Source organism: Geotrypetes seraphini, chromosome 14, assembly GCF_902459505.1.
Source record: "Geotrypetes seraphini chromosome 14, aGeoSer1.1, whole genome shotgun sequence".
Taxonomy (NCBI): domain Eukaryota; kingdom Metazoa; phylum Chordata; class Amphibia; order Gymnophiona; family Dermophiidae; genus Geotrypetes; species Geotrypetes seraphini.
In genome coordinates this window covers 23915813-24492528 of record NC_047097.1, presented here as the reverse complement: position 1 = coordinate 24492528, position 576716 = coordinate 23915813, and the positions used below count along the sequence as shown (strand labels likewise).

At 42.2% G+C, this 576716-nt stretch overlaps 4 protein-coding genes and 6 long non-coding RNA genes across 15 annotated transcripts; 5 read left to right on the top strand and 5 right to left on the bottom strand.

Annotated features, from left to right (window-relative positions):
• Nucleotides 1–1750: 1750 nt before the first annotated feature.
• On the top strand, nucleotides 1751–5926 carry LOC117348485. Its single transcript, XR_004536999.1, has 3 exons — nucleotides 1751–1810; nucleotides 4037–4149; nucleotides 5208–5926. It is a non-coding gene; the product is annotated as an uncharacterized LOC117348485 (long non-coding RNA).
• Nucleotides 5927–16022: 10096 nt separating this feature from the next.
• LOC117347981 lies at nucleotides 16023–27498 on the top strand. The gene is made up of 4 exons (XR_004536879.1): nucleotides 16023–16122; nucleotides 17849–17966; nucleotides 21692–21809; nucleotides 27260–27498. It is a non-coding gene; the product is annotated as an uncharacterized LOC117347981 (long non-coding RNA).
• Nucleotides 27499–67162: 39664 nt separating this feature from the next.
• Nucleotides 67163–74970, top strand: LOC117347980. Its single transcript, XR_004536878.1, has 5 exons — nucleotides 67163–69171; nucleotides 69965–70060; nucleotides 70620–70692; nucleotides 71781–71926; nucleotides 73067–74970. It is a non-coding gene; the product is annotated as an uncharacterized LOC117347980 (long non-coding RNA).
• A 25323-nt stretch (nucleotides 74971–100293) lies between these two features.
• Nucleotides 100294–102552, bottom strand: LOC117348103. The gene is made up of 3 exons (XR_004536916.1): nucleotides 101938–102552; nucleotides 100868–100949; nucleotides 100294–100554 (listed from the first exon to the last, which is right to left on the bottom strand). It is a non-coding gene; the product is annotated as an uncharacterized LOC117348103 (long non-coding RNA).
• A 13105-nt stretch (nucleotides 102553–115657) lies between these two features.
• On the bottom strand, nucleotides 115658–119602 carry LOC117348192. The gene is made up of 3 exons (XR_004536926.1): nucleotides 119375–119602; nucleotides 117353–117408; nucleotides 115658–115747 (listed from the first exon to the last, which is right to left on the bottom strand). It is a non-coding gene; the product is annotated as an uncharacterized LOC117348192 (long non-coding RNA).
• A 28097-nt stretch (nucleotides 119603–147699) lies between these two features.
• Nucleotides 147700–190112, bottom strand: WHAMM (WASP homolog associated with actin, golgi membranes and microtubules). Its single transcript, XM_033920544.1, has 10 exons — nucleotides 189352–190112; nucleotides 181360–181533; nucleotides 179143–179293; nucleotides 164986–165155; nucleotides 160388–160553; nucleotides 159596–159783; nucleotides 156620–156706; nucleotides 156436–156531; nucleotides 154387–154813; nucleotides 147700–151271 (listed from the first exon to the last, which is right to left on the bottom strand). Exons 1-10 carry the CDS (start codon nucleotides 189901–189903, stop codon nucleotides 150979–150981), a joined length of 2304 nt encoding a protein of 767 aa, XP_033776435.1. The 5' UTR covers nucleotides 189904–190112; the 3' UTR covers nucleotides 147700–150978.
• A 1184-nt stretch (nucleotides 190113–191296) lies between these two features.
• Nucleotides 191297–251725, top strand: FSD2 (fibronectin type III and SPRY domain containing 2). 3 transcript variants are annotated; one of them, XM_033920338.1, is made up of 15 exons: nucleotides 191316–191375; nucleotides 193197–193235; nucleotides 193378–194203; nucleotides 194295–194390; nucleotides 194684–194917; nucleotides 199679–199701; nucleotides 201541–201662; nucleotides 205766–205921; nucleotides 209985–210119; nucleotides 211553–211706; nucleotides 212785–212918; nucleotides 215449–215578; nucleotides 217842–218018; nucleotides 222072–222324; nucleotides 251668–251725. In XM_033920338.1, exons 3-14 carry the CDS (start codon nucleotides 193433–193435, stop codon nucleotides 222322–222324), a joined length of 2385 nt encoding a protein of 794 aa, XP_033776229.1. In that variant the 5' UTR covers nucleotides 191316–191375; nucleotides 193197–193235; nucleotides 193378–193432; the 3' UTR covers nucleotides 251668–251725. The 3 variants fall into 3 exon arrangements, with proteins under 3 accessions (XP_033776230.1, XP_033776229.1, XP_033776231.1); XM_033920339.1 differs by lacking the exons at nucleotides 193197–193235; nucleotides 251668–251725 and having other exon boundaries at nucleotides 191297–191375; nucleotides 222072–224243; XM_033920340.1 differs by lacking the exons at nucleotides 205766–205921; nucleotides 251668–251725 and having other exon boundaries at nucleotides 222072–224243.
• Nucleotides 233961–471436, bottom strand: PDE8A (phosphodiesterase 8A). 4 transcript variants are annotated; one of them, XM_033920337.1, is made up of 23 exons: nucleotides 471401–471436; nucleotides 471218–471301; nucleotides 350524–350580; nucleotides 347258–347448; nucleotides 340649–340705; nucleotides 331363–331420; nucleotides 300033–300121; nucleotides 298987–299065; nucleotides 289644–289781; nucleotides 286227–286315; nucleotides 285073–285124; nucleotides 284928–284970; nucleotides 279689–279766; nucleotides 276290–276360; nucleotides 274953–275117; nucleotides 272096–272144; nucleotides 271847–271982; nucleotides 257691–257889; nucleotides 253605–253822; nucleotides 252771–252903; nucleotides 249502–249669; nucleotides 244767–244896; nucleotides 233961–235327 (listed from the first exon to the last, which is right to left on the bottom strand). In XM_033920337.1, exons 3-23 carry the CDS (start codon nucleotides 350548–350550, stop codon nucleotides 235221–235223), a joined length of 2277 nt encoding a protein of 758 aa, XP_033776228.1. In that variant the 5' UTR covers nucleotides 350551–350580; nucleotides 471218–471301; nucleotides 471401–471436; the 3' UTR covers nucleotides 233961–235220. The 4 variants fall into 4 exon arrangements, with proteins under 4 accessions (XP_033776228.1, XP_033776227.1, XP_033776224.1 ...); XM_033920336.1 differs by lacking the exons at nucleotides 471218–471301; nucleotides 471401–471436 and adding an exon at nucleotides 470121–471180; XM_033920333.1 differs by lacking the exons at nucleotides 471218–471301; nucleotides 471401–471436 and adding an exon at nucleotides 414371–415571.
• Nucleotides 471437–471737: 301 nt separating this feature from the next.
• On the top strand, nucleotides 471738–518192 carry LOC117348339. The gene is made up of 3 exons (XR_004536970.1): nucleotides 471738–471774; nucleotides 486026–486149; nucleotides 517732–518192. It is a non-coding gene; the product is annotated as an uncharacterized LOC117348339 (long non-coding RNA).
• Nucleotides 500786–552143, bottom strand: GATM (glycine amidinotransferase). The gene is made up of 9 exons (XM_033920341.1): nucleotides 551999–552143; nucleotides 543639–543854; nucleotides 534584–534779; nucleotides 529182–529372; nucleotides 520640–520777; nucleotides 518796–518960; nucleotides 505725–505788; nucleotides 505007–505123; nucleotides 500786–502127 (listed from the first exon to the last, which is right to left on the bottom strand). Exons 1-9 carry the CDS (start codon nucleotides 552065–552067, stop codon nucleotides 502015–502017), a joined length of 1269 nt encoding a protein of 422 aa, XP_033776232.1. The 5' UTR covers nucleotides 552068–552143; the 3' UTR covers nucleotides 500786–502014.
• Between the last annotated feature and the right edge of the window lie 24573 nt (nucleotides 552144–576716).

Sequence of the window (576716 nt, the reverse complement as noted above, 5' to 3'; positions counted from 1 at the left end):
AACCGCTTTTGCGATTTGGTAAAAGGGTGTGTGGGGGGGTAAATCTGCTGCATTAAATCTTGGTTTGTGAAGCAGAAAAATCCCATGCAAAGATGCTCTAAGCCCAGATTTTAATGTTGTTTAGTACTTAGTCATGGGTACTTTGTACTAGAGAATGACACGGGAACAAATTTTTCCCCATCCTCTGCGGGAACTCTATTTCCCATCCCTGCAAGCTCTGTCTTCATCTGCACAACCCTCAAAACTTTAAAATCATAGGTGTTTGAGGCTTGTGCGGTTAAGGTAGAGCTTACAGGGATGGGGCAGGAACAGCGACAAAACTCACAGGGACAGGATAGGGAAATTGAGTTCCTGCAAGCTAATCTTCAAAGGGAAACTCGCCTTGGTAGGGGTGATAGGTCAATATGTTCCCACAAAGTTTGCAGATGTATGCATGCTCATTGCTCCCCTCAGACATATACACATATCTTGCAAAGCAAGCCCCCAGTCGCTCCTTTTCCCAGTAGGGAAGATTCAAATGATGGCAACAGCATGCATACTTTTCTCTGTGGTTTGGGTGGGGGAGGAGGGCAATATTCATGAGTGAACACCAATTTACCAGTGGAAAATCTGTTTGCAAATTTCTATCATCAAAGTCTGTAAAGCAAAGAATTCAGGCAGGTAACTAAGGCAGCCGAGTGGTTAAAGAGGGCCCTTTCTACTGCTGTGACCAATGACTGCAGCTACTAAACTGACAGAGGCAATGTGGTATTCTGGTACTCCAGGGGGCTAGCCCATCCCTTTCAAATGCCTTCACCTCGTCCCACTCCTTCCCCAGCCACATGTACGCCCCCTTCCCTTCCCCGCCATGAGTAACAACTTCAGCACGCTCCTCGTGACCGTGTCAGCTCCTGCTGATGTCACTTCCAGGTGTCACACATAGGAAGTGATGTCAGAGAGAGAGGACGTGGTCATGAGGAGCATGTTGAAGTTGTTGGTTGCGGTAGTGAACAACTAGAGGTACAGGGGAAGGGAAGAGAGGAGCATGTGCGGGAGGGGTGCCTCTCACCCTTGCCACTGCTTCCAAAGGTCCTGATCCCATCCTAATACCATGCTGCACATTTAAGCCACATGTATCTCCTTGGAGGCAGACTGAATTCATTTGGCCAGTAGTGATGACAGAAATTGGCTTCATCCCCACCATCCCTACAAGAATGTTTAATTATGAAAAAGTGTGGTTTGGAAACTGACAGATGTTTTGTAGGTGTTAAACTAACTGTCCATCCCACTAGTGGGACAGCCATGCAGTGAAGAAACGGCAGGATTTTTTTCTCCCCGCTCTACATGGCTTAGATTCTCCGTGCATATTGTGTTATCCTGGAAAAGCTCCTTGAAAATGAAGAAACGCAGATCAATGGTGGAGAACTTCAAAGGTTTCACGCTGCACAAGCGTCAGGTATCAAACCTCATGAGCTAAAGAAGATGGTGGACATGTTGCAGGTGAGGACATCAGTGCCTTCAGCTTGCTTTTCCTTCTTCCCTTTCTCATGGTTTCATTTCATGCCTGTCTCACTTCATGCATGTTCTTCCTTAGGTCGCTTTTTATCTTCATACCCTTATTATAACTGACCTTTTCTCTTTCTCAACCAACAGACATAAGAGAAGCTCACACTTGAATTTTGTTTCTCCACCGGTTAGAGGATGTAAATTTAAAAGACATCATCAACATCTTTTCTCACATCAGGCAGCATTATGGGGTAAAGACCTGGAACAACTGCTTATGGGGAATTTAGGAAACAGCTAAAAACATATCTGTTCCTGAAGTATTTAGGTAATTGACCTGTACAATCTTAGTGCACAATAACTGATCTCTAGAGCTATTAATCACTAACCTTTAACTTTGTTAATTCTACTCAATTTGTAGCATCTTTTCATTGTAAACCACATAGAACTTCACAGTCCTGCGGTATATGAACTGTTATTATTATTATTTGCACAGGATTTGATTTTACTTTTATTTATTTTAGTATTTATACACTGCTTATAGCCTAAGGGGTTCACATTCATATTTCTGACTAATGTACCTGGGGTAATGGAGTATTAACTGACTTAGAGCTGCAACCTCAGGGTGCTGAACCTGCATCTCTAACCATTAGGTCACTTCTGTACTCCGTTATCACTATTTTGAATAAATTAGAATGATGTGTCAGGTTGGCCTTTGAGCTCAGAAATATGATAGTATGCAGAATCATGCCTTGGTCACTCTCCCTTTCTTTGACCTTGAAGAGAGCTTACAAAAAGCTCCAGTTTTGTAAGGGAGCCAAACCCGGTCCTGATCTTACTTCCATTGAATTCATTGAAGAGGACAGTAATTAAGAACATAAGCAGTGCCTCTGCTGGGTCAGACCAGAGGTCCATCATGCCCAGCAGTCTGCTCACGTGGCGGCCCATCAGGTCCAGGACCTGTATAGTAATCCTCTATCTATATCCTTCTATCCCCTTTTCCTTCAGGGAGTTATCTAATCCCTTCTTGAACCCCAATACCGTACTCTGTCCTATCACACCTTCTGGAAGCGCATTCTAGGTGTCCACCACCCTTTGGGTGAAGAAGAACTTCCTAGCATTGGTTCTGAATTCCTCCCCTCTTAATTTTCTCGTTCTTGTAGTTTTTGAAAGTTTGAAGAATCTGTCCCTCTCCACTTTCTCTATGCTCTTCATGATCTTGTAAGTCTCCACTTTTCCAGGGAAAAGAGCCCCAGTTTCTCCAATCTTTCAGCATATGATAGGTTTTCCATACCTTTTATCAATCGTGTCGCTCTTTTGTGAACCCTCTCAAGTATCGCCATATCCTTCTTAAGGTACGGCGACCAATACTGGACGCAGTACTCCAGATGCGGGCGCACCATCGCCTGATACAACGGCAGGATAACTTCCTGCGTTCTGGTTGTAATACCTTTCTTGATAATACCTAGCATTCTATTCGCCTTCTTAGAGGCCGCTGCGCACTGTGCCCACGGCTTCATTGTCTTGTCCACTATTACCCCTAAGTCTTTTTCTAGGCTACTTTCACCCATTACCAGCCCTCCCATCGTATAGCTGTACTTCGGGTTTCTGTTTCCTACATGCAAGACTTTACATTTCTCTACATTATACATCTATAATGTTAAACAGAACTGCTTTCAAATCTGAAATGTATAACATTATATTCTGCTGCCTTTATAAGATTCTGTTTGCTGTATTTTCACTGCCTGTTGTAAGACTCCATATGCTCTTTGTAAGATCCTACACGTTGTATCCTGGACCTTTTGTAAGATTCTGTATGCTTTTGTAAGTTTCTGTATACTGTATCCCGGACTTCAACACAAGTAACTCGCTGATTGTCCAGCTCTCTTCGGTGTGAACCGCCTAGAAGTCTCACGACTATGGCGGTATAGAAGAATAAAGTTATTATTATTATATGCAAATAGTTAACCTAATTAGATAACACAGGTAGATTTTAAGATTTGTTTCAGCATCGTAGGTTTTTAGAAAAGGAGTTGCCATGACTAATTTTAAATTTGTTTCTGATTTTTGCATTTATTTAATGAGCAGTGTCTTTATCTTGCTTTCAGTGAGAAGGAAAAAACAAACCCCTAACAGAGAAAAAAATTGATATATTGATAAATAATAGAGTTCATTAGGAAAAAGAATTAAATAAAAGTGTTATATGTTTTACTTCTGTGGATTAGCAGAGGTGGAAGAGGGGAACAGAATGGAGAATTATACAAAAAATTGCACAGAAAGGGAAGTTGATTTGTGCAAGATGTGAATTTTTTAATGAGAGAATGCAAGCAAGTTGTAGAAAAGAATAGACCATGTAGTTTAAGGAGAGAGAGAGAGGCAATAGATTGAATACTGGGAAATTAAGGTCCTAATATGATAAGAACAAAATTTGTATGACTTTATAGGAAACAGAGTTTAATGTTAAGTGAGGTTGATTTTTTACAGTAAGAGAATGAGGAATTAGACCTGTAAAGTTAAAGAAAGATTTGAACAGTTAGATGTGTTCACCCTACAGGAGTTAGAAATTGTTCGATTGTGATTGTTCAGAAGCATAAGAAGAAGGAAAGATATGAGAAGATGTTCTTCTGGCCGTTCAGAGCAGGACGTGGGAAAATGCCTGCTATTCAGGTAAGGATACTTATAAAGAATGCACACGTATGTGAAAGCAGGAGTCATTTAAAAAAACAGAAAGTTTTGTGAGATATATGTCACGAAGGTATGTGCGTATGAATTATGACCTGATTGTAAGGGATATTTTAGTGGGAATCGGGCAGAAGATGAGGAGAAGGTTCATAGGAAAGATTTGTTGAAGGTACTTGGTGTGTCTTTGTTCAGAAGTGAAAACAGTGTCAATGATAGCTAACAGTGAAAGAATATTTTGTGCAGAAAAAGATTTATTCCAACAGAGATACCATGCTTACAAGAAAAATACATTAGAAATATGAATACAGAGTGGATTTAGAGACTTCTGTGTGTGAGAGAGAAAGGACTGTCTACCTGCATGAATGTGTGTTTTTCTTGGGTGTGACCGATGGATGGGTCTGAAGAGAATTTAGCGAAGGAGGAGATGGTCAAAAGCTCTAGAGAGAGACTAAGGATTTTAACCTCTTATCTTTATAATCTCTTATATTTATAAATTTGAGACTTGGTTTAGAAAATAACAACAATAGAAGTTATGTACCCATATCTTTCTGTAAATTGGTTGAAATACTGGTAAATACCATGTGGGGTGTGAATTGTCTGCATAAATTGGAGTTACTGTTAAATTTCTAGATTCACTCTTGACACTGTAGCTGGGGTCTTTTTCTTCCCTAACTACCTGACCTTAGCACATCTTAGGTCCTTTGTTTGTTACTCTTAAATACTGATAATTTGGATGTAATCTAGGTATGTCCAAGATTAGATATGATGGATGTAATCTTCCATAGGCTTTTGCCGACGCTGGTTAAGCTAACAGAACATGCTGACAATTATCAACTGTACGGCAGGGCTGACACTGAGCAGAGTGTTAGGTTAAACTTATCTTTTGACAGGTAAGCTCTTAGGGATAGGAACCTTCTACAGTGACAGTAGTTCATTCAAATGGAAAGTTTAATTTTCTCCTTTAAATATTAATGAATTTGCACTTTAAGAGTGGGTCATTTGGAAATTGTATTAATGTGGTTTTGCCTCTGTTTATGTTATAGATGGTAGAAGCTGAGGAATGCAGATTGCATCAGGCAGACAAGGGACCTATCCAGACCACATACACGAAATCTATGGACAGTCATATTTCACTGACCTTTTATGACTCCAATCAAAAGGACCTTTAAAGCTTCACAAGACGTCAAGATAATAACTTTTGTTTACTCCTGATTTTGATCATGCTCACTCCTACGGTTGAGAATTTGAGAAGCAGAGACTGTTGTGAATCTACCGTCAGAAGAGTTTGCACAAGTTACCAGCCAGTCCACACCTTCCTTTACATTTTCATTGGTTGTCATATGTTTTATTATGCATTATTGTTAAGAGATTTTACTTTGTTTAGCTGTTAACATTAGTTATGTAATTTATCTGGATTTTCACATTTTTCTCTTAATTGCGCAACTGTTGTGCTTTTCCTTTTTTTATAATTTAACAAACCTGTATTATGGTTTAGAAACACTTGATTTATGATTTCTTTTCTCCGCAAAAACTACACCTACACCATGCAAGCTATTTATAGTAGCACTGCAGATCTTCAAAGGATCCTCTACGTTTATTGCCATTATACCTTAATTTACCCTCTTTGAATTATACTTCTGAACTTTAATTATGCTTTCTTGTGTAATCCAATAGGCCCATTATGATATCTTGTTAGCTGTTGATTTCTTTATCATTGTCTCATGCATTGTTCTCTGACAATAACTATTTGTTTATTACATTACATTAGTGATTTCTATTCCACCATTACCTTGCGGTTCAAGGCGGATTACATCCAAACTAAAACAAGAATTACATTCAAAATTTGAAGGAATAGAATAAGCGATGACATAAAATTTTTAAGGTAATAAAACATTGGGTAAAGAGTTACCTACGGGAAGTGGAGGTCTTTAGGAGATAAGAATAGGGTGAATTATGGGGTTTATCCTGAATTTTTATGGACTGTGACACCTGTAGTAGGTTATAGGCCTGTCACTCATGTGGCAGTGTTTTACATTTTTATTATTTGGTGACACATCATGAGTTCTTTTAACGATTTAATTTTATTTTGAAAACTTGGTTCTTGTACCGTACCCAGAGAAGAAAAAAATATGTCTTGCGTGCATTCATTGCTGTCATCACCTTCACATGGGTCATCTTTACCTATTATACGTATATTTGGGTTTCTTAGGGTTTACATTTTGCATTTATTCTATAATCTTAGTGCATTCAATTCTAGGTGTTTTTTAAAATTATTATTCATTGAGTTTAAACATTATTATTACATATAATAACAAGGAAGGGATATTACATGGAAATTAAAAAAATAAATAAATAAAGTTCCTTATTACAAATCCTCTAGTTCACATCATGGGAAAGTAACCTGATCAGCAAGAAAATTTAAAACATAATCATGATTAAACAAATCAACTATCAATGGTGCTTTCCTATTGAAGTCCGATGGATATTACTTTTTAGTTTCATGCAATTGCAAAAATTGTTCAAGCTGTATTTAATCCCAAAATGTATATTTACAATCTTTACATTTCAAGATCCATTTACATGGAAACTTAAGCTAGAATGTAGCTTACAAGGCTAATACTCTAGGTTTCAGATCCAAAAAAGCCTTCCTTTCCGACTGAGTTGCCGTGGTGCCATCTGGAAAAATTAAAAATTATCTCCACAGAACTTTAAATGTTTGTTCTGAAAATAAGCTTTCATTATTAAAAATTTATCTATTTCCCTTGCACATGTCACCAATAGGGTTGATCTAGTCTGTATTGTATCCTTTGAATCTTCAAGGAAACCCGCCAGATCAAACTCTTGGTTCCAATTGATCTGTTCTGTATCAGCAGAAACCTTTCTCTACTATGGGATATAGTAAGAATTTGTTTGGAGCAAAGTTTCTGCGTCAGTCAGTTTCAAAACTTCTTTAAAATAGTTACCTAACAAAATATCTGATGTTAACAAATGAGTTTTGAGAAAATTGACTAGGTGTAGATTCTTTGCCCTCAACATGTTTTCCATGAGTTCAAATTGAGTATGAATAAGATGTAAATCCGTAACAGATGAAGAAGAAACTGCTTGCAAAGTTGTAATTTGGGATGCAGTTGTTACACTACGTTTCTCCAGAACTTTCAAATTATCATCCACATTTTCTAATTTCTGCACCACTACTTCTGAAAATGTAATATTTCAATTTACCACTGACTGCAATAGCCCTTCCACGCTAGTATTAATCACCCACAAATCTTATAAGGAAGCATCCTGAGGCTCTTCCCGGGACTTCTGTGCTAGTAAGGCCTTATTGTGAAGGGATAGAGCCTTAGGCATCTCCCCAAAGGTCCATAGGGAGGATGCTAATTGCGCAGGTGAACCTGTCAGAAGAGAAGTAAACCCAGTCATTGGGTCACTGTTACCTCGAGCTGTATTTGGAGAAGGAGGTGGAGCATGCTCTAAAGGGCTGAATGATGCCCCTGAAAAAGAATCAGTGTTCACATTTTGACCAGTCACACTAGTTGCTACAAGGTGTCTAGCCATGGGGCCAGGTAAAATAGATGTCGAAACTTTAGCCCTCATTCTATTCTAGGTTACTATGCCAGATACTTCTGGGGGTACAGGGAAATATTCTAAGTTTAGTAATATTGAGGATCTCTTACTTTAGGGACATCTATACATATCTAAGTTTAATCTTTTCTATTAGCTATAATGTCTTTCTTTGCATTTTCCTGACTGTTATACCTCATGAGTGCCAGTGTTTCCCAATACCTCTCTAGATTAAAAAAAGTACCACAAGTGTAGTCTCTGTCCGGCTCATCTGGTACTTGACCTTTGGCTTTTGTGCCTTGAAGGTAGAACAGACACTGTTTGGGCACCTGCCATCATTAGGCAAGAGTCTGGTAAGTTTCCTGTATGGTTTTACTTGGCCAGAAAATTCACATAAATTACTTGGAGAAGGGTTTTATCTAGGACAGTGGATGGGAGTTGCTTGCTTGCTTTCTCACCTGGCGGCTGGGGTTGGGTCTAGGAAAGCAGGATTAGGGGCGGGCCTAGGGGGGGGTCCAGATTTTCCAAAAAGAAAATCTGGTAACCCTACCTACTCATACATATTCATTGTGGATGTGTGGGAGTCACTGGTGTAAATTTTAGCACCTAAAGTTAGATACCCTAATCTCAATTTAGGCTCTGTTCAGTTACAGAATCTGAGTGTCTCAATGCCATTATAGAATACTATTTTAGTGCATAGATTTTGGGCACCTAAGTTTTACCGCTCTTTATAGAATTGCCCCTTTACTGCTTCCTGCAGTTTAGTAAACAGGCCTAAAGACTTCCCTCAGTTCAGCCACTACCAATAGGGCTGGCCCGTGAGTTGTTCAGCTGACATAGTCACTGTGAGAAACTGGAAGATTAAGATTTATTAAAGGCATGAATAAACATGATTTATTTTGTAGCATTGTGGAAAGATTGTCAAACTTTAGCAGAAACTCACAAGTTTTCAGAAAGTTAGTTCAATGTTTCCTTGGTGTTTGGAGATATGAATATATATAATATCTCAAGATAGGTTGACCTACAGTAAGTTAGCACTCAAGGTCAAAGTGGGTAAGTGGTAGTTGGGTTTGGGAGCGTAAAAAAGGAAAGCTCTTTCAAGCAGGGACCGTCTTCTTTGTGACTCTGGACAGCGCTATAGAAATAATTAATAATAGTAGTAGAGCTCTTCATTTTAATCCCCAATGACCATTTCGTACTGGTCAGCTCTAGTACATCAGAGAGCCTGTGTAGCTGAATAGGAGTCAAAGAAAATCCCATTGCTTTAGACATGCAATAAGATCCAAATTGGGAGTGGGAGGTGGCTGAGGAATCAAATAAATATACAAAAAAAAGGTCAGATCATGTTAAAGGTCAAAGTTCACATTAGATGACACAGGGGCAGGCTAACGCTCTGTTCTCTACACCGGTTGTGGCGGTAACTGCGCCGGTGCTCATAGGAATTCTATGAGCGTCAGAGGTGTCACTGCCGCAGCTGGCGCTAAAAACTGCACTAGAGCTTTGTAAAAGGGGGGGGGGGGGGAGAGGGTGGATATTGATCCATAGGTATGATGAAGAGTCACTGTGAATTGCAAACAAAATGAAAATGCAAAAAAAAAAAAAAAAAAAAGGTTGTTTCTGCAGCAGATTGATTTTCCGACTCATTTTTCCCCTACATTCGGTCTCTAAAAATATCGAGCCCGATATTCAGCTGACGGCAATCAACATTTTGCCGATTATCATCATCTTATTCCTGGAAGTTCAATGCTGATCCATGTCCAGGCTCTTGCATTGAATTTCTGGGTCTACAGAGCTGGAAAAATATGGCCATATTCAGCATTTAACCAGTTACGGTGAGCCACCTAAAGATGGCCTAGGTTTATGTGGTCCTGTTTACAGTATGTGGTTAACTTGGCCAGTTAGGTGCTGAATAACTGGCCAAGTGTTCCATAATGTGCCTTTGTTTGTAGAAGAATGGAAACCAGAAAGCATAATACCATGTTCAGGGGGGCCTGTGTGCACTTTTTGCTTTCTGTGTCTTTAATCACGACAGTGTTCGTCCCATTTTGCTCTAAAGCATATACCTTCCTAACACAAGCCGGCTAAATGTCCAGAATCCACATCTGAAGTTTGATTTGAAATATCATACTATGTCTATTGAATTTCTGGACTTATGGATAGATAAATCTGATAATAAGCTGTACACCACACTTTACAAAAAAACAGTTGAACATAATACATTGTTGTGGTTTGAGAGTTTCCATCCGTACCATTTAAAATACAACCTTCCTGTTATCCAGTTCCTACGCCTCCGGAGTTAATGGAATTTAAGAGACAGTCTAAATCAGGGATCTCAAAGTCCCTTCTCGAGGGCCGCAATCCAGTTGGGTTTTCAGGATTTCCCTAATGAATATGCATGAGATATATTTGCATGCACTGCTTTCTTTGTATGCTTATAGATCTCATGCATATTCATTGGGGAAATCCTAAAAACCCAACTGGATTGTGGCCCTCAAGGAGGGACTTTGACACCCCTGCTCTATAGAGATGTTTGTATATATCTCCAATAGCACACAAACTAATTTACACCTGTCTCTGCATCATGTTTGTGAATAAAGAAGGTTCACCTGGAAGGTCTCATCCTAACACCGTCTCTGTTTCCTCAATCTTCTCTCCTGTGAATCACAGGAAGGAGAGATAAAATCCATCTCCAGCACCTGAAATCTCCTATCTGCTCAGGATTGTATCTGAAGCCTCAGGACCGTCAGTGCCGCAGCGATCTCTTTGATGGATCAGACCTGGAGGATTCCTTTCCCTGTCCCTTGAAAATCAGGCACCGTACAGAGCCTTTCCACTGAATGCATTCAACAGCAATCAGACATGAGACACTGGCTGTGTATTGGGGGGAAAGATGAGATATGTCACCTGACAGAATTAAACTAGAGTTATAGTCTACTCAAACTCTAAGTCCATTAAACTTTTTATTATATGTTAGAAAATGTCATTCATTATAAGAGAGCAACTTAAGGGCTCTTGTATTTTAATATAGTCTTTAAATTAAAGTAATAAGTAGGATTTAAACCCCTGATTACTTGCACGTTAAGCGGGGACATTTATTCTCTGAGCCACCAGCAGCTCTTGAGAACTGGTCTTTCTCTACCTATTCTTCTCTATTCTGCAGCGCTCTTAAGCCCAGAAGAGGACATGGAGAAGTTCCGAAAAGGTCCTAGTGAGAAAGCATCGCTGGCCCAGAGGTTGGGAAAACATAGCATCGGCCCATCTGCAGTTATTGAGTTTTTACAATATATACTCAGTATGCAGTAGTGCTACCTGATTCATGATTCAAATCAGTTCACCAATTCACTTCGTGTGAATCGATTCAAAACAAAAAAAAAACGGCTTCCCGATTCGCCTGACCCTCCCCCTCGCCCCCCCCCCCTAAAGCAGGAGTGAGGGTGGTCCCACCCCTTCTCTGATGTCAGAGAAGAGGCAGGACCGCGACGGAGGAACCAGCTCTGAAGCGGTACTAAGATCGCTAACATTGCGATCTTGCTTGCAGGCTCTTCTGGCTGGAAGGTAAACTTGGGGGGGGGGGGGGGAAAGGCAGGCCTTCAAAGGGGTGGGATAGGCTTTCAAGGTGGGGACAAGCCCACCAGAAGAGGTGCGATGGAGCCGGATGAGGAGGAGTGGTGGTGGTGAGGAGGAAAAAAGGAGGGGGGGGGGGGGTTATGCTGCTTTTAATAATATATATGTACCTGTGAGACAGCTCTCCTCAGCTGAATATTCTCTAAGAGCTGTCTCTAACAGGTACATATATATTATTAAAAGCAGCATAACCCCCCCCTCCTTTTTTCCTCCTCACCACCACCACTCCTCCTCTCCACTCCACTCCTCTTCTGGTGGGCCCACCTCTCCGCCTCTTCATCCGGCTCCATCGCTCCTCTTCTGGTGGGCCCACATCTCTGCCTCTTCATCCTTCGCTCCTCTTCTGGTGGGCCCACCTCTCCGCCTCTTCATCTGGCTCCGTCGCTCCTCTTCTGGTGGGCCCACCTCTCCGCCTCTTCATCTGGCTCCGTCGCTCCTCCCCCTCCCCCTGAGGCTTGAACCCTTAGGGGGTCTTCTTAAGCCTCCTATGGCCTCTCCCTACACTGCTCTCCACTCTGGCCCCTAGCTGAAGCTCAGACCCTTATGGGGTCTTTTCATTCCTCCTCCTGCTGCTCTGGCCACCTCCCCTGGCCCCACCCAGTCCTCCTTACCTGGGAGCAGTAACTACCCTTAGGGGGTCTTGTTACTCCTCCTCCTGCTCTGGCCACTTCCTCAGCTCTCTCCTCTCCTGGCCCCACCCAGTATACACCCCCCCTTCTTATTTATTTGGGATCAGTAACCACCCATAGTAGGTCTTGTTACTAACCCAGTACTTGCCCCGAGCTGAGGCTTGAACCCTTAGAGGGCCTTGCTACTAACCCAGCACTCTACCGTTGAGCCAGCTGAGCTTTCACATTGAGAGCTTTTCGGAACTTCTATTTATCCATATAAGCTCAAAACCTAGTCGACGAAAAATTCATCATTTAGATCCTACTCCTTAGATGAGACTCGAACCCTCAGCCTCCAGTTACTAACCCGGCACTCAGCCCTCGAGCCATGCGAGCTTTTACATTGAGAGCTTTTCAGAACTTCTATTTATCCATATAAGCTCAAAACCTAGTCGACGAAAAATTCATCATTTAGATCCTACTCCTTAGATGAGACTCGAACCCTCAGCCTCCAGTTACTAACCCAGCACTCAACCCTCGAGCCATCCGAGCTTTCACATTGAGAGCTTTTCGGAACTTCTATTTATCCATATAAGCTCAAAACCTAGTCGATGAAAAATTCATCATTTAGATGCTACTGCTTAGATGAGACTCGAACCCTCAGCCTCCAGTTACTAACCCAGCACTAAACCCTCGAGCCAGGCGAGCTTTCACATTGAAAGCTTTTCGGAACTTCTATTTATCCATATCAGCTCAAAACCTAGTCGACGAAAAATTCATCATTTAGATCCTACTCCTTAGCTGAGACTCAAACCCTCAGCCTACAGTTACTAACCCCTCAAGCCATTCAAGCTTTCACATCTAGAAGTTTTCGGAACTTCTATTTCTCCATATTTGCTCAAATCCTAGTCGTTGACAAAAAATGCATCACTTAAATCCTACTCCTTAGCTGAGGCTCAAACCCTCAACCCCCAGTTACTAACCCAGCACTCATCCCTCAAGGTAGCCAGGCTTTCACATCAAGAAGTTTTTGGAACTTCTATTTCACTGTGTCTAGGTGCAAATTCCTGGCGAAAGAAGAAACTATCACCTTCGATGGATGCGAGTGGTGTGAGACTGATGCCGGAAAGGTGGTTGAGAAACTATCATCCTCGAGTGATACGAGGTTACCGGCGACCCAACCGTCGTGCGTTCGGTGCTCGGTTGTAAACTTTTACTCTGAGTGTGTTGTAGAACAGATTTGTTTTGTGTAATTATGCTTTTGATTACGTTTATGATTATTTTTAGTTTGCAGAGTTGCGGGTTATGGCACGGTTTAGGTATTTAGGTTCGATTGTAGTATTGTTTAATATAAGAACGTAAGAGCTGCCTTAGTGGGACAGACTCCTGTTTCCGCCGCCGGTCATCCCGGGTCCCGAGTACCTAGGTAGATCCCGAGGAGTGACATGGATTTTAGGCTGCTTTTCCTAGGATTTCCCCGAGCCGTCTCAGTAATTACCTACGATTGACACAGAGACACAAGGCACAAATAAATCGAATCAGATAAGAGAAGATGAAATCAGTGCGCTTAGCAGAGTTTTAAAAAATATCCACTTTGGTGGCAGTCAGTGCTTTTACACCATTGACGTGAAATGCTAATCTCTAAGTCCTTGCCTCTGCATACTAAAGTCGCTAGGAAATGGGCCATTATTGAGACTTACTTAAATTCTGTGTAGGGAAGTTCACAGGTTGCTGTGAAAACTATCTTTAATGCAGATCCTCTACAACAGTGGTCTCGAACTCAAACCTTTTGCAGGGCTGTATTTTAGATTTGTAGGTACTTAGAGGGCTGCAGAAAATTTTTTAGCCCCTTACATTAACGGGTGCTAGATTTGTAGACGTTTAGTACAATGGGGGGGCTGAGGTGTTTCTTTCATTCTTTTTTTATGTCTGTCTTTCTTTCTCTCTGATTCTGTCTTTCTGTTTGTCTCTTCCTATAGCCTATCTCCCTTCCTTTTACCTCCCCACTATGCAACAGCAGCATTTCTCTTCCCCCCCCCCCCTTCCCTGGTCTTCCTTCTCCCTCATTCCCTCTGTCTCCCCAAAAGGGTGCTGCTACAGCATTCCTTCCCCCTCCCCCCCCCCCCCCCCCAGTCTTACACAGCCATCAGCAGCATTTCTTCCCACCCCCACGGTCTCACACAGCCTTCGGCAGCGCAGCATTCACAACTCAGTGCTCCTGCTTGCTTCGGGCTTTTGTCGCTGCTGGGTAACACCTACTTTCTGTTTCTGCCAATGCATCTCATTCCTTCCCTGGTACGGAGACCCTCATACACAGACCTCTGCCAATGCACCTCATTCCTGCCCTGCTGCACCCTCTCTACTGCCTTCAGCTACCTATTCCATTCATTCTCTACATGTATCATTTCATTTGTCATACTTGTGTATCACATTCTTACAACTTCTAGATGTGTGATGGTTGCATGAGACTCTGCTGAAAATCTGCTTTCCAGCTATCTGTATTGTGTCATGCTGATATGACTATCAGGGGGACACTTGCATAGGGCTCTGAAGATCTACTCTTCAGCTGTCTGTGCTGTATACAAACTGTGTGCATCGTATTAGAAAATTCTCAGAAGGAAATCGAATACAAAGGAACATTGGTTATTTCACTGGTTTTTGAGCTGGACCTGAATTTAATTATGAAGGCCTTTTTTCGATTTTCCCATAGTCATTTTATGGGTCAAAAAATTAGAATTTTCCCAGATATTACTAAAATAACACAGGACCACAGAAAGTTGCTTCTAGTTATGAGGGAAGAAGCTGTAAAAATGGGAGCAAATTTCTTGTTATCCTATCCATGTAAATGTCAGATAAAACATGTATTTGTTGAGCCAGAGTAGCTTCGAACCTTTTTGGATGCAAAAAAATTAATGCAATAGTATTAGAGCTGCAAAGAAAAGAAGGCTGGTTTATACCACGTTAAGATTTATTTGTGTGATGTCTTCTACTGCGAGCCCTGCCACCTGTCTCGCAGGCCACTGTCTAAGCACCATCTGGTGACCCCCGCTCATGGCCGGGTGAGCCACAGGCTGAGCCCCCGCAAGATCGCCACCTGCACGGACCATGAGCTGGAGAACCACAGCATGTACTGCGTGCAGTGCAAGATGCCCGTCTGCTACCAGTGCCTGGAGTTGGGCAAACATTCCAGGGGCCATGTGGAAGCTGCACAAGGTGAGTGCACGTAATTAGTGCCGGAGAGGTGCCGCAGCAACCAACACAATCTGTAGATAAACCTGAAATTCCTGCTAAGATACTGTTAAGAAAAAAAATGCCTTTTCATAGCAGTGCACAGAAGCAGGTAGAGATTCCTCATGCCTGTTCACCTTTTTCTAAGTAGCAAGTGAAAAGCAAGGTAACAGGACTACAAATCCCATCAGGCCGAGGGCAGAGAATTCCTAAAGCCAGGACTGGCATAGTTCCAGTGGGGCCGAATCCAGTCTGGTCTTCAGGATTTCCCCAATGAATATGCATGAGATCTATGTGCATGCACTGCTTTCAATGCATATTCATTGGGGGAAATCCTGAAAACCTGACTGGATTTGGCCAAGGAGGGACTTTGGGGACCCCTGGCCTAGCAAATCCAGAACTGGTTTTGAGCCAGCTCAACAAGCACCTGAGCTCAGAATTAGCCAGAACTAAGAGCACACCTATACTCCAGCACAGGCAGGTAGCCACTGTGAGAGAAATGGGTGGGGTTCCTAGTTGCAGGCAGCCACACAGGAGGAACCCAGCAGGGAGAGAGAAAGAGCCAGACCTTCTCTGCCAGGAAACAGAAGTGCACCAGAGCCTTATACACAAAAGGAGGTAGAGACTCCTCCTGCCTGTTTACCTTTTTCTAAGCAGCAAGTGAAAAGCAAGGTAACAGGACTACAAATCCCATCAGGCCGAGGGCAGAGAATTCCTAAAGCCAGGACTGGAATTGTTCCATTGCCTAGCAAATCCAGAACTGGTTTTGAGCCAGCTCAACAAACACCTGAGCTCAGAATTAGCCAGAACTAAGAGCACACCTGTACTCCAGCACAGGTAGTTAGCCACTGAGAGAGAAACAGTGGGGTTTCTAGTTGTAGGCAGCCACACAGGAAGAACTCAGCAGGGAGAGAGAAGGGAACCAGAAATGCAGGTAGGACCTCAGGATTGGGAAAGTTTTGTGGAGGACTCCTACACAAATGAAAATTATATAGAAATGAATGAACTCACAGTATGGCAGAAATTAGTAAGGATTTTTTGTACGCTGCTGACCCTGATTTAATGGAGTGGGGCTGAGGAACAGTAGAAAAAGTTTGGAGTTTATCAAGAGAAAATTGTTGGTGAATGATTCCAGACTAGACGGGCAGTATTATTTAAAGCCTCTTGCTGAAAGAAGGTGTTTTTTTTTTGCCCCTTTGTTGCATGGCACTTGCACAGCCTAAATTCAAGCAGGACTGAGTTTGTTTTTCTGTGATACTGTTTGGGGCAATGCATGAAATTTGGTTACCTAAGGCACTGCTGGCCAAACGACACTGGGGAACTCTTTATTCAAAATCTAGTGGGATTTTTGTTGGGGTTTTTTTATACCAAAATCTACAGGGCCAGTACAGATCCCAACACCTCTGAGGGTATTTTGGTTAATAAAACCCCAAGGTGGATTTTCCCCAGCGAAAGGACTGACAAGAAGTCATAGCAGAATCTGGTCGAAAACAGTGGGTGGGCCGGGAAGGGCCTAGCCCCATTTTGCAGGAGAGCCTCAGAGAAGACCATTAAAAAGGCTGACATAGAAGCCAGTGGATGGCAACAAGCCAAATAAAGGAAACAAATAGATTGGTTTTGTTTGTATTTTGTGCAAGGACTATTGTTTGCTTGTATTTTTGGAACTTACTTTTGAATTGCTACTAACTTGAGTTAAATGCACCAAGTCTGGGGTGAAATAAAGATTTGTGGCAAGTGTTTTGCACTATTTTTAGAACTTTATTGCAGTCCTTCCCATCCGTGGTCTGTGTGAATTAGGGTATTGGCCCCTGGACAAGTCCAATCGGCCACGCCCGGTCACAATATGAACATGCTATGCCCAGATTTCACCACATCTTATTAAAAGGACTCCTTTATGTCCAATAAGTTGTTCTCTCCTGAATGCTTTTAACAATGTGGGAATAAGTTAGCGTTTCCACCTGGCTCGCTGCTAAATTGTCTCATATCTGCATACTGCTGTCAATCATATGCTCTCCCCACAATCCGTCAGCCAGACATTATTCCAACAGTATACTCAAGTTCAGGGGTGGGCAACTCCAGTTCTCGAGGGCTGGAATCCAGTTGGGTTTTCAGGATTTCCCCAATGAATATGCAAGAGATTTATTTGCATGCACCGCTTTCAATGCATTTTCATTGGGGAAATCCTGAAAACCCAACTGGATTCCAGCCCTCAAGGACCAGAGGTGCTCATCCCTGCTCTAGTTGCTGATCCCTAATTATCCCAGTACCTGACATTTTTTTACTGTCTGTGCACATAAGCATACTGATGATAGGACTATTTAATGCAGGGGTATCAAAGTCCCTCCTCGAGAGCTGCAGTCGGGTTTTCAGGATTTCCTCAGTGAATATGCATACGGTCTATTAGCATACAATGAAAGCAATGCATGCAGATAGATCTCATGCATATTCATTGGGGAAATCCTGAAAACCCGATTGGATTGCGGCCCTCGAGGAGGGACTTTAACACCCCTGATTTAAGGGATCTCAAAATAGTAGCTTCTTTCTCTGTCGTTATGCCCCGCCCCTGTGAGATCCTATAAATGTGAGTGATGCATTATTCAACCTTAAAGTGTAGAATGTGCCAATCTCTTCTCTCTTAACTGTTTCTTTTTTTTTTTCAGCTGTGATTACCTTTCTCTGTCAGACGCAGACTTTTGGAATTCACTTCTGATTATGTAAATATAAAAATAAAGAGCAACCGGGAAGAATGCCTTCTTTAGGGACTTCATAGAGATTGAGGTAATTCTACAAACTTGTGCCTTGAGCTTTGCACCACTTTTGTGCATCGAAAGTGGCTTTAATTGGCGTTTTCATGCATAAGTGCATCAGGTGCTATTCTATAAATTAGCACCAAGTCCTAAAGCAGGGGTGCCCACACTTTTTGGGCTTGCGAGCTTCTTTTGACCAAGTCAAAATGATCTACCAACAATAAAATTTTAAAAAGCACACTGTACACAGAGAAAATGTTACTTATAATTTATATTCGGGGGGGGGGGGGGGTTTCAAAGGGGTCAAGGCAGATGACTTTAAAATATGCAATGTCACCTCAGTAACAATTATACAAAAAAAGACAAATATACCCCCTCCCTTTTTACTAAACCATAATAGCGGTTTTTAGCGCAGGGAGCTGTGCTGAATGGCCCGTGCTGCTCTCGACGCTCATAGGTTCCCTGCGCTAAAACCCACTATTGCAATTTAGTAAAAGGGAGCCATAGTGCAAAAGATAGACATCAGATATAAATTGTCATAACGGACACATTTTGATCACTAAATTTAAAATAAAATCATTTTTCCTACCTTTGTTGTCTGATGATTTCACGAGTCTCTGGTTGCACTTTCTTCTTCTGATTGTGCATCCAATCTTTCTTCCTCCTGCATGCTTCCTCTCCTACAGACCTCATTCCAACCAACATCTCTTTCTGTCCCTCCATGAGTCCAACTTTTTCTTCCTCTCTTCCTGCCTGCCCCCTGCCACCCGACACACTCCATTCCCTCCCCTGACTTTTTCTTCCTCTCTCTCTCTGCCCCCTTCCCTTTCTTTCTCTCTCCCTGCCCCTCCTTTCTTTCTGTTTGCCTTTCTTTCTCTCTTGTCTCTCTACAGCACTGTTAGTTGGCCAATGCAGGAACAGCAGCTTGTTTAATTCCAGGAAGCATGAAGCTCCATGTCTTTCTCTCTCCCTGCCCCCTCCCAAACTGCCACCGCCACCAAATTCTCCCTGCTTCCCTGACGCGTAAAAGCCAGGCCCGTGCATCCATTGCACAAGCGTTCCCTTCCCCACCCCCCAACGCCAATTCTGGCATCAGAGAGGAAGTTCCGGGCCAGCAAGGCACCAATTGGCTGGCCCCGAACTTCCTCTCCGATGTCAGAATTGAAGTCGTGGGGGGGGGGGGGGGGCAGGCCTGGCTTTTGCACGTCGGGGAAGCAGGGAGAACGCAAAGGCAACGCGAGTTGATTGTGTAGATCGCATTGCCCTTGCGATCTACTGGTCGATTGCAATTGACCTTTTGGGCACCCCTGTCCTAAAGCATATAATTCCAAAGTAGACATAAACATGGGAGGTGCATGGGCAGACTTCTACTGTATGCCTCATATTACGTCAGTCACTAAGCCCATATTACCCCTCTCCTCAAGTCACTTCATTGACTCCCTATCCATTTCCACATACAGTTCAAACTCCTCTTACTGCCCAGGCACTCTGCTCGTTGGGTAAGTCTCTCTTATCTGTACCCTTCTCCTCTACAGCCATCTCCAGACTCCATCCCTTCTCTGCTGCACTGTATGCGTGGAACAATCTGCCTGACTCAGAATGTCAGGCTCAGTCTCGGGCAGTTTTCAAATCCAGACTCAAAGCCCACTTCTTTGAAGATACTTTAAATTCCAAACTCCAAGCCGCCTTCTAAGCACCAATATCTGTCATATTATTCCTTCTGTAATTCCCCCACCTGAGCACTGTGTATTGAAGCACCTTCTTGTCCAGTTTGTTTGTCTTGACTAGATCATAAGCTCTTTTGAGCAGGGACTGTTTCTTCTGTGTTTTGATGTCCAGTGCTGTGTATGTCTACTAGTGCTCTAAAATGATTATTATTAGTAGTACGATGCCAACGAACAAGGGGGAATTCTTTAAATGGTGCTCCAAATGGACACACAAATATTCAGTGCTGTCATTCTATAAAGGGCACTCACCTTTTATAGTATAGACCATGGTACTGATTCCCACACCTAACTTTAGGCATCAGACTTTCATCTGCTGAAAAATGGTATAAATGCTGGCATCGTCTTCAAAAATAGGAGCAAAATACACCGTATAGTTCCAGTCTAATTTACTCTCAATACTTCAATCCCAGAACACTATTCATTTTTCAACAGAAACTTTTTTTCCAATTTACTTAATCATAAACAATGTTCTTAAAAATATATTAAATCATGCAATATATTATTGTATAGTGCTCAGAAAGTGCCAAAATGGTCACCAAACTGACCAGATGACCACTGTATGTATGAAGATATGATCCTCCCATCCTCCCCCTCCCCCCTCAGCAAAAAAAATATCTGAATGAAACAGTCCATACCCGTGTCTAGAACAGCAGCACCTGGAATGGGAAAGCCTAGTAGAACTCCACACAGGTGTCTTACGTGGCCAGGTGCGTAGACTGGTGAACCATAGAGAGGAGAAATCAGACCCATAAGCCACTCTAACCACAACATTAATGGTGGAAAGTGTGAGCCCACCAAAACCCTACTGTACTACTATATAGGTGCTACCTGCAGCCATAAGGGTTATTGTGGTAGTAAACAGGTGGGTATAGTAGGTTTGGGGGTAGTTTTGGTGGGCTCAGCATAAATTATAAGGGGTATATGGTGAGATATATATCTGGCACCCTTTATGTGAAGTTCGCAGTAGTGCCCTATAAGGTGCCCCACCACTTTATTTGCATGTTTATGTGGCCAGTCCATTAAAGTGCTTGCCCTTCCCACAACTAAATGGTGCTGATTTGGATGTTTCTAACTTGGACATTTTTGTGGTCAAAAATAGTGAATAAAGTTAGATGTCCTGGTGGTCTAGATACTCTGACAGCCAAGACATCCAAGTAGGCAATTAAGAGCATAAGAACCATAAGAACAGCCTTACTGAGTCAGACCAATGGTCCATTCTCATGGTGGCCAATCCAGGTCCCTAGTACCTGACCAAAACCCAAGGAGTAGCAACATTCCAGAATCCCAAAGAGTAACAAAAGATTCTGGAACCCCAAAGAATAGCAACATTCCATGCTTCTGATCAAGGGCAAGCAGTGGCTTCCATGTCTTTCTCAATAACAAAGACATGGGGACATCTTGTTTCAAAATGGATGTTTCTTCACCTCCGACTTTGGATGTCATGCGGGAAATGTCCAAAGTCGGACTTAGACGCCCCATCAAAAATGGCCCTCTACGTCATCCAATCTGCCCAACCTGATTCAATTTAATTTTTTTTTTTCTTCTTAGCTATTTCTGGGCAAGAATCCAAAGCTCTACCTGGTACTGTTCTTAGGTTCCAACTAATGAAGTCTCCATCAAAGCTCATTCCAGCCCATCTACACCTCCCCAGCCATTGAAGCCCTCCCCAGCCCATCCTCAACCAAAGGTCATATTCAGACACAGACCATGCAAGTCTGCCCAGTACTGGCCTTAGTTCTTCAATATTTACTATTATTTTCTGATTCTAGATCCTCTGTGTTTATCCCACGCTTTTTTGAACTCTGTCACCGTTTTCCTCTCCACCACCTCTCTCGGGAGCGCATTCCACCACCCTCTCCATAAAGTAGAATTTCCTAACATTGCTCTTGAATCTACCACCCCTCAACCTCAAATTATGTCCTCTGGTTTTACCATTTTCCTTTCTCTGGAAAAGATTTTGTTCTACGTTAATACCTTTCAAGTATTTGAACGTCTGAATCATATCTCCCCTGTCCCTCCTTTCTTCTAGGGTATACATATTCAGGGCTTCCAGTCTTTCCTCATATGTCTTCTGGTGCAAACCTCGTATAATTTTTGTCGCCCTTCTCTGGACCACTTCAAGTCTTCTTGCGTCCTTCGCCAGTGAGGTAAGACTTCTTTTGGCTGAAACCATGGTGGTGGTAAAGGCCATTAATAATAAAAACTGTTGTTTGAATTGTTTTTATATGTTTTTATATGCTTGATTTATATACAGTATGTTTGATATGACTAACAATTTTTATATTACTGTTTCTATTACAGTTATTTCAGGTTTACCCAGCCCAATCCCTGTTAGATGGGAATAGATGTCAAATCATCTATATGAAAAAAAAAAAAAATGTTTGGACACACTAACACTAATTCAGCTCTTGTTTGAAATATCCTATACCAGTCTTGAGTAACCCCGGAATAAATAGATAGAATAAAGCCATGCACATCGTAGGCATTCCCTCCCACTTCATTAGGAACAATCCCTTATATGGGAACTTAGATGTTGTACATTGAATCGTCGGCCACTTACTTATAATTGCAGTCCCTCTCCCTTTTCTTCCTATCCTAGGGGAAGTATAGATGGAATACGTCTTAGATAAACCCCGAGTCATATAACTATTTTCCTCTTCTTTCTTTTTTTTTTTTTTTTTTTTAATATCTTTATTCATTTTGAAGCCATAAGTAAGTGCAACATATAATACAATCATATTACACTATAAAAGCACTTAACTACAATTAAAATTGTAATCTATGACAAATAGATAAATCACCTGCCCCCCAATTATATACAAAAAGTACACTCAAATTAAGAAATTAAAAACATATTCAAACCCACCTTAGACCGCCTTCCTCTTGTTTCAACCATGTTTCCATTAAGAAAATCAAATCTCTCAGACTTTGTATAAGGTCCATGCCCATATATAAGGTCGGTAGTCTGTCTATGAGTGGAAGGAGGGAGAGGATGCACAATGAAAGGAACAGGGAAGCTCATTATTTTAGTACTACTCAAGGACTATTCTATTGTCTTCTAGGGCAGGGGATAGATAACATACAGTAGACTTCACTGGCATTTTATTCCATCGCCACTATCAAAAGTTGATATAATGAATTCACTCTTGCTTGAAATGAAATAATGCGTTCAATAGCTCCCTGGCTCTGCGATAGGTTTTTCTTTGTCTGCTTCATAACAGATTTTTTTCAGGAGAAGATATGTCTATTGACTGAGTTACCAGAGCACAGTGAGGTGTCTGCACTGAGGCGTATCTTATTATTCAAAAAGACTTCCGGAATAAAAGGAGAGAAGAGAAGAAAATCAGCCTCAGCGTGGGTAACATGCTACACAAACTCTGTCTGTTTAGCTTTGTGGTAAACAGAACATTTTTCTCCTAATTCCCGCTATTTGACTCCATCTGCCCTCTGCTGAATGATAACACATAGTTTAACTTAGTGGCCTCAAACTCAAACCCTATGCAGGGCCACATTGTGGATTTGTAGGTACTTAGAGGGCCTCAGAAAAAATAGTTAATGTCTTTTTACAGAAATGGGAAAGAAGGTACCAGGCCTCGAGGCAAAGCAAAATCAACAAAGAGAGGTTCTGGAGATGTCACATCCAACCTGTGGTCATTGAGCCTTTATTTGCAGTTTGTATCAAAGTTTATAACAAGTCTTAAAACAAAGTTCCAAAACAACGAAGTCCCGAGTAGGATCCGAGTTTCGGCGATACCATCGCCTTCCTCAGGGGCCAAATTTGAACTTGTAAAGCTCTGTAAACTGTGTGTGTGAATGCGTCGGTGTCTCTCCATCCAAAAGGAAGCACTTATCTTCCCCAAGCCATTCAGTATCTCTAACATACTTCCCTCCTCCCCCACCCCCGGTTTGACATCTGTCATTCGTTTCCATCCCCCCCCACCTCCTTGGTCCTTTAAATTTGCCCTCAATTCTCAACATCACCAACAGCAGCAGCAGCTGTGGGCAGTCCATGAGGGATTTCCTTCTTTTGTCCCTCTAGAAATAGAAAGTAGAATCAGAGGAGGTGGAATCGGTAAAAGGAAGGCTTGTGGACCACCCAGAAGTCATCTGCTTTTAGTCTTGTGGCTGCTGCTGCTGTTGACAGTTCCATTGAGAATTGAGAGGAAGTTTAAAGAACTTTGGGGTTGGGAGCATATGACAGATGTTGAATAGGGGAGGGGAGAGCAAGAATGGCAGCGAGTTAGAGATGCCAACTGGGAGGAGAGATAGAAGGAAAGTGAATGAGATGCCATACCATAAGTGGGGGGAGGGTAGAGGGCTAAATGATGGAGAGATAGTGGAACCTAGGGGCAGGGAAGAAAATGTTGATACCTGTGGGAGAAGAAGGAAGAGGGAGAAATACTGGACCCCCACGGGATATTTGCAGAATTCCTAGGGAGAAGGGCAGGAGCAAAGGAAGCCAAAGGGAGAGATGATGGAGATGGGGAAGGATACAGAGGATGATAGGCATGTGAGGAGGACTGGGGACACAGAAGGGTGATATTGGACAGGGCAAGAATACAGACACACAAGGGAGATGCTCAGCAAAGATACAAGATGGCAAATAGAAAAAGAGACCCTGGCAAGAGAGTTAAGAGAAAACCAAGGAAACCAGAGACTGATCAAGACAATTAGAAAAACAAAATAACCACATGATAACGGTAGAAAAAATAATTTTATTTTCTATTTATTGATTAGAATAAGTCATGTTTTAGAATGTACATCTGCAAGAACTGGTTTTGGTCATGACTGGAGGTAAATGTCCAGCTGAGCGGTGGTAAATCTCCAGCTCTGGTTTACGTTAGTGAATTGACATTCTCCTTGTTAAGATCATGCAAGTTTAAAGACTTTTTGTCTCTAGTAATGAATGGAACAAAATCATTTTCTTTTGTGATAATCTATATATGTAAAATCGGATGTATGTATGTTTCAGCATAACTCTAAACCGCATGGAGAGATTTCAACCAAACTTGGTATACAGGACATATTACTTACTATCTGGAGAGAAAACTTCTGTGGGGTAGGGAAGGATGACGTGTAAAAATGATCATAAACGACAAATATTGCTATCTAATGCATAATTCTTGCAGCATAACTCTGAAACGCATGGAGAGATTGCAACCAAACTTGGTATACAGGACATATTACCTACTATCTGGGGGAAAAATACTGTGGGGGTGGGATGGGGTGACGTGTAAAAATGATCATAAACGACAGATATTGCTGTCTAATGCATAGTTTTGGCAGCGTAACTCTGAAACGCATGGAGAGATTGCAACCAAACTTGGTATACAGGACATATTACCTACTATCTGGGGGAAAAATACTGTGGGTTGGGAAGGGGTGATGTGTAAATATGATAATAAATGACAAGATATTGCTGTCTAATGCATAGTTTTGGCAGTGTAACTCTGAAACGCATGGAGAGATTGCAACCAAACTTGGTATACAGGACATATTACCTACTATCTGGGGGAAAAATACTGTGGGTTGGGAAGGGGTGACGTGTAAAAATGATCATAAATGACAAGATATTGCTGTCTAATGCATAGTTTTGGCAGAGTAACTCTGAAACGCATGGCGAGATTGCAACCAAACTTGGTATACAGGACATATTACCTACTATCTGGGGGAAAAATACTGTGGGGGTGGGATGGGGTGACGTGTAAAAATGATCATAAACGACAAGATATTACTGTCTAATGCATAGTTCTGGCAGCATAACTCTGAAAAGCATGGAGAGATTGCAACCAAACTTGGTATACAGGACATATTGCCTACTATCTGGGGGGAAAATACTGTGGGGGTGGGATGGGGTGACATGTAAAAATGATCATAAATGACAAGATATTGCTGTCTAATGCATAGTTTTGGCAGCGTAACTCTGAAACGCATGGAGAGATTGCAACCAAACTTGGTATACAGGACATATTACCTACTATCTGGGGGAATAATACTGTGGGGGTGGGATGGGGTGACGTGTAAAAATGATCATAAACGACAGATATTACTGTCTAATGCATAGTTTTGGCAGTGTAACTCTGAAACGCATGGAGAGATTGCAACCAAACTTGGTATACAGGACATATTACCTACTATCTGGGGGGAAAATACTGTGGGGGTGGGATGGGGTGACATGTAAAAATAATCATAAACGACAGATATTACTGTCTAATGCATAGTTTTGGCAGCGTAACTCTGAAACGCATGGAGAGATTGCAACCAAACTTGGTATACAGGACATATTGCCTACTATCTGGGGGGAAAATACTGTGGGGGTGGGAAGAGGTGACGTGTAAAAATGATCATAAATGACAAGATATTGCTGTCTAATGCATAGTTTTGGCAGCGTAACTCTGAAACGCATGGAGAGATTGCAACCAAACTTGGTATACAGGACATATTACCTACTATCTGGGGGGAAAATACTGTGGGGGTGGGATGGGGTGACATGTAAAAATAATCATAAACGACAGATATTACTGTCTAATGCATAGTTTTGGCAGCGTAACTCTGAAAAGCATGGAGAGATTGCAACCAAACTTGGTATACAGGACATATTACCTACTATCTGGGGGGAAAATACTGTGGGGGTGGGATGGGGTGACATGTAAAAATAATCATAAACGACAGATATTACTGTCTAATGCATAGTTTTGGCAGCGTAACTCTGAAAAGCATGGAGAGATTGCAACCAAACTTGGTATACAGGACATATTGCCTACTATCTGGGGGGAAAATACTGTGGGGGTGGGATGGGGTGACATGTAAAAATAATCATAAACGACAGATATTACTGTCTAATGCATAGTTTTGGCAGCGTAACTCTGAAAAGCATGGAGAGATTGCAACCAAACTTGGTATACAGGACATATTGCCTACTATCTGGGGGGAAAATACTGTGGGGGTGGGATGGGGTGACAGGGTGACGTTTAGAAATGATCATAAATGACAAGATATTGCTGTTTAATGCATAGTTTTGGCAGCGTAACTCTGAAACGCATGGAGAAATTGCAACCAAACTTGGTATACAGGACATATTACCTACTATCTGGGGGGAAAATACTGTGGGGGTGGGATAGGGTGACGTGTAAAAATAATCATAAACGACAGATATTACTGTCTAATGCATAGTTTTGGCAGCGTAACTCTGAAATGCATGGAGAGATTGCAACCAAACTTGGTATACAGGACATATTACCTACTATCTGGGGGGAAAATACAGTGGGGATGGGACGGGGTGAAGTGTAAAAATGATCATAAATGACAAGATATTGCTGTCTAATGCATAGTTTTAAATGAGTGAAACTGGCTTCAATTGATAGACTGTCTACAGAGAGAAATCAAAAAATATTTTGTATTACGCTCAGAGATATGAAACTCCTGCAAGGGGTGACTTCCCCTCACAATGAGAGTTTACCTTCCAGTCATTGCGAACTTCATATAAATGATCACTCTCTGAGACCAAAGTAAATTGAATGTATATTCGTTATAGCTTTGTAAACCTGTTTCAATAAATATTTCTTCTTCTCTTAATTATAATTTTCTTAACTTGCAGGTAGACAGAGCACTTCACTTATTTATGAATGATTCAGGGGTCCCATTGCATTTTGTTTCATCAGCATTTCCACATTGAATTTCTGTTTTGGAAGTCTCAACTTTATTGTATCTTCCGGAATGTGAATGCAACAGAGTGACGTCAACACGGAAAAGCACGATTATAACCTCCCCTTTCTTTTTAAAAGCAGGATCGGATGGCAGCGTTTGTTTCGGTTGAAAATTTTTTTACATTCTAAAACGGTATGCAATTGATATGTGCTTTTTATCTTCATGTGTTGCCAACGACTTTGTTCAATTTGCACTGCTATGTGGACATGAACATCTGTCTACTTAGCATATGCTGTTTTCTAATGATTTTTTTTATTTTTGCATTGCAGATATGACCACAATATCACGGAGATTGATGACACTGATTCTCCACAGAGAATTTTGTAAGCGTTTAATCGGGTCTCCTGAAGCCGATTCCAAAACGGGGCCACGTTGGGACCTCTGAACCATTCATAAAGATAAGTGAAGTGCTTATTTAATTAATCGGTGATATCTCTGTCTACTTGCAAGTTAAGAACATTAATTCTTGTCATTTTCTCTGTTCATTTTTTCAGTGCTTCCAGAAACCGCGTCGAGCTCTACGAACGTGGAGATGATGCGGTATACAAGCCTAAGGATTAGATTAGATTAGTAATCCTCACTGTGGGGACCTTTTAAATGGTGCAGACTTTACTGTGTGAAAGCTATTAGTGCAGAACTGGGGTATTTGGATCTGGGGGTTTGCTCAGAGAGAATCGGATAAGGAGAATCATATTGGGGCGGATTCTGCTCTGGGAAGGGGAATTGAATGGGGGGTGGGACTGGATCTTGGAGGGATCAGGAGTCTGCTCTGGGGGGAGGATCAAATCATGAAGGAATTGGAAGTCTGCTCTTGGGGGAGTGGATCATGGAGAGTTCAGGAGTGTGTGCTGGGGAGATTGGATCATGGAGGGATCAGGGGATCTGCTTTGGGGCATAGGGATCGAATCATGAAGGTATCAAATTTAACCGCTGTAGAAGACCTGTACTGGGCTGTCACCGTGTTGCACGTTTGGGCTCCCGCACTCTCTGCCAATGCATATAACATGGGAAGCATCTGTCTGTCCTGTATGCTAGGAATGCCCCCTGCATTTATTGTATAGGCGATGCCCTTAGTGCATCCTAACTTTTGCAATTAAGATGAAGCAAGTGCAAAAACTTATTATATTTTAGTCATTGGACAGCAATTGGAAAAGAAAGAAAACACATTTTGAAGCCTGTTATTGAGAAAGGCATGGGGGAAGCTACTGCTAGCCCTGGATCAGTAGCATGGAATGTTGCTATTCTTTGGGTTTTGGCCAGGTACTAGGGACCTGGATTGGCCACCGTGAGAACGGACTACTGTGCTTGATGGCCCATTGGTCTGACCCAGTAAGGCGATTCTTATGTTCTTTTGTTCTAAGGCCGCAATTATAAGTGTTCTAGAACTCAAAAGTAATATAGCAGCACAAGGAAGCTTATTTAACAATCAAGATTTTCTTTATTACCTTGGTCTACATTCCTTCATACATAGAAAAAGCCACTGATGAACAGATGTGTCATCAAAGACACTATTACTGTATGTCTCATTCAGTATAAACAGCATTTTGCTTTCACTGCTTTCATTAAAATAGCATTAAACTGCTCTCTATAACAGTTCTGCGTAGAAACATGTGTCAATATAACACTAACTTTTCCATAGATTGAATGGGAAATAGATATTAGGCCTCTCATTTTTTATTTTTGGCTGGCAAGAGCTTTCAGATGAGACCTCCCAAAGGATCCCAGAACGGGTTACAAAGGTACATTCACAGTATAGAAGGACAAAATTATTGAAAGACATTTTTGGCAGACATAGCTTAGAAGAATTTGCGGCATTCGTAGAAGATATTACATGGCATAGCATAGATTTAGGACAGCATTCACTGTACTAACAGAACAGAACATAATTGTAGTAAGGTTTTAGTGTTGTAAGCGAGTACATGATTGATGGTCGGCAGTTTAGGTCCCATTAGTAGCGTCGGTCATTATGGAGCTCGTGAGTAGCGTTGGACATTAAGGAGCTGGATTTGTGAAGAGGAAGGTTTTCACGGCCTTCCTGAAGTTCCATAGATTGGGGATGATGTGCCAAAATCTGGGTATAGACTGTGAATAAGAGCGTTTGCGGGCTGTTAAAGTTTGAGTGAACAACCACATAACCTCTTGGGTTGATGCGATTCACAAAAAGTAAAAATACTGGACAATCCCAGCAATCTACAGATTAGACATTAACCTTTTTTTAATTCTCTAGAAATCTTGTGAATAGTATCGATTTTAATAATTTTCTGAAATGAATGTAAGAACAAGACCTTAGGAATAAAGAACATAGTTCCCTGTCCCAGCTTGCCGCCTGGTAAGCAAGTAGGCGCTGTTGGAACGTTTTTGGAGTACAGCTTCGAACCGGAGGAAAAATCAAAGAGGCAGAATACTCGTAACTCAGCAAATTGCCAAGGCAAGAAAGATTGGGGGAGAAGAATAGGTTGTCTGGGACCCATATAAACCACACAGATTTATCAGGAGGTGGGTGGGAGAATAACAGTCTCCTTTAAACCCTCTATCTGAATCCTACAAACCCAGGAAAAACTGAGGGAAACATAGAATTGGAGCCTGAATAGGATGCCCTGCTTCTACTGGCTCAGAACAGATGGAATATATAGAACAAGGTATTGAACTGAGCTAATAGGTCAATAATCCTTTCATATATGGATTGATTGAATGATTTCTTTTTTTATTTGGAATTTGTTAGACCACTACATCAAGACGATGTACAACCCAAGTACTAAATATGGTAATAAGCATGTAACGCCCCCCTTCAGGTTGGCTCTGGGTCCAAGGCCCGATCTGGCTGGAGTCCGCCAAAAGCAGTTTCTGTTGGTCCCTCACTTGGTTAGCGCTCGGGGCCTCCACCTGGGAAAAAGAAGTGTTAGAGAGTGGGTTTGCCCCCTTCTCGCCCCCCCCCTCCCTGGAAAAATCCAAAACAGCTTCTGTGAACAAGGTTGGCGAATAAATTAAACTTATTTATTTGAACTATGTACATAGACCTAATCACAAAACAAACTTGTCAGGAATAGCTTTCAACAATTCCAATACTTCTATACTTAAAACAATATTTGTGCAGTTAATTCAAAGGCGTTTATATACTATTCAGGTATTCATATCCTTGGTTTATAGTCTCTTGAACCTTTAATTCTCAGTTCAAATTCAGCATTTCCAAAACCCTTTGTGCCTTTCTGTTCTAACTGCCAATACTGTAGTTGTAGGCTCCTCTCAAGTTTCTTGACTTAGTCACTAGTTGGGCATGGCTGTGTACCTAGATCCCTCTTTCTAATGCTCTCATCCAATCCTTCCTGGCCAGTAGGCCTGCCCCTGTGGAAGCCTCTTGGTGGTTATCCCTCAGCTTTAAGGGCCCCAGCCCTTCAAAGAGTGCTCCACTTCTGCCTCTCGTCTCAAGGAAGCTTTTTCTCTTGTTGAGCCACTGGTGCCAATTGCACCCCAGTGGCTTGGCACTTCCATTGGGCTACTAGTACCAATCTGCACTCCATTAGCCTTCCCCTCTTTGAAAGGAGCTTCTGGGGTAGCTCCTTGCTGGAGTCCTGGTTACCAGCCCTCCTAGTGGCACACAATATCCTAGCTCAAAAAACAAAAGCTCTGTATTAGCCAGCGACAAAGCTTCCCAACTTGAGAGCTACCTCCCAAATGAGTATAATGCGCAGATATCACTCTATGTAGCATAAACTTCCTGGGCTTGCTTCCCCCCAATTTTCTCCCTCCTTTGAATTCATGGGGAGTGGATTTCCAATTCCCCCTATTCTGACTCAGCTCTGCTCAGTTCATGTCCCCATATTCCTTTGCACCCACAAACTTTATTCCCACTCATGAAAAATCTCTTAAAATGCATAACATGTCACCCAAGTATCTGAATGTTCATCCCTCAGTGCATAATTTGCAGCTCAGCCATGTGAGTTTCATAAATTAGATACAATTCTCCTGCAGTCAGATAAATGTTAGACAGAAACCCTTTTTTAGTTTTTAACACAGACACATAACTGGTTTTAAATCCACTGTTCTCAAACACCCCTTTCTAAGCTCTGTCAGAAACCTACTCCCAAGGAGGGTTTCAAGCATATACAGAAACAGTTCTAAGTCTAATCCCAGACAACAGAAACGGGAGAAATGGGTACATAGTATAAAAAATACCTTGAAAACAAATGGAATAGAGATATTAAACAACAAAAGGTAGGGGGAGATTTTGTTTTCTCTCTCTTTCTGCTTGGTGGAAGGTGGTAGCATTTTACTCTGCTGTTCTGCTGGAGAAGAGAAGTAGTTTAATGATCAGCACAGTGGATTGAGAACTAGCATAACTGGGTTCAATTCCCATGATAGCTCCTTCTGGCTCTGAGCAAGTCACTTAACCCTTTAGGCTGGGCGTGATGGACCACTAGTCTGACCCAGCAGCGGCAATTCGTATGTTGCCCCATGCACAAAATATCGTATTTTTTTTACTCCATTTGACACACATTTTCCTCCCCAAAAGTGGGTGGAAATAAGGGTGCATCTAATGGAGTGAATACCCAAATTGCCCACCCCTTGTTAACTTATTTTAATGCTGCCACCCTCCCTTTCTTGCCGTCCCTCTCCCCCTCGGGCGTGGGACCAGACAGGCAACCTGGTGTGCCGCTATGCAGTGAGAAAACAGAAGAGGCGGCAGCCGCGTCTGCCATTCACGGCGGGGACCAGGCAGCCAGAAATCTTTGTGTGCCACTTTAAGCGAGTGAGGCGCCAGAAGGTCAAAAAAGGTACACGCGCGGGGGATGGGGCCCAGGGCTTTCCTGCTGCCTGCCCACCTACCCGCTCTGTCCCTACCTACCACTAGACTACCAGAGGTGGGACAGGGTGCAGAGCTTGGCAAGGAGTAGGGTTGGGTGCAGAGCCTGGCAGGGAGGATTTGGTTCAGAATGGGTTTTTTTCCTTGTTTTCCTCCTCTAAATTATGATCAGGTGCGTTAATGGAGTGAAAAATACAGTAAGTACCTGTAGGTAAACTGCTTTGAATGTAACCACAGAAAGTGTAGTACATCAAATCTCATTCCCTTTCCTAGAGGGAGTTATGCGTATACTTCAAAAAAACCTTTTCTCATGTTATAAGACTTGATTACCAAAAGACTCTGTGGTATTTCAAATATAAAACTGTAATATCGGTGATGTGTCAAAACCGCGCGCAGACAGAGCCGGGCCGACAATCGCGCGCAGGACATCAATTTGAAAGTGCTCTGAGCGGGGTGGGGTGAGGGGGGTAACACCCCCCCCAACAACTTAGTAGTGTTGTTGTTGTTGGGGGGTGTAGGGGGGGAACTCCCCCCCCATTATAGAGGAAACTCCACCCCCAAACACCCTCCCCCCAACAGCAACGCCAACACTACTAACCCTGTAACAGAACGACTGCCATTGCACTGAACTTCCAAAAAGGGAACAACGACGGGATGAGAGTCATGGTGAGGAAGATTAGGAAGAGAATAAGCATTGTAAATATCCTAGAGCAAGCATGGTCCCTTTATAAGGACACAGTCACCGAGGCGCAAAATCTGTCTACCTCGTGTCAACAAGGAACTGGCTTGGCTCACTGTAGCAGTGAAGGAAGCGATCTGAGATAAGAAGACTTCGTTTATGGAAAAGGACAAAAATGGATGAAAACTGGAAAAAGCACAAACATCAAAACAAGTGCCATAAGGCGGTAAGAGGGGCCAAAAGAGACTATGAGGAAAAAATAGCCAAGGAGGAAAAAAAATTTAAGCCGTTCTTTTGATATATTAAGGGGAAACAACCCGCGAAGGAAGCAGTGGGGCCATTAGATGACCATGGAATAAAGGGAGTACTAAAGGAGAACAAATCCATCACCATCAAACTAAACGCATCTTTTATATCTGTATTTACCAAAGAGGATACATACAATATATCAGAAGCTGACAGGCTATACATAGGAACTGAAGACGGGAAACTGACAGGGTCGACGGTCAGCCTAGAAGAGGTACGCAGGCAGATTGATAGGCTTAAAAATGATAAATCCCCGGGCTCGGATGGCATCCACCCGAGGGTAATCAAGGAACTGAAAAGGGTTATAGCTGAACCGCTTCAACTAATAGCCAATCTGTCGATCAAATCAGGAAAGATTCTGGAGGACTGGAAAGTGGTGAATGTTACGCCGATCTTCAAGAAAGGTTCGAGGGGAGATCGGGAAACTACAGACCAGTGAGTCTGACTTCGGTACCGGGAAAGATGGTAGAGGCGCTGATAAAGGACCGCATCATTGATCACCATGACAGACATAATCTGATGAGGACCAGCCAGCACGTCTTCAGCAAAGGAAGATCTTGCTTGACAAACTTGCTGCACTTCATCGAGGGAGTAAATAGGCAATAGACAAGGGTGACCCTGTCGACATTGTATATCTAGATTTTCAGAAGGTGTTCAACAAGGTCCCGCATGAACATCTACTTTGAAAAACTGCGATCCATGGAATTGAGGGTGATATCTGCCATCATCTATTATGTTACTATATACTCACATGGATTAAAAACTGGTTGGCGGATAGGAAAGAGAAAGTGGGGGTAAATGGACAATACTCGGACTGGAAAAGCATCACGAGTGGAGTGCCACAGCGTTCAGTGCTCGGGTCCGTGCTCTTCAACATATTTATAAATGACCTGGAAATTTGTATGACAAGTGAAGTGATTAAATTTGCGGATGATACAAAGTTATTCAGTGTAGTGAGGACACAGAAAGATGTGTCGTTGTAGGTCTTCGCAATAAACACACTCGAGGAATGGGCCGCGAAATGGCAAATGAGGTTCAAAGTGGAGAAGTGCAAGGTGATGCATGTTGGTAACAAAAATCATATGCACAAATACAGGATGTCTGGTGCTGTACTTGGAGAGAGCCCAAGGAAAGAAACTTGGGAGTACCTGTAGACATAGTAACATAGTAACATAGTAGATGACGGCAGATAAAGACCCGAATGGTCCATCCAGTCTGCCCAACCTGATTCAATTTAAAATTTTTTTTTTTTTTTTCTTCTTAGCTATTTCTGGGTGAGAATCCAAAGCTTTACCCGGTACTGTGCTTGGGTTCCAACTGCCGAAATCTCTGTTAAGACTTACTCCAGCCCATCTACACCCTCCCAGCCATTGAAGCCCTCCCCTGCCCATCCTCCTCCAAACGGCCATACACAGACACAGACCGTACAAGTCTGCCCAGTAACTGGCCTAGTTCAATCTTTAATATTATTTTCTGATTCTAAATCTTCTGTGTTCATCCCACGCTTCTTTGAACTCAGTCACAGTTTTACTCTCCACCGAAAAGGACGAATAGAATGCTAGGAATGATTAAGAAGGGGATCACAAACAGATCTGAGAAGGTTATCATGCCGCTGTACCGGGCCATGGTGTGCCCCCACCTGGAATACTGCATCCAACACTGGTCGCCGTACATGAAAAAGGAGATATTACTACTCGAAAGGGTTCAGAGAAGAGCAACAAAAATGGTTAAGGGACTGGAGGAGTTGCCATACAATGAAAGGCTAGAGAAACTGTGCCTCTTCTCCTTTGAAAAGAGGAGACTGAGAGGGACATTTCTAAGATATTGAAGCGAATTGACTTAGTAGAGAAAGAGAGATTGTTCACCCTCTCCAAGGTGAAGAGAATGAGAGGGCACTCTCTAAAGTTAAAAGGGGATAGATTCTGTACAAACGTAAGGAAGAAGTTCTTCACCCAGAGAGTGGTAGAAATCTGGAACGCTCTTCCAGAGGCTGTTATAGGGGAAAGCACCCTGCATGGATTCAAGAAAGGGTTAGATAAGTTCCTGCTGAACCAGAACGTACGCTGGTAAGGCTATACTCAAGGGACTGGTCTTTGATCTAAGGGCCGCCGTGTGAGCGGATTGCTGGCCATGATGGACCACTGGTCTGACCCAGCAGCGGCAAATCTTATGTTCTTATGTTCTACTAAGCCATGGTAGAGAGCTCTACCACAGCCCAGAATGCTATATGCTCCATCGCTCATAGGAATTCAATGAGCATTGGAGCATTTAGCACTCTGGGCAGTGTTAAGATATCTCTAGCACAGCTTAGTAAAAAAAAAATGGGGGGGGAGGGGGTTTAATGAGAATCTTATCCATTATTGCTTAATTTTGAGGAAATTATCAATGCTGTATTTTATCACTTGGAAAAATAACTAAGAAGGAAATTGTCATTTATTCTTCAAGGTTATACCTTTAGATATTTATAACTAGACTTATATGCTTGTTAATGACTCACTAGCTATGGAAAATGTAATTCTGCTCTCAGCCTAACAGAGGCTTATGAATGGTTTTCATTATATTATAGTAATATAGGAGGAGATTGAAATGCAATGATATTGTTAAAGTGAAAGCAACGTTTACTTGGGATACACAGGTCATATACTGGATCCTCATATGTTTGCATCAGGTGAATTCTGTACCTTCGTTTTTCCTTCAGGTCATTTTTACTGTGTAAAGCAGTTGGGATGAAAATATAGACTCATCTGTATTATCTGCATCTTTTTCTCTTCAGCTATGCCGTCTGGAGTGACTCTGAGTCTAACAAGCAATTAATGGCTTTAAAACCAATAAGGTTCCTGCAAGGCACAGTATCCTAAAATTAATTATTTAGAGAGACTTTCTGTCTTCTATCTTCTCTGCATATGAAAGACTCTTCCCAGCTCAGCAGGTTCCCAGTTCATTTAGAGCACAGGAATAGGAGATGGAAATGTATACTAGAGCAGGGGTGGGCAAACTTTTTGACTCATGGGCCACAATGGGTTCTTAAATTTGACAGAGGGGCCGGAGTAAGAGCGTCTTTCTATCCCCTCATCCCTCTGTGCAGCAGAACCCTTGCCCAGCTTCCATCTTTCCCTCTCTCCCTCCCATTCTTTGTGCAGCAGAACCCTTGAGCACCTGCCCCCACTGCCCAGCCAAACCCCCGCTGCCCCTCCATTCTTCCATCCCATCCGAACTTCGCTGACTGCAAGCCCTACATACCTTCCTCCAGAGCAGCGTCAGGCCAACAGCACTCTAAACAGGCTGCTTCATGGCCTTCTCTCATCATGGCCTTTCATGTGCCATGTTACTGATGACATCAGTGATGCGGCAGAGGGAATTCCCCAGCGAGAAAAGGCCACGAAGCAGTCTGTTTAAAGTGCTGACGGCCCAAGGCTGCTCTTCACTACTCTGAATAACTTTGTATCGTCTGTAAATCACCTCACTCGTCGTACCAATTTACAGGTTGTATATAAATAGGGGAGGGTCATTAGGGTGGGCAGACTAGATGGGCCGTGGCCCTTATCTGCCGTCTATTTCTATGTTTCTATCCGCTTCAATAGCTCCTTTCTACCTGGGATAGATGAGCCAAGTTTTACTCGGTGGGAAATGAAGAGTATTTATTATGTACTTCATTTGGTAGATGATGATGGGAACTCTAAATCCTTCGCTCAGTTGCTAGAGGAATTTGATCTTCCCCAACCAGATTATTTTGCTTATATGCAAGTACACCATTACATTTCTTCCTTGCCCTCTAGTTCTTTACAAGCCTCCTGCCAAGAGACATTGTCTACAGCCTTTACCATTGGCTCCCAGCTTCCTGTCCCCCTCAAGTTCCATCATCACCACTTAAAGGATGAGTCCCCTTTGTTTGACCACTCTAAATTGCGAGAGGCTTGGTCTCGTGATCTTGCTGCTGAGCTGCCCACTGATGTTCTTTTGCAGGCTGTCCGTCGACTTCCTGCCTTTTGTAAATACACCACCTTTTGGGAACAACATTTTAAGTTGATCTTTCGTTTGTATATTTCTCCTAAGAGGGCTTATCTGTCACACTTCCGTGAGACTGCTACCTGTCCTCGCTGCCAGGCTCCGGAAGCGGGTTTGGGACACAGGTTCTGGTCTTGCCCCTCTGTTCAAGCCTTTTGGACTGTAATTTTTGTTTTTGTGGAGAGCATTTGGAATATTACTATTTGATGTTCCCCCTTGCTCTTATTTGGAACTGTTCCTCACTACTTCCCTCGGACCAATGGTGCTGCAGCTTTCCTCAAGTGGACTATCCTGATTGCCCTGAAATGTATTTTGCTGAAATGGCTTGAGGCTGATGCTCCGGACTATTCCCTGTGGCGTTGCCGTATGATTACTCTCCTGATGTGGGAAAGGAGGGATGTGAAGGATCTCTCTTCTCTCCCAGGCCGCATCTTTCAGCATACTTGGGAACCTTTTTGGACTACCTTGATTCCCTTGGCTCGTAGCCGGGTGCTTAATTGTTGATTTTGTTTTGTGATTTATTTTGTATAGAATGGCATACCTATTTCTTTGCTATATTTTTGGTACTGTGTATTTGGATGGAGGACCTGGGGGGGGGGGGTTGGTTGGGATTGTTTGGGGCGGGAGCTGATTTGTATTTGTTACCTCTGTTTTGTTGCAGTTCTATTTGCTCAATAAGATATATTTGACTATAAAATTATGAAACCTGAAATTGTGGCACCGCTTACTGCTATGTTTAATGTGATGATCAATGCTGAAGTAATGTCCAAACATCTTAATGTGGCTCAGAGCATTGTCCTTCTAAAGCCAGGGAAAGATCCTGCCCTCCCAGAATCATATAGTCCTGGCTCGCTCCTCAATTTTGATGTTAAACTTCTGGCGAAGATTCTGGCCAATCGTTTGGCTCGGCTGTTGCCACTCTTTCATGAGTCCCAGGTTGGTTTTGTGAAGGGTCGATCAGTGACCAAAAATTTGCGCAAAATCTTGCTCTCTTTAGAATATATCTCTAGAATTGCATTGCCTTCTTTGCTTACGCAGGTAGGACTAGTCTCAGAGGGCCACCACGTGAGCGGACTGCTGGGCACAATGGACCACTGGTCTGACCCAGCAGCGGAAATTCTTATGTTCTTAAGGCATTCGACCGCATTCGTTGGGATTATCTATATGCTACTTTGACTAAATATGGCTTTCAGGGTCGCTTTGTTTTGGCGATACGCCCCAGGCTACTCTATGGGTTAATGGTTGTAATCATCTTTATTTGAGATTCATAGAGGAACCCGTCAGAGCTGTCCTATCTTCTTTATTATTCGTATTGGCCCTTGACCCGCTTCTTTGTGATATTTACTTGAACTTGGACATTAAGGGAGTTCTCCTGGGAAATCAAAGTTTTAAAGTCACTGCCTTTGAGGACGATCTTTTGGCTCTTAACAGATCCGTTTTCTTCTTTGCAGGCCCTTTTGGAGACTATTAGGGAATATGGTGACATAAGAACATAAGAACATAAGAACTGCCATCTCCGGATCAGACCTTCGGTCCATCAAGTCCGGCGATCCGCACACGCGGAGGCCCCGCCAGGTGTACACCTGGCGTAATTTATAGTCCACCATATCTTTATATGCCTCTCTTAAGGAGATATGCATCTAGTTTGCTCTTGAAGCCTAGGACGGTCGATTCCGCAATAATCTCCTCTGGGAGGGCATTCCAGGTGTCAACCACTCTCTGAGTGAAGCAGAACTTCCTGACATTAGTCCTGAACCTGTCCCCCCTTAGCTTCATTCCATGTCCTCTAGTCCGTGTCAAATTGGACAGTGTAAATAATCTTCTCTGCTCTATTTTGTCGATTCCTTTCAGTATTTTGAAGGTCTCGATCATATCCCCACGCATTCTCCTTTTCTCAAGGGAGAACAATCCTAGTGTTATAAGTCTATCCTCATATTCCAGTCTCTCCATACCCTTCACCAGTTTTGTTGCTCGTCTCTGCACCCTCTCCAGCAGTTTTATATCCTTCTTTAGGTAGGGAGACCAATGTTGGACGCAGTATTCCAAGTGTGGTCTGACCATTGCCCTATAAAGCGGCATTATAACTTTCTCCGATCTACTCGAGATTCCTTTCTTTATCATGCCCAACATTCTATTTGCCTTCTTTGCCGCTGCCGCGCATTGTGCCGACGGCTTCAGGGTCCTATCTATCAGTACACCCAGGTCCCTTTCTTGTTCACTCTTCCCCAGAGTTGCACCTGACATTGTATACTCGTATTCCTTATTTTTATTGCCTAAATGCATTACCTTGCATTTCTCCACATTGAACTTCATCTGCCATTTCTCCGCCCATGTTTCTAACCGACACAAGTCACTCTGGAGTTTCTCTCTATCCTCCTGCGATCTGATTGCCCGGCATAGTTTTGTATCGTCTGCAAACTTGATGATCTCACTGGATGTTCCTTCCTCCAGGTCATTGATATAAATATTAAAAAGGATCGGCCCAAGTACCGAGCCCTGGGGTACACCACTAGTCACTTTCTCCCAGTCGGAGAACTTCCCATTTATGCCCACTCTCTGCTTTCGGTTTTCCAGCCATTTGCCTATCCATCTTTGTATATCTCCCTCTATGCCATGGCTTTGTAGTTTCCTGAGAAGTCTTTCGTGTGGAACTTTGTCGAACGCTTTCTGGAAGTCCAAGTATATTATGTCCACAGGCTTCCCACTATCAATTTGCTCGTTTACGGTCTCAAAAAATTGGAGTAAATTCGTCAAACATGATTTCCCTTTCCTGAATCCATGTTGACTGGGTTTCATCAAGTCGTGTGCGTCCAAGTGCCGGACTATGCTATCCTTGATCAATGCTTCAACCATCTTGCCGGGGACCGACGTAAGACTCACAAGCCTATAGTTGCCCGGTTCCCCTCTCGATCCTTTTTTGAAAATTGGCGTGACGTTCGCTATCCTCCAGTCGTCCGGTATCTGTCCAGTTCTGATTGTCAGGTTTGCAAGTTTGTGCAATAACTCGCCGATTTCAACCTTCAATTCCTTTAAGACTCACGGGTGAATTCCATCCGGTCCAGGGGATTTGTCACTTTTAAGTTTGTCGATCTGATAGTATATCTGGTCTAAGTCCACTTCAACTGTGGTGAGGCTGTCCTCTATTTCTCCTGGAAACACTTTCTCTGCTTCAGGTATTGTTGAGGTGTCTTCCTTCGTAAAGACAGACGCAAAGAAGGAATTTAGTTTGTCTGCGATTTGTTTATCTTCCTTGATGTACCCTTTTCTTCCCTGGTCGTCCAGGGGTCCCACTGCCTCTTTTGCAGGTTTTTTCCCTTTCACGTGACTATGCAGGCTTCCGTCTAAATCTAGTCAAATCCGAGGCTTTTCCATCCTCCTTGGTCTTGCAGGCTCAATGGGGTGACTCCTTCCCTTTACGGTAGGCTCCGGTCTCCTTTTGGTATTTGAGGGTGTATCTTTCGACCTCTATGGCATAACTTTATTCACTTAATATTACTTAGCTTTTGGCGGATACCAGGCTCCAACTTGAGGCCTGGGGTGACCTCCCTTTGACACTGATGGGCCGTATAGCTTTGATGCGCATGGTGATTTTCCCTCGTTAGCTCTGTGTTGCAAACTTTGCCACTTCGGTTGTTAAAGAAGGATTTTGCTCGGTTAAACAGTTTACTATCGCGTTTCAGCTGGAATTCTTGTAACCTGCGAGTTCGCTTTCATTATTTGGTGGGTGGCTGGACTCAGGGGGGCCTCGGTCTCCCCAATTTAGGCCTTTACAATGAAGCCTGTTTACTCTAGCATCTGAAAGATTGGTTGCAAGATGAACACCATTATACTCCTTTGGATTTTGAACGGGCTTTTTACGCACCTCATTCTTTGTCTAGTCTCTTACATTTGCCTGCTAAGGAAATTCTAGCTGTGTTTTGTGCCTGTATTCTTTTGAAATCAATGCGTGTTGTGTGGGGGAGCTTGATAAGTAGATTGGGAGGGGACCCCCGAGTGACAAATCAGTTACCTCTTCATGGGAACTTAGCATTTCAGCCGGGCCGGGATAACCCTGCTTTTCTTAACTGGGCTGCTCACGGAATTTGTCTCGTGGAACACCTGTTGACTGCGGAGGGAGGTTTGAAACCCCTAAATGCTTTTGGGGATCGATTGGGCGGGTGCTGGGGTGATACTTTCGCCTATTGTCAAGTTAAACACTATTTTCTTTCTCTTCCTCAGGAACGGATCGCACAGTCGATGGGAGAGCGCCTTCGGGTTTTCTTTGAAGGAGTGGTGATCCGCTCGACTTCGGTGTCGGAGTTTACTGGCCCCAAAGATGTGTCATGGATACAAGGGAGCTGGGGTCAGGACCTTCATATGGATCTTAGCCAGTGAAATATTCTGTGTGCTCTGTGGGGAGTTCCTAGCTTGATCATGGGAACGCTGTTTCGAGAGTGTTATGTTAGAGTGGTATTTAGGGCCTATTATACTCGAGTGCAATTGCATAAAATTGGGGGTATCGACTCGCCTCTCTATCTGAAATGTGGCTGGGATCCCAATACCTTTGTTCATTCCTTTTGGGATTGTTGGACAGTCCAAGTCTTTTGGCAGTCTATAGTCCATTACTTCAGGAGCTTATTTCTGAGTCCAATTGCGGGTATTGTAGAGCAATTGGTTCTGGACTTGCCCGGGGTCTTCCGTGGTCTTCCTAAGGGGGGTCCCCTATGGTGTCATAATGTGTGTCTTCATGCTCGCAAATGCATTTTGCAATCCTGGACTGCTTCTGAGCCTTCCTCTTTTTGGAACTGGAGATCTTTGGTGCATAATTTGGCCACATGGGAGGCACGAGAGGCAGTTGGTTGCCCTCATTGCAGGCGTAGTTATCTGCTGGTTTGGGGAGTCTATTTGGCTTCCTTATCTCCTAGAGGACGTAGTCTCCTTTTGAATCCTCTTGCTTAGCTTTGTTGCTGTGCAATGCGCCCGCTTCCGGGATCGGTCACTGCAGACACCCTTTTTTTTCTCTTTCTTCCTATTGGGGAATCATTACTGAGGCTACCAAGGCCTTTGGGATGTTAGAGACCTGTTGGTCCTCTTCTGTATGTTTATTTGGGGTGTGGGGGGGGGGGAGATTGTGTTAGGGGATTTTGCTGGCTGGGTAGGGTTGGGGAGGCGGGGGGGAGGTGGGGTTTTCTACTTTTGTTTTACTAACCACAAACCCAAAAATGTTGTATTGTTGGATTTGTTTTTTTTTTATTTTGCTCTGTTCTTTGTTGTCTGTTGTTTTGCATTCACAATAAAAAAGATTTGAACATAAAAACTTCTCAATTTCTCTCTTGATATTGCTTGCAAGTAGCCTTGTTCCGTCTCCGCAGAGGTGGAGTCCATCCTTCCTGAATAGCTTGATCTTCCCCCAGAATGTCATCCAGTTGCGCGTGAAGTGGAATCCTTCTTTATCACACCAGCACCTCATCCATGCGTTGACTGCTTGTAGCTCCGTCTGCCTATTCTCATCGGCCCTGGGTACCGGCAGGATTTTTAGAATGCTACCCTCGGCGTTCTTGTCTTCAGCTTCCTTCCTAGCATCCAGAACTGATCTTTCAGTCCTTCGCTGCTTTAGTTCCTGTTACTCACGTTGTTTGTCCCCCCCGTGGATCACCACTGCCGTAATTTCCTCTTCCATGCTGTCGAGCATCCTGTCGATGCGGCTCACTATATCTTCTATCTTGGCTCCCGGTAGGCAGGTCACCAGCCGATCCTGTTTTCCTCCCGCTATGTGGCTGCCGACTTCTCTGATGATGGAGTCCCCCCACGACGATTTCTGTCCTATCTATCTTCTCTTGTCTCTCTAGCTGCAGGTCCGTATCCTCTGTGCACTTCCATCTTCCCTCATTCTGGTGTTGGGCTTGCGCCGGACTTGTCTTCCTTGTGGTTGTCCTCCAGGTGGTCCTCACTCACTGTAGGTGTATCTTGGACCTCGCTCGCTCTTCAATCATGCTTGGCTTCACTTTGGGTAGGCTTCCTGTTGCTCCACAAGACCTTTATGGCAATTGGCGGTTGCCTTTGAACATATTGCTGTGTACACATGGAATATTATTAGGCTTGGATTTCAAATGCAGTTATTAATGGATTCACTAGAGGGTAAGTCTTGTCAGACAAATCTGATCAATTTCTTTGATTGGGTGACCAGAGAATTGCATAGAGGGAATGTGGTGTATTTAGATTTTACTGGATGTGGTGTATTTAGATTTTAGCAAAGCTTTTGACAGTGTTCCATATAGACATCTAATAAATAAACTGAGTGCCCTCGGGATGGGCCCCAAAAGGGACGGGACGGGTCAAGAACTGGCTGAGTGGAAGATGACAAGAGAGTAGTGGTCAATGGAAATCGCTCTGAGGAAAGGGATGTTACCAGTGGTGTGTCTCAAGGTTCTGTTCTTGGGCCTGTTCTTTTTAACATTTTTATAAGCGATATTGCTGAAGGACTGTTATGTAAGATTTGCCTCTTTGCGAATGATACCAAATGACATTATGGTTTCCTATGTCATACCGGAAGTCTTCCATTTTGGTTCTGTTTAAAATCAGTGTGGTTGGGAAATAGGGAGGCTGAAATTTTTATTTGGTTTTCCTTCTATTAAATCTGTAAACTCGTATAAATTTCTTAATAAGTTTGTCGTATCAGGCAGTGTCTATATGGAATTCTCTTCCACTTTCTCTAAGACAAGAATCTAATTTTTCTATGTTCCGAAAATGGTTAAAAATTTTTCTGTTCAGGAAAATAGTACTGTGAGCAATTTTAGGTATAGATTTTTTTTTTTTGTATTTCCAGAAGGTTGTTAAGCTTTCTTTTTTGTTGAACTCTAGATGGTAAAATGTGGTTTATAAAATTTCTTTTAATGTATCGTATCTTAGCCAGTTAAGTACCAACTCTGTCGTCGGATTACATTACATTACATTAGTGATTTCTATTCCGCTTGTACCTTGCGGTTCTAAGCGGATTACATTAGAAGATGGCTGGTCATTTCCAGGCGATGACAATACAATACTTTACATGACTTTACAAACTTTGCATACCTTACTTTACATGACTTTTCGTACATAACTTTACGTAGTTTTACATTCCATGACTTTACATTACGTTATTTTACATAGCATAACTTTACATTACAGAGAGCTAGATTCTGTTTATAGGTAGAGGTATCGGCCATTTTGAGATATTTGGTGGTTTCAATATTTCCGGGTATGTATTGACGTATCGTCATAGCGACTTTATAAGATGTTGCCTGAGGGGAGGAATTGCAGGGAAGGTGCGGAGGGGATAGGAAATGAGGGGAGATTATGTTGTTGGTATGTGTTTTTTGAATAGTATGGTTTTGATATCTTTTCAAAATGCTTTATAGTCAGTAGTTGTGATCATCAGTTTGGAGATGGTGGGGTCAATTTTCGCCGCCTGTGTAGCAAGTAGGTTGTCGTATAGTTTTTTGCGTCTGGTGCCTTTGAGTGGAGGGTAGGTGAACGGGGTCTGGGTTCTCCTTATTCTGGGTGAAAGGTTTCGGTGTAGGCGGCTGTTTAGGTAGATAGGTGCAGTTCCGTTTAGTACTTTGAATAGTAGACAGTATAGTTTGAATTGGGTTCTTGCTCGTATCGGTAGCCAGTGAGAGTCTAGATAGGCATTGGTGATGTGATCATGTTTTCCTAGCGAATAGATGAGTCTTAGAGCTGTGTTCTGTACTGTCTGTAGTTGTTTAATCATGTAAGTGGGACATGGTAGATAAAGGATGTTGCAGTAGTCTACAAGTCCTAGCACAAGTGATTGGACTATGATCCTGTATTGTACTTTGTCAAAGAATTTTCTTATTTTCCGCAGGTTGCACATGGTGAAGAAAGCTTTTTGGATAGTTTTGTTGGTGTGTATCTGCATTGTGCAGCACCTGTCTATCGATACTCCCAGAATTTTGAGCGCGGGCTGTATTGGGTATTTGATTGCATTTGCCACCAATTCAGTTAAGGTTGGTTCTTTGTCTTTTTCTAGCAGAAGGAATTTGGTTTTATCCATGTTCAACTTCAGTTTGTGGTTTGTCATCCATGTTTCTACGGTTTCCAATGTTGTTTTCAGGCGTCCTGATGAGTTGGGGTCTTGAATGTTGAAGGGGAGAAGGATTGTTATGTCGTCTGCATAGCTGAATGATACTATATTTAGGGTGTCTAGGATTGTGCCTAGGGAGGATACGAAGAGGTTGAAAAGTATGGGCGATAATGGAGATCCTTGCGGTACTCCGCAGGGGTTTGACCAAGGGTCCGATATTAGCTCTTTTGACTTTACTTTATAAGTTCTAGTTTTAAGGAATCCTTGGAACCAGTTGCGCACCCTACCTGAGGTCCCTATGGCGTCTAGTATCTGGAGTAATATAGAGTGGTCTACTAGGTCGAAAGCTGCTGAAAGATCTAGTTGGATGATTAGTATCCTGTTTCCTTTACTGAGGTGCTGTCGGACTATATCCATTAGAGATACAAGCAGTGTCTCTGTGCTGTGGTTTTTTCTGAATCCTGATTGTGATGGATGAAGTATGTTGTGGTCTTCTAGGTAGTTGGAGAGATAATGAGCTACGAGACCTTCTATTAGTTTGACATATAATGGGATTGAGGCGATGGATCTGTAGTTGGCTGGGTTATTGGTTGGGGCTTTGAGGTCTTTCGGTATTGGGGTGATAATTATCTCGCCTAGTTCTGATGGGAACTGGCCATCAGTGAGGGTGGATTGTATCCAGTTCATGAGGCTGGCTTTGAACTTGATGGATGGGGTTGTTAGCAGGTACGATGGGCAGTTATTCAGATCACATGATGTTTGACTGTATTTGTTGTATAGTCGGTTCATGTCGGTCCAAGTTCTGTCTGCTACTAAGGTTTCATCCATTGTTGGGTTTATTAAAATCTCATCGAGGATGGTTAATGAGTTGTTGAAGGTGGTTCTGATAGTGGTGATTTTGTGCTTGAAATAGTCTGCTAATTGGTGGGCTGTAGGAAAATGGGTTCCTTGGGTGGCTAGGAAAGGTTTAGTGTCAGTGAGTTTTCTTACAAGATTGAAGAGTACTTTTGAATCTGGAGTTTCAGTACCAATTAGTTTGGAGTAGTAGGCTTTTCGTTTTTCCTTTAGTTTGATTTTATACTGTTTGATTTGGTTTCTCCATGCTGCTTTAGTTTGGTCTTGTTTCTGTTTTTTCCATATTCTTTCGAGGTGTCTACAGTGCCTTTTTAGATGGAGTAGTTCGGAGTCGAACCATTTTGTTTTTAGTTTTTATTGGGGCTAGCTCGTTCATTGTAGATTCACTTAGTGTACGCCAATGAGTCACAAATTCTTTGGGGTTGATGTGGTCGATTGCGGGGTCTACCGTGTCCCAAAAGGTAGTGGGATTGATTTTCTGTCGTGTGTTGATGAGTGTTTTTTGAGGTGCAGGTTTGTGGTGGTTGTTTTGAGTCCAGTTTAAAGTGAAAGTGTATTTGTAGTGGTCTGACCAGAGAGAGGCGTGCCAGGCACCGTTAGATATGTGGATGTTTTGAGTATCGAGGTTAGGGGACGCGAATGCTGCAATGTCCAGTTGGTGGCCTTTTTCGTGTGTGGGTTCGGGGTTAAGGATCTGATAAGATAGTGTATTGAGATATGAGAGTATTCCCTCTATTTGGTTGGAGGAGTGGTCTTCTAGATGGAGATTTATGTCTCCGAGGAGTAAGTTATGTGTGGAAGTTAATGAGTTCTGGAAAATGAATTCTTCGAGTTCTTGTTTTGAGGAGGTCCATTTTCCTGGTGTGACATAGCAGAGAAGGCAAGTCACGTTTCCTGTGAGTGTGTTATCGGAGAGTTGACAGGCTAGAAGATCCAAATGAGGGGATGAGTGCTTGGTTAGGACTTTTAGGTTGAGGTTGTTTTTTACTATGACGGCTAGTCCTCCCCCTCGTTAGTTTTCTCTACAAACAAGCTCTAGTTTATATCCTTTTGGGCAGAATTCTATTATGCTTGGGTCAGAGTCCGATGTGAGCCAAGTTTCCGCTAAGAATAGGCAGCCTAGTTGTTCTTTAGTTAGCCAATCTTTGATTAGTTCCACCTTCGGACTGATTGATCTTATGTTCATGTATGCACATTTTATTACCCATAAAATAGCTGGTTTTGGATTAGGCCCTAACCTAGGGTTATCAGATTTCCTCTTTAAAAAAAGAGGACATCTGGTTCACCTCTTCCCGCCCCAGCCCTGCCCCCACATGAACCTCATGTCTCCTTCCCCCGAGCTCAGCCCTCCAGACATAGTCCCAAATTCAGGGCCTTCCAAAACCTGGACAAACTGCCGGATTTTGGAAATCCCTCAGGGCACCTGAACAGTCCTCTAAAGAGAGGACATGTCTGGGTTTTCTTGGACGTCTAGGCATATTCTGTGGTACTAACCAGTTAGGTGCTGCTGAATACACATGTAATACAAATGTAAAGCTCAAATGACAACATCGCTTTTTGTTCGGTTATATTACATAATTATGTGCAAAAAATTTAGATAAGCATGGTTTCCTTAGGCTATGCAAATTTGTATTTTGAAGGTTTCTTAACCTGATCTGTTTAAAACAGTTGCACTTAGATTTAAATTCTAACAAGTTTCTCAGCTTTGTCTTGTTAGCTGGTTTGTGTTTTTGCGTACAAGTTAGCAGATATACACGTATCCCTCCGTACTCGCGGTTTCGCTTATTCGCAATTTTTCGCATGCTGACTCCTCCCCCCAAAATTACATCATGAGTAAAGTACCTGTACTGTACCGATAAAGTTTGGCGCTTACCAGCATTCACTCAGAAAACCGCTGTTTCCAAGTTTTCAACCTCAAAATTGCTGCTTCCCAGCGTTCACAGAGAAACGCTGCTTCCCAACATGCATGAAGAAAATTGCAAAGTTATTTGCGGTTTCAATAGTAAAAACGGTGGCTGTTAAACCCCTGCGAATAATATATTAAAAGTTATTCGCGGTTTTTCCGTATTTGTGGCTATGTTCCGCCCGCAACCACCGCGAATACATTGGGAGAAGTTCAGTTTGTGTGTTTACATATTTCCAAATGCAGTTGCAAAAGGTAAGTAATGGTTATGATCGTAGAGGAGCTTCTTGTGCATCGAATGACTGGAAAGTTTGTATCAAACTTGTGCTTTTGGTATGAAATAAGTAGATTTTCATGTTGTACACTTTCTTTTAGGGGTTCTTTTATTAAGGTGTGCTAACCAATTTAGCGTACACCAAATGCTAAGGCACCTATAGAATATAATGGATGCCTTAGTATTTAGCACGTGCTAAATTGGTTAGTGTGCCTTAACAAAAAGACTCCTTAATTTTTAATATGTTTCCTTCAGGCCTTTATCTGCCGTCATGTTTCTATGCTTAAAAGAGGACACTTGCTGAAGTTAGAAGGGAAAAGATTCCATACAAACGTAAGGAAGTTTTTCTTCACCCAGAGAGTGGTAGAAATAGGTTACAGTAGACAATAACAGAGCTTATTCTAGAGACCAGACTGGTCATAGCGAAGTATGAGAAGTATATTGAGGAGGTAGTTTTTAATGGCCCGATTGGCGGAAGAGGAAGGTCTTTACTGCTCTGCGGAAGGTCATTAGTGAGTCTAGCGACCTGATCTGTGTGGGTAGTCGGCTCCATAGCTGAGGTAGGAAATGGCTGTGGGATCGATTGTGGTCCCTATTCATAAAAGTGGTCACAGGGATGAAGCAGGAAACTATAGGCCAGTGAGCCTCACTTCAATTGTTGGAAAAATAATGGAAGTGTTGCTGAAAGAAAGGATAGTGTACTCGGGGCCGCCATCAGGGCAGTACTACCAGTCCTGCATTCAGGGGCCCAGAGCTGACAGGGTGCCCGGGCTCCCCCAGGGTCCTAGGCAGTGTTCTAAGGCAGGGGCGCCAGTAGCTCGCCAAGGCAAAGTGAGTCGATCACCCAGGACTCACTTTGTCTTGGCGATCTAATCTATCAGGCCGATCAGTCTTCCTCTCCCCGACGTCAATTCTGCCGTCAGAGAGGAAGTTCGGGCCAGCCAATCGCTGCCTGGCTGGGCGGAACTTCCTCTCCGACGGCAGAATTGACGTCGGGGAGAGGAAGACTGATCGGCCCGAAGCAGGGAGAGCATGCGTCGGCTTTGGGGCCTGTTATCCATTGGTGGGTCCTGTTCCCCGATGGCAGCGGCACTGGCAGTGGCTTGGGGAACGGCAGGGAGAAAGAAAGAAAGGGGGCAGGCAGGGAGACAGAAGGAAAGAAGAGAAACAGAAAAAAAGAAAGGGGGCATGAAGAGAGGAAGAAAAAGTTGGGGGAGGGAATGAGGTGTGGAGGAGAGGAAGCATACAGGCTGAAAGAAGGGAAGAAAGATTGGATGCACAGTCAGAAGAAGAAAGTGCAACCAGAAATCACCAGACAAGGTAGGAAAAATGATTTTATTTTAAATTTAGCAAAGTGGAGGCAGTATTACCACAGTTTTCAAAGGAATTTGCCCAAATAACTTAATAGTTAACTGGGTAAATTCCCAGAGATGAAAACTTCCCTTCACTTACTATGCACAGTTCTGAATTTATATCTGCTGTCTATATTTTACAATATGGTCCCCTTTTACTAAACCGCAATAGTGGTTTTTAGCGCAGGGAGCCTATGAGCGTCAAGAGCAGCGCTGGGCATTCAGCGCAGCTCCCTGCGCTAAAAACTGCTATTGTGGTTTAATAAAAAGGATGGAGGGTATATTTGTCTATTTTTGTATGGTTGTTACTGAGGTGACAATGCATAGAGTCATCTGCCTTGACCTCCTTGAAAAAAACCCAGAATAGGAATGATAATTAACATTTTCTCAGCGTATAGTGTGCTTTGTGTTTTTTAATTTTATTGTTGGTAGATCATTTTGATTTGGCCATTTTAAAGTAGCTCACAAGCTCAAAAAGTTTGGGCACCTCTGAGCTAGAACGTTGAAACTGTGTATTTCTATTTTATTCCCCCTTTTATAAAACTGTGGAGCATTTTTTAGCGTCAGCCGTGGTGGTAGCAGCTCTGATGCTCAGAATTCTATGAGCATCAGGGCTGTTACCACCGTGGCTAAAATCCACACTACAGTTTTGTAAAAGAGTGAGGGGTTAGTTTGTGATGACATATTCCATATTAGGCGAAGGTGCTTTCTGTGTTGTGTGTTCGGCCCTGAGTGTACTTCCATGAATCTAATGGGTTACAGGATCCGAGGCAACATGGCTTTACAAAAGGTAAATCGTGCCAAATGAACCTGATTGAATTTTTTGATTGGGTGACCAGAGAGCTGGATCGAGGACATATGCTAGATGTAATTTACTTAAATTTCAGCAAAGCCTTTGATACAGTTCCTCATAGGAGGCTGTTGAACAAACTTGAAGGGCTGAAGTTAGGATCCAAAGTGGTGAACCGGGTCAGAAACTGGCTGTCGGACAGATGCCAGAGGGTGGTGGTTAATGGAAGTCACTCGAAGGAAGGAAAGGTGAGTAGTGGAGTCCCTCAGGGTTCAGTGCTGGGGCCGATCCTGTTCATTGTGTTTGTGAGTGACATTGCTGAAGGGTTAGAAGGAAAAGTGTGTCTTATTGCAGATGATACCAAGATTTGTAACAGAGGGAGCGGAAAATATGAAAAAGTATCTGCAAAAGTTAGAGGGATGGTCTAATGCCTGGCAACTAAAATTCAATGCAAAGAAATGCAGAGTAATGCATTTGGGGATTAATAATCAGAAGGAACTGTTTATGCTGGGAGGAGAGAAGCTGATATGCACGGGCGGGGAGAGGGACCTTGTGGTGATAGTGTCTGAAGATCTAAAGGCGAAAAAACAGTGTGACAAGGCCGTGGCTGCTGCCAGAAGGATGCTGGGCTATATAAAGAGAAGCATAGTCAGTAGAAGGAAGAAGGTGTTGATGCCCCTGTACAGGTCATTGGTAAGGCCCCACTTGGAGTATTGTGTTCAGTTTTGGAGACCGTATCTGGCGAAGGACATAAGAAGATTTGAGGCGGTCCAGAGGAGGGCGATGAAAATGATAGGAGGCTTGCGCCAGAAGACGTATGAGGAGAGACTAGAAGCCCTGAATATGTATACCCTACAGGAAAGGAGGAACAGGGGAGATATGATTCAGACGTTCAAATAGTTGAAGGGTATTAACGTAGAACAAAATCTTTTCCAGAGAAAGGAAAATGGTAAAACCAGAGGACATAATTTGAGGTTGAGGGATGGTAGATTCAAAGGCAATGTTAGGAAATTCTACTTTACGGAGAGGGTGGTGGATGCCTAGAATGCGCTCCCGAGAGAGGTGGTGGAGAGTAAAACTGTGATTGAGTTCAAAGAAACGTGGGATGAGCACAGAGGATTTAGAATCAGAAAATAATATTAAAGATTGAACTAGGCCAGTTACTGGGCAGACTTGCACGGTCTGTGTCTGTATATGGCCGTTTGGAGGAGGATGGGCAGGGGAGGGCTTCAATGGCTGGGAGGGTGTAGATGGGCTGGAGTAAGTCTTAACAGAGATTTCGGCAGTTGGAACCCAAGCACAGTACCAGGTAAAGCTTTGGATTCTTGCCCAGAAATAACTAAGAAGAAAATTTAAAAATTTAAATTGAATCAGGTTGGGCAGACTGGATGGACCATTTGGGTCTTTATCTGCCGTCATCTACTATGTTACGCCGTACTCATTTGGAGGGATCTCTCTGCGGGAATGCTGAGTCTTTGTTCTGCTTTGGAGCGGAGGGGGCGGTTAGGGGTGTATAGGTGTAGCTTGGATGCTATGATGGCTGGAGTTATTTGATAGAATCTCTTGTGGATTTGAAGATGCATCGCTTTTTGACTGGTAACCAGTGAGCTGCATAGAGCGCTGGAGTAATGGGTTATAGGGGAAAGCACCCATCAGGGATTCAAGACAAGGTTGGATAAGTTCCTACTGGAACAGAACCATACGCAAGTAAGGCTACACTCAAATAGGGCACTGGTCTTTGACCTAAGGGCTGCCGCGTGAGCGGACTACTGGGCACGATGGACCACTGGTCTGACCCAGCAGTAGCAATTCTGATGCTCTTAAACACTACATTAAAATATCCAGGTTTTTTAATGGGCGAACAGAGTGAAGAGAGGCAAATGGCACATGTTCTGTATCTCAAAACCTAGAGCTGGAAGGAGAAAACTGGTGTCATTTAGAAGTTCTGGATGAAATACGCTAAAACAGTGTGGCTTTGCTGTGCGTATAGCTCCATGCTCTAAGCCCCCCCCCCCTTCCCCCCGGAGTTATAAGAAATACTGTGTTGAGTGACTAACCAACTGAGGGATCCTTCAATGATTGTGAATGGGATTCCATTTTGCTTGTATTTTGCCATTTTTGGAATCGAGGGTCAAATATACTTAGAAACAGGTCTAGCGTTGGAGGCACCAAAATGAGTGTTGGCCAGTAAATCACTTTCCTCCCCCCCCTTTTTTTTTTACAACATTATAGCGTGGTTTTTAGCGCCGGCTGTGATGGTTACAGCTTCAGTGCTCATAGAATTCCAATGAGCATCGGAGCTGTTACTGCCACAGCCAGCGCTAAACACCGTGCTAAGGTTCTGTAAAAGGGGGAAGGGTGGGGGGTTGATTGTTCCACAGAAAAGTAGTTTGTATCTATATATCTATATCTATAGAGAGAGAATGAATATGAGAATGACAGACAGACTTTACCTCGTATTTCTAAGGCTTATTTGGCGTCAACTAGAAATTTTGCATTTCTTTACCTTGTCCCAGGTTTATAAAACAGTCTATCATTGAGGTTGAGAGAGGAGAAATCTTTAAAAAAATATATAAAAGAGATTTTAAGGCTCATTATTTTCAGTTCGCTTTTTTAAGTTCAGCTGACTGAATTCCTTTCTTACAACCTGCATTGCATAGTATATATGTGCTAGAAAGTATGTATGGTCTGTGTTATTATTTTAAATTTGTCTGTCTGACTTTTTTTTTTCTCTTAATGGAGTTTTTATCAATGGAGTCATTTATCAATGACCTGGAAAAGGAGGCAAAGTGCGAGGTTATAAAATTTGCAGACGATACCAAACTGTGCGGTAGAGTTAGGTCCAGGGAGGAGTGTGAGGACCTGCAAAGGGACCTGGACAAGCTGGAAGACTGGGCAAACAAATGGCAAATGCGCTTTAACGTGGAAAAATGCAAGGTCATGCATATAGGGAAAAAGAACCCGTTGTTCAACTACAAATTGGGGGGGGGGGGGCATTGTTGGGAGACAGCAGACTTGAGAGAGACTTGGGTGTGCTGGTGGATGCATCACTGAAGCCATCTGCACAGTGCGCAGCAGCCTCGAAAAAAGCCAACAGGATGCTGGGCATCATAAAGAGGGGCATAACAACCAGGACGCGGGAAGTCATCTTGCCATTGTATTGAGCGATGGTGCGTCCACATCTGGAATACTGCGTTCAGTATTGGTCGCCACACCTCAAGAAGGACATGGCGGTACTTGAGAGAGTCCAAAGGAGAGCAACGAAACTGGTAAAAGGGCTGGAACACTGCCCATATGCCGAGAGGTTGGATAGGCTGGGGCTCTTCTCTCTGGAAAAAAAAGGAGGCTCAGGGGAGATATGATAGAGACCTTCAAGATCATGAGGGGCATAGAGAGGGTGGATAGGGACAGATTCTTCAGACTGAAGGGGACAACAAGTACGAGGGGGCATTTGGAGAACCTGAAGGGAGATAGGTTCAAAACAAATGTAAGGAAGTTTTTTTTCACCCAAAGGGTCGTGGACACTTGGAATACGCTACCGGAGGAAGTGATCAGGCAGAGTACGGTACAGGGATTCAAACAGGGATTGGACGGATTCCTGAGGGATAAAGGGATCGTGGGATACTGAGGGAGGAGCTGGGATGTAACACAAGTATAGAAAGCTAACCAGGTAATAAGTATAGAAACCCAAAAGGTCGTTCATGTGCAAGACCGGAGGGTTAGGACTACGATGGGAAGATAGGACTTCAATGAGAAACCAAGGTGGCAAGGGAGCCCCTTCTGGTGATTCAGACAGGTCGTGACCTGTTTGGGCCGCCGCGGGAGCGGACTGCCGGGCAGGATGGACCTATGGTCTGACCCGGCGGAGGCACTGCTTATGTTCTTATGAGTTCCTTTCATTGGATTATTTTGTAGACCGCTTTGATCTTATTTGTAGTGTAGATGGTATAGCAAGAGGTTTAATAACAAACATATCAAATCCCATTATTCTTACTGAGCTCCACTCAAACTCCCCCCCCAAAAAACAAAACATACCTACAGATGTAACTCTTGCAGCAATTTATAACGGCTCCTTTATGTGCATAAAAAGGGATTTTACACAGGAACAAACGTTTATGAAATGAGCCTGAAAGCTATATTGTGCTGTCCAGTGTATTTCGGAGCTCCTGAAGTTGAAATCGTGTTTGTATGAACTCTTCTACTGAAGTGGCTGGCTTTAGAGGGAAACAGCTGGCAAGGATTACCTTCCTCCAGGCTGTCTTGCAGGCTTTTCCAGCACATTTCTGGCACCAGCAGGGGCAAAGCTAACTGCTCCAGCCAAGCGAGATGCTGACATAGGTAATTCTCTTCCCTTTGCAGCCTCGCTCGCTCACTGACAAATGGCTGGAATCCCAAAGTGCTGCGTAAGGCAGATACGATTCCATTTACATCTGCCATTCACTTCTTATTTCAAGGAAGTTTTCTAGATGCAATAAACAATACTCTAATTGTGCAGAAAGACACGGACTGGGGAATGGAGGAGCAGTAAGCTGAGACCCTGGGGAACTGGATTTGATTCCCCCTGCAAGCTCCCTGTGACTCTGGGCAAGTCACTTAACCCTCTGCTGCCTCAGGTACATAACATATCATATTTTTTGCTCCATTAGACACACCTGACTATAAGACGCACCCTAAATTTAGAGGAGGAAAACAAGAAAAAAACCCTTCTGAACCAAATTCTCCCTGTTAGGCTCTGCACCCAACCCCGCACTCCTTGCCAAGCTCTGCACCCTATCCCCACTCTGGCGGTCTAGTGGTAGGCTGGGACAGGGCAGGCAGGCCTAGTGGCTGGCAGGCAAGTAGGGTCAGGGACAGGGCCTTTGCTTCCAGACAGATTTGTTAGGCCATCAGGCAGCCAAGTGGTATAAATTAATATCTGAATATTTGGCTCAGCCCTAAGGAAGTCCCTGATTGGCTCAGGCCCCTCTCAAGGGGGGGAAGAGCCCGAGGCGCCTGAGCCAATCAGGGCTTTAGGCTCCTCTCTGTGCATCACATGATGCACCGGGGCAGGGCCTAAGGCAGAGGCAGACACATTGCTGGAGTTAAAGGAGCAGGAGGGACTGAGCACCCCTTCTGCTCCCAGCATGGAGGTACTGGGAGGCCAGGCTGGGGAGGCCTATGGAGCAGGAGGGACTGAACACCCCTCCTGCTCCCAACTTTTTGGTGCCGTACAGCGAAAGATTAGAGAAACTGGGCCTCTTCTCCCTCGAACAGAGGAGATTGAGAGGAGACATGATTGAAACATTCAAGGTACTGAAGGGAATAGACTTGATAGATAAGGACAGGTTGTTCACCCTCTCCAAGGTAGAGAGAACGAGAGGACACTCTCTAAAGTTGAATGGGGATAGATTCCGTACAAACGTAAGGAAGTTATTCACCCAGAGAGTGGTAGAAAACTGGAACAATCTTCCAGAGTCTGTCATAGGGGAAAACACCCTCCAGGGATTCAAGACAAAGTTAGACAAGTTCCTGCTGAACAAGGACATACGCTGATAGGGCTAGTCTCAGCTATGGCACTGGTCTTAGACCAGAGGGCCGCCGCATGAGCGGACTTCTGGGCATGATGGACCACTGGTCTGACCTACCAGCAGTAATTCTTATGTTCTTATGTGCCAAGGGTGAGTGCCGTGCTGGTCGGGTGGGGGATCAGTTGGTGGCAGGAGGGAGAGTTGGCATCCTTCCTGCTATATTCACGTGGATGGGGGTAGGGCAGGCAGCGTCGGGTGGTGGCAGGAGGGAGTGGGCATCTCTCCTGCTATTTGTGGGTTGCCGGAGAGGGATCGTGTTTGTTGGTGGGGGATTGTGCTTGTTGGGGGGCCACCCCAGCCGTTTTTGACAGGTCTGCCTGTCTCCATTTTTTTTTTTTAATGGGACAGATATTTTGCATGTGTAACACATGCAAAATATCTGTGCCATGGAAAAAAAAAAAGAATAAAAAAGACAGGCAGGCCTGTCAAAAAACCTGCAGACCTGTCGGTAACTTAGATACCCTATAATAGTATAGATATTTAACCATTTAATTCTATTGGCTGCCACTATGTTACCCACTTTCCATATAAAGCAGCTTATAAGTTTTTAACCCATTCACTATTGATAACTTAAATGTGAATTTTTTGTGTTAAACCTTCAGAATGTGCTAACCACCAGCCAATTTCATAAAGTGCTTTTCTTTGTGCAATAAATAAGCTTCTACAATTTTTCTTATTCAAAAGTTCAGGTTTTCAAATATTTTTATTTTTTTTTTAACTTTTTACTTTCATGCTTGTTGATTGCATGAGTTGCTACTAGTTGATCTTAAACCATCGCATAGGGACTTTTCAATCTTTCCCTAAACAAGGGAAAAGTTCCCTTGGACTGGAAAACTGCTAACGTCAATCCGCTCCACAAAAAGGGATGCAGGTCAGAAGCTGAAAATTACAGACCGGTGAGTCTCACATCAATAGTGTGTAAACTTATGGAGACGTTGATTAAAAACAGATTGGATATGATTCTGGATGACGAAAGGCTGAGGGATCCCCACCAGCATGGTTTTACGAAGGGAAGGTCTTGTCAATCCATTCTGATAAGCTTCTTCGACTAGGTAACGAAACAACTGGATAGGTGAAAGTCCCTGGATATAGTGTATTTGGACTTCAGTAAAGCCTTTGATAGTGTCCCACACCGTAGGTTATTGAACAAAATGAATACAATGGGACTAGGAGAAACATTGACTGCATGGGTTAAAGACTGGCTCAGTGGTAGACTTCAGAGGGTGGTAGTAAATGGTACTCCCTCAGAAACGTCGGAAGTGACCAGTGGAGTGCAGCAGGGCTCGGTCTTGGGTCCGATACTATTTAATATCTTTATATGAGACCTGCCCCAGGGACTTTGAAGTAAAATTACATTATATGCCGATGACGCTAAGCTATCTAACGTAGTGGACATCACAACCGTGCCCGACAATATGAGGCAGGACCTACTTTTACTGGAAAAATGGTCTAATACTTTGCAACTGAGTTTTAATGCCAAAAAGTGTAAGGTTATGCACCTTGGTAGCAGTAACCCCTGCAGAACATGCACCCTGAATGATGAAACCTTAACAAGAACTGTCGCAGAATGGGACCTGGGTGTAATCATTAGTGAAGATATGAAGACTACCAATCAAGTGGAGAAAGCTTCAACCAAAGCTAGACAAATGCTGGGTTGCATCCGAAGAAGTTTCGTCAGCCGAAAGCCTGAAGTTATAATGCCATTGTACAGGTCCATGGTGAGACCTCATCTGGAGTACTGTGTTCAGTTTTGGAGGCCCGTATTATCAGAAGGATGTGAAGAGGATGGAGTCAGTTCAGCGAATGGCACTAAGATGGTCTCAGGACTCAAGGATCTCCCATATGAAGAACGTCTAAGCAGGCTGCAGTTATATTCTCTCGAAGAACGCAGAGAGAGGGGAGACATGATAGTTCAAATATCTTACAGGCCATATTGAGGTGGAGGAAGATATCTTTTTCCTTACATGTCCCATGGCAACAAGAGGGCATCCGCTCAAACTCAAGGGTGGGAGACTTCATGGTAACATCAGGAAATACTTCTTCACCAAAAAGGTGGTTGATCGTTGGAATAGTCTTCCATGTCAGGTTGTCAAGGCCAGCAATGTGCTCGACTTCAAGAGACGATGGGATAAACATGTAAGTACACTCCGGGAAAATGCTTAGGGGGAGGGTTCTTTTATGGGGAAGGTTCTTTGAGTGGGCAGACTTGTTGGGCCGACAGCCCTTTTCTGCCGTCATACTCTGTTTCTATGTTATCTGCTCCAACATGTTTCGCCAAAGGCTTTATCAAGACGAAGTCCCCCTTCAGTGTTGCTTATTTGAATACCTGAACTTTTGAAAACGAAAAATTTTAGAAGCTTATTTATTGTAACTGTATTGAAGAAACTTTATAAATAGGACATGGAAATAAGGCATTTTTGGGAGGATTAAACCCCTTTCCTCAGGTCAGGACAGGATACCATAACAACAATATACCTGTTCTGAAGAAAGATTTGGCCTCTGAAAGCTAATTGAAAAATGGATTAGTCCAATAAAATGGTATTTTCTTATTTCTCATTATTTGTTTTGTTTTATTTCTGTTTGTTAATTTGTAAAGTGGTGATTGTTATGTATCAGTTTTTTCAAATTTACATCTACTGTCTTTATATTTTGCACAATATTAGGGGACATGTGTCACTGTTTCTGTGGTGGTGTAGTGTTGCATTGTATGCAGAGTCTGGTTTCTTGGCGGTTCGGTTTTTTTGTCTACATATTTCTATTTTTAGTTTGTGTTTATCCCATATTGGGCAAGGGTGTATTTCTATTCTGTGTGTATGAAAAGGACATAGTTTTCAGTTGGCATTGACTACAGGATTAATTGACTGTGCGGGATCTGGCTTGTTTAGTTTTACAATGTATGTGTTTGTGTTCTAGTGCTCACTGCAGTGTTTAAGATGCTGCCTTTTCCTCGGTACACTCTTGTTGCACGATATGTGGATTGTTACTAAAAATCATATTTTTCATATAGATGGGGGGGGGGGGGTCAAAGAATGATGGGCCCTGGGTGTCACACATGCTAGGTACACCACTGGTCCAGAGTCAAGGTCTTAAAATTACCTGAAAACTTCAGAATTCATAAGACATTTTTGCACTAGACTGCATTTTACATCATTTATGTAAATCTCTGACATAAATCTGAAGAAAGACATTCTTTCTTGCATTAAGTGGATTTTGAAAGTCAAATATTCCTTCTTTGTAGGTCAAATAGAACATTCTAAACACTTACTTTTTGATCAGCAACTTTTTGTTCAGCTTGAGAGAAGCTTCACATTTTCACATTCAGCCCAATTCTTCAACTTTTTGTGCACTTTATAATGAGGGACTCGTGGAAGTGAAAACCAACAAGCTGGCACCATCTCAATAGACTAACCTAACACTTTATGATTAGCTTTTGAAGTTGAATTCTCCTCAAGTAAGTGCAAAAAAACCCCCAAAAAACAAAATGAAGAAAACTGAGAAGCATGATACCGGAGATGGTTATTGGGGCATCTGACTGAAAGAGAAAGGCTAGGAAGGGAATATATAGCCATGTGCTCAGCAGGAGGCCAGATAGATGTCACCCACTTATCTTCCCTGTTTAAAGAAAAGACTTGGGGCTAGATTCACTAAGGACACCGATAATGTCCCGACCACTTTGCGATCCGATTGTTCCCTGACCCGATTCACTAACCTTGGAGCTCAGCAATCTCCGATCCGATCCACGCATGCAAATGAGGGGCAACGTCATGCAAATGTAGGCAGGCAGCAATTCACCAAACAAATCTGCAACACCGACTAGGCTGGCCAATCAACAAAAGAAGCGACTGCTGGGGACCAGTCGCTCACGTGCTTTCCGACTGCATCTCCTGCTCTCCTGCCCCGACTCTTCTCTCTGCCCTGAATCTCTCTTGAGCCCCGACTCGCCACCCTGCTTTTGCCCCAAATCTCTTAAATGTCTTCACACAGTGGCAATCTGCTTCTCCCCAGTTTCTCCTTTCTGTTCCATTGCCTTTAAGTTCTAGCTTCACTATTGCCTCCTCGACCAGCCGCCCTGATCGCGAGCCGACTCTGCTATCGCCGCCCCGACTCTCCTGCCCTTCCCCGCAGGTTTAAAGCGGGTTAAAACCACAGGCTCGTGAAAAAGTAAAAAACAAAAAAACAGAGGGCCAGCGCATTTGCAGACCATCTAGAGATGGTCTGTGCATGTGTCGGGACCGCTGGAGAGCGATCCGTGCGGTTGGTTGGGGGTGTGAGTCTTATTGTTCTCATTTGCATGTGGACGATTCATGAATCAGCCACCCGGTCACAGATTGGATCCGATCCATGGCCTCAGTTAATCTAGCCCTTGGTTCTAATGGAGGGAGTGACAAGGATAAGGATGATCTAATACTCCAATATCAGAGGAAAAAAGCTTTTTTTATTGTTAAGAAAAGGTGATTTCAGAATGCCTGTGTTAACCAAGAGAAAAATTAAGATTCTTCCTGTAATTTAGGGGGCAGTGTTTACCATTTTTCTATCTTACACCACATTTTCAATTAACACCATCCCAGATGTTCCATATTTCCCTTTCTTGTGGACATTTCCTTTCATGTGGATCAAGGATTAACTGTAATTTACATTACATTAGTGATTTCTATTTCACCATTACCTTGCGGTTCAAGGCGGATTATAAAAGGAGTTATCTAGCCATTTCCAGAGGAATTGAAGAGTAAAGCCGGTTGCTTCAGAGAATTGGGACGAGTCTTGAGGTGTTAGTTTGTCTTCAAGGATTTCTTGAATAGCATGGATTTTATTTCTTTTCTGGACGATTTGTAGTCTGGGGTCGTTATCTATAAATTGGAGAGTTGGTAGTCTAGTTTTGCTGCTTGTGTGGCTGGAAGGCCATTGTACAGTTTTTTTCATTTGACGTCTCTGATTGGGGGATGCGTGAATGGTTTGTGGGTTTTCCTATGTCTGGTAGAGATAGTTTGGATTAGGCCGTTGTTTAGGTAGGCTGGGCTGTCTCTGTTTATGGTTTTAAATAGTAGGCAGTAGAAATTGAATAGTATTCTTGCTTGTATTGGGAGCCAGTGTGAGTTGAGGTATGCCACTGTGATGTAGTTGTTTCTCCTCAGTGAACAGATAAGTCTTAGTGCTGTGTTTTGAACTGTTTGAAGTTGTTTTATCATGGTTGTAGGGCAGGGGAGATAGAGGATGTTGCAGTAGTCTAGAGAAGACCTAAGACTAGAGACTGGACCAAGAGCTGGAATTGTGTTCTGTGGAATTTTTGAACTTCCCTCAAGTTTCTCACGATCGTGAATGATTTTTGTATTGTTTTGTTGATTTGTGGTTGCATGGTACAGCATCTGTCTTATCGTCATTCCTAGAAGTTTTAGAGTGGATTGTATTGGGTATGTGATTGAGTTTATTACTAGATTTGTTATGGCTGGGGTTTTATTATTTTCAAGAAGAATGAATTTTGTCTTGTCTGGGTTCAGTTTCAGTTTGTGATTTTTCATCCATGTTGTTACTGTTTCAAGTATCCTGTGTAGTGAGCCTGTCATGGAGGACATTGGTTGATCAAAAGGAAGGAGCATGGTGATGTCATCTGTATAGCTATAGGAGGTCAAGCCTAATTTGTCCAGGCAGGTGCCGGGGGATGCAGTGTAGAGATTGAAGAGAGTTGGGGATAGTGGAGATCCTTGGGGTACACTGCAGGGGTTGGACCATGGTCAGGGCAGGATTAACCAATAGGCCAAGTAGGCATGTGCCTAGGGCCTGAAATTGTCAGGGGGGCCTGATGAAGGAGGGCATCAACATTGTTTTTTTCCCTCCAGCATCGACCGGCAACACAGGCTCCACACCAATCGGCAATGCAGCCCCCCATTGACGGAAAGTAAGACAAGCAAGCAATGTGGGTAAGAAAGGCAACGGGAACTGTAATTGTGCAAGCGGTGCTGCTTGCCCAAAGCTTCCCTCTGATGCAGCTTCCTGTTTCCACCTGGGCGCATGGTGGGTTGGGGCAGGGCAGGGGGCCCAGTGTACTCATGTGCCTAGGGGCCCTTGATGAATTAATCCTGCCCCGACCATGGTTCTGATTTTTCTTTGTTCAAATTTACTCTGTAAGTTCTGGATTGTAGGGATCCTTGTAACCATGTATGTACCTTATCTGTGATTCCTATTGTATCTAGTATTTGTAGTAGGATGTTATGGTCTACCAAGTCGAATGCTGCGGTGAGATCCAGTTGTATAATCAGCATTTTTCTACCTGTGCTGAGGTGTTGTCTAGCTGTGTCCAGGAGGAAACCTAGTAGTGTCTCTGTGCTGTAATTGGTTCAGAAACCAGACTGTAGGGTGGAGTATGTTGTGGTCTTCTAGGTAGTTGGTGAGGAGTTTGGCTACTAGGCCTTCCATTAGTTTGACATAAAGTGGTACTGAGGCTATGGGTCTATAGTTGGATGGTTGATCTGTTGCTCCTTTAGGGTCTTTTAGGATTGGGGTGATGACGATTTCGCTGAGGTCTTGCGGGAAAAGGCCATCTGCAAGCATGGTTTGTATCCATTGTAAGAGGAAAGCGCGGAATTTGATACTGGAGGATATTAATAGGTATGGAGGGCAGTGGTTGAGATCGCAGGCTGCGTTGCTATAATTTTTGTAGAATTTGTTAAGGTCGGACCATTGTATAGTGGGGAAGTGGGACCAAGTTCTGTTTGCTGCAGCTGATTCTTTTTCTGTGGGGGGCATTGTGATCTCTTATAGGTGGGTTGGGGTTCCGGTGAGGGTAGTCCTGGCAGTTGTAATTTTGTTTTTAAAGTATTAAGCTAAAAGGGGGCTGAGGAGGGAGGGATGTCATTGGCCAGATAGGATTTGGTGTCTGTGAGTTCTTTTAGTATTTGGAATAGTTTTTTTGTGTCTTGGGTTTCTTTTAGGTTGGTGTAGTGTGCCTTTCTTTTTTTCTTTTAGTTTTAGCTTGTATTGTTGGTTTAGTTTTCTCCATGCTGTTTTCGTGGGTTCTTGGTTGTTCTTTCTCCATTTTCTTTCTAGTCGTCTGCATTGTCTTTTGAGTAGGAGTAGTTCGTTATTGAACCATTTTTCTGATCGTCTGCTAATTCTTGTTTTTGTTTGTATTGGAGCTAGCTCGTCTAGGGTAGCTGTCCTTATCCTGCACCATTGTGAGATGAAGTCCATGGGGTTGCATTCTTAGATTTTTGCGTCTGTTTTAGTCCAGAATTTGGAGGGGTCGATGTATTTACGTGAGTTGTAGGTTGATATTTTGGGTTTTGGTTTGGTTTTGTCTTTGGTCCAGTTGATGTTGAAGGACTATGTGTAGTGGTCTGACCAGAGGGATCGAGACCACTTTCCATTTGATGTTTGAATCACTGGCAGTAAGGGCTGTTGGGTCATGAAGACTGCGATGTCTAGTTGGTGACCTTTCTCTTTTTTTTTTTTTTTTTAATATTTATTTATCTTTTTTAAATGAAATCACAAGTATCTACTTGTTACAGTAATTCAGAGTATACCATAAAAGAAAAGTTCCCAAGGTTATAAAGAACTCAAAGCTAATGCTAAGGTAAAGCTAATCACAATTTAGGAATCCTTGAGAATTATATATAAAAATTAATCATAACCTTAAACACTTAATTAGCCCTCAAGAAGATATGGAGAAGCAATTTATAAAAGACAAGGAGATCTTAAGAAAAATCACAATTGTCAAAAGAAATGGCTTAACGTGCTTTCACGGGCCTAATTTTCTTAGTGTCCAAAAAGGTTCGAAGGTGCTCAGGAAGGAAAAAGACATATTTAATTCCAGTGTATCTTACTAAGCATTTACAGGGGTAACTTAATACAAAAGTAGCTCCCAGGGCTTTAATTTCTTCTCTCATTAGTAAGAACAGTTTCCTCCGATCTTGAGTAGATTTTGTAACGTCGGGGAATATCCAAATTCTCTGACCCAGGAATAAACTCTGAACATGTCGGAAGAATATTTTCAGTATAGCATTAAGGTCTTGTTAAACAAACAAAAGATATTATCAAAGTACCCTGATATTCTATTTCTTCCTGGGAGTTTTCTAAGATATCAGTTAAGTTATTTAAATCCAAAGGTTGTGATCCGGCAGCCTTTGCGTCTTCACGACATCCTTATCTTCCAACTCTCCGAAATAGGCATAAGCTCCACAGTCCTTGATTGGTTCTCGAAATTCCTACGCTTCCGCTCCTACACCGTAAGCACAAACGGTTCCTCATCCCCCGCCTGGAAGCCGAAATGTGGAGTCCCGCAAGGCTCACCCCTCTCTCCTATTCTTTTCAACATCTACATGTCCTCTCTGAAACTCCTTCATCTATCCCCCCTAGAAACTCTCTACTCCTATGCTGACGACATCCTCATCCTCCTCGAAACCGACGCGAACCTCTCGAACCTCACTGAGAACATCTCCACATGTATTACGAACCTCCAATCCTGGGCCCAATCTGTACAAATGAAACTGAATGAGTCCAAAACCAAACTCCTTTGGCTCGGCCCAATCTCAGATCATTTACCCACCTCCATCCCTCTACCTTCCGGCCCCACTCTTCATCTTGAATTTTCAAGCAAAGTCCTAGGCATCATCTTAGACTCCTCTCTCTCCTTCAACGATCACCTCAACTCCCTGGTAAAAAAATGCTTCTTTAGCCTCCATATGTTAAGAACAGTAAGATCTTGCTTTCATCACTCTCATTTCGCCATCCTCGTCCAATCCACCATCCTCTCTAGACTAGACTACTGCAACTCCATCTATATAAGCCTAACCAAGAAAAACCTCCATAGACTTCAGCTAATTCAGAACGCCGCTGCCAAGCTTATTTTCGCAAAAGGCAAGTTTGATCACGTTTCCCCACTCCTCTCCAAGCTTCACTGGCTCCCAGTATACTCCAGAGTCCTCTATAAATGTGCCTGCTTAGCCTTCAAGATTCTACATGGCATCCTTCCTCCCGTTATCCCACTCTTCTGGAACTCATCAAACCCGCTCTCTTCTAGACCCTCCCAAAAACTGAAACTATCTTTCCCATCTATAAAAGGTATATCCCGCGCAGGAAAACTTGGAACATCCCTCCCCTTTAGAACCACTGAACTCTGGAACAACCTCTCATCCCCGCTCAGAAATTCTAGCTCCTTCCAATCCTTCCGTAAACGCTTGAAAACTTGGCTCTTCTCAAAAATCTAATTCTACTCCCGTTCTCTAGTACCCTCCCCTCTCTATCCTCTCAGTCCCTCTCCTATATCCCTTCTTTGTAATTTCCTCTCCTCTTAACCTCTGTAAACCGTACCGAGCTCTGCGCATGCGGAGATGGTGCGGTATACAAACCTAATAGTTTACTTTAGTTTAGTTTAGTGGTGAAGAACCAACTTTCTTAGGAAGATAGTATATCCTATTTATAGGTGGAATTGAGTCCTGAGGAAATTTTTAATTTTCAATAAGGTATTTTTTAAACATGTCCAATGGAGAGGTAACTGAAGATTTTGGAAAATTCAAAATTCTAAGATTAAGTCTTTGGTTATGGTTTTCAAGTTGTTCAATTTCCTTTGAAAGAAAAGTATTTCTTTAGTAAATGTTGCAGTAAGATTTTGAAGTGAAGCAATTTCTTTATTGACTTGGTCAAACTTTGGTATCAGATTGAATATTACGCACAGAGACTGTAAGATCATCCAATTTACTCACTATCGTTGAGATCTCACTGGCAGTTTTAGTGGAAGCAGCTTCTAACTTCTGGAGCACTCGCCAAATGCCGTCTAAAGTCACCTTTGAGGAGTGGATATCATCCGCTCCTACCGCTGTTGATTCTCTGGCGCTCAAACCAGCGTGAGGCCCTCCTCTGTGTGAAGCTGTCGGACTCGTCAGGTCCTCAGAGCTCACGCTCTCAACGTCTGCTGACACCGGAATAGGTGGCAGTTGGGTTGCCGGAGGGGAGAGCGAGATCTCAAGTCCCACTGCTCCGGTGGCTCCTTCCATCGGAGTCATCGCTGGGTTCCTGCTCCCTTCAATATTGGCCAGAGAACTTGTAAAGAAGTGCTCCATCGACTTTTTTCCTGGTGTGGGAGGGTCCATCCGGACAAAACCCTAACGTTTGGTGTGAGGCATGTTTGGCAGACTAAAAGTCTGGGATAGTAAGGTAATAATTGTAAGAACTGACGGAGCTCAACTAAAAAGCTGTTATCACGCCGCCGCCATCTTGCTTCCTGCCCCTGGTGACCTTTCTCATGTGTGGTTTGTGGGTCTAAAATCTTGTATGTTAGGGCTTTGAGGAATGACAGTAGGTTTTCTATTTGTTTGGAGGATTGGTCTTTGAGATGGAGGGTTAGGTCTCCTAGGATTAGGTTGTAAGTTGCAGCTTAACATTTTATTATTATTGATAGTATTATTACAGCATTGCAAAACAGGATGTGCACAGATAGGGGTAAAAGGGAAACCATGCGAAGGGAAGGCCCTAGAACTCAACAAATGCTGCTACTTTTAATTTGCATCTTTTTATTAGAAAATCACCAATTAATATGAGCAAGCAAAATAAAAGTCTGCATGATATTCATCACTATTTAGCTGGTCAGGAATGGCCCCTGGCTGGCTAAATAGAACTAGGGCCCATGTGCTCAAAACTCACCGTGCCTTTAACGATCAACACTAAACTAGTTTTAAACAATTTAGCATTATAAGAACATAAAGATTGCCTTACTGGGTCAGACCGAAGGTCCATCAAGCACAGTATCCTGTTTCCAACAGTGGCCAACCCAGGTCCCAAGTAACTAATTAGATCCCAAGTAGCAAAACATATTCTATGCTGGTTATTGATTTTCCCCAAGTCCATCTCAATAATGGCCTACGGACTTCTCTGTTAGGAAATAATCCAAACCTTTTTTAAACCCTGCTCAGCTAACTGATTTCACCACATTCTCTGGCAGTTAATTCCAGAGTTTAATTACACGTTGTGTGAAGGAATGTTTTCTCCAATTTTTTTTAAATCTACTACTTAGTAGCTTCTTCACATTTCCCCTAATCCTAGTATTTTTGGAAAACATGAACAAGTACTCCACTCGGTATTTTATAGACCTCTATCATATCACCCCTGAGTCATTTCTTCTCCAAGCTGAAGAGCCCTAGCCACTGTAGCCTTTTCTCATAGGGATTCATCCCATCCCTTTAATCATTTTTATATCCCTTTTCTAAATGCACTATATCTTTTTTTGAGGTACGGAGACCAGAGCTGCACACAGTATTCGAGGTGCGGCCATACCATAGAGCGATATAAGAGCATTATAACATTTTCATCTTTGTTTTCCATTCCGTTCTTGATAACTCCTAACATTTGATGCCCAAAATGGCTAACTGTGATCTTCTCTGTGTTTGTAAATGGACTACAGAGAGCTCATCAGTATTAAAATGGGCACTCTGACGATTGCCCAGATGATGCACAACATGAAGAGCCAGCCTTTAAGGATCCAAAATTTGTGACAGGTCAGGAAATGATGGTAGCGTTGAAACATGTTTGTTAGAAGCTTATACAGGCAGGTCTGAGCTGCTGATTGCATGTGGAAGTTCATAAAAATGCTTTTATGGGATTGGGGTCCACATAATGTACGCATGTGTAATGAGCGTGTCTCGTGCATGCATATTAAAGAAAAAGCATATATATCTTGCGTTTTCACATTTGCATGCTTTGTTGTTAGCTCTTCGTCCCTTGCCTCTTAGGATGTGCGCAAAAGATGCACTACCAAAAGGCACGCCTATGGTTGACGCTCATTCATCGCTGCAATGTAGCTATTCTACATATGTGTAATTCACTTTCTCCTACAACTGATTGGATGGGGGGGAGGACCTCTGTTTAACTCATTTGCATGCAAAGTTGTTTGAACATCGATCACTGTATTAAGATCTGATGAGATACCAGCACCACAGCGACCCACGGGATTTTAATGGGCGATTTTAGAGCATCTGGCTCTAAGCTGGCTAACCACCAATATTCAATGGGCAATAGGGCTATCTCCAGCTGAATGTCCCAGTCACCGGCTATGTTGCGCAACACAGCTGTCTAATGCCAATATTCATTGGCTGATGGCTAAGTCTAGCAGCCAGATATACCCACATAAATAGCTGATCTATCTTTGACCACTATGCTTTAGCTAGTCAGCAGATGAATATTGGCTTGGCCGGCTATGTCAACTGTGGCTGAACTTAGAAGACCACAAATTCAATGCCAGGTTTGCCGCTAACCATGGCAAGTAGCCAAGCTGCCTCCCAAGGTCTGAATATTGGCCCTTGGGGAGACCTGTACGAGCTATCCGGTCTACCCAACAAAGTGGCCAGAGTTGAATCTCAAGCTTTGCATAATTTCATTATGAAATTAACATTCAGTGATTCTCCCTAAGACAAAAGAAGGCCAAGCATGCCTCTAATTTTAGCAGCTTTGTGAGACACATATTGTCTTCTAGATGGGTCAGTATCCTCTAATGACTGGGTTTCATCCCAATGGCAATCGAAATTCATCTGAACAAAGATTTCCAGTTTCAGCTTACCATGACATCTGAAAACTTGTTAATCAACAAAAACGCAGTCTTGCTCTCTGAGTTCTCTACTAGACAGAATTTGCAAAACTGACCCTAGAAGTTATAAAATCAGAAGGGAACTCTTCAATGTATTTATTCTATTGTGAACTGACTGAAGGTTTTACTCAGTATGAAAATATAAGTTTAGAGTTACCATATAGCTCCAGATAAAGGACGACAGATCGAGACATCGGGTTTTACTTGCATTGCTTTCATTGGAAGTAAAACCCAGAATTATAAAAGGGCAGTACTACTCTCCAGGATAGACCAATGCATGTGATCCTTCCATCGTAACCGTCGGAGATCATACAGATGTAATCCAGCCTCCTGAAATCCTTCACCTTGTTTGTATTTCTTTAGACAAACTTTGAATTATTCCTCTTGTTTTCCTAGCATTCTGAAATGTTGTTTGTCTTACTTGCTGTTTTCTAACCCTTTGCCTCTAATTGACCCTTAAGGTTATGTCCACTTCCGCCAACAGTATCCAGAGCTCTTTGAGAACATTCACACAGAGGCTGTGCGTAGCACGATTGAAGCTGGATACCCCGGCATTGAATCCAATCGAGACGAGTATGGCCGGGTGATCCTCCTCTTCGACATTGAGAACTGGGACTATGAAGAGATCACGTTTGATGAGGTGGGTCACTTGTTTGTTCTCGCCACTTCGTATGTCATTAAGGTGTCAATGTAAATAGCTTCGTTTCAGCTTCACCAGTCCCCTCCATTTATGTCCTTTCTGAGTTAATGTATAGATGTGATCAGGTAAATGGCAATGTGGTGTCACAACAGAAAAATATGGTTTAATGTGCCTAATATAATTCCGTATGCATCCTGTAGGACTCTTCGATCTAGTAATCAAAATCTCCTCATCATCCCCTCAATAAGAGAACTCTTCTACGACACTACTCGCACATCTATTTTCTCTGTTACAGCTCCCACTTTGTGGAATGCCCTTGCTGCCGATCTTCGTTTAGAAAACTCATTAGATACATTTAAAATCAAACTCAAAACTTTCCTATTTAAAGACGCCTATACCTTGTAAACCCTGATTTTAACAACCATTGTTCCTCTTTTGTAAAACCTCAATGACAATCAATATGCTTCTTTTGATGCAAACCCCCCCCCCCGTATCCAATTGTACTTCCTTTCCCATTTTGCCTCTCTTTATTTTTATTTTCCATCTCAATGTATTTATAAACTCTCCTCTCTCCTTGTTTCCCTTTCGTATCATGTACGTAAATGCGTAAGTGCTTCCCTCCTTTTAGCTTAGCCATGTTTTTATTTTAAGTTTATAATTTTTATATTTTATTTTATTGTTAACCATTTAGATACTTGTATGATAAACGGTATATCAAAAATAAAGAAACTTGAAGAAACTTGAATGTTACACTCACATCTCTGAGACGCATGCTTATTTTATGTTACCACAGGTTTTTGTCCACGGAGAAGACTTGGAAGCCTTTTTTAGGAGATTGATCCTGATATCATGCCAGCAGATTTTGGAGGCAACATGCTAAAATATGATGGTAAAATCATTGCTGACAAGCTCAGCTACCATCTTTTAATAGCCAAAATGTTTCCTATACCAATTTAGTGGCTTCACGTGCACTTCCAAAAAAATGTACATTTCATTCGCCACTCAAGAGTGAACCATATAGGCAGGAGGAAAAGCACTTGGTGTGATCATGTTGTGTCCTTACAGTTGGCTCTGGTGATGCAATAAAAACAAAAATAAAACTGGTAGTGCAGAGGTATCCCATGGAAGGCTGCACTGCTGAATTTGTCAAACTAGGCGACGAGTATCCCATGAAGGCTGAATTGTTGAATTTGTATGTATGAAAAGCTATTGTAAATATCCCAGGGACACAGAGGCTAAAATTGTATCTTGACCTGTCACATCTTCCCTACTGTTCCTCCCTTTTATGTGCTTTTTCTTAATAAATTGTAGTTCCTCCGTTTTTTTTCTATTGTTCTCATGTCTTAACCCCAACCAAGTATGTCATTCTTGGAAGTTCCATGTTTATTATTCATTGTTTGTTTCCTACTCATATTTACATTTTTAATGTACAACACTTTGTATTCCAGGAGACACGTTTTATCAAATTTTAATAAAGTATGAACTATGAAAGCATGTTATGGAAGGCATGGCCAGCCAACTGTAAGTATAAATTCTTTAAACAAGCATGCTTTATTTTATTAAATAATATTCATTTACTATCTGTAAAATTATACACAGAATAATATTATCTAATGATAGAATAATATGTTTTTGTATGAGGCCTGTATATACGAGTTATAAAGTTACAGCATTAGTGCATGTTAATATAAAAGAAAAAATAGATTAGGGCAAAGGGACAGATTACTTTTTTCTGGGTATAGATCTTAGAATTAAAGCAAGGACACTGCAGGAGGTTCATTCCCAGTTGTGGTGAACAGGGAGGGGCTGATGTGAGATTTTTCTAACTACATTAGCCAGTTGAGGAATTTTAAAGTATAATCTATAAAGGCAGATAGAGAAATTACAATTAAATTAAAGTACTGAAGAGTACAGGGAATTAATTTACAGATCATTATAGGCTCTAGAGGGATGTGGAGTACACAGCATAGCCCCTAATTATTAAACCATAAGGGCTGGCATTCTTTGAACATTCCAGCAGATCTGGGAGAGAGTGTAGGTTTTTGCCCTAAGTGACCATATAGTGTGCTAATTTAGCTGGATAGAAATATTGTTGTAGTAGATACGGGACTGGCTCTCCAGAATTAGGATAATACAATAGTTGAATAAATAATTTAGGATATCTTTTCCATGACCAGACAAATAGGCTTCCTGTACTAAAACGTTAAAGTAGTTTGTACACTTTTGGAAAAAAAAAAAAAGTGTGGAGAGCAAGAGGAGCGAGGAATAAAAATTGTTTTATTTCAGGTATATTTTTCAGGTATGTTAAAGGGATGTACTAATAGATTTACCCCATCCTTTCAAGCATTCAACGCATTTCAAGGTTCTGAGAGTTTGCACGAGTCAAATTCTAGATGTGTTACCTTAGAAATAGCCTGTTTAAACTAAAGGTGTAGAGATCTTTGCAATTCAATGCTTTAATGAGTGAAACAGAGCTCAAAGTAATCAGAAACAAGATTTAAATGGGTTTTTTTTGTGTGTATGTGTGTGATTGTATGTGCAAGTTCTAGTTACTTGTCTATGTCATAAATCCTTAGGAGTCTTATCTTGCTTCTCACTTAAACATACAGAATGATCAAGAAGGAGATTACGGACAGAACGGAGAAGGTTATCATGCTGCTGTACCGGGCTATGGTACGCCCTCACCTGGAATACTGCATCTAGCACTGGTCGCCATACATGAAGAAGGACATGGTACTACTCGAAAAGGCCAAAGGTAAGAAGAGTGGAATTATCCAAAAAGACAGATGTGCACTAAAAAAGTGTCCACAAACTTATCTGTAGATGTACAAATCTTGAATTCTTCCAATGTCATGATGGTACAATCAATGATTCAATGACTCGACATGTACATGTTTCGGCCAACGGGCCTGCCTCAGGAGTCTTAAGAATCATAAAACAAATGAGTAGCTGCTTGAAACGTGGACGCAACTCGTTTTGAAATAAGAAAGTCACGTGTCAAACCGTCTCAAAAAAAGTGTGGCGTCTCACGTGAATGATTGGAAGTGAAAACAGTGTCAATGATAGCTAACAGTGAAAGAATATTTTGTGCAGAAAAAGATTTATTCCAATAGAGATACCATGCTTATAAGAAAAAATACATCAGAAATATGCTGAGTTTTATGAATACAGAGTGGATTTAGAGACTGCTTCTGTGTGTGAGAGAAAAAGGACTGACTGTCTGCCTGCATGAATGCGTGTTTTTCTTGGGTGTGACCGATGGATGGGTCTGAAGAGAATTTAGCGAAGAGGAGATGGTCAAAAGCTCTAGAGAAGAGGATAAGGATTTTAACCTCTTATTTTTATAATATTTAGAAAATAACAATAATAGATGTTATGTAACCATGTCTTTCTGTAAATTGGTTGAAATACTGGTAAATAAGATGTGAAATGTCCCTCATAAATTGGAGTTACTGTAAAATATCTAGATTCTGTAGCTGGGGTCTTTTTCTTCCCTAACTACCTTAGTACATCTTATCATGTCTGTTGACCCTTAGGCTTCTGCCGAGGTCTTTTGTTTGTTACTCTTAAATACTGATAACCTAGATGTAATCTAGGTATGCCCAAGATTAGATATGATGGATGTAATCTTCCATAGGCTTTTGCTGACGCTGGTTAAGCCAACAGAACATGCTGACAATTATCAACTGTATGGCAGGGTTGACACTGAGCATAGTGTTAGATTAAACTTATCTTTTGACAGGTAAGCTCTTTGGAACAGGAACCTTCTACAGTGACAGTAGTTCATTCAAATAGAAAGTTTAATTTTCTCCTTTAGATATTAATGAATTTGCAATTTAATAGTTGGTCATTTGGAAATTGTATTAATGTGGTTTTGCCTCTGATTATGTTGTAGATGGTAGAAGATGAGGTCTGCAGATTGCATCAGGCAGACAGGGGACCTTTCCAGACTGCATACGTGAAATCTATGGACAGTCATATTTCTCTGACCTGTTATGACTCCAATCAAAAGGATTGTACAACTAAATATATTAAGGAATACAATCGCATATAATCAGTAAATATGTATCAAAAATGTATTGTAGGTGATATTTAATAGCAGGGAGTCATTCATGCCACATATACACGAACTGTTGACAAAACACCAACTGTATGAAAAATCATAATACAACGGAGAAAAATAAACCTCAGTTGTGAAAGACCGGGACTACACCTTCAGATGAGTGCATTTTTTTTCTCTTCTACTGTGATTCTATGCCCTACGCCTCCACAACCGTTTATACAAGTGAAGTTGAGCTGTAGCCCTCGCTAATATTTTAGTTAGTTTGGGATTCTGGTCACTTTTTTGACACGATCTAATGCATTGAACTTTGCTTACACTACTTATATTGAAGAAACTTTTGAAAAATATTTGATTCTGTATGAATGGAAATTATTTATTTATTGATATGTATACGAAGTTTTTTTTATAAACCAGTGATGATGTGAACAGGTTTAACTTCCAATCAAAAGGAAACATACATACCTTTAAAGCTTCACAAGACATCAAGCTAATGACTGTGGCTAACTCCTGATTTTGAGAGACTGTTGCGAATCTACTGTCAGAAGAGTTTGCTCAAGTTACCAGCCAATCCACACTTTCCTTTACATTTTCCTTGGTTTTATATTGTCAATTGTTGTCATATGTTTTATGATGCATTCTTGTTAAGAAATTTTGCTTTGTTTAGGTGTTAACGTTAGTTATGTAATTTATCTGGATTTTCACATTTTTCTCTTAATTGTGCAACTGTTGTATATATAATTTAACAAGCCTGTATTATGATAAACACTTGATTTATGATTACTTTAATCCCAAAAAATACACCTACACCAGGGGTCTCAAAGTCCCTCCTTGAGGGCCGCAATCCAGTCAGGTTTTCAGGATTTCCCCAATGAATATGCATGAGATCTATGTGCATGCATTGCTTTCAATGCATATTCATTGGGTCATGTTTATCTATTACACATATATTTGGGTTTCTTAGGAGTATCACTTTGCATTTATTTTACAATCTTAGTGCATTCAATTCTAGGTTGTTGTTGTTTTTTATTCATTGAGTTTTTAAACATTATTATTACTACATATAATAACAAGGAAAGGATATTACATGGAAATAAAAAAAAAATTAAAATAAAATAAAGTTCCTTATTACAAATCCTCTAGTCCACATAATGGGAAAGTAACCTGATCAGCAAGAAAATTAAAACATAATCATGATTGAACAAATCAACTATCAATGGTGCTTTCCTATTGAAGTCCGATGGATATTACTTTTTAGTTTCATGCAATTGCAAAAATTGTTCAAGCTGTATTGAATCCCAAAATGTATGTTTACAATCTTTACATTTCAAGATCCATTTACATGGAAACTTAAGCTAGAATGTAGCTTCCAAGGCTAATACTGTAGGTTTCAGATCCAAAAAAGCCTTCCTTTTCAACTGAGTTGTCCTGGTGCCATCTGGAAAAATGGAAACTCTATCTCCACAGCCTTTTACATGTTAGTTTTGATAATATGCTTTCATTATTAAAGATTTATCTCTTTCCCTTACACATGTCACCAGTAGGGTTGATCTTGTATGTATTGTATCCTGTGAATCTTCCAGGAAACCCATCAGATCAAATTCTATTGGTTCTAATTGATCTGTTCCCAGATCAGCAGAAATCTTTTTCTGCTGTGGGATATAGTAAGAATTTGTTATGGACAAAGTTTCTTGTGTCAGTCAATTTCAAAACTTCTTTAAAATAGTTATGTAACAAATATCTGATGTTAACAAATTAAGTTTTTGGAAAATTGAGTAGGTGTAGTTTCTTTGCCCTCAACATGTTTTCCATGAGTTCAAATTGAGTATGAATAAAATGTAAATCTGTAACAGATGAAGATGAAACTGTTTGCAAAGTTGTAATTTGGGATTCAGTTATTACAATATATTTCTCCAGACCTTTCAAATTATCATCCACATTTTCTAATTTATGCACTACTTCTTCTGAAAATGTAATATTTCAATTTACCACTGACTGCAATAACCCTTCCACGGTAGTATTAATCGCCCACAAATCTTATAAGGAAGCATCCTGAGGCTCTTCCCGGGACTTCTGTGCTAGTAAGGCCTTATTGTGAAGGGATAGAGCCTTAAGCATCTCCCCAAAGGTCCATAGGGAGGATGCTAATTGCGCAGGTGAACCTGTCAGAAGAGAAGTAGACCCAGTCATTGAGTCACTGTTACCTCGAGCTGTATTTGGAGAAGGAGGTGGAGCATGCTCTAAAGGGCTGAATGATGCCCCTGAAAAAGAGTCAGTGTTCACATTTTGACCAGTCACACCAGTTGCTACAAGGTGTCTATCCAGGGGGCCAGGTAAAATAGATGTCAAAACTTTAGCCCTCATTCTATTCTAGGTTACTATGCCAGATACTTCTGGATACAGGGAAATAGTCTAAGTTTAGTAATATTGAGGATCTCTTATTTTAGGGACATCTAGGGATTTTGATATGCCTTACATATCTAAGTTTAATCTTTTCTATTAGCTATAGTGTCTTTCTTTGCATTTTCCTGACCATTATACTTCATGAGTGCCAGTGTTCCCAATACCTCTCTAGATTAAAAAAAAAAAAAAAAAAAGTACCGCAAGTTTAGTCTCTGTTCGGCTCATCTGGTACTTGACCTTTGGTTATTGTGCCTTGAAGGTAGAACAGACACTGTTTGGGCACCTGCCATCATTAGGCAAGCATCTGATAAGTTTCCTGTATGGTTTTACTTGGCCAGCAAAATTCACATAAATTACTTGGAGAAGGGTTTTATCTAGGACAGTGGATGGGATTTGCTTGCTTGCTTTCTCACCTGGCGGCTGGGGTTGGGTGTAGGAAAGCAGGATTGGGGGCGGAACTGGAGCATGATGGGGCGAGCCTAGGGGGGGGGGGGGGGTCCACCCTACCTACTCATACATATTCATTGTGGATATGCGAGAGTCACTGGTGTAAATTTTAGCACCTAAAGTTAGGTACCCTAATCTCAATTTAGGCTCTGTTCAGGTACAGAATCTGAGTGTCTCAATGCCATTATAAAATACTATTTTAGTGCATAGATTTTGGGCACCTAAGTTTTACCGCTCTTTATAGAATTGCCCCTTTACTGCTTCCTGCAGTTTAGTAAACAGGCCTAAAGATTTCCCTCGGTTCAGCCACTACCAATAGGGCTGGCCCGTGAGTTGTTCAGCTGACATAGTCACTGTGAGAAACCGGAAGATTAAGATTTATTAAAGGCATGAATAAACATGATTTATTTTGTAGCATTGTGGAAATATTGTCAAACTTTAGAAGAAATTCACATGTTTTCAGAAAGTGGAGGGCACATTAGTTCAATGTTTCCTTTGTGTTTGGAGATATGAATATATATAATATCTCAAGATAGGCTGATAGCACTCAAGGTCAAACCTGTTCAAACTGGGTAAGTGGTAGTTGGGTTTGGGAGCGTAAAAAAAGGAGAGGGAAAGAAAGATGGTGTACACGGGGAATGGAAGAAAGTGGAGAACTTTTGGTCAGAGGGAGGGAGGTACAGATAGGGAAGTGAAAGATGAGAGGGAGAAATGTGGTGGAAAGGGAACAGTGGGACAGATTGAAAGGGATGCAAGAGGGAGGAATTTTGGACATAGTGGTGAAGGGAATGGAGGGATAAATGTTGGGCATGGGGCTGGTGGGTAGGGGCGAAAAATGCTGCACATGGTCTGGGCAATGAGAGAGGGATAAATGCAGGACCATGCTAGGAGGAACCAATGGACAGCAACTGAAGAATTTGCAGAGGATGGGAAAGCGGAAAAAAGAAACTGGGACCAACTTGCTGGAAAAATAATTCTCCAGTCAAACAAAAATAAAAATGTTAGCTTTGGGAAATGTATATAGTGTCTTTGTATTGTGTTCAAAAGAAAAGGAAATGCTTTTCTGGTTTTATTTCTACAGTGTAGTTGAAGTACTTGCTGACCCCTGGCTGTGGCTGGTGGTGATCCCCAAGCACCGTGAGCAGAGGACCTCTTCTAGAGATAGCCAGAACTCCCCTCCACTAAGTGCAGCAGCAGCCACTGGCAGCATCCATGAGCCACTGAGGTGCCAGCATCTGTGACTCAGGGACGCTACTGCTGCCTGCCAAGCTTGGCTAAAGGGAGCCCCGGCCACCTTCAGAGGAAGTCCTCAGCTGACATAGCTTGGAGGTCCTCATCAGCTGAGTATTTATATTTTATATTTACATTAGAGGCTCTGGTAGAAACCCATTTACAAAGTATGTATTCTTCCCAATTAATAAAGTGTCTTTGCTTATTTGAAAATGGGTCTCTACCAGAGCCTTTAATTCAATACCATAATTAAAAGAAATAACTATTTCTGAAATTTATAGGGACGGGTGGGGACGGAGGAATTCCTCCCGGGGATGGGTGGGGACGGGTGGGATTTCTGTCCCCGCACAACTCTCTATGTCTCATGTCTGGTTTCTGTCGAATGCATTCAGTGGAAAGGATTGGTGGGATCTCAGTACAATACCAGCTTTTCATAGGGCAGTAAATCCTTCAGGTCTGATCCATTCAGAGACAGCCCTGAGCAGATAGATTTCAGGTGCTGGAGAAACGGAGAGGAAACAGAGGCAGTGTAAAAGGATGAGACCTTTATTCATAAATCTGATATAGCTTTCAGACACTTTTGGCTCTTTATAGCAGCATTTTCTCTCCTAACCAGTAACCCCGTTCCATTCCCTTTCCCCCTTCCTCTCTCCATAGCTTCACTCACCCTTCTCTCACTTACAGTTACTACCACTATTTGTTATTTCTATAGCACTAGCGCTGTACATTAAACACAAAAGAGATTGTAAGCTCTTTCAAGCAGGGACCATCTAATTCTTTCTGTTTCTTCTTACATTCTCACTCCCAGCCAGTAAGTAACTCCTTCCTATTCCTCTTCCTACAGCTCCACTCTCAGCCTGTCTCCATCAGCCAGCCTCTCTTCCCCTTACATCTCTTTTCTCCCTCTTCCTGCTCTTCACAGCACAATTCTCCCACAATCCTTTTCAATACCCTTCACCCCTTCCTAGCCCAACTGCAGTCCTGGAAGGCCACAAACTAGCCAGGTTTTCAGGATATCCCTAATGATTATGCAGGTGATCTGTTTGTAGGCAAATATATTCATGCATATTCACTAAAGATATCATGAAAACCGGACTGTTTTGCAGCCCTCCATTATTGCAATTTGACACCCCAGAACCAAGCTCCTCATAACAGTTTCCAAACTGCTCAGTTCCAAGAAGGAAACTTGGGGCCGGTCCTGGATTTCTAACCCTATCCTGGTGCATTATGGGACCCGCAACGCTGATTTCAATGGGTAGGAAACAGGGACTACAAATCCCACTCTGTCTTGGGACATAAGTTCAAAACCAGGACTTGCCAACAAGACTTCCTTGAACTGGTTAAGTTGACAGCTGTTTTGTAAAGGCAGGAAGTGCATTTCTTCTCCTTTAATTCCAACTCCTCTGCTGACTCCAGCTAATGAGTTTGACTGGACAATGCAGCCCTGGAAACTTGAAGTGAGTTTGGGAATGGAGTAAAGATCAGGATACTGGGGAGGTTTTCTTGCAAGGTGGGGGGGGGAGGGGGGGATAATAAAGAGACTTTTCCATTAAACCATCCTCTTCCTGGGGGTGGGGCTGGGGCTGGGGTGGAATATAAGCTCAGGGGTCAGGACACTATCTTGTTAGAAATGTGAAGGAGATTGTCTTGCTGGAGGATAAAGGGAAAATCTTTTCTTGGATATTCAGACATGAGCAAATGATTTGTGTCATTATATATTTGAAACACAAATGTGCGCTAGTGACAGGTGCCCTTCTATCCCCCCTCCTATTCAACCTCTACATCAGACCTGTCATTGATATAGCGCAAAAGTACAACATTAAAATCCACTCCTATGCCGATAACATCCAGCTGCTCCTCCCACTAGGCGAAAACCGATCATCCCAAATTGCTAACCTCCAACACTGCCTCTCTGACATGAAAACCTGGATGACAAACAACAAACTACAACTGAACGCCTCTAAAACCGAACTCTTATGGATCAGGAACAAAAACACCAAATACACACGCCCAACACTAACGGCAACAGATCAAGTACGCAGCCTAGGAGTAACCTTAGACTGACACCTATCCCTATCCCTCCACATATCCCAAGTAGTCTCTACCTCCTTCTACTACCTCCGCCAACTGAGAAGGATCAAACCCTACATCTCCACACCTGACCTAGCCCAACTCCTCAATGCATATGTCCTCTCCAGAATGGATTACTGCAACTCCCTGTTTAATGGAATAACCAAAAAAGATCTCAATCGCCTCCAACGGGTCCAAAATGCAGCTATCCGCCTCCTACACAGCCTCAACTACCATGATCCCATCTCCCCAGCACTCCGCACTGAACACTGGCTCCCAATTAACCAACGCTGTGCATTCAAGGCCCTGGCAATAGCACACAAAATAATTTATGCCACCACCCCCTCCTACATAAAATCCAAGCTACCCATCTACATCCCCACCAGCACCCTCCGCTCAGAAACGGAGATACGCCTATGCATCCCCCCCGGAAGGTCCCTCCTCTCAGAAACCGCCCGCAAACGCTCCTACAGCCACTTCATTCCCCAACTCTGGAACCAACTTCCCCCTCAACTCAGACTACAGAACTCACTAATGACATTCTGGAAAATGGTAAAGACCCTCCTCTTCAACTAAAGGTCACCCTCAGTCTACACCCAACCCCTTAAACCCCACCTCTACACTTCTTTCTCCATTCTAATCTTCTGCCAAAAATTTCTGTATAGTCCACTCTCAGCCTATACTCAAATAACTTGTATCTAAACTAAACTACTTATATTTAAACTACTGTTCTTAATTTGTTGTATAGTCCCTATATTTACACTGCTGCACAGTCTTGTATGTCCAAGTATTTAAATCTACTGTATAATCTTGTATGTCCAATTCACTCCATTGTGAATGTTTACTTGTAAACCGTTCTGAGCTACTGGGAGGACGGGATAAAAATCTAAATAAATAAATAAATAAATAAAATAAATAAAGGGGAAAGTCAGGAGTGAATTGGGGGGTGGGGGGTGGTGGGGGGAAAGACATGAAAGGACAATCCGTGGAGGTGTGGGGGGGGGGGTGACAACAGTATAATTTTATGATTTATGATGTTATAGGGAACCCAGATCCTGTCTGGTTTTTGCCACATTTAGTCTCAGCATAGGGAGGAAGAAGCATTAGGGTCCGTCAGACTGTCGCCACAGATCCGTGGGGCGAGAAACGGCGACAGATACAGTGGTGGAATGAAGGGCTAAAACGCAGACCTGCACACACGAAATATGAAACCTCATCGGTCAATAAATGAAGATTTTTAAGGACGTGCGGATGAGATCCACGTTTTACCCCTTCCCGGTGCAGAAGAATGACACTGATATGTGCTTCACTTCCAGGTTTGTCTGGCCATATCTTCCCTCCACCTCCCTCCCCCCCTGTACTTTTAGTTCACAGTGCACATATAATTTGCATGCTATTAGTATTCAGTTTTGAGGAGCTATTTTACTTTATGGAGCATGTACGGTTGGGCAGGCTGGATGGACCATTTGGGTCTTTATCTGCTTTCATTTACTATGTTACTATATTATGGATCCAGCGCTATTTGCTAAAGCACCGAGTGAGAATCGGCCCCTCGGTCATTCATCCTCCTGGAGTAGCGGCTTGAGATCTTTTCTGATTCTTCTCAGTCTTTCCAGCTCTGGATTGTATGTCACTGTAAGGGACGCTCCCTCTATGGGTTGTTTCGTTTGAAGGATTAAGTCAGGATTTTGAGGTGTTTGTCTCTTGGGTCAGAGTAGATGCAGCGGTCTTGTGGGGCTTGGCTGTGTATCATAGTTTTTTTTGTATGTGAAGGGTGGAAGTAGAAGTAAGAAAAGCAAAATATTTTATTAAATTTTAACTTGATAAACAAACAATGTCTTGCAATACAAGTACATATAGTATGCACACATCACATCCTCACAACTGAGCCGATGGTTCTTCTCTCTCCGACATTGCGGGAGTGTAGCGACTGTTCTAAACGAGCGAGGTCTTGCAATACGAGTACATATGGTATTTTGTATTAAAGTTTTCAGGTTGTGGAATGAATCGTCTTGAGTTTCCATTATTTCTTATGGGGAAATCCGCTTCGATATACAAGTGTTTTGGATTACAAGCATGGTTTCGGAACGAATTATGCTCGCAAACCGAGGTTTTACTGTTTTTGCATTTGTGGGTTAGTTTCCTCTATAGCACAGGTGTCAAAGTCCCTCCTCGAGGCCCACAATCCAGTCAGGTTTTCAGGATTTCCCCAATGAATATGCATGAGATATATTTGCATGCAATTCTTTCTTTGTATGCATATTCATGCATATTCATTGGGGAAATCCTAAAAACCCGACTGGATTGCGGCCCTCAAAGAGGGACTTTGATACACCTGCTCTATAGAGATGTTTGTATATATCTCCAATAGCACACAAACTAATTTACACCTGTCTCTGCATCATGTTTGTGAATAAAGAAGGTTCTCATCCTAACACCGTCTCTGTTTCCTCAATCTTCTCTCCTGTGAATCACAGGAAGGAGAGATAAAATCCATCTCCAGCACCTGAAATCTCCTATCTGCTCAGGATTGTATCTGAAGCCTCAGGACCGTCAGTGCCGCAGCGATCTCTTTGACGGATCAGACCTGGAGGATTCCTTTCCCTGTCCCATGAAAATCAGGCACCGTACAGAGCCTTTCCACTGAATGCATTCAACAGCAATCAGACATGAGACACTGGCTGTGTATTGGGGGGAAAGATGAGATATGTCACCTGACAGGATTAAACTAGAGTCTACTCAAACTTCTAAATCCATTAAACTTTTTATTATATGTTAGAAAATGTCATTCATTATAAGAGAGCAACTTACGGGCTCTTGTATTTTAATATAGTCTTTAAATTAAAGTAATAAGTAGGATATAAACCCCTGCTTACTTGCACGTTAAGCGGGGACATTTATTCTCTGAGCCACCAGCAGCTCTTGAGAACTGGTCTTTCTCTACATATTCTTCTCTATTCTGCAGCGCTCTTAAGCCCAGAAGAGGACATGGAGAAGTTCCGAAAAGGTCCTAGTGAGAAAGCCTCGCTGGCCCAGAGGTTGGGAAAACATAGCATCGGCCCATCCGCAGTTATTGAGTTTTTACAATATATACTCAGTATGCAGTAGTGCTACCCGATTCACGATTCGAATCGGTTCACCAATTCACTTCGGGTGAATCGATTCGAATCGGTTCAAAACAACAAAAAAAAAACGGCTTCCCGATTCATCTGACCCTCCCCCTTCGCCCCCTAAAGCAGGAGCGAGGAATGTCCCACCCCTTTCTCTGACGTCAGAGAAGAGGCAGGACCGCGACGGAGGAACCAGCTCCGAAGCGGTACTAAGATCGCTAACACTGCAATCTTGCTTGCAGGCTCTTCTGGCTGGAAGGTAAACAGTGCGGGGAGGCCAGGGGGGTGGAAGCCGGACACCGGGGAAGGGGGGGGGGGACAGGCAGGCAGGCCTTCAAAAGGGTGGGATAGACTTTAGAGGGGGGACAAGCCTTCAAGGGGGGGAGGCAGGCCTTCAAAGGGGGGGGGACAGGTATACAAGGGGGGGGGGACAGGCCTTTACGAGGGACAGGCAGGCCTTCAGGGGTAGGATAGGCTTTCAAGGGGGGATAGGCCTTCAAGGGGGGGGACAAGCCTTCAAGGGGGGAGGCAGGCCTTCAAAGGGGAACAGGTCTTCAAGGGGGGGGGACAAGCAGGCCTTCAGGGGGGGAGCAGGCCTTCAAAGGGGGACAGACCTTCAATGGGGGACAGACCTTCATGGGAGGGGGGCCCTGGTATAGAAGTACACAGAGGGAGGGAAGGGGGGGTTCAAAGAGATGTGCATATGCTGGACTTTGGGGAGGAAGAAATGGATCTGAAAATAGAAGAGAGGGAGCGAGGGAGAGAGATGATGGACAATGGGATTTAGGGAGGGAAGGAACAGAAAGGGAGAGATGGTGGACCCTGGGGTGGTGGGGAAGGAAGGAGAGATGCTGGATGAAAGGGTAGTTAAGAAAAGGTGGATCTGTGGAGGCAGATGAAAAAAGGAAAGATGCCAGATCTCCTGGGAAGGGAAGAGAAACGGAAGGGGAGGACAGAGATGGAAGATGGATGGTTAGCAGGGAGAAAGAAGAAAGAAGGAGACCCTGGCAAGCAAGTCATCAGAAGACAACCAGAGCCTGAGACCAACAAATTCTCTCATAGCTCAGGGCTTTCCAGTTATTTTAAAGCCAAATCAAAAGGGGCGGGGCTACATCGGAGTTAAGAACTTGCCACTTCCTGTGGCTGTTGGAGAGTGAGGAGGCACTTCTGCCTGGGAGAGAGGAGAGACCCGGTGGCTTTGCAGCTTTTCTCATCCTGTCAGCTGTTCCTGACTTCCCCGTGCTGATTTAAAGGGGCGGGGCTACATCAGAGTTAAGAACTTGCCACTTCCTGTGGCTGTTGGAGAGTGAGGAGGCACTTCTGCCTGGGAGAGAGGAGAGACCCGGTGGCTTTGCAGCTTTTTTCATCCTGTCAGCTGTTCCTGACTTCCCCGTGCTGATTTCAAGGGGCGGGGCTACATCAGAGTTAAGAACTTGCCACTTCCTGTGGCTGTTGGAGAGTGAGGAGGCACTTCTGCCTGGGAGAGAGGAGAGACCCGGTGGCTTTGCAGCTTTTTTCATCCTGTCAGCTGTTCCTGACTTCCCCGTGCTGATTTCAAGGGGCAGGGCTACATCGGAGTTAAGAACTTGCCACTTCCTGTGGCGTGGCCGCAGGGCATGGACAAAGGGGCATGCCTTATGGCACACGCCCCTTTGGAGTCCTGATGGAGTTCCGTTGCAGTAGAGAAAACGGTTTGAGAAATTTGCCTATTTTTTTGTTCATGTTGTGAGTATGGGGAAACGTAAGGTAAATCCTAAATTATTACCAACTAATACAACAACTCTCCCAGGCCCTATTGAGAGACATTTAGTTTTGGCATCTAAGCCTACTCCTTCATCTCCTATCACTGGAAATGTATCGGGTGCTTCATTAAGTTTTGGGGACTAGGTTTTGAGCTGATATGGCTAAATAGAAGTTCCGAAAAACTTTCACTGTAAAAGCTTGCATGGCTCTAGGGTTGAGTGCCGGGTTAGTAACTGGAGAATGAGGGTTCGAGTCTCATCTAAGGAGTAAGATCTAAATGATGAATTTTTCGTCGACTAGGTTTTGAGCTGATATGGATAAATAGAAGTTCCGAAAAACTCTCAATGTGAAAGCTCGGATGGCTCGAGGGTTGAGTACTGGGTTAGTAACTGGAGGCTGAGGGTTCGAGTCTCATCTAAGGAGTAGGATCTAAATGATGAATTTTTCGTCGACTAGGTTTTGAGCTGATATGGATAAATAGAAGTTCCAAAAAGCTCTCAATGTGAAAGCTCGCATGGCTCTAGGGTTGAGTGCCGGGTTAGTAACTGGAGGCTGAGGGTTTGAGTCTCATCTAAGGAGTAGGATCTAAATGATGAATTTTTCGTCGACTAGGTTTTGAGCTTATATGGATAAATAGAAGTTCCGAAAAGCTCTCAATGTGAAAGCTCGGATGGCTCCAGGGTTGAGTACTGGGTTAGTAACTGGAGGCTAAGGGTTCGAGTCTCATCTAAGGATTAGAATCTAAATGATGAATTTTTCGTCGACTAGGTTTTGAGCTGATATGGATAAATAGAAGTTCCGAAAAGCTCTCAATGTGAAAGCTCGGATGGCTCTAGGGTTGAGTGCCGGGTTAGTAACTGGAGGCTGAGGGTTCGAGTCTCATCTAAGGAGTAGGATCTAAATGATGAATTTTTCGTCGACTAGGTTTTGAGCTTATATGGATAAATAGAAGTTCCGAAAAGTTCTCAATGTGAAAGCTCGCATGGCTCGAGGGTTGAGTGCCGGGTTAGTAACTGGAGGCTGAGGGTTCAAGTCTCATCTAAGAATTAGGATCTAAATGATGAATTTTTCGTCGACTAGGTTTTGAGCTGATATGGATAAATAGAAGTTCCGAAAAGCTCTCAATGTGAAAGCTCGCATGGCTCTAGGGTTGAGTGCCGGGTTAGTAACTGGAGGCTGAGGGTTCAAGTCTCATCTAAGGAGTAGGATCTAAATGATGAATTTTTCGTCGACTAGGTTTTGAGCTTATATGGATAAATAGAAGTTCCGAAAAGTTCTCAATGTGAAAGCTCGCATGGCTCGAGGGTTGAGTGCCGGGTTAGTAACTGGAGGCTGAGGGTTCGAGTCTCATCTAAGGAGTAGAATCTAAATGATGAATTTTTCGTCGACTAGGTTTTGAGCTTATATGGATAAATAGAAGTTCCGAAAAGCTCTCAATGTGAAAGCTCGGATGGCTCGAGGGTTGAGTGCCGGGTTAGTAACTGGAGGCTAAGGGTTCGAACCTCAGCTAAGGAGTAGGAACTAAATGATGAATTTTTCGTCGACTAGGTTTTGAGCTGATATGGATAAATAGAAGTTCCGAAAAGCTCTCAATGTGAAAGCTCGGATGGCTCGAGGGTTGAGTGCCGGGTTAGTAACTGGAGGCTAAGGGTTCGAACCTCAGCTAAGGAGTAGGAACTAAATGATGAATTTTTCGTCGACTAGGTTTTGAGCTGATATGGATAAATAGAAGTTCCGAAAAACTCTCAATGTGAAAGCTCGGATGGCTCGAGGGTTGAGTGCCGGGTTAGTAACTGGAGGCTGAGGGTTCGAGTCTCATCTAAGGAGTAGGATCTAAATGATGAATTTTTCATCGACTATGTTTTGAGCTTATAAGGATAAATAGAAGTTCCGAAAAGCTCTAGATGTGAAACCTCAGCTGGCTCAACGGTAGAGTGCTGGGTTAGTAGCAAGGCCCCATAAGGGTTCAAGCCTCAGCTCGGGGCAAGTACTGGGTTAGTAACAAGACCCCCTAAGGGTGGTTACTGATCCCAAGTAAATAAGGAGAGGGGGGGTGTATATTGGGTGGGGCCAGGGGAGGAGGCCAGAGCAGGAGGAGGAGGAGTAACAAGACCCCCTAAGGGTAGTTACTGCTCCCAAGTAAGGAGGACTGGGTGGGGCCAGGGGAGGTAGCCAGAGCAGGAGGAGGAGTAAGTAGGAGGAGGGGGTGTATACTGGGTGGGGCCAGGAGAGGAGGCCGGAGGAGGAGTAACAAGACCCCCTAAGGGTAGTTACTGCTCCCAAGTAAGGAGGACTGGGTGGGGCCAGGGGAGGAGGCCAGAGCAGCAGGAGGAGGAGGAGGAGTAACAAGACCCCCTAAGGGTAGTTACTGCTCCCAAGTAAGGAGGACTGGGTGGGGCCAGGGGAGGAGGCCAGAGCAGGAGGAGGAGTAACAAGACCCCCTAAGGGTAGTTACTGCTCCCAAGTAAGGAGGACTGGGTGGGGCCAGGGGAGGTAGCCAGAGCAGGAGGAGGAGTAAGTAGGAGGGGGGGTGTATACTGGGTGGGGCCAGGGGAGGAGGCCAGAGCAGGAGGAGGAGTAACAAGACCCCCTAGGGGCCAGAGTGGAGAGCAGTGTAGGGAGAGGGTAAAGGAGGCTTAACAAGACCCCCTAAGGGTTCAAGCCTCAGGGGGAAGGGGAGGAGTAGCAGCAGAGTAGAGGCCAAGGGAGGAGCCACCAGAAGAGGAGCCAGAGAGGTGGGCCCACCAGAAGAGGAGTGACGGAGCCAGACAAAGAGGCGGAGAGGTGGGCCCACCAGAAGAGGAGCGACGGAGCTGGACGAAGAGGCGGAGAGGTGGGCCCACCAGAAGAGGAGCGACGGAGCCAGACGGAGAGGTGGGCCCACCCAGAAGAGGAGCGACGGAGCTGGACGAAGAGACGGAGAGGTGGGCCCACCCAGAAGAGGAGCGACGGAGCCGGACGAAGAGACGGAGAGGTGGGCCCACCCAGAAGAGGGAGCGACGGAGCCGGACGAAGAGACGGAGAGGTGGGCCCACCAGAAGAGGAGCGACGGAGCCGGATGAAGAGACGGAGAGGTGGGCCCACCCAGAAGAGGAGCGACGGAGCTGGACGAAGAGACGGAGAGGTGGGCCCACCAGAAGAGGGAGGTGTGGTGGTGGCAGCGAGAGGAGGAGGAGGAGTGGTGGTGGTGGTGAGGAAAAAAGGAGGAGGGGTTATGCTGCTTTTAATAATATTATTGCTGCCTCTCCCCCCTCTGGTACCTGTTAGAGACAGCTCTCCTCTATTACAGCTGAATCTAACAGGTACCAGAGGGGGGGGGAGAGAGGCAGCAATAATATTATTAAAAGCAGCATAACTCCTCCTCCTTTTTTCCTCACCACCACCACCACTCCTCCTCCTTCTCTCTCTCACCACCACCACTCCTCCTCCTCTCGCCTCCACCACCTCTCCTCCTCTCTCTGCCACCGCCACACCTCCTCCTCTTCTGGTGGGCCCACCTCTCCGTCTCTTCGTCCGGCTCCGTCGCTCCTCTTCTGGGTGGGCCCACCTCTCCGTCTCTTCATCCGGCTCCGTCGCTCCTCTTCTGGTGGGCCCACCTCTCCGTCTCTTCGTCCAGCTCCGTCGCTCCTCTTCTGGGTGGGCCCACCTCTCCGTCTGGCTCCGTCGCTCCTCTTCTGGGTGGGCCCACCTCTCCGTCTCTTCGTCCGGCTCCGTCGCTCCTCTTCTGGGTGGGCCCACCTCTCCGTCTCTTCGTCCGGCTCCGTCGCTCCTCTTCTGGTGGGCCCACCTCTCTGGCTCCTCTTCTGGTGGCTCCTCCCTTGGCCTCTACTCTGCTGCTACTCCTCCCCCTCCCCCTGAGGCTTGAACCCTTAGGGGGTCTTGTTAAGCCTCCTTTACCCTCTCCCTACACTGCTCTCCACTCTGGCCCCTAGGGGGTCTTGTTACTCCTCCTCCTGCTCTGGCCTCCTCCCCTGGCCCCACCCAGTATACACCCCCCCCTCCTACTTACTCCTCCTCCTCCCTCCACTGGCCCCACCCAGTCCTCCTTACTTGGGAGCAGTAACTACCCTTAGGGGGTCTTGTTACTCCTCCTCCTCCTCCTCTGGCCTCCTCTCCTGGCCCCACCCAGTCCTCCTTACTTGGGAGCAGTAACTACCCTTAGGGGGTCTTGTTACTCCTCCTCCTCCTCCGGCCTCCTCCCCTGGCCCCACCCAGTATACACCCCCCCCTCCTACTTACTCCTCCTCCTGCTCTGGCCTCCTCTCCTGGCCCCACCCAGTCCTCCTTACTTGGGAGCAGTAACTACCCTTAGGGGGTCTTGTTACTCCTCCTCCTCCCCTGGCCCCACCCAGTCCTCCTTACTTGGGAGCAGTAACTACCCTTAGGGGGTCTTGTTACTCCTCCTCCTCCTGCTCTGGCCTCCTCCCCTGGCCCCACCCAGTATACACCCCCCCCTCCTTATTTACTTGGGATCAGTAACCACCCTTAGGGGGTCTTGTTATTAACCCAGTACTTGCCCCGAGCTGAGGCTTGAACCCTTATGGGGCCTTGCTACTAACCCAGCACTCTACCGTTGAGCCAGCTGAGGTTTCACATCTAGACCTTTTCGGAACTTCTATTTATCCTTATAAGCTCAAAACATAGTCGATGAAAAATTCATCATTTAGATCCTACTCCTTAGATGAGACTCGAACCCTCAGCCTCCAGTTACTAACCCGGCACTCAACCCTCGCGCCATCCGAGCTTTCACATTGAGAGTTTTTCGGAACTTCTATTTATCCATATCAGCTCAAAACCTAGTCGACGAAAAATTCATCATTTAGTTCCTACTCCTTAGATGAGACTCGAACCCTCAGCCTCCAGTTACTAACCCGGCACTCAACCCTCGAGCCATCCGAGCTTTCACATTGAGAGCTTTTCGGAACTTCTATTTATCCATATCAGCTCAAAACCTAGTCGACGAAAAATTCATCATTTAGTTCCTACTCCTTAGCTGAGGTTCAAACCCTTAGCCTCCAGTTACTAACCCGGCACTCAACCCTCGAGCCATCCGAGCTTTCACATTGAGAGCTTTTCGGAACTTCTATTTATCCATATCAGCTCAAAACCTAGTCGACGAAAAATTCATCATTTAGTTCCTACTCCTTAGCTGAGGTTCAAACCCTTAGCCTCCAGTTACTAACCCGGCATTCAACCCTCGAGCCATCCGAGCTTTCACATTGAGAGCTTTTCGGAACTTCTATTTATCCATATCAGCTCAAAACCTAGTCGACGAAAAATTCATCATTTAGATCCTACTCCTTAGATGAGACTCGAACCCTCAGCCTCCAGTTACTAACCCGGTACTCAACCCTCGAGCCATCCGAGCTTTCACATCGAGAGCTTTTCGGAACTTCTATTTATCCATATAAGCTCAAAACCTAGTCGATGAAAAATTCATCATTTAGATCCTACTCCTTAGATGAGACTCGAACCCTCAGCCTCCAGTTACTAACCCAGCACTCAACCCTAGAGCCATGCGAGCTTTCACAGTGAGAGCTTTTCGGAACTTCTATTTATCCATATCAGCTCAAAACCTAGTCGACGAAAAATTCATCATTTAGATCCTTATCCGAGACTCGAACCCTCAGCCTCCAGTTACTAACCCAGCACTCAACCCTCGAGCCATCCGAGCTTTCACATCGAGAGCTTTTCGGAACTTCTATTTATCCATATCAGCTCAAAACCTAGTCGACGAAAAATTCATCATTTAGTTCCTACTCCTTAGCTGAGGTTCGAACCCTTAGCCTCCAGTTACTAACCCGGCACTCAACCCTCGAGCCATCCGAGCTTTCACATTGAGAGCTTTTCGGAACTTCTATTTATCCATATCAGCTCAAAACCTAGTCGACGAAAAATTCATCATTTAGATCCTACTCCTTAGATGAGACTCGAACCCTTAATCTCCAGTTACTAACCCGGCACTCAACCCTAGAGCCATGCGAGCTTTTACAGTTAGAGCTTTTCGGAACTTCTATTTAGCCATATTTGCTCAAATCCTAGTCGTTGAAAAAAACGCACAACTTAGATCCTACTCCTTAGCTGAGGCTCAGACCCTCGACCCCCAGTTACTAACCCAGCACTCATCCCTCAAGCCAGCCAGGCTTTCACATCAGGAAGTTTTTGGAACTTCTATTTCATTGTGTCTAGGTGCAAATTCCTGGCGAAGGAAGAAACTATCACCTTCGATGTAATGGGAGTGGTGTGAGACTGATGCCGGAAAGGTGGTTGAGGGATACGAGGATACCGGCGACCCAACCTTCGTGTGCTCGGTTGTAAACTTTTACTCCGAGTGTGTTGTAGAACAGATTTGTTTTGTGTAATTATGCTTTTGATTACGTTTATGATTATTTTTAGTTTGCAGAGTTGCGGGTTATGGCACGGTTTAGGTATTTAGGTTCGATTGTAGTGTTGTTTAATATAGGAACGTAAGAGCTGCCTTAGTGGGACAGACTCCTGTTTCCGCCGCCGGCCATCCCGGGTCCCGAGTACCTAGGTAGATCCCGAGGAGTGACATGGATTTTAGGCTGCTTTTCCTAGGATTTCCCCGAGCCGTCTCAGTAATTACCTATAGACTTCTCTTTGTCAATCGTATCGCTAAACTAATTTTTTCTTTCTTTTCGTCGGTTTAATTATCTCTGGAATATAGGAGTGGACTTTCTCGTATCTATATTCTTACCGTATATACTAGTCGCTTGTTATCACGCTCTCTGCGTCGATCTGTTTTTCCCTGTCCTCTTTTAGACAATCTCTGGACTTGCTGATGTGATCTCCTTTTACTGTGCTCCTAGAGCACTGTTCTTCAACCTTTTGACACCTATGGACCGGCGCAAATAAAAGAATTATTTTGTGGGCTAGTTTCCCGTAAACTATGATTTTCTTCTGTTGTATACTATCAATACCTAACTGTCTGTTTTTAAGATTGTTTTTTTGATGGACATTTGGTCTATTTCCTTCTTCTTGGCTATGCAGATGTCCTTAAGCTCTCAGAGTATATTTATTTAGGGTTTCCCTTTCTGGAGTTCTATGTTAGCTTACAACTTACTTTGGTCTTCCCACATAAGATATCTCGGCTACAATGAAATATAATAGGGATGATCTTATATCTACTGCAAAATCATTATTGCGGTCTTGGCGTTCCCTTCGTCTCTCTCGGTGGGATCCCCGATTTATTCCCATATTCTGCCTTTATTTGCACAAATAAACCCCCACAACTTGCACTTAAGAAACTTACTTCCTGCCTGATTTCTTTACTTATCGTAAAGCTTTTATTATACAACAGGCTGGCCGACGGTTCTCTTCTTACTCAAACTACTGTCCGCTGTGGTTGCAATTAGAATTGTCTTTACTTGATACTTCCGCATCGCTCGTGCCTCTACTAACCTCAGAAGCACCTCTTAGGAAAAATAATCCCGTTATTTCCAACTCTGTTTATTGGATCTAGTTAAACTTCTAGAATTTCTCTTTGGCATAATCCCCATTTTCAGATTGATAACTCTCCCATCTATTGGGCTAAATGGGCCCCGATTAGAATTTGGTTTCTGGGTGATATCTTCAATTTAGCCCTAAAGCTCCTTTCCTTTGCCGAACTTCAAACTACGTTTGCCCTACCGGATTCGGCTCTCTAGAGTGATTTTTTAAAAAATGAAATATCCTCCTTACTCTCACTGCAGATGCTCCTTCCCCGATCTCCTTGTTTTCATCGTTGTCGACAAGGGGACATGTAGCATCGAACATCTACAAATTGTTCGCTAATTCCCTCTTTAATACAGATTATCTGCTGCTGGCTCAGAGAATAAATGCCCCTACTTACTATGCAAGTAATCAGGTTCGAATCCTACCTAGGGAGAAGCCGCTGCTTGCCCTGTATCGGTAGCGTGGAATATTGCTACGCCTTGGGTTTTGGCCAGGTACTAGTGACCTGGATTGGCCACCGTGAGAACGGGTTACTGGACTCGATGGACCGTTGGTCTGACCCGGTAAGGCTGTTCTTAATTGTCTTCCTTCTGAGACGGCTTGGTCCAAAACTCTTAGAACGATTCCTTCTGCCGACTCGTTACGATCCGTGTTTCTTCTGCATCGTAAAACGAACTGGACGCCTCAAAGACTACATAAATGTTATTTGATTGTCCGTGCTTACAATCTTATCGGAATGACATTTGGTCTGCTGTATGTTCTATTTCTGATATACAATCAAATCTATCCGTTACTATAGTCATCCTTATATCGGAGGCTCCTTCTCTTAAGATTTCTGATACACATCATGCTCTATTTAATACACTCTTAGTTATTGCACTGCGACTAATCTTCTCTCATTGGAAATCATTTGACTCACTAAATATCCACTTTGGTGGCAGTCAGTGCTTTTACAACATTGACGTGAAATGCTAATCTCTAAGTCCTTGCCTCTGCATACTAAAGTCGCTAGGAAATGGGCCATTATTGAGACTTACTTAAATTCTGTGTAGGGAAGTTCACAGGTTGCTGTGAAAACTATCTTTAATGCAGATCCTCTACAACAGTGGTCTCGAACTCAAACCTTTTGCAGGGCCGTATTTTAGATTTGTAGGTATTTGGAGGCCCAAAGCAAGCAGGAGCAGCGAGTTGAAGCCTCCCTCCTTGCCCTATGTTCCTTCAATGCCTGGAAGCGACTACGGCCATGCTCCGGGGGCTCTAGCGCTGTGCTTCTTCTCCCTCCCCCTGTCTCCGGTTTCGGAGGAACAGAGTCAGAAAGCCGGCAAGCACGGCGTAGTCAGAAGTCAGCCGATGTCAGAGATCAGGAAATCAACTGAAGCAGGCACTTGTTTGTTGTTTTTCAGGCCGCTATACGTTAGCAGCGCGGGACGGAGCCTGGAAACTGTTGAAGTAGGGCGATGGGGAAACCGGCGCAAAGTTCTACTCTACTGTGCATGCGGGGACACGGCACCACGGACCCACCAACTTTGAAGTACTCATGCGCGCTAAGGGAATTATTATAGCGGATGACAATTTTGCATGAGGTAAATCTTCCCCCACCCCCCTCGAAGGCCTGCATGTTCCCCAACTAAGACTGGAAGGCCAGAGGGGAAGCTGGAGGAGGATGCAAATGAACACAGCCTACAGAGAGGATTGTTCCTGTAGTGTTCCTTGCAGGCTGCCATTGGACTCTGCAGGACGTTCCCTCTGCCACAGTCCCGCCCCTCTGGATCGTTACAGCATCGGCAATCCTCTCTGCAGGCTGCGGTAATTAGCTGAAACTAAGACCGGGAGGCCAGGGGGGAAGCTGGAGGATGCTGCAAAAAGTGGGCAGCACTAGTACAGACCACAGGCCGCAAAATAGTAAGTATGTGTATATAAATGTAAATCACTTTGATTGTAACCACAGCAAGGTGGTGTATCAAATCACTCCCTTTGGCTTTTTTTTCTTTTCTGTTTTTAGAAAGGGAAAACTGATATGTTTAGGCCTTTCAGTCCAAGGATGCTAAATGCTGGGCCACTGTTTGGAGGTACCAGAGAGGCTGGGGGTCTCAGCTCGGTAGCAATAACGGTCTCTTGGTTTATTTTTTTTACAGAAGCTGTACTGCTTCTTTTTCCTAATATTGCACAGTGTCTGTAATGGACCACCATAAGCCTTGCTTGATGGCAAACCCATAGGCAGGCTATGAAAATCATGAAACCTACCTGCTTCTGCTAAGGTCCAACTGACTGCCATGATAGTCCTCAGTGTGGAACGCTCTTCCGGAGTCTGTTATATGGGAAAACACTCTCCAGGGATTTAAAACAAAGTTGGACAAGTTCCTGCTCAACTGGAACGTACGCAGGTGAGGCTGGACTCATTTAGAGCACTGGTCTGACCCAGCAGCGGCAGTTGTTGAAATGTAATCTGCCCGCTAGCAGAGTTAGGCCAACTCCCTGCTTCTTCTTGAGCTTCTCGCCGCTGCCTTTTTACTAAACAAACTGTTCAGGATATCTGCCTTATTTCTGGATCAAGTTGCATAATTGGTCAAAAAGAAATGGCTATGTGATGTGACTTTTAGACCAATGCTGACTTTCTTGCACACTCATCTCTCCCCTACCCGTTCCCTCTCTTGCCTCTGAATTTGTGTGTATTTGTTTGAAATTTGCCTAGGACAGAGGCTCTCTATTCAGTCCTCGGGACGCACCCAACCAGGATATCCATATGCATGTGACCCAAGGACTGGGTCGAGAACCTCTATATACACAACAAATGAAATGAAACGTTCCTTTCAGGGTAATTCTATACTTTGGCCCCAACACTTATCTGTATCGGAGGCACAAAATTAGCAGGTACTAGCCCGGTACTATTTTGAGGCCCTCGGTATATTACCATTGTTCTGGAACGTTGTCCGCCTCACTGCTGTAACCTCACGCAAGCTCTTTCTTGCATCTGTACGTGATTGTGAGGTGGAGTGGAGACGACAATCGCGTAGACGTAGGAAAGCGCTTGCGTGGTTACAGCAGTGAGGTGGGCAACATTCTAGAACATGCAGAAAGTGAAAAACGATCAAACTTCACTTTCTGCACATTGCACTGCTTTTACCTCATGGCAAAGTTGTCATTTCTTTAATAAGACATTAACTATTTTTTTCTGCGGCCCTTCAAGTACCTACAAATCCAAAATGTGGCCCTGAAAGGGTTTGAGTTTGAGACCGCTGTACTAAGGCCAGTACTGAGCAGACTTGGTGTAGATTGCAATTCAGTTTAGAATGGGCTTGGGGAAGGGGGTCCTAGATCAATGCAGCACAACAGTGTCAGTGCGATGAATCTGATTCAGCATTTCTGGGGAGTGATGCCTCTCCTACCCTCCCTTGTGTTGCCCCCTGGAGCAGCAGGGTGAGTCTGGGAAGCAGGTGGTGGTTGGCAGGGAGCTCAGGCCTGGGGGGAGGGAGGAGCTGCCACCAGAGCTTTTAGCTGCTAATCGAATATATGCATAAAGGTGATGCGAGCAATGAATTGCTGCCTGAAGCCCAGCCTCCCTGCAATAAAACAGCCATGATGAATCGTCCCAATCCAGTGCTTGGGACGGCTTCAGGAGCCCTAGCAATTTAGAACATGAGGTCGGTGCTGGGCACACTTTCACAGTCTGAATCCCACAAAAGTTTCAGATGGTTTGGATAAGTGAAGTGAGTTTATTTATCTAAAATATTTATTATCTGTCTAAATCCTAGGCGGCTTACTTCAGAAACTTTTCAAATTCAACCTTACCCTCCTTACTGGGGTGCATAACCAGCCACACGTTATTTGCAAACTTCTGACGTTTCTTGTATCTAAATGTCATCCTACAACCTTCACTGCCATACTCAAGATGTACCACATATTCAATCCATACCAATAGAAAATGATTTCTAGGACCAAAAAGACAGACTGAATTCTTGCATGTGATTTATTTCTCTTTCCTCTTGTCACTTTCATGTGAGAACAGAGAGTCATCCTATGAGCTGGGAGGGAATTCTACAAATTACAACGGCCAAAAAAGGACTCAACAGAAGAGGACAACAGTGCCCGGTACAAACAGGGGATGGGTGGATTAGGTGCCACTCCCCCCTCACCCATTGTACAAGACAGAAACCAGTTCATTCTACTGGTTTTTCAAAAAGGAAAAAAAAAATACCTGACAGATATGTGGAAGTACTCTCAAATTGAAATGTATTACCACCCCATCTGTATAGCACATTCCTTGGTTCCTCCTCTGTGGTCCACTTACGCATCCTATGATGTATATTAGAAAACGCAATTGTCATTTATTCACTACATTCAAGTCTCTGTAAGAGGTGTATTTTAGAAGGATTTGGCAACAGAAACGCAGCATAGATAAATATACAGTATATATATTAAAATATACAATTATAAATACCAACACGTCTCTTAATATAGGTTCACAGTAACATTGGAATTCAAGAAAAATAAGGTAACATTAGAATCCTTGCCCTGGGACTGAGATAGGAGCGAGGTGGAGTGCCCTTGAACATTAGAGATACTGTTGTGTATAACCACCTTTCTCTCTGCAACCCCTGTGGGGGTGGGGGTGGGGAGGGAATAGTAAACAAAGCGGAAGAAAAAGGAACAGAGAATAGTCAGGAGCTCAGTCTGTATGCCTCATGCGTGTGCTTCCGTTGCCTCCCTTAAGTTTCTTTTGATGCGTCTACCATGCGGCCTGCAAAGAATCAGGTGACTAGTCCTCCAAGAATTTGGTCATCAGTACTGGCGCAACTGGAAGCCAGTTGTCATCTGCAGCAGTCATGGAAGTTTGTCACTAGTGGATGGCGCTCGGCTAGCGGCTAAACTGTTGAAAAGCCCAAAGGCGTCTAAATTTCTCACTTGGTTGATGTGTTAATTGCTCAAAAAAAGTGTTTCTCAACTTAGTCCCGCTGGACTCCTAAAACACTAAGTACATATTTTTCCTGTATCAACCCCACCCAAAGTACACAAACATATTTTGAGCACATTGATCATAGATACAGGACCCCCCAAGACCAGACTTGGCCCACATTGGAACAATGGAACTTCATAAAGCTAAACTACAGCCCCTGGTTTATCTTCTCTGGCTTTCAACAGAGCTTATCAATTAATTCTCATGCCCTGAGAGAATGCCTGCTCTTCTCCTGTGTCTAGTGACCATTAGCACAAAGCACATATTTTTTCAGATCAAAATGTTATCCTGGATTTGTGTACCTGGTTTGTCCAATTGTGATTTTATATAGCCACTCATAAACCTTCTCCTCTGCCCTTGGATTAAGTCCTTATCTTATCAATAAATCCCTAACTAGTAAAATCCTGAGCCATGGTAAGAAAGTGGAGTAGCTAGTTTTTTTGTTGTTGCTAAAATTTCATGCTTGCCCATTCCACCACATACCTGTCCATTTTTAATAGACTGCCCCTCCCCCCCACATCAATCCCCCCTTTGGATCCTGGTTTGACTACTCAAAACAGGGTTCACACCTAGGCCTTCAGTGATCTTACCTTGCTTCACGCTGGGGTTGTGTTGGGTATGACCTATCCTATGGATCAGCGTAAGGTTGGGAGTCACTTTCTGCAAACATATCCTTCCAATGCCAATTAGACAGGACAAACTACAACACACAACCAGAAAGACAAATGCCAGACCTAGTAAAATACCCACTAGGCCTTTTACCTATGATAGATTAGGCAGCCATGCAGTTAGCCAATTAAACCAGCCTTTATCCTCTACCTTAAATTGTTCCCAGTTCTGCAATGCTTTGGCCAAAGATGTTATATGTGCTTGTTGGTCAGAGAAGGCATTAGGAATATAAGTACAACACTCCTGACCAATGATGGCAAGGAGATAGTCAAGTGCCATCCGATGTTGGATGGCTACAATAGGTGTTGCTCAATCTCTAGTGAATGAGATTGAGTAACTGCCGTTGTTTCATTACCCATAGTTTCAATAAGGGTGGATAACTGTCTTGTAATTTGGATTAACCTACCTACTCCATAAGCAAGTATAAGGATCATACCGGAGCATTTCTCTTTGATCGAGTAGAAGGTAATTCAGAAAGGATTCCCATAGGGGGTAATAGAAACACAATGTAACTAGTCCCTGACTTTAACTTAACCATTTCAAGATGTTGCCTCCAGAATTTCTAAAGCTAAAGTTTTTATAATAATTTTATATGCACATTTCATATGTAAAGACACACCCAAAATTCACACACATAATCAAACACACAGTCTGGGGCCCCAAACACACCACACTTATATCTATCACATATTCAATAAGTACTATTAAGGTACATATATTCAAAAATGTGAAACCCTATATCTCCCCAAGCCAAACTGCGAGGTCTAGCATGAATTAGCTTGCTAGGGCAACGCAGCAAACAGCTCGGGAAAACCGCACTGTGTTTTAAACAAAGAAGAATGGAAAATGTATACATAAGGTAAATATATGATCTATTTAGTTTCCCTAAGTCCAGTTTAACCAACAAATTGCTTAAAGAGTACCCATGGTATGCTTGATTTCGCAGCTGAGAAATCCTATCCACTGTCCTAGATAAAGCCTTCTCCAAGTAATTTATGTGAATTTGCTGGCCAAGTAAACCCATACAGGAAATTTCCCCAACTCCTGCCTAAAGGTGCCAGGTGTACCAACAGTGTCTGTTCTCACAATAGCCAAAGATCAAGTACCAGAAGAGCAGAACAGAGACTAAATTTGCAGTTTGGGTTTTATTTTGTTTGTTTTTTTAAATCTATAGACATACTCTGGACACACTGGCACTCTTGGGGTATAAAGGTCAGGAAAATGCAAAGAAAGACAGTATCAGTAATAGAAAAGATTAAAACTCATATGTAAGGCACATGAAAATCCCTAGATATCCTCAATATTACTAAACTTAGAATAGTTCCCTATAACCAGAAGTATCGGGCATAGTAACCTAGAATTGAATGTATTAAGGCAGGGGTGTCCAATGTCGGTCCTCGAGGGCCGCAATCCAGTCGGGTTTTCAGGATTTCCCCAATGAATATGCATGAGATCTATAAGCATATAATGAAAGCAGTGCATGCAAATAGACCTCATGTATATTCATTGGGGAAATCCTGAAAATCCGACTGGACTGCGGCCCTCGATGACCGACATTGGACACCCCTGTATTAAGGTGTAGAATAAATGCAAAGTGTAAACCCTAAGAAACCCAAATATATGCATAAAGGTGATGCGAGCAATGAACGCACGCAGGACAAGAACCAAAGTTCTCAAAATAAAATAAAATTATTAAAAGAACTCATGATAATAATAAAAATAATAAAAATGTAAAGCACTACCAGATATGTCAAACAAGGGTGTCAAAGTCACTCCTCAAGGGCCACAATCCAGTCAGATTTTCAGGATTTCCCCACTGACTATGCATGAGATCTATTAGCATACAATGAAAACAGTGCATGCAAATAGATCTCATGCATATTCATTGGGGAAATCCTGAAAACATGACTGGATTGCGGTCCTCCAGGAGGGACTTTGACACCCCTGTTCTACAACATAATCATGGACAAAACAACATTAATACAATTTCCAAATGACCAAAAGGCAAGGGGCATCCATCTTCCAGGGGTAATTTAAAATGTAGTCATAGTAATTCATAGCTTTGGTTTCAAACAGCGTTCTTACGACTTTCCACATATCAGTTTTTCCACATATCTACCACCGTAGAACCTTCAGGGACCCCCTGAAGAAGACTAACTTGTCGAAACACGGACCGTGTTGGGTCCTACGCTTTCAGCATACTAGGTCGTTTAGGTTCATGTGTGGATCATTTTATTTACATGTGGATTGCTTTACTGTATTTCTGAAACTTTTATTCATTTTTAATAAAGTCCATTTCAGGAACATCATCACTCCACAGTGTTTTTTTGGTTTCCCTTAGCTTCTTTTCTCTGTGGATTCCTTGGGGTCAATTGCTTTTGGTTTTGCCTAAAATAAGAGAACCTCAATATTACTAAACTTAGAATATTTTCATGTACCCAGAAGTATCAGGCACAGTAACTTAGACTTGAATGCACAAAGATGTAGAATAAATGCAAAGTGTAAACCCTATGAAACCCAAATATATGCGTAAAGGTGATGCGAGCAATGAATGTACGCAGGACATATTTCTTCTTCTCTGAGTGCAAATAATAAAAATGTAAAGCACTGCCACATGTGCGACAGGCCTATAACCTACTATAGGTGACACAGTACATAAAAATACAGGATAAACAAATAGTTCTTGGCAACAAATGTAGAGGATCATTTGAAGATCTGCAATGCTACAATAAATAGCTCGCATGATGTAGGTGTATTTTTTGGGAGAAAAGCAATCATAAATCAAGTGTTTCTAAACCATAATACAGATTTGTTAAATTATAAAAAAGAAAAATGTGAAAATCCAGATAAATTACCTAACCAACATTAACACCTAAACAAAGTAAAATCTCTTAACAATAATGTATCATAAAACATATGAAAACAATTGACAATATAAAAACAATAAAAATCTAAGGGAAGGTGTGGACTGGCTGGTAACTTGTGCAAACTCTTCCGACGGTAGATTCACAACAGTCTCTCTGCTTCTCAAATTCTCAACCGTAGGAGTGAGCATGATCAAAATTAGGAGTAAACCAAAGTTATCATCTTGACGTCTTGTGAAGCTTTAAAGGTATGTATGTGTCCTTTTGATTGGAGTCATAAAAGGTCAGAGAAATATGACTGTCCATAGATTTCGTGTATGCAGTCTGGATAGGTCCCTTGTCTGCCTGATGCAATCTGCAGTCCTCAGCTTCTACCATCTACAACATAATCAGAAGCAAAACCACATTAATACAATTTCCAAGTGACCAAAAGGCAAGGGCTTTCATCTTCCAGGGGTAATTTAAAATGGAGTCATAGTAATTCTAGGTAATACAGCTGGCACATATTGGTGTCTGATGTTCAGACTCCAATGGCATAAGGTTTATACTAAGCCAGCATTTTTTTTTATTAATTAGTAGTTCGCTCTTCCATCAAATTACCAAAATAAAATTAATATACGGGTTTTAATTTGTGCCCAATCAATGAGGAATCTATTAATTCCTGTAGTAACATAATTCAGAAATAGCTTACCTTATCTGTAGTTATCTCTGAAGGCATTCCATATCTGGAGACAGTTCATTCAGTGGCATTGTAATCACTTACCCACGTGTTTCTGTAATAAATGTAAATTCACAAATAAAAGATGTGAAATACCACAACTATTAAATTGCAAATTCATTAATATCTAAATGAGAAAATTAAACTTTCCATTTGAATGAACTACTGTCGCTGTAGAAGGTCCCTATCCTAAAGAGCTTATCTGTCAAAAGATAAGTTTAACCTAACACTCTGCTCAGTGTCAGCTCTGCTGTACAGTTGATAATTGTCAGCACGTTCTGTTGGCTTAACCAGCGTCGGCAAAAGCCTATGGAAGATTACATCCATCATATCTAATCTTGGACATACCTAGATTACATCCAAATTATCAGTATTTAAGAGTAACAAACAAAGGACCTCGGCAGAAGCCTAAGCGTCAACCGACATGATAAGATGTGCTAAGGTCAGGTAGTTAGGGAAGAAAAAGACCCTAGCTACATTGTCAAAGTGAATCTAGAAATTTAATAGTAACTCCATTTTATGAAGACAATTCACACCCCATATAGTATTCACCAGTATTTCAACCAATTTACAGAAAGATATGGGTACATAACTTCTATTGTTGTTATTTTCTAAACCAAGTCTCAAATTTATAAATATAAGAGATTATAAAGATAAGAGGTTAAAATCCTTATCCCCTCTATTTTGACCATCTCCTCCTTCGCTAAATTCTCTTCAGATCCATCCATTAGTCACACCCAAGAAAAACACACATTCATGCAGGTAGACAGTCCTTTCTCTCTCACACACAGAAGTCTCTAAATCCACTCTGTATTCATATTTCTAATGTATTTTTCTTGTAAGCATGGTATCTCTGTTGGAATAAATCTTTTTCTGCACAAAATATTCTTTCACTGTTAGCTATCATTGACACTGTTTTCACTTCCAAACAAAGACACACCAAGTACCTTCAACAAATCTTTCCTATGAACCTTCTCCTCATCTTCTGCCCGATTCCCACTAAAATATCCCTTATAATCAGGTCATAATTCATACGCACATACCTTCATGACACATCTCGCAAAACTTTCTGTTTTTTAAACGACTTCTGCTTTCACGACTTCTGCTTTCACATATGTGTACATTCTTCATAAGTGTCTTTACCCGAATAGCAGGCATTTTCCCACGTCCTGCTCTGAACGGCCAGAAGAACATCTTCTCATATCTTTCCTTCATCTTATGCTTCTGCACAATCACAATCGAACAATTTATAACTCCTGTAGGGTGAACACATCTAGCTGTTCATATCTTTCTTTAACTTTACAGGGTCTAATCCCTCATTCTCTTACTGTACAAATCAACCTCACTTAACATTAAACTCTGTTTCCTATAAAGTCATACAAATTTTGTTCTTATCATATTAGGACCTTAATTTCCCAGTATTCAATCTATTGCCTCTTTCTCTCTCCTTAAACTACATGGTCTATTCTTTTCTACAACTTGCCTGCATTCTCCCATTAAAAAATTCACATCATGCACAAATCAACTTCCCTTTCCTTTCTGTGCTATTTTTTGTATTATTCTCCATTCTGTTCCCCTCTTCCACCTCTGCTAATCCACAGAAGTAAAATAAAACTAAATCATATAACGCTTATTTAATTCTTTTTCCAAATGCCCTCCACACGAAAGACTTCTCAGGAAACTACAAAGCCATGGCATAGAGGGAGATATACAAAGATGGATAGGCAAATGGCTGGAAAACCGAAAGCAGAGAGTGGGCATAAATGGGAAGTTCTCCGACTGGGAGAAAGTGACTAGTGGTGTACCCCAGGGCTCGGTACTTGGGCCGATCCTTTTTAATATTTATATCAATGACCTGGAGGAAGGAATATCCAGTGAGATCATCAAGTTTGCAGACGATACAAAACTATGCCGGGCAATCAGATCGCAGGAGGATAGAGAGAAACTCCAGAGCGACTTGTGTCGGTTAGAAACATGGGCGGAGAAATGGCAGATGAAGTTCAATGTGGAGAAATGCAAGGTAATGCATTTAGGCAATAAAAATAAGGAATACGAGTATACAATGTCAGGTGCAACTCTGGGGAAGAGTGAACAAGAAAGGGACCTGGGTGTACTGATAGATAGGACCCTGAAGCCGTCGGCACAATGCGCGGCAGCGGCAAAGAAGGCAAATAGAATGTTGGGCATGATAAAGAAAGGAATCTCGAGTAGATCGGAGGAAAGTTATAATGCCGCTTTATAGGGCAATGGTCAGACCACACTTGGAATACTGCGTCCAACATTGGTCTCCCTACCTAAAGAAGGATATAAAACTACTGGAGAGGGTGCAGAGACGAGCAACAAAACTGGTGAAGGGTATGGAGAGACTGGAATATGAGGATAGACTTATAACACTAGGATTGTTCTCCCTTGAGAAAAGGAGAATGCGTGGGGATATGATCGAGACCTTCAAAATACTGAAAGGAATCGACAAAATAGAGCAGAGAAGATTATTTACACTGTCCAATTTGACACGGACTAGAGGACATGGAATGAAGCTAAGGGGGGACAGGTTCAGGACTAATGTCAGGAAGTTCTGCTTCACTCAGAGAGTGGTTGACACCTGGAATGCCCTCCCAGAGGAGATTATTGCGGAATCGACCGTCCTAGGCTTCAAGAGCAAACTAGATGCATATCTCCTTAAGAGAGGCATATAAAGATATGGTGGACTATAAATTACGCCAGGTGTACACCTGGCGGGGCCTCCGCGTGTGCGGATCGCCGGACTTGATGGACCGAAGGTCTGATCCGGAGATGGCAGTTCTTATGTTCTTATGTTCTTATTATTTATCAATATATCAATTTTTTTTCTCTATTAGGGGTTTGTATTTTCCTTCTCACTGAAAGCAAGATAAAGGCACTGCTCATTAAATAAATGCAAAAATCAGAAACAAATTTAAAATTAGTAATGGCAACTCCTTTTCTAAAAACCTACGATGCTGAATCAATCTTAAAATCTACCTGTGTTATCTAATTAGGGTAACTATTTGCATATAACAAACAAAAGTTCTGTTTAACATTACATAGTAACTATGACATTTATCCATCTGGGAGGGAGGGGAGGGACATTTCAAAACAGAAAATCCTTATGTACAGTGGTGGATTGGAAAAGTTTGCTAAGGGGAAAGAAAGAAACAGATCTACTAGTGCCCTGCCCAGCTGGTCCGTGTCATTAAGGAAACCAAAGCAGCCAGTCAACATTGCAAAACCTTCCAGAGGCGATACAGCAATGGTAAAATTAAAAATCATCGGTTACCGGTAGCTACTGTTGGCTTTTGTTCTTTGCTCTGTATTGCACTTCTCACATCCCTCTTCCTCACAAGCCAGTAGACATCGTCTCCATAATCTTCTGAAAGGAGTGGGAGAAGTCCTCCTTCCCCTATTTCTCTGCTCATCATTCTGTAACAGGTTATCCAAGGGGTTCACCCATGCCAGTCTTCGAATTAAGGTGTAATTCCGAGGGTTGGCCACAAGGCTTGTTGCCTCTTGCACAGGCCTTGGACAAGTCAATACTCAAGTTTTTACAGCAAATAGTAGTAGCGGGGGATCAGTCCAGTCAGACTGTCCTACATCTAAATGTAGGTTAATCACTTCCACAGAGCTATTGCTCCCAGTGGGAGGAGTCAGGCTTCCTCCAGGAACCAGGTTCAGAGGGTACACTCCGAGTTGTTATTTTCACCAATGAAGTGAACAAACTTTCATTAAAGTGCAGTGTAAGGCCTAGCTTTTAACACCCAAGGGGGAAGGGGAACTTCAGATCCCTTTGCCTCCGCATGTCTCTGGCTCCCGCCTGCTGGATTGATGTGCTGCAGTCCCAAAGCTGTGCGTTTCAAATCATCATGCAAGAAATGACAGCACAGCTCTCGTCAATTTGATACACACAAAATTTGGCAGGAAGTGTGTGTGTGTATAAAAAACCCAAACCCATACGATTCAGAGAATGCAGGTTGAGGGGAAGGTATTGCCTAGTCTTTGGTCAATAGATAGGATCTCTTAAAAGGACTTCCCTCCATGTTGTACGTTGGCACTTTTAAAAGAGAAAAGGAGCTAAGTTATAAACACCCTGGTGCCGCTTCCATCCAAGCAGTACTACTAAATCTACATGCTGTTCTCGAGAAGTTAAAACTTGATTTAAAAAAAGTGACATTAAAGAAAATTATAATCCAAAATGTGTGTTCTAAACAGAACACAATAAAGAGGTATTCCACTGAGTAGGAGGTTTAAATATGAATGGTCAGAACCGTAGCTAGCAGGCTTTGGCCTGGATGTTCTTAAGTGGACAGACACATTTTTCTTCTCACTGTTGATCTTCAGAAAGCATCCACTCCATCTTAGCCTTCCACGCCACGTTTCCTGCAGAGCTCCGAACATCCCACACTGGGGGGAGTCTATTTCCTCACACGTGAAAAAAAGAACGCAGCTCAGTCTTCCTTAGCTAGGTTGACCCTGCAATATCTGAAAATGTGACCAGTGCAAATTTAGATAGAACAGAAGAAATGGGTTTTTCCACTGGGGAGGGAGGGGGGCCGAGAGAAGCGCTCACTTTTCCAGTAATGTCCTGGTTGGGCGGATTTGGGTTAGGGGGAATAAGGGAAGCAGGAGCCTGGCCAGGAATCCACAGAAGCAGTTTTTCTTAGCCCATTCTGGATTCGGTTCTCCAGTCTCCTAATTATCAGGTCTGCTTCAAAGCTTGTGTGCCAAAATAAAAAAAACAGTAGCGATAAACAACATTTGAAATAAAACACAACATGAAAAAACAAATTTCCATTTGGATTTCTAATGATGGCACAGGATGGGGTTTTGGGGTAACGAGGGCAGGAAGTAACTGACAGACTTGGAGACTAAGGCCAGGATTCACTAAGCAAACCGATCGTGTACCGATCGGTTTGCGAGCCCTTAGCGAGCAGATTTCCTTCCGGCCCGATTGACTAAAGTGTTTAGTGATCCCCTCCCGATCCATGCATGCAAATTTGGGAGGGCAGCGAATCACTAAACACTTTAGCTAACACCGATTGGGCTTGCCCATCAGGAAAGAAGCGACTGCTGAAGTCAAGTCGCTTCTAACCTGGCCGACTCTCCTGCCCTTTAAAACCATGGGCTCGCAATGCTTTTTAGCAGAGCAAGCCCATGGTTTTAAGTCCAACGCTGCCCACCCGGTCCTTGCATATAGGGCCGGCCGGGTCCACGCCTCCCTGTACTCTTTAAAATTATGGCAGGAGGATTCCCGCATATCTACAACTACTAACCCCCCTCCCAACAAATACCCCTACCCCTCCTCCCTCCCCAACCCCCAAAAAAATTTGCCCCGCAGCCGCGTCGAAAATAATTATGGCAGGAGGGTTCCCACTCCCTCCTGCCATCGGTCCCACCCAAAAACTACGGTAACGGCAGGAGGGATGCCAATTCCCTGATGCCATCCCCCTCGGATGCCCCCTCCCCATCCCCGGTCCCTTCCCCACCCCTCCCCATACCTTTAACGGAGCAGGAGGGGTGCTCAATCCCTCCTACTCCAATGCTTCCCGCGATGAGTCTGAGGCCTTAGGCCACACCCCGGTGCATTATGTGATGCATGGGGTGGAGCCTAAGGCCCTGATTGGCTGAGGCGCCTCGGGCAGGAGAGCAACTCATCATCCGAAGAGTGTAGGGAGTCCTCGTCCTCCTCCCCCGTCATGTGGTTCACAATGTGAATGTTGACAAATACCCTAGGACCTTCGTATGGATTCTGCCCTTTCAGGAACCTGATCTAAGGGAAGAAAAGACAGGGAGACATGAGTTAATGTGAATCAATGTTGTATGTAAACCGTGTGAAATGCATGCACTAAGTGAAAAGGCTTCCGAGCTTGTTTAAAGATGAAAAGTGATGGAAACTTAGAACCAAAAAGCACAGTTACTTACCATCGACAGGTGTTATCCAGGGACAGCAGGCAGATATTCTCACGTATGGGTGACTTCACCGATGGAGCCCCAGTATGGACCACTTTAAAAGTGCATCGCCACTTTAAGTCTTTAGAAAGTTCACGATAGCCCAAACTGCGCATGCGCGAGTGCCTTCCCGCCCGAAGTAGGGCGCGCGGTCCCTCAGTTTCTTAGTTTCCGCGGAGCTAAGATGCGTTTTTTGAACGGCCGTTGAAATCTTTTTTCCACTGTCTTCCCGCTCACGCGGATCTCTGACTTTTTAGTCAGTTTTTGTTTCATTTCGTTTGTTTATTCTTTTTTCTAAAAAAGAATAGTAGTAAAAAATTTTAATTTTTTCTCTTTCGTGGGTTCGGCCCAGCGGGGCCTGTTCCATCTCCACAGCCTCGGATTTTGATTTCGCCAAGGCCATGTTCCCTTCAATGTCCCATCCGCAAACAAGTTTTAAAAAGTGCGGACGCTGTGGTCGCCCCATTTCTATCACTGATCCGCACCGCTGGAGTCTCCAGTGCTTGGGGCCTGAGCACCGCTCAGAGACTTGTTCCCGCTGTGCGTCGCTTCAGAAGAGGACACTTAAGTATCGCCTCATCCAGCAGCGACTCCTTTTCGGCGCCGGCATGGAAGAAGAATTGACATTAGTCTCAGTGCCAACGGCGCAGTCTAAGTCGACACCGCAACTATCGACTTCGGGAGAGCCATCATTGGTGTTGCATGCAATGGGTAAGCAGCGAAGAAGTCTCAGATTCTAGATTGTAGCACAAACAAAAATGTTTTTGATACAAATTCCACACTTCAAAATAGCAAATTATGTCCAAAGTGGAATGCAAAGTTAAGACTATATATTCAGTTCTTGAAGAAAGATAATTTCTTCTAAATTGGTTGCCTTATACTTTAAGTCACCACTTCTTTTCAAAGAGGAAGGAGAAAAGACCTGACAGGTTTTTTATTCCATACAAATCAGCTGAATAAAACCATATTATAATCATTGGTCTTCCTCCTCCTCCTATACTTTTCTAATGTGCAAAATACAGCAATCCCTAAAATTACTTTATTAAATATATTTGATATATGTGATCCTTGAAAGATGTGGTGACTTAATATTAAAAGTATAAGGCAACCAATTTAGAAGCAATTATCTTTCTTCAACAACTGAATATATAGTCTTAATTTTACATTCCACTTTGAACATAATTTACTCAGATTATGAGATTTGGAGGTGAAGCTGGGAGAAGTATGTTTGGCTGCAGTCTGGACGCCAAGTAACCACCTTCTAGCTCGAAACAAACCAAATAGCTGTTGGGCCCAAATGAATCAAAAAGCCATTTATTTGTTTGGAAACTCTTTACGGTCTACTTTTTTCCCTTTGTTGGAAGACACAGCAACTTCAAATCATGACAGCTAGGAAATATTTCACCATATTAATAAACATTGATCTGATGTCATCCTATTGAGAAATAGATTGTATTCCCCAGGCAGAACAAATAGAGTTTATTAGTTTTAGTAAATAATTATCAGGACTCTTAAGTACAATATAGAATACAGTATAGTTGACTGATGACCAAATATAAGAACATACTGTTCTTTACAACCTCTTTTAATTATAAACCCATAGAACCCCAATCAACATGTAAGTACTAAAGTATTCAAGTACTCACTAACCATAGAACTCCAATTAATACGTAAGTTTCCCTCTTAGATTATTGTTTGTATTTAGACCCATTGTATGGTATTGTACTTAGACTCATTGTATTGTATTGTATTTAGACTCATTGTATTGTATTGTATTTAGACTCATGGTACGGTATTGTAAGTTGATTTATTGTACTGTATTAAGACCTTTTGTTATTCGCTGAATGTCCAGCCTTCTTACAATGTAAACCGCCTAGAAGTCGCCTGACTATGGCGGTATAGAAAAATAAAGTTATTATTATTATTATTATTATAAACTATAAACAGAAACAGCCCAACCTACCTGAACAACCGCCTCATCTAATCTACCTCAACCAGACATAGAAAAACACACACCCCATTCACTCACCCTCCAATCAAAGAAATTAAACGGAAATAACTATACGATGGCCTCCTGACCAGTCAAGCAGCAAAACTAGATACCCAAATCTCCAATCTACTGATAACAATCACAGACTACAAGATGTTCAGAAAAGAAATAAAGACTATACTCTTCAAAGAAATCTCTGAAAAAGTCTTAACACCACAAATACCTTCCTCTTCCGAACTCACCGATACAACCTGATCTACTCTTTACCTTCACTAGAAACGACCAATTATCTTCTTTTTTAACCCACCTTTATAACTCTTTTGTAATCTGCCTTGAACCGCAAGGTAATGGCGGAATAGAAATCTCTAATGTAATGTAATATTGATTTATAATTTGCTTTAAAATCTTGTCATGAACCCCTGACAAAATCAAGATTGAAATGTTTCTAGCTTGCTGAAAACAAATATTGTCAACTCTCAGTAACTTTGACAATGGTTCACCATTGACTCGTTATAGAAATCTGAATTTTATTGCCCAACTGTTTTTGAAATGGGATGTTTCAGCATGGCTGAGATGAAACGGCTGTGATGAATTGTCCCATTGAAGGGAGGCTGGGCATCAGTCAGTACAGACAGAGATGCCCCAGCCCCTTCCCTGGCACCTGCCACGAGCAGCTGAAAGCTCCGGCCAGGCCTCCCTGCCAGCCACCGCCACCCAGTTGTATATGTGATACGTAGCTGAAGGACACAATGCAGCAGCTCTGGTGGCAGCTTTTACCCCCAGAGTCCGGGCTTCCCACCAGCCACCACCGCCCGCTTCTTGGCTTTGACCTGCAACCTGCTGCTCTGGGGCCGACTCTCACGCAGGTCACTGGAGGACTTGCTTGGAAGTCTAATTCTTGGGGAGTTGTGGGAAGCATTGGAGTATAATTTGGGGGGGTATCATCACAGCCAGTTTATTGCACTAAAATGGCCACAATGAATTGGCCGCAAAGAATCGACCTAGACCCAATGTTTTAACTTGATCATGTTAATTTCTATTTATCTTAATGGGTGTTTCTTATTCTGCATTCCTCACAGGCCACCCCAGAAAGAAGCCACAGTCAAGAATACAATTTCAGATGCCTGGAACTGATGCTGGGCTTTCATCAAGAAATCTACCCGTCTTCTCATTTCTCAAGATCGATATTGTCCTCTCTTTTAAGAACGAGTTAATGACCCAAATGTCCAACTTGACCCAGTTTCAATGTAGCTTCTATGTTTGTGATTCAAGTCCTAAGTACCTTCCAGGGTTTTCTAGCACATAACAGTCTGGAAGAGCACAGTTGGGGAATTCGATAAATGGCACCCCAAGTTAGACACTTGGGATACAAGATACAAGATGGTGTCCAATTAAGACGTAGGCTATGCTGCCTCCTTCGTTCTGTCTTGTTTTTGGTTTAATTTGCATCATCTGGCTTTTTGTTTGGTTCTTTTTTTTTTTTTTTATGCTCATTTAATTTGTTTTATGCTTTACTTTGTTTATTTCGAATTTTTACTTGGTTAAGGCAGTAGATTCTGTCTCTTATTAAATTTTCCATTTCCCTGTGATCGACCGTTATAGATTGTTTAACAGCTTAAAGGCCTTTCTATCTGCCTTTGTTTCACTATACCTTGCTGACTCTCCTCTCTTCCCACTGGACAGCTGTCGCTGAGGGGAGTCCATTGCTGGGAAAGGACATGTGGAGGACCACCGTGGCCGATTCAGAACTTCACCTGGTGTAGTTTTTGACGAAGAGGCTCTGTCTCCATGGCTGTGGCAAACCCAGTCTTCTCTCATCAGGGCGGACCTGGAGGTGTTTCTGGCTCCGTCGGCGGAAGCTGCATCTCATTGTCAGCATCTTGCTGGCACAGCGGTGGCGCTGTCTTGGCGGCAAGGGGTGCCTTTTCCACCAGCTTCCTGCTTATGCCCAGCCTCTGTGGGTTCTGCCGGAGCCTATGTGTGGCAAGAGAAGACTCACAACCAAAAACATTGAAGCCTACACACACACTGCTTTGGTATACAGGGGGCATAACAAGTGGGGGGGGAGGGGCCAGAGTCAGGAGGGTTATGGGAATTGAGAAATGGACAGTACTGTAGGTGGTAAAGCTGAGAAAGCAGTTAAGTAGGAACAGGTAGGACATGTGTCACAGAGGTAGTGATATAAGTGCACACTGGGGCACTGAAAACCGAGAGAAACATGCATGGGGAATAATGTTAGAGTGCACATCAATATGACAGTTCTTACCAGAATCACAAGAAATGCCTCTGTATGAGATTGTCTCGGACCTCCTGGCCTCTTCGGTGCTCTTGGACAGGTAGCTCCTCCTGGTGTGGTTCTACATCATCCATATCTTCTGCTGGCTCATGGGGTTCGGGCATCCTCCGTCTTCTTGCTAGGTTATGCAACATACAACATGCTGCAAAGATTTTGCAGACCTTTTCAGGGCTGTAGAGCAACTGACCCCCTGACTGTTGCAGACATCTGAACCTTGATTTTAGGAGTCCAATTGTCCATTCAATGATATTGCAGCTGGTGTTATGTGCCCTATAGTAATGGAGCTGCTCTGGACTCTAGGCATGCATGATGGGGGTCATCAGCCATTCTCTAAGTGGATAAGCCCCATCACCTGCACTCAGGACAAGAGAGAAAAGGAATAAACATGCATCTTACAAGTTGTGAGGTTCCAAAGGTGTGTGTTGCGTCATCACCAGACATCAAGTGAATGCTGCTCACAGGCCTGTACTAAAAGGAGAGAAATGTGGTTAATGATCAAAAACTTTCTTTGGAGTAGTAATATGGTACTTACCAAGCAGCCATCCCCCTTGAATCTCTCTCCTCTGGAGTTGCCGATAGATTCCAGAATGTGTCAGAACATAAGCATCATGGCATGACCTTGGGAAGTTAGCACACACATCCGTGATCTCCATAGCAGCGTTGCAGACCACCTGTATATTCATGGAATGATAATTTATATGTGCCATCAGCGACTCCAATAATCGAAGGGAATTGGACTAGATCATAAAAGCCTAGCAATGTCTGCTGCTGCTCTGCCGCATGAACTGGAAAGTGTATATATGCTGAGATCTTTCTGAGAAACACATCCAGAAAGCTGGCAATAATACAGCAGGCAGATGGTTGGCTAATGCCAGCGGCAGTGCCCAGAGGTCCCTGGAACGTTCCTGTGGCCAAGAACGCTAGGGCTGTGGTGACATGAACAGGAATGGCCTGTCCCCTGAAAGTCATGGGTTCTAGCTCTTCCTGCACCTCTTCACACAGATGAACTATGGTCTCCTTATTAAAGCGATAGAGACCTATACAGTACTCCCCTGATATTCACGAGGTTGCGTTCCAGGAACCCCCGCGAATGTCGAAAAACCACAAATACGTTTTTTAGGCAGGGGAGACAGGAGAGGGCAGCCGGAACACCGGCGAGTGAAGGAAATCACTTGCTGTATGCTCCGACCACCTCTTCCTGTACTAAAGTCGGGCCTCACCAGTCAGGAGCTGCGTGTCATCTTCTGCCACTCTTAAGGCTGCCTAAAACAGGATAAGACATGAGAGGTTTGTTTCCCAGACTTTACTCAGATGAGTCTTCTGCATTTGTATTTCATAAGTAACAAATCACCAAGACCAGATGATATTTACCCAAGATTTCTAAAAGCACTCAGTTCTGAAAACTACAGACCTACTTCTACAAAATAAGCAGAACACAACACAAATCGGGAATGCGTTAGCACATTTTCCTTAAATATGAGCAACAGAACCACGTCAAGGTCCATTCCCATGTCTGATGGCATTCATACACATTCATACCTGGAGGCACCTATTCTCCTTCCCCTGCCTTACTTGGCTAGAAGAAAACAGTGACACTGAAAGTGCCTTCTTCACTGAGACACCACTGTGGAAGAAGCAGGTGCCTTCACACTTTTACACACACTTGCACACTCACATGCACACACATTCATACTCAGTCATACAAACAGGCACTCACAAATGTATACTCTAGAGGTGTATTGAGGCCAGCAGGGCCGAAATACAGCTCCAGGTTTATAAAATGAGAACAATAATACAATTTTTCAAAGTAAAGCACTATGAACATTGATGCTAAAACTCAAGCTGTATTCTCCCTGCTCAAGAGATCAAAATGGGGAGTAAAACAACAAAAGGTAAGGGGGGCTATAAGAGAGTTAAACCAAATGTCAATTTACAATAATAAGCCTTTAGTTGTGACTTAAAATTTTTGAATGATTTTTCAGCCCTTAAATATAATGGAAGATAATTCCACAAAGTAGAGGCCATTACCGAAAAGCTAAAGTCCCTATTAACATCCAAAAACAGCTGCCTGAAAGCGGGGACAGGCAACACATTTTGATGAGAAGCGGGAAGATTCCTTTGAGGTGAGAGAGGAATCAATTGACTAGCCAAAAAAGGAAGAACCAAAGTCTGAACTTGAATTGTACTTAAAAGGAATTCTATAAGCAACAGGAAGCAAATGTTCAGAATTAATTAAAGGAGTAATATGATCATATTTCAATCGGCAATAAAGCAAACAGATTTTGCAAGTTGAAAACGACGAAGTAGAAGAAATCCTTAATTTTAGAGAACAAAGGTGAATCTACCAATTGAATACGGCAGCTCCCCACGGATTAAATGAAGAATTCGAATGGGGCTCTTTGATCTAACCGTATATAAAACATAAATAACTAACAAATGATTTTGTGGGACGGATAGTTGATTAATATTTACAGCACCTTTTAAAGTATATGGGGTTTTTCGTTCAGTATAGTAAGACCTAAATGTCATAGAGAGTAATGGCACTCCGCGCGGTTTGAGTGAGGACGTCATTACTTATTGAATCTGTCCCACTCAGCTGTTCCTCATTGTGAGGTAATATAAAAGGGGAGAAAACCAAACCGCCGCCATCTTGATTCATGGAGAAGCGTGGTCTAGATGGATGGTGTATAACTATTAGGTAACTATGACTAACTAAGCTTAATGGATAAAGCCTTTAGGTTACATGGATTTGGTTTCACATACCATTGTCTTTACCCGGCCTTGAAAAAGCTCTCTTCAGCGAAACATGTTGGCCAAAGGAAGTCCCTAAGAAAGAGAGACCACGAACTAAAAGAGAAGTTAAAATTTAAAAATTAAGTTCATATAATTATATATTTATAAAGATAAACATAGAGTAATAAATGTATTTATAAAATTGGATCCGGTGAAGACAATGCACATTAAGCTTAACGTTATGAAATTGAATTGAACGTGGAGTGGTGCATCTGAGGATCTAGCTGGCAATCTTTGGGACCTGTCTCGAAAAGGGAACAAGTTTGATGTATGAATATTGACGAATGATTGTTGAGCAAAATTTATGAAAAAGGTGCAGTTGTATTACAAAAATTATATACATACAACAGCGTAACTAGGAAGGATGGCGCCCAGGGCAGTGCAAGATGCTACTTGAACGCCTGTCCCCGCGTACGTCTTGAAAGATTCACCTGCGTAAGCAGCATCATCCCCTTGCTGCTGGAGCCGGCCTCAGCAACCTTCTGATCTCACCTTCTAGTTCTGTGCCCAGGAAATGATGTCAGAAGGGGGCCGAGGCTGGCGCAAGCAGTGAGTAGAAGATGCTACTTGAACGCCTGTCCCCGCGTACCTCTTGAAAGATTTGCCTGCGTAAGCAGCATCATCCCCCTGATGCTGGAGACGGCCTCAGCTCCCTTCTGATCTCACCTCCTAGTTCCGTGCCCAGGAAATGATGTCAGAAGGGGGCCGAGGCTGGAGCAAGCAGCGAGTAGAAGATGCTACTTGAACGCCTGTCCCCGCGTACCTCTTGAAAGATTCGCCTGCGTAAGCAGCATCATCCCCCTGCTGCTGGAGCCGGCCTCAGCTCCCTTCTGATCTCACCTTCTAGTTCCGTGCCCAGGAAATGATGTCAGAAAGGAGCCGAGTCTGGCGTGAGCAGCAAGTGGAAGATGCTACTTGAATGTTTGGATTTTTCATGGTATTTGAGTTGGTTTTTTTCAGTTATTGCACACATTCATTTGTAGTGTTTTTATGTACTTTTTAATGACTGCAAATTAATTGTTTATGCAATAATTGATAGATTTGTGTGTGTGTCATTTATTGAATCCCTAAAAGTGTTAAGATTCCCAAATGAACTGAATGTACTCCAACAAATGCACATCCCCAGAAGCTGCATGTAGAAGAAAAAGTATGAGGTTGAATCAAAAATTAAAGGCAATTGTTAAGTTACGGGATAACCAGAATAGAGAAGGCAAAATGCAACAAATGAACTCGTACAATGCCTTTTGGATAGTTTGTCCACACATAGTGCAGCACTCAGCCTTTAATCATGTGGCAGCCATAAAGTCAGAAACATGGACCCTCCATTGTAAGATTGTACCAACGAAGAACAACATGCAGTAGTGCGCTTTCTTTGGGTAGAGGGAGTGAAACCTGTGGAAATTCACAGTCAGATATTGACTCAGTATGGACATAGCATCCTGAATAAATGAGAGGTTTGAGTGGGTTGAAAGGTTTAAAGTGGGAAGAACAGGTGTAACTGACAAAGTAGTCACCCATCAATATTGCACACAAGAGAGCACACTGATAGGGTCGATGCCTTGATTAGAGAAGACCGACGGATAACGGTGACTCAAGTGGCTATAAATTTGGATATTAGCTACAGATCTGCATTTGCCATAATGCTTGATGACTTGGAATAGAGGAAAGTCTGCGAACGATGGGTTCCCAAACAGCTTACCGATCAGCATAAGCAACAACGTGTGGAGGTCGTGACCCAGTTCCTGAGATGGTAGGAAGAAGATCCGAGTATTCTGGAGAGAATTGTCACTGGTGACGAGACATGGACGCATCACTATGACCCAGAGAGCAAAAGACAAAGCATGATAAAGTAAAGGAAGTGGTGCTTTGGGAGTAGCCAAAAAGCTTCTTCTCTGCAGGAATGCAGAAACTTGTTGAATTATACAACAAATGCATGGGGACTACGTGAAAAAGTGATATGTTCAATTGCTCACAGTTACTTCTATTAAAGCAGTTAAATGTATTTTGCCTTTAGTTTTTGATTCACCCTCGTACTTAATATGATCAACCAAGCAGGTGAAACTCTTTTAGTGATGGTGGAGCCTGAGGGAAGGCTAATAAAGTCATTCCAAGACTCAGAGATGAAGGAGAATGCATAGAGGATGATGAAGATAAATTCACATTACTTAAATATTTCTTTTTAGTGTTCACGGAGGCAAGTGAAGTAGACCATAATGATTTACCTATTACTGTGGTAGAAGCATATTTTGCTCTTTGGAAGTGTACGAAAGTTTAGGAGTGTATTAAACTCTTCCTTCAGCCAAGATGGTTTTACTTCCTCTTCTTCTCCTACAAGCGTTTCCAGTTGGAGTGGGGACCAGCGAGGGAGTGGTGAAAACGTGTATCTTTAAAGTATGGTTTGTTGTTTCAAGTTTCAAGTTTAATGGAGATTTGATTAATCGCTTATTCATAATTCTAAGCGATGTACATAATAATAAAATTACAAAATGTGGGGAACAATACAATAAATAACAAAAATCAGGTCTGATAAGACTATTGACAAACGTAACAAAACTAACAACGTAAGGGAAGAGAGGGATAAGAACTACAAATTATTTAAAAGTTAAAGAGACATATAAAGGAGATACAGAGGGAAAGGGAAGGTAAAAATTACTTCATTAAAATTAGAAAAAGTCAAATTGGTTGGAAGACTAAATGGCTAATTTTCAAAGGCGTCTTTAAAAAGAAAGCTCTTTAGTTTACTTTTGAATTTTTCTAAGTTGTGTTCTTCCCTCAAGTGAATAGGAAGTGAGTTCCAAGTTTGGGGGGCTGTAACAGAAAAAAATCAATTGCCATCTAGTATTAATTATTCTAAGAGAGGGAATCGTCAGCAAGTGCTGTTCAGTAGATCTTAACGTTCTATTGGAAGTATATGGAATTAATAACTTATAAATGAAAGCTGGAGTTTTGTAAAGAAGGGATTTGAATGTGAGCAAACATAGTTTATATGTTATCTGGTGAGCAACTGGAAGCCAATGCGCTTTATTGAGAAGGGGTGTTACGTGATCAAACTTCTTGGCTTTGAATATGAGCTTGATAGAAGCATTCTGAATAATTTGTAGACGCTTGATTTCATTTTGAGCTATTCACTTGAATAGGGCATTGCAGTAATCGATTTTAGAAATCACGAGAGATTGATCTTTGAAAAGTATATGGTTTTGCTATTTGGAAGTGAAAAGGTTTTGTTGCTTGGAAGTGTGATAGAACTTTAAGGATATACTGAAGTTTGGGAGTGTGATCCATTCTTTACAAGAGCCTCGATATATTTGGGGGCTAGCAGATAGGCCATGGCACGAAACAGATAAAGGACAGAAGGGCTTCTCCTTCAGCTCTGAGGTTATGAGGGAATAGGGGGAAAGCGAAACTTTCATAGGCCTACCTTTGATGGATGGTCTTTCCACCATATGCCATTCCATTCACTCTGAAAAGTGCAGCCTGGATGAATAAAAATGAAACCTTTTACTTCTCTGACTTATCTCTCAGAGTTTTTGCTTTAACCTTCTCGTTCAAATACTTTCTTCTACTACCCCTACTCATTCACATGGCTACCTTTCACTCTCTGACTTTTCCATCTCAGTTTGACTCTATCGGACCATCATCTAATGGCTTTCACACTTAACCACAAAGTCTTTCCAAATCACCATCAACACATTAGGAATCTTCAGGCTATTGCCTCTTGCACTTTCATAACCCCAAACTCTCCTCTGCTTGAGATATTCTCTATCCTATCAGGTGTATAAAACACCATCCTTTGCTGACCTGAATCTGCTACATATATTCCTGTGATTAAAATCCCATGCCCCTGCTGTCTTCATACATTCAAAATTCTTGCTGACCTCCTTCCAGTCTTGCTATTGCACTTGCCAAACACCCATTTAACAAACTGCTTGCCCCCAACTCTCGCCATTTCTGCCTCCACATACAAGGCCCTATCTCTTTACTTTCTGCCCAGACTATGACTTGAGTATTTCCATAAGGTTAACAAATTGATCTTGAGTTCCCTAAGTCACTTCAATCTCCCCTTTGCACACATCATTTTTATGCCTTTATTCTTTATCACCTATCTGTTGCATCTGACTCTTTTGATCATCATCTACTCCTTGTCACATTTGGGTTCTGTCTTGGCTTTCTTCTTATCTTTCCCATCACATGTTTAATTCATGCTCTGATAGATCCTTCTCCACTGCTATCCACCTATCAGTCAGCGTGCATTAGGGCTCTGTTTTGGAATCTCTTCTGTTCTTTCTATACAGTTACAAGATCCTTTATCCAAAATCCTTGGGACCAGTTTTTAGAATTATTTCAATATTAGGCAAACATTAAATACTTCAAGCACTTCAGACACAAACTTGTTCTAAGCTATTGCTAACTTTTACTAAACTGCGTTAAGAGGTTTCTTCCAATCACCACCCAAACCACATCCTTTTGCACTGTACATGTAGTAAATATTTACACATGTGGGAAATCCTATTTCATCTGGTCCAGTTTCAAGGAAAGACTCAAAAGGTGAGGGCTCTTCAGCTTGGAAAAGAGAAGGCTGAGGGGAGACAGGATTGAAGTCTACAAAATCCTGAGTGGAGTGGATCGATTTTTCACTCCATCAAAAATTACCAAGACTAGGGGGACACTCGATGAAATTGTAGGGAAATACTTCTAAAATCAATAGGAGGAAATACTTTTTCACTCAGAGAATAGTTACATTCTGGAACGCATTGCCAGAGGTTGTAATAAAGACAGATAATGTAGCTGGTTTTAAGAAAGGTTTGGACAAATTCCTGGAGGAAAAGTCCATAGTCTGATATTAAGACACAGGGGAAGCCTCTGCTTAAAGGGGTCCCCAGACTCTGTATATCTTCATTAGAGGTCCCTGAAAAAATTTCATCAATTTCTGAGATGGTCAAGTGGGGAGCTCTGGACCACTTGACTTGGAATGACCATATGTGACCTATTGAGAGAAAAGGTGGGATATGTTGCTTATTTATACCACAAGATAGAGGGATATCAACTGCATAATTCTGCAAAATTTCGGCCTCAGATACGGACAAATTATGTCTTTCAACACATTTATCGATAAAAAAAGTAATTAAGTACCTTTTAGGCACTTGTGGGGTTTTTAGGCTGGAGAACATGAAAAACATCACAGTTGTGGAAAAAAATTGTATAGTCCCTTTCTACTGATCCTACAATACACAAAACTTTCAAAATGAAAGCCACCCAAATTTACCCCTCCAAACTTTTATAGTCATTGTCTCTGTTATTTGTTACCCCACTTTGCTAAAATCAGGTTTTACTTGGATATTTAATATACACCTGCAAATTATGAATAGGACTTCTAAAACATGGGCCCAGGAGTGGTTCAAACCTTACTGTTTGTGACATGTTAAGTGCTATTAAACCTTACCTTTAAACTGCACTTTGGTTTGTGTTCATCTGTAGCTCCTTACGTCCCAGTCAGGGTTCCCTGGCGTGCTAGCACTATTCCCACGCCTTTTGTCTGCAATGTTTTGGGGTGCAACCACGAGTGTTGGGGCTGCTTTATCCCTCTCCTGGTGTTTTTCCATGACCGGCACCTCTTTGTATCTCTCGTAGTGGCTTGGAGTCTTCATGTCGGCATTGAGACCCTTTGACCCTCTTTTGCTGCTGTGAGGTCATCATGGCACCCTTGAGTCTTGGAATTCTATTGCCTCTGTGGCAGATGCCAGCCTGCTAACAAGTTAAAAACAATTCAATAAAAATGGATGGAAAGTCCTACCGTTAGGGTGAGCAATTGCTTCCCTCATTGATTTTAATGGACCTGAAGTAAATGAAGGAAGCAAAGTTTCCCAAATCTAAAATCAAATCACAAGGCTGATTGACACATACAGAAACTAAAGTCGGGCCTTACCAATCAGGAGCTGCGTTTCACAGCAGCTCCTGATTGGTGAAGCCGACTTTAGTACAGGAAGAGGCGGTCGGAGCATACAGCAAGTGATTTCCTTCACTCGCCAGCACTCCGGCTACCCTCTTCTGTCTTTCCAGCTGTCCTCTCCTGGTTGGCGGTTCGCGGTCGGAAAATACTGTGAATGACCAGGACCTCCGACCGCAAATTCGCAAAGCAGTACTGTACAAAAAGGGCCTGAATTGACATCAATTAAAAACTTCTCAGCAATAGAGTCAATTGGAAATTTGTAGACCATAGTTAATCTCTATTTTGCACATCTTTCACATCCATCCATAATTCAATTACCATTAAAAAAATAGATGAAGTAGACTAAGCAGCTCATTGTCAAAAAAGAAACCATCCAAAAAAGAGGCAGATACAGGTGTTTTTCTCACCAACCCCTTCCAAGTGTTTATTTTTGAAACCCATTCTCTAGACAGATTCTATGCTGTTCAGCTGCAGTGTATCTAAATCTCAAGGCGTGGTTTGGCTGGGACTAGGACGGGCTTATGATCTGGAGATCTTTCTGCAATAATTGAACATTTTAGAATACGTCCAGGGCACAATTTGGACCTCTGGAGCTAGATCTGTTTGAACAACGAATAAGTGCCAAAAAGGTACCCAAACTGGTCAATGACCTTCTCCCACCCACCCCCAAAGCTGTGAATGTGTTCTGCCCTGATATTATGTGAGCATCTGCTCAGTTTCTTGTATAAGAACAAGTGTTTGTAATAGATGTATAAGTAATGTGTGCTCTATCGACTTCAATTCCCTGAGAGCTAGGCTGCTTCCACAGAGCAGTCTGGGAGCGAGCAGTGGCCATATTGCAGAGCACACGGTTAGATGAGAACCTGAGTGTTGTATTCTCCCACCAGGGGAACCCAAGATCAGCCCCTTTTGTAAAAAAAAATGCAGTTGGGAAGAGGTAAGATAAGGACACTAGCACTATTTCTGAAGCTGAAAAGGAAACATTTCATGTGTCTCTGCCTTCTGCCTGTGAAATGAAACAAATCACTGTTTATTGATCAAGCGGTTTGTACCTGGGGACAGTCGATGTCTGCATTTCTTCATCGTTTCTGTGTCAACACATCTTGTAATAAGCTGAATGAACTCTTTCTCAGCTGTCTATTTCAATTATCTTTATCCAGCTGCTCCAAAACATACGGCCCAAGCAGAAATCAAAAATTAAAAACCTATTTCCTCTCTGGTTCATTTCTTGTTTATTCCACATGAAAAGAAGCTGCACTGAAGGCTGAGAAGCACCACTTGCTTTAAAGTCACATGGTATCTCATCTTCAGATACAATCTCATTTGTTCATGATCATGTTATTTGATTTCTTCATGGTTAGAATCAGAGAACATTAGGGCTGGAGGTGAATTCATACAAACATCTAGGACCATGAGTCAGCCGGAATGTTCTACTGCAGCATGAAGGAACTATGAAGGACTGAATTGCTCTAGACATGGGAATAAAGGAGGCCCAAAATCAGTGGCGTACTTAGGGTAGGACACCCGGAACCCATCATTTTTTGACCCCCCCCCCAATGTAAAAAAATATTTTTAGTTATAACCCTTGCCAATCCGATGCGTTACCTTCCATCAAGCTGGAAAAACTGCCGGTCTCGGCAGTGATTCTGCTCCATTGCCCGCAACTCCCCTTCCTGCTTTCTGTCTGCCTCTGCCACGATCCACCTGGGAAGAAACAGGAAGCTGCATCATTGGCTGACGCGGAAAGCAAGAAGGGGAGCCACAGGCGACGTAGCTGAATCACTGCTGAAGCCGGAAGATTTATCAGCTTGACGGAAGGTAAAGGGACATCGGACCAGACGAGAAGGCTGGGAACATGTTGGGCTATGGGGGCTACCCAGAGCCTTGGGGCTGGGCCATGACTCCAAGGCCAGGAACACCCCCCTCATAGCTGACACCTGGGGTGGTCCAACTGACCTCCCCCTCCACCCCCCTTGGTACACCACTGCCCAAAATTATATAGGAAGGAAAAGCAGAAAATAATCCAATAAATCACCAAAATACTAATCTCTTCTGATATTCAGGGGGTAATTCCAGATCAGAAGCCCACTCAAACATTTAAGTGGAAAAAAATACCTCATTAAAGCCCATACAGGCCACGACCATACTGCTAGCACAAACGTACAAGCAAATGCAGTGGTCATATACCAGTCATAGGTCAAAAAAACTCCACTTACCAGTACTCATTACATCAGGCAGTGATCCAATCCACCCCAAATAGCAGGAATTGCAGAGTCTAAGGTTTAATTCATAGGGACAAGCAACACAGTCACAAATAGCAAGAGGCAGGAAGCCTAACTTTACCAAGGGAGCTTTTCTCTCTCAATGAGAGGCTGCTCTTTCCCTGAAAATGGCGAAAGAGAGGTATCGAGGCAATGGACTGGGCCTGGAGCGTGCCTTGACTCCGCGATCAATAAGTAACATGGTTTGTTATACACCAGCTAGCTGCGGGTGTTGCATGCAGGGTTTTCATGTGCAAAAATATGAAATTTTGCCGCAGTTTGGTTTGTGGCGTATTATCTTTACATGTTTTTTTATTTGTATGTCATGCCTGATGTCTGCTATATGCTAGGTCGAGGATTTGAAAAACAAAACCAGAGGCCTGCGCCTCCATCATCCGCGCTGGGTTTTTTCCCTAAGGAGAAATCTGGCCAACACCCCAGGTATGCCCTACAGACTTGGGGTGATGTGAATACCATAAATAGAATTTTTTGCCTTGTTAACTGTTCCTGCATCACTATTTTAAAAAGTTGATTGATTGTTGGCCAATTTTTAGCAGGTCCTTTCTTCATTTAATGTATTTGGATATTCCAGGGGGGAGGGGGGTATTACCATTCATTTATTCAGGTGATGTCTCAGTAACCACAGCACTGTTTTTAAAGAAATGTTCTGGCATGTTATTTTTTTCTCCCATATTCTTTCTGTTCAGATGCAAGCTCGGAGGATCAGAAGGAGGATGAAGAGGAAGAGGAGGAGAAGGATGAAGAGGAAGAGGAGGAGGGTGCAGCGGCTGCTGCTCCTGCCCCACACCACCCCTTTCTGATCCCATGCAGGCGCACCCTTCCACCTTCCCTGCTGGGCCCTCCGTCCCCAATTCCCCCTCTCAGGCTGGTCCATCTAACCTCCCCCACCACGTGAACATCCTTCTGCCACCCAGCCACACCCATCCCCCTCAAGGATCCCACTAAGGAAACGGCCCCGCCCCAGCCCTGAACCTTCCTTCCCCATGCCATACTTTCGTCCAATGAGAATAAACACCCCCTGGTTCCTCCAAGGGCCCTCCTTCCACCACTGGCCCAATCCTCGAGCGCTTCGAGGGCCTCAATGTTTCAAGTGGTAAGTGTTCCCCAGGCATAAATGTTTATCCAGTTGATTTACATTGAAAGAGTTGCTAAACAAGGCTCGTTACTCTTGGAACACTGTCGATAGTGCTGAAGGGGGCAGAAAAATGTGTGAGGGAGGCTTAGAAACAACAAAGAAACAAATAAAGGAAGGGAGGCCAAGGACCACTACATACCTTGATGGACAGCTTCTCTGGGCCCAGTTGCGACCTTGGTTGTTTGACCATATGTGGCAGGAGCATGTCCTAGATGAAGGAAAACCCCCCCCAAAAAAACTAGGTTCCCAAAATCCCCTAAGTCAAAAACCTTTAACAATGCACTAAAGTATCGTAGCCCAAGCTCAAGGATCTCTGGGCATGTGCAAACACATAAAAACAAGAGGTACACAAGATATGAAGTTGGGGAAAATTATTTGGGTAGTCCACACAGAACAACAGTAGTATCCTTATTAGCTGTGTCCCACGCTGAAACTCATTGGAATGGGTGCAACTCTGTGTCCTCAGTGTAGATAGCTGAGAGCGCTGAAGGCAAGTGGAAAAAATAGGCAATAAGGATTGCAAAAACCTATATGAAACTGAAAGCAAGGGAAGCAAATGAGCGCCACTTACCTCGATACATAGCTTCAGCGGGGCCACTAGGCGGCCTAGTTGGTTGCACAGCCGTCGACATTGTGGTTCCTAGTATATATAATAGATCACATTGAATTAGTGACAGACACTGGGTGGCACCTTCAATATACAAGATAGAATAAAAGCAAAAGAAACCCATTAAACTAAAAACTTACCCGCGTATGATGGAGATGACCATCCATGACTAGTGTGCGCTGCCCACCAAGAAGCACTGTTATCTTGGACACCTGCAAAGGAGAAATCACAATTAGAAATGGGGTACACATAAGGTAGGGGGTTGAAGATCTTGCACTTGGAGGTTACTTACTGCGTATGATGGGGCTAGAAGATACCGGATGTGCCATAGTGGAGGACGCAGCTGGGGCCAAACTATATACATGGTTTGAACCTGTGGAGAAAAAGAGGTGTACAGATTAGTATCTCGCACCACAGGAATGGAGAACTAACAATGAAGGAGTGTAGGGGTTTGAACATCTTGCACATGGAGGTTACTTACCACATAGGATAGGACTTGAACATAAGGGATGTGCCATAGTGGTGGACGCATGAGGAGCCATAGGGTTCAAACCTGTGGCTAGAAATCAATGGACAGATTAGTATGTTTCAGACTTTGAAAGGAGAAATTACAATGTGGAATGGTGTACACATATGCTGAAGGGGGGGGGGTAGGGGGATGCTTAACATCAAACAGGGAGGATACTCACCATGCATGATAGGGCTAGAAGAGACTGTAGGTGCCATACAGGGTGCAGCAGGGGGAGCCATAGGGTGTTCCGCTGGTGGGGCCACAGTATACACAAGATGGTTCGAACCTGTGGAGATAAAGCATTGCCCATATTGTTATCGTAGCCTGACCCCTTGACCTAAATATGAAAAATATAAAAAAGTATACCAATTGAATAACATACCTACTGAAGCTTGTGGAGTACAAGTGGGGATCACAATGCGGGACTCCATTAAGGTCTGCAAAGCCTCACTGTGTCTAACGACTTCCTTCATCAGCGCAAGGTTCTGTCTCCGCAGATCATTATTCTCAATAGTGGTTTCATGGTTCTGCCTCTGGAGATCCTTAACAGTTTTATGGAGCTCATGGTTCTGCCTATGGAGATCAAGCATAGCATTAGTGTGTGTCTGCATCGCAGTGGTTAAGGCTAGCAATATTCTGAGACATTGCATGTGCACCATCACCAATGTTTCTCAATACATTATGCACATCATTGTTCCACCTCTGTTGATCAGCCACAGCAGACTGCAGGATATGAATAAGTGCGTCCCGAGCTTGCCTGTCCCCATGGGCCTTCACACGCCCTCTCCCTAGGACCTAACTTGCCTTCGAGGGGACACCCGGCAGGGCAGGTCGAGGATACAAAGGGCATGATTGCTTTGTGAACACTGTTTGTTCCACTGTCTCATCTTCAACATCTTGAATGGTGGGCGGAATTTGACCCACAGGGTAGGTCAATTGAGAATGTTCTAAAGGTAAAAAAAAATAGTTTAAAAAAAAAAAAGAAATATTCACCCGACACTCACACCTTGCAAACAAGCATGCAAATTACTCAACCTTCATCTGCATAAAGGTCCGGTGACACACAAGATGATGGTCCCCCGGCCTGACCCTGTAAAGCCACACACGACGTCCCCTCCTGTGTATGCTCTGAAGGAAGAAATAAAGCATTTATCTAATATAATAAAGAGCTAGCCGCGCATGCGCACTCCTATTTGCGTGTTCTGTGCGCTGTAGGTCTGTGGCCGAAGGAGTGCGCATACGCGCTAATACGTCACCAGCCTATCGCCTCCACAAGCCGGACCACAGCCAGACGACGTTCTCCGTTCCTCCTGCCGCCGCCGCCGATCTCCATTTCTCCTTTGCCGCCCACCCCCTTCTCTTCCCGCAGGCCCGAATGGCGATTCCAGCAGTGTGTACATCAGTCTTCACACGCTGCTTCAGGCCCTTCTACTGCCCTGATTTGCTCTGCTGCGTCTCTGATGATGTCATCAGGGACGTGCCAGAGTAAATCAGGGCAGTAGAAGGGCCCGAAGCAGCGTGTGGAGACTGATGCAAGCACTGCTGGAATCACCACCTTTGTAGTCCGGACCGCGGGAAGGGAAAGGGGGGGGGGGTAGAGGAAACTCTAATGCTGCTGCACAGGGAACTGGTGGGGGGGGGGGGGAGGGAAATGGAGGGGAAGGGAATGCTGCTTTGGACAGACAGACAGAGAGAGGAAGGGAAACACAATGAAAATAAGAAAGACACAGGGGCAGGAGCACAGGGAACTGGTGTGGGGGGAGGGAAATGGAGGGGGATGGAATGCTGCTTTGGACAGACAGACAGAGAGAGGAAGGGAAACACAAAGAAAATAAGAAAGACACGGGCAGGTGCACAGGGAACTGGTGTGGGGGGAGGGAAATGGAGGGGGAGGGAATGCTGCTTTGGACAGACAGACAGAGGGAGGAAGTGAGACAGAAAGGAAAGAAGAAAGACACAGGGTCAGGGAGATACACAGAAAGACAGACAGGCAAAGGGGGCCAGGGACAGAGACAGACAGAAAGGACAGCGGGAGCCGCGTCAGGAGGGGTGTGGGATGCGGCAGTGGGAACTTTTCCAATGGGTGCAACTGGGCAGCTGTCGGGAACCTCTGATCAGGGGCAGAGCAAGGTAAGAGTATCATAGGGATAAGAAGGAGGAGGGAGGATAAAAAAGGAAGGGAAGCCTAATGTTGGACAGGGGGAGAAGGAAAGAGATGCTGATGGACAGGGGAGGTGAAGAAAAAGGAACGGAGGACTAATGTTGGACAGGGGGAGAAGGAAAGAGGTGCTGCTGGACAGGGGGGGAGGTAAAACAAAGGGAGAAGGGCTGCTGCTGCATAAGGAGAGCAGTGAAGGGGTGGTGGTGGACACAGTGGAGGTAAAAGGAAGGGAAAATGGACAGGGGGAGCAGGCAAGGGGTGGTGATGGACAGCCAAGGAAAAAGAAAGGCAGAAAGAAAGAAAGCGGCTAAGGAGAGAGAGAGAAAAAAAGACAGACACACACACATATGTTCTAGCACCCGTTAATGTAACGGGCTTAAAGACTAGTTTTAGATAATAGACTTAAACATGTACTGTACAATAATATATCCCACCCTCCTGAAATCACAACTCACCATCTTCAAGAATCAGATTTGGCGTGGCAGAAACTTGGTCAGCCGCTGTACATCTCCTTTTCTGTCCCCTCCTGAGATAGAGAAAGATATTTGAGATGACAGACATATATATGTAATGTACAATAAAACATACCATCCTCCCTAGATCCCAGCTCACCTTCCTCTGCATTCCTAGACATCGAAGGGGCAACAGGCTCAACAGTACACAATTTTCATTTCTGTCCTCTTTTCGTATGGTTCTACAAAAATGCGGGCTTTTCATATGGTTCTGGGTACATATGAAAGTTACGGTCATAGAAACATAGAAACATAGAAAGATGACGGCAGAAAAGGGCTATAGCCCATCAATCTGCCCACTCTACTGTCCCACCCCATTAAGTCAGAGTGCTGCTCGACCCACGTAGAGATTCCACGTGGATGTCCCATTTATTCTTAAAGTCGAGCACGCTAGTGGCCTTGATCACCTGCACCGGTAGTTTGTTCCAGTGATCCACCACCCTTTCTGTAAAGAAATACTTCCTGGTGTCACCACCAAATCTCCCTCCTCTGAGTTTGAGCGGGTGCCCCCTTGTGACTGAAGGTCCCTTCGGAAAGAATATGTCGTTTTCCACCTCGACACGACCTGTGACGTACTTAAATGTCTCAATCATGTCACCCCTCTCCCTGCACTCCTCTAGAGAGTAGAGCTGTAACTTGCCCAGTCTTTGCTCGTATGAGAGACCCTTGAGTCCAGAGACCATCCTAGTGGCCATTCGCTGGACCGACTCAGCTCGAAGTACATCTTTACAGTAATGTGGCCTCCAGAATTGCACACAGTACTCCAGATGAGGCCTCACCATGGTTCTGTACAGTGGCATTATGACTTCAGGTTTACGGCTTACGAAGCTTCTATTGATACATCCCATCATCCGCCTTGCCTTGGATGAGGCCTTCTCTACTTGTTTGGCAGCCTTCATGTCTGCACTGATGATTACTCCCAAGTCCCGTTCTTCTGAGGTCGTAGCTAGTGTTTCTCCATTCAAGGTGTATGATCTGCATGGATTTCTGCTGCCGAGATGCATCACCTTACACTTCTTTGCGTTGAAGCCCAGCTGCCAGGTTGAGGACCAGTTTTCCAACTTGATCAGATCCTGCGCCATACCATCCGTGATATCGCTTTCACCTACTATATTACACAGTTTGGCGTCGTCGGCAAACAGTGCTACTTTTTCCTGAAGCCCTCGGGTCAAGTCCCTTATGAATATGTTAAAAAGGGATGGTCCCAGGACTGAGCCCTGCGGCACTCCGCTAGTCACCTCTGATGTCTTAGAGAGGGTGCCATTGACCACCACCCTCTGTAGTCTTCCACTCAGCCAATCATTGACCCATGCCGTTAGTTTCTCACCTAACCCCATCGATTTCATCTTGTTTAATAGTCTACGGTGTGGGACACTGTCAAACGCTTTACTGAAATCCAAGTACACTATGTCCAGAGACTCTCCCGAGTCTAGCTTTCCTGTCACCCAGTCAAAGAAGCTGATAAGATTGGATTGGCATGACCTGCCCCTAGTGAATCCATGTTGACAGGGATCCCTCAGATTCCCCTCATCCAATATCGTGTCTAATTTCCCTTTAAGTAGAGTTTCCATGAGTTTACACACTATTGATGTGAGACTTACTGGTCTGTAATTCGCAGCCTTTGCTCTGCAACCCTTTTTGTGCAGAGGAACAACATTGGCAGTTTTCCAGTCCAGGGGGACTCTCCCCGTACTTAGGGAGAGATTGAAGAGCATGGCTAACGGTTCCGCCAAAACATCGCATAGCTCTCTGAGCACTCTTGGGTGCAGATTGTCCGGTCCCATGGCTTTGTTCACCTTGAGTCTTGACAGTTCTTTGTAAACATCAGCTGGTGTGAACTCAAACTTCTGAAATGGGTCATCCATGCTTTGCTTTGCATCCAGCCGAGGCCCGTGCCCTGGTGCCTCGCAGGTAAAGACTGAACAGAAGTAATCATTCAGTAGTTTGGCTTTATCGGAGTCAGTTTCTACATAATTCCCGTCTGGCGTTCTAAGGCGTACTATCCCGTTTGTGTTCTTTTTCTTGTCGCTAATGTATCTGAAGAAGGATTTGTCCCCTTTCTTTATGTTCTTCGCTAGAGTTTCTTCCATACGAAGTTTGGCCTCCCTGACTGCTGTTTTGACCGCTGCAGACTTTGTCCTGTATTCAATGTTTGCTTCTGTTTCCCCCATGCGTTTGTATGATAGAAATGCTCTTTTCTTCTCCTTGACGAGGTGTGATACCTCATCTGTGAACCATCGGGGTTTCCTTTTTCTTTGTTGTTTGGTTACCGATTTTATGTAGCGGATAGTTGCCTCATGTAGGATCGATTTCAAGGTTGACCATATAGCTTCCACATTATCCACTAGAAGCGTATGGAAAAGTTGGTGAATAAAAATCTGAATATGGATGTAGCCAAGGCCAGAAAAACACACTACAGATTAATATTAAGGAAAAGCATAATAATATTCTCTGTATGTACTCTGCTATTAAGCTAGACCATAGAGGAAATCAGGTAATGCGTAACATACTTCTAGAGGTATTAAGAACTCCATCTTGTATTAAGAACTCCATTTTGTTTAAATGACTCCATCTTGTGTCCTGTCTTTTTGCTTTTCTTTGTCCTCTTTGAGGCTTCCCGCCTTGAGCCTCGTGGCTCTAATTAATACCAGACCTCTCAGTCTGGCTTGTGGAAGATATAGGGTTTCATATTTTTGAATACAGATAGTTATATGTATCGTATGAATGCAATATGTGTGTTGGTATGTGTGTGTGGGATCCCACAAATGATTATGTGTGTGATATGTGGTATGAATGATATGTGAGAGAATGATTTGTACTTAATTTCAAATATTTTATATATTTTAAACGTATAGAAACTTTAAGGAGAAATCCTAAGACGCAACATCTGGAAATAGTTAGAGCCAGAAACACTGTACCAGTCTTTGAGAGCAGAGCAGGAAGGTCAGCTAATTTGACTTCCAGCATAAGAGGGAGGGGGAGTAGGTCTCCTCCTTCTTCTGTGCTGACAGGGACACAAATTTATCAGCAGATGCTGAAGAGAAATGCAGGCTGACTAACACAAACTGTTTGATTTCACCTTTTTAGAGAATGGACATGTAATAATGGGTTTATGCATATTTAGAAAGTAATGTAAACAAAAATATGATTTGTGAAACTTTATTTCGATGTCAAAAGGAAGTTCTTTGTTTAAACCTAAGTACAGCCTCTGTTAGCCGATTGGCTGACAAGTAATGATGTCAGACTGGACAGAAAATATATATTGGTGAGCAACGAATTATCGGGTGGGGATTCTTTGTCAGAAATGCCAGCGTTTGGCACCTGTAAAGACACCAGCCGATGACGCAAATAATATTTTGATAAATGTTATGGAAATAAATAAAATTAATACATTTTTTAATACATTTTGCATCATGTGCCATTCTTCATGTACACTTTACACACCTATGAGCAAACCTGGCTGCTCAATGGCTCTTTCCCACATATTAAGGCCATTTTTACTGAAGCAATAAAATAGGTCATTTCCTATTTTGAGAATTAAAGGCTTCTGGTTGCGTCAGAGGAGAAGCTTCCGCCCACACATGCACGCTATGCACGTAGGCTCTGGCGGCTTTAACAAGTACTCTGAAACCTTACAACATGCCGAGAAGGTAAGGGGGAGGGAGGGAGATTCACAGACTGTGTGAGGGGTGCCAAAGAGCAGTGAGGTGGTGAGAGGGAAGGGTGGATGCTGCAGGGACGGGGTGGTGAAGGGGACGGCGGGGACGGGGCGGTGAAGGGGACGGAGAAGGGGACGGAGATCCAGTGACGGGGACAGATTTTTTTCCCCCATGTCATTCTCTAATTGGCACCTAAAAATGCTAGGCATCTACAGTTAGGTGCCTATTACATGCCAATCACACTTAGGCACCCATTACAGAATTGCTCCTAACTTAAAACTTAGGCGCCTATAATATAGAACCTCTCGGTTCCAGAACACAATACCAATATCAGATTTTCTCACAAGGACTAGGGGGCGGTCAATGAAGCTACAAAGTTGTAAATTTAAAACAAATAAGATAAATTTTTCTTCAGTCCATGTTTAAACTCTGAGATTTATTTTCAAAGAATGTTGTAAAAGTGGTTAGCTTGGCAAAGTTTAAAAAAATATATATAAATGTATGGACACATTTCTAAAAGAAAAGTCCATAAACCATTATTAAAATGGACTTGGGGAAATCCTCTGCTTATTCCTGCCTAAATTCTGTTATACTCTTTTGAGATTTTGCCAGGTACTTAGGACCTGGATTAGCCAATGTTGGATATAGGATATCGTGCTTGATGGGCCTTTGGACTGTTCAAAACAGTACAAAATCCTCACTCAGCAGGATAAACCATTCAAAAAAGAAGAACAAACCAACTTGTATCATTCTTCATGTCATCTTTCTTTATTCAAAAATTTTTCTTGCTCCAATGCTCAAATGCCCGACGGGACCCGTTTCGCCAAACTGGCTTTTTCAAGGGTTCCAGCAAGGAGCACTATACAATATAATATAAATTAAAGAATTAATACACATATTATCATGAATTAATATTTAACATCCTGAAGCAACTGCATTTTAACTTGTAAAACTTAATTAATAATCAAAAATACTAATTATAAATCTATATTGAATGTGCAAAAATGCAAATCCTATATAAATATTTGTTTATCACTTATAATAATCATTCAAGTTCATTTATCCCTAATAAATCAATACATACTTTCATTATTAATATTAATTACATAATTACATTTCTCAATAAATGCTACATAATCAATAAATACCTCCCTGACCACAATGATGAAATAATATTGGAAACCCACATATTTGATAAATACTTATTCATATACTATTCAACTCATTTACAGTATGTAGAAATTAATAAATAATAAACTTAAACTTCATATATATTAAACACATCACTATAATCAATCATATATACACATACATACTTTAATAATTGATAATTAACCAATTAAAAATTAATATTCTTTAAATACCATCTATCTTAAAAAACATATTAGCTATTAATTAATAAATAGATATAATCAATCATATATGTACATTCTCACACTTTTTGTCTAATAAATACATGTTCATACACCATTAATCTTAAAAAAGCATATATTTAAATATTAATCAATTAATAAATAATTATAATTAATCATATAAATATAAATACACATTTTAACTAGCAAATTCATACAAACAACTACACTCAAATACAGTACAATAAAAATGAAAATAAAAATGAGATAGTGTAATCCATAAATGTGCAGCTGTATATAATTATTTAAATAACAACTCACAAATTAATTATAAAAAAATTAGTTAAAAATTAATTAATCTCCATTAACATGATGTGAAAATCGATATTAAATTCAAAAACTGTGTGTATTTGTGCCACCACTTTTAAATAAAATATCAACTTAAAAAATGTAGTCCACACATCGCTTATAAATTGAAATTATATCCTTTAGAAATTCATTGCTTCATTTTCTATTATCTTAAATTTCATTATATAAAAAAAACTTCATGCATAGTGACTATTCTTAGGGAACCATAGCTCAAATGAATTCCAAATGACTTGTATAAACTACTCTGGGCTTAATTTTAAACCAATCCACAGACGGCATCACTTAAGCCCGTCGTGGTGGAAATATTTGATGAAAAAACAGACTCAATGTGGAATTTAAACATCTAAAAATCTTTAAAAGCCTACATCAATGGTCATCGCTTAAACTAATCTAGGCCTGATTTGAAACCAACCCACAGACGGCACAGCTCAAACTCGTCACGGAAGCCGAAAATCACGGTGAGAAAACTCAATGAAAAAGAGACCAACCCAGCTAATTTTTTGATAATTAATTTGTGAGTTGTTATTTAAATAATTATATACAGCTGCACATTTATGGATTACACTATCATTTTTATTTTCATTTTTATTGTACTGTATTTGAGTGTAGTTGTTTGTATGAATTTGCTAGTTAAAATGTGTATTTATATTTATATGATTAATTATAATTATTTATTAATTGATTAATATTTAAATATATATGCTTTTTTATGATTAATGGTGTATGAACATGTATTTATTAGACAAAAAGGGTGAGAATGTACATATATGATTGATTATATCTATTTATTAATTAATAGCTAATATGTTTTTTTAAGATAGATGGTGTTTAAAGAATATTAATTTTTAATTGGTTAATTATCAATTATTAAAGTATGTATGTGTATATATGATTGATTATAGTGATGTGTTTAATATATATGAAGTATTTAAGTTTATTATTTATTAATTTCTACATACTGTAAATGAGTTGAATAGTATATGAATAAGTATTTATCAAATATGTGGGTTTCCAATATTATTTCATCATTGTCTGTGGTCAGGGAGGTATTTATTGACTATGTAGCATTTATTGAGAAATGTAATTATGTAATTAATATTAATAATGAAAGTATGTATTGATTTATTAGGAATAAATGAACTTGAATGATTATTATAAGTGATAAACAAATATTTATATAGGATTTGCATTTTTGCACATTCAATATAGATTTATAATTAGTATTTTGGATTATTAATTAAGTTTTATGAGTTAAAATGCAGTTTCTTCAGGATGTTAAATATTAATTCATGATAATATGTGTATTAATTCTTTAATTTATATTATATTGTATAGTGCTCCTTGCTGGAACCCTTGAAAAAGCCAGTTTGGCGAAACGGGGCCCGTCGGGCATTTGAGCATTGGAGCAAGAAAAATTTTTGAATAAAGAAAGATGACATGAAGAATGATCCAAGTTGGTTTGTTCTTCTTTTTTGAATGGTTTATCCTGCTCTTCAACTTACCTCACTTCCTATCTTCAAGAACCTCTTTTTAGGGCCTTTGGACTGTCCCAGTTAGGCCATGTTTGTTTTTGGTTTGTTTCCCTGAAATTTTATTTGATTTTTAAAGGAAAAACACAACAGAGAAAGAATCATTCACCTGACCTTTGTCCTAACTTTCAGGTTTGTTCATTTCTTGTTATTTAGTTATTCAATTTTCTATACGTTTCTCCCACGGGAGCTCAGAACGGTTTACATGAATTTATTCAGGTACTCAAGCATTTTCCCTGTCTGTCCTGGTGGGTCTGTTTAATGTACCTGGGGCAATGTGGGGATTAAGTGACTTGCCCAGGGTCACAAGGAGCAGTGTAGGTTTGAACCCACAACCCCAGGGTATTGAGGCTGTAGCTTTAACCACTGCACCACTCTAAAAATCATAATGTAGTAAAAGTGAGCCAAGTATAGGACAATCAAGCCATTGTGACATCACTGATGAGGTTGGCTCTTAGGCATTGGTGGAATGAGGCATTATGAGGTCACAATACCAGCTCTGGTTATCAGAGGCTGAGAGTTTATTCAGGTACCCAAGCATTTTCCCTTTCTGGCCTGGTGGGCTTACAAGCTATCTAATGTACCTGGGACAATGGGAGATTAAATGACTTGCCCAGGGTCACAAGGAGCAGTGTAGGCTCCTCTTTTGTTTTCTTCTTCTCGCATTTCCCTCTTCCGCCCCCCCCCCATCCACACACACCCATCCATTTGTTCTTACCTCTCGATATTGTAAACTTTTCCTGCCCTTGATTGTCATTTTGTGTCTAGTATTTCCCTGTTGTATGTTTTTTTAAAAAATTATTTCCCTCTGATTTTTATCTATTGTTAACCGCTTTGATTTGACTTTTTTTTTTTTTTTGTTAATATTGGCGATATATCAAAGAAAATAACTAACTGTAACCCATTAAGAACATAACAACATAAGCATCGCCTCTGCCGAGTCAGACCATAGGTCCATCGTGCCCAGCAGTCCGCACCCGCGGTGGCCCCCCAGGTCCATGACCTGTAGTGTTCTTTCACTTAAGACATTTTATCCTTTATAGTACCCCTCTAGCTATACCCCTCAATCCCCTTTTCCTTTAGGAACATGTCCAACCCCTTTTTGAAACTCTGCTCTACCACCTCCCCCGGAAGCGCATTACCTCAGGATGCGGAGGCTGTAGCTTTAACCACTGCGCCACACTCTCCCCTCCTACTCAATGGACAAACCTTTTGAGCCACTTACAAAGAAAAGCTAAGAAAGCATTAACAAAGTAGAAAAAAGGCAAAGTTATAATATAAATTAGAGCGAGAAAACTAAGTATAGCAGAGCCTTACAGAAAACTGCCTCCAGTATGATCCATAAACTGGCCCGATATGTCAACATAAAAGGTTACGCAACTCAAATCATTCCTGGCATCGACTGTCACGCTCGGTGCTGTGTGATTGAAGGCGTAGAAGTTTCCACGCAGGGCAGTGCGTCTTGCTTAGAACAAGTGCGCAACGCTCGGTACTCAAACAGCCACGTTTACTCTTTCTAGACTGGATGTTGATGGTTTCCACTCCCGCTTCATACTTATTATTTTGGCATGCGGAAATTGTCAGCAGAAGTGTTTAGGCAATGGTATCAATCAAACGGGAGAGAAGCTTCGTGTCACTTTCTTTTCTTCAATACCTGCTAAATGAGCCTTGCACAGAGAGTAGAGCCATCCCTTAACACAGCCGCACACTTCATAACTTAACGGAGACAGACCAGCACAGTGGGTTCACAGTCCAAAGACACTGCAGCACAGGCAAAAGGAAAAACATCCCTGGAGCAAGACACTGCATCTGTCCTACTTTGCAGCAAAATGATGGCAGAGGGGAAAGGAGGACAGGGAGAGGTGGCAGAGGGGGGCAGGAGAGGGACAATAAGATGGATTTGGAGAAGGACAGAGGGAATAAGTTAGGGAGAGATGGACATAGTCCTTGTCTATCCCGTTCACAAAACAATCATGTGCTTTCTACATATGCAGCACAATTATTTTATTTAAGGATTATTTTATAACTGTATGGATGCATAAAAAATATGGGGCTTCCCGGGGCCAGGACAGCTGCCGTCACTAGATCCCACACCTGAAGTAGGCTGGGGCCGAAGCAAACTGGAGACAAAGAGTGACCGGGGGGGGGGGGATTTTTTTATATTTGCTCCTAAAATGCAGTGATATTTCCACCCACTTTTGGGGGGGGGAAGTGTGTCTTATGACGGGAAAAATATGGTAATTCCCTCACGCCTCCTGCCTGTATCACTTTTCACTAAGGAGGAGTTAAGGTTAAGGCTGATTCAGACATTGTGAGGCAATTTGTAGCAGGGGTAGCATACCAGCGTACACTTTTTTCCAAATAAGTCCTGGGGTACCCCCATGCCAGTCATGGCATGGCAGTCTGTATCCACAGAAGGGAGGCAGTGTGCATGGCAGTGGGGGTAGGGTTACCAGATGTCTGCATGGTCTGTCTAGCATTTTCACTGGGTTAGAGTGGGCCAGACCCCTTCCATCGCCAGTCAACTGGCCCCACCGCTGGCCCAGCATCTTCACTCCACTGCCACTAGCCATTGTGGAAACAGGAAATTGTCAGAGAGGGCAGGCTGCAGTGGACAGAAGACACCGGGTCAGCGGAAGGGCAGCGCTTCTCTAAGATGTTAAAGGTAGACACCTCACAGGTGGTAGGGAGGAGGGGGGGGGGCGCGTTAGAGTGCCCACCAGCAGGCACACAGGCCGGTAGCTAGGTGTTTTCTAGAGAGGGAGGGAACATATGGGACTGGGGGAAGGGAGAGAATTGCACTCAGATGAGCGAAGGAGGGGGGAGATGTGAGAAATGGAGGGAGGGAATGATGTCAGATGTGTGGGGACAGAGGTAAATTGGATTTGGTGATGGCAGAGGGGAAAGGAGGACAGGGAGAGGTGGCAGAGGGGAGCAGGAGAGGGACAATAAGATGGATTTGGAGAAGGACAGAGGGAAAAAGTGAGGGAGCGATGGACATGAGGGGAAAGCAGAGAAGGAAGAGAAGACATGGCTAGGGAAGGGCTGAGGGGATATGGAGTGGGGGCCAGGATAGGTGAGAAATGTTATACTTGGGAACATACCAGGACCTCTTGTCATACTCTGCTGCTGCTGCATGTGGCTTTGCGAAGAAAGAAGTGCAGCTGGAAAGAATGAGGTGGAGACCTACTTGGATGTTTTAGAGCCAGCCAGAACACAGGTACACACTCTTGGGAGAAGGCATGAAGTTGGGACATAGGATGGAAGGATGGGGGAAAGAGATGCTGAGGTAGGGGGGAGGGAATAGAAAAGGAGAATTGTTAAGCATAGGTGGAAGTGAGAGGGAAAGAGATGGTGTACATATGGAAAGGAAGAAAGAGGAGAATTATTGGACATGGCGATGGGAGAGAAATGAGAGATAGGGAGAAATGGTGGAGGATGTGGTGGTGGAGAGGAAACAGTGGGACAGATGGCAATGGATGCAAGAGGAAGGAATGTTGGAGGGAATGGAGAAAGATGTGGCATGGAGCTGGCGAGGACTGATAGAAACAGAAATGTTGGAAGTGGGGCTGGTGGGCAGGGGCGAAAGATGCTGAACACAGTCCGGGGGATAAGAGGGAGAAATATTGGATGTGGCAGTAGAGGGGGTGGGAGAGAGGCCTCCTGGATCCATCTCTCTCTTTCCCCACTCCCTTTGCAGCAAGGGAGGAAGAGAGAGAAAGGAGGATGATGCACATGGGGGTGGAGGAGAGAGGAAGAAATGCTGTGCAGTGGTAGGGAGGGGGAACAAGAGTGCACTTTGTGTAGTTTAATTTTGTGGTTACCATTGTGTATATGAAAAATGAATGGAAGAAATGGCATTTACAGTTAGTACTATTATGGGGGTGAGGATCTTGGGCAGATCTGGGGCCAGGTCTAGGGTGCAGCTTTTGCTCCCTCCCCCCCCCCCCCCAAACAAAAAAAATGTTCTGCTGCCTATGTGTAGAAGGAGAAGACAGGTACACACCCACAATCAAAAACACTGAAAGCTACACACACACATATACACTGCTTTGGTATACAGAGGGCACAACAAGTAGGAGGGGGGGCCAGAGTCAGGAGGGTTATGGGACTTGAGAAATGGACAGTACTGTAGGTGGTATAGCTGAGAAGGCAGTTAAGTAGGAACAGGTAGGATATGTGTCACACAGTTAGTGATAGACGTGCACACTGGGGCAGTGACAACCGAGAGAAACATGCTTGGGGAATAATGTTAGAGTGCACATCAATATGACAGTTCTTACCAGAATCGCAAGAAATGCCTCTGTATGAGATTGTCTGGGCCTCCTGGTCTCTTCGGTGCTCCTGGACAGGTAGCTCCTCCTGGTGTCATTCTACATCACCAATATCTTCTGCTGGCTCTGGCATCCTCCGTCTTCTTGCCGGGTTATGCAACATACAACATGCTGCAAAGATTTTGCAGACCTTTTCCGGGCTGTAGAGCAACTGATCCCCTGACTGATGCAGATATCGGAACCTTGTATTTAGGAGTCCAATTGTCCGTTCAATGATATTGCGGCTGGTGTTATGTGCCCTATTGTAATGGAGCTGCTCTGGACATGCATGATGGGGGTCATCAGCCATTCTCTAAGTGGATAAGCCCCATCACCTGAATTCAGGACAAGAGAGAACAAAACATGTTAGAAAAGGAACATGCATCTTGCAAGTTGTGAGGTTCCAAAGGAGTGTGTTGCGTCATCACCAGACATCAAGCGAATGCTGCTCACAGGCCTGTACTAAAAGGAGAGAAATGTGGTTAATGATGAAAAACTTTCTTTGGAGTAGTAATATGGTACTTACCAAGCAGCCAAACCCCTTGAATCTCTCTCCTCTGGAGTCGCTGATAAATTCCAGAGTGTAGAGAGAAAACCACAGGAGAGTCAAATCCACAAGCTCAACACTCAAGACTCAAAATGGTGGAAAAAGACTGGTGAACTCACAACTTCTTTATTTCTTTCATACTCCATATGTTGACTCGACATGCACATGTTTCGGCCAAAGAGGCCTGCATCAGGAGTCTCATAAACCTGTATAAGGTACGAAAGACCACATCCAATGTTCATTACACAGTAACGTATATCGTGCTGTAAAGTAACGCTACCATAAGCCAGCTACATACGCCGAAAGCTTTGACACAAAACTCCTGATTGGTGAGGCCCGACTTTAGTACAGGAAGAGGCGGTCGGAGCATACAGCGAGTGATTTCCTTCACTCGCCGGCACTCCGGCTGCCCTCTCCAGCTGCCCTCTCCTGTCTCCCCTGCCTAAAAACCGTATTTGCGGGGGTTCCTGGAACAGAACCTCTGCGAATATCGGGGGAGTACTGTACATTAGAGTCTGGAGCTGAGCGAAGGGTGTACTCTGTATGTACTCTGCAATTTATGGAGTGATTAGAATACACTTGATTTTATTATTTTTGTAAGTCTTTGTTATGTTTTGAACGGACAGGTATTTTTGGAAATATGTCAATAAACCTTTATTTCCATTGAGAAAAAACATGTGTGCGCATCACTGCTGTAATCGCATGTAATAATAATAATAATAATAATAATAACAGCTTATATACCGCAATACCGTGAAGTTCTATGCGGTTTACAAAGATTAAGCAAAGGTACAAATTGATGTAGTCATCTTTGGGGTCAGGGAAAGCCTCATGGACTTTGCAGGTTTACATCATCAAACCTGTGCCTTCTTAACTGCAAACCTAGTGGTCTGCAGCACTTCTATATGGGTGCACAGTGGGCAGCAGTAAGCAGCCATGTCATCAGTGTAGCCACAGTCCACCTCTTGCTGTTTCAACATACTTCAAGTTTGGTTGCTAGCTTGCATCTACAGAATCCCTCCCCTTCCTGCAAGGGTCGATGCAGCGCACAGGCTGTCCTAGGGGTTGGTTTGGCACCTCTCTCCTTTTCTTCCCTCAACTTCCTTCTCAATTTATTTTCTACATCTGTCTGTCTAGATCAGGGTTCTTCAACCTTTTCACACCTATGGACCGGCAGAAATAAAAGAATTATTTTATGGACCAGTACAGGTCTGTGGACCGGCGATTTAAGAACACTGGGCTAAGTCGTGGGCCAGACCCCACCCATCTGCACCCCAGACCCCGCCCCCATAATAGTACTAATTGTAACACTATTTTTTCCATTCATTTTTCATATATACACACACAATATAATCTTATTAACAACACATAATGGTTAACCACAAAATTAAACTACACAAAGCAGACTGTATGCTTTACAACATTCATTCCTACCAGAACAAAGATAACCCCTATGCAAATATGGGACCAAAAACTAAAAGTACTAATATATACAAAGGAAACCCTAAGATTCAAGACTCTGCATGTAGTACAACCCCAGAGAAAAAGAAATAAATACATTTCTTCCTGAACAATGCAAAATACAGACAGCAGATGTAAATCAATCACTAAATTCAAAAATAAAATCATTCCCCCTACCTTTGTTGTCTCCCTCCCTCCTTGCTGTGCTTCAATTAGGTGCCTGCTCCCGCCTGGCCATTTTATGCCATCCCTGGTGTTATCTTCGGGCCGGCTCCCTCTTCCTCACTGCTTCAGTGCACAAAGCCGAGGGCAGCGGCTCCTCATGCGTCCTGCGCCTCATCCGGAAGCATTCCATTTGATGTTGCAATGTCAGAGAGAAGGCTTCTGGTTCAGGTGCAGGAGGTGCGTAGGAGCCGCTGCCCGTGGCAGTGAGGAAGAGGGATCTGGCCCAAAGATAACGCTGCATCCATTACACCATGGACCAGTGGTTGAAGATTGCTGTCTTGGGCCCAATGCACCTGCCGGCCCTGTGGACCGGCAAGAAATTTCTGCGGACCAGCACCGGTCCATGGACCGGTGGTTGAAGAACACTGGTCTAGATTACATTTTCTTCATATCCATTCCTCAATGAATCTCTTTTCACTGAGTCTACCCACAGCTTGCCATCTCTTTCCCTCACCCCTTCTATTATCTCACTAACTGTAGCCTCTTCCCCCATTCAGAATGTGGACTATTTTGCTTCTCCCATCCTTCCATCATATATCATCTCCACCTCTTCCAGCCAGCATCTTCTCCTCTGTCCATCCAGCATCTGCCCCATCTTTCTTCCTTCTCCCCATTACCCTGCCTACTCACCTCCCCAGCACTTCTGTATACTTCTCAAGCAGCAGCAGCAGCTGTAAACTTAAATGCAGCCATCGTGAGATCTTTCTGCACTTCCCTGCCGTTACCGGCTCTGCTGTGGTGGAACAAGAAAATGACGCCGGGGGGGAGGGAGGTGGATCTGCAGACATAGGGACATGCAGGAGGGTCCATAATGGATGGCTAAATGGAAAGTTTACTGCTGCTAGTTTGGGAAAGCAGCAGGGTAGGTTGTTTCTGGACGCAGTGGGCCAGCTGTCCAGCCCCCTAGAATCATAGAAACACGATGACAGATAAAGGCCAAATGGCCCATCTGCAGTAACTATTATCTTTTCGTCTCCCTAAGAGATCCCAGGTTTTCTTGAATTCAGACAGTCTCTGTCTCCACTACCTCTTCTGGGAAAGTGTTCCATGCATCTACCACTCCTTCTATATAAAAAAAAAGTATTTACTTAGATAACTCCTGAGCTGGTTTTAAGAAAGGTTTGGATAAATTCCCGGAGGAAAAGTCCATAGTCTGTTATTAAGACATGGGGACGTCTCTACTGGATGGGTAGCATGGAATGTTGCTACTCTTTGGGTTTTGGCCAGGTACTAGTGACCTGCATTGGCCATCGTGAGAACGGGCTACTGGCCTTGCTGGACCATTGGTCTGATCCAGTAAGGCAATTCTTATGTTCTCATTTCAGAGCTTCCTTTCAAATGAAAGACTCACCTCGTGCACATCTCCCCTCTCCCACCTTTTCTCCCAAGTATACATATTGTCACCCTCCAGCCGCAGCTGGTCTGAGTGGTTAGCATGCGCCTCTAGGGGATGCACAGGTTTTAGGAGACTACCAAGTACTGGTGTTTAACCATTAAGAAACCACGCACCATCTGTAACTGAAATATGAACTATGCTTTATTATAACTCAGTTCAAAAAGGTTTCTGACTTTTCCCAGCTTCAAAAACAATCCAAAAGACAAAAATCAGAATACAGTTCACAGTGTCAGAACGCTCCCAATGCAAAGAAAATTCCAGTATCCGTTCATACTTGCAACAACCAAAAGAAAAACGTTTGGAAACAGTTCCTGGGTTTCTCTGTGCCTCTCAGTCTTCCCTCCAGGTCCTTATTCAGCTGTTCTTTAATCCACATGTAGGGCAGGAAGGAAATGCACATAGGTAGAACCTTTGCAAAAGAGTTCTGTTCTCACCCTGAGTTCAAACATATAAATCTCAGTGAGTTAAAGCAGGAAAGAAAACAAAAAAAAAAAAAACCCCAAAACAACTTCTTTTCAGAGCTGTGCTGGGCTAATCAGCACAGCTCCTGGGCTTCTGCACTAGCCAGTCTCTTACACAATCCCAAAGAAAAAAAAAACCACAAGAAAACTAAAATTTTCAATGGTTCCTCCTAGTACCTGGGTATCACATAATACTGTGTAGCAAAGAGTTCCTTATTGCAAAACCAAACACTCAAAATCTCTAGCAAGAGGCAAAACCACTCTACTTTTAAACACGCTCAGCATTTCATAATAATCTCACTTGCCTTAGTTCAAACAGCCCTCTATTGCTTGTTGGTCTGCATTTGCTTCTCTTAGGTCCATGGCTTATGGCAAATCTCCTGTTGCCTGACCCTCAACCTTGGCTTCTCCCTGGCCACGTGGCTTGGCTACTTCCTCAGTCTGGACCGCTCTCTTTTCCAGTCGTGGGATACCTCCTTCTCTCTTAGCCAGGGGTCTCAAACTCAAACCCTTTGCAGGGCCACATTTTGGATTTGTAGATACTTGGAGGGCCTCAGAAAAAATACTTAATGTCTTATTAAAGAAGTGACAATTTTGCATGAGATAAAACTCTTTATAGTTTATAAATCTTTCTTTTTGGCCAAGTCTTAATAATAATATTAAAATTTATAGCTAGAGACATATGATCAAGAAAGTGTTTATTTTACTTTTGTGATTATGATAAACATACTGAGGTCCTCAAAATAGTACCTGACAAGCCAAGAGTTTGAAACCACTGCTCTTAGCAGTGCAGCTAGCAAATGCCCCACCCCCAACCACCAGGTGAAGGAGTTCAGCTTCCTAATTAAAACTGCTTTCAGTTCTATGTGAATTGCACTTCAGCCCCTTCTGCTCTCTTGCTCCCTCTGGTGCTTCTGGAGAAAACAACACCAGTTGCAGGATTTTCTGGTTTTCTCAATGCTGGAATGTATCTAACAACCTCAACCAGCTCTGCTACCTTAGGGACACTCCTAGCAGACACACCCTGCATGCCACAATATATTGAAATCTTTTTGAGTCTGTCCCCATACACCATAGTTTTATAGCATCCTTCTAGCTATAGCTGTCACCCCACCCTTGGTACACAGTGCAGCTTGCACTGCACCTCTCAATGAAGTAGTTGAGCTAGTTAGAAGCTGTGCAGGGTATTCCCCAAACTCAGTGGATATTCAGCCACACATATAAAGACTGTCCAAATCTTTGCTAATCCACAATGTTGGCACACATTCCAAAACACAGCCTTCAGTTAGCTTTGTAGCTCATATAGATTTTAAAAATCTCCATTGTCTGTGACACTCAGAAGAACATTGCTACCTACAAACCATAGCCATATGGAAACCCCGCAAAAGGCAGTCATTGCATGTAGTACAACACTATATATGTGGAAAAAGATGCACTTTTCTTCCTCCACTGTGCTGCCTATGCAGTAGGAGCTTATTCTTTCTTGGGAACATATGTGCTACTTTTCTTCATAGAATACTATCCTCAGCGGATATATGTGTCCTTAACATGTAGACATAAGCCACACCGCTGATGGAAGTATGAGTGCTTAAGTGCAGTAGAAATCCTGTGTAAGTTGCAGTCTTCTGTAAATTACATGTGTACATGGGAACTCCACCCATGCTCTGTCCCTAGCCAATATGTGCTGTGTAAATTAAACATGTATTTGCAAAAAAAAAAAAAGCTTAGCTGGCATGCTGACATATGTACATATATTCTAAATATTTATGTGCATAAAGGCTCTGATTCTATAAACAGTGCCTAAATCTGCCAGCAGCTAGAAAAATGGCACCGGCCATGTGTCGATCACACTTTACAGAACTGTAGCTAGAGGTGCCTATGAAAAACTTAGGGCTAGATTCACAAAGCAAACCGATCGTGTATCGATCGGTTTGTGAGCCCATTGTGACCCGATTCACTAACCTGTGTAGCGATCCCATCCTGATCTGTGCATGCAAATGAGGGGAATCAGCATGCAAAACAGGAAGGAAGCGATTTAATAAAATTAAAAAAAGCAACACCGACTGGGATGGTCGATCCAAAGTAAGCGACCGCTGAGGTCCTTTCCGACTGCCCTGCCTTCTGCCACCTTGCTTCTCTGCCCCGTCTCAGCCCTGATCTCCTGCCTGTCCCAAATCTCTCCTGCCGCCCCAACTCAACCCTGATCTCCTGCCCTTCCCCGCACTGCGAGCCCATGGTTTTAACCCGTGGGTTTAAAGTGGGTTAAAACCACAGGCTCGTTGGGCTGTTTAGAAAAGTAAAAGTTTAAAAAAAGTCACAGCTCTTAGACGCATGCGCAGACCATCTACAGATAGTCTGCACATGCGTCGGGATCGCTCTCTAGCGATCCGTGCGGTGGATGGGGGGCGTGTTAACGATCGTCTCCATTTGCATGCAGGCCTTTTCTGAATTCGTCAGCCTGCATGCAATCGGGCACGGATCGGACATGGAATCGGGGGTTAATGAATCTAGCCCTTAGTCATCTGAAATGTAGGCCAGGGTTTTGAAGGCCGAAATTTCAGGCACCTAAGGTTTGGGAGAAATGCACTTAGTGGCATCTAGAAATGTTCACTTAGGCATGACGCAATAGGTGCCTATTTTTTTTATAGAATTGGATAGGCGTCTATAATCCAATTAATTCATTTTTTAAACCAACTATTGAGGCACCCTTTATAGAATCCGTCCCAAATTGTAATGCCTAATTTATAAAATTGTTCTCATTCTGTGCTCCACTTGCATGGGAAGATGCCGGGAATGACCTAACAGTTTACCGGGAAAGTTGTACAGTCATTGTGCATTGATTTTGACAGTTTGGGCCTGTTTTACAAAGCCACGCTACCGCCTGCTGCACGGTAACGGCCCCGAAGCCAATAGAGATTTAGGGCTCCTATTGCTAAGCTGTGAAAGCATTTTTAGCACGCGCAGAATTGCCGTTCGCACTAAACCTGTGCTATGCGGCTAGAACTAACGCCAGCTCAATGCTCACTATCGCAGCTTAGTAAAAGGAGCCCTTAAATGGCTTTGGGGCTGTTGCCGCACAGCAGCCGCTAACGCGGCTTTGTAAAACAGGCTGTTTATGTGAAGTAACTACAAAACCTTGTCATATTTTAATAATTTATCTCTTATTCTGCATAACATAGGTGGTTTTTTTTTCTCGTTTCTTCAAAGTAACAAGCTTCAGACCATTACAAAATCAAAAATGCCAAAGAAGTTCTTTCTAAATTAATAATTACTGGTATTAGGCTTTTATACTTGAGTGGATTTTGTCTCATTCTTAGGTTGATCGCTTCCATCATGTCTGAAAGAACAGCCTGCATAAAACCACATCATACAGGGGTTTGATCAGTTTTGTGCCTGTATGAAGCCACTCTAAGAATCAAGCCTTTTTAGTCTTCACTAAATAATAAGATGTGTCCCATAGTTATTTTCTTGCAATCTCTTTATAAGTTCAGTGCATTGCAGAGGTATAGTGCATGCTGGCCCCTTAAGGCTTTGGCTGCTCCTTCCCTCCCCTCCACCCCCTGCCACCCCACTAACAAGCTGTTCTGCTCTTCTGCTTTCTGAGCACAGAGTTACAATCTGTCCAGTCTCACAACTGCACAGGAACCTCCTGCATCCAGGAAATTTCTAATAATATCAAATTAGCTGGGAAAGAACCTGAGATTCTGCTAATGACAACAATAAGTAGGTCTAGCACTCTTAGACCTCCCAAATCTAAAAGGTACAAAAGTGTGAAGAGGAATGCCAGTCGAATATATACCTCATACCAAGAGCCACTTCAGAGGTAAGAAATGTTCTCATTTCATTTTTCTACAATTCAAAACACATCTGGGAAACGAGTTTCATTCACAGCTGCTCCAATTGATATTTGAAAGATGTTCGGAAAAGAATGGAAGCCTGTTGTATCTTTCTTTAAAGTTAGATTCATTCTAGACTCATCTGAATGCAGAATGAACGTGATTTCTACCGGAATGTTTTGGTTTTCTGGAAGAGTTCATAGCAAAGAGGTTGCATGTTTCTGGGACAGTTCTGAGTATGTATTTTTATAGATGGTGCTGCTACACTGCTGTCAAAGGGGCATTTGGTATTAGCAAAGAGTAGTACACTGTAAATCATGAAATTCAGGACCATGGACAGTAACTTCTATTTCTTGGACTAAGGCAAGGCAGCCTATGAAAACAGATTACTGAACTGAAAGCTACTGAATTTTATTTTTGGAAGACCTGAAGTGCAACAGTTTATCCAGAAAAAAAAAATCCAAGCAGCCTGAAAGGATCCTTGAAATTTCAAGGTGGGATTTTCTTAGGAACTCTCTGCCTGTGTTAGATTCATCACTTTGCCTTGCTGTGAGATCTGGACATGAATACCGCACACTGTTGTTGCAAGCTGATTTATGGGCTATAATGGAATTAAACAGATTAATATAATAATAATACCTGGCTTCAAAATATGCTGTGCAAACACTGTGAAAATCATTTATTAAAATATATCTTGTTTATTCTAAATCTTCCATCTTCCTGAATTTCAGTAATTCAGATGACGACGACAATGGAGAAGGAAAAGAGGATAATAATGACCCAGAGACAATTTTCCAGAATATCCAGTTTCAAAAGGAGATTGTGGCAGATATTCGCTGTCGACCTTGGCCAATGAGACAGAAGTTAAAGGCACTCAGGTAGGCTACTAATCCGCGCAAGTGAAAATATTTCTTCGTGGACATTTTTGTACAAAGAAAACAGGAATTTCAAAGACCTCTGAGGAAAAAAACCCCAAACCAAACCATGAAAATAACAATTGAAAATTACTATAAAGCAGTTTGGAGTCATCTTAAGACAATGAAGAGCTACGCAACATTTTTTCCTGCACTTTTTATGGACACAAGTAAGGTGTTGGGCTTTACTTTGTTTGTTTTTATTTCGCTATTGCTCCCTCATACCGTCGGATCACTCGGTTTGGTGGCCGCTTAGAGCAGTGCAGTTTCAGTAATGCAATGGAGCATCCATAAGAGGAACTCATTCTGCAAGCCAGGATCATGCTGTCAATCCTGTAAAATTAGCAGTACATGAAATCAGTGCCTGCTGTTGAACAGAGACATTCCACAGTATTGGACAGGGGCCTTTTCACCATCACGCTGCAAATTACAGTTAGCCAATATTGTGTTTCACGTTATAAATATGTCTTTCTTTGCAGACAAGCTAAAGAGATTGTGCTGAAGTATGAAGGAAGGCTGACAAGAACAAGAGGTTATCAAGCAGCTGGTGCAGAGGTACATAAAAAAATGGTTTATTCTTTATTAGATTCTGGATATATTGCTTTTCAGAAGCCAGCAAAGTAGTTTACAATACAATAAAAAAAAAGAAAACTCAATAAAGTACAATGAAAATTGATAACCATAAATAAGCAAACAAAAAAAAAAAAGCTTCATGGCTTCCGGCTCTACGTAGAATAGACACTGCAGGGAATTCTAATCCATAGACGGCTGTATTTCTGTCTAATACTTTAATATAGAAGAACCCAGAACAATCTATATCCATCTGATATTTGGGCTGTTGATGGAGGCACGAGTAATATTTAAGTTCTCTTGTATTTGCTTCAAGTTAGTTTGGGGATTAGCCCCTACCTATCTTTTGTCTCATTTCGTGCTATAATTTATTTGCCTATCCAAAGATCACTGGTTGTAAATACAGGTCCTTTTTGGATAAGACTTTTATGTTTCAAGCAGGTAAACAGCAGTCCTGGTTAGGTAATTACATCAATGGAGCCAGGCTGACCTATGGCGCATTTCGGGAAAAAATCAAGACTGCATTGTTTGATAGATTAATTTCCTAAAGAGAAGTTATACTAATTACAATCATTTTACTCCGACTATTCTTAAGAACTATGTTGTACTTTTGCTATTTGTATTTTGTATTTCGCTGGTTGTCCAGCTCTGTTCGGTGTAAACCGCCTAGAAACCGTCTGATTGTGGCGGTATAGAAGACTAAAGTTATGTTATATGTTATGAAAAATAAAAATACACCGTAGCGCCAGTTCCAGAGTGCTGGATTTTGCCACAGGGGATCCAAGTTTAGATTCCCCTTCCACTGGTTCTGATTGGATCTGGGCATGCTGCAAAGGTGCACTCGGATACATGGAGGAAAGGCAGATTACTAGTGTTGGTTCTTGTTGACAATAAGCGTTATGGAAAGTATTAATTAGCAGAGATGTCCCTCCAGACATCAGGGTGGCAAGGGTCTCACAGCCATCTGGGCATGCTGACTGGGTAAAGAGGAACAAAGATGGGGGGCAGAAGGGGAGACATTGGGTTTCTTTTTCTTTTTTGCTGTGTGCTACATTTTAATGTCTTTGCACGAATGACTTGAGAATGAAATTGTTTGTAGGCTAATTAGTTATATGAAAAAAAAAATCATTAAGGAAGAAGGTCGGTTGAAAACCCAACTCTTCCGAAAATCAGTAGCTCGAAACACTCTGCTGCACTTCTCCAGTCATCACCCCTATCATTTAAAATTCAACCTCCCAGTCTGCCAATTTTTGAGGGCTCGCAGGATATCTTCTGAGGATCGAGATTTTAAAATAGCAGCTAGAGATTTAGGTAATCGCTTTAAAGCTAGGGGTTATCCTTTAAAATCAATAAAACAGGCATTCACAAGAGCAAAATATGCTAATCGAGATTTACTGCTAGCCGAAAGAGAACATGCAGACACTATGGATAGATTAATTTATGTTCTTCCGTATTCGATAGCTGCAAAAGAACTGATATCCCTCATAAAGAAGTACTGGCACATATTGCAGGTTCACTCTATATTTAATGAAATACCCATGTTCTCTTTTAGGAAAGGGAAGACCATTGGGCAGGTATTGATCCAGCAAAAATTGGGAAACTACAGAGAGCAGATACAGGGTAGTCATATGGAGTGTGGGCACTGTCAATGGTGTGCCACTACTATTCAGGGTTCCTCATGGACGGACCCTCATACAGGCAAAATAATAAAATCTACTACTAACACAAATTGCCAATCAGCTAATGTAGTATATGTGATTGTGTGCCCGTGCAGTCTTGTGTATGTGGGCCGTACGTCAAGGCCCGTACACATAAGACTGAACGAGCATAAGTCACGTGTTAAAACTAAGATCATGCAAGCTCCCTTGGTGGAACACTTTGTGGATAGTCAGCATAATATGGAACAGATTCAATGGCGGGTAATAGAGAGCCTTGCTACGGGTTGGGAGGGGGGTAACAGTGAAGAGTGGCTAAATTATAAGGAGCACCGTTGGATATATGTTTTAGATACAGTAATACCAGATGGGTTGAATGGGGAATTAGAGTGGGGCACGTTGATCTAGCCTTGTTTGGGTGGTTGTCAGTCTCCTCTAGTAAAAATTTGAGTATATAGCTTTAAATCCGGCAAGCAGTCCCGTGACGCTGTGGCCGCGTAATCACGTGGGTACAGTTGTCCCAGGTTCTGCTCTATTTAATTTCTGAAAAAGACGCCGCCGCCATCTCTGTAGATATAGTGGTCACAGAGTTTGGCGGTATATCACACTGAGGTGAGAAATTTAAAGTTGTTTGGGTACTATTAGGATTGGTTACTTTAACAACTATCTTCTTGAATATTAATTTTAACTTTTGTTCTTTAACAGGGGTTATCCTTGATAAAGCTTGCATAGCGAAACATGTCGGTGTTATAATCCCATGCCAGAGACCACATGATTAAGCTAAGTCATATGCTTAAAATTGAACATTGAAGTCTTATTAATGTAAAAAACTATACAAAAAATATACAAAAGTTAAGAAAAGTATGAAAAAACGTAATATGAATTATTGATCCAATGACGAATTGACACGTAAAGCTTGGAGCAATGAGATTGGTTTGAGCTCCAAGTGGTGCCGCTGAGGATCGTGGTAAAATCTATATGCACCTTAGGGCATTAAAGGGGTGACTAAGGTCTTTTCACCCTTTACATTGGTCTATTTTGACTGAATACCCTTGGTGAAGTGTAATTCTTGTGCTATTATAGAATAAAATACAATTTATGCCATTTAAGTCAGATTAAATGAATCAAAGTGGAAGTGTAATCCAAATATCAACGGATCTGGAAATTAACTTCTTTTTTGCACATCTTAAATCTTATGTATCACCCACAATTTTAACATTATTGTGCTCCACCTAGAAGCCTGAATAAGCAGAATAACAAATTTTAAATAAACTTGGAAATTTATGCATCTAAATTTTCAACATGAGCATCAGAGGTTAAGTGATATTAGAAATGTCAGTCCACTTTGTGTGTCTAAATTAGACACAGTCCTTTAATTCAGCCTTAAGAAGCTTAAGGAGATGTTATACAGTCCTCTGAAGTCAGAGTGATTATTTTTAAAAGTTCTGCTAAACAATAAAATGGTCTGTGCTCTATAACAGATCATCTAACTGTAGTAGAGATTATACAGTGTCACAAAAACTTGTACAAGGAAATCATTTTCTACACTATTTTTTTTTCAAGGCACAAACTTCATGAAAGCCGACATATTTATATCCTCCATTAACTGTCCCACTCTCCACTCTTATCACTAATTTCTTCCTCATCGGTGTCATTTGAAACTTTCTTAATTCTTTGAATGGCTGCCTTGATGCTTCTCTCAAATTCATTTTCTGATTCTTTGCTGATGTCGACCTTGGGCTCTTCTTTAACTTTTCTTAGTTTAACTCCTTGCCTTATGGCTAGCAGGATGCTCTCTCTGACATCGCCCCCTGTAACTGGCACTGAAGGCCATTCAACTTTACGGAGAAGAGTTTCACCACGCTTTAAAGTAGCCAAAACTTCATCCATAGATCCTGTAACATGTCAAAACAGAAATTTATTACTCCAGTCGGAACTTGGAGACATTTATTTTTTTTTTTTTAATATAACTTGTCAGTTTTCTGGTTTCCTATATTTTATACATAAATAGTGAAAGGAACCTGAACTAGATAAACTACTGAATAGTCCCATCACCTGGGATTAGAGAATGACATGGGGACAAGTTTTTCCCCATCCCCACGGAAATTCATTTTCCCATCCCGGTGAGTTCTTTTCCTGCCCCATTCCTGCAAGCTCCGTCTCTTCTGCACAAGCCTCAAACACTTTAAAATCATAAGTGTTAGAGGCTTTTGCAGTTAAGGCAGCGCTTACAGGAATGGGGCAGGGGCAGCGACAAAACTTGTGGGGACGGGAAATTGAGTTCCTGCGGGTCAGGGAAAAATTTGTCCCCGTGTCATTCTCCACCTGTGATTTTCACTGTTCATAATTCTGGCACATGCAAATATATATCCATTTGAGCGTAGCTTTGCAGCTGAATGGGACTGATCACAGCATTGTATTTATTTACACAATAGAAGAAAAAGCACAGTTACTGCCTGCTTGTCCTGGGATAAAGCACAGTTACTTACCGTAATAGGTTTTATCCAGGGACAGCAGACAAATATTCTCACTGATGGGTGATGTCACCAGAGCCCCAGTATAGACACTTGAAAAGTGAATCACAACTTTAAGTTTAGAAAGTTTGCGATTAGCCTGCACTGCGCATACACGAGTCCCTTTTCGCCCGACGTAGGTACGCACTCCCTCAGTTAAGATAAGCCAGTTAAGAAGCCAACCAGGAGAGGTGGGTGGCCTATGCTGGATGGAAGTGCAGATGGGAGAGATAAGGGAGTAAATGCAGGAAGGAAATGGGAGGAGAGAAAGAGGGGAGCAGACGTTGGATGGAAGTAGACAGAGAGAGGAGAAGGTACTAGATGGAAGGGTTGGAGAAAGAGGGTATATGATGGAAGGAGGGGATAAATAAAAGGAGGGCACATGATGGGGAGAAAAGGATTGAGTTAGGGAAACACTGGAGGGGTGAGGGAAAGAGGTGGCAAGCTTTAGGTAGACAGTAAAAAAGGACATTGATGAGAGGGTAGTAAAAACGTAACCTAGACTGATGCAGAAAATAAATTGAAAAGGAAAATGAGGGAAAAAAGGGAAAGGGATTGCAGAGGAGAGGTAGGGAAGGAGAGGAGAGAGATGCCAGACCAATGGGAGTGAAAGGAGAGATGGAAGGGCGAGGCATACAGTTTCTGGAAGGGGCATAGAAGGAGAGAAGATTCCATATAGGGGAAGAGAGACGACAGACAGTGGATGGAAGGAAGAGAGTTACAAGAAGATGAGGAAAGCAGAAACCACAAAGGTAGAAAAAAGTTTTCTATTTATTTATTGTCTATTTATTTATTTTCTATTTATTTATTGTCACTGTTTCTGTGGAGCATTGTATGCAGAGTCCAGCTTCTTGCTGGTTCAATTTAACCTTTGTCTAAGTATTTCTATTTTATCCCCCCTTTTACAAAACTGTGGAGCATTTTTTAGCACCAGCCGTGGTGGTAACAGCTCTGATGCTCAGAATTCTATGAGCGTCAGAACTGTTACCTCCGTAGCTAAAATCCACACTACAGTTTTGTAAAAGACGGAGGGGTTAGTTTGTGATTATATATTCCATACTAGGTGAAGGTGTTTTCTGTGTTCTGTGTGTTCGAAAGACATGTTTTTTTGTTAGGATTGGCTGGATTGATCTGTACTAGTCTGGCTTGTTTAGTTTTACAATGGGTGTATTGATGTTGCACTGCTCATTGCAGTATGTAAGATGCTGCCTTTTCCTAGGTACTCATGTGTGACGTGTGGATTGTTACTAAAAATCATGTTTTCATACAGATGGGGGGTGCCAAAAAATGATGGGCCCCGGGTGTCACATATGCTAGGTACGCCACTGGACTTGAAGAATCCCAATGTAAGTTACCATATAGAAAGGATTTATAAATAAGAGGAAGAAAAATCATTCAACTGGATGGTGCAATTTAGCTTTTGTCAGCATGTAAATTCTCTCTCTAAACAAAACACATGTACTAGCTTTAAGGGGGAACAACAAAAAAGTCCTGTTTGCAAGTAAAATAGCATTCTACTCCAGAAACTGGTGACTACTGGTCACCTTCACTTCATTCAAAAATATTTGAGATGTAAAAGGCATTGTGAAAGGATTGTCTGAAGGGGAATTAAAGAGCACTATAAATTAACATGACATTTACATTCCATTTTTATCTAAGCGTACATTGTTTTATGAACAAAAACACTATTCACTGAAAAGGCAGAGCAAGTATTTGTGGTATATTTCTGAGGGGACAATGATGAAAGTAAATGCCAACCTCATAGCACACCTTTAAAACTAAAATCTTCATCCCCATGTTAATTGAAAATGCATAAAAACTGCACTATAAAACTGCTGGGATTGTTACACTAGTGATTACGAAAATGATCTTTGTCTTGTCCTGCATGTTAATGGGCATCAGGAATACTGTGTATGGCTTGGAGAAACAAGAGATACCACCTTCCCAGAACTTGTAAAGCAAGAAACAACAACAAAGGTGACTTATGGTCGTTTTATTTCATGACAAAGACTTGACACGATTGTGTTTTGACCCAAAGTGGCCTACCTCAGGAGTCTAGAAAAACATATATTAAAATGCTATGAATACACAAACATTGTATATACATCAACATCTATATAAAAATGCAGAAAATAACAATACTGAAACGTAATTAAGTAAACAAATAAACATAAACCCATATATGTTTTTGGACTTTGCTAGCCGGTTGTAGAAACAACAATGATGTTTGCGTTAAGTCTTTGTTGTGAAATGAAACGGCCAAGCACCCTAAGTTACCTTCGTTGTTGTTTCTTGCTTACATTGTGTACAGCAGCAGGATCGAATCGGCACCAGTGCTACCTATGCAGTAACCTGTCGTTGCTTATCCACATGCAGGAGGATGAACACAGCAATATTAAAAATCTCTTAGGAAAAACCAAAAAGAGAACAGTGCACACAAAAGTTTAATGTCTAGGTTAGATGATCTTTAAAAGATAAATAAACATTTCTGATTTACCTGTGCGATGATTTAAAGGGGGTTTAAGAGAGACTTCCCGTCTTTCTGGAGTAGGGCTTTTGGCAGATTCTTCACAGATCAAGGGTAAAGGCTTAGAATCAGTTTCTAATGATGGTCTTGACCGTAGAAGCTGAGGAATGGGTGGAGGAGGCGGCGGTGGAGGCGGCGGCGGTATTGGTGGCAGATGTCGGGTTGGCTGCAGAAGCATTCCATTGTGGTTTTCTTCCTTCAGGTCCACAGATGAAATAAATATTTGTTCAGAGAAGTCTTTCTGGGCCTTTGAGCAGTCTCTACTTTGTGATACTGGAGAGTCTACTGACTGCATGGAATATATGTTGGTAACTGAGGGATGCTGGGAAACACCCTGTGAATGTCTTTCAAGGGTTTGAGAGGAAGATGTTTTCAATACAAAATTAGTCGGGCATTTCTAAAAATGAAAAGAATAAAACACTGATATAGCTGGAACTGGCAGAATGACTTGTTTCTAAACAAATTAAAACAATCAAAGAATATCCACAATTTAAGTAATTCATGAGAGAAAGAACAGTGAATGCAGTAAAAGCACTAGTGTCACAGGTAGACTTGTCTTAATTTCAGCAAAATGAAACAAAACTTATTTAAAAGGAATGCTTAATCTTACCCAACTGAAACATGAGAAATCTCTTCCGGGTATTTAATAGCGGTCTCAAACTCAAACCCTTTGCAGGGCTACATTTTGGATTTGTAGGTACTTGGATGGTCTCAGAAAAAATAGTTAATGTTTTCTTAAAGAAATGACAATTTTGCATGAGGTAAAACTCTTTATAGTTTATAAATCTTTCCTTTTGGCTAAGTCTTAATAATAATATTGTAATTTATAGCTAAAGTGGCAAATGATCAAGAATCTGTTTTATTATACTTTTGTGATTATGATAAACATATCGAGGGCCTCAAATTAGTACCTGGCGGGCCGCGAGTTTGAGACCACTGGTATATAACTACTACACAGAAAAGCACTTTTTATCCAGAACGTTTGTGACAAGGCTTGTTCTAGATCAGTGTCTCGCAAACTTTGCGAAGCCGTGGCGCACTAAATGTGGAGGCCGTGGCTCGAGGCACCTGGAAGTGCGCGGACATCGACATGATGACATCACATGCCTGCCTGATGTCATCAGGTCGACATCCACACATGCACAAAGGTCCTCCAGACAGGGCCCTGAGCCGCCAATGAGGGGTGCTGAAAGGGAAGAGGCGCAGAGAGAGGTGAGGCACTGGCTCCGGCTGACTACCTACAGGATATGCCTCTTGCCACAAGAGATACGTCCTGTAGGTGGTCAGCTAACACCAGCACCTCTCCTCCTCCCCAGCATTTTGTGGCACATCTGGTAGGCACACAGTTTACAATACACTGTTCTAGATAATGGATTTTTTTCCATGTAATGATGTTTTCTGTTTAAAGAATTTCAATGGGAGATTTTCCAAGTCCTCTCACATACATCAACTATGAAGCACATGACAATTTAGTAAATGGCTATTTGCTTCTTCTAAAGATGTACAGCACTATAGTTTTGCATTATGCACCCCCCAAAAAAGTGGAGAAATATCGCCAGAACGACGACAATTCCTGAAGGAAAAAATAATAGAATAGTACATAAGAACATATTACTCTATCTATTACTCTGCTAAAAAGATTTAGCGCTGTGATTAAACATAACAGGAATAACCTCCTGGTATTTCTTGTTTCTTAAAATCTCAATCTATAAAGAATTGTCCTTCCTATTTACTACTACAATTACTACTTAAGAAAAGAAATTCTCCTTTCCAATATTTCTAAGAAACAGCAAACAGTATTAAAAAAAACCCAAAACCCACATGTTAAAGTCCAAGCTCAGAATATGTCACAATGGCACGCTTCCCCTGATGAAGTGTTGGAAAAATATGACAAACTGTTTCTCAGTAAGGAGGCAACAGCTGGGTGCATGTGAGTAGTATCATGTCTATCTTGGTAAGAGCACACCACCCACCCACCCACCAAGAAAAGGACAACATTACGAGTGGGGAAATAGCTACCTCTTTAAATGACTTCAGTCTCTGCAGAGTCTTCTGCCGTTCTTGATCAACCCATTCCTTTTTCCTTTTTTCATCTTCTTTCCTCTTGTCTCTTTTCTGCACTTAAGCACACATGATTTTTGATCAGCCTGAAAAAGTAACATGTTCCTCAAAGCCCGATAAAAGTTTTCCTTTACCCGCTCACCATCTGTATACTGTGATGTTGATGAAAGTGCTTCATAGTTTCTTGGGCTTGCTGCAGTTTAAGCTCTTGTGTCTCCTGACATTTATCCTGGAGAGAAAGCAGAATCATATGCTGTAGCTTTTTCCTGTTGCCTGGAAGCAATATACATACCAACAGAGAGACAATAATCTGGCTCAGAGCTGCTGTCTGAGGTGAGGATACTAAGGGCATACTGAATGAATTCACTATGTCATCCTCACAGCAGTTTGTGCTAGTAACATGTCTTTTTCCTAGCACACAATGCTCATTTCCCAGTGAATGAACATTGTCCCTCCTCTACTCAGAGATTGGGGCCTGTAACATCTCATTGTGTGGACTAAACCGGCCCAGAAGAGTAAGAACCGCATAAAATAATCCTAGTGCTCCACACTGTAAGAGCCCCATATATATGTATCTATAAGCTCCAGGCCGCTGTTAGAGACTAATATAACCAAACATGGCGAGAGATGAACCTGGAAAACCTTTCACTTCTCACAGCTAACCTGAATTCAAAGTCAATCAATATCTTGTCATTTTCTGCTGCATCTGGCTGATATTTAAATAATGTCAGGGAAGGTGGGCCCGGCCCGGCCCGGTCCCCCCCCCCCACACACACTATATGCGAGCTTGTAAAACAGAAATGGGTACACCAGGTTACTATGGCATACTGCCTTTTAGTGGAATCTTCTAGGAAAAAGTTAAACCTGCCTGGTCTCCCTGTAATCCTAGCGAAAGCGGATCAAATTCAGTTGCACATTCATTCCCACACTCTGTTGCTTTCAATGGCTGGGGGCGGGGGAGCCGGGGGATGTAAATGAAGGGGTTAGTTGGGTTTTGTTAAGTGTTTTGTAATATTTTATTTTATTTTTTGGATATGCTTATAATAACCAGGTACTGAAGGATTACACTATGTCATATTTGGATTTTTATTATTTCAATGAAAAGTTAAATTTTAAAAAATGCTTGGGCAGAAAAGTCTCCTGATGCTTCTGTTTTCCTTTTTTTTTTTTTTTTTTTCTTAAAACCATGTAGGGCAGCGTTAAAAAAAAAATTATGGCGGGAAGGACATGATAAATGATGACGCTGAATGTATAGACAAATAAAACTGCAGGGCAATCTGCATAAATGCTGCGTTCAAAGTTGTTTTAAGTCTGTTCTCTCCATAAACCATGGGTAGAGCAGTTTTAGTGGGGAGAAGGTGGACAACCGAGGCTTTGGCAGGTTTTGTGCTATTATGCTATGCCTGCCCCTGATCAATGGCAGCACCGCAGGGGGACTTTGAGGGCATTCCACCCTCCCCCCCCCCACCAATTTGGGCTCAGACTCCCTCAAAAAGTGAAGCATCCTTGATTGGCTGGTGGGAAGCCCAAGCTCTACCAGCTGAAATCTATTACCTGAATGCTCACCACCGGTGCTGCCTCAGTATTCATTGAGCGTGCAAAAGGAGTGCTGGCATCAGCGGCTGGAAAACTTCCTTATGAAACAGCACATCTTGGCTGGTAGGCATAGGCTTCCCACCAGCAATGCAATGGTGCTGAACTTCTGGAGGGGCCTCAAGCCCAATTTTTTTTTTTTTTTAGGGGGGGAGGGGGAGGTTGAGAACAAAGAAGAAATGCATGATCAACTCAATCCATCCCTTGGCTGACCCCAAAAAATGACCCAACGACAAATCTGCGCACGACAATTGCACCCTGTGAAATGCGCACACCAATCTGAATCTGCCATAAGTGGATATCTGGAAGGCCCTGATTTGCTCAGACTCTTCAGGCCCTGTCCCTCAAAGAGAAAATAGTATCCGCTATGGATTGTGATCGGGTAGCGCAATTGTCGGGGTGCATTTGACCTCCCATTCAGTGCGCGCATTTGTTGGGCTATGCATTTGACGGGTCACCACAAAAATAAGCCACTGCAACATTTCTTCTAAACTCCACAGCTGTGCAGCCATGCACATCTTTTCACAAACCCGTGCAGCAGTTCTATTTCATTTCCTTCATATACTGAGCAGGTTTCAGAGATCCTTTTTCTTTTCTCCTAACATAGACCACTCACTACTACTCTTCAGGTTCAGGGAGACTCTTTCTTCTTCCCTTCACCCTAGTTTTCAATATCTGTTGGAGGAGAAGAACAAAACCAAAACAACCAGCATTTCCCAACATAATAAAAACAAAAGCTTTTCTGTTTGGCCCAGAACCTGAGAACTTTCATTCAGTAAATCTTCTGAGCTCTATCAACTGGAGATATTTGGCCCAGGCCTTTTCCCTCCTGCAGAATGGTTGGCTATGAAGATATTTTTGTGCTTGGCCTGTGGCGATTTATTCCCAAGAACATGAAAGGCAACTCTATAGCAGTGTGCATAAGTGCATACAGTAAGCAGTGCCTACAGTAAATGCCTAAGTGCACTGCACACTATTCCACGAGACAGTGCTTAAGTGCAAGGGAGTGCATAGCTGGGTGGAACACCTGTTCTTCTCCTCTGACTCCTCTCTAAATCTTCCCTCTAAGGCAGTGCTTCTCAACCCAGTCTTTGGAACACATCCAGCCAGCCAGCTTTTCAGGTTATTCATAATGAACATCCATGAGATTAATTTAGATGCACTGCATCCATTGTATGCAAATCGCATTCATGTATATTCACTGTGGGCATCCTCAAACTCAGTTAGCTAGATGTGAACATAAGACCTGCCATACTGGGACAGACCGAAGGTCCATCAAGCCCAGTATCCTGTTTCCAACAGTGGCCAACCCAGGTCCCAAGTAATAAAACAGATTATATGCTGCTTATCCTAGGAATAAGCAGTGGATTTCCCCAAGCCATCTCAATAATGGCCTATGAACTTTTCTTTTAGGAAATTATCCCAAGGACTAGGTTGACATTCCTTTCAGACTCATCTGTGGAAAAACTTATCCCAATTACAGTACATCATTATCAAAAGCTGAGTAACTGCTGAACCAATTTACCTTTTTGTTACGGAGGTAAGCTCTCCTGACACAGATGTTCCCTCTCTTCGACTCCAGCTGCTGAGCCTTGAGCCTCAGCCTCCTCATCTCTGATCCCCGAGCATGATGTTGGGAGCTTGTCCAATCAGCTGCGTTAAGTTCACCAGGATCTTCACAGGCATCATAGTAAACAACTTCATCCTCCTTTTCTACAAATGCAGACATCAGATGTGAAAAGCACAAACAACAAGTGTATTTAAACCAAAGCTGAGCAGATAAACTGTCACTGAAAAGCCAGACAAAGGGGTTTACTGGATTGTGGGGGAGGAATATGATGCAGTGCAACAGAAATGAATCGCTGCCATACTGGAAGGCCAAATCACGATTCTTCTCGGAGAACAATCAGGCCAAATGGAAAATTCTTAACAGCACAGAAATTGCAGATTTTTTTTCCAGTACAACATCCTTTCAAGTTTTATTAAAATTTTGACTCAATTGCAATATCATTATTTCAGAGCGATTCACAAATAAAAGAAGGGGTCCATATTATTGAAAATACATTGGAAACAAAGACATTACAAACTTACACTTAAGAGGAGTGGGAGGAACTACCATAAATCCTGGAATTGGGAGCTGGGTTACTTAGGACCAGGCTCCCTCCCTTTCCCTACAGATTCAAACGAGATTCAGCAACAGATGAGAACCCTTAGGGAGCTGGAGCCCAGAAATGGAGGGGGGGGGGGGAGTGATCAGATGTAATTTCCAAAGCAGATCTGTTTCCTGCTAGACTTCATGGTCTCCAGTTCTCTTTACCTTTTATCTGTCTCCTGATAGTGTCCAGCTGTGCCATCAGCAGCATTTCTTCATGCTTTACGATCTCGAACTGAATGGCATATAGCTCCAGCTGCGTTTCATAATACTGCATTTCCAGTTTATCTAATGTATCTATGGAGCTTTCCCTTTCAGCTAGATTCTCCATCTTTCCATTTGTGAAACAAACAAACAAAAAAAAAAAGCATGAAAATGAATACTGTGAACAAAGCTTAACTCTGCTACACAAATATGATTTGTAAATTTTTTTTTTCTCCAATTCTTTATTCATTTTTCATCTTAAATCAAGTGCACAAATATTATTACAATTGAACTTATACACATCACTTGAAATTCTTAATATTATCATCTTACATACATAAATTTATTTCCTCCACCCCCCCTTTCCATAGATATTATAGTCAAAATATCATATAAATCTAACAATTATATTATTAATTAAATCTTTAATACAACTAAAAACCACCCTCCCTTCCCCTAATTATAACTATACTTTCAGTGTAAAAAGGCGTCTAATCATTACAATAGTTTATCAATGGCCCCCAAATCTTTTTAAAATTATTATAATTCCCATTTTGCATGGCAATTGTTCTTTCCATTTTGTATATATGACACAACGAATTCCACCAGAAAGTGTAATTAAGTCTAGAATAATTTTTCCAGTTCATGGTAATATGTTGAATGGCAACTCCTGTCATTATCAATAAAAGTCTTAGAGACATTTGGAGCATTGAGATTAAGCATCAAATTTCTGCGTCTCAATGGCCACGAATTTGGTCTTGGAGAATGAGATGTACAGTGTCTGCATCTATGAGACAAACTTGGTTCTTTTTGTTACATAGAGCATTTTGGACCCCAGTTAGATTACAAAAGTTGGATAGCTCTAAGTCTAATAGATGCTGGCATTGTAATCTGGAAGCAGGGACTCTAGATCACTTAATATTCTATTGTCCCTGTATCATGGCATTTTGGAAATCAATCTGGTCTTAAATTAATTCTTTATTAGAAAACCATGTAGCTCTATCATATGACGCTATTCTATTTGGGACGTCAATGAGAATAAAAAGTCAAATTTCATCAAATAATATGATTTGTAAATTAAAAAAAAGAAGCAGCTAACTTTCACACACTCATCCACTGAGGGAAATGAGAGCTGTTGCACTATAAACATCCCAGCGAAGGCACACTGTGGCACAGGTGCAAAAAGATGGCGGCGCATGAAATCTCCCATCTCTTTTGGTGCTGGGTGGGGAGCTGGCCAGAATTAACACACAGAATAGAAATGAACTCTATAGAAATCAGGCGTTAGTATTTCAGTTCCATCACTGCAGATTGTCTGGAGCAGTGTCTTACAAATTTTGCGAGACACGGCTTGAGGGCATCCAGAAGTGTGTGGACATCAATGCGATGACATCACACACATGTGACATCACGTTGACATCCACCCATGCGCAGAGGCCTTCCAGATGGGGCTCAGATGCCAGTGGGGGGGGGGGGGGTTGTGCCAAAAAAGAAAAAGCACGAAGAGGAGAGACACCGTCTGACTGCCTACAGGATGTGCCTCTTGCTGTGAAAGGCACGTCCTGTAGGGCAGGCAGTCAGCTGGTGCCTCTCCTCCTCCCCAGCATCTGGTGACATACCTGGAATCTCATGTGACACACAGTTTACAATTCTCTGGTCTGGAGCAAGAATAGAGAGGGAAATTCTAGAAAAGGCCCCTAAGTTAATTAACAAACGCCGTTTAAAATGGAAAAAAAAATGCAACATTAAAACGCTACCAGTGCCTAAATAATATGTGCCGGAATTGCACCTACGATGGGAAGGGGGCGCCGCTCATTCTTACTACGCCAGTGTGTTTGCAGGGCTGTGCTCATGGAGCTCCGGTAAGCAGCACCAAGGGCAAAAAACAAAACCTTCCAACTGCAGCACAAATCTCTTTTTTCTTCTTTTTTGAGTTTCACAGCTGTTGTGCGAGTTTTATTTGCATGTGTGTCTTATACCTAAGAGCTGCATCCTCACCATAGGTGCTGGACACACATGCACAAACATCTATTCAAGCAAAATTCAAGCTAGCGACAGCTCCAGACCTGCCAGAAAATTTGGACCTCTGAACGATGGGCGTTTCCTGCTGTGCATTACACAGAATGCGCAGTTCAATACTGGATAGGACTTTTATGTTTCAAGCAAGTAAGCAGCAGTCCTGGTTGGGTAATTACATCAGTGGAGCCGGGCTGTCTTACGGCGCATTTCGGAAAGAAATTAAGACTTTATTGTTTGATAAATTCATTTCCTAAATAGAAGTTATATTAATAACAATAATTCTACTCTGACTATTCTTAAGAAATATGTTGTACTTTTGCTATTTGTATTTTGTACTTCGCTGATTGTCTAGCTCTCTTCGGTGTAAACCCCCTAGAAATCGTCTGATTGTGGCAGTATAGAAGAATAAAGTTATGTTATGTATGTAATGAGCTCCTTTGTACTGCATTTGCTTTGAATTCTCAGTGGCTACTACCACAATCAGTAAAAGCCCCCACCCCCACCCTCTAGAACCCTTTTGTGCATTGGAGGCAGAGCTACCTTGCAAGTAACACTGGCTACAACCAGTCTTACTTGCATGGCAAGCTTTGAGCATCAGGGCCCCCAAGTCCACTGCATGTGGCAAATCTTCATCTCCACCAGGTGTCCAGGGATACAAGGGCACATTGTATTTGCAATAAGATTGCCTCCTCCAAGGAAAAACAAACTAGTACAGAGGGATGGTTACCCATAAAATGCTCACATTTGTTATTATTTTTCATTGCCAAACAAATGTCGTTACAACTGCACACCAAGGGGGAAATTCTAAAAGCAGTGCTCAGAATTCAGCAGTAATTAGTAGTCTATAATAGGCGATCCAAGATCAACACTCTTAATAAAATAGCAAAAAAGTGCCAGAATTTACACTCATCTTTAGATGCAAGAAGTTACACCAACTGAAACCAGGTGTAAATTCTGGTGCATAAGTTGGGTGCGGATCCCCCCAATTCTCAACCCACTGTGCGCAGTTTAAGGCAACACCCCTGGCCCGCCTATGCCCCCCTTGCAGATGCATGCAGAATCATTTAGGCATTATTCTATAAATCGGTATGTGTATTTTACATGTGGACCTCCACAAAAAAAAGAAGAAAAACTCTGCGCCAAATCAATAAGAAAACAAAAGGAGCAGAGAGGACCAAACTTTCAAATCAAAAAACTTTAATGACAGCAATGTGGAGTGAAAAATAAAAACAGACCCGACATGGACCGTATTTTAGTCACTAGGCCTGCATCAGGAGTCCTCAAAATAGTCCACTCAAGTAAAATGGAACTTATGTGGTGTCTTAACTTTGAAGCTGATTAAGAGTAGTTTGGTTTGAAGGTCAAGTCCTCTGCCATTTCTGCCCAGTTTTGGTACCTTGTATCTGTTAGAACCCTTTCCATGCCAAAACTTTGATGCAGAAGTAGCACCTAACATTTGGTTTCCGCACGAGAGAGTGCTAGATTCACTAACCTGCCTGATCCGTGGCAAGCCTACGAATTCTGAATGGGTCAGCATGCAAATGGTGGCGATCAGAGGAATGTCCCCCACCGACCACACGGATCGCTAGTGAGCGATCCTGAAGCATGCGCAGACCATCTTCTTTGTCTGTAGATGGTCTACGCATACTTACAGAGCTGCGAGCTGCTTTTTTTTTACTTTTTTAATACTTCACGAGCCATGGGTTAAAACCACAGGCTCACACTGTGGGGGAAGGACAGGAGAGTCGGGGCAGCATGAGGAGATTCGGGGCATAGGGCAGTGAGTCGGAGCAGAGATGAGGGTGACGAGAAGAGAGTAGGGCGAGAGCAGAGTGGCGAGTTAGGGCGGCAAGAGGAGATTTGGGGGAGAGAGCAGGAGGTTTTTTTTTACTGAGCAGGGCAGCACAGAGCGGAAAATCGGATCGGGGCAGAGAGTACCGAGCAGGGCGGCAGAGAGCAGAGAATCGGGGCAGAGATCAGGAGTTTATTGAGAATGGCGGCAGTCGGAAAGTACATGAACGACTGGTCCCCAGCAGTCACTATTTTGTTGATCAGCCAGCCCAATCAGTGTTCCAGATTTTGTTTAGTGAATCACTGCCTGCCTACTTTGCATGCCGTTCCCCCTCATTTGCATACATGGATCAGCCACAGGTTAGTGAATTGGGTTGGGGTTGCAAAGGGGTCACAAATCAATCGATACACGATGGTAAGCTTAATGAATCTAGCCCTCAGAAACTAAAATGCCTTCCTCCTTGAAGAGAGCACTCAGACAAATACAGATTCTGCTATATTCTCCTTGTTAAGTCACACTAGCTTACGCTGAATTACAAAGTACCCAAAAAGGAATTATAAAGGCATGCTGTAGATTCACAAACACTATTACACATACAATAATGGGAAAAACACCTTTATAACAGGCCCTTTACTAATTTCCTACCACCCTCGACCCCCTCTCCAAAGTTAAAGAAATATAACGGAGCTGAAATAGGCAGGCTCTAAGCACCTTATCCTCACTAATGTCTTGTGAAATTGGCACTTACATGTTGTCGAATCTCTGACCGTTTGTGATTCAGGCAGAGCTCCTTTGCTCTCATGTGCTGAAGAGTCTCTTTTGCTAACACATACTTCAGCTTCTCTAGTCTAGGCACAGCTGAGGCCCATGTGGCTTTTCCAAATTTCATCCCATCCTGCTCCATCTGCTTGTGCATTGCTGTTGGATAAAAGGTAATAAGAAGACAGATTAAATACTGCCAGAGCACAAATACTGTAGGTTGACTGGAGTCAATTCTACAACAGGGAGCTTCCATTTAGACACTGAGGTCCAGATTCTACAAAAGACAGCTAAAGTTAGTCACCTAGCTGATCTAGGCATCTAACTTATTTAAAAACACAGAAACCTAGAAAAATGAAGGCATATAAAGACCCTATGGCTTATCTAGTCTGCCTAACCATGCCATCTACCCTCACAGATCCAACATAAATGTCCCAAGCTTTCTTGAATTCAGTTACACTCGTCTCCACCACTTCCACTGGGAGGCCGTTCCAAGTATTCACCACCCTTTCCTTGAAAAAGTATTTTTTGAGGTTACTTCTGACCTATCCTCTTTCAGCTATGTCCCCTCATTCCAAAGCTTCCATTCAATTGTTGTTTTTTTTTAAATTTTTATTTATAAGTTTTCCATTCTTACATTATTTGAATAATATAATATACAATTAATTTTTACATATCTTGAATATTATCATTAATAATACATCATGTTGAAAATATAATATGATAACACTTATACAATAATATGTATAATATAAATCCCATTCCCTTCTTATATAATATATTTCATTAATTATTCAAAACCCACCCCATTCATGTATAATTATTTATCCTTGTGCTAAGAACTTAATCATTAGAATAATTTGTCAATGGTTGCCAAATTTTATTAAAATTAAGAAGATTTCCCTGTTGTAAAGCTATTATTTTTTCCATTTTATAAATATGACAAACAGAATTCCACCAGAATGTGTAATTTAATTTGGTGTAATCTTTCCAATTTTGAGTAATTTGTTGCATAGCGACTCCTGTTAATATCATTAATAGCTTATTATTATTTGCTGAAATCGGACTCATAGTTCTCATTGCAGTGCCAAATAATATGGTGTCATATGAGAGTCCTACATGATTTTCTAGTAATTTATTAATTTGGGGCCAAATTGAATTCCAAAATGCGTTTACACAGGGACAGAAAAAGATTAAATGATCTAACGTCCCTATTTCCAATTTACAATGCCAGCATCTATTAGATCTAGTACTATCTATTTTTTGCAGGCGCGTTGGGGTCCAGAACACTCTATGTAATAAGAACAACCATGTTTGATTCATAGATGCTGATCTTGTAGATCTTAATCTCCAGGACCAAAATCTTGGCCATTGAGATTCAGAAATTTTCTGACCAATCTCAATACTCCAAATATCTCTAAGACCTGTTTTCTTTTTTTTATTTAAAAATCCGTATATCAATTTGTACCATTTTGCGGCTTGGTGACCCAAAAAATCCGTCTGGAAACATAGAACCTGTAGGCTATATTTATTATTTAGATTTTTCCATTCAGGGAACCCTACCTGAATGGCCTGCTTCAATTGCATCCATTTAAAATATTGTGTTTTATTTAAACCAAATTTGTTTTGCAATTGTGAAAAACTAAGCAGTGAACCTTCTGATATGACATCATTCAATGTTCTTATTCCTGCATTTATCCATTGTTTCCAGACGATTTTATATCCGCCAATTCTGATCCTGGAGTTTATCCATATTGATTGATTTAGAGATTTAGCAATAGGTTCTGGTGATAGATTACTGATATATCTCAATGTTTTCCAAGTGTCAAATAAAATTCTGTGGTCTTTATATCTTTTAGGCATTGTTATAGTTATTAATTGTTCTGGATATAAAGGGAACAGGAGCCGCCATTCTAAATATAGCCAATCTGGTACATTTTCTAAAAGGTCTGGGAGGATCCAATACATACCCTGTCTTAAAATATAGGCTTGATGATACCTATAAAAATTTGGAAAATTTACCCCCCCTTCCATAATTGGTCTTTGTAATGATACTAAAGCGATTCTTGGTCTTTTCCCACACCAAACAAATTTTGTAAGAATATTATTAAGTTTTTTATAAAATGACCCCTGAAAAAATATTGGAATCATACTCATTTGGTAACAAACCACAGGCAATATCATCATTTTAATTGTTTGAATTCTTCCCCACCAAGAAAGATGTAATGGATTCCATTGCTCACACATTTCTGTTATTTTTTTTAATAAAAGTTTTTCATTTTCTTTGACTGTGTCTTCTATTGTATTTTTGATCATAATTCCTAAGTATTTTATACCATCCTCTTTCCAAATAAATGAATATGGGTCAAATAATCCTTTGGTACAATGAACATTTATTGGGAGAATTTCAGATTTATTCCAATTAATTTTATATCCAGAAAAAGTACCATATTTTTCTATTAAATTTAGTATACTTGGAATAGTAGTTTCCGGTTTTCTTAAATATAATAATATATCATCTGCATATGCAGATAATTTAAATTCAAAACTGGTAAATGATATTCCCTCTATCTCCTTAGTTTTGTTTATTGCAATTAATAAAGGTTCTAGGACAATATCAAAAAGTAAAGGAGACAGAGGGCATCCTTGTCTAACTCCCCTATGCAAGTTAAATCTATTTGATAAATTATTATTAATATATAATCTTGCTCCAGGAGAGCTATACAATGTCTGAATCATTTTAATAAAACCGGATCCTATACCAAACCATTGTAAAGCTTGGTATATAAAATTCCATTCCACTCTGTCAAAAGCTTTTTCTGCATCTAAAGATATTAAAAAAGCTGGATCATTTATATTTTTTGCTAAATTTAATGAGTGGAATGCTAATCTAGTATTATTTGATGAGTGTCTTTTAGCAATAAATCCTGTTTGATGTACATCAATAATGAAAGGGAGAGCTTTTGCCAATCTTAATGCTAATACTTTAGCCATTAATTTATTATCCACATTCAATAATGAAATAGGCCTGTAATTTGATACCAGAGTAGGATCTTTGTTTGGTTTTGGTAAGACTATAATTATCGATTCTGCCATAGTACCAGAAATTTTTCCATTCTTTAATTGATATTGATACAGATTTAACAGATGTGGTAATATAATGTTTTGGAAAAATTTATAAAATTCAACAGTATACCCATCTCCACCTGGAGCGGATCCAACTCTAAGAGACTTCAATGCTGTTTCTAATTCTTTTAAAGATATAGGTTCTTCTAAACTTCCTTTTATATGATCTGGAATATTTGGTCCAATATATGAATTTAAGAAAGTTAATCCATCTTGTTCTTTATTTTTATAAGAATTGGAAGTATATAATTCTTTATAAAAATCAAGAAATTGTGTTATAATATCTTTTGTGTTGGTATGTGTATTATCTTGTGTATCTTTAATTGCAATAATCTTAGATTTTCTTTTCTTTGCTTTTAGAAAGTTTGCTAATAATTTCCCCGCTTTATTTGAATTTCCATAATATTGTACTTGTTTGTTGAAAATGTCTTTCCTCACAATTTGAGAAGAAATTTCATTGTATTTAACTTTTAATTTTAATAATTCTTGTAATGTATTATTTTCCCATTTCTCAATTAATTTATTTTCTAATAATTTAATTTGCTTTCCCATCTCAAGAAATTGTTTTTTTTTTTTTTTTGTTAATAAATGTTGAATATGAAATAATATTTCCTCTCATAGTTGCTTTAAAAGCATCCCATAAGATTTCAGCATTAATATCATCTGTTTCATTAAATTGAAAGAATTCTTGCATTTTTATTTTGAAATCTTCAAGAAATTTTGAATCCGCTAATAAATCATTATTAAATCTCCAAATTAAATCTAAGTTTTCAGCATCATAATTTTGAAGACTAATCCACACACCAGCATGATCTGAAATTATAATGGGATCAATTACTGCTTTTAAGATGCGCTGCGCTATATTATTAGAAACAAATATATAATCAATTCGTGAAAAAGATTTATGGACCTGAGAACAAAAAGAAAATTCCTGATCATTAAAATGAAGAATTCGCCATATATCTACTAAATCGCAAGATAGAATCAAATTATCTAAGCCTAATGATTTTATAACTTTACTTGGTTTTTTATCCAATATCGGATCCATTACAGCATTGAAATCCCCTGCTACTATTAAATTAGATGTAGCCAGTGGTAAAAGCAACTGTTGAATTTGTTTAAAAAACTCCATTTGATTCGTATTAGGAGCATATAAATTGAATAAATTCAGGGTAGTATTTCCCAGAACCATTTCGACATGTACCCATCTTCCTAAGGGATCATAATTAATTAATTTAAAATCTGCATTACATTTTTTATTTATTAAAACAGCCACTCCAGCCTTTTTCTTTGTAGCCGGTGCAAATAAACATTTAGAAATAAAACCTCCAGATAATTTTTTTGATTCAATTTCCGATAGATGAGTTTCTTGAATAAAGTAAATATCCGCATTTTGATTTTTAAGGAACGATAACAATTTCTTCTTCTTAATAGGATGATTTAAACCATTGACATTCAGTGAATACATTTTTAGATCCATCTAATTAATAATTATATTTATCCAATATTTATCCACTATTCTATGATTATTTACATGATTAGTTCCTAGCACATTCATTAAAACTTTAACCCCTATCCTACCCATTATTTTCCCTCCCCTCCCACCCTTTATCTTATTCTGATTTGGAACACGCATTGGTCATGCAAAACCTACAACTCCATCTCCAGGCAACTAATAATTCATTATATTATTTAAAAACATATTTTTGAATTCAATACATTCTTTATATTTCTACCCTTATATTCTTAAAAATTATATTCATTTATTCTATAAAATTTTATAAATTTACTGAAATTTATATATATTTGAATCATACATTATATTCATTATGCATACATGTAGTATAATATTCTTAATATATAAACATATTTCAAATGTAGCTCTTATTCTCTATATATATATCTATATATCTTCATATAAATTAAGTATATTCATTTTTAATATAAATATATAATAATAATCTTAATAATAATGCATTTCAATCATTTTCATAAATCATCTTCATAATAAATTAATTTGAATGAATAATTGATTAAAATATACATTTTATGTCAATACATAAGTTTTATAATAAATTCATATTTTATTAAATATCTATTATTCATTTACTTATTTTCTTATTTATCATAATAAATTATTATGACTGAATAATTAAATAAAATAAAATATTTATTAGACATCTATTTTGTTAATTATTTCTGTAAATAATCAATTACTTTTCTTATATATATTTCATAAAATTATAATTTCCTTATACAGAGTTAAAATATTGATTTTATAATAAATTAATATATTTCATTATTAAATCTTATTCTCAATATAACAATTACAAATTTTTCCCAATATTTAATGATAATTTCTTTGTAACTCATTTATTATTACTTAATCTTAATAATTTAATATGCTATATAATTGAATGTATTATCTAATTTGATTAAAGCTTGTATTTTATATATAATTTTTATTTATATTTTGATAATAAAATTTTTATATATTTTTTTTTTTTTTTTTTTTTTTTAATATAATAATAATTAGTGATATTAATAATTGTGAATGCTGATTTTTAAATAATATTATATTATTGCATCTACTATTACAATATATACTATTTCCAGTTAATAACATTTCTTATGTCTTAAATTTTTTTTTTTTTTTTTTTTATAATAATCTTCTTTATTTTCATTTTTTTTCCCCATCTTCATTCTTCTTTCTTCTTTCTTCTTTCTTCTTTCTTCAGCTGAATTGTTCTGTTTTTTATATAAATTTAGGATCTTTTTGTGTAAGAAATTCTTTCAACTTTGCCGGGTCTTGAAAATATATGGATTTATTTCCACTGGATATTCTCATAGTGGATGGATAATATAAACCATATATGTATCCTTTTTCCTTCAGCTGCTGTCTGTATGTGAGGAATTGTTTTCTTATGTTAGCAGTATATTTAGCAAAATCCGGTACTAAAACTAGTTTTGATCCTTTATAATTCAAGTTTTTATTTGCTTTTGCCATTTTTAATATTTCTTGAGCTTGTTGATAGCGTAGCACCTTGAATATCAAAGGTCTTGGAGCAGCCTGGTTTACAGGCTTTCTTGTGGGGATTCTGTGGGCTCTTTCAATTTCTAACGGCCATTTTGAATTGAGCTGAAGCAGTTTAGGTAACAGATTTTCCAGGAATTGTACTGGATCTTCTCCTTCAATATTTTCAACCAGCCCCAAAATTCTGATGTTCTTCCTTTTTCCTCGGTTTTCCATGTCCACCATTTGATTTTTTAAAGTTGTTATTTCTTTTTTATCATTGTCATATTCTTTTGTGAAAGATTCAAACCTCTCCACTTTTTCTTCCAGCACTGTCATTCTCAGTCTCTCAGTTTGGATTTCTAGTTTCATGTTAAGCAGCTCTTCTTTTACTTCAGATATTTTATTGGAGTTTTCAGTCAGCATCAGTTTTATTTTATACAGTTCAGTCATTATATCAGCCTTTTCAGTGAGTTCTTCAGTCTCCATCGGGAACGGCACACTCGATGGTGACAGGGGAGTGACTTTTGTTCTTTTTGCTGAGATACCTGATGTCGAAGGTTTTTCAGCTTTCCCCTGCTTCATATTCGCCATTTCCGACGTTGTTTTAAGTATTTTTAATCGCGATTTGAAAAAGTAGAAATATTATTTTTGTTCCGTTTGTTGCCTGGATACGGGAGCGCTGCAGTTAGGCTACCATATCGTGCGCGCTCCAAGCCACGCCCCCTCTTCCATTCAATTGAAAGAGACTCACTTCAAGCACATTTCTGCCATGTAGGTTTAATTGGCACCATTAACAAGCAAACAGCACCTCATAATTGGCTTAAAGTAAAATAAATTGTATGGTAGGCACCTAGTCCAAGGCAGCTACCAAAAAGTAGTTATGGTTAGGAGTGGATCATAGGTTGTTTTTGGTTTTTAGTTTTTTTTTTTAAATCTTTATTGATTTTCAAACTTCAATAATTGATATATCAGAAAAACTGCACAAAAACACATTATTAACTATATAATTACATTAACAATCATTTCCTCCCCTCCTGAACTTATTATTTGAATAATAATACATATAAAATAATTTCATAAGAACATAAGTACTGCCATCTCCGGATCAGACCTTCGGTCCATCAAGTCCGGCGATCCGCACACGCGGAGGCCCAGCCAGGTGTACACCTGGCGTAATTTTAGTCACCCATATCTCTCAATATTATAATGAAATAAATAAATTTTTCAAAATATATTTCCCCCCCCCCCCCCAGCCCACCCACACTCCCTGGATGTGCAATGAATATAATTAAAAAAGAAACAAACATGATCTTAATTATAATACAATAAAATTAGTCAATGGACTCCATATATCTTTAAAAGACTTATTATTCCCAAAACGTTCTGCCATCATCTTTTCATACTTGTACGTGGTACACACCGTTACCCACCAAGTTTCAAGTTCAAGTTCAAGTTTATTAGGATTTGATATACCGCTTATCAAGATTATCTAAGCGGTTTTTACAATCAGGTACTCTGTGCTCTGCTGTTCCAGAGGAACCTTCCAGATGACATGGAGACAAAGCGGAGCTTAACCTTCAGGAAGAAAAAGAGTGGTCTGGAGCAGATTGAAAGGATACTCTCTTGCAATCTGAAGGAAGTGAAGAGAGTGACCTTCCCTGATGATAGTGAGGACCCAGAGGTCAGATGTAATGAGCTCCCATCTTTGGTAGAAATGATTGAGACGACCCCCTATGGGAAAAAGAGATGACAGAGGCAGAACAATTGAGGTTATGTTCTGTGTTAGTTGGTTAAAAAGACTGAGAAACCTTAGGTGCAGTAGGAGTCTGAGGTTTTCGCTGCTGGCGTTGCTGCTGTTGAGGCTGCTGTTTCTTAGGAGGCATCTTTGAATCAGGTGCTGCCGTTTGAGAGAAATGCCTTTTGGAAGATGGAGGAGGTCTATAACCCTTAGCTGTGGAAGGCTTCGGTTTTGGTCTGATGATGGAGGCAAATGACTTCTCATGCTCAGACAAGCGGTTTGTAATTGTCTCAATAGTCATTGAACAACTCATTGCCTTGGCATGGGATGTTGGCCAGTCAATCTTGTAGATTCGGGTCCATATCTACGGTGTGGAGCCAGGCAAGACGGCGCATCACCACCGAGAAAGCAGTGGCCCTGGAGGACATCTCAAAAGCATCATATGCAGCCTGGACCATATGTATGCGAAGTTGACCCAGAGTGGAATGCATATGCTGGAACTCTGTCAGGCGATGCTCTGGAAGGTACTTGAAAAAGTGGGCATCACATTGACTTAATATTTCAGCTATGATGTAAAGACAAAGTTGTAGTTTAAAATTCTATTTGTCATCACAGAATTTTGATACAGATGCCGGCTAAATTTATCCATGGCCCTTCCCTCTCGGCCAGGTGGGACTGTGGCATAGACCTTGGCCGGATTGGTTGTTGTCAAGGAAAACTCAACAAGAAGAGATTGATGGGATAGTTGAGACTTTTCAAATCCCTTACAGTGAATCATTTGATATCGAGATTCCAGTTTTGCTGGCACAGCAGGAACGGAATATGGTGTAGCAAGATTTCTTTTTAAAGTTTGAGTGAGAATGCCATTCATGGGTAATTTTAATGAATCCCTAGGAGGATTAGGTATACCCAGTTCTTCCAAATACTCCTTAGAGTATGTGGAATCAGACTCCAAAGTGATGTTAAGGTCTTTACTCATTTGGCATAGAAATTTGGTAAAGGACACCAAAGAAGAAGAGGGGTGGCCCTATTGAGGCGAAGGTGAACGAGAGCCCCTCGAAGTACCTCACAAAGTTGAGAAAGAAGGTGAAGCCTCTCTGGAATATTGATACCTGAGATCTGAATCCATAGGCAAAAAGGAACCAGCTGGTGATGAAAAATCACAGAAGGACTCGAATGAGAATGGTTCTGCCATAGATTTCCTCGAGAAGGAAGGTGGCTGCCTCGAGGATTGTCTATGCCTTGTCTGTCTCAAGAAGAGGACCTGGGCCTCATTGAATACCTCGACAGATGGTGTGGAGATGAACTGTGCCTCGGAGAACAAGGCAGTGATCTCGAATCTAGCCTCGATGAGGATTGTCGAGGAGTCCTTGTCCTGGGCCTCAAAGGCAATGCCTTATGTGTAGAGGTAGGGCTAGAAGTTGGAGATTGAAGTCGAGGCACTGATAAGGACTCAGCTCCTTGTGCAGATGTATCTCGAGACACTTGCAAAGACTCGACTCCTTATATAGAGTGTATTGACTTTTCTGGAGGCACTCTCAAGGACTCGATTCCTTGTAATACTACTAAGTGCTCAGGCTGGCCTGCAAGAAGCAGGGTTGAGGCAGGAGTTAATTTGGCAAGCATGTTACCAAACTCCTGATGCAGAATAACTTCCAACATACTCTGCAAAGCCGACACTGAGACCACTAGAGCTGGTTCAATTGGTGTGGCTATGGACTCCGAGGAAGACGATCTTGAGGAAGAGTGTTGTCTCGATTTCGAGACACGTGTCCTGGAGATCCTCGGACCCACCGGTTCTAGAGGTGGCATGTCCGTAGGGGTTGGCTTAGCTATCATACCTGATGGAGACACCAAGGATAATGGCGCCCCAGGAAAAGAATTAGCTGAGCCCCTCGAAGATGAAGACTTCCCCACTGAGGAAGGTTTGATCGAGGTCAAGGTTGAAGATTTTGACCCCGTAGAAAACTTTGCTGGAGTTGAGGTCAGGGCAGGAATGGGGTTCAAGGCCTTAGGCAAAGGCTGACCCATTACCCTGAAGATTATTTGAATCTGGACTCGACGACCTCTAGACGTGATCAGGCTTCGGGAATCCTGTGACCGGCCGGGACATGGAATGAAACATGGCCATGGCAAAATCGAGCCCGCAGGCTGAAGCCGCGAAGTAGGCCCTGCCGTGATACAAAAAAAATAAGAAAGAAAGCTAAATTTAAAAATAAAATAAAATAAATGAAACGTGCAATAAACACAGCGACCCTGTAAGGAAAAAACACGAGCCACGATGAGAGACGGCACGAGTAGAACTAAGTCTAGCACAGAGCATCGAAACGAGGACTTCTCGGCTCCGCGGAAAACTGAGAACTGAGGAGACGCTAAGGAGACTCACGCACTATGTCAGGTGGGAAGGCACTCGCGCATGCGTGGTGCGGCATTCGCAAACTTTCTAAAGTTTTACAAGCAAGTCTGCTTGTGAGGCTATCCACATCGGGGCTCCGTGGATGACGTCACCCACATGTGAGAATATGCTGCCTGCTTGTCCTGGGATAACCTGTGCTTGAAACTGTGATGTAACCAGCACACAAGTAGGTCAAGTCTGGAAGGTTCTCTGTTTTGTGCTATTAGTCCCTTCAGAATTAAAGCCAAGCAGTGAGAGGCGTTGGTTAAGAATGAAAAGAACAGATTATAACTTAAATGCCCGCAGTAGGAATGGGGGTTTACTTCAAATGCCAGAAGAACTAATGAGGTCTGTTTACATAACCTAGCTCAGCAGAGCACAGACAAAAGCAAGAAATCAAATAGAAAATTCTAGAGTTAAATGAGAAACCAGATGCTGCCTGGACCAATATTCCACAGTGATGTGCTTACTTTCTCTCTTTCACTGCAATCAGATGCCAGACAAAGATTATATATTAAACACAATAACAATGCGAATTTACATGTGACATGATACAAGGAAATACTTGGTTTGAAATGAACTCAAATCCCTAAAACACATATAACAGAAGTTACTACTGCATGTGCATTTATAGGAAATAGTTTCTAATCAGAAAGACAGGATGGGCACTGCCTTCACTTACACAAACACCCAGACAGGCAATGAGCAATAAAAGACTAATATCGTTATTTATTATTCTTTCCAACCCAATGGATATTGGAAAGAAATTCATTTCTTGAATATAAGGAGTCAAGAATGTCTGCCTGTCTGTTTGGGAGCAAACCAACTCTAAAAATTTAATGAATATGATAAAATTTGGAATTTGAGAGAAACTGGTGAAAAGACATCAACTTTGAAAATGGGTCGGGCCAGTCCCAGCCTAGTGTTCCAGAGAAATAAAAGTCCCTCAAACAATGACCCAATTAATTTCTCTAGAAGGACTTCCAGCTTCTACAACAGAGGTCTCCAAAGTCCCTCCTTGAGGGCTGAATCCAGTCGAGTTTTCAGGATTTCCCCAAAGAATATGCATTGAAAGCAGTGCATGCACATAGATCTCATGCATATTCTTAGGGGAAATCTTGAAAACTCGACTGGATTCGGCCCTCAAGGAGGGACTTTGGAGACCCCTGTTCTACAACATGGAAACACTGATGTACTGAAAGAGAGTACGTGGGAGCCATTAAGGAAGCTGCTCAGCACTGAGCAGCAACGCCAAATCGCGTGCCAGCTCGTGCTTCTCAGCACGGCCAAAGACACTCACGGAAAGGAAGCCTGTTAACAGCGGGGCAGGAACTTGGAAAGTTCGCTCATGCCCGTTGCACCTCCACCGGGGATCGGTGATGGAGGTATGAGGACAGGGAAGGCAGCAAGATGCACAGCCTTGCAGTGGCCTGCAATAATTTTGGAAGGGGGGTGTATTGGCTCGAATACAAACCGGGACACCCATTTTTGGGCCAATTTTTGGCCTCAAAATCCCAGTTTATATTCAAGTATATACGGTATAACCCAGCCACCCACAACAACACATAGAATATACCCACAAACAAAAATATGACACACATACACACAAGCATGTAGACCAGGGGTGTCAAAGTCCCTCCTCGAGGGCCGCAATCCAGTCGGGTTTTCAGGATTTCTCCAATGAATATGCATGACATCTATTAGCATACCATGAAAGCAGTGCATGTAAATAGATGTCATGCATATTCATTGGGGAAATCCTGAAAACCCGACTGGATTGCGGCCCTTGAGGAGGGACTTTGACACCCCTGATGTAGAGTGACTGAAAATAATTCCACTGTTCCACCCTCCCCCTGCTGCCACCACACTTCTGTCCTTGTTGGATTCAGATGTGTAATTCCACTTTCTTTGCTATAAGTTCTACTGTGAAACCTAATAAATGAAGCATATTGCTTTCTTAATGGTTTCTATGGCAAACCTTGGTGACTGAACCGTATCTGTTTCTGGTGCCTATGCAAATAGTCTAATGGTGAAGAAGCAAGGCAGTATCTCTAGCCATAGGAAAGTGACACCCTGTAGTTAAACTGTAAAATCCATCCTTGGAATATATTTATATTTAAGGGGAGAGTGTGGCGCAGTGGTTAAAGCAACATCCTCCGCACCCTGAGGTTGTGGGTTCAAACCCACGCTGCTCCTTGTGACCCTGGGCAAGTCACTTAATCCCCCCAGGTACATTAGATAGATTGTGAGCCTGCCGGGACAGAGAGGGAAAACTGCTTGAGTACCTGAATAAATGCATGTAAAACCGTTCTGAGCTCCCCTGGGAGAATGGTATAGAAATTTGAATGAATAAATTGAATGAATATACTGACAGTAAATGGTTTTGATACATTATTACACTTTGTTTCATTTTATTATTCCCAAACTGACAGAATGTTTAGGCATCAATCCATTCAGATTACTCTTTCACTTTCTCCTTCAGGGCAGACACTTAATGCAGAGGTGTAGTGAGGAAAGTTGGCACCCAGCATTGCTACCGTCTGCCCCCCCCCCCAAAAAAAAAAAAACAACAAAAACGCTGTTCCCTGCTGTCTTGACATTGCCATGCCCTCCCATTCCTCTTCAAATCTTCACTGTTTGCAGGCAGGATCTCTTATCTGCTGCTTGTGCCAGCTGAGCCTTCCTTTTGACATCACTTCCTGGTCCTGCAAACAGGAAGTGAGGACAGAGGGAGGGATGAGGTTGGCATGAGCAGCGGTTAGGGCAGCCTGCTTGATGCTACAAAGATTTGAAGAGGTGGAAGGGGGGGGAGTGCATCTCAGAGATCCATCCCATCACCGCGGGTGGGGGGGAGCGGAGAGGTGTCAGCACCCCCCACAAAGTCAGCTTCCGAGGTGCTCCACCCCTCTTTTGACATCACTGCGCAGACAACACACACAAAAGGGTTGGAAAAAAAAAAATAAGGAGATACCAAGATCTCAATTGTTTTTCAAGTTTGGGGTTTTTTTTTCCCTCCACTAGACGTTTATTCCTGATCATTCTATGCTTTGGCGTTCAGTGGGAACTGAGGCTAAGATCCGATGCCACGGATCTTCATTTACAAGAATTTGTGGACTTCTTTCTTCTATTTTGTATCCCTTAAGCCAAGTTTCATTGTGAAAGTCCTCAGCTGGGAACCATGTTCCAGGGCTCCTCCCAGAACCCTGAAATCATGGATCTTGTAATTAGCTAATAAAAGTAAATTACATTATCTAAATCCAAATCTATTGTGCCATCAGCTTTCCATGATACACATGGCTTGTCTACCTGAGCAGCAAATTGAGAACCAGTGAAGCCAGAATTCAAGTCCTCCTGACGCTCCTTATCACCTTGGACAAGTCACTTCAGGTTTTAAAAAGCTGACCACCACCAGCTGAATTGCATCAAGATATGCAGTGCTGTCCTTATTGGGGTACCAGCACTGAATATCCAGATCAGGGATTCCTGGAAGCTAATCCGGGTACAGCTAATATTCAGCCCTGGTAGCCAGATACCCGAGTAAGTTAGGACTACTATTTCTATGGTCCTACTTGCAGAGATAGTTATCCAAGCACTGGAACTGAATATTAGTGAAGTCTGCAAAACTCCTGGCTTCACCTCTGCTCTATCATGGCTCTAACTGGACAGTACCACAGAGGTCTGTGCCGCCAGCGGACTATCTGGTTAAGTGCCACTGAATATGAACATGGGAGTTAGTCAGCAGGATTTGACCAGGTAGGAGCCTTCCTACCCTATTAAATTATGTTGAATATTAGCCTCTTAATTTCTGCTTTACAATTACTGCTCTGTTCGGAAAAAGCTGAAAGCCTTTACAATTTCAAAAGACACTTACCTTCCAGTGCTTTTACTGTCTCCTTAAAGTAACTGACTGTGATATTCTGAATGGAGCACACCGCTTCTTCAGCCTGTTTGGTCCATTTTTCAGCCTCTTTCTCCAAGGTTTCTATTCTTTTAGGGCCCAGTTCATCCATCTCCAGGGATTTCTAGGTTTGGGAAATGCCAACTCTCATTAACAATCAAGATTCATTTCCCTTAGCTTATTCCTGTAACAAAGTTCACTAAGTCTGTGGTATTTAAAATGACTTTTTAAAAAAAAATAAATTATCAACACAAACTCACTCTGTCCAAAAGCTGCTACCTATTTTTCTCAAAACTGTTGCTGATGACCTAAGTGAGTTTTGGAAAAGTGCTCTTCAATTAAGTTCCGATATGTTATTGCCAGAGAATGCTGTGTTGTGTAGGGGCAAAACCCCTGCATATATCTTCCATACCGAGCTTAATCGCCTCCTGCAGAGAGAACTGTGTCCTGCACTGGCTTAGCAAGAGCAGCTTAATGCTCACCTAAGTGACGCAGTACATGACTGGTGCTACATCATGAACTCCTTGCCTGGGAAAGTATTGAGTCACTAACTGAGCAGCACTTGCCAATAAAGTGTGGGGAAGGAAATCCACTGTAACACTAACACTAAAATCCACTATAATAATTCCCTTAGCGCGCATGCGCACTTCAAATCTGATGGCTCCGTGTGTCCGTGGCCAGCAGAGAAATTGTATTGTAAGAAGAAGAGAAGTTGGTAAAGCATTCGGCAGGTGCGCGCATGCGGCGCATACATTCAATTTGTTGCGAGTGATGGTTTACTTTACTCAGCAGCAGTTATTCTGTGCCGTTTGCCGCTTGATAAAAAAAAAAAAAAAAAGGTAGGTGGGAGCAATTCTATAACTTGCCAGCTAATGTTAGTCATAAGCCTCCCAATTCTATAAAGTCCACCTAAAAGGTAATACAGGCACCTAACTTAATAGACTAAATTGGCACCAATAGTTGGCAAATACCACCTCATAATTGGCATTAATTGGACTTCATTGATTAGGCACCTAGTCCAAAGTGGGCATAGTTAGGGGTGGATCATGGGTGTGTTTTTGAGGTAGGCGCCTTTCTACATTTAACTTAGGCACAGACATTTGGGCCAAGAAACCATCCAGAAATGCATACATGTTTGAGCCAGCAGCAGGCTAATTGAAATCCTACAGGGTGGGCCTTCGAGACTAATATGCCTTTCTACTAGAAAGAAGATTATCAAGATAAGCACTAGAGAATGACACAGGGACAAATTTTCCCCTGTCCCCGCAGAAACTCGATTTTCCTGCCTCGTCCCCGTGAGTTTTGTCGCTGTCCTTGTCCATTCCTGTAAGCTCTGCCTTATCCACTCAAGCCTCAAACACTTATGATTTTAAAGTGTTTGAGGGCCGCAATCCAGTCGGGTTTTCAGGATTTCCCCAATGAATGTGCATGATATCTATGTGCATGCACTGCTTTCAATGCATAGTCATTGGGGAAATCCTGAAAACCCGACTAGATTGCGGCCCTCAAGGAGGGACTTCGAGATCCCTGTTTAGAGCATCCATGCCAGCACTTCTGACTGAGATGTCATCATATCAAATGTTGGATGCCCCCATGGTTAAAAAGTACCCAAGACTCCTAACCATTCTTTCTGGGATAGGAAATGCCAAAACTGAAGGTAAAATGGGGACAGTTAAGTATGCATTTATTTGTATTTATTAAAGCAATATATACTGTATAGACTACCTTGCTGAATTGAGCTTTTGACAGTATATAAACTGCACACTTTTAAACACTGTGGCAACATATTTGGACATTTAAATCTCTGCAAAATAGCTGACAATGATTAACATATTTAAAACACTCCAAAATGAACACAATGTAGGCAAACAACAAAAAAGTGTTTATAATTTTCAAGCCACTGAGTTGGATCTGTGCATTTCATATGCAATTATGGAATAATTCAAGAGAACAGGTGGCTTTCCTTACATAAGAAATAAATACCAAGTATTTTAAACTGTGCTTAGAGAAAGCAAACTGCTGAATTTCAAGCACCAGCAGCAACTGTGAAAAAGTTGCCCGGTGCTGATTTAAGAATCAGAGTCTAACTGGATGTATAAATCACTGTGACTGTAATTGGTGCCTAACTACGTTGTGAGCAGCATAGAAAACCATATTACAAAAAAAAAAAAAAAAGCCCAGAAGACGTACCAGAATTTCCAGCTTATATAATACGGCAAGCTCTCGCATGTCTCTGAACGGCTGCAGTAAGTATTGATAGAATTCTGTTGCTAAGGTAACTAAGTCCTCATATGCTTCATCTTCCTCTTCATATAACTGCATTAGGGCCACCATGTTGTCGGTATTTTTATGCTGATGAAGAACCTGAAAACAGAGAGATTTTTATGTCAATAGAGACGCAGCTGCTGCACAGATTAATTACGACAAAATGAGACAACTAACATCACACCTTCCTAAGGGGGGGTCTTTTACTAAGGTGCGCCAGCCGATTTAGCGTGCGTTAAATGCTAACACACGTCCATAGAATATAATGGACGCGTTAGCATTTAGCGCTTGCTAGCCTTAGTAAAAGACCCCCTAAGTAATCTATTTGGGGGAGCTTCACTGTTTGGGAGAATAATTGTGTGCATGTTTAGTATGAAACAATGTTATGTTTTGATGGTGTATATTATTATAATAAATGATGAATTGTTTATAAGCATAAGAAGCAGTGTGAAACATAGCTCTTATTTGGGTATTTTATGTATTAAGTAGAGCTATTAAAAAGTCTGATAAGTCCCAGTGGGTTAATTAATAATGAATATGCATGAGAGAATCTGAATGCCTACCTACTTTATAGGCAATCTTGAAAACCTGACTTGCTAGGAAAGGATTATGAACCTAACCTACCTACTTTATAGGCAATCTTGAAAACCTGACTTGCTAGGAAAGGATTATGAACCACTGGGTTAGAGCACCAGGCTGATTGTAAGGCCTCTGTGACTAACTCTCTTGGGGCCCCCATTACAAAGTCAAGTAGTCATAGATTTTGAATGGGCTTTTTTGTATTTGCCGCATGGGAATCACTACTATGGCTTGGTAAAAGGGGCCCTTTGAGCTACTACTGAAAAAAAGGTATGAGCTAAACCCAAATAAACTTCTACTAGTCATCAAAAACAAAACAAGTACGTACATGTAACACAAACACAGGAATACTACAAGTGCCCAAAGTAGGGTTACTATATGGCTCCAGAAAAAGGAGGACGGATTGAGACATCCGGGTTTTACTTCTATTGCTTTCAACTAGAGAATGACACGGTGGCTTTCCCCACGGGTAACCCACCAAAATGGTGGGGGGAGGGAAAAGTGCTTATTGCGGGTATGGGGACAAGGCCATCCACCGCCCCGTGGAGCGGTGAATGGTCTTGTCCCCGTAGTTAAAGCAGGGAACGCGAGTGGTCACTGACTGTACACAGCCCCCTCCCTCCTTCTGGCCAAATCTATCTCCCTCCCATTTCTGTTGCAACTTCTGGTTGCGTCAGAGAAGCTTCCGCCCACAGACACGCGACTGCAGGCAGGCTCCGGTGGCTTAAGCAAGTTACTCTGGAAGCTTAATACACACAGCGAAGGTAAGGAAGAGGGAGGGAGATTCTCGGACCGCACAAGGGGTGCTGAAGGGTGGTAAGGTGGCAAGAAGGAAAGGTGATGGTGGAAAGGAAAGGAACAGGTGCTGAACGGGGGTGGAGAGGAACAGTCTTGGAATGATCTCCCACTTTATATAAGAGAAGAAAAGAACTTAGACAAATTCAAGACTAAGCTTAAAAGTTTCCTTTTTAATGATGCTTTTAGTGATTAAATGATTCTATAATCCCTCTTTATTTTATATTTCCTTCTTTTTATGTTTGTCTTCCCTCCTATTGTTGTTACCTTTATATATTGAACTTGATACAGATTGTAACTTTTAAAGAATTTTCCTATTGTTTCGATATTGTTTTTTTTTCTTTTTTTATAGTTGTTTGTTTTTGAAATATTGTTTGTCTATGTAATAATTTACCTATGTTTTTAAATATTCGTACTACTTTGTATATCGCCTAGAATATAGATTAGGCGATTAATCAAACTGTATAATAAACTTGGAAACTTGGGAACAGAGAGTGGGGAGAAGATGCTGAAGAGAAAAAAATGGAGAGAAGACGCTGAAGGGAAATGGGGAAGATAGAGTGGGAAGAAGACGCTGAAGGGAAATGGGGAACAGAAAGTGGGGAGAAGACGCTGGAAGGGAAGAAGACAGAGATGCCAGCCTATGGGGGAGCAGAGAGAAGATGGGTGCCAGACCAATTGAGGGGGAGGGGGTGAAGGGAGAGGCACAGTAACAGAGCAAATGGAAGACGCAGAGAGAAGACAGAGAGTGGATGGAAGGAATTGAATGAGAAGATGAGGTAGCAGAAACCAGACAACAAAGGTAGAAAAAAAATTTATTTTCTTTAGGATAAAGTAGTATATTAATTATGTTGATAAAAATTTATAAACAAAGCCCTGCCAGCTGAACATCTCTTTTTCTAGTTCAGCAGCCAGAACTTTGATTTATAAGGAAGGAATAAGCTAAATATTGCAGTACTGAGGCTTGTATGGATGCTGCGGGGACAGTGGTCGCGGGGACGAGGACAAATATTTTCCCCGTGTCATTCTGTACTTTCAACGGAAGTAAAATCCGGATGTCTCAATCTGTCCTCCTTTTTCTGGAGCCATATGGTAACCCCCTAGCCCAGGGGTAGGCAATTCCAGTCCTCAAGAGCCGGAGCCAGGTCAGGTTTTCAGGATAACCACAATAAATATGCATGAGACAGATTTGCATCTAAAGGAGGCAGTGCATGCAAAGCCATCTCATACATATTCATTGTGGATATCCTGAAAACTTGACCTGGCTCCGGCTCTCGAGGACCGGAATTGCCTACCCCTGCCCTAGCCCAAAGGAAAAGAGCAACCAATAAAATGAAAAATGAGGAGGAAAAAGCCTCTATATTCATGTTTGTGTTACACATTATATACCTGTTTTGTTTTTGATGATTAGTAGAAGTGTTTGGTTATTATTGTATTTTACTGCTTTCTTGTGTATTGTTTTCTAAATCAAATTACATTTGTACAACAAACAAACCTGCTACTACTACTACTACTCATTTCTATAGTGATACTAGACATCAAAACATAGAAAAGAGAGCTCCTGTTCAAAAGAGCTTACAATCTAGTCAAGACAGAAACTGGACAAGAAGATGCATCAATATACTGTGCTCAGGTGGGGGAAACTACAGAGGGAATAATATAAGACAGATATTGGTGTTTAGGTGGGTTGGCGTTTGGAATTGAAAGCATCTTCACAGAATCTAGAATTGAATACTGCCAGACTTGAATACTGCTCAACGTACCAAGTCAGGCAGTTTGCTCCAGGCATATGGTACAGCAAAGAAGGGATGGCGTCTGGAGTTAGCCATAGAGGAGAAGGGTACAGATAAGAGTGACTTAGCTGATGAGTGGAGTGTTGAGGAGTGGGGGAGGAAAGAGGAGTGTGGGAAGAGATATGAGACAAGAGATACTGAGGAGCTGTGGAGCAAATACACTTTGTAGGTTAGTAAGAGGAGTTTGAACTGTATGCGGCAACAGATAGGAAGCCAATGAAGTGACTTGAGAGGGGTAATGTGGGCATAGTGACATTGGTGTAATATGAGTGCAGCAGAGTTCTGAACAGACTGAAGGGGAAATAAATGGTTTAGAAGAAGGCCAGTGAGAAACAGGTTTGGGGTCTTTGCAGTGCGCTCAGAAAGGAAAGGTCTGATTTTAGCATTATTGTAGAGAACAGGTTTTGGGAGTTTGTTGGATATGTGAAGAAAAGGAGAGCGATGAGTCAAAGGCCATTTGGCCTTTATCTGCCATCCTGTTTCTATTACTCTAAGGCAGGGGTGTCAAAGTCCCTCCTCGAGGGCCATAATCCAGTCAGGTTTTCAGGATTTCACCAATGAATATGCATGAGATCTACTAGCATACAATGAAAGCAGTGCATACAAATAGATTTCATGCATATTTATTGGGGAAATCCTGAAAACCCAACTGGATTGCAGCCCTCGAGGGACTTTACCACCCCTGCTCTAAGGTTACGAGTCAACAAGACAGGGAGGATGAGGGTGTTTTTCACAGAAATAAAAAACAGGGGAAGAGGAGAGACAGATTTAGGTGGAAAGTTAAGGAGCCCAGTCTTTGCCATGTTTAATTTTAGATGGCGGCTCTCGGGAGGGGGGGTGTCCCTCTCGGTTTCTAGCATTCATGCTAGTTTGCAAGAGTTAAAACCAGCCAAGGACTACCAGGTCATCCGGGGTAAATGGGAGGGGGAATTGCACATTAATTGGGACATTGGGATGTAGCCCGTGCCTTGAGGGTGACGCCTGGGGTGACCCCATGTGCTTGGTTAAGGGAAACGCATTATAGGGTGACATTATGCGCCTATTACACTCATACCCAGTTGTATTATAGTGGGGGTCTCCCTACACCACTGTGTTATAAATGTGGGTCGGGGGGACACACTTTGGGACATGCCTTCTGGACCTGCCCCATTATCCAGCGCTTCTGGAGGCGTATAATCTCTTACATGTTCGGGTTAGTTGGGAGAGCCCTGTGTAATACCCAGATCCACTTTCTCTTGGATTTGCCAGAGGCTTTTGGCCATTTGCCTAGGGGACATCGGGCTCTGTGCAGGAAGATGAGTTTACTGGCCAGGAAATGTATTCTTCAATGCTGGACGTTCCCTGACCCTCCGGCGTTTTGGCATTGGCGGAACCAGTTGCATCAGTTGGCCATCTGGGAGGCGCGCGATGCAGGAGGGGCTAAGAAGCAAAAGATGTTGTTCTTGACTATCTGGGAGCCATATCTGCAAGCCTTGCATCCAAAGGGCCACAGTACAGTCTTAAGATGGGTGTCCTAATCTAGGCGCCCGGATAGTCGGACTGGGAGCATACTGGTGGAGAGTACCATTGGGGGGAGGGGGGATGGAGTGAGGGGTTTCGGAAGGTTCTGGAATTGGGGTGCCTTGGGATTGTATTTATTGTTGTTTGCATCAAAAAAATTGTTTGAACCTAATTTTAGATGGCGGCAAGACATCCAGGTAGCAATGTCAGACAAGTAGCTTGAAATCTGAGACTGAATGTCTGTCAAAAACCAATCAACCAGAATATCTAAGAAATCATCTCCTGCCTGCATTTAATGCCATGTCCTTTCCTACTGTAGCTTGTTAATCAAAACAAGAACTGTATTACTGATGATACGAAAGTGCTTTTCCCCTCAAGAAGGCTCTTTTGAAAGCATAAATATTGGTTGGTATAAAAGAATTGTGCTAATTTTTGGGCAATAACCTCGACTTTGCTATATATGTACAAATATAAGAGACTATTTCATGTGATTAATAGTGTATTCCTGATGAATGTCAATTAGAAATAGAAGGTATCATGAACAGTGAAAAATATTTAATAGAAAAATAAGGCCAATCGTTTCTAAGGTACCGTAAAATCACCATGTTACCACAGCTTATTTTACTGTGGAAGTCAATATCCCAATTAGTAACTTACACTGTAAAATTATTTTTGTGCTGCTGAAACCAGAACACTATACATTCTTGGCCACAGCAATACAAAGATAGTAGGTCCGAAGTCAGGTCCCACTACCTTTAAAAGGGTTGGATGGAGGAGGTCAGTGGGATTAACAGTAGACCATTATTCAGACTCGCTACCTCCTAATCCTTTTGAAGCACCCATCAGTGGGGAGGGGGGTCAGAGGCTTGCTGGAACAATCCCTAGTTACTTCTGCCCCATAGAGCGCCCACTTCAAAATGACACTCTTGGCCCTAGCAGTGGTCTCATGCCTCCAGGTTAGGCTGTTTGATCCCTTGCAGTTGTACTACAAGAATACTGTTAAGGGTCAAGCATTGCCATTTTGAAGCCAGCAGCCTATGGTTTCAAAGCAATTGAGAAAGAGGTTAGGGAAAGGATTTGATACACCACCTTTCTATGGTTACAATCAACTCCTAGGATAAGCAGCATAGAATCTTGGGACCTAGGTTGGCCACTGTTGGAGACAGGATACTGGGCTTGATTATGGACCTTCAGTCTGTCCAAGTATAGCAATTCTTATATTAAATACAGGAATCATAAGGAGCTGCAGTAGGAATTGAACCCGCTTCCCCAGGTTCTCAGGCTAATGCACCGAGCTAAGTAGTACATGCAACTTCCTCTCGTGCATATGCATTGTTGATATCCTAAAAACGTGACTGGCAAGGTATGTCCCAAGGACTGGGTTGAGAACCCATATCTTGACTTAAAAAAATTTCTTTGGCCAGAGAACTCTGTGGCAGGAGTGTCAAAGTCCCTCCTTGAGGGCCACAATCCAGTCAGGTTTTCCCCAATTAATATGCACGAGATCTATTTGCATGCACTGTATTCATTGTATGCTAATAGATCTCATGCATATTCATTGGAGAAATCCTGAAAACCCGACTGGATTGTGGCCTTCAAGGAGGGACTTTGACATCACTGCTCTTTGGTATGATAAATGCAAATTGAAAGTAAATTCTCATGTGAAAGTATCACTTGTAAGGGTTATTGATGTGGGCTTTTATTTAAAAGAGCCAGTGTGCTTCCAGATATATAGTGTGATGATATCACCAGTGAAGGTGATGAAGGTCTGGGGAGGTCTACATTAGTGTTTAATACAGCTCAACTATACAAAGGAGTTCATGTACCAGATGAACACTTGTTTCATAGCAAATTGTTATGCAAAATATTAGTTTTTGATTATCCATTACCTAAACATCTAGTTATGATGCAATTAATTTTAGACAAATGGATGTAATGGACATCATGTGGCTTGAGAGCTGATGCTCCAATGAGTAATAGTGATCAATGCTCAAAGGAAATCACATGCAAATGAGATGCACAAGAAAGTGTGTTTGAGATTCAGAAGAGAAAGCACACAAGTTCTGTGCATTCCCAGGGAGGTGGGGTGTGTGTGTGTTTGTGTGGAGAATATGCACAGTAGATGTATTCCAAATAGACAGGAAAAAGAAAGTGGAAATAAAATAAACCAGAACCTAAATTTAAAAATGGTAACAACTGTTCTTTGGACCCTTCCATAAAAGGCACACATTAGATGGATGTCAAATGTGCATGTTCATGGACGATTGTTGGATACTTTTTTGTTGTTTTTTTAATTGTTGTATTTTGTATACAGCAACCACAGCACTTCTCTATATTTTAAAATTACACTGCTGTTCTAGGTGGAACACACATGCATATTAACATACACATGAATAGTGCAGATACTACCAAAAAATGCAGGCTACCAAGCTGTTATTTCACATGCAACGCCACCTCGGACCTGCCAGAAAGTTTTGAATGTTATAGGGAGGCACTTTCTTCTGAAAGTTCATTTTTAAATAAGAACATAAGAGTAGCCATACTGGGTCAAACCAATGGTCCAGGTCCATCTAGCCCAGTATCCTGTTTCCACAGTAGCCAATCCAGGTCACAAATACCTGACAAAAACCCAAATAATAGCATCTAGTTTTCAGCAAAACCCTTTGAGCATTAGGTGCACGATAATATATGCAAAAGTCTAGCTAAAACAGGAATATTACAAGCCAGTAAGGTTTGAGCATCACCTCCCTTGGTTTTTATGAGCAAACCAATCATATCTGTTTTCAGAGGATGGGGGGGGGGGGATCTCATTACAGTAGACTCTCAGTTAACCAACACCCATGGGGATTGATAGATTTAATTTCTGGTTGCTTGAGGGTTACTATTAAGAATAGGCCTAACTAATACTATGCCATTTCATAAATTGTTCCAGACAAACTACCGGACATGTGATAGGCAAAGTGTGGGTGGACTTAAGTGTAGTGTACCAAGTTTACACCTAAGATTAATTTTGGGCAGAAATTTATCTTCATTTTTATTTAAAGTATTGGAGTATTTCTCAGATTATTTTTTCTGGTTGCTTGAGTTCCGGTTAACAGAGACACTGCTAAGACATTGCTTATCCTGGCACCTTCCTGTCCAGTTTGTCTGTCTCGACTAGATTGTAAGCTCTTTAGAGCAGGGACCGTCTGTGTTTCGATGCGCTACAAGGCCCGCTGGCTGCCCCAGCCCCTGAAGCCAGACTCTGTACCCTGCGCAGGGCCTCCTTGGCGCGCCTCACGCGCTCCTCCAGCCGCTTCCTCCTCAATTCGTGCAGGCTCTCGAAGTACTCCTCCGCGTCCTCGGCGAAGAGCACGTCCAGCAGCACCTTCCGGCCACAGGCCTCGGCGGCGGCGCTCAGGTACCGCTCCAGCCCGCCGCAGGCCGCCGGCGCGTCCTCGCCCGCCTCCTCCAGCCCGCCGCCTCCGGGGAACAGCAAGCTCCAGAGGCTGCCGGCCGCCGGCGGCTCGTGCAGGTGGGGGAGGCGGGACTCTAGGGCCGGCGCGAGCGCCGACAGTTGACGGTGCAGGCCGCGCAACTCGGGCACCGAGAAGAGGCCGGCCCAGCTGCTCGGCTCCGCCGACGCCACCGCCGCCCCCCCGCGCTGCCGCTGGCGCGTCCGGTCGTGACAGGTGACGGCGAACTTGCCCTCCACCTCGTTCCAGCCCACCAGGAAGCCCAGCTTGCAACGCTCGAGCTCCTCGAACGCCTGCGGACGAACCGCCACCCAGCCCTCCAGGCTGTCCACGCGCTCGCACTCCATGCCCGCCTCCTCCCGGGCTTTAATCTAACCAGGGTACCAAAGCCGACAAGTCCTCTGACGGCTACAACGCGACCCTTCTTGCACCTGATTGGCTGCTTGGGGGCAGCGCAATCCAATCTCTCTGTGCGTGATTGGCTCAGCCGAGGGCCCGGTGACTTCTAGAGCAACTGGCAGTCAGCTGCTTGCGCGAGTAACCTCCAGCTGGCGGCCTGTCATAGCCAGGGCGCTATTTAAAACAGATGGATTGGTCCAGGTGCTTGACGTTTAACAGCCACGTGGTAGGGCCTTTAAAGTGCGCATATGTTTGCAAGGCTAGCAGCGGAGTTTGGAAGCTGGGTGGCAATGCACTTTAAATTACTATGCGGGGCTGAAAAAGGATAAACTATAGTTTATAAATATTTCCTTAATTGCTTCTGCTAAGTTCAGATAATCCACATTTTGGAGTTGTCATTTCTTTAATAAGACATTAACTTTTTATCCCAGGACAAGCAGGCAGCATATTCTCTACCTGTGGGTGACGTCATCAACAGAGCCCCCTAGCGGACGTTCTCGCAAGCAGACTTACTTGAAAATCTTCAAGCTTGCTAATGCCCTTCCCGCCCAACTCAGAGCATGCATCTTCTCAGTGGTCTCAGTTCTATGTTTTCCGTGGAACCAGAAGCCCTGCTCCCTTGCTCTGCACGATTTTGTAGTGCCTCTTGTAGTGTACTTTTCTTAGATTAGCCACCCTTGTAATCTAAATTGTAATCTAAAGTCTTGAGCATTTTGCTGACTGTTAAGATTTTCTAATGTGTATTGCACTGAACATTGTAAGTAGCATCTCTGTTAATTATATATTAAAGTTTTACTGTGCTGGACTGTGTACTGTGACATGTATATTTTATTCTTGGACTTGTTTATTGTCTATGTCCTGGTTATAATAGGTGTACATCCTCAGGTGAATTTCTTCAAGATAGTAAATAAATCCGAATAAACAGATAAACTATGCCTTTATGTGCTCATGTAGTGGCAAATGAAGATAAGAAACTGGTATTTGAAGCAGAAGTTTCTGACACACCTAATGGATGGCAGAATGTTTTCTTGAACACAGGACCTTGAAAAAAAAGTCACTACGACTGATTCACAGACTGCAAAATTTAACCAGAAAGACTGTACACAGTCACAAAATCTATTTTTTTTCCTCAGTCCCAAAGGGAGAAATGTGCCCAAAATGATGCAGTAAAACATTTGCAATTTTAATAAAGCGAAACTAGGTTTACCCAAAGTTACAGCCTGACTTGAAGCCCCTATGTTTTACATATGCTGCTGTGTGTGACGTTCTCCTTGGTGAGCCTTGAGTGTGTGTAAGGGGAGGCCAGTCAGAGCATGTCTATATTTGTCTCTGTTTCTAACTGCTGGCACACCACTATTTGAGGACAGAGACCAGCTAAAATTATCTAGCACGACTTCCAGAACCAACTTGCAACAAACAAGTAAGAAATTGTCTGCATTTGAATTTGTTTGTGCTAACAGATACAAATGTTATCCTGTGTCACCAGGACAGGAAGATAACTTTTGGTAGCTGCATTAATTCCTGCTTTCTGGTATGAGCATGGATTGCTGTAGTTGTAGCTTTTTGACTATACATCAACAGAAAAAAGATAGATAACTTACCTTTAGATGTTTGGTTTTAATAGATAAATGTTTTGATTTTATGCTAGAAAGACATTATGGTGGTATCATCCGATCATTTATTATTTTTCATGTTTACATTTTGACATGTTTTTACATTTAGTTGTGATACTCTTTTAACTTCTTGCTTTTTAATTGATGTATTCTTTTTTATCGACTGTGTTATTATGTATTTTATATACACTGACTGTATGTATCTTTTCTTTGAACTTTTGGTATAGTGGTATACAAAAAAATAAATTATTATTATTTGGATACTTAATATAAAGGCATCCAACAAAGAGTAGGTAGGTTTCATTAATTATGTCCAATAGTTTTTATATTTGCCCTGTACCTCAGCAGTACCCCTACAGGCGACCTGTGATGTGTAGACACTTTTTTTGGCCTGGCAGTTTCCTTCTGTTTTCTTGGGTTTGTTGTATCCTCCTCATACCATTCTAGTCAGCCACCATAGCGACTAGTTCTAGTAACCGTCGCTCCCTCTAAAAAAATTAGCTAACATGAATCTTATGCAGCGGTCTCTAAAGTCCCTCCTTGAGGGCCGAATCCAGTCAGGTTTTCAGGATTTCCCCAATGAGTATGCATGAGATCTATGTGCATGCATTGCTTTCAATGCATATTCTTTGGGGAACTCCTGAAAACCCGACTGAATTCGGCCCTCAAGGAGGGACTTTGGAGACCCCTGATCTTATGTCTGGCTCCTGGGAGTTGCCACCAAGTATCCTTATGAAGGGAATTTTGAAAAATAAATTAACACTCTGGAATCTCTTGTGGCACACCTGGAATCTCTTTGGAGCACACCACTGTGCCGTGGCACTCAATTTGAGAAACACTGCATTAGGGTAACTAGGCAATCACCTAAGATACCAAAATTTATGGAAGAGGAAGGTGGAAAAGGACAAGTATAGTCAGCTGGATGGAACAGGAATGGCCCATGATCATCACCAGGTGGGACAGTAGAAGTCTGTTCTGTGGCTCTTGTCTCCACCACTCGCCTCCTTCTTAAAGCTGACACTGTGAATGCATTCAAAACATGCGATTGTAGGGCCACTATTGCAGTTGTTGCTCTCATGATAGGTTACATAAGATTAGTTTTCAGGAAGTGCTTGTCCAGCATTATGAATGTGTGGGTTGTAGTAGTCACGGAGAAGGAGGAGGAAGAGTGGTTCAGAGTGCGAGGGAAGGCACAAGTAAGTGAGGGTCTGTGGAGCAGGTGTGGGCAGGCTCTAGTCTGATTTACATAGATGAACAATGCCTTTCAACTAGCCATGAACAGATACAGTGAATCCTGGCTCAGTAGCATGGAATGTTGCTACTTTTTGGGTTTTTGCCAGGTACTAGTGACCTGAACTGGCCACCGTGAAGATGGGATATTAGTCTGATCCAGTATAGACATTCTTATGTGAGCCAAGTATAGGACAATCAAGCCATTATGACATCACTGATGAGTCTTAGGCATTGGTGGAATGAGGCATTATGATATCACAATCTCAGCTCTAGAATGTTGCTACTATTTGGATTTCTACCAGGTATTTGTAACCTGAATTGGCTACCGTGAAGATGGGATACTGGGCTAGATGGACCATTGGTCTGATCCAATAAAGCTATTCTTATGTTTTTAGGTAAAAGTAAAATGAACTCAAGTAGAGTCTCTGCAATAAGTAAGTAGGAAAAAAAAAGACCAAACCAAACAGCGCTGGAATCTTTATCTATTTGTTGATTATTTTAATCTGTTGCATCTATCTGTACAAAATTTGCAGATAAATCAGATCATACAACTTTATATTTTATTTTGTTATTAAGGTGTGGAAATCTCTTTAAATGCACTATCAATCCAACATAAAAAGTAAGTACAGCAATGTCCTCTAGTTCTATGGCAACAGAACCTGAAACCACCAGCAGCAGTCCAGACAAAGTTAGTGCCAGAGATTTAGGTCACTCCAAAGATGAGATAGCATCTGGATTAATTGAAGAATGTGACTCTACTGAACCTGACGGCCTAAAGTTTTATCACATGGATCTTTATGAATCAAAAGAACGACTAGACATTTTTGCAGAAGTTAAGGTTACTGGAGATAAGGGACATGAAGTGTCAGCTGAGCAGTCTGGTGAAAAAGATCAGATAGAATGCAGTTCACAGAAAGAAATAGATGAATTGGCACGACTATATGGACTTGAAGATGACAAAGAAATAGTGGAAGATTTTCGAGTTGAACATATGCCCTTGCCTGAGGTGTCAGAAAACAAAGAATCTTCCATTCAAAAGTATAATGTGGAACATAAGAAGATAGAGCCACAGCAGAGCATGGAAAACATAGAGCGAGAATTTGGGAAGAAGATGTTTGAAGACATTGTGCAAGAACATGATGGCGTTTCTAGTAATTGCCACTTTGATGAAGAGGCTGTGAATGATGCCTCAAATGAAGAAAATCAAAGGACGGATATTGGTGGTAAATTGGAAGACAATGACCGCACTCTGTCAGAACCAACTGCGCAACAGAATGAAGAAGAAATTCCTGACATCTATTGTGTAACCTGTGGAACACCAATCAGAGCTTTTGAAAAACTATTCGGCATCCATAAGGAACATGAGGTGACCCAGCTAGCCAATGTAATTGAAGATGTGAAGGTAGGAATTGGTGAAGCTATCTTGCTTTCGTTATTAGGGTAAATGGTAAAGGCTGTTCTAAATGAATAAATAACACTTTTCTGTTTGATAGGAAGAAATTCACAACAACATGGGCAAACTGGAAGAACAGATTGCTCAGATGGAGAACTTAGTAGTTCATTTGGAGGAAATATTCATCAATGTAGAGGTAAGCCATAGTCTATAACATAGCATGACAGTGTTAGATCCTGCCTGCCCCTCTCTTTTTCTTTCTGCCCCTAGCAAGCAGCATTGCTCCTGCTACTGAATATTCATGAGAGAAATTAGCATGCAATGATGGTAGCAGTTATGCAAATTCCTCTTATACATATTCATTAGGGATACCCTGAAAACCTGGCCTGTTGGTGAACCTTGAGGACTGGTAGTGAATTCTAAGGGATTAAGTAATTCAACTTGATTTGTGGATTTATTTTAAATAAAAGTGACATCCTGATTTTACAGGAAAATTTTGCAAGACAAGAGCAGAACTTTGAGATTCGCTACAATGAAGTCATGCAGGCACTTACTCAAAGGTGTGAAGACAAATTACAAGCTCTTGGAGAAGAAAAGAAAGAAAAATTAGAAACCTTGTATGCCCAACTGGTGGCTTGTGGGAAGAAACTTGACTCTTCTAGAGAGTTGATAGAATTGATTCAGGAGCTGCGTAAAAGCAAAGAGAAAGCTGAGTTTCTAAAGGTAAGGAAATTAATAAAATATTTTAAATGTACAGTATGAATGATGCCAGGAACGTATTCAGAAAGGGTCCAGAGAAGAGCAATTAAAATGGTTAAGGGGCTGGAGGAGTTGCCGTACAGTGAGAGATTAGAGAAACTGGGCCTCTTCTCCCTTGAAAAGAGGAGACTGAGAGGGGACATGAACTAAACATTCAAGATAATGAAGGGAATAGACTTAGTAGAGACAGAGATTGTTCACCCTCTCCAAAGAAGAGAGAACGAGAGGGCACTCTCTAAAGTTAATAGGGGATAGATTCCTTACAAACGTAAGGAAGTTCTTCTTCACCCAGAGAGTGGTGGAAAACTGGAACCGGAGGCAGTTATAGGAGAAAACACCCTCCAGGGATTCAAGACAAAACTAGACAAGTTCCTGCTGAACCAAAACGTAAGCAGGTAAGGCTAGTCTCAGTTAAGGAACTGGTCTTTGACCTAAGGGCCACTGCGGGAGCAGACTGCTGGGCACGATGGACTACTGGTCTGACCCAGCAGCAGCAATTCTTATGTGACCTAGGTTCATACTGAACATTTTTATTTTCACTAAACTACAGTATGTATCATTTAGACTGCTCATTATTCCGTTTCATTCATTTGGTATCATCCTTAGATTTGATGACTTACAAAATGTGCCTGAGCCCCGAGTCACGGTCTGTTCTTCTTTCTGTCCCTAAAGTGGTTGTTGACAGCCAGTAGCACAGATTTATACCTAGAGAATACGCTCTCATATTTAATACATATGCACTGTGCCTAGGCAAACACAAAATGAGTCACCAATCTTGACTATGGATATTGGCAAAGCCAACCTTGCTACATCCAGCTGTCCTCATTCCAGCACTAAATAAAACCAAGTTTACATCTTTCATTTTTTTCCTTTGAATTCCTGGTCTTTTGCAGTCACAAGGAAAACAAATCATTCCCACAGATATTGTGAAGAGTAGGCTGACTCTTTAATATGGGATAACCACAGGGACTTCTCTACAGAACTGGCAGAGCCTATACTTCAAGGGCCAGATTCTGTACAGTGTGACCAAAGTTGTGTGCAATTGTTTAAACAAGCTGATCAGCGCTGATAATTGTCAATTAACACCTAATAATTGACACTAATTAGAAGTTACGTGCACAACTTTCTAAGCGTATTCTATAAAGTGGTGTGCATATATTCTAGTGCATGAATCTCATAAAGGGCGTGGCCAGGGGAAGAGTATTGGCAGATCATGGGTATTCTTAAAAGTTAGGCGCACTGTTTAGGAATACGCAGGGCTGGCATTAGGGGAAGGCAAACAGGACCTGGGGTTGGAAAGAAGGGAGGGAGGGAAAAATGTTAAGTCTGGGGATGGGGGTCTCCATCCTATTGTTCATCATCAATGGTGGGGGGAGAACAACAGCAGGAAAGAGGGAAAAATGTTGGACTATGAGGGGCAGAGAGAGAGGAGAGATGGACCCATGGGAGGGCAGGAGGGAAGAGTATATTGTTAATAAGATTATATTGTATGAGAATGAATGGAAGAAATGGCTTTACAATTAGTACTACACTTTTCCCTCTGTATTCATAAGAACATAAGAACTGCCATCTCCGGATCAGACTTTCGGTCCAAGTCCGGTGATCCGCACACGCGGAGGTCCAGCCAGGTGTACACCTGGCGTAATTTTAGTCACCCATATCCCTCTATGCCTCTCGTAAGGAGATGTGCATCTAGTTTGCTTTTAAATCCTAGAACGCTGGATTCCACAATAACCTCCTCTGGGAGAGCATTCCAGATGTCCACCACTCGTTGCGTGAAGCAGAACTTCCTGATATTTGTCCTGGACTTGTCCCCCCTTAGCTTCAGTCCATGTCCTCTTGTCCGTGTCACATTGGACATTCTAAATAATTTTTTTTCCTGCTTTATTTTGTCGATTCCTTTCAGTATTTTGAAAGTCTCAATCATATCCCCTCGCAGTCTCCTTTTCTCAAGGGAGAAAAATCCCAGTCTCTTAAGTCGTTTCTCGTATTCCAAGTTCACCATATTCGCAATGGATGCAGGCAGAACATTGCTGCGAATACGGGAAAAACCGCGAATAACTTTTTATGTTATTTGCGGTTTTGTGTAAACGCCATCGTTTTTAATACTGAAACTGCAAATAACTTTTAAACTGTTATTCGCGTTTTTTTAAAAAAAGCTACTATTATTACTATTTGTAACGGTGGGAGGGGGAGAAAAGCTTGCAAGGCCGAGGAGAATGATGATGTACGGAAAAAAAAGAAAACATAAATGAAGACAACAATACCGAAAGCTGGAGAGAACGTCTCTCGCTAAGTTTCTAGCTTGCTCTCTCCTGACCACCCCCTGTGTGGTGTAGTGCTGCATGCCAAAGCTCGCTCTATGCAGTTTGGCGGCTGCACGAGAAGATAAGAAATGTGTGTTTTCCTCCTTGTCACGCTGAATCATTTACAGTGCTGGGAAGCGTAAAGGCAAGGTTTGTTAGCGCAGCAAAAAACATAACTACCCCCAACCCCAAGTCTGAAAGGATGTCAGATGATGAGGAAGCGGGGGGGGGAGGGTGTGGCAGGGCCCCACCGCTTGCATCCGCTATCCACAGTGACTCACCTGGGTGTTTGCCTGTGTTGGAGTTGCTGGGAAGCAGTGATTTTGAGGGTGAAAGATTTTAAGCAGCGATTTTGTGGGAGAAAGCATTGAAACAGAAATTTTCAGAATGAATGTTGGTAAGCGCTAAACTTTTTTATCGGTACAGTAAAAGAAAATAAATTTTATTCATGATGTAATTTTGGGGGGCGGAGTCAGCATCCAAAAAATTGTGAATAAGCGAAACCGCGAGTGCACAAACCGCGAATACGGAGGGAGAAGTGTATTATTATGGGGTCTGCGGCAGAGCTTGGGCACTTCCAAACAAAAAGGCATTCCGTTGCCTCTAGTCAGACACATATGAAAGGAAAGAGGGGGTGCTGTGCTATGCAAGCTGGCACCTGGAATGATCTTTTCCTGTGCTTCTGGAGGCTAATCATTGAAAATATCTCATCTTAAGCGTCTAGAGCAGTGTTCTTCAATGTAAGGCCCAGGATCCAATGGCAGCCCCTGGAGACCTCTGGGGCAACCATCATCATTATTTTACGGATCTAATATTTGTCTCTAACTTCAGCTCTCGAATGCGTCATTTAAAAGGAAACTTTTGAAAGAACTTTTGAATTTATCTAATCGTGTTTCTGCTCTAATAAAGGATGGCAAATGGTTCCATGTTTGCGGCGTGATTACGGAGAAAATTTCTGCTCTTCTTGTATTGATGATTTTCAAAGAGGGAACGGTCAAGAAATTTTGATCAGCAGATCTTGGCGTACCTAAGGAAGCATAAGGGATGAGGAGTTTGAAAGTAATTCTATGTGGGATTGGTAACCAGTGTGCATTTTTCAGAAGGGGGGGGGGGGCAACATGATCAAATACAGCAACGGATAGAATCAGAAGTAATTTGTCTAGTAGTGAGAACAGTTCTGCTATTTGCTGCTGAAGCCTTACCGTCCTACAAATGTTTATGGGATCTTGTCTTTCCATCTTGTTGGATGAATTTGAAAAAAGGTTTTAATAATGATACTGTTAGTTAATGTTTTATTGTGTTTGTAATGTCGAAACATGTTCTAGTATTTTTAATATGTATGCATGTAATTTTGTAAACTACATAGTTTTTATGCGTTATATAAAATTTTAAATAAATAAATATCGTTCATTGTAGACTGTTAAGTGCGGAATATTGCAATGTTTTATTTGCCCATGTATGCCTGGATATTCAGTGCTGGTGCCTAGACATGGCTGGAATAAAGCCAGCGGCAGACAGCAAAACACTGACTGCCGCCCGCTGAATATTGGACCCTAATTCTTTTTCTGCTTTGGAATCAAAATTCTGGACCCCCGAGAAAGACGTTTTTAGTTAAAACACGGACCGTGTTGGGTCCCCAACTTTTAAAGTACATACGGACTGTGATGTTGTTATGAGATTTTGCATCATCTGATTGACTGAATAAACACTGGCATCTCAATCATCACCTCTGCAGTCTTTTTTTGTAGTTTGCTTTGTTAGATTCACTTCGGATTCTTTGGGTTACCCTTTTGCTCTTCAACATGCCTCCAGCACTAAAAAAGAAAATGTATTTTTTAGCTCATGGGTAGTGTGCGCTGATTCCAAAACTACTGTAGGATGAAGTAGCATAGTAATGGAGTGGGGGTTCAGGGGGATGGACTGCCTCAGGCGCCATCTTGTTAGGGGTGCAGGCACCTCTCTGCCCCCCCTACACCACACCATGCTCACTCGCTCCCTTCCCCTACCCCTGTACCTCTTTAAATCTTTGCCAGCAATAGACTTCTCCCGCCTGCTGCTTGTGTCAGGAAGTGACATCAGAGGGAAAGCCAACACCAGGGCGAGCAGCAGGCCGGAGAAGCTGCTCATGCTAGCAAAGATTTAAAGAGGTATGGGGGAAGGGAGGGTGTGAATGTGGTGTGGGGGGGGGGGCAGGGAAGGAGCAGAGGAGGACATGGGGGGCGCCTCAGCATACCCTGTGATAGTGCATTTTAACTTATGGTAAGCTCATGTTAGTGTTTACTGCAAGTTAGTAAAAGGACCTCTAAATGAACCGATATAATCACTTTATATAAAGTTCTGTACATATTTGTCAGGATACTCATTTACTGACCTGTTTTTCCTAATTCAAGCCTTTTTTTCCCTCCCTTCCACACTACAGACTGCTGTCAACACAGCTGACAGGTAATAACATTCCTGCTCAAATTTTTGCCTTATATTTCTATTTTGCCAGAAAAAAATGCTTTGAAATTTTACCTATTAAATATCTAATTATTAATTTTGAATACTTACCTTCTTTCTGATAACTATGGATATATTTTTCAGGCATAATGTCAGATTAATTAGAAGTACACCTCTGGAGAGTAATTTTATAAGGAGACATGTTCTAAGCTTTGAAAACATGTGCTTTCTTGTCTTTATAAAATACTAGTGTATGTAGCACAAACTCACATCTTCATTGCCGATATTGATATTTGCACCAGCCCAAGATCTGGTGTAAACGTCCGCAGCTAGATCTCTAAAGCATGCATGTGAACCATAATATTTTATAATCTTCACACATAATTGTGCATTTTGCCAAAGCTCTGTCTATGTGCACGTCATTGATTCTACAGTGTAGGCCACAGAAAAGTAGTCCGCCTCTGGCGATAGTAAATGAAACCAAGCTTCGTCCGTCATGAAGTACAGGGATGGGTCCAAATGTCTGTCAGCAACCCTGTACAGTAATTTACGCGTTTAGCTTTATTGGGCTCTTTCAGTTCCTGCACACATGTTATTTGGTACAGTTTGAGGCTCAGAGATTTCAGCAATCACCAACACATCGTTCGTGATATACCAACTTACTGAGAGTTTTCGAGTTGATTTTCGAGGGTTAATTGCAATCTACCTCTGAATGTCATGGCTGACTTTGGGCATCCAGATTGATGGAGGCCTTGATTTCCTCATGTTTGTAACAGAGCCAGTTTGACGCCATTTCTGAACCAGACTGAATACAACGTGTAGTTGGTAATTTTGTTCCTGGGTACTTGTTGACAAAGGCCTCTTGCATTTCCTTAATTGATCCGCTACTATTTACACAAGTTCTTGATGCCCAAAACTAAAATAGGCGTTTCCTTATAAAATATAAGTCCTCCTGGAGTGCAATCATATTCCAGTTCTTATGTCGGAACCACAGAAAATAACCCAGATACAGTAGTTGCAAACTGAGTTTCCTGATATGAGATTTAGGCACCCAGCCCTGGATTTGTATGTTGCTGATATCGGCGGCCACCTAAAAAACAACAGCTGATCGTGTGTCAATCACGCGACAGCGCCATATAGAGAATTGCGCCTCTGGGAAAGATAGGCACCAGAAATGTAGGCCAGGGTTTTTAAGGCCTACATTTCCGGCACCTATCTTTGCTGTGAATCACACTTATGTAGGCGATTTACGGCGTCCAATACCACTTCCGGTGTTAGCCACACCCATAGTGGTGTTAGGTATTAGTAGGTGCCTCTGGAGGCGCAATTCTGTCACCTTTTGTTTAAACACTGATAGGTGCTTTAAATTTAATGTTAATTACCGTTTCAAATGGCATTTCCCAATTAACTTAGGCACTGGTGTGAAACTGGCTGGCCCGGAACGTCCTCTCCGACATTAGAATTGACGTCAGGCAGCGAGAGTTGGTTGGCCCGCGGGGAAGAGAAGCAGGGCAAACTCGGCGCTGGCCTGTTTTCGATGGCCAGTGGCAGCCTTTCCATGGCGGCGGTGGCAGCAGCATGTTTCCCAATGGCGGTGGCATGGGGGAGGGCAGGGAGAAAGAAAGGGGTGTCACATATGCTAGGTACGCCACTGCATTTACTATGCTACTATGTTACCAGTCCCACCCGATTCTCTTTTATTAGGAGGAGATAAAAATTGTTAAGTTAGTCAATTCTGCAAAACTTCCATATAAGAAAGAGAGTTATTTCTTAATTCTGACACTTCTAAGCAAATAATTTATTGGCAACTATTAGTGTTACAACCAAGTTTTCTAATTGCAGGGCAGAAGAATTCTTTCAAACAGATACAGAACTTGAACTCTCTATAAATCAGAAGTATGAAAACAAAATGATAGATTTTTCTGATGTTCAACAGCTGATGGACTCTATAAACATTGTTCCAGGTATTCTTTCTTAATCTTTCCCTCACATAAGCATACAGATCTCGTGACTTATTTCTGTGAGTATTGTAACTTTGCTGCCTAATATAGTGTCGTTGGGTACTCGTTACTTAGGAAACTGCCAAAGGAATGCAGATTAGAGACATCAGATCCAGTCATTTTTTGCCTACATTTTTATAGCTTCTCTTTTAATCTTTACATCGAGATTATAAGTAAACACTTAAACTAAAACAGAATAAGAATAATATAACAATGTCCTTATTATATGCACTCTGCATCTTAAACATCTATTGTTTAAGTAGCATAAGAACATAAGAATTGACGCTGCTGGGTCAGACCAGTGGTCCATCGTGCCCAGCAGTCCGTTCCCACGGTGGCCCCTAGGTCAAAGACCAACACCCTAACCGAGACCAGCTCTAGCTGCTTACGTTCCGGTTCTGCAGGAACTCGTCTAACTTTGTTTTGATTCCCTGGAGGGTATTTTCCCCTATGGCAGCCTCCGGAAGAGCTTTCCAGTTTTCCACCACTCTCTGGGTGAAAAAGAACTTCCTTATGTTTGTATGGAATCTATCCCCTTTTAACTTTAGAGAGTGCCCTCTCAGTCTCCCTACCTCGGAGAGGGTGAACAACCTGTCTTTATCTACTAAGTCTATTCCCTTCATTATCTTGAAGTTTTCAATCATGTCCCCTCTCAGTCTCCTCTTTTCAAGGGAGAAGAGGCCCAGTTTCTCTAATCTCTCACTGTACGACAACTCCTCCAGCCCCTTAACCATTTTAGTCGCTCTTCTCTGGACCCTTAGGGCCTGGCTCATTAAGAAAAGCACTCAGACACACAAAGTACATTATGGAGCTCATAATCGAAAAGAAAATGTCTAAAAACTTGCCTAAAACGGCACTTGGATGATCAACAAGACAGGTCGTAGAAGTACTGATAATTGAAATGGGTTTTAGATGTATCTAAAAGCAGCTTAGGCCTTTTGACTGGCGCTGTGCACCCAGAGTGAAAAGGGGCATTTTTTGAGGCATGGTTAGGGCAGGAGGTAGCAGGATATGGGCCAACCTAGACTTAGTCATCTGCCAGTGATAATCGAAAGTTTAACAGGTTGCTTGGATGGAACTTATATATTTTGACTTAGACCAAGTCAAAACAAGTATAAGTTCCTGATCGGGCTGCTGAGCTGGTCGCGGTTGCCACGATCAGCTCAGTGGCCCAGGCAACTCGTCCCTCCACCTCCGTAACGATCGTAGCAGAAGGGATGCCCAGACCCTCCTGCCTGAACCACGGCAATCCCCCCCAAAAACGTTTGCCGACAGGAGGGATCCCAGTCCCTCCTGCCCAAACCGCCACAAACCCCCTGAAAGTTTGCCGGCAGGAGGGATGCCCAGTCCCTCCTGCCTGTCCCTCCACCCTGTAACGATCGTGATAGGAGGGATGCTGCAAACCCCCCACAAGCATTGTTGGCAAGAGGGATGCCTAGTCCCTCCTGCCTGAACTCGCCTCGACTCCCCGCAATCTTCACTGGCAGGAGGCATGTCTAGTCCCCTCCTGCCCGAACCCGCCGTGACTCCCTACAACCTTCACTGGAAGGAGGGAAGGCCCAGTTCCTCCTGCCGGATACCCCCAAAACCCTCCCCCCCCCTGCAAGCTTTGCCAGCAGGAGAGATGCCCAATCTCTCCTGACACCCCCCCTGAACGTTTGCTGGTGGGATACCCAGTCCTTTCTTCCAACATCCCTCACTCCCCCAAAAGGTAGCATACAAAGCAAAAAATTATGACCCAGATTCACTAAAAGATAGCGATTCAACTGCTGTTGGCCAATTCCTGGCCGATTTTAAAACAGCGATTGATTCACTATCTTGTTTCAGTGCAAATGATTTGCACGGAGATGCAAATCATTTGCATGCACACTCTGACTCAAAATCGATTGAGTCAGAGCAGAGCTCGGACAGTAGTGACAAGAGAAGCAGCCTCCTGCCACTGCTGTCAGGGCTTCTGCCAGCTTTTAAAATTTTTTTTTTTTAATCGGGCAGATATTTTGCATGTTTTACACATGCAAAATATCAGCCCGATTAAAAATTTTTTTTTTTTTTATAAATCTTTATTCATTTTCAAATATTATATCAAGTGTATAATAATCAATCAGAAAAATTTTAACCAATCACTTGACAATCTTACCTATGAATATATAAATTAAAATATATAAATTAAAATTTTTTTTTAAAGCCTCCCCACCCTCTTCTCACAAGTGCCTCTTTCCCTTCTCTCCCCGAACCCCCCCAAAAAATGTCGTTCCCCCCCCGGCTGATGCCCGACACACTTCAAAATTATGGCAGGAGGGTTCCCACTCATTTCTGCCATCATTCCCACTCCCAACTTCCCTCCCCCCAAAACAAACAGCAGGAGGGATGCTGACTCCCTCCTACCACCCACCTGATGCACCCTCCCCAATCCCAATCCCCTCCCCGTACCTAATGGAGGAGGAGTGCTCAATCCCTTCTGCTCCAATACCTCCTGTGATGCTTCTGAAGCCTTAGGCCCCGCCCCGGTGCATCATGTGATGCATGGAGAGGGACCTAAGGCCCTGATTGGCTCAGGCACCTTGGGCTCCTCCCATAGTAGGGGCCTGAGGCACCTGATCCAATCATGAACTTAATTAGTGAGTACCTAAGGCCAATCAGGGACTTCCTTAGGTACTCACTAAGGAAGTCCCTGATTGTCTCATGCATCTTAGGCCCCTCCCAAGGGAGGAGCCTGAGGCGCCTGAGCCAATCATGGCCTTAGGCCCCTCCCCCTGCATCACATGATGCTCTGGGGCGGGGCCTAAGGCTTCAGAAGCGTCGTGGGAGGCATTGGAACAGGAGGGATTGAGTACCCCTCCTGCTCCATTACAGGTACAGGTGGGGGTGCGGAGGGGACTGGGAACGGGGAGGGGGCTGGGTCTGAGCACCTCTCCTGCTGTTACAGCTACACGAGGAGTCGGGAGACATTGGAGCAGGACGGACTGAGCACACCTCCTACTCCGTTACAGGTTGGGGCGGCAGAGAGCAGGACAGTCGACAAGGACGTGAGCGACTGGTCCTCAGCAGTCGCTTCTTTTTTGTTCGGCCAGCCCAGTTGGTGTTCCTGAATTTGTTTAGTGAATCGCAGCCTTTACATGTGTGGATCGGATCGGGAGGAAGGTTAGTGAATCGGGTTGGGGGTCAGAAACTGGTTGGGACATGACGGACTATTAGCAACCCAAGCAGCAAGGCTAGATCACCACCTCTCCAATCTGATGACAACGCCCAACTACAAAACCTTCAGGAAAGAAATGAAAACTATGCTAGTCAAGAAATTTGTCAATTGATCTAACTAAACTTTCCTGACTTCCCAGATCCTAATGCATTTTCCAACTATCAACCTTGTAATCAATGCCTAGAACTGAAAAGTATTGGCGGGATAGAAGACATCAATGTAATGTGCCTGGCTCTTTAAACTGGAATCTGCTTAGAACTTTAAAGGTGGTAGCAGAATCAGTGGCGTAGTAAGAGTGAGAGGCACCCGGGGCAGTGGTGCCTCTCCCCCTGCCCTCATCTCCGCTCCACCCTGCCCCCCTTCCCCCATACCTCTAGTTCACCACCATGAGCAACAAGAACTTCAACATGCTCCTCACAACCCCGTTGGCTCTCCCTATGATGTCACTTCCTATGTGCAGCACCCAGAAGTAATGTCGTGGTCACAAGGAGCACGTTGAAGTTGTTGCTCGCAGCAGTGAACTCGAGGTATGGGAGAAGGGAAGAGGGCCTGTGTGCATGGCGAAGAGGGAGGGGCAGAGAGGAGGAGGGTGCTGGCACCCCCACCAACATGGTTCCCAGGGCCGACGGCCCCCCCCCCCCAATACTATGCCACTGAGTGGAATATAAGAGATGTTATGTAATGTGGTTAATAGTGATTCTCAGTCCTGAACCTCCAACACAAAAATGGGTGACTGAATTAATTAGCCAGAGAAGGTTGGGAAGAGGATGATCGGAGATAATCTGGATGGCTAGAACAGGCATTAAAATGAGTAATGCTATATATTAAGAAAATTGTATTTTTTAATGTGAGACATTCCTGTTTATTTCAGCTCCTTCTGCTCCAGTCGTAAACCCCCAAAGTCCCAACTCAGCCACAGGTACTTCAGTGAGAGTCTGCTGGAGCCCCTTTTCTGAAGACACAGTCGAACGCTACCAGCTGTACTACAAACCAGTGAGCGATGATGCTCCCACTGAAAAGCAAACTGGTAGGGAGGTATCAGATCAGATTCAAACAAGTTTTGTAGGGAAGGGCACATCCGCAAGCCCTAAGCTGAGTTTTGTTTCTCCCTCCCTTTAAAAAAATAAATAAATAAAATCAAGAAGGGCAGCAGCAAGCACCTTTTAATTGCTCTGCTCAGTATCCATGGAAGGACATTTGCTTGCTTTTTTGGGGGGGTGGGATGAGGTAGTTTCTTCCAGCTGAATTGGAACCAGCCATCATTAGATGATGAATCTTGATTCACAACTATTCATTTGACAAAATATCCAGGAGTATTTCCCTCTTTTTATATGCTTCTCTTCCCTTTCCCTCTACATCTTTGCAGTGACAATCCTTGACCTCCTGGGGGGGGCACAAACTGCAGCTCCTTCTGGAGCACAGTTAATGCGTTGCCTACCTTTAGTCACTACACAATTGACTGGGACTCCCTCCTCCAGAGCTTCCATTGGATCATCCCCAAACAAGGCTGGTCCAAGAAGCAGAAGCCCTGACCCTGGAACAGACTCCAGATCCTCTGCATGGCAGTGCACAACACATGCTCCTCAGCCAGCCTTTGTTCAAAACTCTGCTAAAATGAAAAGTGGAATATTCTGACCAAAGGCTGACTTCCCTTCATTGTTGAAACCCATTCAAAGTGGGGAAAACTGCAGAAGAAGGGAACAACAAAAAGCCCTGGCAAACCGTTTGGCGGCAGTTGCAAACCATGTGCAAAATCCTCAGCGCTCTCTGCTTTGTAATTGTCTTTAGTAATTGTTCACAGTAATGTCTTAGGGCTCTGACACGGAATCAATGTAGCCGCTTGCTCCACGCTCTTATGCGGGAGTGAAAAACACTCGACATTTCCCAGTGTTCATAAAGGGCTTTATACACACTCTGAGTGATTCAGCCATCTCCAGCACATAAAGCCTTTGTGTGTGGATGAGAAACAGTCTGAGCATTTGAATTCAGTACAAAGCATTTGGCTGGGTTCTCTGTTCGCTGCTGCCCCATGTTATTGCTTTATGGGCTCTGCACTGTGCTGGCAGATTTAGAAACTAATTATTCACTGTGATAAAGTTCTCAGTGCATTGAACATCTTTTTCTTTTTTAAATTGTGTGGCACTGGTATCTTTTCATTTAATTAAAATATTGATATATGTGATGCTTCCACCTTGCTTAATAACATATTAACCTTATTTATTTATTGGGATTTATTAACCACCTTTATGAAGAGATTCAATGGATCTTTCTATTAAGAACACGCCTTTTCACATAAGAACATAAGCAGTTCCTCTGCTGGGTCAGACCAGGGGTCCATCATGCCCAGCAGTCCGCTCATGCGGCGGCCCAACAGGTCCAAGACCTGTGCAGTAATCCTCTATCCCTTTTTCCAACAGAAAATTGTCCAATCCCTTTTTGAATCCCAATACTGTACTCTGTCCACGCCCTCTGGAAGCGCATTCCAGGTGTCCACCACACGTTGGGTGAAGAAAAACTTCCTAGCATTTGTTTTGAAGCTGTCCCCTTTCAACTTTTCTGAATGCCCTCTCGTCCTTGAGTTTTTCGAAAATTTGAAAAATCTGTCCCTCTCCACTTTCTCTATGCCCTTCATGATCTTGTAGGTCTCTATCATATCCCCTCTAAGTCTCCTCTTTTCCAGGGAAAAGAGCCCGAGTTCCTCTAATCTCTCAGTGTATGAAAGATTTTCCATACCTTTATCAGACATGTCGCTCTCCTTTGCACCCTCTCGAGTATTGCCATATCCTTCTTAAGGTACAGCGACCAATACTGTACGCAGTACTCCAGATGCGGATGCACCATTGCCCGATTCAACGGCAGTATAACTTCTTTCGTTCTGGTTATAATACCCTTCTTGAATATACCTAGCATTCTATTTGCTTTCTTAGCGGCCGCTGCGCACTGTGCTGCCGACTTCATTGATCTGTCCACCATTACCCCCAAGTCCCTTTCTTGGGTACTCTCATTCAATAACATCCCTCCTATCGTAAAGCTGTACCTTGGGTTTCTGCTTCCTACATGTAATACTTTACATTTCTCCACTTTGAACTTCATCTGCCATCTCGTTGCCCATTCCTCTAGTTTGTTCAAGTCCCTTTGCAATTCTTCATAGTCCTCTTTAGTCCGAGCACCACTAGTTTGGTGTCATCTGCAAATTTAATTATTTCGCACTTCGTCCCTGTTTCTAGGTCATTTATAAATATATTAAATAGCAGCAGTCCGAGCACTGACCCCTGCGGAACACCACTCATGACCTTCCTCCAGTCCGACCTTCACACCTACCCTCTGTTTCCTACCTGCCAACCAATTTTTGATCCATCTGTGTATGTCTCCTTCCACCCCATGGTTCTTCAGTTTCCGAAGTAGGCGTTCATGGGGTACCTTGTCAAAGGCTTTTTGGAAATCTAGATATACGATGTCTATGGGGTCTCCTTTGTCCATCCATTTAATTCCTTCGAAGAATTGCAATAAGTTCGTTAGGCATGATCTCCCTTTGCAGAATCCATGTTGGCTGGTTATCAGAAGTTTATTTCTTTCAAAATGCTCATCAATGTTGTCTTTTATTAGTGCTTCCGCCATCTTCCCCGGAACTGAGGTCAGACTCACCGGTCTGTAGTTTCCCGGGTCACCTCTTGATCCCTTTTTAAAGATGGGTGTAACATTGGCTATCTTCCAATCTTCCGGGATCATGCCTGTTTTCAGGGATAGATTGCAAATTTGCTGCAGTATTTCTGCAATTTCCTCCTTTAGTTCCTTCAGAACCCTTGGGTGAATTCCATCCGGACCCGGGGATTTATCAGTTTTTAATTTTTCTATTTGCCTGCGTACTACTTCGAGGCTTACTTCCATGGATGTTAATTTTTCTGTTTGGTCTCCTTTGAAGATTTGGCCAGGTTCCGGTATGTTGGATGTGTCCACTTTTGTAAATACAGATGAAAAGAACACCTCATCTAAAAACTGACCTTGTCTTTCTGAAGTTTCCCTTAATGTTCGACACCCCCCCTTATTCATTTATTCAGTTTTCCATACTGTTCTCCCAGGGTAGCTCAGAACAGTTTACATGAATTTATTCAGGTACTTAAGCATTTTTTCCTGTCGTGGTGGGCTCACAATCTAGCTAGTGTACCTGGGGCAATGGGGGATCAGGCGACCTGCCCAGTGAATCTGTTTTTAGAAGCTGTTACTGTGGCCCATGAATGCTGTATATTCAAATTTCCTCTTGGCATATGCAGTGAACTCAGCTGACATATTCTAATCTGCTTCTCTCATAGATTTCCTTTCATGCCGTGCTCATGGTAAACTAATCTTTTTTTAAAATCAGGTGTATTACATAAGTAACATCCAAGAAATCAGGTAATCTATACAGTGGCGTAGTGAGCGTGAGAGGCACCTGGGACAATGGCGCCCCTTCCCTACTCTTTTAACTTCCCCAGAGCAAGCAGTATCACCAACTCACTGCCCGCGTCAGCATTGGCTCACCTTCTGACATCACTTCCTAGACGCAGGACCCGGAAGTGACATCAGAGGGAGAGGCAACACTGGTGTGCGCAGCAGGTTGGAGTTGCTATTCGTGCCAACAAAGAGATAGAGGTACGGTGGGGGGGAGGGGTTAATGAAAGCGCGCAGAGGGGGGAGGAGTGGGAAGGAGCGGGGGGTGGAGAGCAGGAGAGGTGCCAGTGCCCTCACCAAGACGGCGACCGGGGTGGGCCGCCTCCCACCCTACTACACCACTGAATCTATACAGTATATAAAGCAGCGTTTAATTTTTGAGGGTAATGGCCTGGAACACAGCTCCTCCACTCCTTTTCAGGCACTAGAGAAGCAGGAGTGATATGTTCTAGCCCCTCCCTTATTGGTAGTCTACACAGGGAAGAAGCGGTGAGGGGGTGAAGAGAACTGGAGATATTTCATCACCCCTTTGCTTTTTGCTCCTGACCTGGCTTGCCTCTCTCCTTCCCCAATTCCACAGTTCCCCCTTCCTTTTTATCTACAAATTAAGCACTGATGTAAAGTTTTTGTATAAACACAATATTTTGTCTTTCTAATTTCAGAATTTATGATGAAAGTAAAGGAAAGCTACTGTACAGTGTATAACTTGGTACCAAACACTCAATATGAGTTCTGGGTGACTGCTTTGAACACAACAGGCATCAGTCCAGCAAGTGAGCGAGCAGTGTATGTGACAGGTAAAAAAAAAACTAAGAAAAATGTAGAAAAGGCAATTATTTGTCAATGTCTTTATGTGCTAATGCTATTTGCTGCTAATGTTTTTATGGGATTTTGTCTTTCCATCTTGTAGGATGAATTTAAAAGAAGGTTTTAATAATGATATTGTTAGATAATGTTTTATTGTGTTTGTCTTGTTGAAACATGTTTAGCATTTTTAAATATGTCTGCATGTAATTTTGTAAACTTCTTAGTTTATATGTGGTATATAAATTTTTAAATAAATAATAAATAAACATTTGGTACAAGACATCTATAATAAATTAATAGGAACACTGAATTAACCCCCTCCTCCCTCCCCACCCCCTTTTTACAAAACCGTAGCATGGTTTTTTGTGCCGGCTGCGGTGGTAACAGCTCCGACACTCATAGAATTTCTGACTGGCGATAAAAAAGCCTAACACGGCTTCATAAAAGGGGGGGTATTAATTCCAAGTCTTGCTGACTTGTTCAGTAAAGGACATGCGTAAAACCCTGTTCATTATCTACATAGGAATTGTATGAAAATTGTCACCACAAATTTGGACACCCAACTCTGGATGACTCATATTTAGGGTTCAAACACTCCAGTAGGAGTAGCAACTGAATCAAAGCAACTCTCATTCACTAATATATGAGTTTTCTTCATTTACTTTCTTATATAGGGCCTTATGGCTCCAGAGAAAGGAGGATGGATTGAGATAGCCAGGTTTTACTTCCATTGCTTTCAATGGAAGTAAAACCCGGCTATCTCAATCCATCCTCCTTTTTCTGGAACTATATGCTAGTCCTATGTATACAGAATCCAGGGGTATCTGTGCATTCAGTTCCTCTATCTATATGGATAGCAATGCTAAATATATGTATTAAGTGCTGGTGCTTAATTTACCCTCCCTTTTAGAAAACAGGCCGGCGCACTGAATGCTCTGCGCTGCTTCCAACACTCAAGAGTTCCTACAAGAGTCAGAAGCAGAGCAGAGCATTCAGTGCGACGACCTCTGGTAGCCCCAGGTACATTAGATAGATTGTAAGCCCACCGGGACAGAGAGGGAAAATGCTTGAGTACCTGATTGTAAAAACTGCTTAGATAACCTTGATAGGCGGTATATAAAATCCTAAGAAACTTGAAACTTAAAAACCGCTATTGCAGTTTTGTAAAATAGGGGTTAATGTGGTCTCCAAGCCAGCTGAAAATCTGGATCATTATTTTTACAAAATATTCTGCTTAGAAGGCATTTTTCCTTCAGCTAATGCTCTTGTTATTTTCATGGTACTAAGTTCTTGAGTCAATTGACATGCTATGTCGCACCAGATTATCGGATGTCTGTTGGATCAAATTTTCTTGTGTTTGCTGTCCTGTGGTTGCATATATGTGGAAGAATTAGAAAGATAATACTTGTTTTAAAAATCCTAGCTCCTTCTCCACCCAAAATTAAACCGAAAGACTGCAGAAGCTGTGAAACCGCAGCCTTGGTACGCTGGGAGTCGGGAAATATGAATCCTGTTGACTCGTATACAGTTGAATTATGTAAAGTGTCCACTGAAGATCATGAAAGTGATATTACAGAGTAAGTAATCCTGGAAAACACTTAGAAGCTGTTTCGGTAACTGCATAACATCACTCGTCATCATGGAAAAAAGGAACAATATACCAGAAAACCCACAAGTGGAATAAAAAGCATTTGCCTGTTCAGAATTTATGGAAAATGTAATTAGGATGCAGGCATATGATGCATTTGCTCACAAAATTGTTCTTATAATTAATTGCAAATAAGTAGATTTCTTCCATTAAGCCTTCACCTGCAAAAGGAGCAAAGTAGCAACTTAGTAAACAAAGAATAGAAAGATATTTCACTTACGAGTTAAGAATGGAAATGCAACCTAATGCAGTGGGCTGAGAATCAGAAAAGCCAGGGACCAAAGTCTCTTACCAGAGGTCAGATCAGTGACGTAGTAAAGAGGGGGAGCGGTCCGCCTTGGGTGCTGTCTTGGTAGGGGAGTGGCAAACATCCACACTAGTCAGAAATTGGGACATGCAACTTTCTAGAATCAGGAAATAAAGAATAGCCTTACTGGGTCAGAAAAATGGTCAATCAAGCCCAGCAGCCCATTCTCATGGTGGCCAATCCAGGTCCCTAGTACCTGGCCAAAACCCAAGGAGTAGCAACATTCCAGAATCCCAGAAAGTAACAAAGATTCTAGAACCCCAAAGAGTATCAATATTCCATGTTACCGATCCAGGGCAGTCAATGGCTTCCCCCATGTCTTCAGGGCAGTCAATGGCTTCCCCCATGTCTTTCTCAATAACAGACTATGGACTTTTCCTCTAGTAAATTGTCCAAACTTTTCTTAAAACCAGCTACGCTATCCGCCCTTACCACAACCTCTGGCAATGCATTCTAGAGCTTAACTATTCTCTGAGTGAAAAAATACTTCCTCCTATTGGTTTTAAAAGTATTTCCCTGTAACTTCGAGTGTCCCCTAGTCTTTGTGAATTTTGTTTTGTCTGATTTTTTTCTATGTTGGCTTCATGATTATTTATCATTCATTTCTTGCTGTTGATGGTAAAGGGGTTGCCACAGCCATTTCAGGATTCTCTATAGTAAATTAAATGTATTGACATTCATAGCGCTATTATCTCTACAGGTCTATTGTTGGGATTCCTACCTGTGAATCCCTCATTCAGTTGGACCCCAGGGAAAAATATTGTATCCACGTGAGAGCCGCTAACGTAGGAGGTATCAGTGAAAGAAGTAAGCCTGTCACTATTCACACCACAGGTACTGTCTCAATATTAAAACGAAAGAGAAGCAAACTTATTTTCAATATTTTGCATTCTGCATTTTAGAATTGTTTTATATCTATATTTGATCCTGTGAGAAAATGTTCTTTTATGGTTTATTTATTGATATCCTGCCGGTTACAAAAAATACATACATATAAATTAACACCAAATAATACAATACAACACACACTACTTACAACAAACTAAGGGGAGTGGTTGTTGTGTTTTGAGTGGTGTGTCTGAGGCATGATTAGGTGAATTGCGGCTATGCGGTTATAATTTTAAAAACTTTTGGTGATTGCGGAGGGAGTGTGGTTTGGTACCATTTGTTTTGGTTCATTCAAAGTTGTAAATTCTTATCTGCTTGATATTCCTTGTACAGTATGCTGTTCCGCCTATTTGTATTGTGTACTAAAGGCACACTGTGATGCATTTGCTAAAACACATTTTAAAAAAGAGACCTATCCTGTTCACTGTACATCTAAATGTACTGTTTCCCAGGGTAGCCTTATGGCTCGGGGGCAGTGCTGTCATGCTAGAGACCTAGATTTAATTTATCTGTCTGACAGGAGCTGGTCGATGCAATACATAAGAGCCAACCCTAGAGGTTCGGATGCCTAGGCCAAGGAGGTTTAATTAAAGGAGAGGGCAGAAGTGGGCTTGGCCCATTACCTGACTTGAAGTCAGTAGGCGGTGCTTGTCACCATATTGTTTCACCCAAAACAGCCTATCAGAAACCAAGGAGGTTTGACAGGAGACTGCACCAATCAGAGATTGTGTTTTGAGCATATCAAGATGGAGACAGTGTGAAGAGACAACTTCAGTGTTCTCATATGATGTCATCTCCTGTTAATTAAACTTGAAACTTTAGTGCCGGCACCCTGGGCCATAGGTTAAGCCAGCCCAGAGTGCCATGGAGAAAGGAACGGCAGTCTCTCCTAAGTAGTATTCTGGCTAACCAGCATCCTGATGGACACTTCCGCCTTTTCAGGTAGAGGATGAGCCAGCAGAACTGGAGTCCTGCAGAATTGGCTCTGGCCCATTGCTGTATTTTTAAGGGGCAGGGTCTTGATAGGGTGCATTTGCTAAGAAAGTGGCACTTAATAGCCAAGGGTGTCCTCTTCCCTTGCAGTGGATCCTGGGATTCTTCTCCTTCCCCCCTGCAGCCTAGAAGTACCCATAAGATGCATCTGGTCCCGAGCACACGACAGCTACCCTCTGTCGCCTTCCACTCAACCAGTTCCTGACCCAGCCCGTCACTTTGGGGCCCATCCCGAGGGCACTCAGTTTATTTATTAAATGTCTGTGTGGAACACTGTCAAAGGCTTTGCTAAAATCTAAATACACCACATCTAGCGCACATCCTCTATCCAATTCTCTGGTCACCCAGTCAAAGATCTCAGGTCCCCAGCAGATGCCTCCCAGACCCTCCGGACCCATCCTGGATTCTCCAGATCTCCCCATGGACCATTAATGATGTGTAAGGTAGCCACTAGGGAGTGGGTGGGTAGATGGGCTGGCGGGAGAACTCAGCCCCACAGCTCAGGAGCATCAGGCCTTGATGCACATTGGCTCCCTGTGGCACACCGCATTCTTTATAAATTATCTTTACTCACCTTTAAATCATTGCTATACAAAACTCCATCATTTATTTACAAAGTTTTAATTCCATATTCTTCTCAAAAAACTTTAAGATCGAATGAACAACTTTTATTGGTTATTCCCACCCTTAAAATGATTAATACACGAAGGCAATATATTTTTACCGTTACAGCACCACAAACTTGGAACTCTCTCCCACTTTACTTAAGACAGGAGAAAAATTTTGATAAATTTAAATGCCAACTTAAGAGCTTTCTTTTTAAAGACGCTTTCAATATCTAATTGAAATGCCAATTGCTCTTTATAGCTGCCGTTCATTTTGTTCAATTGTGTATTATACTCCCAATAAACTATTTTGTTTTCCCTTTCCCTTTGTATATTACCCTTAAATGTTCTTCCTTTCCTATCATAAAATGTATTTCGTTCCCTTCTATCCTAGTGTTTCCTGTTGTAATTTGTCTATTTTTAAAAGATTTTTATATTTTTTATATATTCTTGTTATTGTTTACCTTATATTTATAGTTTATGTACATCGCTTAGTAACTGTGATAGGCGATCAATCAAATAACGAATAAACTTGAAACTTGATGCTCCTGAATGGTAAAAGAAAAAAAAGAAAAAGAAATTAAATAACCCCAGCAAAAACCTGAGGTTATTCTATCATGGTTTTTGGCCTTAACGCAACTTGTGGTGATGTATCACAGCAAGTCACGTTAAGGGATTTGCATAGTAATGAGATGCAAAACATGCATTTGCATCTCATTACTTCAGAACAAGTGGTGACTTAAATATCTTGCTATATTTGGAAAAGCAGCGTTAGGGCTATTTAAGTTGTGTTAGGAGCCAATTATCGCAACTTAAATCCAATTCCCCCCCTAATTACAGATGCCTAAGAATATATACACTCTTGTATTCTGCTGTAGGTACTTTCTTTCATCTTAACGAAGAGACTGCCCATCCTTTATTATCCATTTTAGAAGATGGATTTACAATTGCATGCCAAGAAGAGGAAAGCCTGCTCGATTTCTCTTATCAGTACAATAGCTTTACAAGGTGAATCTTTTAATATTTAATATTTTTTATCTGCATTACATTATGTAATTTTTTTTTATTAGGCTTTATTTACCACCTTTTTGAAGGAATTCACTCAAGGAGGTATATAGCAAGAATAACTTAAAAATTGTCTATTGCCTATTAGATCAGAAGCTTTAATATTGTGAGTCCTGAGTATTGAAATAAACCACTGGTTGAAAGAACAGAAACTAAGCCCCCCCACCCCCCTTTTCCAAACTGCACTAGTGAGTACCGCATGGCCAAAGCCCTGAAGCCCTTTAAATCCCTATGGGCTTCGGGGCATTTACTGCGGTGGCCCACACTAATCAGCTTTGCAAAAGCTGGCCCTAAGATTTTTCCTCCCCCAACTGCAATTTTAGCGCTCATCTTAAAGTTTAAGCGGGTCTTTTACAAATCAGATGGCTGGACATGTTGAAAACCACCATGGGGGATGACGCTGGAGGACTTTACTGGCCTAGAATAAAACCAATCTCTTTTTAGATCTGTCGCTAGGACTGGAGCACGAGTTGATGGCACCTAACTACTTTACAAAGCGGCGGTAGCGATACTGCCATGGTAAATGCACCAAAGCCCTTTCTATTCCTATGGGCTTCAGTGCATTTACCACATCAGCATCGCTGCTGCGGCATGGCACACAGCTCTTCTAAAATTGCTTCCAGTATGTAACATTGACAGTGTTATCAATTGAAAATTTTTGTTTAAAAAAAGCACACATTTCAAAAATATTAAACAGATCCTCCCATAAATCCCTAGGAGCAGCTCTTACCACTTCACACCCACTGGATCTGATCAGCCACAATGGACCAGAATATCCCAGATGACATCAGGCACACCACACAAACACACTAAATCCTGGTACATGGATACTGCTGAATTATGGCTGCTCCTAGGGGGTTCTGGGATATTTTGAAGAGGCAGAGCTGAATAGAATTAAACAATGATGCTAGTTGTAAAATGGGCATACATAACCTGACCATTCATTTTTTTCCTCAAAACGGGATGGGACAGGAACCCCCCCTCCCTCCCCCCGGGTACCTTTTTTTAATCCTGGTGGCTGCCTCCTGTCCTGTCGTCTTGAGACAGAGCGACGCACCTGCCTGGCCCAGCACCGCTCAGTGAATGGCTGCCATCAGTTCTCACGGGACTCGCGAGAACTGACGGCAGCCATTCAGTGAGCGGCACGGGACTAGGCAGGTGCGCCGCTCTGCCTCAAGACATCAGGCAGGAGGCAGCCGCCGGGATTAAAAAAAAGGTACCGGGAGAGGGGGGGGGGGGGCTGTATTCACTACGGTACAGTACTTGTTTCTTCAGTGTGCCCCTGAAAACGGGACATTTTGGAGTCCTGAAGCTGTGCTTGGGGACAAAGGGACAGACTAACTAAAAACGGGATGGTCCCATTCAAAACGGGACGTATGGTCACGTTATGTATACAGCAAGTGCTAACAGTCACTGAGGCCTTAATTCCATAAAAGGCGCCTAACTCCTAGGTGCCATTGAGCACAACTCTCAATCATCCACTAGGCACCTTTTATAGAAATCGTGCCTAGTTTCCATCAGTGATCATAGGAAAGGATACCAGATTTTACCACAATAAAATCTGGACCCTTAGACCCGCCCTCATCCCTGCCCTGTTAAGCCCCAGCCCCCCCTCCCGCTGCCTGTTCATCGGGCAGGAAGGCATCCGTGCATGCACGCGTGCGTGTGACATCACCGCGTTGCAAGCGCGCATGTCCCCTCCCGATGCAATCTATTTTCAAAATTTAAACAAAGTACCAGGTTTTGAAAAGCCATCCGGGGAAATCCGCACATCTAGTAACCCTAATTATAGGCACCTAATTGTAGGCGTTGAATGCTTAGGAGCGCTGCCATTTAGGTCAGAGTTTTCTTGGCCTAAATAAGGGCACCTAATAATAATAATAACTTTATTTTTTCTATACCGCCATGATCTTGCGACATCTAAGTCAAACCACAACCAAACTCTGCCTCAAATCCACACCTACAGGCTGGTAGGCACCTGGGGGCAGACACCCACCTTGAAATGATAGCCACCTACTAGTTAATTCATTTTTAAAATAGTTTTTAATGGCGTTTTCAATTATCAGTGCTGATTAAGCCAACTAAGAAAATTAAGTTCGGTGCCTAGAATAGCTAGGCGCACCAATCTAGGCGCCTAACTTTCGGCATCATTTATAGAATCTAGGCCTGAGTGTCTGTTAATCTATTATTTGTCTATTCAATACAGATGCGTTGCTGTAATGGGAAATCTAATTCCCGTCAGAGGAAAACACTATTGGGAGGTGGATGCTGATGAAAACGTGGAGTACAGAATCGGAGTGGCTTTCGAAGACACAAACCGAAATGGAGTCTTTGGAACAAACAACACATCCTGGTGCATGAGACATGTCGTCACACCATCAAGGTAACAGCAAAATGTATAGCATTTTGGCTAGTGGCATCACCGTGCCATGTGCCCCCACCCCTGCATACCGCTTGAAATGTTCGCCAGCACGAGCATCTTCTACCTGCTGCTCGCACTGACCTCAGCACCTATCTAATGTCACGTCCTGGTCCCACAACCAGGAAGCAACGTCAGAAGGGAGCCGAGGCTGGCGCGATTAGCAAGTGAAAGATGCTGCTCACACTGGTGAACTTTTAAAGAGGTATTGAGGGGGGAAGGGGGCAGAGAGGAGGCGAGGCATCAGAACTGCACCATGAAAATGGCACTTGGGGTGGGTCACCTCCCCCACTTACTACACCTCTGATTATGAGCTAGTGTACTAAAGCATCAGTGTCAGTAATAGCATTTAATATAATTGCCAGTAGTACTAACCTATATTAGTCCGGTGTAGCAAGCATAGGTGCAAAATCTATGGAAAATAGGTAATAAGTTGCATAAATATATAAATCATCTCATTATGAAAAAATAATAAATTAATTTTTATGGTATGCAGCAATGTAAGACAGATGAATAAATTATTTCATTTAAATGGACTCTGAAGTGAATCTCCCTTTTTAATCTGCACATATACGATAATGGCATGCTTTCAAGCGAGCAGTGCCGTTCTGGATTTATTTTTTTAAGACTTATTGCTCACTTTTTCCAAATCTGATCTCAAGGTAAGATACATAAATTATTTCCCCGCCCAAGTAAGTCTGCAATCTAAGTTGTAGCTGGGGCAATAGAAGGTGAAGTAACTCACCCAAGGCTGTAGAGTTGGGAGTCTTTGGGAGAAGAGGGATTTGAAACCGTCGCAGCTGGCTTCTCTAACCCCCTGAGCTCCTCCTGAGAACTAGAGAAGCCAGGGCTCAGATCCTGCCGATTCTCCTTGACATGGAAATAAACCAAGTCCAACACTACAGGAATGCATCGAGTTAGTCCAATAAAAAAGGTATCACCTTATTTCCTTTGTTTTTTTTATTTGTTTATACCACATGGGGTTACTCAAAAGTCAGGGAGTTGTATGGAAAAAGTTTTAGTCCATTTTTTAGGCGGGTTTTTAAAGTTTTGATTATGAGCCCCACAGGTCCCAATTCTATATACTGTACTGTGCCCAAAAAATCAGCGTCGACTAGAATGGCGCTTACCTTTTATGGAATTATGCTAAGTGCCAGTTCATCACACAACTTTAAGGTACATCCATTTAGGCCAAAGAAAACCAGGCCTAAATCCGTGCCTAACTTGTGCACACATCTGGCATATTCTATAACACACACACACAAAAAGAAATGTCCATTATCCACCCATGGCCCCTTCTCCAATTCAATGCAAACAAGACTCTCCTATGGAAAGTAGAAATCTCACAAACCAAAGGAAATGAGCTAATTTCACTGGGAGTACACCTGTGTAACTAACCCAACCGCGTTACATTTTTGGATTGTGAATGTGTATCCTCAGTGTGTAGTCATATGCTATGAGACCACCCACCAGCCCTGTAAAGGCAATGCTCATTTGCTTTCATTGCTTAGACTTTCCAAGGACTTAATAAACCACTTGACACACACCATCAAAGGAAATACACATCGTTTGTTATTGTGAAAACTCAATCAAATTAAAAATGAAATTTTAAACGTGCTGGAGTACATTAATACAGTTGTGCTCCCAGAAAATTCACTTGAAACTTCAGGGAACACAGTCTTACATAACACAAGAAATTAGACCATGTAAGCCCATTTTACAAAAAGCAAGGGTCATTTTTAAGTTTGCTTGCCTTTGCTTCAAAACCATGACAGGTTCATCCCCTACCTATCTGTCTCACCAATTCAAATTCCCGGGCACAACTAATACACGCAGTACCTACTTGTTCGCTTTTCCATCCCTAAAGGGCTGCACCTACAAGAGATAACTCGATCTAACATGGGCATGATGGACCACTGGTCTGACCCAGCAGCGGCAATTCTTATGTTCTTATGTTATCATTCCAAGCAGGCAAATGGAACAAATGTTTAACCAACTTCATCTCAAATGCACTTTCGTACCAAACGTTTAGGAAGTCAATCAAAACTTATCTCTTTGACAAATTTCTCAGACCCCACTTCAACCTTGATGTACTTCTAAAACACTTCCAGATAAACCTGACTAAACCAAACTTGCCAATGTAATTTCGAAAGTTCTCTGTAATGTCGCTGTCTGTGTACAGTCTCTTCCCTTGTAAACCGCTTAGAACTGTTTGTGGTATTGCGGTATATAAAAATAAAGTTATTATTATCTGGTGTGATCAACCTTGGGCAGCTGCAACGTTTTCAAGAAGTCCCGGTGAGTCCAATTCATGGAGTAGAACTGACACATACTTTTCACAGAATCATTCCATTTTTTCCCAAGTTGTGCATGTAACCTTTAATTAATGCCAATTGGCCTAATTACGAGGTGTCAATTGCCAATTATTGGTGCCGATTAAGCTTAAGTTGTGCGTGCAAATCAGTTGTATGCACCGATTTGCACACACAATACAAGGCATCATATACAGAATTTAGGGGATAAGGGGCAATTCTATAACTTGGTGCCATGATGGGATGTGTTTAGCACCAGTTCTAACCTGGCACTTAGGTGCATTTAAGCTTTTATAGAAACAAATGTAAACTCACGTTTCTATACCGCAAAATCTTGCAGTTCTATGTGGTTAACAAACTAAATAGGCTTAATCTCAGTGATGTATAAAATCAATTCTCCAGAAATTTCCCAAACAGTGTTGATTTCAAATAAACTAAAAAAAATTAAACAATCACAGTGATATGCAAATCAATTCCCCAGAAATTTTGTGAATATTGATTTCAACAATTTCCTAAAAAGCTTCTAAGATGTGGAAAGAGATAATAATCTGTGAAGATTGACATCCCAGCTTGCAACCTGATAAGACAGTTGTCGTTGTAAGAATCTCTTATATACACCCAACCACGACCAGAAGGAAAAACAAACAAAGCTGTAGCACGCAGTGGACGATCAGATTTAAAAAATCTAAATTGTTTCACTAAATAATTGGGTGCATAACCATGCAAAACCTTGTAACATTTAATTCCAAACTTAAACAGGACCCTTGCCTCAACTGGCAGCCAATGAAGTTCTCTATAATATGGTGTAATATGTTTTCTTTAAAGATTAAACGCACAGCAGTATTTTGTATCATGCATAATCTATATATATTTTTACAATATCTTGGTAGATGGACTAAATTACAGTAATCCAGAATACTCAACACCAAAGAATACTTGGGCAAAGCCATGTCAAGGGGCTCCTTTAACTAAGGGGCGCTAACGTTTTTAGCATGCGCTAACCCCGCGCTACACAAAAAATACTAACGCAAGCTCTATGGAGGCGTTAGTGTGTAGCGCGCGATAAAACCGCTAGCACACCTTAGTAAAAGGAGCCCAAAGTGCTGAAATTTAGATGCACATACTTACAACAGATCAACGGCTGGCCTAAATTGGCATGTTTAGTCTATTGGGCTGGAATAAAACTCAGAACAATAAACTGTCTAGAGTTTACTTTAGTTTAATTTTTAATCTTTCTCATTTTCCTGTTATTGATATTTATAAACTTAGATTGACTATTCTATCTTTCCTTATAACGTAACTATAATACTTATTTTCTTGGATCTTCCTTTGCCTTCAATGTTTTTCTACTTTCCATGGGGTACTTTCTTTTCCTTCCTCTTATTATAGGGTTACCAGATTTTACGAACAAGTGAACAGGTTGAGAAGGTGGGGGCGTGACTGAAGTGGAACAGGGTGGGGGTTGGGTAGAACTAGGATGGGCCTGGGGGCATGGCCATGGTTCCAGATTTTACCATTAGAATTAGCTCTGTTTCTTATCACCATTTCAGGAAACTTTTAAAAAACTTACCCATTTGTAAAATTTTTGGCAGCTTGATGTTTTCTATTTCACTGTGATTGTCCAGTCTTCTTTTACCTTGTTAACCCTATAGAACTGCAAGGTTTTGCACTATACAAATACATTTTATATTATATTATATCCCAGGCACAAATATGAGTTTCTTCACTGCGGGAGTACCCCAGATGTCCGGATTACAATCACACCGAAGAAAATTGGAATTCTACTGGACTACGACAACTGGAAACTGTCCTTTTTCAACATGGACCTTCTGCAACACCTTTATACATTCAGCTGCCGTTTCCAGCACTTCGTACATCCTTTCTTTGCTTTGGAAAAGCCTGGGGTTTTAAGGATACACAATGGCATTGGAGTACCCGAATCTCTCAGGTCTTTTTAGGTATAGTAACTAGTAACAATTCCAAAGTGAATTGGAACAGTGCTCACAGTAAGTTCACATGTTCAATGATAGAATAAATCTTCAACTCTACGAATATTTGATAAAGCACTTATCTGCTAGATGCATGTCCTTCTAAAACACTTTAGGGTCCTAATGTGTTTTGCAGAATGAATGAATTTCCACTTGCTTTTAAATGGAACATGGTCTGTCCATCATACTCTCCTTCTCCATGCTCTGCAAGTTTGGAGAAGGAGAATACAATGGACAGACCATAGCGAGCATTATCGCCTTCAGCTTAGGAATGCTACTACTATTTATCACTTCTACAGTGCTGAAAGACATGACATATAGGGTTGGGGGATGAAGAACCCAAGGTGAGAGGAGTTAGGAGTCGAAAGCACTCTCAAAAAGGTGGGCTTTTAACTGGGCTTTGAACACTGCTAGAGACGGAGCCTGCTGCAGGGATTCGGGTAGCTTGTTCCAAGCATAAGGCACAGCAAGGAAGAAGGGACAGAGTCTGGAGTTGACAGTGGAGAAGAGCATAAATAAGAAGGACCTACAGGCTGAGTGGAGCTCACAGGGGAGGGGGGGGAGGAACATAAGTTGAGATAAGGGAGGAGAGATACTGAGGGGCTGCCAAGTGAATGCATTTATAGGTCAGTAAAAGGAGTTTGAATTGTATTCAGAAACAGATGGGGAGCTAATGAAGTGACTTTAGGAGCGGCTCTTGCAGAGTACGAGTCATGCAGATGAATTTTGAATGGATTGAAGGGGAGAAAGATGGTTGAGCAGATCTGAGAGTAGGGACTTGTTTTCAATGTTAGGAGTTGTTTTCAGAGCTTAATAGTGTTTTATTAAAATCCGGCAAGAATTAGATAATTTGACCCTCATTTAATTGGGGCAAGGGGATGGGCTTTAGTCATAATTTCAATAACCTGATAGTAGCGCAGAACTTTTGATACCATAGGCCATGGAAATTTGCCCTGCATATTTCGATGCAAAGGCACGTGGTGCACTCTCTCAATTTCAAATTCTTTTTGGAATTTCATCTCCAGAATTGTTGGAATTAATTTTTCCCAACACTAATTGGATTTTGTCTCAGATAAACCAATTATTCTTACATTATTAAGACGCAATCGATTATTCAGGTCAAGATGCATTTTATTTGGTGCTGAATTCCTTTTATATTTATTTTCTTTGGTGAAATGACTTTTTTCCAGAATGGTGATCTGGGATTTAAACTGTGCAAATTAATCTTTAATAGTGCTGAGATTTTCTTTAATGTCGCTGATATCCTCTTTTGTATCCGACATGAGGTCTTGCAAGGCGCAGACTTCTTCTAGTATTGTTGTGAAATACTCATCTTCCATTTTTCCAGATCCCAATTTTTGTAGGGAGTTGGGTTCAGTGCGATGTCTTTTTCCAGTTTTGCTTGATGCCATTGTGAAGAGAAGTCGTTAAGATTTATGCAACGGCTTCTTTACTGAAATTGGCTGTGGTCAAACGTTGTTTTAAAATTGGAGTCTGTAGGAGCCCAAGACCTAAGCTGCCATCTTGTAGGCTACTCCACAGCACCTCTATGATGGCATAGTTTTAACTTCTTTTATCCATCCAAGAGAAATGTTGGTTGTGCTGCAAACCACTTCCAGAACGTTCCATCTCCCATGCTCCAATCAAGTTTATTAAAATTTTGATAAAACGCATATCAAGACTTCTAAGCGTTTTACAATTTGTAATAAATCAACTCTTCTAAACGCAGCAACCCAGTTCTTGAATGTGGAATAGGAAGCACTTACCCCTTGATGTAACTGACAAGTTTCAAGTTTCAAGTTTATTAGTTTTTAATATACCGACCATCAAACAAATATCTGGCCGGTTAACAATAAAATTTAAAAGGTAATAAAGATAAGAAAATAAAATAATTGCGTTTTAAAATAAATAGTGCGAACATAAATGATATCGACAAGACAAACTTGAGAGTGAGGGTAAAAGGGAGGGGGGGAAGTTACATGTTTGAGAAGAAAAGGAGAGAGTAGGAATGGGATAAAACGTATAGGGTAGGGTCGCTTTGTTAAAGCGGTTGGTTGCTTGGAGAGGAAATGGAAGTAAGAAAAAGAAGAGAGAAAGAAAAAGAAAAGAAGAAAGGAAGAAAAAAACAAAAACAAAAAAAACAGAAGATAAGTCTAAGCACAGCCAAATGCGTCACAAAATAAAAAAGTCTTATGAATTTGTTTGGCCGATTTTCCTTTTTGGAAAAGATATATCACCATCACTCGGCAGATGTTTTCAGTGAAATCTCTGTTGTTTTGCACCATTTTCACTTAAGATCTGCAAAAAAAAAAGATTGTAAAAATCAGATTACAATTATGAAATTTAGGCCAGACACATGAAAAACTGATGTGATGTCTCTGTTTTTTCCTATTTCTCCAACTTTTAGGCTAATACTTTCATCACCCCCTTATCTTGCGCATTGTGGTAGTCCAGAAAAACTCTCATTGACCCCATAATTAGTAGTTTTACTAAATGTATTTCAGAAGCATTTTAGCTGTAGCTCAGTGATAAGCATGATTAACATGGCATTTCTACTATCATCAAATAAGAGCCATCGCTAGCCATCTATAAACATCCTTGACAAAACTAGGAAAGGGTTTAGAGTCAAAAACGGCTTGAATGGGAAATTGTATTGGATGCATTAACTGGGAACTGGAGCATTGGACATGGCTGCTTACAATTTTTAATTTTTTGCTTTCTGGAAGGACAAGTGAATTGTAAGCAGCCATGTCCAATGCTCCAGTTCCCAGTTAATGCATCCAATACAATTTCCCATTCAAGCCGTTTTTGACTCTAAACCCTTTCCTAGTTTTGTCAAGGATTAAAAGTCAGGATTTAGCGTAGCGAGGGAGGTAAGTGCCTGGGGCGGTGACACCTTGCATCGCTGCGCTATGCGTCCACCCCCACTCTTCCCCACCTCCCCTCCCCCGAGTACCTCTTGAAATGTTTGCAGGCACGAGCAGCATCTTCCACCTGCTGCTCACGGCTCCCTTCAGATGTCATGCCTGGCATTACATTTACGAGTTTAATGCTGGCAGCAGTCCTCAAAATGCCGATTGCCATCAGTAGAATACTGGGCCCCCAACGTTCTTTCCATCCCCTCAGAACCTGCTTCCACAGTTCTGTTGCCGAGGAGGAAAATGCCTTCGCTCTCCAACCAGACTTACTATGAGGGTATTTAGAATCCAAATATGTGGGCCTTTCAGCGTATAAGGCAGTGTATCGCAAACTGTGTGCCGTGGCGAGGAGGAGGGTCGTCCATGCCGGCTGACTGCCTACAGGACGTGCCTCTTGCTGCACATCCTACAGGAAGTCAGCCAGCACAAATGAGTCTCCTCCTGGCCGGCGTCTCTCCTCCTCTCTCCACACCTCCCAGATCCTTCCATCGAAGTGGGTCGCGGCCAAATGGGCGTCCACGCACTTCCGGGTGCTTTCCAGCCGGGGCACTGGATTTAGTGTGCTGCTGGTTGGAAAGTTTGCAAGACACCAATAACATAACAATAGGAAGGCAATGAAGCTCAGCTAATGCAACTTTCACATTTCCAACTCACCCTGGGCCTCCGTGTTCTAAACCATTTGCAACCTTCTCATCAATTTCATAAATTACATAGACAACAGTTCCATTTTCCATCGCAGGTCTGATCAAGTGGAATAATGTATTCACTAAAGCTCAGATGACAGATACAAGCTTTGGGGGGGGGGAGGGGGGTTCACAAGCCTTCTAAGGGGTGGACTTTTTTGCTCACATTACTGGAAGAGAATATAATAATGTATGTTCATTAACATAAAAATGTGAGCCAGAAAAATACTATCACAGAAGCACAAGATCTCTACATTCCGAGGATTTCCAAAGATCGGAGAACAAAGAGCAAAAGAGAACCGGCATGGCTTACCATACAGGTGAAGGAAGCCATAAAAGAAAAGAAGGACTCTTTCAAAAAATGGAAATGCATAAAGACAACCGAAGCCTGGAACAAACATAAAGATGATCAGAAGAAATGTCACAAGGCGGTGAGGGATGCAAAACAGGAATATGAGGAAAAAATAGCCCAGGAGGCCAAAAACTTCAAGCCCTTCTTTAGATACGTGAAAGGGAAAAAACCTGCAAAAGAGGCAGTGGGACCCCTGGACGACCAGGGAAGAAAAGGGTACATCAAGGAAGATAAACAAATCGCAGACAAACTAAATTGCTTCTTTGCGTCCGTCTTTACGAAGGAGGACACCTCAACAATACCTGAAGCGGAGAAAGTGTTTGCAGGAGAAATAGAAGACAGCCTCACCACAGTTGAAGTGGACTTAGACCAGATATACTATCAGATCGACAAACTTAAAAGTGACAAATCCCCTGGACCGGATGGGATTCATCCGAGAGTCTTAAAGGAATTGAAGGTTGAAATCGGAGAGTTATTGCAAAAACTTGCAAACCTGACAATCAGAACTGGACAGATACCGGACGACTGGAGGATAGCGAACGTCACCCCAATTTTCAAAAAAGGATCGAGAGGGGAACCGGGCAACTATAGACCTGTGAGTCTTACGTCTGTCCCTGGCAAGATGGTTGAAGCACTGATCAAGGATAGCATAGTCCGGCACTTGGACGCACACGACTTGATGAAACCCAGTCAACATGGATTCAGGAAAGGGAAATCATGTTTGACGAATTTACTCCAATTTTTTGAGACCGTGAACGAGCAAATTGATAGTGGGAAGCCGGTGGACATAATATACTTGGACTTCCAGAAAGCGTTCGACAAAGTTCCACACGAAAGACTTCTCAGGAAACTACAAAGCCATGGCATAGAGGGGGATATACAAAGGTGGATAGGCAAATGGCTGGAAAACCGAAAGCAGAGAGTGGGCATAAATGGGAAGTTCTCCGACTGGGAGAAAGTGACTAGTGGTGTACCCCAGGGCTCGGTACTTGGGCCGATCCTTTTTAATATTTATATCAATGACCTGGAGGAAGGAACATCCAGTGAGATCATCAAGTTTGCAGACGATACAAAACTATGCCGGGCGATCAGATCGCAGGATGATAGAGAGAAACTCCAGAGCGACTTGTGTCGGTTAGAAACATGGGCGGAGAAATGGCAGATGAAGTTCAATGTGGAGAAATGCAAGGTAATGCATTTAGGCAATAAAAATAAGGAATACGAGTATACAATGTCAGGTGCAACTCTGGGGAAGAGTGAACAAGAAAAGGACCTGGGTGTACTGATAGATAGGACCCTGAAGCCGTTGGCACAATGCGCGGCAGCGGCAAAGAAGGCAAATAGAATGTTGGGCATGATAAAGAAAGGAATCTCGAGTAGATCGGAGAAAGTTATAATGCCGCTTTATAGGGCAATGGTCAGACCACACTTGGAATACTGCGTCCAACATTGGTCTCCCTACCTAAAGAAGGATATAAAACTGCTGGAGAGGGTGCAGAGACGAGCAACAAAACTGGTGAAGGGTATGGAGAAACTGGAATACGAGGACAGACTTATAACACTAGGATTGTTCTCCCTTGAGAAAAGGAGACTGCGTGGGGATATGATCGAGACCTTCAAAATACTGAAAGGAATCGACAAAATAGAGCAGAGAAGATTATTTACATTGTCCAATTTGACACGGACTAGAGGACATGTAATGAAGCTAAGGGGGGACAGGTTCAGGACTAATGTCAGGAAGTTCTGCTTCACTCAGAGAGTGGTTGACACCTGGAATGCCCTCCCAGAGGAGATTATGACGGAATCGACCGTCCTAGGCTTCAAGAGCAAACTAGATGCATATCTCCTTAAGAGAGGCATATAAGGATATGGTGGACTATAAATTAAGCCAGGTGTACACCTGGCAGGGCCTCCGCGTGTGCGGATCGCCGGACTTGATGGACCGAAGGTCTGATCCGGAGAAGGCAGTTCTTATGTTCTTATGTTATCAACACAAAAAGCATCATATCTGTATATCCTCTACACCAGTGGTTTCAAATCGCTCCCGAGGGTCTCCCAAGCAATCTGTTTTCAGGACAGCCACAATGAGAAATCTACTGCAGCACATGCAAAATAGCTTTCATGAATATTCCCAAAACAGATTTTGGAACTAGTGCGCTAAAGTCACAATGAAACAGATGACATATATGATGAGAAAAAAAAGCTGGGTAAACACTGGAAATGACTCAAACAGAGTGGCACTGGAAATGACTCAAACAGAGTGGCACAGGAGGAAGGGGAAGTAATGCTGTGTGGGGCTTCCCTAATACCTGTCAAATTTCCTCATTTCCTGAAGCTAGGAAGGAGAGTCATGTATGACCACAAGGAGTTCATGCATATCTACACAGCCACTGCTAGGATGTTTTGTTGCTATCAGATGCTGAGAGCAGATCCAGATACTTGTCTGGCCCTTTGCATTAAGCATGGCACACCTGATCAAGTCTAGATACAAAACTATTTCAAAAAACAACAGGTAGTATCAACGCATTTCCTCTAAAATTGTAAGCTCATTTTGCTGTGCCTGCTTGAAATGGAATCCTGCCAGGCACTATAAGCATGTGTGTTGTGTGTTGCGTTATCTGTTGGTAGATTAAGTAGGCTCCTTACTCCATCTTGAAGACAAGCCTGTTCTTCTACCATTTACTTTTGGAGGATAGTATCCATAGGGCATTTGACTTTCCTTGGCTCTATGTTCTTAATCCTCCAAGCAAACTACAAAAAATAAATAAATTAAAAAATAAGGGGAAAAAAATAAATAAATCACCCAGTAAACAAAAAACAAACCAAATACCTTGAAGCATGTTCTTCAAGTTAAGTACTGTAGAATGACTGTGAGCATTCTTTTTGTACATGTTTAAGGGAAGATTAGGTTCTTACCTCAATAAACTTCTTTCCAGGAGATGGGTACAGTAGTCTGGACTATAGGTTTTATCATCGCAGGAAACTTGCAGAAGGCATCAAACAGATTCTTCAGCTCATATAGTAGTATTCGCTATACAGTATTTCTCAATACCCTATAGGATATGCCTAAAAACTTAATAGATGCAGTATATATCAGAAACATCAAAGACCTCAATTTATTTAAAACTAATCTAAAAACTTATCTCTTCAAATCCTCATTTAACCTTTAGAACAACTCTTTGGAGTACATGTAAACAATCAATACTTTCATACACATCTTCCCCAACCTACTCGTTTGTTCCTACCCACATCATCCCCCTTTCTTCCCTTGAGGAAACTACAATTTGTAACTATTATCCCCTAATGTTCTTTCCTAATGTTTCACAGTTCGTCTGTATTGTCAATCTGTCGTAGCACCTTGAAAATTGTTAATGTAAAATAACTTGTTTTATTGTTCTATACTATAATGCTTTTATTATGTAATTCGCTTAGATTTAATAGGCGAACCATCAAATTTTAATAAACTTGAACTTGAAACTATATTATATATCCTACAATATAAATATTGTAGGATATGTAATATATTGCATTAAGATATTATGGCACAATCAAGTAAAGAAGCATTAACACAGTGTCTCTCAAACTTTATCGAGCCGGGGCACACCAAAGGTAGTGATCATGGCTAGAGGCACCCAGAAGTGTGCGGACATCACCAGGCTGACATCATGCATATGCATGACAACATCACGTCAACGTCCACATATGTGCAGAGGCCCTCTAGATGGGCCCTGAAATGCCAGTAGGGGGTGCCAGCAGGGAAGAGGGCCGGAGACAAGAGGCACTGGATCAGCTGATTGCGTACAGCAGTGTTTCTCAATTACTTCAAGCTAAGTACCCCCAACCACAGACCTCCCAAGCTCTGCCCCACATCTCGCCCCCTTTACTAATTGTAATGCAATTTTTTCCATTCATTTTTCATATACACACAAAATACACAGCAGATATAACTTCTCAAAACTGATGCTCTACTAGGATTTCCCAAACTAGGTGCTGCTGTCCTAGAGACAGGTATGTATTCTTTCATTTAGATTTTGGGAGTGGGAGTGGGAGAGAAGTATGTGTGGGAGGGTCATTATTTAATCCATCTAGTGGTCATCTGGTCAGTTTGGGTACCTTTTTGGCATTTAGACACTTCCAAAAGAGGTCTAGCCCAAAATAATAATAATAATAATAACTTTATTTTTCTATACCGCCATAATCTTGCGACTTCTAGGCAGTTCACAATGAAAAGCTGTACAAACAGCGAATTACAGAGTATAGATAGATAAGAGAACATTGAACGGTCAGTGAAATTACAAGGTGAGTTACAAGGTCAGTGAACCACAAGGTTCACAATAAGCAAAGCTAAACAATCAGCGAATTACAGAGTGAAAATAGATAAGAGAACACTGAGCGGTCAGTGAATTATAAGATGCAAAATTGTTAGAAGAAAAATATACATAGGTTGTTGAGAAGAATTAGCTTATTATCATATTACATCAGAAACTGATCGGGCACCAGCGGGAAGCTGGGTACGACTGTGAGGACGACGCAATGGCAGACAGAGAATAAAGGGTTCCTATTATGAGGAATGTCTAAGCTGGCATGTTAAAATTACTTCTTAGTAATATTTTCTCTCTTACAACTACACCCCATGCTCAAATCAAACTGTTTCATTTGTTCGTGTATGCCACCTCTCCTGAAGACACCGCTCTGTCATAACTCAGGTCTGGTAGAGGGGGGGTGTCTTAACCAGTCTTAACGAGTCTTACCAGTACCAGGGCTGGCGTCAGGGAGGGGCAAATAGCCACACGATCTGGACAACACCAGCACTAACTCAAGTAATGAAGAGCTTTTCTCCTTCTGTTGCCCTCCCACTGCCTGCCTTGGAGTCCATCCAAGGCCCGCACCGGTGCTAACTTAAATTACAGCCTTTGAACCTACTTGCTTGTGAGGCTCTGTTACTATTATCCCTCTGATACATTCTGTCAAAGGGAATGGAGCTGACAGGGCTTTCCTGAGCACTTGGACTCAAAGGTATTTCATAATTGAAGTTAGCGCTGGTGCCTGTTACTGCACAGGCTCAGGGAAAGGAAAAATAGTTTCTTAGTTCAAAGGCAAAAGTCTTGAAACGAGCCTGTGGCTTACCAGGCCCAAGCTATGAGTGGCCAATGGCTGCCACAGTTTCAGTCAGGTAACCAGTTCTGGCCCCAGCTAGACCCCAGAATATGGCTCACAGTATTTCAGCAAAATGTAGTTGGCTTACCTCAGTCAAGCAGGATGTCTAGTGCTTACAGATTGTAAGTTGAGATTACTCCTCTTCTTCCCTGGGCTTTCTTTACCTTGCTCTGGCCCTGCCTCTTATACTTCCTGGCAGCTGCTTCCAGGACTCCTCCTTTCCTATGTCACTTCCCCCTAGGGAAGAGCAACATATGTTAAAGTGGCTCTGACACTATGAGGGAGTATCTAGCAGGGGGTGTGGTAATGTACTATAAACTCCCTCATATATCCTTCCCCTCAACCCTCCCTGGTTGAGCCCCTGACATTTCAGTGTCCACCTGCCTAGTGTCTCTGTATCGCTCTGTGATGCAACCTCATCTTGAGTATTGCATTCAATTCTGGTCACCGTATCTCAAAAAAGATATAACGGAATTAGAAAAGGTTCAAAGAAGAGAGAACAAGATGATAAAATGGAGGAGAAGCAAGATGGCAGCAGCATGATAGCAGCTGGGAGCTGGAGTTCGTCTTACCTTGCATACCTCTTGGTCGTGTTCCTATTGATCGTGGAATTTACATTCTCTCTGGGGAGTTTGAAAGATGCCTCATAGCAAAAGCAAGGGGGTTGTCCAGGTGGAGCCTTCTACACCCGGGCAAGTTTTGATGGACTGGTTCTTGATGAGCTCACCAGCCGTAGCGAGGGGAGGAATCTTCCCTGCGGTTGCTCCGGTGGAGGGAGCCAGCATAGCCTTAGGGCTAGAAACATCGTTGTCATAGCTTGTCATAGTTGTCACAGTTAACATAGCTGGATTAAAAAAAGATTTAGATAAGTTCCTGGAGGAAAAATCCATAGTCTGCTAATGAGACAGACTTGGGGGAAGACACTGCTTGCCCTGAAATCGGTAGCATGGAATGTTGCTACTATTTGGGTTTTTGCCAGGTCCTTGTGAACTGAATTGGCCATCCTGGAAACAGGATACTGGGCTAGATGGACCATTGGTCTGACCCAGTATGACTTTTCTTATGTTCCTTTTCTTATTTATTGTATTATGTGGCCTTGTCATCTTATATACATTGGCCATATGAAGAGAGCTATCAAACTTCGTATTGCTGAACACCTTAGCTGTATTCGCAATGGACTTTCTGGGAGGCTTCCAAAGCTGTGCTTCGTGGGTTTATTATACCTTATGTGTCAAGCAAAAAGAAAAAGCAGGAGGCGGATCTCAAGGCTCTCTTGGGAGGTACAGGTACTGGGACAGCGGCATTTGGCAACTATGTCCTGGGAGGAGAAAACTTGGCTACAAGAAGTGAGACAGCAGATAGATGGTATATTGACCCAGAGGGCAGCTAAGGACATCTACTTCCAATGATATCAGCTCTATAAATGGGGTGGGAAGACTGGAAGGCTCCTGGCTAACTCGGTTCGACATCCAAGGTAACACCAGATCATTCTGTCCATTAAAGATAAGCAGGGCTGCCTTTACACTCGTGAACAGATTAGGCACCGATTTGTCCATTTTTTTTAAAACTCTTATTCGCAACACCTGATATCAGACCAAGACAGGGATGCTTTCTTCCACAATCTTGAGTTGCCACGCCTGGTGGCTGACCAACTGGCCAAGCTGAATGCTCCTATTCCTGCGAGTGAAATGCAGGCGGGTATTAAAGCCTTAAAACTTACAAAAGCTCCGGGCCCGGACGGCTTTGGCCCCAATTATTATAAGATCCTGGTAGACCTGATTCCTCACACGTTGGGAGATGCTTACATTGCAATGCAAAACTAGAGCTAATGTCTGTCAACCAACATTAGACTCTGCTCATCCCCCTCCAGGATCACACCACTATCCTTGCTAAGTTGGGGTCTTAGTGTTTCAGATATACGTTTAATTTTCTCTCTGAGAAAACCTAGTGAAAGAACCTTACAGCTTTCTTAATAGATGCTAATGGTGACAGCTAATGATTGAACTGTACAGTATAAATCGCTTCAAACTTCACAGTATAGCGGTATATAAGAAATAAATTATTATTATTATTATTATTATAGTTTGTTACTGGTTACTATGCATACTGCCTCCTAGTGGTGAATAATAATTAAACTATAAAATGCATCTTTTGAAAGCACTGACTGTGGCTGGCATCTAATAACTAAATATATTACTCTAACTTGTTTAATGTTGTTATTTCCTCAAAACTAAAGTAATGTTTCAGAGCCACTCTATTTAAAGCTGAACTTTCCCTCTCTCTTCCAGGTCAGACACACACAGAGGCAATGTAGACAGGAACATACACAAGGGAGTTGGAAATAATTCCACGAGGCATATTCTTAATTTGTTCCTATTACAGTCTATCATAGCTACCTCTCAGGAAGTTCTAAACAATTTAATTTCACAAGTTTGTTGGTAATGCACATAAAAAATAAAACAAAAACATTTTAAAAGGAACATAGAGAGTATTGACACTTCTTAAAATATACATTTTATTGTTACTGCTCTTTATTGTGAATGTGTCATTCAAATTGTGAAGGTACATACCTTTACAAACTTTTCAAAAGAAGGATTTTCATTGCAAAGGAAAATAAACAGACTATAAAATGTTGAAGTTCATTAAATATTTAAATTTTCCCTCATCTACTCTGTGGAATGCTTTGTAGAAATACTGTATAAAATAAGGCAGACTTTTAATAGGGAATGTTATTATAAAATTTGGGGGCAGAAGAATGAAAAGTCTCAACTTGTGTTTGTTTTGTGTAAGAAAAAGCAGTCCGGCACGAAGATCACTAGGCAGCCAGCAAAACTGAACAGCATGACCTCATCTAATCTGTTGCTGTAACCGTATATTCTCTCTTGAGACTTATCAATCAAGTAATTTAAATCAATAAAAATCAAAACCAATATTTAAACATATGTATCTTTCCATACAGTGTAATACAAATGTGCCATTGTATAGTAATTTGTATTATGAAAATAAAAGGTCTGTACATCAATTAATGTATGATTATGAACCATTTAAATTTGTAATGCAGCTAAAGTCGGCTTTGGCTTTTCTTTCTTATAAATTCATAGAAAATATTGAACATCTAACAAAATAAATAAAACATTTCAATCATAGATGCTAATAATCAAGTTCAAAAATTCTTTTTTTTTTTTTTTTTTAAATTTGCTACTAAATTTCTTTAAGAGAAACTATCAGTAGTGCTCAGGAGTGAATGATTGCACTTTCCGTGATGTGAAAAAATAGAGTACATCTATTTTTCATAGATTAGAACTCCTTTACCAAGAGTCGAATGCTAATGTCTTCTGATTGTTGCACCTCTTTTAAGTGCTTATAAAGCTTTCAGCGTTCTCATACAAATCTGTGAGATCACTATTAGATATCTTTCCTTCACTTGCAAAATTGAGGTTTAAGCTGTTACTTCCAGACAATAGTCTTCTGAGGATGTCTTGTAGCTTCTTATACTGGTATGTTTACCTCTAGACCTTTGTCAGTCCCGATACTGCAGCAATCCAGTGTAATTTAACAGGAAAAGTTTATACACTGCAGTTTGCAGAAGCCTGACCTCACACGTTCCTTTGTAGTTTACACAGTTCCACAAGTTTTGGGGCTGGTCTTATTGTAACACTGTAGAGACCAAAACAAACTGGATAATCAAATGAACAAAGGTGAGCTTTAATGAATATGCTTCAGGACAGGACGGTTACACATTTTGGGATCTGCTCACTATTCAAGAGGCGGTCGGAGAGTCCGTAGCTGTCTTTCATCTAATCCTTTCCAATATTTAAAATTATTGTCCAGGTGCTGCATCAAGTTTGGCAGGTCTGCAAATGCTATTGAAAAGGAAAAATCATGGCTTTTATATATTGATGTGTAAATAGCATTTTCCAACGCAATTTATAATGTACTTGTAATTTAACCTATCAAAGGATTACGGTACATGGGCTTCTTATTTAGAGACATAGTTTCAAAGAGTGGTAAGAGTTGGGATTTCACTGCATCTTAGGGCTCCTTTTACTAAGGTGTGCTAGGGCTTTAATGCGCGGAATAGCGCACGCTATATTGCCCTGCGTGCTAGACCTTAACGCCAGCATTGAGCTGGCGTTAGTTCTAGAAGCATAGCGCATGGTAATTTCCTGCGTGCATTAAAAACGCTAGTGCACCTTAGTAAAAGGAGCCCTTAGTGTTTAGATTTGCAGGTTAGTGACTCCCACAGTACATGAATAATGGAATCTGCAATCAATCTTGTAACCCATGGTCCGGTTCTCCTAGGGTGCCTACTTTCTTTTCTTTATTTAAAAAAAAATAAATAAATAAAATTATATATTGCACTATCTTATATCCTGGGCTGTTTACAAATGAACAGATATACAAAAATTAAGACACAATATATAACAGTAACATAAGATATTTTAAAACAAAAATACATCAATATATATCATTAATAAAACACCAGAATGTGTTGATCATCATTTTAAGTGCGTCATATAAATCAATGAATATTTTATTACATAAAAAAAGATGATGTCTTTCTCTACATCTCTGACCCTGAAATTTCTCTTCAAGAACTTCTTCAAATTATTACTGACTATTCATCTCTTTCTGGCTATAAACTAAATCAAGACAAGACAGAATCTCTCCCTTTAAATCAGTATGCTCACTCCTCCCTGGTCAAACCATATAATCTCCAATGGACCCCAGAAAAATTAAGATATCTAGGTGTCGAACTTACTCCCTCTCTCTCCGATACTATTGATATAAATATGCATCACATTCTTCAGCTTGTTCAAAACCTAATACAATCCTGGCATCCTTTGCATATTTCTTGGTGGGGTCGTCTTGAAACCATTAAAATGATGCTTATGCCCAAAGTGAATTATATTCTCCTTATGATCCCATTTCTTTTCCCTACTTCCTTCTACAAAAACTAGATATGCTTCTCTCTTCTTTTTTGTGGCGAAACAAACAAACACGTATAGCTTTGCATAAACTCAAACTCAATAAAGAACAAGGGGGAGTTCTCTTCCCTGATTTTTATACTTATCATAAATCTTTTATTATACATCAAGGTTTATTCTGGTTTGTAGATTCTGACATTTATTCGCCAGTATGGTTTGAGATTGAAAAGCAAATAATGCAGCCTCTTCAGCCACCTGCCTATGTGACTGCTCCACATACTTCTATTGATGATCCTCTATTGAAAATGACCTCTAAATGCTTGCTTGAATTTGACTTGCATCTTGAACACTCCTACCTTAAATCTCCATCTCTCTCCCTATGGTTTAATACTAATATAAGGACGTATTGAAATCAGATTTTAGTAGCTGGACCTCATTCATACCACATTAACAAAGACTTTGTAACCACACACCATCAATGAGACAACATATGAAAAAATAATATATATATAAGACAACGGAGAAAAATGAACCTCAATTGTGAGAGGCCAGGACTACACAAGTACCTGAGCCAACTCACATCATCACGGGTTCATAAAAAACTCCGTGTACATTTAAATAATTCTCATTCATACGTTTTTTCAAAAACTATTTTTCTTTTTCAAACTTTTTATGTGTGAGCAAAGTCAACAATATTAACAATCTATTTTTCAGTGTGAACCGAAACCAAACTGACCAAAAAATTAACGAGGGCAACAGCTCAACTTCACAGGTGTAAATAGTTGTAGAGGCATGAAAATTATAACAGCAACAAGAGGAAAAAACGTTCACTCATCTGAAAAAACAAGATGGTTCTTTTTTATTATATTTTTATTATTTTCAACTTAAATTTCAAGTATTACACTTGTACAGAAAGCAAGAATAGAATGGATATCAAATACAATAGTAATATAATTCCTAAGTTAACAATTATACTATTTATGCTCAAGTCCACAAATTAAGATCCAAGAATTAAAGAAACTTGGCGAAGAAAAAAAAAAAAAAAGAACAGTAATAATAACAGAAAACTGAGAGCTATAGCATTGAGATAGGGGTCACAATATCTAAATTATAGGGCTCAAAGATTGTTAACATTCAGACGAGACATAGCCACGAAGTTAGTCAGTTGTGATGGTTCAAAAAACACATATTTAAATGTACGATAATATACAATACACTTACACGGATGTCTCAAATAAAAAGTTGCCCCCAAAGATAAAACCCCAGGTTTCAAAAGAAGAAATTCACGGCGGCGCCTTTGCGTCTCCCGTGCCAGATCTGGGAACATTAATATTTTATAACCAAGAAAGCTTTTTTGTCTATTTTTAAAGTAAAGTTTTAACAACCATGTTTTGTCAATTGGCAAAGCTAAGGTGATAATCATAGTGGCTGGTGATGCTAAATCCTTCTCAGATGTTTCTAAAACCTGTGAAATATTTAAAGGTTCTTGATCTGAAGATTTTACTTTTGGTTGTTGATTTTGTTCTTTATCAGGCAAGTAATAAACCCTTGAAAATGGTGGTAATGAGTCCTCGGATATCTCTAAATTTTCCATTAGATATCTCTTAAGCATATCTCTAGGTGTTACTAACTCGAGTCTTGGAAAATTAATTAACCTTAAATTATTGCTACGTGAGTTATTCTCAAGCATTTCAATCTTCTTCCTTAGGTTAATATTGTCTTTAACTAAGATCTCTTGAATTTGTTTCGATGATTCAATTTCTTTTTCTATTTTTTGAATTGATGAATTAGAAGTATTTGTTTCTTCTCTTAAGTTCTTCAGTTCCTTATCATGTTCCTTAATTTTCTCTTCAATTTGTTGAAATGTAGGAGTAATATTTTTAACAAAACCAGCCATTAAGTCCCAAATAGAGTCTAAAGTCAGTACTGCAGGTTTAATCAGTACAATTGGAGTTTGTGTAAGTGTAAATTGCTCACCGTCCTGAAGTCCTTCGAGGGGAGTCTTCTGTCCTTCCCCCTCAGATTGAGATGGTGTTCCCCCAGACATCTCCATGGGGGCCCTGGAAAAATGGGCCCCAACCTCAAAGCTCTCCAGTAAATCCTTCCTTGCCTCTGGAGAGGAGAAAACCATTGAATCCGGGGTTTCCCCGCCCCTGGGAGAGCTGGTCGTCTGGGGCTGCGGGGGCGGTGCCCTAACGTCAGGGCTCAGCGTGATATCGGGCCCAGGAGTATCCACAACGGGTTCGCCTCCCTGTGTCCTCTGCGGGCCGCCATCCGACGTCGCTGTGGCCTCTTGCATGCGCCTCAGGAGATCCTGTATGTTTCCGAGACCCGGGGCTCCAGGACGCCGCGAGGCAGAAGCGGCACTCCGGCCCCGTCTCTTCGGCATCACGGTAAGTAAAAACCGCTAGGAAAAATTCAAACGAATACGATCTTGGGACACGCAGCTCAGCGCGTCCTGCTCTCAGATCGCCATCTTGGATCTAATTCACCAGATGGTTCTAAAGATTCCTCAGTTCGTGTCCCAACAGAAAAGTCTTTCTGTTTCTCCTAAAAGGCTACTTCAGGGGAGTATTGCATTGTCCAGAAGAATTATTTAAATGTACACGGAGTTTTTTATGAACCCGTGATGATGTGAGTTGGCTCAGGTACTTGTGTAGTCCTGGCCTCTCACAATTGAGGTTCATTTTTCTCCGTTGTCTTATATATATATTATTTTTTCATATGTTGTCTCATTGATGGTGTGTGGTTACAAAGTCTTTGTTAATGTGGTGTGAATGAGGTCCAGCTACTAAAATCTGATTTCAATACGTCCTTGTATACATTTTGATTTATTTGATTGAATCCCCTGTTATATCTAGTTGTTTAATACTAATATACTCATTAATAAAAAATCGTTTATTTGGAAGGAATGGATAGATAAGGGAATTTTATTTCTTTATGATGTTTTAGATTCTGATAGTAAAATGCTTCCATTTAATATCCTAAAAGAGAAATTTGGCTTGCCATCCTCTGCCTTTTTTAAATGGATCCAACTCCATCATTGTATATCTAACTCATCGTTTATTAACCTACTCTCTTCTCAAACACCTACTTTACATACTCTGGCTTTGCAATATTTGACTCTTGGTCATGTTGCGTCCAAATTATATAAACAATTTTTCCTGTGGCATGAACCTTCCTGCTCTACTCTTCAAGATATATGGGAAAGGGATTGTGACTCTCAGATTGATAACCAAGCCTGGGCACTTCTATGGTCAAAATCGCTATGTGCTGTATCGTCGGCTAGCACAATCCAATCTATGTATTTCCTATATCATAAAGCTGTGTGGACCCCCCCCCCCCCAAACTTCATATCACTGGCTTCTTAACGTCTAACACATGTTGGAATTGTGAAAAGGGTAAAGGCTCCATTGTACATATGATGTTTGAATGTCCTACAGTCCAGTTGTTTTGGACTGATATATGGTCTGTTATGCAAAAAATTTTTCAGGTACATAGTGACTTGTCCTTTTCAATAGTGATGTTCAAGTCACATTCCCCTAAAATAACTTTACCAGATCAGCATAAAAAACTCTTTGATATTCTGATAACATTGGCACAAAAATTGATCCTAACTAACTGGAAATCATCGACTCTTCTTAACTCTCATCACTGGTGGAACCTAGTGTTACAGCATCATAGATACGAACTTATGTTATATAGACATAGAGGCCAGTTCAAACAAATGTCCTTAATTTGGTCCCCTTTTTCGTTATATTTACAAGATGTTTGCACCTAATGTAGATTTGTTTTGTATAGTGCCAAATCTGGATGTTAATGCAATGTGCCTTTTGTATATCTTTTATGTATATCATCTGTTTTTGTTTTCTTGTTTCTGTGTTTTATTGAAAATTCAATAAAATTTCATGGAAAAAAAAAATAAAAAAAACTTTGTTTCTTAAAGGCACTAGAGGTTTCCAAAAATGAAGCATACTCCCCTCCCCCAACATCAAAGATACTCTCCCCTCATGAAGACACCTCCAGCTTATCTCTTAGAATCCATGGTAATCTAGGGATTCCAGGACAGAAGCGACCCCCAATTGGTACCAGGCTGAGAACAGTGCCAGTAATCCCCTAGCAATAGTACTGTGAAATTACCACTAGGGGTTGCCAGTGCTATTTTGAACCTGGTGCTGGCAAGGGGCAGGAGTGTGTAAGGATTGCTCTTTGCCCAGAACCCATCATCAGGAATTCTAAGTGATAGACTTGTTGGGAGAGGGGGGAGAGGAAGCACTCTATCTTGGAGAGGCTTAGGCCCCTTTAAGATGTCCTGGAACATCAAGCTACAGGTTAATTCCTGGGAAGGAAAAATACCAGCATTAAATAGGAGCAGCTTGACTCCCTCCCTCTCCCCTAACCTCTGAATAGGAGCAGCTCACCTTAGAGTTCCTAGAGGTCTTGTGGTGAAGTAGAGACAGAAGTGATCCCCACTCACATCTGTCCTTGCTGTCAAAATGGCTGCCATGACCTCAAGCACCAGTCTTGCGAGACTGCCAATGGGATTGCAGCCTGGAGCCAGCAAGGGCATTGCTCTTGCCTCTACTATGTCACCAGACCATCAGAGCCTGTAAGGTAGGAAGGAGGGAGGAGATGTGAGGGCTATTTTTGTTGGAGGGTGGAAGGAAAGTAGTTGAGATAATCCTATTTGTTGGGAGGGAGAGTAGGTGGATGAATGAAGCCTGTTTCTGTTTGAGGGGGGGACACTATGGGAACATAGCACTAACTTTTGGTGTCAGCCAAAAATGCATTGGCATTTTTGGCAAAACCAAAGTATGGCCAAATACCAGTTTCAAGCTGGCATTAAATATCTGGGCACAAGCGAGCCACCAGCAGTTATCAGAGAACCAGATGACAATCATCTGGGATCCAGATGAAATACTTACATGGGCCTGGCTGAATATTGTCCAGGACCTGGCTAGGAGAATCTGTGACTGAGCTGCCTTGTATGGAAGGCTCATTACAAGCAGTAGACTACTAGAAGTCATCATTGTTTCTTTTTGAACCTGGAACTGGATGGGGCAGGAGTGAAGGGGGGCTGCTCTCACCCTGGCCCACTAGAGTATGAAAGATCAGTTCCAGGAAAGTCCTGGGATGGGGGGTACCATGAGGGTTTGGGATATGAAATGTGGGGAGATTGTGGATTGGATCAGGGAGGTGGGTTGGGTATTGGAGTGAAGGGATCAGGGGTAGAGGTCTGCATGGGAACGGGGGATCAGGAATCCCGTGGGGATCTCCCTAGGTCAGGGGTAGGCAATTCTGGTCCTCGAGAACTGGAGTCAGGTCAGGTTTTCAGGATATCCACAATGAATATGTATGAGATGGATTTGCATGCACTGCCTCCTTGAGATGCATATCTATCTCATGCATATTTATTGTGGCTATCCTGAAAACCTGACCTGGCTCCGGCTCTTGAGGACCGGAATTGCCTACCCCTGCTCTAGGTCAATGGGACTCCCACGGGGACCCCTCCAAGGCTGACGGGACTCCTACGGGGATGGACCCAGGGTTCCTATCCTGAGGCTTACCTAATTTCCGGTCTGGGTCCGGTGCCGAGCTGAGCTCCCGAGTCCCGACGAATCAGCAGCAACAGTCTTTCCATCCAGCATCTGCCCCTCTTTCTCCTGCTTCTGCCCAGCATCTGATCTGGCTCCTCTCTTCCTCCTTTCTGCCCCCTCTGTCACCCCATCCATCATTCACCCTTCTCTCTCCCCCTTCCATCCAGCATCTGCCCATCTTTCTCTCCCCCCTTTGAGCCCAGCATCTGCTTCATTCTCTTTCTCTCCCTTCTATTCAGTGTCTGCCCCATCTTTCTCTTTCCTCCTTTCTCCTCCCTTCCATTCAATGTCTTCCTTCCCTCTCCTTTTCTTTACATCCATCATCTGTCTTTTTTTCTCTCCCCAGGCATTCCAACTTGTCTGTTATCTTTCCACTTTCATCCAGTGGGTCTGATCCCTCCCCCTTTCTATCTACAATCCGTCTCCTCTCACCTCCTACATCCAGTATTACATTACATTAGTGATTTCTATTCCGCCAATACCTTGCGGTTCAAGGCGGATTACATCAAAGTTATCAAGAATTACATTAAACATTTGCAGGATTAGCATAAGCGATGTCATAATATTTACTTAAGAAGTACCAAATTGGAATAGCATAAGCGATGTCATAATATTTACTTAAGAAGTACCAAAGAGTTGTCGAGATCTTAAGGTGATAAATGCTGGGTAATAAGAATTACCAAAGATAAGTCGAGATCTTAAGGTAATAAGAGATGGGTAAATTAGAAGCATTTTTGACTTTGTTGGGTAGTTAGAAGCACATTAGAGAGCATTAAGGGTATAGAGAGGGTTAGAGGGGGTTGGGTAGGGACTGGTCGTGCTAGATGGGTTTTATGTATTTTTTGAAGAGTATGGTTTTAATATCTTTCTTGAAGGTTTTGTAGTCTGTGGTCGATGATAACAGAATGGTGATTTGTCGGTCCAGTTTAGTTGCTTTGGAGGCTATTAGGTTGTCATATAGTTTTTTTCGTTTGACATTTTTGGATGATGGGTGTGTGAATAGTGAGTGGGTTCTCCTGTGCCTGGTTGAAGAGGATTGAGTTAGTCGGTTATTCCAGTAGGTTGGACTTTCTCCATCAATAGCCTTGAAAAGTAGGCAGTAGAATTTGAAGTGTACTCTTGCTTGTATTGGAAGCCAGTGTGAGTCATGGTATGCCTCTGTGATATGATCATATTTTTTTCAGTGAATAGACGAGTCTCAGGGCTGTATTTTGTATAGTTTGTAATTGTTTTATCATGGTCGCTGGGCATGGGAGGTATAGTATGTTGCAGTAGTCTATTGGTCCGAGGATAAGAGATTGTACCAAAAGTAGGAATTGCTTCCTGTTGAAGAATTTTCGTATGTGTCTTAGATTTCTCATGGTCACGAACAATGCTTTTATTACTTTGTTGATTTGTAGTTGCATGGTACCGCCTCTGTCAATTATAACTCCTAGAAATTTTAGTGTGGGTTGAATTGGGTATGAGATCAAGTTTATTACTAGATTTGTTAATGTTGGAGTTTTGTTGTTTTCTAGGAGGATGAAGTTTGTTTTGTCAGGATTAAGTTTTAATTTGTGCTCTGTCATCCATGTTGCTACCGTTTCGAGTGTTCTGTGTATTGTGCTTGTCATGGTGGGTTCTGGGTGGTCGAAGGGGAGGAGAATAGTGATGTGATCTGCGTAGCTGTATGAAGTTATGCCATGTTTGTCTAGGTAGGAGCTGAGGGAGGCTACGTATATATTGAATAGTGTGGGTGATGGGGGTGATCCTTGGGGAACTCCGCAGGGGTTGGACCATGGTTCTGATTTTTCTTGCATTGTTTTAAACCTGTAAGTTCTGTGTTGTAGGAAGCCTTTGAACGATGCAAGTACTTTGCCTGAGATTCCTATGGAGTCTAGAGTTTGTAGAAGAATGTCGTGATCTACCAGATTGAAGGCTGCACAGAGGTCTAGTTGTATGAGCAGGATTTTTTTGCCTGTACAGATGTATTGTCTTGCAGTGTCCATTAGTGTTCCTAGTAGGGTCTCCGTGCTGTACTTGGCTCTGAAGCCCGACTGTGTGGGGTGGAGTAAGTTGTGACTATCTAGGTATGAGGCTAAAGTTTTGGCTACGAGGCCTTCCATCAGTTTGACGTACAGTGGGATTGAGGCTATGAGTCTGTAGTTGGATGGTTGGTCCGTTGCTCCTTTGGGGTCTTTTAATATCGGAGTTATGATGATTTCACTGAGTTCTTGTGGGAAATGACCCTCTAGTAGTAAAGAGTGTATCCATTGTAGAAGCAGGGAGCGGAATAATGTACTTGAGGTTTTCAGTAGGTATGGGGGGCAATGGTTAAGGTTTCAGGCTGCATGGTTGTATTTATTATAAAGATTGTTGAAGTCTGACCATTGTATGGGTGAGAAATGGGACCAGGTTCTATCTGCTATGACTGATTCTTTTTCTGTAGGGGGAAATGATGTCTCTATGTGTGTGGGGGTTCCGCTGAATGAGGCTCTGATGTTTGCGATCTTGTTTTTGAAGTATGTGGCTGAAGGAGGGGGGAGTTGCTGTTGGCTATGTAGGGTGTGGTGTTGAATAATGGCAGCCAGAGGAGAGAATTCTTCCTATTTAAACTGCACTGACTATCAGCCCCTAAATTTATTAAATGAGACTCTATAGTGATGGAATTTAACAGCTTTCACTGTTGCTGTAAATCCAAATACAGGAAGCAGTTTTTTTTTTTTTTTTTTTTTGAAAGATTGACATGTTAGATTTAATATGTTAATATAAAAATAAGTCTACAGATTCTGACTTACCATCCCAAGCATCAAACATATCCATGATGAAGTAATCAATGAATGATATCTGGGATTTAGGGATGCTACATGTATTTCTGTCAAAGACAGGCATCACCACTGGTAACCCTTGTCGTTTTTCTTCATCAGTCTGCAAAAGAGCATTAATGTAAATTCTTGATAGTATACAATACTTCACATGTGATGAACAATTACATTATTTCCCTTTTGTCTTAGCTATATCCAGACATGAGCATTTTAATTTTGATATTTATCATTTTGTTTTTATGATTGTGTTTTCTGCTTTACTGTTTGCATTGTTCTGTGCACCACCGCAAACTGTAACTTGTGCATGCAACTGGAGCCTGTCAGGCAACCTATTATCTGCCTCATTAACTGTGAGGTGCAGGCCCCACCAATTTCCCACCTCTTTCTTTGTTAACTTCAACAGTGGAATTTAGCATGAATGTGGCACATTAACTATTAAGGTGGCAGCTGTGCTGTTAGTGTGCAGTAACTGCTGAATTAATAGTTATCGCAGTTTAGTAAATAGGCCCTAATGTGCATTAACACATTTAATAAACCTGGCCCTAGTTTTATAGGGATGTGAGGCACATAGGGTACTTGCTACAAACTAAAGCTATACCTATGAAAATTAACTAAACACAACAATGAAAACAAGTAAGTTGCAAAAGTCTATAATGACAAAGCTGGTATTGGGCAATATCTGTTGGTCAAGACTGGGTCAATAATGCACAGGAACTGCATGCAGACATGCAGGGCCATAGTGAGCTATGTGCGGGCAGTGCGGTTACACGGTGCACAAGGGAGATAGGAGGAGATCCAAAAAATGTGTGATGTCCATCGCCTTCCCTGCTTGGCTGCGATGAAGTGGGTGGAATATGAGCTTTCGGGGACATCGCATGGGGCATACTTCTGGTTCAGGATGGTTCTGCAGATATGCAATATGTTACATGCTACATATAGCAAATATTGCATGTTTCATAGAAAGTCACAGATTATCTTCATACACTGTTCTAGATGAAGCTCCTGCCATCTCAGTTTGTACAAAAGCAATCAAGTAGCACTGTAATAAAAGATATAATTGGAAGGAGGAAAACAGGGAAAATTCCCCAACACTACAATTATGTTCTGCTCTATAACAAATATAATCTGTGCCAATATGAGACAAGACCGACTTAAAGGCTCCTGGCCTGGCATCATTGTGCTTTCTTAGTAGCTAGTGAAGAGCAAGAGCCTCAGGCTTACTGTCTCCTGCCCCTGCTGAATCTCTGACACGATCCCTGAAAGCGTCTTTGCTTCGTTTGGCCTCCTGAATACATACAAAATCTTCAGGGGCCTTGAAAATTGCTCTGTCCCGAACTCCAAGTCAACAGGGTCTGCTGTCTGGTAAAGACTTGGGGTGATGGCCTGCCACACTGGCCATGAGGTCATCTAGGCCCTTGCCAAATAGCATTTGCCCCTGAAAGGGAAACTTGCTAAGCATAGCTTTAGAGATAGTATCTCCTGCCCAAGACCTTGCTCATAACTCCGACAAGATCATACAGAGCATCCACAATATAGTTCACCCAGAGCAAAGCATTTGAGGATCTTCACTGTCTATTGGGTTTGAGGACTGAGACAGGTGAGTGTGACAAGCAAAGGAAGACGTGGCTGATGCTTTAATCCAGTGGTTCCCAACCCTGTCCTGGAGGAACACCAGGCCAATTGGGTTTTCAGGCTAGCCCTAATGAATATGCATGAAGCAAATTTGCATGTCTATCACTTCCATCATATGCAAGTTTCAAGTTTTCAAGTTTATTAAATTTTAATATACCGACCATCAAACAAATATCTGGCCGGTTTACACAATTTATAAAAATAATTAAAAAATACAAGTAAATTAAATAAATATTAGATAATTTAGAATGTGTAGTAAAACATTAATGACTTTAACAAAACAAACTTGAGTGTGAGGATAAAAGGGGATGGGTGGGTAAAGTTACACTTTAGAAAGAAAAGGAGAAAGAGGGGTAGAGGTTGAAACATATAGGATGGGGAAAAATGTAAAATGTAGAGAAATATATATAGCTTTGATAATAGTGAAGTAATTAAGTAGAAGAAAAAGCATCACGAAATAAGAATGTCTTTAAGTTTTTCTTAAATTTTTCAAGATTTTGTTCTTCTCGGAGAAGTTGTGGAAGAAAATTCCACAATGTCGGAGCAGTTACCGCGAAGTTTATTTTACGTGTGTAGTAAAATTCTTTTATAGACGGAATCAATAAGAGATTTTGATTTGTAGATCTCAGCCTGAAAACCCGATTGGCCTGGTGTTCCTCCAGGACAGGGTTGAGAATCACTGCTTTAATCCTTAGTGCCAAAGCTTTACAATCCTGAGTATCCTTTAACATCACTCTTCCTTTGCTAGGCAGGGAGATTAGTTTGGTGACCTGTGCCACCAGCAAATCTACTCTTGGCTTAACAAACATCTGCTGGAAATCTGGCACCATCGAATACAGCTTGGCCATTGTTTTAGCCATTCGAAGGGATCCGTCTGGTGACTCCCAGTGCTCAGTGACCAGCTTAGTGATGTCCAGATGTGAGGGAAAAAAATGCGGAGCCACATTACTGCTCATAACTGAGCACTGAAAAGAGGAAGCTGGCGGGACCTTCAGCTTTAACTCTTGCAGCAAGATGGGAATAATGCTCGAAAATGCAGAGGCCCTGAACAGCTGGTGTATTATGGAGTCTTCCTCCTGATCAAGGGTCACCACTTCTTGATCATTGTTCTCCTGCATGGAAGCACACTCTGCCAAGGGAAACTTCATTCTGGGATAAAAGTGGCATGGAATCGAACTTGCCATCTAGATCTAAGTCTGCATCCTCGTCTGGTCAGGGTGGCTGCTGAGGGGAGAATGCTTACGCTGCTGCCAGGTACGCTAACATATGCTGAGGACCACAGCAGATCAAATCTAGGCATTCCACATACAGCTCACAAAAATCCGGGATGAATCCTTGTACTGGGGTCTCACCGACCCAGGTAGGGACCCTCTGCCAGTCCTCATAGTTTCATAGTTATTTAAAATTTGATTACATGCCTATCAAAATTCTAGGCGAAAAGTACAATATTAATAAAATATAAGGGGTACAATAGTTTAAAACACAGATATCTTCAAACTAAGGACAAACCATACAGATTATACATGGAAAGGGGGAAGGAACTACAATAGAGTTATGAAAGGAACATATAAGGAACAAACACAAGGAATGGGAAAACATGTTATGCTACATGGAACCCACATGACTGTGCTTGGTCAATACAGTTTTGGAGGGTCCTGGGAAGGATCTCTTCCTCTGGAAAGGTGCCTCCTGCAGATCCCCTGCCCTGGAGGACTTGAAGGCTGAGCTTGAGGCTCCCACCCTTCCCCGTGCACTCCATCGCACATGGTACATGGACACTCCTCAACTGGCCATCCAGCACAAACCTGGCATGGTATAAGGGTAAAAAGGCCTGAGGAGTCCATCCCAGTCAATTTTGAACAAAATTGAAAGGTTTTGAGGTAGATGGAGGCTAGAGAAAAAAAAAAAATGACTGTTTAAAATCCAAGATGGCTGCCGCCAGAAAAATTGTGCCAGCCTTAGAGACTTCCCTGAAGGAAACAAATCACAAGAAATGGGGTTTTAGAAGAGGGGGACCTAGGCTCTGAAACCTTCAAAACCAATTTTTGGGGACTCTCTCCTCCAGATTTTCACCACAGGCTACAATAACCTTACTAATTGTGCCATGTGGTGCCTGCCTGTTTTAGCATAGGCGTTGAAAACATGATTTACAGTTTTTTCAAGCAACTTGTTAGTTCAGATATAGGACCCTAGCGTTCAGCACCACTAGACACATTGCACTAGAATACTCTGTACAGCGCTGCGTATGTCTGGTAGCACTATTAAAATAATTAATAATAGTAGTAGTAGTAGTAGAATAGATATTCATGTTTTTCTAAACATTGCTCTATATCTCTCTTCCAGCATTACAAATCAATGTAAAGTAAGGTTTCTGTGCTGGTCATAACCCACCAACAATTGAAAAAGGGTATAATTTTAACAAGATGCAAGTCTTCTTTCAAACGGTGGAATTCTACAAGAAATAAAAAATATCAGGATAAAAAAAAAGATGAGTGCCAATAAAAGCATCAAACTGGCATTTTGAGTAGTTCAGACACCACGACTCTTGCCAATGCATTGCCAATGAAATGTATCACGCGATGCCAGTGCATCTTATTTAGGTTTTAATGTATGCTAAAGCTAGATGCATATACTGTATCTGAAAACATTTGAAATGAGGATACTAAATGAAATCTTAACAAACATATTTAGAGTTAGAAATGCTCCTATGTTAATAAACAGATTCTATTTTCAGTTTTTGAAACCTCACTGCTAAAGTTAAATTAGTTTACTGCGGAATGCTAAAAGATTTATTGCTATGAGCAATAAATATGGTGTGTTGTGTGAGCATAATGCAAACTGCCTGCATTCTTCTCTCTAATGAAAGTGATATATTTATGTTCCATAATAATACATGATGCAATATAACGTAATCCAGTTATCCAAGGTACAATACTGCATTTGAAAGATAGGATGGGATGGGATAGGTACATTAGGATTTTGCTGCTCTCCGGAAAGTAGATATTTATGACATTTTAAAACCATTTTGTGATTCAAAATTCAGGTTTATAATGTTAGTTACCCTGCAGAGACTTACCTGTGCAAAATATTCTTCCGATATGCGCCCTGCCCATTCGATGCACTGATCCAGCGCTCTGCATGGATTGGAAATGTCAGCACACTTTATCAACATACGTTTAATTAGAATACGGTTTTCAGGAGATGTAAGGATAGTTTTGACTGAGTCATCATCAGTACCTGTACACTATGAAATAAAAACAAAAGAAAAGTGGCTGTAAGTCAATGGGATGAGGAGGGGAAGGGGTGTGTGTGTGTGTCCGTAAACTCAAAAAATCAGCCTTTTCCTACACATAGAAAAGTCAACAGTGGGCATAAAGTTATTTGCTGAAAGATGAACTTCTGTACAAAACAAAAATCTAAAACATGGATAGTTTTATTTAGGGCAAGGGTCTCAAAGTTCCTCCTTGAGGGCCGCAATCCAGTCGGGTTTTCAGATGTCCCCAATGAATATGCATTAGAACTATGTGCATGCACTGCTTTCAATGCATATTCACTGGGGAAATCCAGAAAATCCGACTGGATTCGGCCCTCAAGGAGGGACTTTGAGATCCCTGATTTAGGGGGGTATAGGGTGATACTGTGAAAATGTCTCAAAGTATACCTGCTTATTTTTAAAAATGATTTTTGCACCTAATATGTCAATTTTCTAAAGCCTCGTTTTCCTTGTTTTGTAATGAATGTCTGTTTATTTTGTCTCTTACGTTCTTGGATAAATTTTACATATATTGTAAACTGCCCGGTATGCTTTAGTTTGAAAGGCCATACATCAAATTTTATAAAATAAACTCCTAACATGAACATTTTGCATTAAAACAAAAGAAAAGTCCCCTTGAAGAGGCATGGGCTAGGGATGCAGTAGATGGCATCTACAATCCCCACCAGCGACAGCTACTGGCTGGATTAAGGACCAGTTTGTAACTGCTACCAAATGAACTGTGGTCTGTACTCCTTTAGCACATGGCTTCCACTAGCAGCTAAGTTTGAGAAGCAGGAGAAACATCTAACAGTTGAAGAAATGGCAGCTTTTTCTAACCCAGGGGTGGGCAACTCCGGTCCTCGAGGGCCGGAATTCAGTCGGGTTTTCAGGATTTCCCCAATGAATATGCATTGAAAGCAGTGCATGCAAATAGATCTCATGCATATTCATTGGGGAAATCCTGAAACCCAACTGGATTCTGGCCCTTGATTATAGGAGTTGCCCACCCCTGTTTTAACCCCACCACTTCCATCACCTGCCAGAAACTGCACACAATTGCAGGATCTACAGATTAAGGAAGAGGCACCATGGATCGAGCTGGAAAAAGAGAATGGAAAATGTATTTACATTGGTGTGATATACATGCCACCTTCACAGACAGAAGAGGTCAGAGATTTAATAGAAGACATTCAAAATATTGCTGCAAAAGAGAAAGTACTACTAATAGGTGATTTTAATCTTTCAGATGTTGATTGGAGTATCTCTATTGTGGGATCTCCTGGAAGTAGGGAGATCCTGGATTCTCTACAAGGTGAACTATTCCAGCAGTTGGTAACGGAACCCACGTAGGATGGGACCATATTGGACTTAGTGCATACAAACAGGGAAAGTGTTTCCGAAGTTACAGTAGGTGATCATTTGGTATCCAGTGATCACCACATGATGTGGTTTAATATTAAGAGATGTATAGAGAGGGCTCTCATTTGAAAGTGAAGATTCTAGACTTTAAAAAAAAAAAAATAAGCTAACTTTGTTGAGATGGGGATTACATCAAGAAACTGTTGTCTGCATGGGAACATCTGGAAGTAGTAGGAAAGGAATGGGCAAAACTGAAATGAGCTATTGTAAGGGCAACACACCATTTTGTAAGGAAAGTAAGTAAACGCTCCCTTAATCCTCAAAAGTATAGTTGAGAAGGTAAGGAAAAAAAGGTTTCATAAACTATAAAAGATCACAGAAAGAGGAAGACGCAAAAATATCTGGAAAAGTTAAAAGAGGCTGGTCAAGTAGTCAGGAAAGCAAAGATACAAATGGAAGAAAAAATAGCTGAAAAGGTAAACCAAGGGGACAAGACTTTAGATGTTTGTGAAAGAAGGAAGTGCAAAAATGGCACTGTGAGACTCAAAGGTGAAGGGGAGGAATATATAGAATCTGATAAAGATAAGGCTAAGCTGCTTAACAAATATTTCTGTTCTGTTTTCACAGCTGAAGTACCCGGAGTGGGACCGCAGAAGACAAGAACAAATAGGGCTGGAGGTGTGGTATACCCTGATTGATTTTCTGTGGATTGTGTTCATGAGGAGTTAGCTAAACTAAATGTGAACAAAGCGATGGGGCCGAATGGTGTACATCAGAGGGTTCTGAAGGAACTTAAGGAAATTCTGGCGGCTCTGCTAGCTGACCTTTTCAATGCTTCTCTAGAGTCAGGAGTGGTACCGGAGGACTGGAGAAGGGTGGATGTGGTCTCTCTCCATAAAAGTGGAAATAAGGAAAAAGTAGGGCCCCTTTTTGACATGAAGAGAAAAATGTCCAATGCAAAATCAAAAAGCTTGATGGCCCAGGGAGCTTGAGTGAAAAGTATACTGAAAAACATTGATGCTCCCTGGGTTGAAAAAGAAGCTCGAAGTGGCCTGAAGACCAAAGATCAAAAAATTGACTAAAATGAACTAAACTCTAAGAAAATACTGATAAAATAAAATAAAATAATATTGAGAAGGCACAAAAAAAGGCTTCAAAATTTGATGTGCTAAAGAGATACCAAAAACACAGTTTCTCAGCTCTGTAGAAAATTTAGAACTAATTATCTGGCGAGCCAACATCGGGAGGGAAGGCACCAGCACATGCATGGGTTCCGTGGATGACATCACCCACATGAAAATATAATGCCTGCTAATTTTTAGTAGAAGGCTCTCTTAGATTTTCATTTAAATTTCTAATATTATTTTTTTTTAAGTTTTTTAAAGTTCCCTCTGCTTGATTACTCCGACAGTTATGATCTTAAGTAAACAAAGATTCAAATAGGCCAGTTTTTAGAATATCATCCTGCAAGCATAGAGACAATGCATGATAAATAACATTAATGCATAGAACAGTTGATGCAGTAATGGGAAAATGTATACACCATAAGGGCTATAGCATTTTATTCCTAAAATATGGAACACAACAAATTAAGACCACAATGAAATGAGATTTAGAAATAAACCCAAAAGCTGAAGAAATGAAATCAAGAGAAAGTGGACAGGATGAACAATCTAGTAATGTTCCTTTATAATAATAATGTCTTGAATAAACATTGTTATTTTGCTTACCACATTTTCTTCTATTGCAGCCAAAGGCTTATTAATGCTGTTCACAAACTTGTTGACATGTTCAAAGTGCTTTGTCATTTCTGTTGCTAGGACCATGTCAATAATGGCTTGACGAAGCGTTCGATATTCAGTCCTGTTATAAAAAGGAAATTCTGTATTAATAGTAATCTTATCCTGTTTGTATGGATGCTTTATTAAGGCATATCCAGCTGTACGGTACATAGTTGAGGTGTCTTTTGCAATAAGACAGTTTTACTAAAAAAGTGTGGCTCATGTGACTACACTTGAAGATTAATCTTAAAGATCTTAAATAATTTTCTAGAAGAGTAAGAAGTTTTTCACACCACAGATTTTTTTTTTAAAGTTCTTTATTTAAAAAACAAGACAAGACAAAAACCTGATGCATGAAAATAAAAAATTATCATAAAGAAGAAAAACATAAGAAGGGTGTTTCTGGTAAAAGTATCTGTATCAAAATGATTTTACTATACCACATGTAGCAGAGAATTTCATCAATTATCAACAAATGCAATTAAAGTCCAAGAAAATGAGGCAGAAAGAAATAAATTATCCTAACTGAATTGAGGGCCACCAACCTGATTAAACAGGTAGAAGACCATACATGAGAGGTCAGGATATGAGTACAAACAACAAAGATCATGACAAGGTCACTTTGCTCACATTTTGTTTCCATTTTTATACAACTTATCTTCCTAAAAGGGAAGCCATAAAATCAGAATAATATGATTTAATCTTGTACTTAACTTTGAAAAACTGTAAAATATACAATTTTGAAAAAGAAAAAAAAAGGAAAATAGATTATTTCAGACTTACCTCTCCATGTTTTTAAATATATTACATTTCTCATCCCTGGTGGTAAGCTGGAACGCAAGTGCTGCATGATGGCTCTCTAACACCGCTGTGTCATTGTATAATATTGCCAGTTCACTTCCTCCATTACACAGGAAGGAGTTTGTTCTGCCAGGATGATCCACATCATGAACAGTGGCAGCAATAAGTGCTGCAACTTCATCAATCTGATCTAAACTTTGCTGGAAGGAGACAACAGAAATTATGTTTTCTAGTCTTTAGGTTCTGGAACACGCACTATAACGAAATACAGTCGAGTTCCTTTACATGCTTAGGACTCAAAACATTTGGAGGTCCTTTTACTAAGCTGCATCTTAAAAGAGCTTACCATATTATACACTCAGATGTCCTGGACTAAGTTACCAACTGCTCTGCATTTCAGTGCAAAAAGCACGAGTACTGAACCTGTGGGTAGTGCATCTTCACCAGCAAGGGATGCAGAAGGTATCATCTTACATTTTCAACTTTACCTTCCATCTGCTTTGCTTAATATTTATTATTTTCAGGTATTAATCAAAGTTTTTTGAGGCTTTGGGTGCTTTAGAGCAGGGTTTCTCAACTTCTTCAAGCCAAGTACCCCCTAAGTCTAACAAATATCAACTGAGTACCCCCTCCCAAGCTCCACCCCAGACCTGCCCAAGCTCCACCCCTGACCCCACCCCCATAATAATATTACTAATTGTAATGCAATTTCTTCCATTCATTTTTCATATACACACAATATGATCTTATTAACAATATATAACACTAGTGAAAGTGGCAGAAAAAATGCTTATATTTAAGGCCCAATCACTTACACCAGCCCTATTACTAGTGTAAATGCCCACACCAAAATGGGCAGACTGGATGGACCATTCAGGTCTTTTATCTGCCATCATTTACAACGTTAGAGCAAGGCTAGGCAACCTACAGCATGTGAGCCACAAGACCTTGGGAAGCCATGACCATGGTAAGAAAATGGTCTGTATAAATACCATTAACCAGAGTTTTGGCAATTCTAAAAACTGTATTTCACAAATATTTTCAGAAAAGCAATGAACTAATAGGGAACTGTGCACAGTTACAAAGATCTCATTAATCTTTTAAACTAATGACAGACGTATAGGGTAATAGTTTATGCTCACTCGGTCATCACATTGAGTTTTGTCAGTAATGATATATAAGGTACTAATTTTCAGTGTGTGGCTTGCTAAGGATAGTATGATATTTATGGCCCTCTATGTATAAAGGATGCCTACCCCTGTGTTAGAGGGAACACCTGTAAATTTATAATATTCAATCATTTATCCATGTAGTTGCATGCTCTGCTCATCTTCTGCTCAATCTTCACCCATTTGTACATCCAACAGCAAGTTCACACCATCAAATCAGGACATGAACTTTTCTGCTAGTGACTGTTCTGTAATGGGGCCTTTATTCATGTTCTGACCACCTTAAATTAGATGGCAGAAACAAAGCTCCGGACTTTGGTTTTAATAAAATTTTTATTCCTGCAATTTGCTGGCCCGCTATATGTGTTTGCTGCTAAAACTAAGTGGCTCCCCCTTACAAAATACTAGTGTAAAAGGGAAAATATGCTCCTGTAATAAAGGCATGAGCCCTTACACCAGCCCTAGAGCTGACATAACTGTGTGTATCCAAGTTCCGATGATGAGTATTTTTAGTATTTTAAACTCTGCCAATTCTCCACCACCGAAACCTATAACTTATCCACTATGTAAGATATGAACGTAGTTACAGGATATTGGCCTGAATGTGTGTGTGTTAGTATTCTGAACATTTTACATGAGTACAAAATGTTAATACCTACTTTGCAGAATTACCTCATTTTATAAAGTCTTTTCCATGTGTAAAGCAAATGGCTGTTATAAAACTGCAGATCTATGTAAAAGCATGCAAGTACGTGTGCAGCTATATTTGATCTTCACATGTAGGTGTTGCTGACAGCCTAGTCTGAGGGCCATTTTGCAATATGTATATATTTACAGCTGCCGTGAGGCAGATGAGCATCTGGGTACTATTCAGCCCTGAAAGCCAGAACAAAAGGACTCAAATTTTTGACAAAACTAAGCTAACTCGCCAGCTACTGTGTATTTCTTAATATGGCAGTAATTCAATATTTGGATGCATTTTCAAACCTGTAACAAAAGTCCAAAGCACAATATCCTTGTTAAATGGGAGATATGTTAAGCCAGAACACTGTACTGTATTGACAGGACAATCAAGCTATTGTGACATCACTGATGAGGTTGGCTCTTAGGCATTGGTGGAGTGAGGCATTATGACATCACAGTATCAGTTCTGGATACCAGAGGAAGTTACTATTGTGAGCTACTGTAAAGACAGGTTATTCTACTACTATTTATGCTATTTTAGAACAGGCCCCTTTTTAGCTACTAATACGGTAACCCAGGTTAACAGTAAAATAACACATTTTAAAAGGTAGCCCATGTTGATAACTCTCCCCCACAAAGGGTGATTTAACCTAACAATTATGTCATCAAATTTCCATAAGGAAATTCAGCAGTATCTAATCGAGTGGAGAGATAAAGACAACTTTCAAATGAAAGGCCACCTCAAAAAAAGGAAAAGCAGAAATGCTCAAAGTGTGGCATTATTAATTTATTCAGCATCCCAATACATGTAAAAACTCATTTCATGCACACAGAATCAGTATAATCAGTATTTTCCTGTGGATTATTTATTAAGGCACATAGACATATAAGTTGTCTTTAGGGACTGTTTTCTTATTTTTTTATAGCTATATGGTGCCTGCTTATATATTGCAGCCCCATATACACTGTAAAGAGATTATTGGTCTAGTACTAACATATACTTCATAATATATGTATATGTATATACAGTATATATTAATTCTTTATTTTTTCATTTGTATGGACCTTCGGATATCAACTGGACCATGAATAATGCCCACCAATCTCTTGAAGAAAGACTGCACACACTCGATTATACCCCTCGACCCTGAAGAAAAACATTGTTTGAAACATGCATGTCGGGAGAGGTGCCATTGATGAACATTTGAGAGCTAACCTCGAAGCTAAGTAGCTAAGTAGTAAGATTAAATTAGAAGAAAAAGACATTAAGTAAGGTAATGAAGGAAATTAAAATGAAATACAATGAAGAAATAGTTATGGAATTATGAAATTAAGAATAAGTATGAAACTAAATGAATTTTAGAGTTTTGAGTAGATAAACAATAAAGTGGACCGATGAAGACAAGAGATTGCTGGGCATTATTCATGGTCCAGTTGATATCCGAAGGTCCATACAAATGAAAAAATAAATAATTAATATATATATATACATATATTATGAAGTATATGTTAGTACTAGACCAATAATCTCTTTACAGTGTATATGGGGCCATAATCTATAAACAGGCATCATATAGCTTTACAATATTAGAGATTTAAAAAGAGTACAGAGAATAGTTAGTGATTTAGAGAGAAGCGAATAAGGACTACACTAACAATTGGTTAAGATTTATCAAGTTCTTATTTTTTATGACTGTGCAGTGCTGCGTGCGTCTGGTAACGCTATAGAAATAATTAATAGTAGTAGTAGTAGTATAAAATAGGTACTACATATGTACCTATGTGCCTTTCTGCCTAGGATTCCGGTGAGGTCCTCCATGTTTTAGTGTTCACACTAATATTTTTAGCAAACCAGCTATTATTTCAATACCTGTTTTGCTAAAATATTAGTGTGAACACTAAAACATGGAGGACCTCACCGGGGATAACTTTAGTGTGGATAACTTTAGTGTGAAATAACTTTAGTGTGGATTTTAGAGCACCGCTTCTACAATATCTGAAAAACACTTTCCTGCTCATGCTCAATAAAATATTTGAAACAGATGACTAGCATTTCAAGAAATTCTACTATCAAAATGAAGGCTTTGTTAAAGGTTTTGGAACTGCTACATTGGAGACATCTGTTGTGATATCATTTATGGAAATAAGACTGTTGTGTGCATGTTACTAGTTCATATGCCAAGGCGTTATAAAATATCTATCTTTGGTGACTTACCTTTACTCTTTCTTTGCACAGGAAATAGGCCGTGGCATGTAACACATCTGCAGAATGAGTAGAATTATGATAGGAGTTGGTTGAATGATAGTTACTTTCGATGATGTGCAACCAAGACTTCAGAGTCGATTCAGAGCAATTCAGGAATTCACAAACTCCAAATCGGGCAAATATTTTGAGGCCAAGAGAAACCAAAGTCCTGCACAAGGAAAACGGCAAACATTCAGTGATCAGTATTTTAATAATTGTTTACAGAAAATTGTTCATAATGTATCTTGATAAAATACTGAAAAATCAACAACAAATTCGAGAAATACAAGTTCAAACTTCAACAAATGAGGGATCTGCTTACTAAACTATGTTAAAAAAATGTGATTTTATGAGTTAGCGCCTGAGAAATTTACTGAACTGCAAAACCCCAAATTATCCCCCAGCCTTCTATATCTGATTTGTAGAGGTAATTACTAGTGGTAAAATATCACATTTCTGTGCAGCAAAATGTACCAAGCATGTTACTGACCTCAGTAAATTTCAGTTTGCATTCCTGGTCAGACCAACACAAATATTGTGAGCCCAGAATTGGGCCTACTATTTTTTAAAGGGGGTTGGTTAATGGAAAAGTACCACACCTCCACGATAAGCGTTCCCTTCAGTCCAAATCAACCATTGCCAAGTTCCTCAACATAAGAACATAAGAATTGCCGCTGCTGTGTCAGACCAGTGGTCCATCATGCCCAGCAGTCCAATCACACGGCGGTCCTTAGGTCAAAGACCAGTGCCCTATTTGAGTCTAGCCTTACCTGCATATGTTCTGGTCCAGCAGGAACTTACCTAACCTTTTCTTGAATCCCTGAAAGGTGTTTTCCCCTATAACAGCCTCTGGAAGAGCGTTCCAGATTTCTACCACTCTCTGGGTGAAGAAATTCCTTACGTTTGTACGGAATCTATCTATCCCCTTTTAACTTTAGCGAGTGTCTTCTCGTTCTCTTCACTTTGGAGAGGATGAACAATCTCTCTTTCTCTACTAAGTCAAATCCCTTCAACATAACGCTCCTATCCCTGATACCCACCTGGCGGTTTCCCCAGTGGCTGATGGAAGAGGCAGACATGATCACCCATCATTCATTGCATGCCCCCTAGTCCTAGTTATTTTGGAAAGAGTGAACAAGCGATTCCCATCTACCCATTCCACTTAGTATTTTATAGACCTTTATCATATCTCCCTTGAGCCATCTTTTCTCCAGGCTGAAGATCCCTAGCCTTTCCTCATTTCTTTTATCATTTTTGTTGCCCTTCTTTGAACCTTTTCTAGTCCTGCTATTTCTTTTTTTGAGATGTGGTGACTAGAATTGCATACAGTACTCGAGGTGGGGCAGGACATGGAATGATACAAGAGCATTATAACATTCTCATCTTTGTTTTCCATTCCTTTCCTGATAATCCCTAGCTTTCTATTTGCTTTCATTGCTGCTGCCTGCCAAGCTTGGTAAAAGGGAGTTTTCTGGCCACCTTCAGAGAAAGTCTTCAACTTGACAGAGCTTGGAGATCCTCATTAGCTAAAGTATTTATATTATGAGATGGGGGTAGGACGGGGCTTAGAAAACTTTGTGCCCACCCAAAATTAGCTGTCTAGATACACCACTGCATGGAACTCTGTCAACACATCAAAATCTCCATTCTATTTTCATAATTTGGGGGTGGGGTGGGGGTGGGGGAGTCTGAAGAATATTTCAGAATCTAAGAGCCAATTTTTCATAAACTAAAGACATTTCTAAAACTGGAGTTATCAACGAGTTAAAACTGAATTTTAACTCTGTTATAGTTAATTGATTTTTCTTGAGTTTCCTCTCCATCTCCAGTTACACCCAACAACAAAAATCACTCATAAGAATTTAAGCAAGGCAGCACAATAAGTAAATCATAGATATTCAGACAGTCCTGTGACTATTAGTGCAAGTACAATATAATAAACAATATCTGTAAAAGCAATTCATGTGCTCCCTTTTGTAGGGGACAAAAATAACGCTGAACTTCCCTCCAAAGAGATCTACGAGTACTGTAGTAAAATAAAGAAAGTATGAAAGGAAAAAGTGAAAATATTTATTTCTCTAGACTGCAGGTTTCTCAGCCTAGCAGAACCTAATGACACGTTTCTCCTTTCAATCCTCTGAGAAAAAGATAGAGACTTGTATTACTCAATTCTTCTCCGGGGAACTCCTACACCACAATATAAAGCTTAATGAACTATTCTAGTCCAACCTTCCAAATGTCTACAAGGACCTGAAAGTACCATAGATTTCATGGCTAATTTCATAATGCTGTGTGATCACACAGACATAATGGCAGTATTTACAAAGAGGCCAGGCTGTGCTTTTCATGCAGAAACTTGAAAAATGGCAAATATCTTCACTTATAAAACACTGTATAACACTTCTTTTGTGCTTTGGCGCTGGTTTGCTTTATAGATTGCTAGGTATGCCAGCACTGATTGGGGATAATCACACACTGAAAGCCTCTCAAGGTAAAAAGTATTGGCATAATGCTTACCCGCTTTGCTATTAATTTAGGGCATTGGATTTTCAGGGTTTACATACTGGAAATGTAGGTGTAATTTGTCAGCCAATCTGGTGTTTTCATAATTACTAGAAATAGGTGTTAATTTTTTTCATAGTAAAAATTAATTCCAGAGCCAATTTTGGCGGATTTATTTTTGAAATGTTTACTCCCCTTTTTCCTTTAGTCAGAGCTGGACAGAGGGAGCTGTTCTGGGGGAAGTTATCAAGTTGTGTTAGGGCAATAACCCATATTACTATATAACACAAGACTGTCAATGACGACATTCTCTCCTCTGCTCTAGATACCCTTGCTCCTCCAATCTCATGTCCTGTTAGGCGTGCCAAACCCCAACCCTGGCTCACCCCCTGCATTCATTACCTACGCCGATGTGCCCGTTATGCTGAATGTCTCTGACTTAAATCCTGTGTACATGCTGACTTCATACACTTCAAATTCATGCTGATATCGTTCCAGTTTGCCCTCTCGCTGGCCAAACAAGAATACTATAACAAGAATACTATATCCACTTAACCACTTCTCTTAGCTCCAATCCTCGCCATCTCTTTACCACACTAAACTCCCTATTCAAAGCACCCTTGCTGCCTATCCCCCCTTCAATTTCTCCTCAGACAATGACAGAGTTCTTCTACAAGAAGATGCACCTTGATCTCTCAACCAGGCTGCTTCCCCCTCCCCTCCCCTCCATCTGTCCCTTCTACTAACCTCCCCTCAACACCAGCCACTCTCTCCTCTTTCTCTGAGATCACTGAGGAGAAAACCACACATCTTCTCTCATCCTCCAACCCACTACCTGCTCCTCTGATCCGATTTTCATTCACCTACTCAGTGCTATCTTGCCCCCTGTCATCCCTTCTATCTGTCACATCCTCAACCTATCGCTCTCCATTGAAACTGTCCCTGATGCCTTCAAACATGCTTTTGTCACTCTCCTACTCAAGAAACCCTCACTGGACCTTATGTGTCCCTCCAACTATTGCCCCATCTCCCTCTTCCCCTTCTTATCCAAGTTACTTGAACGTGCTGTTTACCACTGTTGCCTGGAATTCCTTTCATCCCATGCTATTCTGGATCTGCTTCAGTCAAGCTTTTGCCCGCTGCATTCCACAGAAACTGCCCTTACTAAAGTTTCCAAAGACCTGTTCTTGTCCAGATCCAAAGGCCTTTACTCTATCCTCATTCTTCTCAATCTGTCTGCTGCTTTTGATACTGTTGATCATTGCTTACTCATCGATATGCTGTCCTTGTTGCAATTCCAGGGTTCTGTCCTCTCCTGGTTTTCTTCCTATCTGATGGTCCAGGGGGTTCTTTGGGCAGGAACAATTCCCAGCTACACCTGCCCTTCAAGTATTGTCCTTCAAATGGTGTCCCTTAGTACTGCAAGACTATTGCTAGGGGCACCATTTTGAGGAATGATGCTGGAAGGGCAAGAGCGACCGGGGACCATTCCTGTTGAAGGACCCACTGGACCACCAGGGAATAAAGTATGACTACAGGGTTGGAGATAGGGCATGGGCTTGATGGAGGGATATTTGGATTGAGGGGGACAGCACCACAAATCCTTTCAGATATGGCCTGGAGGCAGTGTTTTAGTCCTTTACCATGGGAGTTAGAAACCTGCAGTACAGACTAAGTGCTAATTTCCTCTCAACTTATGTGCACCAAGTGTGTGCACACATATATAGAATTGCCCTTTTTAATCAAGGTGTAGCAAAAGCTCTCTTTTTACAGCATCTTGATAAATTACCTCCATAATGAAAGGAAATTTAAGGAGCTCCAGAAAAGTTGAAAACTTTCAACAAATCTTAGGAACAAATTACAGCAGACAAACACCATGAAGACTATCTAGTCTATTCAATCTTGATGCAGTATCAGAGAATAGCTTATTCCCCCCGATATTCAAAACTATTTAACTGGTGAGGATCAGCCACTGACTGGTTAAATAGCATTTTAGAACTTAACTGTGAATATTCAGCACTTTCCTACAGATTTTGTGAACAGGCAGAGTCATACCTTCCGTGGGGGCACAGGAGATCAAAATTGAGAAAGTGGAAGATATCCAGTATTTCTGCCCTGGGTTCTTCCTCCATCTACTTAAATGAAACGGCATCAGCCATTTCACTGATAAAATCAGTAAAGGTATAACCCTCTGAGGAAGATTTTCTCTTTTTTTGTGTGTGGAGGAAAGATTTCTAAGGGTAAGTCAGTGAACTCTGTAGCCTTGTATTCAGAATCTCAGGAATACTTTTAATTCATTTGTGCCTAAACAGACGTTAAACTTTCAGAGGTGGCAGTTCTGGAACGAGTCCATCTAGACTCCAAGGTATGCTTGTGTCCTCCCCTGATTTGTTAGAGAACGATACCAATGCCATGGGTCTCAAGGATTGGCTGCATCATCCTGTCCATGAGGCAGAGGCATCCCACTGAGCAAGAACTTGAGCAAAACTAGTTGATTTTCAGGTTCAGCTTCTCTTCAAGGACCACTTTTGCCAACATCAAAGGTGGCACAATAGGAGAAGTCACATCCATAATCACCTAAAAGCATTGTGGCCTTGTAATTTAAGAGTGTATTATCCGGTTAGGCTAGTGTTCAAAGGAACAAAGGTGCCTACATTCCTTTATAGAATAAAATCCTACCAAGCAACCTCCGGATGCTTTACATATGTAGGTGACTTGTTATAAAATTGCCTTTTATGAGGGTAATTTTATGAGAGCACCTAGGTTAATTGACCAGGAGGGTGCCTATTTCTCACCTACTTTATAAAGGCACATAGACACCTGTCATAAAATACTAGCAAAAATCTGGCCAAATTGTACTTAAACATCGAGCACAAACATGATACCTGCCCTCACACAGACCTAATATTACGGTGTATATTTTGATATATCACTCTTCCTTGGAGCAATAACAGAGCACTGTACAATAAAAGTAAAAAAAAAGAAAAGAAGATTCTAGAACTTTGCAGCGCACGAAGATGGCTGGGTAGAGGATTAGCTCTGTTGTGACAGGCAAATTTTATTAAGATTTTGGCAGTTAAAATTAAAGAAAAGTGAAGGAAAAGAGAGAATTGAAGTAAGAAATGGCTTCGGGTAAAACTAGTAAAAGTAATCCGGTGAATTCAGGAGCAGGAAGTAAAAAACAAAACAAAAATGGATTCGGTATCCCCGACAGTGGTCCCGTTGCCTCAGGAAGAAATTGATAACAGTGATTTGATGAATGAACCTCAGAAAATTAAAGAAATAGTAAGTGATAACGCTAAAAATATAAAAGTTGTGAAGGAGGAAAGAGAGAGTCTGACAAATAGAATGCAGGCAGTTGACTTCAAAATTGAGCAGTTAGAAAAGCATGCTGAGAAATCTGAGGCAGAGATGCTGGTGTGTAAAAAAGATCACAGAGAAATAGAGGCGTTGAAAAAGGATTTTGAAGACTTATCAAATCGTGAAAGAAGGAATAATTTGCGTCTGATTGGGATACCTGAGGGGATTGAGCAGAATGATCCTATTCAATTTGTGACTAATTTTATCCCAAAGATCTTGCCATTTAAAAGTTCTTTTCCTTTGGAGATAGAAAGAGCACATCGGATACCGATGAAAAGATCAAATAGTCAGAAAGGTCCCCGTCCAATAATCTTTAAGCTGCTAAGACATCAGCAGGTGGTAGAGATTATAAAGCTGGCTAAAACAAACAAGGATCTTAAATGCCAGGATTCTAAGATCTTTATAGTACCTGACTTTGCAAAAGCTACAGCCTACAAAAGAAAACAGCTTTTGGATTTAAGACCTAAACTGAGAGCAATGGGAGCAAGATATGGATTGATATACCCTGCTATTATGAGGGTAACTTATGATAATAAAACTTATAATTTTGAAGAAGCAGGCAAATTACAGGAATTTCTAGATCAATATAATTTGCCTATGGTTTCATGAAAGTATTTAGAAAATGTAATAAATAATATACTTAGATTATTTTTGGTTTATATTTTTGAGTGAAAATTGAAAGATATTTTATAAAGAAGGAAAAAGTGGAAAAAAAAAAATAGAAAAGGAGAAAAATATTTTCTAGAAAATTGTTGCAGTTAGGTTTAAGGGGGATCAACATTTCAAACAAGATTTAAAGAATAGAAATGAAAAATTTTAAAGAGACAATAAGAAAAGAAGAAAAGAAGATTTTGACAAGGTAAGAAGAGGGATGGAGCATATAGGAAGTGAAGAAAATATGAGGAACAATTATAAGATTTGGATGGTTTCTTAATGTGAATTTATAATTTGCATTTGAGCGTGACTGAGATAATAATATGAGGACACATAAATGCTGCATTGGAGAAATGTGGGAACTTAGAATATAATAAGATGAAAAATACAAGACTATTGATGTAAAGAGAAGAAGATGTGAAGATGGACTGATGGAAATGACTTGAGCATTATTTAGATTTACAATTTGCATCTGAAATTGACTGAGATATAAGGATGATGTTGCAAAAATACTTTATTGGAGAAAGATGAAATAGCAATCTGCAAGAAGATGGAATAAGAGACTGAAACAGCAGGATGAAGATGTACAAGTGTTACAGTTGTGCAGAATGGAGAATAGACTGTAATAGATTGAAGATGCAATGAAAATTAATGAGAGTTTTAAAAAATATGAGGTCTGCTTGGTTGAAATGTTTGATCCTTCTTTTGATGTAAGGTTAAAAAAAAAAAAAAATGAATATTATAGGATGGAGTGATGTATGTTCCATTGAAGTTGTGAGAAACTTAGGTTAGACAAAAAAAAAATATAATAAAATAAAATAATAATATTAATCTTGGGGGGGTATATATTGTAAGAAATGGTTTCCGAAATATTGGGTATATCCTTTTATAAATATATTAGAGGTATAGGATGGAAGAATGTTTGGAAATTTGAATGAGGAGGGAAGTATATAATAAAGAATTATAGTTAATATGGGTATTTAGGGTATTGAAGAATGGATTGACTGCAGGAGAATTTAGTGTTGGTTGCATGAAAGATTAGAGAAAGAAAAATGAGTATGTTATTGCCTGTGGGGAGTTTATTTTTTGCTCAGTAATATGTGCGTTTCGAAGTTTGCATTTGTGTTAGGGGAGGGGAGAGTGGAGGATGGGAATAGGGGGGGGGATGGGGAAAGAGGGGAGGGGGGGAGACTCATATATTGGTTTAAGGAAAAAGAAAAAATGTATATTTTATGTTTAAGTGGATTATATATGTATTTTATATTTTATTTGTAAAATGGGTTTTAAAATGTTTTCTTTGAATGTAAATGGCCTTAATCACCCTATAAAAAGGAAAAAGGTATTGGAATATATTAAACAACAAAATATAGATATATGTTTCTTGCAAGAGACACATTTGTCTGGAACAGAGTCTATGAAGCTGACAGATAAGTGGATAAAACAATGTTTATTTGCACCAGCGGTAAAAAAGAAGGCAGGAGTTGCAATATTGATTAATAAAAAATGTCCAGCAACATTTAATATGGTTAAGGCAGATCCTCAAGGAAGGTGGTTACTTGTTGACATGAGCATGGGCAGTAATACAATGGCGTTACTAAATATATATGCACCTAATTCGAATCAAAGTGAATTCTTTAAATCTCTACAACAATTAGTTTTACCACTGGCTACTACTAATTTAGTGATGGCTGGGGATTTCAATGCTGTTATAGATCCAATAATGGATAAAAAGCCTAGTAGAATAATGAAATCAATGGGATTAGATAATTTGGTACAAGTATGTAATTTAAAAGATATATGGCGTATTCTTCATTTTAATGTTCGGGAATTTACATTTTGTTTACATGTTCATCAATCGTTCTCAAGAATTGATTATATTTTTGTTTCAGATCAGATGGTACAGCAAGTTATAAAAGCTGACATAGAACCAATAGTAATATCTGATCATGGTGGTATATGGATAGAAGTTAACTTAGTAGATCCAGATAATTCCAAACCTGTATGGAGGTTTCATAATACATTGCTTGCTGATTCTAAATTTTGCACAGAATTTCAAAATAAAATAAATGAATATTTTAGACTTAATGATTTAGAGGAAATTTCGATTGGAATTTTATGGGTTGCTTTCAAAGCAACTATGAGAGGACAAATTATATCATATTCTGCATATAAAATGAAACTGTTAAGAAAACAATATGTGAATTTGGAAAAAGAAATTAAGAATTTGGAATTAAAATTGGTTAATAAATGGGAACAGGAGACATTTCAAATATTGTTAAAAAAAATGTGAATATAATGAAATTTCCTCTGGGTTAGTAAGGAAAGATATTTTTGCTCAGCAGGTGGTGTATTATGGTAGTGCAAATAAGGCTGGAAGATTATTGGCAAATTATTTAAAAGCAAAGAAAAGGAAGGAGAAAATAAGCATAATTAAAGATGAGTTAGGAAATTCTCATTCTCAAATTGGAAATATATTAAAACAATTTTTAAAATATTATAAGTCATTGTATTCTTCGGAGTCTTATTTAAATAAAGAGAAAGATGGGATGGATTTTTTGAGTTTAGTTGAAGGTCCTAAGATTCCTGATCATATAAACCTATATCATTAAAAGAGTTACAAATGGCATTGAAATCCCTTAGAGTTGGGACCGCTCCAGGTGGAGATGGATTTACAGTAGAGTTTTATAAAGAATTTCAAATTTCCCTATTACCGTATTTATTAAAATTATATCAGGATCAACTGAATAAAGGTTGTATATCAGGCACTATGGCAGAATCTTTAACTATTGTTTTGCCAAAGCCAAATAAAGATCCAACATTGGTTTCAAACTACAGGCCTATATCTTTAATAAATGTAGATGGTAAATTATTAGCTAAGATTTTAGCATTAAGATTGGCTAAAGCTCTTCCGCATATAATAGGAATGAATCAAACTGGATTTGTTGCTCAAAGACACTCTTCTAATAATACTAGACTGGCATTTCAGATGTATTATTTAACAAAGCAAATTAATGATCCGGCTTTTTCGGTTTCACTAGATGCTGAGAAGGCTTTTGATCGTGTAGAATGGAGTTTCATGTATCAAGCTATGGAATGGTTTGGTATTGGATCCGGATTTATACAAATGATACAAGCATTGTACAGCTCCCCAACTACTCGCTTATATATAAATAATAATTTTTCGGATGCTTTTAAGTTGCAGAGGGGAGTTAGACAAGGTTGTCCATTATCTCCTTTGCTCTTTGATATAGTTCTTGAACCCTTATTATTAGCTATTCGACAGGCAAAGGACATACAGGGTATTCCATGTGCTGGAGTGGAATATAAAGTATCTGCTTATGCAGATGACATCTTGCTTCATTTGAGGAATCCGGAAACAACAATCCCATGTCTACTGAAGGTCATAGATACATTTGGAAAATTCTCAGGATACAAAATAAATTGGACTAAATCAGAGATTTTAACTTTAAATGTGCATTGTACAAAAGGTATACTTGATTCTTTCCCTTTTATATGGAAAGAGGATGGAATAAAGTACTTAGGTATTTGGCTGAATAAAACACTTGAAGAGACAATGAGAATAAATGAAAAATTTTTATTACAAAAAGTTACAGAGTTGTGTGAGCAATGGAATCCTTTACATTTGTCCTGGTGGGGAAGAGTACAAACTGTTAAAATGATGATTTTGCCTGTGGTTTGCTATCAATTGGGAATGATACCAGTGTTTTTTCAGGGGTCTTTCTATAAAAAATTAAATAGTATTCTGGTTAAATTTATTTGGCTGGATAAAATTGCAAGAGTGGCTTTAGTGTCTTTGCAAAGACCAATTGAGGAGGGTGGGGTAAATTTTCCCAATTTTTATAGGTATCATCAGGCCTATATCATGCGCCAAGGTATGTATTGGGTCCTCCCAGAGCTTTTGGAACAATTACCAGAGTGGTTAAGGGTGGAGAGATCACTTATCTTTCCACTTAGGCTTGATCTTTTGCTTGGTATAAAAGTGCCTAGAATACGTAAGGACAATAGAGTATTAATGGATACTTGGAAAACATTAAGGTTTGTAGACAAATTAACTACTGATTCTATTTTATAATCGAAACAACAGACTATTTGGGTAAACTCCAAGATACAAATAGGCGGGTTTTAGGTTGTCTGGAAAGATTGGATTAAAGCAGGTATAAGATCATTAACGGAAGTAATTGATAATGGTAAGATGCTTGAATTTTCACAATTGCAACATAAATATGGTCTGAATAAAAAACAAAATTATAAGTGGTTGCAATTGAAGCAGGCTATTCAGGTGGGGTTCCCTGAATGGAAATCTTTAAATGATCATTACAGCTTAGAATTCTTATGTTTCCAGGCAGATTTTCTGGGTCACCAGGCCGCAAAGTGGTATAAAATTATATCTAATTATTTGAATAAGAAGCCTAAAAATGGATTAAGAGATATTTGGAGCATTGAGATTAAGCATCAAATTAATGCATCTCAATGGCCACGTATTTGGTCTTGGAGAATTAAAGGTACGATGTCAGCATCTATTAGGCAAACATGGTTTTTTTTGTTGCATAGAGCATTCTGGACCCCTACTAGATTACAAAAATTAGATTGCTCTAAGTCTAATAGATGCTGGCATTGTAAAATTGAAGTTGGAACTCTAGACCATCTTTTATTTTATTGTCCATGTATTCAGGCATTTTGGATATCAATATGGGATCAAGTTAATATGTTGATGGAGAGTCATGTGGCTTTATCCTATGACACAGTGATTTTTGGAATGTGTATGAGGGCCAAATGCCAAATATCTGCAGCAAACAATAAATTATTGTTTATTCTTACGGGAGTGGGAATTTAACAGATAACAACAAATTGGAAAGACTGTTCTAGACTGAATTGTAATTTTTGGTGGAACTCAGTTTGTCATATGTATAAGATGGAAAGATTTCTTGCGATACAGAGGGGGTATTTTAAAAGATTTCAAGAGGTATGGAGACCATTAATTGAATATTATAACGAGTAAAGTTTATTCTTTTTCCTTAGGGGATAATATATAGAAATGGGATGGGATGGGATGGGAGGGATAGGGAGGGAAAAATATTGGAAATATGTTGTTATGAAAAATAAGGAGATATATGTAATAGGATGGGATACTTATTGTTGTGCATTACTGGGTATAATAAAATGTTTAAAGTGTTTGAGGAAGAAGGATGGGGGGGGGGGAGGGACAGATTTCATGTCAGATTAATTGTATTATCAAAAAGGGATGTATAATTATATATAAATTTGGAAGGAATATTTTATTGATATGGAAAAGGGTGGGAGGTGGGGGGGAATAAAAACATGTATAATAATATTATTTAAGAATGCCAAGTGTGTTATGTAAATTAATTGTAATAATACTGTACACTTGTTGAAAGAAATAAAAAGGAATAAAGATTTAAAAAAAAAAAAAAAGAAAAGAACACCATTTTGTAAAAGGAAAGTACACCCGAGAGAGTTAATAGAGCAAGAAATGAGATCTGAGATACTGATCGTAAAGAAACTCACGAGACAAGACAGACTTGTGAAAATCAACAAATGCGTATGCAGAGCTAAACTTTAAACATGCTCTGCCTAACTAACAGATAGCGGCCAAGGAGAGAGAGAGACAGAAATATAAAAAGACAGACTGAGAGGGAACCAAGGAGACAGACAGCAAAAAAAGACAGACATACAGCCATACAGCGGCCAAGGAGAGAAAGTAAAATAAAGAAAGACAGACAGACAGCGGCCAAGGAGAAAGACAGAAAAAAATAAAGGCAGACAGACACAGGGGTCAAGGAGAGAGAAAGACAGACAGAAAAAAAGCACTACTGCTGGACAGGGGGAGCAGGCAAGGGGTGGTGGTGGACAGCCAAGGAGAGAGAGAGACAGAAACACATACAGAAAGCAGCCAAGGAGAGAGAGAGAAAGAAAGAAAGATAGACAGACTTATCTATTCTAGCACCCGTTAATGTAACGGGCTTAAAGACTAGTTCACAATAAAATTATAGGACAAAGTTTATAGGTAGTCGTAGAAAGACAGGAAGGAGACGTGGGGGGAGGGGGGATAGCAGGGGAGCAGCAGTTAGGAAGGGGAGCTAGGAGAAGGCAATCCGAGGGGGCTGTTCAATTGAAGAGGTGTGTCTTCAGTGTTTTCCAGAAGGTCATCAGCGAGCCTTGTGATCTTATCTGGACAGGCAATTGGTTCCAAATTCCTCATGTGGATTAAAAACTGGCTAGCGGATAGGAAACAGAGAGTGGGGGTAAATGGACAATACTCGGACTGGAAGAACATCACCAGTGGGGTGCCGCAGGGCTCGGTACTTGGACTCGTGCTCTTCAACATATTCATAAATGATCTGGAAATGGGTACGACGAGTGAGATGATTAAATTTGCAGACGATACAAAGTTATTCAGAGTAGTGAAGATGCAGGGGGATTGTGAAGGCCTGCAACAGGACATAAACACACTCGAGAAATGGGCAGCGACATGGCAAATGAGGTTCAACGTGGGTAAGTGTAAGGTAATGCATGTCGGTATCATAAATCCCATACACGAATACAAGATGACTAGGGCGGTACTTGGAGAGACCCCCCAGGAAAGAGACTTTGGAGTACTGGTCGACAAGTCAATGAAGCTGTCTGCGCAATGCGCAGCGGCAGTGAAAAGGGCAAACAGAATGCTACGAATGATTAAAAAGGGGATCACGAACAGATCGGAGAAGGTTTTCATGCCGCTATATCGACCCATAGTGCACCCTCACCTGGAATACTGCATCCACTGGTCGCCGTACATGAAGAAGCACACAGTACTACTTGAAAGGGTCCAGAGAAGAGCGACTAAAATGGTTAAGGGGTTGGAGGAGTTGCCATACAGTGAGAGATTAGAGAAGCTGGGCCTCTTCTTCCTTGAAAAGAGGAGACTGAGAGGGAACATGATCAAAACGTTCAAGATAATGAAGGGAATAGACTTAGTAGATATAGACAGGTTGTTCACTCTCTCCAAGATGGCGAGAATGAGAGGGCACTCTCTAAAGTTAAAAGGGGATAGATTCCGCACAAACGTAAGGAAGTTCTTCTTCATCCAGAGAGTGATAGAGAACTGGAATGCTCTTCCGGAATCTGTTATAAGGGAAAACACTCTCCAGGGATTCAAGACAAGGTTGGACAAGTTCCTGCTGAATCAGAACGAACGCAAGTAGGGCTGGTCTCGGTTAGGGCTCTAGTCTTTGACCTGGGGGCCGCCGCATGAACGGACTGCTGGGTGTGATGGCCTGATCCAGCAGCAGCTTTTCTAATGTTCTTATGATTCTTCCCTTTGAAAACTTTCAAGGGAAAGTGTCATAGAGATTTGTACCTGCTTTTCTTCCTCTGAAGTTAACACCATCGAGCTTACCCGAATAAATTGCTTTTGAAAGTTATTCTCTTAGATAGTTGGGATTAAAATCTAGTCATTTTAATCTTTCCAGTAATGCCTACATTTTGTTTTTAATGAAAAAACTGAACTCACTATTTTAAAAGCAAAAACAAGTGTTCAAAACATGGGTGTTTCATGAATGAAATTCCAACACCAATTCAACAAAACCAACCTTTTATGAGTTGCAGCCTCCAATTCAAATATATCAAATTCCCAGTTTTCTTCATTTTCCATTGCTTGTGCTATGCGTGGTGGGATGTCAGTAAGGGAGACTGAAGACATTAAATGACTTGGAATAGGATGAGCTTCTGTTAAATCAGAAACATTGAAAAATAAAAATTAAACTTTTATAGCTTTTTGCAAAACATAGCTAATTTTTCCTCACCAGAGGCAGTCAGAACTCTGCAAAATAAGAACTTACGTTTTGATGAAAACATATATTCATTGCCTGATAATCTTCGCAAACCATCCTGTTTAAGAAAAAAAACAGAAAATATTTATTACACATATTTTTTTCAGTTTAAAATTGCTAACTTTAGTGTATAGTACTCTCCCGATATTCGCGGGGGTTCATCCTAAGGCCTAATTGGCCCAGGTGCCTACGAGCCTGGGCCAATCATACCTTAGGGTTAGTGGGGATGGGCGGACCCACTTTGCCTAAGGCCTGATTGGTCCAGGCTTCTAGAGCCTGGGCCAATCAGGCCTTAGACTTAGCGGGGATGGGCCGGGAAGGGGCGGGTCCATCTCATTTCGACGAGGCGGGTCTGTCGGCTGGACGGCAGCAAGACCCGTCCAGCCGACCAACATTTAAAGGTTAGTTGGGGGGAGGTTAGTAGGGGGGGAAATTAGGGGAGTCATGGGGGGGGAGGTCGTTAGCATGGGGGGGCCAGAGGGGATCCGGCTTTCCGGCAGGAGGGGTTGGGCGCCCTCCTGCCGGCGATTGTGAGTTTGGGGGGGCGGCGTTCCGGCAGGAGGGGTTCGGCACCCTCCTGCCGGCGATCGGACAGGTGGCCGCTATACTTATCAAGTTTCAAGTTTAATAAAATTTGATGGTTCGCCTATTAAATCTAAGCGAATTGCCGCGATAAGTGTAGCGTCTGCATCTAATCTAACCCTATTCTCTAACCGGCGTCTGTAACATGGACGCCGGTTATAGAATCGGGGTTAGTGTAGGCCCGATTCTGTATAGGACACCTCTCCCGGGTGTCCTATACAGAATCAGGGCCTAAGGGTTCACATGCTGATCATTAGCGTGTGGCAATACAGATGCATTAACTAATTAGCGCAGTAATGCTCCCTTCCCCCCCACCCTCAGAAAAACTAAAACATCTTTTTTTAGTGTGTTGTTTGTGAGCGCACAGTTGGAACTTAACATGAGATGCCTCAGTGCGTCTTACGGTAAGCCTTTTATGTTATGGTAAGCATAGGTGAGTGTTTACCGCAGCTTAGTAAAAGAAGGCTTTAGGGAGAAGGACTTTTGATTATTGCTGCTTTTTGATGCACATTGTGCTGTGTAGTCTTGCTTCTTCCATCAGCAAAATCAGCAAAAAGCATCAAGTGAAAGGGCTCAAGAAGTTTCCTCTAGAAACTGCTCAAGAAGTTTCCTCTAGAAACTGCCACCCTCAAAACAGGCAGACTTGTTGGCTTTTCCCGATCACTAAAAGCCCCTTTTTTTCTGGAATAGCCAAGTGATAAAAACATAAAACATAGAATATGATGGCAGAAGAGGGCCGGTGGCCCAACAAATCTGCCCACTTAAGAACCCTCCCTCCCTGGTGTACCCCTCTCATTCATGCATAACTTTGTAGCACCCCCACCTGTTTGTCCCATCGACTTTTGATATCAAGTACGCTACTGGCCTCAACCACCTGGCGTGAAAGTTTATTCCATCGATCAATCACCCGTTCGGTGAAGAAGTATTTCCTGGTGTCACCATGAAATCTTCCCCCCTTAAGTTTTAGCGGATGCCCTCTTGTCGCCGTGGGACCCGTAAGAAAAAAGATTTCTTCCTCCACCTCAATTCGACCCGTGATGTATTTGAATGTTTCTATCATGTCCCCCCTTTCTCTGCGCTCCTTGAGAGAATATAAGCGCAGTCTGGTCAGACGTTCTTCATATGGGATGTCTTTAAGTCCTGAGACCATCCTAGTGGCCATTCTCTGGATCGACTCCATTCTCTTCACATCCTTTTGATAATGTGGCCTCCAAAACTGGACACAGTACTCCAGGTGAGGTCTCACCATAGATCTGTATAATGTTGGTGAATCAATCGCTTGGCTACTCTGCATGGGGTTTTAGCTAATTTGCATGGCCAAATCAGAAATGGGCGATCGAGGGGGAAAAACACACGGTGGGCCGTTTTGTGTACTGTGTCAGTAAAAGCAATCGTTGCTAAAGTTGTGAAAACATGTTTAGTGACTATCGCTGACTTTAGTTTATCTAGCACAGGGGTGTCAAGTCCCTCCTTGAGGGCCACAATCCAGTCGGGTTTTCAGGATTTCTCCAATGAATATGCACGAGATCTATTAGCATACAATGAAAGCACTGCATACAAATAGATCTCTTGCATATTCATTGTGGAAATCCTAAAAACCCAACTGGATTGTGGCCCTCGAGGTGGGACTTTGACACCCCTGATCTAGCTCTAAGTCAGCAACAGACTGTATATCTGCTAGAGACTGAGACACAAAGAGTGATGTCATCAAACTAGTGGTTCAGTCTCCATCTGCTGGCAGGGGAAGGTAAACCCACATACACAGACTAGACTGGAGGGACGAGGAGGAAAACTGTTTAAGTAATATTTAAACATTTGCAACTAAATAGTTAAAATACAGTCCAAAAATACAAAGACAGTGGTGGCAACCAATGTGGAAAACAAAATGGAGAACAGCTGCAGGGTATTCACAGTGCGAGACGTTCTACATATACACAAGTGAATGCTATTAACCTTCACTAGAAAGTTCTGGAAATATATCCCATGATCATTTACTAGTTGAATTACTTGTAAGACAAACTTGCACATGTTGTAGACAAGGAAAAAGAAATGCAAGTGAACAGTTACCTAATGCATAAAACCAGGTGAAAATGAATAAATAAGTTTCTTGGAGGAGCTGTTTCAGCCTCAATAAGTTTATTTGTCCTGACCTCTTATATAGCTAGAAGTTCTATTCCGTATGAGAAAATGGCTGCACTTTTAATTGTCAAGCATGTTTGCAAAACATTTTGTGACCATGAGTAGATGAAGAATGCTATGTAAATATAAAACGAGGTTTACTTACTGACATCAGACCTCCGACAAGGTCACTTGTATGCGGATCTTCATCCTTTGTCCCAAGCTGTGGAGAGTATAGCTCAGTGGTTCTCAGGATCTCCAGCACTCGGTCTAAGGCTTCTGCAACAGGCATCGGGCTGTTTTCTTGTGCAGCATTTATAATATTTATTACCTACATTAAAATAGATAGTTTCAGAAATCATACTGAGTCCTGAAAGTAAGGGAAATAATTTTTTAAAAATCATCATAGACTCAGATGTTTCATTTCTAGGACAGGAATTTACAAAATACATGATAAAAATCATGTCAGTCTTCATATTTAACACTATAAAACCCAAGTAAAAGGCTGGCCTGTTGGCTTTGTAGTAATTGTGAATGAAAGCTTGCCCCCCTTCCCTTTTGTTATTCTTTCCTGAAAGCGGTTTACAATCAGGCACTCATCTGGTCATCTAGTATTCTGTAAAAGAAAGTGGATGCCTACGTTCCTTTTTAGGTGCGACATACTCTGTTATAGAATTACGCCCAATGTGGATTAAGCATACTGTGTATCTCACAGTACCATTTCTCTATTGGTAAAAGTTACTGGGTGGGGTAAGGAGGAGTGATTCATGGGCGAGGAAAGGAGAAGTAATTGCTTCATTGCATCTCTGCTCCTCTATTCTGCTGTTGATACTAAAAAAAGAAATTGACCGAAGAGGTATTGAGACATGAACATTTGAGGACCAGAATCCACTTGGTCAGATGCATCTGATGAGTGAACTCTGGTCCTTGATATTGTAAGAGACTATCCCTTAATTTTGATATCAATAAATTAGTTAGCATATAAGGTGTCAGTTTTGTTACAACAAACTAACACCGCTATCCCTTTCAAAGATTCTAAAAAGGGGAACCCCATAGCTAGATACATTGTGCCAGGAAATTTCACTAAGCTAGTATCAGTTTACATTCCTCAGTTGTCCGATTAGTTCTCTGCACTACAACTGTGTTGAAAGTTTCAAGATTTTGAATCAAACATCACTTGTGACGAGGGAAAAACCTTCATATCTGACTAGACAAGCTGCCTTGAATTCTGAGCAGTATATTTCCAGGCTGCTGTGAAAACTCACTTTTAAACCCTATATTTAGGGCCTGTATACATCATTTTCTAAATTTAACAGTCAGCTTTAAGAATGACACCTTTGAAATAGATAGACAAATATTAACGTAGGACAGTTTTATACAGACATACTGTACGGTAAGTTGCCACATTCATTAGCACTGCTTGATACCAAAGTGTACCATTAGTGTACACACTGACTAGAAAGTAAGGTTACTTTGGCTAAAATGAAAATAATTTTACTAGACCTTGGTTATAGGTGCTTCAATAGTCATAGAATGTATCCTGGCCATTGAGGAGTGTCGTCTTTGTGAGCTACCTGCAGAAAAACCAGAATTGGGTAATATAGTAAGACTTCAAGAAACAGTGCCAGAAACTTCAGTTTAGTACCACACACCTCAAGGGGTCCTTTTATGAAAATGGTTCTACAAGTAAGGCTCACTTACATGCAGAAAAAGCAAAGGTTCTTACCTCTAGCAGATGGGCTCCGAGGACAGCAGGACAATTATTCTCACACATGGGTGATGTCATCCACAGAGAATGATGTCACCCATATGTGAGCCTATGGCTTGCTTGTCCTTGGAGAAGGTCTTTTACAAAATTGCATGACTGCAAGTATACATATAAAGTACACACACGGAAAGCGTGCTCCTCTCTTTACACAATAGGTACATAAGCATTTCCAGGGGTGCGATTTGGGCAGGTGGAAGTAGGATGCGTACATTTTATAAACTAGGTTGACTACATGTACATTTTTTATCCCTGTTTCAGAACAGTTATAAATTTGTGGATCAGCATCTGGACTGGATCTGGATGCCCATTTTATAAAGGCACATATTCACCTGAAGTTCAAGTTCAAGTTCACGTTTATTTGATAAATCGCCTATATAAAAAAATATTCTAAGCGATGCACAATTTAAAACAACTTATGAGGGAACAATCAATCTTAAAACAATCTTAAAACAATTTTAACAAAGTTTAAAAACATTAGATTAAAAGACAAACGAAATCAAAACAAATAAGGTTTCTTCATAAATATAATTTAGGGACAAACAGGATACACAAAGGGGAAGGGGAAAAAGTTACAATTATCTTAGTCTAGTAAAAAACATAAAAGGGGTAAAAACACAAAAGGGGGAGGAGAGAAAAAAAAATTAAAAATAAAAAGTTGGTTTGAAAAAATGATCATAGCCTTGGAAGATTAGTTAGAAAACGCATCATTATATAGAAATGTTTTTAAAAGTTTTTTAAAAGTGATAAGATCTTTTTCTTTTCTAATAAAGAGAGGCAGAGTGTTCCAAGTTTGAGGAGCTAAAACAGAATAGCCTAATGGTTAGAGCAGTGAGCTGACGTAAGGAAACCAGTGTTCAAATCCCACTGAGGCTCCTTGAGATCTTGAGAAAGTCACTAAACTCTCCATTACAAACCTAGACTGTGAGCCCTCTGGGGACAGACAATTAACTTCTGTAGCAAAAGGTAGTTCACCTTGAGATATAACCGGAAAAGGCACATGCTAAATCCCTTTTCCTATATTGCCTTTACAAAATAGTCACAGTTTGGACTTTTTACATAGGCATCCTGTTATAAAATCAATTTTAAGTTTCCAACAGCTGAAACTAGACATGCATACATCCGTACCAAGCTTGACGTCCATATTTTTAAACCAGGTACATATTGTTTGCAAATTCTTCAGCTTAACACATTAACTTCTCCCCTTTTACAAACCGCACAAGAGGTTTTTAGCGCTGGACGGCATGCTGAATGCTCTGCACTCCTCCGCCGCTCATAGGAACTCTATAACTGTTAGAGCAGCGCAGAGCATTAAGTGCGCTGGCCGGCACTGAGCTGATTGGTAAAAGAGGGAGGGGGGTAAGATAAAACTTATTTTAGATCAAGAATATTGTACATTTTGAGAAAATACATAGCAAGAAAATAAACTGCTCTAGTTTTAAAAAGCCTCGGTGCGTATGGTTCATGGATCATGTTTAATGAAGAACACATGAGTTGTGCTACTGATTTAATGTCTCATATCCTATTAACATTGCAAAGATTACTTCAATGACATGCTGTGTTAATCTAAGGATGACATTTCATCAATTTGACTCCACTAAATACATGAGCTGCATGAGTCATGGTGGCAATCAGTCTACAGAATTATGGAGACAAATGTGAAGTGAGCAAACGATGCACAAAATCCAACAGTGATCCACTTAACACTACGGTTTGCTCTGCATTCTGGTTCTGTCACTTGAAAGAGATTTGTATTCTGTTCAACAGAAAAGTACACATGTATTGGTCAAAAAGTAACACCGACTGCAAATCATTCTCTATATCTGTGAATCCAGGATGTTTCCTCTTAAGCACTACAATACAGGCTATATGGCATCTGAACCGAACAGGAACCTGGTAGGCTAAAAGATATGGCAAGTGACAGTAGTCAAAATTTTAAAGAAATACTTTATGAAGGCCCCACCGACTGGCACCACAAAGAAAAAAAAAGCTTCTAATAACAATGAAAGAAATTCAACAAGTCACAGTTATTACTCCCATCTAAGTAAATCTCACTTGGTTTTACTGGATCACTAAGAATAATTGTCCTGCTGTCCTCGGAGAATGCTCATAAGCTTAAGTTAGCACTAGGAAGTGGGTATCGTCAGTACTCATCAATCCAATAACACGGTAGCGGCTGCCACGCAGCAAACGTTCCGATGCCCATTAAATTCCTATGGGCATTAGAGAGATTACCTATAATTTCTGGCCGAATACATATAAGCAATAAAATTACTGATTTTTATAAATATTTAAAACATTTACACCCCCTCCACACACACACACCTCTTTTATCAAGTAGTGCTAGAGGTTTTTAGAATGGGCCAGCGAGGTAAGTGCTCCAATGCTCATAGGAACTTAAGGAGTGTCAGAGCTTGGGCTAAAACTCAAGGAGTGCCAGCTCAGCCTACAACCCTCTAGCACAACTTGATAAAAGGAGACCTTAGAAATGAATTTGTTACTGGACTGATGAGAATTTAGTACTGGGCGACTGCTCTAATAACTAAAGGCAGTTTAACCTGATCATTTTAGTGAATAGACGCCACCGCCAACTGCAGGAAAGTTGTAAAGCTGCTATTTCTGCAGCGTTATTGAATGTTTCTTATTCATCAGGTGCCACCTTTGACTGCAAGGAAGTTGTGAAACCGTTTCTGCCCCTGAAGAAGGATCGAAACGGAGCTCTGTTGGGCAGTTACCTCGATTCACACTAGAGAATGACACGGTGGTTGTTACCCGCGGCTAGCCGCGGGTAACCCGCCAAAACAGTGTCCAAAAAAAAAAGGTCACCGCCGGTACACTATAGGGGGCGGAGACAACAGCAGAATGGCGCGAGTCAGTCAGCGATGAACAGAAGACAACATGGCCGCTGGAACTTGGAAGACGAGTCGATGGTTAATAACGGTAATGAAGGAGGGGTGCTTTTACCCACAGGGACAAAGCTTTTCACCATTCTTGTGGGTGGTGAAAAGTTTTGTTCCCGTGTCTGCAGTGACTCGGGCTGTAGCGTCTTTGTGGCCCGCAAGCAAACCGCGGCCCATTACGGCTTCCCGTGTCATTCTCTAATGTACTGTTCTCATTTATTAGTTAATTCTACTTACCATCGCTCCCTCTTGACGTAGTAGATCTAACATCTAATGAACCTTTCCTCCTGTCTTTATGTCTGCAAGTCTGAATATCTGTGACAGGAATAAAATTACAGCAAATTTTAACAGGAAATTAATTGAATTCTAGTATACATAAAGAAAAGCACTAGTTACAGGGATAATTAAATCTGTATACATGGAATTTTAGGCACTTTCAAAAATCCACACATATCTAATGATGAGCAAACAACTAGTGACAGTATTTAGATACATGGCAACATTTAACTAAAGGTAAAACCAGAAATTGAAAAATCATAATGGCAAAGATAAAAAGAAAATTTCCCACTTTTACTCTGATTAACACCAACAAAAAAGATTATTTATGCAAACACAAAGCCTGAAATTCAAGCAAAATTGGCAAACTCCCTGCTTTGGTGCAAGAACCCTCACCCTGAAAACTGCCATGGTTACAAAGTATGACTGTTCAAGAATAGTCTAACTCTGACCACCTTTTTAACGTTCTCCCTTACTCATTAGATACTCAGACCCTCAGAAATGCTTATTAATCCCTGAAATCAGACCACTTAAGCTAAGGGCTCCTTTTATCAAGCCGCGCTAGCGGGGTTAGCGCGTGCGACTTTTCATCACGCGCTAACCCCTGCGCGGCTGAAAAACTACCGCCTGCTCAAGAGGAGGTGGTAGCGGCTAGCACGGCTTGATAAAAGGAGCCCTAAGTATTAAAGCTTTGAAAATATTGGATAGATTGAATAATAGAATTGCATCTAACTACAAAGATATTTAAATGACCCAGTGAGGACTGAATGCATAAAGCCAGATACTATAAAATAACATTTGAGTATCATGGTGGCATTTCTGAGGGTCTGAGTATCTAATGACTATAAGAGGTGGTCAACGTTAGACAATTCTTGAACAGTCAATGTCTATGATAGACTCTCTCAGAACAATTTATATGTGCTGATCTACTAATGGTTCCAAAGTACACATGATCTTTTGCAACCGCTTCTCGAAGATTTTTACATGCAGAAAAATTATATGCATAGATATGAAAATGCCAGCTGCATGCACCCTCTTCCTCCTCTTAACCTAAACATGCATTTGGGAACAACTCCTCTCAAAGCAGCTAAGTATACATGCATTGTGGAGCAATGTACGGACAGATAGCAACTATGGGTTAATACTTAGGTCTCTAGCGGTTTAACATGTGTAATAGCACAGAATCCTCCTCCAGCACCAGAGTTCAAATGTGTCAATCCTCTTTCTGTCTTGTTTCTGTTATGTCCAGCTTTCAAATCAGTAATTGACCACTGAGAAAATGAGTGCATGGACCAGTTTGAACTTCATTTTGACTGTTATTTCTTGCCTTTAAACAACTTGTCAAGAGCCTTCATTATAGAGCAACTGATTGCTATTCTGTAGAGTATTTCTTCACTGCTAGTTGCATCCTTGTTTACCAAAGAGCCCAAAGGATTAAAACTTTTTACAACTTCTATTCTATCGCCTTCAAACTCATTTTCCCTATTCATAATCTTTATTTTGTTTATATTAAGTTCTAGTCCCATGTTATGACTTTTGGCTTTAATTTTTCTTAACAGATACAACATGACTTCTTTACTACTGGCAATGAGCGTTGTGTGTTTATATTTCGACCACCTACTTTAAAACCAACACACTGTTCTTCCAGATTAAACAAATAGGCAACAAAATGCATCTTTGCCTTACACCACATTTTATTGGGAACCAATCAATGTTACCATATTCAGTTCTCACTGCAGCTTCTTGATTTTCACAGAGGCTCTTTATCAACTGGATTATGTTTTGCTATTCCCATTTGCACTAGAGTTCTTCATAGTAACATAGTTTATCATGATCCACACAGTCAAAAGCTTTGCTATAAATCAATGAAGCAAAAGTATACAGGCTTTTGATATTCTTTACTCTTCTCCAATATCCATCTAATATTGGCAATAATGTCTCTAGTTCCTTGACCTTTTCTGAAACCAGTCTGAACTTCAGGTAGTTCTTGCTCAACGTATGATTGTAACCTTAATTGTATTATTTTCAGCAATATTTTGCAGGCATGCAATCTTTTGCATCACCTTTCTTCGGTATAGGTATAAAAAGTGATCTCCAATCGGTTGGCCAAATTTTTTCCTTCCAAAACTGTTGACACAGTTGAGTGAGAGCCAAGACCAACTACCCCCTGCCTCGAATGTCCCCCTCCTCCTTTTACCGCCACATAGATGACTGACTAGGCAGGGCAGGGGGTTGTTTGTGGCAGGAGAGAATCGGCATCTCTCCCACTGCAGGGGAGGGGGAGGGGTGTTGGTTGGTTGGTTGGCAGCAGGAGAGATTGAACATCTCTCCTGCTGTTGTTGTGGTTCGGGGATTTTTCTGCGTGTGCGCCCATCGCTATCACCAGCAATGGGCACATGCAAATTTAGCAAGTCTTCGCTATTCTCCACCAATCTCATTTACATAAGCGCTTTTTGGAGAATGACTTACTTTTTTAAATTCGCTATCAGAATGGGCTGCAATAGCAGACCGTCGCTTTTTAATGCGTTTTTTTTAGAAGCTAGGCCTGAGTCTTTAATTAATTCAATTGGAATGCCATTGATGCCAGATGACTTGTTTGACAATGCTTCAATTACTACTTTAACCTCCTCTTTTAAAATTTCTGCTTCTTCTTCAGCATCCGTGTCCATTTCAATTTCCCCAATGTTTGCCACATTCCTTTCTTTGTATAATTTTTCCATATATTCTTTCCATCTCTTTTTAATGTTTTCTGGATAGTTCATTATCATTCTATTGACATCTTAAAGCATTCTCAATTGAGATTGGAATGTTTGCCTCAATCTCTTAACATCCTGATAAACCAATCTGGTTTTTAACCGTATACATGCTCCAATTCAATTTTCTGACATATATCCTTAAAATATCGTTCCTTATCTTGCCGAGCTTGATGTTGAAACACTTGATTCAATTGCAATACAGTTTCCCTATCACCAGAAAGCTTTGTTTGTTCTCTTTGTTCTGCTACTTTCCTAGTTTCTTCTGATATCCAAGGCGATTTCTTGGCTTCTTTCCTCTTCTGGATTGTTTTCCAGCTTCGTTACTAATGGTTTTGATGTCATTCTATAATTATTCAGGCTATTTCCGGTATCAAGAATGGCAAATCTGTTTAATTTTATCCAATAATCTTGTGGAATATTTTCAATATCGAATTTTGGTTTACTTCTAATGATCTTCTACTTACGGAGCTTTACCTCGATCTTATATGTTAAAAGCTTGTGGTCACTTCCAAAATCAGCTCCTGGTTTAGTTCATGCTGCCAAAATTGCAGATTTCCATCTCTGTCCTATGTAGATCGATTTGATTTCGATACATGCCGTTCACAGAGGTCTGTGTGTACTGGCGACATTTATGATACAAACTGTTGAGTGGTGACATGAACTTTTAACGGGACTCAGCTAAGTACACTTTATTGATGGACATAATTTTTCAATGAAATCTTTTATGTGAGCACACTGCACTTTCACGGTTTTGATGTATATTTTTGTTTTTGGGAGTTTATTTAGTCTTTATTTCTCCTTCTTTCAGTTGGTTTGAATGTTTGTTCAAGACTTACACAGTATTTTGGATTAATTAATTTCACAAGATTGGACTACATGATGTATGGGGCAATTCTTATTTAGACTTGTTGTCTGGTGCTGGTCATCTATGAGTTACTGCCTGGGCCCACATTTCACTCTCACACAGTGAGTTGTGTCCATACTGGTGTCCATTATATTGACTTTTTCCAATATTAAGTAAAGTCCAAACATTCTCACCAAAGGCAACAAGGGTGTTAGCCAATTACGTTTTGGGTACTGGGTTTGATATTATTAGCAACAAGATTGTCTTTAGGGTTTTAGTTTTATAGCTTTTTCAGATTATCTGCAGCATTTCCTTGTATTCGGTGATTGTTTGTGACTTTGGGTGCAGCCTATGATAGGCTTCCAACATTGGGCAAATGTCATTGTGAAGTCATTAATAAGCTGGTACCCCATTTTTAACCATTCCCTCTAACTGTGTCCATGGCATCTGTTCCTCTGTTTAGATTGTAAGCCCCTTCAAGCAGGGACTGTCTCCTTCGTGACTCTGTACAGTGCTGCATACGTCTGGTAGCACTATAGAAATAATTAATAGTAGTAGTAGTTTTTGGATGGTAATGCTAAAAACTCTGTAACTTTGCCATTGTGGGTGTTTCTTTTTCCCTCCCCTTTTCCCTCCCTCTTCTCCTTCTCTTTTCTGTGGTGCTGATTGTGTTGAGTGCTGGCACTGTATGATTGGTTGGTTCGTGTATGATGTCACCTGTGGATCTGTTTTAGCCGGTGTGCTCTCCCTCCCGGGCACCCCGCCCTCCAGCCTTCCTCTCTGCTTGTGTTCTGTTGGAGGCCAGGTTCCTGAAGAAGGGCTCCTCCCGAAACCAGCGCGGTTTGAACCTCTCCTCCTGGCGCGGTTTTTTCCGTTTGTGTGACAGTTTTGGATAAGTATTGTTTCTTTTGGACATGTTTTTCACTTTTTGGTATGGTTTTTGACTTTGTTTGTGATTTTGCGTGAGTTTTTTGAGGGGGTTTGGCTGGCAGGGTTTGTGTGGGGGTCGCTCAGGTTGCTTGTGTTGAGTTTCATTTACTCACTTTGATTGTTGATTGGTTTGATTTCTGCACACACAGGGCGCTCGATGATGGTGTGCGGGTGGAGGCTTATGGCCTTGGCCCAGAAGTGAAGTGTCGGAGCTGTGCTCCTATCACTGAGGGTTCACACTGAGAGCGCCCTATAACATCATATAATGTGACATGTTCTTTGACATATTACACTATATTTGGTTTGCAAGTTGTGAGCCAAGTTAGGCACTTTGAGCTTCCCCCTCACAGACCTTGATGTGACTTGGTTGCCTTCCTTGTTTTTTCTTGATGAGTTCTCACAAGACTGCAGGAGGAACTCACAGCAGCCATTTTGTATCGTGTTGCACGGAGGAGCATATGAATATCCCTCCTGTTCTGCGCTTCACCGCTAGATCACCAGGCTTTAAAAGTAAGGTGTGACCCCGAGAGGCGGGGTCATTTAGAGACTCGCGAACAACCAAAGTTGCGAATCCTAAACCTGCAAATATGGAGGGGGTACTTCCTCTCCACTTATATTTCAAAACTGCATAGGATACAAACATTTTGTGACAAACACATCAGTATCTCACCTGTTTGAGATTCAGCTTGAACACGTTCACATGTTTTGTCTACCTAAAAATAAATAGAAGAAAAGCAATTAGTCAACTCTCTTATTTACAGGTATAAAGATTTGCATTTAATCTCACCCGGTGGAACGGTCATCCTTTTGCCTACCTTATTATTGTCACTGGATGGCCTACTAACTGACACATAGTGTCTAATCTTTCTGCAAAAGAAAACAGTATCATTACTATATCAAGTTTACAATATACCTCTAGGAAAACATTACAGATACAGATAGACAAGTTAAACTTGCCCATGTAAATAACTTGCAACAAATGACAAATTCTGTTATTAAAATAAGAGATTAGAACCTAGATCCCAGTTCAAGCTTGTGGGACATCTGAAGATCTAAAACTGGGAGCTGTGCAGCATGCCTGAATGCGAGCCTCTAGAGCAGGGGTGTCCAACATGCGGCCCTGTGAAGTATTTTGTGCGACCCCGGTCAAGGGCGATGCAATGTTTTCCTCTGCTGCCCCTGGGTGTTTACCACCTTGCCGGCTCCCTCCTCTGTCTTGCTGCAGCGTTTGCGCGGCCCCAGAAACATTTTTTTCAGCCAATGCGGCCCAGGGAAGCCAAAAGGTTGGACACCCCTGCTCTAGAGGAAGGCTCTGTATCAGCGCTGAAAAGGATATACAGCTTCAGAACAAAGGGGGAGGGGAGGTATTTGGAAACTGCATGAATGGGGAAGGAAAGGGGAGATACACTTCTCCCTCCGTTTTCGCGGTTTCAGCAATCGTGGTATTGATTATTCACGGTTTTTAGCTTGCTGGCTCCTCCTCCCAAATTACATCAGCTTGCATAGAGAAATGGCTGATTCCAAGCGTTTACAGAGAAAAAACAACTGATTCCCAGCATTTTCTTCACCGTGTTTTGCCTCTCCTTCAGGAACAGGCCAGGTCTCCCACCATGTTATTCGCAGTTTCACCATATTCACGATGGTTTTTAATAGAAAACAGCGAATAACATATGAAAAAGTTATTTGTGGTTTTTCTGTATTCGAGGGGCTGTTAATCCCCTATCACAGCGAATACGGAGGGAGAAGTGTATATTCTTGCAGCTGCTGTGGTAGGAGTGGATGGGAGATAGTGGAACCTTCATGAGTGGAAAGGGAGAAGGAATTCTATACCTACAGTAGGAAATGGGGAGACAACCGGGGGGGGGGGGGGGTGGTATGTTGGAATCTGTGCTTATTCAACTGCACAATTTTTAAGAATCATTTTGTATTTGTAAACATACAGGAAAGTGTTATATTTATTAATACTTACCCTCCCTGTCCAAAGATAGGAGTTATCTTCACATTTTGTTGTATACTATCTCCATTTTTGTTTCTGGCATTATAAATTCCTTCCCATTCCTAAAAAATTGAAATTTTCATATAAGAGGTATTTTTAAAATACTGCAAATATATATTCTAATATTCTGAATATGCTTCATAGTGAACAGTTTATTAGTCATATGTAACAGAAAGACAAGGAATTCTAAACCAAGGTTAAGGGAAGTTGCTTACCTGTAACAGGGTTCTCCAAACAGCAGGATATGTCATACATGGATGCCATCATTTCATGAAGTCCAAGTCAGCAAAAAGTAAGCAAAAAAGTCTAAGAATTGTCCTGAGTGGTGCACTATTCATGTGCAGTGATTCCTGTTCACATCATCATGTGAGACCACCTCAGTTCCATACACACCTAGTCTTCCAGGGAAGCTAAGTTCTCAGAGAGGTGGTTGGAATTGAAATAGACTGATTTCCAGGAGTCCTCACATAAGGAATCCCTAGCTACAGAATGCCTTTAACAAAAAGGGGACAATGGGGGTAAAGAATGCCAACAGGCAATAAACAAGATATTTTTCCTGGCAAAAGGCATTTTCAGTTTGTTTGGGTTTTTTTTTTAATTTCTTTATTCATTTTTGCATATTACAACAAGTGTATCAGAAAAAGTCATATGATCTTATAAATACACACTTGATTTTCCTTCATGTAATACTTTAAGTACAACATATCATTCTTATATTCATATTCTATAATATCTTGAATATTATGTAATAATATGTAAAGCAATTATAATTAAAATAGAAAACCCTCCCAATCCCTCCCCACCCGTTTCAGAAAATCCAACCTAATACATCAAAAATACTAATTAATTCATACATATTATGAGATGAATAAAATAATACCCACCCATATCCCCTCTTAACAAATATGGGAAAATGTTATCAGTCATTACAAAAGTCTGTTAATGATCTCCAGATCTTCTGAAATTTACCAAAATAACCTTTCTGTGTTGCTATTGTGCGCTCCATTTTATATATATGGCATACAGAATTCCACCAAAAGTTATAACTTAATCTGTCATAATTTTTCCAATTGTATGTTTCTTTTTTTAATTGAAGGCAATCTGGAAATCATAAAATATGGGTTGTAGATGTGTGGACAAACATCCATGTCATAGCTTTGCAAACCTTCCATGGAAGCTGACCTCAGGTTGGCCAGCAAAATGAGCCTTGACACACACACAAGTGAAAGAAATGCAACATTTTATCCACTTAGACTTCACCTGGCTATGGCCGTCCTGGATTTATTGGAGTCAAAAGAAACAAAAAGCTGATAGAACATTCTAAGGGCTTTAGTGAGCTCCAAATTCAAGGCTGAAATTCAAGGGAAAATTTTGGAAGGATGATTGGTAGGTTAATGTGGAAGACCAATATAGCCTTAAACAGTAGCTTAAGAAATGTGGCAGATCTACCCTATTTTCTTAAAACTGTGTATATAGAGCAGTCACTAAGGCCTTGAACTTACTGACACCAAAACCAAGACCTTCGAGGTCACATTCAGTTTATAATCCAGTGGCTCAAAGGGAGATCTCTTCAGCATTACAGAATTCCTAAGACTCAGTGGAAGGCCTCAATAAAAGTAAGCCTACATCGGAAGGTGCAGAGAGATGGGTCTACTTTTTATAATTGTGACAATATTCATCAACAGAACTTAAATGAACCTGGAATTAGGTTGAAATCTGAGTAATAGATCCAGAAGGTATTCAAGCAGGAATATCTTTTGTGTGTGACAGAAAAAGCAGTCTACTGTCTTTTATTTAAGTGGATTCAGCTTACACCTTTCTCAGAAGTTCAAGGTGAGTTACATTCAGGTACAATATTTTCCAGTCCCCAGAGGTTTTACAATCTAGGTTATACCTGAGGCAATGGAAGGTTACGTGACTTGCTCAAGATCACAGGAAGTTTAAGTGGATAAAATGTTCCTATGGAAAGGGAAACCTCCTAGAATTGCTCTTAAAAAATTGAAACTCCCCAAAAGTAATGGTGGTTTAATCTCCCGAACTTTAAAGATCATCATTGTACATTCAGACTGGCACAAGCTTTACTGTGGTTTAACAAAAATGTTAATTTTGACTCTCCAAGATGGTTAAAACGTGAAGCATCATTAATTTCTCTCAAACAACTATCCTGTTCATCTAAGTTTCGTTTTTTTCATTCTCCTCATGTTATTATAGTTTCCTTTTTTTTTTTTTTAAGTTAAATGCTATTGTATTATATTTCCTATGTGAACTTACTCCAGGGATTATATCAAATCTGATCATGTTATGATCACTGTTATCAAACTACCCTAGAACCATTACCTCCCGCACCAATAACAAGAGGCAGCAATGTTCTAATTTACAGTTGCATTGCTGCTTCCAAAATACTTTGGAAAAAAAAGGCTAATGATACTCAAAGAATGCTGCAGTGCGCCTCATCTACAACCTCAAAAAATCAGATCATGTAAGCCCTTATTACAAAAAAACTACACTGGCTGCCGATGGAGGCAAGGATCACCTTCAAATTTGCTTGCCTCTGCTTCAAAACCTTAACAGGCTCATCTCCAATCTACCTATCGGATCACTTTGAATGTTCAGGCCTCATCCGCACATGGAATGCCCACCTGTTTGCCTTCCCGTCCCTAAAGGGCTATGTCTACAAGAGATTCCTGGACAGATCTCTGACATTCCAAGCAGGCAAATGGTACAAATGTCTTACCACTTTCATCTCTAGCTCACCCTCCAACCAAACTTTCAGGAAATCAATCAAATCCTATCTCTTTGACAAATTCCTCTGACTCCCCCCACCCCCCGCCTTGTAACCTTGCCGACATACCTCCGGATTCCCTGACTACTCCCTACTTGCAATGCTATGCTGATTGACTCATTTGTAACATCACTGTTAACCACTCTGAACTGTTATGGTACTGCGGTATGCAAAAATAAAGTTGTTATTATTATTATTATTAATGATGAGCATGTTCTTCTGTTTGAAAAGTTGAAGACTACCCTGCTTTAGGGGAACCACACAAAAAATCTGCTCCCCAGTCTCTTTTCTTACTGGAATCCTCATCTTTGAGTGGCTAAAATATGTGCATAAATTCAGATTAGCTAACCTGGGGAAAGTAGTTTTACCACCTTGCATAAAGAAATTCTATATTTTGTAAGAAGTGAGGGGTTAAAGAGATTCTATTATTTTTCTTATGCGATATCTTCAGAAACCATTTGGTAAAAACTTTCAATCAGAAGGTGGTTTCAGATATTATGCATTGCGCTGAGATAATATCACATCTCGGAAGACACTTATTTGTTACCCATTTTTCTTTGTGTGGCAGGATATCTCCTAACCCAACCCTTTGTTAAACGTTAACTTACCTTTCCCGTTTTTATGCAGGAATTAATAGTATCTAGAAAATCCGAATTTTTTTCATTTATAGGCACTTCTGTTACATCTTTTCCTATCAATTCGCCTTTTTGATAGCCCATTACTGTTTCAAAAGAAGGATTTACATACTGTGGAAGAAAAGGGGAAAAAAACCTAATAAAGCATCCAAAATTTTTACAAAATTAAAGTTTAACTGTCACATTAGCATACTAGAACAATCTGCCAATTGATAATATGACGACTCAATTGGTTTTCATTCATTTAGTCATGCTATGATATTTAGACAATGAAACAAGCTGAAGATTTTTGGACTAATTTTAGACAAGGGCCTTTAGTTGGCATGTCCAACAGTGGCCTGTTTTACGAAGGCAGCAGTTGCCTATGTGCCTTTATAAAACAGGAACCCAGAACCAGCAGCAGGATTGACCATTTTCTCGCATACAAATGTACACCCATTCTAAAGATACATGTGCGCATGCATTCTATGTATGCACATGCATGTTTTATCAAGTATGAAACTATCATAATTCTGCTTCAACTTGAATGTGTGTATGCCATACTGTCATACTTAACATACCTATTTGGCTGCACAATATAATTTAATAGCCTGTTTCCGTGTGTATAATAGAGGCCGACCAAATTTTGGTTCTTGTGCCAAAATAGGTCTGAAATTAATATTTGGCCTTGCCTTTGTTTTGGCTAAATGCCTACTAGGCCAGTGGTTTCCAACCCTGTCCCTGGAGGACCACCAGGCCAATCAGGTTTTCAGGATAGCCCTAATGAATATGCATAGAGTAGATTTGCATGCCTGTCACTTCCATTATATGAAAATCTCTCTCATGCAAATTCATTAGGGCTAGCCTGAAAACCCGATTGGCCTGGTGGTCCTCCAGGACAGCGTTGGGAACCACTGCACTAAACAACCAAGAGGCAGTAAGTTAGGCCCAGGCAGTGGGCTTCTTCTGTTCATGGGGTGGTAGATAGTAGGGAGAGAAGAAGTATGCTTTGGGAGGCAGGAACTTGGAATCTGCCACTCTACACTCCTCAAAATGCCTATATTTTTCATTCGCACTAAGACCTGAGTAGTTCTTCAGGCCCTGCCTTAATGAGTCTTACTGCTACTTGCTGCTGACTATGCAGAAAATGGTCCAAGAAAGACCCTTTCCTTCCACAATTAGGACCTTAATTAAGCTAAGGAAATCCATCAAGCTGCAACTCTGTGCATATCCCACTTTGGTACTAAAAAAAATTCTAGGCATTTATCCCTTCGTGCTGCTTACAGAGCAATTCTAAGACCCGAGAGGCATAGAAAGAACACCTGGCAGGACACAAAATAAAAACACCTGCCTGGTGTAATAAATAGGTCTGCTTTCTCCAATGTTAAATTGATTGGCATTGCAATAGTTATAATATATTTTGGATTTTTGATGTTAAGCGTCCTATTCCAAGAGGCCTAAAAGGCTTTCTTCAAAGAACAATCTTATCAGGTTTGAAAGTCATACTTTATCTTTGGATTGGACCTTTAAGACCAACATATAGTCATTGGCGTTCTAGAATGTTACACATTTTAACAATGGAAAGTATGCAATTATCAGAATGGGACACTAGACAGGGAAGACAATTTTTTTACTATTTGGCAACCTTATTTAGATACATTAACACAGTCGCATATTATTTAATATGTAATTACAGTTCTAAAATGGGGGAAGGGAAGGGAATTGGGTATATTTGCTTTTAGTGATAATGTTTATTATATATTAACTCTCTAATTTTTTTGTTTTCTTCTTGTATTTGAAATGATTTTTTTGTTTACTATTTTATTTGTATTTGAAACTTAATAATTATGATTTACATTAAATTGGTGATGGTGCAGTGGTGAGATGCATATCGTTCCCCTCCTCACATTCCACAAAGGTAGGAAAAACCATTAATTAAAAATGTTACCCTCAGCCCCTACATCTTTGTTTCAAATTAGCATCCCGCCTCCCAAACATCTACTGGCTACCCCTGGAGGTCAAATGTTGACTGGAATGATTCCCAATCATGCCAGGACAGTTCTAGGTGAAAGCCTCACAATTTTACCACAGCTTGGTAACTAAGCCCCTTAATAGTGTGTAAATAATATATGTACCTCCAGAGCATGCAAATAGTAGAAGATAGCACATTAACCCAAGTATAGTGTAACGTATACGTACAAAAATCTGCACTGCTTGGGGATTGAGTCAGTCCAGATTTGGGGATTTTCCAGATTCTCAAGCAGTACTTTTAAAATTCAGATTTAAGGAATACAGAAGAAATGAAAAAGCCAATTTTGTTGATTTATTTAACAACAAATACAGAATGCTTAATTTATCAAAACGGTACATTTGCAGGAAAACATAAAAAGAAACAGATATAACGGGGCTCATAAAAAATATAAATGTCCAAAAAATTGGCACTTGGACGTCTTAATCGCCGTGCTTTAAGGTGTAACATTTTCCATCAGTTGGATTAATGAACATAGAAATAGTGGCCACAATGTTGCAATTCGAACAGTGTCCACAAGGACTATGACCTTGTATTATAATTTCCTCTTGGTTTTCAAAGAACTCTTTGGACATAGCCAGTGTGACAGTCTTCTAAATTCCTATTTCTTGACTGAGAAAAGATAAATCTTTTATCTGCAAAGCATGGGAGAGTTCTCAAAAGAGGGAGATGCTTTTTATATTTATTGATAATTTTATGCGATGTTTGAGTTTGTTTCACAATGCATGAAATTATCTCCTTTTCTTCTTGAGGTTGTCTATAGTCCAAAAGCGCCTCTCTAGGGTTGCTCAGGGCACGTTTTTATGTAGTTATGATTTTGTGTCTTTTTTCAGTATTGACTTGGATGAATGTGGTTTGCTGCTAGACTGATCCACAAAGTCAGACTTAGACACACTATTGAAAATGCCCCTCTATGCCTCATTGAATTAGACCATATTAGGAGAGTCATAGAAAATATAGGTATTTTACAGTAAGATTTTTTTTTTAATGTTCATTTTTTCCCGTTTGTAACATTTACTGTAAAAGCTTTAGCTTTATTGTCTCTCTCTCTTTTTCCCCCAAGAGACCAGATTTTTGGATGGTTGAGATTGTAATTTTAAAGGATCTGGATTCTCAGGTGATCCAGATTTCTCGCCTTGTACTGAATATAGGCTTCTTGCCTCTGGAAATCTAACCATGCTAACTGACTTAAAGGGCCTGTCAGGATCATGCAACTGCTTCTTTGTCAGACACTGCAGCAAGCACACAGGGCTGCAGAAAAGAGAGTACGGATGATAATGCAAGTGTCTTTAAGAACATAAGAATTGCTGGTGCTGGGTCAGATCAGTGGTCCATCGCGCCCAGGAGTCTGCTCACGCGGCGGCCCCCAGGTCAAAGACTTGTGCCCTAACCGAGACCAGCCCTACCTGCGTTTGTTCTGGTTCAGCAGGAACTTGTCCAACCTTGTCTTGAATCCCTGGAGAGTGTTTTCCCTTATAACAGACTCCGGAAGAGCATTCCAGTTCTCTATCACTCTCTGGGTGAAGAACTTCCTTACGTTTGTACGGAATCTATCCCCTTTTAACTTTAGAGAGTGCCCTCTCGTTCTCCCTACCTTGGAGAGGGGTGAACAACCTGTCCTTATCTACTAAGTCTATCCCCTTCAGTACCTTGAATGTTTCGATCATGTCCCCTCTCAATCTCCTCTGTTCGAGGGAGAAAAGGCCTAGTTTCTCTAATCTTTCACTGTATGGCAACTCCTCTAGCCCCTTAACCATCTTAGTTGCTCTTCTCTGGACCCTTTCGAGTAGTACCGTGTCCTTCTTCATGTACGCCGACCAGTGCTAGACGCAGTATTCCAGGTGAGGGCGTACCATGGCTCAGTACAGCGGCATGATAACCTTCTCCGATCTGTTCGTGATTCCCTTCTTAATCATTCCTAGCATTCTGTTCGCCCTTTTTGCCACCGTCGCACATTGTGCAGATGGCTTCATCAACTTGTCGACCAGTACTCCCAAGTCTCTTTCCTGGGGGGGCTTCTTCTCCAAGTACTGAACCGGACATCTTGTATTCATGTACGGGATTTTTGATACCAACATGCATTACCTTACACTTATCCACATTGAACCTCATTTGCCATGTTGCTGCCAATTTCTTGAGCATGGTTATGTTGCGTTGCAGATCTTTGGGCTAGATTCACTAACCTCACGGATCCGATCCGTTAGCAATCCGATCTGCGAGGTTGCTGGCTGCCCGATTCACGACGCAATCACATGCAAATGGGGGCAATCGGAATCAAGCCCCCAACCAACCGCATAGATCGCTGAACAGTGATCCCGACGCATGCGCAGACCATCTTCTTTGCCTGCAGATGGTCTGTGCATGCTTACAGAGCTTTTGAATTGGTCACTGAAGGGCTGTATTGCAAATGACCTCAGCTAAGAGCTGGAAGTGAAATTGCTCGCACTAATGTATTTCAAACAAAATTAGTAGTAACCTGAATTTTTTGCTTCTGTACACTATAAGTCGTGGACTTGAGGGGGAAGGGGCGAAGGATCTCTTCCCTGGGCAGCAAGGCTTCCTTTGAGTAACGTAAACTAAGCAGTGAAGGAGTTCATAAAGGGTCGATTGTAGATTGCAACAAAATATAGAGTAAACGGCTATAGATGTTCCCAGATGATGCAAATAAGTTGTTGATATGAAGCAGGAAGAAGCGCTCGGCTTAAAAGAGGAGGTGGTCGTGGTGATAAGAAGTTACTTGAGAACTATTTCTAGCCACTAGGGCTTTGATGCCACTGAGACAGGCTTCAGCTGGAAATTACTGAGTTATCTCACTACCTGCCACTTTTTAACTTTGCGAGCCCATGGTTTTAACCCACTTTAAACCTGCGGGTTAAAACCACAGGCTCGCAGTGCGGGGAAGGGCAGGAGAGTCAGGGCAGAGAGCAGGGTGGCAAGAGGAGAGTCGGGGCAGAAAACAGGGTGGCAGAGAGCAGGGCAGTTGCTTATATTTTTGATCAGCCAGCCCAGTCGGTGTCCCTCATTTTTTTTAGTGACTCGCTGCCTGCCTATATTTGCATACTGTTCCCCCTCATTTGCATGTGCAGATCGGATCAGGCGCGGGTCGGGAGTAAGGTTAGTGAATCGGGTCGGGTTCGCTATGTGATCGCAAAGTGGCCGGGACACGATCGGTGTCCATAGTGAATCTAGCCCTTTGTCTGCATTTTTTAAGAGTTAGGCTTTTCTTTCTATACATAATCTTTTTGCCTTTTCTTTGTGTAATATTTTATCAGTGCTTTGAAGAAAGCTTTTCACAGCTGCAGGAGCAATGGTAATAAGGCTTAATTAATGGGAGGAGCTGTAATAAGCTTTTAAGACTCAGGAACAAGCACACACGACTCCACAAAAAAAAGTATTAAGGAGATGCTACTGAAATCTGTATAGTTGCTTTCTGGAAAGGTGGGTCATTTGCTCAGATTTTAAACAATGCCTTTAGAGTTAAAAAAAAAAAGAGCCACAATGGTTTTAGCACAGTGTTTTTCAACCTTTTTACACCTATGGACCAGCAGAAATAAAATAAATTATTCTGTGGACCAGCATCGGTCCGTGGACCAGCAGTTGAAGAACACTGGGCTAAGTTGTGGGCAAGACCCCGCCCATCTCTACCCAATCACCACCCCAGACCCCACCCCCATAATAGTACTAATTGCACCTTGCATGTCCCGTACCTCATCTGGAAACCTTCCCTCTGACGTTGCAACGTCAGAGAGAAGGCTTCCAGATCAGGTGCAGGATGCCCGTGGCTTTGTGCACTGAATCAGTTAGGAAGAGGGAGCTGGCCCGAACATAACGCCGCTTCGATCGCAGCGTGGACCAGCGGTTGAAGAACACTGTTTTGGACCTGATGCACGTGCTGGCCCTGTGGACCGGCAGGAAATTTCTGTGGACCGGCACTGGTCCATGGACCGGTAGTTGAAGAACACTGTTTTAGCAGACGTCCTGCACAAGCCTTTTTATATCATCCATCTTTACTATAGGCATGTCCTCATAATCACCTTTCAATTCAATCCTCACAGAATGCTGCTCAGACCCCACTAAGGTCTCACTTCAAGCAATATCAGAAGACAAGTTGTTATAGGAGTCTTTCATACAGAGGGGCAGGTTTTTCCCTATCTACCTATTAATAAAGCATTGCTTGCAAACTTGAACAGGTCCTTGGTGGCAATGGATACAGAATAATAGCTTCCACAGAGTATCAGCTATCCTCGGGTGGCTTAGCATAAAATGAATGATGCCAATAATTGCTCTGTCCCATAGCATCTGTTTACTATTGCAGTTTCTCAACCTTTTCAAACCAAAGGCACAAATACACCAAAAAATATGCGACACACAAACTTATATGGGACAGACAGTGTGGATATGAAGAGGACTCATAAAGTGAAAGGTAGAGAATGATTCATAGGTGAGAAGGACTCAAGAGGAGACAACTCAGGATGAGGAAGATGAGGCAGTGTGTGCAATTTATGTGCACCCTGTATACTGCCCATTAATTCTCACACTCCAGGAATCATACTGTACCTATGAAAGTGAGATAATGTGTGATTACATATACTAAACATGCAGGAGCTTCCTTCTTAACAGTCACTGCTAGGTCTTCTGTGGTAAGATGTTGAGAGCAGGGCGCAAGTGCTGGTCTGAACCTAAGCGAGGAACTCCAGAGCGACTTGTATCAGTTAGAGAAATGGGCAGAGCAATGGCAGATGAAGTTCAACGTGGAGAAATGCAAAGTAATGCATTTAGGTAGTAAGAATAAGGAACACGAGTATAGAATGTCAGGCGCAACTCTGAGTAAGAGCGAACAAGAAAAGGACCTGGGTGTACTGATAGATAGGACCCTGAAGCCGTCGGCACAATGCGCGGCAGCGGCAAAGAAAGCAAACAGAATGTTAGGCATGATAAAAAAAGGAATCACGAGTAGATCGGAGAAAGTCATAATGCCGCTTTATAGAGCAATGGTCAGACCACACTTGGAATACTGTGTCCAACATTGGTCTCCCAACCTAAAGAAGGATATAAAACTGCTGGAGAGGGTGCAGAGACGAGCAACGAAGCTAATAAGAGGTATGGAGAACTTGGAATATGAGGAACGACTCAAGAAACTGGGACTGTTCTCCCTTGAGAAGAGGAGGCTGGGAGGGGACATGATCGAGACGTTCAAAATGCTGAAAGGCATCGATAAAATAGAGCAGGAAAATAAATTATTTACATTGTCCAACGCGACACGGACAAGAGGACATGGTTTGAAGCTAAGGGGGGACAAGTCCAGGACAAATGCCAGAAAGTTCTGCTTTACACAGCGAGTGGTAGACGCCTGGAATGCTCTCCCAAAGGAGGTTATTAAGAATCCACTGTGCTAGAATTCAAAGGCAAATTAGATGCACATCTCCTTACGAGAGGCATAAAGGGATATGGGTGACTAAAACTACATCAGGTGTATACCTGACTGGGCCTCCGCGTGTGCGGATCGCCGGACTCGATGGACCATGGGTCTGATCCGGAGATGGCAGTTCTTATGTTCCGGCAGTGATGACTTTTCCATGCCAAGCCCCTGATCAGGTCAGAAGGGATACTGATGTGGCATGGCAAAATGGTCAGGGAACACTTCATATTACTGTGTCCTTTAAGAAAACTAGAAACACATGTAAACATTTTTCCTATCTTTAGAGGTAATGAAGACAAGCCATATTGCATTAAACTGTGAATAAACCCTGGGAAATTAATCAACCGTCACTCAATTCATTCCATTCCATCTTCCCCTTTCACTAGCCACAAAGTCACACAACCCCCAACACCTACTACAGTAATTTAGTATTATACCTTATTTATTCAAGGAAATTAAAACACTTAACCTCGTTTTCCTAAATCACAGAAACTTTGTTCTTCCCTAATATCTTTTGGCAACTTATTCTGTTAAGGGTAATGTTTTTCTTAATATTTGCATGCTGCACAAACCATATTGTTAGGTCTTCCATCAAAAATCCGGAGCAGACTGCAGAGAAATATACACCTCAGTACCCCCTTCAGATATGAGGGGCCATTTCCTCTCAAAGCCCTAAATGTTAGCTTCAAGCTTTTCAATCTGTTTCCTGTTTTCACTGGCAACCAATGCAACTTGTGGTTTCCTTAGCACTATTCTTGAGGCAAAAATTTTGTACAAACATCTTATTAGCATTACTAGTAGCCCTATTAAAAGAAGGTCCAAGATGGCCTTAAGGCACGCTGATGCCTAGAAATGGTCTCTATTGTCTTTTATTGGTGTGGCTCATCTTCTTTTTCTACCTGCGTAGTAGTTAGAGCAATGACCTCAGCACCCTGAGGTTGTGGGTTCAAACCCCATGCTGCTCCTTGTGATCCTGGGCAAATCACCTAATTCTCCACTTTCCCAGGTAAATTAGATAGACTGTTAGCTCGCTGGGACAGATAGGGAAAATGCTTAAGTACCTGACAGTAAACCGCTTAATACACCTTGTCCAAGCGGTATATTAAATTCCATCTTTCCCTTTTCTCTGCTGCCCAATGGATCAAAAATTTCTGACTCCACCTCTTATACTTTCTGACCCAACACTGTCAACTGAACTCATCAGCAACCATTTGGATACTGCTGTTAGTCTGATCTGACTGGGCTATGCCTTCCCAATGCAAAAAAACGAGAACACTCTTCATCAACTGATCTAAATAACATTTGTTAAGAGACTCTCGCTAGACCCTACTAGCTCTGCTTTCCTTTTGGTGCTATGGTCAACAGGAAGTAATCCAAAATTCAGACCTACCAAATGCCATTTAAACCCAGAAGAATATGCCTCTAACATACTGAGGAGACAGAAAAAAACATGATGAAATCAGGTGCATTAAGCTCAATTCAAACTCTCAGTTGGTTTATAATCACTATAGAGGAAGAGTTGGAATGCCATGAAGAATTTACAAGCAAAACAAACATATTGAAATAAAGAAGCATCATCAAATGTTAGGGAAGGAAAATGGCTGGAACTCAATCTTAAGAATGTTCATCTTTACTATCAGGCTACTATTTAACTTTTCTGGTTTCTAAATCGCTTTTCAAATGCACCAATCAGATTTTAAGGCCAGATGGGACAGACATGTGGGATCTATCCGCAAAGATAGATAGGGAGGGTCATTGGAGTGGGCAGACTTGATGGGCCGTGGCCCTTATCTGCCGTCTATTTCTATGTTTCTATGTTTCTAATTTGTGTTATAGAAGTTACTTAAGTATTACTGAATTTGCTTTTTATGCTGTTATATATAGCATACCTGAATTATATGATCTTCACTTGTGATTTCTATGGCTTCTTGGCTTTTCTCTAATGCTGTAAATAATGAACTGCAAGCCCTTGAGAAGAAAAATAAAATCAACTTATGAACAGAAATATATTGGGGCAAGGTACAGGGAGTGGGGAGGGACTTGAAGTATATAAATTAGTTCTTAGGACAAAGAGGTTAGTATAGATACTGTCACACAGAGGAAGAGGAACACATACGGTGTTCTAGTGAGAAACAGAGGCAATACATAGAGGAGTTCTCAGGGCAGGGAGGTCAGCAGAATGTTTACACTCATCTATTTTGATAGACAGTTTCATTAGGATGACTATAAAATCTGGAAACCAAAATAAATGGAGTGAAATATGTATGTGTGTGTGTGGGATAGTTGTTTTTGGGTTGTTTGGTTGGTTTTTTTTTGCTTTGATGTTAATGCAAATACTTTATGCACTGGAAAACTGCATGCTAAGTGGCTATGCAATAATGGAAAGTATGCGATTACTATCCATAAGAGAATAGCAACTAAATCTGTATTCCCGCATGACCATTTAGGAGCACCCGCTTATGCCAGCTCAAAGGCTGATGTAAACAAGGGCACCTAAATGTGTCAGATACGCGTGTAAATGCAAGTATCCTGTAACATAAATGGACATATTCTGGGCATGTCCTTTATTTATTCATTCATTCATTCAATTTTCTATACCATTCTCCCGTCCATGCCCTCCCATATTCATGTCCTTTTTGAAGACGCACACTCTAGACTTTACATGCCCGCATTTCAAAATAGCAACTAAGCACAATTGCATGCAACTGCAAACTGGTCTCAGTCAGAGCTCTGAAACATATTTCAAGCAAAGAGAAATCAGCTACTAAACCTGAGAATTAATAAAACGGTGCTACTAGTTCATGTATCTACAAAATCATTTTAATTGTTCTGCTTTTTAATCAACATTCATTTACTAATGTTCAAACACATTCAAAAACATCTGCAAAGTAATTAACACCATAGTTTACATTTTCTTGAAATACAGAAAAATTACCTAAGTTTGAAACGTGCAAGTACCTCTCCAAATTCCAGTTGGATCAGCTCATTGTAACAGGCCATAATATTAGAATTTTCTATGTATCTCTAGAAAGTTAGAAATAGAAACTGAGTCAGCTGTGTAGGTACAAGAATATATGGTTTGTATAAAAAATAAACACAGGCTCTATGCACCTGGTATTTCTCTGAGGATTGTTTGTAAGTCCATTTTATCATGTACTTGTTTATTAAGGGCTCCGTTTACGAAACTGCGTTAGCGATTTAACGCGCGTAATAGCGTGCTCTAATTTGCCAGCCGCTACCGCCTTCTCATGAGCAGGCGGTAGTTTTTCAGCTAGCGCAGGGTCAGCGCGCGCTAAAAAGGTGCGTGCGATAAAGCCGCTAACGCGGCTTCATAAAAGGAGCCCTACGTGTTCATTTTAAATACTGTGTATGTAAATTATGTAAACCGTTTAGTGTTAAACGGTATATAAATTTTTTTAAATAAATCATTTTAAAATAAATAATATGGAAATATGAATTCTATACATACACACTATAGACGTAACATAGGGGCTCTTTTACAAAACTGTGATAGCAATGCTGCTGCGATAAAGGGACTGAAGTGCATTCGATCCATGTGGCCTTCGGTGTATTTACTGCGGCAGCATCACTGTGACTTTGTAAAAGGGGCTCATAACGTGGAAAATGGGTTCCAAACTTTTATACTGCATTGCGAGTCCATGTTAGGTCAGGTCTCTAAGTAACAAAACAACAAAAATGGAGGCACTGGAGAAAAATATTCAAATACATCAAATGATATATCTCCAGTTAAAGTCTGTAAAAATGCTCAATAGCTTAACCCCTTGTCAACATTTTCAAACAAAGATAGCTGGATAGGGGTTAAGCTATTGAGCATTTTTGCTACCAGTGCAGACTTTAACTGGAGATACTGGTATATCATTTGATTTATTCGAGGTCTATGAGTAACTGCATCCCTACCTCTTAAAAACATGCTTTTGCAGGCAAAGCCACACACTCCAGTAGTTCAATAAAATGCTGCATGTCTCATTGATAAATCACCCAAATGTTGTTATTGTAGGACTTACTATACTGCCTTTTCAAAAGTCAGCACAGTTTACAGACAACTCCAATTTATAAAATCAAACGATAGATATCATTCACTCAAACATACTCCACAGGGACCAGTCAAAAATTTAAAACAATGGTGTCTGCACAAACAGCTCTCAATTGGGTGAACCGTATGCTTTTTCAAACAAATATGTCTTCATTCATTGCTGCTTTGAAAGTTGGAAATGATATTAACCCCCTAACTGATGGCAGTAAATTATTCCACAATTGTTTATTGTAAGCTTCTATACCGCTGCTAATGAATGGGGGAGTCAATTCAGAGCAGTTTATAGGAGTTACAGTACAGAGTTTGCATTTCTTGGGATGGTTTCAATACAGACATTATTAAACCATAATCAATACTTGTGCTTTTGTAAAGGTGTTAAAATACAGAGTTAGCGTTTTCTGAGTTGGTTCTCAATACAGCCCTCTTAAGCCATGATCAATCCTCTTTCTTATTTCCACCTATAATATATAATCAATCTACCTATTTATATTTACCTACTTGTACATACCTATATAAAATATATCTCATATTTATTCATATTATACCTTTTTATAAACCACATGTGTCAAACACAAGGCCTGTGGGCCGAATCCAGCCTGCCTGGACATTTTATGCGGCCCACGGTGACTATGTGCCTGATACTACACTGTAGTGAAACCCTCTCCAGGAACCTCCTTCAGTCCGGACTCCCCCCACCTACCACCTCCTCGCTGCTGAAATTTAAAATCTTCAGGCAGCCAACGGTGCAACAAAGCCAGCCTCCCGCCGTCAGCCTGACCCGGAAGAGTTCTTTCTTCAGCGTCCTGCCTATGCAGAAAGATGAAATATTACAGAAAGAACACTTCTGGGACAGGCAAACGGCAGGAAGCTGGCTTTGTTGCACCATCAGCTGCCCAAAGATTTTAAATTTCAGCGGTGGGGAGGTGGGGGAGTCAGGAACTGGGGACAGTCGTACCATAGGATCCAACTGAGAGGGGAGGGCTGGGGTTGGGAATGAGGGAAGGACATGATGCATGGGTTGCAGGGGGAGGGGGGTTGGGAAAGCAAGAAGGGCAGAGGCTGCACGGGCTGGGGCTTAGGAAGGTAGGGAAAGAGATGATACCAGTGGGTGAGGGAGGAGAAAAAGAAAATTCTTGAATATAGGGTGTGGAATGGGAGGGAAAGAGAGATAGTATACATGGGGAAGAGGGAGAATTGTTGGACATGATAATGGTGGAAAGGAGGGAGGGAGAAATGTTACATTGGGAGAGAGAAGATATGACTCAAAGAAGGGAGAAATGTCAGATTCTGGAGAACAGTGATGGAAGAGGGGAAGAGAGAGGTGTCAGACCACTGGAATGGGAAGGAGAGAGAGAGAGATGCCAGACCATGGAATGTAAGGGAAGGAGGAGATAGACAGAGAGAGATGCCAGACTGCAGGAAGTAGATGAGAGAAGGAGAGAGATGTTAGACCTCAGGAAGAGGGGGGAAGGAGAGAGAGATGAAAGACCATGGGAAAGGAGAGAGATTCCAGGCTATGAGAAGGAGCGAAGAAAGATGCCAGACCATATGAGGGGGGAAGGGGGAAGATAGAGTTGCCTGACCATGGGAAAGGAATGAGATGGTGCACAGGGATGGAGGGGAGGGGAGGGGAGGGGAAGGGAAAACAGGGGAAGGAGATGGTGCACAGCAATGGGTGTTGTAGGGAAGAGATAAGAAATGTTTCTTATGGATAGATGGGAATAGGGGATAAGAGGGGGCAGATGGTTTACATGGATAGATGGGAAGGGAAGACATAGAAAAGTAGATAGATTTTGAAAAGAAAGCAGAAAAATGGAAGAAAATTGACTGTTAAAAGTTAATGCTAAAGATGGATGTACAGCAGAAAGTGAAGGAGAGAAAAACAGCAAATGGATAAGGTGGCCCTGGATACACAGTTAAGAGCATAGACAGAAGTGCAGCCAGAGACTGGGAAAAGATAATTTGAAAAAAAAAAATCATTTAAACAACAAAGGTAGAGGAAATGATTTTATTTTCAATTTAATGATTGAATTGTGTCAGTTTTGAGAATTTACATCTACTGTCTATATTTTGCACTGTTCAGGAAGAAATGCATTTGTTTCTATTTCTCTGGGGTTGCACTGCATACAGAGTCTGCATTTAGAATTTTGTTTGTATATATTAGTACTTTCGTTTGTGGTTCCATATTTGCATAGGGGTTATCTGTGTTCTTCATGTATGACCAAGGCAAGGTGTTGTGGTAGGAATGAATGTTGAGAAGCATACAGTGTGCTTTGTGTAGTTTAATTTTGTGGTTAACCATTATGTGTTGTTAATAAGATTATAGTGTGTAACATATGAAAAATGAATGGAAAAAAATGGTATTACAATTAGTACTATTATGGGGGCGGGGTCTGGGGTGGAGCTTCCCCACCACCAAAACAAAAAAGTGTTCCGCTGCCTATGCCTAGAATATCTATTTGAATAAAGTTGGGATTAAGTGTGATAACATCTATGAGGTGAAAATAACCAGGTGAATCACTGGAATGGTGTCTCAGGGTGAGGAAGGATCTATACTTCTACTAAGTATCTTAATAAAAAAAATTGGCCCGCAACTTAGCCTGTGTTTTAGATTTCTGCCTCTTATGTGATTGAGTTTGACACCCCTGTTATAAACACATAAATATATACATCCATAATTAGTATCGTGTACTGTATTCATACTACTCCTATTTAAGTTCACGCTTAGTGTCTGTATCATGATTTATGTTCATCTTGGAAATACTAACTGTGCTATGATTATCTTATCCCCTTGTCCTACTGTGTTTATCCTATAGATATTCCTAGTGGAAAATAGCCAACTATCTCTTCTTTGTTGCATTATTGGCTACAGTATTCTGTGAAGATGGCGGCCTCCATCACTTTCTTGAACTTTCCGGTGTCCTTTTCTAGTTTTAGTTCCTTAGGAAGGGTGTTCAGCTACCTTGGAGCCATCACTGAGAACATTCTTTTCCTGATGCTTTTGTATTTGATATCTCTGAAGGAGGGTTTTTCCAGCAGGAGGTTTTGGCTTGAGTGTAGGGCGCATGCTGATGTAGTTTGTCCACTAGATATTGTGGTTCTGAGAGATGAACAATTTTGTGTCAGCAACAAGATGTTGGGACACAAGAAGAACAATACTCAGGTTCTGGTCAATTCTTTTGAGGAAGGAGGGAGAACTAATCGATGTGCATAAATAGAGAGGAGCAACCTGGTTGGTGTATTTGCAGCTATTAAATCTGAGAGATACGATGGGATACCTAAATGAAGAGCTTTGAGGGAGAAGCACAATAGTTTGAAATGAATGTGATAGAAGACCGGAAGTCACTGAAATGGTCAAAGGAGTTGAGTGCAATGATCAAAACAGCCTGCTCCACAAAGAAATCTAACAACTGTATTGTATAATGTTTGTAGGCACTTCAATTAAGTCTGAGTTATCCCCGTATAGGCCACATTACAGTAATCAAGGTGTAAAGTGAAACTGGTTACAACATAAGAAAACACAGGTTAAATTTAACACTCTAATTTAGTAAATGAGTCTAGAGTCTACTGTTTTGTTTCCTCTCATTTCTTCCATTTTACAAGCTCAATAATGATTTCAAATGAAGAATATGACTCATGTTCACATTTTCTGATTGCACCCATTGAAGAATAGTATCCTTGGCTGCTAAAGCCACTGTTATTTTTGGTGGTGGAAATGGAGAGTCATCTTCATCGTTGCTGTCTTGAGTTAGATTTTCAGCTTGGGACTGAAGGCTTAAAGCAATCATTGCAATTGTCTGTTCAATACAAATCCATTCCATGGTGTCCTCAATACTACACACAAACAGGGAAATTATGATAATATCAGACTGACCAGAATACTCACTAACAATAGAAAAATATGCAAACTGGCACAGTGCACCCTCTCCAAAAACTAAATAGAACTTCAAATTGCCATTTTTAAACAGTGCTCAGAGGTTTAAATCTCAGACCAAACTATGTGTACACACCCGACTTCTTAATTGTCTGTGTCTAGACTCTCAATCATCACACATGTTTTAAAGCATTATTGTCCATTTAATGGATATAGTGACAAAAAAATCACTTATCTGTTGCTGTTGGACTGAAAAACTTCTTTGGGTTCTAACACTAATGAAACTTGTTATGAAACTGGTGTGTAAACAAAACACAACACATGCAAAAAGGATTACAATCTGCTACACTTGTTTGCAACAGTAGCTCAAAACTGAATACAAAATAAAACACTTAGGAGACTTCAGAAGGTACCTGTTTTTAAACACTACCTTCACTCTTGAATGTCACTTAGTGAGCACTCGACGCCATCTGTTTAAATGGAACTGCACCAGAAATGACATCACCCGCATGACGCGGGAGCTTAGAACACATCATGCTTAGTGAACGGGACCACAAACCTTCATCATTTCAAATTTTGTGATGCAAAAAGGCCCACCACTCAACTTCCTTGTTTAACCCTTTGGAAGTAACTATCTCCCATGTATAAATCCATTGCCACTCTTTTCTCCACAATACTCCTGACAGATTGCCCCCCCTCCTCCCCCCCTCCTGGTAGCAGCTTGGGTGCTTCCAAAACAGCGTATTTGAGATCTAAGGTGTATCCTTTCTCCTGCCAATAAACAGTGAGTGGAGCTGTGACATCACCTCTCCGGATTTTGCTGAGATGCTCTACGTCAGTGGTATTCAACCCAATCCTTAGGGACCACCTAGCCAGTTGGGTTTTCAGGATATCAACAATGAATACGAATAACAGAGATTTTGAAAACCCAACTGGCCAGGTGGTCCCTGAGGACTGGGTTGAATACCACTGCTTTACGTGTTTTAATGCTTCTGACAGTATATCTGATGTAAAGCGAACTGAATGGACATTTTATCACGTACACCACCCCTTTCGTGTTGAAAATAATAAATGAGGGTTCACTAACTCTTTCTACAGCAGCTATGTCCTTGTTGTGAAGCTGCTTAGCCATGTCTGGTCATGTATTGAGAGCTTGTTATCAGTTCCTGCAAATTTTTGCCTCTAGCATGGGGGCGGGGGGTGAGGGTGTCACAAACATCTCATGACTCTGTAGTACATGTCAATATTTCTGAACGGCTTTCTTGATTTGGAATGCTCTATAGGAGTAAGGCAAAAACACTATTCTTGTTGATTCTGCGGGGCATGATTCTCCCAAGAGCCAATCCCTCTGTGCATTTAAAGCTCTCTTGTAAGCCTTCTGGATGATGATGGGCAGGTAGCCTTTTTCCTCAAATTTCTGCCACGTCTCGGGCATAGGCTTTGTAGTCAGCAACTGAATTACATAATCTGCACAATCTTAGGAATTGGTTGACAGGTAATCTCTAAGATGACACGGGTGATACTGGTAAATGTCATACTGAAGTAAATTATTTCGGTCAGTTTCTTTCCGGTAGATAATTGTCAAGAAGGAAGACCCATGCAGAGTAATTTTAATGTCTAAGAATGATATTGAAGTAGCACTCATGACGGGAGTAAATTGCAGATTTAACCATTGAACAAAAATCAGAAACTCTTCTGCAGATTGTAACCAAACCAAAAAGATGTCATCGATAAAGCGTTTCCATGAATACACATTTTTAAAGTGATCTGAAGAACACAAAAATGTTTCTTCAAAAGCTGTGACATAGAGACATCAATGGTGGGGGACATCGTGGCCCCCCATTGCCATGCCTTTTATTTGCATGTAAAATCTATCATCAAATAAATTAGTTCTTGTCTAGAGCTATCTTGACGCTTCCCTTACAGTTCCCCACCTCCAAACTCTTTTTTTTTTTTTGCTGGTTTTTAGTTTTGGTTAATGCATTTTGGTGCCAAAATACTGCCACAGTGGCCATCTTGGATTTCCCAATTAAAAAAAAAAAAAAAGTTATCTAGAACCTTCAAATCATCTCGTTTTGCCTCAAAACTGGCAGAGATGGAATCCTCAGGCTCATTTATCTTTAGTTCAAACCAAGTTTGCTCTGGATGGATATCCAAAGAGTGCCCCTGCACTATGTGCTGCGCAGCACGTAAATGGGGTGGGTGGGGGGGAAGCAGCTAGCTTATCCTTCTCTTTGCACTCTAGAGACGAGGTCCTGTGGCTCCGCCCAAAGGTGTAATCAAAGGGAAAGACTCTCAGAATAGCTTTGTGGGTAATTGTGACAACTGATATCAGCCTGTCTGGCTGGAGGCTCACTGTAATGGGCGCCCGATCCAGGGCGAGTCTCATGAGAACTGGCAGCAGCCATTCAGGGTGCGGCTCAGGCCAGGTAGGAGCACAAAAAGCTCGCCCTTGCCCGGTACACCGCTGGACCGCGAGAACTTAGGCAGCCATTCAGGGAGGGAGGGGCTCAGTGCAGGGCAGGAGCATGGAAAGCTCCTCCTGCCTGATACACCATTGGACCGCCAGAGATTCAAAAAGCCAAAAAGGTACGCAGGCAATTGTTAAGAGTCAGCCAGGACAGGAGACGGGATATAGCCCTCCTGTCCTGGCCTACCAGGTCATACAGCAGGCTGGCAGAGGCCTGCAACAAGTCTAGGAAGGGGGAGAGGCAGGGAGGGCAATGACCCGAATATAAGATGAGACCCCCATTTTTGAGCTATTTTTGGGGCTCAAAAATCTCATCTTATATTTAGAGTATATACAGTAAGTTCTATTTGAACCAGTAACCTAAAAGAAAACAAAATCCCTATTAATTCTTGCTAAGCACCAAGTCATCCTGTTCCCCATCACAACTGGTATTTTGTTTATATAGAATTATATATCTCTTTCTATCAGGGTGATGTCTCTAAATGGCATCTGAAAAATAAATCTTTTCTAATAGATACATAAAGATAATCTTTAAAGAATGTCCTGAGAAGGGTCCTCAGATCTACATTCCTAAACAAAGCTTAAAGAGGATTGTCTCAATTTCATTCATAGAGCCTTACAAAAAAACTAACAAACCTCCTCATGTTTATAATCAATTTTCTACTCTGTATATAAATTAATGTTCAAACAACCATAAAGTTATTTCTTTAGTAATCCATATTCAAATACTAATATAATTATTACTTTAACAAAATGTAAACAAGTTTTAGGCTTACCATAATGAACCTCACTCCTAAGCTGTATTTACAGTATGTCACTATTAATTTTTTTTCTATTCACAGACCTAAAGTGACACACAAACACATTATAAGAAATACAGAAATATTAACAAGAAAACTCCTTACAAAGTCACTTATAAGAATTAGCGTATGCCAAGACCATAAATGTTTAGAGCTAAAAGAGGAACAAGCTTAAGAGAAATAGATTATAGAGCTACTATCATAGGCCTCCAGACCTACTTACCACCAACAAAAGACTCAAAGGCACAAAAAGCATGGACGTAAACATCCAAAGTCTATCTTCATTAGTGGATTATGAACAAGCTGCTCACAGCAATAAGTCCCAATGATGCAACATCTGGTTATTCAGCATTTCTAGATGACCTGGTGGTCAGATAATCCAGGGTCACGGCAACCATCCACAGGCCCACTTGGGCCTATCTTAGAAGCCCTGGTAGTCTAATTGCATAGACAGGGCAGGAGCAATCCTGATCACTCCTACCCATGCCAGCTTTGCTTTCAAAATAGCTGTATGAACAGGTATGACCTTCAGTGACTAAAGGATCGAGTACTCCTGCCCTGTCTACCCTATTAAACCACCAGGGCTTGTAAGGTAAGGATGGGGCTGCTGCTGCTCCTCAGGGGGAGGGAATGCACCACATGGCAGTGGAGGGGGGAGGGAGGGAATAACATGCAGTGGAATGTATCTGATAGTTTCAGTTATCTGACTACCCATCAGTCCCATTTATGTTGGAAAATCAAAAAACTAAAGGTATTCTGTAAGAAGGAGCTGTAAATGTTAGTCATCTCAAAGATCACTGCAAAGTACTTATAGCAGAAAATGTCTATATGGAAAGGCATAATAAATTGGCCTGTCTCATCCCCTGAAAACTTTGTAAATACAATAGGTTGTATTCATTTTTTACTATTTTGTATTTCACTGATTGTCCAGTTTTTTCTCTTTTGTGGAAACCGCCTAGAATTCTTTTGATTAAGGCGGTATAGAAAAATAAAGTTATGTTATGTCATCATCATATCAGAAAAGTACCAAGATCATTACCCTCAGATAATTATGAAGAATACAGAAATTATGATCACCTAAGATGTCTCCAACCCAACTGGATGTTGTAAAGTTTACAAAGTTCCCAAAGGAAGAGATGTGCCACTATATTGTGCCATTAGAACTTCACAGCTGGCTATGAGACATTTCTAGCTATTTCTTATAGAATCTATATAAGTCTGTTTTGTCAGGGTTTTTTTTTTCCTATATTGGCTGTGAAATTGTCTTGTCCGTGATCCACCAACCTGACCTTCAACTATCAATTCTCTCAGCCTTAGATTTCAGTCTACCTCATTTTGGGGTCCTTTAACTAAGGCGTCCAGTTTTCACTGACATATAGTTACTGAACATTTTGTACTTTCCACTGTGTACAGTATATTCGCCATTGTTTTCCCTAGTTTGGTGATCTAATTCTTTAAAGATTTTTTTTTTCTCATTTTGAAAATTCTTTGTGCACTGATGGATTCTCATGCATTCCTTCTCATCAAAATGCTTGTCCATTTAATGATGAAGATAGACTCTGGATGTTTACTTTCATACTTCCACCCTTTCTATGCGCTTTAATCTGTTGATGCTATTAACCAGGCTTTTAGGTCTGCAATGGTAGCTCCACAAGTATAATCTAATTCTATTTTCTCTTTGGCCTGTGGGAATGTATAGTCTTGGCATACACTGATGCTTATAAATGATCTTGTGAGTGTGAAGGAGTTTTTGTTTATGCATCCAGTTTTTCAAAATATTTAAGAGGCCATTCTACAATTCTAAGCTGCATTAGTTTTAGGATTGCAAGCTGACTGATAGTTTGCATCTTATTCCAAGATAATAATAATAAATTAATTTATACTTGTATACCGCAATATCTCACACTTCAGTGCGGTTTACAATAAGAACTGTAAAAACACAGCAAATTTACACCACAAAGCACAGTACATTATATATAAAATAAAACATTGGTAAGAAGAAAAACTTAAGATCAAACCACTAAAACTTTTGTTTCAAAGTCCTGACTGAAGGATAGGGTTCTATTAAGAAATCTTTTGTATACACAGCCTTTTATTGAGGGGGGAAAAATAAGGTTGTGTTTCATGAAGAATGTCTGTTTTCTTCTAGTTCAAAATGATCTGAAAGATAACTTGGTATAAGACCATATAATGTTTTATAACAAACTAGTTTTTAATCCTGTTACATTAACTGGTGCTAGAATAGAGATTAGTCTGATCCAGTATGGCTATTCTTCTTATGTCTTACCCCCATATTCAGGCTCCCATTTCCCCTTTTACCTTCCCCATTTCCACCTTTTTTCACCAACTTAAAAATCTGTCCCCTTTCTCTGTCCTTCACCTCCATAGAACTCCCTCTCCATTCCTCCTTTCCCCATCAACCTTTGCTTCTGCATCTTCACTTATTCTTCCAGCTCCTATCTCCTGCCCCTTTCTCTCACATGTCCCCTTTTGTAGATCCCTTCTCCCACCAACCCCTTTTTTCATCCCCAGCTCACTTCTCTCACACATTCCCTTTTTATAGCCCCCAACCTTAACCCCCTTTTCATACCCAGTCTCCTTATCATACCTGTCTTCCTTTTCAGCCCCCAAATCCAGATCCCTTTTCTCACAATTCACCTTTTGCAGTCCCAAGCTCCAGCCCTCTTCTCTGAACTGTCTTCTTTTAACAGCCTCCTACAGCAGGTCTTTTTTCCCAAGAACCCCCCTTTAAAGCCTCCTTCTCTCACATGTCCCCTTTTTTCAGCCCCAGCTCCAACCCCCTTTATAGCCCTCCACAGCCCCCTTCTCCCATCTTTTCACTTTCAGCCTTCAGCCCCAGCCCCCTTTTCTCACATGTCCCTTTTGCAGCCTCCTTCTCACACATATCCCCATTGTCAGCTTCTAGCTGCTTTCTTTAACATGTTCCCTTTTTACAATACCGACCCCAGCTCCAGCCCCCTTCTCCCACCTACCCTTTTTTTCCACCTCCTAGTTCCTGTTGGCACTGTGGAGGCTTTTTAGGTACACTGACTTCTGGCACTGTGGAGTGGATTAGATGAATTCTGACAAAATAATGTGAGGCGTTGAGGTTTTGAGTTTTCAGCGTTTTTTATGTTGCTATTCCCTGCCCGGCGGTTTTGTAGCAGAGCAAATACGGTCGATTGTTGTAGGGAGGCATGGACGCAGCGATTACGTTTTTACATTGATATTATCGTGTGCTCAGATGCTTCTCTGCTCGGTGGTTCTATTGTACTGCGCATGCGTGGCACGGAGTTTCAATCGTAGTGCGCGAACTAAGGTTTTATTATTATAGATACAGGCAAATTTAAAAATTATTCTAGCCTCTACCAGAAGCCAACGCAACTTTCGATAGTATGGTGTTATATGTTCTGATTTTTTTAGATTGAAAATTAGATGCATGACTAGCTGTATTTTGGATGATTCACACCCTTTTAATGATTTTTTGATAAGAACCTAGATAAATGATGTTACAATAGTCTAAAATACTGAGAACCAAGGACTGTACAATCAAACTAAAAGGCAAAAAATCAAAATAAGATTTAATTGTGTGAAGCACTTTTCAATATCAGTTTTAATCTTCTCTAATATTTTTATTACAGATTTTATTACAGATTTTCTTTTAATTTATGCTAGATTTCTGCTCTTTCCTCAGCCCTAGATATTTATATTCACATTCCTGTTAAAGTTCCTTTATGTCAGAGTCATCAGCTGGAGAAATATTTTCAGCTTTGCTAAATTTTCCTCTGAGGAAGGTTGCCTTAACATACACTTCTAGGCCAAAAATCACCCTGGTATCATCAGAAAGGCTTTTTAATAAGCAGAATTTCACTACGCGCTGATAACTAGGACTATGGAGCTTCAAGTTATCTATAAACAGTAAATTTGGCATTACCGCTGAATCTTTACTAAGTTTTAGAATTAGGACTAAACCCACAACTCAAATTTTTTTTATAAAGAGTACTCACAAGATTAAGTGCTATACATAATAAAGTAGCAACAGAGCCTCCCTGAAGCATTCCTCCTCATTGGATCTTGATGTTAGACATCACAAACTTCAGATGGAGTGTGGTTTGCCACACTTTCACAGTAAACGTGATGTACTCAAACAGTCCACAGTTTGTTTTGTACATTTCAAGGCAACTGATAATCCAGGAGTGTGGGAAAGGGTCACTAGATCTCAATCAATCCATAACATACTAAGGCTTCAGCTTTTATTTTTTTTTTTTTTTGCATCAACTCTGATATCTTTATCCAGCATTAACCGGTATTTGGTTCCATGTATTCCTCTTATTGTTTTTTTTGTTCTATCATCATAATGTTACTGGAATATTCCGCAGCTACCTTAGGTAGATAAGTTATTGGTTTGTAATTTTGGGGATTATTATTAGTATTCCCATGACCCTGCTACTCCTTCATGCCACATGGCTGGCAAAAATTTTGAGGGAGACTACTGCTTTTGCATTAGTTTTTATGGATGTGAACTCATTTGAAATATAAATAACATGTTCCTTGTCATTTCATGTTTGTAACTTGAAGTGATCGGAATAAACCCTGAAATGATAAATGTCTTTCCAGTGTTAAGTTTCAACATCCCCCCCCCCCCCCCCCCCCAATGTTAATAGCTATCAGGCACAAGCCAGCCTTAAACCTCTTTAAATTTTGGGTTGGAAGGCAGCCATCTTTGAGAAGAGATGTTTTGCCTCTTGAGAGTCTGGTATAACCAGTCCTGCCTAGCTGCACATTGTTGCTGATTGGCTCTTTTGCTTTCAGTGCCCTTTTGTGGTGGATGCACTTCATGGAGGTACAATAACATTAAGACTTATCCTAGCTCTTGTCTTGTTCAAGCTTCAGAAGTCCCTGCTCTAAACTCCGTGACAAAAAGAACCAGCCAAAGTAAAGATGCTAAAAGATTGACTCTTATCACTTGAATAAGAAAGCTGATACAAGAACGTAGCTAGACTGGAGACTAACTTGAAAGGATGGGGGAAAAAATTCCCCAAAGGACAGGTTTCTTTCCAGTGTCTTTAAATTTCAACATTTTTTTTCTCCTGTGTTAATAGTTATTATGCACAAGCCAACCTGGAAATCAGCTACCTTCCCGGAGGAGCTATTCTGCCTCTTGAAAATCTGTCATAACCAGCCCATCCCTAGCAGTGTCTTATATTTCTGGTATTTTTGGACCAGCAGGAACCAGCTCAGGGAAGGCTCGAGCATTTCTGCCCCACCTCTGGACTTGTTTTTGGTTACTTTAGTTTTGTTTCGGTCCAGTTGTGTCCTTAAAAAAAAATCCCCAAAATAGGCTGCAAATGACACAAGAAACTAAACATAATGAAATATTTGCCAGCACATCTCCATTAGTTTCTGTAGTTTATATCTTGCTGCAGTGGGCCCAGGCAGTACTAGGCGCCATCTCCAGCTGGCCCACTCTTTTGATGCTGCTTTTAACTCCTTACTCCTACTCACCAGAGCATTACTGTACCTATGAACATCCTACCATTCTCTGTAAGAAACTCCCCAATCACTATATGTCCTATTTGTCCAAATTAGATTGTAAGCTCTTCTGAGCAAGGACCAACTGTTGCATGCTTTTCAGCACTATAGAATTGATAAGAACATAAGAATTGCCGCTGCTGGGACAGACCAGAGGTCCATCATGCCCAGCAGTCCACTCACACGGCGGCCCTTAGGTCAAAGACCAGTTCCCTTTTGAGTCTAGCCTCACCTGCGTATGTTCTGGTCCAGCAGGAACTTATCTAACCTTTCTTGAATCCCTATGCCCTATTACTGTATCAGGGATGTTATCTTCTCCTAATGATTTTAGACTACTACTACTACTATTTTTAAACCTAGTGTGTAAGATATGGGTGGGTACCATCTTATCCTGGGTGATGTGTGGCTAGCATGTGTTCTTTTCCTTGTCTTATCACACTTTTACTATAGTGTTGCCTTGCTGAAATTTGGTATCTTCTACCATAGTATTATAAGATGAAGGTACTCAGCAACACTTGGGAAGAAAGTATTATTCTCTCTCCTTCATTGGTACACAGCAATTCACAGTTTGCGGATGAATTCTACGTTGCATTACCTGTTTTACTGACTATACTATATACACATACATATACTGTTAATCAAAACAAAAAAAACCCTCACCAAAATGTTTTTTTTGTTGTATCTCCCTCAGAACTCAGCAAAAGCTAGAAGGATGCTAGGGTGCAAAGGAAGAGGTATAGCCAGTAGGAAAAAGGAGGTATTGATGCCCCTGTATAAGACTCTGGTGAGACCTCATTTAGAATATTGTGTACAATTCTGGAGGCCGCACCTTCAAAAAGATACAAAAAGGATGCAGTCGGTCCAGAGGAAGGCTACTAAAATGGTGTGTGGTCTTCATCATAAGGTGTATGGGGACAGACTTAAAGATCTCAATCTGTATACTTTGGAGGAAAGGTGGGAGAGGGGAGATATGATAGAGAGGTAGTTGAGGCCAATAACGTGACTGACTTGAAGAACAAATGGGATCAACATGTGGGTTCACTTTAAAGAAGAACTTAGGGGGGAGGGTTTTTTGAGTGGGCAGACTTGTTGGGCCAAAGGCCCTTTTTCTGCCATCATATTCTATGTTTATATGTCCTGAATGACGTTGTAAATATTTCCCACCACAACACTATCCTGTGACAATTAATTGTGAACTGAATAACACAACAAAAAGTTCTATGGCATATCTTACAGAAAAACGTAAAGTCAAAAAGTAATGTTTTCATTAATCAGATGTTCAAAGTAATTTGGTATAATATTGGTAGCCAATGAGCTGATTTGAGTAGAGGTGTAACATAATCGGATTTTTAATGACCTCTTTAAAATTTTATAGCTGTATTTTGGATCAGTTGAAGCCTTTTGAGCTCTTTTACTTATATACTCTTATACAGTATCGGTCCATAGATCCAGTAGTCAACTGGGTTTAGGTCTGGTGAATTCGCAGGCCAGGAGGTCTGGATCAATTAAGTCTAGGGTTTCCTAATATAGAAATTCTATGGTGTTCTTTGCCCGATGTGATGGGACATTGTCTTGTTGGAAGATAACGTAGTCTCCCGACATGCGATGGATTGCTAGCAACAGCTTCTATGTCAAGAGGATGTCCTGGTAGTAGCGCCATTGGATCTTGACCCTAGGATCGATAAAGAACAGATCTGTGAATCCGAGTTTCAAGATTGCAACAGAGACCATGACTTGATTGGCTGAAAGTTGGGTGGGTCCATGGTAGGCATTTGGCATTAACCTTATGCTTCAGTGTTGTTGAAAGCATGTACAGGTGATCATTCTGTTTGCTATTGGTGGAGCTATTGTAAATATCTTTTCATTTATAAACCAGATAAAGGTGACGCTGTGCTTTAGGAACTTGGTAAAAAGCTGCTTGCACCATTTCAGGTGTGTGTTTTTGTTTATTCATGTATATCCCACCCTTACCTAGGACAGATTACAAACTTACATACTAAATTATAAGATTACATCAAAAATACATACACTATCTACAATAAATACTCCCACAAAACAAAGCAAGACATGCAAACCATAAAATCTATAGGCGACCAGGACATTATTATAATCTTCTCCTTTTCATTAATAACAGTCTCAAACCCTATATTTCATCTGGCATAAAAGATGCCGCTTCAGCAATTTTTTTTAAAGTTCGGTATATTCTGCTGCCGTTGAATATACTCAGGAAGATTATTCCATTCCCTAAGTCCTACACAATTGAATATATTATCTCTAGACACTGTCAGTTTCAACTGCTTCACTGATGGAATTTGTAGCTCCAATTGTTCTGCAGATCGAAGTGGGCAAGGAAGAACACATGGCAGAATACTCTCAACAAGACGTTTAGGAGCCAGATTGTGCAAGCACATATAAACGTTTAGCACTAGCTTGAAGCAAATCCTATCAATCAGTCTCAACAAATATAAACTCACATAGCATTCTGTCACATGCTCACGTCTTCCCAACCTAAACAAAGTTCTGATTACTGAATTTTGGGCAACCTGGAGAGCACACAATGCCGACATCAGTACCCCCAGGAATACCAAATTGCAGTAATCAAGAACCGAATGAACTGTTGCCTCCAGAACTAATTTAAATAAATGGGCTGATAGATAGGGTCTAAGTCCATTCACCAGACGAAGTTGAAAGAACACTTTCCATACTACTGCCTGTACCTGCCCCTTAAATGTAAGCCCTGAATCGACATGAACACCCAAGTATTTCACCAAGTATTGTTGTGTAAAGTTAACTCTTGGGCATGACGCTTTTAACAGCTGGATCTGGAAAGGCCCATCGGTCTCCTCCCCAACCCCCACATGTATCCCTCCCTCCCAAGTCCCCTACTTTAAATTACCACTAATAAAATCACACATCATCTTGGAAAAATAGAGTCACAGCTCTGTTTATTATAACAATGAATAACATAGTATTATAAACAACCATCAAGCTACCATACAACTACACTTAAACAACTTTTTGGCCCCCGTGACCCCACCCCTGTCAGCAAGGATCTGGGGGAGGGGGGGTGGCAGGTGCTGCTCTGCCCCTTCGGTCGGGTCACCAGCCCACCTGGGACCCGGTTCCAAACCAGCTGCCCTCCTGCCGCTCATCTCCAGATAAGCGCCGGCTTTTGATAGCTTGAACCCCGCCTGCGACTCCTGAGCTCCCAACCCGGAAACCAGCCACCCCTCTAAGGGAGGAAGGGTAGGAAAGCCGCTGCCGAGGACCAGAGACTCGGCAGCTACCCTCTTTATATAGTCCTGCCCCCGCATCCTGCCACTAACCAATTCCCAACACTCACTACTACAGGACACGATCTAACCTATCCTAACACCCCCTTCGTCCTTTAACCCTCCTCCCTGAGAGCCAATCCTGATGGGTCAACATGAGGACCTTCCAGCCCTGTGTTATATATGCTCTTGGGCTAACTTCTAAGACACTTTAATTTCAGATTATCATGAATTATCCTAACCACAGTTGTTTGGCTTATTCCTGCTTCTCTTGCTGTTTGGCGTGTTTTTTGGTGTGTTTGTGGTGTATCTTCCTGGTTCAGTACAAGATTGCATACAACATCAATGTGCTCTTGTATGCAAATCGATTGTGGTCATCCACTGCCTGTTTTATGATCCACAGTGCCCATTGCTCAGATCTTGCAAAGCAGCACATCAAGGCCATTTTTGTTCCATCACTTCTGTGGGAAGTCTTTCAACAATTGTCAACTGCTGTAACCTCTGAGCAATACCAAATTCTTTATCAGAATTTGGTGTTCTGCAGTGAAAACCATTTTGATACAGAGACTATTTGCAAACAATCGTCTGTTTCTCTGCATATCCCATAGCAACAATTCATTTTCACAAGGTAGTGTTGCTATGCATATCCCACAGCAAAAATTAACTTTTACGAGGTAGTGTTGTGGTACAGTGGGAAATATTTACATTTTACATCAACTTCATTCAAGACACAACAATAAATTTTATAAGAATTGGCCGAGTTCTGTGGAAGATACATCAAAAACCATTTTGTTGTGGGGTTTTTTCGGTTCACAGTGTAGATATAAAAAAGAGAATGTGCACATCTAAGAAAGGGAAATGGAGAGACAAACTATATATAGTAACCATAGTCACCCATGAAAATCTTTCTTCAATTTACCTCTCTGACGTTCATCAACTTTTAACAACCAATATACAAGACTAATGAGATGCAGAATATGGCTTCATTAGTATAGCTGTGTTAAAGACAGTGCACCCAAAAAAAGGCCAAATATGACGGGCAGACAGGTCCAAAATAAAAGATATGGAATTTGTTAGTTAGTTGGGTTGGGAGAGTAATGGTGAGTACTGGTGGGGCAGGGTGGAGAGTATCATTGGGGGGGGGGGAGGAGAAGGGGTTTGAGGAGGGGAAATGGTGTGAACATAGGATAAGTGGTTCAGGTGGGGGGGAAGGGGTGGTGTGACATTTTTGGGGTTCATAAGAGTATAGGGCTTTGGAGTACCTTTCCACCCTCATTAATCTCACTTGCTCGATGTAGAGAAGAAAGGGGAGGGAGTTTGGTTGATGTTTCTCTTTTATTGTATATGCTTGTTCTATTATTGTATATGATGCATTATTATTTGTACTCTGCACCTTTGGGGTGCGCTGGTGTTTTATTTGCTATGTTTGCATCAATAAAATTGTTTGAATCTAAAAGATATGGATGGTGCAGGAAACCTCCCTATAACACAATGCGCTTTCAGACTGTGCGACTCCCTGCCCCAAAAGAAATCCAACTGCATGAACAAAGTAGAACTTATAGTTTGTAGGGCCACCACTCCTACCCTTCTCCCCTTAAAAATTCTGTTTTGGGCTTGCTCCCAAACCTCCCAACTCAAAGCCCTCAAGGACCACTATCATCTGATTCTTCTTTGATAGATTAGTTTCCTTCCTGCTAGCTGTCACATTCAAAATCAAACATATACTTTCCTGTTAGTGCCATAGTTAACAGGAAGAATACCAAATCCATTCTGACAATAATTTGAGCAACAGGTAGCTGCTGGTGGTGGACCAGATTGGAGGCTTTTTTTGTGGCAGGGACAGTGCACATAATCTGGAAGGTTTACTGTAATGCCCTATTCAATGGTCTCACAGTGAAGAACATACAATGTCTCCAGCATGTTCAAAATGTGGCGATCAGGCTTCTAAAAAACCTCCGTGCCCATGATTCTATCTCCCAAGCTCTAGCGTCAGCTCACTGGCTGCTTATAGCCAAACGTTGGGCCTTTCAAGGACCTGATGCTAGCGTTCAAATCCTTGCATGACATGGTACCTGCCTATGTGATGACTAAGCTTCCTCTTTATATGCTGAACCGGTCCTTCCGCTCCCAGGACAAAATACGGCTCAAAACGCCCCCCTGGTTGTGCCCTTCAACTGCAAACCGCAGAGCGACAGTCCTACTCCTACTTCATACCGAGTCACTGGAATCGACTGCAGATCAGATCCCTTGAAGGACTCCTCAGCTTTAAAAAAGCAATAAAAACATACCTTTTCACCTAAACTCCTACCCTTGACCGATAGACTACAAAGAGATGTACATTGATACCAGAACTAGTATGTGTCACATAAGGATAATTTGTATCATACACTGTAACTTTCTGTGTGTCAAATTAGATATAACTTGTACTGGAAACCTTGCATCATAAGGACAACCATAACAAATTGTAACCAGTAAACTGTATATTATTATTAGCCCCTAGCATGTATCAAGTTAGGATAAAAACTTGTATCATAAACTTATACAAAAATTATGTTTGTTAAACCTGTAACTCATGAGCTTTTGGGGGACAATGGGCTAGAAAACAAATTAAATAAATAAAATTAAGGTTCTGTTGGACATACATCCAACATTAATATCAAACCTGCTCCTCAGAAAAATGTCCTCATGTGATTACATGCTAATGATACCATTGACCTGCATTCAGCAATTAGTGCACATGACTGTGCTTCTTATATGGATCACCTGCATTAATGCTATTTATTAATATAAAGCCCCTTAGTACTTTGATATATGTACCCTGACATGAAGAAATCAAAAACAAGCAATAGCTTTCGAACCTGGCTCCCCCATTACCCAAAGCAGTTCAAATTTCCTGCCTCAAGAAACATACTGTATATTGAAGATGCATGGGATTTTGGAATACTAAAAAGAATTTATCAAAGTGTGGGGAATGTTTCTGAACTAAAGAGATATTGAACTAGAGAAACATCTCCAAATGTTAGGGAAAAGAAGATGGCTGAAACAATTACACATCCTAAGAATGGTCACTCCACACACTTGTCCTCAATTCAGTAAAGAGAGTGGTTGCAGGGACTCTAACACAGATCATATTAAGAAAGGAGGGACTGAGGAAGAGTAATTCCCATTCTAATTTGTCAGGAAATTTGAAGGTTGACATGCTGTGTTCATTATTGGTTCAATGATTTGGAAATGGTTGAAGCGTGTGGTGTTACTTAAAACAATTTAACACAATAAATGTAGATTAAAAATTTTAAATATTGTACACAGCGTTGGTTTTCTTTTTTTTTTATTATAGACAATAGGCAACAAAACAACTTTAGAAACAGCTAAACACTAAGCATATTTTTCACATGTCTTTATTAATATTTATTTCTAGGTTCCCAAATACAAATGTAACAAAGAATCCCTGCAACCAATCCAATAACTGGGTTGAGGGCCCAGTGAAGTCGAGGTTTCACACAGTGACTTCCATCTTCTAAACCTGTCTTGGAAAACGCACTCTAATTCATATTGTCTTCAGTGGACAGGAAGAACTTCACACCCTGCATGTTCTCTTCAGGCTTCACAGGCATGCTCTACAAACAGACAATATGTAAAATACTTGTAACAAATTTTGCACATCTGTAAAATATAAGGCAGTGAAGCTTTAGTATTAAGCACAAGTGCAGTCTGCAAATTTTATGAAATTTACTAACAGATCTGCTGAGTTTTGGAGAACAAGTATCTTCCTCTTTTTACAATCATCAAATAAGAAAAACAGATATTCATAGGATCTAGAGGGGAACCATTATGGTCACTTCTAAGGAAAGTTGAATCAGAAGATGGATTGGCAATACACAAAGTTAGAAAAAGCTTCCAAAACGGCAAAAAGCACAAAAAAAAAGCAAGAGACTTGCACTTGTACAGTTTCTATCTGTCAGAATCTAATTTCATTTCTCCTCTATTTCTACTTGCTGTCCCTAGTTCACATTTAATTCTTGGCTGGCACTCTTGAAACCATGACCATCCAAGACTGATTTAATAAACAGCAACACAACTATATCTCCATGTATCTATACGACAGAATTCATGTAAATAGAAAAATGTGACTAGTTAATTAACTGGAAAATACACTATTCAATGAGCAATTTCCAGTCTCAAATCTAATTCTGTATTTCCTCTACAGTCCTTCCTGCTCATCAGCAAAGCTCATGGGTCATGAGAAGATACTGCAGTTATTCAGTCATTTCTGTTCTCCTCTGTACTAGAACTTAGATTTGGGAGCATTGTGTATATACATTGTGTAAATAAATCTGCAATTTTCTTGGTTGCCTATGACACTTTGGAAAAGACAGGAACATGTCAACCATACTTGCTGAAGGTTAAGAGGGAATTTTCCACATTAGTTTTCTTTTTTGTGCATATTGAGCACATTATAGACTTCCCATAGTCTAGGTCAGTGGTCTCAAACTCACAGCCCGGGGGCCACATGCGGCCCGCCAGGTACTATTTTGAGGCCCTCAGTATGTTTATCATAATCACAAAAGTAAAATAAAACAGTTTCTTGATCATATGTGTCTTTAGCTATAAATGACAATATTATTATTAAGACTTAGCCAAAAGGAAAGATTTATAAACTATAAAGAGTTTTACCTCATGCAAAATTGTCATTTCTTTAATAAGACATTAAGTATTTTTTCTGAGGCCCTCCAAGGACCTACAAATCCAAAATGTGGCCCTGCAAAGGGTTTGAGTTTGAGACCACTGGTCTAGATAGTTTTTTGGGAGTCATAAAAACAATGATCTAAGTCTCAGCACAAGTGAGACAGATAGGGTTCTTTTCTACTAACGCATCCATTAGGGAATAATGGATGTCTTCTTTTCTCTCTATTCCAGATCTAACAGTAGGACACGGGAATCTATCTATAAACAATCAGGCCTTGTGGTATCTGTTAAAAAGTGACTAACAGTGTGTGCATGTGTTCCCTTTTGTGGAGGCTGTTGGCTTTATAACACACACTTGCTGCCCTAGTAGTGGATCCATTGTCTGAATGACACTAAAAAAGCTGCACAGAAATCAAAAAGCCACAGGACTAGAGGAAGTCAGAGAACTAGATAAGGAAATAAAAGGAAAAGACTGGTCAGGCAAAGTTTCAATGGTAGGGTGGTAAGAGATGAGTACTGAGTGAGTTGAGTATGGAGGGCCAGAGACTGGGGAGGGTCAAACTGGGGAGGGAAACATGTAGTAGGATTAAGAAGAGTGATAAGAATCCTCCTGTGAATTTCACTGTGTGAGCCAGTGACAAAATATCACAAATGAGATTTTTACAGATTCTTTTGATCTTTAAGAAGCAAATTAAATGAATTTTGTTTCTAAATATTATAAATGCCTCTGGAAGTATATTGAGAAAGATGTTGCTTAAAACATGCTTACCTACAAACTTCTTTCTATATTGTCCTGGTCTTGAATTACAAACTTCTTCTGTTTCCACAACAATGTCCTCTTCCTACTGAATTTTTCTTCTTGTGCTGAAAGTCATATTGGCTGGTGAAAGCTTCTTTGATCTATGTTGTGTGTTATTTCAGTTGAAAATGCTTGAAGATCTTCTCTTGTGCAACACAAACTGCACCATTGGTGTAATAAATCTAGATATCCATATTTCTTTTTTCATTCTTTGCTACCCAAATATTCTTCTTTGATCAATTACTTCCTGTGTTTTTTTTCTGCCGTGTGACTCAGTAATGAGTATTCACTGTTCCTTGAAACAAAAAAAAAAATGTGACACTTAATAAAACACCGTGAGCCAAAATGGGAACTGCTAATTATATTTCATGTCAAAAATCCCAACTTACCAAAAAAGAGTTCATTTGTTGAACTAATTGTTGAACATCTGATTAAACAGGTCAGGTGTGGGCACAGAATAGGTATATAAACAGCAATGAATGTAATTCTTGTTTCACATGGAGAATAATGTTAGAATCTGGTGCCTAGGTTGGTACAGTTACACCAGGGCCTGTTTGCTAGACGGTGGTAAGGTGGTTCTGCTGTTACAAGTGCCCTAACTTGTGAAAGGCAATTCTATAACAGGGCGCTTAGTTATGTACAAAAACTGGCAGTAAATTAACCGAGTGCTATTCTGTAGAGGCGTGTACAGAGAAGCAGAGTGCGTAAATGCAAGGGGGCGTCCACATGAGCAGAGATGCCACTTATGTGCACAAGTTAGAGAGTACAGTAAGTTTTGCACCCTTTGCTGCAATTAGATGCCCGTTATATGCCAGTTCTATGGCTTCCATAACAGCGGGAGCCTAAATACGAAGGATCTTCCAAAGGTTTTTGCACTATTTATTAAATAGTTCAAAAGCAAATTACAACACTCACTGCAAAGGGGAGCCAGCTTGCCTGACTGACTAGTCGCACATATACTGCATAAAGTTAGCAGGCACTATCTCCCCCCCCCTAATTCTCTAATCTCAGTACATAAAAGGTGCTAAGATCATAGAATACTAGCACTTGTGTGTGACCGTAATATTCGCTGGTTGGGGGCTAAGTGGTATTCTACAAGCTTAGCACAAAGCCTGCATAGCATGCAATTGGATGGAAGTGTACACATGGGCGGGGTACAGGCAACTTATAGAATGCACTATAGCAAGTTACGCTCTAAAGTGCAACATTTATGCACTAATAAGTATCTGCCATTTGCATAATGTACACGTTAGTGCTTATGTGTTGACATGCAAATGCTGACTCGCACTATTCCATAACGAATTTGGGTGTCCTGATGCTGTTAAAGAATTTGCACTCAGTGCTCTGCATTCAGTGCCCAAATCTGTGTGACTTTTATTGAATTGCCCCTTGTATGTTCTAAGCACCCTTTAGGTGAGGATACCCCTGAACAATTTTATAAGAGCCTATTTGAGTACATTAAACACTCTTCTACATTCTCAAGTCACTGTTTCAGAAATACCTTCAATCCCCATATTTTCATATCTAAACAGATGCCACTATAGAGATGACAGAATACTACTGAAGTCATCGATAAGATAAAAAGTTCTTTTTTCATATCTACTGTCTTAAAAACGTATTCAGTTTCTGATTTTATTATATCAACAAAGAAACGTATTTGCAGTCACTTGCTAAAAATGAGATTCTTGTGCCCATCTTCTGACTTTCGTATCATCATGTGTGCCTCTGGTAATAAAAACACAGGGTAAAAATGATATTTCCGAGTACCTTGTGTGTGACTGTTTTGTGCCTTAGGAGAACATGGGAAAAAGGTGATGGATGCACGGAACCACAGGAGTCAGCTCTGTGGTTGAGCACCCCTATTATTGACATCTCCTTGACTGTGTCAAACCCCAATTATTTTTAAAAGTTGGCTCCAATGCTTGGAACAGCCTTCCCAACAGAAGTGGTGAGACAAAGAAAGAATACCAGAAATCAAGAAAAACATTTCTGAAATTTTAAATTGAAAGCACGACATCATCAGATTTATGCCTGAATTGACTAAAATATGTATATGTTCTCTTCTTGAAATGCTAGGAACAGGTATACTAATGTACATAATAAATATTAACTTGTGTTAATGCAATTTATTGTAACGGAAGATTAGGTTTTCACCTTCGATAATCTTTCTGTTAGTCCCTAGAGGATCAGTACGCTAGGTGTTCAATCCATTCCTGCAATCTGGGAGTTGCAGATATCCAAACACTTTTCTGAGCACATGATCCTCCCACCTTAGAGAGTTAGAGCCTCCTATAGTTCAGTCCCAAAGCCAAGCAACATCCATGACAAGAACGGGGGTACTGGGAAAGCTCCCCAGCAACATAAACAATTTGTGAACTGGTCTGTTCTACAAAACATGAAAACAAGTAATAAACAATAAAATGGGTTCATAGGGAGAGACTTAGGGCAGCGATCAGCAACACTGGCCATGAGGTCATCCAGACCTTTCCCAAAAAGAAGCTGACCCTTGAAAGAAAGTCTGCTTAAAGTGGCCTTGGAGGCAGCGTTCCCAGCCCAAGGACGGATCCAAAGAGGCTGGCGTGCAGACACCACATAAGTGGTAAGAACTCGAATGAGATCATCCACCACAAGATCCACACCATCCAGCATTAGCTAGGGATAGACATCCAGTTTTTTAAAATATAATATCCACTCTGTGATCCTGGGAGTCCTTAAACACTACTACTCAATCACTAGTGAGATCCATGTGCCAGGTATCCTGCACTATGGTGGAATCCACCTTAGGTTGCTCAAAACTGCTGAAAAGCAGGAATTAGCACATAAAGCTTAGATATAGTTTGAGAGAGCCAGAAAGAGCATCCTGTAACCAGACCAAGAAGCTGTGGATGGGATGGAAAAAAAAAAAAAAAAAAAGAGGACAGCACATTGGAACGGTCCATGACTAAACACTGACATGGAAAGAGGAGATTTTTTGCTCTTCCAGAATCTCAGCAATAAAATGGTGGACAAAGCAGTGCTTAAAAGGTCTGCTGATGGAGGGGTCCTCACCCAAATCTGGACTCTCAGGGCGACCGTGTTGACTAGTCACAGCAAGGGTATCAGCCAGATTAAAAATAAAAGCAGAATCAGGAGACAAAAGCGGCATAATATCCATATGGCATAATGCAATTGAGCTCTGCCATAGCTGGACGAAAGGGCTCCTGAAAAGGGATCTCTGCCACTGGCACAACTAGTTCAGAAGAAGCAGACATGCTCGCCAGCTGCCTCCAACAAGCTGGGTCCAAAAATAAACTTTTCAGAGGAGAGAAAAAAAAAAAAAAAAGGTCTGATGAAAATTCACATCTTGTCCACTGTAGGGCCGGCTGAGGTGCTTGCACCGTGCCAAAAGAGTCCTCAGACTCAGAATATAAGCATTTGGCGCCAAACTCCAGAACGGCTTCTGGGCGAGATATTATTCTGAAATCAGGGACACAGGCTGACTCCCCAGCCTTAGAGGACCTGAAGGAGGTGAAGCCGGAAGCTTCTGCCCTCTCCCCCAGTGCATACTATACGTTTGCAGATCCGACGCCAATCTAGCACAATCAATGCACACATTTGACAGATATGGGGTTGGGGAGTCCATCCCAAATGAGTCAGAAATAAAACTTTGAAAAAAGATCGATAAAAAAAATCCAAGATGGCCGCCAGCAAATTCATGCCAAAACCGGCAAAAATAAAGAAAAATCAGAAAATTAAAAAAATAGTGATTTGGGTTTTTACTGAGTCCCACAGACCATCCCTGAATCTCCCATTGGAAATAATGGAGGTATACTTACAGTCTGTGAAGTGCCTGTCTGCCAGCTCTGTTACACTGCAGCTGAATGGAGGAAAATGATTTTCTGCCTCAGAAACTGCTACAAATGACCAAACTGGAAGATCTTCGGACTGTCAGTCGGACGGACACTGACCGTAACCTTCCCACCGAAACTCTCCACGCAACCGAGGGCGGGAAATGCTGAAACCCAGAGGAAAATTTTATGAAAATTTTACTCAGGATGCATACAGCCTGCACTTAACCCCTGAAAGGGTAAGAAGGCAAGCGAACTCCCAGGGAAATGGACCCCGAGTCTGAGAAGGATGGCACAAGCAGGCTGGCTCTAGAGATCCACCAAAGCTTCTCTTTGAAGTAGCAGTCCGGCTCTGTGAGACTGCATCCTTTTCTCCAGCAGAGGACACCACACAGAGTCTCAAGGCACTTAAGCCACTAAAAATAAGAACTTTAAGCAAAAAAAAAATAAGAAAAGGATGCAGAGCATACCCAAAAGACTTCTGCATGGATTGCTTGCAAAAATTGAAACTCTAGGGGGCTCTAACTCTCTAAGGTGGGAGGAGCATGTTCTCAGAAAAGTGTTTGGATTTTTGCAACTCCTGGTTTGCGGGAAGGGATTGAACACCTAGCATACTGAATCTGGAAGGGATGTAACAGAAGCCTCATTAGTATCAAGAGGACCTATGGAATGGGATGATTTATCACCGTTGTTTCATCGTGGCTATGATGAATCATTTATTCATTTAAAAGATTTCTTAACCGCCTATAGCTAGGCGGTTTTACAAAAAACAATCATTAGTATCAAGGGGACAATTAGTATTAGTATTAGTATTAGTATTAGTATTGATACAATTAGAATTAGTATCAAGGGGACAATGGAATGGGATGATTTAGTATCAAGGGGACAATTAGTATTAGTATTAGTATTAGTATTAGTATTGATACAATTAGAATTAGTATCAAGGGGACAATGGAATGGGATGATTTATCACCGTTGTTTCATCGTGGCTATGATGAATCATTTATTCATTTAAAAGATTTCTTAACCGCCTATAGCTAGGCGGTTTTACAAAAAACAATCATATAAAATAAAAAAAACATACAACACATATAAATACAAATCATCCTCTCCACAATGGTTGTGATGAACCGCAATAAATCGTGCCTCCCCTTCTCCCCCCTCCCCCCAATCTCTGCTGGTGCCTCTCTTCTTCTCTGCCCTCTCCAAACAATGCCTCAACTTCTCTCCACCCCCGCCCACTGGTGACTCTTTTCCTCCCCCTACACCCCCCTCCCCAATACCTCTTGAAAAGTTCACTAGCGCAAGCTGCATTTTCCACCCCCTGCTTGGCCAGTCTTGGCTGCCTTCTGACATCACTTCCTAGTTGCGGGACCAGGACATGACATCAGAGGGGAGCAGAGGACACGATGCTGCTCGTGCTTGCAAACCTTTGAAGAGGTATGTGGGGTGGGGGGCCCCACCACAAGAGGTCAGTTGCTGCCATGGACAATTCATCGTGACCAATTCAACAATGAAATGGCTGTGTTGAAACGGCCTAGAACCGGAGTCAATATTTAAAGGGGTTTAACTGGGCATGAGAGGCTAAACACCACTGAGCTGGTGCTGCCAATATTCTATGGCACTTAACCAGGTAGTGTCGCTAAATATGGGCTCTAATCAACCATTCCCTAACCAACTAGGTTGAGGGCAGTCTGGGGGTGGTTTGGATGGAGCCAATTGTATAGTAAAGAGGGATGGGGGAAGCAGTCTGCCCCAGGTGGCATCTTGGTGGCATGCATCCTCCTCTCTTCCCCCACTACCGTGCACATGCACTCATGCCCATTCCCTTCCCTAGTACCACTTTAACATTCGTGGCATAAGCAACAACCCCAACCTGTTGCTCACGCCGTTGGCTCTTCCTCTGACTTCACTTCCTCTGCCTAGGAAATGACTGAGGAAGAGCTGAATATTAAAGAGGTAAGGGGGAAGAGAAGGGGCATGTGGCAGTAGGTGGCAGGGAAGGAGAAGTTGGGGTGGGGGTATGGAGAAGAGAGCGCCACCGCCCCAGGTACCTCTCACCCTCACTACACCATTGGGTGGAGCTGCTACTTAGCGGCTATATGCAGTCTGCTAATTACCTAAGTGGATAACATTAAGACACCAAAACACTGTCCCAGCTAGATTGAGTATCTGAGGTTGAGATCAGAGACAGCAATGAGAGCTCATCTGAGGTTAAGTCAGCTCTCAACTGAGTGACTTTCAAGCTGTTTATTGCTGTGAGCTGAATATCAGGCCCTAAGTGTATAAACTGAAATTTTTTTAAAAATAACTCTTATTACATACACTAATATATATGTTAATACAAGTAAGTAAATCAAACCTTATACCTAGCTTAAGTTTCCAGTTTGATAAACAACATATCAATAAATAACTTTATATTTTGTTAACTGTGTAGTTAACAAAATGATTATACAACATACACATAAAAGTAACTCAAAATTAAAAGCATAAACTTACATCAACAAACAATAGACATAAGATGGGAAACCAACTTTTAAGCCTGCGTCATAAATGCAGTCTGAGCTTCCTAGTCTGGAAGGCCAATCAAACAGTTTAAATAGGGGGTAGCTGGTCATGGCAATTAAACAGAAAATGGCAAGTCCCCAGAATGTGGAAATTTAGAAAAAAAAAAAAAAAAAATCTAGCAGGTCCATGCTAATCCTTAGAAAATCAGTGTTATTTTTGCTTATAGCATACACACCAACGGCAAGAAGAAAACGGACTGGAATCTATGGGCATTTTTCTTTCTGTATTTAGAGGTGTAGTTATCAAACCATGTTATAGCTATAACACACATTATTCGCCCTTTAACATGACCTAAAGGGCACTAACACCTTTAATGTGCCATGAATTTCTAGCAAAACATACAAATATATGAAAAACACTTCAGGGTCAATACTCAAAGTGATTCAACTGGGCAGGGGAGGCTCCTAACTGGTTAAATTGCTGAATATCAGCTCTAACCACCTAAGTTGAACACGGCGATTTAGTGAGTGGTTAAGTGCTGGTTGTCCACGCATACCCGGATATTCAATGCTTGTGCCCAGACATTGAATACCAGGACATAACTGGAAGCAGTGAAAAAATTTGCTGACCACTGTCAGCTGAATATTCACTCCCTCATTACTATGTAAAATCTATAGTGTGGCTTGCAGCATGAGCAAAACAAATGAGTGTCACAATTACATGGGACCGATTAGACTCCAAGGAATATGAAGGTAGACCGGTGGGGGGGGGGGGGGGGGGGGAGGTGCTTTCTTTTCCTCCTGGCACCCAGAAATACCCCAAAATGGTAGCTACTTCTGAGGGAGCTTTTATAGCAGAAATCTTGGGATAAAGTTTTGTGTTTGGGGAGCTTCTGTTATGAGGGGGGAAGGGACATTGTGAATGGGCACAACTTAGGGGGGACCACTGGGACGGAGTTTTTGATTGGAGAGGCTTGGGGGCACCTTGGTTGAACAGTGGCTGGTCCCTTTAATCTGTGCTCAGCAGAATTGGCCTATGGCTTTGTGGTCTGATGCTCCCAGGATGGTTGGATTATGCTGCTTGCAAGGTAGCTCAAAAACAGGATTATATATTTACCACAGGAGCTGGTACTGAGCTACCACCAGTTACTGACTCCCATGGTAAATTAAAGTGCAGTAAAAGCCCACTTTACCACAACTTGATAACCACCCTTCTTGGTATTACAGAACAAGATGTGTGCCAGAGAAGAGTTCAACCACCATGCTTCATTCAAGACAAGTGCACTAAGTATTTTGAAGGAGTGACATCAATAATTACTATATGGAAGATAAATTTTACAACAATAGATAAGGCACAAGGGCAAATATGTTGAGCCCATTTCACAAAGGTAATGTATAAAACTGCCACCCTAAAAGCAAACTACTTAGAGCTGCAGTTACAAATGAACCATCTTACTGGACAGACTGGAGAAGCCATTTTGCTTTTATCTGTTGCCACTTACTATGTCTCTAGGTTATGCCTGCTCTAAGGCAGGTGTAACTTTTCTGTCAATTCTTGAGTACATATGTGTGTATTTTATGACATATCTTGTACAATGCCACTCCAGCTCAGTCCAACCTTCATCTTTAGGAATGCCTGTACCTATTTCCAACATAAGCGAGGCTTCCACAATTACCCCCTAAATGTGTCAGGAACCCTACCCATTTCTAGTTCCAAACACTGTTTCTGAATAATAAAATATACCTAATAGGCTGAAGTATATGACAACAGAATAATGGATATGCGAGTATAATAGCCTTACTGAAAAATCATTTCAGATGCTATATTCAGATTTCTATATAAACTTAGCCATTACTTGAGAAACATATATATCCACTTCTGAATCTGGCCCAATATGTTAAACTGATATTGTTGGTATCCACGTTTAACATGATCATGACTGCACTCAAAAGGTTGATATATGATAAGATGTGAAAAAGTAAATCATTGTTTAGAATAATTTGGGGGGAGGCGGTACAAAAAGAGTATTCATTTTTTAATGATCTTAATAAGCATGCCTTCAAGGGCAAAATACGCATAACTTGCTTGTAACATTTTTGCTTCATTTCATACAACAGTTGTTGAATGAACAATTCCAAATGAAAGAGAGAAGTTGAAAAGTAAAAATCTGATCTTCACTGTAGAAAACATTCACTGAAGTCTTTTTGCTTTACAGGTAAATCACAAAAGCAGTATATTAAACATATGACCTTTTCCCTTTAACATATAAGGAGGACAAATTTCAAAGGAATTACCCAAGTAAATTTCCTGCCTTTTCTCAGCAGCTAAATTTATGCTTATCTACAGCTGAAAGCGGTTCTCTTTAAAAAGTAGTTTTCAAGCCCACAGTACAGCTTCCAATGTTTCCCCATATCGTGCATTTTACTTAATTTCTCTTACATACCCTTGTGAAGCCAGCAGAAATAAGGGGCATTATAGATGCTTCATCTCGATCACCATGTCTTTAGAAAAAAAAGAACAAAATCAGTCAAATATGCTATTTTCTTACAATAGCAATAAGTATTGTATTCTCTTGTTTAGAAAATCTCCAATGAAGCTATTGCTCATGTTCCTGTGTGTGTGTGTGTATAGATATATAAAGAATGTATACATTATCATTTTCAAGTCTGTCATAGCACAATCTTCTTATTCTTCTAGAGCACAGTATCAGCATATCAAATTTCCTTGAACTCCGTCAGCAATAAAATTTTCTAGATCAAACTCCTTTTGCCCTATAAGAAGGATTGAAGCCTTTATAAAGCGGAGGCTGCTTACCTTTAACAGGTATTTTCTGATAAAAGGAGAATCACTGCTCGTATGGATGGCCACTATATCAGCCAGTGTTTACACAAAACAGCTGCAAGTCCCTCTGGGTGTGTCCAGCAATTCCCTTATCTTGGTAGCTATACCGTCCACCTCAGTTGTCCACAAAAGGAGAACACCTGTTACAGACCAGCACTTCACTTTTCTTTCCCAAACGGTGGATAGGGACTCCAAATGGAGTCCGAAAACTTGCCTTTGGTGTCCTGACTTAGGTGGGCTCTCCATCGGTTCAACAACATTCTGCACCTAGGGGGGCACTCAATTTTATTTGGCCACAAATAGATTGGAAAACTGCCACAAATAGATTGGAAAACTGCCTTAAGACAAGGGTAATTCTAGAACTGGGCACCACATCTTAGGCACCTTGATGCAGCATTCTGGGCACTAATTCTGGGTGCCAAAATTCAAAAGGTAGGTATACCCACTTACTCAATGTCAATGGCAGGCATGAATATGAACACCTAAATACGACACTGTTACACGTGTAACTTACAATTGAGAGCTAATGCTGGTCCCACCCATGTTTCTCCTCTGAGACTGCCCCCTACACATTTACACACTAAGCAAGTTGTATGCGTCATTTATAGAACAGGATTGAGTGTTCAGCTAGCACTTACATGATCAAAGTGCTTGTATTCTATAAATGTAAACAGGAAAAACAGTACTTACACTTAGGTAATGGGGTGAAACAACTTCTTTTCATAGGGCAAAACTCCCATTTTTAAAAGTTATGTAAGTTTGGTTTTCCTAAAACAAACTCATTGGCTCTGTGACAGGGGAAGAGGGCTGAAGCTGGACTCTTACCAATCAAAGTGACCCATCAAGTGGACCAACCAAACTTGCTGTCATATGTGAACAGAAGCTCTCAACATAGCTCTGCATATCTCTTCAAATAAAGCAGCGCAGATACAGTTACAGGCTGACCATGGGTCTTGCCAACCTTGCCAAATGCAGTCTGCTAACTAATTTGACTTGCTCAGTAGCAGGTTCGATATGGCTATCTTTTTACTTGAGTCTGGGAATCTTCTCTGGTATCATCTGAAGAATACATAATGCCAAATCAAAAGGCAGAAGAAATTCTTCTTAAAGACAGAAGAGCCAAGAAAAAAATGAGTTCCTAGCTGACGCAGCTTGTCAAACTGCAGCAAAAATAAGGCCTCCAGACAAGAGCACTTAAAGAAAAGGGAGAGACAATGAAATGCCTAAAAAACTACAAAGAAAAGGAAAATGCTATTAAGCTTCACTTTTGACTGAAATAAAAGAAAATTCTGCAAAGGAATACAGCAGATTCCAGTGGTAACATAGTAACATAGTAACATAACATAGTAGATGACGGCAGATAAAGACCCGAATGGTCCATCCAGTCTGCCCAACCTGATTCAATTTAAATTTTTTTTTTTTTTTTTTTAAATTTTTTTTATTTTTTCTTCTTAGCTATTTCTGGGCGAGAATCCAAAGCTTTACCTGGTACTATGCTTGGGTTCCAATTGCCGAAATCTCTGTTAAGACTTACTCCAGCCCATCTATACCCTCCCAGCCATTGAAGCCCTCCCCTGCCCATCCTCCACCAAACGGCCATACACAGACACAGACCGTACAAGTCTGCCCAGTAACTGGCCTAGTTCAATATTTAATATTATTTTCTGATTCTAAATCTTCTGTGTTCATCCCACGCTTCTTTGAATTCAGTCACAGTTTTACTCTCCACTACCTCTCTCGGGAGCGCATTCCAGGCATCCACCACCCTCTCCTTAAAGTAAAATTTCCTAACATTGCCCCTGAATCTACCACCCCTCAACCTCAAATTATGCCCTCTGGTTTTACCATTTTCCTTTCTCTGGAAAAGATTTTGTTCTACATTTAAGTATTTAAACGTCTGAATCATATCTCCCCTGTCTCTCCTTTCCTCTAGGGTATACATATTCAGGGCTTCCAGTCTCTCCTCATACGTCTTCTGGCACAAGCCTCCTATCATTTTCGTCGCCCTCCTCTGGACCGCCTCAAGTCTTCTTACGTCTTTCGCCAGATACGGTCTCCAAAACTGAACACAATACTCCAAGTGGGGCCTCACCAATGACCTGTACAGGGGCATCAACACCTTCTTCCTTCTACTGACTACGCCTCTCTTTATACAGCCCAGAATCCTTCTGGCAGCAGCCACTGCCTTGTCACACTGTTTTTTCGCCTTTAGATCTTCAGACACTATCACCCCAAGGTCCCTCTCCCCGTCCGTGCATATCAGCTTCTCTCCTCCCAGCATATACGGTTCCTTCCTATTATTAATCCCCAAATGCATTACTCTGCATTTCTTTGCATTGAATTTTAGTTGCCAGGCATTAGACCATTCCTCTAACTTTTGCAGATCCTTTTTCATATTTTCCACTCCCTCTTCGGTGTTTACTCTGTTACAAATCTTGGTATCATCTGCAAAAAGGCACACTTTTCCTTCTAACCCTTCAGCAATGTCACTTACATACATATTGAACAGGATTGGCCCCAGCACCGAACCCTGAGGGACTCCACTAGTCACCTTTCCTTCCTTCGAGCGACTTCCATTAACCACCACCCTCTGGCGTCTGTCCGACAGCCAGTTTCTGACCCAGTTCACCACTTTGGGTCCTAACTTCAGCCCTTCAAGTTTGTTCAACAGCCTCCTATGAGGAACTGTATCAAAGGCTTTGCTGAAATCCAAGTAAATTACATCTAGCATATGTCCTCGATCCAGCTCTCTGGTCACCCAATCAAAAAATTCAATCAGGTTCGTTTGGCACGATTTACCTTTTGTAAAGCCATGTTGCCTCGGATCCTGTAACCCATTAGATTCAAGGAAATACACTATCCTTTCTTTCAGCAACACTTCCATTATTTTTCCAACAACTGAAGTGAGGCTCACCGGCCTGTAGTTTCCTGCTTCATCCCTGTGACCACTTTTATGAATAGGGACCACATCCGCTCTCCTCCAATCCCCAGGAATCACTCCCGTCTCCAGAGATTTGTTGAACAAGTCTTTAATAGGACTCGCCAGAACCTCTCTGAGCTCCCTTAGTATCCTGGGATGGATCCCGTCTGGTCCCATCGCTTTGTCCACCTTCAGTTTTTCAAGTTGCTCATAAACACCCTCCTCCGTGAACGGCGCAGAATCTACTCCATTTTCTCGTTTAACTTTGCCAGACAATCTCGGTCCTTCTCCAGGATTTTCTTCTGTGAACACAGAACAGAAGTATTTGTTTAGCACATTTGCTTTCTCCTCATCACTCTCCACATATTTGTTCCCAGCATCTTTTAGCCTAGCAATTCCATTTTTTATCTTCCTCCTTTCACTAATATATCTGAAAAAAATTTTATCTCCCTTTTTTACATTTTTAGCCATTTGTTCTTCCGCCTGTGCCTTCGCCAAAGGTATCTCTCTCTTGGCTTCTTTCAGTTTCACCCTGTAGTCCTTTCTGCTCTCCTCTTCTTAGGTTTTTTTATATTTCATGAACGCCAACTCTTTCGCCTTTATTTTCTCAGCCACTAGGTTGGAGAACCATATCGGCTTCCTTTTTCTCTTGTTTTTATTGATTTTCTTCACATAAAGGTCCGTAGCCATTTTTATCGCTCCTTTCAGCTTAGACCACTGTCTTTCCACTTCTCTTATGTCCTCCCATACTAACAGCTCTTTCTTCAGGTACTTTCCCATTGCATTAAAGTCCGTACGTTTGAAATCTAGGACTTTAAGTATCGTGCGGCCGCTCTCCACTTTAGCCGTTATATCAAACCAAACCGTTTGATGATCGCTACTACCCAGGTGAGCACCCACTCGAACATTAGAGATACTCTCTCCATTTGTGAGGACCAGATCCAATATTGCTTTTTCCCTTGTGGGTTCCGTCACCATTTGTCTGAGCAGAGCCTCTTGAAAGGCATCCACAATCTCCCTACTTCTTTCCGATTCCGCAGACGGAACATTCCAGTCCGCATCCGGCAGGTTGAAATCTCCCAACAGCAGAACCTCCTCTTTCCTTCCAAACTTTTGGATATCCACAATCAGATCCTTATCAATTTGCTGCGATTGAGTCGGAGGTCTGTAGACCTCTGTAGACAATGGTAAGCAATGAACTGAGGCACACGTGCCCAGCAGGACTTTCAGGCTTTTCCTAAAAAGCTTTAATTATTTATCTTTGAAATTTCTAGCCTGCCTATAGCCTAGGGAGGTTACAGCATAAAACACACAAAGACACCCCATTGCATTAATGTTACACTATTACCCATAATATTAAATTAGACACGCTCTTATACTGCTGACAACAAAGCAACATTCATTAACCGTCTACCATACTGCTGCATACTACTTTACTCATCAGACATTAACGAAGGCCTGGAAAACTGATGAGTTTTGAACACCCTCTTAAACTGCGTTATATTCCTATAGAAATGCAGAGTTCTTGGCAAGGCATTCCATAGTAATGGACCAACTACAAAAAAACACAGCCGATCTAGTATTTGCATAATGCATTCTTTCTAAAGGTAAACTCATTGCTGTCTCTGATCTCAACCGTCTCCTTGGCTTGTAGACTGACACAGTCTGGACAAAATAACAGGGCGCTCCAGCTCTAGAAACATGTCCTGTTTTGGCATTGTCTCATGACATCACCAGGAAGTATGTCCAGATCCACTTTACCTTCACAAAATATCTGCCTTAATTTTGGTCTGATAAAGAAAAGTAACATCAATTTAGGGATACTGAGCTTCCTACAGGCCTTGGTACTTCTTAATTATATCATGTTTAAGCATTATGAATTCATTCAAATAGAATTCTTGCACAAACTCTACAGTGGGGCCTATCAGAGCGTGGCTCTAAGAATGCTATACTTGAATGGATTCTACTTGAGCATGAAGAGCTTTAGAACCGGTGTTATGTGGTAATATTTGTTGAGTGCACAAGTTAAGCTACAGTATTTTATAATTTGTGTGTACACCCGCATTCTCTGCCAGAACTCCATCCTTGTACAAGCCCACTGGTAATGTACACATGCCATCATTCCAAAGCATGTACTCCTGGGCTAGTCACCATTTGATAAGAGGTTATTTACAAGCATATGTGGCCATAACTACATGTAAGTCACTAAAATGATGCCAAAGTGGGTTGGTATTTTACCACTTAACTTACTTTCCCCTTATGGGGCAACGCTATACAGTGGGCACCAGCATTTATACATCCAATAGAACGTTAATGATTAGAATACTGGTATATACCCATAAATATGTGCACATACACTTGTAAATGCCAAAATTCCACCTGTGCTATACTGTAAATATGCACATATCTTAGCTACCATGGATTTGACAAGTAGATGTACATATAGGCAGAGTCTATATGGGTTAAGTGTGGGTGGAGCTCATTACATAACCTCAGAAAATACTTTTACATGGAAAGGGTAGTGAATGCTTGGAACAGCCTCCTGGTGGAGACAAAAAGTGAATTTAAGAAAGTTTAATACAAGTATGTTAGATCTCTAAAGGACAGGAAGGGATATCAGAGTGCTGATAGACAGATGCTGCACTATGCAGACTCAAATCAACAAAACTACCCAAAAAGCATTCTTCACAATGCGCAACCTAAGAAAAATAAGGAAATTCTTTGACAAAGAACACTACAGGATCATTGTACAATCCCTGGTACTAGGTCTTGTGGACTACTGCAATATCCTATATCTACCATGCCCTACAAACATGATCAAAAAACTACAGACCGTTCAGAACACAGCTCTCAGACTAATCTACTCCCTCGGAAAATATGACCACATCACCAACGCCTACCTAGACTCACATTGGCTACCGATTAAAGCCAGAATTCAATTCAAACTGTACTGTCTAATCTTCAAAGTTTTCAACGGTACTGCACCTGCCTATCTAAACGATCGCCTAAACCGTAACCTTCCACCCAGAATAAGAAGAACACTGACACCATTCTCATATCCACCACTCAATGGCACTCATCGTAAAAAGCTTTATGATAACCTCATAGCAACGCATGCAGCAAAACTCGAACCCTCCATCACTAGATTGTTAACCTCAACATCTGACTTCAAAGCATTCCGTAAAGAAATCAAAACGCTGCTCTTCAAAAAGTATTTACAATCTACCTAATCTCCCTCTCCTCTTCCACCAACCAGGTCTGCTCACTCCCTGGCACCATACCATCAATCGACAAAAAATACATATAAAAAATAATAAATAAATAAAAAAATACCTGGAACCTAATTCACCCTACCGAAACCGATTACCTACCAAAGTATGGAAACAGAATATTTGATATGTATAGTAATGTAACCTGATTTATCTTCCATTGTTATTATGTCTACACCCTCACTCTGTCATTAAGTCTATACCCTCAATCTGTATTCTCCAATGTCATGTACCCTCCTGGAAATGTCCAGCTCTCTTCTTATGTAATCCGCTTTGAACCGCAAGGCACAAGCGGAATAAAAATCACTAATGTAATGTAATGTAATGTAATGTATTATAAGTTAGGCGTGTATCTCTACACTAGCTCTATGACTGGTTTACATGCTCATGCCTATATATCTAATTATGCTAGTATCTATAAAGAAAGTAGGCACCTCCTTTTCTTTACAGAATTGTCCTCTATATGCAAAACAGGCTTTAGTGGGCACAATGGAAATACCTTAGCCAGCACAGAGAAAATAGTATGTGTGGGAGAGTGTACCATTTCTTGCATACCCACTAAAGCCTAAAATTAACAGTTACTTTGGAACAATTGTTACAGGCTTCAGTTTATAACATGATGTCTAGGTAAGATGCCACAAAGCTACCTACTTTAAGGTTATTTTAGAAAGGAACCTTTTTAAAAACAAGCACTCAGTACCTGGTTCAATTTTGATGCCGAAATTTACACTTGTGCCAAACAGCGTGTGCCTGTACATGTAAGGGCTGGATGCAGTAAATGGCACTCAAAAACTGGCACCCATTGGAGAATAGCACTGAGTGCCAATTCCGGTGCCCATATTTAGGCACCAGGTGTAATTCCCATCCCCAGTATAGGAATGGCATGGCTGCGCCCTTTTTGGTTTGCATACTATGGGATTTGGGCACACATAGTTATAGAATATGATGTAACAAAGTGTATGCTCAAATTAAAATTAGTGCCACTAGTGCCTATGAGCACCCAGTGATTGGCACCAATTGGTTCGTTAGCCAATTTAGTTGAACGCACATCTGTGATAAGAGCTCCCAATTTTGGGCACTATACAGTATATAGAACTTGTGGGCATGTGTATACTCATTATTATAGAACGTACGGATGCAGATGGCAACTTTACTTCTGCTCTGCCCAAACTATGCCCTTGGAAATGCGTACACACAGACTGATCAAAGAACTCAAGATACAGTACCATCCAATCACACAATATCAAAATGAGATAGGACAGAATATATTCATTCTATATTCATGGGTTTAGGACTTGCGATTTTGGTTATTTGCGAGTTTCTAAACCCTGACCCACCCCTGCCTCCTTCCCACCTCCCTGACCTACTCGCACCTTATCTGGTGGTCTAGCGGTGAAGCGGGACAGGAGCGATCTTTCTACGCTCCTGCCATGTGCAGAGCTGTCAGCAAAAATGGCTGCGATGAGTTTCTGTGGTCTCACGAGACTAAAATTATTTTTGTCGACGGCTCTGCACTGGACAGGAGCGTGGGAAGATCGCTCCTGCCCCGCTTCACCGCTAGACCACCAGGTAAGATGTGGAGAGATCCGGGAGACAAGAGGGAGGTGGGGGATGGGTTAGAGTCAGCCCTAAAGTTATTTGTGATTTTTCCATATTTGCAAACCGGCTCTGCCCCTAACCCCCCCAAATTTGGAGGGGGAAGTGTACTATTATGCAGAGGACCTTCAGAAGGTAAAGTTTTAGAGAATGATCTCTTCAAAAAAATGACCGGTGCACAAAGTCCAGGTCATCAAATAATAATCATCATCAATCCCCCCATTTATTAAAAAAATATATATCTGTGCACATATGATCTGTACGATAGCGGTGAAAATATAATAAATTTCCATACTCAAGAGTGATTATAATCAAGATCTTCAAATTTTCAATTAAAGACACCCCAATTTTCTCAATAGCAAGAAAAGCAGACTGTGTCAAGAGTGTGCATACACTTTCCTTGGGTGTACTGTGCAAAAAGCTTGTATGTCTTCATCAAATCCTTTTGCGTGTGTAAAGCAGGTCTTCCATGTGAAAATAGCTCTATAAAGTTAATCGCTAAATGGCCTCAGTCTCAAGTGCCAAAGCAGTTAAGACTATGGGCTCCTTTTACAAAGCCACGCTAGCGGTTTTATCGCACGCACCGGATTAACGCGCACTAGCCGGAAATCTACCGCCTGCTCAAAAGGAGGCGGTAGCAGCCAGCACGTGCGGCAATTTAGCGCACGCTATGCCACGTGTTAAGGCTTTGTAAAATGAGCCCTATGGCTCTGCTACGTGTGGCTGAGGTTCCAGAGGAGACATCGGAAGTACAGAATTGAAAAGCCAATTATACGCCGATTATGTCCGTCACCATACCCAACCGTGCTTCAAGGAATACCTAGCTTAACAGTGGCTAAATATGACCTTGCTTTGGAACAACACAGCTGTATTTACCCCAGAAGAAATGTCAAATCCAGGTATCTACGCACCTAATTCTGTGGTTAAGTACTTAGATTCCTTTGAAAACTGTCCTCCTCATAAAGGAGAAATGCAATGTCTCAAATCTGTGGAGAAGCAACTCAGCAAAATCAAATGTCTGTCTTAAAATAGCTTAATTATAAATTCAGAACCTGCAGAAATATTGGATCTATAGCTGTATACATAAAACATTTCTAATTTACCTCCGTGATACAGCAATAATAACTGTGTTTTCTGAGGGCTTGGTTGCTCTGATGGACCTAAGGGGAAAAAAACAACAACAGTACAAGCAACATTATACCTAAATACAGTATTGCAAAAAGGATGATTAATTTTGTATTTGAATGTAAAGCACTGATATTTTAGTTCAGTATTGTAACTTTTGCATTACTCCCCAAGACATTTGGATGGTATAAGTAGGTATGCCAGTTACGGGCACAAGCTAAGCTATTACACTTCCCCCTCCGAATCCGCAGTTTCAGCATCTGCGGATTAGATTATTCGTGATTTTTTTTAGGGGGGGAAAAAAAAAGCTGCATTTCAGACCTTCCCTGCCTCCCTCCTGCCTTCCCCCCAGCATCCCGGCCTTACCTGGTGGTCTAGTGGGCTTTCGGGGCAGGAGCGATCTTCCTACGCTCCTGCCCCGTGCAGATCGCCAATAGGAAATGGCTGCCGTAAGCTCCCGTCGTAGTCTCGAGAGACTACAGGAGCTCATGGCAGCCATTTCCTATTGGTGACCTGCACGGGGCAGGAGCATAAGAAGATCGCTCCTGCCCTGAAAGCCCGCTAGACCACCAGGTAAGGCCAGCACAGGCTGCCCAGCCCAGAGAGGAACGATCTTCACTCTGCCTGGCCCGACACCGAAGCGGGGAAAGAAGAGACCGAAGCACCCGCACTGGCCACTGCAAACATGCACAGAAGGAGGCGATCGGAGGCGGAGACCACCAGGTTAGGTCTGGGGGTGGGTCAGAGCCGGCACAAAGTTATCCGCGATTTTTCACACTTCGCAGTCCGGCTCTGCCCCTAATCCCCACAAATACTGAGGGACAAATGTATTCAGTTGGCTTCTTTCCCACTTGTCAACTGTTATTCTGCAGCATCAATTAAAAACTTAATTATCTACAAATTACTAAATATTGTTTCCAGCCCATTTTCAGGTACATTTGCCACACACACAAAAAAAAAAAATCATACAACACACTTTGAACATAAATAACACATTAATTGAAAACTGTCATGCCATATTTCAAAAATATATACAACAAACTGGGAAAGATATTTTGACACTGTACACTAAAACAGTTTTACAGGGGACTTGAATGTGAAAAAACGCAGGTTTACAAAACTGCTCCAGCCTACACACACATAAAAGCAGGCCCTCTATGTGATGTACACAAAGGTGCAATTGGAGAACTTGTTGCTAAGATGCAGACCCAATTCTAACATGCACGCCAAAGCCATTAAAGAATACAAGCGCAAAGCTGATGTGCCCATATGTTCCATGCAATGCTTGATAGTACAGTATTTTATTAAGTACACATGCTTCTTGGCGACGCATTCGTAGCCTACCTATGCTCTGCCCTTGTGTACACCCCTTTGCAGTTACGAACTAAGCAACTTTAGCATGTACTTTATAGAACTGCACGAAGCACCTACCACATCAGTGTTAATTATTGACACCTTTGATGTACATAGCTACTCGCTTCTGTAAACTGCAAAAGCATTTGGCACCTAAACGTAGGCACCAAGTTATGGAATAATGGGAATAGAGACTGAACAGGAAACTAGGGCAGAATCAGCACATATGTATTTATGTGATAAAATTCATGCATGTGTGCAGTTATTTCTGCCTTGCATCAGGTACAGCTTTTCTAGATAAGACTATTTTATAAAAGATACATTGGCCCATATATTGCCTTTTTTAAAATAGGTGCAACATGTTCACCTGCGTAAGCAACCTCTGATAAAATTACCTTCCTTTCCAGGGCACTGAGCTTAAGTGATCACATAACAAGGATTTGAAGAGCTTACTCCCCTCTTCTACACAGCCCAACTGAACTGATTTGCTCAATTCTCCTTCCTCCTTTCCTGGGCACTGTGCTTAAGTGATCACATAGAAAGATGACAGCAGATAAAGGCCAAATAGCCCATCCAGTCTGCCCACCCACAGTAACCATTATCTCTTCTTCTCTCTAAGATATCCCACATGCCTGTACCATGCTTTCTTGAACTCAGTCTTTGTCTCCATCACCTCTACCGAGAGACAATCCCACACATCTACCACCTTTTCTGTATAAAAGTATATCCTTAAACTACTCCTGAGCATTTCACCTTTTAACGTCATCCTATGCCCTCTCATGCCCGAGCTTCCTTTCATATGACAGACTCACTTCATACGCATACGAGTCCTCCATGTGTCCATAATGCTTTTCTGTGGAGACTGATATGCCGTTCATTTTATTTAATGTATTTGTGCCTTGGACAGGGAAAGAGTAGCTCATCATACAAAAAAGTATGCCAAAAGGCATCTTGTGCTACAGACTCAACTGCGAAACACAGCCCAAAGACTAATGCTTAAGAAAACAAACAACTCATTCTCAGTTATTGTGTCTAATAGTTAATCTCTTTCACAGCTACCCAAGATAAGAATCACAAGTTCAGTCTTCAAAGAACACAGGTCAAGTTTTCAGTATATTGAATATGTAGGAAAAAAGTTTACATGCTTACTACCTCCATTGCAAGCAAATTTTTCATATATATTTATTGGGGCATTCTGAAAACCTGCTCTGATTTATATTTTAAAGTCATCTGCCTTGACCTCTTTAAAAAACACAAATAGAAATTATAATTTAACATTTTCTCTGTGCACAGTGTGCTTTGTGTTTTTCTTAATTTTGCGGTTACCATTATGTATTAATAAGATTATATTGTGTGTATATATGAAAAATGGATGGAAGAAATTTAATTACAATTAGTATCATTATTATGGGGGTGGCGTCAGGGGCGAAGTTTGGGGAGGAGTACTCGGTTGGTATTTGTCAGGCTTAAGGGTAATTGGCTTGAAAAAGTTAAGGAACACTGCTGTAGAGCACCTGGGACATAAGTGGAAGCAATTGGGAATATCTAACTCCTCATCACAGCTATAAATTTCTAGATCAGAGGTCTTCGATGTAAGGTCTGCAAGCCAAAGGCAGCCCCGGAGACCTTCTGGGTGGCCCATGCACCTATCTGGAGTTCCTTTCCCTTCCCCCCCATCCCCGGTGAGATCAGATGCTCTTACAGGGAAATCCCTGTGAGTTTTTTTCAAGTTTTTTTCAAGTTTTTATTAGGATTTTATATACCGCCTATCAAGGTTATCTAAGCGGTTTTTACAATCAGGTACTCAAGCATTTTCCCTATCTGTCCCGGTGGGCTCACAATCTATCTAACGTACCTGGGGCTATGGAGGATTAAGTGACTTGCCCAGGGTCACAAGGAGCAGCACGGGGTTTGAACCCACAACCCCAGGGTGCTGAGGCTGTAGATCCAACCACTGCGCCACACACTCCTCAGTGAGCCCCAGCATAAACCCAGAAGTGGTAGATGCTGACAACAATAAACTCGCACATAAACCCAGACACTGGCCAGGAAAGAAGCAGGACCCTGCTAATACCCATTTATCTTTTTCTAAGAAGGCATTTGATAAGGCAAATACAGTACAGCAAGATTCAGTCATGACCAAGAAAGCCAAGTAGGAAGTTTCTGATCTTAACGCTAACCCAGAAAGCAGGATCTAACAGGTTTCGTAATCCCCAGAAGTCTCCACCAATCAGAGCAAGTTTCTCACTTGAAGCTAATCTTGATTACCTCAGTAGAGTAAGCCAGAGAGAGACCGAGGAAGGCAGGAGCAGCTAAACCTCACTGGACTTATGCCAAGAATAAAGTTGAGGAAGACAAGCATAAGATAGTCTGTCCTGAACCAGAATACCAGGATGATCACGTGTCTGTTTCCTCAGAGAAGGATACGATTAAAGATGAGGTTGAATCAATGGAATGGAATGGAAGTTACTCTGAACGTATTCCTGTGGAAAGCTAATTCAAATTAAGAAAGGCTAAAGTTTTAAAATAAAAAATGCTCTGCCAGAAGATATGCATGAAGAACAAAGCACAGCTTTTAGGAGAAAAGTTATGAACTGTTTGTGAAGTTACAGCCTCTGAAGTGAAGAGTAGGCAGCCAACTCCACATTTAAAGTAGCTCTCAAAGCAAAAGCCTAGAAATAGGACTGGCTGTTTGTTTCATGGAGGGAAAAGGCTTATTCCCTTAATAGCAGCAAATTAGGACTTTGCAAGCTGACAGCCATAGTGTGAAGATAAGGAAGAGGAAATGTTTCTGTGAACAAAAGCTGCATAATAATGATGTAGTAACAAGAAGGGTTTTTTTTTTCTCACATTATAAACTGAATGGGTTTCACTACATCAAATCATTTAGGTGGAAAAATCCTGTGCCCTTGGGCTTACTTGTAAAAAGCTCAGGGGTGTTTCAGGTTGCTTAGTAAAGCAGTTGAGAAGAGAGCGAAAGTGGCAGATGACTGTTGTGATGGATTTGCCTGCCACTCCTGGAAAGAGTATACTGGTGATAGGCTGGGGAAAGGAAAACGTTCTGAACTTTAAAAAGGGGTAATGGCAGAAGTATAAATGAGCAGGTGACTTCCCTGTAGGAAGCCATGAACTGATTCGAGACAGGGGTACAGGCTCCCAAAGCCTAACTGAACTGAAAAGGTGTCAGAATAAAAGAAAGTGTTTTGAGGTTTTGGTTTTTTTTAGGGGGGGGGGGTTTGGATTAATGACAATAAGAATGCAGGAGGAAAATAAAAGGGCTGATTGAAGCTGAGAGATTTTGGGGTACAATTATTTGAAGAGAAACTTCTTTGAGTACTGGTTTTGAACTGTACACGAGTATGTTTTGTTTTACCTTTATAAAACTTTGTCAGCAGAAGCAGCATTATTAGTATTGGACTCTCTGCCTGTGCTTTACCCTTCTCTCTATTTATCTGCTCAGTCTGGTGCATCTACCTGGTGGACCCTAGGTTGAGCTTACAACCTGAGTGACCCTCCCTTTGGATCGGAGCAGAACACTACATTTGATACACTCAGATTTCATCAAGGCCTTCAACACAATTTCTCATAAGTGATTTCATGGAAAAGCTATAAAAGGGCCTTCCCAGATAGAAACATAGAAACATGACGACAGATGAAGGCCAAATGGCCCATCCAGAGTAACTATTATCTCTTCCTCTCTCTAAGAGATCCCATGTGCCTATCCCAGGCTTTCTTAAATTCATACACCATCTTTGTCTCCACCACCTCTTCTGGGAGACTGTTCCACACATATACCACCCTTTCTGTAAAAAAGTATTTCCTTTGATTACTCCAGAGCCTATCACCTCTTAACTTCATCCTATGCCCTCTCATTTTAGAGCTTTCTTTCAAATGAAAGAGACTCGACTCATGCTCATTTATACTGCGTAATTATTTAAAATCTCTATCATATCTCCCATCTCCTGACTTTCCTGTAAAGTATACATATTGAGATCTTTAAGTCTGTCCCCATACGCCTTATGACGAAGACCACGCACCATTTTAGTAGTCTTCCTCTGGACTGACTCCATCCTTTGTATATCTTTTTGAAGGTGTGGCCTCCAGAATTGTACACAATATTCTAAATGAGGTCTTACCAAAGTCTTATACAGGGGCATCAATACCTCCTTTTTCTTACTGGCCAAACCTCTTTCTATACACCGTAGAATCCTTCTAGCTTTTGTCGTCACCTTTTCAACCTGTTAGGCCACCTTAAGATTATCACATACAATCACACCCAAGTCTCGCTCTTCTGTCACACCAAGTTCTTCACCCCTTAAACTGTACTGTTCCTTTGGGTTTTTGCAGCCCAAATGCATGACCTTGCATTTCTTACCATTAAATTTTAGCTGCCAAATTTAAGACCATTCTTCAAGCTTTGCTAGGTCTTGCTTCATGTTATTCACACCATCGGAGTGTCTACTCTATTGCAGATTTTGGTATCATCCATAAAGAAGCAAATCTTACCTGACAGCCCTTCAGCAATATCGCTTATAAAAATGTTAAACAGACCAAAGAACAGAACCTTGAGGCACACCATTAACCATTAACCACTATCACTTGAGAACGTTCAGTCTTTTGTTTTAAGAAGTTATGAGATCTAGGAGGGAGTACTGCTAGCTGCAGTGTAAGAAGAGCCAGCTCAGAAAGATGGTAAATGGATTGATAGATCTCTCCTATAACTGTGGTCTGGGCAGGAGGGAGGGTAAGGGGTAAAAATGATGTTTGAAAGAAAAAGTTGCCTGCTCAGTGACATTCTCAGATAGGTAGGACATGAAGCCGAGCAGAGGCAGAGCAAAGCATTGGCACTATTGAGTAGGAGTGAGGTGAAAGCAGAGGGATACATTGGAGGAGCAAGAGGTGACAGAATTGGGGGGGGGGGGGGGGTTGGAAAGAGAAATGTTATAGCTTCAGTCACAGGGCACTGTGGAGAGAATAAGGTGCTGGTTCTAGAAAAAACGTGAAGGCATTAGAGTACAACTTTCCAGATTTATATATCTGGCCCACACTTGGGGATCCTTTTACTAAGGTGCCTTAATGGATTTAGCACACTTTAACAATCAATGCACACTAAATGCCACACCTCATTATATACTTAACAAACACTAATTTGTTAGCGCACCTTAGTTAAAGGGCCTCATAGTATATCTTAATTTATGCCATATAACCGTCACCAAATTTGAAAATATGCTTACCTGCATAGTGCTTCTGCATCCAAATACCTGGAATGCCGTTGATCGATAATGATGATTTCATGATGTTTATCCAAAAAGCTTTCTAGTGCAGATTCTGGTGTCCTGGCAATATTACACCTAAATCCTGCTTTTTCACATGCCCAACAGAATCCATTACTCTGGCTGTCTTCTTTGGCAAACACTAAAAGTACCTGGTTCAAAAGTACATTACAATAATTTTTTTTATCTCGTCATCCATCTTGACTAATTAATATATCAGTGTTAAGCCATGGCATAAAAAGAGATTATGTTCTTACCTTGCTAATATCTTTTCTAGTAGATAGCAGTGTCTTTCTGGACAGACATGTAATATCCCCTTGCTTGCCAGCCGTGTAGAAGGAATCCACTCCAGCTTTTGAATCCCTCTTCCTTCACCAGAGGGCTCTGCTGCCCTCTTCAGTTTGTACCAAAACATGCAATAGCCCCATATAGAAACACATGTGAAGGAGGGGTATGGGGAACTCCCCGAACTACAACTTTTCTGAAATTATAACAAACATGTTAAACATTGCCATTGAACAATCAAAATAGCGAAACAAACATGCCAAACAGAAACATTTATGGAGCTCAAATAATATCCCAAAGTGAAATGGGCAGCAGAGCCTTCTGGTGAAGGAGGAGAGATTCAAAAGCTGGAGTGGATTCCTTCTGCACAGCTTGTGCGCATGGGTATATTACCCGTCCATCCAAAATGGCACACCTATTACACTAGAATAATAGTTCTTTAAATATACCATCAAGTTTATACTACTACACATTCACGGAATACTAGTATAATATATAGACAAATGGAAAAGACAATTGTTACTTCAAGTGTTTTCAGGAATGTATATTTCCTTTCATTGGTGAATATGTTTCAGCGGCAACGGGTAGACCAAAACATTTTCCATGGGTTATCTTTCACTACAATCACAGGTCTCAAGTCTGGTAGAATGCCTCCGTTTTGTCTTGTCTGCTCTTGATCTGTCAGCCCGAGCAGGGAAGCAATAGACTGCCTAAGTTTATCTGACCAGGGTTGAAAATTGGTGCTAAGTTGTGAGCCTGTCCTGTGAAGACCTCTAGAATCACCCATTGTTACAGTAGCTAAACATAATTCCAGAGAGGGAGGAGTATCATGAAGAGGGAGATTTTCAAAAATAGCAATTCAATTGGTACAAAATCATAAATAGTTTCATAGTTTATTTAAAATTTGATCACACACCTATCAAAATTCTAAGCGAATGTACAATATTGATAAAAACAGGGATACAATAGTTTAAAACACAAATATCTTCAAAGACAAACCATACAGATTATACATGGAAAGCAGGAAGAACTACAATAAAGTTAAGAAAAGAAACATACAAGGAACAAACAAAAGGGAGGGGAAGACACATTTTGTGCTGCTAAGATTCTGTTAAAAGAAAGAAAAGAAACAGGATAAGGCGAGTAGGAGACATGTAAAGAGTACTTGGCATCACTAGATATCTTTAAGTGGAAAGAGTATCTAGAGTTCAAAGGCATCTTTGAATAAAACATTTTAGGGTGCCTTTAAATTTCTCTAAGTTAGTTTCGGATCTAATGTGTAAAGGCAGAGAATTCCAGATTGTGGGCGCTGTTACAGAAAATATTGTTGTACGGCGAGTGCCGATTATTTTCAACAAGGGTACGAAAAGAAGGTGTTGATTTGAGGATCTAAGTGTCCTAGATGGTTCATGATGAATAATCAATTTATCTAGAAATGCTGGTTCATTCACTATTCTGCAATATTGGAAAAATAAATTTTATTTTGCTTATCTGCAGTGTATATTATAATAAAAAGGAAATAATTATAATCGTGGCTTTACTCACAGTATTTAAAAATAAAACTTCTTCCAAACACTGCTCTGACAAAACATTTAATGTCATGCAAATTAATGAATGTTTACAAGATTCCTGCTTAACCTCCCTCTCCCCCAAACCTTTGTACCAATAATCGACAGGGAGTGACAAATCAGAAGCTGCCCTACAAATCTCTTTGGATGGAACTGCCCAGGACTCCACCCATGAAGAAGCTACACTCCTCACAGAGTATGCTTTCAAAGAAATTAGTAGTTGCTTACTACACCCCATGTATGCTGCAGAAATAGTCATGTAAATCCATCTTGAAATGGAAGATTTAGATGCTAACTTTCCCATGCGGCTAGAATTCGTTAGTACAAAAAGATGACCTGAGAAATGAAAATCATTTGTCACCTCAAGGTAATAGAGAAGAACTCTCCTAACACCAAAATTTTGTTCTTTTCTTCAAACGGTTCGAGAGAGCTAAATAAAAGCACAAAAATTTCAGGAAAGGAGATTTTGGAGGTAGGGGACCTAAATTCCAGCCCCAGAAACCTCCCAAAGCCTCCTATAGACCACAATGGTCTGTACTCACAATTATGATAGTGCTGTGCCTGCTTCAGCTAAAACAGCTGGAATATGGAGAAGATTACTGCCTCAGACAAGCATGTAAAATGACTCCATATGCTTGTTTCTTTGGGCTGCCAGTCATACATAGTAAGGTATAACCGGAGACTCTAAATCCTCACGCGTCATCGGAGGGGGGGGGAAGAGGAGAAATGTATTTGGCACCCAATACAGCCCTCAGGACCAATAAAGGCCCACATAGCCTGCGCTCAAGCTCTGGTAATAATTATGAGCAAGCCTTGTCACTACAATGGTCCCTGAGCCTTCTGAAAGTGATAAAACATAACCCTTCCTCCCACTATCCTGTATGGGTCCTCTGTTTTCTCTTCAATATTCTATATTGTAATATAATCTAGGCAAACTACTTTCATTTTTCAGGGAGATGGTCTAATAATAACAACCACCCTAAAAAGCCAGGCAGTGTTTTGAACCCTGTATAAAATGGAACTGTGAGCATCATAGACTGCAAAATAGGTTGGCCACAAGGGCCATGGCCCTACCAATTATTTGCCCTATAGAGCATCAGAAACTAGGGAGATGGGTATAGAGCCAGAATTTAGTGTGTTTGGCCTTCCTGAGCTACAAGATATTCCACTGCCCCTGGTGGATCTCAAATTAAGATTAATACCCTAGCAACAACAAATGAAAATGAATATGCTTTAAAGCAAACACTTTTGTGATTTTTTTTGAAGTGCCAACCAGTGCAAAAAAAAAAAAAAAAAGTTGACATTTTTAAAGAAAATCTAAGTTCTTATCAAGTGCAATATTCATTTTGATTTTCACTCATTATGAAGTTGTACCTGAAGTTGATCTTGGTGAAGTCTCATGGAGCCAAATTGTACTTCTCTTACTGATCCCTACGAAAGAGAAAAATAGCATACTGTAAAATCCAGAGGTGAATGTACACATTATTCATATATGATGATACAAAGCATACCATTCCACCACACTGAAAAACAGTTCACATAGCTCAGTCTCTCTAGTAAAGAGCAGATGAATTTCTTTTCATTCCAAGTTCCTTCACAAAGTATAAAATGTAAGATTTATGTCATTAATTAAGTGACAAGCATGCTCAATAGTTCTGTTGCAAGTGCAAATATGTGGTCTTTTACTCAAGACTGGAAACCAATTGATGTCTTATACATTAAGGGCTCCTTTTACGAAGGCGCGTTAACGGTTTAACGCGCGTAATAGTGCATGCTAAACCGCCAGCTACCGTCTCCTCTTGAGCAGGTGGTAGTTTTCCGGCTAGCGCATGATGAAAAGCCACTACTCCGGCTTCGTAAAAGGAGCCCTAAGAGTTGGTGGCCATCAAACTGCTGCCCCAGTAGGCTAGTGTATTTTAATCAGAAAAGGAAGGCATTCAAAATGTTTCTTTGATTAGAAAAGGGAAGGGGTAAAACGCGGACCTCAGACCTGACAGACCTCGCGGATCTAAAACCGCACATCCTTAAAAATCTGAGGTCCGTGCTACTTGTAGTCAGTTTCTGGCTCCGACAGACCTCGATGACAATTTAGCTTGATGGATCCGTCTCAGCATAGGGAGGGAAAAGTATTAGGATCCGTCAGCGCTAAACTGTCATCGAGATCTGTCAGAGCCAGAAACTAACCACAAGTGGCACAGACCTCAGATTTTTAAGGACATGCGGTTTTAGATCCGCTAGGTCTGTCAGGTCTGTGAAGTCTGCGATTTACCCCTACCCATTAGAAAACAAACTCAAGAATTCATTTTATTACAAGAGAAAAGAGCACACATATGCTGTGTACATAAGCAGCCTCTCTTACCAGCTCAAATGCAGTAAATTGCCTAAGGTACAGAACTGAAAGTCACACAAAACTATCGAGGAAAACACACTGCATCTGAAGTCTTAAGCAATTTAGATCATCAAAATGTTAAGACAGAAAAACAGGAAATGGAATTAAAACCAGCTTATGACATGCTTTCCCTCTCGAGAAAAGCAGAGTACTATGAAATGGTATTGGTATTTTGTCAATGTCACATCAATGACTAAGCCCAGAAATACAGGATTTTAATTAAGTTTTGACTAAAGATGTGCATTTATTTCTGTACCCTCTGAAGCCTTGAATAGCTGAAGGCTTTAAATATAAAGTTGATGTGTTATCTCTCCCTTCCTATTGTTTTTCCCCCATAAGTGTCTTATTTACTATCAACAACTTGTTTTTCTCTTCCCATTCTTTCCTTTTGTTTTAATATGTTCATAAAGTTAGTCTTTAATATGTTTTGTAAGATTTAGTCAGTCGTTTATTTTGTGGTCCCCTAAAAATTTGTAATTTTTTTGATGTGTACAGTACATCGCTTATAATTTTGAATAAGCGATCAATCAAATCTATAATAAACTTGAAACTTATGATTTTACTAACCAAGCAGTGCAAGACTACAACTTTCCACAGGAAATACAGCCTTCTAGTGGTCCTCATCAATCCCTCCAGATTTTCCTCATCATGAAACAAAATTGTTATACGTGTAAAATTCTACTGCAAGTTTTCACAAAGAAAAGTTTACAGCTAAAATTTATATAATTTTATTTTCTACTTTAAGAACAGTAAACCCATCCTACATATGAACTCCCAGGTCTAAGGCCTGAATTCGCGGGAGCCAGTAAGGAAGCTGCTCAGCGCTGAGAAGCAGTGCCAAGTCACGCTGCTGCTCATGCCGCTAAAATGGACTAAGTGGGTCCTGTGCAGTCAGTTAGCAGCGGGGCAGGAGTTCAGAAAGCTTGCTCCTGCCTGCTGCACCTCCACCAACCATCGGCAGAGGACCCGCTGCACCTCCTCCAGATTGGCAGAGGTAGGAAGATAGGGCAGGGAGGAGGAGGGGTGCGGAGCCTGGCCGCAGCAGCCTTAAAAATTTCTGGAGGGGGCATTGACCCGAATATAAACCGGGACCCCCATTTTTGGGCCAAAATCCCGGTTTATATTTGAGTATATATGGGAATCCCCTTGAGCCCACCAGAACAGAAGAGAAATATGATAAAGTAGCCAAATATAAATAATTAAAAGATAAATATATAAAATATAATAGTGGTGCTTCTATAAAATTGGGCTGCCTTCTGCAAGCCATTTTACTGCATACAATTTTAATGTAAAAACCAGCATAAAAACGCCATTTTAATAATGTCATAAGGCTAAAATGCGATAATGTTACAGACATTGTGAAGATGTCTATGCGATGCCTAAAAAGCAATTCTTTAAAGCACGCCTAACTATATAGATGTGCTTAAATTCGCTGAACGCCATTCTCTATTGTGCATCTATGTTTAATAGAATTGCGCTCAGCGTTGTGCTGCTGGACGTCTAAATGATGCCTAACTTTTAGATGTCCTTTACAGCATTTGCCCCTAAGGGCCTGATTCTGTATAGGACGCCAGTATCAGCGGCCACCTAAGAAGCAGCTGCTGATTGTGTGTCAATCATGCACTGGCGCCCTATGGAGAATCGACGCCCAGACAGATGCCTGAAATGTAGGCCAGCATTTGGCAGGCCTACATTTCAGGAGTCCATCTCCCATCTACGGAAAAGTGTATTGACATTTAAGTCTAACCAAGGCCACGCGCACTGGAGGCCTACAATGTGGGTGGTCCTGCCTTGGGGAGGTTTGGGATTTTTTAAAATGTGCATCCAGATTTTTATTTATTTATTTATTCCATTGTGCATCGCACATACCTATACAAGCTCTAGGCGACATTACAGAGGAAGGAGTTAGAAGAGGGTAGGGAGGACTATGGAGGGCAGGAAGGAGTGGAGAGGAAAGAGGCATGTAGAATATTTCATAGATAGGAGTACCATCTATGTAAATGATATCTAAATGAATTAAAGTAATATGTAAAAAGGAATAGAAGGGAGGAACCGTTAAACAATAGAATTCAGTTAATTAAATAAAAACAATGGAATAAAATTTAAAATTAATCATAAACTGGAAGAAAAAATTGAAAACCAAAATCAAATAAGTCTGGCAGAAGTCCAATTTCCTGAAGCAGCTCTGTTGCCTCAGTATATTTTAAATAATCCCAACTGCCAAAGTCCAGACAAGACAGATATCCACTCAGGCTTTCCAGCTGCTGCAGCCCTGACTCATCACTTCCAGGCAGAAGATGCAGAGAGATAGAACAATCCAGTGCTGGGCCGCACTGCTCTTGATGTGCAGCGGATGCTCATGGGCAGCTCCCGAAGAATAAAGCGCTCTGCCTCCATCGGACAACCGGGAGGAGGAGTCCATGGCACGGTCCCACTCCAAGGATCTGGAGACACCACAAGCCCTCCCCATGAGAGAGCAGACTCTGCCCCATCCTATGCAACCACCAGCGATCAACCATGCCTCCAATGGTCCCGCCTCCTGCAACGATCTCCCCGCAGCGATCTCCAGTCACCACACGCAGGTAGGAAGGGCCTCTGCTGAAAATGAACCGTTCCAGGCCTTTAGGTTAGTAGACAGTTAGGCTCTGATTCTATAACTGTCCAAGATGTTTTCTGACTCGCCCGAGTAAAAATTAAGAAAAAAGTACAGAACCCTTTAAAACTATGAATAAGGTAGATGAAAGGAACAAAATAAAATAGAAAACAACATAAAACTAACTAGAACTAAAATCTTAAAAATATAAGAGACACTGAAGGCAACATTCTAGATTGTTTGCCCAACAGAGGTAGGACATCTACTGTTGCCTGCCATCAGAACATGTGTTTTCAACAATCAAGCCTTAACTGCATGTCAGCATGGGATGATCCACATTTGTTTAGAAAACACTCAAAGTTGACACGCAGCTTCTTTAAATGTCACCTTAATTGTGGCGGTTGTCATCTTGTTTGTCCTCAGAGAAACAGACCAAACTTGTGTGCCTATGTAGCCTAATGGTTAGAGCACTTGCCTGCTATGAACCAAGGCCAAGAACCAAAGGTTGCAGGTTCAAGTCCCTCCCTGTGTATGAACATACAGGTAAGCATGTTAACCAATCATAGCACTTATCCCATTTGAGATTTGTTTTTTTTTACTTCAGTGTATAGAATATACATTATATAATTCATCGGTTAGCTTAGCAGGGTTTAAAAAAGGTTTAGATAATTTCCTAAAAGAGAAAAGTCCATAGGCCATTTTTGAGAGGGCTTGGAGAAATCCACTGCTTATTCCTGGCATGAAATCTGTTTACTACTTGGGATCTTGGTAGTACTTGGGACTTGGGTTGGCCATTGCAGGAAACTGGACAATGGGTTTGATGGGCCTTTGGTCTAGCCCAGTATGACAATTCTTATGTTATATTCTTATTTTAGTAAACGTAACTGCATACTGTACAGACTTGAAGAAACATCGCAGAAGGACTAGTGTCTATAGAAACAAAACTCTCTGCAGGCTTAAACATCCCAAAAGATTGCTCTCGCTTAATAAACAAGTCATAAATAAGGAAACATTTACAACTGAATATCTGATATTAACTTATACATTGAGCTCATACTGTAGAATAAGGCTGTGGTCAATAATGCATTAATGTCAGTGCCAAAACTGTTTTATTCTGAACTTCTGTGTTTTTGTTCAGTAACTGAAACAGTTTATTATTTCTGATGTCAGTGTCCTCATGCGACAGATATTTATTTTTATTTATTTAAAAACACATCTATATACTATAGCACTTGTTAATACCATTCTATGCTCTTATGCTTGCTGTAAGACTGTAAGATAAGGAAGGGTTGAGATGTAACAATATCCTCAGTTCTTTCTTTCAAAAGACTGCTTTCAGCAGCCAGACTAGACATAACAGAACTCAGCACAGGCTGCATCATTTGTATTACATATACTTTTCTATACCCTACTACAGAAAAAGCCTCAAGAAATTCTCCTGACACACTGGCACAGTCTACCAGTGGCAGGTTCTTCTTCAAAATGGATATACTTCAGAAAGACCAGAAAGCTTTGAGCATGCGCAAATGCTCAAAGCCTAGTCCAGCCCGGCACAGGAAGAAGGAGGATCTCTCTCGCACCACCCAGCCCAACCCAATGAGGGAGGATCTTCGGGCACCTGCACTGGCATATCCTGTGCATTGGTGCTGGTGCCAGTGCCCAATCGGGTAAGAGTTGTCTTTGCGGTGCTGGGGGGGGGGATGTAGGATCACGGGGGAGGGGGGATGACGCGAGCGGGGTGGGGGGGGGGGAGGATGCCGGTTCGCAGGGGGAATGCCGGAGCCCAGCCCAGCCCAACGAGGGAGGATCTTCGGGCACTGGCACATCCTGTGCATTGGTGCCGGTGCCCAATTGGGTAAGAGTTGTCTTTGGGTGCTGGGGGGGGGATGTAGAATCGCGGGGGAGGGGGGTGACGCGAGCGGGGGGGGGGGGGAGGATGCCGGTTTGGAGTAGGCGGGAGGAGGTTTTAGCATGCGTGGTATACGTGTGTGCGCGCTATATTAAAATTTTTACATAAATTTCTGTTCCCCGTGCGCTATACCCGTGTGCGCGTTTTACACGGGTGCGTGGTATGAGTGAAAATACGGTAATCATTAAGTTCTGCTCTTTGCTTCTTTTTAACCAGCCACTATCTGCAGTTTATTACCTCATATCCCATGATTTTTTCATTTCCAAAAGGAGGCCTTCGTGAGGGCCTTTGTCAAATGCCTTCTAATAATCCCAGCACACTACATTGAACGGTTCACCTTTATACAAATGCTTATTCATGCATTCAAAGAATTCTAATAAATTAGTAAGGCATAACCTTCCTTTGCTAAATCAATGCTGGCTCTGCTATGACCTTATCCTCCCTCACAATAAAAAAAAGAATCCTTTTTTATAGATTCGTTAACCCTTTAAAGTGAAGTTCCTATGTGTCAACACCAAACTATATAGCAACAAAAAGATAATCCAATAAAGACTGTAGTATATCAAACTACGAGGAAAAACCAAACAAAAACTGCAGGCTATGTACAGGATGCAGGCAATGTTTATTTTACCAATGATAAAATGCAGTGAATATACGACCTTATTACCAACCCAAGAACCCGACACGGTCCGTGTTTCGGACAACACGCCTTCCTCAGGGATCCATGGTACATAAGGTATGAAATAGACTGCAAAAAGTACCAAACAAATGTGTTGATCAATCTACAAACAGAAACTTCAATATGAAAATCCTTTGCAATGGCAAACCATATGACAAAACCATATTTTCTATCACTCTCTGCAAAGCAGACACTAAAAGGATTCCTTTAACCAAAGTTATATTAATGATTGTTATTATAGCAGCCTTCTCACCAACATTCTGCCACTTTTTCCCCATAGTATCTTCATTCTTAAACTAGTGAACAAAAAAGTTTTTTTGGGTGGAACTCATTATGCCATATTTATAAGATGGAAAGAGCTATTGCTACGCAGAAAGGGACTTACAATAAGTTGGGAACCAATGGAAAAGTATTGTAATGAGTAGACATCATTTTCTTTTTTTTGTGGGAGATTATATTTATACACTGGGGGGTGGGGGTGGTATATTTGATATTGGAAGTTTGTTTTAATTACTTTAAGAAGGGTGGGAGGGAGGGAATTACTATTATTTGTTTCAGATGACTTGGTAAAGATTTTCAAATGTTGTATTGAAATTATAATGGATCTATTTCTGTACATTTGTTATCTGTTTTAAAATGATTCAAGAATTTTGGTTAATTTAAGTAGGGTGGGGGTGGGGATATATATTTTTGTTTTAGATGATATGTTCAAGAATTTCTAGTGTTATATTGAAATTTTAATGGATTTATTATTGTACACTTGTTTATGATTTAAAATGAATAAAGAATTTTTTTTAAAAAAAAGTTTTGTCATTTATTTTTTTAATGCACTTGAGCCCCCCATCACATCCCATTCTGCATACTTTAAATAAGACACCTACACCACCTTATGTTATTAAATATGGGTTTATAATAATGGTTTTATGTGCTCTTAACTCAAAATCAAGTTGAGAAGCTGAATTGAATCATTTCTACTTTTCTCTCAACACAATCCTTGGAATAACTGAAGCAGCTGGCATCCTGAGCTCAGTGCCACCAATCTCCTAATCTGCTGGGGCCTCCATTTCTTGCCATGTTGCTAGCAGAGGTCCAAAGGGACACAGAAATATCCTCCACTTTGGATACCATCAACTGATACTGCTAAAGGTACCACAGTGGGTTTCCACTAGTTTCCTCTGCACAACTGATTCAGGTTACTTCTCACAGTTAAGTAACTTTGATTTTTTTCCTAATTAACAAAATAATGGGGCCACAATACCAATGGGACAGTGATGAGGGGACAGGAGCTGGCATGTGAGGTCTAAGCTGACTCCTGCTGCAATGGAGATGGTGCTATTTTGATACTGCCCAGTTCTAAGGAGCATCGCTTGATAATCAAATTGTGATTCCATAGCATGAGCCCCTTGTTTTGGGTGCGTAGGATGCTTATTTCAGTGGGAATTGTGGCCATCTTGCCACTATATTGTGTGGAACCCAGGACAGATAGCCTCCTCAGCAGTAGAGGACCTGCTTTTGTTCACTATAGAGTTGGAAGCAGGGCAGGATTAATTCGTTGAAGGCCTCTAGGCACACAAGTACACTGGGCCCCCTGCCCCGCCCCACCATGCGCCCAGGCGGAAACAGGAAGCTGCGTCAGAGGGAAGCTTTGGGCAAGCAGCAACGCTTGCAAAATTACAGTTCCCATTGCCTTTCTTACCCGTGTTGCTTGCTTGTCTTACTTTCCATCAATGGGGGGAGGGAACCGCATTGCCGATCGGGGGGGGGGGGGCCCGCATTGCCAATCAATGCTGGAGGGGCCCATCACCGTTTGGAAAAAACAATATTGATGTCCTCCATCGGGGCCCCCTGACCATTTCGGGCCCTAGGCATGTGCCTATTGACCTATTGGTTAATCCTGCCCTGGTTGGAAGCCTGGGGGGTGGGGGGAAATCCTATTGTGCTTCCAGGCAAATTCAGACCTTCCTTCATACAAATCCTTTCTTAGGGCATTTGTGTAACCTTAGAGGGTTTTTAAGGATCCTGGCGAGACCAGGACCCTTTTCTGGTCCAGAGTCCTAATGAGAAAAAGTAAAGCTTCCCTGGCCTTGGAACCACAGGCCATAAGTGGGACTGGGACTGGAACTTTGATGCCAGTTTGCCAGACGGTAGTGGCCTGATTTGTCCAGCTTCGCTTGGGAGGGACCTGGGGTGCCCATCATGAAGAGATGGGACACTTGCTGCAGTTTGAAGCTTTGTAATCAATCAGCTAGTTGGAGGCAGGAGTCATTTGCTTGTTCTTTCTTACCCTGTTGGAAGGGAAAGCAATTCATGTGATATCAGTCATCATGGTGGTATCTAATCTGCCATATTTCATTTTTGTTAAAAGTTGCATGGAAGTTTAATTATGCAATAACATTTGCAGAAAAATGGGTTTCTTTGTACCATGTGGTTTGCCGGTTACTATTCAATTAGGGATTCACTTGACCAGGGGTATCTAAACTTTTGTACACAACTGTATGAAATAGACATAGGTGCCATCTTTGTGGATTCTATGGGTGCCTGAGCACCCCCAATAGTTTTCCCTGTAAATCTTTAGACTTGGGACTGCAAGCTTCATGAGTCAAAGCTACAGGAAAGGAGTGGAAGGAAGTGCTTCTGTATCCAAGACCTCAGGGAAGGAGGGGGTTGCTATAGCCTAGCTACCACCAATGGAGAAAGCGAGTGCAGCAGACTCTGACAAAAGGAAGAGACAGATTTAGAAAACTTTATTGGCATGACAGTTACCTATGTTGCTAACTATAGCAATTAAGATAAAGAGAGAGAGATACTGGGAGAGGAATAAAGGAGGCAAAAGGAGAGACAATGCTGCTCTGAAATTCTGGAAGAGACAAAGGAGATTTTGAAGCTGTGGGGAAAAAAGGAACAGGATGTGAGAGGAATTCAGGAAGAAAGCATGGACTATGTGGGGGAAGGTTACTGAGAAAGGAGACATGATCTAGAAGAGTGGAAGAGCAAGCAGAGGGGACACACATTATAGGCAGAAAAAGGGCTGAATGCATCTGGTAGCACTAAAGAAATAATAAATAGTAGTAGTAAAGAGAGAGAGTAGGTGTGTGGGACTTGGAAAAGAGTGGCTGACGGAAAGGGAGTCAAAGAGAGAAAGACGTGAAGATGAGAAAAGGGGAAGGGAAATTAGTAAAGCTGAGAGAAAATTATGGAGACACAAATGTATATGGAAGAAAGACTGGAAGGAACGTGAGAATAGATAGAAAGCCAAGAATAAGTAGAGACAGATGACTGTTTTAGGAAAGATTTCTGTGCAAGCTGGGCTGGATCAAGGTAATGGCTATATTTTGACCTTCTCCTCTGGCCCTGTAGTCACCAGAATTAACATGTTACTTAACTGGCAGGAGATGGGGGAAGCAGGAGGGGATTGTACTAGTATTCGATTGCATAATCTAAAAATATCTTTAAAGTAGCTTCTCTTTTTCAGCTCTGAAATGTAGAGGCCTATGACCGAGAATAGAGAGTAACACTTGTCTCTTTTTTTAAACAAAAAAAGTCATTCTCTTGTTAAATCAGATGAGAGACAGTGGTGTTAGACTACGTGGGCTTATTATGCTGTATCGTCCCAAAGAAATACGACAGCAGCAGGAAAAGGTTAGAGGAGATAGGTGGAGTTTGGAAGGGGGTAAGGTGTTCACTGCTCTCCAACTATGTGTGTTGGTTTGGTTTTCTTCTTGGTCAACCAGTAAGCCTTGGCTTTCCATTCTCCCTCTCGGCATAGCCCTGCTACAAGTTAGCTTTTGGAGTGTGTGACCTGAATGGACATACAAGGAACTATTAATGAGGAGGTACTGCTGTGGTGGTATGTTACTCCCATATCCTACTACATCACGTGGGCCAAGAAAAGAGGGGAGACTGGGGAGATAATGGGGCTGGGCAGAAAATAGAGAAGGGGATGCTTGATAAAAGGAGAGAGTAAGAGGGATGTTGTGCTGGAGTTGCCACTAATAAAGAAGAAGCCGTTGTGTCAAAGCTGTTACCACCAAATGAAGTGCCAATTTCCTTTTTTACAGAAAGTACAGGAGTTGGTGCCAACTCAGCTCCCCAACCAACCACTTACTCTGGCTGTAACTGCTAGAGCAGGTGGGCTGGCACACAGTGGGTTGATATGAATGCACACCTTTGTGTTCACTGGTTTCCTGCTCAGCATGTGATCTTTGGGTTTTTCAATCTGAGGGCAGGAAGCAGAACATGCAAATGTGGTCCTAGGCGCTGTGGAGCAAGCTTCCAAGATTTGTGCATAGAGCCTTTCTAGATGTGGAACTGCTATTATATTTCATTCTGTGAGTTCTAGATGTGAATAGTATCTGTGGCTCTAGGAAGGGGGAGTAGGAATATATGATCCTTGCTAGGAAGGGCGAGGATAAAACATTTGAAATGTGCGATGAATCTGCTTAGAAGGTATGAGGGATGGGTGATCCTAGTCTGCTGAAGAATTAGTAGGGGGCAATTCAGGTCAGGAGGAAGTATAGAATAGGGGAGTGGATTGGGTATACAGTGTTCCCCCGTGAATTCGCAGTCCACAGTTCGTGGTCCCGGTCATTCGCGGTATTTTCCGACTGTGAAGAGGAAACAGGAGAGGGCAGCTGGAGCGCTGGCAAGTGAGGGAAATCACTCGTGGTATGCTCCGACTGCCTCTTCCTGTACTAAATTCGGGCCTCACCAATCAGGAGCTGCGTGTCAAAGCAGCTCCTGATTGGTGAGGCCCGACTTTAGTACAGGAAGAGGTGGTTGGATCATACTGCAAGTGATTTCCTTCACTCGCTGGCGCTCCAGCTGCCCTCTTCTGCCTTCCCAGATGAAAAACTGTATTTGTGGGGATTCCTGGAAAGGAACCCCCCGTGAATATCGGGGGGAGGGGGGGAGTATTGTAGTGTAGTATTAAACATCCTATCCCCAAAACAAAAGTCAAATTGCATTTGGAGAAAGAAGTGAGGGAAAACCAGAACAAAGAGATGAGGGGAGGAAGAAGGCATTAAGTCATGGTGGGATTGAGAAAGAAGTCCTCCCTATGTGTGCACCATCTGCCGTGCTCAACCTGACCATGGTGTTCACAACCCACTATGCTTTAATTTCCTTTATATGGATTTGGTCATTTGTGTCAAGTTGAGCACTTCCAATCATTTTGAAAAGTTGTCTCCTATGAATACAGATGGAAGAATACGATACCATAATAGATGGCTTTACCTTCTGTCATATTTTTCAAAAGTGTAGAACTCCTAGTGTATTTCACCTCATCTTCACTTGATTTATTTTAAAGAAGCAGTTTTCCATTTAAAATTAATTTTAATGACAGGGTAGGGTGCCATCTTCCTTTAGGGAGGGGGAAAAAAAAAGAACAGTGTAATGCTATAAAGCTTCCAAATTTATTGGCTTGTTTTATGAGCACAGTGGAGACAATATGAAACCCAAGGCAGAAATTTCCTTTGTATTATAATTTGGCAGTGTATAGGAAATCAGTGTTATTCCATAGAAATAGTAACCACAAAGCACTGCCATACAGCTAGTACTATTATGTGGAGCTAATTTCAATTTTTGATACATGTGAAATTAAAATTCTTACTGCCTAATCTTGTTGGACGACATCTGAATACATTATTTATAAATCAGTTGCACTGGTGATATGAGTAGCTAAGTGGAGCTCTGTATTTGAGGAAGCTTTATTTGCTATCAGTTTATCCAAAAAGCTCTTAGTTTAGACCAGTGTCTTTCAAACTGTGTGCCACAGCACAGTGGTGTGCCCCAAAAAGATTCCGGGTGTTGCCAGAGAAGATTCCAGAATTTTACTTTATTTTTAAAAATTCCCTTCATAAGTATTCACTAGAATAGATGACATGTATGTCACGTACACAAAGAGTGTCATTGTTATGAGAGACTGCATGCGTAAGTATACAGCCACCTAGGCAAGCATCATTCTTATTTTATATTTTATTGTAATTCGCTTAGTAAATTATGAATAAGCGATTCATCAAATTTATAATAAACTTGGTTTAACGCGATTGGTCCATGAAAACTAACGGCAAGTAATTTTAGTGGACAAATTAAATTTAAAAAAAAAAAGAGAACATCTGTAGACGGTGGATGATGAAATGTTTTGGTTTTTTGTCAACTATCGAGCTGCATTTTGAGTTAATTTGCACTCAAAAACAAACACATCCATCATATTGATTAGCAATTCTATTCTATCTACTTCAGTTTCACCATTGTTACAATTACCCCTGCATACCTTAAAGAACTTTAAATAAATAATAGTTTTTTGGTTGGTTTTGTAATTTTATAATTTCAGTTATAATGTGCCACGAAAAACATTTGCTTCGATTAGTGTTTCGGAACTAAAAAAAAGTTTGACAGACCTCTGATTAGAATTTTCCTCTTTGATTTTGGCACTGGACTAAAATCACTCTGGGTATAAAGTTTGTCTCTCCGACGCAGGAGTTCTCAACCCAGCCCTTGGATATACCAGAACAGTCTGGTTTTAAAGATACCAACAATAAATATACAGGAGATAAATTTCATTTGCATGCTTTTCCATTGTTTAAAAATCCGTCTGGCTAGGTGTGTCTTGAGGACTGAGTTGAGAACTTCTGCTGGTCAAGTGATTCAGTAAGCAACATACTTGTTTTTGAAAATGAAGTCCTCTGTTAAGGTCATCCAAGGTTTTTATCATAGGAACAGAGTGAGAAACTACCTTTGAATCACTTTCCCCTATCATATTTCCTCAGCATTTGCTCTTCTGTATCATAAGATATAGAGCCCTATTAAGTTTTGTAGTTACTGTGCACCAATTGACAAAAATAACATATACCTGCAAAGCCTCTGCATTATCCAGTGTACCATTCAGTTAATGCAGAGGACTTTATCTGCCATTTGTTAACATTATGGTAAAAAAAAGTGATGCACTTCGCTATACCTTGAGTCGGTATTAACTAGGCCACATTATCTGCCTTGTTAACAGATGATGTGTGATAACTTATTTTGTGCTGTCTTGTGCTGTCTTCTGTTTTAAGAAGATAATTCTAAGTAACAGGACTTTTACTAAAAAAAATCATTCCATGTTAAGTGGTCCAGAGCTCACTACTTGGTCATCTTAGAAGTTGATGAAATTTTTTCAAGGGATATGTTGGGACCAGTGTTCCCTCTAAGCGGGCGGGTGTTGTGAGCAAACTTTTTTCACTGTGAGCTAAAAATATCGGGCGCCAGCAAGTTATGAGCCAAATAAATATGTTGCTTTCTACCACAGAACTTCCTTACGTTTGTATGGAATCTATCCCCCTTTCAACTTTAGAGAGTGCCCTCTCGTTCTCCCTGCCTTAGCTACTAAGTCTATTCCCTTCAGTACCTTGAATGTTTCTATCATGTCCCCTCTCAATCTCCTCTGCTCAAGGGAGAAGAGGCCCAGTTTCTCTAATCTTTCGCTGTACGGCAACTCCTCCAGCCCCTTAACCATTTTAGTTGCTCTTCTCTGGATCCTTTCGAGTAGTACCGTGTCCTTCTTAAAGTACCAGTGCTGGACGCAGTACTCCAGGTGAGGGCGTACCATGGCCCGGTACAGCAGCATGATAACCTTCTCTGTCTCTTCAGTCCAGCATCTGCCCCTTCCATTCACTGTCTGTCTTTCCCTGCCATCTCTCCTCCTGCCCCCCCCCCCACCCCCCAATTTGGTCTAGCATCCATCATCTTCCTTCTGTTCCCCTCATGGTCTGGCATCTCTATCCTTCCCTCCCCCCTGTGGTTTTTAGCATATCTCTCTTCTCATTTCCTCCACTCAGATCTGATCATTCTCTGCTCTCTCTTCCCTTTTCTTCTCTGGTCTTCCTTCTCTATTTTCTGCCTCCATCTAAATTAAATTCTTTCTTACTATTTAGTCCCGTTTCCCTCTTTTCACTGTGTCTACACACAGCTTGTCACCCCTTTCCCTCACCCCTCCATTATCTTACTATTTTCTTCCCCCTTTATTTATCTCCTCCTTCCATCCAGTATGTGTTCTTTCCCCACTTCCATTCAGCATCTGCTCTCCCTTCTCAACTGACATCCATCTGCCTTCTGCTCTCTCTCCCTTCTTCTCACTTCCATCATCTGTCCCCTTCTCTCTCTCTCTCATCTCCTCCATTCCATCATCTGCCCCTTCTCTCTCTCTCTCTCTCCCCCCCCCCCCAACTTCCATCATCTGCCCCCCTTCCCCTCACCTTTGTGGGTCACTTTCTTTCCCCTGAGGGTGGCTCATGTCACAGGGGAAGCTTTGGCCGAGCAGAACCGCTTGATTGTCAGTGGAACTTACTTGATTGATGTCGATGCTGGGGCCCGTTGCCGTTTGAAGGAAAAAAAAAAAGGTGGAAAAAAGGAACCTGTAAAGGCGAGAGGAAGGGAAACCTCCAGGACAGCTGCTTTTTGCCCTCCTTCAGCGGCCCAAGAGTTCAGACCAGCAGCGGCAGCTCTGTATGCTTTTAACTTCGGCACAGAGCTGCCCCTAATCAATAGTTTAGCGCGGTTTCATGAGGCAGCCTCGGGGCCTTTGATAGCCGGCCCGCTTCGATGATGCGATGTGGGCCGGCCTAGCAAAGGCCCCGAGGCTGCCTTATGAAACCGCGCTAAACTATTGATTAGGGGCAGCTCTGTGCCGAAGTTAAAAGCATACACAGCTGCCGCTGCTGGTCTGGAGGTGCGGAGACAAGGCAGGAGGCAAACGCGGTGGAAGGCAGGAGTCCCGGCGAAGGCAGGAGTCCCGGCACAGCGACTGCAACAGGAAGTTGCAAGTCAGCTGACGCCGGCCTTTCGTTGCGGCGGGGACCGAATCCTTCGCGGACCGGCAAGATTTTGTTTGCAGACCGGCGGTTGAAGAACTGTGCTCTACACTGTGTGCGCTGTGACGAGAAACATGTGCGCTGCGAGGTAATATTTTGTGCGCCAGCGCACCCCAGCGCAGCTTAGCGGGAAGGGACCTCCAATGAAGATATCCAAAGTTTTGGGGCATAATCTCAACCAGGTCCAAAGTTAGGGGTCCTTTTATTTGGGCCACTTTTTTGTATCTGTGGAAGATGTTGAGTGGGGACCCTCCTTGAAACTAGACCAGTTGGCATGGAAGGATTATGTCACCTATTTCAAACTTACTCTTATAAACAGCCTGGCCAATCAGAGCCTCAGGATGTACAGTCATCGGAGGCACAGGGAGGGGGTTGCATGGCGGCAGGAGAGCGTGGTCAATTGCTGCCAAAGGGGGCTATAATGCAGTCAAAATACATGCCACAAGATGCACTTTTTAACAGTGCTGTTACTGTATCAGCACCCCTGGACCAGTCACTGATTTTTGACCACAAAAGCCGAAGCTGCTCTTGAATAACAGCTCGGTGATTTTGAAGAATCCACACAAGTGCTCATGTCAATGTTGAAGAGCTCATTTACATGGCAGTGACAGAGACTACTAGAAAGGTCACTAAAGGCTAAATTAAGCTGTTTTGATAATCTGCCACTAAACTGTGTGCAGGCTAAATTGTCGGAAACCAGTTTAGCGACCGCATTAAAGTTTTGAGAATCTGGACCTTAGTGGTTTACTTAAGCTAAACATCAAAGCCAGAACCCCTTAACATGGTGCACTATTCAGAAACATAGCTAGGTGGAGTGCAAGGTAGAGAGCTGCACGGGGACAGAAATCCCGCCCGTCCCTGCCAGAAACCCCTCCAACCCTCATAATAGTTACCTGTCCCCCCAAAAAAGCAGCAATTACTTCTGACAGTTTTGTTATTTTGCCCGCTTGATTAGATTGTAAGCTCTATGGAGCAGAAACTCTCTGGTTTCATGAACCATGTTCTCATAGCGCTCTAGAAATAAGTAGTAGTAGTAGTATTTTAAAATTCTGTATAATGAATGCAAATTCTTTATTTGTTTTATGTGCAGAATTACCCCATGAGAAACTATCATTCTTTGATCCTTTTCTCATCCTAAGTCTTGCATCATAAAAAATTAATAAAGATATTATAAAGACTGATTTAGTGAATATTATTGGAAAGAGACCCCCGAGGCTCGAAGGTCAGCACTCTAGAACCTTCCGTTCATTATTTTTTCTTTGATTTGTTTCAGAGCATTTAAAAAGAATTGGGCAATATTTATAAGGGCCTCCATAGGTAGCATCAATCTATTTGTTTTAAATTTCTCACATGAGGAACACAAAGGCCCTCTTTTACAAAGGCGCGCTAAGCATTTTAGCGCGGATTTAGCGTGCGCTAACTGCTAATGCGTCCATAGGATAACGTGCACACATTAAGCACGTATTTAGCAAGCGCTAAAAATCTTAGCGCACTTTGTAAAAGAACCCTTAGTGTACAATTCACTGTAAAGTCAAAATTAGGGTTGGTTTAGAGGCATTCCAGAGATGAACCTTAAAATTATACATAAAGCAGAAAAATTCAGCCACTATTTGTATAACTTTAAATATTAACTGTCAAAGGAAATGTCAAAGAGGTTTTTTATTTCTTATCTTTTCTCACTGCTCAGTGAAGAAAGTTTATGAAGCAGAACCTTAACAGATGAAAATACATCCCAGAATTCTTTCCAACTTCTCTGCAAATGTGTGGGGAGGAGACTGTGCAATCTGAATGGTTCAGTACCCATACATTGTAAGAACAATGAAATTAAATCAGCATATGAAAACATTAGATGAGCAGATCTCAAAGTATGGATTTTATAGTTTAACCACAGGGTGCCACTATTCCACAGCCAGAGCCCAACACTTTGTCGAGCCCTAGGGAAACCTACATTTGTAGGCACTTACCGCAGGCTTCCATTTATTTCCTTTCTCTCTTTTCCTCTCCAGTCTCATGCTTTCTTTCCATGCCCCCCATCCCCACCCCTCTCACCAGGATCTTTGTTCATGGCTTTCCCCTAAAGATTCACTTCTCTAAGTGGCACAGAGAAATCGGAAGTGTCCAGTTCCACATGTGGCAGCAGCAGTAGTAGATTGGGCGGGAGCATGGGGACTGTGCAAATATATACTTTAAATGGCTTGGCCCAGTGTTCTTAACCCATTGCTCTAACCAAAGGAAGCTGAGCAAATCATTTTAATCCTCCCTTGCTTTTGGTACAAAGCGGAGATATTGAGGTAGGACTGCCCCAAACAGTGAGATTACTGGTACAAAGTCAAGTCTCATGCAGAAACAGACTGTTCATGGCATGCACTGGTGCATCTGCCCCAAAAGGCCACCTCAATGACTGTGTTCCTAAGATGATAACACAGATTACAGAAACTATGAATCTGTGCAGCCATATCTCACATTGTTAGGAGAAGCTCCATGCAAGACATCAGCTCTGAGGTGTCTGCATTTTTCGGGTGCTTTGGAAAGAACCTTACGAGATGCACAGGCCTGAGATGAAGCAAATATTCTGAATATTAACAAACTTTAGGTCTGGAAACACCAAAGGAATTCTATGAAAACTCAGTTTCAATGCCAAAAAATGCAAGTCATGCACCTGGGGAGCCGAAATCCATGCAAGGTTTACACCCTAAATGGCGAGATCCTGACATGAACTGAAGCAGAAAGAGACTTAGGGGTGATTGTCAGGGAAGACATGAAATCTGCAAACCAAGTGGAGCAAGCTTCATCCAAAGCAAGGCAAATCATAGGTTGCATACGCAGGAGTTTCATCAGCCGTAAACCGGAAGTCATTATGCCACTGTATAGATCCATGGTGAGATGCACCTGGAGTACTGTGTGCAATTCTGGAGGCCGCATTACTGCAAGGATGTGCTGAGACTGGAATCGGTCCAGAGAATGGCCACCAGGATGGTCTCGGGACTCAAGGAGCTCCCATACGAGGAGCGGTTAGGGAAGTTGCAGCTCTACTCACTCGAGGAATGTAGAGAGAGGGGAGATATGATCGAGACATTCAAGTATCTCACGAGCCGCATCGAGGTGGAGGAAGATATCTTCTTTTTCAAGGGTCCCGCGGCAACAAGGGGGCATCCGTGGAAAATCAGGGGCGGGAAACACTAGGAAGTTCTTCTTCACTGAAAGGGTGGTAGATCGCTGGAATAGTTTTCCACTCCATGTTATTGAGGCCAGCAGCGTGCCAGATTTTAAGGCCAGATAGGATAGACATGTGGGATCTATCCGCAAAGATAAATAGGGAGGGTCATTAGAGTAGGCAGACTTGATGGGCCGTGGCCCTTATCTGCCGTCTATTTCTATGTTTCTATGTTTCATAGCACAGGAATTTCCACCAAAGAGTATCTGCTTGAATATAAAGAACCACCTGATCTCTACATAGATGTTGTTCTCTCTTTGTTATGGACAAGCAGAAGTCTTCTCGGTTTAATAAAGTTCAGGCAGTTTTTTCAAATGTGGTGCTTTACAGATTGGTAGGGTTAAGACTTAAATGTCTCCCCTTCAGGTTGAGCCGCCTGGTGTTGATGGTCAGCAATCTAAGCTGGACAAGGCTCAAGGCCCAAGGAGCAGCAGCTCCATTTCAGCCAACGTCAGAGGCGAAAAACAAAATGCAGTAACCACAATACTACTTGCAACCTTTTGCAGCAGAACAAGTCTTTTTGATTCAGACAAAAGCACTCTCAGCTATCTGAAGCTCCCACTTCCAGAGAAGAACACAACAGCAAAACCGCTAACCCTTATCTTTAGGCCGTAGCAGAATAACTGCTCTTCTCCAATTTTTATTTTTTTGCTGTGAGGAAGGAGAAGATAGCAGCAGCAGCTGAGAGATGGGGAAGGGGAGGGATCTGGCACCACCAGATATACCCCTAGAAGAGACATGGGCAAACTACGGCTCGCGGGCCATATCCAGCCCTTTTAGTTTTTTAATACGGCCCGCCGACCATGAGCCCTACATACCTCCTCCACAGCAGCGTCAAGCCAACAGCACTCTAAACATGTTGCTTCGCGGCCTTCTCTCATCAGGGAATTCCCTCTGCCGCATCACTGATGATGTCATCAGTAACTCGGCACACGGAAGGCCCCGACGATGCTCTGGATGGAGGTATGTAGGGCTCACGGTCGGCAGGGTTCGGATGGGAGGGAAGGATGGAGGGTCAACGGGGGTTCGGCTGCACGGCAGGGGTAGGGGCTCAAGGGTTCTGCAGCACAAGGGATGGGAGGGAGAGAGGGAAGGATGGAAGCTGGGCACGGGGTCTGCTGCACGAGGGATGGGAGGGAGGAAAGAAAGGATAGAAGCTGGGCAAGGGTTCTGCTGAACAGGGGGATGGGAGGGATAGAAAGATGCTCTTGGTCCGGCCCCTCTATCAAATTTAAGAACCCATTGTGGCCCACGAGTCAAAACGTTTGTCCACCCTTGCCCTAGAATATGTAGGTACAGAGCCTAAATGCCTCTAAGCTCAAATGAACTGGGAAACCCAGAACCAGAGCCATTCAGAAGATGAAGCTAGGAGTCTATGAGAATACTGGCTGACCAGGAAACACACCATCCTATAAGACAGAGTTCAATTTGATTCTCTCTAACTTCACCTGCTGGTGGATGGTCATAACCCACACATCTCTGGATTGATCTGCTGCTGATAAGATAAGAGCCTTGCTAAGTTTAAATAATCTTTCAAGCACTACCATACAATTGTCTTTGTACTTTAAGAACAGTTCTGAAACAGAAAAACAATGCTGAAACTTATCTGGCCAAAAGATTTTTACAGTAGTAAATGACATTTAAAAATATCTTTAAGAAGATAAGAATTGCCACTGCAGGGCCAGACCAGCAGTCCACAGTGTCCAGCAGTCCGCTCATGCGGTGGCCCCCAGGTCAAAGACCAGTGTTCTAAATGAGTCCAGCCTCACCTGCTTACGTTCCAGTATAGCAGGAACTTGTCCAACTTTGTCTTGAATACCTGGAGGGTGTTTCCCCTATAACAGACTCTGGAAGAGCGTTCCAGTTTTCTACCACTCTCTGGGTGAAGAACTTCCTTACGTTTGTACGGAATCTATCCCCTTTCAACTTTAGAGATTGTCCTCTCGTTCTCCCTTCCTTGGAGAACATGAGTAAAAGTGACAGAGAACACACATCTAGGTACAACCTATTACAACAGCTTTTTAGCAGGCGTAAATGACCATGCCTAGATATGCATTAACATAAGCACATTATAATAATCTACAATTTACACATGTACATATGCGCTCTATCCAAACTCACTGTGTGTACACCCATTGGCAAAGTATGCACCACCAAAGCCTGGCGCATTTTTCTCCTCTAGTTGGCATTTATGTATATAAATACTAAGTTTTAGGTGGCAAGAATGCACGTCAGTTACAGCATTCTAGTCAGCTCCTTATGTATAGAATTACCCTTAAAATGGGTACTGCTCCTCCAAAAACTCATGATATGATTAGGACAGTAAGTTAAAAGGAGAAGAAACAAAAAGAAACAGGAAGGGTAAAGAGAAGGTGACAAAGTGGAGAAGGAAAAGATATGACAGTTCCTTAATTTCATGATGATCTCTACCAAAGACTTACATAAAGCCTCTGAGATGGCTCAAAAGTCCAAACCAAGAAACCACAAACTTGCCAACATGTACTACAGTCATTTCCACATGACATAACTGCCTGCTGGGTGGCGGTTTCTTTCCCTTTTCTTTCTTCCGCTCTTCAGTTTTGAGGGCAAGATATTTTCCCTCAGAGTACACCGATGACGAATGAAAAACAATGTGTCACTCAAAAGTCAGTTGTTGGTTTATTCTTCTTAAATTGAGAAATCCTCTCAATGTAATCTTTTTATACATAGATACAAGAGAAAGTGGTGAAAGAATAACAGAAAAGGAAAGAGTAGTACGTGGAAGGGGTATTGTTGAGTACTTAAAAGAGAAAAGATCTTCAAGAGATTTTGGATGAAGCGGGAGATGTCTGAGGGAAAGAGAAACAGAAAAAAACGGAGAGAATGGTTGAGAAAGATAAAGAGATGAGATGGAAGCGATTGTAAATTAGGGGCATATTGGAGGAAACAGTAAAAAGAAAAAAGTTTCAACAGAAAATAAAAAAGAATATACAACAGATGTACAAAGAAAAGCAGAAGCTAGCAAATCTTTCCTGTCATATGTCCATAATTTACTATCCCATCCTACTCTCCTCCACTTTCTTGAACCATTGCTTTCCCTTTCTCCGATAAAGTTGAGTGCAAGGACTGCTTATATTTTGTTTGCAAATTCATATCTAGTTGCAATCCCAAATTAGAGGAGCCATGCACTAAATCCAATCACCAGGTGAAATCCTTAGCAAAAAGACCAGAAAGAGAGCAAGAGAAGGTTGTGAAAAAATGGGAGGCAGAGAAAACTGGAGGATGTGTACAAGGGTTGTTGAGTAAGGAGGAGAAAAGAGAAGAAAGGAAGAGGAAAGAGGTAAGGGATAAATTAAGAACATAAGCAATGCCTCCGCTGGGTCAGACCTGAGGCATCGTGCCCAGCAGTCTGCTCACGCGGCGGCCCAACAGGTCCAGGATCTGTGCAGTGATCCTCTATTTATACCCTTCTATCCCCCTTTCCAGCAGGAAATTGTCCAATCCTTTCTTAAACCCCAAAACCGTACTCTGCCCTATTACATCCTCTTTTTATCCCTCTATCTCTTTCTCTTCCCTCGTCCCTGCCAGGTCAAAGAAAGAAAGAAAGGAAAAGCACAGTGACTGTCTAGTCAATGACAAACACAGCTCCTCTAATTTGGGATTACAACTAGATATGAATTTGCAAACAAAATATAAGCAGTCCTTGCACTCAACTTTATCTCCCACAGAGCAGACTAGTAAGATGATGTCCTTGACATACCATTATATATCACTCAACATTTAACATTTCTCTACTTTACCTTCTTATCTTCATTTTAGAGCACTGCTAAACCAAAATAATCAACAAAATATCTTTATACTTCCATAACTCGAAAGCTCCTATGTGTGAAACCCCCTCCCCTTGACTTTCAAAGTTATATTATTGCATTTTTGGAGGATTTAAACACATGCAGCTGCTAAAGGAGTTGTACACATTTCTCATAATTGAATAAAAGTATTAGTTCTCAATCTTTATCCATATAGTCTATGAAGGCCAGTTTTTAAAACAATCTAGCTAGCTTGATTAGGGGTTGTGAAAGCTGTCCCCCAATAAACTGTTAAACAGAGATTAATGAGGTGGCTATATTTCACCACTTAAAATTGGTTGTTTTGAGGTTGAGGGTGAAGGTGAGAACACAAGCATACTTGTATATTAAAAACATAGAAACATGACAGCAGATAAAGGCCAAATGGCCCATCTAGTCTGCCATTCCAACAGTAACCATTATCTTTCTCCTTCTGCAAGATCCCACATGCCTATCCCAGGCCCTCTTGAATTCAGACAGTCTCTGTTTCCACCACCTCTTCTGGGAGATTATTCCACGCATCTAGCACCCTTTCCATAAAAAAGTATTTCCTCAGATTACTCCAGAGCCTATCACCTCTTAACTTCATCCTATGCTCTCTCATTGCAGAGTTTTCCTTTCAAATGAAAGACTCGACTCGTGCGCATTTTCATTACGTAGGTATTTAACGTCTCTCCCTTCTCCCACCTTTCCTCCAAAGTATACAGATAGAGACCTTTAAGTCTGTCCCCATACGCCTTATCACGAAGACCACACACCACTTTAGTAGCCTTCCTCTGGACTGACTCCATTCTTTTTATATCTTTTTGAAGGTGCGGTCTCCAGAATTGTACACAATATTCTAAATGAGGACTCACCAATACCTCCTTTTTCCTACTGGCCATACCTCTCTCTATGCAACCTAGCATCTTTCTAGCTTTCGCTGTCACCTTTTCAACCTGTTTACCCACCTTAAGATCATTACATACAATCACACCCAAGTCCTGCTCTTCCGTCGTGCACATAAGTTCTTCACCCCCTAAACTGTACTGTTCCCTCTGGTTTTTGCAGCCCAAATGCATGACCCTGCATTTCTTAGCATTAAAATTTTAGCTGCAAAATTTCAGACTATTCTTCAAGCTTCGCCAAGTCTTTCTTCATGTTATTCATAAGAACATAACATAAGAACATAAGAAATGCCTCTGCTGGGTCAGACCCGAGGTCCATCGTGCCCAGCAGTCCGCTCACGCGGCGGCCCAACAGGTCCAGGACCTGTGCAGTAATCTTCTATCTATACCCCTCTATCCCCATTTCCAGTAGAAATTTGTCCAATCCTTTCTTGAACCCCAGTACCGTACTCTGCCTTATAACGTCCTCTGGAAGCGCATTCCAGGTGTCCACCACACGTTGGGTAAAGAAGAACTTCCTAGCATTTGTTTTGAATCTGTCCCCTTTCAACTTTTCCGAATGCCCTCTTGTTCTCTTATTTTTCGAAAGTTCGAAGAATCTGTCCCTCTCTACTCTCTCTATGCCCTTCATGATCTTATAAGTCTCTATCATATCCCCTCTAAGTCTCCTCTTCTCCAGGGAAAAGAGACCCAGCTTCTCCAATCTCTCAGAATATGACAGGTTTTCCATACCTATTATCAGACGTGTTGCTCTCCTTTGAACCCTCTCGACTAATGCCATATCCTTCTTAAGATACGGCGACCAATATTGGACGCAGTACTCCAAATGCGGGCGCACCATCGCCCGATACAACGGCAGGATAACTTCTTTCGTTCTGGCTGTAATACCCTTTTTGATTATACCAAGCATTCTATTCGCTCTCTTAGCAGCCGCTGCACACTGTACCGACGGCTTCATTGTCATGTCCACCATTACCCCCAAGTCCCTTTCCTGGGTACTCTTATTCAATAACATCCCTCCCATTGTATAGTTGTACCTCGAGTTTCTGCTCCCCACATGTAATACTTTACATTTTTCAATGTTGAACTTCATCTGCCATTTCGCCGCCCATTCTTCTAATTTGTTCAAGTCCCTTTGCAACTTTTCGCAGTCCTCTGTAGTCCGAGCTCCATTAAATAGTTTGGTGTCGTCCGCAAATTTTATTATCTCGCACTTCGTTCCTGTTTCTAGATCATTTATGAAGATATTAAATAGCAGCGGCCCGAGCACCGAGCCCTGCGGGACACCACTCGTGACCCTCCTCCAGTCGGAGTAGTGACCCTTCACTCCTACCCTTTGTTTTCTACCCTCCAACCAGTTTCTGATCCATCTATGAACGTCTCCTTCCACCCCATGGTTCTTCAGTTTCCGGAGTAGACGTTCATGGGGCACCTTGTCAAAGGCTTTTTGGAAATCTAGATATATGATGTCTATGGGGTCTCCTTTGTCCATCCGTTTGTTGATCCCTTCGAAGAAGTGCAATAAATTCGTTAGGCACGATCTTCCCTTGCAGAAACCATGCTGGCTGGTTATCAGAAGTTCATTTTTTTCAAAATGTTGATCGATGTTTTCTTTTATCAGTGCTTCTGCCATTTTCCCTGGAACCGAAGTCAGGCTCACCGGCCTGTAGTTTCCCGGGTCACCTCTTGATCCCTTTTTAAAGATGGGCGTAACGTTGGCTATCTTCCAATCTTCCGGGATCTCGCCTGTTTTCAGGGATAAGTTGCAAATTTGCTGCAGTAGTTCCGCTATCTCCTCCTTTAATTCCTTCAGAACCCTTGGATGTATGCCATCCGGACCCGGGGATTTGTCATACCATCCTAAGTGTCTACTCTATTGCAGATTTCAGTATCCTCTGCAAAGAGGTAAATCTTACCCAACAACCCTTCAGCAATATCATTTATAAAAATGTTAAAAAGAACAGGCCCAAGAACAGAACCTTGAGGCACACCACTGGTAACATCCCTTTCCTCGGAGCGATCTCCATTGATCATTACCCTCTGTTGCCTTCCACTCAACCAGTTCCTGACCCACCCCATCACTTTGGGACCCATCCTAAGGGCACTCAGTTTATTTATTAGATGTCTGTGTGGAACACTGTCAAAGGCTTTGCTAAAATCTAAATTGTATTTGCACATGTTTTGACAGATATAACAGAGAAAGAAACATAGCACTCTTCTTTCCAAAGAATAAAACTCTTCAACTTCCCACTAAGCAGATTCATGAAAATTGTTTCCAATATGTTTTATTGTGTCACTCTAAAGACTGAATCTACGTAACACACAAAATACTTGCTTGCAATTCAAACTTCATTTTTTAAGAACAAAAAAGAAATTGATCGACAGAAATTGGCATGGCTAAGTGTTTTGGTAGTTTGCTCAGAGAAGAAGGGTTGGATTTTGGTAATATTATAGAGGAAGAAGCAGCAGGTAAGACCTAAATTGGTCTTGCAGGATTCAAACAAAAGTGGGTAAAAACAAATTTCATCTTCCTCTTCAACCTGCTAGTAGACTGACAGGATGTACTAACCCCGTGGGCAAAAGGGAGCCAAGGCTCCCTCCCAAACTGTCCTGCCATCTTTTTTGGACCCAATATCAATTCTGTAGTCCCAGGAGGTCACCTGAGACCTCACAGAATATACCTGAATACCCCCTAGAGCCACCAGTTCAGAAGATATGGCAAATCAATCACCCCTTTAATCTACCCTGCCATGAATGAATTTCAAAGCCTCCTCCCCTTGCTGAAGTCTATTGAAGAACATAAATAGTTGATTAGACTTCTGAAAGAAAGATCAGGTTCTTACCTCAATAATTTTCTCTCTTGTAGAGGCCAATGACAAAACCAATAATTAAAGCAAGATTCTAACTGACTATAGGACACAATTGTTAGCTGTTATTTCTGCCAAGCATGATATTATAATGTACGTTTTTCAAGGGTTATGCCTTGAAAAAGCTTGTAACGAAACATGTCGGCTAAATAATCCCAGCTTGCATGACCACAAATATTTAACAAAGTTAAATGATAAAGTAAAAGTTTAAATTTATAAAAGTTTAGATTCTTAAAATAGTTATGTTATTTATTATATACCTTAAAGGAAAGAACTGATGATGAAGACACGTCAAGCTTAAGGCTATGAACTGCTTGAGCGTGGAGTGGTGTCACAGGTTCTTTTGAGAGTACCGTATTTTCACGCAAATAACGCGCACCCGTATAAAACGCGCACACGGGTATAGCGCGCAGAAATCACGTTGATATGTACAAAAACTTTGGTATACCGCGCTCACGGGTATACCGCGCATGCTGCCCGACACTCCTTTCGCCCGCTCTGACTTTCCGTGCGCTGTCCCGACTCTCCGTTCACCCCCCCTGACTTCCGTGCACTGTCCCCCCTTGAAGGTCTGTCCCCATCCTGAAAGCCTGATGCCCCCCCCCCCCGACGTCCGATACATCCCTCCCCCCGAAGGACCGCCGACTCCCCAACAATATCGGGCCAGGAGGGAGCCCAAATCCTCCTGGCCACGGCGACCCCCTAACCCCACCCCGCACTACATTACGGGCAGGAGGGATCCCAGGCCCTCCTGCCCTCGACGCAAACCCCCCTCCCCCCCAAGAACCTCCGACCGCCCCCCAGCCGACCCGCGATCCCCCTGGCGACCCCCACGACCCCCCCACCCCCCTTCCCCGTACCTTTGGTAGTTGGGCCAGAAGGGAGCCCAAACCCTCCTGGCCACGGCGACCCCCTAACCCCACCCCGCACTACATTACGGGCAGGAGGGATCCCAAGCCCTCCTGCCCTCGACGCAAACCCCCCTCCCCCCCATGAACCTCCGACCGCCCCCCAGCCGACCCGCGATCCCCCTGGCGACCCCCACGACCCCCCCACCCCCCTTCCCCGTACCTTTAGTAGTTGGCCGGACAGACGGGAGCCAAACCCGCCTGTCCGGCAGGCAGCCAACGAAGGAATGAGGCCGGATTGGCCCATCCATCCTAAAGCTCCGCCTACTGGTGGGGCCTAAGGCGCGTGGGCCAATCAGAATAGGCCCTGGAGCCTTAGGTCCCACCTGGGGGCGCGGCCTGAGGCACATGGTCGGGTTGGGCCCATGTGCCTCAGGCCGCGCCCCCAGGTGGGACCTAAGGCTCCAGGGCCTATTCTGATTGGCCCACGCGCCTTAGGCCCCACCAGTAGGCGGAGCTTTAGGATGGATGGGCCAATCCGGCCTCATTCCTTCGTTGGCTGCCTGCCGGACAGGCGGGTTTGGCTCCCGTCTGTCCGGCCAACTACTAAAGGTACGGGGAAGGGGGGTGGGGGGGGTCGTGGGGGTCGCCAGGGGGATCGCGGGTCGGCTGGGGGGCGGTCGGAGGTTCTTGGGGGGGAGGGGGGTTTGCGTCGAGGGCAGGAGGGCCTGGGATCCCTCCTGCCCGTAATGTAGTGCGGGGTGGGGTTAGGGGGTCGCCGTGGCCAGGAGGGTTTGGGCTCCCTTCTGGCCCAACTACCAAAGGTACGGGGAAGGGGGGTGGGGGGTCGTGGGGGTCGCCAGGGGGATCGCGGGTCGGCTGGGGGGCGGTCGGAGGTTCTTGGGGGGGAGGGGGGTTTGCGTCGAGGGCAGGAGGGCCTGGGATCCCTCCTGCCTGTAATGTAGTGCGGGGTGGGGTTAGGGGGTCGCCGTGGCCAGGAGGGTTTGGGCTCCCTTCTGGCCCGATATTGTCGGGAAGTCGGCGGTCCTTCGGGGTGGGGGTGCGAGCGGTCCTGCTGGGGGGGGGGGATGTATCGGACGTCGGGGAGTCGGCCGGGCAAGAGGGCTTGGGCTCCCTTTTGCTCCGATCGTGGATGCGGGTGTGGGTGGGAGCGCGTGCGAGCGGTCGTTCGGGGTGGGGGTGGGAGCGGTCCTGCTGGGGGGGGGGGATGTATCGGACGTCGGGGAGTCGGCTTGGGCTCCCTCTTGCTCCGATCGTGGATGCGGGTGTGGGTGGGAGCGCGTGCGAGCGGTCCTGCTGGGGGGGGTGAATCGGGCGTCGGGCGGGGTGGGAACTATGTTTTAAAACTTTTGTATACCGCGCTCACGCATATAACGCGCGAGGGGTATGCGCGGTACGTAAAAACGCGTATAACGCGCGCGTTATATGCGTGAAAATACGGTACATAATGCTTGTGGTGGTTGATATGTGGTAAGTTTACATACACATATCTAAGGAGATACACTATTGAGAGATCAAGCTAATAAAATGTATGAAACTTTTGCATCTGCCATATTCACCATTTTCATATCCTTTCTTTTCACTTAGAACACATTAACTTGGCACAGGTCCTAGTATATTCAGTAAACCTTATTTACTACCTGTAACCCATTCTGAGCTCTGGGGAGAATGGGATAGAAAACAAATGAAATAAATCAAGTCACAACACCACCATAGCACAGTTTAGTATATGAAGCCTTTAGGGATTCATTGACATACAGACTGACCAGAGATTTCAAAAATTTTGCACATTAAATTGTTGTTTGAATCTGTTTGAACTCATACATATGTTAAACACTACAATGGCAGTCTCCTTCTTTTTCAGCATTTCCTCTCATCCTGGCCACGTATACCAATTCTTTCCATCCAGCATGTTTTAGTTTTGTTTAGTTTTTTCCTTATGAAGCATTCATCTCTCCATCATAAATTTCAGGTATTGGTAACTAGCAGGTTTTCTTCTCTCTTACCAGACTTGGTTCCCTGGTTCCTCCTCTTGTCAGTCTCTTTCCCAAGCTTCACTTCCCTTCCCTTTTATGCCCTGCCAGGATGAATGTGGCAAATTCTAGCCCCTTTCCTGCGGCTTGAGTTGCTTCAGTATTGCAATATACAACTAACTACGGTATGAGCCACAATGCTTGAGCGAGGCTGTTACCTACCTCTGGTTTCTAAGTCACAGCACAGAAGACACTGCATTTACTTTCAGGTAGCTTAATTTTATCTGCCAAAGCTTAATCCCTTATATAATATGCTGTTATTTCCCAATCAATAAGTAGTTTGAAAGCCCAAGACGAAATAATCACGATGAGCCTGATTTACAAAGCACTCTCTTCTGATGCTCATGGGAACATTTTAAAAATCCAATCCAATAATTTTTATTATATCCTTTAAACGTTTCTAATGCACTGCACCATACTGGTTCCATATTCATTTACATTAGGTTTGACTTCACAGAAAAGCTATGTATCACTGCCTTGTACATGAGTGCTGTAATGACTATTTTACTCGAGAAAGCAATCAGCAGGATATCTCTAAAACATGACATATGATTAGATTTCAAACATGATGACCACTAGACAAAAATGTTGCAATTTAATACCATATGCTGTGAAGTGACTCAAGCTCCGGACAGAAAAATAAACAAAAAAAGCAATTGCTCTATTCTAGAAGCACAAGAAGAAATACAGTCAAACAGTTTCGCCCAAGTAGAATGGAGGAGTAGCCTAATGGTTAGTGCAGTGAGCCGAGAACCAGGGGAATCGGCAGGGGATATCTACGCTTGAGCGAGCCCAGCAAAACACCCAATGGTAGAGGCAGCCTGAAATTGCACTCTCCCTCTCTCTCCATGTCTGGCATCTGTCTGTCTTCTCCCCCTCCCCCTAACCAGTCCTCCAAACGTTACACCACAGCCTCTGCCAACAACACACTGCAGCATTTGGAGGACTGGGAAGGGGATAGGGATCTTGAGCAAAGCAAATGGGGAAGAGATATACGGTAAACCTTTGGAGAGGGGGATGACTAAACTGGTCCAAGGAAAGGGGCAGATGCTAGACTGAGGAAGGGGGTGTGGAGGGAAGAGAGAGTGTATGAGACCCTGGACCAAACAGAGGGAGAGAAAGAAAGACGTCAGACTAGGAAAATAGGAGGGGTTAGGAGTAGGGGGTGCAGGAAGAAAGGAAGATAAGAGAAAATCTAAACATATGGAGAGACATGAACACAGAAGAGAGTGGCAGTGGAAGGGACAGGGACACAAAAGAAGAAATACTGGACACAAAAGGAGAGATAGGGACACAATATGTTGGACTGAGTAAGATAGGGACATAATAGGAGAAATGTTGAACATATGGGAGGATAGGGACAGAGACAAGGAAGACAGGGACATAAAGGAAAGATGGATGGTTGACAGAAGAAATGTCAGAAGGACAGAAGACCCTGGAGAAAGCCAAGAAAAGCAGAAGACACACACTAAGACCAAAACAATGCTCAGACAATAAAAGTAGGAAAAAAGTATTTTTTTTCTAACTGTAATATGTCAGCTTTGGGAAATGTGCTTCCCCCCTCCCCATTATCCTGGGAAAGATAGTATCAAAACAGACCCTATCTACATTTTTCTACCCAGGTTTTATTCTGTTCTAGATATGCTATTGTGGCTCCTTGTAACCCTAAACAAGTCACTTAACCATCCATCGCCCTAGGTACAAGGAAACAGATTGTGAGCCCACTAGGGACAGAGAAAGTATCCGTTTATAATGCTTTGGTTGTATAACAGAAAGGCAGTATAACAAATGCACGAGCCCATACCTATACTAAGTGTGTGGCGCAGTGGTTAAAGCTACAGCCTCAGCACCCTGGGGTTGCAGGTTCAAACCCACACAGCTCCTTGTGACCCTAGGCAAGTCACTTAATCCCACCATTGCCCCAGGTACATTAGGTAGATTGTGAGCCCGCCGGGACACAGGGAAAAATGCTTGAGTACCTGAATAAATTCATGTAAACCGTTCTGAGCTCCCTTGGGAGAATGGTATAGAAAATTAAATAAATTAACATACAAACTTGTCACTTCCAATTGCAGTCAAAGGTAAGGGAAAGTGCCTGATCCCTAACAAGACTATAGAACAGAACCAATGGAGATGTAGAGTTGAATATAAGCAATGCTACTCCAATAGTGAAGGAGCTGAAAAGATCACTAAGGTGAGAGGGGTAAGGGAAAGAGTCACACGAAATTGGAAAGAGGTCAGAAGTCACTAAGAACCACAGGCAGTTTGTGTTTAGGTTTGAGTCATTTACTATACCACCTTTTACTTGGTCAAAATCAAGAGCCCCAGTTTCTCTAATCTTTCAGCATATGAAAGGTTTTCCATACCCTTTATCAATCGTGTCGTTCTTTCCTGAACCCTCTCGAGTATCGCCATATCCTTCTTAAGGTACCGCGACCAATATTGGATGCAGTACTCCAGATGCGGACGCACCATCGCCCTATACAACGGCAGGATAACTTCTTTCGTTCTGGTTGTAATACCTTTCTTGATAATACCTAGCCTTCTTACAGGCCGCTGCGCACTGTGCCCACTATTACCCCCAAGTCCTTTTCTAGGCTACTTTCGCCCATTACCAGTTTATGGATCAATGAGGAATACAGTGTGGGGGTAAATGAATTCAGTGCATCCAAATGGCTTTCTGAAGATCCTAACAATAAGGAATACACAAAAAAGTATAAATATGAGTGATGAAAGGATATTTTACTATAGGGTTTCTACTAATGGTGTTTTATCATGATATGTCTTATTAATTGTACTTTTTTTATTTTTTGATTCTTATGTATATGTATATGTATATATATATATATATATATATATATATATATATATATATATATATATATATATATATATATATATATATATATCACATCACCTATGGATGATAAAATAGGTGAAGCATATATTTAAATAAAAGAAAAGGAAAAAACATTCGTTAGCATGATATTAGCCCCGTTTGGTTCTGAGATCAAATGTGTAAAAAGCTTTAAAACCTTGGCTGAAGTTGAACCAACAAACTATTAAGAGCAGGCAAACTAAAGTGTGAAAACTGTCAAATATTCCATCTGGTTGGAGTGAAAAAAAAAGGGAGGTTCTATAGCAAGAAAAGCAGCGTACCCAAAAATGCTCAAGGCTCTTTTACTAAATGCTAAGAAGCCCGTTCTATATCTATGGCCTTCTTAGCGCACACTAAGCTTTAGTAAAAGGATCCCTTTATTAATAAAAATATACAGTATATAAATATACATCATTTTTATATTAGCTGCTACCTGTTAAACATCCCCCCCCCCCCCGACACACACAGGATATGTGACCCTCACCTCCTCAGCCAATGCAAGCACTGTGCCTCCCCCCCCCCCCTCCATTTCCCCAGCATGCTTTTCCTTTCCAGCCTCCTCTTGTTTCTACTGGGACTGTCCTCTTCCTTCCTGTCGGCTGGTCCCATTGCCTGTCTCTGACCCCAAATAGCACATGCTGTCTTTGCACAGTGCACCTCCCACTGAGCAGCTCTCTCCCTGGCAGTCAACACAGGAAGAGCACCGACAGAGGTATACCACAGCTTCCAAGCACTATGATATTATACACAGAGATTTAATTCCGAGGCTGATGTCATAAGACATGCCTTAGAACTGTGTGTAAAGTTTCCTAATGCTCTTGCAGGATAAATGTTTTATTCCTGAAGCAGCAACCTAAAGGCACGTTGCCTCTGCACCCGGAGGTTGAGAGATCAAATCCTGGTGCTGCTCCTAGCAACTCTGGGCAAGTCACTCAATCCTCCAGTGACCACCGCTTTGAATGTCAGTTTTGAAATGGCAAAGCGACAAAAAAGGTGGTATATAAATCCCCATTCCCTTTCCCAAATTCTTGTACACCAACAGTAAGAACCCCCCCCCCAAAAAAAAAAAAAAACTAAACCAAAAAAAACCCCAACAAAACTGCACATGCTACCATGGATATCTGTAAATACTGAATGGGGACTGGCTCATGCATTAATACACACACACACAAAAACAAACAAACAAAAAAACTGACTTCCTCCTTAATCTCTGGTAACCCAAGTTGGCCCTGCAGCCTCTCACTGCCACATAAAAAGCAATCCCTAGTGGATCAAGTGAGCCTCAAAATCCACCATCACTCCTAAAACAATTGACTTGAGCAAGCTTCAAAACTTTCTCTCCCAACCCACCCTGATCACCGTCACCTCCAGTACCACCACCTTGCAAACCAGCAGCACAACATACCACTATGCAAGTAAGGGGAGCAGCAAAATCTTGGCTTTATATTGGAATGTGCAGTTAGGAGTCAGGTGCTGGGCCTACTTGAGCCATCAATGATCTTTGCCCATCAGAATCATCTGAAGTGAAGTGCTATACTTCAGCCCTGACAATTACGGTAAGTTCACAAACTCATCCTAGAAAAAGCGCTACATACCTCATTTTTTAAATATTACTACGATCACCTTCGAAGTACTCCCCTTGAGAAGCTACGCATCGATGTCAGCACCTAGTCCACCCTTCAAAGCACTTTGGACCTTTTTTTTCTGGAATTGCCGTCAGAGCTGTCGTCGTATTACCCTTGATGTCCCGAATGTCATCAAAATGTCTTCTTTTCAATATTTCCTTTATCTTCAGGTACAGAAAAGTCATTGGAGGCCAGATCAGGTAAGTAGGGAGGGTGTTCCAATACAGTTAATTGTTTTCTGGCTAAAAACTCCCTCACAGACAGTCCCATGTGCATTGTTGTGTCATAAGAGCCACGAGTTGTTAGCAAAAAGTTCAGGTCGTATTTGTCTAACCTTTCATGCAGCCTTTTCAGCACTTCCAAATAGTAAACTTACGGCATCTTTTACAAAGCCGCATGGAAACAGCCCTTTAATTCTCTATGGGCTTTGGGGCCGCTAGCGCAGCTTTGTAAAAGAGGCCGTTAGTTAACTGTTTGTCCATTTGGTACAAATTCATAATAAACAACCCCTCTGATATCAAAAAAAGGTTATGAACATCGTTTTGACTCTTGATTTGGACTGGTGGAACTTTTTTGGTCATGGAGAACTGGCTGACTTCCATTGTGCACTTTGGCACTTTTTTTAAGGGTCGTATTGGTATACCCATGTTTCATCACTAGTGATAACATGGCCCAAAACATTGTCTTGCCTCTCCAAAAGTTCTTGGCAAACTTACTCTCCTTTGGGATCATTTTGCACACATCTTTCTCAATCCAAGATTTTGAGTTGAGATTTTACTATTTCTCTATCAATGTTTACTTAGTCTTCTATGCTTCTCACAGTCAGCCAATGATTTTGACACACAAGTCAATTAATTTTTGCAATGTTTGTCCGTTCTGTTCATTACTGGCCACCCTGGCCAGTACATAAGGGGGTTGTATGAGTGACTTTCTTCATCAGTGACATTCTCTCTCCCCTCAGAAAAACATTATCCCCATAATTTCCTGATTTCACTTCCACTCTTGCCAAGTTTAACAAGAAATTTAATGTTTGTTCATTGCTCTAATTCAAGCTCCGACATTCTCGCAACAGAACACAAAAACCTTTAACAATAATGAACGCCCCTCAGCAAGATACCGTCACATATCACATAACTGAGACAATACCAAGGTTATGAAACCTTACTGATTTGTTTGTATAGTGCTGCCAACGTAAGCGCACAGAGGCAAGTTCGTGAACTTAATTGTCAAACCTCGTATAGTACAGATTCAGCACAAAAAAAAGGAATTTTTAAGAATGCATCAACATTTAATGCTACTTTTTTTCCCATTCAGAAATCGAAAACAATTTCTGATTCAACCATTTTGCATGTCAACTGCATTGTTTTAATGCAGTGGTTTTACTGCAGAATTTCCATGCTAAAAAGCTTAAAGAATAAAATTACCCCCATTTTATCAAACCGCGCTGCTGAGCTTCAGCTAAATGTTGAGCCAACCATTCTAATCCTATGGGTGATTCGACATTTAGCTCACGCTTGCTAAAAGGGGTGATGGGGTGGTTAGTGCAGGAAATAGGAGTCAATTATTGTGCTAAAGGACAGGAACCAACCGAGTTGGATTTGTACCCTTTGTGACATGTTCCCTAAACCACAACCACCAGACAATGGACAGGGAGTGAATTTTGTACCCGTTTCCCTTGTGCTCTGTATGGCCCTAAGAAAAGCCTGCTAAAAGATAGAACAGCTTACTGCCTAAGCTTCTGAAAGTATCAGGTTGGGAGCAAGGCATGTCCTCATTTATTCACAGGCACAAAAACATTAATTCAAGCTTTCCTATAGTGTACCAGCAAATGCATAGCATTTGAAAATATTTCAACTTGTAGCTATAGTCTGTTCTCATTATTCGTATGTTCCCGATTTATGATTTTGCGTACCTGCAATTGCATCTATATTCTCAAGTCATGCCACTGTGTTTACCTATTCATGGACCTGCTCTAAGAACTACAGCTTTCTTTGCTTTCATTTTCACTTTGCGTCTGGCATTCGCTTCCAGATATGGCCCCCAAGTATCCAGAGAGTGAATTACAAGTATCTATAGTGTTGTCCCATGCAGGAACAGCACAGTTACTTACCGTAACAGGTGTTATCCAGGGACAGCAGGCAGATATTCTCACATGTGGGTGACGTCATCCACGGAGCCCCAGCGCGGACAGCTTTTCAAGCAAACTTGATTGAAGTTTCAAGTTTGCACACTGCACCACGCATGTGTGTGCCTTCCTGATCCACTAGAGGGCGCATACCCTCCTCATGGTCCTCAGTTCAGATAGCTAGCAAAGAAGCCAACCTCGGGGAGGCGGGCGGGTTGTGAGAATATCTGCCTGCTGTCCCTGGATAACACCTGTTACGGTAAGTAACTGTGCTTTATCCCAGGACAAGCAGGCAGCATATTCTCACATGTGGGTGACCTCCAAGCTAACCAAAAAGGGACGGAGGGAAGTTGGCAATACAAGAAAACAGATTACGCAAAACCGACTGGCCAAACCGGCCGTCGCTCCTGGACAGAGTATCCAGGCAGTAGTGGGAGGTGAAAGTATGAACCGAAGACCAAGTGGCAGCCTTGCAAATCTCCTCGATAGGCGTCGACCTGAGGAAAGCTACAGAAGCCGCCATCGCTCGGACTTTATGTCCCGTGACTCGACATTGCAGCGCGAGACCAGCCTGAGCGTAGCAAAAGGAAAAACAAGCAGCCAACCAGTTGGACAAGGTGCGCTTGGAAACTGGGCGTCCCAACCAATTAGGGTCGAAGGACAAAAAGAATTGAGGAACCGTCCAAGGAGACTGAGTGCGTTGAAGACAAAAAGCCAACGCCCTCTGACAGTCAATTGTGTGAAGCGCCACCTCGCTAGGAGGCGAGTGGGGCTTCGGAAAAAAGACCGGAAGAACAATGGAAAGATCGAAAGAAAAGTCCGAAACCACCCTGGACAAGAACTGGGGTTGAGTACGCAGGACCACCGTGTCATGATGAAATACAGGAAAAGACGGGTCCGCAACCAGAGCTTGCAGCTCACTGACTCTGCGAGCAGACGTGAGAGCAACCAGGAAACCCACCTGCCAGGTGAAGTAATTCAAAAGAGCTTCATCAATGGAATCAAATGGAGGTATCACCAATTGAGCCAGGAACACACAAAGATCCCAAACCACCGGAGGGATGTACAATGAAGAAATCCCTCATAAAACGGGAAACCATCTGGTGGACGGAGAGCAGCGTCCCATTTAGCGGCCGAAGAAAGGCAGCAAAAGCACAGAGGTGGACTCGAATAGATGTAGATTTGAGACCAGACCGAGACAAGTGCAACAGAAAATCCAGCACTGAAGGCAAGGAGGCAGAGAGCGAATCCATGCGGTGCTCAGCACACCACTCAGCAAATCAGGACCATATCTGGGAAAAGCATTGCCGAGTGGAGATCTTTCGAGAGGCCTCGAGAACACCCCCACCGACTGAGAGAAACAGAAGGAGGGAGGCACGTTGCGAGAAACCAAGCTGATAAGTGTAGAGACTGCAGATTGGAATGCAACAGAAACCGCAACACTGAGACAGCGGAGACGGGAACATAGGTAGAAGCTGAGTCTCCCTGACACGCTGGAGGAGCAGGGAGAACCATGGCCGCCAGGGCCACAGAGGAGCCATCAAGATCCTGGTGGCGCAGACCGACAGGAGGTGTATCAAAGACCCGAGAATCAGAGTAAAGGGGGGGAACGCATAGAGGAACCTGCCCATTCCATCGAGAAGGCAAGCATCCTCCTCGATGCGAACCCAGGAGAACATCCTCGAGCAATATCGAGGCAACCAGTGAGTGAGGGGCGAAGCGAACAGAACTACCTGTTGGGTTCCCCACCGAACAACCACATGCCGCAGAGTCCGAGAATGGAGCAACCATTCATGCGGCCGAAAAGGGCGACTCAACGTGTCCAACAGACAATGCTGCACGCCCTGGAAATACACCGCCCGAAGAAAGAAGCAGTGGTGTAACGTCCCCTGCCAATGACGAAGGGCTTCCCTGCAAAGTAACAGGGAACCTGTACACCCTGGCTTGGTCACAGAAATAACGCCACCGAGATGTCGGGACGCACCAGGACCCCGCAATCTTGCAACCCATAACGAAAATCCACCACGGCATTGTAAATGGCCCGGAGCTCCATCAGATTGATGCGGCTGCGACAGTCTGCACCCGACCAAGGACCCTGAGTCCGAAGGCCGTCGAGGTGCACCCCTAAGCCCATGCCGAGGAGTCCATCGGCAGAACCTTCTGATGCGGGGATACGAAGTGGTGGCCCACCAACGAAACGAGCGTGTCCAGGAGGGAGGCACCACAATGTGCTGGGAAGCGGGATCCCGATCCTGCCATCACTGAGATGCTCGGGTCCAGCGGGGAACACGAAGATGAAACCAGACGAACAGCGGGACATCACCGTGGAGACCCCTGATCCCAAAAGGATCAGCAACAGCTCAGCCGAGGCCGAAGACCGCTGAGACACCAGCTGACTCAAGCGCCGACAGGCAGCCTGCCGAGGCAGAAAAGACCGGAGGCGGACCGAGGACAGAGGGGCCACCTTCCGGCATAAACAAACAAGGGCCTCCCCCTGAGGCCGAGACAAGAAGGAGCGCAGACAAACTGGGTCCAGGTCCGCCCCGACAGACTCCCGAGACCGGGGTGGGCAGAGTCTGACCCACTCCCGTACTAGAAACTAGTGCAGGTCACGAAGGGCCAGGACTAGACGCAGAAGGGAGGATGGGAATGCCCACCGACAGAAGAGAGGCAATACTCCCGGTGCGTAGACACAGATACACCCCTCCCGAAGGGAGGGGAGGAATCCCCAGAAGGGGAGCAACCCAGAGGCTATGCGAGAAGTCAAAAGGACGGCCAGGAGTCGCCGAAGCCGGCGGCTGAACCCTAACCCGGCGCTGCTGCAGCTATTGCGGCTGCTGCGAAGGAGGCCGAGATAACACAAGAAAGGTATCCAGAGGGCCCCTTCGGAGAAGGAGACCAACCCACCAAGGCAGACGGGATTTAGCTGGAGGCGTCCCGAGGGGCGAAGGACCGGTCGCGGTCTGAGAGGCGGTTAGTGGCCACCGCAAGAGAGGCCTGAAGAAGCGCAGAGCTCACGCAAGTAAAAGCGGCGAGACGACCCTGGAGGTTCGGATCCTCAGCCACACTCTGCGCCAAGCGAGATGACGCATGGCGGGAGCAATAGAGCCGGAGCAGGGAGAGAGTCTCCTCCAGGAAACCAAACTCCGCACTACAAGATTCCGTCACGGCTGCCCGGAATGAACCGAAGAGAAAGCGGGGAAGCCTCTCAAACCGGAGCTGGAGACGCCGAGGCGCAAACCCGCAGTCGACGCCGAGGCCCAATACCTCAGCCGCTGCCGAGGTAAAACGGCCCAAGTCAAGGCACAAAGCTTCCCTCGACGGCACGAAGCCTCGGCAACGACGAGGCACCGAGCTCCAGCCGACGATGAGGCCCTCAGCCTCAGTCGACGTCGAGGCACAAGCATCAGGCGACGTCAAAGCACCAGCGTCAAATGACGCGGAGCACACGGCCGCAGCCGACGTTGAAGGTACAAAGACACACAGCCTCAGTCGACATCGAGACCCCAAGCCCCAGTCGACATTGAGTCAGAAAATCAAAGCACAAAGCCTTAGACGACGTCGAGGCACCCAGCCGCATACTACGTCGAGGCACAAGGCCTCAGGCGGTGGTGAGGCACCAAGCCGCAGTCGACGTCGAGGCACAAAGCCTCAGTCGAGGCACCAGGCCCCAGTCGACGTCGAGGCACCAAGCCCCCAGTCGACGTCGAGGCACGAAACCTTCGTCGACGTCGAGGTACGAAGCCTCCGTTGAGGCACGAAGCCTCAGTCGACGTCGAGGCACGAAACCTCCGTCGACGTCGAGGTACGAAGCCTCCGTTGAGGCACGAAGCCTCCGTCGACGTCGAGGCACGAAACCTCCGTCGACGTACGAAGCCTCCGTCGAGGTCGAGGCACGAAGCCTCCGTCGAGGCACGAAGCCTTCGTCGACGTCGAGGTACGAAGCCTCCGTTGAGGCACGAATCCTCAGTCGACGTCGAGGCACGAAACCTCCGTCGACGTCGAGGCACGAAACCTCCGTCGACGTACGAAGCCTCCGTCGAGGTCGAGGCACGAAGCCTCCGTCGAGGCACGAAGCCTCCGTCGAGGCACGAAACCTTCGTCGACGTCGAGGTACGAAGCCTCCGTTGAGGCACGAAGCCTCCGTCGACGTCGAGGCACGAAACCTCCGTCGACGTCGAGGCACGAAGCCTCCGTCGACGTCGAGGCACGAAGCCTCCGTCGACGTCGAGGCACGAAGCCTCCGTCGACGTCGAGGCACGAAGCCTCCGGCGGGGCACGAAGCCTCCGTCGGGGCACGAAGCCTCCGTCGGGGCACCAAGCCTCCGTCGGGGCACCAAGCCTCCGTCGGGGCACCAAGCCTCCGTCGGGGCACCAAGCCTCCGTCGGGGCACGAAGCCTCCGTCGGGGCACCAAGCCTCCGTCGGGGCACCAAGCCTCCGTCGGGGCACCAAGCCTCCGTCGAGGCACCAAGCCTCTGTCGAGGCCCCAAGCCTCCGTCGAGGCACGCAGCCTCCGTCGAGGCACGCAGCCTCCGTCGAGGCACGCAGCCTCAGTCGACGCCGAGGCACGAAGCCTCAGTCGACGTCGAGGCACGAAACCCCCGTCGACGTCGAGGCACACAGCCTCCGTCGAGGCACGAAGCCTCCATCGAGGCACCAAACCTCCGTCGAGGCACCAAGCCTCCGTCGAGGCACCAAGCCTCCGTCGACGGCGAGGCACGAAGCCTCCGTCGAGGCACGAAGCCTCCGTCGAGGCACGAAACCCCCGTCGACGTCGAGGCACACAGTCCCCGTCGAGGCACGAAGCCTCCGTCGAGGCACCAAACCTCCGTCGAGGCACCAAGCCTCAGTCGACGTCGAGGCACGAAGCCTCCGTCGAGGCACGAAGCCTCAGTCGACGTCGAGGGACGAAGCTCCAGTCGACGTCGAGGCACGAAGCTCCAGTCGACGTCGAGGCACATCGAGGTTCAGAAGTCGGCACCGTACCAATGAAACTGGTAATAAAGGTGCAGCAGTGCACTCCATAAGGGCAACCTCGATATGAGTATTCCCATGAAAGGAGGCACGCTTTGAAGGTCTCGTAGAGGCGGGCACGATCGCACTCGATGCCTGGAATGCCTGAGACTCAGCCGGTGGCGTTACCGAGGTAACGCACCTAGAAGAAAGAAAGAAAGAAAAACTTACCGGGGATCGAAGCTGCACAGTCCGATTCCAACGAAGGAAAGAGGGTCCCGGCCATTCTGCTCACACGAGGTGAGCCCAGAGAGAGGCCAGGGAAGAAGAAAATACAGCTGCAGGCAAATGAGGCCTGGCCGCATGGCTGAGGCCCAAGAAGGGCCTGCCGGAGGAAAAACACAATAAAAAGTCCTTTTTTTTTTTTTTTTTTTGAAACAAAGAAATACACGATCAATTAACAAACGCACAGCGACTCCCTACAAAATAAAGAAGCCGCGGTGCCAGAAAGGCACTTAGAAGAACGCAGAGAAGAGAGACAAGGTCTTTCTGGCTCAGCGGAAAACTAAGAACTGAGGACCATGAGGAGGGTATGCGCCCTCTAGTGGATCAGGAAGGCACACACATGCGTGGTGCAGTGTGCAAACTTGAAACTTCAATCAAGTTTGCTTGAAAAGCTGTCCGCGCTGGGGCTCCGTGGATGACGTCACCCACATGTGAGAATATGCTGCCTGCTTGTCCTGGGATAACCAACCCTATTTTCTCAATAAGATCCACTGTTCACTTCCCACAATTTTGAGGCACAATGAATACTGCTGGAACCTAACTTCTATTTTCCCATAGAATTAACATTTTCGTTATTTGCGAATTTGCGGTTCAAACATTTTGGGGGAACTGTACTACCATGAATAATGAGAATGGACTGTAAATGGAATTAGTCTGAATATTGGATTCTGTAGAAAGAATAGCTCTTGGTCTATACCTCTGTCTTTTGAGTAGCTATGTACACAAATTGTTAACATGATAAAGGTCAATGGGACATGCTGAGGTAAGCCAAGGACATCAGTGTTATGACCAAGCACTTAACATATCTGAAGTATAAATTGTTTTGCAGCACAACAAAGAAAAATGAGGAGACCCAATGATCCACAATGAAAACAATCCACTGATGAAAACAAAAACAAAAACTGTGGATACAGATGTTCTGGAGATAATTTATTAAATACTGACATATAAAACCATGAAAATTCAATTTAAAAAGTACAATGATAAAAAATACTGTGATAAAATCCAACCGGACCCTAAACGGTCCGTGTTTTGGCAAACACGCCTTCCTCAGGGGTCCAATGGTTTGCAACCTCACATATAAAGAATTGGACTGAAAACAGTCTATTGTCTTTAAACATGTGAGCAAAGAACACCGCAGACAAGCTGAAGCAGCAAAAAAAATGCTAAGCATGTTTAAAGACAATAGACTGTTTTCAGTCCAATTCTTTATATGTGAGGTTGAAAACCATTGGACTCCTGAGGAAGGCGTGTTCGCCGAAACACGGACCGGTTGGATTTTTATCACTGTATTTTTTATCATTGTACTTTTTTAAATTTTATTTTCATGGTTTTATATGTCAGTGTTTAATAAATTATCTCCAGAACATCTGCATCCAGTTTTTTGTTTTCATCAGTATAAATTTGTTTTACCAGTTTCAGAAGGATCTTAGCACGATCCCTCATCTTAACAACTTTACTATTCAAATGACAAACCATATAGCACAATAAAAGAAAGAACATTTAGGTCTGTAGAGTTGTAAACAAATTGGCAAGTGCCATCTAGCTTGAACTAATGGAAAAAAAACCAAACACAGTATTTTGTATCATATCCAATAAAGATTTTTCCATAGGTTACAGGATAGGAAAATGTTTCTGAATAGGGTTCATTGTGTAAACATTTTAATTCCCTAAAATCACCACTGTGAAGTTATAGCAGTTATTGCCCTTCTCCGCACTATTCTTTTCCCAGATAATATGGAAAAAAAAAAGTCTGACTTAAGACAGTGTCTTCACTTAACTAATGCAAATACTACTAATTAGAGAAAATATATTTCATTTGCCTTGCCTCTCTCATTATTCCCCCTCCATTTCGCCAGCTGGCCTAAGAAATACATTTCCATCCATCATAAGGCCCGATGATTCACTGCATGCTGGAAGATTTGAAAGGTCAGCTAGGGACACTCGGAAACCTCCGCTGCCCTCCCCACCCCACCCCAGGTCATATATTACAAATTATACATGCCCTACATTCTCTTTTAAGTCAAGACGAAGGGCACTAATAGCTCATTTTAGAGCCGAGGGAGAGCAGGAAAAAAAATAAAAATCAGTTTTTAACAGCTAGTGCATGGTAATGCCATTAATGTGTGTTATTTGAGATAAATAACTCACATTAGCAAAATTAGTATGCACTGTTAGAAAGTGGCACTCAATACATTGTCAAGTGTTTTTTTGAATATAAACTCATACTTTTAAAAAGATACTGAAAACTGCTCAAAACCATTTTTAAATGTACATTATGATGAATAAAATTACATAAAGAATGTCTTTGGAACACCTTTACTAGTGATATTTTTTCTGCAGTCCCAGGTAGGGTGTGTTAAAATGGGGTACTGGTACTTTCAACGCAGCAGAAAAGTTCTTGGGCCTTCAGCGTAACTGCAACACAATCGGAGCACAATGATTATCCTAGGACAGGGGTAGGCAATTCCGGTCCTCAAGAGCCGGAGCCAGGTCAGGTTTTCAGGATATCCACAATAAATATGCATGAGATACATTTGCATTTCAAGGAGGCAGTGCATGCAAATCCATCTCGTACATATTTTAACACAGAAAAATATTAAATTGGAGAGAGAAAGTAGGGAAATACAATGAAGGAGAACAGAACAAAGTGAGCGAGTATTAGAGGGAGACAGAAAATTACAGAACAATGAGACTTGCCTTACTTTGTTCTTGGTAATCCTTCAGAATGCTCTAATTATTTAGAAAAATTGAAATTTATTTAATGGTCCCATTAACTAAGAGGCCATTTTACTAAAGGGCAGTAAACTAAGTTTTAACATGGTGCTTTCCTATGTGCTAAGCCTTTTTTTAGAACTGCTCATTTTATTTGAACATAAAAGCACTCACTACTACTGTTTTATTTATTTATTTATTTTTCTATACCATTCTCCCAGGGGAGCTCAGAACAGTTTACATGAATTTATTCTGGTACTCAAGCATTTTTCTCTTTCTGTCCTGGTAGACTCACAATCTATCTAATGTACCTGGGGCAATGGGGGGATTAAGTGACTTGCCCAGGGTCACAAGAAGCAGCGTGGGTTTGAACCCACATCCTCAGGGTACCGAGACTGTAGCTTTAACTACTGCGCCACACTCTCTCCTCCTCCTACTATTAATTATTTCTATAGTGCTATCAGATGTATGCAGCGCTATACAGAGTCACAAAGAATAAGAAAACAGTCCCTGCTCGAAAGAGCTTATAATCTAAACAGCCAAGACAGACAAACAGGATGTCACGGATACAGTTAAGGGGAACTGTTAATGCATAAGTGGAACAACTTCCCTTAGTTCCCGAAGAACTACAAGAACTGCCCTGAGGACCAGTAACACTTAAAAGGGAAACACAAAACAGAGACTCCAAGAATGAACTGGAAACCTGAGGAGGATGCAAAGTTGCAAGCATCCTGAAAAATGTTCACAGCCCCCTGACCTGACATTATAGTGTCTTCTCCCTCATGAGAAAGCCTGAAGAGTCATTGGAATAAGTCAAGATCCCCTCAGAATGAAGTGCAGAAGGTCAGGGAATGGCAGGAATAGAACTGTAGGATCTGTAAGAAGAAAGAAATTCTCCTAGGAAAAATCAAGTTTCGCAATGTAAAGAGGAGTATACTGGAACCATGAAAACAGTACGAACGCCAGGCAACGTGAGCGAAATACGTATGTCCGTAAAAGTGAATATATACTAGACGCAATCAAGATGCTGTATTTATCACCCCTTGGAAAACAACAGCATCCTAATAGGTATCAGACAAAGCTCACATCGCTAATGAGAGCTTCAGGGATGAGGCTAACAGCCACATAGCGCACGCTCCTCCGCGGGTTTGATAGAATACGTAACTGGCTACTGATTAGAAGGAGCTGCACAGCCCTTCCGTCTGGTCGGGAGGGTCTGTCTAGCATGTGCCATGAGAAGATGGCGACAGGAGAAACCAGCGTGATAAGAATGGAAATCTGAAGTCCAGGCCCTCTCAGAAATAGAGAAAGAGTCCTGGCCACAGGAAGATGTGAAGTGTCATTATGCCCATAGAGACAGCCCGAACTTGGAAACTGTTAGTACTACCTTTAGGCATATATATCCTATGCCACTACTAGACACATGCAGCGCAGCACAAAGGCCCAAATAAGAAGGACAGTTACCAACAGACAAAGGCTCAATCTGCAGGGATCCCAAGAGAGACAATGAGATACCCGTATGAAATACAGGGCACTATCTTACTGCTGATCTCTGCCTGCTGGAGATAAAGAATACTGGCTGACCAGTGAGCTTACCATCCTATATAAGACAGAGCTCAATTTTGGTGTTCTCTGTCTCTGCCTGCTGGTGGATGGTCACAACCCACTTGTCTCTAGATTCATCTGCTGCTGATGAAAAGGAATGTGCTATTTTCATGTTGATTTTTGGAAATGGAGACTAAAAATGTAAATAAATAACAAAGCTGCTCTGATTTTAGAAGAATTTCAGAAGAAATGCTTAAATAGTAAAATAATGACTAAACATCCATGCCTTAGCATTGAGCTACACTGTTCTGCACAAGTAGGTGTTATTCCTCCCTACCAGCAGATGGCAGTAAAGAAAAAAAAAAAATCCCTGAGTTTTACCAGTGATCTCACTGCTATTAGCTGATGGTTTTCCCTGAACAGATCCAGTATTTTCTTTAATTCAGCAAATGGTAGGTTGTGCTATCTGGTGCTCCTATGCACTGGCTGCAGCTGCACAGATTGGTTGAACCTGAAGGCTGTTTATTCAGTCCCTGGCCTGGACCTAGTTGAGTGCAAAACTTAATTCTACTGCTCCCTTCCCTCCAGTCACACTTCTTAGCTTCCACTGGGTGAGACTTGTGTCTCAATCCTACAGGATCCTGCTCAAGGAGCATGGGTCCCTATCCACTCATCCCTGTTTGAGTATAATCACCCTGAATCCTCTTCCCTTCCTTCCTGCAGCTCCCAGATATAGTGTAAAAAAAAATTCCTAATTGGCTTTGCCTGGCTTAACTTTATTCCCTGGTGCAGGGCATAAAGCTGTTACTGAAAAAAGAAACCCAAGCTCAAATACCTGTGTCCAAAAACAAACAAAATATTAATAGGAACCAAAACCAAAATCAAAGTCAGTATTAGCAAGAGAGGCACACATGACCTCATATTCACCGATTGTTTGCTTAGCACCATTATCCACTGCATGGACCTTTCTGATTTAAGACGCTTCCAAATATGGTATCACTCAGAACTTTAAAATGGATTATTGTTTTAGTAGAAATTTGATTTCATCCCAGTTATTGCCATCACACAGAAAGCATGTTCCATTTTTTTTCTGTACACAGAAACAGCACCTTTCACTCACTGCACACAAGCTCAAACAGTAGGAGGATTGAGGTGATCAACAATTACAAAATATTTCATCAGATTTGTTCTTCAAAGCAAACCCTTTAATGTTATAAAAAGCATTTCAGGGAAGTAGCAAGTAGAATCCAAGAAAACAAAGTAAAATTATTGCTTTTCCTGGTCACTTTTGACATGTTGTACACCAAATCAACAGGGTGCGGCTTCAAAATGTACCAGAATGTATTTCATTAAATATTTATCAAATTTTCAGATGAAATGGAATTTTATGATGCTATCTGACTATCCTTCTCACTGTACAATCCTTTCCATCAGGATAACATACTTTGCCTTTGCTTATTTGTACTAAACTCTTGACTTGTCAATGCAATGCTGGGGGGGTTTCTAACAGGATGCTAAAATTATTTGTCTAAGCATCCATTTTCAGTCTATTTTATGTGAAATGGTGTGGTAGTCATGTTAGTCCACTTTTTAAAGTTCTATATAGAAATAAAACAAAAGGAATAATATCACATTTATTCCTTTTGTTTCTCTATTTATTTATTTATATTAGTATTTATCCACCGCTTATAACATTCAGATACTCAAGTACTTCTCTCCACCTGTCCTGGTGGGCTGATAATCTAACATATCTGGGGCAATGGTGTGTTAAGTGACTTGCCCAGGGTCACAAGGAGCAGTGCTGGACTTGAACCTGCTAACCTCAGGGTGCTGAAGCTGCAGCCCTAATCACTAGACCACTCCTCCAGTATGCCTTTATTTAAAAAAAAAAAAAATAGACTGCCAATCCAGCCTCAATAATGCACGAATGTCACTACACAAATTTGCACAGGCTGCAAACATGGTGTAAATTTGTGTGTGTACCTGGGTATATTATAAAACATGTGTACAAAATGCAACTCTCTCATTGTTCATAAGAACATAAACATCACTATTCTGGGTCAGTCCAAAAGTCTTTAAGCCCAGTATCTTGTTTCCAACAGTCGGGTCAATCCAGTTCACAAGTACCTGGTGAAACAGATTTTATACTGCTTATCCTAGAAATAGCACATTTTCTCAAGTCCATTTGTGTTCCCCCTCCCTTTTGTTTTGATCCTTCTCCCTCTCTTTTACATTATACAAATGTATTTCCACCCTTTTTCATTTTGTTTCGGTAAGTTAATGTTTGCCTGTGTGTGATTGTCTGTTTTATTAATTATAATTTTATTCTCCATTTTTATATATTATGTTAAACCGCTTTGAATTTTGATAAGGCGGTTTATCAAATTTTTAAATAAACCTGAAACCATCTTAATAATGGTGCTCCTCGTGACCTCGTTGGCTCTCCCTCTGGAAGTGGCGTCAGTGGGAGAGACGACGTGGTCGTGAGGAGCATGTTGAAGTTGTTGCTTGTGGCGGTGAACAACTAGAGGTATGGTGGAAGGGGAAGGAAGGAGTGGGAAGAGGCGGGGCAGAGAGGAGAACGGGTGCTGGAACCCCCCCCAAACATAGCGCATAGGGTGACCTACCCTCCCCCTCCCCCGGAATGGGTGTCGGAAGCAGAGATGGTCCAATTGCATCAGGCATAATGTTTGAAGCCACTATGTACTTTCAATGTCATGGAAGGAAAATGACTGTGGCTTAATCAAACAACTCAACGGTGAGAAAAAAGGGGTACTCACCGTACAAAAAAGAAAAAAGAAAGAACATTGGAAAGATACTGACTGATGCTCAGGCCTAAAGCCATGATAAAAACCCCAAACCTTTAAAAAGTTGGACAAAAAACTAAAAACTATATTGGGGGGGGGGGGGGGGGAGCACACAGGAACTGAACCCAGAGGCTAAATTGAGGAAAATATTCACCAGGAAGGCACCATGTGACAAAACCAGTCAAAATTTGAAAACGAGGCTAAGAGGAGCTGTGAACACCACATCTTCATCTCACGTAGATTGAAAAAAAAAAAGAAAAAAGACTGCTGGTCCCATGCTCTCGCAGCTGGCGGGAAGACACCTGTCTTCAAGTTTTAAAAGGCATATAAATGCTTTTTAAGCATCGGCACGTCAGGCTCCGTGGATAGGTCACCCACGTGAGATTATCGTGGCCTGTTTATCCTCAGAGAATGGCATTTATGTGCTCATTTGTTTAGTGCCCCATCCAAAGCATTCACATATAGCCCTAGAGATGACAGAGTAAATGGTATGAAATGTGTTTGTTTGACATATTGTGAGGCAAGTTTTCTTCCCTTGTCTGTATAAAATGTGTGAGGTCATGAACTGGGGAAGGAAGGAACACAGCCTAATTGTGCCATGCAAAAGGAGGCAAAGGAAAGTTTCCAGTTCTCCGAGACCTAGGAACAATCTCACAACGAATTCTCAATAAAAGAGAAATAAGCTGGATGTGCATTATATATCAGAGGTACTAGATACCATTAAATAGAAGCAGCAATAAATAAGGAGACCTGCGACCACGAAGATGTATCTTGAAGGGAAATCCTTTCTCTCCACTGAAAATCAACATCAGAAGAGGATTTTCCCCTCATTCAGATGCTTACAAGTACCTTTGTATCCAATCTTGCTCAACATGGCACGGCATTCGATATCTTTGTGATAAGTACTAAAAGTAATAGCAGAATGGCCACCAGATAAGGCAGGATTTAACAATATTTCATGGTGTAGTACAAAATCAGTTGCTTCCCTTGTCCCTTCCCACCTTATCCCCCTCCCCTAGTATTTTCAATCTTCCCTTTCATTGGTAAGAGGAAGGCACTCTACGTAACATCTGCCTCCTGTCACTGGATCACAGGGGACCATACATAGGAGGTGCTCTGCACAGTTCAAACAAATTATAAGTAACTCAGAAGGAAAAGAGATTATCCATTCTTGCACTCTCCTGCTCTTTCCTCCCCAACGCCCCTCTTGATTGTTTTTCCCTTCCAGCTGATCCAACCTCCCTCTGTCAAATGTGTGTTGGGGGGGGGGGAGAGAGTTTCATGCCATGTCTGTGTCCTCATATTACCTGGATCAGGCTTGTAGCCATTAAAAACACAACTATCCACTGTAGCAATTGGTTCTTGGTGCCCAGGGTTTCCTTTAACCAATAGGAAATCTTTCACAGCATTAGACAGACACTGGTTTTTATTATATAAAATCACTATAAGACATCTAAATAAACATATGTACAATACTTACTGTAGCCGCCTTGGCTCAGATGCACAAAGCTCCAAACACCATGCTAAAAAAATACTGTGGTAGGAGCAATTTTTCTTTTACTAGCGATGCTCAACACAATTCAATGCAAATTACTGTATATGGATGCTATTCGTGCAGAGAATCTTTGGTAAAAGGGGAAAAACTGTACCCGACACTTGCTCTGAAGAGCATTCGCTAGCACAGCTCCTCCTCCTGCTTGCCCTGTCAAAATAAATGCAGCCCCTGGTTTCCCTGCCTACTGGTTCAGCTGAGCGGGGATTCCAGGCAGGGAGACCAGGGGCTGCTTTTCTTATTTTAATGGGCACAGCTGTTGTGTATGTGTGTTACACACATACACATACAATACATCTGTGTCCATTAAAAAAAATAATAATAAGTTACAGGACACCCCTCCACGCCAGGGTCCTGCTTCACCGACACCTTTACTTAAAAAAAAAAAAATCTAGAAGGACAGATACCCACTCCCTCTTGCCAGGAAGGTCAATGCCCTCTCCCAATGCCAGGAGTCCCCCAGCCACCCCACTACCTTATAATTGAAGGGCTGATGGGCCACCACCACCCCACTTCCATACCTTAAAATTGAAGACCAGCATGAGGGATGATGCCCACTCTCTCTTGCTGGCAGACCCGCCTCTTCAATATGGCAGGCCATCCCCTTCTTGGTGCATCTTGGGATTTACTGGGAGGGTTCTAAGGCCCTGATTGGCTCAGGCACCTAAAGTCCCACCCAGGAGAGGGGATTTATAGAACTGAAAAATGAACTTGCAAAGCTATTGCTAATAATTTGTAATCCAGCATAAGTGAGTTTTAAAATTGAATTAAAATATTTAATGGTGCACAGGGAACAGAGGATGAAGGAGGTTGTCACCCAATGAGTGGTTTCCCTTTTCAGTCAGCCTGCAAGATAAGTTCTGGCGGCAGATGGGGATCTGAGGCTTTTTCCTCCTTTAAATCTGTTACATTAAATTCTCTTCCCTTTTAATGGTATGGACACTCAATAATTGAAGATAAGTACATATATTTTAAGAGATTTATAGTGGATATATAAATAGTGGGGTTCCCCAGGGGTCTGTGCTGGGACTGCTGCTTTTTAACATATTTATCAATGACCTAGAGATGGAAATAACTAGCGAAATAATTAAATCTGTTCAAAGTAGTTAAATCACAAGAGGATTGTGAAAAATTGCAAGAGGACCTTGTAAGACTGGGCGTCAAAATGGCAAATAACGCTTAATGTCAGAAAGTGCAAAGTGATGCATGTGGGAAAGAAGAACCTGAACTATAGCTACATGATGCAAGGTTCCACATTTAGGAGTCACTGCCCAGGAAAGGAATCTGGTTGTCATCGTTGAGAATGCATTGAAAACATCGGCATTTCCTCCAAATTATATAGACCTCATACGTCTTATAACATTTTAGTAGCCTTCCTCTGGACCAACTCCATGCTTTTCATATATTTTTTAAGGTGCAGTCTCAGGAATTGCACACAGTATTCTAAATGAGGCCTCACCAGAGTCTTATAGAGGAGCTTCAATACCTCCTTTTTCCTTTCTACTGGTCGATCGCAATTGACCTTTTGGGCACCCTTGCTTTAGAAGAAAGGCAGCAGAGAGCGCTATGATAGAGGTAAAGCAGTACAAAGGAACGATAACCGAGGCTAAAAAATAATATTATGAAAGCCTGATCAATCTAGGATTCTCTTCAAGATTTTCAATTCATTAATATCTGCTAAGGAGGTTCTTGACAACTCTACCGTACAACAACAAGATACAGATAGTTTGGCAAACTATTTTCAATACATGATTAGGTTAGTAAGGGAGAAATTTATGCATACATTAGAGGACTGCATTGAATTACATGTTTCAAATAACACAGAAACAGGAATTCCAGCTGATAAATGTTAAAAAGAATTCTCCATTGTCATGCCTGGTATCTCAGGCTTGCTAAAAAGACTTTCAAATGAATGTTGCTGTCTAGATCAAAGTTTTTCAACTTCTTCGAGCTAAGACTAATAAATATCAACAGAGTACCCCCACCCAAGCTCCACCCCACTCCCCATAATAATAGTACTAATTGTAATGCAATTTCTTCCATCCATTTTTCATATACATACAGTACAATATAATCTTAATACATAATGGCAACCACAAAAAAGCACACTGTATGCAGAGAAAAGGGAGTGGGGGAGGAGAGAGAGATCCAGGGTGCATATTTCACACTCCCCCTACTGCCACATCCAATATTTCTCCCTCCTTTCCTCCATGAGTCCAACTTTTCTTTCTTTCGCCCCATTTGCAACATCTCCTTTTCTCTCTCATTCTCTCCCCTGCTGCAAAGGGAGTGGGGAAAGAGAGAGAGAGAGATCCAGGGTGCATATCTCCCACTCCCTTCACATCCAACATTTCTCCCTCCTTTCCATCAGTCCAACATCTTTCTCCCTGCCTCCTGCATGTTTCCTCTCCTCCAGTCCTCATTCCCTCCCCAAACCAACAACATCTCTCTCTGTCCCTGCATAAGCAATTTTTCTTCCTCTCTCCTCCACCCCTATTGGCAACAAGTCTCCCTCTCTCTCTCACTGTCCATCTGTATTGAGAAATCTAGGCATCTCTCCCACACCCTCTACTGTCACATCCAACATTTCTCCATCTCTCATCCCCCGGATCATGTGCATTTTTCATCACTGCCCGCCAGCCCCATGCCCATTTCTCCTTCTATCACTCCTCTCCAGCACAATGCCACATCTCTCCCCCTTGCAATCCCCTTCAAACTGTCCCTCTGTTCCCTCTCCATCACCTATCCAACATTCTCCATCTCATCCTTCTCTCCCCATGCATCTCCCTCACCTCTCTCTATGATCAATTTAATTTTTCTTCCTTTCCCCATGTGCCACCATCTTTTCCTCTCAGTCACACACTCCTACTCAACAATTCTCCCTTTCTATTCCCTCTCTCCTATGTCCCAAATTAGTGCCCCCTTCTTCCCTCTCTTCTGTGTCCCATGTTCATGCCCCTTCCCTTCCATCTCTGTTGAGTTTGTGCCCCCTCCCCTTTACTGCATGTAAGTAGTTGCCGTCCATAAATCCCACCTTCCTGCCACCCATTGCCACGGATCCCTCCCTCCCTGCTCCCACCGCCCGAAGCCAACCCAGTTCTTGTTCGAACCGCACTCACTCCTTCTGTCTGCAGTGGGGACAATGAAAGCAGTGATTCACATGTATCTATGTCTACATGAGGCTGTTCACTGTACATGATGTACATGCACTAAACAAGTTGCAAAGAGCCAAGGGCACAATAGCAATGGGCAAGGAGGGAAGGTGAGTGCAGCTGAGAGTAGGAAAGGTGAATCAAGCTGTTGGATTCTAAGGAGAGCTGGCAGAGGCAAGTCGGCATGGAGATAAATCATCAATTTAAATTGTAAAAGTAGTATAAACTGTTGCAAGTGCAATGGAGGTGGGACAAATCTGATAAAAATAAATAAATGCCCTCGCCCAGTTGTAAAGCAGGGTCATGAGTTTGCCAAGAAAATGCCAACACCTGGCCCATTTGCAACTTGTTGCACACCTCTGAATTTTGCAGAATATAAACTTAAGAGTCATATCTAGAAATATTGATATTGCTAGAAGCTTCTCCATATTCTTTCAAAAATACATGTACCTATTTGAACACTCAAAATATAAGCAGAACACAATTTGGGGTGCAAAATACAACCATATTTTACAATTAGGACCACACTTTGCCACTTTTCTTTAAAGAGAGGAGGAGGAGGAGGGACTCGCAGCATAAAGAATGACCAGAAAAGGCAATTTCCAATTCCAACATGGCTCGTTTTGGGGTTTGTTTGTTTGTTTTTACAAGCCTCTAGGCTTTTCCTGCTCCCTGCCAGCAGTTTGTTTACAGAGTATGGAAAGGGGAGAGATCTAGGAGCAAGGGACACTTCCACAGAACTGGAGATTTCCCTGTAGGCTTCTTTGAGTTGCAAAGCAAAAGTAGGAACATGGAAAAGAAGAAAAAACAAACAAACAAAAAATCAACCCAGTGACTGCAGCTGTTATGTGGAACTAGAAATTGGTGAAAAGCACTCTCAATCCTCCAAAGCACAAACAAACACCTGAGAAACTAAAAGGCAAATATTTAAAAAGCAAAAAATACTCAGAATGAAAAGTTCAAAAGAAAGCTCAGGATTTGCTAATAGTCCTTGCAACCAACTGAAAATACTGCATATACAGAGGTCCGATTATGTATTTGCATGGATTATTTTAACATAAAAACATAAGAATAGCCTTACTGGGTCAGACCGGTGGTCCATCAAGCCCAATAGCCCGTTCTCACAGTGGCCAATCCAGGTCACCGATACCTGGCCAAAACCCAAGGAGTAGCAATATCCCATGCTACCGATTCAGGGCAAGCAGCAGCTTCCCCCCTGTCTTTCTCAATAACAAACTATGGACTTTTCCTCCAGGAAAATGTCCTAACCTTTCTTAAAACCAGCTACGCTATCTGCTCTTACTACAACCTCTGGCAACAGTTTCTTAAGGTGATGCATCAAATGCTAGTTATATTCTATGCAAGTTTCCTTTAGAACTCTTTCCACCATGTTTACTATGGAATGGCTTAGATGTTTGACCTTGTCCATTCATGTCCTGGAGCAATGGGACTGGTTCCTTGAATGCTGCCTAGCAAAGAGGGAAGGCAGAATGAGCAGATGCAGGGCTTGGGGGCGTGAAGTCCAAAGAGAATAGATAAGCTGGCAAGTGAAGGAGGGAAAGAGGAAAGCAAGGGTGTGCTCCAGCCACCTTCATCCTTAAATCAAATATGGGGTTTGGGAGGAAAATGTGATGGGGAAGGGGAGAGGGCAGGGTTTGCCCCCGTCAACTTAGAGAAATTTTGAAATCCCTGAAAAGCACCAACATATTGAGATGCCAGCAAGGAGGAGAGGTGCAGGCTGAGTCATGTCCTGTAGTCAGTCAGCATGTGCCTCTGCTCCTTCTCCTCACCTCTCCTTCTGCAGCATCACCCCATTGGAAGTAATAGGAGGCTCAGGGCAGCGGCTGGAGGACATCCACGCATGTGCAGACATCAACATGACGACATCACACGAGTGATGTCATTGCGTCAACAATCACGCATTTCCGGGTGCCTTCCAGCTGCAGCCCCAAGATTAGTGTGCCACAACTTTAAAAGTTTGCAACACACTGTTATAGATTCTTACTGTAGGCGCTGTACCAGGCTCTCATATTGGAACTCTGAGGGGGGAGGGAAGAGGGGCAAGAAAAGAGTAGTAATATTCTAGAGCAGTAATTCTTAACTTTTTTTGAGTCATGGACCCCTTTAAAAATCTAATAAAACCTATGGACCCCCTTTCCCAGAAATATTCACATAAACACAACTTTGCATGCAATGAATAATATAATCTACTTTAGTCCGTGAGATATTGCACTCTAGCTCAGCACCAGGTACTGCAACCCCCTTTTTTTTTGGGGGGGGGAGGGGGGAATCCAGGGGCTACAAGATTCCAGACCCCTGGGGTGTTTGAGACCTTTGGGTCACCTTCTCTACTGTTCTTTATGTGTGTGTGGAGGGGGGGGGGGAGAGGCTATGCTTTGTTGGGGCAGGATTGGATGGGTTATGTTTCCTTGCACTATTATGCCTTGTTGACGCTTTGTATATTTTGGATTCTGATGGTTCTCTTTTTATATTAATAAAACAGATTTGACCATAATGTACTTTATCAAGATTTGATTCTCATACACATGACATACAAAGTATTATTAAACTTTAAAGTAAACAATCTAAAAAAAAAAGCCCTACTCCTTTTTTAATGCAAAAAGTAATGTCCACTCATTAAAATTATGAAATTCAATCCTCTTGTGCAAATTAAAACAGATCTACTACCCTTACGTTTTCTACTACCATTACTATTACTATTGCATCTACTCTCTCGTTATCTGCGAGAAAGATCAACAATACCAGGCTATATAGTGAATGTTTATTATTTATTCAAAATATTTGACTAAACGCTTATCCAACAGTACAAAGCGTTGTACAAAGTATTTAAAAATTACAGGAAGACAAACATGTCAGCATTGTAGACATACATGTACTAAATTATAGGACAAACAAGGGCTAAACAGAAACTCAGGCCATAAAAACAATAGGATAAGGGGCAGAATTATAATTTTTTATAGAAAGAATACATAAAAGGAAAATACAATAGGAAATGGGAAAAAAAATTAAGAATTGGTGGAGTGGGAATGAGAAACAGTTAAAATTGCCAAAGTAGATAGATAACTAATTATCAGTTATAGGCATCCTTAAAGAGCAAACACTTTAAACTGCTTTTGAACTTCTGCATGTTCCGTTCGGCTCTTAAATATAGAGGAAGAGAGTTCCAGATCAAAGGAGCGGTTACTGAAAAAATAAAGGGTGCGACGAGTGCCGATTATCTTCAGGGATGGGACATTAAGGGTATGCTGGGAGGCTGATCTTAAGGCTCTAGGGGGATCGTAAGGAATCAAGAGTCTATGAATGCCGGAGCATTGGTTTGTAAAGTTTTAAAAGTTTATTTTTATCTGACCCTCATGGACCCCCGTTAAGAACCCCTGTTCTAGAGAGACTACTTGTCCAATCTTGTCAACTTCAGTTGAGCTTAGTTTTACCCCAGAAATATATTATATATATTTGTATAAATAATGTACAAATATATTATATATATTTGTATAACAGGACAAGATAACAAAGCGTTAGTAAAAGTGTTAAGTGTATTTGTTCTAACAACACTGAAGTGTCTAAGCAACTACAGTACAACTATATTCCCACCTGAGATAGAAAAGAGAAACACCTGATACTGCCTGACCAGTGTCGGCAACACTCTACCCAAGCTGAATAGTTTCAAGTTTATTATGACTTGATATACCTCATGAGAATCTCGGAGAGGGTGAGATCCAGAAGGCCTTGAGCATGTGCAGATGCTCAAAGCTCAGCAGCAGACCGGCAGCAGACACTTTTATCACCGGCGGTGCAGGGGTAAGGACAGGGCCAGTCGGGGAGGGGGGGGGAGAAGAGGCGATAGCAGCGGTGGCCTCGGGGGGAGCAATACTGTTGGTTCCCGCGGTCGGGTCGGGTGGAGGCTCACAAATCGAGTCAATGCTCGGTTTACGAGTTAAAAGTTTGCTGAGTATTTTGCTCGTCTTGCAAAACACTCGCAAACCGGGTTACTCGTAAACCGCAGGCTCTGCACCCTGTCCCCCTCCCCTATTAATTGTAATGCAATTTTTCCTTTTATTTTTCATAAACACACAGCAGATATAAATTCTCAAAACTAACACATTTCGATCACTAAATTGAAAATAAAATAATTTTTCCTACCTTTGTTGTATGGTTATTTAATTAGTTTCTGGTTGGACTTGCTTCTGACTGTGCATCCAACATTTCTTTCATAATCCAGCCCCATCCCCTTTGGGTCCAGATCTCTATCTCTTTTATCTCTGCTTACCCTCACCAGATCCAGTGTCAGTTCTCCTTTGTACCTACCACCACCTTTGTTCCAGGTCTCCCTCCTCTGTTATGATCTTCCATCTCTCTGTTCTTCCTCAGGATCTCTCTTCTGTCTGCACCTCCCATAGTCCAGCATCTGCCTCCTGTCTTTCCCCTTTGGTCCAGGCCTCTCTCTCTATCTTTCTTCTGTTTACAACCCCCTCCCCCCCCATCCCATCCCCATGTCCAGCATTTGCTCTCTTTTCTTCCAGGTCTTTCTCTGCTTCTCTCTCTTTCCTTCCTTCCTGTTCCAGAATCTTTCTACCTCTCTGCAGTCTCTCTCTCTCTTCCCTCTATACACCCCCTCTAAGTCCAACATCTGCCCCTCTCTACCTCCTCTAGTCCAAAATCTACCTTGTCTTCAAGTCTGTTTTCCCGCCCCTCCTCAAGGTCCTTTTCTGTCCCATCCCCCCACCCAATGTCCAGATCCAGCGTCCCATCAGGGCCCTCGCAACAGGCGGGACCTTACCTCCAAGCTGCTTCCCACATCCAGTGATAGGTCTTCTTCCGCGCTGTGACCACCACTACGCTAATTACAACAGTCTGCAGAGCGAACCTAGCAGGCTGGCCTCTGAAGCACATTCCCTCTGCCATGGTCCCGCCCCTCCTCTGACATCAGGGGCAGGACCGTGGCAGAGGAATCATGCTTCGGAGACTGACTGCAGCCTGCTAGGTTCACTCTGCAGGCTGCCGCAATTAGCTCAGCGGCGGTCACAGCGCGGAATACGACCTCTCTCACTGGGTACGAGAAGCAGCTTGGAAGTAAGGCCCCCGCACGTCGCCCACTTTTGGGTGGAAAAAAAGTGTGTCTTATGGAGCAAAAAATACAGTAACCTACAGAAAAAGAAGCTACTGAGCCGCTGTACAGCTTGTTGGTAGAGAATGATACGGAGACAATTTTTCCCCGCTCTGCAGGAACTCATTTTCTTGTTCCATCCCCACGAGTTCTTTTCCTGCCCCGCCCCATTCCTGCAAACTCCATCCTCATCTGCACAAGCCTAAAACACTTTAAAATCATAAGTGTTCGAGGCTTGTGCAGTTAAGGCAGAGCTTACAGGAATGGGGCAGGGACAAGGACAGCGACAAAACTTGCGGGGACAGGATGGGGAAACTGAGTTCCGATGGGGACAAATTTGTCCCCGTGTCATTCTCTACTTGTTGGCAAGGCTCACCTGGAATACTGTTCAGTTTTGGAGGCTTATCTCAGGAAGGATAAAAAGTGGCCGAGGTGGTCCAGAGGAAAGCATCCGAGTGGTGTGTTGTTTGCACCATAGATGACATGAGACGAGACCCGAAGACCTAAATATATTTACCCCAGAGAGGAGGCTCAGGGGAGGTATGATATACTTGAAATGAACGAGAAACACACCCTTCCTAAAGGAAAGAAACCTAAAGAACTAGGGGACATGATACAAAACTGCAGGAAGGTAGAGTCAGGAGCAACGGGAAATACTTTTTCACAGAAAAGGCAGCAGATGCCTGGAATGCCCTCCAAAAGGAAGTGATGGAGACACAAAGGCTGATGGAGTTCAAAAGAGACCAGGATAGACAAAAGATCCGTAACTGAAGATGATGGAAAACAAGCATTTGTCCCTTCATTCTATAACTTGGAGCCGACATTTAAGCACCATTGTCACTCTCAAATTTATAGCAGCAGCACTTAGGTGGGTAATTGCTAAATGAGCATTCAGTGCTGTTATACAAATGACTTGCAGCACTCGCCCCCAAATTCTGTATATAGCGCCATAAGTTGTAAATCAGTGCACACAGCTTGTTTAACAAGATCAGCAATTAATACCTCATAATTGACGCTAAAAGGCCCTAATTAGAAGTTATATACACAACTTGGTAGGCATATTCTATAAAGTGATGTGCTTCAGTTCTAGTACACAAATTTCAAAATGGGGTGGGCCCAGGGAGAAGCATAGGTAGATCTCGGGTACTCCTATAGAATATGTCCAATCCACGCACAATTTAAGCGCTGTTATTTAGGCCTAATTTTCCTTGTTCTAAATGGGTGCACTTAAATATTATGCTGCCTATGGCTGCTAAGCACAATTCTATATACGATATGTGCCTTTTATAGAATTCCGCTAAGCACCACTCTAGTCAGCACCTATGTTTTTGGCATTATATGTAGAATCAGGCCCTTAAGGGCTGATTCTATAAAAGGTGCCTAATTTAATTGGCAAAATACCCTTAATAGCTTCAATAATTGGGCAAAAAATTAATTGGGCGATAGGCATTAGACACTGCTAAGCACAATGAAATAGGCGCCTAAGTGGGAGTTTCTATGGGCGGAGTGTGACTTAGGCACTGCTAAGCATGATTCTCTAAAAAAATAAAATAAAAAAAAACTTAGGCGCCTGAAATGTAGGCTTTTAAAATCCTGGCCTACATTCCAGGCCCAAGTTTTAACATAGATGCAGCTAACCACAATTCAATAAGCAGCACCTATGCGTGACTGACTCACGGCTGGCATCATTTTTCTAGGCACCATCCAATTTAGGCACTGTAGTACATAAATACAAGGGACGTTCACAGGAGAGAAGCACGTATCTTACAGAATACTATAAGTTATGTGCTACAATGCTGCATTCATATGCTGTTAAATAGACACACTATCTTGGCACCCAGAAATTAGACCCTCAGATACATCGTACTAGGCGCTAGCTTGCATGCCCAAATATAAACTGCCCCCTTAACTCCCAAGTAACCCCCCAAAAATAAATGTTTAACCCATAACAATGGGTGAGAAAAGAAACTACGGCATGTTCTCATTTGCCACCCCTTTCAGGAGTGTGGGACCCTCATTGCTTCTCTTAGGGCCTGGCCTCCAGGTGACGACTGCTAAATATCGTGAGAAGGCAAAACCTGTGGCAGAGCGATGAGTCAATTAAGGCAGAGAACAGATGCTGGAGTTTCAAAAATGACAACTGGTCGGGTACTCTAAATTTCTAAGCCACTGTTTAATCCTGCACTGCTCCTTGTGACCCTGGGCAAGTCGCTTAATCCTCTACTTCCCCAGGTGCATTAGATAGATTGTGAGCCCACTGGGACTGAGAAGGAAAATGCTTGAAGTACCTGTATATAAACCGCTTTGAGTGTGGTTGTAAAACTACAAAAAGGCGGTATATAGGTCCCAATCCTGCCCCGTCCCCTTCCCCAGTTCCCAAGTTTATTTAAAATTTTCTATCCCATCCTAGGGAAAACCTTCAAAGTGGCTGACAATCTGAAACATATTTAAAGTGCACAATATACAAAAAAAACAAACACTACTACTACTGGTTTTCTGTCCGCCCCATAGACACACTTACACGCTTCCCCTGGAGACAAACTGTTCATGTATTTGAGAGGATATTATAAGCAAACTGTAGGCAAGCAGATTTTGGCTTTCTGCCCTAACTTTATGCTCATGGTGTGACGTCGGTATATTCTGTACGCTTCCTCTGCCCGATTCCAAATGTGGCTGCTGTCAGCAGCCCAACTTTGCATGTCTAAAAAGTAATAATGAGTTTCTGGTACACACTGACGCAAGTTAACAGAATATGCAACAGAGAACAAGGGCAGATCTAAAAACCCCAAGGATGTAAAAATACATTTATTATTCACCTTCAGTGGAAACAATTTCTGAAAAACATTTAGGGCGGTTAGATATATGAAAAAGTCAAAGTTACAGGGGACACCTTTACATTAAGCTTCTATATTTGTTAACTTGTTTCTCAAAGCTATGCTCCCTACATTGAGTCAGTATACAGCAATGGTTCCCAAACTGTGGTAAGGTCACAGAAACAGGGTTACTCCCCCTTTCTCTGGGCCTCCACTGTGATCTATTTGCTACTAGAGGTCTGCACGGGAACGGGGATTGCAGGAATCCCATGAGTCCCACAGGGTTCCCGTGGGAATCCCCCCTAACCCACGGGATTCCCTTCTGGCCCACAGGATTCCCACGGGGACCCCCCTCTGGCCCACGGGACTCCCACAGGGATGGAAGGCTTTGGAAGCAGGGTTCGTCCATGTAATATAATGGACAAGTCAGCCTTAGTAAAAGAGGGGGGTTTATAAGTTAATTACCTGAACAGAAAACAAAAAAAGGGTTCCAAAGAGATTCCACAAGGAAAATAGCAGCACAAACACAAAAGAAACTGTGGAATTGATGATCCTGTCAGAAGTAATTGCTTCTTTTTACGGGACGGGCGGGGATGGAGGTAATTCCTTGTGGGGATGGGTGGGGACGGAGAGGATCCTGTTGGAGACGGGTGGGGAAGGAGAGGATCCTGGCGGGGACGGGCGGGGATGGGTGGGATTTCTGTCCCCGTGCAACTCTCTATTTGCTACGCAAAGGCAGTCAGTACAGGGTCTGTGAATCAGTGAACGCTATCAGGCCATGCTCCTTCCCCCATCTGGGCTTCATATTAGGCTAGAACCCAATACAGAGCACAGAAATCTGCGAGTGCATGCTGATACACAGGCCCTTGTACCACCTACCGCTACTACTGCCATCAGGTATTGGATGTGGATGAGATAGGGGGAAGGAGGAGGGAGTACAGGTGGTCTGCTATTTTAATCATCATCTGCTCAGGGGTTATGTACATTATTAAGAGTTGAAATGGGGTCGATGGATAAAAGTTTGGGAAACACTGGTGCAGAGTACTCATAAGCTGATGCAAGAGCAAAAAAAAAAATATCAGGAAAGCTAGTCACATATCCGCTCAGCCCAGAACAGACAGCTTGAATATGAACAAAAAGTCTGATCGTCATTTTTCTATGTTCAGTTTCTACAGACAGAGTGGGGAGGGTCTCAAAAATGAGACTGTTGCAAGCAAACAATGTGGCAAGATTTGAAAATAAAATAATTTGCCTGCTTGCTTAGACCAAGAGGACTTTTTGGACAGGTGAAATAGTGCCACTCTCAATCCTAATCAGAGCAGCAGACTGCTTCAGTTGGAACCTGTAAAGATAGATTGGGGGGGGGGGGGAGAGAGATTTCGAATGAGAGTACAGCACCTTGGTGAGATAGAGTAGAAGAAAGAGACAGCTACAGAAAGAAGAATGGATAGTGTTTGCAATGGTCAGGAGGAAAAATACCGTCTATTCACAGTGTATTCCTGATGCCTGTCCTCTCTCCTTCAAAATAAACCACAGGGAGGTAGGCCAGCAGCAGGAGTAAGTCACGGCTGAATTTTTCCAACTCTGGAATGTGATATAAAAATGAAACAAACAAAAAAAAACCCAAACCCTTAAGGCCTGCCAGGCTGAAGATAAAATCTCCATGACCTTCTTGGTAAATGAAACGGTCCTTTCCTTAAAGCAAGGGAGAGGGAGCAGGGAAGCCCAAAGAGAACAGAAAAGGAAACAGATTGCAGATCTTCGATGAATGCCTTCCAGCACTGTACTAAGCTTTCATTCATTAACAGCTATTGACGGCTAAAAATGTGGCAATGCCACGCACATTTGTAGATATACTAGACACTGTCTTGCTATTCATTGGGTCTCTATAGCTTGTACTTACAAATAGAATGTTTTATTTTTTTGTTTCCTATATATTTTAAACAGTTTACATAAACAGCCAAAAGAGGAATACATAGTTTTGTCACTAGTTGATTGCTAGCAGCTGTTAGTGGCAATCTGTATTAGTCCTCCAGAAGCAAAAGTAGCAATCTAGGGATTTTGCTTTTTTGGTGTGCCATGCCAAAAGGTTCTGCTTATAGTTTCTTTGAAAGCTGGAACATCCCTCTCGAGACACATCCAAGCCCTCAGCCTTATTTTGTATTAAAATAACAAATACAAGAAGAAAACAGCTAAGCATCTACTAACTCTCCGAGAGCATGTAAGACCACCAAGCCAGGTACCCTTACAGTGTCACACAGAAACAGGGGAACACTGGGTTTAAGATTTGATAGGGAAAAGGTTAAATATCAAAAGTTCAACTTCCAGAAATGGTTCCCACAAGTAGTAAACTCAAAAAAATATTTGACATTTTCCTACCAAACTAGTCCTCCTAATGCCCCATTTAATAAAAACAAAACCAGCCTGACAAAACTTCCTACTAGCTATTCTTCCTGTAGTATTTTTTTAAAACTAATTTGCAATTTTCATTCACAAAATTAAATGACTCTTCTTTCCAAGCAATCTTCCAGCTAAGAAAGTACATGGTTGTGTCAGTGGATTTGTAATAGACAGTTTCAATTCATATTTATGAAATGTACAATACTTAAATTTTATACATCTTTTGTTCAGCTTTAGGCAGCCAACCTAATTGGATGATTTCTTATTACTATACTTTGAAAAGTAGAAGGTGCTCAATACATACAATTTTTTAAAGTACCACCTTTCTCAAATTTATTTTCCAGTTATTCTGACACCAACCAGATTATGTGTTTCTCACCAGTAAACAAACTTAAACTCAAGACTATATTATTCTTACTGTATACTCTTCATTCTTTCATGTAAACTACAGAATCTTTCCAGAAGAGTGTAAAAGCTACATCTTAACAGATAGAGGTCATTTAAGAAAAGAGCAAAATTACATAGCTGGGGACTTTTAAAATATGTTTTTTTTCTGCAAATTTTAAAACTATTAAATCTTTTAGACTTTTGAGTATCAGACCTTATTTTCTTCACAAGGACTGAATCACAATAAAAGTTAACATACTGGAATTTATCTCTCTGTGCAGTGTTGACTTCCTGACTCAAGGACATAACCACAAATACCTTCCTCAAAAAAAAAAAAATAAGAGAACTTGTCACATCCAATTTCATCACATCAAACATACACACATCAGCATCTTATTGAGAGTGAACTGAAATGTAGAATATAACTGCCTAAAAAAAACCCCAAAACAACTATTCCTTCAGCTTTCATAGATGCACTTTTAAATATATCTTAAGTATTTCTACGTAGACGCTGCACAAATAAATGTCAAGGGCCTCTTCATCTTTCAAAACCTATCAAGTCTACAATGTGGTCATAGCAAGGTAAATCATTATCCTCCTCCAATGCCTTTTTCTCTGTCCGATTTGACAGCTCGGATGAGAAATGTGTTTTGCAAATTCCCAGCCTTAAGTGCATTTCAATTTCCACAATCAACTGGACTCGGTAAAACCCCCAAACCCGAGCCCCTGACCCCGGCTTCCCTTTACCTTCACGCTGCATCGGCCCGTTTGCGTTTCCGCCTCCACGTTCTGGCTGTTCTCCTTCTTCTCCCTCTTGGAGGAGTTCGCCCTCACCTTGTAAGAGGCTGCGCTGGCCGACTTCAGGAGCAAGCCCGAGACCGGGAGCCCCTGCGGCGGCGGCGCCAGGGCTGCGGCGCTGGGCGGCCGAGGGGAGCTCGAGTCGTCCGACTCTTTGCCGCTGTGATAGACCACCCTGCTGTCGGAGATGTGGATGCTCGGAGCGCAGCCCATGCTTCCGGCGGCCCACACGTCAGTCGCTGGCGGATCCTCTCTCCGGAGGGGCCGCCAGACCCGACAGTGTCATCGGGGGAGAAAAAAAAAAAAAAAAAAAGAGAGCGGACTCGGTTTCAGGAAACGGGGAGGGTCTCTCGCACACGCGTGAAAAATGGAAGAGGAGCCGGACGGGTACTAGAGGGGCTTCGCCGTCCTCGGCGACCTGCCCACGGGCGGCGGCGGGTCGGGCATCCCGCCCAGCGCTCGGAAGAAAAAGTCCGAGAAGTTCACGCGGCCTCGAGCGGGCTTTTCAGGCAGTGCCTGCGGCAAACGGCGACCCAACTAGAAAGGGCCGCTCGCGCTCAGTATCCGCTTCATCCTCCTCCTCCCTTTTTTTTTTATTATTATTTTCGGCTCTCGGGTTACACCGGCGACCTGGCTTCAGGCGCTGCTCTTCGTCCCCTTCCGAGCGGGTGACGCATTCCACGCCGTTGCACCCGTCGGGCTTTCCGCGCCGCCGACAGGACCCCCGGCTCCGTTAGCGCCTCGGCGTTTGAATGTGTTTCGGCCGGCCGGGGGGGGGGGGTGTTACATCCAAAGCCCTTCACGTTCCTTGTCACGGGGAGGGACGTAAAAAAAAAAAAAGTTGAACCCGATGCTAGAGTTGCATCTGCACGAAATGAATTAAAAATGGCGAGGCTTACTTCCGAAGCGTTGCAGGCGATGCTCGCGTTGCCAAGGGTGGGGGGGGGACGGGAGTCCTGGGCGTCTTACGCAGCGCTCGGGTTGCTTTTCTTTCTTTTGGGATTGAAAAGTGTCTCAAACAGCGGCACCGCAGGAAGAAGGGAAGAAGAAAAAAAAAAAAAAGCTTGTGGTTTTTAAATTTTCCTCCCCCACCCCGAGAGCTTCTCCAGCGTTTACCCTTCCAATTCCTCTCCACCGCTTGACAGCGGCAGATCCAATAAGAGCCCCCGCAAGGCTCGACCTACAGCCTTTACTGACGTAAATGCAAATGAGCGGGCCGGAGCCAATCAAAGGCTAGGCAGGCGCTGAGGGGCGTACGCGCCGACTGGAGCGAACTTTAAATTTCGGCGCCGCGTCGCGCCTCACGGATCCTTTGCAGGCTTTTCAGGGAGGAGGAGGAAGAGGGGGACTCACGACTGTCCGGGTTTTCAGCTTTACTTTAAAAAAAATATATATTTTTTCCCTCTACTGCTGGTCGGTTTTTACGGTTTGCATTTGGAGGCGGGGGCTGCAGGCTCATTACGACCGAGTGCGCGAAACTGGAAGAACCCACTGATCCCGCAGGGCAGTCTGGCTACGTCTGCAGATCTGTTTCTGCAGGACATTGCTTTCGCTTTGTGCTGTATAACCAATCAAAAAGTGGAGAGGCGGGAGGCGGAAGCTCGCAACTGCAATTAAGTAACTGCTGCTGGCACATGGAAAAGGAGGAAGAGGGTGCCTTAGAGCAGTGGTTCCCAACTCTGTCCTGGAGGACCATTAGGCCAATCGTGTTTTTGGGATAGCTCTAATGAATATGCATGCTGCAAATTTGCATGCCTGTCACCTCCATTATATGCAAATCTCTCATGCATATTCATCAGGGCTATCCCAAAACCCCAACTGGCCTGGTAGTCCTCCAGGACAGGGTTAGGAACTACTGCATTAGAGCAGGGGTAAGGAACTCCAGTCCTCGAGAGCCATATTCCAGTCGGGTTTTCAGGATTTCACCAATGAATATGCATGAGATTTATTTCCATACACTGCTTTCAATGCATATTCATTGGGGAAATCCTGAAAACCTGACTGGAATAGGGCTCTCGAGGACTTGAGTTCCCTACCCCTGTCGTAGAGGAATAAAGCAGGTCTAAGAAATAGAGGGGGAGGGATTGCAGCAGTTTAGATTAAGATCCTTTGGGGCAGGGCTGCCCAAGTCCGGTCCTCGAGATCTACTGGAAGGCCAGGTTTTCAGGATATCCACAATGAATATGCATGAGAGAGAGATTTGCATACCAAGAAGGCAGTGCAGGCCAGCCTCTCTCATGCATATTCATTGTGGATATCCTGAAAACCTAGCCTGCCAGTAGATCCCGAGGACCAGACTTGGGCAGCCCTGCTTTGGGGACTCTGGGCACCTATGCTTTAAGAACTTTTATTTGTAGGATGAAAGACTTGCAGTTGATGTGGTTGCAAATCATAAGGACCAATTTTTGATCTGGCCACCAAAAATATGTGAATACTACTATTGGTGCTTATTTTATATAAGCACAAGTCTGATGCTTCCACTAGGTGTCACCTAGAGTGCTGAGATTCAGGAGTGGCAAAGGGCAACCTAGGCATTTCTCCCTTCCAATTAGCAATGAGTATAATAGGAAGAGCTAGCAGTCAGACTGCTAGCTAATTAAGAAAGTGGGGCTTTCACTTTAGTATATGTCCCTACTTACTTCATGACTTCCTGTTACAGTCTTGAGCACATACAAGGCCCTGCACTTCAATTTTCAGCTGCAGACCTGTCAGCTCAGATTTGGCTAAACAGCAAGGAACAGGTCAAGGAGAAAGGGGAAATACTGGACCACAAAGTAGAGGAGACGCAAGATGCTCGTCTGCCAGGGAAGGGGAATGAGAAGAGAGGGGAACAAGGAGATACTGAACTATGAGAAGAGGGAAAGCACCAAGATGTTGGACTGCCAGAGGCAGAGGAAACGGGCAAAGGTCCAAGACCAAGAGGACACTTAGAGAGTCTAAACGCCTTGCACTTACCCTGCATAGGTACTTCTGGCTAAATCTAGTATAATAAGACGCAAAGTGCACATGCGCACTCTTACCGCATGTTCCCTGATCCGTATGTCTGTGGCCGGCAAGAGTGCATATGCACGCTTAAAATTACCCCACGCTCGCGGCAGAACTCAAAGTGGATCCAAACAGCCCTGGCAGCTGAACTAAATAGCGGCCCGGGAAGAGAAGCGCTGACAAAAAGACTCCAGCTGCTTTGCTGGCTCCCCACTCACTCATCAAGTAAGTTCTTCATGCTCTGACCCTCCCATCCCTTCCCGACATCTGACCGGCTCACGTAGTCCCTTGCCCCCCCCCCCTTTTTCTTGGTCCCAACTCCAAACCTGCCAACTCCAGCAGCGTCTGTCGGGACCGCAGGAAGAGAAGAGGGGGGCAGGAAGGGAAAGGGTGGTAGGGGAAACGCTGCTGCTGCACAGGGAAGTGGTGTGGGGGAAGGGAAATGGAGGAAGAGGGAATGCTGCTGCACAGGGAAGTGGGGGTATCAAAATGCTGCTGCTGCACAGGGAAGTAGGTGGGGGAAATGCTGCTGCACAGGGAAATGGAGAGGGAGGGGATGCTACTGTGGCTGCTGCACAGGGAAGTGGGGGGAGAGAAATGCTGCCGCATAGGAGGCAGGGAGAGAGAGACAGACAGATAGATAGAAAGAAAGACAGACAGCGGGAGGAAGGGAGACAGAAAGTAAAGAAGAAAGACACAGGGGCAGGGAGAGACACAGAAAGACAGACAGACATTCTAGCACCCGTTAATTTAACGGGCTAAAATACTAGTATTTTATAAAGGCACATAAGTGGCTCTAGAAGCAGATAATAATAATAATAATTTTTCTTATATACCGCCAAAGCCGTAATAGTTCTAGGCGGTTTACAATAAAGAAGGGCTGGACAATCAGCAAATGGTAGATGCTCATGCATAACTTTATACCTGTTCTGAGGTATATGTAAACGTATAAATTACGCGATTTGTCTGTCGAGCCCCTTCCCTTGTTTAAAAGCAGACTGAAAACCCACCTTTTTGATATAGCTTTCAATCCTTAACCCTACTCCTCTTCCCTCCAACCTAGCCTGCTGATTAACCGTTCTCCTTAACTGTATTCATGACATCCTGTTTGTCTATCTTGCCTGTTTAGATTGTAAGCTCTTTCGAGCAGGGACTGTTTTCTTACTCTTGACTATGCAGCGTTGTGTACGTCTGGTAGCGCTATAGAAATAATTAATAGTAGTGGTATGTATGTATGTATGTATGTATGTATGTGTGTGTGTGTTTCAGAAAATGTTTGTATGTCACAGCTTTGCCCCGGAAACACTGTTTCACTTATAAGAAGCTAGTTATTGTCAACATTTATAAATGTGTATAGAACCTTGCTCAACAAGGCTACAATCGTACATTGAGCAAGAACTACCCAAAGTTCAGGCTGGTTTCAGAAAAGGTCAAGGAACAAGAGACTTTATTGCTAATGTTAGATGGATATTGGAAAAGAACAAAGAATACCAAAAGCCCTTATACTTTTGCTTCATCATCTACAGCAAAGCTTTTGACTATAATAATAACTTTATTCTTATATACCGCCCAACAATCTTGCAACTTCTAGGCGGTTTACAATATAGAGAAACTGTATAGACAGCGAATTACAGAGTATAGCATTGAACATCTAGTGATAGTAACAGGAGAGTTACAGGGTCTGTGTATTACACGGTTTCATAATGAGTAGCATTATACAGTCGACGATATTCAGAGCATAAATAGGAGAAGAGAAAGGAGATTGCGCTTTGAGTTACAAAGGTGCAAGACTGCGAAGGTGAAAAAGATAACATAAGATGTTGATGAGAAGTAAGTTGTTAACTTGGTACATTTGAACGAAGGATGGGCACCAGTGGGAAAAACTGGTAACAATTAAAGATAGAAATTTTGGCAGAAGAGGGTAGACGGACTCCTTGGGATGGGAGGAGGCTCCGATTTTAGGGGAGAAGTCTGGTTAGGTTATAAATTTCTTAAACAATGTGGTTTTTAGTTCTTTCCTAAAGATACTATATGATTCTCTGGCGGCATAAGTGAAGTAGCCTGTCCAAGTTTGCAGTCTACCTGCTTGGAATTTGAATGTTCTATCAAAGAAGGTGCGATATCTACAGCCTATGATATTTGGGTAGGTAAAGAGGTTACGTTTCTGGTAGGCCTAATAGAGGAGTGGAATTCGAAGTGAGGTAGTAGGTAGCTGGGGGCCAGTCCCCAGATTAGTTTATAGCAGAGGCAGGAGAATTTGAATAGAATTCGTGCTTCAATTGGTAACCAATGAAGGAGTTTGTAGAATGGACTAACATGATCGCTCTTCTTTAGTCCGAATATTAGACGGATGGCCGTATTTTGAACTATTCTCAGTTTTCTCACATTTTTTTTAGATATTCCCAAGTAGACAATGTTACAGTAGTCCAGGGTGGATAAAATCAGTGATTGTACCAATATTCTGAAGGATAGCGGGTCGAAGTATTTTTTTATGGTTTTCAGTTTCCAAAGAATGAAGAAGCATTTTTTAGTCACCGAGTTTATGTGCTCAGTCAGGGTCAGGTGGGTATCCAGGGTGACTCCCAGTATTTTTATGGTTTTTAGTATTGGGTGATCATGGCCGTTTACATATATTGTAGTTGCGGAGATTTTCTCGTTTGGGCTAGCAAGGAAAATCTGTCTTTTCTGAGTTTAATTTCAGTTTGAAGTTTAAAGTCCATTTTTCTATTTTGAGCATGATGGAGGAGATATGTTTTGAGTTGGTTGAGGTCACATTTGTTATTGGTATTAGTATGGAGATGTCGTCTGCGTATATATAATAAATTAGGTTAAGCTTTTGTAAAAGGTGGCCTAGAGAAGAGATGTATATATTGAACAAGGTGGGAGATAGGGGGGATCCTTGTGGGACTCCGAGGGGCTTTTCCAGGGTTCAGAGTAATTTCCTTCATGGACCACTTGATAAGATCGTTTGGTTAGGAAACCTTGGAACCAGGTCCACACTCTTACTGATATTCCCATTTCGTCGAGGCACCTAAGCATAGTTTCGTGGTCCACGAGATCGAAGGCACTGCTGAAGTCTAATTGTAGGATCAAGGCGCTGGAACCTTGATTGAAAAGGTCGTATAGGTGGTTAAGGAGAGAGCCTAGGACTGTCTCTGTGCTGAATCCTTTTCTGAATCCAGATTGGTCATTTAGGAGAGAGTACTTATCTAAGTGATTTACTAATTCCAAGTTGACCAGCCCTTCCAGCATTTTGGTGAAAAAGGGGGTGCTCGCTATGGGTCTGTAGTTGGATGCCAGTGTGAGCGAGATCTTCTGGTCTTTGGGTATGGGTGTGATTAGGATGTGTCCCATATTTTCCAGGTAGGTTCCGTTTTTGAGAGAGTAAGTTGCCCAGTTAAATAGGTCCCTCTTAAATTCTGGTATTGCATCTTGCATAATCTTAGACGGACATTCATCTAGTAGACAATTTGATTTGGAGTATTTGTTGAAGAGTGCAAGGAAGTTATTCCAATCTGGGGGCTCGAAGTGGTTCCAGCTCATATTGCCTTTGGATTCACTACTCTGCGTTTTGAGGTTGAATTCAAGATTGGGTGGAGGAGGGGGTATTGAGGCTCTGAGGTCGGTGATTTTTTTTCCTAAAGTGGTTGGCTAGGGTGGAGACCTCTGGGATTTGATCGTGATGGTTCTGTAGTATCTGTGTGGTGTCTGTTATTTTGCTTACTAGTTTGAATAGTTCTCTGTTTGTATTGGTTGTTCCTATTTTCTGTGCATAACAATAATAACTGGATCTGGATGAGCTCCTTTGTTCCTTCTCCAAAAGCCCAACCTTACCACAAGTACCCATCCTAACTAATCAGTAAAACACAACAACTCTGTTTATGGGTAATTAGCCGCAGCTCAGTTTATTAATACAAAACAACATGTTTACATATTTTACAACTTCAATTAATATAAATCCAAGAGCTCCCCCCGAGCTACCCAAACAAAACATTCTGTGCCCTCGACCCTGCCACTTCAACAAGGGTCTGAGGGGTGGCATGTCCCTCATGCCCCTTTTTCCCGGGTCACCTGACCCACCAGGCACGGCACCCCGCCGGCCCACCGCTCATCACCCGATGAGCCCCAATGACCGAGTAGCTCGGGGGATCCGCCCCCGAGCTTCTCCCAAAACAAGCAAAACAAAGGGAGGGTGGGAGGGAAATAACCGCCCTGGAGGACCCGAACCGTTAAGGTCCTCCAAGCCCTCCCCTTTTATCCCTTCCGCTCCCCCTTGCGCGCCCCAGCCCACCAATGAATTTTAAAATCGGCTCTTAGCCTTTTTCAGGCCAATCAGCCGCAACGCTGACTCGACCGCCCCCCGACCACCCCCACCGATTGCCGACACGGAGGCTCACCAGCCCCGTATTACATTACGCCCTTCGACATTTAAAGTCTCGGGCTCGCATTAATAACTGGATCTGGATGAGCTCCTTTGTTCCTTCTCCAAAAGCCCAACCTTACCACAAGTACCCATCCTAACTAATCAGTAAAACACAACAACTCTGTTTATGGGTAATTAGCCGCAGCTCAGTTTATTAATACAAAACAACATGTTTACATATTTTACAACTTCAATTAATATAAATCCAAGAGCTCCCCCCGAGCTACCCAAACAAAACATTCTGTGCCCTCGACCCTGCCACTTCAACAAGGGTCTGAGGGGTGGCATGTCCCTCATGCCCCTTTTTCCCGGGTCACCTGACCCACCAGGCACGGCACCCCGCCGGCCCACCGCTCATCACCCGATGAGCCCCAATGACCGAGTAGCTCGGGGGATCCGCCACAGGCCTGAGATCCCACAGGCCCCCCCCCCCCCGACAACAAAGCTGCGGCTAACCCAAACCCAAAACGCGCTCACAACCCACAGCGAAATCGTCCAAGAGCAAATCACACCCAATATCGGACAAATGCACCCTATCCGCGTGGTAAAGCCCACCGCAACCAACATCAACCCACCCATGCAACAACTGCGTACCGCCCTGTGACTCTACCCACTTCCCAATCTGGCGGTTAAACTTAGCCAACCCCCTAGTCCACCGACGAGACGAAAGACACCGCGGGCGCGGAATAACGTCGGACCACAGCACACGCGTGCCGGGGAACCAAGCAAAAAGAACCCGCAAGTCGTCCTTAATAACATTAACTAACTGCCGAGCCGACAAAGAATCAACGTCGTTGCCCCCCAAATGAATGATGAGCATGTCCGGACGCCGAGGGGAATCCCGCACATGAGCCAAGAACGGCAAGAGTTGATACCATCTCATGCCGCGCTGACCCCACCAAGATACTCGAACACCTAGATGACCAAGTCCCAGGTGACGACCTCCAGGCCGCAACCGTGACCTCTCTCCAGCCCAATGCACAAAAGAATGGCCGATTATCCACACCGACTTGCACCGACCAGCACCTGAAAAACAAAGAACATATGTGCCACAGACAGAAACGAAAACCTCCCAAATACCTGCAATACCACTACCGACCCTCCGGACACCCCCCAGGACCAGAAACCGCATCCGACGGTCTAATGTAACTGCGGAAAGCCCCGGACACCCATCTACCCAACCGACGGATACCCTCCTCCGACATACCAGCGGCACGAGCGCTGGTGGCAGCACCGATCCGAAACGAGTGAGTGCCATATCGGCTAGGCTCCTCACCACAGCGCACCAAAGCCAAACGAAGCACTGCCAGTAACTGGTATCTGGAAAGAGGGGACCCATTCGCATGAACAAACAATACAGGGGAAACCGCAACACGCACCGACAAAAAATTGCTCAGGCAATGAACCGGACAAGAGACACAACCCACCACCCGATGAAGAACCAACCGCCGCCCACGGCCGGCCTGATCTGTCTTGGAACTAGCCACACATATATGCACCTCGCCCACCCCCAGCCGCACATGGTGCACCAACAGCCCACGCCCCCTAGCCCTATCCGCTGCACTCACCAACAACTCCCCCACACGCAACGCCCCAAAAAAGGCCACCCGGAAAAGGGACGTCTCGTACGACGAATGGGCCAAGTCAGGTAAGACCAACAAAAGCCGGACGAGTAAGCCATGCTGAATCGGCAATCGCGAATCGGGCCTGGGAAGAACAACTCTACCCAGTGCACGAAGCAAACGCTGAACCACGAAACCCGAGGAAGGACACCTCCAACCCAACGCCCGACAGAAAAAGGCAAACCCCGCCAACCGCCCCCGTACTACCCTTTGGGAGACCCCAGCTCTTCCTGAATCCAGCACGAAATCCTCAAGAAAGGACTCGGCCACATGCCCAGGGACCCAACCCCGACTGAACAAAAAGGTAGAGACCAAGCGAAAACCAGATGAGTAATGCGACCAAGTCGCAGGTGCTACCGACAGACGGAGCATTTCCCACACTCCTTCTCGACCAGGCTCCACAAATGCTCCGGCATCGCCAAGCCGTCCACGTGAGCCTCCGGCGCGAGTCGACGAAACTGTGAAAAATGGAAACGGGAAAGAGCGTCAGCAATGCCATTCTGCAAGCCAGGCACATGCCGAGCCCTAATAAAGACATTAAGACGCAAACAGCGCAGAACCAGAGCCCTGACCAGCACAGCAACTGACAAGCAGTGAGCCGTCTGCCTGTTGACAACCTCAACAACCCCGAGGTTATCACACCAAAAAAGAACACGCCTATCCCTTAGTTTGTCAGGCCACAGTTCACATGCCACAATGAAGGGAAACAATTCCAAAAGTGTGATGTTACGCGTAATACCCCTATCTATCCAATCCTGAGGCCACCGCTCAGCACACCAAGCCCCCTGACAGTAAAGGCCAAAACCAACCCCACCCGCCGCGTCGGAAAACAACTCCAAGTCCCCGTTAGCCACCTCCGGAGCCTGCATAGGCAAGCAGCCATTAAAGTCCCGTAAAAAACAAGCCCACATGCGGAGGTCCGCCCGGACCCCAGCCGACAGCCGCAGAAAATGCCGCTTATCCCTTACTCCAGCAGTGGAAGCAGACAGCCGACGGGAAAAAACGCGACCCATTGGCAACACCCGACAAGCAAAGTTAAGGGATCCAATAAGCGACTGCACCACATGCAAAGTAGACTTACGGGCAGATAAGACGCTCTCAATGAGATCGAGCAGCTGCCGCACCTTACCCACCGGCAAACGAGTCACCATAGCCTCAGAATCCAACTCAATCCCCAGAAAGACCAGGGACGTAGCCGGACCCTCAGACTTGTCAATCGCCAAAGGAATCCCAAATTCAGCGGCCATAGCCTCAAAAACCCTCTTTAGTCGCTCGCAGTCGTCCGTGTCCCGAGGGCCGATAAACAAAAAATCATCTAGATAGTGCACCACGGCATCCAACCCTGCACGCTGCACCACCACCCAATGAAGAAACGTGCTGAACATCTCGAAATAGGCACACGAGATAGAACACCCCATGGGCAGACAACGATCATAAAAGTATGCACCCTCGAAACGAAACCCCAACAAATGGTAAGACTGAGGATTAACGGGCAATAACCGGAAAGCAGATTGAATATCCACCTTCGCCAACAGGGACCCACGGCCAGCCCTCAGGATAAAACGAACGGCACAATCCACAGAAGAATACCGAACCGTGCACAGGTCACGCGGAATACCATCATTAACAGAACACCCAGCAGGACGAGATAAATTGTGAATAAGGCGGAACTTGCCCTGGTCCTTTTTAGGAACAACCGCCAGCGGAGAAACCATCATGACCGGAAACGGCCGCTCACGGAAAGGACCAGCAATCCGCCCTAAACGCAATTCCTCCCCCAATTTACGACGCACTACCGAACGCAACTGAGTAACCGACGACGCATTGCGCGACCGCGCCGCCGACACTATGCCCCGAAAAGGGATCTCAAAGCCAACTGAGAACCCACGCTCCAATAAGGTACCAACGCGCTCCGGCCGGTAAATACGCAGCCAGGGACTCATCGCATGAACCGAAACCGGCGTGGGAACGGCGCTGCTACTTGCCAACGCTCCCAGGCCCAGAAGTCGGTTTCTTGGGGCATTTAAGCAAGGGGTGAGGCTGCCCGCACTGGGAGCAGGCGTGACGAAATCTACAATCCGTGAATGAGCAACTCGATCTGTTGAACTTCCAACAAACGTCACTGCCCGCTCCCCCTCCAGACCCCACCCCCGTCCCGGACCGAAAGGGCCGCCCGCCACCCGGAACGCCCCCTGGAACGCGTCCCCCGCTCCCCGGGACCGCCCCAGACTTGGAGGACATATGAGTTAGCCATAGGTTAACATCTTGCGTACCCCAGGACATATGAGAATTCTCCTCCATTTTATCTCTAAACGCCTCATCGTAGTTCAACCACGTCCAGCCCCCAAAACGCTGATACGCGTCAAGCACAGAATCGGCGTAAGCAAGTAACAGTCCATAATCACTAGGATGCGCACGCCCCCAAACACTAGCCAGCCGCATAAAAGAACGGATCCAATTAAGGATGGACCTCCCGACTGGAAAAGGCTTGGAAGAACCCGCCTCCCGCTTTGACTTTTTACGGTGCCGCCGATGCACCCTACCCTCCATAAGACGAAAAACGTCGATACAGGAACGCCGCCGAATCTTACGCCTCAAGGTCCGTGGCACCCGCTCCCACAGTTCAGTCAGGGCCACCAAAGCGGGCACACCCCGACCGTCACCCTGCGGAGCAACGGAGCCACCCTCTGCAGGAACAGCCACCCCCCCAGGCCCAAGAGCCGAAGCGGAGGAGGCCGAGGAAGAAGAGGAGGACGAAGAGGAGGACTGACTAGAGGAAGACGAATCTCGCCTGCGCCGCCGTTTCCCTCTACCCCTTTTACCCCCAGATTTACCCCCAGCAACCAAAGCAGGTGCCACCTTACCCGTTGTAGCAGAGTCTGACACAGGAACGGAGATGCCGCCGGAAACAACCTCCGCCGAGGACCCAGATGGGCGCTCCACCACAGTGCCGCCACGGTCAGCAACCACCACATCCTCCGAGGGACCAGCAGCGCCACCGCCAACAGCCACCGTCACCGCCGCCGAAGTAACCGGAGCTCCCTCGCTGCGTCGTTGATCAGATGCCGTCCCAACGCCGACGGACGCTGGACCAGGAACACCGCCAGCGGCACTCCACGGAGTCTCCGGAACGACCAATGGACTCTGCAAAGAAAAACCACAGCCAGGAACAGAGCCCGGGAAACCACCCCCAGGCGCCCCCCAAACAGCACCCCCGGCCCCACTCGGTAGGGGCCCGCCCGACCACCCAGGAACAAAACCCCCTCCCCAGTAAGGGGGAAACATGCCGGGGCCCCAACCCTGTTGTCCAGACCACCACCCTTGCTGCCCCGGCCCCCACGGGAAAGCCCCATAATGCGCACCAGAAGGCCCCCCAGGCCCGGTACCCCAGGAGCCAGCACCCCAGCTGGTCGAAGGCTGGGGGGACTCACGAGATACTCTCTCCTCAAAAGGTGGAAACACCCGCCCCACAGCACCCTCACCACCAGAAATGGGAAGCTGAAGCACTACCGGCTCAGCCCTGTCACTGTAAGCCGGCTGCACAACAGGCTCCACACTCCCCACCCCTGGCAGCAGACCAGACGCCCCAGAGCTGCTGCTTTCTGGCCGGACAGACTGCCTCCCGCCCGACTTGCCCCGCCCGCCGTGTTTGGACTTGCCCGCAGCCTTCCGCGGCACAACCCCGTCCGCGGACACCCCCGGCTCAAGACTCCGCCCCGCCACGCGGCCCACAGAGGCAGCGATGGCAATGGCCGAGAGAGCATCCCGCTTCGATCTGCGGGACGGCCTGCCCCGCCCCGCTGCACTCCCAGCACCCACCTGGTCTTCGGAGTCCTCCAGTAAGGAATCCCCCGCACGGAACGAAATCTCCGCCACGTCCTCACCAGCCCTCGCCGCCATGCCGCCGCCGACAACAAGCACAGAAGCCCCACAGCGCACCAAAAACCGCCTCAAATAACCGCCCTGGAGGACCCGAACCGTTAAGGTCCTCCAAGCCCTCCCCTTTTATCCCTTCCGCTCCCCCTTGCGCGCCCCAGCCCACCAATGAATTTTAAAATCGGCTCTTAGCCTTTTTCAGGCCAATCAGCCGCAACGCTGACTCGACCGCCCCCCGACCACCCCCACCGATTGCCGACACGGAGGCTCACCAGCCCCGTATTACATTACGCCCTTCGACATTTAAAGTCTCGGGCTCGCATTTATAACGCTTTTCTTTGATCCGATTCTTGTAATTTCATTTTTTGTTTCCATTTAATTTTATCTTCCACTTTGTCTGTTTTTTGCCATACTCTTTCCAGTTTTCTGAGATCTTGTTTGAGGGCTAATAATTCGGCGTCATACCATTCTTTTGATGCCCTTGTGTTCTTTTTGTATGATTGAACAGGAGCTATTTGATTTAGTGTGTCTTGTGAATTTGTCCCATCTAGTGGGGAAGTCTTGCTCTTCCTCTGTTTTGGAGTGTAGTTCATAATGGGTCCAGAATTCTGTTGGATTGGTGATGTTTCTGCAGGTGACTTTTTCAAACTGGTTTTGTTTATGTTTTGCTGTTGAGTGTTTCTTTTGCCAACATAATTCAAAATTGAAAGTATAGTGATCTGACCATATGTTCTTAACCCATTTTCCTGCATGGTATTGTATTTTTTTGCGTCGGGGTCTTTGTGGGAAAAAGTGACGATGTCCAGTTGGTGTCCCTTTTCATGTGTTTCCTCTTTGTCAGGAATTTCAACGCCCAGGGTATTTAGGAACAAGTCGATTTCTGTCACTTCCGGTTTTTCCTTTTTCTCTAGGTTAACATTTATGTCTCCCAGAAGTAAGTTGTATGGGCCTTTTATGGTATTGGATGAAAGGTATTCAAAGAATTCTTCTTTTGCACTTGACCATTTATTGGGGGGATGTAGAATACTGTGGCTATTAGAGATTCTTCCAGTTCAGGGTTGGTGATCTTGCAGGTGATGATTTCCAGATCTGTGATTTTTGAGTCCATTCTGGTGAAGTCAAAGTAGCATTTAAGGATTATCGCTAGGCCCCCTCCTCTTTTCCAGCTTCTAGCTATTGGGACGATTTTATAGCCCTGCGGTAACATTTCCTTCATAATGACATCTGTGTCTGAGATCATCCATGTTTCGGTTAGGAATATGATGTCCGGGTTTTTGTGTTCAATCCAGTCATGTATGATGTGTGCCTTATTTCTCACCGACCGGGCATTGAGATAGTATCCTTTGAAGTTCCTGTATTGTTTGGGGGTGGGGGTTTCAATATGTTTCAGTTTTAAGTTTTTTTTGTTTTTGGTCTTGTTTTTGTGTTGTTTGGATGCTTTATATTTAAGGTTTACTGCGGGTATTTGAAAAGGACCGAGTTCTGAGCAGTTAAAAAGGGTTTGAGGAGAGGGAGTTGGTTTTGTATGTTTGAGTGGCCTTTGCCAGGAGATGTGGATTGGGATTTGTTCAGGGGGTCTTTTGTCGTTACACTGGCATCTATAGTAAGTTAGGTAGATGATGCATAATACTATCTGTGTGGTATTTGATGCCCTCATTTTGGCTATGGGTGAAACAGATATGGCCTTGGTGATAGTAGAGATGCAGTACAAATATGAATATGAGGCTGATTATAAAACTTTACAATAATAATAATAAAACTTCACAATATTCATGCAACTTCACGGTATTCATGCCGTGACAAGCAGGATCGCAATATCGTGTATGTTCGTGTAGTCTTGCGCTCTCACCTAGTCAGGCTGTACAGTTATAGACTTCACAGTATTTAGGCAATTATTAAACTTCACAATATTCAGGCAAAAATCATACAGGTTTGCAGTAGCATGGAGGTTCGTGTAGTCATGCAGTTAAACCTAGCCAAGCAGTGTCATGTATGGTCATGTTAAGTCAGTATAAATTGAGGTTAATAGTTATTTGGTTATACTTATCGCTAGGAGACTTAAGGCTGTTGGGAGTCCTGCTGAGACTGGTTACTGTGGTGGCTGGTTACTGTGGTGGAGATTCACTAGTCACCCTGTGCTGCGTTGGGGCGCTTCCCGTGTCGGCGCTTCAAAGGCGCTCACTATGGCGCATGCGCCTTTGTCGGCACACCAAACGGCTGCACTTCGTTGGGGAGTCCTTATTCAAGGCTCCCGAAGACTGGTTTCGGTCCGGGGATCTTGATAAACTCTATCACAAATGGGAATACCCAAACAGATAACTCAGCTGGTAAAGAACCTCTACAAAAATCAAGAAGCTGCAGTGAGAACAGAATATGGCAACATCCATTGGTTTCCATTGGTATCAGGCAAGGATACATCTTGTCACCTTACCTCTATGGTGAAGGCATCTTCAGAAAAGCAAATTTGGAAGAAGAGTGCTGGTTTCAAAGTTGGTGGCTAAAATATAAACAACCTGCACTATGTAGAAGATACAACACTCATCACCAGCAGCAAAGACATGCTGTATCTACTGAGAAAAGTCATAAGTAAATATAAACAAGACGAAGATTGTGAAATGATGAAAATTTTGAGCTTGAATAGAAGTTGTAAAGGATTTTAATCTCCTGAGCTCTTTTGTAAACAGACACAACTAGCAGGGAATAAATACTCTGTGGAATAGCACTTGGGTGCTCTTCAATGAAGGCTCTTGACAAAGTATTCAAAGGCAAGGAGATAACATTCCAAACCAAGATCAGACTTGTCCATGCACCCAATTTCTCAATGGTCAATTACAGATCTGAAAGCTGGATACTACCGAAACAAGACAGAAGATTGACTCATTTGAGCTTTGATGTTGGAAAAGGATTTTATGCGTGCCGTAGACCGCCAGAAGAACTAACAAATCGATTCTGGAAGAGATCAAAACGGCTATGTCACTAGAAGCCCAAATGATAAAGTTACGACTCTTATTTTGGTCACACCATCAGAAGAGAGAGATCACTGGAGAAGGGCATCATGTTTGGAAAGATCAAGAGGGCAACCTGTAGTCAGATGACTGGACATGTTGAAAACAACCATGGGGATGACGCTGGAGGACCTTACAGGACTATCACAAAACTGATTTATTTTTAGATCTGTAATTCATCAAGTTGCTAGGACTCGAGCACAAGTCACCTAAGAGAGAGATGGAACCTTATGTTTTTAGAAAAGCATGTGAGCAAAACTGCTACTTGCATTGGTTGCGCATGTCAGGGCTTCTATAAGTAGAAGCCAAACACATGATTAATGTATGGCTCAAATTAATAGCACCAGTCCCCCTCCCTATATGGCAGTCAATTAAGTGCAGTGAAGGGCGGTCTGCCAATGTAGAATCTCCTCTTCTGTACTTCCCCCCCCCCCAAATGTCTATCATCTCCTCTTTATTACCTCATCCCCCCCCCCCCCCCGCTGGCCTATCTCACCCCTCCTTCCACGCTGTTGTTGTTGCTGCTGCTGCTTGGGCCTACAGCACTAAAATAAGTCAGCTTGATCAACACATGCTCAAGGCCTGCTATGTCCTGCTGTTTCCAAGAGAAAAGCTAGATGTGTGAAAATAGGCAAAATACTTATAGAAAATGAGGTCCATACATAGAAGAACCTCATACAAATAGTATAGCTTGTACAATGACAGCACTTAGAATAAAATTTTGCCCCTCCCTTACCATATAGCTCAGTGACACTGCTGCACAAAGCCACATGGAGAACCTGGGTAATAGCCACTGTGTCATTCTCTAGTATCGCCCAAGAAAAGTGTTAAGATCAGAAAATGCCATGAGATGATCTACTGAGAAGGAGAGGATTACAATGCATGCAAGAGTTAGAAATTCTATGTTTTCAGTTGCTGGTGTGAAATTTTGGAACACATGGCCAGGTCAGTTTCGTTTGTGTAGTCCTAGAGATACTTTTAAGATGGCTTTTAAAGACACAGCTTTTTGTTGATGTGTTTATGTGAAAAGAGCAAATATGATTGATGGCTGAATGGGATTTGTGGTATTTCTTATAAAGCAGAAGATATAGGGCTCCTTTTACTAAGCTACAATAGTGGTTTTAGCGCGTACATAGCACACGCTGAATTGCCACATGCAGTAGACCTTAACGCTGGCATTAGTTCTAGCCACGTAGCGTGAGTTTAGCGCGCGTTAAATCCTGCGTGCGCTAAAAACGCTATCGCAGGTTAGTAAAAGGAGCCCATAGCATTTTTTCTATGAGATTTTGTGAATAAGTAGGAATGTGGTCAGCAGAAGCTTTTATTAAATATAAGATGTATTGTTTTACATACTTTGTATGTTGAATGTAAACTGGTTAGAAATGTAGGCAGTATATACATTTTTTAAATAAAATAAATTGAAAATGCAGAAATAGTGTGACAAAATAGCATGTTTCTCTTCCCAAATACTAACAAAAGAAGGTAGTGGAAATAATAAATGCAGTAATAAATTTGATGAAAGTATCACTTCAGGCCTGAGAGTTCCTTGGATAGATGGGACAAAACACTGACCACTACTGGACCTAGGCAACCATGAATAGTTCTAGATTTTGATTAATTTAAGACGACTCGGAGGTCCTTTTACTATGGCAGAATGATTGCATATAGATTCCACGTTGGTGGCAGAATGATTGCATATAGATTCCACGTTGGTGGCGGAATGATTGCATATAGATTCCACGTTGGTGGCGGAATGATTGCATATAGATTCCACGTTGGTGGCGGAATGATTGCATATAGATTCCACGTTGGTGGCGGAATGATTGCATATAGATTCCACGTTGGTGGCGGAATGATTGCATATAGATTCCACGTTGGTGGCGGAATGATTGCATATAGATTCCACGTTGGTGGCGGAATGATTGCATATAGATTCCACGTTGGTGGCGGAATGATTGCATATAGATTCCACGTTGGTGGCGGAATGATTGCATATAGATTCCACGTTGGTGGCGGAATGATTGCATATAGATTCCACGTTGGTGGCGGAATGATTGCATATAGATTCCACGTTGGTGGCGGAATGATTGCATATAGATTCCACGTTGGTGGCGGAATGATTGCATATAGATTCCCCTTCCTCCAATTTGCAATCTCATGTTTTTTTAGTTTCTTTGTTTTTGATATACTGTTTATCAAATAGGTATCTAAACAGTTTAGAATAAAATAGAGATTAAAAAAAATAAAGGATATAACTAATCTAGAGTTTAAAAAAAAAATAAGGGAGTTTGAACTGACCAATGCACATGAATCAAAAGGGGAAGGGTGAGGGGAAATTTAGTAAATACATCGAAATAAAAATAAAAGGGAGGAGAGAAAAAGGAGGGAAAATACGTTATGGTAGGGCTCGCTTCAAAAGAAACTTTTGTGTTATTTCAAGATATTTCGAAAAGCTTCATGAGAATGATTGAAAGAGCTGAGATTACAGATTATAAGCATCTATGAAAAGAGAAGTCTTGAGTTTAGATTTGAATTTTTTGAGAGTTTTCTAAACTGAGATCCAATGGGAGGGTATTCCACAGAGAAGACGCTGTGACTGAGAAGATAGATTTGCAAGTGGTATTATGCATGTGTCTTTGGAGACTAACCCCCCCCCCCTTTTTTTTTTTTTTTTACAAAACCGTAAATGTGGATTTTAGCGCAGGTCAGCACACTGAATACTCTGCCTTGCTCCTGACACTCAGTGTTCCTATGAGCGTTGGAAGCAGCGCAGTGCATTCAGTGCGCTGGCCTGCGCTACAAACTGCTTCTGTGGTTTTGTAAAAGGTGGGGTGTGAAAAAGCATGCTCAAATGTGTTAAAGTTACAGGAGCTCTGTGAAGCATGTGTGTGTATATATATATCTCTGTGCGGGTATGGTTTCTATGTCTATCTGACTGCCTTTGTTCCTGAGCATTTCCTCGTACAAATGAACAGACAAATGGAACCTCCCTAATACGTGGTATTACTTGGGTGAAACATGCCTAAAAAGAGTAATTTTCAAAGCTACTTAACTAGGTAAAATGATCTGTCTGAAAAGATGTAAAAGTTTCTATGGCTTCCACAGCGCAGACACCTTTAGCTGCACTGATCCTGTTGGTATGTTTAGGTCAGGGGATGAAGACTATGCAGGGTTTTTATTTTTAATTTTGGAAGAACTTTATTTTTAAATATATAGGCATGACTGTTTTCCCACTTCCTGTTACCTGCACAATAGTGGCTGCTTTCTAAAAATGTACTTTGTACCTCCAATGCAGATAAGAACATAATAATTACCCTACTGGGACAGACCGAAGGTCCATCAAGCCCAGTATCCTGTTTCCAACAGTGGCCAACCCAGGTCCCAAGAACCTGGCAGAAACCTAAAGAGTAGCAACATTGCAGAGCTGAGATTGTGATGTCATAATGTCTCATTCCATCAATGCCTAAGAGCCAACCTCATCAGTGATGCCACAATGGCTTTATTGTCCTACTAGTATTTTAGCCCGTTACATTAACGGGTGCTAGAATATATGTCTGTCTGTCTTTATTTCCGTCTCTTTCTCTCTCTCTGTCCTGCTGTCTTTCTTTCTGTCTGTCTCTGTCCCTGGCCCCCTTTGTCTGTCTGTCTTTGTTTCTTTCCCTGTCCCTTTCTTCTTTTCTTTCTGTCTCCCTTCCTGCCCCTGGTGGTAGAATATATGTCTGTCTTTCTGTTTCTCTCCATACCCGTCTTTTTCTTTCTGTCTCTCTTCCTCCCGCTGTCTTTCTTTCTGTCTCTCCCTCCCTGGCCCCCTTTGTCTGTCTGTCTTTGTCTCTCTCCCTGCCCCTGTCTTCCTATCTCCTTCCCTATTTCCCTGTCCAGCAGCCACAGCATTCCTTCTTCCTCTATTTACCGCGAGAGGAGCCTGCACGGACCTAACAGCCCGAGCCCCCAGCAGTGTAACTTCCCTGCGGCTCCTCTCACGATCGCCGCCTTCTCTGACACAGGAGCGGCTCTTTGAGGAGCCACTGCAGCGTCTTTGAGAAGTTGGAAAAAACTTCGGCCCGTCTCCATGTCCGGCCGCGGCAGGCTACAGTTGCCGCGGCCTGCAGCCGCCGACAGCCGCCGCGGTCGACATCCGCCTTGGCGTATTTTTTTTTTTAGTTGAAAGACGTGGCGGTGGCTCCTCTCATGATCCCCACCTGCATCGAAAGTCCGACTCAGGCGGGGATCGTGAGAGTAGCCACCGCTGCGTCTTTCAAAGAACTGTAAGCCGCGCATGCGCACTTCCTATGGGTCGCTACAGCTCACGGAAAATGGACCCACGTGATGGGAGTGCGCATGCGCGGCCTAGTGTTTTATTATATTAGATACCTGGCTCACATAAGAATTGCCATACTGGGACAGACCAAAGGTCCATCAAGCTCAGTATCCTGTTTCCAAAAGTGGCCACCCAGGTCCCAAGTACCTAGCTAGCTCCCAAGTAGCAAAACAAATTCTATGCTGCTTATCCTAGGAATAAGCAGTGGATTTTCCCAAGCCATCTCAATAATGGCCTATGGACTTCTCTTTTAGGCTATTATCCAAATGTTTTTTAAACCCTACTAAGTTAACCAATTTCAGTTTTCTCTGAACTTCCTAAAATGTGACTTGCTGAGCAAAAAGGTACCAATGTTGCAGTAAGTGACTTATTTATAGAACAAGCTAGAGGGATAAAAACTGCATAATCTTGACAAAATTTCAGCCTCAGGTGTGGAACAGATTAGGTCTCTAAAAAATAATAAATGTTTGTCGATTTAAAAAAAAAAATTTTTTTCATATACCACCAAACTTTCAGTTCGAGGCGGTTTACAATAAGAAAAAGCTGGACATAAAGCAAATTACAATGATTGTCAAATGGTTTCTCGGAAAAATACAGATTACAATTAATTCAAAATCAGAATCAAAATTAATTAATTTATCTCAAAGGCGGTTCCAAATAAGTAGAAAAGTAAGAGTACAATAAATAAGAATCATGCTCAGTTTTTAGACTATAGAACATGGAAAACATCAAAGTTGTGAAACATAATTGCATAGTCCCATTCTATTGGCCCTATACAAAGGGGTGCTGAAAAATTCTCAGCCCAACCAACTTCCTAAATCTGACTATTTTGCCCCTGTAGCTGAAAAGAATGTCATTTTAGTTTTACAAAGTGCCAATGTGCAGACTCTAATGAAATAAACTAAAATAACACTCTTTTCAGCTACAGGGGCAAAATAGTCAGATTTAGGAAGTTGGTTGGGCTCAGAACCCCCTTGTAGTATACAAAACTTTCAAAAATTTTACCCCTCCAAACTTTTATAGCCTTTATCTCTTATTTTTTAACCCACTCTTGGTACCTTTTTTTTTTTTGTCAGAAATGCATCTATTAAAAGCACCCACATATACTGTATATGCCTCACCACTACATACTTAACTCTGCTGTATATGTACTGTCCCCTGTATGATAAATCTACTCTGTTTCTTTACTGTATAAAATACCTATACTGAATATGTACAGTTCGCATTGTATCATCGCTGTAAATGTACAGTCTCTTACTCTGTAAACCGCTCTGAACTGTTTGTGGTACTGCGGTATATAAAAATAAAGTTTATTATTATTATTTATTATTATATTCATTCTTCTACAATGCGAAAGATGGGTCTACCTTCAGAAGGGACCTGTCTGAAGTGTGGAACTAGTGATGCAACATATCGCCATTGTATTCGAGACTGTCTGGGTGCATGTTCATTTTGGAGTGACTTATGGCAACATCTGGGACATCTGTATCATTATTGGGAAGGCAGTCCGCAGATAAGTTTATTGGATAATATAATTTAAGTGATCGAGGGAACTCTGTTTCAGCACTTTCTTGCACAAAGCCTACTTGATTGCTAAGGGATGTCTCCTTTTACAGTGAATAAGAGATAACACCTACACACACACACTATAAAGCAGTGGCACAACTAGTCATCTCACTATGGAACAAATGACAGTGGATTCTCATAGTTGTAAAGAGAAAAAAAAACACAATTTCTTGAAAATTTGGACATCATACTTGGATAATTTGGTTAAATGAGTGCAATCAGCTATTTGAAATACTCTTGAAATTTAACAGTATATAAGTCCTTGATAACCCTATAAGTACTACTAGACCAGTGTTCTTCAACCTTTTTACACTTATGGACCGGCAGAAATAAAAGAATTATTTTGTGGACCTGCATCGGTCTGCAGACCGGCAGTTGAAGAACACTGAGCTAAGTCGTAGGCCATCTGGAAGCCTTGCCTCTGATGTTGCGACAGAGAGAAGGCTTCCAGTTCAGGCGCAGGACGTGCGTAGGAGCCGCTGCCCCTGGCTTTGTGCACTGAGTCAGTGAGGAAGAGGAAGAGGGAGCTGGCCAGAAGATAACGCCGCATCAATCGCACTGCGAACCGGCGGTTGGATAACACTGTTTTGGGCCTGATGCACATGCCGGCCCTGTGGACCGGCAGGAAATTTCTATGGACTGGCGCTAGTCTATGGACCGGTAGTTGAACACTGTACTAGACTATTACTGCTGATTTTGAAGTTTCATGGATATCGACATGAGGAGCTGGGGTGGGAGTTGGGGGTTGAAGGTTTTTAGAAATGAAGTGGTTAGAGCTGCTGCCTCAGTACCCTGAGGTTGTGGGTTTGATTCCAGCATTGTCCCTTGCGACTCTGGGCAAGTCACTTAACCCTTCATTGCCCCAGGTACCATAGTTAGATTGGGAGCCCACCAGGGTAGATAGGGAAATTGCTTATAGTACCTGACGACTATTCTGTGTAAACTGCCAGGTGAATCTCATCATAAAGATGGTTAATAAATCCCAATAAATAAATAAAAAAAATTCTGCTGTAAGTGAATTTTGATGAGGGCATGGTTTTCATTATAACTGTTCAATAAAGATAACATAAAAGCACCCACATAGTTCACAGCTAGAAAGCTAACTGGAGATTGTCCCCCAACTAATCAAACACTTTGGAAATGTGCACAAAAAAGCTTATTAATGACGATCGATTCTCTCCCAGTTACCATAGTCCTCTTCCAGTTGTTTTCGTCTGTAAACAAATCACCTGCCCTTCTCCCATCTCGTTTTACTTTACAGCTTTGAAAACAACCACTCCACAATCAATTTTAACTAAGGTCTAACTGTTGTCCGATTAATGTCTAACTAATTAACTTATCTTACAAAAGAAATATGCCATGGCTAAAATGGATAAAAGAAGGAAACCAAGGGGGATGGAGGCATAAGCCTGGCAAGCGGGCTAAGGGGATTGCTCCCACATACAAAAGTATACCTAACCTCATGGTTCATAGAGAGTAGAGGTTTCGCTTCATCCCCTACAAATCCATCAGATCAGCCCACTACCCAAAAGAAACAGCAAACTAGATATAGAAATGCCAAGTATATGGGCATAAGGGGTGCAAGCATGCCATTCAGTACCCAGCAATCTGGGAATTCACCTGTAGACCCTCTAGGCATCACTCGTCTGTGCTTTAATCAGAATTGAGAACATACCATGCTATAAGCCTGTCCTTACAAATAAACAAGCTTTCTACAGCAAGTCTATTTGCTTCTTGATCTGATCTACAGGAGATTTTGCTGGAGCCGGGAGACTGACGGGACAGTCCTGAGACTTTGCACGGGGAGAGAATGTCACGGGGACAAAGTTTTCCCCGTCCCGATGAGTTTTTGTCGTGGTCCTGTCATGCGCGTTAACCCCATTAGCGTGGCTTTGTAAAAGGAGTCCTAAGTAAAATTTTGTAGGTAATGCGATGGTTAAGTGGAAGCCAGTGAAATTTAATCAGAAAAGGTGTTACATGATCATATTTTTTACTGTTGTGGATGAGTTTAACGGCAGTATTCTGAATTATCTGAAGGCGCTTTTTTCTTTCTATAATACTTATTAATAAAGAGTTACAGTAGTTGAGTTTTGCAATAATTAAAGAATGGATTAATATATTTAACGATTTTGGCTCCAGAAACTTGGAAATTGAGCAAATCATTCGCAGCCTATAAAAACAAACTCATCCATCATATTGATTAGAAATTCTGTTCTATCTACTTTCGTTTCACCGTTGTTACAATTACCTTAAATAAATATTTAAAGAACCTTAAATAAATATTTCTCATATGTTGGTTTTATAATTTTATAATTTCAATTATAGTGTGCCACGAAAAAGCTTTTGCTCCATTTGGTGTGCCAAAGCTAAAAAAGTTTGAGACACTGCTCTAAGCTCTGTCTTAACCGCACAAGCCTCGAGCACTTATGACTTTAAAGTGTTTGAGGCTTGTGCAGATGAGGATGAAGATTGTAGGAATAGGGCAGGGACAGGAAAAGAATGTGTGGGGACGGGATGGGAAAAAATGTGTCCCCTATGTCATTCTCTATTTTACATTTAAAATAAAGTTCCACTAGTGCTTTTTTCAGCCTAAGAATCAGAAGTTAGGCTCCGGGATCAAAGCCAGGATTTTCCTGTCTGTAGCAATATTTCTTTCATCTTTCTTTTATGAACAGTATATAATTTGCTATATTTACTGACCAGTCATGAGACTACTCCCACCAAGAGTCAGTGATTCCAATACTGTCACTCCATCTCATTTTAACTCAGCAGTTATACTCCTTTGAGATCACTATAATCAGCTTCACAACATCTTTTATGTGTTCCATCCATAAATCATATCAATATAATGCGCACATTTATATTCTCAGTAACGGCACCTTCGTTATGGAATGCTGCGCCTCTGTATCTAAGAGAAGAATCATCCTTAACATGATTTAAATCAAAATTAAAGGCCTTTCTGTTTAAAGATGCCTTCAACATATAATTGTCCTTTTAAGGGCGCTTAGAAAGCTTCTTTCATCTTTTAGGAACACTTTGAAAGCTTGTTTTTTTACCATATTTTTGAACCCACCCCTTTTGTTTTTGCCTTCTTTATATTTTCCTATTATATAATGTACTTCTTGCCCTCTACCTATTGTGTCAGTTTGTATGTCTGTTTGTGTTTACAGTGTATTGTATGTGTTTATAAAAACACAATTTTTTAACTGTACACTGACTTGAAACTTTGTTTAGGAGGTTTAAAAATATTTTAAATTAACTTGGAAACTTTTATTTGTCTTAAATCTGGGGTTTGTATAGAAACCTTTTATCACTTGAGTAAAATGACAGGTTTTTAATTATTCCATATATTTGTCTGTCCTGAATGTAACCTTAGCTGTTTTAACTCTGCCTGGGTCACTGTTTCTGCACCTTTTCAAATTTTACTATGGGGCTCATCAGTGGCATAGTAAAGTGGGGGTGGACACCCCCCGGTGCACAGTTTTGGTGGAGGCACCAGCACCTCTCTGTCCTCCATGCCACACTCGCTCCTTCCCTTCCTCCTCCCCCCCCCCCACACTTCTTTAATCCCTTCTTTTACAAAGCCGCGCTAGCGTTTCTAGCAGCGGCCCTGGCGGTATCAGTTCTGACGCTCATAGGAATTCTAATTATAGATACATAGTACTAGGTTCCATATTAGGAATCACCGGCCAGGAAAATCATCTTTATTTATTCAGATTTCTATCCCGTTCTTCCGGGAGCTCAGAATGAGTTAGTTAACATTCACAATAAAATTACAGGACAATAACATTACAGGCAGTCATAGAAGAGGAGAGAAGATGTATAGGGAGAAGGGGAGGGGGCAAGGGGAGAAGGGGAAGGGAGGAGGAAAGAGGAGGGTGGAGAAAGGGGGAGTGGGAGTTTAAGGAAGGGGAGCAAGAAGGAAGTTGTCTGTTAGAACTGTTCAATTGAAGAGATGGGTCTTCAGTGTTTTCCAGAAGGTTATCAGTGAGTCTTGAGTCTTTGACAATGTCAAAATCCTCAGCTCAGCATGCGTTGGCGATTTAAAAAACAGATATGATCTAAGAAATTGTTTGAAAAGGAATTGTGAAAAAAACAGAATATCAAAATACTTCTGCTTTGATCCATAAGTGACCACACCTTAGGGACTGCACTCTGATAGCGCCATATCAAAAAAAGATATGGAGGGGCAGTTTCAATATGACGTCTAAATACGAGTTTGGACGTTTTGCGGAACACACAAAATTCCAGTAGCAAACATGGCCGTTTTTGAAACAGAAAGGCATCTCACTCTCTAATTTGAAAATGGTCATTTATTTTTCCTTGTGTGCATCATTTTGCAAGTATCTGCATTAAATTTCATCAATTATTTAGATATCTAATTCCCTAGTCCCAGAAGCTCCTGCCGCGACTCCTCACAATTCACTCATATTTTAACAACTTTGAATAATTTGGTGTCATCTACATATTTGATATCTTATTCACATGTCTGTTAACTACTACTACTATTAATTATTTCTAGAGCTCTACCAGACACACAGTGCTGAACAGAATCATGAAGGAGACAGTCCCTGCTCAAAAGAGCTTACAATCTAAACAGACAAGACAAACACCTCAAAAAGTCTGCTAGATTGGTAAGGCAAAACTACTTTATGTTAAATTCATGTTGGCTCTTCCCTGTTAAGTCATCTGCTCATAAGGCTGGTAATTTTGGAGTCAGTTGAACAATGTACAGTTTTTCAGACTAGCTTCTATTTTGCCTGACACCATCAGGTTCGCTAACCTAAAGTTTTCTGTATCACCTCTGGGCTAGATGGATCTTTAGTCTGACCCATGGACGCTTAAGTGATGAATATTGACACTATGAAGAAATCTTCTGCCCAGTGTGCAGCTGTGGCAAAAATGCAAACAGGATACTAGGAATTAAGAAAGGGATAGAGGTGAAGGGGAAAAATATGTAGAAGCTGATAAAGATAAGGCTGAATTGCTTAACAAATATTTCTGTTCTGTGTTCACAGCTAGAGCACCAGGAGCGGGACCGCAGAAGACAAACACAAATAGGGATGAAGGTGTGGCAGACCCTGATTGATTTTCAGAGGATTGTGTTTGTGAGGCGCTAACTAAACTAAAGTTAGATAAAGAGATGGGGCCAGATGGTATATATCTGAGGGCGCTGAAGGAACTTAGGGAAGTTCTGGTAGCTCCACTGGCTGACCTTTTCAATGCTGCTCTAGAGTCAGGAGTGGTATTGGAAGACTGGAGAAGTGTGCATGTAGTCCCTCTCCACAAAAGTAGAAGTAAGGAGGAAGTCGAGAACTTACAGGCACATAAGTCTGACTTCTGTGGTAAGTAAATTAATAGAAATGCTTTTAAAACAGAGAATAGTGAAGTTTCTAGAATCCAGTGGATTACAGGACCTGAGGCAACATGGATTCACTAGAAGCCGACAAATCTGATCCATTTCTTTGACTGAGTGACCAGAGAATTGGACAGAGGGAGTGCATTAGATGGTGTGTTTAGATTTTAGATGTTCCACACAAGCATCTAATAAATAAAAGCCCCAAAATGATGCACTGGGTCAGGAACTGATTGAGTGCAAGACAAGAGGGTAATGGTCAATGGAGATTGATCTGAGGAAAGGGTGTGGTACCTCAAGGTTCCTGATGGGTAGATCAGGATAGTGGGCTGAGTGTAACTGTGGATAGAGTGACTTAACATCCTTGATGTTATTACATATTAGATAGATTAGTAGAATCAGTAGGAGATGCATGCTTGTGGAATAAACTGACTCCTATTTGTCCTAATGGCTATTTGGTGTTTCTGTTACTTCCAGTTTCTAGGGTAATTAATTAGCAGTGAATCAGCTGGCACTAGATCAGATTCAATAACAGTTAAATTAGTTAAACAGTAAATTGGATATCCCTAAGTCAGATTCGATAGCCACAGTTGATTTAATAATTAAATTAATAGTTAAATTAGCAATAAATCAGGTAGTACTGAATCTGATTCAGTAGTAACAGTTTTAAAGTTATGTGCACCATAGGTTGTCTTGTATTGCGAGTGCAGGCTGGAATAAAAGAACCAAAGTCGGCAAACTGAGGAGGGTAAGCTTGGTTCTGAGGTGATTCAGCCGTGCGCTCAAGCAGTGGCGGCGAGTGCAGGCTGGAATAGATATTACAGACTTAGGTTATCTAGACATGCAAATACTTATTGGTTTGATTAGTGGAAGGAAGCTTCTTTTGCTCCGCACAGATGCTTCACAAAGGCACGTGCTAAGGCGCAGGCGCCTTTGCCGTGCGCCTTAGCTGTCGCGCCAAACGTTGGAGCAGCATCGGAGCATTTAGCGCTCTGGGCTGTGGTAGAAACCTCTACCATGGCTTAGTATAGAGGGGAGGGGGTAAATCATCTCACTTGTCATTCAAGTTTCCAGGTCATTTATAAGAATGTTAAGTAGCACTGGTCCCAGTACAGATCCCTGCAGCACGCCACAATCCATTCTCCTGTCAGGACCTACTGTTTTGCTTTGACTGCAGCTGCTCTTTATTGTCTTTAAGAAGTTGCAGCCCTAGGCAACCAGGGTAGGGGTAGGGAAAGACTGTAGTTAAGCCGGTTCAGTTTAAATATGGCGCTTGGGCTGCTAGAGCTTAAAGTACAGGAAAGCTATGCCCTACAGCTTGAGTGGAAGTAGATCACTCACTTTCCCAGTGGTCCCAGCGCTTAAGCTGCTGTGTGAAGCCTAGCCATTCCCAGTCAGAACGTGATTGCATGTAACCGGAGTGAATGTAACGTGAAAGAATAGAGGTTGGACGTATGACATCAGTGTGCATAAGCAGATTGTGTGCTTCTCCGAATTGCAAATATCTGGAGTTTACGTCCATTGACTTTAATGTAAAAAAAAACAAAACCCCAAAACAGGACTGTGGTGGTAGGCTGCGGATAACCAAAGCGTGCGCTTAACCGACATGCACTTAGGTGGAGTCTACTGTATTTATCTTTTCACTGACACAATCAGAACTCACAATACAGGGAGCACTCTGAATTCTAATGTCCAAGTGTGTTTAAAATTTATTTTTTTTTTTTTGTACAGGCGATATAAAAAGTAAATCTATGTATCCAGACTGCCTGTTTTCAAGAGCTGCAGGGTCACAGGGGTTGCCGGGTTCATCAGTCAATGCAGACCTGACATGAAGAGGAGAAAAAGCAAGACAACGAGATCTTTAACAAACCTATTTTTTCTCTCCCCCTCCCCAAACACCATGAGTCACAAGAAGACAAGCTATTCCCTTTCCTTCCTGTCACCCCTCTTTCCTTCCTTTATATCTACCCCATTGGCCCATCCCTTTTCAAGTCACAAGCATGGAAAATATAGCAAATGCAACCAGATGCTCCAACATATCAATTTGCCTGATCTTTGGGTCTATTGTTTCCCCTTTGGGTCTCACTCCTTGGATTCCAAGTTTATTTAAAAAATTTGATTAAATGCCTATCAAATACTAAGCATTTTACAACAATAAAAATAAGGGTAAAAACAAATATTATTGTATGCTTTTGCAGATAAAGGGAATATATATCTTTTATCACACTTAGGGCCTCTTTTTTTTTTAATGTCTTTAAATCAATTCTTCAGTTTATTGAGGTATATATCATAGTTTACACATGTCACTGCAATGTCTGCATGAGCTTATAATTAGGACCAGTCCAGCAACATTGCAATGTATTTATTTTCATAAAGATGAGAAAGATGAGTTAGGATTCTCAAAGATTTGATTTTAAACATTGACATCTTATAAGAATAGAAACAGAAAAGGAGATCTTAATGGCAACTGAGCTGGTGAGGAGTTAAATTCATGCTTCATGTTGCTGCTTTGACATCATAACATCCACTTACCCGGCCTCCGCCCCCTCCACCCGCCCTTAATAAAGATTCTATTCATTTCGACATATTGTTCATACGTCCCATAGCTTACTATTTGTTCCTAGTCTAACTTTCACATACATAACATGCTATTTGCTTTTGTATCACAGGTGATCTCTGAAGGTCACAGGTGAAGTCACTGGTGAAGCAGCAAGGGGAAACTTAATACACAGCTGCCGGCTTATGCCTGGCAGGTGATAAGAGATTTTATTATTGTTCCCACTGCAGCCCTTTAACCTTTGCAAACATGGGGATTCAGTTATACAGAAAACCATTATATTTAGAAAAAAAAATAAATGTTATGAGTTACAGTACATATAACAGATATTAGCAGAGGTTTTCAATATGGTAAAATCATTATGCAAATCCGCAGCTATAAAACATTGGAGGACAAAAGCTGAAGTCACTGCACTTGGTTATTCCAGAAACTAGCGAAAAGAGGCAGCAGTAATCGAAATAACTCATTAAACATGATTAAAATAATTTCATATCAAATGAGTTAATTCCCCCCTCGTAGCAGAGCCCTGGAATATTATGTGGAGAGCTTCTCTTTCACTAACTCAGTAAAGCAAACAGTGATGAAAAAACTCAGAAAACCAGAAGGATGATCTGTTTTCCAAAACTTTCATGTGTAAGCTGAAATGAATGTTTCATTTATTCCTTAGCATTTTTTTGCTACTTCAGCTTGTCTACAGTGTTCTTTGCTGACATGTTTAAAGACAGTAGACTGTTTTCAATCCAATTCTTTATATGCGAGTTTGCAAACCATTGGACCCCTGAGGAAGGCATATTCGCCAAAACACAGACCGTGTAGGGTCCGGTTGAATTTTTATCACTATTTTTTATCATTGTACTTTAATTGAATTTTCATGGTTTTATATGTCAGTGTTTAATAAATTATCTCTAGAACATCTGTATCCACAGTTTGTTTTTATCGGTGGATCATTTTATTAAATCTCTCATTTCTTCATATATCCCACTAAAAGAGAAGTCTATAGGCCATAACAGATGATTTGGGGAAATCTACTGCTTATTCCTAGGATAAGCAGCATAAAATCTGTTTTATTATTTAGGACCTGGGTTGGCCACTGTTGAACTTCTGGTTACGTGGTCAATAAGCACAATGTTATGTTATGTTATGGAAAGAGGATGCTGGGGTTTATGGACCTTCAGTCTGTCTCAATATGGCAATTCTTATGTGAGCCAGGTATAGAACAATCAAGCTATTGTGACATCACTGATGAGGTTGGCTCTTAGGCATTGGTGGAATGAGACATTATGACACCACAATCTCAGCTCTGGAATGTTGCTACTCTCTAGGTTTCTGCCAGGTACTTGGAACCTAGGTTGGCCACTGTTGGAAACAGGATACTGGGCTTGATGGTCCTTTGGTCTGTCCCAGTATGGCAATTCTTATGTTCTTATGCTCACTAGGATTTGTCCAATAAAAATATAGGACTCAGTTCTATGAATGAGGCCCGAATTTGAGTGCTGATAAAAATGAGCACTAAGGGGCTGATTCTGTAAGGGGCGCCTGCCGTGTGTCAATCACCGACAAGCACCGCTTCCAGAATCGTGGGTCAATGGGACTCCAGGCACTGGAAATGTAGACCAGGGTTTCACAGGCCTACATTTCCGATGCCTAGGGTCCCATTAGAATCACAGCCAGCAGCGCACAGTGATGCCAAAGTCCAGTGCCGCCCCTAAACATGCCCACTTCTGGGTTTTAGCATCACTATGTGCCGATCTCAGAAGCCGCATGGTAGCACCTATTTAATTTGGTGAATCTGTATTCGAGTATGTAAATGCTACTTGTTTGATTAATTAAAACATGATAAATAATTTTTAGAAAATGATGAGAATTACCATGTCATTTAGCACCAATTAAAACAGTTAAGTTACTGCCTCCTAACTTTCAGCGTCCCAGCGAGAATCCAGGCCTAAGTGCTATCCTATAAACTGTACTCAGAAAATAGTATTTACCTGTAAATTTTTGTGCCCATATTATACACGCAGATGTACCTTATTCTATAAAACTGTATGCCTCTGATTTGCCCATGCCCCTCCCATGGCCGTATCCTCTTTTTGAATCCACGTGTAAAATGTACACACAGATCCTGGAGTCTAAAGGTGTGCATGCAAATTTCAATTGTGCCAATTAGTACTGATAATTGATTAATGTTCAATTATTGGCTCTAATCGGCTCATTAATTAATGAAATTGTTGAAGAGCCCATTTGCATGTCAGTGTCTGAGACTGCTAGAAACTTCACTAAAGACAGATAATCCATTTTGATAATCCGCTGCTAAACTGCATACAGGTTAAACTGCCAAAAAACAGTTTAGTGACTGCGTTAAAGTTTTGAGAATCTGGGCTCTAATCCACCCCCCCATTGCCCCAGGTACATGAGATAGATTGTGACCCCATAGGGACAGACAGGGAAAAATGCTTGAGTACCTGAATAAATTCATGTAAAGTGTTCTGAGCTCCCCTGGGAGAACGGTATAGAAAACTGAATAAACAAATCATTTTTTATGGTTTATTCCATTTGTCCTAGACTGTTACCTATGATACAAACCAAAGTAGTTTACATTACAAAATTAAAAGTAAAGGAACTCTAAAAAAAACAAGGAAAGTAATCAGACATACTAGGGTCACATTTTAAAAAACAAGACAAAAAACAAAAAAACCTCTGATGACCAGAATTTTTCTGCCCAAGAATAATCTTTTGATGGCAAAAAAATTAGAGCTATAAACTCAGCCACACATAGGCCTCCCACGACCCCCAAAAAGTGACACTAAAGGTGTCTTCAAAGATGTTCTATCATTTTAATTGGAATATTATAAACATATACACAGGAGTAGGGCATTCCACAAAGAAAGTGGCATTTAAAAAGTTGTGATTTCATGTGGATTCCCACATTGCACAGATGGAGGGACTTGAAAATAACACATAGGAGCATAAGGAATGGGGAGAGAAACCAGAAAGCCCTCATAAAATGCTCTATATACTACTACTACCACTTTGAGTATGAAAGAGTAGGTGTTAGCTGTGATCAAATCTGCTTTCTTTCAAACGCGAGTGTTTAGTAGGTTAAAACCAATGCTACCGAATTATGATTTTCTGAATGTAGTACAGACAGCTATTATTCAGAAATTGGACTACTGCAATGCACTGTATTTGGGCATGATATCTGTAAGATGTAAAGCAGTGGTCTCAACCTCGCGGCCCGGGGACCACATGCGGTCCCGCCAGGTACTATTTTTAGGCCCTCGGTATTTTTATCATATCACAAAAGTAAAATAAAACAGTTTCTTGATCATATGTCTCTAGCTATAAATTACATTATTATTATTAAGACTTGGGCAAAAGGAAAGATTTATAAACTATAAAGAGTTTTACCTCATGCAAAATTGTAATTTCTTTAATAAGATATTAACTATTTTTTCTGAGGCCCTCCAAGTACCGACAAATCCAAAATGTGGCCCTGCAAAGGGTTTGAGTTTAAGACCACTGACAAAGCTTTGCAGACTGTTTGAAATGCAGCTGCACGCTTAATCTATGAAGGGAGCATATTTGACTATATGGCACCACTGCTGAAACAGCTTCATTGGTTGCCAGTCAAGTATCAGACTGTATATAAAGTCTGAGAATAAAGGGGGATCTGTGCCTAGTTTAGGTGTGAGGATTTATACTAGAGTTTAATTGGTGTAAATCCTTGCGCATTGAGAGCCAAATTTTATTGGTGTCGAGGTTTGTCATTTCTAGAAACTGGCCCTAGCTGCTCTTACCACTTGCTCCAGCACAGAATTCCAGCAGGATCTGAATCCTGGCTTCCCTGATTCTCACTCTGCTGCCAATGCAGTATAAATTTATATTAAAATACAGTAGGACAAGAATGTTTTCTAAGGGTTACACAAGAACAGTGCAGTCGCTCAAGTCTCCAAGCGACTGGAAGCCACAGGTTTGTTTGTTACACTGCTTCCTGTGAATTCCCAGTGACGAAGTCACTGGTAGCTCATGAGAAAAGAAAGAAAAGAAAACAGCTGTTTTCGAATCTCCTTCTTGGTTTCTGGGTGCTTCTGACTTTAGCAATGAGCTTCAGGAGACAGGCATTCAAAATGAACTTTATGACCAGTATCTGCGCCAAAATCCTGCCTTCCCATTTTTTCCAACTCCAACCCCAGATTTTCTTTAGTCAGCAGTGCAAAAGCCCCTCCTGTGGTGAACACGGTGGAATTACAAGGGATAAAAGACCAGGAGGCAAACACCCCTTGAGAAATGTTCAACATTAAAACAGATCTGCATATTCCCTCATATTTAGACAAACGGATCACAAGCATCTATTTTTATCTCCCCTCTTTTTAACCTTTCAAATTCCTTTAGATCATTGTAATCTTATTAGTATGTTTATTTTCTTATTTTTCTCCTCTCTCTATTTTCTTTCTTTCTCTTCTAATTGTCATTTTTCCTGGTACTTTAGTTAGATTGTGAGCCTTCGGGACAGTAAGGGAATTTCTAAGTACCTATCTTACTTATAATTTTAATGCACCAATATATTCTTTGTAACCTGTTCTGGGCTCTTTTGGGAGGACGGGCTAAAAAAAAAAAAATCAAATAAATAAAATTCAGCAATCGCATCTCAGTTCTGTTTGCAGACATGTATATGAAGGTCAAATTTTCATATTATGGTAGGTTTTTGTTCCTTTTAAAAATAATTTGCTCTTACATCTGTGTAGATATCAGCATTAGAAAATGACACAGGGACAAATTTGTCCCCATCCCCGTAGGAACTCAATTTCCCCGTCTTGTACCCATGAGTTTTGTCATTCTCCCTGTCCCATTCCTGTAAGCTCTGCCTTAAGCGCATAAGCCTTTAACACTTGTGCAGATGAGGACAGAGCTTGCAGGAATAGGGCAGGGATAGGAAAAACCCAGCAGAGATGGGGAAAAATTTGGCCTGTGTCATTCTCTAATAAGTATTTAGAGAGCTATAAGGAATAATTCACATTTACCAAATAATCCACCTTGGAGCCAAACTGCCAAATTCTATAAATGGAAGTGAAAGTTAGCCATGTAATTGTGCACCCAGTTATAGGATAGAGTCAGTTAGGCATATAATATAATATAATATAATATAATTAGCTAATTGGTGCTCAGGTGGCATTTAATTGGACATAAATACCAATGATTGGCATTAAACAATAAGGGGCTGAATCTATATGTGGCACATAGCAAATGGGCACCTGCCATGTGTTAAACACCGATAGTTGCCACGTATAGAATCGGGCATACTGGCGCCTAGCAAGGACCCTAGCCGCCAGAAATATAGGCCAGAGTTTCACAAGCCTACATTTCTGGCACTTAGGGTCAGGGTCCTTTGTGAATCACGGTCAGCATCACCTAGTAACATCGAAGGCCGGCACCGCCGCAAACCACACCCACTGCCGACCTTCGGCATCGCTAGGCGCTGGTAGGAGCCATGGACCAAGGCGCATAGTGGGGACTTTCAACAAGTTTCTAATTGGGTTTTAATGGTGTGACCCATTATTGCACCACTTAAACCCAATTAAACCAATTAAGTTAGGCGGAGGTAGAGTGGCTACTGCTGCCTAACTTAAAGTGCCACGTTGAAAATCTATCACTAATTGATACTAATTAGCAATTGTATGTAATTGACTTATGCCCCTATTCTGTATATTGAGCACCTAACCTCTCGAATGCAAGTGCAAGGGGGGCATTAGTATGGGAGGGGCTTTCTGACCAGTAGTGTAGTAAGGGGGGCAGGAGGGCGGACCACCTGGGTGCCACCTCTCCTCCTCTCTGCCCTCCCACTCCTCCTCCACAGCACACGCACCTTCAGTTCCCCACCACGTTCATCCACCGTGTTTCCCCCTAAATAAGACAGTCATTAATTTGGGGCCCAAAAAGGCACCAGGTCTTATTTTTGGGGATGTCTTATTTTTTTCATGTACAATGATCATCTCTCCCTTCCTCTCCTCCACCCCAATTTTTCCTATTTCCTTTTTGTCCCCCACAAGTGCAGCATCTTTACTCCCCTCTCACCTATCCCCTTGTGCAGTATCTTTCTATCCCTCCCTCCCATCCCTTGCAGCTCTATCCCTCCCTTCCTCTCATCCCCCATGTAGCATCTTTCTATCCCCCCGCCACCGCACCGCATCTCCCCCCTCTGCACACTGACCCATCTCTCCCTCTCATCTGAACCACAAGACAGGAATATCTAATAAGAAACTGGCAGCGTCGGCACTTGACATGCTGATGACATCATCAGCAGAGGAATGCCCAGGAGATAGGCCACGAAGCAGCCTGTGTAGATTGCTGCCGAGTGCCAACGCTGCCAGTTTGTTATAAGGTATTCCTGTCTTGCGGTTCAGATGGGAGGGAGAAATGGGTCAGCAGGGGGAGGTGTGAGCAGTGGCGGGGGAGGCCCCGAGGCAGGCCCCACTGTGACCGAAAGAAAAAACAGTCAGTCTTTTTTTTTTTTTTTTTAAATAAAATGCACAAGAAAAACACAGCTACCCAGAAAAGAAATAAAACACGAGCCGCAATGAGAGAAGGCACGAATTAGAACTGAGTCTAGCGCAGAACGTCAAAATAGGACTTTTCAGCTCCACAGAAAACTGAGAACTGATAAGCGTGCCCTGCACTGGGCAGGAAGGCACTCACGCATGCGCGGTGCAGCAGTTGCGAACTTTCTAAAGTTCTACAAGCAAGTCTGCTTAAGGAGGGGGTAAGTTTGTTTTATCCACAGAGTTGCACAGTCTGCTTAAGGAGGGGGTAAGTTTGTTTTATCCACAGAGTTGCAGTCTGGTTTTCTGTGCTGAGCTGAACTCCCGGGTACCTGCAGGAAAGTTAGTCCCATAAACTGCTGTTTGTCTTCACAGTACTCGATTGTTCCACGAAGAATCAGAGAGGCAATAGAAATTGCAAGACACCCCAATAACTTCAAAGCAGATAAACAAAATATGGCAACCTCTCATTCAAAAGAAACAGTGCAAAAAGGACTGGGGCCAAGGACAAATACCTTTTCCCTTCTTCTCACAAGTCCCTGCCTCTTTCCTGACAATCCTCCTGGATTTCCCACCAAAATTACCTAAGGCAGTAGAAAACACAGTAATACAGTAAATGATAGCAGATAGACTTGCACGGTTCACCCAGTCTGCCCAACAAGATGGCAAACAGAGTAGGGTTACCAGATGTCTGGATTTCTCTGGACATGTCCTCCTTCTGTGCCTGGAAGGAATCGGCGCATGCACAGATGCCCTCCAGATGCAGACCCGAAGAGATGGGGTTTGTGTGGAGACGGGGTTGGGACGGAACAGGGCAGGGCCACGCGTCCTCTTTTTGAGCACAAAATCAGGCAAACCCTAACCATGCTTAAACAGTGACTGTCAAGTCTCCACCATGCCAACCATAAAGTTAGCCAAATATGATAGAATAAAGTGGTGCAAATATAGAAACAGAGTATGATGGCAGAGGAGACTTAGAGGAGATATGATAGAAACCTTCAAGATCCTGAAGGGCATAGAAAAAGTAGACAGGGACAGATTTTTCAAATTATGGGGCACCACAAGTACAAGGGGGCACTCGGAGAAATTGAAAGGGGACAGGTTTAGAACAACGCCAGGAAGTTCTTTTTCACTCAGAGGGTGGTGGATACATGGAACGCGCTTCCAGAGGCTGTGGTAGACAAGAAAACATTAAATGGTTTCAAAGAAGGTTTGGATAGATTCCTAGAAGAAAAAGGGATTGAAGGGTATAGATAGGTATAGACCACTACTCAGGCAATGGGCCTGATGGACTGCCACGGGAGCGGACCGCTGGGCAGGATAGACCTATGGTCTGCCTCAGCAGAGGCAACTTCTTTTGTTCTTAAAAGGGCCGTCGGCCCAACATGTCTGCCCACTTGAATAACCCACCCCCTTAAGTACTTCCTTGAAGTGAACCCACATGTTTATCCCATTTATTCTTAAAATCGAGCACGTTGTTGGCCTCTACTACCTGAAGTGGAAGATCATTCCATTGATCAACCTTTCAGTGAAGAAATACTTCCTACTGTCACCATGAAATCTCCCACCACCATGGCTTTATTCACTTTACACCTTGTCAATTCTTGGTAGATGCTGCTGGTGGAAAATTCAAAATTCCTGAACCGGTCTTCTGAGCTCTCCCTTGTTTGCAGCTGTGGATCAGATCCCGGCATCTCACAGGTAAATACTGAGCAGAAGTATTTGTTCAGTAGTTCGGCTTTATCGGAGTCCGATTCTGCAAAGTTGCCGTCGGGTTTTCTCAGGCGCACTATCCCGTCAGTATTCCTCTTTCTATCACTAACATACCTGAAAAATGATTTATCCCCTTTAATATTCCTAGCTAAATTTTCTTCCATCCGGAGTTTGGCGTTTCTGAACTCTGTGGGACAAATCACACAGATACAACTATAGCACAGTCTTGAACTGAATGTCTTTATTTTAGATGTTCTCATTTCTTAATGTTCCTCATTTAACATGGGACTTCCATGTTTACGTAGCATCTTTGAATATGCATACTGGATATATTCATAAATGGGTTTTTTTTAATGTGTGACGTGTAATTTGCAGTTACTCGAACCTGTTGAACCAGATTTTCAGTCCTGAATAAACTAACTACCTGTTTCACAGCAATGTGTTAAAAACAACAAACTTTGCTTGAACTCAAGTAAAACTGTGCCCCAGTGTGTCTCCAACACAAGTGGTGATTATTTCAAATTTGAAAGTATCGGAATACCACTTGCTCAAAAATAAAACTCAGAGGTAGAATACTGAGGCAAGTTCAAAGATACCCAATAACCTGATATCTCTTGTATTCTGACAGTGAGTTTCAAACACCTTCCACCTTTTGATGTTTACTGGGGTATGAATCTCATCAGCAATTCACCGCCAATCCTATTTCATCTTAATAATTATTTGTTGATTTAAATAACATAAAGACGGCTTGAAAAAACTATACTTAGCAGTCTGTTATTTAAATCAACAAATAATTAAGATGAAATAGGAATGGCAGTGAGTTGGTGATGAGATTCATACCCCAGTAAACACTGAAAGGTGGTTTGGGTGTTTGAAACTCAGGGGTCCTTTTATCAAGCAGCGCTAGCGGGGTTAGCGCGTCGGCTGGCTAAAAAACTAACGCCTGCTCAATGCAGGCGTTAGTGGCTAGCACGGCAGGCGGTTTAATGCGCAGCTTGATAAAAGGATCCCTCACTGTCAGAATGCAAGAGATATTAGGTTATTGTGTATCTTTGAACTTGTCTCAGTATTGTTCTACCTGCAACACAAGTGGTCACATATCTTGACATCAAAATCTCTTTTGGAATTTACAAACTTAGGGTTACCAGACATCCAGGCGTCTGGACGGCTTTTCAAAACCCGGCACTTTGTCCGGGTTTTGAAAAGCTGTTAAGATCGGGGCGGAGACTGGAGTTCATCACGTCGCAGATGCACTCCAGACTCAGCCCAAAGAGATAAGGATTAGGGGGGCTGGGATTGGGGGGTGACGGAACGAGGCGGAACCAGGGACGGAACGGAGAGGGCCTGGGGCCAAACTGGGCGGGGCCACATGTCCTTTTTCCAGATGCAAAATCTGGTAACCCTATACAAACTTCCCTTTAAATCACAGGTCAGTAATCCTGGAGTATAGTTGGATACAATACTTATGCTGATCTGTTAAAATTAATCTAAAAAAACCTTCAGGAGTTGCTTCTATCATTTACAAGAACTACGCTGTATCTTTTCAGATATTGAGAAAGGAAATCTTGTCACAGTGGTTCATGCCATGATATTAGCAAGACCAGATCACTGTAATGCTTAAGAATACTGGATTACTATTAGGTATTTTTAAAACCGCTTTGGGTAAATCTCTTCATGGAAAAGACAGTTAATAAATCCCAATAAATGATAATGCACTTTACACTGGTCTGACTTCAAAGGGTTTGTACCTGCTTCCATTGATCAGAGGATGCCACAGCCTGACTGATAGAGGGTTGTGAGCACATGATCACAACACTCCATTTCTACAAAAACTTCACTGGCTACCAGTACAATACAAGGCTAAATTTTAAAAAAACTCTAGGCCTACTCTTCAAGGCCCTGAAAGAAAATGGGCTAAAGTTACTGAAGGAAGGATCTCCCTCTATGCACCACCTATATCAGTAAGGTTCTACCAAAGAGTACCCCTAACTAGGGATATGAGATGTCCTCTTTTAAGAGGACTGACCGGGCTCCTGGACGTACTTTCCAAAATCTGGCAATTGTCTGGGTTTTGAAAAGCCCCAACCAGTTCTGGTCGCATCTAGAGGGCCTCTGAGCATGCGTGGATGACATCATATACATCTGCATATGCTACAGGCTCTCCAGACACGGCCGGAGCTGGTTGTAGAACAGAAGAAGCTTGCCGGGGGCAGAGCTGGAGACAGAATGGGGCGGGGCTAGAGGTGAAATGAGGCGGGGTTATGTGTCCGGGGCTTTCTTTTTCAAAATAACCCTACCCCTAACCCCATCCTCACCAAAGGAAATCACATGATGCAACAGCCACCAATGGATCTTCTCTGGAGTAGCCCCCACACTCGAAAATGCACTCCCAGAAAGACTGCTTAATGAAAGACTACCTTTACTTCATGATGCAGGTGAAAGCTTGACTTCTGCCAAGTCTTTAATGGGAGAAGCAACAAACTAGCTAGCCACACACACAAGGTCGAATACCAGCTGCACATATAGTAGGACTTGTTTATCCAGTCTTACCTCTAGCTGAGATTATTTTCCTGCACCTTTTCTAACTTCATAATGAGATACATTCAAGTACTATAGATATTTTCCTATCCCTGCAGGGCTTACAGTCTAAGATGGGAAATGACAGGGTTGACGGTCAGTCTAGAAGAGGTATGCAAGCAGACTGATAGGCTTAAAAATGATAAATCCCCGGGACCGGATGGCATCCATCCGAGGGTCATCAAGGAACTGAAAGGGGCTATAGCTGAACTGCTTCAACTAATAGCCAATCTGTCAACCAAATCAGGAAGGATTCCGGAAGAATGGAAGGTTGTAAATGTTACACCAATCTTCAAGAAAGGCTCGAGGGGTTATCCAGGAAACTACAGACCGGTGATTCTGACCTTGGTACTGGGAAATATGGTAGAGGCGCTGATAAAGGACCGTATCATTGAGCACCATTCATAGAATCAGACCCAAAATATCTATAAATTAAATAGTGAATATTTATGTCTTAAAATAAAAAAATTAACAAAGCTAATGGGTGGTGTAAGACTAAATCTGGAATATAAAATCTCCCAAAACAATACGTGGTGGAATTGTCTGCCTCATCCTTGCAGCTGACAACCTACCCTAAGGAGCAGTATTCAACTCTGAAGTCTTGCACCTGATAGTACATATCCCTATTGGTATACTTTGGTACATAAGCAATGTTGTACCGGGACAGAGCAAAGATTCATCAAGCCCAGTACCCTGTTTCCAACAGTGGCTAATTCAGGTCATAAGTACCTAGTGATGCCAAAAGTATAAATTAAATTTCATGCTGCTTATCACAGGAATAAGCAGGGGATTTTCCCAGATCCGCCGTAATAATGGCTTCTGGATTTTTCTTCTAGGAACTTGTCAAACCCATTTTAATACCTTGCTATACTAACAGCTTTTATCACATTTTCTTGAAAAGATTCCAGAGCTTTGTTATATGTTAAGTAAAGAAACATTTTGTTTGTTTGTTTTAGTAACTTCATTGCGTGCCTTCGTAGTCTTTGTATGTCTGGAAAGAGTAAACAAGTGATTCACTTCTATCAGTTCCACTCTACTCATTGTTTTGTAGTCCTCTATACTCTCTCTCTTTATCTGTCTCTTCCACATTGAGTGGCCCTAACCTCTTTCCTCATAGGGGTATCATTTGTCCCCTTTACCATTTTGCTCACCATTCTCTCTACCTTCTGAGAAAGGACACCATGGTTCACTTTTTAAAGCTGTTAGCAATGCACATTCCCTGACTAGAGGCCTTAGCCTTGTGGAGGCAGCGCCGCAAAAAAACACCCTTTACAAAAAAGGTATATTCCAAAATGCTCCCTACTGTGCGCAGTTCTGAGATCAGCAAATTCTTTCAATTGGCATGACTCTGGAGAACAATGAACCTTGTGTATGTGCTTCTCAGCAGTGCCCTGCCACGCTACAAAGTACGCTATGTTCTTATATAAGATCAGAATTCTACATGATCTGCAAACATTCCTTAACGTTTTCATATTCCGCATGCCTTAGCCACTCAATTACTTATGCATGAAAATATGTTTTTTAAAAATATGTATTCATTATACTGATATTTAGCCAACACCTTTTCACTGGTAACTTGGAAAAGAGACTACTGAGAGGCTCCCCATTTTATACAGAATTCAGTTTCACCCTTTAATAGGCAGATGGTGAAACGGCAGCTTTACGCAACTTGATGTTAAACGAGAGCAACAGTGCCAAGTAACAGGCATTAGGAGATGCAGATCTCCCATAAGAGCCATCGAAGACATTGTTGCTTCAGAGCAACAATGTCAAATAAAGGGTTAAAATATTATCATTAACACATAATGGATGTGGTGCTCTATTGAACTGGACTGAATCTTGAACTCCTCTATAGACTGGAATTTTATTTAATTTTTGTTTTATATTTTAGTATGCTTTGGGGTCCTTTTACTAAAGTGATCTAGTCATGTTGGCGCATGCTATACGCTAACACGTCCATAGTGGATGCGTTAGCATTTAGCGTGTGCTAAAATGACTAGAGCGCCTTAGTAAAAGGGCCCCTTTATTTGCTGGGTTACATTTTTTGCCTTTATGTTTTGTTTCATTATTTTTACTTCTTTTCTTTATTTTTTTCCATCTTTGTTATTGTATTTATACATAATGTAGTATATATGTAATGCTTCTACTTTTTAGGTACTTCTGGACAAGAGGGGAGTTTATTGTGCCTTCAAGAAGAACATAACATAAGAATTGCCGCTGCTGGGTCAAACCAGTGGTCCATCGTGCCCATCAGTCCGCTCCCATAGCGGCCCCTAGGTCAAAGACCAGCACCCTAACTGAGACTAGCCCTACCTGAATACATTCTGGTTCAGCAGGAACTTGTCTAACTTTGTCTTGAATCCCTGGAGGGTGTTTTCCCCTATTAACAGCCTCAATTCAATTTGATTTACAATGTTATAAAACAAATAAAGACTGAACAAAAATCAGCGAATATGCAAAACAATTAAGAATCCTTCATATATTAAATTGACAGCTCTTATGCATAATCGCCTCTCCCAGTTTTTGAAGGTTTGGGATCCATACATCAAATGGTCATCGGCCTCCTAGTGGTCTCACCCAGCTACTTTGGTGGTTTCTCATTGGTTTTCTGCACACAAATGGGTTGGGGTGGGAGGGGTTGGTCAGCTTTGGATTGTTTTGTCTCATATTGAAGAATCCCAGTATGACCTTTGATGGGGTGGGGGGCTGTGAGTGTTTGGGTGGTTGTTTGCATTGTTTGATTCTGTATCTTTCTGCATTTTTTCAATAAACTTTGGGGGGGAAAAAAGAATCCTTCATATATTTTGTGTATAAAAACGTTTTTAAATTTTGTCTAAAATTCATATAAGAAGCTGAAGATCTAATAATTGGGAACAGTTCTCTATCAAAACATGATGCATGGAACGATAATTTTTTTTACATAAAGAGGGAAAAGAAAAATATTATGTAATGACCGATTTGAATACGTAGAATTAAATAATTCCAACATACAGTATAACGTGGAGTTTGCCCATTTAAAAATTTATATATCAAACAGTCCAATTTAAACACGTGAGCGAACTTCTATAGGATGCCAGTGCAATTGCCTAAAATATGTTGTAATATGATCATTTTTTAAAACCAAATATACAAGTAAGATAAACTGATGCATTTTGAATTGTACTCCAAGTTTCCAGGTTTAATGGTGTTTGATATACCGTTTATCTAAAATTGGCTAAACAATTTACAGTAAGTTTCATAAAATATCACTTAGAATAAGCATAAAATTAAGGGGTCCTTTTATTAAGGTGCGCTAACCAATTTAGCACACTCTAAAGATTAGTGCACGCTAAATGCTAAGATGCTCATAGGAATATAATGGATGTCTTAGCATTTAGTGCATGCTAAATCGGTTAGCGCACCTTAATAAAAAGACTCCTAAATGCATTGTAAAAAGAAAAAAAAAGGGTTATAAGACAGACATAACACACATGAGTAACAGGGAAGAACAATAAGGATTGTTACAGAATAGTGGACTACAAAGATGTTACAGGAAAAACTGGTAAAACAGACAAATACAGATTTTGTAACGCTGAACTGGCAACAGTTACACACACATCTCATCGCTGGGTGTGATGTGCTGATGTCAGAAGGCCGGTATAGAGTGAGGCACAGTAAGGCAGCACACCTCTTCCTTTGGAAACTGTGTAAACATTGCCAGGCCAGAAACACTGGGATCACGACCCTGACAGACTAATGGAGAATGAAGAAGTTGTGATTTCCTGGAACATTCCTATTCCTGCAGATAGAAAGCTTGGCGAAAGAAAAGCAGGCATTGTGGAAAAGGGAAAAAAGCACAAGAACAGCAGTACGGATAGCAGAGTCAGTGGCAAGTGATGTTTCTTATAGCGTGTGGAGAAAGAGAAACCCCTCAAGTACCAAGAAGTGCAATTACAGACCAAGAAAATGTGGGGAAAAGATGCAGAAGTTACCCCAGTTCTGGGGGGAAGTTACTAAGTAGTGGCTAAATATCACATTTTACACTTAGGGTTACCAGACATCTGGGAAAACCCAGACATGTATTCTTTTTAGAGGACAGTCCAGGGTCCCGGACGGACTTTCCAAAACTAAGCATTTGTTCAGGTTTTGGAAAGCCCTGAGTTCCAGACACATCTGGAGAACTTCTAAGCATAGAAACATAGAAAGATGACGGCAGAAAAGGGCTACAGCCCATCAAGTCTGCCCACTCTTCTGACCCACCCCATGAAGTCTGAGTGCTAATGACCCAGATCCTTAGCTTGACCCCCATAGGGATCCCACGTGGATGTCCCATTTATTCTTTAAGTCGAGCACGCTGGTGGCCTTGACCACCTGCACCGGAAGTTTGTTCCAGTGATCTACAACCCTTTCTGTGAAGAAATACTTCCTGGTGTCACCATTAAACTTCCCTCCTCTGAGTTTGAGCGGGTGCCCCCTTGTGACAGAGGGTCCCCTGGGGAAGAATATAGCGCTTTCCGCCTTGACACGACCTGTGATGTACTTAAGTCTCAATCATGTCTCCCCTTTCTCTAAGCTCCTCAAGAGTGTATAGCTGTAGTTTGCCCAGTCTTTCTTCTTATGAGAGACTCTTGAGTCTGGAGACCATTCTAGTGGCCATTCGCTGGACAGATTCAGCTCGAATCACGTCTTTTTGGTAGTGTGGTCTCCAAAATTGCACACAGTATTCCAGGTGAGGTCTCACCATGGTTCTGTAAAGCGGCATTATGACTTCAGGTTTGCGGCTGATGAAGCCTCTATTGATACGTCCCAACATTTGCCTTGCCTTGGATGAGGCCTGCTCCACTTGTTTGGCAGCCTTCATATCTGCACTGACAATTACTCCCAAGTCCCATCCTTCTGAAGTCCTAGCTAGTGTTTCCCCGTTTAAGGTGTAAGTTTTGCATGGATTTCCGCAGCCGAGATGCATGACCTTACATTTCTTAGCATTGAAGCCCAGCTGTCATGTCGAGGACCAGTTTTCCAACGTGATCAGATCCTGCGTCATACTATCCTTGAGACTGCTTTCACTTACTATATTACACAGTTTGGTGTCGTCGGCAAACAGTGTTACTTTACCCTGAAGCCCTCGGGTCAAGCATGCGTGGATGACATCATACACATCCGCACATGCTCCAGGCCCTCCAGACATGGCAGAATCTTGTCTGGAAGAAGAGAGAATTTAGGGGCAAATGGCTTGGGGAAGAATGTGGCAGGGCTGGAAGCAAAACTGGGGCAGAACGGGGCGGGTTGGAGGTGAAACGGGGTGGGGTCATGTGTTCAGGGTTTCCTGAAGAAAAATATGGTAACTCTAATTTTACTCCATCTTAATGTACCTCAGGACTCACTCGTATTGCCTTATTTGGCATCTTGACACCTTAGAGGTAGTACCAAGAGATACCTCTAGGGGTAAGAAAGCACTATTTTGAATCCAGCAGCCTAGTACAGTGTTTCTCAACATCTTCAAGCCAAGTACCCCCTAAGCCCATCAAATACTAACCAAGTACCCCTGTCCAAGCTCCACCCCAGACCTGCCCAAGCTCTGCCCCTGACCCCACCCCCATAATAGTACTAATTGTAACGCAATTTCTTCCATCCATTTTTCATATACAGTACATACAACATAATCTTATGAATATATAATGGTAACCACAAAATTAAAAAACCACAAAACACACTGTAAGCAGAGAAAATATTAATTATCATTTATATTCTCTCTTTTGTTTTTCCAAAGAGGTTAAGACAGATGACTTTAAAATATGCAATCAGTTTTGCATGCCTTTCACTTCCATTATATGCAAATCTCTCTCATGCATATTTATTAGGGCTATCCTGAAAACCCCATTGGCCTGGTGGTCCTCCAGGACAGGGTTGTAAACCACTTGCATAGATGACTTTGGTATAGCCCAGCTTTCCGATTGGTTTGCTGAAGATCATGTGATTCTGTTTGAGAGTGATTGAAAAAAAAGATGTGGCCATCTTGGAATGGTTTTGCTCTGTATAGCTGTTGGGCAAGTTATTTAATTGTATGACTTCATATTCTTTTTCTATTTTTAACATGATTTTTGTTTTCATAGGAGACCAGCCTATGAAACAGCCTTATGACAAAACGAACCCATGTTGGCATTAAATATCTCCTGCTATTGACTTCTGCTTATAAAGATAAGCTCTTTTATTATATTGAATAAGAAGTGATAAAAATGCTTAATATAGAAGATTGAGAGAATGAATAAATAACTGGATCAATGATGAATAAGAATTTACCCAATTGCTGAATATACAGAATGGGTTAGATATTGAAATATTCTGATGAATCCGACACAAATTATATGAATATCACACTGCTGGTTAAGCTTGCCCTGTATCGGTAGCATGAAATACTGCTACATCTTGGGTTTTGGCCAGGTACTGGTGACCTTGATTGGCCACCGTGATAACGGGCTACTGGGCTTGATGAACCATTGGTCTGACCCAATAAGGCAGTAAGCCTTTATGATGGGAAGGCAGTAAGTTCTTTATGATGGGAAGCTCCTTGAAATGCCAAAGTATGGTCCAGAAATTTCTTGCTTTTACAGCCTTGTACAGAGGGAAAATTAAACAACTATGTTTGTATGATGCTATAGAAAATCTATTAACCAGACAGAGCAGAGAACAACAATCCTGGCTGGGAAACTATATAAATAAAACCAGACAGACCTACAATGCATTCCGAAAATCTATCAAAACCACTGTTTGACAAATTCATCACCTAAACAGACTATTACGCACTTACTACACTTTTCCCCCTACAACTCGAAGCATTGCTCAGGCAATTCCTTCTCCTCTCACTTTCCCTCCTTCTTTCATCCCCCTCTTACACTTCCCTCCTCTACAACCCTTCTCATGTAACTCCCCCTCATGCATTGGTAATTCGCTGAATGTCTAGCCTTCTTTTGATGTTGAACCGCCTAGAAGTCGTCCGACTATGGCGGTATAGAAAAATAAGGTTATTATTATTCTTATGTTCTTATAAGTGTGGAAACTTTTTTTTTTTAAATTCTTTATTCATTTTCAAATTGAACAGCAAGTGCACAAAAGAACATACTATACAAGTTAAACAATTCAACTGGCACTGTCATGCCCCTAGAGGAGCTCGCTGGGTAGAAACATTTTCCTCAGTTCAGGTTTCTTTTCAGAGCTCTTATGAAGCTGACTCAAAGGAAAAAGTACACCCTAATCAGAACATGGAAATTAGTTAAGCAAAGCTTCATATTTAATGCTGGAGAGGATGCAAATAATACTAACCCATGGCAAGAAGCCAATTTTCTAAATGCTATAGTTTATGAACTTTATAAGCCTTCTTATTTAAATGTAACCCATGAGCATCAGAACTGAAGAGAGGACCTGTGAGAGTCTTCAAAGCTCGTGTACTATATCTGCTTGGCAATTTTTATACTGGTACAGTGAAAGGTGTCTCATCTGCACAAAAAATCCAGTTCTCTAGGACCAAGGCAGCAACTGCAAATTTGACCCCCTCCCTCCCCCCAGATCTTACAAAACTTTCTTTCATCTGTTCTAAGTAGCAATAAATTTCAGGTATACAGACATGAAAGGAAAACAAGGTGATACCTTTTTATTGGACTGGCAATACCGTTTTACATGATTGGAAGTCAGAACCTTCTTCTTCAGTGCATACTACTTTATCCAATTAATTTCAAACACAACATCGCAACTAATTTCACACATATGAGCTGTGGCAACAAGATAAACAAAGGGCCAGATTCACTAAGCCCACCAATCGTTTTTCTGATTATGTACCAACCTGATTTTCCTCCGACCCGATTCACTAACCTCTGTGCCGATCATCCGCTGATCTGATCCACGCTTGCAAATGAGGGGGAACGGCATGCAAAGTGGGAAGGACACAATTCACAAAACAATTTCAGGAACACCGACTGGGCTGCCCGATCAAAAAACAAGCGACTAGTAAGGACCAGTCACTTGTGTAAAAACCCTGCTCTCTGCCCCAATTCTCCTGCTCTGCCCCGATTCTGCTTCTCCTGCAGATTCTCCTTATCTCTGCCCCGATTCTCCTTCTCCTGCTCTCTGCCCCGACTGTGGTTTTAACCTGTGGTGCAGCCCCGCTTTCAACCCACGGGTTAAAACCACAGGCTCGCGAAAGTTTCCAGCTCTAAAAAACAAAAAAAACAAAAAGGTTTCCAGCTCCTCCTTCACGGTGAGCATGCGCAGACCATCTACAGGCAAAGAAGATAGTCTAAGCATGCTCAAGGATCGCTCTCCAGCAATCTGTGCTGTCAGTGGGGGGCATGTCTCCGATTGCCTTCATTTTCATCACCCCCATTTGTGAATCAGTCGGCCTGCCTCGGATTGGCCACGGATCGAACAGAATCAGGCAGGTTAGTGAATCTAGGCCAAAATGTCCCAGATGTACTGTCTTGTTAGCTATGGCCTCTGTGGCTACTAACAGAGTTGGTCCAAGTACTTAAGTAAAAATAAAAATATGATTTTTTTTAAATACTTAAGTTATTGTTTAACATAATAGTTTGAGTAAAAAGTAAAAGCATTGTAACTATAATGAATGCAACTATTAATGTTTTTATCCCAACAATTTTATTGCTCTATAATTCATCCACTTTGCTTTAGTAAAATTAAATTTTGGAAAATGACTATCACTCATGCAGGTGTGCTTGCGAGTTGTTATTAAGCCAGCACAGCTACACCAGTGTTTTGACAACTGCACTGACAGAAAGCGGATTGCTCAGCTTGAATAAAAAGTTCCTTCAAATCAGGCCAGGCTGCAAAATTACTGAAGTCTTTTGACGGGATTGGAGATAAGAACATAACATAAGAACATAAGAATTGCCGCTGCTGGGTCAGACCAGTGGTCCATCGTGACCAGCAGTCCGTTCACACAACGGCCCCCAGGTCACCGACCAGTGCTCTAAATGAGTCCAGCCTCACCTGCGTATGTTCCAGTTTAGCAGGAACTTGTCCAACTTTGTCTTGAACAAGGGAATCTCTAAACACTATCATTTCTATAAAAAGAGGTGTACTTTATCATCATCACTGTCATTATCATCTATGTTAGAAGCAGCGTGGTCTAATTTATCACTTGCATCTTCATCTTCATTATCATCATGCTGGCCAATTTCAGAGAAGGCTTTTGCAAAGTTAGAATCATTTTCTGTTCTACCAATTTTTCATTTGATAGGAAATGGAATATTTTCGAGAACATCAAATGTGTGGGAACCCTTCAGTCTTGGGGTCAGACAAGCAGGCTTCCTCTCTAAAAACTATCAAGCCAGTAGAGGGTCACCCTAATGTGAATTTTTCCCTGGGATGACCAGCAGTCTGTCATGGTAGAGACATGTCTGTTCACCAAAAAGTTCAATTATTAACTTCAGCTCCATCTCCACTTCAGTGACCCAACTCGTCTCTATTCTGTTTGGCTGGAGACCAGAAACCAATTCAACATATTCACAGTTTTTAGACCATATTCACTGAACAGCAACATTGTTTGCATGATGAGGTTTTTTGCACTAGCAAAATTCTGTTCCAGATTTTACTGTTTGATTTGGTTTTCTAAGGAATGGTCATTAATATCTTGCTTCTGCTTTTACTTTTAACTATGAGAATCAGATGTAATTAAGGGCTCCTTTTACAAAGATGCGCTAGCGTTTTTAGCGCACGCACAAGATTAGCATGCGCTATAGCACGCGCACTAGCTGAAAAATTACCACCTGCTTATAAGGAGGCGGTAGTGGCTAGCATGCGTGGCAATTTAGTGCGCACTATTCCACGCGTTAAGGCCCTAACGCACCTTTGTAAAAGGAGCCCTAAGTAAAACTAGTGAAAATTGATGAAATTATTATTTTAATAAAAGTAACAAATGTTATCCTGTACTTCTTTACAAGTAAAAGTATCAAAATTGTACTTAAGTACAGTAACTTACTTACTCCTCCTTTTACAAAACCATAGCGCTCTCATAATTCCTTTGTGCGTCAGAGCTGTTACTGCCGCAGTTGGTGCTAAAAACTGCGTTATGGTTTTGTAAAAAGGGGGGGAGGGGTTAGTTACCGTACTACTCAACACTGCTGCTTTATGCATATACGTTTTTACTTCAGCATAGCCATATCATTTCTTTTCAGTTGTCCACACCTCAAAATCAGCGCTGTCTCTTTCTCAAAAGGCTAGTTAAGGTTGAAATGCACCATCATGCTAGTATGTTCTGAGACTATGGCAAAAGTAATGTCTTTAGCAAGATATTTTGCCTCAAGATTGTGACAGTAGTGTATTTCAAGGTGAACAGTTTTGTAGACCTGCTTTTGGGTGTTCTGTTTCTTTTATGCATAGCCCTTATAACCACTAGTCACTATACGAGGGTGGTTTGAAAAGTTTGGTAAAAAAGCAAGTTAAACATCATAGGGCTAGATTCACTAAGCCCACGGATCGGATCCATGAGCGATCCGATCCGTGGGTAGAAGGCTGATTCATGAAGTGTCCTCATGCAAATGAGGATGCTCAGAATCACGCCCCCAACCAACTGCATGGATTGCTGAATAGCGATCCCGAAGCATGCGCAGACCATTTGTAGATGGTCTGCGCATGCTTACAAAGCAGCAACTTTTTTTTTTACTTTTTATAGCGAGTCTGTTTTTAACCTGCTTCAAACCTGCGGGTTAAAACCACACTGCGGGGGAAGGTCAGGATTGGCAGGGCAGCGATCGGGGCAGGAGAGCTGGGGGCAGAGAGCTGGAAAATCAGGGCAGAGAGAGCAGGAGAGTAGGGGCAGAAGCAGGGCGGCGATCGGGGAAGAGAGAAGGAGATGCAGTTGGAAACTACTTGAGTGATTGGTCCCCAGCAGTCGCTTGTTTGTTGATCGGCCGGCCCAGTCGGTGTTCCAGTTTTTAGTTAGTGAATTGCTGCCTGCCTACTTTACATTTGTATGCACAGATAAGATCAGATTGAAGGATGATCGGCCACGAGGTTAGTGAATCAGGTCGGAGGAAAATTGGGTCGTTAAGTGGTTGCAAAGTGGTTGGGACTTGATCAGTGGGCTTAGTGAATCTAGCCCATAGTCTCTCTATTGAGGGCTAAATAGGACTGATGCTCTAAACTCATTGTTTTTTAACAGTCAATATTTATGTTTATTGGAAGCTTCTTCCAGATCTTACTGGTTTAGTGTCAAAGTATTTTAGCTACCAATGCACACAATGGCTCACCATGGTCTTTTTCATGCTTCATAGAAGCCTCTGACTCTGCTATGTAAATGTAATACAATGTCATTAATATTAAAATGAGCACTCCAGGCGATGCAAAAACTGAACGGGAATTTTTGCTGCAGTGTCCTAAGTTTTGTCAAACAGACCAGCCCTAAAAATGCATTTGTGGCTTTTGAGTGACAGACAGAGCCAATCAGGGTTGCCATATATGTATGAGTGTGTGTTAAAACCACATCTCGAGCGCGTGTATTAAAGGCATGTCTTATGCGCGTTGGTTTGCTGGTAGTTTCTCTGCCCCCTGCTCCCCTCCTTTCCCCTTCATCCAATAGCATCAATAAGGCACACCTATGACTGACGCTGCGACATAGCGTTTCCTACTGCATGCGCACATTTATACCTCTTTCTGTGGACTATTCTGCACATTTGTCTGTGCCATCTGTAAGGGAATTGAAACTGAATACCTCACGCGTAACTATGTTTTCCTGTAGAATGGAATCTATCCCTGTACATTAGAAAGCAATGTAATCTTAAAGGGTTACATTACATTACATTAGGGATTTCTATTCCGCCATTACCTTGCGGTTGAAGGCGGCTTACAAAAGATTAATAAAATGAGGGTTACAATGGGAGAACTATTGATTAACTAGAGAGGTAAGTAGTAGATCTTTTAACATTTCTCAGGTTGTTAAAGGTAAGGCGGCTTACAAAAGAATTAAAAGGGGGTAACAATGGAAGCACAATTATTGTTACTAGTGAAGTAAAGCGTAGATCAATTGTCAATTCTAGAGTTTAGAGTACGTGATGTTATGGCTGCTTCAGGAATTTCTTGAACAGTATTGTTTTTATGTCTTTTCTGAATGTCTTGTAGTCTGGGGTGGTCATCAGAAGGATGGAGATCTGGTTGTCCAGTCTTGCGGCTTGAGTGGCTAGGAGGCAGTCGTGTAGTTTTGATAGTTTTACTTCTTTGAACGGGGGAGGTATGAATGGTGAGTGCGATTTTCTGTGTCTGGTAGTGAATACTTGGATGAGGCGGTTGTTCAGGTAGGATGGGCTGTCTCCGTTTAGGGTTTTAAATAACATGCAGTAGAATTTAAATTGTATTCTTTCTTGGATTGGTAGCCAGTGTGAGTTGATGCATGCTTCTATAATATCGTCGTGTTTCCTCAATGAGTAGATGAGTCTCAAAGCTGTATTTTGGATTGTTTGAAGTTGTCTAGTCATAGTAGCTGGGCATGGAAGGAAGAGGATGTTGCAGTAGTCCAGCAGTCCTAGAATTAGGGATTGTACTATAAGCTGGAATCGTGTTCTTTCAAAGAATTTCCGGACTAGTCTCAGATTTCTCATGATTGCGAAGGATTTCTGTATTGTTTTATTTATTTGCGGTTGCATGGTGCAGCATCTGTCTATAGTCATTCCAAGTAGTTTTATGGTGGTTTGGATGGGATAGTTGATCGAGTTGAGTTCTAAATTGGTTATGGTTTGGACTGTCATTTTCAAGGAGGATGAATTTGGTTTTGTCTGGGTTGAGTTTAAGTTCGTGATCTTTCATCCAGGTCGTGACTGTTTCTAGTGTTCAATGTAGTGTGTTTGTCATGGTGGGCTTAGGCTGATCATATGGGATGAGGATGGTAATGTCATCTGCATAACTATAGGTGGTTATGCCTAGATTGTCCAGATGTGTTCCTAGAGAAGCAGTGTAAAGGTTGAAGAGGGTAGGGGATAGTGGGGATCCTTGTGGTACGCCGCAGGGGTTTGACCAAGGTTCTGATTTTTCTTTGTTTGATTTTACACTGTAGGTTCTGGATTTTAGGAAGCCTTCAAACCAAGAGTATACTTTATCTGAGATACCTATTGCATCCAAGATCTGTAAAAGGATGTTATGATCAACTAGGTCGAATGCTGCAGTTAGGTCCAGTTGTATGAGAAGCATTTTTTTCCCTGTGCTAAGGTGTTGTCTGATTGTGTCCATTAGGGAGCCTAGGGTTCAAGAAATTATTGAAAAGACATTTATTTTGTAATATGAAATATGGGTATTAAGGCGTCTGCTTTTGTGTAAGCGCCGGTTGCTTATTTTGTTTGTGTTTTTACATGCATTTTTTAATTATGTATAGCTGCTTTGGGAAAAACAGGTTATAAATAAAATAAAACAAAACAAGAAACAAACATATGTCAGTTGCTTTCTCCAATGACCGATTGAATGCGATTCGCATGGACTTCAGCGAATCTTATATGCATGTGAGGTGCTTTGGGCATCGCTCATCATTTTGAAATTGTTAAATTTATCTGCACTATAGTGACTGATGGGATTTTAAAGATGATTTTAGAGCATCTGGGCCTTAGTCCAGCGAGTTTCCAGTTTTTTCATAAGCTAGTTTTCCTACGTTATGAAAACACTAGAAACTTGCTGGATTAAGTGTATAGCCCTCAACAGAGACTACGTTGTTTAATTTGCTTTTTTACCAAACTTTTCAAATCACCCTCATACACTATATTATACAATATGTAGATGTTTTGCTATATATCAAGCAGAAACTAGCCTATATGGTACTAAGTCCAGCAATTTCCACTTTTTCTGTTCTGTATTTTTCCGACTGAAGGAAAAAAGTGGAAAATCACTAGACTAAGTGGCTGGGCTGAGAACTTTTCAGCAGTCCCTGGTAGGTTCTGAAATATCAACTGGAGTAACTTTACCAACCAAGAACAAATGTCCTTATGTAACAAGATCTTTCAGTTTCTTAATAGCTTATAACAGGATGAGAGGAGTACAAACATGTTGATCAGCCCAAACTGGAAACATGTCAGATTTCAAACACAGGAAATCTGAAGATCTTCACAGGATCTGGACCTTACATCTAGTTACCAATGATCTGAAACATTCGCCCTATAAACTGCACTAGACCTCTTTTAATGATTGAAGGGTAGTGAATAGACAAGACCAGAAACATTTCAAGTGAATTATCAATAAAAGAGTTCTGCACATAACTTTCCATTTTAAAACATGATTGTACAATGCAGGGCGTTTTAGCCATTCAGCTCTGCCGATGGCACTTAACTATAAAGACAATTGTTCTCCATAGTCTGTAAACCCTTCAGTATTGGTAAGGCATAACTTTCTAACTAATCAGATTTCCCCAAAACTCATACTTGTGCAGCAAACACACATAGTTTAAAACTCTGAAATAGCAGCATTGGTTTTCAAATTCTGTGCCATCAGGACAAGACAAGCATGTTCATCATCCAAGCACTTTGCATCCTGTCTAATGCAATGGTGTCAAACTCAAACCCTTTGCAGGGCCACATTTTGGATTTGTAGGTCCTTGGAGGGCCTCAGAAACAAATAGCTAATGTCTTATTAAAGAAATGACAATGATGCATGAGGTAAAACTCTCTATAGTTTATAAATCTTTCTTTTTGGCTAAGTCTTATTAATAATTTTGTCATTTATAGCTAAAGAGACATGATCAAGAAACGGTTTTATTTTACTTTTGTGATTATGATAAACATACCGAGGGCTTCAAAATAGGACCTGGCGGCCGCGAGATTGAGACCACTGCTCTAAAGTAAAACGCATTGTCGCGTTTTCAATAGCTATTAAGGGCTCCTTTTACGAAGCCGCGTTAGCGGTAGAACGAGTGTAATAATGCGGTAGTTTTTCAGCTAGCGCAGGGATTAGCGCACACTAAAAACGCGCGTGCGATAAAGCCACTAACGTGACTTCGTAAAAGGAGCAAAGAGCAAATGCAAATCTAAACGAGAACCATTCCATTCCATTTCTAGACGCAAAAACCTCTCGGATCGAACGCGGTTCACAAAAAAGTAAAAATCGCAGGAGAATCCCAGCGATTTACAGACTAGACGTTAACCTTTCTTTAATTTTCTAGACTTAACAGGACCTACGTTTTAAATGTACCATAAGACGTACTTGTCTCACCTTACACCAAGGGCCATTGCTCGTTTCCAACAGTTTAGCTCTTTTCCCTTCCATTTTCTCTCACAAATGGTGCCGCTCTTACCACTTGCGCCTTCAAAAGTTCTGATTTTCAAAGAGCCAAGCAGTAAACGGCGCGCAAGAGCGGACCATCCAAGCTCACAGGGCTTCAGAAAGCTGCCTCATTGCGGCAGGGGCAAAGCGGCTTTCATCCTCGCTTGCCGCGCTCCAAGAGCCCGGGCTTTTTTTCTTCACAGCGTCGGCTCCACAGCCCTCGCGTGCGCCGCTCAGCCTCTGAGCCTCAGAGCGCGCGGCTCGCGCACAACCACTTGGGGAAGAGGGGGGGGGGGGGAGCCTCGCGCCGCTCCGGAGAAACCTGACGAGCCGGTGCCAGTTGACTAGTCCAGGCCACGCCCCTCCGCCCGGGGAGCTCGTCTCGAGCCCGGGACCCAGAAGAAGGTCACCCAGCAACCGAAGCTCTCGCGTCACTGCAGGCAATTAAGTCGAGCTCCTTTCAACTTATTACCTGGGTGGGTAAATAGTTTTGTTAGACGAGAGCAAACCGCAATTCTTATCTGTCCGATCGCTTTCGTGGTAGGTTCATTGAAAGCATGCTGAACATCATCTTCATGATGCAGACTATATGTTTTACGTTACTTACATTTTGCATGAAAGGAAGCGTTAAATTAACGCACATAGCTATTCATCATTTCTAATTTTTCATATATGCTCAAAATATGCCAATAGTTTCTTAAAGTTTGTTCCAGAAATTAAAGTTCACTTTCCAAGTCCGTTTCCATTGTGGTGCTGTTGCAGACCTCTCCCTCGTCTGCCTTATGCCTTTCTATCAGATATTATGAAAGGTTGGTCAATGTTGAGACCTCCTTGTAATTTTCCCAACTATTCTTATTTATATATAGTATCTTTTAACAGACCCTCAGAAATGCCACCAGCAACTCAAATGCATATCATAGTGGTTGGATTTATACATTAATTCCTCACCAGGTCAATCCAACTATTTTTAAATTTTTTTATATTGATGATTTTCAAAAAGTGCATCAGTGTATAGATAAAACTTTTTATAAATATAAAGCTAATACTTAGCTTAGCTTAGGTGGTCCATTCTAAGGGATCCTGTCACCGACATGTTTCGCCCTGTTCGGGTTTCATCAGGGTTGTAATCCCTAGAAAATTAAAACCCATATTAAACACTAAATCTGTGTAAGGACTAAACTCATTCAAATTATAAAAACCATTTACATCAAGTTTAGTAAAAATATTACCTCAGTTAGAGTTGGTTTCCCACAATGCGACCACTCCCAAGATTTCAAAATGGCCACAGTGTGTTACAGCCAAGATTTAAATACCTCCCCTCCAGGAAGTCAGGTGACGTCCGGACCGCCTCCAAGCTGGGTCAGCAGAGTCTATGCTGACATCAGCAAGAAGGCGGGCTGACAGTTTTAGTTTCCCTTCCTAGTAGGGCTGTCAGCCCGCCCTCTTGCTGATGTCAGCATAGACTCTGCTGACCCAGCTTGGAGGCGGTCCGGACATCACCTGACTTCCTGGAGGGGAGGTATTTAAATCCTGGCTGTAACACACTGGGGCCATTTTGAAATCTTGGGAGTGGTCGCGTTGTGGGAAGCCAACTCTAACTGAGGTAATATTTTTACTAAACTTGAAGTAAATGGTTTTCATAATTTGAATAAGTTTAGTCCTTACACAGATTTAGTGTTTAATATGGGTTTTAATGTTCTAGGGATTACAACCCTGATGAAACATGGGGGTGAAACATGTCGGTGACAGGATCCCTTAGAATGAACCACCTAAGCTAAGCTAAGTATTAGCTTTATATTTATAAAAAGTTTTATCTATGCACTGATGCACTTTTTGAAAATCATCAATATAAAAAATTTAAAAAATAGTTGGATTGACCCGGTGAGGAATTAATGTATAAATCCAACCACTATGATATGCATTTGAGTGGCTGGTGGCATTTCCGAGGGTCTGTTAAAAGATACTATATATAAATAAGAATAGTTGGGAAAATTACAAGGAGGTCTCAACATTGACCAACCTTTCATAATTTCTGTTGATACGAATTTCCCATCTAAATAGACTTTCTTGACTAAATAATTTACATCAATTTCTATCAGATATGACATTATTTATGGCAATGTGCACAGACTGAGAAGTATAATCCTAGAGTAAAGGGAGGAAATAAAGCATTGTAAACACTGGGTGATGTTTCCTTTATGTGGCTCTATGTACAAATAAATACAGCGCAATAACAAGTAAGGTTTACATGTCATTATAAGATGTTATCCTTCTGTGCAACTATAGTTCTATTCCAGATGAGGACAAAGACACAGAGCATGTTATATCTATAGCTAAAAAAACCCAACAATAAGCATAGCAAAAATTAAAAATAATACAACATAAAATGTTGCATCCCAACAAATGCAATAAATCAAGAATACAAAAGAAATTAAGTTCCATTTCAATTATTAAGGGAATAATACAATATAAATAAATGCAGGACAAGAATTCAAGACTCTTAAGAACATAAGAAGTTGCTTCCGCTGGGTCAGACCAGGGGTCCATCGCGCCCAGCAGTCTGCTCCCGCAACGGCCCATTAGGTCCATGACCTGTAAGTGATCCTTTGTCTAAAACCTACAATCCCCATTTTTCTTCTATCTATACCCTTCCATAATCATATCTCTACCTCTATCTATATCCCTCAATCCCCGTATCCTTCAGTAACTTGTCCAATCCCTCTTTGAATCCCCTTAATGTACTCTGACCTATCACATCCTCCGGAAGCGCATTCCAGGTGTTTACCATCCTCTGAGCGAAGAAAAATTCCCTAGCATTGGTTCTAAACCTGTCCCCTTTCAATTTCTCTGAGTGCCCCCTTGTTCTTGTGGTTCCCAATAGACTGAAGAACCTGTCCCTTTCCACCTTCTCTATGCCCTTCATGATCTTGTAAGTCTCTATCATGTCTCCTCTGAGTCTTCGATTCTCCAGGGTGAAGAGCCCCAGCCTTTCTAGCCTGTCTGCGTATGAAAGGTTTTCCATACCTTTTGTCATTTTTAGTCGCTCTTCTCTTAAGATTGGGATATAAAAATACAAACACACAAAAGTCCAATATCAGCCATTTTGTAATATTTTCAGGCTAAGCATGCTTTTGTGGTCACTGTATTAAAGTACACTTTTCAGTGATAAACTTTCTTGTGAAATCTGGGCTTGAGGTCGGGGGGGAGGCCTAGGGGTTTGTAGGGACTACTGGCCATCAAGGAGTGGATGTCCCCTAGAAAAGGCTGGGAAGTCTCTGATCCAGGCCATAAAGACTTTTAAATTGCAGCAGCCACCTTAAAAAGTAGAGATTTAATTCAGAAATTTTGGAATGCTGTTTGTGTTTTTCGTGGATCAATTATTTCTAGTATTGTGGTTCCTTCCCCCCAGATGGTATTATTTCTTCGGTGACGGGATTAAATCGTGTGAGACAACGGTGCGCTGACAACTGAGCGCAAGGTTGACGGCGCGCCGAAGAAAAGCACTATTTTAAAGGGCTCCGATGGGGTGTGTGGGGGACCCCCCCCCCACTTTACTTAACAGACATCGTGCTGGCGTTGTGGGGGGTTTGGGGGGCTGTAACCCCCCACATTATACTTAAAACTGAACTTTTTCCCTAAAAAACAGGCAAAAAGTTTGGTTTCAAGTATGAGGGGGGTTACAATCCCCCAAACCCCCCATAACGCCAGCACGATGTCTGTTAAGTAAAATAGGGGGGTTCCCCACCAACACCCCCCGTCAGAACCCTTTAAAATAGTGCTTTTCTTTGGCGCGTTAACCTTGCACTCAGTTGTTGGCACTCAGTTGTCGGCGTGCCGTTGTCTCGCGCGATTTTGTCAATGAACCATTTTTTCAATGGGACAGGATTTTTAAGAAAGGGGTTAGGGAATTATTTTGCAAATCGTTTATTGTAGGTCAAAAATGTATTTTACAACATTGGTTGGAAGAAAGTCCAGCCTCATTTTGGTATTGGAGGGCAGCATTTCATGCTGTTATGATTATGGCAGCCAGGGCGACCTCCCCATCTTATAAAAAACAGAGTAAATTTTGGATGACCTGGGAACCTTATATACAGCAATTACCAGTCAGAGCACGCAGTTTTGGAGTGAACTCATTACATTTGTAATCAGAAAGTGAAGCACTATTTATTAGTAATATTTGGGAATGGGATGGGGGAGTGGGGGATGGTAAAAGGGTGTTGGAAGGTACTTTATCGTGTTTGTATTGTAGTGATAACTGATTGTTGATTTCTTTGAATTTATATATCTACAATGTATTAAACTGAGTTGAGATAATATTCTTCGTAAGTTTTTTGTTAAGTATATTTTATTCTTAAAACTCAATAAAAAAATTATTGAACATAAAAATAAAAAAGTAGAGCTTTTTCCTCCTCAGTTTTAAAATAAGTATGCTTCAAAAAGTGTAGGACTTTTTTTTTTTAATGTATCCATAAAGTCTTAAGCACCCTCATTTTTGTGATTATGAGCATTAATGAACTGCTATGATGTGATATAAATATTCCAAAACAGCCTGCAAATCCTTAGCCCCAATACAGGGCAAATAGTAAGTTTAAAACATTTCTCCCAGATCCCCGGGGGACATCAGCCCTGGTGAATTAATGTTCCCCATCTTCATCTGATATGGACCATAAATGGGGGAAAAAAAAAATACTGCCAAAGCCCCACCCAGAGTTTCACTTTTAACCTAACTGACCCCAGTTCATCCATTAGGGGTCAGGCTGCTAAATATGTAGCTCTCCCTTATTTGCAGCCTGCCACTTAGTGTTAGGACTGATGGCATCTCCTGACCTGTCACTAATTTTCGATCATTAAAGGCCAGCGCTTCATTTTGGGCATCATCTGCACATTGGTTGGAGTGTTCATTTTAATATTGATGAGCTCATTGCAATCCATTTACATGTGATTATTGGAGGCTGCGGAAAAGACCACGATTAGCCATTTCGGGCATCGAGAGCTGGAATGCTTTGACGCTAAACCAGTTAAAACTGATTCAGCATCGATCGTTAAAGGCACAGTTAGTTTTGAGCATGTGGGCCTCAGTAATTTGATTTGTGCATGTTATTGTACTCAGCAGTAACCAGAAAATCCTGAGTAAAATGACCTTTCCACTGCATCTACTGTAGTTTGGTTTAGCAGCCTTGGGGCAGTGTGTGTAATCTATTTTTAACATCTCGTACTGGGCTTGACCATGGGCATGGCAGAAGATTGAAGTGTTACTGAAGAAAAAAATTTGCCTTTGTGATCCCAGAGCAAGAACGGGATGGCTACATGCAACATTTTGTCTGTCACTGGCTTTTAAATTAAACTGCCTTGGGCCAATGGGTGTGGAAAGCTTAAGCGCTTTGCTCTTTGGAATGTGGTTTTCATACTCTCACAGATGTACTAGGTAAAGAAACAATCCTCCAACTCAGTCCTGTCTTAAGGTCACACCCTAACTTTAAGCTAAACTCCTTAAGCCTTTTATAACCTGCTTCAGTAGAGGTTAATATTCAAAATCTGTTTGCCTGTCTAATGGCCAGAGGTATGGGTAAAAGGCTTATTTGAAAATTGTCCAGCCTTGGCATGGATAAAGATAGGTGTGTAGTCAGCGGAGCTATTCCTAGTGGTAGGATTAGGGCAAGTTTTACATTTTCGAAGTCCATATGTTGTATTAGAATCAATACCCCAGAAAAGTAGGCCCAGGCTTCTGTAGGTACTTTCCTGAAGGAAACATTCATAGTCTTTTAAGACATGTGGGAAGCCTCTGCTTACCCTGGATCGGTAGCATGCAATGTTGCTACTCTTTGGGTTTTGGCCAAAGAGTAGCAACATTGGCCAATGTAAGAATGGCCTACTGGGCTCGATGGACCATTGGTCTGACCCAATAAGCTGTTCTTATGTTCTTATGTTAATATTCAAAGCAAAAACATGCACTTACTCTCACTTTCAAATATAGTGCAAAGACCAGAGATCAAAAATATCCCTGAATTCTACAGCATCATGGGCAGCTTGAAAATTGGATGAGATTTTGGGGCAGGGAGTCGGTGTGGTGGAGGTGTGGGGTATATGTGTGTGTGGTGTGGTGCCTCTTGGCATATAGCAGGGGTGCCCAACACGTCGATCGCGATCAACCGGTAGTTCAGGAAGGCAACGTGAGTCGATCACAGAGCCCATCCCGGGCTCCGTGATAGACTTGTGTTGCCGTCCCGATCTACCGGGCCTATCACCCTTCCTCTCCCCGACGTCGAAGACGCAGACGCGGGCATTAGGCTGTTTTTTGTCATTTCGGGTGGGGGGTGGCAGCGGCAGCAGCAGCCTGAAAAAGAAATCATCCTGGCCGGGGTCGGTGTCATGCTCCGGAGCTTCTACAGCCTTCCTATCTCCCTCTCCCTTCTACCTGCTTCCGGCCACACCCCCTGCTCCGCGGCTCTCTTCGGCAACTCAGCAGCAGCGATCGACACAAGCTTCTGACGTCGGGGCCTACCTTCTGCGAGTCCCGCTTGTTTCAACTTCCTTTTTCCCCAAAGGCGGGGCTCGTAGAGGGAAGGCCTCGGTGTCGGCAGCTTGTCTTGATCACCGCTGCTGACGAGTTGCTGAAGAGAGCCGCGAAGCAGGGGGGTGTTGCCAGGTGCAGGTAGAAGGGAGAGGGCCAGATGCAGGACTCGTGGGTGAGGGAGGAGAAGAGAGAGAGAAAGAGAGAGGGGAGGGAAACAAAAGGAAATATTTCATGCTGGGCTGGAGTGGAGGGAGGGTGGAAAGATTCTGGCTACCGGGTGCAGTAACAAAGGAAAAGGGGGGAAAGCTGAAAATGGAGATAGTGACACAAAGAAGAGAAAGGGTAAGCAGGACCTACTGAATAAGGATAGAGATACAGAGGGGACATGAAGAGGAGGTGAAATAGAGACATAGAAGTAATGCTGAAAAAGTGTGTGGGGGGGAAAATAAAGACATTGAAAGGGCAAATGGTGAACATGGGGTAAAGACAAGGACAGAGACAAATGAAGATTCTGAAAAAGTGGTGAGATAGGGATATAGGTGAGATGGACACAAAGAAGGGTGATGCTGGAAAATAGGTGGAATGGTAATTCTGACAAACACAGAAGGGAAATGCTGGATCAAGGAGAGATGGGGCTCAGGCTGGATGGAATGAGGAGAAATGCCTTGTTGGCCCGGAACTTCCTCTCCTACGTCAGAATTGACGTCAGGGAGCGGAATGCTGGTCAGCGTGACGCTTCTGCAGGGAAAGCTTGGGACAGCGGTGGCTTGGGGGCTATTCCCCGATGGCGGTGGCAGCAAACCGAGTGGCTTGGGGGAGGGCACGGAGAAAGAAAGAAAGGGGGTAGACAGGGAGACAGAAAGAAGGGGGAACAGGGAGACAGAAAGAAAAAGTTGGGGGAGAGAATGAGGTCTGGAGGAGAGGAAACATACAGGAGGCTGAAAGAAAGGAAGAAAGATTGGATGCACAGTCAGAAGAAGAAAGTGCAACCAGAGACTCATGAAATCACCAAACAGCAAAGGTAGGAAAAATGATTTTATTTTCATTTTAGTGATCAAAATGTGTCTGTTTTGAGAATTTATATCTGCTGTCTATATTTTGCACTATGGCTCCCTTTTACTAAACCGCAATATCGTTTTTTAGCGCAGGGAGCCTATGAGCATTGAGAACAGCGCGAGGCATTCAGCGTAACTCCCTGTGCTAAAACCTACTATTGTGGTTTAGTAAAAAGGGAGGGGGTGCATTTGTCTATTTCTGTATTTTGTTACCGAGGTGACATTGCATAGAGTCATCTGCCGTGACCTCTTTGAAAAAACCCAGAATATGAATAATTAACATTTTCTCTGCCTTTCATTGTGCTTTGTGTTTTTTTTTAAATTTTATTGTTGGTAGATCATTTTGACTTAGTCATTATAAAAGTAGCTCGCAAGCCCATAAAGTGTGGGCACCCCTGGCATATAGGATTGTTCTCCCCTCCCACATGAACTCTTCTCCACCTCCTCTCATTCATTTCTTCAATCTCCCCCTGCCTTACCCTCTTCCCCCCTCCTCTTCCATTCCCCCATTCACATTCTATTTCCCTGTTCTTCCATTTCTTTCCCCTTTATACCCTCTCTCTTTCCCCTCTCCTCTGTTTTTATCACCTCTCCCCCTCTCCCTTGCATTCTCTCTTTTCCTCTCTTGAGTCCTGCCCCATCCCCCTTTCACTCTCCCTCCTTTTTTCTTCCCTCAGATTCAATCTTTCTTTTCTCTCCCTAGCTGTCCCCGTCCCCCTCTTGCCTCCCTCTATCTTTCAGTCCTCCTCCATCCCCCTCGATCTTCACCAAATCAATTCTCCTTCATCTGCTGACAGACTTACCATCTTCTTTTGCCAGCAGAGATTGGGGATCCTCTCAGTACCACTCCATTGCTACCAGGCTTCTGTATTTTTTATTTATTTAAAATATTTATAGCCCACTTATCCAACAATTCTAGGCTGGTAACAACATAATAATAATAAGTAAAATGGACACTCAAATATACAAAATGAAGACAAATTTAATAAGATCATCAAAATAAAATCTTTGTGCCACATGGATTTGATTCTCACAACATTGACTTCAGTACCCTGCCATTTCTTTTCTAATGCTAGGCCTAAGGTTACCAGATTTTACATTTGTAAAATCCAGACCCCTAGACCTGCCCCCCAGGCCCACCATTCTTGCCCCATTACACCCCAGTCCTGCTCCTAATCCTGCCCTAGCCACGCCCCTGCTTCTTGCTCTAGTCGGGAAAGAGGGCATCCACGCAAGTGCGCATATGATGTGATGATATCTCTCGCACGTGGGCGTGACGTCATTGTGTCGCATGTGAGTACGGATTCCCTCTTGCTCGACACAATTTCAGAGGAAGCTTTACCCCGAACAAAGTGCCGGGTTTTAAAAAGCCGTCCGGACCCCCGGACATGTTCTCAAAAGGAGGACATCCGGATGTCTGGTAACCCTAGTTAGTCCTGTCTTCCTACCTTGCTGATCTTTGCGTCTAGCATCTGCCTTTTATTATAAGCCATAGGTTTGGGTGTGCAGTTGCAAACTCCCCCCCAAAAAAAAACAAACCAACAACAAAAAAACCAAACCCGCAACTATATGTATGGAAAGACAGATGAACAAATGAATGGATAGACAGGCAGTTTGATCAGCCCTCCTCAAGTGTGCCTATCGCAGGAAGAAAATGTAATTAAAAAACAGAAAGGTGTGCGTAACTCTCTCCTTCTGTGTGGAATAATCTGGGTAACAAAAATACCTTCTCCAGATATTGCATGTGCTTCAAGCGAGTAACAGAAAGATGTTTTTCTGACTTGATGAACTGGTTACACAACTGGTTATGCAAATGAGCGTGCCTTTAATGAAGCACAATAGCTACAGAAAGAACCATGCTGTATGAGAATATTAATTGTATTGAGCTGATAGAATGTGTTTGGCTGTACCGGATAAACCATGTGGTTGAAAGGATCTAAACAGCATCCACTTTAAGAATGCAGATAGGGGAGGCGACGATTTGAGATCCACTTTAAGGCCAGGTACATTAAGTTAGGCTGAACTTTGAGCATAAGCAGGTGCTAGAAGTCACCTAGAGAGTGGTAAATAGGGGAAATGAACCAGGTTTTCATAGAAAGCAACTGTTTTATTTAATAAAGATTTGTAGCCCCTGAAGCAGGCTTGGGACATATGTTCTGGACTTGCCCCAGTATTCGATCCTTTTGGAATGCCATTTTTCTTTTTGTAAAGCGTATTTGGACCATTACAATTCAACGCTCTCCTTTGTTTTTATTTGGAGCTGTTCCCTATTATTACCCTCGTCAAAGGGGGGCTGCTGCTTTCCTCAAGTGGACTGTCCTTATTGCCCTAAAATGTATCTTGCTGAAATGGCTTGAGGGTGAAACGCCGGATTGCTCTATCTGGCAGTGCCGGATGATTACCCTCCTTGAGTAATATGTTGTACTTTCACTATTTGCATTTTGTAAATCACTCATTGTCCAGCTCTCTTCAGTGTGAACCGCCTAGAAGTCGTCTGATTATGGTGATACAGAAGAATAAAGTTATGTTATATGTTATGCTACTACCGTGAAAACAATACAAACTTCAAATGGTATTATATACACAAAATATGAAACTATTGAAAACCATTTGCACAATATCAAAAATGGACACTACTTCTATATTCCAACTTGTTAATTAGATTTACTACTTAACTAATTGGATTTAATAGTATGACTGTTGACTTTTAATTACATTAATTAACTTAGAGGAGACATGATAGAAACTTTCAAGATCCTGAAAGGCATAGATAAGGTAGACAGGGATAGATTCTTCAGACTGTGGGGAACAACAAGTACAAGGGGGCACTCGGAGAAACTGAAAGGGGATAGGTTTAGAACCAATGCCAGGAAGTTCTTCTTCACCCAAAGAGTGGTGGACACATGGAACGCACTCCCGGAGGTTGTGATAGGGCAGAAGACACTACAGGGATTCAAAGAAGGTTCAGATAAATTCCTGAAGGATAAGGGGATTGAGGGATACGGATAGAAATAGTGATAGGTTTTAGGATGAGGCAGGGACCACTTGACAGGTCATGGACCTGATGGGCCGCCGCGGGTGCGTACTGCTGGGCGCGATGGACCTCTGGTCTGACCCAGTGGAAGCAACTTAAGTTCTTAACTTCTAATGGGGACAAGCCTCAGACTTAGGAGAACATGTTTCCCAAAATGGGATTACTTAAAGAGAGAAACACGTTACTCTCTTATCTCCTTATAACATCACCGGCTATTACCCCACCTCCCTACCAATATAGATAAATTAACTATTTTATTCTAATTCTCTATTTTTTAAAAATACATTACATTAATTTTTATAAATAAAAAATTCTAAATACTATGTCTCCTCTTATTAATTTGAATCCTTAAACTTATTAAATTTAAACTACAAAAACTATTTTGGTATGGGATATATATTACTTGAAATAGATCAGCATGTCATTTTTGAAACTCAGGACCAACTCATATCCAAACATATATATATTACCTAATCAAATTTAATCAAGATATCTCACCTCAAATTCTTATTCCATTTCACTGCAATTCATTTCCTCTTATTGTTAATTATAGTTCATCCCATTATTTTCATCAATTCATGTATCTTACATATTTCACTAATTACCACAAAATTTTAACAATGTTACTAATACTTAAAGTGCATAGTATAAAGTGCTTCAGTATTATAAATACAATAAATACACTAAAAAATGCTCTGAGACAATCTTGAATTCACTAAATCAATGACTTTGCTACTACCGTGGTCATAAGAAAATGCCATCTACCCTTTTTCTTTTCCATTTTCTATCTCATTCCCTAAAGGAAACAAATGAAGTTTGTCCTACTTAGTCATTCACTTACTGAAATAGCCACAAGGAACCTAGGTGTAACCATTTGTGCCAGCCATTGAACTGCTGTAAATGTTTGCACGTAAAGGCCAGAAATAGATATGTAACTTATAAATTACACATGTAAGTGGAGGCCCGCTCTAGCTCTGCCCCTGGATACACCTCTCTTGCAAATACAGTATAATCCCGTTATAACGGACTTCAAGGGACCTGGAAAAACAGTCTGTTATATCCAGAGTTGCATTTTTTTAGAACTTTATTTAGGGCAACTTGAAACAACGTAAATCGATGAACAGTCACTGCACAAGCATATCAGCAACATCAATAACAAACTCAGCTAGGTTAGGTTTAAGAATTACATTCCAGTTACTTATTTTAATTCTTTATTTTTGTCAACTTTCATCCGGGTTGAGGGATTTCATTTAGGGGGAAAGGTAGAGGGGTAGGAGGTGAATTAGGGGGGTGTAGATAAAATTGGATTAGTTCACATGGAAATTTAATTTGAAAGAATGAAATAAATTTGTATGAAATATTATCATGATTCTTATTTGTATTGATTATATTTTTGTATTATCCTATTGTATTGATTATTTGATTCTTTCAATAAAAATTGTTATAAAGTAAAAGTCAGCAAAATAATGGTATGGCACGAAATGATTGCAAACCAGAACATTGTACTGGAAAGAAAAATACTCTTGTCATTTTTGGGGGGGGCTGCATTTTGATACTATATCACCGGCATGCCACATGCCTTGTAGGCGGAGCCTGCATGTCCGTTATAGCCGAATGAAACTATAGCTAAAAGTGGCTCTGGGGACCAAAATAGTTGTCCGGTATATCCGAAAGTCCTTTATATGCGAGTCCGCTATATCCGATGATTTTCTGTATGTTGATAATGGTGCTCGGCCGGGACCAGCGGACCTCGTCCGCTATACGCAAGGTTCTGTTATAAGCGAGTCCGGTATAACGGGATTATACTGTAAATGCTATCCAAGACAGGCGAGTGTTATAGAAGAGTGCTTCAAGGGTAGGGTTACCAGACTTCTGCATTAAAAAAGACATGTGGTCCTGCCCTGTTACGCCCCCCCCCAACCACACCCATTCTGCCCCAGCCCTGCTCCCACACAAACCTCTGTTCTTCTTTCCCGAGCGGGCCGCGTCTAGAGGGCCTCTGAGCATGCGCGGATATAATGAGATGATGTTACACGCACGGATGTAACGTCATTGTGTCGCATCCGCATATGCTCAGAGGCCCTCCAGATGTGCAGACGTGGCCCCGAGCTTGGGTCCTTTGAAAATCTGGACAGGCACCCAGACAGTCCTTAAAAAAAGAGGACGTGTGTTTTCCCGGCCATCTGGTAACTCTATTCAAGGGAATACTTACACGCACAAATGTATGTGCACCCATACTCGAAACAAAGCGTTCTGCTTTGAAGTTCCAAATTTATGGAACCATATGCTATGAGAGTTGAGATTAGAGGCCAATTTAAAATCTTTCAAAATTATGTTAACAGGGTTTTTTAAATGAAGCATTCTGGCAAGATTTAAATCAAACCCCCCAATTAAGGAGGTCAAACGGAAAAAACTATATGATGGCCCCCTGGCCACTCAAGCAGCCAAACTAGCCAACCAAATTGCCAATCTACTGACGGCATCCCTCGACTACAAGACTTTTAGAAAAGAAATAAAGACCATACTCTTCAAGAAAGCCCTGAAAAAAGAAATAACACCGCAAGTTTCAATCACCACCACTCACTAAAGCCACCCAAACAAATAACCATACACATTTCTTACTCTTTGAAAATGTCCAAACTTCTTTATTTTTTCTCTAATAAGTTGTTGTTGTAATACATCCTTGATAATTCTTTTGTGATCCGCCTTGAACTGCAAGGTAATGGCGGAATAGAAATCCCTAATGTAATGTAACATAATATTACTCACATATTTCTTAATGTTCTAGATCAGGGGTCTCAAAGTCCCTCCTTGAGGGCCATAATCCAGTTGGGTTTTCAGGATTTCCCCAATAAATATGCATGAGATCTATGTGCATGCACTGCTTTCAATGCCTATTCATTGGGGAAATCCTGAAAACCCGACTGGATTCCGGTCCTCGAGGACCAGAGTTGCCCACCCCTGTTCTAGATCTTCAGTCAGCAGTCTAGTGAAATTTTAAAGCTCAATGGTATTTATATGATTTTATTTAGGAGTGAATGCTTTTTGGTATGGTTGATGTTTGTATGGGTCAGGTCTATCCTATCTAATAACGGAGTTCTTTTTTTAATATTTTATTTTTACTTTTATTGTATTCTGTATACCGCTTGGACCAGTAAAATGAACGAGCAGTATATATGACTAATAAACCATATGCTATTATAAACATGTATGTTCTTAAAACATGTGTACAGTAAATGCTGCTTCTCCCTGTGGTGTGCTTTGTGACCTTGGGCAAGTCACTTCACTTGTTCATTGTCTCAGGTCGAAATTAGTGCTATATTTTAATGCAGCTCTTTGGTGTAGGGTCCTGATTTGCTGAAATTAGTGATGACGTCAGGTAGGGGGAGGTACTTATAGGAGCAAAAAAGACGCCACGGCCATCTTATCTTAGCAGAAACTACATAGATTGGGATGGCTTGGATAAGTTTATAAAGGGTAAGCGTTTGATACTATATGCATTAGATGATTTTCCCTTAATTAGATATGAGTTAAAATTGTAATTATAAGAAGCGGGTGGGTATAACATTGCCTTTTTCTGATTTTATAGGGGACTTTTTCTTGAAGCAGCCTAACGGCGAAACATGTCGATGTGACAGGTCCCTTACCCGACTGGATAAGAGAGAGTAAAACGAGCAGTGCAAAATATTTAAGATAAGTTTTTAGTTACAAAGATTAAGTTATTGATATTTATATTAGCACTAAGCACTTTAAAACACAAGAAAATACAAAGAAAAATAATTAAAAATATGAAAATAGAGAAAATCAATACATTGAGGGGGCAAATGAAGAAGCCATAACTATTAAGAAACACTTGGTTACCAGAAAAACATGTGGTGACCAAATGGCATATCTGAAGCCCTAAAAATTATGGTAAAAAATATCTAAGAAAGTATGGGACACTGATCTTGTGGATAGTTCTATGAATGATTGGTCAATGCCATATGAATGACTGAGACATTTACTAGTGGAGTATTTTAATGCACGTCATTGCAATTTCATAGAAGCCTCATTATTTCCTCTGAGTAGGGTTACCAGATTCTCCATCCGCCTTGTTTCGCCCTAGGACCACCCCATTCCACCCCCTGGGTCCGCCCCATTCTACCCCCAGCCCACCCCCATTTTACCCTCCCAACCCAGCCCCACACAAACCTCATTTCTTAGGGCAGGGGCTGGAGTGGTTCAGACCAGATAAGTTATTCGGTTATTTGGTTTTTCATAAAGTCAATTTTCTTTAATGCATTAAATTAGTCAAGATTAATCCATGGGGGGGGGGGGGGGGTTTCAGCCTATGAAGTAGCGTCCCTTTTTAGCACCACCACAAGATTTGCTCTGGTAGAGTGCGGGGCTTTTCCCCTTGACATGGTACAGTCCATAACCAAAAGTACTTTTTTCATTAAAGTTGTTTAATGAATAATGTGAACTAGAAGAGGTATTAAATAAGTTTCTCTTCCATCAGGACCTATTTAATTTGCAATTGTGTCACTTAATCCCCCATTGCCCCAGGTACATTAGATAAAGTGTAATCCCACCAAGACAGACAGGGAAAAATGCTTTGAGTGCTTGAATGTTTCTAAACCACTTAGGTTATAAGTGGTATATTAATACTAAAACATAAAATAAATAAAACATGGAATTTCCACTACATTGCCTAGCAGTAAGGTATGCAACTATCATTGTGTCCACTTGAGTTTAAGCAGCTTTTCAAATAGAGATGACCTAGTAGTTTCTTTTCAAAACATCACTGAAATCTCCAGACCTTTCAGCTTACTCACCCTAACCCTTCCTCTGGGTTCACACCTTTCTGATGCAAGCAAAAAATGTGCACGCTGTGCGAAGTAGGTACATCCTGGGGGCCTCCACGCCCCTCTTTCCCCGCCCCCCAATGCCACACTCGCACCCTTCCTTCCCCTTCCCATACCTCTTTAAATCTTCACCAGTGCAAGCAAATTCTCCAGCCTGCTGCTCATTCCGGCAATGGCTTTCTCTCTGTCATTTCCTGGCCCCATGACCGGAAGTGATTTCAGAGGGAAGCCAAGCTGGCGCAAGCAGCAGGCTTGAAGACTAAAGAGGTGGAGGATCGGGGGGAGGGAAAGCACAAGCGTGGTGTGGGAGGTGGCACCCCTGCTAAGATGGGGCCCAGGGCAGTTGGCCCCCGTCACCCATCCCCCCTTATTACGCCACTTATGGTGAGCTGGGGTTTGTCTTGTAGATAAATATGAAGAAGTGACTGCTGTTAAAGAAATGTTGGGCTAAGCAAATTGGGAAGATTTGGACTCCTTTGATGCTTACTGCTCATTGGCTGATTTGCAACGTTTAATCTGGACTCCTAAATTGTGAGTTATATCTTGTGGATTGTTTTGTGGGGGATGGGTAGGGGTGTCTTCTGTAATGTTTAAAAATTAATAGATACTTCTAGAAGGAGAATATTTTCCCCTGTGCACATTCCTACAATTCAATTACATGTGCTTAGCTTTCTTCCCTGGCAACACTTACTGAGAAAGAGGTTTTGTGTCTATGTACTTGGTGGGGTGCGGTTTTCATCAAGCTTGGCTAGATCTTATTGGGGGGGGGTCACTTTCTTTTTTTATTTATTAGATTTTAAACTTTTTATCAAGCATTTAAACATCTTGTACAGAAAAGACTGAATTTAGGCACAGACGGGGAGAGGGACCTTGGGGTGATAGTGTCCGAAGATCTAAAGGTGAAAAAACAGTGTGACAAGGCAGTGGCTGCTGCCAGAAGGATTCTGGGCTGTATAAAGAGAGGCGTAGTCAGTAGAAGGAAGAAGGTGTTGATGCCCCTGTACAGGTCATTGGTGAGGCCCCACTTGGAGTATTGTGTTCAGTTTTGGAGACCGTATCTGGCGAAAGACGTAAGAAGACTTGAGGCAGTCCAGAGGAGGGCGACGAAAATGATAGGAGGCTTGTGCCAGAAGACGTATGAGGAGAGACTGGAAGCCCTGAATATGTATACCCTAGAGGAAAGGAGAGACAGGGGAGATATGATTCAGACGTTCAAATACTTAAAGGGTATTAACGTAGAACAAAATCTTTTCCACAGAAAGGAAAATGGTAAAACCAGAGGACATAATTTGAGGTTGAGGGGTGGTAGATTCAGGGGCAATGTTAGGAAATTCTACTTTACGGAGAAGGTGGTGGATGCCTGGAATGCGCTCCCGAGAGAGGTGGTAGACAGTAAAACTGTGACTGAGTTCAAAGAAGCGTGGGATGAACACAGAAGATTTAGAATCAGAAAATATTAAAGATTGAACTAGGCCAGTTACTGGGCAGACTTGTACGGTCTGTGTCTGTGCATGGCCGTTTGGAGGAGGATGGGCAGGGGAGGGCTTCAATGGCTGGGAGGGTGTAGATGGGCTGGAGTAAGTCTTAACAGAGATTTCGGCAGTTGGAACCCAAGCACAGTACCGGGTAAAGCTTTGGATTCTCGCCCAGAAATAGCTAAGAAGAAAAAAAAAAAAATTTAAATTGAATCAGGTTGGGCAGACTGGATGGACCATTCGGGTCTATCTGCCATCATCTACTATGTTACTATGTTACTATGTAACTTAGGAAACTCTGAATGGATTCAAATAAAGACGGACTGTAAATGTAGTACGACATGAGAATCAGCAACACCTGGGAAATGAGGGACGTTTAATCAAATACTGATATAATGGTCACTTTATAGTTAATTGAATTTTGAAGGGGGTTTCCATAAGAAGTTTTCACATTTATTGGAGATTTTAAGCATTAAATTATGTAAAAGTAATTCATTTGGAATTAGAATAGAACGAGACAACACAAATTGCTTCTTTTAGTTAATGTTGTAAATGTGAATGGAAGCTACAAATTCATTAATATTCCCATTGATGTTAATTTTTCGGAGTATACCAATGAATATGCATGAGATTGATTTGCATACATTGTCTCCATTGTATGCAAATCTCTCTCATGCATATTCATTGTGGATATCCTGAAAACCTGACTAGCATGAGGGAGACCAACTTGGAAAACGGTGGACTAAGGGACACTGACAGACAAAAGACCTGAAGGAATAGTCTGACTTAAATAAACCTTTCACTACCTTATTTGTTTCCTGTTTGGTGACCAACTAGAAGCTTGCCAAGTGTTTGCCAATTACACATTCCATTTATTTCCTAATTCCTTTCCTCAGCTATTACTCACAGTTTTAATTTGAGATATAGTTGCAACCCTTCAGTAATCAGCAATGTGGATACAGCAAATACCAACTGGATAACGTCAGTGACTCTGTAAGGGAAGAACATATTGCTCGAATTTATTCCACTTATTGCCAGAAATGAAGTGCAAAATGCAAATCTAGATAACCAAAAGAAGCAAGTAATGTAATAACATTTTGGTGGAAAGTAGATCTGCTTTGTTAATTAGCCTGTGAATTAAAACAGGAGAAGCAAAGCTTGGATCAGTCTGTCAAGGATATTTATACAGTACACTGGGGCCCTACCTGCTCTCAGATCTTCCACACCCTTTGCTGATGTCAGGCTGATTCAGGCTCTGCCTCTTGAACTAAATGAAAGCCTGCTAAAACAGCAAAGGGTGTGGCAGAGTACAAAATTGCCAGTAGTTAATAAAGTAGCTAAGTATAAAAGTTTTAGCAGATCAGCTTTATAGATGCTACTGTGCATGTACCCTCTCTCCAAAAAAATGGCTTGCCGCTTCTTTGCTAACCCAGTTTCAAAGCCCTTGGATCAGGAGTTCAGTTCTGGCTTCTTGAGCTGGCAGTAGGTACAGTGGTTAATTGCACTCCATTTCCTGCTGCTTCAGGCCAGTCTCATGGTATGAGCTGTGATATCCACTGTGAGAATGCCCCGTGACAGCAAGAAATGATGTGCGATCCGATGCTTTCTGCTTCCAGGCCAGGTATTAAGGCAAGAAACTGAAGAACTGGCCACACGACACCAAAGGAGAAGGTACTCTTCTTGTGCCAGGATGAGGAGAGTAGGAGACAGAAAAGAGGGAAGGGGTGAAAAAGGAAGATCATTTGGAAGGAGAAGGGGAAAAAGAAGAGTGGAAAGTGGGGTTGAAAGAGGGAAGAGCATATGGAGGAAGGAATAAAGAAGAGGAGAAGAACACAGGAAGATAGAGAAGGAGGAAGAGTGAGGACGAAGGTACAAAGGCTGGGAGAAGAACACGGGGAGACAGAATGAGAAAGGGGATGAGTACGGAGGAAAGAATAAAGAAGGGGAGAACACAAGAGGAAGAAAGGCCAAAGACTGGGGAAGAACACAGGGATATTGAGAATGAGAAGGGAAGAGAGTGTCTGGAGAGAGAGAGGTGAAAGGGGGACAGGGAAGAACAGTAGAAAACAGGGGGATGAGTAGAATGATGGCTGAAAAAGGGAAAAGTGCATCTGAAAAAGAGAGGATGAGAATGGATGGAGGGATAAGGTGGAATGAAAGTCTGGAGAAAGAGGGAATGAGAAAGGGGATAACTTCTGGAAGAAGGGGGAATAGAAAATAGAATTTGGTTAGGAAGGGGAAAATGGAGGAACGGTGTCTGGAAGGAGGGCTGGAAAAAGCATTCATTTCTTTGTGTCTCACACATGGTCATTGGTAACTCGTGGCAAGTTATATTTACCTGTAGTTGTGCATATGAGCCATGGGGGAGGGGGCTGCTCATTTCACTCATGAACTGAGCATGCATGATGAGTAGTGATGTCGGTGGCAGGAAGGGAGGCTGCTGACTTCTTCTCTGCAGAGGCAGCGCTAGAACAGTTCTACCCGTGAATCTTATCAGCTGGTGGGGATTGTGGATCACTGCCAGCAAGGGCAAGAAATGCGGTAGTGGCTGCTGCAGCAGCTGGGGTGGGGTGGGTGAGGAAATGCATTCACCCCTGGACCCCCAAGTCGATGAAGCCATCCGCGCAATGTGCAGCAGCAGCGAAAAGGGCAAACAGAATGCTTGGAATGATTAAGAAGAGGATCACAAACAGATTGGAGAAGGTTATCATGCCACTGTACCAGGCCATGGTACGCCCCCACCTGAAATACTGCATCCAACACTGGTCTCCATACTTGAAGAAGGACACAGTACTACTCGAAAGGGTCCAGAGAAGAGTGACTAAAATGGTTAAGGGGCTGGAGGAGTTGTCATACAGTGAGCGATTAGAGCAACTAGGCCTCTTCTCCCTTGAAAAGAGGAGCTGAGAGGGGACGTGATTGAAACCTTCAAGATAATGAAGGGAATAGACTTAGTAGATAAAGACAAGTTGTTCACCATCTCCAAGGTAGGGAGAACGAGAGGGCACTCTCTAAAGTAAAAAGGGGATAGATTCCGTACAAACGTAAGGAAGTTCTTTTTCACCCATAGTGGTGGAAAACTGGAACGCTCTTCCGGAGGCTGTCATAGGGGAAAACACCATCCAGGAATTCAAGACAAAGTTAGACAAGTTCCTGTGGAACTAGAACATATGCAGGTAGGGCTGGTTTTGGTTAGGGTGCTGGTCTTTGACCTGGGGGTCACCTCGGGAGCGGACTGCTGGGCACGATGGACCCACTGGTCTGACCCAGCAGCGGCAATTCTCATGTTATGTTCCCAGAAATCCAATGCTGGTTACGCCCCTGGTTATTAGCAAATAATATTGGTGCAATTACTACAATAAGAACATAAGAATTAAAGCATATATATGGAAAGCTATGTTGAATCAGACTAAAGTCTCTGACGGCAGGCACAGTTTCTATAGGTTACGCATGATCAGTTCTATTTCTAGTCTTCTAGAACCTTCATCATTAAACATTTTGATTCATTTGCTAGTAATCTCTCACTTAGATTACTGCAACGCCCTTTATCAAGGAATCAATCAGAAAGAACTAAGACAACTTCAGATTATTCAAAATACATCCATTAAATTCATATTTAGAGCAAACAAATTCAACCAAGTGACTCCTCTTTTGATAAAAGCTCATTGGTTACCACTGTCTCACAGAATTATCTATAAAATTTTACTTCTCACATTTAAAACAAAAGCTTTCCATACTCCAGGATTCATAGATAGATTAATCATTCTATATAGCTCCTCAAGAATACTACGATCAAATAATCAACATTTTTAAACTATTCCCTCCTTACGCTATTTATTTTATGACACTACACGCAAGACGATTTTCTCTGTAACAGCACCCACCCTATGGAACTCGTTACCATAAATCCTTCGAGAAGCATCTTCTTTAGACAAATTTAAATCCAATCTAAACTTTTTTGTTTAAAGATACATACAACTTAAAACATTAAAATTCAGACTTTTTCCATTATCTACAATTTCACAAAAGCACATCTCCCTTCTAATGTACTTTCCCTTTGTATAAATCTATCCTATTAATTACTGTCCTAGTCTATGAATTAGCATATGATATTCCTGATTTTTAACTTTTTATTTTTCATAGCACACCACTTAGACATTAAGTGGCATATCAAATTTTAAATAAACTTGAATCTTCATAATACCTGGTGGATCCCAAAATGAAGATCTGTTTCTCCTAGCTCATTTTTTAAGGATGAACAATAGTTCTCGTAAGCTTACCTAGCTTAAGTCTCCTGCAGGAACTTGAACAAGTCTCTTTTCAATCCCCCTCTGTTAGTCATCTTGACCACATTCTGTGAAACAGATCCCAAGCTTGATGATACACTTCATGATAAAGACTTTCTATGATTTATTTTCAGTTTGCTGGTTGTTAGTTTTTTGAAACTTGCAAAAGAGGCAAAAACTCATAACAATTTATATAGGTACATCAGAAGCAGAAAACCTTTGAGGGAATCCTTGGGACCATTGGATGATCAAGGAGCAAAAGGGGCGCACAGGGAGGATAAGGCCATAGCAGAGAGACTGAATGAATTATTTGCTTTGATCTTTATGGAAGAAGATGTAAGAGATCTGCCTGAACTGGAAATGGTTTTCAAGGGTAATGATGCCGAGGAACTGAAAGAAATCTGGGTGAATCTGGAAGATGTACTAAGCCAAATTGACAAGTTAAAAAGTGATAAATTGCCTGGACTGGATGGCATACATCACAGGGTACTAAAACAACTCAAACATGAAATTGCTGACCTACTGTAGTACCTGAAGACTGGAAGGTGGCCAATGTTACACCAATTTTTTTAAAGGGTTCCAGGGAAGATCAGGCAAAATGGTGGAAACAATTATAACAAATAAAATTATGGAAGATGTAGACAAATATGATTTAATGAAACAGAGTCAGCATGGGTTCAGCCGAGGGAGATCTTGCCTCACAAATTTGCTTGACTTCTTTGAAGGTGTGAATAAATGAAGATAAAGGTGAGCCAGTTCATGTAGATCTAGATTTTCAGAAAGCTTTTGAGAAAGTTCCTCATGAGAGGCTCCTGAGAAAATTAAAAAGTCATGGGATAGGTAGCAAAGTTCAGTTGTGGATTAGGAATTGGTTATCGGATAGAAAACAGAGGGTAGGGTTAAATGGTAATTTTTCTCAATGGAGGAGAGTAAACAGTGGAGTGCCGCAGGGATCTGTACTGGGACCAGTGCTATTTAACTTGTTAATAAATGATCTAGAAATTGGGATGAGTGAGGTGATTAAATTTGCAGATGACATTAAACTGTTCAAAGTTGTTAAAACACATGCGGTAGTGAAAAATTGCAGGTGGACCTTAGGAAATTGGAAAACTGGGCGCCAAGCGGCAGATGAAATTTAATGTGGACAAATGCTAAGTGATGTACATTGGGAAGAATAACCCAAATCACTGGATGCTGGGGTCCACCTTGGGGGTTAGTGCCCAAGAAAAGGATCTGGATGTCAACGTAGACAATATGATGAAATCTTCCACCCAATGTATGGCGGCGGCCAAAAAAGCAAACAGGATGCTAGGAATGATTATAAAAGGAATGGTTAACAGGACTAAGAATGTTATAATGCCCCTATATCGCTCCATGTTTAACCTCATCTGGAGTATTGCGTTTGATTCTGGTCTCTAGAAAAGCTTCAAAGAACAACCAAGATGATAAAGGGAATGAAACTCCTTTCATATGAGGAAAGACTAAAGTTTAGGGCTCTTCAGCTTGGAAAAGAGACAGCTGAGGGGAAATATGATTGAAGTCTACAAAATCCTGAGTGGAGTAGAATGGGTACAAGTGGATTGATTATTCACTCTGTCATAAATTACAAAGACTAGGGGACACTCAATGTAGATAAAGGAAAATGCTTTAAAAACCAATAGGAGGATATTTTTTTCACTCAGAGAATAGGTAAGCTCTGGAACACGTTGTCAGATTGTGGTAAGAGCGGATAGTGTAGCTAGTTTTAAGAAGGGTTTGGACAATTTCCTGGAGGAAAAGTCCATAGTCTGTTATTGAGAAAGACATTGGGGAAGCCATTGCTTGCCCTGGATCGGTAGCATGGAATATTGCTACTACTTGGGTTTTGGCCAGGTACTAGTGACCCATATTGGCCAACGTGAGAACGGGTTACTGAGCTTGATGGACCATTGGTCAGACTCAGTAAGGCTATTATGTTTGGAAGGTGAAACAGCAGTTCCTTATTTATCTCAGCCATCTTTTCTCCAAGCTGAAAAGCTCTAAGCTGTTTCGCTCATCTTTATAATGGAGGTGCTCCATTCCTTTATCATTTTTGTTGCCCTTCTCTGAAACATTTTTAGTTCCTCTTTATCCTTTTGAGATGGGGGTGACCAGAACTACACACAATATCTGAGGTGTGGATGCAATAGAGGCCTATACAGAGGCATAATGATATTCTTCAGTTTTGCTCACCATTCCTTTTGCAATAATCCCTAACATTCTATTTGCTTTTTAAGGATGAGTTTGAAACAGCAAGTACTGTAATTAAATCAAAAAATCACCTCTTCATTCTCCCTCCTCTGCAGGTGTTGCAGGTGCACAGTAATAATAATAATAATAACTTTATTTTTCTATACCGACACAATCTTGCGACTTCTAGGCGGTTCACAAAGAAGAAGAGCTGTACAATCAGCGCATTACAGTAGATGAATACAAGGTGGTTAAAAGGAAAATTATACATAGGTTGAATTATAAGAAGTTAACTACATACATAAGTACATACAGCAAAGTAAAGTTGGGCATTTCTAAACCAAATCTCTTTGCATAGGTTGCTTCTCTGACTTTCCTCTGCCCTGTTCCTTTCCCTCGCATCTAAAAAGTACATGTACAAATGGCTGCTGAAAAGTTCTCAGCCCAGCTAAGAAAAGAATGATGTGGAGCCAGGAAACTTACAAGTTATTCTACACATTTCTTGACACTTTTCATTTCAATGGAGCAAATGGGCACAAGTATAGGGAAACCAAGCAATTGTGACATCAGCGATGAGGTTGGCTCTAAGGCATTGATGAAATGAGGCATTATAACATCACAATACGAGGGGCCAATGAAAAGTTCTGAGACCAACCAAGAAGAGAAAGACCTGTGCTGGACTCTGCATAGAATTGCAGGATATGCGGAATATAAAATTTTTATATAAATTAATAACGCAAGCTACTTTTTAGCCATAATGTGGCACAGTTAGATACATCTCCAGAGTTACCATGCAATCATGAATTTCGTTCTGCATTAACTACACATCAGCCCTTCCAAAAGTGTTGGCAATGCCCTCAATAATTTTACCAAAACCTTTGCTGTGAATAGACTCCTAAATGTACATTTTCATACTCCTGAATCTAGCCTATTTTTTTTTTAGTTCAAAAAATTTTATTGAGTTTGGTATATTAAGTACAATAAATGTTAACAAGGCAAGAAACATGCGCGCTGCACCAATGCAATGAGTCACAAGAAATTGTATATAGGGCCTGATTTAATAAAGATTTTTTCCCCATAGATTCAGAATGGGGAAAAATTTCTTTTGAATAAGGCTTTTAGTATTCCCTTGTTGGTCCAGTAGATGGCACTGTGGGTACTGGATTACTTTTTTCTACTTGGATATTCAGCTGTGCCTTGTTGCATCTATAAGAACATAAGAAGTTGCCTCCACTGGGTCAGACCAGAGGTCCATCCTGCCCAGCGGTCCGCGACCTGTGAAGTGGTTTCTGACCACTTCTATAACCTACCTCAAGTTCTATCTGTACCCCTCTATCCCCTTTTCCTCCAGGAACCTATCCAAACCTTCCTTGAAACCCTGTACAGAGTTCTGGCTTATCACCTCCTCCGGAAGCTTGTTCCATGTGTCCACCACCCTCTGGGTAAAAGAACTTCCTAGCATTTGTTCTAAACCTGTCCCCTTTCAATTTCTCCGAGTGACCCCTAGTGCTTGTGGCTCCCCACAGTTTGAAGAATCTGTCCTTATTCACTTTCTCTATGCCCTTAAGGATTTTGAAGGTTTCTATCATGTCCCCTCTAAGTCTCCTCTTTAATGTACCTTGATAATTTTGTCATTGCTTTTAATCTTTCCATATGCAAACAGATATCCACTGGAGATTGACTCTAATCTTTGCTTAACAAAAGCTCAAATTTAGGAGCCTTTCATGTCAAATTAGGGTGCAGATTTACTGGAATTTCGAGTCTAGGAAAGGCATGTCCAAAATCCAGAATACGGTAATTTGAATGAATTGATTTCCTTGTTGCATTTCAGTTACATGACTTGGGAGCATCGAGGAAATCATTTGATCACATTATTTAGGTGTTCTAAAGGGTTATATCAAAGTATTATCCAGGTGTAGTTCTAAGGCCTATAAGCAAGAAATTGTGTTACCTAAATAGGTTTATTATGCTAAACAAACTGTTAGATAAGAATATAATTACTGGGTCAGATCAATGGTCCATCTAGCCCAGTATCCTGTTTCCAACAGTGGCCAATCCAGGCCACAAATACCTGGCAGAATCCCCAAAAGTAGCAACATTCCATACTACCGATCCCAATACAAGCAGTGGCTTCCACCATGTCTGTCTCTATAGCAGACTACGGACTTTTCCTCTGGGAACATGTCCAAACCTTTTTTTAAATCCTTCTGCATTAACCTCTGTCCTCTGGCAACATCCTCTAGCAACAAATTATAGAGATTAATTATCCATTCAGTGAAAAAATATTTCCTCCCATTTGTTTTAAAGTGATTTCCATATAACTTCGTTGAGGCCTGGATTCTCTAAATGGTGCGTTTTTTTAGGCACCTGACCTACCGGAGCCTAAGCTCAGTGAAAAACACCGTTTAAACATCAGTTTTCACTAATTTTAAAGGCGCCTACCAATGCCTAAAAAATGAGTGCCAGAATCACACCTCCGAAGTTGCTTTATGTCGCCTAGTGCCACTATGGGCAGGCTAACACTGGAAGTGGCGTTAGGTAGTGTAAAGCACCTTTGGAAGTGCAATTCACATTAAAGATAGGCCTGGAAAACCCTGGTCTACATTTCCTGCGCCTACCTATGCCAGAAGCGTGATTGACTTGCAATTGGTGGCCACTTTTAAGGCGGCCGACAACGGCACTGGTTAGAGTCTGGGCCTCAGTGTCCCCTAGTTGCAAAAAACACACACAAAAAAAGAAAACACTATACACCAGAGAATCACCCAGACTAAACTATGAGATAAAATGAAAATCAGACTTCATAATCACAGGAGTAATGCAATAAACATTACTGGGCTTAGCAAAAATGTTTATTGTATATTGTGAGCTTCTATGACTGGGGAGTCAATTCAGAGGGGTTTGCATGAGCTTCTGTAAAAGGTGTTACAATACATGAGCTTTTGTAAAGGTGTTACAATACACAGGCTCTATACAGAGTTATAGGGGCTTCTGGAGCGGTGTTACAGTACAGAGTTACTAAGACCAACATAATTATGGCATCAATCATCCTACTTATATTACCGGCACATCGATCGTCCTTATTTGCATACGTTCATACCAAATCAATCGTCCTACCTATATTCACATGTAATATTAGGTCCATTACTCTGATCATGGGAATCAAAATTGTATAAATCCAAAAAGTGAAGTCAATAATTTGCTCAAATGACATTTATATATAAACGATAAGCTTCTACTCTTCCGAAGTATGATACCAAAAACTCAAAACTGTTGACAGCTATCAGCCAAATCAAAGCCCAGTCCTTCACTGTCCCATTATTGAACTGTTTACAGCTTCTAGTCATTCAGCTGAGGCCATTGTGATTCAGAGCTCTTTAGTTTTCTCTGGTGTACAGAATCATTTCTAGAAAGCGCACTCTCCTGAGCGAGGGTCATGGGAGGATGGAAGTTATAATCTCATTGTCACCTAACAAGACAGTGTGCATTTAGATTGGCAAGACTTTGGCTTGGATGCACTAAAGAAACTGACTGGATTGCTGTTGGCCGATTCACTGGCCAATTCTGGCTGAGCGATCAATGCACTACCAAGTTTGTAGGAAGCTTGCTGGGGGCAGGGCTGGGAGTAGAATGGGGCAGAGCTGAAGGCAGAATGGGGTGGGGCTGGAGGTGGAACACAACAGGGTTATATGTCCAGGGTTTTCAAAATATGGAAGGTAACCCTACTCTATTGCCTATGTTGGAGTCACAGGCTTCCCTCTGCTGAATCTAGGAAACAGGAAATGACATCAGCAAGGGCAGAACTCAGAGCAGAGGGAAGCCTGTGAAGCCAACATAGATAGAAGAGGTGTATCACAGCTGCATCAATGAAGACACCGAGGTAGATCAGAGAGGGAGAGGAAAGCGTTCAGGTCACAGGAAGGAAATATAAAAACAACCATTCTGTGCTTTTATATAAAAAAATTTATCTTGACGTTGTTAAAAGTGCTCAGAACCAATCAGATGGTAATAGAAGATCACAACGAGGTGAAACCCCCCAAAAAAGTGTCCTCAGTGTTCAATCATTGTACTTCAACCGTTATGCTGGTGATAACTCAAACTACTTAAAAGTACAGTGGTGCCTCACACAACGAACTTAATCCGTTCCAGGAGCAAGTTTGTTATGTGAAACGTTCGTTGTGTGAAACGCGTTTTCCCATAAGAATACATGTAAAACAAAATAATTCGTTCTGCAGCCCTGTTTTCCCATAAGAATACATGTAAAACAAAATAATTCGTTCTGCAGCCCTACATTTCCCTCCCTCCACCTCACCTTATATGCAGAGTTTGCCAGCTTTCTTTTTCACCCAGCCGCACGCTTTCAAAAAGCTGTGCACGCGCAGCTGCTGAAGTTGATCAATGTTCTCCTCTCCTGCAACTTCCGGTTTCCGGTTGCGTCAGAGGAGAAGATTGAACAACAGAGCATGCGCGCATGTGCTGCTCTTTGAAAGTGTGTGGCTGGCCGAAAAAGAAAGCCGGAAAACTCGGCATCTAAGGTAAGGTGGAGGGAGATGATGGAACACTGCATTCAGACAGGAGGGTGCTGCTGTTCCCGGCTCACATTAGGAAGCGGCGAGAGTAGTTCCGCCCCCCCCCCCGGGCCCCTCGGGCGACTTCGTTGTGTGAAACGAAGTTCGTTATAGGGAGCAAGACAAAAAGTTCGTTATGCGCAGCGTTCGCTGTGCGAGGCGTCCGTTATGCGAGGCACCACGAGTACACAAGTTTTTTTGAATCGTTTAATACTTTTAAGTAGTTGGAGTTATCACCAGCATAACGGTTGAAGTGCAATGATTGAACATTGAGGACACTTTTTTGGAGAGGTTTCACCTCGTTATCTTCTATTACCATCTGATTGGTTCTGAGCACTTTTAACAACGTTAAGCTAAGTTGTTTATATAAAAGCACAGAGTGGGTGGTTTTATATTTGTATCATTCCACGTATCACCCACGTGGTTATCTTCTATCCCAGTTTTGTATTTGGGCCCAGGAAGGGAATGCCACATCTAGGTGCCTACCCAGGACCATCTATAGCTATGCCACCAATATTGATAACCTGAACATACATTCCATATATTTTCTTAGGCAGAGTGGATGCAATATTAAGCAAGCTCCATTGTGTCCGGGAGGGGCAATTTGTATTGTTTGGCTTGTTGATAATTTTGAAATGCTGGTCTTTATGTTCTTAAAGATAATAAGACTGAATAAAGGCTCAAATATGTTTTAAATGCAAAAAGAACACGTTTATTAGCAAAAAAAAAAAGTTTCCCCTATCTAACTATAAGTAGCATGTGGCCTTCAAATGTAATAGTAATAATAAAAAAAGCAAATCAAGAATTTCCAGCTTAGTTGAGTCTTGAAAAGTTGCAAAAACTTTCAAAGGCTCAAGAAACAAGGGTTTCACATGAGCTTTTGGAATCTCCCAGGCCCTTCTTTCTATGAAACCTCAGAAGCTCCTACAGTCCCACATCTTTTTGGTTGGTCCTTCTAACATGTTTCACAACCAACAAAGACTCTTCTCCAGGACCTACGAGGAGCCGCTGAAAAGTTTTCAGCCCAACCAACAAAGTTGGGGCAGTCTCCATTTAGGGCTATACACTTAGTCCAGTATTTTTCATTCTGTACTTTTCCAAAGGAATGGAAAAAGTGGGAAACCACCAGACTAAAGCACAGATGCATTAAACTCATCGTGTGTTTAGCGTTGGAAGTAATTTACCGACTGATGCACACAATGGCTCACCGCGGCCTTTTCTGTGCATTCATTGGAGCCTCCGACTCTTCTATGCAAACAAGCTCATTAATATTAAAACGAGCACGCCGACCGATGCTCTAACATCACTTAGAGATGCACAAAATTTAGTACCGACTTCTAATGACCCGAAATTACTGACAGTTACTCTACTCCTATAAAGCATACCATTTTGTTCATCAGATTCAATAAACTTAAATTCCAAAACCCATGCTCATTGTGATCTGTGAAAAGTATTCGGTGTCCTTGTCTCCTGCAACAGAGCCGCTTAGAGAACAAATTTGGGACCATCATACCATTTTTCTGTCCCTAATAGATCTTATTTCCTTAATTGCTCAAAACCTTTAGTGATACAAATGTGCACAACAATGTAACTATCTCATTTTTGAAACATTTTCCATGTTTGCGGCTCAGCAGGATAACAGGTGATTCAAGTGTTCTAGGTGCTCCATTGATTATTTTTGATAATGCAGTAAGTTTTGCAGAATAATGCAATGAGTTTTAGAATTTAAGTTTATTGAATTTGATAAACAAAATGGTATGCTTTATATGAGTAGAGTAACTGTTTTACTGACAGGTCTGCCCTATACGTACTTGAAACTTGAAACTTTTAAGGGCATGTTTTATGCATACCCCTCTTGCCTCAGCCACAGACCCCTGGACCAACCCTTTCCCATGAAGATCAGCATGAGGAATGTCCACTCCCTCCTGTTTTGTAAAAACAGAGCCCCCCCACACACACACATTCTTCCCCCCCCCCCCCAAAGATTGTCAGCAGGAGAGATGCCCACTTCCTCATGCCTTGGCCACTCATACTCCACTATACTCCCAACTCCCCCCACGAAGATTGTGACTACTTGAACCGTCCCTTGCTCCTGACCCCACCCCATGAAGATCACAGCCACCTTAACACCCCCATACTTTGGACCACTCTGGAAAGATTGTCGGCAGGAGGGATGCCCACTCCCCAGGAGGGACCCACCCACATCCCCCAACCTGCCCCCTGTACCTTATACAGAAGACAGCAGGAGAGATGCCCAGTCCCTCCTGCCAACAGGCCTACCTCATCAAAATGGCAGGCCTCCTCTTTCCTGGTGCATCCTGGGATGCACTGGGCAGAGGCCTAAAGTATGTGAGCCAATCAAGGCTTTAGGCCCCTCCAGTTGCATCCCAGGATGCACCAGACAGGGGTCTAAGGGGAGGGGCCTAAGGCCCTGATTGGTTGGGGATCCCCCTGCTGTCTTCTGTATAAGGTACAGGGGCAGGGTGTGGTGCATGGGGGGGGTCCAGGTGGCTGAGGCAAGAGGGAGTGGACATCCCTCCTGCTGATGCTCTTCACTGGGGGGGGGGGGGAAGGGAGTGTGTGTGGTGTCTGGGGGACTGGGTTTCTGAGGTAGGAGGGAGTGGACATCCCTCCTGCCTATCTTTTTTTTTTTTTTTCAGGGGCTGTTGTTGTGGCACTTTTTTTAAAAATGGGGACACACATCTTTGTCCATTAAAAAAAAGAAAGTAAAAAGTCTTCTTGCCCAGAACAGCAGAGTGGCAGGACACTACTTCGGGGCTTCCCCTGCTGGTTCTGTGCATGTGTCAAAAGTTGCTTTTCAAATGACTGATCATTGGATGGGATTACAGCAGACCTCTGTGAATCTTATGTGCTTGCGAAGTCATTTGAACATCGATTGCCACCTTCAAATCGTGTAATTTATCGGCCTTACAACGACTCACAGGAGTTTAATGATGATTTTTGTGCATCCGGGCCTAAGTGTACAGCCCTTGATGGAGACTGCCCCTACTTTGTTGGTTGGGCTGAGAATTTCTCAACTGCCCCTCATATACAGTTACTAGAATCCCACATTAATATATCTGAATTATGCATCGTATACAAAAAAAGGGTAAGCAGATCTCAGTTTCACAAAGTGTAAGGTCAAGCTCTGAAAAGCCATAGGTATTAGAAGACAGTTTCACAAAGAAACCCTCAGTGAGGCAAACTGTACAGGCAATTGTGTAAATGTTCCTTTTAATACAAAGCAATCTGTCATTTAGAGTGCTCTTTACAACAAGTAAAAAAATAATATTCTAACCTTGAAGGGAGAGAATATTATGAAATGATTGCGATGCCGAATCCCCACTTACAACTTTCAGCAAGCACAAAGCATGTGGCATACAGAATTGGAGAACCTTGTTGCAACACTCAGGTTTGTTTTGTTTTATAAAATATATAGATAAATGAAAAGTACATTAGACCCGATTATAAAAAAAATGTTAAATAAACAAGGGTTTAACAGTCTGAGCTGCCTTTTTGATAGAATATTAGATAGAGGTAGATGGAGAATGTTAAGTAATTAAGCTCTGGTCTTTCAACCACAAGCAGCCCTGAAATACTGTATGATGTCAACTGAACATAAGCTGAAAATAAAGGAACGCTTTCAAAAAGTCAGCCACTGGACTCGCCAGCGATGTCTGAGCACTTAAACTTGATTGCATAGCCCTGCCAGAGATGATTAAAAGGGAAAGAACCGAACGCTGAAAATCACGACAAGAGATCATTGTTGAGGCAACGGCTTCTGTGAGCATTTCACCGAGAGGCACGGGTTCTCCTTCCAGCCGATCCACACGTTGAATCGTCCAGGCTCAGCCAGCTACGCCTAGTCAAAGTAGGACTGCAGGGTACCGCGGCGACGCACATCGCAGGTCCAGCAGTGGAAGCCTCCCCCCAAAGAATTAGCATGGCGAATATTCACTTTAACGGTCGAAATACCTGTAGGCAATGAAAAGGGTTGCATAGTTTGAAATGGCATGCAGGCTGAAGCGAAAAGAAGTCCATTCCCACCACACAAAAAAAGGAAAACATACATAAAATAAACAGAACAATCAAATCTTTGATTTTCCCTTAATGTCTTCTCTTTACTTTAATGAAGTGTATTTCATCCCTCCTCACCTAATGTTAAGAATATGTTAAACTGAGTGTAATTTTGTCCTCTTAAGTATTTTTATGTATTGTATTGTCACCTAACAAATGTAAATTTTAATATGTACATCGCTTAGAAGTTTGATTAAGCGATTAATCAAGAAACCTAATGAACTTGAAACTTAAATGTTTTTAATCTGTGCTTTTTTTTTTTGGATTACGCAAGACTTTTATGAATTAATCTTTCTACAGTATAAACATAATGATGGCTGAAACTTCCCTTGCGCAATTTAGGTTTAGGTTTATTTTAAATTTGGTTATATTGCTTAATACTTCTAAGCGATATACACTTTAAAATGGTGTACATTATTATAAAATAAGAATACATCACAAATCATACAACAGCCAACATGATACAAGAGGGAAAGGGGTTTAACTACAATAGTTATAGTAAAGAAAGGAGTCTAGAGAAGCACATAAAGGGTTGACAGGAATCTCTGATGTCTCCTAAGTTGTATACTTCTGTAAAAAGAAGTATCATGCATTTGATACAGTGTGAAAAGCATCTTTAAATAAAAAATAGACTTTAAGCTGCTTTTAAAGTGATTGAGTTTTTTTTGTTCTCTAAGATGAGAGGGTAAAGTGTCCATAGCTGCAGAGCATAAATTGTGAATATTTCGTTTCTTCGAGTATTAATGACTTTTAGGGAGGGAATTACAAGTAAATTGTGATCTGCAGATCGTAATGTTCTCAATGGTGTATATGGTATTAAGAGTTTATTTTAGGAATGTTAGTAAATTTAATTGTCGTATTTTAAAACATAGCAAGATTATTTTATAAGTAATCCGATGGGATGTTGGCAACCAGTGGACATTCTGTAGAAGGGGCGTCAACATGATCAAATTTTTTGGAATTAGTGATGAGTTTTATTGATGCATTCTGGATTAACTGCAAGCGTCTTAGTTAGATCTGGGTGACGTTTTTATATAGTGAGTTACAGTAGTCCAGTCTAGAGATGACGAGGAAGTGGACTAGGGCGTTTAATATGGCTGGTTCTAGAACTTTTGCGATTGATCTTATAACAAGCCAAAATAGCACCAATTGGACCTTATAAAGCAATTATTAGTGCTAATTGCCTTAGAGTAAAATTGATGCGCACATAGGGGTCCTTTTACTAAGACGTGGTAGCCGTTTTAATGTACGATAAATGCTAACGCGAACATTATAGTCTATGGACGGTGTTAGCGTTTAGCACATGCTAATACGGCTAACATGCCTTAGTAAAAGGACCCCATAGTTAGCTGCTTGAATCCATGTGCAAATTTTGTCTGTAGGTCCAAAAGAGGGGATATGGCCATGTGAAGGTCATAGATGGATCAGGGACATGCCTACATTTTCTGTGTGTTTTTATAGAATAAGAGGGATCCACCCCTAAATTAGGCGCAAGGGTTTAGACCAGGACTGTGGGTATAAATCCTCACAACTAAAGTTATTCACAGATCCCAGCGTAAATGCTATGGGGGGAACACTGCTAGGGGTGAGTAACCTGGAAAGGGACCTGGGGGTGATGGTCCACACATCACTGAAACCATCGGCGCAATGTGCGACAGCCTCAAAGAAAGCAAACAGAATGCTGGGCATCATCAAAAAGGGTATTGCAACCCGGACAAAGGAAGTCATCATGCCGCTGTATCGCGCAATGGTGCGCCCACACCTGGAGTACTGTGTTCAATACTGGTCGCCGTACCTCAAGAAGGACATGGCGGTACTCGAGGGAGTGCAGAGGAGGGCGACTATGCTGATAAAAGGTATGGAAAATTTTCCATACGCTGACAGGTTAAAAATGCTGGGGCTGTTCTCCCTGGAGAAGAGGAGACTTAGAGGGGACATGATAGAAACCTTCAAAATCCTTAAGAGCATAGAGAAAGTGAATAAGGACAGATTCTTCAAACTGTGGGGAGCCACAAGCACTAGGGGTCACTCGGAGAAATTGAAAGGGGACAGGTTTAGAACAAATGCTAGAAAATTCTTTTTTACCCAGAGGGTGGTGGACACATGGAACGCGCTTCCGGAGGATGTGATAGGCCAGAACTCTGTACAGGGGTTCAAGAAGGGTTTGGATAGGTTCCTGGAGGATAAAGGGATAGAGGGGTACAGATAGAACTTGAGGTAGGTTATAGAAGTGGTCAGAAACCACTTCACAGGTCGCAGACCTGATGGGCCGCCACGGGAGCTGACCGCTGGGCGAGATGGACCTCGGTCTGACCCAGTGGAGGCAACTTCTTATGTTCTTATAAATCAGGGGTCCCCAAAGTTCCTCCTTGAGGGCTGAATCCAGTCGGGTTTTAAGGATTTCCCCAATGAATATGCATTGAAAGCAGTGCATGCACGTAGATCTCATGCATATTCATTGGGGAAATCCTGAAAACCTGAATGGATTCGGCCCTCAAGGAGGGACTTTGAGGACCCCTGCTCTAAATGGTGCTTAACTTTGGGCGTGGTTTATAGAATAGTGCTAAGTGCTAGTCCTTTGTGGAACAAGACCTATGTTTTTAGCTGCTATGGTGAAGGGAAAACACTTGTTTTTTTTATCCTGGCTTTGAAGAGTTCAAATTCAACTATAAAAATTAACATAGTCAAACATTACGTTCTTCATCTGAAACAGACTGTACGTTTCATCCCTGAGCCAGCTGCTTGTTGGCAGCATTTTCACCGTATGCAATACATACCTAATTTCTCAAACATTTTCTGAATTGAAGACTCATTGGCATCCACCATCACACGTTTTTCATCCAGCATTAGAACGTTCATGGACAGCCATTTTGATGACATCCACAGTGGATGATCTAGACAGAAGAGGTGGAATGATTGTACTTAAGAGGTGGAATGATTAAGACTCACAATTACTGTACTAGGGTACAGAGGTATTCAAGGACACATGGAAGTGTCGGAAAGTATACAAACATAGAAACATGATGGCAGATAAAGGCCAAATGGCCCATCCAGTCTGCCCATCCGCAGTAACCATTATCTCTTTCTCTTTCCAAGAGATCGTACGTGCCTATCCCAGGCCCTCTTGGAATTCAGACACAGTCTCTGTCTCCACCACCTCTTCCGGGAGACTGTTCCACATATCTACCACTCTTTCTGTAAAAAAGTATTTCCTCAGATTACTCTGGAGCCTATCACCTCTTAACTTCATCCTATGCCCTCTCATTTCAGTTTCCTTTCAAAATAAAAAAAATTGACTCGTGCGCATTTACATTACGTAGGTATTTAAACATCTCTATCATATCTCCCCTCTCCCGCCTTTCCTCCAAAGTATATAGATTGAGATCTTTAAGTCTGTCCCCATATGCCCATATAGGAAGATGTTAGGAAGCATAAGAAAGCATAGAGAGGCATACAGACATGAATGAAGGGGTTTGGGGATATAAAGATGCATACCATCTGGGATCAGTGGTGTTGGAGGAGTAACTACAGTCCATCCTGCCTTCTTGAACAGGTCAATCTGGAAGACATTTGATGTCAAACACAATTATGACCTTATTAAAAAAACATTGCACAAAAACAAAGAAACAGAAAAATGACAGCAGATGAAGACCATATAGCTTAACCACTCTGTCCATCCATACCATCTACTATCCCTTCCTCTCTCCCTTACAGATACTATGTACTTGTCACAGGCTTGCTTGAATTCAAATGCAGTCTGCATCTCCACCGCCTACACTGTGAAGCTGTTCCACCTATTCACAACTCTTTCCTTAGGTTATTCTTGAGACTATCCCCTTTCACCTTCATCCTATGCCCCCTCGTTCCAGAGATTTAAGTAATTCCAATCTAAAACCAAGATTTTCATGAGGTTTATAGCCCAGCACAGAAAACACTCTGAATGGAGGCCAAGTCCAGGGAAGACCTTCTATGCTTATATCAATGCTGCAGAGAGAAGGAACTCCAAGCAGTTCAGTCCCTGCTTTTAGATTACTGAACATCTCTATTCCAGCACATACTTTTAATAAGACTGTCCATGGCACAGAGAACGTATAGGAACAGATGGCAAAAGCAAGGCAATGCATCAGAAAACACAGAGAAAGGCTGCACAATTTCTTTCAATGTCTTATAAGCTTCCCTTGTAACCTCCAAGGCTCTTCTCTCCAGCTCAGTCACACTGAAGTGTTGTTATGCCCTTCCTGCACAGGAAGGATTTCCACAGGAAAGTGCTAAATCTTTCTCAGATTCAACAAAGTAAGACCTTAGGGATTTATCAGCTGTCTACTGTTTGGGGGAAGCAAGTACCTCTGTACTGGATAAGATGCCATCCTCAAAAATAATTTAATAACCAGTTAAGAACTAAGAAAGCTTCCTGCAAGAAGTATGGATGAAATTGGAGAATTTTATCAAAGAGTTTAGAGAATAGGACAGAATGGAAATCTTGTATTAAAATATACAAATAAGATTTGACTTTTGTGAGAAAGGACTATTTTGCTAAACAAACTGCAGAAGAGAAAAATGAATCCGGAGGACTATTTAATATCAATGATGGATTGTTGAGATCTTCCAAGGTTAGAATTAGGCCTCTAGAAGGGACCCCTGATGCTGATGCTTTCTTCACTAATTTGATTCCAAATGGAAAAATCTTAAGAGTTACACTTCTAGCTACTGGTATTTTCATTTTGGTGAGAGATAGTGTCATTGGTACAACTTATGCTTTTTGGGAAGTCTGAAACTGATTTAGGAAAGGGGATAGTTGGATACCTTCCACCTGATAAAAACATATTAATATATTATCTAAGCCACTGCACTGTTGAGTTTGACATTTCTATATAGGGAAGAAGAACAGGAGTCTAAAACACAGAAACCTCTTCTCATTTTGATCATTTGTTCCTTATCAGGGACTAATTTTAAACCAAAACTTTTTTGGAAGTTATGAAACTGGTAGTTGGATTCATAGGCAGGGAACACTTTTTGTTTGGGGGGGCCGAAAGCTCTGCCCCAGACTCCGCCCCCATAATAGTATTTGCAATATCATTTTTTCCATTCATTTTTCATATATACACACACAATAAAACCTTATTAACAACACATAATGGTTAACTACAAAATTAAACTTCACAAAGCACACTGTATGCTTCTCAACATTCATTCCTACCAGAACACCTGGCCTTGGTCACACATGCAGAACACAGATAATAACCCCTATGCAAATATAGAACCACAAACTAAAAGTACTACTATATTCAAACCAAACCCTAAGATACAAGACTCTGCATGCAGTACAACCCCCAGATAAATAGAAACAAATGCATTTCTTCCTGAACAGTGTAAAATATAGATAGCACATAGCAGATGTAAACTCTCAAAACTGACATTTCAATTACTAAATTGAAAATAAAATCATTCTCCCTCCCTTTGTTGTCTGGTGATTTTATTTTTCTAACCATCTTTTCACAGGCTCTTGCTGAATGTGCTTTTAACTGTCCAGGGCCTTATCTATTTTGCTGTTTTTCCCTCCTTCACTTGCTGCCCTACATTTATCTTTACCATTAAACTTTTAACATTTAACTTTCTTCCATTTTTCTACTTTCTTCTCAAAACCTATCTACTTTTCCATATCTTCCCTTCCCATCTATCCATGTGTTCCATCTCCTCCCTCTTTCTTTTCCTCTATTCCCATCTATTCATAAGAAACATGTCTTATTATCTCTTCCCTGCCACACCCATCATTGTGTACCATCTCATCTCTCTCCCATGGTCACACAACTTTGTCTTCCCCCTTCCCCCCTCATATGGTCTGGCATCTCTCTCCTCTCCTTTCTGCAGTCTTTCATCTCTCTTCTCTTCTTCCTGCAGTCTGACATATCTCTCTCCCCTCCTTCCCTTCCATTCCGTGGTCTGACATCTTTCTTTTCCCTCCTTCCATCACCCTTCTCTGGAATCTGACATCTCTCCCTCCCAGTGTAACATTTCTCCCTCCCTCCTCTACCACTATCATGTCCAACAATTCTCCCTCTTTCTTCCTTTCCCCATGTATACCATCTTTCTTTCCCTCCCACTCCACACACCTATGTTCCAACAATTCTCTTTTTCTTTTCCCTCACCCACTGGCACCGTCTCTTTTCCTCCCTTCCCACCACCCCACTCGTGTATCTCTTTCCCTCCCTTCTTAATCCCCAGCCCGTGCAGAATCTGTCCTTCCCAACCCATGCAGCATCTGTCCATCCTTGCCTTCCCAAACCTTCCGCCCTCCCAGTCCGTGCAATATCTGTCCTCCTTGCTTTCCCAACTCCTCTCTGCAGCTCGTGCAGCATCTGTCCTTCCCAAGCCCAATCCCCCCTCTCCCTCAGCTGAATCCTGTGGTACGCCCTCTTCCCAGTTCCTGACTCCCCCACCTACCACCTCCCCGCCGCTGTAATTTAAAATTTTTGGGTATCTGACGGTGCAATGAAGCCAGCCTCCTGCCATCGGTCTGCCCTGGAAGTGTTCTTTCTGCAGCACTTCCTCTTCCTGTGTAGGCAGAACACTGCAGAAAGAACACTTTTAGGGCCGGCCGACGGCAGGAGGCTGGCTTTGTTGTGTCGCTGCCTACCCGAAGATTTTAAATTACAGAGGCACTGAGGTGTTAGATGGGGTAGTCAGACAAGCCATAATTCTAATTGCCAATTTTGGGGGTAACCATGGTCCCTGTGGCCTCCCCCATTCTGACACTTATGGTTGGATTCTTTTCACTCCTAGCCCCCACTGGCCACCTATGCCTAAGAAACCCTCTAGCTCCCTACTCATCTGTTAATTAGACTTTAAGCTTTACTTAGCAGGGACTATCTCTTGTATGTCTTAATGTACAGCAAGTTTGGAAGCACAAGATTACATTTTATGATCTGGCATTTCTTTTATAAATACTGTTTATCTGGTTTGTCATTTACAAAGACTCCTGATGCAGGCTCTTTAGCTGAAACACAGCCCTTGTCAAGTCACATGCTGTGCCAGATGATTCTCTGTATGTGTGTTACTATTGGTTGCTATTAAAGTGTGATTTCTTTGAAGACTTAGGTGCTCTCTACTTTTGATTTTGGATTTGTTAATGTACAGTGCGACATATGTGTAGCAGCACTATAGAAATGATAAGTAATTGTTATTTTTACCCCTACAAGGCCCCTCTGATCTCAAATGAGATGCAGATTGCCTCAATGAGGGAATGGATCCTTTACGGAAGGGCTCTGTCCCTGTGCAATTAGCTTCTAGAATCTGTGAAAAGAGAATCCTAGTTACGGTATTTCCAAATATTGACAAAAATTGGCTTTTATTGAATTTTAAGAATTTGCAGATTGTGTTCGTAGGACTTTCTTTGGAATTTCTGTTTAGGTATTTCTTAGATTTCGTTATATTTTATTGCTCTCCTCCTGGAACCCTTTTGAAAGGACTACTTGACGATAAGAAGAAATGGAGAAAAATATTTTATTAATATAAGGATAAGAGCCATGCATTTGACATACCATCTTTCTGTTATACAACCAAAGCTTTTTACATATTACATACAGCGTTACCAGAAGTCCAGATTTACTTGGACATGTCTTCTTTTTAGAGGACTGTCTGGGTATCCGTCCGGGTGTTGAAAAGCGTTGAGCTCGGGGACGTGTCTGGAAGGCCTTTGTGCATGCATTGATGTGAAGCGATGATGTTACACGTAAGCATACATGAGTGACATCATTGTGTTGCATCGGCGCAGAGACCTTCCAGACGCGATCCCAAAGACATGAGGATTATATGGGGCCAGGATTGGGGGGAAGAACGGGACAGAGCTATGGACAGAACAGGGCGAGGCCATGCATCCTTTTTTTTTTTGGCAGAACAAATTTGATAGTCCTAGATCAGGGGTGGGCAATTCCAGTCCTCGAGGGCCGGAATCCAGTCAGGTTTTTAGGATTTCCCCAATGAATATGCATTGAAAGCAGTGCATGCAAATAGATCTCATGCATATTCATTAGGGAAATCCAGAAAACATGACTGGATTCCGGTCCTTGAGGACCAGAGTTGCCCCCCCCCCCTCTGACCTAGACCCTAGTGGACTCACAATCTAAGTTTTTTGTAGCTGGGGCAAATGGAAAGGCTGTGAAAGAGGATACAGCTGAGCTTCTGTGAGTTGTGATACCTGCTGGTTCTCATGATTTGCTGAGATTTGCTAAGTGACTGACTTGCTCAGGGTCACAAGGAGCTGCAGTGGGAATTGAACCTGAATCCTCTGGTTCTCAGGCCACTGCATTAACCATGAAGAAAAAGGGAGTTTTTATGCTAAACAGATCATAAAAAGTGGTAATGAATGCCATGCATTATTTAACATAGTGAAAACCCTGACAAAAATGAAAGCTAAATAAGAAAAAAAGCCATATGCCCCTATCTCAGTTATAGCTAATTAAGATGTAACAGGAAGAAAAAAATAACACATTTAAAGCACTTATAGGGGAGAGGCTGGAAGGAAGTGCTGAGAGCTGCTCAGAGGTTGGGCCATGCACAGAGCCTGGGAGCCAGAGAGTGTGAGCAGGAAGCTTGGGTAGGGTTACCAGATGTCTGGGGAAAACCCAGACATGTCCTCATTTTAGAGGACTATCCAGGTGCCTGAATGGACTTTCCATAAACCGGCAGTTTGTCCGGGTTTTGGAAAGCCCCCAACCAGCTCTGGCCACATTTGGAGGACCTCTTGAGCATGCACGAATGACATCACACACAAGGCCCTCCAGATGCGACCAGAGGTGCTGTGGGGGCAGGGCTGGGGCAGAACACAGTGTCCGGGTTTTTGCTTCTGGAAATATGGTAACCCTAAGCTTGGGGAAGCTGCACTTAATAGCAGCTGTCTCATTAAGAGCCTCAGGATATTTTGAGCAGGACAGCAGAGAGTTTAAGGCAGTACAAGGAATTGGTGAGGAAATGGTGTGTGACTGCTGTGAAAATTTCTCTGTCAGCTCTGGAGTTTGTGCATGTGTGGAAGGAGTGAATATTTTTCTGAAATATTTCCAGTAAATGTTTGATTTCACGAGACATACACTTCCCCCTCCAAATTCGCAGGAGTTAGGGGCAGAGCCGGCCTACGAATATGGAAAAATCATGAATAACTTTAGGGCCGACTGACCCATCCCCAACTCCTTCCCGCCTCCCGGAACTCTCTACACCTTATCTGGTGGTCTAGTGGTGAAGCGGGGCAGGAGCAATCATCCTATACTCCTGCCCCGTACAGAGCTGTGAACAAAAATGGCTGCTGCAAGTTCCTGCTGTAGTCTCGGGAGACCACGGGAACTCACGGCAGGCATTTTTGTTCACGGCTCTGGACGGAGCAGGAGCGTAGGAAGATTGCTCTTGCCCCGCTTCACTGCTAGACCACCAGATAAGGTGTGGAGAGGTCTGGGAGGCAGGAGGAAGGCAGGGGTGGTTCAGGGTTTAGAAACTCATGAATAACTGAAGTCGCAAATCCTAAACTCACAAATTTGGAGGGAGAGGTATACTGTAAATTAAACCTGCCTATGGGCTGTTGAGTTGAGGTGGTTAATGAGAAGGCTGTGAAAGAGGATACAGCTGAGTTTCTGTGAGTTGTGATACCTGCTGGTTCTCATGATTTGCTGAGATTTCTAAATTAAGTTTGGAGTTATATTTCAAAGGAAAATTCATAAGAACTTTCAATTGGATTCATAAGAATTTAAACTAGATTTTTGTGACTCTTGTTACTAAAAAAGTGTTAAGTAGAGAATAGAAAATTTTAATCCCTGCACTGTATGACCATTGATTCAACTCAGATTGCCTAATATTACGGGTGTTTAAAGCAAATGAGTTGTATTTAATTTAGTATTCCGCTAGGGGTTTTTCTGCTGTAGTGCATTCCTGCAGTCTTTTCAGATTTCTAACCTGCTAAGACCTTAACCAGTATACACAGTATACCATAAATAGATTGTAACCTACCCTCTCTAACTGCATTCCATATGTATTTTTATACAGTTCTTCACTGTCAGTTTAATTTCCATCCTATAAATTCATATAGAATTTTTCTTTTTTCAACCATCTTTATTTTCTCTTCTTTATTAATTTCCAGGTACTTTAGTTAGATTGTGAGCCTTCGGGACAGTAAGGGAATTTTTTAAGTACCTTCTTACTTCTCATTTATAATCTTAATGTATATTTTCTTCAAACCGCTTAGAACCTAACGGATGTAGCGGTATATAAGAAATAAATTACATTACGTTACAGTTGTGTGAAGCTTGGAGAATCAAACTATTTTTGAAAGTTAAATGTTCTTTTGAGAACTGAAGGTCAAAGAATGATCTCTTGTCTTAGAATTCTAAGAAGTTCTGTGGTGCAGAGCTGTGTCCAGTCAGTATTCCTATACTGACAGGTTCTATATGAGGAAGCTGTGAGACTGAGGTAATTACTAAGGAGTTCCATTATTTCTGAATCAAAAATACTTGGATATACAGATAAAAGCTCAGGTGTTTCAGATATTTGTGTGAATGTGCGTGTTAACTCTGAGCTGATTTCATATCGGAAGCATTTTGGTTTTTGTTTTCATGGAATGATCTTTTGTACATTTAGTTAGAAATATATGGCCTTAGCCTAAGAAGACACTGACTTTAGCCTGCATTCATTCAGGGAGGTTAGGATTTTGTTTCCTTTTGTTTGTTTACAGATAGGATAGTAGCAACCATCCAGATCTTCAGAGGAGCTGCTGGTTCCAGACAGATGACAAGACAACTCAGCAGTTCTCAACACAAGAAAGTGGCAATACCAATAAAAACAGGTTTTTAAAAATATTTTATTTTTGTGTGCACACATATATACACTTTATGTATTTTATTGAACTTTGGGACTGATTGATTTAATCCTTAATATAACTATATACCACCCCCTTCCCCTAATTATAAATGTACTTTCAGTGTAAAAAGTATGAATGTAATGTTTATATTTTATTATTTAATTACAATATCTGTGGGAAGGGTGCGTGGAGGGAGTAAATTTATGTTTTTAAGATGATAGGAAAAATTCAAGTGATGTGTATAAGTTAAATTGATGTAATATTGTTTACTTGATGTAAGATGAAAAAATTAATAAAGAATTTGGAAAAAAAAAGAACTTTGGGACTGAAAAACACCCCCTGGTTTAAAAAAAAAAGTCACCTAGTCAAATACTTACCTATGGTTCTAGAAATCCTGGAACAAAGTTGGTATTAAGTTGAAAGGCATGACAAGTTTGTTTGAGGTCTGAATATTATTACTAACTACTAGTGTTTTAGCCCGTTACATTTGTTACAGTAACGGGTGCTAGAATAGCCTCACCTATATCCTGACCCTGACCCCACCCGTGGCCCTCCATCTGGCCTCCTGGACCTCCATTACTTACCCGAGGCGGTCCTCAGTGCCTCAAAGCAGCAGCGGTACACCCTCTCTGACCCTTTTGTATCCCTTTTGCCATCTTTCCCTTTCCTGTCCTCTCCGTCCTTCCCTAAGGCCATCTCTCTCTCTCCTGCTCCTGCTGTATAGACAGGCAGCCTTGAATGCTTGCAGGAGTATATTAGGGGGGGGATAGATTCTGTAAAAGTACAGAATTACCAGCGCTTTTTCTTTTTTTTTTTTTTTTTTTTTTGTGAGCTACCTAGTCTCCAGGGTGACAATTCTTCATTCAGGGCACGCACCCACCGGCCATTCTTCTGGCCGCGTGCCCACTTCCCCCAAACCGGAAACAGGAACTGCAGTCTGAGACGGGAAGGCGCCAACGTGGGCTGACAAAATGAAATCCAAATCCTGCGCTGACCATTCTTCCGGCCATGCACCTGCTTCCCCCAAACCAGAACCAGAAACCGCAGTCGGAGGGGGAAGGCACCGACGTGGGCTGACAAAACAAAATTCAAATCCTGCGCCGGCTCCAGTCCTGACAGGCCATTTTGCTCGGGCCGCTTTGGTGGACTGGATAGAGGACCTATAGAGCAGGGAGGCCGGCACTTTGCAATTTCTCTTCTGGCTGCTGGCACTGGTAAGCGCGCATATGCACTCATGCCGCCACGGACCTACTGATCATGGATCAGAGATCACGGAAGCATGCAGGTAAGAGTGCGCATGCGCGCTTAGGGTTTTATTATATTAGATAATAGTGTAACCAACGTAAATTTGATCACACATGAATGGTAAATTAGCTTTGCTATTCATTTATACTTAAATTTAGTTTACCTTGTTTAAACTACATCTGATAACAACATATGTTGGGACATACCTATTTAGTTTTCTTTCAGTTGCAACAAAAAATTATAAATATTTAAATGTTTAACCTCTGTGTTGGTATGAATTGAAGAGGAAACCTACTGAAACATCTGACCATGATTATAACACCTTTTTACAAAAACATAGTGTGGTTTTTAGCGCCAGCTGTGGTGGTAACAGTTCCTATGCTTTTGTAGAAAGTGGGGACATTTTGTTATAATTAAATTGTAATGTAATTGCATCACATCACCACTAGGGGGAGTGGTTTTACAAGGAGATATAATAAAATCATGATTAACTAGTACTCAAGCAATTGTCACTCTCACCCACCCCTCATTTTCCCCAGCCCCAAAGCAGCAGCGGTCCTGAGCCACAACCCCCCTTCCTTCCCCCCAGCAGCAGCAGTCCTGAGTAATGAACCCCACTCCCTCGAGCCTCAAAGAAGTGGAAGCGGTCCTGAGCCACGACCCCCTCTCCGTTCCTCCATTCCTTATCTGAAGCAACAGTGGCAGCCAGTCAGCAGAGGCAGTGCTGAAAACAGGCTGCTTATGACCAGCCCCGGCAGGGCCTTTCCTCCGTCATGTCACTTCCAACACTGCAAAAGAAAGGCCTTGCTGGGGCTGGTTGTGAGCAACCTGGTTTCTGTGCTGCCTCTGCTGACCCACTGCTGCTGCTTCAGTAAGTGATAAGGGGGGTCCAGGAGGCCAGACCCATGTGGAGGGAGGGAGGCAGATGGAGGGAGGTGCACCAGAAATGGGGGGGGAGAGGGACCAGCAAGGTGCTGGGGAGGGGAGAAGGATGAATGCTGGACCCATAAGTGCTGAAAGAAGGGGGAGAAAAGGGGGGAGGGAAAATGGTATAGAAGGGGGGGGAAGTGACCCAGAAAGAAGGGAAGAACAGATGATGGACCTACAAGTGGGGGTGGGGGATGATAGAATGAGGTGGAAAGGGAGAGAAAACTATTTTTACAGTAACACTACAATTATCTGGCATCCACCAATCCCCATGAGTACTGGATAACTGAGAGTCTACTGTATCTATGGCAAGGAGAAATATCTTGCTTCTACCAGTAGATAGTAGAGCTGTCTGTTTCAGGAAACAAAATTTCGACTTCATTTTGCCAGTTGAATTGATTTTTCAGTTCAATACAATTTGCTTTATATGTTATAGTTTTAAAATTAGCTGGTGAGTTTATTTTGTAGTCTCTTCACCCACCCCACCCCACTTTGCCCTCTCCAACACCAGGTCAGCACTGTCAAGTATAAGCAAAACAAACACTGTTAGGTCCTAGCTTGCGCTTGCTGTCTAACACCAGCTATGGCATTTCAAATCTGATGTATTATAATCACAAAATAAAAAATAAAATTATTTTTTCTACCTTTTCTTGTCTGGTCATTTTATTATTCAAATCATATTGGTTTGTCTTCAGTTAACTTGCTCACCAGGGTCTCCTGCCCATTTGACATTTTCTTCTTTCATGTTCACTATCCATCTTCCATCTCTGTACCTTTCCTTCTCTTCTTTCTTCTCCTCCCTGCAGGTACAGCACCATCTCTCCCTTCCCCTCCAGCTCCGAGTCTTGTCTCTCTCCCTTCCCTCCAGCCCCCCACCCCCACCTTACATGGCCAGTATCCTATTTCTCGTCCCTTTCCTCCAGCCCCCTCACTCCATATGGCTAGCATTCTCTCTCTTCCTATCCCTCCAGCCCCCATACCCACCCCTTGTGGCCAGTACCCTCTCTCTCTTCCCTTCTCACCAGCTCCAGCCTCAGCTAGTCAAATAGTTCCCCGTAGTTCCAGCATCGTCTATCCCTTCCCTCCAACTTACTGTTCCTCCCAGGTCCATCAGTGGTTAAGGTGGAATTCAGCAACCCCCTCTCCCCGCATGGATCCAATAGCAGAACTCCCCCCCCCCCAGATGGCAGTGGCGGCAGAGAAAGCAGTGCAGCATAGCACCTCCCCCACTATCTTCTCAGTTCTCACCGCTGATCCTCACAGGCCTGCTCTTGGGCTTTCCCTCTGCTGGAGTCCTTCCTTCTGATGTTTATGTTACCAGACATACGCAGTGCTGTACATAGTAATGAAGGACACAGTCCCTGCTCAAATGAGCTCACAATCTAATCAATCAAGACAGACAAAAAGGATGCCAGGATAGGGGTTACTGTTAGCAGGGATGGTTAAACTATAGGGTTATGCATCGAAAGCAAACTCTATAAGAGTTTAAGTGGTTTGATTATGTCTTCCCTTTCTTATCAGGATTTTAGAAAATTACTGAAAACCTACTTGTTTGGTAAATTTGTATAATTGATTTCCTAAGTTATCAAACTTGTGATTTTATTATAATGTAATTTGTTGTGTCATCGCTGTGTTTTCACAGTGTTTTCTTGTTGTAGTAAACTGCATTGAAATGCGAGGTATTGCAGTCTAAAAATAGTTATTATTTTTGAACAAAGCAAGGGAAAGGGCATGATGCAGAGACTCAGGTAGTCTATTCCAGGCATATGGGGCAGCAAGGCGAAAGGAACAGAGTCTGGAATTGGCAGTGGGGGAGAAGGGTTCAGATAAAAGTAATTTAGCTGAGGAACAGAGTTCTCAAGGATGTGCATAAGGAGAGAGGAGAGATGCTGAAGGGTTGCAGAATGAACACACTTGTACATTAGTAATAGGAGTATAAACTGTATGTGAAGGCGGATAGAGAGGCAATTAAGTAATTGGAGGAGAGGGGTAACATGAGTGTAGCAAGGTTGGCAGAAAATGAGTCACGCAGCAGAGTTTTGCATAGATTGCAGGGGGGAGAGGTGGTTCAGCAGGTGACCTGTGACATTACAGTAGTCTAAGTGTGAGGTTTTGAGGGTGTGGACAAGGGTCCAGGTAGTGTGCTCAGAGAGGAAGGGGAAAATTTAGGGTGATGTTGTAGAGACAGAAGCGACAGGCTTTAGCAGTCTGTTGCATGTATGTATAAAATGAGAGGTTGGAGTCAAAGATGACTCCAAGGTTACGAGCAGAGGAGACAGGAATGTTAATAGTATTATTTACAGAGACAGAGAATAGAGGTAGAGGAGTGGAGGGTTTATGGGGAAAGAAGAACAGCTCAGTCTTGGGCATGTTTAGTTTTAGGTGGCAGATGGACATCCAAACAAACAGGTGGAGACTTTTTCTTGGATTTTTGGTGACATCTCAGGTGTGGAGAGGTAATAATAATAATAATTTATTTCTTATATACCGCAGATCTGGGAATTATCAGCATATACTGTAGGTGATATTGGAAGGCATGGGAGAAAATCAGAGCACCAAGGGAAGAGGCATAGATGGAGAAGAGAAGAGGACCTAAGACAGAACCCTAGATAGTGGTTGAGAAGGATCTACCAGCGCCTAACAGTTGGACTTTATACAAAGTTTAATATTTGCCTGCGAGTTGGACAATAAAGAATGTGAAGTTGAAACCATGCATACTGTGGACAGGATTGATTACGAACTATTTTGTGTCCCTGGGAGACCCCAACTGAGAAGTCTATTCCCTCAGGGAGAACCTTGTGTGAAAGTGTTGTGTGTGGCTGTGTGGTCAGGGAGCTACATACAGATTTTTGTGTTTTATCTACATGCAATCATGTTAATAATAAAGTCCACATGGAAATGAAAATCCAAATTATCACACAAAATGCACTAAATCAAGGGTCAGCAAACTTCTTGCACAAGTGCCAGCTTAAGACACATGAAAACATTTGGGCTCAGCTGGTCATGGTAAGACAGTAGTACCTTACGGAAGCTTCAGCTTGGATCTGGCTCTACCTTGTGTCAGCACAGTCACCCCCACTTCCAGCGAGAGCGATACAACAGGGTACCAGGATGGGCAGGAGGTGCATTTCCAGAGCTTGTACACCAGCCTCTCTCAGTGCTTCCATTATGTAGGCCTTTAGCCCATACACAGCAAGGAGAAAGGTGACTAGGGAGCAACAAAGAGAGAGAGAGGGAGTGCTAAGAGACACCCCACAGCCTGAGGGAGAGACACAATGACAGGGACAGAGCAAGATCTTAATTCCCTCCACCTACAGCTTTTCTTTGGTCTGGCATATCAATATCTTACAAATAGATGATGTGAGGTTTTTAGGCATTCAATGTAAAATGTTGCTTTTTTTTCTGCATTTACAGTCATTGAAGTATAAGCAGAAGTGATTTTTGCAACTGGCTTATCCAGTAGAAAATTTATAAAAAGTCTGACAGGTCATTTTTTTTGTTGAAATATATATATAGCTGTGCCTTTAATATGGATTTATGATTCATAATCAACATACCTGATGACAAGGACGATCTGGATTGGACAGCACAAGACCAGGTCCAATAATATTAAAGGTGGCGTCAATGTGCATTGGGTTGGGGTCTTTAAAGGAAATGATGTGTATTCTATAATCTGGAGCTAAATGTCTGCGCATCCATTCAATGCCCAGGTAGTTGGTAACCTGAAACACCAAAGATATCGCTGAAGAGTTAATTTTCATAAAAAGCAACATCACATGTTAATTACTTGTGAAAGACTTTTAGAGAGTTGTTATGTTTTCTATTCCACCAATGGCGTAGCAAGAGAGACGCTCGAGGTGATAGTACCCCTCCCCTGCCCTCGTCTCCCACCCTGCTCCTTCCCCGATCCCGCCTGCTGCATGCCACCCACCCTTCCCTTCCTCTGTACCTCTAGTTGAAGTTGTTGCTCTCGGTGGTCAACATGTTCCTCGTGACCCCGTTGGCTCTCCCTCTGCTGTCACTTCCCATGTGCGGTGCATGGAAGTGATGTCAGTGGGAGAGCAGATGGGGACATCAAGAGCAGGTTGTTGACTGCCGCGAGCAACAACTTCAACTAGAGGTATGGGGGAAGGGAAGGAGGGTGCATGCATGGAGGAGAGGAATGGGAAGAGGTGAGGGGTCAGAGAGGAGGAGAGGTGCTGGTGCCCCTACCAACATGGCCCTGTCGCCCCCCCCCCTCCCTTACTATGCCACTGTATTCTGCCTTTACCTATTCATTTCAAGGTCAGGTTACATTACAAGAGAGATTGGGTCAGTTACCCAGGAAGTTAAAATACACAGTTTGTCACGGACATTTAATAGAGTTGCTAGTACAGGTACCGTATTTCCCTACATATAGTCCACCCCCCTGTATAGGCTGTAAAAAATGCCTATATGAGTTTTAAAATAAGCCTCCCCATTGTATTAGCTGTGGCTTATCTACCAGTAACTGGGGCAGCCTATTCAGTTTTTGAAAATCATCCCCCCACCTTACTTCCCTTGCTGGATGGCCTGAATCGTTGCCGCCTCGAATCGTGGTCAGCTGTGTAGGGCAGGAGAGATCTTTTCGATCTCCATCCCAGCCCCGTGCTGCTTCCTTTGTGCCTTTGCCATCAGTCCTCGCAGGACTTGAGTCTCGAGAGTCCTGCGAGAACTGAACTGATGGTATCAGCACATAGGAAGCAGCGCACGGTCAGGATGGAGATTGAAAAGATTTCTCCTGCCCTGCAACACTGGCCGCGATTCAGGCCATCCAGCAAGGGAGGTAAGGTTGGGGGGGGGAGGGATGTATAGGTCGCCCCAGTTTTGCAAGCCGCACCTACTGGGCCGGATTGCAAAACCCATATATAGGCTGTGGCCTATATAGGGGGAAACACAGTAGATCGATACAACTATTAATACAATTAAAGTCATAGTTAGAAATACATAGTTACAAGTAGGTCATCGTTGGTTCATCATTATGTCCCAGGAGTTGCATTAAAATGAACAAATAACTTCCACATCACAGAGTTTAATGCAGTGTCTTAAGATTTTGTCAACAGACAACTTAAATGCAGTGTAACAGCTGTATTAAGTCAGGTTCTAACAGTATTCCCTCCAATTAATTTGTGAAACGTTTGGCTTTGTTAGAAGTAGCACTTTTGCCAAAATAAAACCAAAACAAAAGTGGGAAAACTACTTGAGAATAGAGGTGAATGTGCTTCTCAGGAGGCACCTTTGCCAATTGCATTTCCACAGTGACTATGCATGAGATCAAACAGACCTTATGTACATTCAATGAATGAATCCTGAAAACCCCACTGGCAGGACATGTCCCAAGGCTGGGCAAGAGCCCATGAGAGAGAAGCATACATTTTCCTACCTGGCTTCTCTGTGCAAAGATGTCTCTCCCGGCTCTCATAAAGTCAGCAGCATCAAAGCAGGGCTCAAATTCAGTGGTGACGAATTTCCCTTGGGCAGCCAGTTTATGTCTGTCTTCCACAGTACGGATGGGGTAGTCCTAGAGAGAAAAAGGGTGATGGGAGAGGTATGTAAAACACAATCAAGCAAAGTGGCCGATATAGTTACTGGAGTGGCGGTTCAAGGCTTTCGAGTGTGTTTTCATGCATGCTCAGAGGCCTTCCAAAACCTGGATAAATGCCGGGTTTTGAAAATCTGTCCAGACAACCAGACAGTCCTCTAAAAAGAGGACATGTCCAGGTTTTCCCAGACATCTGGTAACCTTATTGCAACACGATTATCATGACCACAAAAGTACATGATCCCTCAGACCTACCTTTCCATGCAATTGCTCCTGAACCCTCTTGCATCATCACAGCCGTTGCTGCCAACATTCCCTGCCTTCCATGGAGCCCACACAGACGTAATCAAAGGGTTACCATATTTCTCTCCAGGAAACCCTGGACACATGACCCTGCTCTGCTCCAGTCCCACCCGGTTCTGCCTCCAAGGGATTATTTTTGTGTCTCACACTGCACACATAGGTCACGTAAAAGTATGTTCCAGTATAAGACTCTGGTGAGACATCATTTAGAAAATTGTGTGCAATTCTGGAGATCACGCCTTCAAAAAGATATAAAAAGGATGGAGTTGGTCCAGAGGAAGGCTACTAAAATGGTGCGTGGTCTTCATCATAAGGCGTATGGGGGACAGACTTAAAGATCTCAATCTGTATACTTTGGAGGAAAGGTGGGAGATATTCACCAGAGGTGGGCAGCTTCCCAGAGATCAACATTTAATTCTAACAAGTGGAGAAAAAGCCTCAATAAATAATTCAAAAATGCAGCAATCGGAAAAGATTTCATTCTTCTCATTTGGCATAAAAAACTCCATTCAGAAAATGTAACATCAACAGGGTAATACACCCACCACTGTGCACAGGTTTATATATTTGCAACAGAAATTTTTTTTTACTTAGCTTAGATGCATGGTAACAAATGCTACAGCTTCTCTGCTGGCATTGTCTTTTACTCTTCAGTGGCATATAAAAAACAAAAATGCCACATTCAGGAAGACCACGCTTTACCGCTCCAACAAGGCCTTCTTTCACCATGTGTCAGCTGCTACAGGGATTCTCAAAAGCAATTCATTTCCATACACCACCATGCACCAACGGCACAAGACGTTTCCTGGAGTCTTATCGGGTTACAACGATTCACTGCTGGTTCAGAATGAAAACTGATAATCTCTCAGTTGTTCATTCAATGAAAGGCTCACCATTCAATGCATTGATTAAGGCTATTTGGCCATAATGTATAAAAAAAAATAGATCCATCTTTGTTCATGCTGGTGGAGTTGACGCTTGGTATGCCACTGCCTGGATTGGCCACTGCTAAAAACAGGATAGTGGTGCTTGATGGCCCTTCGGTGTCTTCCAGTATGGTGATGCCTATGCACCTATGTAAGGTATCGTAGAACATGAGATTTTAAGACATCACAGACCTCATCTTTACATCTCAAGTTTTCTCCCAAACTTGAACTAATCTAACTACATAGCAACATAGTAAATGACAGCAGATAAAGACCCAAATAGTCTACCCAGTCTACCCAAACATACACTCTCTATAATTTAATGATTTAATTTAAATTGTTCTTTTTCTTAGATATTTCTGGGCTAGAAACCCAGAGCTCTACCTGGTATTGTGCATTTACTGGAGTCTCTGTTGAAACTCACTCCAGCTCATCTAAACCATCCCAGCCCATCCTCAACTGAATGGCCATATATGGGACACTGACCGTGCAAGTCTGCCCAGTACTGGCCTTATTTCTTCAATATATACCATTATTTTCTGATTAAAGATCCTGTGTTCATCCCATGCTTTTTTGAACTCTGTCACCGTTTTCCTCTCCACTACCTCTCTCAGGAGTGTAATCCAGGCATCAACCACCCTCTCCGTAAAGAAGAACTTCCTAACATTACTCTTTGAGTTTACCACCTCTCAACCTCAGATTATGCTCTCTGGTTTTACCATTTTCCTTTCTCTGGAAAAGATTTTCTTTTACGTTAATACTTTTCAAGTATTTGAACGTTTGAATCATATCTTCCCTCTCCCTCCTTTCAGTCTAGGGTATACATATTCAGGGCTTCCAGTCTCTCCTCATACGTCTTTTGATGCAAACCTCCTACCATTTTCATTGCCTTTCTCTGGATCGCTTCAAGTCTTCTTGTGTCCTTTGCCAGATATAGTCTCCAAAATTGAACACAATATTCTCAAGTGGGTCCTCAACAATAATCTGTATAGGTATATCAACACCTTCTTTCTTCTACTAGTTATGCCTCTTTCTATACAGCCTAGCATCCTTCTGGCAATAGCCACCGCCTTGTCACACTGCTTCTTTGCCTTTAGATCTTCGGACACTATCACCCCAAGATACCTCTCGCCATCCAGGCATATCATTCTCTCACCTCCCAGCATATACGGCTCCTTCCAATTTCTAATCCCTAAATGCATTACTCTGCACTTCTTTGCATTGAATTTTTGTTGCCAGGTTCCCAGATATTAGACTATTTCTCTAACTTTTGCAGATAAGAACATAAAAAATCTCTCTGCTGGATCAGACCTGAGGTCCATCATGCCCAGCAGTCCGCTCAAGCGGCAGCCCACCAGGTCCAAGACCTGTATAGTAACTTCTATCTATACCCTCCTATCCCCTTTTCCTTCAGAAAATTGTCCAATCCCTTCTTGAACTCCAATACCGTACCTTGTCCTATCACGCCCTCTGGAAGCGCATTCTAGGTGTCCACCACCCGTTGGGTGAAGAAGAACTTCCTGGCGTTGGTTCTGAATCTGTCCCCTTTTAATTTTGCCGAATTCCTTCTCGTTCTTTCAGATTTCAAAAGTTTGAAGAATCTGTCACTCTCCACTTTCTCTATGCCCTTCTAAGTCTCCGGTATCATCTGCAAAGAGACAAACCTTTCCTTCTAACCCTTCAGCAATGTCGCTCACAAACATATTAGAAACACAGAAACATGACGGCAGATAAAGGCCAAATGGCCCATCTAGTCCGCCCATCTGCAGTAACCATTATCTCTTTCTCTCTCTGAGAAATCCCATAGTTCTATCCCAGGACCTCTTCAATTCAGACACAGTCTCTGTTTTCACCACCTCTTCTGGGAGACTGCTCCACGCATCTACCACCCTTTCAGTAAAAAAGTATTTCCTCAGATTACTCCAGAGCTTATCACCTCTTCACTTCATCCTATGCCCTATCATTGCATAGTTTCCTTTCAAAGAGACTCGACTCTTGCACATTTATATTACATAGATATTTAAACGTCTCCATCGTCTCTCACCTGTCCCACATTTCCTCCAAAGTATACAGATTGAGATCTTTAAGTCTGTCCCTATACGCCTTATCACGAAGACCACACACCATTTTAGTAGCCTTCCACTGGACCAACTCCATCCTTTTTATATATTTTTGAGATCTCACCAGAGTTTTATACAGAGGGATCAATACCTCCTTTTTCCTACTGGCCATACCTCTCTCTATGCAAACTAGCATCCTTCTAGTGTTCGCAGTCACCTTTTCAACCTGTTTGGCCACCTTAAGATCATCACATACAATCACAACCAAATCTCGATCTCCCTAAACTGTACCGTTCCTTCTGGTTTTTGCAGCCCAACAGCACCGATCCTTGAGGGACTCCACTACTCACCTTTCCTTCCTGCGAGTGAATTCCATTAACCACCACCCACAGGTGCCTGTCAATCAACCAGTTTCTAATCCAGTTCATCACTTTGGGTCCTAATTTAAGATCATCAAGTTTATTCAAGAGCCTTTTCTAAAATATAGTTTTGTCATTTGGAACTTGGCAACTATTTTGATTAAAAAAAAAAAAATCTCTAAATCTGGGAGGTATACAATATTTTGAATCTGCTCAAAAATTGTAAAACATTCTCCCACTGGTAGGCTTATCCCTATGATAAACCAAGTGAAGCAAGGAAGTTTGGTCTGTGGCTGAAGTCATGAAATAAGAGGCAGAGAAGCACAAGTTCAGATAGTGATCTACCACCAGGGCAGGGTGATTTATTAAAGTTTGGGCCAGTACAAAATTTAGCATAGAAAGTAGTCCTTTATTTCCTGTATGAAAACACTGGCACAAAAACTAGAATAACTGACCTCAGGGCTATCACAGGGAGGAAGCAAGCAAGCAGGGTAAATCATAACAAATGGGTACGGGTGCTGGGAGCTTCCATGCTGCCCATTTCAGTCTGGCTGGATCTGGAAGCACATAATCCTGACAGGAGGGAGTGCCCAAAACAACCTTTGCTCCGGGTGCCGTTTCATCATACAAGTGTATCCTCAATGAACCCTTGCTTTTCTGTGAGATTAGGTGATACTGTAGTTGCGCCACATGGAGAGCAATTGCATACCAGGCTAACTCGTGTACAATGCTTGCAAAAATTACTTTCTCTTTGAAACCCTGTGAAAATTACTCTGCAGAAGGCATGTTCACATCTGATATTAAAAATGCACAAATTTATATAAAACATGCTGATGTAAACCAGGGCAAATTAAAAGTTTTGTTAGTTGTGTGTCCAAAAATGATGGGGTTTTTTAATGTACCCAGCTAGAGTTACCATATTTTGCTGTGTAAAACCCCAGGCTCATGGCCACGCCTCATTTTGCCCCCAGTCTTACCTTGTTCCTCCACAGCCCCACCTTGCCTGCTCATTCCACCTCGAGCCCCGACCCCCAGAAAGCTCATCTTTTCATTTCTGACTTCCGGGCCAAGTCTGAGGACCTTCAGGCATGTGCAGAAGCATGTGACATCATCCATGCATGCTCAGAGGCTCTCCAGATTCGGCTAGAGCTTTCCAAAATCCGGACAAACTGGGGGGTCGGAGAGAGCATGACAGCAGCAATTTAATAGTAACATAAGAATGTAGCTGGAGCAGTTATAGACCATCCTTAAGGTGACCATACAACCCGTTTTCAACGGGATAGTCCCGTTTTTGGACCGACTGTCCCGTTATCCTTCCCACGCTTCGGGACACCAAAATTTCCCGTTTTCAGGGACGGCGTCCCAAAGCTATGCGCAGTTGTTTTTAAAATGAATAAAGAATTATAAAAAAAGAAACACTCCAGAAATAAGCTTGTTGCAAAGGGGAAAGAGAGGAGGAGAGAGAGAATATAGCTACAAGAGCTGCTGAAACCACCATGATCTTCCTGACATCCAGAAGAGGGGGATGGAAACAGCTGCAGTCATGGAGATAGCTGTGGCAAGGGCAGGAAGCCAGTCGAGCTACACCTGAGAGAAGCCCAACATCTTTAAAGAGGCTTTGGCCCTGGCAGCAGGGAGAACACCTGGACCTCCCCCCTCTAGCTACATAACTAGACTAACCAGGAGAGGAGGAAACTCAGGAGCAGATTCTCTAACACCCGCACTAAAATCAGATGGGCCGCTAATGCGGCCATAAATGTAATAATTTGAAAAAGACAAGTTATAGTCTAAAAAAATGCACATGCAAATGAGGTTCACGAAGGGTCACTAAATTTGCATGGGATGAGTCGCTGGTGATAGCAATCGGCACATGTGCAGAATACACCCTCTAATAAAAAAAGAGACCCCCCAAATTGAAGTTCGGCAGGAAGGATGCCATTCCCTGCTGTTACCTCCCCCTCCCAGCAGCAGGAGGGATGCCCATTCCTTCCCATCGCCATCATCGCACAACACCCCCCCCCCCCCCCGATTCTCCTGACGTAGGCAGGAGGGAATGCCCACTCCATCCCGCCACTGCCGTAACACAATTCCCTGACATCGCCCCGGCAGCGGGAGGGATGCCCACTCCCTCCTGCTTCCGTCATCACCCAACCCCCACGAACACCCCCTGCCACACTCCACCCTCTTCACGAAGTAGGCAGGAGGTATGCCTACTCCCTCTGGTTGGCAGGCCCACCTCTTCAAAATGGTAGGCCTTCCCTGTCCCGGTACATCCTGGGATGTGCCAGGGAGGGGGCCTAAGGCTCTTATTGGCCCAGCCGCCTAAGGCTCCTCCCAGCTGGGAAGAAAAGTAGGTGCCAGAAGATCAAAGGGTCCTTTTGCTGAAGAGAGAAAAGGTCTGACCTAGAAGCATCAGTTGGACTGAAGGGAGATAAGGAGCTCTTCACTCTCCCTCCTCAAGACAGAGGAAGACAGGCTAAAAAGACAGAGTGAGACAGAGGAAAACAGAAACGCAAAAACTCTAGTCCAGTGCTGACCTGAAAAGCAGGAGAGTCCAGCGTGAGCAGAAAATGGAAAAAGAGCACAGATTGAGAAGAATAAGAAAGAGCTGCAGGAGATCAGATAGCCCAACAACAAACTGTAGCTGGGACCTGAACTCCTGCAGAAAACAGGAAAGAGCTGTGAGAAAGGAGTGTGTGGCGCAGTGGTTGAAGCTACAGCCTCGGCACCCTGGGGTTGTGGGTTCAAACCCCGCGCTGCTCCTTGTGACCTTGGGCAAGTCACTCAGTCCTCCATAGCCTCAGGTACGCTAGATAGATTGTGAGCCCACCGGGACAGGTAGGAAAAAATACTTGAGTACCTGATTGTAAAAACCACTTAGATAATCTTGATAGGTGGTATATAAAAAAAAAACTAATAAACTTGGAAACTTGGAAAAAGAGTGAGGGAGAGGCAAACTGAAGAGTTGCACCAGTGAGTGACAAGAGTTTGTTGGCAAAGCAGGAGTACATACTACCACAGAAAGTCAAGAGAAGACAGCGGCTGTGTCAGACTATCCAGCTGTGATGGGATGCAGAGCCCTGAGAACCTCTGACCCTGTTAAGAACAATGCTACAAGGACTTAAGTCTGCTTACTAGGCACCTAAGTAACAGAAACTTTCGCTAGATGGAAATCTCAAGTTCTGCTTCCTTTAGACCAGAGGTGGTGCACACACTCAAGCCAGGCCTACTATTTGCTAGGGCCTAGAGATATTTTTCTGGTAAACTTTGTGGATAATCAAGTTACATTAGGGGACCAGAGGTCTTGCAGCTTGCACCTAGGACTGTACCATGTGAAACTGCTATTTATACACAAATACATATACACTAACCAATGTTCACCATAACTGTGCTTGGACAAAAGAGTTGCAGGATACAGAAAAAAAATATCATTGATGGACACACAGTAGAACTCCAACAACGAGAAGCCACACAAATAAGGGGCTCTTTTGGGCCTTTCAAAATCAGAGGTTAGTATGCTTTATGGCAGGGGTGTCAAATGTCGGTCCTCGAAGGCCGCAATCCAGTCGGGTTTTCAGGATTTCCCCAATGAACATAAGAATTGACACTGCTGGAGCAGACCAGTGGTCCATCATGCCCAGCGGTCCGCTCACACGGCGGCCCTCTGGTCAAAGACCAGCGCTCTGACTGAGATAATCCCTATCAGCGTACGTCTGGTTCATCAGGAACTTGTCTAACTTTGTCTTGAATCCCTGGAGGATGTTTTCCCCTATGACAGACTCTGGAAGAGCGTTCCAGTTTTCCACCACTCTCTGGGTGAAGAAGAACTTCCTTACATTTGTACAGAATCTATCCCCTTTCAACTTTAGAGAGTGCCCTCTCGTTCTCCCTACCTTGGAGAGGGTGAACAACGTGTCCTTATCTATTAAGTCTATCCCCTTCAGTACCTTGAATGTTTTGATCATGTCCCCTCTCAATCTCCTCTGTTCGAGGGAGAAGAGGCCCAGTTTCTGCTTTCATTGTATGCTAATAGATCTCATGCCTATTCATTGGGGAAATCCTGAAAACCCGACTGGATTGTGGCCCTCGAGGACCGAGATTTGACACCCCTGCTTTATGGTATTCATTGAGACTACTGTGAGTAGGGTGACCAAATTTTACTTGCATCTTTTCAGTAACATTCATGAGACTATTCCTCTGTGATATACTGCTCTCTTTTTTTAGCCTGTTCTAATTGTTCTTGCTATCTGCTGTCAGTCCAGAGTTTTTGTTTGCACTTAGAGAGCTTCAGATTACTCTCCCTCTAGTGCACCATACTGTGAATTAGGGACATCCATTAGAAAGCTTTCAGATTGCTAAAGAAAATTCTTGCTTTTATTTTACTTGTATAAGTATCCTTCACCCTCTCTTGTAATTTGTGGTGATATGGCAGTTGTGATACAAATATTTGCCTTCTAAAATCTTGCTTGCTTGTGTATTTTTTATATATATATCTTCTCTTTTTGTGTGTATGTGAGATGTGTGTTGTACTTCCGGAAAAGAATATTTTTGGAGAGAAAAGGTATAGCTTGGGTACTGTGAGAAAGTTGTAATGGTTGTGGGGGTGAGTTTATCTGTGTGGCCCCTGGGGGCCACAGGGCCCTTACATTGGCCCCTACACTACATAGAAAAAATGGTTATTTATCAGTTAGCTGGGATACTGGTTGGATGACAGAAGCTATGAAAACGCAAGTACCTGATCATAGAGTTCACTGGACATTGTTGGCTTGGGGGCAGTTGTCCACTTTGCACCTCGTCGAAAATACTCCTTTATGAGAGGCCGGTAAGCTCTATACTCAAAGAATCGAGCACGCCAGGCCATCGGAGCCTCAATTATTTCATTCCCAACAACCAGCAAAATATCCCTAGGCATGGCAGCGTATAAACCTGGTTGTAAAGAAAGCAAGACTTGATTAGGATTTGCAAGACACATTTCAACCCACAATCCTTGCAACCAACCCAATTTACTGGAGACAACGTCTTCTAAGTAATAAACATTTATACATAACTGCATATTCAAGACATAGTTGGTGGTAAAATCAGGGTTGATTAATGTGCAACGATTCATGAATTTAACATATGGGAGGCAGAACAGATGGAGGACGGCTGTCAGATTGTTGGCGGGTTTAATTTTCTTCCTGTCCCACCAGCTGTAGCTCTAGGGCCTTCATGTGTTGAGTGATCAGACACTCCTCCAAGAAAGATTCTTTTCCTCTTCCAATTGCCCTAGATTTAAACTAATGCATTTGCTCCACTTAGCCCACTGGTATTCTCTCCTACTTCAAAAGGTCACAAATGAGTCTGATTTTCAGGAGATCCCTAATGAATATGCACAATATTGATTTGCATGCATATCACCTTTACTGTATGCAAATCTGTCTTATGCATATTTGTTAGGGATATCCCGAAAACCTGACTTCTTTGTACCCTGAAGAACTGGGAGTAGATGGCACTGATTTAACCAGTTTACTATATCATTTGATAGATCGCCCTTCTGTGGCACAAGCAAAGCGGTTTGCATATTCAAGTACGTTCTCTGTCCTTAGTGGGCTCGCAATTTAAATCTTGTAGGAAAAGATATGAGGGAGGGAAATGTATTAAAAGCCATTTCCTGGAATTTTAGACCCTAGCCAGAAGACCTGTGAAGGAAATGTAACATGAATACCATTATGTCCTATTCTCATTCCAGTGAGTTCAGTTAATGCTATCACCTTTTTTACTCTTAACTAGGGATACCAGATGTCCAGTTTTCACTGGACATGGACTGCATGGGAACAGGAATTTCAGGAATCACTTGGGTCCCATGCGGGGATCCCCCCCCCCCCAGGCTCACGGGACTCCTACAAGGATGGAACCGGGGTTCCCGAGGCCTGGCAAGAGAATTAGTAGAACATAGACAAAAGCAGAAACAGGGACCAAGATGATGGAAAAACAAAATGTCCCACCAACTACAGCAAGGGAGATGGTCATTTTGAGGGGGGCTAAGCTCAAAGTGGGAGGCTCAGCCCCCTCTCGTGGTTATGCCACCAATTGTGTTAAGTACAAAATGAAGTACTTGCTGAGTTTGTTGTGGGGTTTCCAGTTCAGTTTTGGCATATTTTTCTTATGCAACCATTGTCCTGAAAATTGCTTCTCTCAATTCTGCTTAAAATGATTTTGATGCTGTATTGTTTGATTCTTTACTCATTGCTGCATTAAAAACCATTTGTGGATCCTAGAAGGACCTCTCACAAGTTACCTATGCCAGATGGTGGAACCAGATTTGTTTGCTCTACAGATATGAGTGCTATATTGCAAAAAAAAAAAAAAAAAAAAAAAAATACAACTATAGTCACATGACCTAATGTCTATTCTAATTCATTCCGGTGATGTATGCATCTCTTATGTCTGTTCATTGTTATTTGTTTATATTGTATTTTATTGTTAGTTTAAATAAACTAAGACTTTAAAAAAAAAATCAAAACTGTCAGAATTGCTGCTTTTTATGGGGACAGAGGGGATTCCTCGCGGGGATGGGCAGGATACTGGTGGGGATGGGTGTGATTTCTATCCCCGCGCAACTCTCTAGTCCAGACGGCTTTTCAAAACCCGGCTCTTTGTCCAGGTTAAGGTGGCTAAGGTTTGCAGTTACCATTCTTTAGTTGCAAAAATTAATGTGCAGTAGCTGCAAAGCCTCTGTGGTAACTGTTGCGGACATGCCCAGCATTTTCCATAGAGATAACGCAAAGAAAAAAATATTTACTGTGTGTTAAGTGCATGACAGATAAATGCAGCTGGCATTCAAGGATCAGTGTTTTCTGCTGCAGTAACAGTTAGCATGTGGTTAGTTATCCTGCGTCATTTGCAAGAAGCAGTTCATGCCCATCCCTCACCCATTTCACACTACTTTCCACACAGGAGTGCCAAGCCACTGCATTAACTGTTAGCGTAACCATGCGCTAAATCCCAGGTAGACAGAGTAATTCTGTGAAGCAGTTGCTAACAGTTACTATAAGCACCGTTTAGAATACTAGCATTCATACATGCTTGCAGGTCATATATGCACATAAGCCTTATTTTATAAATAAGCACATATCTGCAATAGCTTATATTTTACAGGAGTGGACTCTGGGCACAAGAAAATAAGAATAGTCTTACTGGGTCAGACCAATGATCCATCAAGGCCAGTAGCCCATTCTCACGGTGCAAGCAGTAGCATTCTCACGGTGGCCAATTCAGGTCCCTACCGATCCAGGGCAAGCAGTGGCTTCCCCCATGTCTCTCTCAATAACAAGACTATGGACTTTTCCTCCAGGAAATTGTCCAAACCTTTCTTAAAACTAGCTACGCTATCCACAACCTCTGGCAACGCATTCCAGGGCTTAACTATTCTTTGAGTGAAAAACTATTTCCATAGATGCTCTGGAACACATTGTAAGAGGATGTGGTGACAGTGGTTGTGGACAAGTTCCTGGAGGAAGAGTCCATAGACTGCTATTGAGACAGATATGTAGGAAACCACTTGCCCTGGGATCAGTAGCATGTTGACTATTTGGGTTTCTGCCAGGTACTTGTGACCTGGATTGGCCACTGTTGGAACCAGGATACTGGGCTAGATGGAACATTGTTCTGACCCAGTATGGCTATTTTTATGTTCTTATGTTGTGTCTAAGTGAGATCGAGCATAGATACCCACTTACACTAGTATCCTATAAAGGAAAACAGACACCTACTTTTTTTTTTAAGAATGTGGGTGATTTGTTATTGAATGACAAACACAAACAAAAAAAAATCCAACAGAACTACAGTGATATGTTGAACAAGGCACAACAAAAAAAAAACCCCTGCAGGAATGGTGTACAAGATGCCAAGTCTTTAATAAACAAGCACTGATATGAACATAAAACCATTTGTATCCAAACAGGTTGGTGAACCTGGACCCGACACAGTCTGTGTTTCTAAGAAACACTCCTTCCTCAGGGGTCCTAAAAGAGTATCATATACTGGGGATCCTTATGGATAACAACTGGAAACAGCGAAGTTGTGAACAACTAGGCAGACTCAGAAAGCTCCTTCGCAGTGCGATTATTTTTTTTATTCTCTGTCCCTATATTGCATTATAATTTCATGGAATGAGGCATTATGACAACACAATCTGAGCTCTAGAATGTTGCTACTTATGATTTTTAAATGTTTGAGGCTTGTGCAGATGAGGACGGAGCTTAGACATTGGTGGAATGAGGCATTATGACATCAGTCTGAGCTCTAGAATGTCGCTACTTATGATTTTAAAGTGTTTGAGGCTTGTGCAGATGAGGACGGAGCTTAGGCATTGGTGGAATGAGGCATTATGACATCAGTCTGAGCTCTAGAATGTCGCTACTTATGATTTTAAAGTGTTTGAGGCTTGTGCAGATGAGGACGGAGCTTAGGCATTGGTGGAATGAGGCATTATGACATCACAGTCCGAGCTCTAGAATGTCGCTACTTAGGATTTTAAAGTGTTTGAGGCTTGTGCAGATTGGGCCGGAGCTTAGGCATTGGTGGAATGAGGCATTATGACATCAAAGTCTGAGCTCTAGAATGTCGCTACTTAGGATTTTAAAGTGTTTGAGGCTTGTGCGGATGAGGACGGAGCTTAGGCATTGGTGGAATGAGGCATTATGACATCACAGTCTGAGCTCTAGAATGTCGCTACTTAGGATTTTAAAGTGTTTGAGGCTTGTGCGGATGAGGACGGAGCTTAGGCATTGGTGGAATGAGGCATTATGACATCACAGTCTGAGCTCTAGAATGTCGCTACTTAGGATTTTAAAGTGTTTTAGGCTTGTGCGGATGAGGACGGAGCTTAGGCATTGGTGGAATGAGGCATTATGACATCACAGTCTGAGCTCTAGAATGTTGCTACTTATGATTTTTAAATGTTTGAGGCTTGTGCAGATGAGGACGGAGCTTAGACATTGGTGGAATGAGGCATTATGACATCAGTCTGAGCTCTAGAATGTCGCTACTTATGATTTTAAAGTGTTTGAGGCTTGTGCAGATGAGGACGGAGCTTAGGCATTGGTGGAATGAGGCATTATGACATCAGTCTGAGCTCTAGAATGTCGCTACTTATGATTTTAAAGTGTTTGAGGCTTGTGCAGATGAGGACGGAGCTTAGGCATTGGTGGAATGAGGCATTATGACATCACAGTCCGAGCTCTAGAATGTCGCTACTTAGGATTTTAAAGTGTTTGAGGCTTGTGCAGATTGGGCCGGAGCTTAGGCATTGGTGGAATGAGGCATTATGACATCACAGTCTGAGCTCTAGAATGTCGCTACTTAGGATTTTAAAGTGTTTGAGGCTTGTGCGGATGAGGACGGAGCTTAGGCATTGGTGGAATGAGGCATTATGACATCACAGTCTGAGCTCTAGAATGTCGCTACTTAGGATTTTAAAGTGTTTGAGGCTTGTGCGGATGAGGACGGAGCTTAGGCATTGGTGGAATGAGGCATTATGACATCACAGTCTGAGCTCTAGAATGTCGCTACTTAGGATTTTAAAGTGTTTGAGGCTTGTGCGGATGAGAACGGAGCTTAGGCATTGGTGGAATGAGGCATTATGATATCACAATCTGAGCTCTAGAATGTCGCTACTTAGGATTTTAAAGTATTTGAGGCTTGTGCAGAGGAGGACGGAGCTTGCAGGAATGGGGCAGGGACCTGCTACAGATACAGCAGCCATGCTGGTTTTTTGTAATGTACACCCTGGTTTCTTTCCTCAATCAACTTCATCGTCAATTCTGATCATAAATTTAACTCAAATGTCAGAGTATGTTGTGCCATCACACCCAAGGCTAAGCTGACCAAGGATCATGCATTTAAGAGGAAACGATTACATTTACTAAAATATGCAAATGTCTTACTGTGTGCTTGCAAGCATTGATGTACATTATTTATTTTACGCAATGAGATCTATTTACTAACAGCACACTTTAATGACATTGGCGTATGCTAATGAGGTAGTGCACTTTAGTAAACCGAGCCCCAAGAAATCACTTGAAGATTCAGCATAACCTTGACTAAAAGATCAGAAGTCAATGTCAAAAGAAACACATCATCACTTGTGTCGCTTACCTGAAGACTCAAAATCAGGCGTTGTATATTTCACCGACCAGTCGATCAGTTCAGGTCTCCTAACATTTACGCCCTCCATTTTCAAAATATTGCACATTTCTTCAATTTCATTAACTGCCTTCTGTACATGTTCCTTGGGGAAACTTTGACCTCCGTATTTCAGATAAAATGGCCAATACTTTTCATATGTGTTGGCCTGGAAGAAAAGCGGATGCATCAGTGGTACACAGCATATATATGCAGGGCAGGTCTGTAAAGAGACATCTAAAGTTGCCTGTAATACACTCCTCCCTCCGTATTCACGGTGGTTAGGGGCGCAACATGACTGCGAATATGGAAAAACCACAAATAACTTTTTATATGCTATTCACGTTTTTTTGTAAAAGCCATCCTGTAATATATCAAAATCGCAAATAATAGCAGCGATTGTGAAAGCTGGTAAGCGCCAAACTTTTTATTGGTACACTACTTTATTCATGATGTAATTTTGGGGGGAGGAGTCAGCAAGTGAAAAATCGCGAATAAGCAAAACCGCGAGTGCTGAAACCGTGAATATGGAGGGAAAAGTATATACTTACTGGTAGCCTATTCTGTAGAAAGGGTTCCAGTGGCGTAGCGAGGCTGAGAGGTGTCTGGGGTAGTGGTGCCCATCCCCACCCCCATCAGCTCCTTCTCCGCCCCTCCTGCTATGCACACAGGCTCCTCCCCTTCTCCCGTACCTCTTTATTGTTCATGGCACGAGCAGCAACCCCAACCTGCTGCTCATGCCAGGGTTGGCCCTTCCTCAGATGTCACTTCCTAGGCACGGGTCCAGGAAGTGGCGTCAAGAAGAGCCAACACTGGCGCAAACAACAGCTTGGAGTTTGCTGCTTGCACCGCGAATGTTAAAGAGGAACGAGGGAAGGGGCATGGGGAAGGAGCAGGGGGGATGGCGCCCAGGGCGGACTGCCCCCCCTTTAATACACCACTTAGGGGGGTCATGGATTCGATATACAGTATTCCCCCACAAATTTGTGGTTCGCAAATCATGGACTCGCTCATTCACGGTCTGCTCTGACCACCTCTTCCTATAGTAAAGTTGGGCTACACCAATCAGGAGCTGCATGTCAAAGCAGCTCCTGATTGGTGTAGCCCGACTTTACTACAGGAAGAGGTGGCTGGAGGAGAACGCAAGTGATTTTCTTCACCTGCCGGCGCTCCAACAGCCCTCTCCTGTCTCCCCCATTTGTGGTTTTTCAAAATTCTTGGGGGTTCCTGTAATGGAACCCCCACAAATTTCAGGGGAGTAATGTACTGCCTTGTCTGTGGTACAACCAAACAGTTTACATAGGTTGTATGCATGTACTTTCTCTTTCCCTAGTGGACTCACAATTTAAGTTTTGTATCTGGAACAATGGAGGGCTAAGTGACTTGCCCAAGGTCACAAGGAGATTCAATACACAGAGTACAAGCATAGCACTTCAGACACATCTACAGCGGATAGCGTAGTTGGTTTTAAGAAAGGTTTGGACAAATTCCTGGAGGAAAAGTTTATAGTCTGTTATTAAGACGTGGGGGAAGCCTCTGCTTGCCCTGGATCGGTAGCATGGAATGTTGCTACTCTTTGGGTTTTGGCCAGGTACTAGGAACCTGGATTGGACACAATCTTTTTTGTCCACTGTCATTCATCATGTTTACGCATTATTCTGTAGAACAGCAAGTATCCAGATTATTGGCATTTACTCATGTTTGTGCACAAATACTTCTAGATTTGACATACGACACCTAACGCTAGGGGCTACTTCCATGACAATAACTCGGCACAAAAAAGCATATTAATGGATACAAAGTGCCAAAATGGGGCAGAAATGGCAGACCTGTGTCAAAACACACTTACATGCCCATTTATAGAATAGCGCCTATCTGTTTCCGTGCAGATCTGCATATGGCGCATAATGATGGTACGGATGTGGGCGGGTCAGGGGCGCTTTCTTAAGATGTGTGCAGTATGGACCCATACCCAACTTGCACACTGGAATTTACACCTGGTTTCACTTGGTGTAGTTGAATACGGATCCTAGTGCTACACACTGATCTCTTAAGGGGACCCATCCCAGATGCCCTTCATAGAATACCTTTCAGCACTAATTTATTATTATTATTTTTTTAACCCTTCAGGGATTCAAGACAAGGTTGGATAAGTTCCTACTGGAACAGAACATACACAGGTAAGGCTAGTCTCAGTTAGGGCACTGATCTTTGACCTAAGGGCCGCTGCGTGAGCGGACTGCTGGGCACGGTAGATCACTGGTCTGACCCAGCAGTGGCAATTCTTATGTAATTTTGAGCACCATTTACTGCAGTGAATCGCAAACTGTGTGCCGTCGTACACTAGTGTGCTGTGATGCTGATGAGGAGAAGAGGCACCGGCGCTGGCTGACTGCTTATAGGACGAGCCTCTCATGGTGAGATTCTATAAGCAGTCAGTCAACAACGGCATCTCTCCTCCTCTACACACCTCTCCTTTCACAACCCCCCTTCCCCATTGGCGGCTCAAGGCCCCATCTGGAGGGCCGTCACGCATGTGTGTGACATCATCATGTCGACAGCTGGGCATTTCCGGAAGCCCTCCAGCTGCGGCACAGGGTTTAGTGTGCCGCAGCTTCCAGAAGTTTGCGAGACACTGATTTATCAAATTCAGCTCAGAATACAATATGGTGGCATTCTGGTTATTTCCACGCATTCTTGGCTCTTTATAAAATCACCCCCTTAGCACATAGAAAGCACGGACTCCAATCCTTAGAGCATCATTTGAAAGTCACAACTTTGCATTATCTTACATTTTAAATCAGGGGCCTCAAATCTAGTTCTCAAGGTCCACAATGATATAGGCTTACCATATGGCTCCAGAAAAACGAGAACGGATTGAGACATCCGGGTTTTACTTCCATTGCTTTCAATGGAAGTCAAACCCAGATGTCTCTATCCATCCTCCTTACTTCCATTGTGTTCAATTGAAGTAAAACCCGGATATCTCAATCTTTCCTCCTTTTTCTGGAGCCATATGGTAACCCTAAAACAGTGGTCTCAAACTCAAACCCTTTGCAGGGCCACATTTTGGTTTTGTAGGTACTTGGAGGGCCTCAGAAGAAATAGTTAATGTAAAACCAGAGGACATAATTTGAGGTTGAGGGGTAGTAGATTCAAAGGCAATGTTAGGAAATTCTACTTTACCGAGAGGGTGGTGGATGCCTGGAATGCACTCCCGAGAGAGGTGGTGGAGAGTAAAATTGTGACTGAGTTCAAAGAAGCATGGGATGAACACAGAGGATCTAGAATCAGAAAATAATATTAAATATTGAACTAAGGCTAGTACTGGGCAGACTTGCACAGTCTGTATCTGTATATGGCCGTTTGGTGGAGGATGGGCTGGGGAGGGCTTCAATGGCTGGGAGGGTGTAGATGGGCTGGAGTAGGTTTTATCGGAGATTTCGGCAGTTGGAACCCAAGCACAGTACCGGTTAGAACTTTGGATTCTTGCCCAGAAATAGCTAAGATGAAAAAATTTAAATTGAATCAGGTTGGGCAGACTGGATGGACCATTCGGGTCTTTATCTGCCGTCATCTACTATGTATGTTATTATGTATGTTACTATGTAAGTCTCAATAATAATATTGTAATGTATAGCTAAAGAGACATATGATCAAGAAACTTTTATTTTACTTTTGTGATTATGATAAACATACCGAGGGCCTCACAATAGTACCTGGCGGCCACATGTGACCCCCGGGCCACGAGTTTGAGACCACTGCTCTAAAAGATATGAGATCTCTTTGCATTCACTGCATGCAAATGGCACTCATACCTATTCAATGTTTTAAATTGTCACTATAGTTGTGCCCCTGCCTTTGCCAATCAGCTGGTAGCCTTCTATGGAAGAAAAGTCTACCAAAAGGACACCAAAATAATTCATCATATCTTCTTGAATGAAATTAGCAGCAAGTATAGTACTTCAGCTTAAAACATTTATAACATCAAATTTCTGGGTGCCAAAAAAAGGCACACAAAATCATCTGTGACTTGTCAATCTCTTAATTACATTCCTCTTTCCCTCTGCCTCAAAGAAGTTGTTTAAAGCAAACATCGTATGGACTTGTCAGCTTTTCCCCATTTCATCAGCTGTTAAATATCATATGTCATGCACATGAAACTCTGGTTTAGTCGGTGACATAGTTCAGCTTTCTAAATATATTTCGCTTATGTCCTAGGCATATTCCATAATTTGGCCCCGAGTTTCTTCTTTCCTTTTTTCTTAGAAAGCCTGCAGAGCACATATTAAGAAAAGGTAACTGAGAAGAAGTGTGAGGCCGCTTACACGCTTCCTGGAATTCACGTGTCCTGGTTTAACACCCAGTGTACAGTACGCTGTAATCTACTGTCATCTCCCGAGAAATGTGCATGGCAGCTGTTTCATGCCATTGTCCTGCTCAGCAAACAGATAACCACTGAGGCCAGGCATCTAATTTTTCTTCCCTTTGAAAGGATCATATTACCGAGTCAAAAGCCCGCACTTTGTTCCTGAAAGAGGTTCTTTACATTGTATTATAGTAATTCTACTCCTTTTTTGCTGTGTGAGGAAGGAGTGGCCTAGAGGTCAGAGCTATAGCCTCAGTGCCCTAAGGTTGCGAGTTCAAATCCCACGCTGCTCCTTGTGACCCTGGGCAAGCCACTCAATCCTCCATTGCCCCAGGCGCCTTAGACAGATTGTGAGCCCACCTGGACAGATAGGGAAAATGCTTGAAGTACCTGTATGTAAACCACTTAGATAACCTCAATGGGTGGTATATAAATCCCTAAAATAAATAAATCATGTAATTATTCAAGTTAAAGAGTTTTGTGCATTTTATAATACCAGAATGACTGAGCATGACAATTAAAAAGATTGCACAGCTCTAATCTTTCCTGGGATTTCAAGGTAACCAAAACACATACCAATATTTGTTATTGTGAATGTGATTTATTTACCACTTATACAATATATCTACGGTAATATTGTTTCCCATCTGAAATACATGGATGGTGCAAAGGTTATCAGATGAATCTTCAGTTTCTCCCTCCCCCACTAATTAACTTTCAAGAACTTAGCCCTTCTCCCCCCAAAAAAGATTTTGATAATTAAACTCAGAATCTTGATTATCCAAATATCATCATTTTCCAAACAGAAAATAAATATCATATCTTACTTTGCATATATTTAAATAATGAAGACAATTTGCAGAATGAGACTTGCATCCTAGAGGGCCCTTTAACTAAGCTGTGGTCTCCTCAAGCCACTTCATCGGTTCCCCATCCATTTCCAAATAGAATTCAAGCTCCTCTTACTGACCTACACGTGCATTCACTCGGCAGCCCCTCAATATCTCTCTTCACTTATCTCCCCCCCCCAGTCAAGTCCCTCCTAGCCATACTCTTCTCCACTGCTAACTCCATACTCCTTTCTTCTATCTTGCTGCCCCGTATGCATGAAACAGACTTCCTGAGTCATTATGTCAGGCTCAGTCTCTAGCAGTATTCAAACCCAAGCTAAAAGCCCACTTTTTCAAGGCTGCTTTCAACTTCCTCCCACTCACCATGAAATTAGCTATTTAAGAACATAAGAATAGCCTTATTGGGTCAGTCAAGTCCAGTAGCCTATTCTCACGGTGGCCAAACCAGGTCACTAGTACCTGGCTAAAACCCAGGAGTAGCAATATTCCATACTACCGATACAGGGCAAGCAGAGGCTTTTCCCCATGTCTTTCTCAATAACAGACTATGGACTTTTTCTCCAGGAACTTGTTCAAAACCAGCTAAGCTATCCGCTCTTACCACATCCTCTGGCAACGCGTTCCAGAGCTTAACTATTCTCTGAGTGGAAAACACATTTCCTCCTATTGGTTTTAAAAGTATTTCCCTGTAACTTCATCGAGTGTCCCCTAGTCTTTGTAATTTTTGACAGAGTGAAAAATCGATCCACTTGGACCCGTTCTACTCCACTCAGGATTTTGTAGACTTCAATCATATCTCCCCTCAGCCGTCTCTTTTCCAAGCTGAAGAGCCCTAACCTTTTTCGTCTTTCTTCATACGCAAGGAGTTGAATCCCCTTTACCATCTTGATCGCTCTTTGAACCTTTTCTAGCACCACTATATCGTTCTTGAGAAACTCCCCAGCCCCTGTATATCCTGTCTGTCCAAATTAGGTTCTAAGCTCTTCAGAGCAGGGACAGTCTATTGCATGTCAAATGTACAGCACTGTGGATACCTTTCAGTGCTATAGAAATGATAAATAGTAGTAGTAGAAGGGGCGTGCCCACTGCAGGTTAAAAACCTCTACAGTGAGGCACGCTTAGGCATTTCATGGTAATTTTGGGCTAAGTGTATGATTCCCACACACTATAAAACAGATTTTATTTTAAGTGCTGGGATGTGTCTGAGGGGTGGAGAGTAGACATGTATTGCGCTAATCAGTAAGAGGTATGGAAAACTTTTCTAAATTGATAAGAGGTATGGAAAACTTTTCATACGCTGACAGGTTGGAAAAGCTGGGGCTATTCTCCCTGGAAAAGCGGAGACTTAGAGGGGACTTGATAGAAACCTTAAAAATCCTGAATGGCATAGAGAAGGTAGACAGGGACAAATTCTTCAGACTGTGGGGAACCACAAGTACAAGGGGGCACTCGGAGAAATTGAAAGGGGACAGGTTTAGAACAAATGCTAGGAAGTTCTTCTTTACTCAGAGGGTGGTGGACACATGGAACGTGCTTCCGGAGGTTGTGATAGGCCAGAGCACGCTACAGGAGTTCAAGGAAGGTTTAGATAGGTTCCTAAAGGATAAGGGGATTGAGGGGTACAGATAGAAGTAGAGATAGGTTATAGAAATAGTCAGGGACCACTTCACAGGTCACAGACCTGATGGGCCGCCGCAGGAGCGGACCGCTGGGCGCGATGGACCTCTGGTCTGACCCAGTGGAGGCAACTTCTTATGTTCTTATGTTCACAGCTGCATCACCACGTACTAACCAATTAGCTTAGGATCAGTATGTCAGCCCTTACCACTTAGAAAACAGATGTTGGTTAAGTGCTCATGCGCTAATGGCCATGTGCTATCTGGGGAAATTAGCACATGGCCATTAACAGGAATAATGGGAAATGGGGCCATTTTACCGCTGCACTAAAAGTAGATAGCATTGGCCACTTTTTAGCACAGCTTAGTAAAAGGGCCCTGAAGTTTGTACATGTGGTAGTCACTTGCCCAAGGTCACACAGAGAGAGCATCAGTGGGATTTGAACTCTGGTTCTCAGCTTACACCTCTAGCCACCAGAGTACTGCTCCAAAATATGTAAACAGATGCTGATGGCATCCCAGCAGCATCTGTGTTCTTCCCCATGTCAGTGCTTTACTGTCAGACCACTAACAAGATGCTGATTTCTTGGCATAACTCAAGTGGCTGAGGGCATTAGAGAACCCTATTCACATGGGGGGCATTCGCAGATAGACCACAAAAATCTGCAGTTGTTAAGTTTGAACAGTATGACATTGCAATATAAATAAAAAGTTATCATGAGTGTTTAAAATTTTAACAGTCTGCCAAGTTCATCAGTTAGCAACAACAGTCAACTTTGGGAAACTAATTTCCAAGACTTTTCATGTGCAGCAGTTTCCCTTTCAAAGCAGGCAGAGAAAAAAAAGAGAGGGGGGAGAGAGAAAGTAAGAGAGAGGGGGGAAGAGAGAGAGAGGGGGAGAGAGGAAGAGAGGGGAGGGGGGAGAGAGGAAGAGGGGAGAGAGAGAGATTATCAGCGAGGATCAAGCAGAAGGCACAGTTCACCTGTGGAAAGTTTCTGAGAAGACCACACCGTCCAAGGCTCATTACTGCCTTAGATGCATAGATTTTACCGCAGGTTAGCATCAGTGTGCACAAAGGTGCTAGAATGAGCCCTGAAGATATTTCTGAAGAAGATGCATTACACCTGTATGCAGCATTGAGAAATTTTTAAAAAAAAGTTGGGTTCAATGTCAACATATAAATAGCATCTTAGCTATTGGCCGTAGTCATGAAGATATAGACTTTATTGGACCAAAAGAAAAATCTGGCAACCCTGCCCAAAGCAGTAATAAGCATTCACATAACACTACACACTCTAGCATGGCAATACAAAGAAAGATGAATATATGATACACAGAAGCTGTTATAATAGATGGTGTAAATAGGTAACATATACATATTTAACTCATGCATTGTAATACTTGCTGAAGCTCGTGTATTGTAATACCATTACTCAGTGGTGTAGCAAGGTTGAGTGGTGCCCGGGGCAGTAGCTCCCTGCCCCCCAGCTCCTTCCTGACCCCCATCATGCGTGTGCCCCCTTTCCTTCCCCTGTACCTCTTTAATTTTCCCAGTGTGAGCAGCATCACAAACTTGCTGCTTGCATCGTGTCAGCTCTCCCTCTGATGCCACTTTCTAGGCGCAAGACCTGGAAGTGACATCAGAGAGAGTCGATACTGATGGGGGCAGCAGGTTCGTGATACTGCTCGCACCAGGAAAATTAAAGAGGTATGAGAGAAGGGAAGGAGTGCATGCGCGTACCTAGGGGGGTGGATGGTCAGGAAGGAGCAGGATGGGAGAGGAGGAAGGGTGTCAGCGCCTCCACCAAGATGGCACCCAGGGCGGACCATCCCCCCACCCCACCTTACTACAACATTACCTTTACTGAAGCTCATGTATTGTAACACCATTACTGAAGCTCATGCAAACCACTCTGAATTGACTCCCCAGTCATTAGTAGCGGTATAGAACAGGGTTGGGCAACAAGGCCGGAATCCAGTCAGGTTTTTAGGATTTTCCCAATGAATATGCATGAGATCCATTTGCATACAATGGGAGGCAGTGCATGCAAATAGATTTCATGCATATTCACTGGGGAAATCCTGAAAACCTGACTGGATTCTGGCCCTCATTGCCCACCCCACAATAAACAATAAACATAATTGCAGTCCTCTCCCCATGACATCAGAGGAAAAAAGCAATATAATTTTACCTTAACCTCCACAGAGAAAGGTGGAACATAGGCATTTTCAGCTCTCCCTACAATCACTTCCTCCAGTGGGTCCCATTCGTTGTATGAGCAGACAGGGTGGTCCTTAGTAACAGGATCAGTAACTTTATCATCAGCAAAACAGACTTTTTTAGGAGCTGCTGCTGCCTGGGTGCTTTGGAAAGTTCGCTGCACCCATCCTGTGAACCCTTTGGCCAACTAATGGAGAGAAACGAAATGCATCATCTACTACAGAAAACTGACAGTGTCGCTTGCTTAAAATGCAGATATTCACAGCATATTTCACAAAAGGGTTTGAGAAAAGAATTGGGCTTAACGAAACATAGTGTGTACTAAGAAGTATTTATTTTTCTATATCATATTTATTAGGCAATCAAAACCATGTACAGGTTGCAGAACAGCGGAAAACCATCTCATTGAAATGAACAAATAGAATTCGCAGAACAATAGCAATAATGATGGTACAAAAAAGAACATGGTTCACACTTGCCCAGTTTTTACTTAACAAAGAAATAGAGAGAAACCTGGGAATCCCCAAACGATTCCCCAATGCAATCTCACAGATCAACATACGAACTCACAGACATTCCTCTACTCACACACATACTCCCATTCAAACCCAAAGCAGGCATTGCACACATTAACCGAGGCTCAACAGAGCTGCCAAAAAATAAACATAACTCAAAAGAGGAAAGCAAATTACAGTAGGTCAAATGTGAAATGTGAAAACGAGAACCCAAGCCTTCCATTTCAAAGTCTGCCTCAGGAAAACACAAAAGTCAGGAAGGTGTAGTTGCAGGTGGGTGCAAAGCCAAAAAACGGTCCCATAGTGCGCAATAAGTAATCCACACAGCTTGAGTTCTGGAGGAATAAGTATCGAGTTCAAATCTGGCCTGCATCCTCATTCTGGCAAGCCAGAGACTGAAGGCAGGGGCCTCTGCAGTAGACCATTGTTGCAAAACAAGTTTTTTGCCCAGAAGAACAGCATGCAAGACGAATTTCTGGGCTGGAAGGTCTACACCTTGTTATATCAAATCTTGGACATCCCCTAGCAGAAGCGCCACACAGTTCCATTCAAAAGTATATTGAAGGACCGATTCAAGGCAGTGATGAACCCGGCCCCACATCGTGAGAGTTGGACAGTCAAAAAAGGTATGGAGAAAGGTACCAGGGCTTTGTGAACAGCGAGTGCAGAGAGCATCGGTCCATAAGTGCATGAGCACCCCACAAGTTCTTGTTATATATGTTCTATGGAGGATTTTAAACTGTGTCTCCTGAAGAAAGACTGCTTTAACCAAGGTATAAATGTTCTGAAAGAACATATGCAAATCCTGAACAGTGACAGTCCTTCCCAGCTCGGAGGACCAGTCCCTAGCTAGTGTCACCAAACCCAACTCAGGTTGGTGGTCTCTACACGCAGAATACCAGCGGGAAATAGTATTCCTGGACGACGGGGTTTCCAGAAAAATATTATCAAGAGACCCACTCTCCCATCGGCCCGCATGGCGAGCTAGTTGAGGAGTAATATAGTGCTGTATCTGTAAATATGTATGAATGAGTTGGGAGGGGAGACCCCAATGCGCCCGCACCTGAGAGAAAGAGGGAAAGAGCCCCCCTCCCATGTCCAGAACCGCCCCCACAGTGGTATCTCGCTCTCCTCGATCTAACAGACCCCCATAAACGTTTCATGCCTGGGGGGAAATCAGGATTGCGAAGGAGAGAAAGAAAAGGGGAAAAATCGGGTAGCAGATTCTGCTTCTTGCGCCACCATGCCCAAGCCTTCCGAAAAGAGAAAAGAAAAGGAAGGAAGGAAGAGGAAGAGAAAGTAGAAGAAGAAGAGGGAAGGCTGAAACCCCCCCCAGAACAGCCATGGAGAAAAGAGGAAAAGGAGATAGGGGCACAGCAGGATTCCAAAAGGGTCGAGGGAGAACAGGAATCAGGTGCCAAATGTGGGTGTATCCAGTGAAACAAAGCTGCCACATTGTACATGCGTAAGTCAGCGATGTTCAGGCCACCGTGCTGTTTAGCCCGAGAGAGTTTAGAAAAACTGATTCTAGGTGCCCCAGCTCGCCAAATAAAAGATCTGATAGTGGCAAGATAAGAACGCTCATCAGAAGAAGACACCCAAACGGGGATAGTCTGAATAGGGTACAGTAATTTGGGAAAAAGTACCATCTTGACTAATGCAACCCTTCCCATAAGGGACAGTGGTAAGGTTTGCCACCGATGGCACAAGGTTTTGATCTTACCAAGCGCGGCGGAAATATTGGCTGTATATAAACGCTTAGGGTCGCAATAAACATTATTCCCAAGTATTTAAGCTTCCCAGGCGCCACTCCCACGCCCAGGGTCTCAGTCCATCGAGGCACACCCGACGTCCCAAGTAAAAGAGCCTCCGTCTTTTCAAAATTGATCTTAAGGCATGAAAAACGCCCGTAAATTTGTATCAGTGTCATAAGACGGGGCATAATGGTGTCAGCATGATTTACGTAAAGAAGCATGTCATCCGCAAATAAACTAATGCGGAATTCATGGGTCCCTACACGGAGACCTTCAAGACAGGAGTCTTGTCGGATACGTTGTGCCAAAGGCTCCAAGGAGAGCAGAAAGAGGAGAGGGGACAGCGGACATCCTTGACGGGTGCCACGTCCTAAAGGAAAAGAATCAGACAATGCCCCATTCACCAAAAGCTGCGAAGATGGTCGGGTATAGAGAGCCGTCACCCACCGAACAAAATCACCAGTGATGCCAAAACAGCCCAGGACCCAAAAAAGATGTTCCCAGGAGACCATATCGAACACCTTCTCAATGTCAAGACTGGCGATAAGGGCCCTGTCCCCCGGCGCATGGGATGACTGCAAAACCGACAAAACCTTTAAAAGATTCAGAGATGCATGTTGGCCGGGAACAAAGCCGACCTGATCCTCGTGGATCAGCTCCGGCAGAAAGGTATTAAGACGGGCCGCCAGTATACTACCTAAAATCTTGACGTCTTGGTTGAGAAGGGAAATTGGTCGATATGAGCCCAATTGGTCCTGGGGTCGGCCTGGTTTGGGGAGAAGGATAACGTGTGCTCGATTATGAGTGTCCCCAGGTGGAAGGTCGGTCATTAGTCCGGTGTAGTAGGATTGCAATGTCGTCAAAACAGCAGGGGGCAACAATTTGTAAAATTCCGGCCCCATACCGTCCGGGCCCGGTGTTTTTGCGAGTGTAAGTTTACCAATAGCTATTTGTAGTTCCTGCCCCGTGATGGGGGAGTTCAATATCTGCCCCTGTTCCTCCAAGAGATGGCAGAGGGAGGTCCCTGAAAAAATCATCTCGGGCCTGGGAGTCAACCGGGGAGGCCGTGTAAAGGTCTCGATAGAAACTGACAAAATGAGCCACGATATCCGTAGGGTTAGTGTGTAGGTGGCCCGTCCTGTCCTTAATACCGGTGATGACGTGCTTGGCCTTGGGTGGTCTGACCAAATTTGCTAACATATGTCCTGTTTTGTTACCCCAGGCATGCAGTCTATATTTGTAAAAATATATGCTACGTTGGGCTCGCGCGTCAAGGAGATGATTGATCTTATCTTTCAATAGTTTCAGTGAGGCCCTGATCGATGGGGTAAGTTGGGAGATGTGTACCCGTCGAAGCTCTTGCAGTTCCCGAGTGAGGGCGAGGAGTTCACCTTCCCGTCGCCTCTTCAGAGCAGAAGAATATGCCAAAATGTGACCACGCATGACAGATTTTGCAGCCTCCCAGAAGACAACAGGCCCCACATCCAAGACAGAATTAGTGTGAAGAAATTCCTCCCATTTTTTGGAAAAATATTCATGAAATACCTTATCGGTATAAAGCTGTGGTGACATACGCCATGTGCGTTCACCGGAGGACTGCAAAAACTGAAGAGAGATAGAGAGCAAAGAGTGGTCAGATAGAGTCGGAGCGAGCATGGAGGCCGAGGCAAATTTAGGGAACCAGAGTTCAGAAACAAGGAAATAATCAAGACGAGAATAAGACAGGTGGGGGTGGGAGTAAAAGGAAAAATCACACTCTTCGGGGTGTAGAGTTCTCCAAACATCCAACAAGCCCAATTCTCCCATGAGGTAGTTCACACCCCTGTTGAAATGTTCCCTAGGGGCGTCTCTCACTGGCTGGCAATCTAAGGCTGGGTTAGCAGGCACATTGAAGTCTCCCCCCAACACAAGCAAACTAGAAACATGGGGGGCCAAGAGAGTTACAAGGTGAGAGAAAAAAGCGTGCGAATAAGTGTTAGGGGCATATATATTGCAAAAAATGATGGACTGGCCCCATAATTCACCCACTAGCAAGACATATCTCCCATCAAGGTCCGAGACCTGTTGTAGAACAGTAAACGGTATGCGTTTATGTATGAGGATAGCCACCCTACGCTGTCTAGAGCTGTAAGAAGCAAAACCAATCTGACCCACCCAATCCCGCTTTAGTTTACGATGTTCCTCGTCTGTGAAGTGTGTTTCCTGGAGAAAAGCTACATCCGTGCGTTCTCGTCGGAGGTATGCAAGGAGTTTGGCACGTTTGATGGGAGAGTGGATCCCATCCACATTGAGGGATGTCACTGTCAGAGAAGACATAGCATTACATGTATGGTAACAGTTACATAGCAAAGCATATACTTACAGAAACACGGAGCGGGGGACGTCCCAGCCGAATCCCCCCTCCACACATGAGTGACAGCAGTACAAAAATGCACAAGAGAATAATCTACGTGAGCCAGAGACAGCCATAAGCACAGAACCCAAACAAAACCCATACATACACATTCATACAAAAACCCCATGCACTCCCCTCCCCACATTCAATCCAGTCCCCCCTCCCCCCAGAACCATACAAGCGTCCCAGAACAACAAACAGTAAGTGAGGATGAAATACAAATAACAGCTCCAGGCCATGCCCCACACATAGGGTAAAGGCATAACCGACAATACCATAGAACAATATAACATAAAAGCAGCTTTATGTCAGCATCTAATAAAAGAAAAGGCAACTAATGATAAAAGAAAAGGCAACTAATGATAAACCGGCATCAAAGCCTCATCCAAGAGAAAAATGCATGAATAAATAAAAGAAACAAATCTCCTGGTGCACTGCTGGCAAATAAGGTATAAAAGTCAAGGTACAGCCACCAGGACAATACTGCCGCTGGCTAAGGAGCGAAAATCAAGGCCATCTGCCGCCAACCGCTAGGCTCACATCGATGGCGCTTCATAGAAGAGCACATGCGGCCATGCCGCAATGCAAAAATCCAAGTCCCCGGCATATGAGGTCAGGTAGGTACCGATTCAGGATGCACAGGAGCTGGCAGTTGAAGAACGAATTGCTCCAGCTCTCTTGGTGTCTCCAGATAATGAACTTTATTGTTATAGAAAACCCGAGCCCGGGCTGGATAAAGGAGGGATACTCGGATGTTACAGCAATACAAGGTGTTGCAGTGTGGTGCCATCGCTTTGCGCTGGAGGAAACTTGGGGGGAAAAATCTTGGAAAATTAAGATTTTGAGTTCATCATAGATAAATCCGCCCCCTTGCGATAGTGAGCCAGGATCCTTTCCTTAACCGCAAAGTTAAGGAACCGGGCGAGCACAGGGCGCGGCCGCGTTTCATCGTCCTGCCTTTGGCCCACGCGGTGCGCCCGCTCGATTTGAATAGACATGCCCGGATCCGTAGGGTCCAAAATCTTTAGCAGCCAGCTCTCTAGGCACTTGCGGAGATCCACGTCTCGGATAGAAGCGGGAAAACCGATGAAACGCAAATTCTTTCTCCTCCCTCGGTTTTCGTGGTCATCTACGCGGTCCATCAGGGTTTTGTTAGTGGACTCCAGGGCGCGCAGCCGTTCTTCAAAGTTAGCAGCCTGATCCTCCTGGCGTGCCACGCGATCTTCTGCACGCTGCAAACGACCCGCATGAGAATCAAGGCTTTCTTTGATATCCTCCATAAATGTATGTATTTTGGCAAGCTTGTCCTCCATCACCAAGGTTAAAGATCGGGTGAGTTCCTGCACTGCGGCCTCTTGTAGTGTAAACATTGGAACCTCGTGGCCTTCCGCCATCTTCGGCTCCTGCTGTTTCACTTTGTCCCGTACACCCCGCTGTGTTTTTGCGGTCATCGCACGTACAAGCGCTCCAAAGAATCGTGCCACCAAGTCAGCCAAGCAAAGGGCACAAAGATATAGCGTAAAAAGCAGAAAAAATCTAAATTTACGGAGGGTATTGTGCAGGTTTATATCGGCATGGCCCGGAGCTGTAGAGAGACACGTCCGTTCAAGCGCCCGGCATCACGTGACCCCTATTTTTCTTTTAAAGACATATGACATGCTGGATTTGATCCTATTACTCTTTCAGTTTTGAGAATTTATATCTGCTGTGTATATCGTGTGTATATGAAAAATGAATGGAAAAAATTGCATTACAATTAGTAAAGGGCATGGGATCTGAAGCAGAGCTTGGGTGGGCCTAGTTGACATTTGTTAGACTTAGGGGGTACTTAGCTTGAAGTACTTGAGAAACACTGCTGTAGGCAATCAGCTGGCGCCAGGGCCTCTCCTTCTCTCCGGCCCTCTTCCCTGCTGGCACCCCGTACTGGCGTATCAGGGCCCATCTGGAGGGCCTCTACACATGCGCGGACGTCGTCGTGATGATGTCATCACGGCGATGTCCACACGCTTCTGGGTGCCACAAGCCATGGCCACTACCTTTAGTGTGCCCCGGCTCGAGAAAGTTTCAGAGACACTGGTGTAGAGGCTATGGCTTTGAACACCGTGCTGCACCCTCCCCCTTTAAAAAGTCAATACACTGCACCTTTGCAAAGAGGGGATGCTGCTCTTTGGCATGGGCCAAATGACTCATGCTGGGCCGCAGTATCCAAGATAAGATGAGGAAACTGAGCTGAGCTCCTCTTTCATTCCTTTGGGACAGCCAGCAACTGGGAGCCTGGAGGACAGACTGATTACTGTGGTTGAGAGCAATGCTTTGAGGAGCTGAGTTTAGTGCACGGTGGGGGGTCATCTTTTGCCCTTGTAAATCCCAGACCTATTGTTTTAGACATTAAAGTGTACTTCTCGAGATTGCTGCTATCAGTGAGCCACATTCTTATGCTTTTACACTGTAAACAAACGAGATGGATTCCTCAGACTTCCGGTGGTCAAACATGGCAAGGAACTGCTTTCTTACTGTGGGCAGTTTTTCAGGAGGCTAGTAAGCCCCGAGCCAAGCCTAGTTGCCTATAAAATGGTCTGGGGTCCAGACACAGATAAAGGTGCTCTGCTCTAACCCAGGAGGAAGAAGCTGGTCTCAGAATTAGAGGACTTAGGTCTGGGGCACTGCAGCAAGCAGGAGCCGAGGGCTTCTCCAAACAGTGGCCAAGAGACTCTGCTAATCCAACTGAGGCACTGGTGGAAATACCAGGAGGAAGGGTGCAAGTTCCACCGTTTGACATAACGTAGTTTTTAATTTCCTCTAGCCATCTTCTATTTACCATGAGGTGAGCAGATGAGGACATAGTAATCCAGGTGCTTATTTTTTTATTTATTTTTTTTTAACATGCTGATATGTTTGCACGGCCATGGTGAATCCCTAAAACATATTTCTTAGCTATTTCAAAGGAGTGTGTGGTGCAGTGGTTGGAGCTACAGCCTTGGCTTCCTGAGGTTGTGGGTTCAAATCCTGCACTGCTCCTTGTGACCTTGGGCAAGTCACTTAACCCCATTGCCCCAGGTACATCAGATAGAGTGGGAGCCCGCCTTGACAGTTAGAGAAAAATGCTTGAGTACCTGAAGAATTTGTAATCCGCATAGAATTGTAGGATATGCAGAATATAAATGATTAAATAAAAAAGGAAAACAGCAAGGAGTGGGAGTTCTGGCAAATGCATTTCTTTCCTAAATTCAGTGACGTCTGCTGCCTCCACAACTGCACAGCAGCGACAACCAAAATATCAGTCAACAAGGAAGAGCGCAGCAGCTAGTCCCACCGGGGTCAAAAATGTATTTATTTATTTAAACATTTATACAAGTGATGTCAAAGTTCCTCCTCGAAGGCTGCAATCCAGTCGGGTTTTCAGGATTTCCCCAATGAATATGCATGAGATCTATTTGCATGCACTGCTTTCGTTGCATGCTAATAGATCTCATACATATTCATTGGGGAAATCCTGAAAACCCGACTGGATTGTGGCCCTCGAGGAGGGACTTTAACACCCCTGATTTATACCCTGCATAGCCATATTCTATGCAGGTTCCATGCTCACATTCATAATTCAGATTAAACAAACACTTTATAGTACCCTGTCTACGAAAGAGCTAAGAGAAAAAGCAGAGATACAAACCATGGATCCAATGTAATGAACCGCTTCAGCTCCCCGGCTACCTCCTCTCACACACCTCACCCGCAGCATGTTGCTCAGCTGTGCTTAGGGAAGGAATGTTTCCCTCTAGCTACTTTGCAGAGCCTGCAGCTCTTGTCACTGACTAGACGAGAAAGTGGTAAACCAGTCCATGGGAGGAAGGAGTTTTATATAGGTTCTCCAGGCTTTGTCATTGGTTGCTGTGATGAACAGGTGGCAGTAGAGGCAGAGCTAAAGGTCACACATTCCCAGATTAGAAAGTATCCCCTCCAAGAAATACAACACTTTTTTGCCTTTTTAGACACAGCCTCTCTGTCAGTGGGCACCCAGTCTGCATGATAGGCTACAGAATGAATGTGCGAGGCACTAGTATTTGAACATAATTAACTACATAAATAAATTATAATAAATAAAAACCAAACTAAGGGGTCCTTTTAAGGTGCGTTAACCGATTTAGCGCACGCGCTCAATGCTAAGATGACCCCAGGAACATAATGGATGTCTTAGAATTTAGCGTGTGCTAAATCAGTTAGTGCACCTTAATATAAGGACCCCCCTAAATAAAAACACTCCTTACAGCAGGTTAACGCAGTGGGCTGAGAACCAGGAAAACTGGGTTCAATTCCCACTGCAGCTCCATGTCCCACTTATAGGGAAATACTTTTAAAACCAATAGGAGGACTTATTTTTTTTCACTCAGACAATAGTTAAGCTCTGGAACGCGTTGCCGGAGGATGTGGTAAGAGCGGATAGCGTAGCTGGTTTTAAGGAAGGTTTGGACAAGTTCCTGGAGGAAAAGTCCATTGTCTGTTATTGAGAAAGACATGGGGGAAGCCACTGCTTGCCCTGGATCGGTAGCATAGAATATTGCTACTCCTTGGGTTTGGCCAGGTACTAGTGACCTGGATTGGACACCGTGAGAACGGGCTACTTGTCTTGATGGATCATTGGTCTGACCCAGTAAGGCTATTCTTATGTTCACTGCAGCTCCCAGTCAGTTAACCCTCCATTGTCCCAGGTACATAATGAATACCTATATATAAATATGTAAACCACTTTGATTGTAATCACAGAAAGGCAGTATATCAAATCCCATCACTTTTCCTTGCTTTTTTTTTCTATCTATTCCTTGCCTTTAAATTTTCTTGGCCCTTTTTCCTATTACACAGTTTTACTCTTGAGTCTGCCAACTGCCCCCGCTATCCACTTTTTGATCGCTGGATCTTCCATTGCACTGTGAGAGCTGAGAGTCTAAAGGGTGTGGATTACCTTGTACTATGACCACATCATCACTGGTTCATAATGCTAAGGCAGTATCTCAAACTGTGGGCCCCACAGAGATTCCAGAATTTTACTTTATTTTTAAAAATTCCCTTCATAAGTATAGACTAGAATAGATGACAAGTACGTGGTAAACCTTGCTGATTAAAGCCAATTATAGCAATTAAGTTAAGCACTGGTAGGCACAATCAAGGCGCCTTACAACGCCTAACTTACGGTACTGTTTACAGAATATGGGCCTTAGCCCAACCAATAAAAAAAAAGTGCCACCTACAACATTCCATTTCACCTGATATGCAAGAGTCTGTCAATGTTACGAGTCTGTGTGTGTCAGGATACAACCGCCCAGGCAAGCATCATTTTTTAATACGATTGGTCCGTGAAAACTAATGGCAAATGATTGTAATTTTATTGTTTATGCAGTAGTTAACTTGCGCAACAAAGCAATCAAGGCTTTGTTACCGTTTGGATCTTCTCATTTTTGAAAACTTGGATTTTCAGCTCGAAAAAAAAAAAAAGAGAATGACTCCAGATGGTGGTTGATGAAATGTGTGTCTGCTTGTTGACTATCGAGCCACGTTTTGAGTTAATTTGCACTCAAAAACAAGCACATCCATTGCATTGATTAGCTGTTCTTTTCCATCTACTTTAGTTTCACCATTGTTGCAGTTACCCGTACCTAGCTTAGGGGTCCTTTTACTAAGGCATACTAGCAAATTTAACGCAGGCTAAATGCTAATTCATCAGTTATATTCTATGGACGCATTAGCATTTAACACACGCTAATATTTAGCACGCGTTAAATCAGCCAGCGCGCCTTAGTAAAAGAAGGAGTTAAAGAACTTTAATGCTCAAATTTAATTTTTTATTGGTTATGCAATTTTATAATTTCAATTATAATGTGCCGCAAAAAACATTTGCTCTATTTTTGTGTGCCAGAGCTAAAAAAAGTTTGAGACACAGTGCTAAAGAAAGAAAGTGAACATGCTTGTGTTTTAATAATCATCCTCCAAATGGAATAATCATCCCCCAAATATCCCTGCAGTGATTAGGTCTCAGATAGGTTGTTGTTTTTTTTTAACCTTTCTTTAATGTGCTCACTTTGCTGACAAAGTTCCAATATGCCAGTCAGGAATGCATCTAGGCCCAGAACAACTCGAGGGCAATACCTATTTGTTTTTCTGATTATTAAGCCTTGTCGTTACAAGAGATTCTTTGACAAATTGCTTGGTTTTCAGGCAGGTAAAATGGATTCATGGCTAAGTTCTATTATTTCTCAGGCCCATTCATACATGTCCTTTAGGAAACTATTGAAAACTGATTTATTTGAAAAGTTTGTAAATTGATGTTTCAGAATATTGATTGAAAATTTGCACACTGATTCTACACTTGTACTTTTTAAGGAATATCTATCTATTTTCACAAATGCATTTTATTCAATTATTGTATAATTCTAGTCATTTTTAGATTTCGTACTTTTATACTGTTTGTATATTTTTAGTACTGTATGTGAACCGCCTAGGTGGTAGGGCGGTATATAAAAATAATTATTATTATTACATTGGCTGGAGCCTTGAAAAGCAGTGCTGGCCGTCTGTCAATCACAGAATTGTGATTGGTGGCGCCTAAGAAAAAAAACGTAGGCACTGGTAACGTAGGCCAGGGTTTTAAAGTCCTACATTAGCACCATCTAACCCCCTTTTACTAAGGTGCGCTAATTGAATGAGCACGCGCTAAATGCTAACGCGTCCATAGACTAACATGCACGCATTAGCATTTAGCGTGAGCTAAATCGGTTAGCGCACCTTAGTAAAAGAGGACCTAAGCTTTTTGAAGAATCAGGCCTAGCAGTGTCCAACATCATCTCAGCCCCTAACCACACCTATGTTTCCAAGTTTAATAATTTCTTGTTATACTGTCTAACTCAATTATCTAGACGGTTTACAATTGGTAAATATAATTAAAGTTAAAAGGAGAAAGAAATAATCTAAAATTTTAGAAGGGGAGAAAACAGACTTGACAAACAGAAACATATAGGGAAGCTGGGGAAAGGAAATAAAGTTACAACAGAATAAAATAGAAAGAGGAAAGGGGAGAGTAAGTATAGTAGGTGGGATGGAGTCTCTTTGAATTTTTCATCATAAAGTGTTAACCCAGATTGAATGGATCTTGAAATAGGAAGGTTTTGAGTTTGGATTTGAATGACGCTAAGGATGATTCTAGTCTGAGTTCGGTAGGCATTGCGTTCCACAGTGTCAGGGCCATAATGGGGAATATAGATTTGCGTGTAATGGTGTAGAAAGATTTCACGAACGGAGGGGATTGCGAGAAGATTTTGAGAGCTGGATCTGAAAGTTCTAGAAGAAGAATTGTGAGTTTGTCGATGAGAGATGGAGAATTTGTGAGTCTAGTTTTAAAGGCGATGAGAAGCAGCTTGTTTATTTCTCACCCATCATCCAGGGCGAATTACATATTAACATACAAAACAAAAGATTTACATTTATCGTACAACACACTTCAGAGACACACTATAACAAGTTACATACTTACATATCAAATCAAATTGCATATAACATACACGTCGCATCAACAACAAATTTCATTTAAGGCCAAAACTGATCAACCCCACACATACATCAAAATATAAAATGCCATAAGTCATACAAGACGCCTCAATAACAGACATCGATAAACCAAATAAAACAAACCAGACCATCGGACACCTCCGTGACCAGTACTCAAGAGTCATCACTCCTCCCTCAGCCAAACTCAGACCATATATTTCATTTTACAGCAGTTTCTTAAAGTTCTGAATATTTTGCTGCTGGCAAATGTATCCTGGAAGATTGTTCCACTCCCAGGGGCCGTTGCAGTGAAAGACAGTTTCTGGAAGAGGAGGTTTGTAAGTTGGGAGATGGGAGATGGAAAGCCATGCTGTAGGCGCGATTCTGGCGCTCACCCCATCAGGCGCTTACTTTTTTATAAAAAGTTTCTAATTGTTTTTAAATGACATGGTTGATTAAAGCCAATTATAGCAATTAAGTTACGCACAGTAGGCACGATCAAGATGCCTTACAGCGCCTAACTTACAGTGCTGTTTACAGAATATGGGCCTTAGCCCAGCCAATAAAAATTGTGCCACCTACCACATTTCATTTCCAGACCAGTGGGCAATCGTGCCCAGCAGTCCGCTCACACGGCGGCCCTTAGGTCAAAGACTAGTGCCCTATTTGGGTATAGCCTTACTTGCGTATGTTCTGTTTCAATAGGAACTTATCCAACCTTGTCTTGAATCCCTGTTTTCCCCTATAACAGCCTCCGGAAGAGCATTTCAGATTTCTACCACTTTCTGGGTGAAGAAGAACTTCCTTACATTTGTACGGAATCTTTTCCCTTCCAACTTTAGCAAGTGCCCTCTTGTTCTCTTCACCTTGGAGAGGGTGAACAATCTCTCTTTCTCTACTAAGTCAATTCCCTTCAATATCTTGAATGTTTCGATCATGTCCCCTCTCAGTCTTCTCTTTTCAAGGGAGAAGAGGCCCAGTTTCTTTAGCCTCTCGTTGTACGGTAACTCCCAGAGTCCCTTAACCATTTTTGTCATTCTTCTCTGGACCCCTGCTTTTATTTGTAAATTGCTTTGAAATAATGATATTGCAATTGAATCAAAATTTTAATAAAACTTGAAATGCAACCATTCTTTGATCTTTTTCTCTGTGAAGACTTCACAATACATGACTTGTAAAAGATAAACAAATCCCTTATAGATATCTTAGTGTTGCTACTGCCACAGCTGCTGGGACAGACTCGTTGTGGAACTACTCAAATTTGGAACACTCTGTGCCCAGGAATAATGAAGAAGCTCTGCCATCTGGTAACTGGAGATCAGCATAATTCGTCAAGCAGGTCCGAGGACTCGGAAAACAAATACAGGACCATAACCAGTCTCAATCAGCAAGGCCGGCAGGGTGCTCCTCATTGCGATCTGGTGCGTTTATTTCCAGGAACCGCTACGCCGCTGCCTTATCCTCAAGCGTATGGACCTTGCCCTCCCCTCCATATGCGAAGGCTCACCTGGTACACCAGCGCGAACCACACTCCTTTCTTATGGAGGGACGTACAGATGGGTGCCATCTCCTGCCACTGAGAGGCCACTCAGACTGATTAATCGTTAAATAAGAGCAGCCTTTCCCCCTCATATTCCAATCTATTTGTTTTTCCAATAACTTTCAAAATGAGTTCTTTCTCCCACCAGTTAACATACCTGGCTATCGCTGCTCTAGGCTTAGTGTTAGTCCCTGACCTTAGTCCCAGCCAGTATTCTCATTCACAGACAAACTTGGGGTCTGGTGTTTCCAAGCCTAAAGAAATGATACAGCTTGACCTCATTCTGAAACTCCGGAGACCCACCACCCAAAGATTATGCCGGCGCTGGCAGTTCTCCTGTTCTTCCAGGCGATCCATTAGCATGGCCACCTGTGTTTGTAGGCTTTCCACCTGGGCATGGGCTCATCGCACCTCATCCTCCCTTTCTGAGATTCTTCGTTCTGCCTCTGAGATTCGCTGGGAATGAGTGTCAAAGTTTTCATTTATACCGTCTACCGCTGATTGCAATTTATTTAGATGGTCCTCTAGAGCTGTAGTGACCATTCTCGATATCTCTTGGGCCCATTCTCCCAGATTTGGAGACATGAGGGCCGGTACCGCTGCCATTTTGAAGTCAGGCTTGCTGGGTTTACACTTAGGTTCTTTGGCAGGTTTAGTAGGCATGCCGAGCCCTGCAGAACCAATAAAATGGCCTCACCACTCGCGGCTCTGCCTGATCTCCCCAACTGCCACTTTGTGCTCTCCGGTGGGCTGCCAAGAAGGATATTTTGCCGGTTTTGAGTTCTGTGGACTGCGGAGCCCAGCAATGCAGATCTACTCAGGATGAGCACATCACATGACCTCCGCATGTAACGATATTATGATGGCCAAACAGGTAGAAAAGGCAATGGTGAAAGCTAGAAGGATGTTTGGGTACATAGGGAGAGGAACGGCCAGTAGGAAAAAGGAGATAATAATGCCCCTGTATAAGACTCTGCTGAGACCTCATTTAGCTATATTGTTCACCTGCTGAAAGTTTATTCCAAAATAACTGTTTTTCTTTTTCTGGTGTCAACACTATCTAAAATTAATAGACAGTCATCATACAGTGTGTGCTATGCCCTAGCAGGGATATGATACATGGGGGTATGTGGCACACTGGTTAAAGCCTCAGCACCCTGAGGTTGGGGGTTCAAACCCACAGTTCTCCCTGTGCCCCTGGGCAAGTCACTCAATCCTCCCATTGCCCCAGGTACATTCAATAGATTTGGAGTTCACCAGGACAGACAGGGAAAAATGCTTGAGTACCTGAATAAATTCATGTAAACCATTCTGAGCTCCCCTGGGAGAACAGTATAGGAAATCAAATAAATAAAAATCTTCAGCTTGAGAGAACCCATTTGTATAGCTGATTTACCCTGCTTTTTGATAGAGAAAAACAAAATTGCTTACTTGAAGCATGTTATCCATAAACAGAAGGATAAATGAGACACACAATCCCTCCCTCTTTCCCAACAGCTGATGCTAAGATACTATGTTTATGTTTATTTGTATTTATATACTGCTCTTTGATTATAACATCAGTGCAGTGTACATCAATTAAAAAGGAAAAGAACCCCAAATAATCATGATACAAAGATAAGAAGGAAAAGAATCATTAAGTTGCTGTGTTAAAGAGATACCTAATTGAAAATTAAAACCAAATCATAAAAGAAATTAAAACATACTTAGGGGTCCTTTTATCAAGCCGCGCTAGCGGGGTTAGCGCGTCGGACATTTCATCACACGCTACCTCCCGCGGCCGGCTAAAAAACTAACGCTTGCTCAATGCAGGCGTTAGCAGCTAGCGCAGCAGGTGGTTTAATGCGCGGTATTACGCGCATTAACCCCCCTACCGCAGCTTGATAAAAGGACCCCTTAAACTAAAACCAAAATCAAACCAAACTAAGAAGGAAATGTCAATACAAATAAGCAAGTTTTTAGCTTGACTCTAAATGTAATATAAGTAAGTTCACCATGAAGTTCATTAGGAAGTGAGTTCCACAAGAAAGGTACTGAGGCACAAAAATGCTGAATTTTGAGTTGGCTTAAGTTTAACCAGGTGAATTGGTGGCACGGTCAATCTACAATATATAGTATATTAACTGAAGTATCTCTGTAGGAGTGTGCGTTGCTCAGAATATTTTCAAGCAGTGTTGCAGCTTTAAGATCGCTACACTACTCCCGTGATGTTAGGAGACAACATCTACTTGCGTGTCTGAATTATCCTACTGTCTATGAAGAACGCATGATTCAGATAAGCAATTTTGCGAAATCAGAAGTGTAAACACTGATCGACCATATTTAAGAAAAGTAACTGCATATTACTGAAGGAAGTTAGACACATGTTAAACCACTTAGGCCTCCTTTTACGAAATTGCAATAGCAGTTTCTAGAGCGGGGAGCCGCGCTGAATGGCTGCGTTGCTCCCAACGCTCATTGAGTTCCTATGAGCGTCAGGAGCAGCGCAGCTCCCCGCGCTAGAAACTGCCATTGCAGTTTCGTAAAAGAGGGGGTTAATCTGTAACATCTGATCTGGAGTTGGAGCAAGCAGAAGTAAGGTCAAACATTCCTCTTTTATCTAAAATTATCTCCAATAATTAACTTTATAATCCCTTTTTAAACCTTGAAACCAAGCATTCTTGCTTAGTGAATATAACCTCACTACTGACCTTAGCACAAAGATGAGGGAAGCCTGGTCTTTCTGCCTCTTCAACTTTTCACTTTGACAAATGTCTAACTTGAACTGTAAAGAGAAACATCAGGTACTGTTTATAAATGTCATCTAATTCTTCATCCATTAAATCAGAGGATCTCAAAATAACACATGATCCAATTTATCAGATCAAACACTTCTCTAAAGGATATACTGTATATCAGAATGATTTAAAAACAAAAAATGCATTCACTGTATTCTTTTTTACTATTGGTATTTGTGTTGTATTGGGGGTGGGGGGCATTGCTTGTTTTCTTCTTTCTCTGCTCACCATCTATCTTGCATTTCTGGACCTTCCCTTCCACTGTTAGAGCCAACATTTATTTCATACTGTCTACCATTTCTCTTTTCTCTCTCAGTGCCTTGTGCCCTGGGTCAAACCTCTCTATTCCCCCTCCATGCAGCATCTCTCTCCTCCATTATCATGTGCAACATTTCTTTCTCTCTCCCCATGCACCATCTCTCCCTGTCCTCCACCCTATGTCCAACATCTCTTCTTCTCTCTTCTCCATGCATGACTCCCTACCCTCCATCATATTCAGGATTTCTCCCTCTCACCCCTTTCTACATCTTTGTTGAACTCCTCTCTTCTCCTCCACTCCATGTCCAACAATTCTTCCTCTCTCTTCTCTCCCCACTGTGCAGCAGTTTTCCATCCCTCCCTCCCATCCCCCTGTGCACATCCGGACCTGACCAACCCCCACCATGAGATATTTTGCAGCCTACTCCACCAGGGCTTTTCTCTGCTGCGTCATCAGTGATGTCATAAGTGATGTGGCAGAAGGAAGGCCCCAGTGGGCCACAAGAAGCCTGTTCAGAGCATTCTTTCATTGTCGGCAGCCTTAACTCGTTGATCTGCTGGCGTTGGGTCTTACTCCTGCTTCCGCAAAGGCAGGACCCAGCATAGAGGAAGGCCCGATGCTGGCAGAGCAGTGAAGTTCCTGGACCATGATCCTGACTCCAGGAGCACCCCACCCCCCAACACACACACTTTGGTACACCACTGGAATGAACATAAGAACATAAGATTTGCCGCTGATGGGTCAAACCAGTGGTCCATCGTGCCCAACAGTCCGCTCACACGGTGGCCCTTAGGTCAAAGACCAGTGCCCTATTTGAGTCTAGCCTTACCTGTGTATGTTCTGTTCCAGCAGGAACTTAGCCAACTTTTTCTTGAATCCCTGAAGGGTGCTTTCCCCTATAACAGCCTCTGGAAGAGCGTTTCAGATTTCTACCACTCTTTGGGTGAAGAACTTCTTCCTTACATTTGTACGGAATCTATCCCTTTTAACTTTAGAGAGTGCCCTCTTGTTCTCTCCACCTTGGAGAGGGTGAACAATCTCTCTTTTTCTACTAAATCAATTCCCTTCAATATCTTGAATGTTTCGATCATGTCCCCTCTCAGTCTCCTGCAGCATATATATATAAATAAAATATATGGTTGAATATATATATATATATATATATATATATATATATTGAAAATTGAAAAATATATATATTGAAATATATGGTTGAAAAAAAATATATATATATAGCCATATATTCATTTATATATATATATATATATGCACACATACATATATATATATATATATATATATATATATATACATACACACACACACACAAAATAACAGATGAATATATGGTTATATCTTGTCTGGATTACGGTAATGCCTTACACCATGGTATTACCAAAAAAAGAGTTAAGACGTCTACAAATACTCCGAAAAACCGCAGAAAAAGTTATTTACAAGGCCAAAAAATTTGACCATGTAACTCCTCTCCTGATAAAAGCCCATTCGCTTCCCATCCAACACCGTGTCACTTATAAAACACTATTATTGATTTTTTAAAACAAGAAACACTTGACAGCCAGAATTTATTGATACCGTACGCTTCATCATGTCTTCTTTGTTCCTTGGACCAAAATCTATTAGCAATCCCATCCTTGAACCATATAAACACTAGAAGAAACACTATCTTTTCAGTAGTTGCCCCCAATCCCTCTATTAAGAGAGATAACTAACCTCGAGATATTTAATGGTCTCTTTTACAAAGCCACGCTAGTGGCTGCCGTGCAGCAACAACCCCGAAGCCCTTTAAATCTCTATGGGCTTCGAGGCCATTAGCGCAATGCAGCCACTAACATGGCTTTGTAAAAGAGCCCGTAAGTCTTTTCTTAAGACATTCCTTTTTAAAGATGCTTTTCAAGTTTAAGGACTTTAAAACTTTTATCTTTTATTAGTCCACTTGTATTGGACTTACTTGTTTTTAACCCCGTCCTTTTGTTTCTCCCTTTGTACCTCACTTTCCTTTAACCATTGTAGTTCTTCTCTTCTTTCCATTCTTACCTATTTGTCCAGTCGTGTATTTCATTTTTTTGTTAAGTTATGTTAATTGTATTACTTGTTTTTACCCTATTTTAAATGAATAACCACCTTGAAATAAATGATAAGGTGCTATATCAAATCATTAATAAACTTGAAACTTGAATATAAATACAAGAGTAATGAAATGAATTATATTTCAGATACAATTATAATAAAAAAAAGACTATTCAACTAATTACCCTCTCCTACTCCCCTTCTCAAGACTGCATTAAAAAAAAAAAAAAAAAAAATTAAGGTCTACCTAATAAAACACAACTTTGAGTAGTGTTTGCCAGTGTATTTAAAAAAGGTTGCCAAGTTATGAGAAATAATCTACCCTGCTTCATATCCCAATCAGAAACAGACATAGTCTCCAGGAACACAAGATGTATCATTCGAGCTCTCCATTGACCATAAGTCAGACCTGAAGATCTTATCCATAAATAAAGAATAGCTTTCAAACCCATAAGATTCACTCTTTTCAAAAAACCTTTATAGCCTTTAGGTATTGGATGTTGAATATCAAAAATCCAAAATAGATTATTTATTTCAAAAATTTCTATACCGTTTACAACTAAACGGTTAACAGAATATACATACATAATTTTAAGAACATAATAAAATAGACATACAAGCAAACCTTTAAAATTCATAGCTATAAAATGATAACATAACTTTGTATAAGAATAAAACTTAGAAATCATGGCTAAAAATTAATAGCATATCATAGCTAAAATTAATAATGTAGGACCAAAGGTATGTCTAAAAGAATCAACAAATAACTATCAAATTATAACTATTACAATGCCATTTTACCTGCCACATATTACTTACTTTAGAAAAAAACTCTAACCAAAAACTGTGAATCAAAGGGCGTTTCCAAAACATATGGGATAATGTCGCTTTGGGGGTCATTGCATTTCAGACATGAACCCATAGATATGATAGTTGCTCTATAAGCTCTCCAAGGTGCCATATATAAGCAACAAAGAAATTTATACCCCATCTCAAAAAAAGAAATGTCAGGTAATAATTTGTGCAATAATTGCAAAAAAATATTTAATACGAGTTCCTAGTAAATTTATTTGTAATTCAACATTCCAAGCATAGGCCACTTTATCATAATCTATAAGAGGAGAAAATTCCAACAACGAATGTCTAAAAATATTTTAAAGGTACTATTAACTGAGCCTCCAACCAAAATACCTCTGACAGAGTCTCATAAATTTTTGAACATAGAAATTTGGAGTTCAGTTAGGATACATAATATTTTAATTGCAGATATGAAAAAATGTCCACATGAAACCACCCATAATCAGAACGCAGCTGAGAGTAAGTTGGCAGAGTACCATCATCTCTAAGAATTTGATTCAGGTAAGTAAAGGTCCATCCTCTTCTCTGATCTGAAACCAGCTGATAACATACCAGGCTTAAAGGATCCATTACCTTTTATGGGTAACAAGGGAGTGATATGAAAATTAATTGACAACTTACCCCAAATTTGACATCAAGTGGATCTTAAAGGAGCCAGCAAAAAGTAATAAGGTTTCCTTAGAACAGCAGATTCTAATCTAGAGGAATTTAAAATGATAAGGCTTCCAAAAACTAAGTTCCTCTGGAGTCCATGAAAAATAAGATGTAACAAGAAACCAATCATGTATATGTCTCGTATGACAAAGACTCCACAAATTGACATAAAGGTAGTAAACTAAGACCACCTTTGTCTATTGGTAAAGCCACCATATTCAATGGAAGACGAGGCCGACCCCCTGGCCAAAGAAATCCCCAAGGTCGTCAGAGGGCGTGGGGCAGCGGTCCGGGAGTGACAGAAAAGGAGAAGCGAGAGTTGGTGTCACTCGGCGACGGCCGCCGCAGCCCCTGTCACCGCCTAGGCCTCCCGGCTACTCACACGCACCCTCCGAAGGGCTGGGGCACAAAGAGTGCCTCCTGCCCTCCCCCTCCTGGGGACAAACCAAGGAACGGAGCCGGCCCAGTCTCTGCGACAGACCCAAGGAGCCCAGCAACTTTCCGCCCCGGCTCTTGCGCTGACCCCGCCGCCTGGAACCCGAGTCCTTTGCCGCCCCCCACTTCCGACTATGAACCTGGCGATTCCAGCAGCGTGTGCAACAGTCTTCACACGCTGCTTCGGGCCCTTCTACTGCCCTGATTTGCTCTGCCGCGTCTCTGATGATGTCATCAGGGACGTGCCAGAGTAAATCAGGGCAGTAGAAGGGCCCGAAGCAGCGTGTGAAGACTGCTGCACACGCTGCTGGAATCGCCAGGTTCGTAGTCGGGACCGCGGGAAGGGAAGGGGGGGCGATAAGGGACTAAGGGAGCTGGACAGACCACGGGAAGGGAAAGGGGGGTAGAGGAAACGCTACTCCTGTTGCACAGGGAAGTGGTATGGGGGGAGGGAAATGGAGGGGGAAGGAATGCTGCTTTGGCTGCTGCACAGGGAAATGGTGGGAGAGAAATGCTGCTGCATAGGAGACAGGGAGAGAGACAGATAGATAGAAAGACAGACAGACAACGGGAGGAAGGGAAACAGAAAGAAATGAAGAAAGACACAAGGGCAGGGAGATACACAGAAAGACAGAGACAGACAGAAAGAAAGACAGCGGGAGGGAGAGACAGACAGAAATAAAGATAGACAGACATATATTCTAGCACCCATTAATGTAATGGGCTAAAATACTAGTGTGTGTATATATATATATATATATATATATATATATATATATATATATATATATATATATATATATATACAGTGGTACCTTGGATTACGAGCATAATCCGTTCCAGGAGCATGCTCGTAATCCAAAATGCTCGTATATCAAAGCAAGTTTCCCCATAGGAAGTAAGGGAAACTCCCCCCCCCCCCCCCCCCGAGGCCAGCAGCGCTGCTCCCCCCCCCCCACGAGAACCGGCATTGCTCACCCGAAGGCCCCCCCGTGAACCGGCACCCTCCCCCCCCGCCGCCATCGGGCACCCCCCCCCGCCGCGACCTGAGGTCCCCCCAACCCACCCGAACCCTCTTCTTACTTTTCTGTAGCCTCTGCAGCGGTACCTACATCAGCATGTCCTGTGCATGCCGGTGCCTGAAGATCTGCTTCCTGTGCTGGGCCTGAGAGTTCACGTTCAACGTGATCTCTCAGGCCCAGCACAGGAAGCAGATCTTCAGGCACTGGCACCACGCACAGGACATGCTGGTGCCAGTGCCGCTGCGGAGGCTACAGAAAAGTAAGAAGAGGGTTCGGGTGGGTTGGGGGGACCTCAGGTCGCGGCGGGGGGGTGCCCGAAGGCGGCCGGGGGGGTGCCGGATCGCGGGGGGGGGGGGGGGGGGGGGGGTGCTGGTTCGCAGGGGGGGCGCTCGCAAATCGAAGCGCGCTCGGTTTCCGAGGCGCCGATTTTGCTCGTCTTGCAAAACACTCGCAAACCGGTGCACTCGTAAACCGAGGTACCACTGTATATATATATATATATATATATATATATATATATATATATATATATATATATATATATATATATATATATATATATATATATATACATACATACATACATATATACATACACAATCATTGAGGCAACATAATCATATTACAGAAAGCAATACGCCCCATCAATGAAATTGGAAAGTGACACCACAACAGAAGATGAGATTTAGAGTTCCTTTTACAAAGCCACGCTAGTGGTTTTAACGCATGCACCGGATTAGTGCGCGCTAGTCGGATATCTAACGCCTGTTCAAAAGGAGGCGATAGCAGCTAGTGCGTGCAGCAATTTAGCGCGCGCTATTCCGCGCATTAAGGCCCTAGCGTGGCCCTTAGTCTTATCCAACAAAGGTTGGATATTTACCTCATGAAGCCGAGTAAGATCTTGCGGGATTATTATTCCAAGATATGTCACTTTACCAGGTGCCCAGGTTGAAGGAAAAGTACCAGTCCATTGAGAAGGTAATGACGAATGAAAAAGGGAAGATCCATGGATTTCTGGTAATTTAATTGAAAACCCAAATGAAAACTGAACTCAGCTAATGCATCAAGTAAGCGTGATAAAGAACGCTCCGGATTAGTCAATATAACCATAAGATTGTCCACAAATGCCAGATATTTTGCCAGTGTTAAAACAACTACACTGGTTACCGATGGAGTTCAGGATTGAATATAAAGTTTAGACAATTGTGCACCAAACAATCTACGGCACAACACCTTGGGATTTAATACATGTACTGAGGAAGTACCTGCCAACACGTTCTTTATGATCTGCAACAGCGATGCGATTGTTGATTGAGTCAGTTGGGAAGACTCATTATAACAGGACACAGATAACAACAATTTTAATTGAAGATCCACAATTGTGGAACCAGTTGCCATGTCATTTGAGATTATGTAGGGAGTTAAAATCTTTTTAAAAGGAATTAATGTACTTATTTGTAAGAGCTTTTTTCTAGAGCAAAATGTTGTGAAATATTCCTTTTTGATTGAAATGTTGAGATTTTATATTTGAAATTTTAGAAGAGGGAATGATGTAGTAGAGTTACTTGCTGCCATTTGTTTTGTTGTGAAGATTATATGAAATATTCTGTATTTGTTTTATTGCAATCCGCCTAGGTTGTAGGCAGAAATTTTAAAAATAAATAAATACATGAAAAGTTCCACATTTGGAGTCACCACCAATGAATAGGAAAAGAATGGATAATTCATAATGCTTCTGTATTGCAACATGGGACAATCGCATCTTAAGCATCGTCTACAATTCTGATCACTGAATCTCAGAAAAGACATAGTGGAAGTTGAAAAAGTACAGAGAAGGGCAACCAAAAATGATAAAGAAAAGCACAATGTGTAGGCATCACCATTTAGGTTTGGCAGTTTGGGTGCTAAGACAATCCAGCGATAAGACATTTAGGTGCCAAATGACAGTGTCTTAAGATCACATACTCTCTGACTCCCCTATCTCAGAGGTCAAACCTTTTTTAAAACCAGCCACATTAACTGCTCTCACCACATCCACATAGTTAAGCTGTGGAATTCGTTGCCAGAGGGTAAAGCAGTTGTGTAGTATGTTTGGACAAATTCCTAGAGTAAAGTCCATAAGTTATTATTAAGGTAGGACTGGGGAAAGCCAAAGCTTATTCCGCGTTGTGAGCAGCACAGAATCTTACTATTGGGGGGGGGGGGGGGAATCTTGCCAGGTACTTGTGACCTAGATTGGCCACTGTTGGAAACAGGATACTGAAACTGATGGACCTTTGGCCTGAATGGTAGGGTTACCATATGGCTCCAGAAAGAGGAGGATGGATAGAGTCATCTGGGTTTTACTTCCACTGAAAGCAATGGAAATCTTTCTTCTTATGGTTCTTATTTGTTTAAGTTAACTATTGTAAACCAAGTTGAGCTTTCTTAGAATGAAGACTCGGTATAAAAAGCCAAGCATTAGATTAGATTAGGACAGACTGAGACATCTAGGCTTTACTTCCATTGAAAGCAATGGAAGTAAAACCTGGAGGTCTCAATCTGTCCTCCTTTTCCTGGAGCCATATTGTAACCCTAGTCTGACCCAGTCTGGAATGCTCAATTTCTTATGTCACTACCATGACAGTCAGCATGAGTTTACACTAGAAGTCACTATAAATACACTCTTCTCTGATGTAATGGAGAATAAAATCATTCAGAGAAAGACAGAGAGCAATCAGTGTCAGCACAAATTTATATGTTGTAATCTTATTCCATCCATATCTCATGGTTCCACTGTAATTTCATACCAGGTCTTGTGATAGCTATTTAAAGACAAAACAATTTCTTAGACTTCTTGATATCCATTTTAGATGCCGATAGAGTTACAGTCAAATAGGATTAGATTTTGTATGGTGAATGTAGTCCACTGAAGTTCAGTGTCTTTCTCCCTAAGCCTGCTAAAAAGCTGATTGTACTACAATTATCTGATTATGCAACTGAACTCCATTCATTGTTTTGTATTTCCTAGTTGTATATGAATTTGGCTGGATATTCTGCAACAAATAAAAAGTGTGTCAACAAAATGTAGGTGCAGCTGTGATTCAGGAGGACAATACCAATCATTCATTGATCCCATCTCTGCTAGAATTAAAGAGAGATTAGGTTCTTACCTTGCTAATATCTTTTTTGGTAGACTAGAGAATGGCCACAAGGATGGTCTCAGGACTTTAAAACATCCCATATGAAGAACGTCTGACCAGACTGTGCTTATATTCTCTCGAGGAGCGCAGAGAAAGGGGGGACATGATAGAAACATTCAAATACATCACGGGTTGCATTGAAGTGGAGGAAGAAATATTTTTTCTTACGGGTCCCACGGCAACAAGAGGGCATCCGCTAAAACTTAAGGGGGGAAGATTTCATGGTGACACCAGGAAATACTTCTTCACCGAACGGGTGATTGATCGATGGAATAAACTTCCACGCCAGGTGGGCGAGGCTAGTAGCGTGCTCTACTTCAGAAGTCGATGGGACAAACAGGTGGGGGTGCTACAGAGTTATGCATAAAAGCTGGATACTCCAGGGAGGGAGGATTCTTGAGTGGGCAGACTTGTTGGGCCGCCGTCATACTCTATGTTTCTATGAACAGCAAATAAGTATCAGTGTATATTTTATACTACAGTAATTAACAACTATATAAATAACAGTCTGCCAGAGGCAGTGATCACCTTTCCTAATCCTTCCAAAGAAAGCAGATTATATTTGGCATTCCTCCAGGTTAGAGTACATTTTAGGGGGTGTCACATTAGCATGTAATTTACCGCCAATCTTTACACTGAGTGGGATCATGTTTGAACTTGCACAGCATTCAGTCATAGTAAATCACAGACGATACTGTCAGTTCTTAAAATAACTGAGCCATCTAATATCTACAAATCATTCCCCCCCCCAACCTCTTACAAAACTGGGCAAAAGGATTTTAGCGCTGGCCGACGCGTTGAATACTCCGAGGTGCTCCAACGGTCATAGAGTTCCTATGAGTGTTGGAGCAGTGCACGGCATTCAGTGTTCCAGCCGGCGCCAAAAACCTCTTGCTTGGTTTTGTTAAGGGGGGGGACATGTTATTTTTAAAATGAAATTGGGAAAATACCTTAATGAGCTTTTAAAATTGATAGTCTAGAAAAAAAGCTTTACCAGGAACAGGCTGGCTTTTGTGCAGCTTTCAAAAACACAGTTGAGAACCATAGTTTAATCCCCTGCTCACTTCCAGAGGTACATGTATTGCAAAGTAACCTCTGCTTTCCATGATCAATGGCTGCTTCAAACTGATGATGTGACTTTCAGAAACTAGAAGACATTAATAGACAGGTTTTTATACCCCTAAATCTTGTCTGTATTAGTGCAGAATCATGATTTTTTCCCCCTTAGGCAAGAAAAGAAAAGAAAAAAAAAAAAAGAGGGGTGGTGGAGAAGTCTTTTTGATAAATTCCATAGTATCTCATCATTCCAGCAGATGGCACTGGGAGCTAGTTTAATACCCTCATCACTTCTGAATGCACAGTGTCTCAAATGTTTTTAGCTACGGCACTCTAAATCAGGGCTGCCCAAGTCCGGTCCTCGAGATCTACTGGCAGGCCAGGTTTTCAGGATATCCACAATGAATATGCATGAAAGCGATTTGCCTGCACTGCCTTCTTGGTATGCAAATCTCTCTCATGCATATTCATTGTGGATATCCTGAAAACCTGGCCTGCCAGTAGATCTCGAGGACCGGACTTGGGAAGCCCTGCTTTAAATAGTAACAAAGCCTTGATTGCTTTGTTGCTCATTAGGATAATTATTGCATAAAAATGGAACTAAAATTACTTGCTGTTAGTTTTCAAGGACCAATCACGTCAAAGAATGATGCTTGTCTGGGCGGCTGTACAGTATACTTACGCACTCAGACATTCATAACATTTGACTCTTGCGTATACGACGTAAATGTCATCTATTCTAGTGTATACTTATGAAGGGAATTTTTAAAAATAAAGTACAATTCTGGAAACTCTCTTGGAACACACCACTGTGCCGTGGCACACAGTTTGAGAGACACTTTGAATGGAGATATATACACTGGTGCACCTTATTCCTGAAAAGGCCAGGGACCATGGTGGCTTTGCACAGTGAATGAAAATTATTTATACCCAAAAGAAAACAGACAATGATTATTTACTAAAGGCTCCTTTTACTAAGGCGTGCTAGCTGTTTTAGTGCACGCTAAATGCTAACGTGTCCATTATATCATACGCTGAAAGACTGGAGAAACTGGGGCTCTTTTGCCTGGAAAAGTGGAGGCTTAGAGGGGACAAGATAGAGACTTACAAGATCATGAAGGGCATAGAGAGAGTGGAGAGGGACAGATTCTTCAAACTTTCAAGAACTACAAGAACGAGAGGGCATTCGGAAAAATTGAGAGCGGAAAGATTCAGAACTAATGCTAGGAAATTCTTCTTCACCCAAAGGGTGGTGGACACCTGGAATGCGCTTCCAGAGGATGTCATAGGACAGAGTACGATATTGGGGTTCAAGAAGGGATTGGATAATTTCTTAAAGGAAAAGGGGATAGAAGGGTATAGAGGATTACTATACAAGTCCTGGGCCTGATGGGCCGCCGCGTGAGCGGGCTGCTGGGCGTGATGGACCTCTGGTCTGACCCAGCAGAGGCACTGCTTATGTTCTTATATCCTATGGATGCATTAGTGCGCGTTAACATTTATTGCGTGCTAAAACGGCTACCGCACCTTAGTAAAAGGACTACTAAGTACACTATTATCAAATAAACAATGGCTCAGTTCATTCATAAGTAAAGGACAGTATGATTAATTATGGATTGGGCCTCAGAGATTAACATAGTCTCTGTAAGCATTCGGAGGACTACGGGAGCCTTGGAAGAGGAATATAGTGGAATCAGTCATGTTCCTTTAAGGATGGACCTGGGATTTGTTTCTGGAGATTTGGGATACTGCAATGACCCCCCCCCCCTTTTACAAAAGTGAGAACTCATGGTAGCCATTCACAAGCAACAAGCAGCTCTCCAGCGGGGCAGTAGCGTTCACTGCTGGACCACTGGGGATTTTAAAGGTACGTTGAAAATTTGAGAAAAAAAAAAAAATACAGAGCGTATCAGAAAGACTCCTTCTGGTTTGCGTGCAGAAGGAAAAACTGAAGGGGGCAGCAGAGCTCTCTAATGAAGGAGGAGGGATTCAAAAGCTTACGCCTAGTGGAATTCTGTGTAATGCAGAATTTGCACAGAATTACCTGAGGTCTGCACAGATTTTGGCGTCTGGTAGGCACTCCATTGCTGTGGCCCGAATCACTGCCAGCAACATCTTTGGGCAGCCTGTGTGAGCTCTGCAGGCTTCCCTCTACTACAATCCCACATTCAATGATGTCACTTCCTCTTTTTCGCGGTAGAGGGAAGCCCGCAGAGCTGGCAGCAGGCTGCCATTAACTGGAATTGCTATTGCAGAGGTAGTGGACAGGAATACTGGATTGGGGACAATGGGGAGAGTGTGAAAGATGCTGGCTGGAGTAAATACCTGAGGTCTATGGTGATTTTGGTGTTGGGTCAACAAGCCCTCACTGTGGCCCAAATTGCTGCTGGCAACATCTTCGGATGATGTCACTTCCTCTTTTTTGGGTGGGACCACAGTAGAGGGAAGCTCGCAGAGACGGCAGCAGGTTGCTGTTAACTGGAATCAGTGTTGCCGAGGTAGTGGACAGGAATGCTGGATTGGGGACAATAGGGAGAGTATGAAAGATGCTGGATGGAGGGTTACATGGGTGATAGATGCTCGATAAGGGGGGACAGGGGTGAGAATAAAAATTAGATTTACCCCCTCTTTTACAAAGGTGCGTTAGCCATTTTAGCCCACGCTAAATATACATGCGTTAGCGTGTCTATGGACTAACTTGCAAGTGTTAGCGTTTAGTGCATGGTTAGCGCACGCTAATATTTAGCATGCGCTAAACCGCTTAGCACACCTTTGTAAAAGGACCCCTTAGTGGTAAAGCTTGATTTCTAAATCTGTTTCTCTTCACATGATTAGGGCTTTAGCCCACCAGCTGAAGACTGTGGGGCTCATAATCGAAACTTAAATATGTCTAAAAACCTGCCCAAGTCAGCACTTAGATGACCTAAAAATAAGGTCGTCCAAGTACTGATAATCAAACCGACTTTCTGGACGTATCCAGGGACTTTTTAGGCTGAATGCTGCTGTGTGCCAAGAGCTAAACATGGCGTAACTGTAGGAGTGGTTAGGGCAGTATTTAGGCGGCATGTGGGACGACCTAGACTTAGTCATTCTGCAGGGATAATCGAATGTTTCACGAGATTTCCTGGATAAAACTTCTATGTTGTGAGTTAGATGATGTACAAGCAGCTAGTGACTAAAAGGTATCCAAAGTGCCAAGAAAATCACTGCAGAGAAAATGTAAAGACTCACACACACTCCCCCAGTGATTGCTGACCTCCTCACCCTGCCACAAATATCAGAATAAAAACGTACATGCCTGTCTCCGGAGCATCAGTGTTTTAAGTAGTCTGGGGGGGGTGGGCTAGTGAGCCATAGAGAGCAGGACCCAGGTCCATAAGCCACTCTAACCACTACATTCATGGCGGAAAATGTGAGCCTACTAAAAAACCCCAAAACCCTACTCTACTGCCATATAGGTGCTACCTGCAGCCATAAGAGCTATTGGGGTTATAGATAGGTGGTTATAGTATGTTTTGGGAGGCTCACCATATCCTATAAGGGGGTTCTGATGAGATATTTACGTGGCACCCTTTTTGTGACATTCACATTCCTTTCCATTTCTCTGTTGCCATGTCTGGGTGGCCAGTCCATCACAATGCCAGCCTTTCCCACGTCCAAATGGTCTTGTTCTGAGCATTTGGGACTTAGACATATTTTTGGTCAAAAATGTGGTATAAAGATAGATGTACTAGTAGTCTGGACAATCAATGACCTGGACGTCCAGATAGACAATTAAAAAAAAAAAAAATTCTAGATATATTTTTCGAGAATGGACATTTTTTCACTGCTGACTTTGGACGTCTAGCACCATATGTCCAAATCAGACTTGGACGTTTCATTTGATTATACCCCTCCACGAGAATAAAGTAGTCAGCTTTTTCTATTTTGCCTTAAAAATTTAAATTCTCTTCTAGCAGCCACCTAACTCTAGCAAGGTAAACAATATCAGGCTTCTTAAAATATTAAAGGAACTCCTATGTTCTGCAAAACATAGGAATTCTATGAGCATTGGAGCTTTTACTGAAATGGACTGCGAAAAAATCCTTACACAGCTTGATAAAAGGGGACCTAATAAATGTAACTAATTACTGTAACAGTTTTTTACATCTACTTGCAAAGAAGTACAAGACAATTTTTACTACTTTTACCTAGTAACATATGGAAAAGAAATGTAAAGGGCAGTTTTTACATATTTCACAACAGCTGAAAAATCTTTTCACTGTAGACACAGATTTACACACTCCATTGCAAAGACAAAAATAAGAAAAATTTGTGAGACATAAGAACATACGAATTGCCATACTGGGACAGACCAAAGGTCCATCAAGACCAGTATCCAGTATTCAACCCAGGTCCCAAGTACCTAATTAGATCCCAAGTAGTAAAACAGATTTTATGCTGCTTATCCTAGGAATAAGCAATGGATTTCCCCAAATCATCTCAATAATCTAATCAAATTTTTTTTATTTTTTTATACCGATTCATCCCAACAGGAGGGCTCGACTCGGTTAACAAAATATTAATAAAATTATACAGGAGATTAGAACAGAAACTATATCTTTTAGACCAGAATTCTATCTTATCATTGATTACTGCATTTTTCCCCCCAAAAGTAGGTGGAAATAAGGGTGCGTCTAATGCAGCGAATACACAAAGGGCCCCCCCCCCCCGTTAACTTATTTTAATGTTGCCACCCTCCCTTTCTTGCCGGCTCTCTTCCTCCTCACCCCCCCCCCCCCCCCGTGTACCTTTTTTTAAAAAAACTTCTGAGCCTCACTCGCTGAGAGTGGCGCACAAGGGTTGCTGGCTGCCTGGTCCCCGCCACTTCTACCGAAAATGGCAGCCGTGGCTGCCTCCTCTTCTGTTCTCTGGCAGCATAGCGGCGCACCAGGTTGCTTGCCTGGTCCCGCACTGCTTCCCTTGAGAACTATGGGGCGTGGGCTGAAGTATGTTTTTCCCCTGTCTCGTGCCTTTGGCTAGGTCCTGTGGGAATAGCTGCTGCCGCTTTGCAGGTGTCGTGTTGCTGTGGGCGTGCTTGCGCGCGGGAGAAGGGTCTGCTCCAGTCCGCCTCCCCACGGTTCCCGAAGCCTTGCCACCGAGAAGAAAAGACGGGGCGCAGCGGTGGCAGGTAAAAAGCTCTCTGGGGGGAGAGGGTTCGGTGCATAATGTTCTACTGTGAGGTGTCAGTGGGCAGGGCGAGAGGGGCAAAGGCTGAGCTCCATCCCTGGCGGTAGGGAGTTTGAAGCAGCCCGGTGCCTGCGGACACGCTGCTCGAGAGCTCGGCCACAGGAATTTGCAGGGCTTTGGCATCCCGTTAGGAGCTGAGCGGTGCAGGGCTCCGGGACGTTTGGGGACTTGTGCTTAAGGACATTGTCTAAAGCCTTTTTTTCCTCCCCAGAAACAGTGTTAGATGGCATTCGGATCCAGAGTTAAATATACTGCTTTTTGATGCCAGACAGTTTTGAATTTGGGTTTTGTATGTGGCTCGTGACATAGGCGCCAAGCACTTCCAAATGACAGAGGTGCCACTATACATAATACAAATCACCCTTCCCTGGTCACGGTGAAGGAACTTGCTCGATATGGGAAAAGGGGTTCAGCAACCACGGAGCTGGTCTCTGTGACAAGTGATCCTCTCTACAAAGTCTATATTATAAATATGCATTTTCTTGTCTGCTGACACGTCTTGAGTTGAGCTGGCTGTTATGTGTGTAAATAGTTTCAGAAACGTTTAGAGTTGTGCTTTATCTTGTCCTGACACCACCTAGGTTTCCACTTTCCCTTATGCAGACGAGGCATTTTAAATGGGGCATGCAATACAGATCTCTCTTTCCGTACCTTTCCCTCGATTGTTGGCTTGTATACAAGTGGACAATACATAAAGGAAGGCATGTTATATGCAAAGGATTCTGAAACTCTTAAAAGACAGGTATAAACTTATTCTTGGAAGACAGTACAATGCAATTATATTTGCACTATGGTGGATGCAGCTTGTATCTTTTTTTTTCTGATGGAATGGTATACAAATCAACCCTAGATTACCACCACCTTAAACCTATTTTCTTTAAATCCTATTTTCTATCATATATCCTATTCACTAGATTTACTCTTGAACTTTCCTGGGCCAGGGGTGGAGAATTCCGTTCATGTCCCTATTTTAGGGCTGTTAAGAAAGACTTCAGTGGGCAGCTGATAATGGATCTGCAAAAGTTCCTGTATTTGTTCTATAGCATTAACCTAAATGCATATCATGAGGTTTGTTAAAATATTTTTTTTGGCAATAAGTACAGCTGAAGTCATGCAGAAGAACGCTCTTCTGGAGGCTGTTATAGGGGAAAACACCCTCCAGGGATTCAAGACAAAGTTAGACAAATTCCTGCTGAGCCAGAATGTACGCATGTAAGGCTAGTATCAGTTAGGGCACTGGTTTTTTACCTAAGGGCCACCGCGGGAGTAGACTGCTGGGCACAATGGACCACCGGTCAGATCCAGCAGCGGCAATTCTTATGTTCTTATATCCTGGCCTATCACTAGACCACCAGAGGGGGGACAGAGTATAGAACCTGGCAGGGAGGGGGTGGACAGGGTGCAGAGCTTGGCAAGGAGTGTGGGGTTGGGTGCAGAGCCTGGCAGGGAGAATTTGGTTCAGAATGTTTTTTTTCTTGTTTTCCTCCTCTAAATTTAGGGTGCATCTTATGGTCAGGTGCGTCTAATGGAGCGAAAAATACGGTATTTGAAAAAGAAGGATTATTAGTACATTTCTGAAATAAATATGTTTTCAGTACTTTACGAAAAGTGGGTAGATGAGAGAGAACTCCAAACTTATGAATTCCAAACTTATGAATCAAAACTTAAGGTCATTCCAAACTTATGAATAAAAAAGAAAAATGATTGACAAAAATTGGACATGGACTTCTTTTAGGAAATTATCCAAACCTTTTT

Bases quoted from the DNA above. Each gene is read 5' to 3' on its own strand.
- GATM (XM_033920341.1), bottom strand. From the start codon at position 552,067: ATGCTGCGGGTGAGGTGTGTGAGAGGAGGTAGCCGGGGAGCTGAAGCG. The intron at 543,855-551,998 runs GTTTGTATCTCT...TCTCTCCATTAG, and splicing joins TTCATTACATTGGATCCATG to TTGGCCAAAGGGTTCACAGG. The intron at 520,778-529,181 runs GTACTTGCGTTT...TTTTCTCTCTAG, and splicing joins CCAGTGAACTCTATGATCAG to GACTACCCCATCCGTACTGT.
- FSD2 (XM_033920338.1), top strand. From the start codon at position 193,433: ATGTCCTCTAGTTCTATGGCAACAGAACCTGAAACCACCAGCAGCAGT. The intron at 210,120-211,552 runs GTAAAAAAAAAA...TAAAAATCCTAG, and splicing joins GCGAGCAGTGTATGTGACAG to CTCCTTCTCCACCCAAAATT. The intron at 218,019-222,071 runs GTAACAGCAAAA...ATTATATCCCAG, and splicing joins CATGTCGTCACACCATCAAG to GCACAAATATGAGTTTCTTC.
- WHAMM (XM_033920544.1), bottom strand. From the start codon at position 189,903: ATGGAGTGCGAGCGCGTGGACAGCCTGGAGGGCTGGGTGGCGGTTCGT. The intron at 181,534-189,351 runs GTACAGAGTCTG...CTCTGTTTTCAG, and splicing joins CCAAGGAGGCCCTGCGCAGG to GTTCTTCATCAGCATAAAAA. The intron at 151,272-154,386 runs GTAAATCAGAAA...GACATGTTACAG, and splicing joins CCCTTTAAATCATCGCACAG to GATCTATGGATGAAGTTTTG.
- PDE8A (XM_033920333.1), bottom strand. From the start codon at position 414,634: ATGGGCTGCGCTCCGAGCATCCACATCTCCGACAGCAGGGTGGTCTAT. The intron at 299,066-300,032 runs GTAATTTTTCTG...TTTCTTCTCAAG, and splicing joins CTTGCACGTTTCAAACTTAG to GGCTTGCAGTTCATTATTTA. The intron at 244,897-249,501 runs GTAAGTCTCTGC...GCTCTTTTGCAG, and splicing joins CGGAAGAATATTTTGCACAG to ACTGATGAAGAAAAACGACA.